General features: G+C 43.1%; 7 protein-coding genes and 1 long non-coding RNA gene across 28 annotated transcripts; 2 read left to right on the top strand and 6 right to left on the bottom strand.

The window, feature by feature from the left end:
• Nucleotides 1–33179: 33179 nt before the first annotated feature.
• On the bottom strand, nt 33180–42252 carry LOC118387989 (endoplasmic reticulum mannosyl-oligosaccharide 1,2-alpha-mannosidase-like). Its single transcript, XM_035776849.2, has 5 exons — nt 42080–42252; nt 41605–41793; nt 40588–41120; nt 39371–39502; nt 33180–34569 (listed from the first exon to the last, which is right to left on the bottom strand). The coding sequence occupies exons 1-3, from the start codon at nt 42233–42235 to the stop codon at nt 40938–40940; spliced, it is 528 nt and encodes a 175-aa protein (XP_035632742.1). The 5' UTR covers nt 42236–42252; the 3' UTR covers nt 33180–34569; nt 39371–39502; nt 40588–40937.
• LOC118387988 (follistatin-related protein 1-like) lies at nt 37110–39123 on the top strand. Its single transcript, XM_052525634.1, has one exon. The coding sequence runs from the start codon at nt 37288–37290 to the stop codon at nt 38206–38208; it is 921 nt and encodes a 306-aa protein (XP_052381594.1). The 5' UTR covers nt 37110–37287; the 3' UTR covers nt 38209–39123.
• Nucleotides 42253–55988: 13736 nt separating the features above from the next.
• LOC118388079 (collagen alpha-1(II) chain-like) lies at nt 55989–72186 on the bottom strand. Its single transcript, XM_035776936.2, has 25 exons — nt 72169–72186; nt 71592–71699; nt 71379–71432; nt 68111–68164; nt 67955–68008; nt 67806–67859; nt 67590–67697; nt 67348–67401; nt 67092–67145; nt 66778–66831; nt 66563–66616; nt 66225–66278; nt 66062–66115; nt 65785–65838; nt 65639–65692; nt 64508–64561; nt 64238–64291; nt 63448–63465; nt 63118–63171; nt 62777–62839; nt 62458–62623; nt 58986–59095; nt 58538–58618; nt 58092–58274; nt 55989–57884 (listed from the first exon to the last, which is right to left on the bottom strand). The coding sequence occupies exons 1-25, from the start codon at nt 72184–72186 to the stop codon at nt 57732–57734; spliced, it is 1818 nt and encodes a 605-aa protein (XP_035632829.1). The 3' UTR covers nt 55989–57731.
• LOC118387463 (collagen alpha-2(IX) chain-like) lies at nt 71718–196339 on the bottom strand. 2 transcript variants are annotated; one of them, XM_035775855.2, is made up of 44 exons: nt 195642–196339; nt 158759–158903; nt 149445–149603; nt 147434–147626; nt 142997–143131; nt 142281–142367; nt 114484–115191; nt 111768–111812; nt 111309–111428; nt 109358–109396; nt 109059–109112; nt 108747–108800; nt 104811–104918; nt 104551–104604; nt 91854–91907; nt 91516–91560; nt 91216–91269; nt 91036–91080; nt 90599–90652; nt 90430–90474; nt 90227–90280; nt 90005–90049; nt 89841–89894; nt 87897–87941; nt 87680–87733; nt 87450–87557; nt 87301–87354; nt 87009–87062; nt 86763–86807; nt 86324–86377; nt 79715–79759; nt 77654–77707; nt 77487–77540; nt 77338–77391; nt 77127–77180; nt 76917–76970; nt 76739–76783; nt 76584–76628; nt 76301–76408; nt 74947–75000; nt 73120–73173; nt 72981–73034; nt 72774–72881; nt 71718–72586 (listed from the first exon to the last, which is right to left on the bottom strand). In XM_035775855.2, exons 1-44 carry the CDS (start codon nt 195760–195762, stop codon nt 72518–72520), a joined length of 3738 nt encoding a protein of 1245 aa, XP_035631748.1. In that variant the 5' UTR covers nt 195763–196339; the 3' UTR covers nt 71718–72517. The 2 variants fall into 2 exon arrangements, with proteins under 2 accessions (XP_035631748.1, XP_052381593.1); XM_052525633.1 differs by lacking the exons at nt 142281–142367; nt 142997–143131; nt 147434–147626; ... (1 more) ...; nt 158759–158903; nt 195642–196339 and adding an exon at nt 126557–126695.
• Nucleotides 196340–196469: 130 nt separating this feature from the next.
• On the bottom strand, nt 196470–429785 carry LOC118388078 (voltage-dependent N-type calcium channel subunit alpha-1B-like). 9 transcript variants are annotated; one of them, XM_052525624.1, is made up of 50 exons: nt 429389–429785; nt 428006–428300; nt 422414–422691; nt 420893–420999; nt 416793–416932; nt 323311–323402; nt 322934–323086; nt 321311–321498; nt 285770–285873; nt 283999–284114; nt 282832–282921; nt 274607–274696; nt 273053–273271; nt 272779–272891; nt 270433–270545; nt 269962–270093; nt 261865–261937; nt 261422–261539; nt 261031–261098; nt 260817–260923; nt 258650–258712; nt 253152–253865; nt 252831–253033; nt 251674–251800; nt 251388–251517; nt 250981–251040; nt 250646–250752; nt 238717–238813; nt 237660–237820; nt 235371–235508; nt 233841–234042; nt 231534–231698; nt 227717–227827; nt 225113–225196; nt 222831–222947; nt 221962–222027; nt 216249–216340; nt 215869–216019; nt 215625–215752; nt 213831–213927; nt 211465–211570; nt 210889–210996; nt 209935–210095; nt 209353–209516; nt 208994–209123; nt 208758–208868; nt 207376–207414; nt 203172–203430; nt 199975–200198; nt 196470–199834 (listed from the first exon to the last, which is right to left on the bottom strand). In XM_052525624.1, the coding sequence occupies exons 1-50, from the start codon at nt 429447–429449 to the stop codon at nt 199307–199309; spliced, it is 7500 nt and encodes a 2499-aa protein (XP_052381584.1). In that variant the 5' UTR covers nt 429450–429785; the 3' UTR covers nt 196470–199306. The 9 variants fall into 9 exon arrangements, with proteins under 9 accessions (XP_052381584.1, XP_052381585.1, XP_052381586.1 ...); XM_052525625.1 differs by having other exon boundaries at nt 282865–282921; nt 429389–429784; XM_052525626.1 differs by lacking the exon at nt 207376–207414.
• Nucleotides 429786–440716: 10931 nt separating this feature from the next.
• On the bottom strand, nt 440717–465573 carry LOC118387461 (histone-lysine N-methyltransferase EHMT1-like). Of its 12 annotated transcripts, none has more exons than XM_052525614.1 (27): nt 465488–465573; nt 455023–455110; nt 453892–454430; nt 453556–453712; nt 453206–453330; nt 452947–453099; nt 452668–452745; nt 452333–452444; nt 452112–452223; nt 451367–451499; nt 451037–451180; nt 450521–450756; nt 449537–449743; nt 449221–449303; nt 448949–449055; nt 448551–448673; nt 448187–448288; nt 447234–447338; nt 446928–447082; nt 446593–446754; nt 446239–446383; nt 445784–445861; nt 445589–445704; nt 445238–445324; nt 445009–445087; nt 444599–444774; nt 440717–442536 (listed from the first exon to the last, which is right to left on the bottom strand). In XM_052525614.1, exons 1-27 carry the CDS (start codon nt 465506–465508, stop codon nt 442359–442361), a joined length of 3801 nt encoding a protein of 1266 aa, XP_052381574.1. In that variant the 5' UTR covers nt 465509–465573; the 3' UTR covers nt 440717–442358. The 12 variants fall into 12 exon arrangements, with proteins under 12 accessions (XP_052381574.1, XP_052381581.1, XP_052381576.1 ...); XM_052525621.1 differs by having other exon boundaries at nt 455023–455103; nt 465488–465513; XM_052525616.1 differs by having other exon boundaries at nt 465441–465490.
• A 22041-nt stretch (nt 465574–487614) lies between these two features.
• LOC127931827 (piggyBac transposable element-derived protein 4-like) lies at nt 487615–489033 on the top strand. The gene is made up of 2 exons (XM_052525611.1): nt 487615–488569; nt 488714–489033. Exons 1-2 carry the CDS (start codon nt 487615–487617, stop codon nt 489031–489033), a joined length of 1275 nt encoding a protein of 424 aa, XP_052381571.1.
• On the bottom strand, nt 488234–490080 carry LOC127931828 (uncharacterized). The gene is made up of 4 exons (XR_008143215.1): nt 489916–490080; nt 489547–489592; nt 488731–489385; nt 488234–488373 (listed from the first exon to the last, which is right to left on the bottom strand). It is a non-coding gene; the product is annotated as an uncharacterized LOC127931828 (long non-coding RNA).
• Between the last annotated feature and the right edge of the window lie 13380 nt (nt 490081–503460).

Genomic DNA, 503460 nt, shown 5'->3' with positions numbered 1-503460 from the left:
ACCAACAAAAAGGTAAACAATAGGCCTATAGCAAATGCAGCATATGACATTAATTTTTCACATGTACTGTAAATATAACTTTTCAGTAGTGCTCAAAGCATGCCATTTCATGAGCGCAGCATTTATTTTTCATCTCCAATCAATAAGCCCATTCAGTCCTCCATAAACAAGAGTAGGGCTGGCTAATAAGTCCTTTGTTTTGGGGTCACACTTACGTAAAACAATTTGGCTAATTTATACTTCCTTATTTCCAAGTCCTCTTCTTGAAGATCGAGGAGTATAACATTTATTGGAATGACTGGAATTCTGATAGACTTTGGTTTTTAATGTAAAGACATAATTGAATCGTATTATTATATGTAGTGGAAAGCGATGGGTTAGAAGAATCCTACATAACCAACCGATAAAGTAAAATTTAACATCCATATATGACCAGCTATGTAAACTTCAACATTGTTTTATCCTGCAATAGCTGTTGTTCAAATGGTTACATACATGTTTGTCTTCTTCTAATGCCTCTTAAGGGGAAAGTCATCTAAAATGAATGGAATGTAATCAGATTCCATTACTGAGTTTGGGTAATCCAAAAGTTATGTTACTGATTACAATTTTGGACAGGTAACTAGTAACTGTAACAGATTACTTTTAGAAAGTAACCTATCCAACCCTGCAAAGAGCTGACGTAATTCTACATGTCAGACTCAGAGGCATGTTTGTTCTAAATCATTATTATTTTTTGAATGTTCCACAATGCTGTACCCTGCTGAACGTGTCCCGGTTTGCCAGTTTCCCAGAGGAATCTTTTTAAAACAATGTCATTTGAACTGTGCTTTACACCATGCACAATGCATCACGCCATTAGTATGTTAAACCAGTTGATGTCTGCGTCACTGTGGAAATCTAATCAGAATAATACAAAAATCCCCATCAAAATATGTCTGTTTAAGCTAGAGATATTCTAAATCAAATAGCTAATTGATCCTTGGTATGACCATCTTAAAACAATTCCATATATTAGCTTAGCAGTACACCCCCCTTTCCAAAGGTTCCCTATGATATCTGTTTATGACACAGAAGCACAGGCATGTTCAATTATGCTAATCTGGGAGACATCCAGGGGGCTCTGTGAGATGAGGTCCAATCGTCTCTGTAAAGGATAACCTCTGAAGAATAATGAGGAATGGAGTCCTTGTCTTCAGTGAGCTGAGCTGTGGGTATGGGAGAAAAGTAGAGGGAGAGAGGGAGAGAGGGAGAGAGAGATGGGGGAGTGATTTATAGGACTAATTAAAGGAGTTAGGGGGCAATCGCCAAGGGAAAGCAAAAGTAAACACTATTATAAAGCAGAGCATCCTCAATCGGACGGAGATAGAGTGACAAAAAAGCTATATTCCACTACAATATGCACAGTAGAGAGAGAGAGGCAATTAACTGACTCTCTTCCCTCACAGCACCAGCACAGCTTCGGCTATCAGCTTGATTTTCAATTTCTACTGCAGACTGTTGCAGCTCCTCATTGCGATTGCAGAAACAGACAACTCCTAATCCTTATAGTTCATAGTGGCAGACAATTAAAGTATAATTGAGGCACCGACCACTGTATGCCATCACCAACATAGCCATCTGAATGATCTTAGGTGTGTGTGTGTGTGTGTGTGTGTGTGTGTGTGTGTGTGTGTGTGTGTGTGTGTGTGTGTGTGTGTGTGTGTGTGTGTGAGAGAGCTGCAGTAAGGAGAGAACATTCAGCACCTTGAACAGTGTTTGTGTGTGTGTTTCAAGTGTTTTACCTATCAGCGGTTGTGAATGACATAGATAATGAAAAATTATACGACTAGTAAACACATCTGAATTATCACTTGAACTGTTCCCGATTATTTTAATAATTTTGTACAGATAAAGAGACTTAAGCCCTTTATATAATAGGCTTAGCTGAATCTGACTCAGTCCTATCCCGTCATCGGTTTTGTGCAAATGGAAACTGTTTATGCCCTCCACACTGCTGGAATGGACTCAATCAAACATCAGAAACTTGAAAAACAAAACAAAATCCATATAAACTGAACAAAAATCTAAACGCAACATAAAACAATTTCAAATATTTTGCTGAGTTACAGCTCATATAAGGAAATCAGTCAATTGAAATAAATAATTAACTTCTCTTGGGTAGGTAGCAACATTCTGAATTTTGGATGAAAAGCATGCCCAAATTAAATGGCCTGCTACTCTGGCCCAGAAGATATGATATGCATATAACTGGTAGATTTGGATAGAAAACACTCTAAAGTTTCCAAAACTGTTAAAATAGTGTCTGTGAGTATAACAGAACTGATTTGGCAGGCAAAATCCTGAGAAAAATCCATTCAGGTAGTATTTTTTTGTTGGCTTTGTAGTTTTCTATTCAATGCCATTACAGTATCCATTGACTTAGGACTCAATTTGCAGTTCCTATGCCTTCCACTAGATGTCAACAGTATTTAGAAATTGTTTCAGGCTTGTATTCTTATGAATGAGGGAGTAAGACCAGTCTGAATGAGTGGACCCTGACGTGTCACAGAGCTTTTTCATGCGCAATCCCAAGAGAGTGCATTTCTTGTTTACCTTTTATATTGGCGACGTTATTGTCCGGTTGAAATATTATAGTTCATTTAGGCTAAAACAACCTGAGGGTTGAATATAAACATCGTCTGACATGTTTCTATGAACTTTATGGAAACAATTTAGATTTTTTTGTCTGCCTGTTTTGACTGTGTTTGAGCCTGTGGATTACTGAAGAAAAAGCGCAAACAAAACTGAGGTTTTTGGATATAAAGAGACTTTATCGAACAAAAGGAACATTTATTGAGTAAATTAATGTCTTCTGAGTGCAACCATATGAAGACCATCAAAGGTAAGGGATTAATCTTATGTCTATTTCTGAGTTTTGTAATGCTTCTGCTTGGCTGGTTACTGTTTGTAATAATTTGTCAACTGGGCTATGTTCTCAAATAATCGTAAGGTATGCTTTCGCCATAAAGCATTTTTAAAATCTGACACCGAGGTTGGATTCACAAGAAGTTCATCTTTAAACCTATGTAAAATATGGTTTGTTTTCTGAATTTTTTAATGAGTATTTCTGTATTAGAATTTGGCGCTCTGCAATCTCACTGGGTGTTGGCCAGATGGGACGCTAGCATTCCACATACCCTAGAGAGGTTTTAAGCCCTAATCTATGGATTTCATATGACTGGGCAGGTGACTGACGATCCCGTAGGTGAAGAAGCCGGATGTGGATCTCCTGGGCTGGGCTGGTGTGGTTACACATGGTAAGTCCGGTTAGATGTACTGCCAAATTTTCTAAAACGACGTTGGAGGCGGCTTATGGTAGAGAAATTAACATAATCTGGCAACAGCTCTGGTGGAGCTTCCTTCAGTCAGCATGCCAATTGCACATTCCCTCAAAACTTGAGACATCTGTGGCATTGTGTTGTGTGAAAAAACTGCACATTTTGTGGCCTTTTATTGTCCCCAGGCAAAAGGTGCACCTATGTAATGACCATGCTGTTTAATCAGCTTGTTGATATGCCACACCTGTCAGGTGGATGGATTATTTTGGCAAAGGAGAAATGCTCACTAACAGGGATGTAAATAAATTTGTGGACAAAATTTGAGAGATAAAGTATATTTTTGGTTAAATAAAGGTTATATACCACCCATACGTAGAATGTATGCACACATGACTGTAAGTCGCTTTGGATAAAAGCGTCTGCTAAATGGCATATATTATTATTATTATTATTATATAAATAAAATGGAAAATTTCTGGGATCTTTTATTTCAGCTCATGAAACACGGCACCAACACTCCACATGTCATGTTTAGATTTTTGTTCAGTGTATCATTATTACAATGTCCTATTACCACTCCTAGTAGAAAGAGCCATTTTTGTTGTTAGCTCATTACAGAAAAATATGCTGTAGTCATAGATGGGTTAATAACAGTTAATAACAAACACTAATAACAAACCTTCTGATACAGATAACAGTATGATATTCTCAATTTCACTGAGAGCTTAGTGCATTAATTGAGTTTAAATTGAGTAAAAAAGGCTGTTGAACTGGAAGAAAGAGTTCCTTGGGGATTAGCAACAATGCTTACCCTATATTTCATGCATGCATTCATTTATTTTGGTCCATTGCACAGCAGCAGGAAGTTCATTTGTATTGCGTGTTATCCAGAATGAGTAAAGATGATCTGTCCCTAGATTCATATACATACTTAGGCAATAATACCCAAGGAGATGTGGTATATGGCCAATATACCACAGGTAAGGGCTGTTCTTAAAGCGGAGTGCCTGCATACAGCCCGTAGCCGTGGTATATTGGTATATAGCCCCATATACTACCCACCATTGCGACCTGTACGCTCTCGTTGGCTGGCCCTCGCTTCATACTCGTTGCCAAACCCACTGGCTCCATGTCATCTACAAGACCCTGCTAGGTAAAGTCCCCCCTTATCTCAGCTCGCTGGTCACCATAGCATCTCCCACCTGTAGCACACGCTCCAGCAGGTATATCTCTCTAGTCACCCCCAAAAGCAATTCTTTCTTTGACCGCCTCTCCTTCCAGTTTTCTGCTGCCAATGACTGGAACAAACTACAAAAATCTCTGAAACTGGAAACACTTATCTCCCTCACTAGCTTTAAGCACCAAATGTCAGAGCAGCTCACAGATTACTGCACCTGTACATAGCCCACCTATAATTTAGCCCAAACAACTACCTCTTTCCCAACTGTATTTAATTAATTAATTAATTAATTTTGCTCCTTTGCACCCCATTATTTTGACTTCTACTTTGCACATTCTTCCATTGCAAAACTACCATTCCAGTGTTTTACTTGCTATATTGTATTTACTTTGCCACCATGGCCTTTTTTGCCTTTACCTCCCTTCTCACCTCATTTGCTCACATTGTATATAGACTTGTTTATACTGTATTATTGACTGTATGTTTGTTTTACTCCATGTGTAACTCTGTGTCGTTGTATCTGTCAAACTGCTTTGCTTTATCTTGGCCAGGTCGCAATTGTAAATGAGAACTTGTTCTCAACTTGCCTACCTGGTTAAATAAAGGTGAAATAAAATAAATAAATAAATAAATAAATATTGGGCATATACCACAAACCTCTGAGGTGCCTTATTGCTAATTTAAACCGGTTACCATTGTAATTAGAACATACCCATGGTATACATCTGATATACCATGGCTGTCAGCCAATCAGCATTCAGGGCTTGAACCACCCAGTTTCTAAATATAATTATACAGCCAATCAGCATTCAGGGCTCGAACCACCCAGTTTAAAAATATGATTAAAAACTGGGTGGTTCGAGGCCTGAATGCTGATTGATATACCGGTACCACACCTCCTCTGGCCATATTGCTTAAATAGACACTGCTCAAAAAAATAAAGGGAACACTTAACACCTCTTGCGATGAGCAATCCCGGATCCAGGATCGTAATCATAGCCTCAAACGAATTAGCATAACGCAGCGGTCATAAAAACCCAGAGAAACTTTTCCTATTCATGAAAATCGCAAATGAAATGAAATAAATATATTCAAACACAAGCTTAGCCTTTTGTTAACAACACTGTCATCTCAGATTTTCAAAATATGCGTTACAGCCAACGCTAGACAAGCATGTGTGTAAGTTTATCATGGCATAATGCTATGCTAGGCTCTGCTGGCAACATTTTCATGAAAATAAGAAAAGCAACCAAATTAAATAATTTTACCTTTCACGCAGGAGACTCCCAGTTAGATAGCAAATGTTCCTTTTTTCCAAAAATATTATTTTTGTAGGCGAAATAGCTCCCGTTTGTTCATCATGCTTGGCTGAGAAATCGACCGGAAAATGCTACCACTACAACGCCAAACTTTTTTCAAAATTAGCTCCATAATATCGACAGAAACACGGCAAACGTTGTTTAGAATCCATCCTCAATGTGTTTTTAACATATATATTCGATAATATATCCGTCGAGGCAATTGGTTTCTCATAAGAAGCGATTGGAAAAATGGCTACCTCGGTATTTTATGCAAGATTTTCTGCGGGAGACACCATGTGACCACTTGCTATATATGGTCCCTTACGGCTATTCTTCAATGGAAATGCGTAAAAAGACGTCACAATGCTGTAGACACCTTGGGGAATACGTGGAAAATGTAAGCTCATTCGTAGCTCATTCACAGCCATATAAGGAGTCATTGGCATGAGGCGGTTTCAAAAGATGCGGCACTTCCTGGTTGGATTTCTATCTGGGTTTCGCCTGTAACATCAGTTTTGTGGCACTCACAAACAAAATCTTTGCAGTTTTGGAAACGTCAGAGTGTTTCCTTTCCAACGCTGTCAATTATATGCATAGTCGAGCATCTTTCCGTGGCAAAATATCTTGTGCCCCCTAATGCATAACTTTAAACAACACAATGTAACTCCAAGTCAATCACACTTCTGTGAAATCAAACTGTCCACTTAGGAAGCAACACTGATTGACAATACATTTCACATGCTGTTGTGCAAATGGAATAGACAACAGGTAGAAATTATAGGCAATTAGCAAGACACCCTCAATAAAGGAGTGGTTCTGCAGGTGATAACCACAGACCACTTCTCAGTTACCATGCTTCCTGGCTGATGTTTTGGTCGCTTTTGAATGCTGGTGGTGCTTTCACTCTAGTGGTAGCATGAGACGGAGTCTACAACCCACACAAGTGGCTCAGGTAGTGCAGCTCATCCAGGATGGCACATCAATGCCAGCTGTGGCAAGAAGGTTTGCTGTGTCTGTCAGCGTAGTGTCCAGAGCATGGAGGCGCTACCAGGAGACAGGCCAGTACATCAGGAGACGTGGAGGAGGCCGTAGGAGGGCAACAACCCAGCAGCAGGACCACTACCTCCGCCTTTGTGCAAGGAGGAGCAGGAGGAGCACTGCCAGACCACTTCTAAATGACCTCCAGCAGGCCACAAATGTGCATGTGTCTGCTCAAACGGTCAGAAACAGACTCCATGAGGGTGGTATGAGGGCCCGAAGTCCACAGGTGGTGCTTACAGCCCAACACCGTGCAGGACGTTTGGCATTTGCCAGAGAACACCAAGATTGGCAAATTCGCCACCGGCGCCCTGTGCTCTTCACAGATGAAAGCAGGTTCACACTGAGCACATGTGACAGACGTGACAGTCTGGAGACGCCGTGGAGAACGTTCTGCTGCCTGCAACATCCTCCAGCAAGACCGGTTTGGCGGTGGGTCAGTCATGGTGTGGGGGGGGCATTTCTTTGGGGGGCCGCACAGCCCTCTATGTGCTCGCCAGAGGTAGCCTGACTGCCATTAGGTACCGAGATGAGATCCTCAGACCCCTTGTGAGACCATATGCTGGTGCGGTTGGCCCTGGGTTCCTCCTAATGCAAGACAATGCTCGACCTCTTGTGGCTGGAGTGTGTCAGCAGTTCCTGCAAGAGGAAGGCATTGATGCTATGGACTGGCCCGCCCGTTTCCCAGACCTGAATCCAATTGAGCACATCTGGGACATCATGTCTCGATCCATCCTCCAATGCCACGTTGCACCACAGACTGTCCAGGAGTTGGCAGATGCTTTAGTCCAGGTCTGGGAGGAGATCCCTCAGGAGACCATCCACCTCATCAGGTGCATGCCCAGGCGTTGTAGGGAGATCATAGAGGAACGGAGGCCACACACACTACTGAGCCTCATTTTGACTTGTTTTAAGGACATTACATCAAAGTTGGATCAGCCTGCAGTGTGGTTTTTCACTTTAATTTTGAGTGTGACTCCAATTCCAGACCTCCATGGGTTGATACATTTGATTTCCATTGATCATTTTTGTGTGATTTTGTTGTCAGCACATTCAACTATGTAAAGAAAAAAGTAGTTAATAAGAATATTTCATTCATTCAGATCTAGGATGTGTTATTTTAGTGTTCCCTTTATTTTTTTGAGCAGTGTATATCTCTAGCCCTCCCCAATGCCGAACATTCTCTATTTTGATTTGTATCCCTGTTAAAGCCAAGCACTTGTCAGGTAATGCTCGCTACGCCATTGAATTGCAGGAATAATTTACTTCCGCTATCCACTCCCATTCCTCTAAGGCTGTATGAAAATGGAAACCGACCAAGGCTGTCATAGTAGTTTGCTACTATGCTAGTTTTACTATAAATGGTACACTCTCAGCTGTGAGATGTTTAAATAAAGATAGCTCAGTCCCTATGATACAAATATGGGTCCTGATCATGTTGTATCCCATCATTATTTCCCATCATAGGCCTATGTGAGACCATTTACTTACAAATGACAAAACAACTTGGGACTAAATTTAATTGAGTTTTTAATGGATTGTTTCAGCCTTGAACTACAGGGAGAGACACAACCATCTCAAACAATCAATGGGTGTTTTCGAACAAGCTCTACTATTTACTATGAGAGTTGTTCGATGAGGCAGCAGGAGCAAAAGTTGGGAGACACAGAGACTGTATCCCCACCAAATTGTCAGCATTTTAAGTTGAGATACTTAACCATGTACACTTAACACATAAGCAACCCAATGCAAGTACAGTAGCCAGCAAGACAATGTAACATGAACTGGGTTTGCCCAATGTGCTCGATCATGCTCACAGCATAACGATAACGGGTAAATCCAAGGTGAGTATCTATGCAGAAGACTGTGGTGCATATTGCAGGTTTCTACCCTTATCCGGTTGATTTCTCTAAACATATCAGTGTGATGAAAAGGGTAATTCTACAGCATCCACTACACAAAGTAAGCAATTTTCCAGCTGATTAGCTCACAGTCTATGGTAGCTCTCCTGTTATGTACAGGTAACTATCAAAATAAAGGAAACACTTGAGGGATACCAAGTATATTGAAAGCAGGTGCTTCCACACAGGTGTAGTTCCTGAGTTAATTAAGCAATTAACATCCCATCATGCTTAGGGTCATGTATCTTGGTCTTCAACCAAGATCTCAGCGATCACTGCCTCATTGCCTGCATCCGTAATGGGTCAGCGGTCAAACGACCTCCACTCATCACTGTCAAACGCTCCCAGAAACACTTCAGCGAGCAGGCCTTTATAATCAACCTGGCCGGGGTATCCTGGAAGGATATTGATCTCATCCCGTCAGTAGAGGATGCCTGGTATTTAAAAAAAAATGCCTAACCTAACCATAAGTATGCCCCATTCAAGAAATTTAGAACCAGGAACAGATATAGCCCTTGGTTCTCCCCAGACCTGACTGCCGTTAACCAACACAAAAACATCCTATGGTGTTCTGCATTAGCATCAAACAGCCTGCGTGATATGCACCATGTCCCAGGACTACCTGACATGAGGACTCCTTGCTGTCCCCAGTCCACCTGGCCATGCTCCTGCTCCAGTTTCAACTGACCTGAGCCCTAGGACCGTGCCCCAGGACTACCTGACATGAAGGCTCCTTGCTGTCCCCAGTCCACCTGACTGTGCTGCTGCTCCAGTTTCAACTGTTCTGCCTTATTATTATTCGACCATGCTGGTCATTTATGAACATTTGAACATCTTGGTCATGTTCTGTTATAATCTCTACCCGGCACAGCCAGAAGAGGACTGGCCACCCCACATAGCCCGGTTCCTCTCTAGGTTTCTTCCTAGGTTTTGGCCTTTCTAGGGAGTTTTTCCTAGCCACCGTGCTTTTACACCTGCATTGTTTGCTGTTTGGGGTTTTAGGCTGGGTTTCTGTACAGCACTTTGAGATATCAGCTGATGTACGAAGGGCTATATAAATAAATTTGATTTGATTTGATTTGATTTGTTCAGGGAAGCTAGAAACCATTATACACAGGCAGTTAGAAAAGCCAAGGCTAGCATTTTCAAGCAGAAATTAGCTTCCTGCAACACTAATTCAAAAAAGTTCTGGGACACTGTAAAGTCCATGGAGAATAAGAACACCTCCTCTCAGCTGCCCACTGCACTGAAGATAGGAAACACTGTCACCACTGATAAATCCACTATAATTGAGAATTTCAACAAGCATTTTTCTACAGCTGGCCATGCTTTCCACCTGGCTACACCTACCCCGGTCAACAGCACTGCACCCCCCAAAGCAACTCGCCCAAGCCTTCCCCATTTCTTCTTCTTCCAAATCCAGTCAGCTGATGTTCTGAAAGAGCTGCAAAATCTGGACCCCTACAAATCAGCCAGGCTAGACAATCTGGACCCTTTCTTTAAAAAATTATCTGCTGAAATTGTTGCCACCCCTATTACTAGCCTGTTCAACCTCTCTTTTGTGTCGTCTGAGATTCCCAAAGATTGGAAAGCAGCTGCGGTCATCCCCCTCTTCAAAGGGGGGGACATTCTTGACCCAAACTGCTACAGACCTATATCTATCCTACCCTGCCTTTCTAAGGTCTTCGAAAGCCAAGTCAACAAACAGATTACCGACCATTTCGAATCTCACCATACCCTCTCTGCTATGCAATCAGGTTTTAGAGCTGGTCATGGGTGCACCTCAGCCACGCTCAAGGTCCTAAACGATATCTTAACCGCCATCGATAAGAAACATTACTGTGCAGCCGTATTCATTGATCTGGCCAAGGCTTTCGACTCTGTCAATCACCACATCCTCATAGGCAGACTCGACAGCCTTGGTTTCTCAAATGATTGCCTCGCCTGGTTCACCAACTACTTCTCTGATAAGGTGCAGTATGACAAATCGGAGGGTCTGTTGTCCGGACCTCTGGCCGTCTCTTTGGGGGTGCCACAGGGTTAAATTCTTGGACCGACTGTCTTCTCTGTATACATCAATGATGTCGCTCTTGCTGCTGTTGAGTCTCTAAGCAGACGACACCAATCTGTGTACTTCTGGCCCTTCTTTGGACACTGTGTTAACAACCCTCCAGGCAAGCTTCAATGCCATACAACTCTCCTTCCATGGCCTCCAATTGCTCTTAAATACAAGTAAAACTAAATGCATGCTCTTCAACCGATCGCTGCCTGCACCTGCACCGCCTGTCCAACATCAATACTCTGGACGGCTCTGACTTAGAATACGTGGAAAACTACAAATACCTAGGTGTCTGGTTAGACTGTAAACTCTCCTTCCAGACCCACATCAAACATCTCCAATCCAAAGTTAAATCTAGAATTGGCTCCCTATTTCGCAACCTATTTCACTCATGCTGCCAAACATACGCTTTTAAAACTGACCATCCTACCAATCCTCGACTTCGGCGATGTCATTTACAAAATAGCCTCCAATACCCTACTCAACAAATTGGATGCAGTCTATCACAGTGCCATCCGTTTTGTCACCAAAGCCCCATATACTACCCACCATTGCGACCTGTACGCTCTCGTTGGCTGGCCCTCGCTTCATACTCGTAGCCAAACCCACTGGCTCCATGTCATCTACAAGACCCTGCTAGGTAACCTCCGCCTTAGCGGGATGCATGGGGGATATGGTCACTTGTGTAACCAGGAGGTGAGGCCTCCTTTAACACAGTAAATTCATCAGGCTTAAGCCATGTTTCAGTCAGGCCAATCACATCAAGATTATGATCAGTGATTAGTTCATTGACTATAACTGCCTTTGAAGTGAGGGATCTAACATTAAGTAGCCCTATTTTGAGATGTGAGACAACACAATCTCTTTCAATAATGTCAGGAATGGAGGAGGTCTTTATTCTAGTGAGATTGCTAAGGCGAACAACGCCATGTTAAGTTCTGCCCAACCTAGGTCGAGGCACAGACACAGTCTCAATGGGGATAGCTGAGCTGACTACACTGACTGTGCTAGTGGCAGACTCCACTAAGCTGGCTAACAGCCCGCTACCTGGCCTGCACCCTATTTTATTGTGGAGATAGGGGAGTTAGAGCCCTGTCTATGTTCGTAGATAAGATGAGAGCACCCCTCCAGCTAGGATGAAGTCCGTCACTCCTCAGCAGGCCAGGCTTGATCCTGGTTGTGGGTGAGTCCCACCCCAATTTGCATACCGCCCAAACAGATCCACAGATGATGCAATCTCTATTGCATTCCATACTGCCCAATCCCACCTGGACAAAAGGAACACCTATGTGAGAATGCTATTCAATTGACTACAGCTCAGCGTTCAACACCATAGTACCCTCAAAGCTCATCAATAAGCTAAGGAACTTGGGACTAAACACCTCCCTCTGCAACTTGATCCTGGACTTCCTGACGGGCCGCCCCCAGGTGGTGAGGGTTGGGTAGCAACACATCTGCCAAGCAGATCCTCAACACTGGAGCTCCCCAGGGGTGCGTGCTCAGTCCCCTCCTGTACTCCCTGTTCGCCCATAACTGCATGGCTGGGAACGACTCAAACACCATCATTAACCTCTCTTGGATAGGGGGCAGTATTTTGATGTCTGGATGAAAAGCGTGCCCAAAGTAAACTGCCTGTTACTCAGGCCCAAAAGCTAGGATATGCTTAATTGGTAGATTTGGATAGAAAACACTCTAAAGTTTCTAAAACTGTTAAAATGTCTGAGTATAACAAACTGATATGGCAGGCGAAACCCAGAGGACAAACCACCCCCCAATAAAAATGTCAGCTTACCACTGTCTTCAATGGCTGTCACTTTTATTATAAGGCAAAATCCTCCCAGATTGCAGTTCCTAGGGCTTCCACTAGATTTCAACAGTCTTTAGAAAGAGTTTCCTGTTGGTTTTTGGAAAAATGAGCCAGAAATGTACGTTTTTCTAGGCGTGGAAGAGAGCGTCTTTGGTATTTAACAATACTCAGTCTTTAATTTCATCATTTATTTACGTATTAGGGTACCTAAGGTTTTATTATAAATGTTGTTGGACTTGTTTGGAAAAGTTTATTACTAACGTTTGGGATTAATTTTGTATGTAATTTGGTTGAAGGGAAACTGGGTGGATTATTGACTGACGGGCGCCAGCTAAACTGAGTTTTTATGGATATAAAGAAGGAAATTATCGAACAAAAGGACCATTTGTGATGTATCTGGGACCTTCTGGAGTGCCAAGGAGAATTAGATCATCAAAGGTAAGGCATTTATTATATCGCTCTTTCTGACTTTCGCATCTCCCTGGTTGAAATATGTTTTTCATGCATTTGTATGCTGGGAGCTGTCCTCAGATAATCGAATGGTGTGCTTTCGCCGTAAAGCCTTTTTGAAATCTGATGCAGCGGCTAGATTAACAAGAAGTTAAGCTTTATTTTGATGTATTACACTTGTGATTTTATGAAAGTTCAATATTTATAATTCTGTAGTTTGAATTAGAAGCTTATTCCCCCTCAGGAAACTAAAAAGATTTGGCATGGGTCCTGAGATCCTCAAAAGGTTCTACAGCTGCAACATCGAGAGCATCCGGACTGGTTGCATCACTGCCTGGTACGGCAATTGCTCGGCCTCCGACTGCAAGGCACTTCAGAGGGTAGTGCGTACGGCCCAGCACATCACTGGGGCAAAGCTGCCTGCCATCCAGGACCTCTACACCAGGCAGTGTCAGAGGAATGCCCTAAAAATTGTCAAAGACCCCAGTCACCCCCGTCCTAGACTGTTCTCTCTACTACCGCATTGCAAGCGGTACCGGAGTGCCAAGTCTAGGACAAATAGGATTCTCAACAGTTTTTACCCCCAAGCCATAACACTCCTGAACAGGTAACCAAATGGTTACCCAAACTATTTGCATTGTGTTCACCCCCCAACCCCTCTTTTACGCTGCTGCTACTCTCTGTTTATCATATATGCATAGTCACTTTAACTATACATTCATGTACATACTACCTCAATTAGCCCGACCAATCAGTGTTCCCGCACATTGGCTAACCGGGCTATCTGCATTGTGTCCCACCACCTGCCAACCCCTCTTTTTACGCTACTGCTACTCTCGGTTAATCATATATGCATAGTCCCTTTAACCTCTTGAAACTTTGGGGGCAGTATTTCATTTTTGGATGAAAAACGTTCCCGTTTTAAACAAGATATTTTGTCCCGTAAAATGCTTGACTATGGATATAATTGACAGCTTTGGAAAGGAGACACTCTGACGTTTCCAAAACTGCAAAGATATTGTCTGTGAGTGCCACAGAACTGATGTTATAGGCAAAACCCAGATAAAAATCCAACCAGGAAGTGAAACCGCCTCATGCCAATGACTCCTTATATGGCTGTGAATGAGCAACGAATGAGCTTACGTTTTCCACGCATTCCCCAATGTGTCTACAGCGTTATGACGTCTTTTTAGGCATTTCCATTGGACAATAGCTGTAAGGGACCATATTTAGCGAGTGGTCACATGGTGTCTCCTGGAGAAAATCTTGCGTAAAATACTGAGGTAGCCATTTTTCCAATCGCTTCTTATGAGAAACCAATTGCCTCGACGGATATATTATCGAATATATATGTTAAAAACACCTTGAGAATGGATCCTAAACAACGTTTGCCGATATTATGGAGCAAATTTTGAAAAAAGTTTGGCGTTATAGTTGAAGCACTTTTCGGTCGATTTCTCAGCCAAGCATGATGAAGAAATGGGAGCTTTTTCGCCAACAAAAATATTATTTTGGGAAAAAAGGAACATTTGCTATCTAACTGGGGGTCTCCTGAGTGAAAGCATCTGAAGTTCTTCAAAAGGTAAATTATTTAATTTGGTTGCTTTTCTTATTTTTGTGAAAATGTTGCCTGCTGCCAGCAGAGCCTAGCATAGCATTATGCCATGATAAACTTACACAAATGCTTGTCTAGCGTTGGCTGTAACGCATATTTTTTAAATCTGAGATGACAGTGTTGTAAAGGCTAAGCTTGTGTTTGAATATATTTATTTAATTTCATTTGCGATTTTCATGAATAGGAAAAGTTGCGGTATGCTAATGCGTTTGAGGCTATGATTACGCTCCTGGATACGGGTTTGCTCGTCGCAAGAGGTCCATACCTACATGTACATACTACCTCAATAAATCTGACTAACCGGTGTCTGTATATAGCCTTGCTACTGTTATTTTCAAATGTCTTTTAATTCTTTGCTTACCCACACACACACACACTCACACCTTTGTTTCGCACTATTGGTTAGAGCCTGTAAGTAAGCATTTCACTGTAAGGTGAAACTTTACTTTACAATAAACTTTGATTTGAGTTGATATGTAAATGCTAACAAAATAACTTTTTGGTCAGTGCAGTGTGGGGTATATCCTGCCTCTTTGGCCCTGTCCGGGGGGGGGTTATCATCGGATGGGGCCACAGTGTCTCCTGACCCCTCCTGTCTCAGCCTCCAGTATTTATGCTGCAGTAGTTTGTGTCGGCGGGCTAGGGTCGGTCTGTTATATCTGTAGCATTTCTCCTGTCTTATCCGGTATCCTGTGTGAATTTAAGTATGCTCTCTCTAATTCTCTCTTTATTTCTCTCTTGGAGGACCTGAGCCCTAGGACCATGCCTCAGGACTACCTGGCATGATGACTCCTTGCTGTCCCCAGTCCACCTGGCCGTGCTGCTACTCCAGTTTAAACTGTTCTGCCTGCGGCTATGGCTGACCTGTTCACCGGACGTGCTACCTGTCAACTCTCTAGAGACAGCAGGTGCGGTAGAGATACTCTCAATGATTGACTATGAAAAGCCAACTGACATTTTCTCCTGAGGTGCTGACCTGTTGCACCCCTGACAACCTCAGTGATTATTATTATTTGACCCTGCTGGTCATCTCTGAACATTTGAAGATCTTGGCCATGTTCTGTTATAATCTCCACCCGGCACCGCCAGAAGAGGACTGGCCACCCCTCATAGCCTGGTTCCTCTCTAGGTTTCTTCCTAGTTTTGGTTTTGGCCTTTCTATGGAGTTTTTCCTAGCCACTGTGCTTCTACACCTGCATTGCTTACTGTTTGGGGTTTTAGGCTGGGCTTCTGTACAGTACTTTGATATATCAGCTGATGTAAGAAGGGCTATATAAATTCATTTGATTTGATTTAGTGTGGTGTGTGTGTGTGACCTTTTATTTAACTGGGCAAGACAGTTAAGAACAAATTCTTACTTACAATGACAGCCTACCCCGGCCAAACCTGGACGATTCTGGGCCAATTGTGCGCCGTCCTATGGGACTCCCAATCACGGCCGGATGTGATACAGCCTGGATTCTAACCAGAGACTGTAGTGACGCCTCTTGAACTGTGCCTTAGACCACTGTGTCCATGTGTGTGTTAACTATATAACTGTACTAGAATGCTTAAAAGGCCGCTAACATTTTAAAAATCGGTTATAGGTATCGTTTTTAATTTGGCAAGGAAAATATTGAGGTATCGGTATCGGCCAAAAATGTCATATCAGTGCATCACGAGTAATGGTCATGCTGTTTAATCAGGTTCTTGATATTCCACACCTGTTCGGGAGATGGATTATCTTGGCAGGTGAAAAATGCTCACTAACAGGGAAGTAAACACATTTGTGCACCAAATTTCAGAGATATTAACATTTTTGTGCATATGTAATATTTATTTTATTTCAGTTCAACTGTATTTGCACTTTGAAACTCAGAGCACCACTTTTAGCAAGGGGAAGTATTTGACTTTTTCAGTGGGTATGTGGAAAAGGGGCTGGATATTCTTGGAGGGTAACTTGTTTCTGTGGGTGTCTTCATAGATCTTTCAGAGCCAAATTTCCTAGCAAGGGGCTTACTGACAGCTTGTGGAAACTCCCAAATTCCCTTCCAGGCAACAATTAGAAGCTTCCAGAAGTAAAGTTCCATAGTAAAGTTGTATGTTCTCACATTGCCCCGTGCCGCTGTCCATCCCATCACGAACTGATAAGTGTTCTAATTAGAGATTCGCCCTCCAGGCAGAAGGTTTCTGTTTTGGCAGATGAAGAAATGCTGAGACAGACGAGGGGCTGTGTTGACACCAGATTAAATCCACACCTTAGTGACTCCAGAAATGCTGCAAGGCCTTAATAATGCTTAATGTTACATTCCCTACAAGCTCTCACAGTCTCACGTCGGAATTAGATGTTCGTCCATGTTCCTTAAACCTCAAATTTCAAAGTTGTTACAAATGTCAAGTTTAGAAGTGTTTCAATTTAAGTTCATTTTAAGGTTAAGTTTAGGCATTAACTCAGAATTCTTAAGGGAAGAGTTAATGTTTGGGATAGGCTGGATTTGAAAATGCAAACTTTGTAACCAGAGGTAGATGCTTACGTCCACACCGGCCGAGCAAAACCGAAGTCTACTTTAAGGTAACAGCTATCACTGTTGCCCCTAGTGGCTGGTTTGCACATCTTCTCCCAACGTCCTCAGACATGGATGAACGTCAAATACTGACTTGTATCATGTGTGATCTAACTGACATTCCTACTCTTCTGTTCTGAAGCAATCCAAATACATACAACATACAGTTGAAGTCTTACACTTATCTTGGAGTCATTAAAATTCAACCACTCCACACATTTCTTGTTAACAAACTATAGTTTTGGCAAGTCGGTTAGGACATCTACTTTGTGCATGACGCAAGTAATTTTACCAACAATTGTTTACAGACAGATTATTTCACTTATAACTCACTGTATCACAATTTCAGTGGGTCAGAAGTTTACATACACTAGTTGACTGTGCCTTTAAATAGCTTGGAAAATTCCAGAAAATGATGTCATAGCTTTAGAAGCTTCTGATAAGCTAATGGACAAAATTTGAGTCAATTGGAGGTGTACCTGTGGATGCATTTCAAGGCCTACCTTCAAACTCTGTGCCTCTTTGCTTGACATCATGGGAAAATCAAAAGAAATCAGCCAAGACTTCAGAAAAAAATCTGGTTCATCCTTGGGAGCAATTTCCAAATGCTTGAAGGTAACACGTTCATCTGTACAAACAATAGTACGCAAGTGTAAACACCATGGGACCACGCAGCCGTCATACCACTCAGGAAGGAGACGCGTTCTGTCTCCTAGAGATTAACGTACTTTGGTGCGAAAAGTGCAAATCAATCCCAGAACAACAGCAAAGGACCTTGTGAAGATGCTGGAGGAAACGGGTACAAAAGTATCTATATTCACAGTAAAACGAGTCCTATACCGACATAACCTGAAAGGCCGTTCAGCAAGGAAGAAGCTACTGCTCCAAAACCGCCATAAAAAAGCCATACTACGGTTTGCAACTGCACATGGGGACAAAGATCGTACTTTTTGGAGAAATGTCCTCTGGTCTGATGAAACAAAAATAGAACTGTTTGGCCATAATGACCATCGTTATGTTTGGAGGAAAAAGGGGGATGCTTGCAAGCCGAAGAACACCATCCCAACCGTGAAGCATGGAGATGGCAGCAGGAAAATGATGTGGATATGTTGAATTAACATCCCAAGACATCAGTCAGGAAGTTAAAGCTTGGTTGCAAATGGGTCTTCCAAGTGCACAATGACCATACTTCCAAAGTTGTGGCAAAATGGCTTAAGGACAACAAAGTCAAGGTATTGGAGTGGCCATCACAACGCCCTGACCTCAACCCTATAGAAAATTTGTGGGCAGAACTGAAAAATCGTGTGCGTGCATGGAGGCCTACCTACCTGACTCAATTACACCAGCTCTGTCAGGAGAAATGGGCCAAAATGTATGGGCCAAATGAGCCAAAACATATTCTGGGAAGCTTGTGGAAGGCTGCCCGAAACGTTTGAACCAAGTTAAACAATTGTAAAGGCAATGCTACCAAATACTAATTGAGTGTATGTAAACTTCTGACCCACTGGGAATGTGATGAAATAAATAAAAGCTGAAATAAATCATTTTCTCTACTATTATTCTGACATTTCACATTCTTCAAATAAAGTGGTGATCCTAACTGACCTAAAACAGGGAATTCTTACTGGGGTTAAATGTCATGAATTTTGAAAAACTTAGTTTAAATGCATTTGGCTAAGGTGTATGTAAACTTCCAACTGCAACTGTATGCTAAACACTTGACATGGAATGTACTGTATCAGTGCTCCAATAAAAATAAGATCACTTTTAAAGGCCAAAGTCATAACATTGAATTGGAAAGGTTTATTGAGGTAAATGAAGAGGTACTCAAAACCACTGTGGCCCCTCATGACAAGTTCCACTTTTTTTTAGGGCCCCCACCCCCATCAAAGTTGCCCATTCCTGGTTTAGATGAAGGAGAGGAGACAGGTTAAAGGATTTTTAAGCCTTGAGACAATTGAGACATGGATTGTGTGTGCCATTCAGAGGGTGAATGGGAAAGACAAAAGATTTAAGTGCCTTTGACCGGGGTATGGTAGCATTGACAACTTCATCAGGAAACCAATACTGTAAACACTTACCGGAGTCTCTCTGCACAGTTAGGCTAATTAACACTGCAAGCTCGCGCTAGCTGTGACGTCAGTCACTCTTATAGGGACAGGCTTTCTAACAGGTGAATAAAACAGAAATTAATATAGAACTGTTGTTTTCGATCACTGAAAATGTTGTAAATAATGTTGTTGTATCGTGCTGGAACTAATGACAACAAAATATAATTTAATGGATTCAATTAAGAAAAAAGTTATAATAGAATTCTGATTGGGTTTACAAAATGCTACAAAATCAAATTACTTTTGATTTACAATAGCAAAACAAGTAGATTCCAATAGGATTACTTTTGGAAAAAAATAGAGGATTCCAATAGAGAGAAATAGAGAAACAAAATCCTATTGGAAAAATCACTAATCCTATAGGAGTTGACTAGGGAGTGGGACAGAGAGGAGATGTGCCAAATGGCATCATATCTACAGACAGCCTGCTCACAACACAACATAACTCTGCACTTACAGACAAACAGCTGAGTGCCCAGGAGACACACACCAACCCACCCCCCTATTTATTTAACCAGGTAAGTTGACTAAGAACACATTCTCATTTACAGCAACGACCTGGGGAATAGTTATAGGGGATGAATGAGCCAATTGTAAGCTGGGGATGATTGGGTGACCATGATGGTGAGGGCCAGATTGGGAATTTAGCCAGGACATCCGGGTTAACACCCCTACTCTTACAATAAGTGCCATGGGATCTTTAGTGACCACAGAGAGTCAGGAGACCTGTTTAACATCCCACCCTACACAGGGCAATGTCCCCAATCACTTCCCTGGGGCATTGGGATAATTTATTTTAGACCAGAGGAAAGAGTGCCTCCTACTGGACCTCCAACACAACTTCCAGCAGCATCTGGTCTCCCATCTAGTGACTGACCAGGACCAACCCTGCTTAGCTTCAGAAGCAAGACAGCAGTGGGATAGAGGGTGGTATGCTGCTGGCCTTAGGCCCTGGTTAAAAGTAGTGCACTATATAGGGAGTAAGATGCCATTTGGGACACAGTAACAGTGAGATCTTTTCCTCAGATCAGATGCAGTCTTACCTTGTCATCGTGAGCAACTGATATAAATAAGCCCCATTCCTATTTGCTGACTGAAAACTTAAAGCAGAAGCACAAATGACAGCAGTACCCAAACCCAAATACACAGAATCGTTATCTCACAAACGCCAATTACAGAGTAAAGGGTGACCTAATGAGACCATCTTTCTGATACCATCTAAAAAAGTGTCAATCTAAATTAGAACACACACATGCACAATCAAAAGCTTGATATTGACAAACCTCATGCTTTGGTTATAAAATCTAAAATTCAAGCCTTCAAGCAAAACTTCAAGCTTCAAGGTAACACACAAAGGTAAACATTAATCCTGTTTTTGCTGCCCATACAACTATGTACGGTATAAATAAACACGTGGGTGTATGAATTAACCAGTTGGCAACCCATCCCTTATGGGATTGATTGACACATAAAGAAACATTATAATAATTCACTGTGATAATTCAGTGATCATTCTTCTTCCGGCGTTCTCTGCAATGCGCATTGCATAAGAGTGAAAAAAAAATCTATACATAACAGTAAAATAAGCTTGTCCAAACAATAATTATATCCCTAGGGCTTTAAAAAATATACACATACATGTATGGAAAGCGAAACAGCTAAACTGAGCAGATTTGTTGCCACTCAACCGTTTTGCATGACTGATTGGGCTGCACGACAAGTCTATAAGAAGGGATCCAGCTTTTGTCAAATTAACGTCAGATTTTACTTTTATTTAATTATTCCAACCTGCTACGAAACGTTAACGTAGCAGGTCATGAGAATTAGGTTACGGTTAGGAAATGGGATAGGGTTAACTAAAATGCTTTTTTGTTTTTTTTGCTACTTTTGACAAAAGCTGGATCCCTTCTAACCATGACCGTAGACTAGTGGCGGTTGTGTTAGCTAACATAGGTCAGGCTTGGGTGTTGTATGGCGGTATCTGCCGACCTGAGGTGTTTCCCACTGGGCATCTGTATCACGGTGTCGCCGGTGGTAGCTAACATGGTGACCAGTGCACCGGTGTTGTATCGAGGTGCCTGCCAACCAGAAGTGCCTCCCATTAGGCAGTTGAAGTGCCTCCCATTATATTATTTAAAGTAGGCTAGCTGCTCATAGCCACAGGAAGTAGGGATGATGCAGGACCCCCTGATAAATGGACAAATAATTACAAATAAATGTGGGAACTCCTTCAAGACTGTTGGAAAAGCATTCCTGATGAAGCTGGTTGGGAGAACGCCAAGAGTTTGCAAAGCTGTCACCAAGGCAAAGGGTTGTACTTTGAAGAATCTCAAATGTATTTTGATTTGTTTAACACTTTTTTGGTTACTACATGATTCCATGTGTTATTTCATAGTTTTGATGTCTTCACCATTATTCTACAATGTAGAAAATAGTAAAAATAAAGAATAACATTGGAATGAGTACCGGTAGGTGTGTCCAACCTTTGACTGGTACTGTATATGTAAATATATGCTGCCAAATTAGTACACTAGGCCTTTATTTCTTCTGTATCAGCTGAGAAAAAAATACTTGTCAGCAGAGCGGAGAAAAATACTCCTCAGCACTCCCCTGGTCAACAAAAAATCTCCTAAACAAGTAATAACTAATATTGATAACCATGTAGATCACTCAATGGGGAGGTCATAAACAGCAACAACACCGGGACAGTGTCCTTCGCTGCCGCCTGGCAAGCACTGTTGTCCCGCAACGGCGTGGAAAGTAGTGACAGCCAATATCAGTGACAGTTACAGTAAGCACACACATACAACGCATACAAGCAACAATACACCCATCATCTGTACTTTTAATGGAAAATAAACAATCATCAGTTTTAATAACTAAAAATGAAGAATGTTTTATTTGTTACAGGGAAATAGAACTCAGACTCATCCTCTGGCTTCAAAACAGAAGTCCAAACTCTCGCAGTACGGTAAATAATAACAGCCTAACTGAGCATAATAAATCATGAAAAACAACACCGCTCAATCCAAACCGTCCAATAATGGAGCGCTGATGTTACACCCTGACACATCGCTGTTGATCCACCCACTTCTTTCACCACGCCCACTTTCAGACACACTTCAAGTATGCAGTTAGGTTTTTTTAACAGGAACGATTTCAAAGTAAATGTTTACTTTAAAAGCCGGGACCGAGTCATAATTTGCACACCGAAAAGTCACTTATGGATATAAACCCCAGATTAGTTTTAAAACTTCTTCGGGCTAGGGGGCAGTATACTGAATCTCTGCCTGACTGACATGCCCAAAGTAAACTGCCTGTTACTCAGGCCCAGAGGCTAGGATATGAATATAATTGGTAGAATTAGATAGAAAATACATTGAAGTTTCTAAAACTGTTAAAAATAATGTATGTATGACAGAACTGATATGGCAGGTGAAAACCTGAGGAAAATCCATCCATTTTTCTTTGGAGGTCACAGACCATTCCAATGGAAGTCTATGGGTCTATATATCAAAATTCCTCCCAGAAGCTATGGTTTCCACTAGATGTCAACAGTCTTTATACTGGGTTTCAGGCTTGTTTCTTGAAAAACAAATGAGTAGTTGTAGTTTATCCAAGGTGTTGTCATCGGGAAAGGTAGGCTTTTGGCGCGCATGAATGAGGGTGCACTCTTCGTTATTTGACTTTCCTATTGGACACCGTTCTTTCTGTCTGAAATATGATAATTTATTTACATATTAGGGTACCTGAGGATTGCATAGAAACATTGTTTCACTTGTTTGGACGAAGTTTACCGGTAGCTTTTTGGATTCCTTTGTATGCATGTTGAAGGAGTGGATTACCGAAATCAATGACACCAACTAAACAGACTTTTTTGGATACAAAGAAGACTTTATCGAGCAAAGCAAATATTCATTGTGTAGCTGGGACCCTTGGGATTGCAAACAGAGGAAGATCTTCAAAGGTAAGTTATTTATTTTATCGCTATTTGTGATTTTTGTGAAGCCGGTGCTGGTTCAAAAATGTATTTTGATGTGGGGCACTGTCCTCAGATGATCTCATGGTATGCTTTCGCCGTAAAGCCTTTTTGAAATCTGACAATGCAGTTGGATTAACAAGAAGTTAAGCTTCTAAATGATGTAAGATACTTGTATGTTCATGAATGTTTAATATTACTATTTTGTCATTTGAATTTGGCGCTCTCCAATTTCACCGGATGTTGCCGGAATTATCCCGCTAGCGGGACACCTAGCCCAAAGATTAACCTCTAAAACAATTTTAGGATCCCTTCAGCCTTTACTAAACTGAACAAAAATATAAACGCAACATGTTAAATGTTGGCCCCATGTTTTATGAGCTGAAATAAAAGATCCCAGAAAAGTTCCATATGCACTTAAAGCTTATCTCAAATTTTGTGCACAAATGTGTTTACATCCCTGTTAGTGAGCATTACACACTAGCCAATATCATCCAGCCACTTGACAAGTGTGACATATCAAGAAGCTGATTAAACAGCATGATCATTACACAGGTACACCTTGTGAAAAGAAACCTTTTCCTTTAACAAGTCCGACGAGAAGGATATCCTGCTTTCACTGGAACAGATCCACACCTTTTGCGTGAAGAAAAGATGCTGGAAAAGGGGACGCAGATCGGGGATCCTTCTGAGAATCCGTAGGCGAGCAAGTAAACTCCCAATGCCTTCCATTCTTCTTGCTAACGTGCAATCATTGAAAAATTGATGAAGTTAAGTTACGTTATCCTACCAACAGGACATTAAAAACTGCAAAATCTTATGTTTCACCTAGCGGGATTTTCCATGCACCGGCAGAACAGAGACGCTACCTTAGGTAAGACGAGGGGTGGGGGTGTGTGTCTTTTTATCAGTAACAACAGGTGCGCAATGTCTAATATTATTAAAGAAGTATTGAGGTGTTGCTCACCTGAGGTAGAATACCTTTTGTAAAGCTGCACATTATCTAACAAGAGAGTTCTCATCTGTATTATTCGTAACCATCTATTTACCATCACAAACCAAAGCTGGCACTAAGACCGCTCTCAAACAACTCTATAAGGCCATAAGCGAAGAAGAAAATGCTCACCCAGGAGCGGCGCTCCTAGTGGCCATGGACTTTAATGCAGGCAAACTTAAATCAGTTTTACCAAATTTTTACCAGCATGTCACATGTGCAACCAAGGGGAAAAAAATCCTAGACCACCTTTACTCCACACACAGAGATGCATACAAAGCTCTCCCCCGCCGTTCATTTGGTAAATCTGACCATAATTATATCCTCCTGATTCCTGCTTACAAGCAAAAACTAAAGCAAGAAGTACCAGTGACCCGCTCAAAATGGAAGTGGTCAGATATAGCTAAGCTCCAGGACTGTTTTTTCTAGCACAGACTGGAATATGTTCCAGAATTCATCCAGTGGCATTGAGGAATACACCACCTCAGTCATCGGCTTCATCAATAAGTGCATCGATGACGTCGTCCCCACAGTGACTGTACGTACATATCCCAAACAGAAGCCATGGATTACAGACAACATCCGCATCGAGCTAAAGGCTAGAGCTGCCGCTTTCAAGGAGCGGGAGACTAATCCGGACGATTATAAGAAATCCCGCTATGCCCTCAGACAAACCATCAAACAAGCAAAGCGTCAATACAGGATTAAGATTAAATCCTACTACACCGGCTCTGACGCTCGTCGGATGTGGCAGGACTTGAAAACTATTACGGACTACAAAGGGAAACCCAGACGCGAGCTGCCCATTGACACGAGCCTACCAGATGAGCCAAATATATTTTATGCTCGCTTCGAGGCAAGTAACACTGAAGCATGCATGAGAACACCAGCTGTTCTGGATGACTGTGTGATAACGCTCTCGGTAGCCGATGTGAACAAAACCTTTAAACAGGTCAACATTCACAAAGCCGCTGGGCCAGATGGATTACCAGGATGTGTACTCAAAGCATGCGCGGACCAACTGGCAAGTGTCTTCACTGACATTTTCAACCTCTCCCTGACCAAGTCTGTAATACCTACATGTTTCAAGCAGACCACCATAGTCCCTGTGCCCAAGGAAGCGAAAGTAACCTGCCTAAATGATTACCGCCCCGTGGCACTCACGTTTGTAGACATGAAGCAGGAGCAGGTGACAGATATAGGGGAGACAATCAATGACATGATGGAGTCCAGGTGAGTCCAATGAACGATGGACAGGTGTGCGCAATGATGAGCAGCCTGGCGACCTCGAGCACTAGAGGGGAAGTGGGAGCAGACGTGACAGTACCCCCCTCTAGTGGCACCACCTGGCGTCCTACATGGGCGAGCATGATGGGCCGGAGCCCGACGAGCCGGCCGAGGTGCGGGAGCCCGACGAGCCGGTCGAGGCGTGGGAGCCCGACGAACCGGCTGAGGCATGCCCGGTTGCTTCGGCAGCGGCACCCGGACCCAACATCACCAACAAAAAAAACACAAAAAATAATAATAATTGATGCTTCCAATTGTGGTGTCTGCATTCTGTAACGGTTCCGTAACCAGACGCTGGGAGACGGGAAGCAAGTACAGGGTGAGGAATTAATCATAAATAGACATGAAACTAAACAAGAACAGCGCCTGGACAAGAGAAACAAAACAACATCAATGCAGAAACGGGAATGAAACTGAGGAAATGACAGATATATGGGAGGCAATCAATAATGAGTCCAGGTGAGTCCGATGAAGCGCTGGTGCACGTAACCAGTGGCGGATTTAGGTATATTTAGGTATATGGGCAGCCACCTAGGGCGGCATCTTGCCGGGGGCGGCACGGGGCACCCGCACAAAATTCTTTGTTATGGTAACATTTGTGCGATTGGTTTTCTATCGCTCATTTGCACGTCACTTCAATGGTATCATGTCACCATGTGGGACTGTGGATCAATTAACCTTGTCGGACAGGGCACCCTGATTCTAGTTTGTGAGCTCGGCAGGCTACTGCTGGGAAGGTCTGTGAATATATAGTTTCACATACATATTGTTGCATTTCTTCTGGTTTGTGAAAAATCATTGCGAATAATATAAAACCAGTCTGCACACCACCAAGGTGAATTGGTTTAGTCTTGACACTTGGTTGACAGTGTTGGGGGATGGGTAATGTATTGATGCTCGAGTGCCAAATCAACACACATTTGTTTCTCTCTTTGTTACTTCTTTTTGATATTTACGAGTCTTATTTTTGTATATACACTGCTCAAAAAAATAAAGGGAACACTAAAATAACACATCCTAGATCTGAATTAATGAAATATTCATATTAAATATTTTTTTCTTTACATAGTTGAATGTGCTGACAACGAAATCATACAAAAATTATCAATGGAAATCAAATATCAACCCATGGAGGTCTGGATTTGTGTTAAATATAAAAGGACCTTTCTGAAACTTTCTGAATAGAGTAATGAAGTATTTTCCATGGTGACAAATGACTCTGTTCCTTTTCCCAGCTCTATCGCTTTAATCCCCTCCAATCTTTAAACCTCACACCAACTTAGCACACATGGCGATCATGAATATTTGAGTTTAGAGCCCGGCTGGGGCCAAAGCTGAGAGAAGCAATTATAGGAACAGCACACTGAGTGCTTATCTGAGGAAGCTGCCACTCGCTAGTCACTATGGCTTGGAAGGTACAACATTAGAGAGACACTAGAAAAACTCCCAACACACCACAAAGGTGGTAGGGAAGGTAAGCTGTGCAGTGGATGATGGAGGAGGATGCTGCCAAGCACTGGTGCAGGGCCAGGTCTGCCTGTTCAAGTCCTGATGGTTGAGGTCAGGATTGGGGCACAGAAAAATCTGATCCTAGTGCAGTTTAAAGGGATACTTCAGGACTTTGGCAATGAGGCCCTTTATGTACTTCATCACTCAGATCATATCTCATATCTCGGCGTGCAGTTTGAAGGAAGTTGCTAACTAGCACTAGCATAATTGCTAACTAGCGTTAGCGCAGTGAGGTACCATACACCTCCAGTTACTGTGCTAACGCTAGTTAGCTTTGGCTCTGAAACTACCTCAAACTTCCTTCTTACTCGGCACAGAGACATAAAAATGGTATCCACGAGTTCATCTGACTTTGGGAAAGTAGATAAAGGGCCTCCTTTATCAAATCCTTAAAATCCTGAAGTGTCCCTTTAAGGACAATGTCTGCCTGGAGTATGAAACAGAAGCTGATGCAATATAGCCTTCTGTAGCTATTTATCTTAGGTTGTGCTTGGCTAAATTATGTATTTTGAAATATACAGCAGTTGATCAACTAGAATAATTATAGTTAAACACAAACAGAAGCACAATATGAGCCATGTCTTAGGCCAATTCAATTGAGCAATTAATGTCAGACAACTAGTGTGACTTCAGGGCAAACTATGGGTGCATCTGAAATGGAAACCTATTTCTATATAGTGCACTACATTTGACCAGGGCTCTGGTAATGTAGTGCACCATATAGGGAATAGGGTGCCATTTGGGACACACCATCTCTCCACCTCACGGTTTACATATTGCATACTGGGAGAAGCAGAAGTGACACTGTTGCTTAACACATCATCATTGCAACTCCCCTCCAAGTCTCCGACCACTACCTTGTATCCTTTTCCCTCTCGCTCTCATCCAACACTTCCCACACTGCCCCTACTCGGATGGTATCGCGCCGCCCCAACCTTCGCTCTCTCTCCCCCGCTACTCTCTCCTCTTCCATCCTATCATCTCTTCCCTCTGCTCAAACTTTCTCCAACCTATCTCCTGATTCTGCCTCCTCAACCCTCCTCTCCTCCCTTACTGCATCCTTTGACTCTCTATGTCCCCTATCCTCCAGGCCGGCTCGGTCCTCCCCTCCCGCTCCAAACGACTCAAGCTCACAGAACAGGGCTCCGGGCAGCCGAGCGGAAATGGAGGAAAACTTCGCCTCCCTGCGGACCTGGCATCCTTTCACTCCCTCCTCTCTACATTTTCCTCCTCTGTCTCTGCTGCTAAAGCCACTTTCTACCATTCTAAATTCCAAGCACTCTAACCCTAGGAAGCTCTTTGCCACCTTCTCCTCCCTCCTGAATCCTCCCCCCCTCCTCCCTCTCTGCAGATGACTTCGTCAACCATTTTGAAAAGAAGGTCGACGACATCCGATCCTCGTTTGCTAAGTCAAACTAAATGGTTCTGCTCACACTGCCCTACCCTATGCTCTGACCTCTTTCTCCCCTCTCTCTCCAGATGAAATCTCGCGTCTTGTGACGGCCGGCCGCCCAACAACCTGCCCGCTTGACCCTATCCCCTCCTCTCTTCTCCAGACCATTTCCGGAGACCTTCTCCCTTACCTCACCTCGCTCATCAACTCATCCCTGACCGCTGGCTACGTCCCTCCCGTCTTCAAGAGAGCGAGAGTTGCACCCCTTCTGAAAAAACCTACACTCGATCCCTCCGATGTCAACAACTACAGACCAGTATCCCTTCTCTCTTTTCTCTCCAAAACTCTTGAGCGTGCCGTCCTTGGCCAGCTCTACCGCTATCTCTCAGAATGACCTTCTTGATCCAAATCAGTCAGGTTTCAAGACTAGTCATTCAACTGAGACTGCTCTTCTCTGTATCACGGAGGCGCTCCGCACTGCTAAAGCTAACTCTCTCCTCTGCTCTCATCCTTCTAGACCTATCGGCTGCCTTCGATACTGTGAACCATCAGATCCTCCTCTCCACCCTCTCCGAGTTGGGCATCTCCGGCGCGGCCCACGCTTGGATTGCGTCCTACCTGACAGGTCGCTCCTACCAGGTGGCGTGGCGACAATCTGTCTCTTCACCACGCGCTCTCACCACTGGTGTCCCCCAGGGCTCTGTTCTAGGCCCTCTCTTATTCTCGCTATACACCAAGTCACTTGGCTCTGTCATAACCTCACATGGTCTCTCCTATCATTGCTATGCAGACGACACACAATTAATCTTCTCCTTTCCCCCTTCTGATGACCAGGTGGCGAATCGCATCTCTGCATGTCTGGCAGACATATCAGTGTGGATGACGGATCACCACCTCAAGCTGAACCTCAGCAAGACGGAGCTCCTCTTCCTCCCGGGAAGGACTGCCCGTTCCATGATCTCGCCATCACGGTTGACAACTCCATTGTGTCCTCCTCCCAGAGCGCTAAGAACCTTGGCGTGATCCTGGACAACACCCTGACGTTCTCAACTAACATCAAGGCGGTGTCCCGTTCCTGTAGGTTCATGCTCTACAACATCCGCAGAGTACGACCCTGCCTCACACAGGAAGCGGCGCAGGTCCTAATCCAGGCACTTGTCATCTCCCGTCTTGATTACTGCAACTCGCTGTTGGCTGGGCTCCCTGCCTGTGCCATTAAACCCCTACAACTCATCCAGAACGCCGCAGCCCGTCTGGTGTTCAACCTTCCCAAGTTCTCGCACGTCACCCCGCTCCTCCGCTCTCTCCACTGGCTTCCAGTTGAAGCTCGCATCCGCTACAAGACCATGGTGCTTGCCTACGGAGCTGTGAGGGGAACGGCACCTCAGTACCTCCAGGCTCTGATCAGGCCCTACACCCAAACAAGGGCACTGCGTTCATCCACCTCTGGCCTGCTCGCCTCCCTACCACTGAGGAAGTACAGTTCCCGCTCAGCCCAGTCAAAACTGTTCGCTGCTCTGGCCCCCAATGGTGGAACAAACTCCCTCACGACGCCAGGACAGCGGAGTCAATCACCACCTTCCGGAGACACCTGAAACCCCACCTCTTCAAGGAATACCTAGGATAGGGTAAGTAAGGGTAAGTAATCCTTCTCACCCCCCTTCTCTCCCCCAAAAAAAAGATTTAGATGCAAGTGGCTGTTCCACTGGATGCCATAAGGTGTATGCACCAATTTGTAAGTCGCTCTGGATAAGAGCGTCTGCTAAATGACTTAAATGTAAATGTAAAAATGTGAGCACAATCACAACATTCAGTAGACAATTTAAAAGCAATGCCCACAAAATATTTACACATAATCCCACTCAATATTTTACTTGAATCCCCAAAATAGGGAGCTATAAGGAGACATCTCCCTGGCCAAAGTGCTCTACATAAATAACTAATGACTTAACATCGCTTCAGCAGGCACAGCATACAATTGGGGGAAACAACCATTTCATGATTGGGCGTATTGTATGCCTAACTAACTATGTTCCCACCCATCCAGGACATCTACATGAAAAGGTGGCTGAGGAAGTCCGGCAGCATCACCAAGGACACCACACACCCCAGCCACAAACTGTTCATAATTTAAAACACTTTGTAACATCTGTGTCCAACTCACACTCCCAAACACTTAGATCCCCGGAACGCAACCCACTTTCCAGCTCACTCTCCAGAGCCCAATCACCTGAATTCTAATCACCTGTTCACACACCTGTATGTCATAATCCCACACCATTTAGTTCAGATCCTTGCACCCCATCACTGTGAGGTATTGTTTGTTTTCAGACACTTTTACTGAGTTCTGTTTTTTCCCCATCCTTCCTCTATTATACTTATGCTAAAATATTTATTAGATTCTACTGAGCCATGAACTTTATTTGTGTATTATTTCATTATTATTATCGAGAAGGAACCTGCAAGTAAGTGTTTTGTTGAATGGTGTATACCATGTACAGCGCCTTCAGCAAGTATTCACACCCCTTTACCTTTTACACATTTTGTTGTTACAGCCTAAATTTAAAACTGATTACATTTAGATGTTTTGTCACTGGCCTATACACAACCTATATTGTCAAAGTGGAATTATGTTTTTTGAAATTTTTACAAATGAATAACAAATGTAAAGCTGAAATGTCTTGAGTCAAGTATTCAACCACTTATGACAAGCCTAAATAAGCTCAGGTGTAAAAATGTGCTTAACAAGTCACATAAGTTGCATGGATAAAAGTGTGCAATAATAGTGTAAAAAGAAAATATAGAAATGAATGACTACCACATCTCTATATCCCACACATAATTATCTGTAAAGTCCTTCAGTCAAGCAGTGCATTTCAAACACAGATTAAACCATAAAGACCAGGGAAGTTGTCCAATGCCTCGCAAAGAAGGGCATCTATTGCTAGATAAAAAAACAAACAGACATTGAATATCCCATTGAGCATGGTGAAGTTATTAATTACACTTTAGATGGTGTGTCAATATACCCAGTCACTACAAAGATACAGTTCTCCCTAACTCTGGAAGGAAACCGCTCAGGGATTTCACCACGAGGCCAATGGTGACTTTAATTACAGAGTTTAATGGCTGTGATAGGAAAAAACTGAGGATGGACCAACAACATTGTAGTCACTCCACAATACTAACCTAATTGACAGAGTGAAAAGAAGGAAGCCTGTACACAATTTAAATATTCAAAAACATGCATCTTGTTTACAACAAGGCACTAAAGTAATACTGCAAAATAAAATTTGACCTGAATACAAAGTGCTATGTTTGCAGCAAATCCAATACAACACATTACTGAGTACCACTCTCCATATTTTTATGCATAGTGGTGGCGTCATCATGTTATGTGTATGCTTGTAATTGTTAAGGCCTGGGGAGTGTTGCAGGATAAAAAAAGAAAAAGAATGGAGCTAAGCTCAGGCAAAATCCTGGTTCAGTCTGCTTTCCAACAGACACGGGGTGATAAATTCACCTTTCAGTAGGTCAGTAACCTAAAACACAAGGCCAAATCTGCACTGGAGTTGCTTACCAAGAAGACAGTGAATGTTCCTAAGTGGCCGAGTTATAGTATTGACTTAAATCTACTTGAACATCTATGGCAAGAACTGAAAATGGTTGTCTAGCAATGATCACCAACCAATTTGACAGAGCTTAAAGAATTTTCATAATTTAATAATGGGCAAATGTTGCACGATACAGGTGTGGAAAGCTCTTCAAGACTGACCCAGAAAGATATGAAGCTCTAATCGCTGCCAAAGGAGCTTCTAAAAAGCATTGACTCAGGGGTGTGAACTTATGTACATTTGATATTTCAAACACAAACGTGAAGAAAAAAAAATGTTTTCACTTTGCTATTATGGGGTAGTGTGTGTGGATGGGTGAGAATTCAGGCTGTAATGTAGAATAAGTCAAGTGGTATGAATACTTTCTGAAGGCACTAATAAAACCTAAACTTGTAAGGAAAACATGAACCATTATCACCCATACCTCAAGAAAACAAGTACCCTTCTCATAGGGACTGACTAGTCTATATTAATTCTGGTATTTCATTAGCCCAATTCTGATAATACTCCTGACTGATGAGGAGTCTGGGTTTGTAGATTTAATTCAAGCAAACAAGAAAATATTCTACCCAGAAGCAAAACATCTAAAACATGAGAATGCTGTGTGGCAGCACATCACTTTAATTAGGCAGTGGCATGTTGATTCATCTCGGAACCCAAATCTCACAGTTCAGTCATGAGAGACGAGCCTACAGGTCGATTGCGTAAACTTGAACTCCCTCATGATGAGACAGATACAGACATATTGGCCCAAATAAAATCTGCATTAAATTCTCATCACATAACAATATTGAGTTATTTAGCTACACCAATTATGTCTGCATTGGATAAATCACATTATCCAAACTGACCATTACTTCATTGCCTAGAAGACATTACACTCTCAATTACCCTTCATACAATCCCATGATACGGGACAGTTAGACTTCTCATAAGTGCTCACAAAAAACTGTACGGCATTACGGCATCATTGATTTGAATGGAGACCATTCTACTCATTCTATTTCTGTGGTAATTGTAACGGCATTCAGAGGTGGAAGAAGGATCGGACCAAAGCACAGCGTGGTAAGTGTTCATGATGTAATATTTAATGAAATGAACACTGAAATACAAAACAATAAAGTGAACGAACGAAAACTGAAACAGTACCGTGTGGACCAAACACTCACACGGAAAACAAACACCCACAAACCAAAAGTGAAACCCAGGCTACCTAAGTATGATTCTCAATCAGGGACAACAATTGACAGCTGACTCTGATTGAGAACCATACTAGGCCGAACACAAAAACCAACATAGAAAAACAAACAGACTGCCCACCCCAACTCACGCCCTGACCATACTAAAACACAGACAAAAATAAAGGAACTAAGGTCACGTGACAGTAATGCCTATCAATGAGAGGGACTAGTGAAAGAGCCTTGAGATAGGAGCGTTTCCTCTACCATTATAGGCTCTCAACATGCCAACCGATGTATTCAGTATTCACTTCTTCAAGGTGACTCATGCTTGAACATAAATGTACAGGAACAATCTGTACAAAACCATGACCAACTTGAGGTATTTCCACCATATTTAATATTCTTTGTCAGCCCGTCAGGGACGGGAAGGGAGAGGATGATATTACTGTCTGTGTTAGAAAATAATCAAACAGGTACCTGGGGAGGCTTAGTCTAATTTCTCTCCTCATCCCACCTCTGCAATAAACCTACATGTAGTATATTTTAAGTTAATTTCGTAGACCTGTCGTCTTGTTTCTTTTGAACTGAAAAGCAAGCCACCCATCTTCTCAAATTACAAATCCTTAGTACAACAGAGACCAGCTCTATGGCATCGCCCCGATCCCAGGATAAACCCAAACTTCTCCACTTGAAAGCCTATTGAGTCTTTGACTGTGCACCGGCACACCACAGTGAGTCAAGCAGGAACCCTTGAGAAGAAGGCAGCCGTTTGGCTTCTAAACCCTAGAAAGGAGGTTCAAACCAGGATCTTGGTGGTAAGTTACTCCTCTATGACATCTCTTCATGTCTCAGACCGGAGGAGATTGCCAGATGGGTAGTGGGTGGGCCTCGGTGTTGAACACATACTTGTCCAGGCTGAGCAGCTCCAGGTTACTATTTTTTACATTGTAGAATAATAGAGAAGACATCAAAACTATGAAATAACACATATGGAATCATGTAGTAACCAACAAAGTTATTCTTAAAACTAGCCACCCTTTGCCTTGATGACAGCTTTACACACTCTTGGCATTCTCTCAACCAGCTTCACCTGGAATGCTTTTCCAGCTGTCTTGAAGGAGTTCCCACATATACTAAGCACTTGTCGGCTGTTTGTCCTTCACTCTGTGGTCCAACTCATCCCAAACCATCTCAATTCGGTTGAGGTCGGGTGATTGTGGAGGCCTGATGCAGCACTCCATCACTCTCCTCCTTGGTCAAATAGCCCTTACACAGCCTGGTGGTGTCCTGTTGAAAAACGAATTATAGTCAACTAAGCACAAACCAGAAGGGATGGCGTATCACTTCAGAATGCTGTGGTAGCCATGCTGGTTAAGTGTGCCTTGAATTCTAAAGAAATCACTGACAGTGTCTGCAGCAAAGCACCCCCACACATCACATCTCCTCCTCCATGGTAGTCATGCTGGTTAAGTGTGCCTTGAATTCTAAATAAATCACTGACAGTGTCTGCAGCAAAGCACCCCCACACATCACATCTCCTCCTCCATGGTAGTCATGCTGGTTAAGTGTGCCTTGAATTCTAAATAAATCACTGACAGCGTCAGCAGCAAAGCACCCCCATCACATCTCCTCCTCCATGCTCCTTCATGGTGGGAACCAAACCTGGTCTGCGTCTCACAAAGACACGGCAGTTGGAACTAAAAATCTCAAATGTGGACTCATCAGACCAAAGGACAGATTTTCACTGGTCTAATGTCCATTGCTCCTGTTTCTTGGCCCAAGCAATTCTCTTTTTATTATTGGTTTCCTTTAGAACTAGTTTCTTTGCAGCAATTAGTCCATGAAGGCCTGATTCACACAATATCCTCTGAGCAGTTGATGTTGAGATGTGTCTGTTACTTAAACTCTGCGAATAATTTATTTGGGATGCAATCTGAGGTGAAGTTACCTCTAATGAACTTATCCTCTGCAGCAGAGGTAACTCTGGTTCTTCCCTTCCTGTGGCGGTCCTCATGAGAGCCAGTTTCATCATAGCTCTTGATGTTTTTTTTGATGGACTGCACTTGAAGAAAAGTTTTTCTAACAAATGAGTTAGACAGGAGGAAACCAAAAGAAATGGTCAAAAGCCACATACGGACGCTCCACACCAATCCCACCCCGAAAACTAGTATATAGTATCAGTTCTCTATGTCTGACAAGTATTATGAAGCTGCAGCTTTAAGTATTGTTTCTTCATCCTATGTAATGTATTCCCAGAGGATTTTGGTGATGTTTTTTTACCCTGTTCAGCTAAATTAATTATTAAGTTGTTAAGTTTATGTCCCATCCTACCTCCTGATATTACCAGGTTCAGACCACTAGATAATGCTGTTCCAGGTGATTTTTTCTTTAAATGAATAGTTCACCCAAATTACAAAAATACATATTTGTGGCACAAATCCCATGCAGGTCAATGGTACCTCTATAAGCATGTTCACGCTTCATGTCCAAATCATCCTGAAGTTAAAAAAAAAAAATGATGTATAACTCAAAGAACTTACTTATAGATTATTTGGATATAAAAAGTTAGCATTTGAAACATGGTCCAGATAAACAAAACCAAAGCATGGGTTGCCCTCATACCTTGTCCATAAACTGCTTACAGGGTAAGGAAACCAATCTGTCTTTCTGTCATTTGTGTGAACTATTACCCATAATATTGAGACGTTCTTCAAAAAAATCACCTAAGTAGGAACAGCAGCATTCAGAACTTGGTAATATCAGGATGTAGGATGGGATATAAATCTAACCTTAATGACAAACGGGGAAAAAAACTGAGATACATTAGATAGGATGAAGAAAAATACTGAGAGCCACAGCTCCATACTACTTGTCAGACATAGAGAACGGATACTGTATACTCGTTTTTAGGGTGGGATAGGAGTGGCTTTTTATTTTGGGGGGGAAATTCCTTGGTCCAAATCAAATGTTAAGTACCCTATTTATTGAATGTTATAAGAATCCTATAAATTAAAATGGTCAATTTGGGTGCAATCAATTCGCTCAATTTCTCAGAGATCAAATTAGATTTAAAAATAATACAGTTGCAGGAATGCTAATCTTGTCTTTTCTTAACTACATAAATTATTTCAGAACAATCTGAAATGGTGGGTGTCATGGCTTGCTGAAATGACATGGAACAACCCCACAGTGAGTCATGCAGGATCCCTTGAGAAGGCGGCATTGGTATCACAACTCAGATGATTATGTTTATTGAGAATTTCTAGTAGACTCACCCTATTGTCTTCCGACAGATGGTGTCATTCTAACGAGACTGCATTGCCATGAGCCATCTATCATGCAAATCGTAGCGCTAATCTTTAACAATAAAGATTCCTCTGCATCCGCATGAAAGTAGGATCTGGGTTTTAGAAATAACTGCATTCTCGCATTGACACGCTATGAACCAGCTGGCAGATTCAATGGCTATCTGAAACCATGCACCAGTCTGTCAGCTGATCAAACTTTTTGTATTTAGCAGAACACAGCTTACTGACATAAATGTGCTAGCTTGTTTAAATGGCCCTTACGGTAGCTAGTTAGCCAGCATGCTAATAAAGTTGACCTGCACAAAATTATGGGACTGTTCTCATAATTTAGCTCATTTGGCTTCTTAACTCAGCCAGTGAGACTAGCTCAGCTAACAACCAAGCTAGCTATTATTTCATACGTAATAAATACTGCTTCCTCAACCACAAAACTCCTTAGCTTGATGTAGATAACATTAAACGTTGAATCAACCCTCTCCACGTCGTTTGTCCATCCTTGAGCACTTCACTTCTTGCTGCAGTTTCTCCGTCCCGATTCGAGTGCATCGAGCTCTATTGGCCAAGTCACAGAAGGGGGAGACAGACGGGGAAATTCCTCCGTGGTGCTCAGATTTCGCCAATCTAATTTTCCTCTCCTCCTTTGTCTCAGTCGGAACACTGCCGTCTCCCCTTTGCCTTTGGGTCATCACCCGCTAACATGATGTTTCGAAGTGTCCTTTTGTGTCTACTAGTCGCAGTCGTTTGCTGTCATGCCGAGGAGGGGAAGAGCAAGTCCAGGGTGTGTGCCAATGTATTCTGTGGGGCTGGCAGGGAGTGTGCTGTGACAGAGAAAGGGGAACCTTCCTGCCTGTGCATCGAGCAATGTAAACCTCACAAGCGCTCTGTGTGTGGCAGTAATGGTAAGACGTACCGCAACCACTGTGAGCTCCACCGCGACGCCTGCCTGACCGGCCTAAAGATCCAGGTGTACCACGACGGTCACTGTGAAGAGAAAAATGCTAGCCCAATCGTGTGCTACCTGGCCAACAGGAACGAGTTGCGCAGCCGGGTCATCCAGTGGCTGCAGAATGAGGTGATCCCTGACGGCTGGTTCGCCAAGGGCTCCAACTTCTCCAACATCCTGCTCAAGTACTTTAAGGACTATGACAATGGAGACTCCCAGCTGGATTCCACTGAGTTCCTTAAGTTCCTCCAGCACAACGAAACAGCCATCAACATTACGTCACATGCTGACGAGGAGAACAACCGCCTGCTCAGGAGCCTGTGTGTGGATGCCCTCATCGAGCTCTCAGACGAGAACACGGACTGGAAGTTGAGCTTCGATGAGTTCCTAAACTGCTTCAAGCCTGGCTTCAACCCACCAGAGAGAAAGTGTGCCCTGGAGGATGAGACCTATGAGGACGGGGCAGAGACTCAGGTGGAGTGTAACCGCTGTGTCTGTGCCTGTGGGAACTGGGTCTGCACAGCTGTGACCTGTGAAGATAAGGTGCCTGCTGTGGAGAAGACTGAAGGTGCTGACCAGGAGATGACAGAGGAGGAGTGGACACGGCGAGTGGCTGAGCTCAATAAACATCAGGAAACTGTGGAGAAGATGAAAGTGAGCACTAAGGACATTTGAGAGAGAGAGAGACCTTTTTCAGTCCCACCATCAACAATCACTATCTGGCTGAAGCTTTGGAGCTTGTACTGTTGCTAAAGGAATGATTGTTTTTAGATTTAAAATGTTAATTATTATGATTTTTTAAAAACTGTACCAATGTCTATTGTAATATTATTGTGTATAGGGGAGACTAGTTTAATTGTGTGTACCGTACCGTCAAACACAGTCATGTTATCCTATTTGAGTAACACTCCGAAGACTTGGTAAGAATCCATGTCACCTAGTGGTGGGGTAATATTTGTATTCATTTGAGTTAATTTGTTGTTTTTGTTTTCTGTCAGTCAAATGAGGTCATCTATAGAAAAGAGAAGAGTGTGTGAATTGGACATAATAAGGAAAGCACAAGTTGTAAGAACTACTGTTAAAAGACAAATGACTTCACAGTTGCCACGTCACATACCCAACCCCATCACAGAGGGTTGAGATAAGCAATTCGGCGAGAAAGCATAATCAGATGCATTGACCTTACAGGGCTGCTCTTCCAGACACCTGGGTATTTTATTGGGCCACATGAGTAAATCACATGAAGGATGAACACATGGCTGAGTTGTAAATGTACCTGAATACCATTGTAAATCCATCAACAGTGTGATTACACTTGCCTGGCAGTGTTACTACTCATATCATATCTGTAATATATACAGTAAAAACCCATTGACCCATAACATCTGATGGTGCCAGGGTTCAATCTGTTCAATCTGTTCTGTAGCTCAGTTGGTAGAGCATGGCGCTTGTAATGCCAGGGTAGTGGGTTCGATTCCCGGGACCACCCATACGTAGAATGTATGCACACATGACTGTAAGTCGCTTTGGATAAAAGCGTCTGCTAAATGGCATATATTATTATTATTATTATTATTATTATTATTATTATTATTATTATTTAGAATTTGGTAGTTAAGAAAACGTAAAAATTGCCTACAGGTTTATAGTTTTGTTAAGATTAATTCTGACCGTCAGGGGGTTTGTTAGACGAAGTCACTTTAGTAACATTTTCTAATGTTATGCAGCATATTGTTGCCAAATTACTTTTGATCTATCCAATAAAAGTTTGCAAGTTATCAGACAGATCGTTCCAGAGAGAACTGTTGCACTATCTGGCGTAAGACACTGGACTCACCCTGGTGTATCTGTTGAAGCTCTCTAGAATGTCCCAGCCCCAGTCTCTGTATTTAGTTTCCTGAGTGAATCTGTACAGGTAGAATAGACTCCCCACTGTTTCTGGTCTCAGGAAGTTGTGTCTGTCTGCAGGCTGCGTGAGAAAAGACATGCAAACACACATAGGGTCTCTGAAATTGCACGCTATTGTCTATTTAGTGCATTACTTTTAAGCAATAGGGTGCCATTTAAAAATCAACAATACACATTGACAGTCTTGTGAAAGGTGTTATGAAATGTAATGTCATGTAATATTTTAAGTTGCATTGAATTGTCTTAATGTTGCTGGACCCCCAGGAAGAGTAGCTTCTGCCTTGGAAGCAGCTCATGAGGATCCTTAATAAATACAAATGCTTATCAGGAGGACAGACAACCAGAACCAGCAGCATACCACCCTGTATCCCACTGCTGGCTTGCTTCTGAAGCTAAGTAGGGCTGGTCCCTGGATGAGAGACCAGATGCTGCTGGAAGGGGTGTTGGAGGGCCAGTAGGGGCCACCCCACTCTGGTATAAAAAAATTATACCCCAGGGCAGTGATTAGGGCATTGGTTTAAGGCACTGCATCTCAGTGCTACAGGCGACTTTCGGGTGGGATGTTAAACGGGTGTCCTGACTCTCTGTGGTCACTAAAGTTCCCATGGCACTTAATTGTAAGAGTAGAGGTGTTAACCTCAGTGTCCTGGCTAAATTCCCAATCTGGCCCTCATACCATCATGGTCTCCTAATCATCCCCAGCTTACAATTGGCTCATTCATCCCCTGTAATTATTCCCCGTGTCGTTGCTGTAAATGACCATGTGTTTTCAGTCAACTTACCTGGTAAAATAAAATGGTCCAATTCACACTTATCAAGGGAACATCCCTGGTTATGATCTAGGAGACTCACTAAACACACTTATTATCGGTACATAAAAAATTAAATGGTGCTATCTGGTTTGCTTAATATAAGGAATTTTAAATGATTTATACTTTAAAAAATACTTTATGATTTATTAGATTTACTTTTGATACTTAAGTATATATAAAAACAAATACTTTTACTCAAGTAGTATTTTACTGGGAGACTAACTTTAAGGTATCTTTACTTTTACTCAAGTACAACAATTTGGTACTTTTCCCACCACTGTTGAAGAACTCTTTGTTGAAGCGTTTGACAACCCTGATATAGTCTCTCACTCACCATTTTAGTGTTGAAGCGGTTGTGGTTGAGCTCCCCTATGAAGGTCAGCTTGCTGGGGCCCGTGGTTCTCGGGAGGTGCTTCTTTACCCCTCCGCTGTCTCTAGGTAGTCCTCCAACAGACTGAGCATAACACACCCATTCATCTCTATTAGTTTATCTGTAATGCTGCAAGACAAGTCTCCTCAACTCGAATGTGATCATGTGATCTGATTGAACCAAATATACAGTAGAATGCAACATTTCTTTAACTCCCAGGTTTAAGAAATCAAGGGAATAAGCAAGAAATCTGGAATCCTCTAACCAGGATATCCAGGAATTTGAAAACAGAATAGAAAGGTGCCAACTCTGGTTCAGTCTTCCCTCTCTGTATCCACTGTTTGAGAAGGTACTCGTAGTAGCTGTCTGCCCAGGCCCCCAGGGTGAACTCTGCTTTGTGGCTGAACAAGACACTTGGCGTTGATGAACATTGTCACCAGGCTGTCATGTTTCCCTGGCAGCTTATGGATCATCCTCATCACCTCATTCACCACCTCCTAGGGAGGCATAGGCAGGTTGATAAAGACTTTATTATTAGAGCACACAGTTGAAAAACATTTTGCAAAGGAAAACTTCTTCTCAAGTTCAAACCTATGCAATAATGAGTTAAACTCCTCTAACTTCAATCTATGCGGTCAGACAGATATTTTGTGTCCAGAAATGACAGATTGAACCAACGTTGGTTTTTCAATGGGGGTCATCCGTTGACAGATAATGGAGATCATTGTCAGTCAAAAAACACAATATGTCTTCATAGTTGACTTGAATTGTTGACAGACAATGATCTCCATAATCTGTCAACGGATGACCCCCATTGAAAAGCCAACGTTGGTTCAATCTGTCATTTCTGGACACAAAATATCTGTCTGACCGCATAGATTGAAGTTAGAGGAGTTTAACTCATTATTGCAGAAATTATTATTATCCCAGAAAACACAACATGACCCACAGGAGGCACAGAGCACCTCTCTCTGGCCTCACCTGGTACTGAGGGTCGTCGGTAAGACGCCTGAACTCTCTGAACTCCAGCTGGACACTGGTGACCTCGGCCAGGGTGCTGCCGGACATCCAGCGAGGTGTGTGGGCCGTGCACTTCCCAATGTTCACATCAGAGAAGGGGATCTTGGAGGGGGTTTTGAAGGCAGGGATCAACCTCAACCCAATATCTTTCTACAGGAGCAGAAGGGAAGAAAGGACGAGAAAATACATATCAATCACCATCAACGGTCATTACTAAATTAGCTAATGGAATTAGGTACTTGTCTGACTTATTCATTCTTAAAGGGAAGAGAAGAGCCTTTATCCTGCTTTGATAATAGTGTCAGTCATGAGAAACAGTGAACAGGGGAATTAAAGTGTGAAACAAGAGACGGAGGTATAGTCAGAAGTAAAGACCTTACTCTTGTCTAGTAGCCCTGTGACAATCTGTCCTAGCCTTCCTTCCCATGTCACTCACAGCCTTCTCCAGGACCATCTCATCCCCAGTCAGGTGGTAGGTGCTCAGCATGACTCCCACAATCCGGATGGTGCTCTCAAACAGGTTCACGTCCATATTCTTAGAGATCAACAACTCAGTTTCCACCCACTTTCCTCGCCTCCTCAAACGTTGCATATGAGAGAGAGAAACAGACCTTTTCTATGGAATATATAGATATTCCATAGAAAATCAGGTTTTTCCAGCTACAATAGTAATTTACAACATTAACAATGTCTACACTGTATCTCTGACCAATTTTATGTTATTTTAATGGACGAAAAATGTGCTTTTCTTTCAAAAACAAAGACATTTCTAAGTGACCCCAAACTTTTGAAAGGTAGTGCACATTTGTGAAGCCAAAAACACAACTGTTCAAGCTGTGGAGTGGGTAAAGATGTACAGTATGGTTGAGGGTATGAGATGGTTGCGTGTGGCAGAGACTTACCTCGTGCCAGTGGGGCAGCGTCCTCAGGGTTGATTAGTACAGCGGGCACAGCTGCATCCTTCTCATGTGCAGAGGGTGGGGGTTCTGTAGCCTGGTCCGCCTCGATCATGGCACCTCGCAAACTACCTGCATGAAACAAGCAACACACAAATTATAAAGGATATGAAACTGTAAACAAATAGTAAGAACAGTGTTACAGCAGAATGGCCCTGATTGGTCAAGAGATTAATTCAATATCAAATGTGGTTCAATATCAAATGTGGTTAATCATGACAATATGTGAAGTAAACAGAGAGGTCTGCTTTCTTGGGGACCTGAATATCGACTGGTTTTTCATCAAGCTGTCCACTCAAGAGGAAGCTTTTCACTGTAACAGTGCCTGTAATCTGGTTCAGGTTATTAAACAACCTACCAGGGTGTTCACAAACACTACAGGAACAAGATCATCCACATGTATCAATCACATGTTTACTATTACTGGAGAACTTTGTTCTAAAGCTGTATCCGTACCCATTGGATGCAGTGATCACAATATAGTGGCTAAATCCAGGAAGGCCAAAGTTCCAACAGCTGGACCTAAAATAGTATATTAGTGATTATACAAAAGATTTTCCCGTGACTCTTATGTGGGTGATGTTAAAAATATTTGCTGGTCTGATGTCTTTCATAAGGGGCATGCAGACATTGCTTCTTCCAATTATTGATAAACATGCACCTGTTAAGATACTAACTATTAGAACTGTTAAACCTCCATGGATTGATGAGGAAATTAAAAACTGTATGGTTGAAAGAGATGGGGCAAAAGAAGTGGCTTATAAGTCTGGCTGAACATCAGACTGGCTGATTCACTGCAAATTGAGAAATGATGTGACTAACCTCAACCACAACAACAAGAAACTGTAATATGAAGCCAAGATCAATTATATAAAGAATGATGGAAAAAGCACTTTGGAGTACTTTAAATGAAATTATGGGCAGAAAGAAAAATTCAACTCCTTTCATCGAATCAAGTGGCTCAATCATCACAAAATCGTTTGATGTTAATGATTACTTAATGGGCAAAGGGGGCAAATTTAGGCAGAAAATGCCAACAGTGAGCCATCGTACTCAAGCATAATAAATCTAATAATGAAAGAAAAGCATTGTAAGTTTGAATTTTGTAAAGTTAGTGTAGGAGAGGTGGACAAATTATTGTTATCAATCAATAATGACAAACCTCCTGGCATTGACAACTTAAATTGAAAGCTCCTGAGGATGGTAGCTGGCTCTATAGACACTCCTATCTGTCGTATCTTTAATCTGAGCCTTGAGGAAAGTCTTTGTCCTCAAGCCTGGAGTGAAGCAAAAGTCATTCCGCTACCCAAGAGAGTGGTAAAGCAGCCTTTACTGGTTCTAACAGAAAAGTGCCAGCTCTTAGCAACCTGTTGGAAACATTGTGTTTGACCAAATACAATGCTATTTCGCTGTCAACAAATTAACAACAGACTGCTTACAGAGAAGGGCACTCAACATGTATTGCACTGAATTCACAGAAATACTCATTATAAATGTTTATGAAAATTCTAGTGTTATGCATGGAACTTTAGATACACTTCTCCTAAATGCAACCGCTGTGTCAGATTTCAAAAAAACTTTACGGAAAAAGCATAATCTGAGAACGGCGCTCAGAGCCCAAACCAGCCAGAGAAATATCCACTATGTTGGGTAGTCAACATTATTCATAAATAGCATTATAAATATTCACTTACCTTTGATGATCTTCATCAGAATACACTCCCAGGATTCGCAGTTCCACAATAAATGCTTGTTTTGTTTGATAATGTCCATCATTTATGTCCAATAGGTTCTTTTGTTAGGGCGTTTGGTAAACAAATCCAAAAGAGTGATCTGGTCCAGTCGGACGAAACGTTCAAAAAGTTATATTACAGGTCGAAGAAACTTGTCAAACTAAGTATAGAATCAATCTTTAGGATGTTTCCATCATAAAAGTTCAATAATGTTCCAACCCGGAGAATTTCATTGTCTGTAGAAAAGCCATGGAACGGGAGCTAACTCTCTCGTGACCGCGCGTCATGAGGCTGTGACACTCTGCCAGACCACTGACTCAAAGAGCTCTCATCCGGTCCCACTTCACAGTAGAAGCCTCATTCACATTTCTAAAGATGGTTGACATCTAGTGGAAGCCTTAGGAAGTGCATCTTGACCCATATCCCACGGTGTATTCGATAGGGCCAAGTTCAAAAACTACAAAACCTCAGATTTCCAGATTTTTCTCAGGTTTTTGCCTACCATATGAGTTCTGTTATACTCACAGACATCGTTCAAACAGTTTTAGAAACTTCAGAGTGTTTTCTATCCAATACTACTAATACTATGCATATATTAGCATCTGGGACTGAGTAGGAGACACTCTGGGCACAAAAGTGAAAAGTGAAAATGCTGCACCCTATCCCAAAGAAGTTTTAATAAAGCCATGGAGTCACTGAAAGAAGCACATGAGCTTTCTACCAATTCGGCTCGAACATGTGGAATTAATAGAGATACTTAGCTGCAAAAAGACTGGGTACATGAGCACATTGATAGAATTTGTTCTTTGGGCTTTGATGGCAGGTTTGAAACCTGTGATCAAAACGACAATTGTAGGGGTTGTGGATGAAATAGAGCAAGATGTTTTGAGAGTGGAATATAAATCAACTCACTTCGCAGACGTGTGAGGGGTTAATAGGACCACAGGGAAGTCACTAACTATAGTTTCAATGGCCAAGGTAAGACAGAAATGTAGCGAAAAAACATCAAACGCGTAGGGAGATAGTCCCACATCTAAAACAGGGAGCTAGCGGACTTTGGAAGAATGTGTGTAAGTAGGAATGGAACCTTCTGCATTCGGAGGAAATGCCGCTATGCAAGTGGGTGCATTTTTCGGTTTGATCAATAGTGGTTCATAGAGATTACAGTTTCTATGTGAAGGAAGACATATGAGATCACATCTTACCTAACTTTTTAGTGGAGGCCAGGGATCAAATATAGCGGATTCCTTATGATGAGAAATTGGCTAAATTTGCACAGGAAAACATTTTGGGTTGAAGAATCTAGGCAAAATGCCAGGGGGATGGATTCTAAAGGTAAAATTGTTTAATTATATGGCCAAACACTCCTTGTAAACTCAGAATGCCTTGGGGTTTTTTTTGATCACAAGACATTTTATGTGGTTTTATTCTGAAATATATTTCTAGAATGTACGAAAAGGTGGAGGGGTAACAAGGAATTAGCAAAGGGGTTACTAAATCTAAAATTAACTTAGAATGCTTTAGATTTACAATTGTCATGTTTGACTTATAATTAATACTTTTGGATTTCTGATTACAATATAGAATATTGAATGCCAACGAAATGTAAACTTTCTTTTCCAGAAGGGGAGGTTTCATTATCTCTCGTTGAAATGTCCCCAGAGACTGTGGTATTGGGGAGAGCAGTAAGTGATATTTGGCAGATTTAAATATAAATGTATCTGATAATTTTGCACGCCCAATTTTTCAGTTTTTGATTTGTTAAAAAAGTTTGAAATATCCAATAAATGTCGTTCCACTTCATGATTGTGTCCCACTTGTTGTTGATTCTTCACAAAAAAATACAGTTTTATATCTTTATGTTTGAAGCCTGAAATGTGGCAAAAGGTCGCAAAGTTCAAGGGGGCCGAATACTTTCGCAAGGCACTGTATATAGAACAGAGGCCATAAGCCTAACTGTGAATGTTAATCATGTTTTATTTTTTGTTCATGTTTTATTATTATTGTTTGTCCAATTCTAAGTAATTTCCAAGTTAATGTAATGTTGAACAGTGTGGAGTTAAAATGTTCAAAACGGGGGACTTTTAGATTATGGGTTAAACTTGAAACATTGTTATACTTAGAAATATCATATCTAAGGAGTGATAGAGACTGGTTTCAGAGGTTAATGGTTATCTGTAGGAGCCAGATGGCTTTGGAATGTGTTGGGTGGACGGGAGGAAGTCGCAAGATTGCTATAGGGGATCTGTGGATTAGTCAAATGAGTGGTTGAGGTCAGGTCAGATTCCCTTAAGGGAGAAATTACGGTTTTATACCCTATTACCCTCTTCCTGTCGAACCATAATTGATGGAGAGAAGGAGGAGTGCCTAAATTGGAGTATATATACACGTGAGTATATATATATAATTGGAGTATATATACTCTAATGTGAAACATGTAAAGTGTGGTGTACTGAAGGGCAGCTCTCTACGTCCTCTACACTTTTTTTTTTTTTTACCAATGACCCGACACTGGCATTAAAACAAAGCATGTGTGTCCATGTATGCTGATGATTCAACCATATATATACATCAGCAACCACAGCTAAGGAAGTCACTAAAACCCTTAACAAAGAGTTATATCTGTTTTGGAATGGATGGACAGTAATAAACTGGTCCTAAATATCTCTAAAGCTATGAGCATTGTAGTTGGTACAAATCATTCCCTAAGTTCGAGACCTCGGCTGAATTTGTTAATGAATGATTTGGCTGGTGAACAACTGAGGGAGGAGACTAAATTACTTGGTTTTACCTTACATTGTAAACTGTCATGGTCAAAACATATAGGTTAAATGGTTGTAAAGCTGGTGAGAGGTCTGTCCGGAAAAAAGAGGGATGCTCTGCTTTCTTGACACCACACTCCAAAAAGCAAGTCCTGCAGGCTCTTGTTTTGTCTTATCTTGATTATTGTCCAGTCGTGTGGTCGAGCGCTGCAAGGAAAGACCTAGTTAAGCTCCCGCTGGCCAAGAACAGAGCAGCACGTCTTGCTCTTCATTGTAATTAGAGGGCTAATACAAATACTATGAATGCCAGTTGCTCTTGGCTAAGAGTTGAGGAGACACTAACTGCTTCACTTGTTTTTAAAAGGAACATTAATGTGTTGAAAATACCAAATTGTATGCATGGTCCACTTACAGCTCTGACACACACACTTACCCCACCAGACATGCCACCATGGGTCTTTTCACAGTCCCCAAATACAGAAAAGATTAAAGAAAGTGTACAGTATTAAATAGAGACATTATTGCATGGAGCTCGGTTCCATCTCATATTGCTCAAATGAACAGCAAACCTGGTTAAAAAAAACAGCTAAAGCAACACCTCAGGCACAACGCCTCTCCCTTATTTGACCTAGATTGTTTGTTTGTATGTATTGATGTGCCTTTTTTAAATTGATGTAATTCTATCCTTGAGCTGTTTTTGTCTATTTATGTTCTGTATTAAGTCATGTTTCATGTTTTGTGTGGACCCCAGGAAAAGTAGCTGCTGCTTTCGCAACAGCTAATGGGGATCCTAATAAAATACCAAATAGGGTTTTACCTGACAAGCGGCTTCTCTCCTTGCTCTTCCTCTTCAGCTTTCTCCACTGGTTCTTTTTCAGCTAGTTTTACCAATGAATCGGATACATTCCCCTCCTTCTGCAGGCGTGGAGGTCCTCTCTTGTTTGGGAATGGTCTCTTCTATGTAGGTAAACACAGTTAATTACAATAGATTACAGTATGTTCTGACAAAGGTGCTGAAGGACAGCCAAAACAGTTGCTTCACTGTCTGTTCTTGGACCCAGAATCACTTGAATGTTTGGTAGGTTTAATTAAACATAATTAAACATAAAACCAATTGAAACTGATCATTTACTACAATGACCTTGGCTACGGATTTGGGTAGAGAAGGGACTTTTGGTCTTTGGGGTTCTGGTATGAGTCCTGGAACCATTGCTGGACCAGGCTCTGGGCCGACAGCTACACCCGCCAAGCCAACAGCTGGACCTCCAGCTGGGCCGACGGTTGACCCCTGGGGGGACGGGTTTCAGGCCTCTTTCCCTGTCTCCATCCCAGTTATCCCTTACAGCCCTGTCCAACATGCATAAGCGCACATAAACACACGACGACACAGAAATCAATACAGAGCAATACAAAGCACATGATCCTGCGCTTTGTACTCTCTGTGGTCACGAAAGATCCCATGGCATTTATCGTAAGAGTAGGGGTGTTACTCCGGTGTCCTCCCAATCTGGCCCTCATGCCATCATGGCGATCTAATCATCCCTAGCTTCCAAGTGGCTAATTCATCCCCCTTCTCTCCCCTGTAACTATCACCCAGGTCGTTGTTGTAAATTAAAATGTGTTCTCAGTCAACTTACCTGGTAAAATAAGGGTTCAATAAATAGATATCAACAGCAGCATACAAATACAAAATACTCATCAGCTTTCTTTATCTAACAGCCAGTGGAGTGTGGGAAAGGAGAACTCTCTCTCCATTGCTCTGAGAACCTGGGGTAGGAGAGCAATCCACATATCAGCAGCAGAGCTAGCAGGAAGAGGATGAGACTGTGCTGCAGCCGAGACAGCTGCTTCCACTTCTATAGAGAAGAGGAAAAGAAGCACTCAAAAGCAATCTCTCAATTCAAATGACAGTAGGACCCCGGATAATTTCCCCATACCAGATCACCATTAAAGAGGGACAAAAGCTTTTGACAGACTCTGTGATAGCTATTGTGTTACTTGCCTGGTACAACTCCAACATCTCTAGATGGTTGTTTTTCCACTAGCTCACAAACTGATCTAACCAGGGTGAGAGCAAGCAGTGAGGATTGAGGGATGCTCCCTCTTGGGAGACAACAAAAATAGCTAGAGGCACAACAAGCTACACTCAGACTGGCCACCTACCATAATTAACATCTGTGCTGAGCCACAAATGCCTATGTGAGCAATTATCAGTGAACCATGATGAAAAACAATGCATCATTGTCTCAAGAGAGGCTTTGTCACTGGAATCTATCCAAATAAAACAATACCCAAGAAGATGTAGCCTAGTCTGTATACAAATGAAAACTTCACCTCACATTCACGACACAATGCTTTTGCATATTGCCTGGGGCCGTATGTCTCAAGCCTCTCTGAGTATAAGTTCTGATTTAGGATCAGTTTAGCCTTTTAGATCACCCTGAATAAGATTCAACAGACAGGGGGTCGCTCTTACTTTGAGTCGCTTGATACATATGGCCCCCATTCACTGTACTGTTGTGAGCGTTTTGACAGGTGTGTGGCTGTGGGACAGTGGTCACCAACCTTTTCCGAGTCAAAATGCAAGCTAAGATATACCGCTCAATTTTTCTATAATAATGGATGGACTCCCTATGTGTGCAATAAGTGTTTAACATGATTTTTCAATGACTACCTCATCTCTGTACCCCACACACATAGCTGTGGAAAGTAGGGGTGCTGCAGCACCCCCTGAAAAACCACATTTTCAGATCAAGCATAAATTGGCTTTTAGCGGACCAATATATCCATCTATATATAGCATGGGCAATATTTGCATTATTTGTAAATATTTTTAAATTCACAAAAGTAGTACACTGGGCCTTTACTAGTCCTGTATTAACAGACTGATATAGCCGCCTGTAGCATGGCCATTAAGACAAAAAGCATAGTGCTGCTTTGCATCATGTTATGGGTATGCTCGTTACGTAATGGGGAGTCTTTCAGGATAAAAAAAAATAGAATGGAGCTAAGGAGGAAAATCTGGTAGATGTACTCACTTTAAATCAGGAAAATAACCTCCAAAATAACCTCCAAATCTACAATGGAGTTGCTTACCATGAAGACAGTGAATGTTCCTGAGTGGGCCGAGTTACAGTTTATACCTCAAATGTACTTAACCTGTTGAGTGTAGGGGGCAGTATTTTGATGTTTGGATGAAAAATGTACCCAAATGAAACTGCCTATTTGTCAGGCCCAGAATCTAGAATATGCATATAATTGTCAGATTAGGATAGAAAACACTAATGTTTCCAAAACTGTCAAAATATTGTCTGTCAGTATAACAGAATTGGCGAACACCTGAGGAAAATCCAACCAGGAAGTGCTGTTTTTCCTGAAACCTCTCTGTTCCATTGCATGCCTTCCCTCTATTTAAAGGGATATCAACCAGATTCCTTTTCCTACGGCTTCCACATGGTGTGAACAGTCTTTAGACATAGTTTCAGGCTTTTATTATAAAAAATGAGCGAGAACGATCACATCGCATCAGTGGATGGCTGGGTGCCAGCAGAGTTTTGCATGCGCAACAGCTTGGAGCAGACATTTTCTCTCTATTGAAAAAGCTACGGTCAGGTTGAAATATTATCGATTATTTATTGTAAAAACAACCTGAGGATTGATTATAAAAAAAGTTTTACATGTTTCTACGAACTTTACGGATACTATTTGGAATTTGTCTGCCCGTCATGACCTGAACGAGCCTGTGGATTTCTGAACAAAATACACCAACCAAATGGAGGTTTTTGGATATAAAAATAATTTTATCAAACAAAAGGAAGATTTATTATGTAACTGGGAGTCTTGAGTGCAAACATCCAAAGATCATCAAAGGTAAGCGATTCATTTCATTGCTTTTCTGACCAATCTACTTTGCTGCTAGCTGTTTGTAATGGTTTGTCTGCTGAGAGAGATCCTAACATAAATGCTTGGATAGCCAAGAAGTTAACAATCTATGGCAAGACCTGACAATGGTTGTCTAGCAATGATCAACAATCAATTTGACAAATCTTGAAGAATTTTGAAAATAATAAAATGGGCAAATGTTGCACAATACAGGTGTGGAAAGCTCTTAGAGACTTACTGTATAGTACCCAGAAAGACTAACAGCTGTAATCACTGACAAAGGTGCCTCTACAAAGACAAAGTATTGTCTTAGGGGTGTGTATACTTATGTAAATTAGATATTTTTGTATTTAATTTAATACATTTGCTAACATTTCTAAAAACATGTTTTCACTTTGTCATTATGGGGTATTGTGTGTAGATGGGTGAGAGACAATCAATTGAATCCCTCTTGAATTCAGTTTGGAACCAAAAATGTGGAATTAGTAAAGGGGTATGAATATTTTCTGAAAGCACTGTACAGTACGTCCCTCAAAGTCCCCCATAAGCTTACCCTTTCCCATTGTAGCCAGTAGCTAGTCTCCATCCTTGTCACTAATAACTAGCTGGCAATGCTATAACCTACAACTAGGGTTGCCAACTGTCCCTTATTAGCCAGGATGTCCCTTATATTGGGTCAGCATTGCGGCAGGGTAGCCTAGTTGTTAGAGGGTTGGACTAGTAACCGAAAGGTTGCAAGTTCGAATCCCCAAGCTGACAAGGTACAAATCTGTCGTTCTGCCTCTGAACAGGCAGTTAACCCACTGTTCCTAGACCGTCATTGAAAATAAGAATGTGTTCTTTAACTGACTTGCCTAGTTAAATAAAAAAAATATAAAAATATTGGGCTAAATTTGGTTTGTCCCATACGGGACCTCCCTTGTCCCGTATATTCATCCAAACACAGTATAGTGTAAACACGCCAATTCCTGAAAAGTAATTTCTGTTATTGTTCGGTCAGTTTGGCATATCAAGGAAATATGGGTAAACATGCAAAGACTGTGCAGCTACAACAAACAATGTGAAGCAAAAAAAGATGTGGGGGAAGCCCACTCACAGAAAGACTCACAGAAAGCTTTCTGTACCTTATGCGTCAGGAATTCTCAACTGGCCAAGAAGGGGAGAATGACCTAGCTCAGCATGCATCCACAGAAATGCACAAGGCCACTCTAGCTAAAGGTGCTAGCAATATCGGTGCATTCTTCGTGACGCTACTGTAACGGTTTTCCTTAGGTGAAGTAGAGGCGGACCAAAACGCAGCGTGGTGGTTATTCATGTTCTTTAATAAAGACACTAGACATGAATAAACTAACAAAAACAATAAACGTGGAAAACCAAAAACAGCCCTATCTGGTGCAAAACACAGAGACAGGAACAATCACCCACAAACACACAGTGAAACCCAGGCTACCTAAGTATGATTCTCAATCAGAGACAACTAATGACACCTGCCTCCGATTGAGAACCATACTAGGCCGAAACATAGAAATACCCAAAACCTAGAAAAACAAACATAGACTGCCCACCCAACTCACGCCCTGACCATACTAAATAAATACAAAACAAAGGAAATAAAGGTCAGAACGTGACAGCTACTGTGGAAACTGACATAATTGGAAGACACCTCTCCGTTTACCAGTTATTGAGCAGTGCCAACAATCGCATTCTCAAAGCTAATTGCCCAGTTCACATAGCTCATATTGCCTGCAAGCACACCTGCGATCAGCTGTCAGTAGATATTATTGAGACAATTGTTTTACAGATCTGCAGCCACTTCCCGAAGAGAGGAACTGCGTGCATTTTCTTGCCTTTGTTGACATTGAGTGGCGTGAAATTCTGTGACATGTTTGCACACGATGGCACTCTCTTCATCCAGCTGACGATCGTCTCCAGCAAAGCTGGCCAGCTCTTACATCATACTTCAGGTCCCTTAGGTAGACCTGTCCCGTGGACTGAATAGTATTCTTGAGTTTGAAGAAAAAAACGGAAGCTGCTGAGATTTATCTGTGCTTTTTCCACAAAGTGGGTGTATTTTTGACCAACTCGTAAAAACGCTGGAGGAAACAACGCTCTGCATCACAGATGTTTACGAGGAAGTCCAAAATGTAAGATGCTTCAGCTGAAACAGGACAGTTTTTTCTGATACCAGACCAAGCAGCTGATGGACAAACAATTGTCAGCACAAAGGTCCAAGCAGCAACAGGACTTTGAAGTTCTATGACACTGTCATTACATACATTGACAAGTGGTTTGATTTTTCACCAGAACATGTATTGGTGAAACTGATCAGCCTCTATGAGGATCTCTCCTTCACTGACCTGGAGCAGGTGCTGGTTGCCCTCGAAATGACAGAGACAGTCAGTATGGACCAACTCTATGAAGAGTGTTGTGCTAGCCAGGAGGAAATACAGAAAGCCAGACAGGATACCACAAAATCCACCCGTGAGAAGTAGGCAGTTTTCCAAAACCTAGGAAAAGCCAACTTGATCAACATGTTCAGGATTGTCTCATTTGTCCTCAGTGTGCCAGGCTCAAATGCCTTTGTAGAGAGGATTTTCTGTCTAATGACCATTAAATGGTCTGACTCAAGAAACTGATGTAGCACAGAGCTGATCAAAAATGAACTTCAAATATCTGGGAACTGTGACTCTGGCTATGCAAGAAGAGAAAGGAAAGGACTGCTTGAATCAGTCAAGAGCATCAAAAAAATATGTAGACTTTGTGAGTGACTCATGCCTCTTTTGCATTTGAAAAGTTTTTTGCTGTAAAAGATCCAAATTGTGATTTCTTTGATAATTTATTTTGGAGGTATATTCACATAAGTTTACACAATGATACAGTTTTAGTAAAGCGATAGGCTAAATGGAATATACAAATGTTTTGCCTTTCCAATTGAATAAGAATACACAACACCATACGCCGGTGGCACCGTGCACTGGCACGAGACCTTTTGTCCCTTATTTGGTAGTGAGAAAGTTGGCAACCCTACCTACAACCGAATATATTTGCTATCCAATTGTTGACTTGTAACGCTACTTTTGAGAATGTATCCACATTTCTCGCAAGTGAAGAGAGAATACCTTTCATTATCCCAAGTAACATGGCAAGCTAGCTTGTTAGTTAACGTTCTCTTTTTTACTTTTCGTTTGCTTCCAAACAGTGGACGGTTTTGCAAAGACCAACGTTTAGCTACATTCGGGTGCCCAGTGTAGTAGATTTTACAAACCTCAACTGCTGAAAATGATAGTTTAGCAGCAATTGCATCCTCGTAAACACAACTCACCAGTGACAGTTCAGTGTGGGTCACATGACTCGAGGCCGCGTCATCATTGGTTAAGCGTACTGTACTGTCTATGCCCATACTTTCTGAGATTGAACAAAGCACAAACTCGTCTTGGAAATCCTAGACCTAGAGCAACTGAAACATTGTTTACATTGTGGGAGGCAACCGGTCTACCTATGGAGATTAAGCACCATGAACCTTTTTACATCAAGAAACCGTTTCTTTTAAATAAACCCATGGTCTTTTGCGCTATAATTGATACAATATGAAAGTACAGAATACAGTTATTTGATTTTTTTTATTTAGCTAATACATTTCTCTGAATGAGATGCTGAATTATACACAGGTATAAACATGTCTAGTATATAATTTCCTGACAATAATAACAAAATCAAATGATGAGAATTTTTATAAAACTAAAACTAAAAAAGCACCAATGATCAGTCTCAGCCAGCTAAGGCAATCATGTTGAATGTTGATGTTAGGCTACTAATTGCCTGTGTTTAGGATACCAAAACAATTGGATAAATTAATAATACATTGACTTTCTAATAAACCCTGAACATTGTTCCTGAGAAATCAAATCAAATGTTATCTGTCACATGCACCGAATACAACCTTACCGTGAAATAATTACACCTACCTATCCCCCTACCTATCCCCTACCTATCCCCCTACCTATCCCCCTACCTATCCCACCTACCTATCCCTACCTATCCCCTACCTATCCCCCTACCTATCCCCCTACCTATCCCCCTACCTATCCCCCTACCTATCCCCCTACCTATCCCCCTACCTATCCCCCTACCTATCCCCCTACCTATCCCCCTACCTATCCCCCTACCTATCACCCCTACCTATCCCCCTACCTATCCCACCCCTATCCCCTACCTATCCCCCTACCTATCCCCCTACCTATCCCCCCTACCTATCCCCCTACCTATCCCCCTACCTATCCCCCTACCTATCCCCCTACCTATCCCCCTACCTATCCCCCTACCTATCCCCCCTATCCCCCTACCTATCCCCCTACCTATCCCCCCCTACCTATCCCCCTACCTATCCCCCTACCTATCCCCCTACCTATCCCCCTATCCCCCTACCCCCCTACCTATCCCCTACCTATCCCCCTACCTATCCCCTACCTATCCCCCTACCTATCCCCCCTACCTATCCCCCTACCTATCCCCCTACCTATCCCCCCTACCTATCCCCCCTACCTATCCCCCTACCTATCCCCCTACCTATCCTATCCCCCTACCTATCCCCTACCTATCCCCCTACCTATCCCCCTACCTATCCCCCTACCTATCCCCCTACCTATCCCCCTACCTATCCCCCTACCTATCCCCCTACCTATCCCCCTACCTATCCCCCTATCCCCCTACCTATCCCCCTACCTATCCCCCTACCTATCCCCCTACCTATCCCCCTACCTATCCCCCTACCTATCCCCCTACCTATCCCCCCCTACCTATCCCCCCCCCTATCCCCCTACCTATCCCCCTACCTATCCCCCTACCTATCCCCCCCTATACCTATCCCCCTACCTATCCCCCTACCTATCCCCCTACCTATCCCCCTACCTATCAGTGATCCAAGTGTGTTCGGAGACAACATTTAGAGAATAAGCCTTCTACTACAAAGGACACTGTGTCTACCCTTTTACCAAACATTTATATCAGCAATGCTTGGAAAGTTCTTTCTGGAGTTTGTAATGGAAGGTGGCTACTGATTTGGGGTTGAGTACTTATAAGATGTAACATAATACATATTCCTTTATGCAAGCTACTGCATGCTAAGACTGAACGCTCCCTGAGACCTTCCTGAATTCCCTGTTCGTTGGTTGGCCGTTACGCATAGAGACAGACCACTACAGCACTGAATTGTTCTGTGTCTGAAAATATTAAATGCACTGTTCTCAATGGCCCATATTCACAGTCTCAGAGTAGGAGGGCTGATCGAAGGATCAGGTCCCCAAATCCATATATTTATGATCTAATAGGCTAAACTGATCCTTGATCAGCACTCCTACACTAAAATGTTTTGTGAACACAGGCCAATGAAACCACCTCTTCAGCAATCCTAGCTTTGCTGAGCAGCTACAGTGTATGCTGCTTTTCTTTGAGCCTCAGCTCTTAATTTGTTGAACAAAGAGAGGACTCGGAAAGCGATTGCTCAGTGCTAAAGCAGGAGAGCCAGCAGCCCAACATAATGCCCCTTTATTAGAACACCTAAAACAGATTTAAAACACATCAAAAGAGTTATGTTTTTAATAATACACATCACGTAGTGTGCACATCAGTGTCTGTGTTGAATATCAAGACTGTACCTGAGACTGTACCATAAGAATGAGCTGAAACAAGCACTGACAGTATGCGGTACATCGTTTTTTACAAATAAGAAATAGGCCAGTAACAGAACATGTCAAGCATGAATGAAATAAGGTTTCTTGCCCCAATCACTGCCAAAAGGGAGGGAATAGGTTCATTCCAAGAGATCAGGGTTTTAGAACCTATTGGTTCTTATCTCATCTAAAGAAACAAGATCAACGACTCAACAGCAAGTTTTTTGGCCTCCTCAAGTACAAGCAGTGGTTTCTCAGTAAGCACCTTTTGAAAGGTCAGTGATGACCCATAAGACAACATTAGTCGTGTCCAAATAAAACACATTGTTGACCACTTGAATCCACTGCATCAGATAAAAAACAGACCATTCTAGCATAGGACTGTTCATACAGATGTAGGGTCTCATTTGAGCCAGTTTGCTACAGCAGGAAAATAATCCTGCATCAACAGGAAATGTGAATTATTATGTGGATTGTAATTAATGGACATTTTTTTTAGGGGTTGATACATTTGTTTTGTTACGGCAAATAAAGTCTGACATTTTCTAATGGAAATTACAAACTTTAGCCTTTTTAAAATTCAAATACACTACACGTTTGCATGTCCTGCTGTGCAGAAAAATTATCAGCAACAAAAGAGTGATTAAATATCTGTATACAAAATAAGTTGTTGGCTGTAATGGAAGGCTTTACAGCATCATAAACTTTCGTTCTAAAATGTTTTTGAAAAAAATTCTAAATAACCATTACATATAGAAATCAAAACAACATTATATAAATTATTCATTACACAACCAATGTCTCTGTAAACAAAAAATACAATTGTCCGAAAGAATTTGAGCCTGTGGAAGTTGATGCCCTCTCAAAGAGTAATTTATGTGGAGCCAGTCGACAAGAGAATTGATCGATGTTCTCCAACAAATATATCACATGGAAAGAGGAGTGATGCCCTCACAAAATGGTAGAGCGATTCCCTTTGTCCTCTTGTTCTCTAGATGTATTGGGGTCCTGAACACAGGCTCTTATCCTGGCTCTGTGAGTCCAAGCAAGTGGAAAAGGAGCAATAAGGGCCCCCTCTCTCCCTCTCTAGCTGAAACAGATGGGCCCGACGGTGAAGCCAAATTCATGTGTGAAGTTTCCACCCCCGAAGACAGCCACATCTCTCACAGGAAGCAGGTTGAGGTCCTCAAATTCAAACACAGACTCCCGCGGCTCCAGCGAATCCACCTCTTCTCCAGGCTGTCCCAGCATAAACACAGAAACACAGTGAATCAGAAATAGTTGAATCAGTAACACAGTTGGCCTGGGATAAGCATCAGAAATCCTGCAAACAGATGTCTTTCATGCTTGATATGCAGATATGGTATCTCTTTAATGATACAGTTACTTTAACAATGGGTGAAATATTTAAATAAATGTTTGTCTATTGCATCAAAATCAATGTACCATGCAGTCTTTAAGTGCTCCCAAGAAACTCTGCCTCCTTGTGTCTGCCAGGAACTTGACCTCTCTGTCTGTGTGACCCAGCCTGTGTCCCGGGTGGCATGAGTAGATGATCCTTTGCACGGCTTTCCAACTCTGCAACCTCAGGAAACGCATCTGAACCACATTGGCACCTGGGTAATAGAACTGCCAGTGGCCAGGGGAGACAGAGTGGTTGTTTGTGAACAATTATGCTTTATACCTCTGCTATGACAGTCTGAGAGACACCAGTACAAATTGAAAACAGCCAATTGATGCATTTTTTATTGAATTGAAGTAACTATGAATTGGCATGTTCAGAGAATAGTTGACAGAGGAGAGAGAGTATGACAGGCTGAGGAAGAGCGTGCATCAAAGAGGAGAATGAGAGAGTGATAGAGAATGATATCATGAAAGAGATAACAGTAAACCTGAAATCCTTGTTCCTGCTTGCTGAGCCATTGGAACGAGCTGTTTGTCTCTGAATCCTTTAGCCAGGCCTTCATGGTCATCTACAGGTATAAACAATTCTGATTATGTATGAGTATGGGTATTAAGTATGAATATGATTGTGGACATTAGGTTTCAATTGTCAGACATACAATGCTTGATGTCTTGAGTTCTAAAACGTTGACACTGATATCTGGAGGCAAATCACTTAAAAATGTGTCTGTTCACATTTGATATTAGCATTTAGCTCAAAGGCAAAACAATCTATTGGATTCCTGTCATAAATGGATTTGTTCTCCGCTAGTCCAGAGAGTATCTCATTATTCTGTAGCAACCTGCTGTATTTGGTATTGCAGGAGCATCCCCACTGAGGGATAAATAGAGAGGTGTGAGGGTGAGAGGTGAGGTACTGATGATGTTGTTGTCTACCTGGGCGTCTCGGGGGTGAAGGCAGGTCTGTGCCGGTGTGCCAGAGAAGTTGCAGTAGACTAGGAGAGCATCATTGGGGCTGCCCTGGTTGGGGTCAATATAATACATCCCTGTACAGACACACAGCAACCATAACCTCAGAGTTAATGTACCCTCATCCTGACCTGAAAAACTCCTGTATATTCACTAGTTTTCATATGAAAATTAGTGAATAGGGACACATTCTCTTGCGTGCACTTCTCTAGGGACATATTCTCTAGGGACACATTCTCTTGCGGGTACTTCTCTAGGGACACATTCTTTAGGGACACATTCTCTAGGAACACATTCTCTAGCGGGTACTTCTCTAGGGACACATTCTTTAGGGACACATTCTCTAGTGATTACTTATACTTTGAAAGGCCCAGCGGTTCTAAATCAAATCAAATTGTATTTGTCACATGCACCGAGGTATAGATAGACCTTACTGTGAAATGCTTGCTTACTTAAGACATTTTTTATGAAATAAACTCAATTAAAAATTAAAAGTAACACAATAAAATAACAATAAAGAGGCTACACTGTATATACAGGGGGTACAGGTTAGTCAAGGTAATTTGCACATGTAAGTAGGAGTAAAGTTACTATGCATAGATAATAAACAGTGAGTAGCAAGGCAAGGGCTGATTTCAAGGTTTTACTGTAACCTACAAAGCATTACATGGGCTTGCTCCTACCTATCTCTCTGATTTGGTCCTGCCGTACATACCTACACGTACGCTACGGTCACAAGACGCAGGCCTCCTAATTGTCCCTAGAATTTCTAAGCAAACAGCTGGAGGCAGGGATTTCTCCTATAGAGCTCAATTTTTATGGAATGGTCTGCCTACCCATGTAAGAGATGCAAACTCGGTCTCAACCTTTAAGTCTTTATTGAATACTCATCTCTTCAGTGGGTCATATGATTGAGTGTAGTCTGGCCCAGGAGTGGGAAGGTGAACGGAAAGGCTCTGGAGCAACGAACCACCTTTGCTGTCTCTGCCTGGCCGGTTCCCCTCTTTCCACTGGGATTCTCTAACCCTAACCCTAACCCTCTAACCCTATTACAGGGGCTGAGTCACTGGCTTACTGGGGCTCTTTCATACCATCCCAAGGAGGGGTGCGTCACTTGAGTGGGTTGAGTCACTGATGTGATCTTCCTGTTTGGGTTGACGCCCCCCCTTGGGTTGTGCAGTGGCGGAGATCTTTGTGGGCTTGTCTCAGAATGGTAAGTTGGTGGTAGAAGATATCCCTCTAGTGGTGTAGGGGCTGTGCTTTGGCAAAGTGGGTGGGGTTATATCCTTCCTGTTTGGCCCTATCCAGGGGTGTCCTCAGATGGGACCACAGTGTCTCCTGACCCCTCCTGTCTCAGCCTCCAGTATTTGTGCTGCAGTAGTTTATGTGTCGGGGGGCTAGGGTCAGTTTGTTATATCTGGAGTACTTCTCCTGTCCTATTCGGTGTCCTGTGTGAATTTAAGTGTGCTCTCTCTAATTCTCTCTCTCTCTCTCTCTCTCTCTCTCTCTCTCTCTCTCTCTCTCTCTCTCTCTCTCTCTCTCTCTCTCTCTCTCGGAGGACCTGAGCCCTAGGACCGTGCCTCGGGACTACCTGACATGATGACTCCTTGCTGTCCCCAGTCCACCTGGCCGTGCTGCTGCTCCAGTTTCAACTGTCCTGCCTTATTATTATTGGACCATGCTGGTCACTCATGAACATTTGAACATCTTGGCCATGTTCTGTTATAATCTCCACCCGGCACAGCCAGAAGAGGACTGGCTACCCCACATAGCGTGGTTCCTCTCTAGGTTTCTTCCTAGGTTTTGGCCTTTCAAGGGGGTTTTTCCTAGCCACCGTGCTTCTACACCTGCATTGCTTGCTGTTTGGGGTTTTAGGCTGGGTTTTTGTATAGCACTTTGAGATATCAGCTGATGTACGAAGGGCTATATAAATAAAGTTGATTTGATTTTGATTTGAGTAGCAGCAGTGTAAAAACAAAGGGGGGGGGTCAATGCAAATAGCCCGGGTGGCCATTTAATTAATTGTTCAGCGGTCTTATGGCTTTGGGGTAGATGCTGTTAAGGAGCCTTTTAGACCTAGACATGACACTCCGGTACAGCTTGCTGTGCGGTAGCAGAGAGAACAGTCTATGACCTGGGTGGCCTTTGGCCTTTCTCTGACACCGCCTATTATATAGGTCCTGGATGGCAGGAAGCTTGGCCCCAGTGATTTACTTGGCCGTACGCACTACCCTCCGTAGTACCTTATGGTCGGATGCAGAGAGGTTGTCGTACCCTTCTCACGTTGAGGGAGAGGTTGTTGTAATGGCACCACACTGCCAGGTCTCTGACCTCCTCCCTGTAGACTATCAGGCCTACCACTGTTGTGTCGTCAGCAAACTTAATGATGGTGCTGGAGTCATGCTTGGCAACACAGTCGTGGGTGAACAGGGCGTACAGGAGGGAACTAAGCATGCAGGATCCAGTGTCAGAGGGAGGTGTTTAGTCCCAGGGTCCTTAGCTTAGTGATGAGCTTTGTGGGCACTATGGTGTTGAATGATGAGCTGTAGTCATTGAACAGCATTTTCACATAGGTGTTCCTTTTGTCCATGTGGGAAAGGGAAGTGTGGAGTGCGATTGAGATTGCGTAATCTGTGGATCTGTTGGGGCGGTAAGCAATTGGAGTGGGTCTAGCGTTTCCGGGATGATTGGTGTTGATGTGAGGCAAGACCAGCCTTTCAAAGCACTTCATGTCTACCGACGTGAGTGCTACAGGGCGGTAGTCATTTAGGCAGGTTAACTTCACTTTCTTGGGCACAGAGACTATGGCGGTCTGCTTGAAACATGTAGGTATTACAGAGGGAGAGGTCAGGGAGAGGTTGAAAATGTCAGTGAAGACACTTGCTCACATCGGCTACGGAAAGCGTGATCACAGTCGTCTGGAACAGCTGGTACTCTCATGCATGCTTCAGTGTTGCTTGCCTCGAAGCAAGCATGAAATGAATTTAGCCTGTCTGGTAGGCTCACATTACTGGTTAGCTCACGGCTAGGTTTCTCTTTGTAGTCCATAATAGTTTGCAAGCCCTGCCACATCCGCCGAGCATCAGAGCCAGTATAGTATGATTCAATCTTAGTCCTGTATTGATGCTTTGCCTGTTTGATGGTTTGTCTGAGGGTATAGCGGGATTTCTTATTAGCGTCTGGATTAGTGTCGTGCTCCTTGAAAGCGGCAGCTCTAGCCTTTAGCTTGGTGCGAACGTTGCCTGTAATCCATGGCTTCTGGTTGGGATATGTACGTTTGGTCACTGTGGGGACGACGTCTTCGATGCACTTATTGATTCTAATTTGCATTGAAAACGTGAGAGTCCTGAGATTAGGATTCTGTGGCCATTCTTATGTGACTTTAAATTAGCTTTGAGTTATAAATATACAGTACAGGTATAGACAGAGGGTTTCTGACCGCTGGCGTAGTCGGGGTGGCAGAGCCACAGCTCCATGCAGGTGGTGGAAGGGTGCTCCTTGCTGCCATCAGGGGGGTCTACCAGCAGCCTCAGGTCCTGGTGCAGAGAATCCAGCAGGGTCTGGATCAGGGGGTAGTTGGGCTTATCTGACAGGTACTGAAGGTCCTACAATGGTGATGAGAATGATATGATCATTATGGAGTTATTCCTTCCACCAGTTCATCTAATGGCCTATTATATCTGCATCCCAAAAGTAGTGCAATAGGTAGGGAATACAACTTGAGACACAGACCTACTTGCTGATCATAAATGACTTGCCTTGAGTTGAGCAAGGGTCATGTTTAATGAGGGTCCTGGAAGTCCTGGGAGTCCAGGTGCCCCCTGAAACAAACACAACAAAAGAGTGGGACTAGGGTTGGAAAATTCCAGTAACTTTCCCAAAATGCCCAGGTTTTCCAGATATCCTGGTTGGAATAATGCTACAATCAGGTGGTAATATGCAGGAAATCGGGGAATCTTCCAAGCAGGATTTCTGGAAAACCTGGGAATTTTGGGAAAGTAACCCAGAATTTTGCAACCTTCAGTGCTGTGTAATGGATTCAATGGTATTGAGTCTCTGTGGTCAATGGACCAATGCGTATGAAATCAGTGTCACTTACCGGCAGGCCCCTTGTCCCAGGTTGCCCAGGAAATCCCTCAAAGCCTTTCAAACCCTATGGAAATACAGCCCATAGTGCGATGAGAGTGGACTTATACCATTCCATACTTGCAATGGCATATTCAAATGTAATTTGATGAGGAAATGCACACTTCCTATTACGTTCCTTTGTATCTTCCAGTGTGATGACATGATGTGGTTGTGAATGTTTTCTTTCAATCTAGACACTGTGAGACAAAGCTAACACACAACTCTACATGGTGTTTGGTTTTGAAAGAAGATAATGTGCGTATGATTTGAAAAGACGAGAAAATAAGATGTTATATCATACCTTCTCGCCAAACAAACCCTAGAGATAAAGAGAGAATAAAAGGAGATGAGTTTGAATATCAGTTCTGAAGCACACTGCTCTGCACGAACAGCTGTTTCAATCTTTCAATGCCCTCTTATTCGCTGCATTACGATCACATTAGCCACAGCTTCACTGCTTTTAGAGGCGAGGCAATGGCGTCTTCAATGGCCACAAGTTGAAAAGAGTAATAATCTATAGCTAAACCCGGAGAGAATGGCATAATGGCAGGACAGTCTGGTGATAATAAGGAAATGGACTTGAGTTAACAGAGTCTTGCTTATTAAGACAGTCTGCAATTAAAATGGAATTCGAGACGTTATCCTAATCGTCATAATAATGCCTCGATGAAGCATGCATAGCCTTCGTCTTGATGGTTAATAGACAGGGGGGTTGTTAAGCTACGTGGCTGAAAGATGAACTTTGTGGTCTAGTGCTCGTTTGTCCTCGCAAGAACCTTTGATTTCCCGTCGGCTGTGCCCCAAATGGCACCCTATTCTATACTGCAGTACATAAGGAATAGAGGGCCATTTGGGCGGCAGTGAGTGTTGTGCCAGTAATCGAAATGTCACCGGTTCGAATCCCCGAGCCAACTAGGTGAAAAATCTGTTGATGTGCCCTTGAGCAAGGCACTTAACCCTATTTGCTCCTGTAAGTCACTCTGGATAAGTGTGTCTGCTAAATGACTGCTAAATGACTGAAATGTCAAATGCGGGAAGATTTAAAAGGGCTTGAGAAAATATTTCTGAGATTATCCAGAAGGGGGACTTACAGGTAGTCCTGGCATCCCAGGTGTTCCTCTTGGCCCAGACGGTCCAATATTCCCCTGGTGGGAAATAATAGATAATGAAACGTCAATGAAAAGTTATCAATCAATCTTTTCAGAAAGTAAAAGGAATCAAAACTCTGATGGATCAGTTTAGATTGAATGAACCTCATCATGGCTTTTGACAATTGTTACTCGTGGATATGGTGTTATCATAGAGAGTTCTTGCTATAGATGTTTTGAGAGGAACAGTGTGTTCAGATAGTGTTGTTTTACCTGATCTCCCTTTGGGCCCACCTGTCCTGGCACCCCAACAGGACCCAGACTACCCTGTAAAACATTAAGTTAGTCAGTCTGTCTGTCCTGGCACCCCAACAGGACCCAGACTACCCTGTAAAACATTAAGTTAGTCAGTCTGTCTGTCCTGGCACCCCAACAGGACCCAGACTACCCTGTAAAACATAAAGTTAGTCAGTCCGTCTGTCCTGGCACCCCAACAGGACCCAGACTACCCTGTAAAACATAAAGTTAGTCAGTCTGTCTGTCCTGGCACCCCAACAGGACCCAGACTACCCTGTAAAACATAACGTTAGTCAGTCTGTCTGTCCTGGCACCCCAACAGGACCCAGACTACCCTGTAAAACATAAAGTTAGTCAGTCTGTCTGTCCTGGCACCCCAACAGGACCCAGACTACTCTGTAAAACATCAAGTTAGCCAGTCTGTCTGTCCTGGCACCCCAACAGGACCCATACTACTCTGTAAAACATCAAGTTAGCCAGTCTGTCTGTCCTGGCACCCCAACAGGACCCAGACTACTCTGTAAAACATAAAGTTAGCCAGTCTGTCTGTCCTGGCACCCCAACAGGACCCAGACTACTCTGTAAAACATCAAGTTAGCCAGTCTGTCTGTCCTGGCACCCCAACAGGACCCAGACTACTCTGTAAAACATCAAGTTAGCCAGTCTGTCTGTCCTGGCACCCCAACAGGACCCAGACTACTCTGTAAAACATCAAGTTAGCCAGTCTGTCTGTCCTGGCACCCCAACAGGACCCAGACTACTCTGTAAAACATCAAGTTAGCCAGTCTGTCTGTCCTGGCACCCCAACAGGACCCAGACTACTCTGTAAAACATCAAGTTAGCCAGTCTGTCTGTCCTGGCACCCCAACAGGACCCTGATGACCTTGTAAAACTTACGTCTGTCACAGCCCATCTACTATTTACAGCAGAGTATTTTAGGAAACGTCATATTTCTAGATTGTTGCCAAACCTGTCAGTATGTCGTTTTTCTATGGTGTTAAACCTGATACCAGGGCTCGTTTGTAGTGTCTCAGATTAAGAGTGCTGATCTGGAGACTTTTTATGAATGCCAGAAGTTTTTCACACAGAAGTCAGAACCAGAAGTACCTTTAGGCCATCACGCCCTGGCAGACCGAGCGGCCCTATGTTCCCCTTTTCTCCCTGTGGGGAGAGGAACACAGAGGGTGAAGTCTTCACAGTGCATTTCTCTCTAAATTCACTCGTATCAACAATTCAGCCTGATCTATTCATACCTCACTCCCTTTTTCACCCTGATCCCCCCTGTCTCCTCCCAAGCCTGGGATTCCCTGAGAGAGAAAAGACATCCATCAGTTGTGTATCAATCATCAGCTGATCTAAAGCATTATCATGTAGCAATGCATTGCTTTCAACATCCTTTTCTCTAATCAAATAATATTTCTGACAAAGGAGAAGTACGTAAGAGACTCTCCTGCCTGGGATTGAATTATGAAATGGTGAAATAGATGACGACAGTCCTAATTGATGAGAGTAGAAATCTGTTGGACTTACTATAGACCCCACCCATCCTGGAACACCAGTCAATCCCACATGTCCCCTCTCTCCCTGTAGGAATGACAGGAAATGTTGGTGCACGCCATGAAATATTATAGTATCATGGTTAAGAGATCGTTGTGTATGTGTGTGTGACCCTTCACATCACCCAACATCTGACCTTTGGTCCTCTCTCTCCTCTTGTGCCCCTGATTCCAGCCTTGCCTCTTTTCCCCTGTGGATGTTTACAATGTTGGTGAACGAGGCAATACACACAGGGTAAAACACACTGACACATATCGGTCGTCTCCTAAATGACACCCTATTCCCTTTATAGTCCACTCAAAAGTAATGCACAATAAAGGGAATAGCGTGTCATGTATATATGGAACAGGGCACCAGTTGGGATGCATCCCTCATCTTTCATTCAGGAACCTGAATAATATTTGTTATCTTTCTAGAATACACCCCTTTTATTTCCACTGTTACATTGAATGGATTGAAGGAAGGGGCTCTTACACTCCTTCCGATGTGACCTGTCTTTCCAGGTGATCCATCTCTGCCGTCATCTCCCTGTAGAGAAAACACAGCATCAACAAACAGGGGGACCTAGTCTAGCCTCTCTGTATGCATGAGTGTCTCCAGAGAGGTGAGGAGAATATGGGACCTGAGACTGGGTTTCACAGCACAAGAAGAGAAGAGAACAATAGAGAAACAGAGAATCCTGATCTCACCTTCTCTCCTTTCAGTCCCTGTTTTCCCTCAGGTCCTGGGTTTCCCCTGACACCCTGAAACATTCAACACAGTAGAATGACTTAAAGAAACTTACCAGATGTCAGAGAAAGATAATAGGGTAGAAAATATTAGTGACCTTCTGGTAGTGCTGCTAGTTTTTCAATATCACAATATGCCCATTTGACACTGCTTGAGGTCATCAATATCGGCTAAATAATAAACTTAGACGGACACCGGTTGCTATAAGAGCATAATTAACTAATTACATAATCTGTGGCATCCCTTTGCCCCACCCCTGTGTTTGTGAACTCACCAATGCCCCTAGGGGACCTTCTGGCCCCTGGGCTCCCACCTCACCCTGTGGCCCCTGTGGTGGGAGAGGAGACAACAAACAAGGAAGAATGAAGCAGAAGCAAAGAGTAAAATATAATACAGAGTTAATGGTAGATATGTGTATGAGGTGCGGGACATAGCCTGAGTGCGGGACATGTTTGACTTGATAATGAGCAATGGAGCTGGCAAGTATACAAGCAGATCTGGGACCAGGCTAAGATGTTGCTGTTCTTTACCTCCAAACCAAGAAGTGCTGGGGGCCCTCTGATGCCTGGCAGACCGTCAACCCCCTAGAGAGACAATTACAAAATCCAAACATACATTGTAGACTATTTTTGAGTTAGTACAGTATATTTTGAAAATGATATTCATAATAAAACCAGACATTAAATTGGGGTTAAATGGTCTACTGTCTATTTCCCATGAACATTGGACTTGCTTTAGGGGCCAAACTGACTGCAACACTGAATGGGCTCACCTGTTCTCCTGGCTCGCCCGGTCCCCCTGGCTCCCCTTTCTCTCCATCTAGTCCTGGCTCACCTTTATGGCCCAAGTCTCCCTCAGTCCCAACCTTCCCTACTGGACCCTGCAATAGATACCACACCAGCACATGGACAATGTTATTCGTAGGAGAATCACTGGGAACATGGCTGACTTGACTAGACCATGGTCTAAGAGACAGTGAGACACTGACCTGTGGTCCTGGCTTCCCTCTGTCACCTCTGACTCCTTGAAGTCCAGCCACCCCCTTAGAATACAACAACAAGACAACATGAAATCAGACCAAAAGGACAAATGGATAATGCCATTCACCATGCACTTAGGTTATGAAGCGACCCTTACCGGAGGTCCTGTTTTGCCTTGAGGTCCGATGGCTCTGCTAGGCCCAGACTCCCCCTGGGGAGAAAAAAATTGGAATTATAGATGGAAGCGTTTATAATTTCCCTATCCTGAATTGCTACTCCATTTGGTGTGCAGGCCAGGGAATTAAGATATTACCTTCTCTCCTTGAGGTCCATCAGGCCCTGGAGGCCCCCTAGGGCCCATAATACCCTGGGAAGAAATAGAAGAGACCAACGGATCACTGTACATCCTGACAACACTCATCGCAAACCTGAGTGTTTCCCCGATTCCTTGCATCCGATCTCCTTGCTTCCTCCTCAACCATACTGGAGGAGAAGATTCAAGGTCCCTCACTTCTTCTCCAATGGGTTTTGAGAAAGAAGCAAGAAAAGTGGGTGTGAGGAGTCGAGGAAAAATTAATCGAGAAAGGGCCTAACAGAGCAGAGAAGTCTAACCCAAGGACGCCAGAGGACAAAAATCAGTTAACCACCTGACTGGGGAACTCAATTTAACCTTGCGCAATACCCTAGATGCAGTTGCACCCCTAAAAACTAAAAACATTTCTCATAAGAAACTAGCTCCCTGGTACACAGAAAATACCCGAGCTCTGAAGCAAGCTTCCAGAAAATTGGAACGGAAATGGCGCCACACCAAACTGGAAGTCTTCCGACTAGCTTGGAAAGACAGTACCGTGCAGTACCGAAGAGCCCTTACTGCTGCTCGATCATCCTATTTTTCTAACTTAATTGAGGAAAATAAGAACAATCCAAAATTACTTTTTGATACTGTCGCAAAGCTAACTAAAAAGCAGCATTCCCCAAGAGAGGATGGCTTTCACTTTAGCAGTGATGAATTCATGAACTTCTTTGAGGAAAAGATCATGATTATTAGAAAGCAAATTACGGACTCCTCTTTAAATCTGCGTATTCCTTCAAAGCTCAGTTGTCCTGAGTCTGCACAACTCTGCCAGGACCTAGGATCAAGAGAGACGCTCAAGTGTTTTAGTACTATATCTCTTGACACAATGATGAAAATAATCATGGCTTCTAAAACTTCAAGCTGCATACTGGACCCTATTCCAACTAAACTACTGAAAGAGCTGCTTCCTGTGCTTGGCCCTCCTATGTTGAACATAATAAACGGCTCTCTATCCACCGGATGTGTCCCAAACTCACTAAAAGTGGCAGTAATAAAGCCTCTCTTGAAAAAGCCAAACCTTGCGCCAGAAAATAGAAACAACTATCGGCCCATATCGAATCTTCCATTACTCTCAAAATTTTTAGAAAAGGCTGTTGCGCAGCAACTCACTGCCTTCCTGAAGACAAACAATGTATACCAAATGCTTCAGTCTGGTTTTAGACCCCATCTTAGCACTGAGACTGCACTTGTGAAGGTGGTAAACAACCTTTTAATGGCATCAGACCGAGGCTCTGCATCTGTCCTCGTGCTCCTAGACCTTAGTGCTGCTTTTGATACCATCGATCACCACATTCTTTTGGAGAGATTGGAAACCCAAATTGGTCTACATGGACAAGTTCTGGCCTGGTTTAGATCTTATCTGTCGGAAAGATATCAGTTTGTCTCTGTGAATGGTTGGTCCTCTGACAAATCAACTGTACATTTTGGTGTTCCTCAAGATTCCATTTTAGGACCACTATTGTTTTCACTATGTATTTTATCTCTTGGGGATGTCATTTGAAAACATAATGTAAACTTTCACTGCTATCCGGATGACACACAGCTGTACATTTCAATGAAACATGGTGAAGCCCCAAAATTGCCTTCGCTAGAAGCATGTGTTTCAGACATAAGGAAATGGATGGCTGCAATCTTTCTACTTTTAAACTCGGACAAAACAGAGATGCTTGTTCTAGGTCCCAAGAAACAAAGAGATCTTCTGTTGAATCTGACAATTAATCTTAATGGTTGTACAGTCGTCTCAAATAAAACTGTGAAGGACCTCGGCGTTACTCTGGACCCTGATCTCTCTTTTGAAGAACATATCAAGACCATTTCAAGGAAAGCGTTTTTCCATCTACGTAACATTGCAAAAATCAGAAACTTTCTGTCCAAAAATTATGCAGAAAATGAATCCATGCTTTTGTCACTTCTAGGTTAGACTACTGCAATGCTCTACTTTCCGGTTACCCGGATAAAGCACTAAATAAACTTCAGTTAGTGCTAAATACGGCTGCTAGAATCCTGACCAGAAACAAAAAAAATTGATCACATTACTCCAGTGCTAGCCTCCCTACACTGGCTTCCTGTCAAGCCAAGGCTGATTTCAAGGTTTTACTGCTAACCTACAAAGCATTACATGGGCTTGTTCCTACCTATCTCTCTGATTTGGTCCTGCAGTACATACCTACACGTACACTACGGTCACAAGACGCAGGCCTCCTAGAATTTCTAAGCAAACAGCTGGAGGCAGGGCTTTCTCCTATAGAGCTCCATTTTAGTGGAATGGTCTGCCTACCCATGTAAGAGACGCAAACTCGGTCTCAACCTTTAAGTCTTTACTGAAGACTCATCTCTTCAGTGGGTCATATGATTGAGTGTAGTCTGGCCCAGGAGTGGGAAGGTGAACGGGTAGGCTCTGGAGCAACGAACCGCCCTTGCCGTCTCTGCCTGGCCGGTTCCCCTCTTTCCACTGGGATTCTCTGCCTCTAACCCTATTACCGGGGCTGAGTCACTGGCTTACTGGGGCTCTTTCATAGAGTCCCTGGGGGGGTGCGTCACTTGAGTGGGTTGAGTCACTGATGTGATCTTCCTGTCCGGTTTGGCGCCCCCCAGTACTTCTCCTGTCCTATTCGGTGGGTGTCCTGTGAATTTAAGTGTGCTCTCTCTAATTCTCTCTTTCTCTCTTTCTTTCTCTCTCTCGGAGGACCTGAGCCCTAGGACCATGCCTCAGGACTACCTGACATGATGACTCCTTGCTGTCCCCAGTCCACCTGGCCGTGCTGCTGCTCCAGTTTCAACTGATCTGCCTTATTATTATTGGGCCATGCTGGTCATTTATGAACATTTGAACATCTTGGCCATGTTCTGTTATAATCTCCACCCGGCACAGCCAAAAGAGGACTGGCCACCCGTCATAGCCTGGTTCCTCTCTAGGTTTCTTCCTAGGTTTTGGCCTTTCTCTGAAGTTTTTCCTAGCCACCGTGCTTCTACACCTGCATTGCTTGCTGTTTGGGGTTTTAGGCTGGGTTTCTGTACAGCACTTTGAGATATCAGCTGATGTACGAAGGGCTATATAAATACATTTGATTTGATTTGATTTAACCTATTGGGAAAGAAATTGTGCAAAAATGGACATTGATCAATGCCAGTTAATGTCAACTTTTTAAAATGTATTTTTTACTCTGAGTGACATATATAGTATCTGATGCTTGTAAAAAAAAAAACACGTCACTTCCTGACTCACCTGTAGCCCTGACAAGCCTGCAGGTCCTATTTCTCCCATGAATCCTGACTGACTCTGGTGGATACAGAACAGAGGTGACCAGTCATCAAATTGATCACCCAAAGCCACGTCTCAAAAATCATATTGAAAATCACTTCTGTTGATTCCGTTTCATGGTTTCAAAACATTAACTAGAATGTGCAGCTCATTATGTATTGGCATCTGGGCACTCACCATAAGTCCGATGTGGCCCTTCTCTCCTTTTGGTCCCTTCTCCCCATTTTGCCCCAAGGTCCCCCATGGACCCTCCCGCCCTGTGGGCCCCAGTGGCCCCACATCACCCTACAAATAACAGCCATGTCAGTCAGACATCACCATGATGTCATTTATTATTATTTTTTTAATGTTTTGAATTCTACCCCATTTTCTCCCCAATTTCGTGGTATCCAATTGTTAGTAGTTACTATCTTGTCTCATCGCTACAACTCCTTTACGGGCTCGGGAGAGACGAAGGTTGAAAGCCATGCGTAACACAACCCAACCAAGCCGCACTGCTTCTTAACACAGCGCGCATCCAACCCGGAAGCCAGCCGCACCAATGTGTCGGAGGAAACACCGTGCACCTGGCGACCTGGTTAGCATGCACTGTGCCCGGCCCTGCCCGGCCCGCCACAGGAGTCTCTAGCATGCGATGAGACAAGGATATCCCAACCGGCCAAACCCTCCCTAACCCCGACGATGCTCGGCCAATTGTGCGTCGCCCCACGGACCTCCCGGTCGCGGCCTGCTGCGACAGAGCCTGGGCTCGAACCCAGAGTCTCTTGTCCATGATGTAATTTCAGAGGTTATTTCAACCACAATTCAACCTATTTGTAATGATGCTATTTCAACCACATTTCAACCTGTTTGTAATGACTATTTCAACCAGATCTCAACCCATTTGTAATTTCATTACTTCAACAAGATTTTAACCTGTTTGTAATTACTTTATTTCAACCAGATTTCAACTTGTTTGTAACCACAACCAACACTTATATGGCCCTGTCAAAAATTTGTGTCAAACGCACAAATGTTAATCAATGAATAGATATGCAATATACTGTACACACAGCACATTTATATTGATGGCTTAAATATGTAAATCACTGAGTGCCGAAAAGTCAGTGTTTGTTAACCTTCTCCCCTTTGGGACCTGGACCACCAGCAACGCCAAGAGGTCCAACATCACCCTGAGAACCAAAGAGACATCTCTTGAATTACTGTACACTGCTGAGTATACTGTATGTGTATGGTCTGGTTGTGTGTATGATGCCTGGGTAAATGGATGTGTACTAGGTACACATGTGAGAATCTACAGGTGATGGTTCAGGTATGTACAGTAGATGTCCAATGCCATAGGCAGGTGACGGTGCTCACCTCTATTCCCATTGGTCCAGGAGAGCCTTGTAACCCTTTGAGTCCTTGTAGACCTCGAGCTCCAGGCTGCCCTGGAGGACCAAGTTTCCCACAAGGCCCTAGGTCTCCCTGGAATACACATGAAGTAGAAGAAGTAGTGAGAAGTGAAAGATGGTGAAATATATCTCTAGGTGTTTGTTTAGGCATCATAGTGTCACTATCACCAACCTTTTCCCCATTTGTTCCTGTTTGCCCCTCCAACCCCGATTGGCCAGGAGTGCCCTGGAAAGAGGAAATGGAAGAGAACTGTCAGAAAACTCACCTGTCTGAGACCACAGAGTTCCTGTAGGGAGTGTGTCCTACAAACCTGTTCGCCATCTAGTCCAGGAGGACCTAGATCACCAGAAGGTCCCAGCATACCCTGTGATGTTCCAAAAAAGCGTGGTTTAACACACATCACAAATTGCTAGATTATACATACAGTTGAAGTCAGAAGTTTACATACACTTAGGTTGGAGTCATTAAAACTTGTTTTTCAACCACTCCACACATTTCTTGTTAACAAACTATCATTTTGGCAAGTCGGTAATTTTTGCAACAATTGTTTACAGACAGATTATGTCACTTATAATTCATTGTATCACAACCCCAGTGGGCCAGAAGTTTATATACACTAAGTTGACTGTGCGTTTAAACAGCTTGGAAAATTCCTGAAAATGATGTCATGGCTTTAGAAGCTTCTGATAGGCTAATTGACATAATTTGAGTCAATTGGAGGTGTACCTGTGGATGTATTTCAAGGCCTATCTTCAAACTCAGTGCCTCTTTGCTTGACATCATGGGAAAATCAAAAGAAATCAGCCAAGACCTCAGAAAAAAAAATGTAGACCTCCACAAGTCTGGTTCATCCTTGGAAGCAATTTTCATACCCCTGAAGGTACCATGTTCATCTGTACAAACAATAGTACACAAGTACTATACACCATGGGACCACACAGCCATCATACCGCTCATGAAGGAGACGCATTCTGTCTCCTAGAGATGAACGTACTTTGGTGCGAAAAGTGCAAATCAATCCCAGAACAACAGCAAAGGACCTTGTGAAGATGCTGGAGGAAACAGGGACAAAAGTACCCATATCCACAGTAAAATGAGTCCTATATCGACATAACCTGAAAGGCTGCTCAGCAAGGAAGAAGCCACTGCTCCAAAACCGCCATCAAAAAGCCAGACTACGGTTTGCAACTGCACATGGGGATAAAGATCATACTTTTTGGAGAAATATCCTCTGGTCTGATGAAACAAAAATAGAACTGTTTGGCCATAATGACCATCGTTATGTTTGGAGGAAAATGGGGGCTTGCAAGCCGAAGAACAACATCCCAACCGTGAAGCACGAGGGTGCCAGCATCATGTTGTGGGGGTACTTTGCTGCAGGATGGACTGGTGCACTTCACTAAATAAATGGCATCATGAGGAAAAATGATGTGGATATATTGAAGCAACATCTCAAGACATCAGTCAGGAAGTTAAAGCTTGTTCGCAAATGGGTCTTCCAAATGGACGATGACCCCAAGCATACTTCCAAAGTTGTGGCAAAATGGTTTAAGGACAACAAAGTCAAGGTATTGGAGTGGCCATCACAAAGCCCTGACCTCGATCCTATAGAACATTTGTGGGCAGAACTGAAAAAGTGTGTGCAAGCAAGGAGGCCTATAAACCAGACTCAGTTACACCAGCTCTGTCAGGAGGAATGGGACAAAATTCACCCAACTTGTTGTGGGAAGCTTGTGGAAGGCTACCCAAAACTTTTGACCCAAGTTAAATCATTTAAAGGCAATGCTATCAAATACTAATTGAGTGTATGTAAACTTCTGACCCACTGGGAATGTGATGAAAGAAATAAAAGCTGAAACAAATCATTCTGTCTACTATTATTCTGACATTTCGCATTCTTAAAATAAAGTGCTGATCCTAACTGACCTAAATCAGGGAATTTGGCTAATGTGTATGTAAACTTCCGACCTCAACTGTATTTAGGGGTGCACAATTGTGGTAACATTCCTAAATCAGGGAATAAGCAGGAACCAGGATTAACCAGGATTTCTTGAAAACCTGGAACATTTTGGGAAAGTTACCAGAATTTTGCAACCCTAGATATATCATTATCATCTATTACAATTGCTGTACTTACCATTTCTCCTCTTTCCCCCGCTGGTCCAATTAGTCCACCAGCACCTGTCATTCCCTGAGGATGGACCATACAAGGTTTAAAAAGAAGGACAACAAAGCATCACAATGGAACACAGATTAAATTTTTTGATTACATTTTTAGTTATCCACATGCACAGGATCGCAGATGTAGTTGCATTCAAATATAAAATATATTGTTTGGTTACTACATGATTCCATATTTATTATTTCGTAGTTTTGATGTCTTCACTATTATTCTACAATGTAGAAAATAGTACAAATAAATAAAAATTCAGGAATGAGTAGGTGTGTCCAAACTTTTAACTGGTACTGTATACATGTTTACAACTGTGACAATTATGAATATAAATGTCCAAGCTAAAGGGCTGTGCTTGGCACCCCGAGCCATGCCAAATAAGCATCCAATGGGCTTTTAATCGTAAGCCATGTAATAAATTACAAATAAATGTATTGAATTCACCCACTGAAGCATGACATAAAATGCATCCAACAGGCATCAGAGACTTAATGTCCCATAGTCTAGGAGTTTAGGAGGTTCTATAGAGGTTCTACACACTTAGAAAAAAACACAATTCTAGGGTTCTTTGGTAAGGGAGATGGTTTTATGTGGAACCATAATGACTCAAAGAATGCTTTGAGCCGTTCAATGGTTATTTGCCATTCAGAAAATGGTTCTTTCATCTTTTAGTGATAATTAAAACGTAGGCGTGGCGGCTCATTAGAATATTTTGGGGCACGATTTGCTCACAGCTCTTTTTGTGCAACTGTGAGTGAGAGTGTCATTCCAGTTGATCTAATCTGTTGTGTTATGTCGTTACATGTAAAATATGAGCATGGCCAGCAACAGTGTCTTGTGAAAGAGTAACGTAAGGCCCTGTGTCAACTGAGAAGTGTTGACTAAATCAGTGGTTCTCAATTTTCTCCTCATGGACCCCCAGCCATTCCAGACACCTATGGAATTTTAACAATATAATATAATACAAAACTCTGTATGGACGTTCAAAAAGTTATTTGTAGAACCATTGAGATGGTTACAACCCTTTTTTGGTGCTTTAAATAACCTTTTTTAATGGTTATTTGTAGAACCTTAAAAAATGGTTATTTATAGCACCATAAAGGTTTCCATTCAAAACTTTATGAGCATCTTTTTTTATAGAACATTCAAAAAAAGGGTTCTATATTGCACCAAAAAGGCACCCGCTATGGTGACAAGCCAAAGGACCCTTATTTGGCACGATATAGAACCATTACACACTTTTTAGTGTGTACAGAGGTTACAGTCCTCAGAGGTTGTTTAGAGGAGAAGAGAGCAGTGTCTGCAAAGTAGTACCCACTAGGATTCCTGCTGGTCCGTTAGAGCCTTGTGGCCCCGGAGGCCCCCTGCTTCCCCTTGGTCCCGGTTTCCCCGTGGCTCCATCTGAGCCCTGCAGACCTGAGGGGCCCTGGAACACACAGACAGGTGAGTAGCTTCATCTATTAGTCTTGTTCCCATTGTGTATTGTGTCTACACTATTGGTCTGGCCAAGCAAGACTAACTATATATTGGCAGTGTATAGAGCATGGATCTATAAGAACTGCTGAGGGAGTAGTGAAAAGGCCTGTTCTGCTGTAATTTACCTGTGGGCCTTCTAGCCCTGTGCGTCCCAGATCCCCTAGCCGGCCCTGAGGAGAAAACCCAGAGACACCATTGAAAGGCATGGATTACATTACAGATAGATTTTTCAAGATATTTAGGAAATGTAGTTCTGGTATGTGATTCCTGTTGATCTCACCTGAGGTCCCGGAGGGCCTCTATCCCCATGAGGTCCTGATACACCCTATAAAATACAGCCCAGTCAGAACAGGCTCAATACACACATAATTTAAACTAACACCAGACTCAATGAAGTTGTCTACAAGGACTTGTCACATACTGTATGTGGACTTGTTAACGACAGCACAGTTACTTACTGGAGATCCAGGCTTCCCAGTAAGACCAGACAGGCCTCTTACACCAGTCTCCCCCTGGGACACCAACACACAGTCCACCACACCAACCATTACACATTTGAAAGGAAATACACAATGTGATGCTGTTGGTATAAATTGAGGCCCACAGGTCTGGGATGGCCATTTGGAATAATGTCCACTGATTTCATGACTCAAATACTGTGTCCTTACCCTATGTCCGGTGTGACCATTTGTGCCACGCATTCCCATGCTACCCGGGAAACCCTGGGGGACGAGAAACACAGGACTGGTAACATAAATAAGCTAAGTTGCACACACAGGATGACATGGAAGTGTCATCTGTCAAAAATACCAAACAGAGACATTTTCAGTGTGTCGGTCAAACCCCTTGCCCAGTAGGCCCTACAGAAGCATCACTTACATACATGCCTACTGGCCCCTGGGGTCCCTCCACACCTTCCTTCCCAGTGAAGCCCTGATGCAGAGAGACGGCAACACACACACATACGGTTCAAACCTGTCCTATTTGAGAATCACATCAATCACATCCATCTTAAATGTGTCACTTACCCTCTCTCCCAGTGGCCCAGGGATACCTGTTGGTCCTGTCCGTCCAGGTGGGCCCTGTCGTGGGACAGTAGTCAGTAACACTGCACTCTGTGTGTGATGATGGCCTAAGACCCCAACACTAAATCCGTATTGGTTGCAATAGTGCTGTCTACTCATGCTAGACTCACCAGAGGGCCTGAACGGCCATCTGGACCTGGCTCTCCAGCAATGCCCTGGAATCCCTGGATGAAGGACAAAGAAGGTGAGAGAGTGATGGAGAGAGTATGAGTAGAGGATGAGAGAATGATAGAGAGAAGAAGAAAGAAGAGATGGGGGCTTATCGCATGGGTCCAGTCAATGAGAACCATTTAAATGCTAATATAAAACAAATCCGAATTGATTACTTACAATCAAATTAAGATGTATGCACAACGCTGTGAGTCACATCAGTGTTTAATTTAGTTTATAATTTTTTTGCTTACAGTTGTTTAATCTTCTGATTAATGACTTTGTAATTATGATTATATATGCGGGGCTATTGAGTAATTGTGTCTCTGGTTATGTACAGAGGTTAACTGCACCCAATTTAATGATGTAAACATCAACAATGGAGTAAAACTGTACCAATGTTCCTGCAAATGACATTAAATCAATGAAGAACCTTCAGCTATTTACAGGTATTAATGGATATGTAGATGGCACATAACTTTTTCAAATGGATCATTATTGGTCATATTGCCCAGATGCCACAACTATTTATCTTAGTCATCCCTCTTCCTCTACTTCCTACTCCTGTCTCCCTGTCCCCCCTCACTATTCTCTCTGCCTGGGCATGAGTCTATATTATATAGCAGAGGTTGTAATACAATACACTGGCCAGGTGACTAACTGGGGTACAAACCACTTTCACGCCACCTCATATTATATTATCCACATCCCACATAATCATACGTTTATATGAGTGTGTGTGTGTGTGCCTGTGTGTGTAGTGATGATGCAATATCCCTAACCTACCACCTCATACTCCTAAACCTTTTAATGCTCCCGTTTACAAGTATGGAGAGACCTGATATCGTTAACTAGCTCAGTAGCAGGTACTTTTCTGCCCTATTCAAATGTTTGCCCTAGTCTGCGTTTGTAGTGGTCATGAAATCATATAAAACTCATCATATAATCCAGGGGTGTCCTATAAATGTGATAATGTGTTTATATTTGCTACCTTGCACTGCCCAGCCAAAAATAGCTGAGCCTGGAGAATGATATAATTCGCCAACCAATGAATTTAAACATAAAGGTCACTTTGAGACTGAGTAACTATAAGAAGTTCTTAGAGTTACTTAAACTGAACCAAAATATAAACGCAACATATAAAGTGTTGGTCCCATGTTTCATGAGCTGAAATAAAGAAATCAGAGAAATGTTCCATGTCCACAAAAAGCTTATTTCTCTCAAATTGTGAGCAGAAATTAGTTTACATCCCTGTTAGTGAGCATTTCTCCTTTGCCAAGATAATTCATCCACCTGACAGGTGTGGCATATCAAGAAGCTTATGATCATTACACAGGTGCACCTTGTGCGGGGGACAATAAATGGCCACTCTAAAATGTGCAGTTTTGTCACACAACACAATCTCTCAAGTTTTGAGGGAGCGTGCAATTGGCATGCTGACTGCAGGAATATCCACCAGAGCTGATGCCAAAATTGAATGTTCATTTGTCTATCATAAGCTGCCTCCAACATCATTTTAGAGAATATGTCAGTACATCCAACCTGCCTCACAACCACAGATCACATGTAACCACGCCAGCCCAGGACTTCCACATCCGGCTTCTTCATCTGCGGGATTGTCTGAGACCAGCCACACGGACATTTGATGAAACTGAGGAGTATTTCACTGCAATAAAGCCCTTTTGTGGGGGAAAAAATATTCTGATTGGCTGGGCCTGGCTCCCCAGGTTGGCCTGGCTCCCACGTGGATGGGCCTATGCCCTCCAAGGCCCACCCATGGCTACGCCCCTGCCCAGTCAAGTGAAATCCATAAATTTGGGTCTTATTCATTAATTTCATAGAACCTCATTTCATTCAATTTACTGATTTCCTTATATGAACTGTAACTCAGTAAAATTGTTGAAATTGTTGCATGTTGCATTTATATTTTTGTTCAGTAGTTTCATAGTGACCTTATAGTGAACCACATGTATTGTGTTTCTGTCTCCATGATAAGACTATGCATACTGCTTGTACTGTACCTTTAGGCCTTTATCGCCAGTTATTCCCACTGAACCAGAGAGACCCTGTAACACATGAGAAACAAGTGTCAACTCAATACACATCAACAGAGGTCATATTGTATACACAAGCACTAATGTGAAGAAGACACACAGGGCAAACCATTAACAACTACATGACTACACATATTAAACAAGGACACAAATTCATTAATCTTGTCATAATAACTTTAGAATGTAATGATATGAGGTTGAAGTTGATGGGTGATTAATTAAAGTGGAAAATTACCCACATACAATGACAATCATTTGTGAATATGTCACATTGAGCAGGGTTGTGAAGATTGCCATCTGCTGTTCAGAACCAGAATGACTACAGTTGTCCAGCTATTGTACTGTATATACAGAAACTCTCAGGAGTATGTTTGCAAAATTTGCACTTCCGGGAATTTTCTGAAATTCTGGAAAACTGGGAAAGTTAACAGAATTAACCATTTTGGAAAAGTTAACAGAATTTCTCAACCCTACTCAGGAAACATTTTACTAGAATCCTTTCTGATTACACTAATACTTTTCTTGAGCAGTCTTTCAAATATTTTCTCAATTATATGTCAATATACAGATGTAGGATCTTAATTTCAGCCAGTTTGCTACAGCAGAAAAATTATCCCGCAGCAACAGGAAATGTGAATTATATGTGGATTATAATTAATGGAAAAAAATAGTGGGGGGTGCAACATTTTTTGTAAGGGAAAATCAAGTCTGAAATTTCAAACTTCAGATGCCTTTTTAAACCTCAAAATCACTAAACGTTTTAAATGTCCTGCATTGCAGGAAGGTTCTGCTGCAACAGGGTGGTACAATTAAGATCATACATCAGTATGCAGTACGGACAGGGGGGGAAAAACCAGACAAAATACATTTGAGATCTATTTTGTGACATTGCTCTATGTATACATAGTGCCTTGCAAAAGTTTGTTTAGGCAAGCCTAAATTACTTCAGGAGTAAAAATGTGGCTTAAGAAATCACATAAGTTATATGGACCTCACTCTGTGTGAAATAATAGTGGTTGATATGATTTTTGAATGACTAACCTTTTCTCTGTCCCCCATACACACAACATCTCCAAGGTCCCTCAGTCAAGTATTGAATTTCAAGCACAGATTCAACTACAAAGACCAGGGAGCTTTTTAGAAAGCCTCATAAAGAAGGGAAGTGGTTGGTAGATGGTTAACAATAACAAATCAGACATTGAATATCTCTTTAAACATTTTTTTACCTTCATTTAACTCGGCAAGTCAATTAAGAACAAATTCTTATTTTCAATGACGGCCTAGGAACAGTGGGTTAACTGCCTGTTCAGGGGCAAAACAACAGATTTGTACCTTGTCAGCTCAGGGATTTGATCTTGCAACCTTCCGGTTACTAGTTCAATGCTCTAACCACTAGGCTACCCTGCCACCCCGATATCATACACAAGGTTTTGTAGTGATTCCTATGTTGAAGAATTGCTAATTCCAGCTACTAATAAGCAAGCACCCATTAAGAAAATGACTGTAAAAATGGTGAAGTCCCTGTGGATTGATGACGAATTGAAATATTTTATAGTTGAGAGGGATGATGCAAAAGGATGGGCAAATACAGTGCATTCGGAAAGTATTCAGACCTCTTGACAATTTCCACATTTTGCAAAAACAGTTTTTTAGACATTTTTGCAAATTTATACAACATAAAAAGTATTCAGACCCTTTGCTATGAGACTCGAAAATGAGTTCAGGTGCATTCTGTTTCCATTGATCATCATTGAGATGTTTCTACAACTTGATTGGAGTCCACCAGTGGTCAATTAGATTGATTGGACACGATTTGGAAAGGCATACATCTTTTTATATAAGGTCCCATATAAGGTCCCACAGTTGACCGTCCATGTCAGAGCAAAAACCAAGCCATGACGTTGAAGGAATTGTCCGCAGAGCTCCGAGACAGGATTGTGTCGAGGCACAGATCTGGGGAAGGGTACCAACACATTACTGCAGAATTGAATGTCCCCAAGACCACAGTGCCTCCATCATTCTTAAATTGAAGAAGTTTGGAACCACCAATACTTCCTAGAGCTGGCCGCCCGGCTAAGCTGAGCAATTGGAGAAGAAGGACCTTGGTCAGGGAGGTGAGCAATAACCTGATGGTCACTCTGACAGAGCTCCAGAGTTCCTCTGTGGAGATGGGAGAACATTCCAGAAGGACAAGCATCTCTGCAGCATTCCACCAATCAGGTGATACAGCGTCCAGATGAAAGTCACTCCTCAGTAAAAGGCACATGATAGCCCGTTTGGAGTTTGCCAAAAGGCACCTTTGGCCAGAGTCTGGACTTAAACCCGATCGAACATCTCTGAAGAGACTTAGCTGTGCTGCGACGCTCCCCATCCAAACTGACACACTGTCTGGCTGCACAGCCGATTGGTAAACATACTATGAATTGAGAAATCGTGTGACTAAACTAAATAAAACAAAGAAAAAACTGTTAAGATAACTGATATAAAGGATGATAGTAAAAAGATTTTGAGCATCTTAAATGAAATGTTGGGCAAAAAGGAATTAGATGAATTAGATGGCTCATTTATCACAAAACCCACTGATATTGGCAGATATTACTTTAATGACATGCCAACAACAACTTATGAACCTACACCTCAATGCGTAACTGACCAAATTATGAAAAACAAGCATTGTAATTTTGAATTCAGTAATGTGAGTGAGGAAGAGGTGAAAAATGTATTGTTGTCTGCCAACAATGACAAGCCACCTGGGTCTGACAACTTGGAAGGAAAATTAATGAGGATGATAGTGGACTATAATATTATTGCCACTCCTATTTGCCATCTCTTTAATCTAAACCTACAAGTTAGTATGTGCCCTCAGGCCTGGAGGGAAGAAAATGTCATTCCCAATAATAGCAAAGTACACTTTACTGGCTCAAACAGCTGACCAACAACCTGTTACCAACCCTTAGCCACATTTTGCAAAGAAATGTGTTTGACCAGATACAGTGCTATTCCACAGTAAACAAATGTACAACAACTTTCATCACACTAATAGGGCACTCAACATGTCCAGTACTTTCACAAATGACTGACGATTAGCTGAAAGAAAATTATAATAAGAAGATTGTGGGAGCTGTTTTGTTAATCTGCTGCTGTAAAAATATACAGTACCCGTCAGAGGTTTGGACACACCTACTCATTCCAGGGTTTTCCTTTATTTGTACTATTTTTAACATTAGGAGGAGTAGGATAATAGTGAAGACATCAAAACTATGAAATAACACATACATTATGGAATCATGTCTCCAAAAAAGTGTTATATTTTATATTTCAGATTCTTCAAAGTAGCCACCCTTTCCCTTGATGACAGCTTTGCACACTCTTGGCATCCTCTCAACCAGCTTCATGAGGTAGCCACCTGGAATGCATTTCAGTTAACAGGTGTGCCTTGTTAAAAGTACATTTGTGGAATTTCCTTCCTTCTTAATGTGTTTGACCCAATCAGTTCGGTTGTGACAAGGTACCGTAGGGTGGTATACAGAAGATAACCCTATTTGGTAAAAGACCATGTCCATATTATGGCAAGAACAGCTCAAATAAGCAAAGTGAAATGACAGTCCATCATTACTTTAAGACATGATGGCCAATCCAGATAATGTCAAGAACCTTGAAAGTTTCTTCAAGTGCAGTCGCAAAAACCATCAAGCGCTGTGATGAAACTGGCTCTCATGAGGACCGCAACAGGAAAGGAAGACCCAGAGTTACCTCTTCTGCAGAAGATAAGTTCATTAGAGTTAACTGCACTTCAGATTCCAGCCCAAATAAATCCTTCACAGAGTTCAAGTAACAGACACACCTCATCTCAACATCAACTGCTCAGAGGAGAATATGTGAATCAGGCCTTCATGGTCAAATTGCTGCAACAAAAAAAACACTACTAAAGGACACCAATAATAAGAAGAAGACTTGCTTGGGCCAAGAAACACGAGCAATGGACATTAGACCGGTGGAAATCTGTCTTTTGGTCTGATGAGTCCAAATTTGAGATTTTTGGTTCCAACCACCATGTCTTTGTAAGACGTAGTGTAGCTGAATGGATGATCTCCGCATATGTGGTTCCCACCGCGAAGAATGGAGGAGGACGTGTGATGGTGTGGATTGCTTTGCTGGTAACACTGTCTGTGATTTAATTCAAATTCAAGCCACACTTAACCAGCATGGCTACCACACCGATACGCCATCCCATCTGGTTTGGGCTTAGTGGGACTATCATTTGTTTTTCAACAGGATAATGACCAAAAACACACATCCAGGCCGTGTAAGGGCTATTTGAACAAGAAGGAGAGTGATGGAGTGCTGCATCAGATGACCTGGCCTCCACAATCACCCGACCTCAACCCAATTGGACTGCAGAGTGAAGAAAAAACAGCCAACAAGTGATCAGCATATGTGGGAACTCCTTCAAGACTGTTGGCATTCCAGGTGAAGCTGGTTGAGAGAATGCCAAAAGTGTGCAAAGCTGTCGTCAAGGAAAAGGGTGGCTACTTTGAAGAATCTAAAATCTAGAATATATTTTTATTCATTTAACATGATTCCATGTGATATTTCATAGTTTTGATGTCTTCACAAGTAAGTGTGTTATGTCTTTACATCTCCTGCAATGTCGTGAATCAAGAGGTTCCTGTCTAACAGAACACAGAGGGTGTTCTTTAAAGGAAGCCTTGTCAACATAATTTAGGTAGAGTCAGGCATTCCCCAGGGCAGCTGTCTAGGCCACTTACTTTTTTTTCAATCTTTACTATTAACCTGCCAACTGGCACTCAGTAAATCCTGTGTGTCTATGTATGCTGATGACTCAACACTATACAAGTCAGCTACCACAGCAAGTGAAATCTCTGCAAACGCTTAACAAAGAGCTGCAGTCAGTTTTAGAATGGGTGGCAAGAAATAAGCTAGTTCTAAATATTTCAAAAAGTAAAAGCATTGTATTTGGGACAAATAATTCACTAAACCCTAAACCTCAACCACATATTGTAATGTATAATGTGTAAATTGAACACGTTGAGGAGACTAAACTGCTTGGAGTAAACCTGGATTGTAAAACTGTCATGTACAAAACAAATATATGCAACAGTAGCTAAGATGGGGAGAGTATAATAAAACAATGCTCTGTTTCTTGACATCACTATTAACAAAAAAAAGTCCAACAGCCACATGTTTTGTCGCACCTGGATTACTGCCTAGCCATATGGTCAAGTGCCACAAAGAGGGACACAGGTTAATTACAGTTGGCCCAGAACAGAGCAGCACAGCTGGCCCTTAAATGTACATGGAGAGCTAACATGAATTTTGTAATTTATTTAACCAGGCAAGTCAGTTAAGAACAAATTCTTATTTACAATGACGGCCTAGGAACAGTGGGTTAACTGCCTGTTCAGGGGTAGAACGACAGATTTGTACCTTGTCGCTCGGGGGTTTGAACTCGCAACCTTCCGGTTACTAGTCCAACGCTCTAACCACTAGGCTACCCTGCCGCCCCAATAACACGCATGTCAATCTCTCCTGGCTCAAAGTACAGGAGAGATTGACTGCATCACTACTTGTCTTTGTGATAAGCATTGACATCTTGAAAGCACTGAGTTACCATGAAGCCATTGGTGATTGACAGAGTTACAGAGTTCAATGGCTGTGATGGGAGAAAACTGAGGATGGATCAACAACATTGTAGTGATTCCACAAATGACTTAAATGACAGAGTGAAAAGAAAAATACAAAATATACAGAATAAACACGGCAAAGAAATACACTTTTTGGCCTAAATGCAAAGTCTTATTTTTGGGGCAAATCTAACACAACACTCCCTATTTTCAAGATGGTGTGGGCTGCATCATGGTATGGGTATGCTTGACATCAGAAAATACTGGGGTTTCTCAGGATAAAAAGAAATGGAACTAAGCCCAGGCAAAATTCGAGAGGAAAACCCGCTTCAGTCTGCTTTACACCAGACACTCGGAGAGGAATTCACCATTCAGCAGCACAATAACCTACAGCACTTGGGCCAAATCTACACTGGAGTTGCTCACCAAGAAGACAGTGAATGTTCCTGAGTGGCCAAGTTACAGTTTGGACTTAAATCAACTTGAAAATGACTGTCTAGCCATGATCCCCTACATCTTGAAAGAGCTTGAAGAATTATGAATAGATTAATGGGCTAATATTGCACAATCCAAGTGTGAAAAGCACTTAGAGAATTACCTAAGAAGACTCACAGCTGTAATCGCTGCCAAAGGTGTCCCTAACATGTATTGACTCAGGGAGCTGAATGACTCAGGGAGCTGACTATATTTTAGTTATTGAATTTATATACAATTATTTGTGTTTTTTTTTGCATTCTTCCACTTTGACATTACAGAGTATTTTGTGTAGATTGTTGAGCAAAAAATATAATTAAATCCATTTTAATTAGACTTTGTAACACAAAAGGTGAATAAATCCAATGGGTGTGAATATTTTTGCAAGGCACTGTATACAAGCTCAGTGTCTTCAGGGGTGTGATCATGGTATTGAAATATGATATAGAATGGGAACCTGTGTACCAGGCTTTCCTTCTGGTCCCTCTGTCCCAGGTGGGCCTGGCAAACCCTGTTGGAGACAAGTACACACACACACTCATAATAAGTGTACTGTGATTACGTAATATTCAGCAGCCTACAGTATTCACCAAGGTGGCCGGGGGGGTCAATAGTGGGATGATGGACGGTAATTCACACTAGCTTTCAGTCAGCTCCGTTAGATAAGCCCATACAGCCTTGGATACTCTTCATCACCAAGCAGAAGTGTTAGTATTAAGTGTTTTGCCACTTATCTGCACACACACCACAGATCTGCTGTTCTGACAATCACAGATGTTGCCCATTGAGGTGTATACTGTATATCTGATTTGTCAAGAATATTAATTTGCTTTTCAATGCAAATTGATCAAGTAGATGGCTCCACTAGTGTTTGTCTGTGCATGGTATGTGCTTACCAGTGAACCAGGCTGGCCATCATGCCCTCTCTGTCCGATGCGACCCTAGGTAGAAGAAGGCAGTGCCAATCAGGTTACCATTCAAATATCAAGAGCAGGACTAAAATCACGCTTTACTAAATACTAAGGTTGAACAAAAATCCCTGTAGAATTCCAAATCCCAGAAATTCTGGATAGCTTGGGCATTTTCTGAAAGTTCCCAGAATTTTCAAACCCTCATAAACACATTCAATAGGAGTGTCCTACCTTGGTCCCTCTGTGTCCAGGCTGGCCGTTGCGCCCATCTGGACCCCTATTCCCCTTCAGAGAAACAGACATTTTTTTATGAGACTATAGCTGTTTCCCAAATGGCACCTCCTACAGGACTCAAAGTAGTGCACTATATACTGTAGGGTGCCATTTGGGACACACATTTTAGGACATGAAATCCACAGTTTTATCATCATTTTGACCAATCTTAACAGGCAGGCTGATGAAAGAATGACAATCTAAATGTTACTTTCACTATAATGCATTCATTTTTTAAGTCTTCTCTGACCTTCAGCCCATCTCTGCCCAGTTTTCCCTGAGGGCCAGTTTCTCCATTCTCCCCCTAAAAGAGGAGACACAAAATCCATCAGTCTTCCAGTGGTAAAGTAGCAGTCTATATAACTGTAGATACAGTGATAAGGCAGGGAGACGACCTACCCCAATGCCTTTAGTGCCAGGTTGACCATTGAGCCCTGTAAAGCCAGGGAAGCCACTAGGACCACTCTCTCCCTGAGGCCCTTGGATTCCCGAAGCACCCTGAACACACTGAGAGATAGAACGAGAGAGAGAAGACAAATGTGTAACTCATAATTTAGATGTCAAAAAGTATGAATCAAGAGTTTTAGTTTTGTTGAATGTCTACACGTCTCCAGAGGCTGGGTTCTTACTCTCTCCCCCTTCGGTCCAGGGTCCCCTTTGTCCCCGTCTGGTCCTCTCTTACCCTGTGGAGGTCAGAGAGGAGTCAGAGGACTGCAGGTACAGTAAGTAGTTGAAAAGAATGCAACCTGATTCTTCAAAGTGTTTTGAATCAATCTAAGGACAATACAACAATGTATTATATCTAATTCAAAATGTATTTCAGTAAAATGCAGAAGCAGTACTTACAGTAATTCCAGGGAATCCCTTTGGACCTTGTGTTCCCAGTGGCCCCTTCAATCAAAGAATGACAGAGAAGGGATTGAAGTGTTAGTTCCTTTTAGTTAGATTTTCTTGCTTCAAGTAGATAGACGCCTATCACATCATGGCTCCAAAACTCCAGAAATATTTCACAAAATCTTCCCTTTCATGATGATCTCATTGTCTAATCTATAGCCACACTTCAGCCATACTGACTGACAATGTAAACAGACTAGACTGAAAACCTTTTTTCCTCACATTTCCAAAGAATATATATTTATATTTTCCAACAGGGCTATACATTTGGGTGAGTTTTTTTCTCGCCTGAGTAGCCTCGTTTCACTGCCAAAAATAAAATGAAACCATCTAGTGTTCAGCGAAATAACAACACAATGTCAAATACAGGTAGCCTAGTCAAATAATTAACATTGAATCACATTAACCGTTACTCTCTCGCAGGACACCTTCACTCTTGCGCAGATATTTAGAAACGAAACATGACAATTTGAAAAATAAGCGAGAATAAAGATGACTTTCGAGTAGTAAGACGTATAAAAGCAACAGATACCATTAATAAGAAGGGGCTAGAAGCGACTTATACGGTGAGCTACCGAGTGGCTAGGACAGGCAAGCCCCATTCTATAGGGCTTAATTCTTCTTCCTGCTACCGTGGATATGGCTGGGACAGTGCTGAGGGAAAAGGCCAACAAAACTATACAGACAATGACTTCATCAAACAACACTGTTTCACAACGCATCAGTGACATGGCAGGAGATGTTTTGAAACAATTACTGCTTCGCGTACAAGCCAGTGAATTATATGCGTTACAGCTGGATGAGTCAACAGACTTGGCGGGCCTGGCACAGCTCCTGTCCATTACATTTATGGGGGGTCAATTAAGCAAGACATTCTCTTCTGCGAACCACTGGAAACCAGCACCTGAGTGAACTGGGTGCGCAATTACGCAGGTACTTTCCCGAAACGGACGACACAAACAACTGCATTCGTTATCCCTTTCATGCCCTGCCTCCAGTCCACTTACCGATATATGAACAAGAGAGCCTCATCGAACTTGCAACAAGCAGTTCTGTGAAAATGTAATTTAATCAGAAGCCACTGACAGATTTCTGGATAGGGCTGCGCTCAGAGTATCCTGCCTTGGCAAATCACGCTGTTAAGACACTGATGCCCTTTGCAACCACGTACCTATGTAAGAGTGGATTCTTGGCCCTCACTAGCATGAAAACTAAATACAGGCACAGACGTGTGTGGAAAATTATTTCATACTGAGACTCTCTCCAATACAACCCAGCATTGCATTGAGTTATGTGCATCCTTTCAAGCACAGAGAAAACTCTCTTAAGCTAGAGGATAAGGCTATCAGAAGATCATACAGCTTGAGGATAGAGCTTTCATCCATTAGCTAAGATCAGCGCTCCACAACACATAAAAGCTTCAATATGTAGGAATTGGGATACACACTGAGTAGTATCATCAGTAGCCTGATGCTGTGACTTAACTGGAATCCTTAGTTGCTACATACAACTTATAAATACATCATCAGCTTAGTTTTAATTAATTACCCCATCAGAACACAAAATATAAGCTTGTTTTACTATGTTTGTAAACAATGTACAGTAAATGTAAACAAACACTGTAGAGCCTAAAAAAATGTTTGACTATAATTTTGATATAATGGATGGTCAGTACTTGCATCGATAGCTCTGTCTATGAATTTTAAAGTGGTTACATCTCTCTAGAACTTTCCCTCAGCTTTTTACCAAAACACTGGCGGGGTAACCACTTTGTTATTGTTTTAATTAAGGATTATAGCTTTAAGTGACAGGTACTGTGAGGTTGCTATGTGTGTGTGTCTCTGGAAGGAAGAGTGGGGTTTAGGTGGTCAGTCCACTGGGTACTATGCTACTCACCATGGGCCCCTCGAACCCTGGCTCACCCCGGATACCCATTGTCCCCATAGGCCCCTGAGGAAGACAGAGAAAGGAAGGAAAAGAGGGGGTTGGAGAGAGACATTTATAGTCATTTATTTACTAGAGCAGAATTAACTTTACGAGGGAAGAGAGGAGAGACTTACAGGATCACCTTTCAGACCAAGGGCACCACTCATCCCAGGCTGTCCCTGTGAAAATATGAAAACAGTACAGATGACCTTAAACCCTTAATATTATATATTATTATGATGAGAAATCCCTCTGAAAAATATATGTTTCCAAATACATTAGTCAATCATCTGGTCCCAATTTAGGAATCTGGTCCCAAGTTAGGGAACATTACTGTGCAGCTGAGTGAGACTGACCTGGATTCCCCTGAGTCCTGGAGGCCCACTCTCGCCATCTAAACCCTGGGGTCCCTGGTGAAATAAATAGAAAACAGCTCATTTTAAAACATGTTGTATAGTATGTGTGTAATACTTCCCGTATAGTCTTACGAGCATTGAGTTCTGTTAAATGTGACCCAACTTTAGGCAAGAAAACACAACAAGCAAACGCCTCCTCTTACCTGGGGGCCTCTGGGGCCGATGACTCCAACAGGCCCCAACTCTCCCTAGAAGGTAAATGCAGGCTACCTTTGGTGAAGGCTGACATATTCAGAAAGAGCTACCAGTAAAGTAGTTAACAAAAAAATTATGGGAAGACCCTCATCTTCTGGGGTCAAAATGTCCCCTCACCTGTGAGCCGTTAACTCCCTGATCACCAACACGGCCTGTGAAACCAGTGGCTCCCTACACAAAACAGGAATATACACACTGAGTGATATGATATGGGTTGAGTGACATAGCATTAGGAATTGGGGCCCATTATGATATTGTGCTGTGCTGTATGTTGGAATACATACATGTAGTACACTCTTAGGAAAAAAAAGGTGATACCTAGAACCTTAAATGGTTCTTCGGCTGTCCCCACAGGAGAACCCTTTGAAGAATACGTTTTGGTTCCAGGTAGAAAGAACCCTTTTGGTTCCAGACAGAACCCTTCTGGGTTCCATGTAAAACCCTTTCCATAGAGGGTTCTACATGGACCCCAAAAGGGTTCTAAAAGAATCCTTTTGGAACCCTTTTTTTCTAAGAGTGTATGGAAGGTACAGACTTGTTTGCTGTCTACTCACCACTGTCCCAGGAGGCCCTGGAGGCCCATCAAACCCAGTCTCCCCCTGGAGAGTCACAAACACATGGACACAAGTCAGTGACACACTCAATTACTGATGAATAACACCCTAAAGTATTCAGAAATGTTTCAATCTGTAAATCTGAAACAAGGTGTAGTATCGTTACTGTGGGTCACTCACATCAGGTCCAGGGTTTCCCTCTGAGCCTGTGAACCCTCTGACTCCCTGAGGCCCCTGAAGAAAAGACAGACATAGGGTTAGACCTTTTACAAAGTATGTCAAAGGGGTGAAAATTAGGGTGCAAACCAAAAAAGGCAGCTTGAAAGAAAAGAGACAGTGGACACATCTCAAACGGCACCCTATTCCCTATTTAGTGCACTACTTTTGACCAGGGTCCATAAGGTGCTGGTAAAAAAAAATGGTGCACTATAAAGGGGAAAATGGTGCTATTTGGACACATACAGCGAGAGAAACACTTACTGGTGAACCAACATAACCGGGACGGCCTGGTAAACCAAAAGAGCCCTACAGGACACACAAAGTTCAGATGTTAAGCTCTCAATAGAGAGGGCTATCAACACAAAAGCCTTCAGTAAAATGCATACATGAGCATTACAGGAATATGAGTAAAAACATTTGATGTGAACTGTACAAGCAGGGCATTCAGCTCTCATAGTACTTCATCTTTCCACTAAGGGGCAGCATATTACAAATAATAATCTAGACCAGTGAAGACTGGGGACTGGGGATGACTTTAATTCAGTGTGACAAATTCAGTAATAAAGGAACAATAGTCAGCAATCATACTTGAGTCTTACCTTCTCGCCCACTTCTCCAATATGTCCTCTTGGGCCCTTGGTTCCAATAAGGCCCTATAAGGCATTATAAAATACATTATAAAGCATTATACATACAGTGCCTTTGGAAAGTATTCAGACCCCTTGACTTTTTTCACATTTTGTTACATTATAGCCTTATTCTAAAATTAATTAAATGTGTTTTTTTTCATCATCAATCTACACTTAGAGTACGACCCTGCCTCACACAGGAAGCGGCGCAGGTCCTAATCCAGGCACTTGTCATCTCCCGTCTGGATTACTGCAACTCGCTGTTGGCTGGGCTCCCTGCCTGTGCCATTAAACCCCTACAACTCATCCAGAACGCCGCAGCCCGTCTGGTGTTCAACCTTCCCAAGTTCTCTCACGTCACCCCGCTCCTCCGCTCTCTCCACTGGCTTCCAGTTGAAGCTCGCATCCGCTACAAGACCATGGTGCTTGCCTACGGAGCTGTGAGGGGAACGGCACCTCAGTACCTCCAGGCTCTGATCAGGCCCTACACCCAAACAAGGGCACTGCGTTCATCCACCTCTGGCCTGCTCGCCTCCCTACCACTGAGGAAGTACAGTTCCCGCTCAGCCCAGTCAAAACTGTTCGCTGCTCTGGCTCCCCAATGGTGGAACAAACTCCCTCACGACGCCAGGACAGCGGCGTCAATCACCACCTTCCGGAGACACCTGAAACCCCACCTCTTTAAGGAATACCTAGGATAGGATAAAGTAATCCTTCCCCCCTTAAAAGATTTAGATGCACTATTGTAAAGTGGCTGTTCCACTGGATGTCATAAGGTGAATGCACCAATTTGTAAGTAGCTCTGGATAAGAGCGTCTGCTAAATGACTTAAATGTAAATGTACACTTAATACCCCATCATGACAGAGCTTTTTAGAAATTTTGCACATTTATTAAAAATAAAAAACTGAAATATCACATTTACATAAGTATTCAGACCCTTTACTCAGTACTTTGTTGAAGCACCTTTGGCAGCGATTACAGCCTCGAGTCTTCTTGGGTATGACACAATAAGCTAGAGGTTGACCGATTAATCGGAATGGCTAATTAATTAGGGCCGATTTCAAGGTTTCATAACAATCGGTAATCTGCATTTTTGGACACCGATCATGGCCGATTACATTGCACTTCATGAGGAGACTGCGTGGCAGGCTGACTACCAACGTGAGTGCAGCAAGGAGCCAAGGTAAGGTGCTAGCTAGTATTAAACGTATCTAAAAAAAACAATCAATCTTAACATAATCACTAGTTAACTACACATGGTTGATGATATTACTAGTTTATCTAGCTTGTCCTGCGTTGCACATAATCGGTGCCTGTTAATTTGTCATTGAACCATAGCCTACTTCCCAAACGGGTGATTTAACAAGCGCATTCGTAAAAAAACACTGTTGTTGCACCAATGTGTACCGAACCATAAACATCAACACTTTTCTTAAAATCAATACACAAGTATATATTTTTAAACCTGCATATTTAGTTAATATTGCCTGCAAACATGAATTTCTTTTAACTATGGAAATTGTGACACTTCTCTTGGATTCTGTGTAACAGAGTCAGGGTATATGCAGCAGTTTGGGCCGCCTGGCTCGTTGCGAACTTTGAAGACTATTTCTTCCTAACAAAGACAGCCAACTTCGCCAAACGGGGGATGATTTAACAAAAGCGCATTTGCAAAAAAAGCATAATTGTTGCACGAATGTACCTAACCATAAACATCAATGCCTTTCTTAAAATCAATACACAGAAGTATACATTTTTAAACCTGCATATTTAGTTAAAATAATTTAATGTTAGCAGGCAATATTAAACTAGGGAAATTGTGTCACTTCTCTTGTGTTCATTGCACGCAGAGTCAGGGTATATGCAACAATTTCGGCCGCCTGGCTCATTGCGAACTAATTTGCCAGAATTTTACATAATTATGACATAACATTGAAGGTTGTGCAATGTAACAGGAATATTTAGATTTATGGATGCCACCCATTAGATAAAATACGGAACGGTTCCGTATTTCACTGAAAGAATAAACGTTTTATTTTCAAAATGATAGTTTCCGGATTTGACCATATGAATGACCTAAGGCTCGTATTTCTGTGTGTTATTATGTTATAATTAAGTATATGATTTGATATTTGACAGAGCAGTCTGACTGAGCGGTGGTGGGCAGCAGCAGGCTCATAAGCATTCATTCAAACAGCACTTTAGTGCGTTTTGCCAGCAGCTCTTCACAATGCTTCAAGCATTGCGCTGTTTATGACTTATCAACTCCCTAGATTAGGCTGGTGTAACCGATGTGAAATGGCTAGCTAGTTAGCGGGGTGCACGCTAATAGCGTTTCAAACGTCACTCGCTCTGAGACTTGGAGTAGTTGTTCCCCTTGCTCTGCAAGGGCCGAAGGCTTTTGTGGAGCGATGAGTAACGATGCTTCGAGGGTGGCTGTTGTCGATGTGTTCCTGGTTCGAGCCCAGGTCGGAGCGAGGAGAGGGACGGAAGCTATACTGTTACACTGGCAATACTAAAGTGCCTATAAGAACATCCAATAGTCAAAGGTATATGAAATACAAATGGTATAGAAATAAATAGTCCTATAATTCCTATAATAACCTTATATTAAAACTTCTTACCTGGGAATATTGAAGACTCATGTTAAAAGGAACCACCAGCTTTCATATGTTCTCATGTTCTGAGCAAGGAACTTAAACATAAGCTTTTTTACGTGGCACAAATTGCACTTTTACTTTCTTCTCCAACACTTTGTTTTTGCATTATTTAAACCAAATTGAACATGTTTCATGATTTATTTGAGGCTAAATTTATTTGAGTGATTTATTATATTAATTAAAATAAAAGTGTTCATTTAGTATTGTTATAATGTCATTATTACAAATAAATAAATAGTCCAATTAATCGGTATCGGCTTATTTTGGTCCTCCAATAATCGGTATTGGCATTGACAAATCAGAATCGGCCGACTTCTACTACAAGCTGGGCACACCTATATTTGGGGAGCTTCTTCCATTCTTCTCTGCAGATCCTCTCAAGCTCTATCAGGTTGGATGGGGAGCGTTGCTGCACAGCTGTTTTCAGGTATCTCCAGAGATGTTTGATTGGGTTCAAGTCCGGGCTCTGGATGGGCAACTCAAGGACATTCAGAGACCTGTCCCGAAACCACTCCTGTGTTGACATGGCTGTATACTTAGGGTTGTTGTCCTGTTGGAAGGTGAAACTTCGCCCCAGTCTGAGGTCTTCATCAAGGACCTCTCTGTGCTTTGGTGCGTTCATCTGTGCCTCGATCCTGACTAGTCTCCCAGTCCCTGCCACTGAAAAACATCCCCACAGCATGATGCTGCCACCACCATGCTTCACCATAGGCATGGTGCTAGGTTTCCTCCAGACGTGACGCTTGGCATTCAGTTCAATCATGGTTTTATCGGACCAGTGAATCTTGTTTTTCATGGTCTGAGAGTCTTTAGGTGCCTTTTGGCAAACTCCAAGCGGGCTGTCATGTGCCTTTTACTAAGGAATTACATTTTTTTTATTTTTTTTTACCTTTATTTAACCAGGCAAGTCAGTTAAGAACACATTCTTATTTTCAATGACGGCCTGGGAACAGTGGGTTAACTGCCTGTTCAGGGGCAGAACGACAGATTTGCACCTTGTCAGCTCGGGGGTTTGAACTCGCAACGCTCTAACGACTAGGCTACGCTGCCGCCCCAATGGCTTCTGTCTGGCCACTCTACCATGAAGGCCTGATTGGTGGAGTGTTGCAGAAATGGTTGTCTTTCTGGAAGGTTCTCCCATCTCCACAGAGGAACTCTATAGCTCTGTCAGAGTGACCATTGGGTTCTTGGTCACTGCCCTGGCCAAGGTCCTTCTCCCCCGGTTGCTCAGTTTGGCCGGTCGGCCAGTTCTAGGAAGAGTCTTGGTGGTTCCAAACTTCTTCCATTTAAGAATGTTGGAGGCCACTGTGTTCTTTGCTCTGACTGTTCTTTGCTCTGACATGCACTGGCACAGCGATCATACACTGTTTTCCCGGGGGCAGGGCTACGGACGTTAAGGCTAATCTGAAGATGGTGCTGGCTAAAGCTAAAACTGGCGAGTGTAGAGAGTATAGAGATATTGTTATCCACGTCGGCACCAACAATGTTAGGATAAAACAGTCAGAGATCACCAAGCACAACATAGCTTCTGCGTGCATATCAGCTAGAAAGATGTGTCGGCATCGAGTAATTGTCTCTGGCCCCCTCCCAGTTAGGGGGAGTGATGAGCTCTACAGCAGAGTCTCACAACTCAATCGCTGGTTGAAAACTGTTTTCTGCCCCTCCCAAAAGATAGAATTTGTAGATAATTGGCCCTCTTTCTGGGACTCACCCACAAACATTTAACATAAACAAGACCAAGCCTGACCTGCTGAGGAGTGACGGACTCCATCCTAGCTGGAGGGGTGCTCTCATCTTATCTGCCAACATAGACAGGGCTCTAACTCCTCTAGCTCCACAATGAAATAGGGTGCAGGCCAGGCAGCAGGCTATTAGCCAGCCTGCCAGCATAGTGGAGTCTGCCACTAGCATAGTCAGTGTAGTCAGCTCAGCTATCACCATTGAGACCGTGTCTGTGCCTCGACCTAGGTTGGGCAAAACTAAACATGGCGGTGTTCGCCTTAGCAATCTCACTAGGATAAAGACCACCTCCATTCCTGTCATTACTGAAAGAGATCATGATACCTCACATCTCAAAATAGGGCTACTTAATGTTAGATCCCTTACTTCAAAGGCAATTCTAGTCAATGAACTAATCACTGATCATAATCTTGATGTGATTGGCCTGACTGAAACATGGCTTAAGCCTGATGAATTTACTGTGTTAAATGAGGCCTCACCTCCTGGCTACACTAGTGACCATATCCCCCGTGCATCCCGCAAAGGCGGAGGGGTTGCTAACATTTACGATAGCAAATTTCAATTTCCAAAAAAAAAAATGACGTTTTCGTCTTTTGAGCTTCTAGTCATGAAATCTATGCAGCCTACTCAATCACTTTTTATAGCTACTGTTTACAGGCCCCCTGGGCCTAATACAGCGTTTCTCACTGAGTTCCCTGAATTCCTATCGGACCTTGTAGTCATTGCAGATAATTTTCTAATCTTTGGTGACTTTAATATTCACATGGAAAAGTCCACAGACCCACTCCAAAAGGCTTTTGGAGCCATCATCGACTCAGTGGGTTTTGTCCAACATGTCTCTGGACCCACTCACTGTCACAGTCATACGCTGGACCTAGTTTTGTCCCATGGAATAAATGTTGTGGATCTTAATGTTTTTCCTCATAATCCTGGACTATCGGACCACCATTTTATTACGTTTGCAATTGCAACAAATAATCTGCTCAGACCCCAACCAAGGAACATCAAAAGTCGTGCTATAAATTCACAGACAACACAAAGATTCCTTGATGCCCTTCCAGACTCCCTCTGCCTACCCAAGGACGCCAGAGGACAAAAATCCGTTAACCACCTAACTGAGGATCTCAATTTAACCTTGCGCAATACCCTAGATGCAGTTGCACCCCTAAAAACAAAAAAAATGTCTCATAAGAAACTAGCTCCCTGGTACACAGAAAATACCCGAGCTCTGAAGCAAGCTTCCAGAAAATTGGAACGGAAATGGCGCCACACCAAACTGGAAGTCTTCCAACTAGCTTGGAAGGACGGTACCGTGCAGTACCGAAGAGCCCTTACTGCTGCTCGATCATCCTATTTTTCTAACTTAATTGAGGAAAATAAGAACAATCCGAAATTCCTTTTTGATACTGTGGCAAAGCTAACTAAAAAGCAGCATTCCCCAAGAGAGGATGACTTTCACTTTAGCAGTGATAAATTCATGAACTTCTTTGAGGAAAAGATTATGATTATTAGAAAGCAAATTACGGACTCCTCTTTAAACCTGCGTATTCCTCCAAACCTCAGTTGTCCTGAGTCTGCACAACTCTGCCAGGACCTAGGATCAAGAGAGACGCTCAAGTGTTTTAGTACTATATCTCTTGACACAATGATGAAAATAATCATGGCCTCTAAACCTTCAAGCTGTATACTGGACCCTATTCCAACTAAACTACTGAAAGAGCTGCTTCCTGTGCTTGGCCCTCCTATGTTGAACATAATAAACGGCTCTCTATCCACTGGATGTGTACCAAACTCACTAAAAGTGGCAGTAATAAAGCCTCTCTTGAAAAAGCCAAACCTTGACCCAGAAAATATAAAAAACTATCGGCCTATATCGAATCTTCCATTCCTCTCAAAAATTTTAGAGAAGGCTGTTGCGCAGCAACTCACTGCCTTCCTGAAGACAAACAATGTATACGAAATGCTTCAGTCTGGTTTTAGACCCCATCATAGCACTGAGACGGCACTTGTGAAGGTGGTAAATGACATTTTAATGACATCGGACCGAGGCTCTGCATCTGTCCTCGTGCTCCTAGACCTTAGTGCTGCTTTTGATACCATCGATCACCACATTCTTTTGGAGAGATTGGAAACCCAAATTGGTCTACACGGACATGTTCTGGCCTGGTTTAGGTCTTATCTGTCGGAAAGATATCAGTTTGTCTCTGTGAATGGTTTGTCCTCTGACAAATCAACTGTAAATTTCGGTGTTCCTCAAGGTTCTGTTTTAGGACCACTATTGTTTTCACTATATATTTTACCTCTTGGGGATGTTATTCGAAAACATAATGTAAACTTTCACTGCTATGCGGATGACACACAGCTGTACATTTCAATGAAACATGGTGAAGCCCCAAAATTGCCCTCGCTAGAAGCATGTGTTTCAGACATAAGGAAGTGGATGGCTGCAAACTTTCTACTATTAAACTCGGACAAAACAGAGATGCTTGTTCTAGGTCCCAAGAAACAAAGAGATCTTCTGTTGAATCTGACAATTAATCTTAATGGTTGTACAGTCGTCTCAAATAAAACTGTGAAGGACCTCGGCGTTACTCTGGACCCTGATCTCTCTTTTGAAGAACATATCAAGACCATTTCGAGGACAGCTTTTTTCCATCTACGTAACGTAGCCTCTCTACACTGGCTTCCTGTCAAAGCAAGGGCTGATTTCAAGGTTTTACTGCTAACCTACAAAGCATTACATGGGCTTGCTCCTACCTACCTCTCTGATTTGGTCCTGCCGTACATACCTACACGTACGCTATGGTCACAAGACGCAGGCCTCCTAATTGTCCCTAGAATTTCTAAGCAAACAGCTGGAGGCAGGGCTTTCTCCTATAGAGCTCCATTTTTATGGAACGGTCTGCCTACCCATGTCAGAGACGCAAACTCGGTCTCAACCTTTAAGTCTTTACTGAAGACTCATCTCTTCAGTGGGTCATATGATTGAGTGTAGTCTGGCCCAGGAGTGGGAAGGTGAACGGAAAGGCTCTGGAGCAACGAACCGCCCTTGCTGTCTCTGCCTGGCCGGTTCCCCTCTTTCCACTGGGATTCTCTGCCTCTAACCCTGTTACGGGGCTGAGTCACTGGCTTGCTGGGGATCTCTCATGCCGTCCCTGGGGGGGTGCGTCACCTGGGTGGGTTGATTCACTGTTGTGGTCAGCCTATCTGTGTTGGCCCCCCTTGGGTTGTACCGTGGCGGAGATCTTTGTGGGCTATACTCGGCCTTGTCTCAGGATGGTAAGTTGGTGGTTGAAGATATCCCTCTTGTGGTGTGGGGGCTGTGCTTTGGCAAAGTGGGTGGGGTTATATCCTTCCTGTTTGGCCCTGTCCGGGGGTGTCCTCGGATGGGGCCACAGTGTCTCCTGACCCCTCCTGTCTCAGCCTCCAGTATTTATGCTGCAGTAGTTTATGTGTCGGGGGGCTAGGGTCAGTTTGTTATATCTGGAGCACTTCTCCTGTCCTATTCGGTGTCCAGTGTGAATCTAAGTGTGCGTTCTCTAATTCTCTCCTTCTCTCTTTCTTTCTCTCTCTCGGAGAACCTGAACCCTAGGACCATGCCCCAGGACTACCTGACATGATGACTCCTTGCTGTCCCCAGTCCACCTGGCCATGCTGCTGCTCCAGTTTCAACTGGCCTGGGCCCTAGGACCATGTCCCAGGACTACCTGACATGATGACTCCTTGCTGTCCCCAGTCCACCTGGCCATGCTGCTGCTCCAGTTTCAACTGTTCTGCCTTACTATTATTCAACCATGCTGGTCATTTATGAACATTTGCACATCTTGGCCACGTTCTGTTATAATCTCCACCCGGCACAGCCAGAAGAGGACTGGCCACCCCACATATGCTCTCTCTAATTCTCTCTTTCTTTCTCTCTCTCGGAGGACCTGAGCCCTAGGACCGTGCCCCAGGACTACCTGACATGATGACTCCTTGCTGTCCCCAGTCCACCTGACTGTGCTGCTGCTCCAGTTTCAACTGTTCTGCCTTATTATTATTCGACCATGCTGGTCATTTATGAACATCTTGGTCATGTTCTGTTATAATCTCTACCCGGCACAGCCAGAAGAGGACTGGCCACCCCACATAGCCCGGTTCCTCTCTAGGTTTCTTCCTAGGTTTTGGCCTTTCTAGGGAGTTTTTCCTAGCCACCGTGCTTTTACACTTGCATTGTTTGCTGTTTGGGGTTTTAGGCTGGGTTTCTGTACAGCACTTTGAGATATCAGCTGATGTACGAAGGGCTATATAAATAAATTTGATTTGATTTGATTTGACTTTCAACTGTGGGACCTTATATAGACAGCTGTGTGCCTTTCCAAGAGCTGCAAAATCTGAACCCCTACAAAACAGCCAGGCTAGACAATCTGGACCCTCTTTTCAAAAATGATCCGACAAAATTGTTGCAATCCCTATTACTAGCCTGTTCAACCTCTCTTTCATATCGTCTGAGATCCCCAAAGATTAGAAAGCTGCCACGGTCATCCCCCTCTTCAACGGAGGAGACACTCTAGACCCAAACTGCTACAGACATAAATCTATCCTATCCAGCCTTTCTAAGGATTTCGAAAGCAAAGTTAACAAACAGATCATAGACCATTTCGAATCCCACCGTACCTTCTCCGCTATGCAATCTGGTTTCCGAGTAGGCCATGGGTGCACCTCAGCCAAACCCAAGGTCCTAAATGATATCATAACCGCCATCGATAAGAGACAATACTGTGCAGCTGTATTCATAGACCTGGCGAAGGCTTTCGACTCTGTCAATCACCACATTCTTATTGGCAGACTCAACAGCTTTGGTTTCTCAAATGACTGCCTTGCCTGGTTAACCAACTACTTCTCAGACAGAGTTCAGAGTTCAGTGTTTCAAATCGGAGGGCCTGTTGTCCGGGCCTTTGGCAGTCTCTATGGGGGTGCCACAGGGTTCAATCCTTGGGCTGTCTCTTTTCTCTGTATACATCAATGATGTTGCTCTTGCTGCAGGTGATTCTCTGATCCAGCTCTACGCAGACGACACCATTCTGTAAACTTCTAGCCCTTCTTTGGACACTGTGTTAACCAACCTCCAGACGAGCTTCAATGCCATACAACTCTCCTTCCGTGGCCTCCAGCTACAAGTAAAACTAAATGCATGCTCTTCAACAGATCGCTGCCCACACCTAACCGCCCATCCAGCATCACTACTCTGACTTCTGACTTAGAATATGTGGACAACTACAAATACCTAGGTGTCTGGTTAGACTGTAAACTCTCCTTCCAGACTCACATTAAGCATCTCCAATCCAAAATTAAATCTAGAATCGGCTCCCTATTTCGCAAACAAAGCATCCTTCACTCATGCTGCCAAACATACCCTCATAAAACTGACCATCATACCAATCCTTGACATCGGCGATGTCATTTACAAAATAGCCTCCAACAATATACTCAGAAAATTGGATGCAGTCTATCACAGTGCCATCCGTTTTGTCATCAAAGCCCCATATACTACCCACCACAGCGACCTGTATGCTCTCGTTGGTTGGCCATCACTTCACATTGTTCGCCAAACCCACTGGCTCCAGGTCATCTATAAGTCTTCGCTAGGTAAAGCCCCACCTTATCTCAGCTCACTGGTCACCATAGCAGCACCCACCCTTAGCGAACGCTCCACCAGGTATATTTCACTGGTCAACCCCAAAGCCAATTCCTCATTCGGCCGCCTTTCCTTCCAGTTCTCTGCTATCAATGACTGGAACGAACTGAAAAACAATCACTGAAGCTGGAGACTCATATCTCCCTTACTAGCTTTAAGCACCAGCTTTCAGAGCTGCTCAGAAATCACTGTACCTGTACATAGCCCATATGTAAATAGCCCATCCAACTTCCTCATCCCCATACTGTTATTTATTTTGCTCTTTTGTACCCCAGTACTTGCACACTCACCTTCTGCACATCTATCATTCCAGTGTTTAATTGCTATATTGTAATTATTTTGCCGCTGTCATGACGTTGGCCTGGGGTTAGGTTTATGACAATCATAAATACCTCGTTCCCCCTTTTTCCTCTCTATACCCTACTGATGTGAAATTTGAAAACCCCTTTTTTAACATAGAGATTCTGGGAACTGCAGGAGGTCGGGGGAAATTAACTATATTCTGGTAACCTGACCAATTGAACATATGCGGTGGTACTTAATGAATGTAATGTCAGTTTGGTTGTCATCTGAGACATCGATGATAAGATGACAAACTCTACAGTGGAAAGTCTGCATATTGTAGTTATCGGATTCACATGGAATTGTTGTTCAATATAAATGTTTGAATATTAAATTATTGGTGAGATGAAATGTAATTTTAGCTTCCAAATGAGAGATTTGGGTTTTCATAAGGTTAGGGCTCTGCTCAGTCAGTGGCCCGCCCCTGTGAAGGGACATAGGTTATAAACCTTTTCAAACATGCCCTCCTCTCCCTTCCTATATAAAGCCTTGACGACAATATAACCTCCTGTGCCGAGGATGTGAGGACGAAGGTCCGATGTCAGAATGGTTCAGATAATAACTACAGAACGAAGCCAACATCAGCATGGGCTTTGGTTGCGAATGGTTTGAACTTTGAATTCTTATTCACTACAGAAGTAATACCTCCTAGCCGTTGAGTTAGCAACAGCAGCTGCAAACGAGGGTTAGGAAGGAACAGACAGAGTATCCCGTCTATCACACAACGACGTTACTACAACGTATCCAATTGACCACCAGAGACATTCTTCAAAGGACAAAGGGCTCGGTTTGGCAACACGGCCTTCTATCTACCACCAACCTACCGAAGCGCAGCTCAGAGTAAATAGTTATTGCATTTTCCTTTTCCAAATGGGCGGTAATTTAGAATGCATAAGATACTGTATTTACGATAGCACAGCTTCTTCCTTTGGTCCTCAGTCTTCCCGTTCTTTCATTCAAACCCAGCCCTTTTCTTTTGTGTAACCAGCTGTCATATCTGTTCCGCCCGCTAGGGACGTTTTCCTTTATGACGTAATTTGTAATCAAGGTATGGTTAATTCTGTGTATATGCAATTCTGTGTGATTAGTTAGGTATTTAGTAAATAAATAATGAAACCCAATTTTGTATTGCTGATTCAACTTGTTAGCCAGGGTTCGTGAAGCTAACCAAGAATTTACAACTTTCAGGTGAGACTGAATTAAGGTGATAATTAATATTGACTGCTATTGATGTAAAATATGACTAGGTCTTTAAGAGTTTATTCGGAAGTGGTCCTTCTGTAGCTCAGTTGGTAGAGCATGGCGCTTGTAACGCCAGGGTAGTGGGTTTGATTCCCGGGATCACCCATACGTAGAATGTATGCACACATGACTGTAAGTCGCTTTGGATAAAAGTGTCTGCTAAATGGCATAAGATAACAGCTCTATAAATATTATTTTGTGATGCCCCGACTCTCTAGTTAATTACATTTACATGATTAGCTCAATCAGGTGATATTAATTACGGATAAATTATTTTATAGAATAGCATGTCATATCACTTAATCTGGCATAGCCAAAGACACGACACCGCTATGGCCTATTTATTGCCTAAACTTCCTTATCCTACCTCATTTGCACATACTGTATATAGACTTTTTCTGTTGTATTATTGACTGTATGTTTGTTTATTCTATATGTAACTTTGTGTTGTTGTTTGTGTCATATTGCTTTGTTTTATCTTGGCCAGGTGGCAGTTGTAAATGAGAACTTGTTCTCAACTAGCCTACCTGGTTAAAAAAAATGTTTTAATATATATATATATATCAGACTTTTATCCAAAGCCTACAGTCTGGTTACATTCTACGTAAAAACCCAACCCTGGCGTTGTTTTAATGCCCTATCAACTGAATTTACCACAGGTGGATTCCAATCAAGTTGAAGAAACATATCAAGGATGATCAGTGGAAACCAGATGCACCTGGGTCTGAATACTTATGTAAATAAAGTATCTGTTTTTTAATTTTGTATACATTTGCAAACATTTCTGAAAACCTGATTTTGTTTTGTCATTATGGGGTATTGTGTGTAGATTTCTGAGGAATTGTTTGTACTTAATCAATTTAATAAAAAGGCTGAAATACTTTCCCAATGCACTGTATGTACTTCATAGAAAGTACAAACGACTTGTGCTCTTCATTGGTACACTCATTAGACCAATATTTCAGAATTTATAAGGGCACTGTTTCACTATCCAACCCCCTTACCTCGTCCCCTTTTTCTCCTTTGGAACCGCCTTCTCCCCTATACCCGAAGGGTCCCTAAAAAAAATGAGACAGCAATCATTGATATAATCAGAGATAAAACAGAAATAGCACCCTATTCCCTATATAGTGCACTTCTTAGGAAATACTTACTGGTCAAAAGTAGTACACTAAATATAGGGCATGGCTAGAATGGTTGTTTCTGAGAACAGATGGGTTCATAATAAGAAGGTTATCATGTAATCACCAAGTGGTGCCCTCACCTGTCGCCCAGGGTCACCCGGCATCCCAGACTGACCGTCCAGCCCATTCTCTCCATATTTCCCATGGAGCCCTGCTCTGCCCGCCACGCCCTTTTGGCCCGGCTCACCCTGCAATATAACAGACACCATCACCCAATCAGAGACTGTGGATCTGTGACAGAGACACCATCACCCAATCAAAGGCTGTGGATCCATGACAGAGACATTATCACCCATTCAGAGTCTATGGTTCTGTGACAGGGACACCATTACCCGATCCGAGACTGTGTAAACGTGACACAGTGAGGACACATCATAACACACCTGGGCTACATCCCAAATGGGACAGTTGATGTTGAGATGTGTCTGTTACTTGAACTCTGTGAAGCATTTATTTGGGCTGGAATCTGAGGTGCAGTTAACTCTAATGAACTTATCCTCTGCAGCAGAGGTAACTCCGGGTTTTCGTTTCCTGAGAGCCAGTTTCATCATAGCGCTTGATGATTTTTGTGATGGCACTTGTAAGAAACTTTAAAAGTTCTAGAAATTTCTGGATTGACTGACCTTCATGTCTTACAGTAATGATGGACTGTCATTTCTCTTTGCTTATTTGAGCTGTTCTTGCCATAATATGGACATGGTCTTTTACCAAATAGGGCTATTTCTGTATACCACCCCTACCTTGTCACAACACAACTGATTGTCTCAAACGCATTAAGAAGGAAAGAAATTCCACAAATTAAGAAGGCACAAGTGTTAACTGAAATGCATAAAACCTCATGAAGCTGGTTGAGAGAATGCCAAGAGTGAGCAAAGCTGTCATCAAGGGAAAGGGTGGCTGTATAAAATATATTTTGATTTGACTTAACACGTTTTTGGTTACTACATGATTCAATGTGTTATTTCATAGTTGTGATGTCTTCACTATTATTATTCTATGTAGAAAATAATAAAAAGAAAGAAAAATCCTGGAATGAGTAGGTATGTCCAAACCTTTGACTAGTACTGTACAGGAATGCTATTTAAGACACCCTGCCCAATAGGGTGTGACTGAGAGCTTATCAAGAGGATGAGAAGTGGTGGCATTATTTGTTTATCTTCATGTTAGACTTTAGACCCCCTTGTAATCAATAACTTGCACTGCAGACAGGTGGAGAACATGTACAAATCAGATAGCTTAAACACCTGTTAGCTCTTGGCAGTTTGGACAGTGTTATATTTCTGGGCCTGAAAAGTGATTGATATTTTATGTGTGTGTGTGTGTGTGTGCGTGCGTATGTGTGTGTGGACAGTAATTGATATTGTACATGCAGAAGCTCCCCAGACTGATCAATTAGTTCTCAGGTGCACATATTAGGGATGTATTATATGTCGGTGAACATATCGGAATCGGACGATATTAGCTAAATATGCCAACATCGTTATCGGCCGACACCGATGTTAAAAAACGATGTCAAAGGTACTGTGCATACCTATATAACGTAGGTACATGCCGTAATGACGCCGTGTAAAATTTAGCGCTACACGCGCAACACAGCATTCCTAAACAGCATTCCTAACATAACCCACACAATGTCTGCTGTGCGGATCGAGCAGTCAAGTCAAGCAGTCATTTGAAAGAGTAAGAACATTTCAGAGAGACAACTCAAAGGGGAAATCCATTAAAGCCAAGATAATGGAATTCAATCAACTGTTTTCTGTCGTGGGTGATGTTGGCTTTCGCCGACTGGTCGAGCACCGGTACACACTACCAAGTGCTCTGTTTTTCAGATGTTGCCCTACCGGAGTTACACAGTAATAGTGTCGTTGCTATTAGCTTCACAACATACATACTATACTATGGAACGCCGTTTGGGTATTTGCGTGCCAAAAAAGATACAATAGCACTGTCAAAGCTGTACAAAAAAGTTTGTAAACAAGCAAACTCCAACCACGAACGACCTGCTAACCATACCGCGTTGGTAATAAAGCATAATTTGTTCAACCACAACTTCTGGGATAGCTAGTTTTAGCTTGGTACCTAGCTAGCACCAATACAACTAGCCACTAGAAACTGTAGTAATTTCATTATATTTAGCAATGATTTAGGAATCCTTGTGAGTAAGTATTAGCTATGTTTCCACTTGATGATCGCCAATGGAAATTGAATTTCAGTTCATGAAAATAAATAGCTAGCCAACTCTTTAACCCTGTTGCCCAAAGCTAACGTTATAAGCAGCCAGCTAGCTTCATCTGCCTAGTGGGGCTCAACCGGACCGGGTTATGTGTTATAAGGGGTCAGGGGTAAGGCACAATAGTGGAATTTGCAGTTTGCGTGCAAAATAAAAGTATGTCATTGACAGTGATGCCAATTAATATAAATAGTATAATTATGCCATACTTTTATTTTGAAGTCCACTATTGTGCCTAGCTTCACATGGTTGGGTCCGACAACCATTAATCAAATAAGAACTGACTTATAAATTAGGGTTATTTTATATGATGACACCGAGCTATATAGTTAGCTATCTAACTATAGCTACTGAAACAGATTATGTCGTGTTATTTGACACGTCAAATAGTGTTATTTAACGTGTATCTTTTTTGACACGCAAAGACCCAGACGGCCTTCCATAGAAATACTGGTTGAGAATGAAACGACTGAACAAATTAACAACAAAACCGCACAGCAAGTAAGTGAAAGAAATAGGTTTTGATTGTGTTTTACTGGTAATGGGGACATACGGAAATGCCAACAAAATAACCTTCTGGTCAGTGTGGTGTGTGTAACCTATATTTAACTAGGCAAGTCAGTTAAGAACAAATCCTTATTTACAATGACGGCCCGAACGACACTGGGCCAATTGTGCAATTGTGATACAGCCTGGATTCGAACCAGAGACTGTAGTGATGCCTCTTGCACTGAGTGCCTTAGACCACTGTGTCCATGTTAACTATTTAAAAGGCTGCTAAATTGTTAAATATTGGTTATCAGTATCGGGGTTTTTTGGCAAGGAAAATATTGGATATCGGTATTGGCCAAAAATGTCATATCGGTGCATCACTAGCACATATACATACTGTATCTGTGTATACACACACACACACACACACACACACACACACACACACACACACACACACACACACACACACACACACACACACACACACACACGCACACGCGCACACACACGCACACGCGCACACACACACACATAATACAGCCATTCTCCACGCCACGTGTGTGCCACACAGCCCAGACATCGTAGCTTTCGTATTGAGGAGGGAGAGGAAGTTTTTACAACTGTACCCAAAACCTCAGCAGTCTATGATGTGGGCCGTCTTGTTAGGCTGGTAGCGTCAGTGCTCAGTTCAGCTGAGGTCTCTTTTTTCTGTGTTTTTCTGTTGCCACAAAGCCACAGCTTTGGAAATCACGCTCCAAGCCTTGTGCTAATGTGTTTGTGTGGTTGTGAGGGATGTGGGAAGAGCCTGAGATGCTAATACCTTTAGCTCTACAAAGTGCTAACCGCTAAACAGATTCTCGCACACTCCCACACTTTCTTTGAGTACATGTTTAGTACAGTCAAATCCTCATAGCATTATGGCATCTATTAATTCAGCTGCAAAAACAACTTGAGCCATTTTGATTTGACCAATTTCCCAGGGACAACAATGGGGTCATTGGGTGTTATTGTATAACAGTAATGCGCCTAAACTCAGAATGGATGTCATCAGTACTCAAAAATATGTTATTTTGATTTGATAACAGAAAGACCCTCACACTCTATGATCCTAATGATCACCTTTAATGGCAACGTTTCCATCCAGAGGATTTTCAGCACGTCATCTTGGATTGAAATATAGTGTGCAGGCCTTTCTGATATTTTTACAGTATGTACACTTTATTAATACAGCCCCTATACTTTTAAGGATGTGCGTACGACAACAAACATTGCTCCTGTCATCAGTACTTACCATTTCTCCAATTATTCCTGGAGGCCCTCGTTGGCCAGGATCCCCTGTTGGCCCCTGGGTGGGATAAGAAAGAGAGAAAGAAAGAGAGAAGGGGGAGGCAAGACAGACAGGCAGAGAAAGAAAAATGTGTAACTCACAATAGGTCAAACAGTATTAATCAACACTTTTGCTGAGTGTTGATTCATTGATCAGGCATTCATATCAACTGCATTATGACATTTAAATCAGTATTCATGGTATACTACCCAGATGATGAGACTCTCTACCAAACCTAATGTAGGACCAAATATGCAGGGAAGGGGTTTCGCTCACCTGTGGGCCTGTCTTTCCCATCTCCCCAGCTGGTCCTGGGGGTCCCTGCTCCCTCTGCAAGCACACAGAGAAGAAAACAGTGCCAGGAAGAACCAAAACACACCCTGCTGTATTTTATGACCCATATACTCTATAAGACCCTTCATGTCTCCCAAATGGCACCCTATTCCTCTTTATAGTGCACCATTTTTACCAAGACCCATAGGGCTCTGGTCAAAAGTAGTGCACTATATAGGGAATAGGGTGCCATTTGGGATGCATTCCCACTCTAGTCCTAGTCATGGGTGTCCATTACTTACAGGCCAGCCAGCATAGAGCAAATGGTAGAAAGATGTTTGCTGGAAGAAACATGGAGACATGACAAATTATTTAAAGTTTCACGAGTCAGGAATCAAAACGATAAGAAAATGTAATGTATATTGATTCCTTCAACCATAATTCATAGCATTGCCATATTAATGGGACATTTCACTCATAAATAAAAGTGTCAGCTGTTTTCAGACCTGGTTTTCTTAGTTTTTTTCTGTGCCTTATTCTCTCAAGAAAAAGCACTGGGGCTAAAATCAAAGCTAGTTTTATCATCCCAACTCATTTGAAATAGATAGCAGTATCTATTCGCTGTCTGACCACATGGCTCAGTTCAAAGCCCAGAGTAACAAATGGCCTTTTATTCTTACACAGCATCTTTATTCAATAATGGCCATGCAGTTTTCTGTCACGCTGATAGTCATGCTGTACTATACAGCCTGCAGCTGCAGTCAGTCTCAGACTCAGAGCAGGCAGGGGGATTAAACTGATGAGGGATAGATGGAGCACCGGCTCACACGCACCAGCAGTGTGGGGTCAAAGAATGTACAGCTAGCCTGGGAAAACCTCTGGGCAATACCTGGGAATTTCGGGGAAAGTTACCAGAATTTTGCAACCCTGCACGGGCAGTCTATAGGGCCTAATACTGTATGTCCTTGTGGAGTTGAGGTAAGGCATCTGCATGCTTCCCATCCCAAACAGTTTGTGTATATCTTTTTAGGATTGATTTTCTTACTTGAGAAATACTGCACCAAACATATTAGTTGGATATAAAAGTTTGCGACAAAGACCTCCTCAGCAAAAATGTGAAAATGAATTACAGATTTCTTGAGTTTTATCTAAGATTAATTTTGACTACATTGAGGCTACGTCATCTCAAAAGGGACAAACAGTACTACTGCCACCTTTTTCTAGTTTTTCAAGCGAAGGTCTTATAAAGGAGTATGCAAGGCACAGACGTTCACTTCACCTAGCCGCGTTCTGCTAGGAGCACACTGAACCTAGTATGCAGACGCCTTTAGGTGAGAGTTGGGGCAAGGTTGGGTTATTGCTGCGGGTGGGATTTGGGGGTGGAGTTGACACGTGACAGGTTTGAGTTGGGGGTTGGAGTGAGGCTGATTTTAAGTGAGATGGGGTGAGGTATTAGTATTTATTAGGGATCACCATTAGCTGTTGCCAAGGCAGCAGCTACTCTTCTTGGGGTCCAAACACATTAAGGCACTTATATCATACAAAACCCCCAAAATAAAACAGTACATCATATAACATTGTTACACCACGACATATGTACAATACAATGCACGTGTATGTAGAGTGTGTGTGCTAGTGTGTGTGTGCGTATGTGTGTGTGTGTCCCTGTGTGTGTCTCTTCACAGTTCACATTGTTCCATAAGGTGTAGTTGTATCTGTTTTTTAAATGTGATTTTACTGCTTGCATGAGTTACCTGATGTAGAATATAGTTCCATCTAGTCAAGGCTCTATGTAGTACTGTGTGCCTCCTATAGTCTGTTCTGGACTTGGGGACTGTGAAGAGAACTCTTGTGGCATGTCTTGTGGGGTATGCATAGTTATCTGAGCTGTGTGCTAGTAGTTTGAACAGACAGCTCGTGCATTGCCTGTAGGACTTGTTTTGTTAATAATGATGTCAAGGAAGCAGAGCATCGTTTTATTATGGACAGACCTTTCCCCATCTGAGCTACTGTTGCAACTATATGTTTTGACCATAACAGTTTACAGTCCAGGGTTACAACAAGCAGTTTAGTCTCCTCAACATGCTCAATTTACACATTATTCATTGCAAGATTTGGTTGAGGTTTAGGGTTCAGTGAATGGTTTGTCGCAAATACAATGATTTTAGTTTTTAGAAATATATTTAATTCTAGGTAAAGCGTGAGCGTGAGGTTGGAGTAGGATTTGGGATGGAATGGGGGTTGTCAACTCACCCGAAAAGCAGCCCACTCCTCAATAGTGTTCTTCCACAGGTAGAAGGACGGGAGACCAGGTGGGCCGGGGGGGCCTGGATCCCCCTGTCGCCCTGCACGCCCCTCAGGCCCCAGCTGGCCCTGTGAGAAACATCATAGGTACTAGTTATCTACACCTAGAATGAGTAAGCTGAAGTCATACAGTCAGTCATAATGGACTGTGAGAGATTTTCCAGGAGGACTTGGAGTCAAAGAGAGGCTGAAAAGCTAGGGGTTTATTGTTGTAAACACATGACGTATTATGTCAACTTCAGTCGTAAAACAATTAGCTACTCAGGCTCTGATCCTAACGCAGTTCCATAATTTACAAAGACAAAGTTAAGGTGCATTCAAATGTGAGATCAAGCAGAGTCAAACCCAAAGGCCATTGTCATAAATTGAAGCCACCTCAAGTCATTCCAAAATGTCAGATCCTCTTACCCTGTCACCTTTAAACCCACGTAAGCCAGCGTGACCGGGAAAGCCCTGGAGAAAGTAAATGAGAAAAGAAAGGGAACAGAACATGTGAGACATTAAGTCAAGTTAACTCAGAGATGTAGTGGAGTGCAGAGGACTTCTTAACTTCTCATATACAGAGATGTAGCTCCTGTATCATACAATCAAATGTGAAGTAACCAATGCTCTTGTAAGCTCAAGCACAACAAAAAAACAATAACACATTGATCAACAGACTAAACTTAAAATCCAAATGAGTGTTGACAAAGAGCCCATCATATGCATCTACAGCTTAATATCGTACTGTTATAAACTACCAAATGTTTTACAACATCTACCCTGTCCACTATTAACAGACTGAGACAGGCAGCCAGAGGAGAGCAGCTGACCCCTGTAAAGCTTTCCTTCACCAGGGTTTCCACCACGGCCCGCTGCCTATGAAAGTCAAAACACTTCCTCCCCACCGTTTAGCTCCAAACGTGCAGTAGTATCTAACAATTCACAACAATACACACAAATCTAACAGTAAAAGAATGGAATTAAGAAACATAAATATTAGGACGAGCAATGTCGGAGTGGCATTGGCTAAATACAGTAGAATAGAATACAGCATATACATATGAAATGAGTAAAGCAGTATGTAAACATTATTATTGTCTAGTGTTCCATTAATAAAGTGACCAGTGATTCAATGTCTATGTATATAGGGCAGCATGTTCTGGTCTTTTTAGTCAGCTATCATACACTGAGTGTACAAAACATCCCTCTCACTCTCCCTCCCTCTCCCTCTCTCTCTCTCCCTCTACCGCACCTGCTGTCTCGATCTCTGAATGCTTGGCTATGAAGACCCAACTGACATTTACTCCTGAGGTGCTGATCTGTTGCACCCTCTACAACCACTGTGATTATCATTTGACCCTGCTGGTCATCTACAAACATTTGAGCATCTTGAAGAACGATCTGGCCTTAATGGCCATGTACTCTTATAATCTCCACCTGGCACAGCCAGAAGAGGACTGGCCACCCCTCAGATCATGGTTCCTCTATAGGTTTCTTCCTAGGTTCCTCCCTTTTTAGGGAGTTTTTTCCTAGCCACCGTGCTTCTACATCTGCATTGCTTGCTGTTTGGGGATTTAGTCTGGGTTTCTATATGCGCACTTTGTGACATCTGCTGATGTAAAAAGGGCTTTATAAATACATTTGACTGATTGATTAATTAAGAACACCTTCCTAATGTTGAGTTGCACCCCCTTTTGCCCTCAGCCCCAATTTGTCGGGACATAGATAGACTCAAGGTGTCGAAAGCATTCCACAGGGATGCTGGCCCATGTTGACTCCATTGCTTCCCAAAGTTGTGTCAAGTTGGCTGGATGTCCTCTGGGTGGTGGACCATTCTTGATACACACGGGAAACTGTTGAGCATGAAAACCCAGCAGCATTGCAGTTCTTGACACACTCAAACTGGTGCGCCTGGCACCTACTACCATACCCCGTTAAAAAAAAGACAAATATTTTGTCTTGGCCATTCACCCTCTGAATGGCACACATACACAACCCATGTTTCAATTGTCTCAAGGCTTAACAATCATTATTTAACCTGTCTCCTCCCCTTCGTCTACACTGATTGAAGCAGATTTAACAAGTGACATCAATAAGGGATCATAGCTTTCACCTGGATTCATCTGGTCAGTCTATGTCATGGAAAGAGGTGTTCCTAATGTTTAGTCCACTCAGTGTATATGTCACGTCAAATATCACAGAAGATTTACATGCAACGAGGACATTAAAATTTGTCCATGTCATTTGAGGGAGCTATAGCCAGACCAGCCTCACCTAACAGTCACACACACACACGCAAGCACACACACACACACACCCTCCGCAGGCCTGACATACAACACAATCGCCAGGACATCTAGACCATAGCCTTGCTTTACATGAGAGGGGGCTTAATTATTGCAGCCTTCTCCACTACAGAGCCATTTACTCCTGGCCAGCAGGACATCTATCATGTTCGATACAGCCGGGATAAATCACAGTAATGGTGCCGAGTGATCCCAGGCTTTTATAGCAGCAAGAGAGCCAGGCTGAGGCTCCAGGACCAGGACCAAAATGGGCCAGATGTTGCTCCATCTGGGTCTGGTTCTGGCGGCCCTAAGGGCTTCACGCCCCCTCCACCAATCAAAGAGGCTTGTTGATATGCTTGCTGCGACTAATGCAGTGAAGGCATTGACACTTATGGTGCCATTTGGAGCCGTGGAGTAGCTAATGTAAGGAGAGGAACATGAAAGACATCAGGGTTAAATCATGTTTTAACAAGATCAAGGCTGTTGATTATATTCAGATTGATGCCGAACCTAAAGGCCAAACACAGAATATATTTTCTGATTTCATAATGCTCCATTCATTATTGTATGATCCGAAGGACTTTGTTACTTGTATTGAAAAGCGAATTTGACAAATAAAGTTATTAATATTATAATCATTATTACTATTATTATTATGTTAGGTTTGTTTTCTTGTTTACATAAAAAAAAGTGGTAAGCAAGACAACGATCTCTGCTCTAACATCAAAACCACAAATTAACTGTCCCAAGCAGTAAGCATCACCCTCCATAAACATGAACATTAAAAGTTACACAACATGACACATGAGCACTGGCACTGCGAAAAAGTTGAGGAAGATGTTGAAGACACTTACCTCCATTCCTGGGGGCCCCATTCGGCCTGGGGGCCCTCTCTGGAGCCTATACATCTGGCCATCAGAGCCCAGAACCAGATCCCCTTCCCTGTGTACGATGGACACTGTGCGTGGGCGTTCTGGTCCTCGTTCCACAGTGATAGCCCGGTCAGGGTCTGGCTGGGTGGGGATGTGTGTGGTGGGTCTCCTCTCCTCAGTTACAGCCTCCACAGGGGGGGCAGGGGGCTCTGAGGTGGGGGTGAAGGCAGTCTGAGAAGGGGTCTGAGGCCACTCCACCTCCTCTCTCAGCAGGTTAGAGTCTGGGTGCTCCTGGTCCAGGGGGGTCTCTATCTGAGTCTTATCGACTTGGGGAAACTCCACTGAGGGCTTCTTCGGGGAAAACCCAGGGTCCAAATCAATAATGATGTCATCCAAGGGTTTTGCGGGAAACAGGCCGACGCCCCTCCCTCCAGAGTCTTTTGTCTTCTTGTCCGTGGTGATGTTCTCCTCCAAGAGTTTGGAGGAGGGCTCAGGCTTGCCCTCACGGCTGCCTTTGGGGCCCTGACTGCTGGGTTTCCACTGAGGGTTGCGGTGTCCCCCCTGGAGGATTGGATCAGCCAGGTCTGTGTCCTCGTCCACCACAAAGACATCCCCTCGTCCCACCGAGCCTTTCTGGCGGGGACCCCATGTCCCGTCCCCACGCCGACTCCCACTCTGCCCAAACACATCCTATGGAAACACAACATAAACACAAGTAATGTATTGTGGTGCTGAATATCAGTATATGAGATCATAGGATAGATTACATATTTATCAGAGATGTTTATTTCTTGTTGTGTATGCATAACTTGTGGAAAGCTGTGGAAAGAATTACTTAGAAAAAAAAACATTTTAAAACACAATACACATCATTGACCTATCTATCAATCATGCATCCCTAGCCTCAGAGCATGTGCAGACCAGTTGGCTGGTGTGTTTTTCGGACATATTCCATATCTCCCTATCCCAGTCTGCTGTCCCCACATGCTTCAAGATGGCCAACATTGTTCCTGTACCCAAGAAGGCAAAGGTAACTGAACTAAATGACTATCGTCCCGTAGCACTCACTTCTGTCATCATTATTATCATGCTTTGAGAGACTAGTGGAGAAGGTGTAAAGTTGTAAGTTCCTCGGAGTACATATCACGGACAAACTGAAATGGTCCACCCACACAGACAGTATAGTGGAGAAGGTGAAAGCGCCTCTTCAACCTCAGGAGGCTGAAGAAATTTGGCATGTCACCTAAAACCTTCACAAACTTTTACAATGCACAATTGAGAGCATAATGTCGGGCTGTATCATTGCCTGGTTCGGCAACTGCACCGCCCACAACCACAGGGCTCTCCAGAGAGTGGTGCGGTCTGCACAACGCATCACAGGGGGCAAACTACCTGCCCTCCAGGACACCTACAGCACCTGTTCACCCCGCTACCATCATCTCATACTGGCCAGAAAATTGTCAGTCTATTCTTCTTCTGAGAAATGAAGGCTATTCCATGTGAGAAATTGCCAAGAAACTGAAGATCTCGTACAATGCTATTCTATCCAGAATAGAAAGAGGAGTGGGAGGCCCTGGTGCACAATTTTAGTCAAGCAAGCCAATTTTTTATTTATTTCACCTTTATTTAACCAGGTAGGCTAGTTGAGAACAGGTTCTCATTTGCAACTGCGACCTGGTCAAGATAAAGCATAGCAGTGTGAACAGACAACACAGAGTTACACATGGAGTAAAAAATTAACAAGTCAGTAACACAGAGAAAAAAGGGGAGTCTATATACAATGTGTGCAAAAGGCATGAGGAGGTAGGCGAATAATTACAATTTTGCAGATTAACACTGGAGTGATAAATGATCAGATGATCATGTACAGGTAGAGATATTGGTGTGCAAAAGACCAGAAAAGTAAATAAATAAAAACTGTGGGGATGAGGTAGGTGAAAATGGGTGTGCTATTTACCAATAGATTATGTACAGCTGCAGCGATCGGTTAGCTGCTCAGCTAGCTGATGTTTGAAGTTGGTGAGGGAGATAAAAGTCTCCAACTTCAGCGATTTTTGCAATTCGTTCCAGTCACAGGCAGCAGAGTACTGGAACGAAAGGCGGCCGAATGAGGTGTTGGCTTTAGGGATGATCAATGAGATACACCTGCTGGAGCGCGTGCTACGGATGGGTGTTGCCATCGTGACCAGTGAGCTGAAATAAGGTGGAGCTTTGCCTAGCATGTCCTTGTAGATGACCTGGAACCAGTGGGTCTGGCGACGAATATGTAGCGAGGGCCAGCCGACTAGAGCATACAAGTCGCAGTGGTGGGTAGTATAAGGTGCTTTAGTGACAAAACGGATGGCACTGTGATAAACTGCTTCCAGTTTGCTGAGAAGAGTGTTGGAAGCAATTTTGTAGATGACGTCGCCGAAGTCGAGGATCGGTAGGATAGTCAGTTTTACTAGGGTAAGCTTGGCAGCGTGAGTGAAGGAGGCTTTGTTGCGGAATAGAAAGCCGATTCTTGATTTGATTTTCGATTGGAGATGTTTGATATGGGTCTGGAAGGAGAGTTTGCAGTCTAGCCAGAAACCTAGGTACTTATAGGTGTCCACATATTCAAGGTCGGAACCATCCAGTGTGGTGATGCTAGTCGGGCATGCGGGTTCAGGCAGCGATCGGTTGAAAAGCATGCATTTGGTTTTACTAGCATTTAAGAGCAGTTGGAGGCCACGGAAGGAGTGTTGTATGGCATTGAAGCTCGATTGGAGGTTAGATAGCACAGTGTCCAATGACGGGCCGAAAGTGTATACAATGGTGTCGTCTGCGTAGAGGTGGATCAGGGAATAGCCCGCAGCAAGAGCAGCAAGAGCAAAAGCAAGCCAAGTCCTAAGCATCCTCACAAACTCCATGTGTGGGGGTAAATTTCTCGCTAGGGACTAGGTCCATATTTGATTTTTGATGGTAAGTTTGTCTATATACAAAGCAAAAGGTATATAGTAAAACAGAAGGTTAAATAAAATAACAGTATACAGTTTAAGTCGGAAGTTTACATACACCTTAGCCAAATACATTTAAACTCACTTTTTCACAATTCCTGACATTTAATCCCAGTAAAAAGTCCCTGTATAAGGTCAGATAGGATCACCACTTTATTTTAAGAATGTGAAATGTCAGAATAACAGTAGAGAGAATGATTTATTTAATCTTTTATTTCTTTCATCACATTCTCAGTGGGTCAGAAGTTTACATACACTTAATTAGTATTTGGTAGCATTGCCTTCAAATGATTTAACTTGGGTCTGTAACGGTTCTCTTGTGGTGAAGGAGAGTCGGACCAAAATGCAGCGTGTAGATTGCGATCCATAATTTAATAAACAAACGTAACACGAATCTAAATACAAACACTACAAAAAAAACAATAAACGTAACGAAAACCGAAACAGCCTATACTTGTGTACACTAACACATAGACAGGAACAAGGACACTAAGGACAATCACCCACGACAAACTCAAAGAATATGGCTGCCTAAATATGGTTCCCAATCAGAGACAACGATAAACACCTGCCTCTGATTGAGAACCACTCCAGACAGCCATAGACTTTGCTAGATCACCCCACTAGCTACAATCCCAATATATACACACCACATACAAAAACCCATGCCACACCCTGGCCTGACCCAATACATGAAGATAAACACAAAATACTTCGACCAGGGCGTGACAGGGTCAAACATTTTGTGTAGCCTTCCACAAGCTTCCCACAATAAGTTGACTGAATTTTGGCCCATTCCCCCTGACAGTGCTGGCGTAAGTGAGTCAGGTCTGTTGGCCTCCTTGCTCGCACAAGCTTTTTCAGTTCTGCCCACACATTTTCTATAGGATTGAGATCAGGGCTTTGTGATGGCCACTCTAATACCTTGACTTTGTTGTCCTTAGGCCATTTTTCCACAACTTTGGAAGTATGCTTGGGGTCATTGTCCATTTGGAAGACCCATTTGCGACCAAGCTTTAACTTCCTGACTGACGTCTTGAGATGTTGCTTCAATATATCCACATCATTTTCCATCCTCATGATGCCATCTATTTTCTGAAGTGCACCAGTCCCTCCTGCAGCAAAGCACCCCTACAACATGATGCTGCTATCCCCGTGTTGCACGGTTGGGATGGTGTTCTTCGGCTTGCAAGCCTCCCCCTTTTTCCTCCAAACATAATGATGGTCATTATGGCCAAACAGTTCTATTTTTGTCTCATCAGACCAGAGGACATTTCTCCAAAAAGTACGATATTTGTACCCATGTGCAGTTGCAAACCGTAGTCTGGCTTTTTTATGGCAGTTTTGGAGCACTGGCTTCTTCCTTGCTGAGCGGCCTTTCAGGTTATGTCGATATAGGACTAATTTTACTGTGGATATAGATACTTTTGTACCTATTTCCTCCAGCATCTCCACAAGGTCCTTTGCTGTTGTTCTGGGATTGATTTGCCCTTTTCACACCAAAGTACGTTCATCTCTAGGAGACAGAACGCATCTCCTTCCTGAGCGGTATGACGGCTGCGTGGTCCCATGTTGTTCATCTCTAGGAGACAGAACGCGTCTCCTTCCTGAGCGGTATGACGGCTGCGTTGGCCCATGTTGTTTATACTTGCGTACTATTGTTTGTACAGATGAACGTGGTACCTTCAAGCGTTTGGAAATTGCTCCCAAGGATGAACCAGACTTGTGGAGGTCTACAATTTTTTTTCTGAGGTCTTGGCTGATTTCTTTTGATTTGATTTATTTAGAAGAGGCACTGAGTTTGAAGGTAGGCCTTGAAATACATCCACAGGTACACCTCCAATTGCCTCAAATGATGTCAATTAGCCCATCAGAAGCTTCTAAAGCAATTATATAATTTTCTGGAATTTTCCAAGCTGTTTAAAGGCACAGTCAATTTAGCATATGTATACTTCTGACCCACTGGAATTGTGATACAAGTGAAATAATCTGTCTGTAAACAATTGTTGGAGAAATTACTTGTGTCATGCACAAAGTAGATGTCCTAACCGACTTGCCAAAACTTTAGGTTGTTAACAAGAAATTTGTGCAGTCGTTGAAAAAATAAGTTTAATGATATTAGAATATTTTCGTTTCTCCATGCTTGTCTCAGAGCAGCGCGAAACGGTGCTGAAATAGATGTCCACAGCGGGAAGGCTACGTATTCTGTGCCGACTAGTGATATCTCTCTTCTCTCTTCGGTTACACATCCGTGGAATAGCAGAACAGCATAAAGGTCCGGGCAGCCCTTGCTGTGCCTGGTGAGCAGTTGATCTGTTGTCAGAAGAGGAATGGAAATGTCAGGGTGAACCGAAGACCTGACGACCCGCCACGTATGTTGACTCTGCCTGTCGGAGATGGAGTTCCAGAGCTCACAGGTGTGCCTTGCATGGATTGTGACTCCATCTCGTTCCTCGTCCTTCTCCTTTTCAATGCGTGACTGAGTCAATGATTCCAATGATTCGTCTGACAAACAAAAAACTTTGCGTCCTGCAGGCCCAGGCATGGATCAAAGCTGGTGAGACATTCAATAACGTCATCTTCACAGACTAATCAACTGGCCCTTGAGCAATTTGCTCAAAATTGCCACAAAAAAAGAGAGATCAAGAAGATTAACGAAAGCATAAAGATGTAACACTTTAGTGTACTTAAGCATTGAATACATTGCAAGTTGAGGGATTTTCACAACAGTAGCCGGGCTATAAAAACTCTATTGTCCTGCTAATAGGAAACATTTGCATGATGGGCTACATTCTTTATTGTAACCACAATGTCACACATCATATTTATATCTATCTACCTTTCCAATTACTTTTATAGTTTGGGATTTAGAAATGTGCGCTTTTAATGATTAGTTCCATTGTTTAGATCGAAAGTGCAAACTTTTTTCTTTAAATGATTGTTCTATGTAGGATGCTACATTTTAGACCAGTTGCAATTGTAAGTAGGCCTATTAAAGCCTCGTAGCCTACCTCAGCAGGTTAAGTTATTTTATATAGGTCAAGGCTCCAAATAATCACACCTAGCTTGGCTATTAGACAATTCTTTAGTAAAGGTTGAATAGTCTATTGTTCAGCTAATAGCCCATCCTGCTACACTTATGAAAAACTAGTAATAATACTTTTCCCCCTTTCCTCATGTTAAATATTCCAATAGATAAAGTGTTTTTAGCCACAATCGGCCCCAACCCCAATTAATACATTTGGTCACAGTCGATAGCGTGCTGGACTTCGCGTTAGAATGTTGAGGGTTCAAAACCTGCTCCCTGCTTGTTTCATTACATTATTATGCCGGTCTCAGAGCAAATAGCCTGGATAGTTACTCCCATCTGGTTCCTCGCTCTCTTCCACACGTCATTCAGCACGCTTGTAGCCATGAATGTACTGTCTTTTTATTCTGTATATATGAATTACAAATCAGCCATTTCTTAAATCATTTTTCTAGTCTATTGCATAGTTACAATGTGTAATTGATGTCCCAGGAGTAGGAGTAGTAAACATTGTTGAAGTGTATAATTGTAATACATACATGCAGACACAGCATCATTCAAAGAATGGAGTTTGATACACCTGGTATTGGATATGACTGTAAAAAAACTTGCTAAATAGCAATTTTCGTAAATTAACTTTTTGACAAAAAAATATGCACAATCGTTTGTCTCTATATTAAAACTTCTTAGGGATCGGCGTCCCGTCAACAGGACAGTTGTAAATCATGCAGCGCCTTGTGTCACGATTGCAGATTTTAGAGAAACAACAAATGTCGGTACATATAAGTGTCTTACATCGGCTGAAAGCTTAAATTCGTATTAATATCACTGCACTGTCCAATTTACAGTAGCTATTACTATGAAAACATGCCATGCTATTGTTTGAGGAGAGCTCCTATCAACAAAACACTTTTTCAACGCGATATGTTTGATAAATTCACCTCTGAATTTAAGGTCCATATAGCATGCACGATCGATTTTGTATTTCCACTCGTTCAATTTGCAAAGAAAAGAATCTGTGAAAATCTAACCCTAAACGTTGTTTCAACCAGTCAAATCACATGCGTATTTATTCCTCAGAGATCCTAGAACATAACCAGACTTCACTGTATCATTAGGGGTGTATTATATCCTACTGGACACCACACATTTGGTCAGAGAGCGACACCTTCATGGCACGCTGATGACGCGAGTGGTCTTCACTTGATCAACTGTAACTTTGCTAAATAAGAACAAATCGGGGTAAAACAAAGCTAGCTAGATAGCTAATGAGCTGGGCTTTACGGGAGTATCTGGAGTACCCCATATCTGTCGTAAAATGTAGCTGCTAACCTTCTGCCACAGCAAGCCTTTTCCTTTTGCACAACAATTCTAAGAATACGGAGAGTTATGAAGTTATGAACACTGGTTGTTTTGCAAATGTTGAACTTATAATAGGGCTACTAATACTGGAAAAACTAAATAAATGTGCAAGTATACAGATTTGACGATATTCTCGCAGAAAGATGTAATGTGAATGTTAATGTGTCCTTCGTGATTTGCCCAAATGTAACTGGGTGACTTCACACTAAATGTCATGTAGTTTGCTCATACTGTGGACCATTTCTGTTGCATTTCATAGTTGGTGGTAGAGGGGGAAAAACGGTTGTTTTTTTACATTCAATTCCCATTTCCACAAACTTCAAAGTGTTTCCTTTCAAATAGTATCAATAATATGCATATCCTTGCTTCAGGGCCTGAGCTACAGGCATTTAGATTAGTCCTTTTAGGCGAAAATTGAAAAAATGTGTCTATTTGTTTTGTCAGCCATCTTCGCTGAAGACAGTCACCAGAGACGGGTGGCTCACATCAAATTTGCCATTGGAACCTCTCAATATGATTGGTCATATAAAAACCTTGGGATCCAAATGCATAATGAGTGCTCTAACTCTCCCTTGTAGTGGTCTGGAGCAATGAAGCCGTGATGCTGGCTACCTCTAAGTCCCGTGGTGTAAGCTTGCAATTTTTAAAGGAGGAACCACTGCATGTGTACACCCTCCTCACTCAACTACCACAGTAAAAACATCACCTCTTTAGAACTGTGTTCTTCCCATTTCAACACATACACCATCTAACTACCTGTACACCATCTAACTACCTGTAACTGACCTCCGATGTTGAAACTCCTCATACAAAACAAGTCCACAACAACCTGAAGTTACATTCCCCTCCCAGTGCACATCACTAGCTCAGGAGAGGGTGTTGGGCCTGGAACAGTGGAGCAGAGAGGAGCCTGCTTGGGGTGAGGGGTTGTAAATTCTGTTTGATGACCCTGATGGACCGCCACAGCAGGGAGCAGTAAAGTTAAGCTGGTCTGGGAGGCATGTGGGGAGCAGCAGCCTGCCTGTGTGTGTGTGTGTGGGGGGACAGATGACAGTGTGAAGTTCAGAATCAGTGCAAAACTAGGCGCCACAAGGTACATATAGTTTCTCTCATCAAAGCTCAATGTAATATGAAACAGAGAGTTAGAGATCCAAACTCAAGGGCACTCGGGTGACTGAGCAAGGGGGGCCAGTGAGGGGCTGAGGTGGGCTGGTACGGGGTGCTCCACTGCTGGAAACAAAGGTTCTTTCTCAAGTTCCTCTGCCTGGCCCGCAGTGACTCCTCTCTGATAAGCCGACACTGGATCTGTCCCTGGCTTCTGGCGCCTCTCCAGCTTATCTACTGTATTGTCTGCCCGATATCCCAGCCTGGTAGGCTGTGCTTACTTGGGGTACCATTACAGCGCACACACACACACACACACACACACACACACACACACACACACACACACACACACACACACACACACACACACACACACACACACACACACACACACACACACACACACACACACACGTCCAAGCTATTTATACTATTGGAATTTGCTTACCTGCAAACTGTCTCAGACGCGAGGCAAGCTGTGTATCTGATTTGCTCACCTTCATTTAAAAGTTGTCTTTCATACACACACACACACACACACACACACACACACACACACACACACACACACACACACACACACACACACACACACACACACACACACACACACACACACACACACACACACACACACACACACACACACAGCCAAATCAGACAGGAGCCAGGGGTACTGAGCTGTTGTCAGACAGGAGCCAGGGGTACTGAGCTGTTGTAGTAATACTCAGTACCCCACTAGGGGGCAGACAGCACAATGATGCTTTCCATTATGATCCAGCAAGGTCTTGGCAATCTCGAAGTGATGTTTTTCAGTACCTCAAGTACCTCCTTATGATGGATCTATTAAGAACCTTCATAGTTAATTCAATACATCACCTTTACATGTTCAGTGCCAAGACAAGATGCCCTATTTGCTCCCTTTACCCAGGGGCCTCTGCAGCAACAGGCTCAAGCAGGCACTGTATGTGTCATCAACAGTAGCGCTTTCAACCAGCGTGCTGAGACACAATGAGGAAATGTGAACTCAGCACAAACAGAGGAATAGGTGGAGGGTGGAGAGGGCCAGATGTGCAGGTGAGTGACAGTTATATAGCATGTTGGTATATCTGTAGGTTCAGAGCAAGGCACTAACAGCCATAACACAAACAATTTACATAAGACATTTAACTTTCAAATCAAATCAAATTTTATTGGTCACATAGACATGGTTAGCAGATGTTACTGCGAGTGTAGCAAAATGCTTGTGCTTCTAGTTCCGACCGTGCAGTAATGTCTAACAAGTAATCTAACAATTTCACAACAACTACCTAATACACACAAGTGTAAAGGAATGAATAAGAATATGTACATATAAATATATGGATGAGAGATGGCCGAACGGCATAGGCAAGATGCAGTAGATGGTATAGAGTACAGTATATACATATGAGATGAGTAATGTAATGTATGTAAACATTATATAAAGTGGCATTGTTTAAAGTGACTACATTTATTTTAATTATTAAAGTGGCTAGAGATGAGTCAGTATGTTGGCAGCAGCCACTCAATGTTAGTGGTGGCTGTTTAACAGTCTGATGGCCTTGAGATATAAGCTGTTTTTCAGTCTCTCTGTCCCAGCTTTGATGCACCTGTACTTCTTCACTACGCTGTCTGTGTGGGTGGACCATTTCAGTTTGTACGTGATGTGTACGCTGAGGAACTTAAAAACTTTCCACTTTCCACCTTCTCCACTAGAATGAATGTGTCTGTGGTCTGGGCTGCATGTCACAATACAAACAAATGACTCTTCCTGTAGTTTTACATGCTCTTTGTTGACCCAGCTATGCCCACTTGGAAATTCTCCATCACAGGCAGTCGGTGGCACTTTAATTCGGGAAGACGGGCTCATAGCAATGGCTGGAACAGAATATTGGACCGGTATCGAACAAATCAAACATGTTTTCCATGTGGTTGATGCCATTCCATTCACTCCATTCCAGACATTATTATGAGCTGTCATCCCCTCAGCAGCCTCCTGTGTTCATCTATTGATTTCTTCTACTCTCAGTGGTTTTCAGGGGGAAAATGGGAAATTCCTAGGATTCATCACATATGTCAGATCTTTAGTGGCACACCTGGGATGGAGACGAATGGTTGTTTCTAATTGGGGTGATATCCCTCTGTCAGCGCCAGTCTCAGTCTGTTCTGGTAGCCTCCATGTCTCTGGAGCTGACAGCTCCCCACTCTACAGGCCATCCTGAGAGATCTATGGAGGCCAACCACTCACATAACTGCTCTAGGCTTAGGTGCTACCCCCCCCAACCACCACACACACACACAAAGGCCAAATCAAGCAGTAAGGTTCGTAAATCTATCCCAGACACAGGTATGTCTGTAGGCAATCTCAAACTGGCTGGGTCTTGCAGCAGGAGGTAGAAATATTGGCTTTAAAAAAAAACATGATGTCACAAAGTGCTGTACAGGACTCCCAGCCTAAAACCCCAAACAGTAAGCAATGGCTAGGAAAAACTCCCTAGAAAGGCCAGAACCTAGGAAGAAACCTAGAGAGGAACCAGGCTATGAGGGGTGGCCAGTCCTCTTCTGGCTGTGCTGGGTGGAGATTATAACAGAACATGGCCAAGATGTTCAAATGTTCATAGATAACCAGCAGGGTCAAATAATAATAATCACAGTGGTTGTCAAGGGTGCAACAGGTCAGGAGTAAAGGTCAGTTAGCCGATCATTCAGAGTATCTCTACCGCTCCTGAAAACAGCAGGTCTGGGACTTGTAGCACATCCGGTGAACAGGTCAGGGTTCCATAGCAAATCCATAACAAATCTCCCCAGTACTCAGTGTTGCAATGTTGAACAATAACTCAACCAAAGTTTAGGTTAAAACAGCTCACTGATGACTGTTCTTCTGTCTAACCAACAAAAACCGCTGTGAACCTCTTAGATCTAAAACCTCAAAACCACAAGCAACATTCAGTGTGTTAATAACACACAAACATTAAACAAAGTTAAAGACCTCTATAATCAAGCCGACCCGTTGCACAGTTATTAACATGAAATTCAACTCAATTAAAGCATTATCAAGCCCTTTGTAACAGTTATGCTAATGTATTCATTATGTGGATATTTCTCTCACATACCAAAGTGACTGAACATATCCTATCTAGGACATACACATCTCTGGCCCTGTCATGATGCCATATTGAGGACCTACTAAAGTGCGCTTAAGGACCACATTAATAATTCTACATCAATGGAACATAATCACACTACACCAACCCAATAGAAACATATGGGTGTTTTTACTTGAATGACTTTATTGTCCCCATGGGGAAATGTTGTTGCAGTATCATGTACACGTTTAAAGTGGTGTTTAAATACTGTAGACAAGAACATTCATAACAGTTACATACCAATAAAAGAGACTAGCCTGCTGGCTTTACAGGGTCGATAGGAACATTAGCCCAAGCTGTTAAGGAGGGGTATCACACCTGGCACAAATGATTGTCTAGTTCTGTTTTTCCTGCCAGGGTGCCCTATACCTGCCCTCAGAGCGGAGTAGTTCAAAGTCCGGGTGAGGCCCTACCTCTTTCCTCTTTGACTTTGGTATCCTTTGTCCCTCCAGACAAGCTCCAAGTAAATCCAGTAGCAGGCACCCAAGAACCAAGTACCATCCAAGATGGTAGTGCATGACTGCATCAGACATGGGGCTCTCTGCTCCCAGTAGATTCACAATACCCCCAGTCACACACACTCACTGTGAGGAGAGGCTGGTCCAACTCAAAGCAGACACACCCATAGCCCCACACACCTAACGGATACACAACACACACACTGGCACAAATCTTACACAGGGCAAAGTACAGCTCTAATCCTGGGTTGCTCCACGAAATGAGTGCCTTTTACTCATTTTTAAGTAGAAATTGTGCACCAGTATTGCATTTTAAAAAAAGGCCACATGGATAATTCAATAAATCAGATTTTTTATATTAATTTGCTAAAGTGCCAAAATTCATCATTTGGACATGTCCCTCCGTGCACCCTCTGACTTTCAGAGATTTTAACCCACTTAACCACAAATGTTAGGTTTTCACCATCATTGTAAAGCCCTAGTTATTATGTAGCTTTGACAAAGTAATCTCTGAAGATGATTATTTATTTCATGTGATTAGTGATTTGTTTTAAGGAAAAACAGCTGGCTGGCATTTTAAGGTCAACCCTGTTATGTGAATTGAACTCTCATTTTAATATGGTGAAACCATTCATTTCTTTATGATTCTTTCAAAAGAAACAAAGCACATCTAATAGTCAAATCTACTATTCTACTATTTTTGGCCATTTTCAGTTTTTTGTTGTTGTGGTGGAACCCAGAGTGGGTCGAGCATAACACATCAACCATGTTACCCATAGATAGATAGGCTGGAAATGTTTTAATAATTACACTTTTTTTGTGAAGCTTGTATTCAATTGCCCCTCCCTGATGCACTCAAGGGAAATGTATGGCAGTTTAAGATTTAAGATGAAATCGTCAACCCTGGCACTTAATAGGCACCCTTGGCACTTAATATAGTCATTTTTTCACTTAACCTCTTGAAATGTATTAAGTTGAACATGTGGTCATGTGGTCTTTTTGACAGAATGTTGAAATGAGGTGAAATCAATCTTCTTCTTTTTTTTTTTTACCAAGTAACACATTTCAAAAGGCACTGAATTGGTGGAACGACCTTCCTACGTTCAGAATATCACTATTATAGCAGACCTTACAGCAGCTACTTGCTTTACAGATTTCTGATCCTGCCCAACTTCTCCTGTGTGTGTGTGTGTGTGTGTGTGTGTGTGTGTGTGTGTGTGTGTGTGTGTGTGTGTGTGTGTGTGTGTGTGTGTGTGTGTGTGTGTGTGTGTGTGTGTGTGTGTGTGTGTGTGTGTGTGTGTGTGTGTGTGTGTGTGTGTGTGTGTGTGTGTGTGTGTGTGTGTGTGTGTGTGTGTGTGTGTGTGTTAATGTTTGCTCGTTGAGGGACACAAAAACCTCAACCATGACCTACGATTTACACCCAGAATACATGGGATCTCATGCAATGCATGTGTTGTAAATGCTGAATGAAGCTTGTGTCTACAACATGACTCACTCTAACCAAGGCCAACCAAGGCTCACTCTAACCAAGTTAGATTGAGGGTGAAAGTAAACATCTGATTATGGACATCCATTGGCACAACAATAGAAACAGCAGTTTCATGGACAACCAAGTGTCTCCACTTGAGTGAATCCCCTAACAGTTTTCAGACTTGTGTGGTTCTGTCTGATCGACTCTAGAAACGTGGATGGAGGTTTGAGGAGGAGGGAGGCCACAGAACCCACATGGATGACATGCTCTGGAGCAGAAAACTCTCCCCAAACCAGAGCTCCAGAAGAAAACACAGTTGAAAGCAGAAGATGGTAACATTTACTGGATCATTTCGGAGGTTCAATTGAATTATATGAGGGGAGGAAGACGAGACCTACAGCGCACTGAATCACAGCACAGGAAGAATTTCTTCATGTATATGGGAACAAAGAAGAACCACACTAATGCAACTATAAGCTATTCTAAAGCATGAGAGGGGTTGAGTTGGGGTGACAGTCCCAGTTGGGGATTCTCTGAGACTGTGGGTGTATGAGTGTGGGGTCAGTGGTTCCCTTCCATCACATCCCAGCCTTCCCCACTAGCTAATAGCTTCCAGAGAGCTCCAATGTCTCCTATAGGATAGTATTCCCCATAAAACACTGGTCTGGTGCAGAGCTGTGGCTGAGTGGTAACACTTCCTGGTCTCCACTTATGATTCTGTGTTGGAAAACAGGGTTCAATCCCTGAGTCAACCCTTCTAACATTCTCTCCTCTTGTAATTTCTACTATATCTAAAGAAAGCTTAAATGAAAAAGAACATTGGTTTGAAGGAACCAGTTTAATGTACTGCATTTTTGAGGGAGCGAACACACAAGCGATTCGCTGCACCTTTAATACCTGCATTAAACGCTGTACGTGCCGAATACAATTAGATTTTATTTGGCTATCCTATGAACCCACTCAACCTACCTTTGGGACTCCATGATGCAGGTATGGTTGGGTGTGAGAGATAGAAAACAAAACAGGGCTGCCTCCTTCTCCACCTTTATCTCTCCTGCTCCTCCATCTCCACGCCCCTTGCCCAACACCTACTCCACTTTCTCTTCTCATCCATGACATATACACTATGAACACCCTTTGTCTCTGTCAAGGAGCCAGTCTAGAAGCATTTAGCCTATTGTTTATCACAAGGGTACCCACTACATTAAGTGCCTATTCAGTGCCACGGTTAACGATTTCATCTTAAATCTGCCATACATTTCCCTTGTGTGCATCAGGGAGGGGCAATTGAATACAAGCTTCACACACTAGTTTCCTCTTCATTTAATTGAAATTACCTTGATTTCTATGTCCAGTGGGTATATATTTCACACAAACCTTTGGCTGTAGTATTAAATAAAACATTAACATTATACAGAATCTTCCTGACGAGGGAAACAAGCCCTGTGACTCTCAAATAAATAGTGCCCAAGGGAGAGATGCTGTATGTCCCAAATGGCATCATATTTTGTATTTAAGTGTATATACTGTAGATATATATATATATATATATGTACATATATAGTAGGGATTATGATGCCATGGGATGCATCCGTGTGATCTCCAGCCTCCTAATTAACACAGGGTTCTGGGAACCTCCGGATCCCATCAAACTTAACCTGGATGGTGGATCGTTTAATCCTTTTATGAAAGAGTGAAGAAAGATGAAAGAGTGAGTGAAAGATGTGTTTCCTTCTTTCTTTATATGAGAGCTCTTTATGCTGAATGGAGGTTTGCTCTGACTTGCTCTGGCTGCTGTGTCATCTATTCCTCAATAACAGGAGTTCTATAGGGCATCAGAGACGGAATACACAGAGAACCAAAAAAGGTTTTCCAGATATTGTGTTAGCCTCTCTAACCCCCTTCCATTTAATGATCCACAAACCATCCTTATTGAGGTTCCATTATAAGCGTCAGAAGATTACAACTCTGTCAGAATATTCTAAATGGGTCTATTGCCAATGACCGTCATCAATAACAACCCAGGTATGATGAGAATGGATATTACAGTGCTAACATGTAAAGTGCTTATCCAAGGTCAAAACTCACATATGTGTAGGCAGGCACACGTGTATAAGGGTGTGGATACATACATGTATTTCAGTGTGTGTGCATGTGTGTGTGTGTGGTTTGTGTGTGTGTGTGTGTGTGTGTGTGTGTGTGTGTGTGTGTGTGTGTGTGTGTGTGTGTGTGTGTGTGTGTGTGTGTGTGTGTGTGTGTGTGTGTGTGTGTGTGTGTGCGCGTTCGCGTGTGTGCGTCTCATGTGTGTATACATCAGTGGAGGCTCCTCAGAGGCAGAAGGGGAGGACCATACTACTCAGTAAATTACAATTCTGAAACAAAACATTTTCTTATTTTTAGATAAAAATATACTAAATATACACACGTCACCAAATATCTGATTAAAATACACTGTTTTGCAATGAAGGTCGACAGTAACTTCAACAGCACCCTCTAGAGTAGCACCATGATGTAGCCGGAGGACAGCTATTTTGTGTCCTCCTCTGGGTACATTGACTTAAATTCAGAACCTAGGATGCTCATGGTTCTCACCCCTTTGCATAGAGTAGTTGACTCAAAGAGAGAGAAAGACAATAGTTGAACAGTTTTTAACACATTAATTTCTTCAAAAATGAAGGAGAAGAAGCAGAGAGAGAGAAAGACAATAGTTGAACAGTTTTTAACACATTCATTTCTTCAAAAATGAAGGGGAAGAAGCAGAGAGAGAAAGCTATTTTTGTTTTTGTTTTGTTTGTTACCTTTCACTTAAGCTTTCGGGTTTATAAATGTATTGCCACCGGGGCCTGCCAGTGTAACTGGTAAACTGTTTGCTGTACACTGCATTGTGTGAAAGTAAACCCAAAATCCAATCTGTGTTTACAAACGCGTTAGTTCTAGTTTGCTGACATTGAAGTTCATAGGGTGACAGCAATTTAGGCTGTGTGGCGGTTAGCGGTTAGCTAAAGGTGAGAGGAGAAGAGCATGAAGATGCGAGAAGGAATTATACAACGAGCAAGTGATAATGCTGTATGTGGCTGCTATGAAAGTTAATTGTGTGTGCGGGTGATCAGGGATGTATTCATTCCGCCGATTCTGTTGCAAAACGTTTCTTAAATGGAAGCAAACAGAACGAAATGAAACACTTTGTTTTGCAACTGCTTGGAGTAATGATTACACCCCAGATTAGCTAGATGCAGGCAAGAGTGTGCAATGCGGTATTGAATGTGTGTGTCACACAATGATTAGTCTAATTTGTCTCTCGACCGTTGCATCTACGTTATAAACGTTCACTTGTAGGCTAGGTTGTGCCAACCTCATGATGGGTTTAGGGTACATTTGAGTAGCCTAAACCTATCGCTGTTATATTGAACTGGGTGAATGGAATATGAATGACAGTCATCCAATATGCTGTAATAGAAATAAAGCCGTGCACATAAAAAAATGGTTTCAATCCTCCCTAATCTTAAACGGCACCAACCGCCACTGGTATCCTTGAACATGATAGCCCAAACAGCCCCTGCCTGAGAGTTGGCTGATCTTTCAGCACCAGGAAAAGGGTAGGTAGGGTGGAGATATACAGATAATTATAATTATATCATAGGCTTCATCATGACAGCTCCAATGCAGTAGTAAAGCAAAAGCAGACAACCACTTAATCATCCCATCTGAGGACAAGGAGAACAAATGCAGCCAACAGATACACACTGTACTGTACAGATTCAGCAGATCAAGATCATATTCGTTAGTGCACATCAGTTCAAAACGTAGCAAAATGTTTTTCAACGGAAAAGGAAAACAAGCGTTTTTATATTGGACAACGGCAGGTAGATCCCTCCCTGTTTCAATCCATTTTCTTCTGTTCGGTGCCTAATGATTCGACCCAGGTCTGATCATCTCTGAGCTCTGAGGTGTGTTTGATTTATTATGTCAGGTTGGCAGAGCACCACACCATCCAGGAATAGGATCTACCGCGCTGACACACAGGTTACTCATCTACTAGTGCCAGCATCTACTGCTGCTGGCAATGGAACATTACCAAAGGTGCCTTCTGTCTGAACGATAAGTAGCTCTGTCTGTCGACAATCCTACCCCGCCGCTCCCTGTCGCTAGGCAACCGCACAAACCTGTCTGTGTTTTGTAACCTCATCCCCTCGCCTTCTGAACTACAGGGGAAAAGAATGATTTGGAGGTGAACGTCAGGATCAGGAAAATGAGATTGAGGAAAAAAATGAAAAACCCTGGAAAGCGATCTCTGGTATGTATGACATGGGAGAATGTTGGTCTTGGCTGGCATTGCAGAGTTTTGGCCTGTAGCGTATGTACTGTGCATGTCTTACAGATGAATAGGCAACAATGGACAGTCACCATTTTTCTTTTCTTTTTCCAAATTAATGCACATTCCTATACAAATCATCATATCCGGAAAGGCAGGTGGTCACACTGATCCTGGCAGAGCTTGATCTGTGACTGGAGATACCTTATAACTAGAGATAGCGTATACATGTAGATTAGAGATATTAGGCCAGAGGTAGTGTGGTGTGTGTGTGTGTTTGTTTGGTTTTACTATCCTTGTGGGGACTAGGAGTCCTCACAAGGATATTAAAACAAGGAAAATTCAGCAAGTGGAGACATTTCGCCAGTCCCCACAAGGAAAAGGGCTAGGATTAGGGTTAGAATTAGGGTTAGGAGTTAAGGTTAGGTTAGGGGTAGGTTTAGGGAAAATAGGATTTTGAATGGGAATCAATTGTTTGCTCCCCACAAGGATTGTAAACAATTGTGTTGTAGGTCTTTCCTAACATTTACCTCTCTTTCCAGGTGCTCCCTCTGGCCAACTAACCAACTTGACTAGGCGTGTAAGAATTCACGAAAGCTTCCAGCATTTCACATGCATGAAAAAAATACTATAGTATACTATGGTACAAATACTATTGTATTACTATATTTCTATACTATAATATTCACTGTAGTGTTTTTGTGGAAATTATTGTAGTATTTTCTGTAGTGTTTTTGCAGACATGACTGTAGTATACTGTAGTACTTACTGTAGTGTTTTTGCAGAGATGACTGTAATATACTGTAGTATTTACTATTGTCTTTTTGCTTTATTATCTTTGACATAGAAGTGGGGTCTTTCTCCTTGAGGAAACCTAATGGACAAATACTAAAAGAGCACATTTTCTATAACCTGTAGGTAGATAGGACTGGAGTCTAAATGGATAGTTCAGAGCTTCTGCTCTTTTCTATAACCTGTAGGTAGATAGGACTGGAGTCTAAATGTATAGTTCAGAGCTTCTGCTCTTTTCTATAACCTGTAGGTAGATAGGACTGGAGTCTAAATGGACAGTTCAGAGCTTCTGCTCTTTTCTATAACCTGTAGGTAGATAGGACTGGAGTCTAAATGGATAGTTCAGAGCTTCTGCTCTTTTCTATAACCTGTAGGTAGATAGGACTGGAGTCTAAATGTATAGTTCAGAGCTTCTGCTCTTTTCTATAACCTGTAGGTAGATAGGACTGGAGTCTAAATGGACAGTTCAGAGCTTCTGCTCTTTTCTATAACCTGTAGGTAGATAGGACTGGAGTCTAAATGGACAGTTCAGAGCTTCTGCTCTTTTCTATAACCTGTAGGTAGATAGGACTGGAGTCTAAATGGACAGTTCAGAGCTTCTGCTCTTTTCTATAACCTGTAGGTAGATAGGACTGGAGTCTAAATGGACAGTTCAGAGCTTCTGCTCTTTTCTATAACCTGTAGGTAGGTAGGACTGGAGTCTAAATGGATAGTTCAGAGCTTCTGCTCTTTTCTATAGCCAAATATGGTCTATACTTGGCATGTCGGTTTCTCATTCATGGGTGGTGTATATGCAAATTAAATACTGTAGTATAGTTTTACAAAACTGTCGTGTTTTTGAGGACACTAGTGTTTTTACGGATAATACTGTAGTATTTAATATAATATTCTACAGCATTCCAAAAATATATATAAGTACTACACCTGCTCGAGGGATACTACATCGTGTAGTGTATTCTACAGTGTACTACAATATACTACATTAAGCACTACATAATCAATGGATACTACAGTGTGTAGTATAGTACAGTAGGTCCTCATTTAAAAGTTGAATCATACCGCAGAGCAGCTTGCGGGATATTGCACAATGTTATGGCATGTTGGAGTGCATGACATCATAGTATTTTACCGTCAGCCATTGTTGCCATTGATGCTAGTTTGACCACCAGAGGGCATCTTTGAGGGTGTCTTTATGAAGCATGTTGGTGCTTGCTTACTTTTCCATAAAATCCGACAGAGGTCCATGCAGGCAAGACGTTTTGATTGCTAAACCCTATCCAAAAGTGCATATTCCAATGTTTTTAATTAACCTAGTTAACCTAGTTACAGATGGTCTCTCTTTCAGAGTGAAACGGTGCTGAAATAGTTGACCACACTCCGGTTGACCACACACTTCAAATCTTATCGCAACAATTGGATGACTTTGGGTGTTTCAGCATGCAACAATTTTATGCCACCAATTGCATTAGCCTACATTATTCCAATATTTCTCTCATTCAGTGATTTATTCCCATAGTAATTTGTTATGGATCCATCCAGATGTGGTTAGAAAACAGTGCATGTGGTGGGCTATGCAAACAGATGGGTGAAGTGAAATGCTGCGCAAACACGCATTAATAAATCCCTAAAGTCCCTAAACTCGGCAAGAGTCTATTGTCCTGCTAAACCATTTACACCTGGCCCACAGCCTTGTTGAGCACTTACAGTACGGTGCACTTTCACTCCATTCTCCGCATGACTCTCTGTCACCAGATGCTTCTTTCTATTGTTGAAATCTATTTGGTAACATTCCACAGGTAAATGTACTAAATGAAACACATAGCTCTGGTCTGGAAAACATGTTAAACCTTTTGGGGGGTTTTATTTATCTGTGTTTAGTAGCTGAGGCTTTATGGCTTCGTCATCAACTTGTTAATTTAGCAGACATCACTTGCAGTAAACCATATATTTTATGAATATAACAGAATTTAACATAACATTTTAGTTTCTCTTAGAATAAAAACCTTATAGTGTAACAACAGTTGTAGTAATGTCACGCCTTGGTCATAGTATTTTGTGTTTTCGTTATATATTTGGTCAGGCCAGGTTTATTTTGTTGTGTTTCGTATTGGGGTTTTGAAGGCATTGGGATTGCGGCTGAGTAGGGGTGTAGAATAGGCTTGGTTGCCTGAGGCGGTTCTCAATCAGAGTCAGGTGATTTTCGTTGTCTCTGATTGGGAACCATATTTAGGTAGCCTGGGTTTCACTATGTATTTTGTGGGTGATTGTTCCTGTCTCCGTGTTAGTGTTCACCAGACAGGCTGTATAGGTTTTCACGTTCCGTTTGTTGTTTTGTATATTTTTAAGTTATTTCATGTATCGCTATTCTACATTAAAGAACATGAGTAACCACCACGCTGCATTTTGGTCCGACTCTCCTTCAACAGACGAACGCCGTTACAGAATCACCCACCACACCCGGAACGAGCGGCGTGGTAACAGGCAGCGACAGCAGGAGCAGCGAAGGGAGGACGTTATGGACAGCAGAAGTATGGAGTATACGACGTGGGAAGAAATAGACAGGTGAGCGGTCGACCCAGAGAGAGTGCCGGAGCCCGCCTGGGATTAGCTGGAGCAGTGCGAAGAGGGCTATAGGAGAATGGAGTTGGAGAGACAATCACGACTGCACAGAAGAAAGCCCGTGAGTCAGCCCCAAAAACGTATTGGGGGGCTCAGGGAGAGAGTGGCAGAGTCAGGAGATAGACCTGAGCCAACTCTCCTTGTTAATCGTGAGGAGCCAAGGAGGAGACCAGAACCAGAGCCGGTGTTAGAGGTGAGCGAAGCAGAGACTGTGAAGGAGTTAATGGGGAAAGTGGAGTGGAGAGTAATGAGGGAGTTGCTAGCTTGGTGCTTTAGGTACAAGATTCGTCCGACGGCGCTCCATACTCATCCTGATGTGCGTGTTAGTCGGCTGGTGAAAAATGTGCCAGCCTCACGCACTAGGCCTCCTGTGTACCTACCTAGCCTTGCACGTCCTGTGCCAGTCCTGCTCTCAGGCTCTCCAGTACACCTTCACGGTCCAGTCTATCCAGAGCCACCTCCAAACACCAGTCCGCCGGTGGCAGCTCCCCGCACCAGGCTTCCTGTGCGTGTCCTCGATCCAGTACCATCAGTTCCAGCACCACGCACCAGGCCTTCAGTGCGCCTCGCCTGTTCAGCGCAGCCAGCGTTTTCCTCCTCTCCTGCGCTGTCGGAGTCTCCCGCCTGTTCATCGCTTCCAGAGCCTTCCTCCTCTACAGCGCTGCCGGAGCCTCCTGCCTGTTCGGAGCAGCCTGAGCTGCCAGTCTGCATGGAGCAGCCAGAGCTGCCAGTCTGCATGTAGCAGCCAGAGCTGCCAGTCTGCATGTAGCAGCCAGAGTTGCCAGTCTGTATGTAGCAGCCAGAGCTGCCAGACTGCATGGAGCAGCCTGAGCTGGCAGTCTGCATGGAGCAGCCTGAGCTGTCAGTCTGCATGGAGCAGCCAGAGCAGCTAGATTCGCCAGTCAGCCATGATCTTCCAGATCTGCCAGTCAACCAGATTCTTCCAGATCTGCCAGTCAACCAGACTCTTCCAGATCTGCCAGTCAACCAGACTCTTCCAGATCTGCCAGTCAACCAGACTCTTCCAGATCCGCCAGCCAGCCAGGATCTGCCGGAGCCAACTACCTGCCTGAGCTTCATCTTAGTACTGGGCATCCTCTCAGTACTGGGCTTCCTCTCAGTACTGGGCTTCCCCTCAGTCCCGAGCTTCCCCTCAGTCCCGAGCTGCCCCTCAGTCCCGAGCTGCCCCTCAGTCCCGAGCTGCCCCTCAGTCCCGAGCTGCCCCTCAGTCCCGAGCTGCCCCTCAGTCCCGAGCTTCCCCTCAGTCCCGAAGCTTCCCCTCAGTCCCGAGCCCCTCAGTCCCGAGCTCCCCTCAGTCCCGAGCTGCCCCTCAGTCCCGAGCCCCTCAGTCCTGAGCTTCCCCTCAGTCCCGAGCTTCCCCTCAGTCCCGAGCTGCCCCTCAGTCCCGAGCTCAGTCCCCCTCAGTCCCGAGCTGCCCCTCAGTCCCGAGCTGCCCTCAGTCACGAGCTGCCCTCAGTCAGAGCTGCCCCTCAGCGAGCCCCTCAGTCACGAGCTGCCCCTCAGTCCAGTGGGGTTCTGGGTGAGGACTATTAGGCCATGGTCGGCTGCGAGGGTGGATTATCCCAGGACGTGAAGGGGAGGAAATATGACATTAATGGAGCGGGGTCCACGTCCCGAGCCGGAGCCACCACCATGGACAGACGCCCACCCGGACCCTCCCTATGGTTTTGAGGTGCGTCCGGGAGTCTGCACCTTAGGGGGGTTCTGTCACGCCTTGGTCATAGTATTGTGTGTTTTCGTTATATATTTGGTCAGGCCAGGGTGTGACATGGGTTTATTTTGTTGTGTTTCGTATTGGGGTTTTGTAGGCATTGGGATTGCGGCTGAGTAGGGGTGTAGAATAGGCTTGGTTGCCTGAGGCGGTTCTCAATCAGAGTCAGGTGATTTTCATTGTCTCTGATTGGGAACCATATTTAGGTAGCCTGGGTTTCACTGTGTATTTTGTGGGTGATTGTTACTGTCTCCGTGTTAGTGTTCACCAGACAGGCTGTATAGGTTTTCACGTTCCGTTTGTTGTTGTGTATATTTTTAAGTTATTTCATGTATCGCTATTCTACATTAAAGAACATGAGTAACCACCACGCAGCATTTTGGTCCGACTCTCCTTCAACAGACAAACGCCGTTACAAGTAAGTAACAGCTACAGAGGAAGAGCAATTCTTACACTATTCAATCACCCTCTTCTTCTTCATCCTCCTCATCATTCAGCTCATTAAAATTCAATTGTAATACAATTTGTCACTCTCATTCAACAACTCTAAATCTTTTTTGCATGTGCTCCAAAGGGATAACATGTAATAACATGATATAGGTTGATTAAATAATAAAAATAAAAAATATTATTATTTATTATTGTCAGTCCACATCAAGATCAGCTCTATTAGATCTATTAAACCCTCCTGTACACACCAGGCTTCAGTAATAAAACACTTGGTTTCACTATCCCCACACCCTTAAAACATCAAGATCAGCTCTATTAGATCTATTAAACCCTCCTGTACACACCAGGCTTCAGTAATAAAACACTTGGTTTCACTATCCCCACACCCTTAAAACATCAAGATCAGCTCTATTAGATCTATTAAACCCTCCTGTACACACCAGGCTTCAGTAATAAAACACTTGGTTTCACTATCCCCACACCCTTAAAACATCAAGATCAGCTCTATTAGATCTATTAAACTCTCCTGTACACACCAGGCTTCAGTAATAAAACACTTGGTTTCACTATCCCCACACCCTTAAAACATCAAGATCAGCTCTATTAGATCTATTAAACCCTCCTGTACACACCAGGCTTCAATAATAAAACACTTGGTTTCACTATCCCCACACCCTTAAAACATCAAGATCAGCTCTATTAGATCTATTAAACTCTCCTGTACACACCAGGCTTCAGTAAGAAAACACTTGGTTTCACTATCCCCACACCCTTAAAACATCAAGATCAGCTCTATTAGATCTATTAAACTCTCCTGTACACACCAGGCTTAAGTAATAAAACACTTGGTTTCACTATCCCCACACCCTTAAAACATCAAGATCAGCTCTATTAGATCTATTAAACTCTCCTGTACACACCAGGCTTCAGTAAGAAAACACTTGGTTTCACTATCCCCACACCCTTAAAACATCAAGATCAGCTCTATTAGATCTATTAAACCCTCCTGTACACACCAGGCTTCAGTAAGAAAACACTTGGTTTCACTATCCCCACCTCTTAGGCCGCCCCATCCCGCATGCGGGATCGTGACTACAGCCTCAAGCTCATTACCATAACGCAACATTAGCGATTTCTGAAAATTGCAAAATAAATGAAATAAACTGTCCTCAAGTATCCTTTTCTTAACACCAGGCTTCAGTAATTTGTGTAAAATCAGCATTTGGCATTTCTCTATTCAAAACCAGCAAAGGGATCAAATAAAATAATTTACCTTGAAGAACATCAAGACTCTCAGCTAGCAGATGTCCAGTTTTTCCTGAAAGATGCTTGTTTCCGTTTGTTCCTGAAACTAACCAGTCACCCTAACTCCATAATAGTGAAACATAAAACGTTGTTTGAATCAAGATGGAAAAATACTGGGACCTGACTTTAGCTATTAAATTTCCACGCAGACACCATAAAACTTGGTAATTGTAGTCTCTTATGGTCAATCTTCCAATGATATGCCTACAAATACGTCACAATGCTGCAGACACCTGGGGAAACGATAGGAAGTGTCCGTTCTCCTGTACACACCAGGCTTCAGTAAGAAAACACTTGGTTTTTGGATTTTGTTCTATCCTCCAGTGAAAATCTTTGCAGTTCTGGAAACGTAGTGTCTTCTTTCCAAAACTATCAAAGCATCAAGATCAGCTCTATTAGATCTATTAAACTCTCCTGTACACACCAGGCTTCAGTAATAAAATCACAACACTTTTCTCTTGTTGCTTGAAATCCTTAACTGAATTACAAACGTCTGTGTCACGTTCTGACCTTTATTTCCTTTGTTTTGTCATTATTTAGTATAGTCAGGGCGTGAGTTGGGGTGGGCAGTCTATGTTTGATTTCTATGATTTGGGTATTTCTATGCCTAGTATGGTTCTCAATCAGAGGCAGGTGTCATTAGTTGTCTCTGATTGAGAATCATACTTAGGTAGCCTGGGTTTCACTGTGTGTTTGTGGGTGTTTGTTCCTGTCTCTGTGTTTGCACCAGATAGGGCTGTTTTGGTTTTTCACATTTCTTGTTTTGTTAGTCTATTCATGTATAGTTTCTTGATTAAAGAACCATGAATAATAACCATGCTGCGTTTTGGTCCGCCTCTCCTTCGACTCAAGATAACCGTTACAGTCTGACAGTGGCTATTTCAGATGACGCTTAGAAAGATATCACTCAATGCCAAATCAAAACTAACAATAGGCTATACAAAGTCATGAAAATGCTAGCTGGGTAAAGTCATTTAAAAAGGCAAACGCTGCCAAGCTTATCTTTAAAGGGAATATTGTACAGTATGAAAGCAGTGACTTTACACAGTCATGGAAAGTGTATTAAGGATGGATGTTTTTTCCCACTTGTTTGTGCGTGATGTTGTAGTGCACAAAAAATACCTTTTAAATACCAGTTAAACGGGTTTCAATCGCATTTTCAACTCTGATGGTTTTCTCACGCAAGATGTCGCATTATATAGTGAGTGTGCCCACTCTGGTATTTACACGTGCGCTCTAGCCAACAGCTCGTAGATTCAGTACAGGAATAGCCTACATGATGAGATCAGTATTCTGGATTATTTATATTGGTCAAATGGCAGCCAAGCATTGATGATCATGTCTCCAGAATAAGACCCTCCATATTCAAAACGAGCATCAAGCTCATCTTGCACTTTCACTACACTGTGAAGTTTATCTTAATTTATTTAATCTGTAGCCTAATAACCTGCATGCTTCCCTGACGAGTTGTAGTGGGAGGACCACACAACATGCCATCACGTGACTTAGTTTACTTCGATTTGATGGTTATTTATCAATATTTGCTTGTAAAAGCGTTTCCCACCGACATTTCTCGCATTATTCATTTTACCGAAATAAAATGATCCCACCTCGTATAGCTTATTTTGTTTTGTCGACATTGGGGAAAGTATACCAACAAATGTTCTGTTTCCATCAGGCTTGTCATTATATTTTTTTATCCGTTGTACTTTAATTGTATAAAAAGGTTGGCTGGAAACCTTGTTCGAGAGGAAGATAACAGTCACTCCCTTATCCATGTGTAAAGACTTCCAGATTAAATGAATCCGTTTGAAGAATGCATACATTTGCATATAGTGCAAAATTCTTGCCGTGCTTTTACTATTGTGTATACAAACATTGACTGTGTTTCCATATCAGTTTATAATGCTGCCAAATACGACCATTATTTCAGGAATACGTTTATTAACTAAACACAACTGAGGCTTTACACCTTAATCAAAAACAGCATCAAGATATATATATCATGATAAGTAATATTATCACATAGTTGTGATATAATTCTCAGGCTCAAAGTGAAAATAATTGAGGAAGTTTGTGTATGTAAGATTAATTATTGAGATAAGAGCTCCTTATGTGCCCATATATATCCACATTTAATTTGCCCCCCTGATGCATTTGCTATTCATCATAATATTACGATCTAAGTGTGCTTACAATCTCAAAATACACACACGCGCGCACACGCACACGCACGCACGCACACACACACACACACACACACACACACACACACACACACACACACACACACACAGACACACACACACACACACACACACACACACACACACACACACACACACACACACACACACACACACACACACACACACACACACACACACAGTGGTCAGCCAAAGGGTTGCTTGGGGTGTCAGGTCCACAACGCTAATTAATCATAGTCCTCCCTGTTTATTATGGAACAAAACAGAACAGATCAGTGATGTTTTATATTGGGACTAATGAAAAACCAGGGCCGGTCCCATTTTTGTGGTCTGCATGTCACTGGCTGTGGCTGCAATTGGGGACTATTCTAGATTATACAATGGGTGGGTCTAATCCTGAATGCTGATTGGTTAAAAGCGCATTCCAGCCGGTGTCTATTCGACAAATTACCAAGGGCTAAATCACACATTATCACTTAAATCTACACCTTGCGGCCTATACTGCTGGTCAGTTTCCTTGATTAAACCAGCAGTACGTATCACGGTAATGCAACAAGGAGTCCATCCTGTGCCAAACCAAGCTCAAGAGAAGCACTTAATCTGTGAATCCAGTCAAAGGGCTGTTTCTGTATAAATCATGACAGGTAGAAACAGAGCACAAGGGCATATGCCACGTCCCCCTTTACAAGAGAGGTTTCTTACCCCAAGGGTTTTTCCCTGGTTAAATAAAGAACAATTACATTCAGCTAGACTTGGGATTCCCCTTGAATCAGATAGACCTTTATACTCACAGTCTTCCCCACTTGCACATCCAAGAAAGAGGAGTCCTTGGATTTCTCGAGCAGGTCAACCAGGTCATTTGAGGACAGCAGGAGCTTCTGGGTGGAAAGAGAGGGAAGTAAAACAGTTGAGCGCAAAACTAATGAACAAGAAAAAGCCCTGGTTACGTCTCAAATTGCATTTATAGTGCACTACTTTTGACTAGAGACCATAGGGTGTGATTTGGGAAGCAACCACTCGGAGTAATGAAATTTACCAGAATGGATCAAACCACAAGAGGAGTGCCAGTCTTGTTGATTTTCTATTGGTAGCTATGATCACAGGGTGCTGTACTATACAGGGAGTCTGTCGACAGGGTCTTAACTCCTGGAGTCTGTGTGTCTGGTCTGCACACAGCACTCTGACAGGCACCTGGCCCTTTTATCTCCAGCACACTACAGTACTTCGACCATAAACACAGAGCCCCTGTGCCAGGGCTTTTCATTCTATGCACTTGTATATAGTACTCATACTACCTAAGACTATCATTTGTACAATTTGGAGTCAATGCAGTGGCACAAACCACTAGAACATGACCTCAATCCTTCCTAAGCGTCCCCCCTCTCTTTATGTTGTATAACCATTATTTTGGGTCAGCATAACATTGTTTGAATGTTTTTTGTCTCATTTAAACATTGTCTAAACGTTTGTTTGGATCAGTCTAATGTTGTTGAGAGCTTCAGCGTACCTCTAGGGCGTGGTTGGTACGTGGGGAGCGGGGGGACTTGAACCCGGCCCCCCCACACTGGGCAGGGTGAAGAGTGCAGTGATGGTGGCCGGCATCTGTGTCGCCCATCAGGAACGTCAGCTGTCGGAATTGGCCCTGTGGAGACAGAGCCGTCAAACACACTCACCTGACCCCCAAAGGTCACGAGAGGTCACTATGTTCAGACAGAATCCCCAGAGGACCCTTCCTCCGTCAGGGCCTCTGAGACACTGAGACAAATATGATGGACAGACATACTTTAGAGACCTCTACATACATTTATCTACACCAGCTAGCGTTCTACTCCCCAAGCTATGTTTACAAGTGTGTGTGTTAGCGTGTGTGAGGTCCTGTGTGTGTGATTAAATGTTAAGTATTTTATGTAAACAGAAAGATCGCTCCCTTTGCCGCAGACAAAGAGCACCAGACATCATTTGTCTTTTTTGAAGAATAAAAACGTGTGACAGTGTAAAATGCAAATGAATCTGTGCTTTAGCTATAGACTCAGACCATGCATTCCTTAACTGTTTACACATCAAACCTTTAATGATGATAAAATATGGCTTATATTTAGTGCCAAACTAAACAAATAACTTTATCGCGTGAAATATGGACTAAATAATTGTTAGAAGCTAAATAAAACTGAGAGAGAAAGAGAGAGAGAGAGAAATACAGCACACAGTAGGCATACTGTTTCCCCAACTCTCTCTTTTTGGTCCAAATGTGTCATGATTAAACTTGTGTGTCTAAATGAAGCATGGCTTAATGAATACATGTAGAAATGAAAATGTATACATCTGAGTGTCTGAGTGTGTTGGAGAGGGTCCTGGTAGGGCACTGGGCTCGCTAAGGCTCTCTGTCTAAAGCTCATGGTGCATTAAAGGGACAGTTCACCGAAATTACAGAATATATTGGTTTCCTTGTCCTGTAAGTAGTCTATGGACAAGGTAATATGCAGCCCATGCTTTGGTTTTGTAATTAATTTTGGAATCTAGGTGAACTATCCGTTTAACTTTTCCATCCACTAAACAGTAACAATCTCTGTCTCATACACTATCACAACCTTCTCCTTCATCATCCATCCTTATCTTCTAAAATCTATTAAATTCTCTTCCGACATGCCAGTGGATTCAAGGGCATTCCTTCCTTCCTTCCGTCCGTCTGTCTGTCTGTCTGTCTTTCAGTAGACTAATACTCTTGTAGTATGGGATGGGTGCACAGAGATACAGTGACAAGGTCCTGAGGTCCATTGTCATGCCATTCATCCGCTGCCATCCCCTCATGTTTCAGCATGATAATGCATGGCCCCATGTCACAAGGATCTGTACACAATTCCTGGAAGCTGAAAATGTCCCAGTTCTTCCATGGTCTGAATACTCACCAGACATCTCACCCATGGGATGCTCTGGATCAACGTGTATGAGTGTGTTCCAGTTCCCGCCAATATCCAGGAACTTCGCAAAGCCATTGACAAGTAGTGAGATAACATTCCACAGGCCACAATCAACAGCCTGATCCACTCTACCGAAGGAGATGTGTCGCGCTGCATGAGGCAAATGGTGGTCACACCAAATACTGACTGGTTTTCTGTTTCACGCCCCTACCTTTTAAAAAAAGGTACTGTATCTGTGACTAAGAGATGTACAATTGAAGTCGGAAGTTTACATACACTTAGGTTGGAGTCATTAAAATTTGTTTTTCAACCAGTCCACAAATTTATTGTTAAAAAACTATAGTTTTGGGAAGTCGGTTAGGACATCTACTTTGTGTATGACACAAGTTATTTTTCCAACAATTGTTTACAGACAGATAATTTCACTTATAATTCACGGTATCACAGTTTCAGTGGGTCAGAAGTTAACATACACTAAGTTGACTGTGCCTTTAAACAGCTTAGAAAATTCCAGAAAATTATGTCATGGCTTTAGAAGCTTCTGATAGGCTAATTGACATTATTTTAGTCAAATGGAGGTGTACCTATGGATGTATTTCAAGGCCTACCTTCAAACTCAGTGCCTCTTTGCTTGACATCATGGGAAAATCAAAGAAATCAGCCAAGACCTCCGGAGAAAAAATGTCAGACCTTAACAAGTCATCCTGTGGTTCATCCTTGGGAGCAATTTCCAAATGCCTGAAGGTACCATGTTCCTCTGTACAAACAATAGTACGCAAGTATAAACACCATGGGACCACGCAGCCGTCATTCCGCTCAGGAAGGAGACATGTTCTGTCTCCTAGAGATAAATGTACTTTGGTGCGAAAAGTGCCAATCAATCCCAGAACAACAGCAAAGGACCTTGTGAAGATGCTTGAGGACACCGGGACAAAAGTATCTATATCCACAGTAAAAGGACAAAGATCGTACTTTTTGGAGAAATGTCCTCTGGTCTGATGGAACAAAAATAGAACTGTTTGGCCATAATGACCATCATTATGTTTGGAGGAAAAAGGGGGAGGCTTGCAAGCCGAAGAACACCATCCCAACCGTGAAGCACGGGGGTGGCAGCATCATGTTGTGAGGGTGCTTTCTGTAGGAGGGACTGGTGCACTTCACAAAATAGATGACATCATGAGGAAGAATAATTATGTGGATATATTGAAGCAACATGTCAAGACATCAGTCAGGAAGTTATAGCCTGGTCGCAAATGGGTCTTCCAAATGTACAATGACCCCAAGCATACTTCCGAAGTTGTGGCGAAAGGCCTTAAGGACAACAACGTCAAGGTATTGGAGTGGCCATCACAAATCCCTGACCTCAATCCCATAGAAAATTTGTGGGAGGAACTGAAAAAGCGTGTGCGAGCAAGGAGGCCTACAAACCTGACTCCGTTACACCAGCTCTGTCAGGAGGAATGGAAGGCTGCCCGAAACATTTGACCCAAGTTAAACAATTGAAAGACAATGCTACCAAATACTAATTGAGTGTATGTAAACTGCTGACCCACTGGGAATGTGATGAAAGAAATAAAAGCTGAAATAAATCATTCTCTCTACTATTATTCTGACGTTTCACATTCTTAAAATATTCACATTCTTAAAATAAAGTGGTGATCCTAACTGACCTAAGATTGGGAATTTTTACTAGGATTAAATGGAAAAACTGAGTTTAAATGTATTTGTCTAAAGTGTATGTAAATTTCCAACTTCAACTGTATCTGTATTCCCAGTCATGTGAAATCCATAGATTAGGGCCTAATGAATTTATTTACATTGACTGATTTCCTTATATGAACTGTAACTCTTCTAAAGTAAAATCTTGTAAATTGTTGCATGTTGCGATTATATATATTTTTCAGTATATATATTCACAGAGCTAAAGGAACTGTCTGCACAAATGCCTACCTTTCCTCTGTGGAGGAACAACAAACCAATTAAAACTGTTTTTAAAGCCTGCTTAACCTTCACGAAAACTAATTTGCAAAGGCCTCATCCAAATCAGTCTTTATTGTTCTGTAACTGTAGAGAAAGGAAATGGATCAACTGACAATAAATAAATAAAACACAGACAGGGCAAGGTGTTTTCCTCCCCTAGTTGTCCTGAAGTGGATGACCGTTAAGCTGAAAAATGAAGGGGTGCTAAAGTTACAGTAATGAGGAACCTAGCGGCAGAAGAATGTTACCACCTCAGAGAGAGGAAGCTCAATCCTCTAAGGGGTTGTCATAAAGACCTGTCGCTGTGGGAGAGAAGGCGATGGAGAATCAATCTTGGCTCTGGACTGAGCTGAGCACAAAGCCAGATGCTGCCTGCTGTCTGTCCCATTCTGCTCTCCTCTCGCCCCTCCTGCACTCTGCACTCATACTGTACGCTCTAACACACATCCTTCATAAACACTGGCTCTGGCTGCTGGCTTCCGCTATGGACAGCACAGGGATGTCTTCATGTGTCTTGGGGAATGGGGGCAGTTGGTGGGGTCAGGGCAATGGGAGGAGCCCCCATCCCAACTCACCCCCCTAAACCTCCCTTACAGGTCGGGTAGGGGGATAGCTAGACCATTGGGTTCCTATACAGTGTTTTTTGGCTACAAGATTTGACAGTACCTACATCCTGCAGACCGTTACTGATCTTCTATGATAAATTACCCACCATTCAACAGAAAGGGCACTCAGTTCTTAAGTCACTCTGAACAGCAGGAGATGAAGCTGTATAGCCTATGTTGCATAATGTGTTGCTGGTAAGTTGCATGATGATTTAGGCAGATACATCGTCTTGTATGGAAACATGCAGGAAAAGGGAGGAGGAGTGGAGAGAGTAGAGGAAAGGAAAGGAAATGAGAAAAGGGGAGAACGGAGGAGAGAAGAGGAGTGGAGAGAAAAGGAGAGGAGAAGACGACAGAGGAAAAGAGAATGGAACTGGAGAGGAGGAAAAAGAAGAGAGAGGAGAGGAAATAAAGAGGTGGAACAGTAAGTCCAGTACTTACCTCAAAGGGTGTCTCGAAGCCCTCTATGATCCCTCCCAACAATAGTAGGCCTTCAGATGTGATGCCCATACCCTGGTACACCCAGTCCACACTCTCCACCAGGGCACAGTCCACATACAGCGCCAGCCTAACAGATGATACACTCACAGCTACGTGGTGCCACTGGCCGTCAGACAGACCACTGACCGGAAACCTGGGAATCGGGTCAAAACAATGTAATGGGTGATGTCATACAGTATGGCAAACATTATTGAGAAGGAAGTGCATGTCTCTGTTATTTCCTGTTTTGGCAATAATGTGAAGTGTGTGGTGCACGTTTGCCCTCTGAAAGCTTCACTTCCAAGACAGTGTTGAGATTCAAATATAGTCACACCTCAAATATCAGCTATAAATCTCATGCACTATACAAGTACCAAGTACTCTGTCCATATTCTGGCCAAGACTAGACTGTCTGTCTAACAGTGATGTATTGCTTAAAATCCACTGTGGCTTAAGAAGAGAGGAACAAGCAACCTGCCAGTAGGCTTTAGAAAAACAGCCCTTGAATCGTTTCAAGCTCAGTCAACATATACACACACACGATTTTGCAACTGGGCCCTTTTGTCATGTCTTATTTAGAAAAATATTTTGTTTCTTGAAAAATACTTTTAGCAACATAAATACTTTTATAATTTTAGCAGGAACCAAACTGGTATGGGCTGTGACCATTTTATTCAACAATACATTGAATTTACTCCATTGTCCCAAAACAGTTTCTGCACAAAGTGTTTACATCACATCATAAAACATTACATTTTAGTTTAAAACTGAATCACAAACAAAATGAATTTGGGGATTATTTGGTTTACCTGATTTATTTAGAAAATATGATATGAATTCCTTATTGATCACATATAATAATAATAATAATAATATATGCCATTTAGCTGACGCTTTTATCCAAAACGACTTACAGTCATGTGTGCATACATTCTACGTATGGGTGGTCCCGGGAATCGAACCCACTACCCTGGCGTTACAAGCGCCATGCTCTACCAACTGAGCCACAGAAGGACCACCACATATGTCTGTTTGCTTCCTGTGCTTGTAAAGCTGCACTGAGGCTACCATAAACAATATCATTACTTGTTGAAATGGTTATGTATTTAATCTTTTTAAGTAGTTGTATTGAGAATAAGTAAGTGCTTTACACCTAAAGACAGGAGTGTGATATTTATTTACTGTTTCAATAAATGTAACAAATTTGTGTAGATTGTGGTGGTAATTACTGTGTAGTGACAGGGTAATGGTCAAATGCATTGCTACAAAAGATTAAGTGATACGCAGTACTGAGCCGGGAGGGGTATACCCATTTTACACTTTATGGTGGTAATAACCTGGAAATCTTCAGAACAGATGGTAAGGACACAAAATAAAATATTATCTTGACAAATTCAAATGTACTTTTCTTGGAGGTAGAGAGATAATATCACAAACTCTCTACCTCATATCCATGTTCACCACTGTCACTTCCCAGTTCTTGTGTGAATTGATTTGCAAAATGTTGATTATTACTACAATTGATCACTTTATTCAGTGTGATGGTGATGACGTAAAACTGTGGGACAACTGTATTTCTTAAAGCAAAATATATATTTAGTGCTTGTGAACATATCAAAGTACATAACTTTAATTTTTAAACAGCTGTATTAACTATTTTCAAATTTTCTAAATGCTTCGTATTGAAATACATAGTAGTAGATCAAAAGTCAGGGTGTGGGACAACTGCCTTGTCAATTCAAAACAGTGAAATCCAGAAATAAAATGCTTTCGAAAATGAACAATAAAACATATATTTGAAAAATTAAAACAAAAGTTTAAGGTTAATTTGTGACAACTTAACATAGGTAATAGATTAAAACCAATTATTATTATTGTTTTTAAATTGCATCTACCCGAGAGACAAAAAAAAACTGTATTTGCAAAATCGCCACAGACGGGCAGATAGACATACTCAGACAAACAGACTCACTCGTAGTGGCGCTGTTGTGTGCTGATGAAGGTGAGTGTGTATGCGCTGATGCGTAGTTGCAGCAGGATGTGGCTGTCATGGCTGAGCAGGGTGAGCACGCTGCGTTCATCTCGCTGTGGGCTTCGCAACTGCACCAACAGGCTGAACTCATCTGCAAACCTGTACAACACAATGCCGGTACACAGTGTCAGTCTCAGTGTGTACAGTCATGGCAAAAAGTTTTGAGAATGACACAAATATACATTTTCACAAGGTCTGCTGCCTCAGTTTGTATGATAGCAATTTACATAAACTCCAGAATGTTATGAAGAGGGATCAGATGAATAGCAATTAATTGCAAAGTCCCTCTTGCCATGCAAATGAACTGAATCCCTAAAAAACATTTCTACTGCATTTCAGCCCTGCCACAAAAGGACCAGCTGACATCATGTCAGTGATTCTCTCTTTAACACTGGTGTGAGTGTTGATGAGGACAAGGCTGGAGATCACTCTGTCATGCTGATTGAGTTCGAATAACAGACCGGAAGCTTCAAAAGGAGGGTGGTGCTTGGAATCATTGTTGTTACCTGCAAGGAAACACGTGCCGTCATCATTGCTTTGCACAAAAAGAGCTTCACAGGCAAGGATATTGCTGCCAGTAAGATTGCACCTAAATCAACCATTTATCGGATCATCAAGAACTTCAAGGAGAGCGGTTCAATTGTTGTGAAGAAGGCTTCAGGGCGCCCAAGAAAGTCCAGCAAGCCCAGGGACCATCTCCTAAAGTTGATTCAGCAGCGGGATTGGGGCACCACCAGTACAGAGCTTGCTCAGGAATGGCAGCAGGGAGGTGTGAGTGCATCTGCACGCACAGTGAGGCGAAGACTTTTGGAGGATGGCCTGGTGTTAAGAAGGGCAGCAAAGAAGCCACTTCTCTCCAGGAAAAACATCAGGGACAGACTGGTATTCTGCTAAAGGTTCAGGGATTGGACTGCTGAGGACTGGGGTAAAGTCATTTTCTCTGATGAACCCCTTTCCGATTGTTTGGGGCATCTGGAAAAAAGCTTGTCCGGAGAAGACAAGGTGAACGCTACCATCAGTCCTGTGTCATTCATGTGTGGGGTTGCTTCTCAGCCAAGGGAGTGGGATCACTCACAATTTTGCATAAGAACACAGCCATGAATAAAGAATGGTAGCAACACATCCTCAGAGAGCAACTTCTTCCAACCATCCAGGAACAGTTAGGTGAGGAACAATGCCTTTTCCAGCAGGAGGCAGGGCTATTGACGTTAAGGCTAATCTGAAGGTGGTGCTGGCTAAAGCTAAAACTGGCGAGTGTAGAGAGTATAGAGATATTGTTATCCACGTCGGCACCAACGACGTTAGGACAAAACAGTCAGAGGTCACCAAGCGCAACACAGCTTCAGCGTGTAAATCAGCTAGAAAGATGTGTCGGCATCGAGTAATTGTCTCTGGCCCCCTCCCAGTTAGGGGGAGTGATGAGTTCTACAGCAGAGTCTCACAACTCAATCGCTGGTTGAAAACTGTTTTCTGCCCCTCCCAAAACATCGAATTTGTATATAATTGGTCCTCTTTCTGGGACTCACCCACAAACAGGACCAAGCCTGGCCTGCTGAGGAGTAACAGACTCCATCCTAGCTGGAGGGGTTATCTCATCTTATCTACCAACATAGACAGGGCTCTAACTCCACAATGAAATAGGGCGCAGTCCAGGCAGCAGGCTGTTAGCCAGCCTGCCAGCTTAGTGGAGTCTGCCACTAGCACAATCAGTGTAGTCAGCTCGGCTATCCCCATTGAGACCGTGTCTGTGCCTCAACCTAGGTTGGACAAAACAAAACATGGTGGTGTTCGCCTTAGCAATCTCACTAGAATAAATACCTCCTCCATTCCTGCCATTATTGAAAGAGATAGTGATACCTCACTATCTCCTGCCTCACACAGGAAGCGGCGCAGGTCCTAATCCAGGCACTTGTCATCTCCCGTCTGGATTACTGCAACTCGCTGTTGGCTGGGCTCCCTGCCTGTGCCATTAAACCCCTACAACTCATCCAGAACGCCGCAGCCCGTCTGGTGTTCAACCTTCCCAAGTTCTCTCACGTCACCCCGCTCCTCCGCTCTCTCCACTGGCTTCCAGTTGAAGCTCGCATCCGCTACAAGACCATGGTGCTTGCCTACGGAGCTGTGAGGGGAACGGCACCTCAGTACCTCCAGGCTCTGATCAGGCCCTACACCCAAACAAGGGCACTGCGTTCATCCACCTCTGGCCTGCTCGCCTCCCTACCACTGAGGAAGTACAGTTCCCGCTCAGCCCAGTCAAAACTGTTCGCTGCTCTGGCCCCCCAATGGTGGAACAAACTCCCTCACGACGCCAGGACAGCGGAGTCAATCACCACCTTCCGGAGACACCTGAAACCCCACCTCTTTAAGGAATACCTAGGATAGGATAAAGTAATCCTTCTCACCCCCCCCCCCCTTAAAAGATTTAGATGCACTATTGTAAAGTGGCTGTTCCACTGGATGTCATAAGGTGAATGCACCAATTTGTAAGTCGCTCTGGATAAGAGCGTCTGCTAAATGACTTAAATGTAATGTAATGTAAATGTATCTCAAAATTAGGCTACTAAATGTTAGATCCCTCATTTCAAAGGCAGTTATAGTCAATGAACTAATCACTGATCATAATCTTGATGTGATTGGCCTGACTGAAACATGGCTTAAGCCTGATGAATTTACTGTGTTAAATGAGGCCTCCCCTCCTGGTTACACTAGTGACCATATCCCCCGTGCATCCCGCAAAAGCAGAGGTGTTGTTAACATTTACGATAGCAAATTTCAATTCACAAAAAAATATGAGGTTTTCATCTTTTGAGCTTCTAGTCATGAAATCTATGCAGTCTACTCAATTACCTTTTATAGCTACTGTTTACAGGCTTCCTGGGCCATATACAGTGTTCCTCACTGAGTTCCCTGAATTCCTATCGGACCTTGCAGTCATAGCAGATAATATTCACATTTTTGGTGATTTTAATATTCACATGGAAAAGTCCACAGACCCACTCCAAAAGGCTTTCGGAGCCATCCTCGACTCAGTGGGTTTTGTCCAACATGTCTCTGGACCTACTCACTGTCACAGTCATACTCTGGACCTAGTTTTGTCCCATGGAATAAATGTTGTGGATCTTAATGTTTTTCCTCATAATCCTGAACTATCGGCCCACCATTTTATTACGTTTGCAATCGCAACAAATAATCTGCTCAGACCCCAACCAAGGAGCATCAAAAGTCGTGCTATAAATTCTCAGACAACCCAAAGATTCCTTGATGCCATTCCAGACTCCCTCTGCTTACCCAAGGACGTCAGAGGACAAAACTCAGTTAACCACCTAACTGAGGAATTCAATTTAACCTTGCACAATACCCTAGATGCAGTTGCACCCCTAAAAACTAAAAATATTTGTCATAAGAAACTAGCTCCCTGGTACACAGAAAATACCCGAGCTCTGAAGCAAGATTCCAGAAAATTGGAACGGAAATGGCCCCACACAAAATTGGAAGTCTTAAAAATAGCTTGGAAAGACAGTACCGTGCAGTATTGAAGAACCCTGACTTCTGCTCGATCATACTATTTTTCCAACTTAATTGAGGAAAATAAGAACAATCCTAAATTTATTTTTGATACTGTCGCAAAGCTAACTAAAAAGCAGCATTCCCAAGAGAGGATGGCTTTCACTTCAGCAGTAATAAATAAATAAATTTCTTTGAGGAAAAGATCATGATTTTAGAAAGCAAATTCCTCTTTAAATCGGCGTATTCCTCCAAAGCTCAGTTGTCCTGAGTTTGCACAACTCTGCCAGGACCTAGGATCAAGAGAGACTCTCAAGCGTTTTAGTACTATATCCATTGACACAATAATGAAAATAATTATGGCCTCTAAACCTTCAAGCTGCATACTGGACCCTATTCTACTGAGAGAGCTGCTTCCTGTGCTTGGCCCTCCTATGTTGAACATAATAATAAACGGCTCTCTATCCACCGGATGTGTACCAAACTCACTAAAAGTGGCAGCAATAATGCCTCTCTTGAAAAAGCCAAACCTTGACCCAGAAGATATTAAAAAATTAAATCGGCCTATATCGACTCTTTCATTCCTCTCAAAAGAAAATTAAAAAGCTGTTGAGCTGCAACTCACTGTCTTCCTGAAGACAAACAATGTATACCAAATACTTCAGTCTGGTTTTAGACCCCATCTTAGCATTGAGACTGCACTTGTGAAGGTGGTAAATTACCTTTTAACGGCGTCAGACCGAGGCTCTGCATCTGTCCTCGTGCTCCTAGACCTTAGTGCTGCTTTTAACACCATTGATCACCACATTCTTTTGGGGAGATTGGAAAACCAAATTGGTGTACATGGACAAGTTCTGGCCTGGTTAAGATCTTATTTGTCGGAAAGATATCAGTTTGTCTCTGTGAATGGTTTGTCCTTTGACAAATCAACTGTAAATTTCGGTGTTCCTCAAGGTTCCGTTTTAGGACCACTATTGTTTTCATTATATATTTGACCTCTTGGGAATGTCTTTCGAAAACATCATGTTAACTTTCACTGCTATGCGGATGACACATAGCTGTACAATTCAATTGAAACATGGTGAAGCCCCAAAATTGCCCTCGCTAGAAGCCTGTGTTTCAGACATAAGGAAGTGGATGGCTGCGAACTTTCTACTTTTAAACTCAGACAAAACAGAGATGCTTGTTCTAGGTCCCAAGAAACAAAGAGATCTTCTGTTGAATCTGACAATTAATCTGGATGGTTGTACAGTCGTCTCAAATAAAACTGTGAAGGACCTTACTCTGGACCCTGATCTCTCTTTTGACGAACATATCAAGACTGTTTCAAGGGCAATTCTTTTCCATCTACGTAACATTGCAAAAATCAGAAACTTTCTGTCCAAAAATGATGCTGAAAAATTAATCCATGCTTTTGTTACTTCAAGGTTAGACTACTGCAATGCTCTACTTTCCAGATACACGGATAAAGCACTAAATAAACTCCAGTCAGTGCTAAATACAGCTGCTAGAATCCTGACTAGAACCACAAAATGTGATAATATTAACCAGTGCTAGCCTCCCTACACTGGCTTCCTGTTAAGGCAAGGGCTGATTTCAAGATTTCCGATTTGGTCCTGCCGTACATACCTACACGTACACTATGGTCACAAGTCGCAGGCCTCCTAATTGTCCCTAGAATTTCTAAGCAAACAGCTGGAGGCAGGGCTTTCTCCTTTAGAGCTCAATTTTTATGGAATGGTCTGCCTACCCATGTAAGAGACGCAGACTCAGTCTCAACCTTTAAGTCTTCACTGAAGTCTCATCTCTTTAGTGGGTCATATGATTTAGTGTAGTCTGGCCCAGGAGTGTGAAGGTGAACGTAAAGGCTCTGGAGCAACGAACCGCCCTTGCTGTCTCTGCCTGGCTGGTTCCGCTCTCTCCACTGGGATTATCTGCCTCTAACCCTATTACAGGGGCTGAGTCACTGGCTTACTGGTGCTCTTCCATGCCGTCACTAGGAGGGGTGCGGCATTTGAGTGGGTTGAGTCACTGACGTGATCTTCCTGTCTGGGTTGGCGCCCCCACTTGGGTTGTGCCATGGCAGAGATCTTTGTGGGCTATACTCAACCTTGTCTCTGGATGGTAAGTTGGTGGTTTAACCTCTTCAACCTATGGGGGTGCTATGTCATTATTGGATAAAAAAAAACGTGCACGTTTTAAGCGCAATATTTTGTCATGAAAAGATGCTCAACTATGCATATAATTGGCAGCTTTGGAAAGAAAACACTCTGACGTTTTCAAAACTGCAAAGATATTATCTGTGAGTGCCCCAGAACTGATGCTACAGGCGAAACCAAGATAAAATCTCAAACAGGAAATGAGCTGAATTTTTGAGGCTCTGTTTTACTATCGTCTCCTTATATGGCTGTGAATGTGCCGTGAACGAGCTTATGCTCTCTGCCGTTCGTCCAAGATGTCTGCAGCATTGTGACGTATATGTAGGCATATCATTGGAAGATTGGCCATAAGAGACTACATTTGCCAGGGGTCCGCCCGGTGTCCTTTGTCTAAGTTGGTGCGTAATTCTCAGTGGCAATCATTTTACCATGCGATTCAGAGGGAGAAGCACACTTCCAGCACACTTCCAGGAACGATACATCATTGAAGAGACATGTAGAAAAACACCTTGAGGATTGATTCTAAACAACTTTTCAGTCGATATTATGGAATTATTTTGGAAAACGTTCTGCGTTTTTATAACTGAATTTTCGTTTTTTTTTGGTAGCCAAACATTTTTCTTGTTTTTATTTCACCTTTATTTAATCAGGTAGGCTAGTTGAGAACAAGTTCTTGTTTGCAACTGCGACCTGGCCAAGATAAAGCATAGCAGTGTGAACAGACAACACAGAGTTACACATGGAGTAAACAATTAACAAGTCAATAACACAGTAGAAAAAAAGGGGAGTCTATATACATTGTGTGCAAAAGGCATGAGGAGGTAGACAAATAATTACAATTTTGCAGATTAACACTGGAGTGATAAATGATCAGATGGTCATGTACAGGTAGAGATATTGGTGTGTAAAAGAGCAGAAAAGTAAATAAATAAAAACAGTATGGGGATGAGGTAGGTAAAAATGGGTGGGCTATTTGCCGATAGACTACGTACAGCTGCAGCGATCGGTTAGCTGCTCAGATAGCAGATGTTTGAAGTTGGTGAGGGAGATAAAAGTCTCCAACTTCAGCGATTTTTGCAATTCGTTCCAGTCACAGACAGCAGAGTACTGGAACGAAAGGCGGCCAAATGAGGTGTTGGCTTTAGGGATAATCAGTGAGATACACCTGCTGGAGCGCGTGCTACGGATGGGTGTTGCCATTGTGACCAGTGAACTGAGATAAGGCGGAGCTTTACCTAGCATGGACTTGTAGATGACCTGGAGCCAGTGGATCTGGCGACAAATATGTAGCGAGGGCCAGCCGACTAGAGCATACAAGTCGCAGTGGTGGGTGGTATAAGGTGCTTTAGTGACAAAACGGATGGCACTGTGATAAACTGCATCCAGTTTGCTGCGTAGAGTGTTGGAAGCAATTTTGTACATGACATCGCCGAAGTCGAGGATCGGTAGGATAGTCAGTATTACTAGGGTAAGTTTGGCGGCGTGAGTGAAGGAGGCTTTGTTGCGGAATAGAAAGCCGACTCTTGATTTGATTTTCGATTGGAGAGTTGTTCGATTGTTTGATATGAGTCTGGAAGGAGAGTTTACAGTCTAGCCAGACACCTAGGTACTTATAGATGTCCACATATTCAAGGTCGGAACCATCCAGGGTGGTGATGCTGGTCAGGCATGTGGGTGCAGGCAGCGAACGGTTGAAAAGCATGCATTTGGTTTTACTAGCGTTTAAGAGCAGTTGGAGGTCACGGAAGGAGTGTTTTATGGCATTGAAGCTCGTTTGGAGGTTAGATAGCACAGTGTCCAAGGACGGGCCGGAAGTATATAGAATGGTGTCGTCTGCGTAGAGGTGGATCAGGGAATCGCCCGCAGCAAGAGCAACATCATTGATATATACAGAGAAAAGAGTCGGACCGAGAATTGAACCCTGTGGCACCCCCATAGAGACTGCCAGAGGACCGGACAGCATGCCCTCCGATTTGACACACTGAACTCTGTCAGCAAAGTAATTGGTGAACCAGGTAAGGCAGTCATCCGAAAAACCTAGGCTACTGAGTCTGCCGATAAGAATATGGTGATTGACAGAGTCGAAAGCCTTGGCAAGGTCGATGAAGACGGCTGCACAGTACTGTCTTTTATCCATGGCGGTTATGATATCGTTTAGTACCTTGAGCGTGGCTGAGGTGCACCCGTGACCGGCTCGGAAACCAGATTGCACAGCGGAGAAGGTACGGTGGGATTCGAGATGGTCAGTGACCTGTTTGTTGACTTGGCTTTCAAAGACCTTAGATAGGCAGGGCAGGATGGATATAGGTCTGTAACAGTTTGGGTCCAGGGTGTCTCCTCCTTTGAAGAGGGGGATGACTGCGGCAGTTTTCCAATCCTTGGGGATCTTAGACGATATGAAAGAGAGGTTGAACAGGCTGGTAATAGGGGTTGCGACAATGGCGGCGGATAGTTTCAGAAATAGAGGGTCCAGATTGTCAAGCCCAGCTGATTTGTACGGGTCCAGGTTTTGCAGCTCTTTCAGAACATCTGCTTTCTGGATTTGGGTAAAGAGAACCTGGAGAGGCTTGGGTGAGTAGCTGCGGGGGGGCCGGAGCTGTTGGCCGAGGTAGGAGTAGCCAGGCGGAAGGCATGGCCACCCGTTGAGAAATGCTTGTTGAAGTTTTCGATAATCATGGATTTGTCGGTGGTGACCGTGTTCCCTAGCCTCAGTGCAGTGGGCAGCTGGGAGGAGGTGCTCTTGTTCTCCATGGACTTCACAGTGTCCCAGAACGTTTTGGAGTTGGAGCTACAGGATGCAAACTTCTGCCTGAAGAAGCTGGCCTTAGCTTAGCTGTTATAATCTGACTGGCCACCCCTCATAGCCTGGTTCCGCTCTAGGTTTCTTCCTAGGTTTTGGCCTTTCTAGGGAGCTTTTCCTAGCCATGTGCTTCTAGACCTGCATTGCTTGCTGTTTGGGGTTATAGGCTGTGTTTCTGTACAGCACTTTGATATATCAGCTGATGTAAGAAGGGCTATATAAATACATTTGATTTGAATTTGATTTGATGGAGCACCTTGCTATAAGGCAAAAGTGATAACTAAGTGGCTCGGGGAACAAAACATTGATATTTTGGGTTCACGGCCAGGAAACTCCCCAGACCTTAATCCCATTGAGAACTTGTGGTCAATCCTCAAGAGGCGGGTGGACAAAAACATACCACAGATTCTGACAAACTCCAAGCATTGATTATGCAAGAATGGACTACCATCAGTCAGGATGTGGCCCAGAAGTTAGTGGACGGCATGCCAGGGCGGATTGCAGAGGTCTTGAAAAAGAAGGGTTAACACTGCAAATAATGACTCTTTGCATCAACTTCATGTAATTGTCAACAAAATCCTTTGACACTTATGAAATGCTTGCAATTATACTTCAGTATTCCATAGTAACATCTGAGAAAAATATTTAAAGACACTGAAGCAGCAAACTTTGTGGAAATAAATATTTGTGTCATTCTCCAAACTTTTGGCCATGACTGTATGTGTGTGTGTGTGTGTGTGTGTGTGTGTGTGTGTGTGTGTGTGTGTACGTCCGTGTGTGGGGAGATTTACCCGTCAGTGAAGAGTTGTGCTAGGGGCAGGGACAGGGTGGAGTACTGTCCCACCTGCAGCACCAGACACCTCAGAGCATCCAGAGACATGGAGGCATTGCTGCTGTTGGACACCTGCAGCGAGAGCTCCTCTAGAAGGTTCACCTCTGCGGAGAGAGAGAAATACAGTGAAATAAAGTCACGAGCAGCCATGTCGGGGTTCAAGCCTGAACTGTCAACTAACAGACAGATAACAATTCTGTTGTATTATGAGGCAGACCTCAATCCACTCCTCTGTAACACTCAGCTACCATTCCGAAGATCACCCTGTGAAAAGAAACTCCTTGTACCCCTCTCAATGGACTTCTGACCATAATGTTCCACACAGTAAGCTTCATTTTCTGTGAAAAGAGGGTCAAAAACAGCCACCTCATTCCATCCACTTTGCCCATCAATTAATATAATAAATTGGTAGAAACTATTTTGGGAACCATTCCTTCTGGACTGTTGAGGGCTAGAACAAATACCAATAGTTTCAAAATGGTGGTGCTGTTGTGTGTACCATAGTGCCCTCCATTGTTTTGGTTTCCCTTCCATTGTTTTGTTTGTGGACGCAAGCACAAGAGGCCTTTCTGTTTGTGTAACACGCCATAGTGGGGTCTGTGGGCTGTTGATGAGGAGCTGTGGGCTGAGGAGCCCCTCCTAAGGGTTATGAATACAGCAGTTGATTAATGGTGGAGAAAATGACTCAAGTCAGCGTTGAAAGACATGTATTGTTGTGTATTGATTGGGCTGTAACCTGCAGTGCCTGGCCTTATTCTAAGGTTACCTGGGAACTACACTATCTAAGATGAGGAGGGCTTGAGGCCAATTCGACAAACAGGCAGTACTTTAGCACAGCAGGCACTGCAGGCAGGCAAATCAATTAGCCTAGACTGAACTAACCTTCCCCTGTAAGAAGTGGGAAGGAGAGAACAGCAAAGTTAAGTCAGGATTGCAATAGCAGCACTTAACATAGACTTAAATGGTTTGACCACAGCGAACATGCTTCATACTGCCACAGGGCTTTTCTCCATGGAAGGGGAGATGCTCTTAGAGCAGGGGTGTCAAACATCGCCTACTTACAGGGTCCAATCCGGCCCGTGGGGGGGTTTTAGTAAAACAAAAAAACTGAAAAGAACATTGTCACACCCTTATCTGTTTCACCTGTCCTTGTGATTTTCTCCACCCCCTCCAGGTGTCGCTTATTTTCCCCAGTGTGTTTATCCCTGTGTTTCCTCTCTCTGTGCCAGTTCGTCTTGTATGTTTCCAAGTCAACCAGCGGTTTCCCCGTTCTCCTGCTATTTGCATTCTCCTTTTTCTAGTCCTGGTTTCGACCCTTGACTGTTTCTGGACTTTGTACCCGCCTGCCTGACCATTCTGCCTATCTTCACCATGAGTCTGCCACGCTGTACCTTCTGGACTCTGATCTGGTTTAGCCCTTTTTGCCTGTCCACGACCATTCTCTTGCCTACCCCTGTAGATTAATAAGCATTGTAAGACTCCAAACATCTGCCTCCTGGGTCTGCATTTGGGTCTCGCCTTGTGCATTGATATACATATATATACAGTACCATTCAAAAGGTTGGACACACCTACTCATTCAAGGGTTTTTCTTTATTTTTACTATTTTCCACATTGTAGAATAATAGTGAAGACATCAGAACTATGAAATAACACATATAGAATGACGTAGTAAACCAAAACGTTTTAAACAAATAAAACTATATTTTATATGAAATTCTTCAAAGTAGCCACCCTTTGCCTTGCTGACAGCCTTGCACACTCTTGGCATTCTCTCAACCAGCTTCATGAGGTCACCTGGAATGTATTTCAATTAACAGGTGTGCATTGTTAAAAAGTCGATTTGAGGAATTTCTTTACTTTTTAATGCATTTGAGTCAATCAGTTGTGTTGTGACAAGGTAGGGGTGGTATACAGAAGAAAACCCTATTTGGTAAAATACCAAGTCTATATTATGGAACTAACTGTTCAAAAAGGCAAAGAGAAACAACAGTCCATCATTACTTTAAGACAGTCAATCCAGAACACTTCAAGAACTTTGTGCTATCGCAAAAACCATCAAGCGATATGATGAAACTGGCTCTCATGAGGACCGGCAAAGGAAAGGAAGTCCCAGGGTAACCTCTGCTGCAGAGGATAAGTTCATTAGAGTTACCAGCCTCAGAAATTGCAGGCCAAATAAATGCTTCACAGAGTTCAAGTAACTGTCACATCTCAACATCAACTGTACAGAGGAGACTGTGTGAATCAGGCCTTCATGGTCAAATTGCTGCAAAGAAACCATGACTAAAGGACACCAGTAATAAGAAGAGACTTGCTTGGGCCAAAACACGAGCAATGGACATTAGACTGGTGGAAATGTGAGATTTTCAGTTCCAACCGCCATGTCTTTCTGACACAGAGTAGGTGAACAGATGATCTTCGCATTTGTGGTTCCCACCATGGAGCATGGAGGAGGAGGTGTGATGGTGTGGGGGTGCTTTACTGGTGACACTGTCACCATGTTTCACTGTAGGTAGGGTGTTCTTCTCTTTGAAAGCTTCATTTTTTCATCTGTGAACATAGAGCTGATGTGACTTGCCAAAAAGCTCCAGTTTTGACTCATCTGTCCTAAGGACATTCTCCAAGAAGGATTGTGGCTTGTCAATATGCATTTTAGCAAATTCCAGTCTGACTTTTTAATGTTTTTCTTTCAAAAGTGGTCCTCCTGGGACTTCTTCCATGGAGCCCAATTTCACTCAAAAACTGACGTACCTTCACCTTGGAGTTCAGCTTTTATCTCTTTGGCAGTTATCCTTGGTTCTTTTTCTACCATTCGCGCTATCCTTCTGTTCAATCTGGGGTCGATTTTCCTGGGTCGATTTTCCTGGGTCGATTTTCCTGGAGTCGATTTTCCTCTTGCGGCCGCGCCCAGGGAGGTTGGCTATAGTTCCATGGACCTTAAACTTCTTCAAATATTTGCAATTGTTGTCACAGGAACATCAAGCTACTTGGAGATGGTCTTGTAGCCTTTACCTTTACCTTGCTTGTCTATTAGTTCTTTCTGATCTGCTCAGACAAATCTCTCCTTCGCTTTCTCTGGTCCATGTTCAGTGTGGTGCACACAATGATACCAAACAGCACAGTGACTACTTTACTGTGGTCCATGTTCAGTGTGGTGCACACAATGATACCAAACAGCACAGTGACTACTTTACTCTGGTCCATGTTCAGTGTGGTGCACACAATGATACCAAACAGCACAGTGACTACTTTACTCTGGTCCATGTTCAGTGTGGTGACCACAATGATACCAAACAGCACAGTGACTACTTTACTCTGGTCCATGTTCAGTGTGGTGACCACAATGATACCAAACAGCACAGTGACTACTTTACTCTGGTCCATGTTCAGTGTGGTGCACACAATGATACCAAACAGCACAGTGACTACTTTACTCTGGTCCATGTTCAGTGTGGTGACCACAATGATACCAAACAGCACAGTGACTACTTTACTCTGGTCCATGTTCAGTGTGGTGACCACAATGATACCAAACAGCACAGTGACTACTTTACTCTGGTCCATGTGCACAATGATACCAAACAGCACAGTGACTACTTTCAGTGTGGTGCACACAATGATACCAAACAGCACAGTGACTACTTTACTCTGGTCCATGTTCAGTGTGGTGCACACAATGATACCAAACAGCACAGTGACTACTTTACTCTGGTCCATGTTCAGTGTGGTGCACACAATGATACCAAACAGCACAGTGACTACTTTACTCTGGTCCATGTTCAGTGTGGTGCACACAATGATACCAAACAGCACAGTGACTACTTTACTCTGGTCCATGTTCAGTGTGGTGCACACAATGATACCAAACAGCACAGTGACTACTTTACTGTGGTCCATGTTCAGTGTGGTGCACACAATGATACCAAACAGCACAGTGACTACTTTACTCTGGTCCATGTTCAGTGTGGTGCACACAATGATACCAAACAGCACAGTGACTACTTTACTCTGGTCCATGTTCAGTGTGGTGACCACAATGATACCAAACAGCACAGTGACTACTTTACTCTGGTCCATGTTCAGTGTGGTGACCACAATGATACCAAACAGCACAGTGACTACTTTACTCTGGTCCATGTTCAATGTGGTGACCACAATGATACCAAACAGCACAGTGACTACTTTACTCTGGTCCATGTTCAGTGTGGTGCACACAATGATACCAAACAGCACACTGACTACTTTACTCTGGTCCATGTTCAGTGTGGTGCACACAATGATACCAAACAGCACAGTGACTACTTTACTCTGGTCCATGTTCAGTGTGGTGCACACAATGATACCAAACAGCACAGTGACTACTTTACTCTGGTCCATGTTCAGTGTGGTGCACACAATGATACCAAACAGCACAGCGACTACTTTACTCTGGTCCATGTTCAGTGTGGTGCACACAATGATACCAAATAGCTCAGTGACTACTTTACTCCGTTTAAATAGGCTGAATCACTGATTACGAGATTGGAAACATGTGTGATACTACTTCATGAAAAAAATGAAATATGAATATGATATTTGAAATATCACTATAATCCAATTATTTATTATATTTTCTAAGGGGTACCAACACATGTGTCCATATTATAGAATATCTTTGTAGAATAAGCAATAATTAATCTCTTTTCACAGCTTATTTTCTTTTTTTCTATGACATACCAAAGGCATGCAAGTATACATGATAACATAGCTTTTCATTTCAACACTTTTCAGGAGGAATTAAGCATTATTTCGATGAGCTGTAAGGGTAACAACAAATTTGAGCACATAAATATATACACACAGTGCTTTCAGAAAGTATTCCTACTTATCCATATTTTGAATGAAAACATGAAAACATGTTGAGTCATTTTTGCAAATGTATTGAAAATGAAATGCAGAAATATTTCATTTACATAAGTATTCACACCACTTTGCTATGACACTGCAAATTGAGCTCCGGTGCATCCAATTTCCTTCGATCATCCTTGAGATGTCACTACAACTTTATTGGAGTCCACCTGCGGCAAATGCAATTGTTTGGACATGATTTAGAAATAAACACACACTATATAAAGGTCCCACAGTTGACAGTGCATGTTAGAGGAGAAACTATACCTTGAAGTCCAAGAACTATCCGTTGATCTCTGAAAATTGTGATGAGGCACATATCTGGAGAAGGGTATAAAACCATTTCTGGAGTGTTGAACGTTTCCAAGAGCACAGTGGTCTTCATCATTGGGAAATTGAAAAAATATAGCACTACCCAGACTCTGCCTCGAGCTGGCCGTCTGAGCAACCGGGCAAAAGGAACCTTGGTCTGGGAGGTGACCAAGAACCCAATGATCACTCTGACAGAACTACAGAGTTCTTTGGCTGACATGGGAGAACCTGCCAGAAGGATAACAGTTTCTACAGCACTTCACCAATCTGAGCTTTATGGGAGAGTGGCCAGACGGAAGCCACTCCTGAGAATAAGGCACATGAGAGCACGCCTGCAGTTTGCAAAAAGGCACGTGAAAGACTGAGCATGTGGTCTGATGAGACAATTGATCTCTTTGGTGTGAATGCAAAGCTCTATGTCTGGAGAAAACCAGGCAGTTCATCACCCTTCTAACACCATCCCTACCGTGAAGCTTGGGTGGCAGCATCATGCTTTGCAGATGCTTATCAGCGGCAGGCACTGGGAGACTGGTAAGGATAGAGGGAACAATGAATGGAGCCTAATACAGGCAAATCCTTGATGAGAACCTGCTTCAGAGTGTGAATGACCTTAAGTGGGGCTAAGATGTATGTTCAAACGGGACAATGACCCCAAGCATACAGCCAAAGGAAAGCTGGAATGGCTTCAGAACAAGAATGTGAAAGTCCTTGAGTGACTCAGCAAAAATCCCAGTCTCCCATTGAAAATCTGTGGAAAGATGTATAGATTGCTGTTCACTGCCATTCCCCATCTAATTTAGATTAGATTTTTTTTTTAAATAGATTAGATTAAAAAATCTGCAAGGAAGAATGTGCAAGTCTGATACAGACATACCAAGACGACTCAAAACTGTAATCGCCGTCAGAGGTGCTTCTGCAAAGATTTGACTCAGGGGTGTGAATAATTACATAAATTAGATTTCTGTATTTCATTTTCAATAAATTTGCAAATATTATTAAAAGGTTTTCACTTTGTCATTATGGGGTATTGTGTGTAAATGGGTAAGAGAAAATATTTTCTAAATGTTTAATTCAGGCTGAATGTGTAAAGTCAAGGAGTATAAATACCTTATGAAGGCACACAGTACAGTACATTTAATTGTTATACATTTTGGGAGAGGAAACAAACTCTCATTGCTTGACATCATGGGAACAATAAAAAAAATCAGCCAAGACCTCAGAAAAAAAATTGTAGACCTTAACAAGTCTGGTTCATCCTTGGAAGCAATTTCCAAATGCTTGAAGCTCCCACATTCATCTGTACAAACAATAGTGCGTAAGTATAAACACCATAGGACCACGCAGCTGTCATAACGCTCAGGAAGAAGCCTTGTTCTGTCTCCTAGAGATGAATGTACTTTGGTGCGAAAAGTGCAAATCAATCCCAGAATAACAGCAAAGGACCTTGTAAAGATGCTGGAGGAAACAGGTACAAAAGTATCTGTATCCACAGTAAAACGAGTCCTACATCGACATAACCTGAAAGGCCGCTCAGCAAGGAAGAAGCCAGTGCTCCAAATCCCCCATAAAAAGCCAGACTACGGTTTGCAACTGCACATGGGGACAAAGATCGTACTTTTTGGAGAAATGTCCTCTGGTCTGATGAAACAAAAAATAGAACTGTTTGGCCATGATCATCATCGTTATGTTTGGAGGAAAAAGGGGGAGCAAGCCGAAGAACACCATCCCAACTGTGAAGCACGGTGGTAGCAGCATCATGTTGTGGGGGTGCTTTGCTGCAGGAGGGACTGGTGCACTTCACGAAATAGATGGCATCGTGAGGAAGAACAATTATGTGGATATATTGAAGCAACATCTCAAGACATCAGTCAGGAAGTTAAAGCTTGGTCACAAATGGGTCTTCCAAATGGACAATGACCCCAAGCATACTTCCAAAGTTGTGGAAAAATGGCTTAAGGACAACAAAGTCAAGGTATTAGAGTGGCCATCACAAAGCCCTGGCCTCAATCCTATAGAAAATGTGTGCGCAGAAGCCCTGACCCAAGTTAAACAATTTAAAGGCAATGCTACCAAATACTAATTGAGTGTATGTAAACTTCTGACCCACTGGGAATGTGATGAAAGAAATAAAAGCTGAAATAAAGCATTCTCTCTGCTATTATTCTGACATTTCACATTCTTAAAATAAAGTGGTAATCCTAACTGACCAAAGACGAGGAATTTTTACTCGGATTAAACATCAGGAATTGTGAAAAACTGAGTTTAAATGTATTTGGCTAAGGTGTATGTAAACTTCAGACTTCAACTGTATCAGGAGAGCCAGGACTAGCTATATGGTCACACTGTGTTGCCATCTGGAATGGAGCTGAAGGACCATAACCCTATCTGGTGTCACAGTCAGCTTACCAGCATTCCACTGGTCCACACGTATAAGATGGCCGAAATATGTTTGGTAACCAGAAACGCTAGGAAAAGCCATTGATTTGAGTTATGGCTTAGTAACCTCTTTCTGCTAGCAGGACAATTCGGAGCAAGAGATCAAGTTCGTCTGAAACTAATTTGTTTAACATCTGATTTCGGATCAGAGTAGTTCATAATGGAAGACAGCTATTGAATATTTGGGCTTCTCATTCATGGCTAACTCACTCTCTCTGAAATGAAGTCCACGTGGTGATAGTATCATCTTAGATTACATTTAGCTTCAAATGTTCACATCTTATGGAAAATCGTGCAGTTTCAGATAGCAATCTCACAAATCTGCTAGTAATATTACTGTAGGTAGGTGGAGGTACGAAGCATGCTTGGGAACTGGGATTTACAACTTCAACTGTGCTTGCTGCTGTAAGCAGATCTCTTGAAACTTTTCAGTTGCCTCAGGCATGTTTTAATCAGAGGTTGAAACCGGTTCAGGGAACAGAACCCCCCACCCCCCCCAAAATAACGGAATCTTTCAAGGAACAGAAATGGAACCTGGAAGGAAAGTGATCCATACTGATCCGGAGCAGAACTCTTTAAAAGCATGGGAACCGGTTAATAATGTTATTTTACGTTCCAGGCATTTTTTCTAGTCCCACCAAAAAATGTCTACGCAAAGCCCTCACTCTGTCACTCAGAAACGTATTCCAGTGTCTGCCTGCAAGCTGAGCATTTTTGCCAGTGTATGTGTGTTTAGGCTACCTGCCCCTCCCCCCTCCGAAGCATAGGCTACTGTACTAACATTACAATCATGATTCAGAAGATAGGGAGAAAGATTTTTAGCGAGAGAAGAATGGATGAACTTTTCAATGCTAGTTAAGGATACTACAGAGAGAAATAGTAATGGTGTCTTTTTGTAGTAACTAACTCCGCCATGGTTTGTTGGACAAAGCTTACAAGGAAGATGAATGGTATTTTGTAGGGTTTTTGGAAACGTCGAAAATAAGGTCTGTGGTAAACACAGGCTTAGGAGATTTCATACATTTTGTTCTATGAGATAATCTTCATCAGTTAACGTCACTTTTTGTGAAATTTGATGAATTTATGTGATAATAAAAAACAAAATCACAAATTCATAAAGGTCATGTTTACTGACAGCTATTAATTCATAGAACAAAACGTATAATATCTCCTAAGCCTGTGTGAACCGAATACCTTATTTTTTCAGTTTAGTCCAAAATCCTATTCTTTCCCCATTCATTTTTCCCATAGGAATGGTTGAACAAACCAGAGGTAACTTATTTCTGGGTTTTAGGACTACAAACTGGTGAGCTCTATAGGCTTAGTTATCACGTTTCACGTTGGATTTATTAACTACAAAAAAGGTAAGACGTGTTTTTAATTCTGGTGCTGCTCTGCAAACACAGGATTTTTAACTAGCTAGCTCATTAAATAGTACCTGCAAAACACCAGTCTCAAAGTCAGATGGGATGCTGGCCTTCTAGGCAGAGTTCCTCTGTCCAGTGTCTGTGTTCTTTTGCCCAGCTTAATCTTTTATTTTTATTGGCCCATCTTGAGATATGGCTTTTTCTTTGCAACTCTGCCTAGAAGGCCAGCATCGCAGAGTAAACTTTTCACTGTTGATGTTGAGACGGGTGTTTTGTGGGTACTATTTAATGAAGCTGCCAGTTGAGGACTTGTGACCCCAAACTTTTGAACTTTTGAACCAGGACGACCTGACATGATGATTCCTTGCTGTCCCCAGTCCACCTGGCCGTGCTGCTACTCCAGTTTCAACTGTTCTACCTTATTATTATTCGACCATGCTGGTCATTTATGAACATTTTAACATCTTGGCCATGTTCTGTTATAATCTCCACCCGGCACAGCCAGAAGAGAACTGGCCACCCCACATATGCTCTCTCTAATTCTCTCTTTCTTTCTCTCTCTCGGAGGACCTGAGCCCTAGGACCATACCCCAGGACTACCTGACTTGATGACTCCTTGCTGTCCCCAGTCCATCTGGCCGTGCTGCTGCTCCAGTTTCAACTGTTCTGCCTTATTATTATTCGACCATGCTGGTCACTCATGAACATTTGAACATCTTGGCCATGTTCTGTTATAATCTCCACCCGGCACAACCAGAAGAGGACTGGCCACCCCACATAGCCTGGTTCCTCTCTAGGTTTCTTCCTAGGTTTTGGCCTTTCTAAGGAGTTTTTCCTAGCCACCGTGCTTCTACACCTGCATTGCTTGCTGTTTGGGGTTTTAGGCTGGGTTTCTGTACAGCACTTTGAGATATCAGCTGATGTACGAAGGGCTATATAAATACATTTGATTTGATTTGAACGGTAGTGTATGTAAACAACTAGCTTGCCTGCTCTATCCGAACTGATTGGTGAAGTAGTTTAATTAGCTAAATGTAAAAAACTGTTGATTTCACAGATCAAAAAAGGAACAGAAAGGAAAAATATAAACCAGTACTTTTTGGGCGTTTGAACCAGTTCAGAACTTTATTTTGCAGGTCGGAACAGCGGAATGGAACAAAATAAATTGTGGTTCTCTTCATAACGAAACCATTGGAAAATAATTTAGGTTCCAACCCCTGGTTTTAATATGTGTGAACAATTGGATTAATAAAGTTCACTATGACCTGGCTTTATGGCAACATATAAATTCCATCTGCCCCCCCCCATCTGAATTGTATGGCCAAGTCACTTTAAAGAGGGGGCAATGATTTTTTTTACCACAAACAAACACTCTAATTTCTGTATTTGATCCAAGAGTTACGGACAAAATACCTTTATATCTCAACATCTTTTATGGATTGTGTCAGCTGGCTTCAGTTCACATGCTAGTATTGCCAGTCCATGAGTCAATGGGTAATGCAGTGATTGACTGAATGCTGTGTGTGTTGGGGTGCATATCCAGTCCTTTTCATGGGAGAGAGAGACTCTCCCACACTGGGGCATTCCTCTCAGACACTTCATGCCCTGCTGCTCACACACACATGCACGCATGCACGCACACACACACACACCACCATGAATCTGAGGACTAGAGGGATAGGGAATGGGCGCTCCTGGAGGGCCGCAGTAACAACATTTTTGTTCAAACTAAAGCACTATACTTCATAAAGTAATTAATGAGGGACAGGGATGTGATAAGCTTTGCCAGGTGTGATCCAGCTACATCTAATTACACCTGGGGGACAGCGAGAGGTGACCTTCTCCTCAAATTATGTTGTTAATTCATCAATAATAAATTAATCATTGGGTTGGGGCACAATGAAAACCAGCTGACAATTTTACTGTTGAGGATAAAGATTCTCAGTTGTAGTTGAAACACTAGTGGGAGCTGGAAAACATTCTCACACACTTAATAAACCACTTAGGATTTAAACCCCTGATACTCTGCATTAAGCCCCCACTGGTGGTACAGAATTTGTGAAAGACCATTTTGTGTTACCACTCTGTGCCCTTGAGAAGGAAACACTAGAACGCAGCATAATCAAAGGATCGTGATGATGAGGAGGGTGGCTGCCAGTCACGATTGTTCTGTTCGAAAGTAAAACAGATGTTGAGTTCCTTACGAGACAATTCTGCATCAGCCAACATGGTAAGAGAAGGGGGAAAAGTGGTGGTATGTAGGAAGAGCATGTAGGAAGAGAGAGAGCGGGAGAAGAGAGAGAGAGGGAGGTTGAGAGAGCAAGAGAGAGAGAGCGAGAGAGATGCACAGTATGAGACAGGAGAAGAAGACAGTGGTATGGAGAAGAGCCATGGATACTGCAGACTGTATAACATCATAGTTAAGTGCCTCAATCACTGTACATACAGTACTGTATCGCTCCACTTCTCTTCTGAGAGGACCCCGTGTTCTGTCCCCTTCCATAAATCTCCCATGGTGCCCTCTGGTGAGGGGAAACAAAGGAAGGAATCCACCATGTCCACCAAAAAGGACCACAGGAGTCGCTAGTGCGTGATGAGACAAGGATTTCCCTACCAGCCAAACCCTCCCTAACCCGGACGACACTAGGCCAATTGTGCGTCGCCCCATGAACCTCGACAGAGCCTGGGCGCGATTTTAGAATATTTGCATGAAAATCTGTCACCAATTAGATGGAAAGATACACCTACTCATTCAAAAAAGCATTAAACAAATCAAAATATATTTTATATTTGAGATTCTTCAAAGTCGCCACCCTTTGCCTTGATGACAGCTTTGCACAATCTTGGCATTCTCTCAACCAGCTTCACCTGGAATGTTTTTCCAACAGTCATGAAGTTCCCACATATGCTAAGCACTTGTTGGCTGCTTTTCCTTCACTCTGCGGTCCAACTCATCCCAAGCCATCTCAATTGGGTTGAGGTCAGGTAATTGTGGAGGCCAGGTGATCTGATGCAGCACTCCATCACGCTCCTTCTTGGTCAAATAGACCTTACACAACCTGGAGGTGTGTTGGGTCATTGTCCTGTTGAAAACAAATGATCCCACTAGGCGCAAACCAGATGTGATGGCATATGGCTGCAGAATGCTGTGGTAGCCATGCTGGTTGTGTGCCTTAAATTAAAAATAAATCAGTGTCACCAGCAAAGCACCCCCACAACATCACACCTCCTCCTCCATGCTTTACGGTGGGAAATACACATGCGGAGATCATCCTTTGACCTACTCTGCATCTCACAAAGACACGGCGGTTGGAACCAAAAATAATACTTTTTTGGTTACTACATTATTCCATATGTGTTATTTCATAGTTTTGATGTAGAAAATAGTAAAAAAAATAAATAATGAGTAGGTGCGTCCAAACTTTTGACTGGTACTGTGTATATAAAGACTGTATATACAGTAGAGGTTGACCGATTAATCGGAATGGCCGATTAATTAGGGCCGATATCAAGTTTTCATAACAATCGGAAATCTGTATTTTTGGGCTCTGATTTAAAAAAAAACATTTTTTTTACACCTTTATTTAATCTTTATTTAACTAGGCAAGTCAGTTAAGAACACATTCTTATTTTCAATGACGGCCTAGGAACGGTGGGTTAACTGCCTTGTTCAGGGGCGGAACGACAGATTTTCACCTTGTCCGCTCGGGGGATCCAATCTTGCAACCTTACAGTTACTCGTCCAACGCAATAACGACCTGCCTCTCTCTCGTTGCACTCCACAAGGAGACTGACTGCCTCTTACGCGAATGCAGTAAGCCAAGGTAAGTTGCTAGCTAGCATTAAATGTATCTTATAAAAAACAATCAATCATTATCACTAGTTAACTACACATGGTTGATGATATTACTAGATATTAGCTAGCGTGTCCTGCGTTGTATATAATCTGACTGAGCATACAAGCATACAAGTATCTAAGTCTGTCTGACTGAGCGGTGGTAGGCAGAAGCAGGCGCGTAAACATTAATTCAAACAGCACTTTCATGCGTTTTGCCAGCAGCTCTTTCAAGCCTATCAACTCCCGAGATGAGGCTGGTGTAACCGAAGTGAAATGGCTAGCTAGTTAGCGCGCGCTAATAGCGTTTCAAACGTTACACTGGCAATACTAAAGTGCCTATAAGAACATCCAATAGTCAAAGGTTAATGAATACAAATGGTATAGAGGGAAATAGTCCTATAATTCTTATAATAACTACAACCTAAAACTTCTTACCTTAATATTGAAGACGCATGTTAAAAGGAACCACCAGCTTTCATATGTTCTCATGTTCTGAGCAAGGAACTCAAAGCTTTCTTACATGGGACATATTGCACTTTTACTTTCTTCTCCAACACTTTGTTTTTGCATTATTTAAACCAAATTGAACATGTTTCATTATTTACTTGAGGCTAAATGTATTTTATTTATGTATTATATTAAGTCAAAATAAGTGTTAATTCAGTATTGTTGTAATTGTCATTATTACAAAACATTTTTTTTAAAGGTCCCATTAATCGGTATCGGCTTTTTTGGTCCTTCAATAATAATAATAATCGGTATCGGCGTTGAAAAATCATAATCGGTCGACCTCTAATATACAGTATATAATAATGTGTTTTTTTGGGGGTCGGGGGCCGCATAGCGACCGGGGGCCCTAAGCGACTGCTTATTATGTCTGGAGCCGGCCCTGTCTGTACTGCTGCTGCTAATTTCATGGCAATGTTTGCAAATAACAGATATAAATAATATACTTACTCATGATATACGTCTGCCAGGTAAGCCTACTTCTTTAGGGTATTTTTTATTAGGATCCCCCATTAGCTGTAGCAAAAGCAGCAGTTACTCTTCCTGGGGTCCACACAAAACATGAAACATGACATAATACAGAACATTAATAGACAAGAACAGCTCAAGAACTACATCCCAAATGTGTATTTAGGCACACATAGCCTACATATCAATACATTCACACAAAACTACAGTATCTAGGTCAAATAGGAGAGAGGCGTTGTGCCGTGAGGTGTTGCTTTATCTGGTTTTTGAAAACAGTTTTGCTGTTCATTTGAGCAATATGAGATGGAACGGAGGTCCATGCAATAATGGCTCTATATAATACTTGATTATTTGATTGATTATTTGTTCTGGATTTGGCATGCCTGGTGGGTAAGTGTGTATTGTGTTAGAGCTGTAAGATGACTATACAAACAATTTTGTATTTTCAACACAAATGTTTATTATAAAAAGAAGAAGTGATGCAGTCAGTCTCTCCTCAACTCTTAGCCATGAGAGACTGGCAGCATAGCATTTATATCAGCCCTCTGATTACAATGAAAAGCAAGACGTGCCGCTCTGTTCTGGGCCAGCTGCAGCTTAACTAGGTATTTCCTTGCAGCAATCGACCACACGACCGGAGAATAATCAAGATAACAAAACAAGAGCCTGCCAGACTTGCTTTTTGGAATGTGGGGTCAAAAAAATATCTTTATTACAGACAGACCTCAGCTTTATCGAACTCACCTGGACTCCATCACGTTATGAATTACCTCCTCTATTTCTCTTACTTCCTCAGTTTCTTTCCTGAGTCAGCATTAATGTCGTTATGTGTCCCTTGTCCAGACGCTGTTCGTATTTTGTTTTCTGTCTGTTTATCCATTAAATATTCACTCCCAGGACTTGCTTCTCGTCTCCCAGCATCTGTCCTTACAGAATTCTGACTCAACAATTTGAAGCATCTGGGATTTAGTTTTTTTGTTTTTGTTGGTGACATCAGGTCTGGGTGCCGCTGCCGAACTGGGGATGCCTCGGCCACTCCATCGGGCTCCCGCGCCTCGGCCACTCCATCGGGCTCCCGCGCCTCGGCCACTCCATCGGGCTCCCGCGCCTCGGCCACTCCATCGGGCTCCGCGCCTCGGCCACTCCATCGGGCTCCCGCGCCTCGGCCACTCCATCGGGCTCCCGCGCCTCGGCCACTCCATCGGGCTCCCGCGCCTCGGCCACTCCATCGGGCTCCCGCGCCTCGGCCACTCCATCGGGCTCCACCGCCTCGGCCACTCCATCGGGCTCCCGCGCCTTGGCCACTCCATCGGGCTCCCGCGCCTCGGCCAGCTCACCCAGGTGGAATACCGGGGGGGAGTACTGTCACATCTGCTCCCCCTCCGCCTGTCTGGCGCTTGAGGTCGCCAGGCTGCTTATCATTACGCACACCTGTCACCATCGTTACGCCCCTCAGCGCAACATTACCTGGACTCCATCACGTTATTAATTACCTCCCCTATATTTATCACTTCCTCAGTTTCTTTCCCGAGTCAGCGTTAATGCTGTTATGTGTCTTGTCCAGACGCTGTTTGTGTTTAGTTTCCTGTCTGTTTATTCATTAAATATTCACTCCCTGTACTTGCTTCTCGTCTCCCAGCATCTGTCCTTACAGTTACAGAGATACAGTGCCTTGCGAAAGTATTCAGTCCCCTTGAACTTTGCAACCTTTTGCCACATTTCAGGCTTCAAACATAAAGATATAAAACTGTATTTTTTTGTGAAGCATCAACAACAAGTGGGACACAATCATGAAGTGGAACGACATTTATTGGATATTTCAAACTTTTTTAACAAATCAAAAACTGAAAAATTGGGCGTGCAAAATTATTCTATAAAAAAATTCTCTATAAGCATGCTGAAAGTCTGTTGTTAATTTGTTTACGGAGAATTAGCATTGTATTTAGTCAAACACAATTATTTCCAACAGTTTGCTGAGAGCTGGCAGCAAGCTGATAGGTCTGCTGGTTGAACACAAGTAGGTCTGCTGGTTGAACACAGGTAGGTCTGCTGGTTGAACACAGGTAGGTCTGCTGGTTGAACACAGGTAGGTCTGCTGGTTGAACACAGGTAGGTCTGCTGGTTGAACACAGGTAGGTCTGCTGGTTGAACACAGGTAGGTCTGCTGGTTGAACACAGGTAGGTCTGCTGGTTGAACACAGGTAGGTCTGCTGGTTGAACACAGGTAGGTCTGCTGGTTGAACACAGGTAGGTCTGCTGGTTGAACACAGGTAGGTCTGCTGGTTGAACACAGGTAGGTCTGCTGGTTGAACACAGGTAGGTCTGCTGGTTGAACACAGGTAGGTCTGCTGGTTGAACACAGGTAGGTCTGCTGGTTGAACACAGGTAGGTCTGCTGGTTGAACACAGGTAGGTCTGCTGGTTGAACACAGGTAGGTCTGCTGGTTGAACACAGGTAGGTCTGCTGGTTGAACACAGGTAGGTCTGCTGGTTGAACACAGGTAGGTCTGCTGGTTGAACACAGGTAGGTCTGCTGGTTGAACACAGGTAGGTCTGCTGGTTGAACACAGGTAGGTCTGCCGCTTTAACACTCTTGGGTAGCGGAATGACTGGCTTCCATCAAGGCCAGAGGAAAGGATTTTTCTCTAGGCTCAGATTAAAGATATGACAGATAGGAGAGGCTATAGAATCAGCTACCATCCTCAGTAGCTTTCCATCATTTGTCAATGCAATGAGGTTTGTTATTATTGATCTTTGCAGCTAACATTTAATTGAGAAGGTTTCGGGGAAGGTATTTCTTAAAACCCACAAGACAGTTATCACATCAACTGGCTACACATGGAGTGATCGACAAACGCACGCACGCACCACACAGACAGACAGACGGGAGCAATATTGCTGGAAATGTCTTGGCAGATATTGTGTTCGGTTTGGCTTTTTAAGCCAATAGCGGCTAACCAGAAGTGGGATAATATCAACGTTGCCTTGATTAGATAGTAGCTGAGAGCTTGCAGTGTCTGATACTTGTGAGATTTGTTTATGACCGTTTGTGGTGGAACACGTGAAAATTGCAAGCACTTTCAGAATTGTTTGGCAAGCTACTCATAGTTGGGCTGCAAGCTACTGGTAGCTCACGATCGACCTATTGGAGATCCCTGTGCTGTACTATATCATTAGACAAGCTGTAGTTCTGTGAGGACATCTACATCCTCTGTCTGTCCTCTGACTATCTGCCTAACAAGGAATTATTTTTATAAAGCACAGATGTGGATCTCTGTATGCTGCATTACAGTGAAAGCTTATATAGATTCCTGCATCCGCCACTCAATGCCTGTCTGTAAAGAGTGACAGGTGTTGATAGTTATGAGTCTTATCCAAAAGTCCATATGACACGGTGATCAGACCAGTTTGAGGGTGACTTTCTGAATATTACCAAAGACAGACCCACATATACTGTCCAAAGCAGACCTGGCCACCCCCAGTCTCTCTCTAATGGACGGTTCCTGCTCTCTGAGGTATCAAAGAGCCGTCAGTCGTCCCCTGCTCCTCTCCTCTGCCGTGGCAGCGACCCTCACATTCACACAGGATTGATGGGCTGTAATAGCAGAGAGGCAGAGACTCTCCTTAACATGAGATCACAGGAGAATCCCAGGCTGGGTGTAGGCAGAAAGGAGGAGAGGGGGCTTCCAGAACGGTCTGGATGGATGAGTGGGGATGTGGGCCACAGGCTCTGAGTGGCAGGTTTGGGACACTAAACAGGGGATGATGGGGCCCATCTTGAGAACATATGGTGGACTGTGTCTGCACAATGAGAAAAGACAGAAAGCTGAATGTGCATCGACCCTGGCCATGATGTCCTAGGCTAAACTACATCAGTAAGCCCCTGCTAGCATTTCCTTCACATCAGATGAAGAACAATGTAATTCAACTGAGAACTGGCCATGTTTAAGTATGTTTTTATTTTGGATTACAGCCATTGAGCAAGAAAGCTATTGAGAAACATATATACTTTCAAATACAAAATATGCAAACCACGCACAAAGAAACACACACACACACACACACACACACACACACACACACACACACACACACACACACACACACACACACACACACACACACACACACACACACACACACACACACACACACACACACCACCCACCTGACTGGCCTTAGGGACTTGTGGTTATTTTAATAGTCTTGCTATAAGTAGCTTGGATATCGTTCATCTAGAAAACAAATGAATATATTTGGAAATACTTTAAACAGAAAGAACACATATTACTTTATCAAGTTATTTCAGAAAAAGCTGCAGGATCTAATGAAGGAAACATTGAAAAACATGTTCATCATTGTTAAACACCCAAAATGCAGTCTCATTCCAGAAGAGTGATAATGGGCAGTGTCAACATGAACACAGGCCTTCTGGAATGGGTTTGTTTTGGATGTGTGGTTCTAGCACAGACAGATGAGGATGGCAGTGGAGAGGAGGCCAAGAAGAAAGCCTTACAAATCATTGCAGAACAAAGTCATGAATCCCAACTCATCACCCTTTTCTCTCGGCTCTGAATTCCCCTCTCCCACATTCAGGTTCAGACATCATTGAAGTGTGTAAAGAGCTTAGCTCTAGAATTTGTGCTTGTCTAGCCAGTCTCCTACAGTAGGTCCTACAGCTCAGCTCTCTCAAGGACCTTGCTCTAGATAGCTCTTGTCCAAGGGTTCTCAACTATAAGCACCGCTTACCGGTGGACTACAATTCCAATGTTCTAACACAAGACTGAATCCAGACATTAAACTGTTAACTTTATGTGCATTTTACATTTACTGTACTTTTCGCTGCATTTGTTGATAATGAATTTGAAAATACTCTGGATACATTCAGTAACATGATAAGAATATTCCTGGAAAATGTGGGTTAGGTAAAACACAAGACAAAAAAATGACAAGCGTTTGAGTGAGGACAAACTGGTGTCACCTAGGGGCCACACAGTTCCTAAACAATTTCAATGCACTTTTATGACTCAAAGAAGAGTTTAACTATAAGATGTATTTTTTTTATCTCTTCTAGCTAAACATACAGTCTCAAAACTTGAGACTGCTGTTGAGGAACTAGAGCAAACACACTTAGTAGTTGGCATCCCCGCCATCACACAATTACCGTTGTTTACGCAATCAAAAAGGTCCATTAAAAATCTCAATCTTTGTCAGGTGGGCACCATTTGAAAGCCTGTTCTATTGCCAACATGACTAGCTAAGTTATAAAATATGATATTACAGTTTTAGGCTTCACGGTGCAATTCAGAGAAACAGATCGTAACTTTGGTGTGCATAGAAATTAGTCATGAGCGCATTCAGGCGCGTGTGCCGCAGTGAATTTTCTTCACAATAGACAATCATAGGCTCATTCTGTTCAGATAAACCCAGAGTATGACAACATGTCATGTTGTAACTGTACATAAAACCTAAATATTAAATTAGGCCGTAATCTATGAATTTCATATGACTGGGAATACAGATATGCATCTGTTGGTCACAGATACCTTAAAAAAAGGTAGGGGCGTGGATCAGACAACCAATCAGTATCTGGTGTGACCACTAATTGCCTCATGCAGTGCGACACATCTCCTTTGCGTGGAGTTGACCAGGCTGTTGATTGTGATCTGTGGAATGTTGTCCCACACCTCTTCAATGGCTTCGCAAAGTTGCTGGATATTGGTGGGAACTGGAAAACACTGTCATGCACGTCGATCCAGAGCACCCCATACATGCTCAATGGGTGACATGCCTGGTGAGTATGCAGGCCATGGAATTGTGTACAGATCCTTGTGACATGGGGCCGTGCATTATCATGCTGAAACATGAGAGGATGGTGGCGGATGAATGGCACAACAATGGGCCTCAGGATCTCGTCAAGGTATCTGCGTGCATTCAAATTGACATTGATGAAATGCAATTGTGTTCGTTATCCATAGCTTATGCCTGCCCATACCATAACCTTGCCGCCACCATGGTGCACTCTGTTCACAACGTTGACATCAGTAAACTGCTCCCCCACATAGCGCTATACAAGTGATCTGCATTTGTGAGGCCGGTTGGACGTACTGACAAATTCTCTAAAAATGACATTGGAGGCGGCTTATGGTAGATAAATTAACATTAAATCCTCCGGAAACAGCTCTGGTGGACATTTCTGTAGTCTGCATGCCAATTGCACACTCCCTCAAAACTTAAGACATCTGTGACATTGTGTTGTCTAACAAAACTGCACATTTTAGAGCAGCCTTTTATTGTCCCCAGTACAATGTGCACCTGTGTAATGATCATGCTGTTTAATCAGCTTCTTGATGTGCCCCTTGGAAAGGGATAAATTCCCACTAACAGGGAGGTAAACACATTTGTGCCCAAAAATCAAGCAACCCAAAAAATGTGAGTTGCCCAATTAGCTGGAGGGATGGGGCAACCTCGTCACACGAGATGCTCAAGTTCAGAACGGCTGTCAGTCAAAACCCATACAGTGTTATGAAGTGCAGAGCCCGAGCTCCGACGTCATGCATAGCATGTTACTCTAAAGCCACTGCATTCCAATTTAGGCGTTTACCAGTGCCCACATCTGCCATTTTTAACAGGCACGAGTGTAAAGGGTTAGCAAAATTCGCATGGGAAGGAGATACCTTCATCAATAGGTGCTAAAGGAAGTTTAGTCTCTATGAAGGTGATATCAGGAGCCCTTCATGGACACTTGAAGACTGGCATCCGTCCAGCACATTCACATCCAGTCTCTCAACTCTGCAGTGCGATAATGGCTATCATAGTTGACAAAGCTCAACAGTACTGGTTTGTATACAGTTTCAAAACAGCGGATCAATTCAAAGACACAAAATACCGAAGATCATATTGGAGCTGCCTGGTGGTTTGCCTGTTCATATTGTTACAATTGAGGGCGGCAGAACATACCAATTTTGCCTGGGCTTTTCTGCTGCTCATTAACATTCTATCAACCCTGTAGATGTACTGTAGAGTTATGGGAAGGACATCGCAGACTGCTGGCCTTACGACAGATTTTATTTGTGCTATGAGGACATAACTCTGTATCTCTCCAAGTAAATAACCACACAAGAACATTATCTCACTGGTCGCTTCACATCTGCACTCTGACACACTCTCATCTCATTCCCCTTGTCACCATCTATAATAATTGGTATGATATACAGTCCATCCCTAGATTCACTGCACCACAAAGGAGAGGAATGAAACACCAGGACTTTTTCCTTTTCAATTAGACTCCCATATGGACTATTATGCAGTATACTTATGTGCACAATTAGTCGTGAGTGGTGCAGTCTGGATATCCCACAGGATTATTTTGGGTACATGCCATTGAGTGAAAGCTGCTGCACCTTCACAAGATGGGAGGAAAGTTCTGTCTTCTCCTTTTTGGGTCAAACTACTGTTTTAATCAACCTCAAGGTTTCAACACCTATCCTTAAAGGGCAGCTAAAAAAAGGACCTGATTCGTAAGAGGTTTTTAATCTATGAGGAGATGGAGGGGAAATCTACGGCAGTCTATTTGTTTCATGCTGAAAACCGACATTTAAGGCCCATCTCCAGTGCTGGGGGTATTCTCCACAGAGCTAGTGGTTATCAGTGGTAACCACCACAGGGGAAGCTATTAGTCATTAACCCTAAGTCTTAAACAAACCTTCACCCCCGCACTCCCTGGTCTGGACCACCTCCAGACTCCCTAATCAGGGGAAGTGGAGCCGCCTGTCGCGTCAGCCTTCCCTGGGATCACATTCATGTAATAGGCCGGGATGGGCCAGCGGATACCCCAATTACTCTAGTCCAATTACTGGCCTCTGCCAGGGAAGGAAGGAGCCTTAATAGGAACATGATTAAAGACATCCAACTGGCCCAATGAAAAAGCAGCGGACTGACCGGCAGAGATAGATGGAGAAAGCAAGAGAGAAAGAAATTTCTCTATTCTCTTCTCCAGATCATCCACTTCCCCTTTGGATGTTAAGCTGACCTAAATGGTACGACGGAAACATTTAGGGTTCGCCTGCAGATTTGGAAGAATGTACAGCACAAGCAAACACTCACATGTATAAGAAATAATGTTTTAAAGCCAACAGATATCTGAAAGACAAATGACATTCATTGGTCAGGTGTAAATAAAGTAATTGAAAGGTGAAAGAATGGGAACGTCCTTTTAGAGATCAACACATTTGGCGAACTTCTCTGACATCTTTGTTTGCATGAAGACAGCCTTGTTAACTGGGGCTGCATTCAGTGAGGACCCAGACTGGGATTTGAATGGGCTGAATGGGTATAACAGCAGTGTTACAGACCCACCCTGCAGACTCATAAGGAACCAGCCCCACAGCCCACAGGCCAGCTCGTGGCTTGGCAGAAAAAGACAGATCTGCACTTCTAATAATGTAGCAAATAGCAAAGAATGATGTTGGGTTGACATTCTGCAATGTGCAGTGCCATTCACCCTGATATTGTGGACAGTAATCCTCCCCTGTGTCTTGGTTGTCTTGTGGCTGATTCGGTCTAACAAGCCAGACTCCAGGCCCTGCATAATTTCCCTATTTAATGGCCAATTAAGCCTCCCTCCCAGCATATGCTGTTCTTATCCAGAGGGGCTAATCACAGTTAGGAGGCTTAGGGTGGGCATAAAAACTTCCTGCACTGTTTTCCTCTCACTTAATGGTGGGTTTAATCCGTCACAGTTGGACAAAGAACACTGTAATCTCTCATCGGCACAATATGGGATATACGTGAGGGGGTTGAAAGCAGATTCAATAACTACAGCCTCTGTGCACACATGTGCATGTCCCTGTACAGTGCTTACTGCTCACTGCAGCGCAGCATGCCCTCCATCTGCAGGTTTCCAAATCAACTCTGACGGCTGCATTTATATCCCGTAGACTAAAGGCAATTGTTGGCAATAATGTGATCTAAAGTAACCATTAACAGCGTATGGAATGTATACCAGGCCTAACGTCAGACAATGTATTTCTGGTTATTTGATAGCTTGTGCTCTATTACTTTAGAGGAAAACCAGCAGATCTATATTAAACACACTGCCCTGTCCCAACACAGTGGAAAATTGTATCTGTGTCACTCTATACCAGCCGCCTCAATCATGACAGGCTAACAGAGCCACGACACTCAGAGCAGGTCTTCTCATTTAGACCAAAGGGAGTTTTAGGAATAAGTGACTCAATTCCTGATGCAAAGTTTCAGCAAAGACTTATTGTAATTTAATCAAGCTCCATAGGTCAATTGCCCTTGGGTCAAATTAGGCAGATTGACGGTAATAGGCAAACAACCTGCAAATACAAAGGTAGTATTCTCCATTTGACCAGTACATGATCAGCCTTGAGCAAAAACACAGTAAAACCTAGCTGATGTCAATGGACCCTGGGACTAAACACCTCCCTCTGCAACTGGATACTGGACTTCCTGACGGGCCGCACCCCAGATGGTAAAGGTAGGTAATAACACATCCGCCACGCTGATTTTCAACACAGGGGCCCCTCAGGGCTGTGTGCTCAGTCCCCTGCTGTACTCCCTATTCACTCATGACTGCACGACCAGGCACGTCTCCAACACCATCATTAAGCTTGCCAATGACACAACAGTGGTAGGCCTGATCACCAACAACGACGAGACAGCCTATAGGGAGGAGGTCAGAGACCTGGCAGTGTGGTGCCAGGATAACAACCTCTCCCTCAACCTGATCAAGACAAAGGAGATGATCGTGGACTACAGGGAAAAGAGGACCGAGTAGGTCCCCATTCTCATCGATGGGGCTGTAGTGGAGCAGGTTAAGAACCTTAAGTTCCTTGGTGTCCACATCACCAACAAACTATCATGGTCCATGCACACAAAGTGTTGTGAAGAGGGCACAACAAAACCTATTCCCCCTCAGGAGACTGAAAAGATTTGGCATGGGTCCTCAGATCCTAAAAGGTTCTACAGCTGTAACATCGAGATCATACGGACTGGTTGCATCACTGCCTGGTACGGCAACTGCTCGGCCTCTGACCGCAAGGCACTACAGTGGGTAGTGCATACTGTCCAGTACATCACTGGGGCCAAGCTTCCTGTCATCCAGGACCTCTATACCAGGCGGTGTCAGAGGAAGGCCCTTAAAATTAGTCATAGACTGTTCTCTCTGCTACCACCCAGCAAGCAGTACCGGAGCGCCAAGTCTAGGTCCAAGAGGCTTCTAAACAGCTTCTACCCACCCCTAAGCCATAAGACTCCTAAACATCTAATCAAATGGCTACCCAGACTATTTGCATTGCCCCCCTACGCTCTGTTGTTATCATCTATGCATAGTCACTTTAATAACTCTACCTACATGTACATATTACCTCAACTAACCGGTGCCCCCACACATTGACTCTGTACCGGTACCCCCTGTGTGTAGTCTCACTTTTGTTATTTTACTGCTGCTCTTTAATTACTTGTTACTTTTATTTTTTATTCTTACTCATATTTTTCTTTTAACTGTATTGTTGGTTAGGGGCTCGTAAGTAAGCATTTCACTGTAAGGTGAACCTTTAGTATCCAGCGCATGTGACTAATACAATTTAATTTGATTTGACTGCGCTAGTATTGGGTTATCTCATGGTCTATACAGCTCAGGTCATGATTGCATTCACAGGTACCAGCAGGTGTCTTTGAATTTACAACCACTGATTAGCACTCCTCCTCTTCTGTACTTTCCCTGAAATATCCTTTGTTACGCTATCCTTCAACTTGCATTTGTCAATTGCACCATCTGCTAAAACCATCCACAGCTGAGTACCTGTTTTATTCCTGAGATAAAATGAGCCAATGACTAAGACCAACTGTATAAGGTTGCTACTGTACATTTATAAACTGTAAACTGCCGTTTGGTAAAAATCTAAAAGGATTTGGGTTGGGATTAGGGGAGAAAAGAGGGAAAACCTTTAAAAGGCAGAGCCAAAGGAGGAGACGTGTAAAGTATTTTCTCAAAAGACAGAGGAGCATTTCTCTTGGCCATGGACAAGATCACAGGTTATAAAAGCTGAAATGCCTGTGCTTTACTTTACCGCTTGACTTGAAGCAGGATATCTCACAATAATCAGGAGCGTTTAATGATGGCAGAGACTCTGGAGGCCGTGAGACAGAGACCGTACAGAACATCCCCATCCTAAACATTAAAGACCCTATCGACAAATAAACTTAGTAGCCAATAACGAGACGCTTCATAGGGCAGCGGCCAATCGGACATGGCTGTTGAGTAGTGATGGTGGGAGAAGAAAAAAACCCAGATAAAGTTACATATCAGGATATTATCTGACGATATATCATATCGTTTTGACAATATTGCACTATTATTTTTGTTCTAGTTGGTTGTACCTGCACCAAAGCTAGTTTTCCTTCATAGTGTGTTCTCCATGTTCTTTTTAAATAGGGAGACAATCTATTTTTAGCACTTTTATTTCTATGACTGGACAAAACTTTTCCAACGCCTTTCTACTGTCCCTGTGAAGCAAACACACGTATGGTGAGCAATATGTTTGGAACATCGAATAGCAATAAAATCACAACACATATTGTATCGGCACCTGATAATATCCTATTTTGAGGTTCCCTGGCAATTGCCAGCCCTACTGTTGAATGAGGTTAACTACCAGGACAGCTCTGACTGAGAAGTGGGCTCTGAACAACAAACTCATATTTTATAGGATTTAAGTAGGGATGCAGCGACATTTTTTTGGCCGATTTTTGGCCGATACCGATATGCACTATTTTCCTTAAAAAAAAAAAAAACATACCGATATTTAACATTTTAGCGTTAGTACAGTTAAATAGTTGAAACACACACACACACCAGTCTAAAGTCACACCAATCAACACTTGCCCGGGTCTGCATCTGAACTCAACCCTTTGGATATACAACAAGTAGATAGAGAAAGGAAAGTGGCTTCAGGTCACATTCTCTCCAGTTTTGGCACAGGAATGAATAGGCCTAATCACAAGGAGCATCTATACCTGGGGGGCAACACTGTACACCGTAACAATGCAGAGGTGGTGTCATGGTATTCTCCAATATTCATCTCTTTTTAGCTCCAAGAGTCATCAGAGCAGGGGAGAAAGTTAATTATATGGGCATCCTGCCTGCCGCTTGAATACTACACTAACTGCACTTGGGTAGTCAGTCAACTTGGTGTTTTGAAAAGTCCTTTTTGACAATCAAATAAATGGTTCCAATTTTTCAATGTGAAGCATGATAATGACAAAAACATACAGCAAAACCAGGGAATGGTCTGCATGGTCTAAGTAAATGAATCGGCTGCAGAACAGATGTGAGGGGTCAGAGGCCGCATCCCATCTGGAGATAGGGATGTCACAGGTAGTTCTCAAAGTTGGGTTCTAGCCACCTGAACAGCACCTGTGGAAGTCTAAAAATACCAAGTCCAGGAAACAATTAAAAACAGCACTTCAACCCAGGCACTCATTCCTGGTATTTGTATAATTTTGAAGCTTGTCTGCGAAGCTCAAAACTATTGAGATCCAGGAATGCATTGAGCAAGCAACGGTTTGTGACGACATTCATTAACACCAACTATTTTATTGTTTTTCCTTCTCCATCTGTCTTTTGGTTCCAAGGAACACAGGGCAAGATCAAATATGGGGAGAAATGAACGGGCAAACAGATGGTGCAGAACATACCTGTTAGTGTCTAACATACCAGGACAGAGTGTTTTGGTGTTTAACATCAGATGAGAGGGACAGTGGAACTCCCATGGGAGTTGGTCTCCACAGTAATGAGTGTATTGGAACCTAGAAAGATAAACACTTCAGAAGTAGACTGGGTGGGTGTGGCAGAGACGGGCAGGGCTGTGTATTGGACTGCACACAGACCAAAATAAATCAGTATCCAAGAAGTATTTCAAGCTTTCAACAAAAAGCTAAATATTTCAAAGAAAGAAAAAAGAACCCATTGCCCTAGCAAACATTAAGGGACCTTCATTTAATCAGAGAGATCTCACCAGTAAAATATCTATTTAGTTTTACTGAGAGCCTCTATATGGTTTATTGATTTATTATCACAGCTTGTTTTCTGTGAAATGCATACCTGAAAACAATCAAAACAGAGTGCAGATTCTGTAATATTCAGTAATATTATCACTTGGTTTCCCCTTACACATTCACAGGAATCAGTCTGTGTTGAGAGACTACGGTGTCTTAATTTCTAATTTGAACATGAGTGTGTTTCTGAATAGGACAGTCTATTGAGGAAACCCATGAGTGCACTCTAGGAATGGAATGATGCCATGCCGTTGATACAGTATCGTTGTCTCAGACACAGGTTGCTGCTCCAGTCAATATGACACTCACCGTACTGTAGTATATATACTGTACTGTAGATACTGTTCAACATAAGAAGAGAGGAACAAAACCACCAACTGATTTTAAGTGTCTTTCACTTCTCTCACTACACTGTTACTGAATGTTGACATTTCAGGGCATTCTCTCAGGTGTTATCCCAGTCCAAGACCTTTTCATCTCCCCTGAAATCCCAGTGACCATCATAATGGTTGACCATGTCTTGTTAAAGTCATTGTTATTATGTAGGGCAATGTGTAAAGGGCAAGACAACACCAGAGTTGCACTGACTAGGCCATTTAAGTGCTTGGAAAAAACTTGAGATTTTTGCAGAGCTTGGTCTACGCTGGCCATCGGCTGAAGGCTGTTATGATGCTGACACCAGAAGCATGTTAATTTTAGTGTGTTGATCTTCAGGGACCTAGTAAAACCATGACCACTGGCAGACAGGCCGTACCAGTCCAGGGGGCCTATGCCAAACTGTGTGACAGCATATCTCCTCCCTCACACTCCCGTCTGTGTCCCCTTCAGTTGCTCTTCGTACTGTCAGGTCAGTATAAAGACATTTCCCTCAACTTAACCACAAACTACTCAGATTGTTGCAAATCTATTAAGAATAATAAACATAAATAATGATAAACAGAGACCCTTTGCTATGAGACTCGAAATTGAGCTCAGGTGCATCCTGTTTCCATTGATCATCCTTGAGATGTTTCTACAACTTGTTTGGAGTCCACCAGTGGTAAATTCAATTGATTGGACACTATTTGGAAAGGAACACACCTGTCTATATAAGTATGTCAGAGCCGAAAACCAAGCTATGAGGTCAAAGGAATTGTTTGTAGAGCTCTGAGACAGTATTGTGTCGAGGCACAATTTCTTCAGCATTGAAAATCCCCAAGAACACAGTAGCCTCAATCATTCTTAAATGGAAGAAGTTTGGAACCACCAAGACTATTCCTAGAGCTGGCCCCCCGGCCAAATTGAGCAATCGGGGGAGAAGGAGCTTGGTCAGGGAGGTAACCAAGCACCCGATGGTCCTTCTGCAGAGCTCCAGAGTTCTTCTGTGCAGATGGGGAGCCTTCCAGAATGACAACCATCTCTGCAGCACTCCACCAATCAGGCCTTTATGGTAAAATGGCCAGATGGAAGCCACTCCTCAGTAAAAAGGCACATAACAGCCAACTTGGAGTTTGCCAAAAGGCACCTAAAGGACTCTGACAATAAGAAACAAGACTATCTGGTCTAATGAAACTAAGATTGAACTCTTTGGCCTGAATGCCAAAGCATCACGTCTGGAGAAAACCTGGCACCATCCCTAAGGTGAAGCGTGGTGGTGGCAGCATCATGCTGTGGGGATGTTTTTCAGCAGCAGGGACTGGAAGACTAGTCAGTATTGAGGTAAAGATGAACAGAGAAAAATACAGAGAGATCATTGATGAAAACCTGTTCCAGAGCGCTCAGGACCTCAGACTGTAGCAAAGGTTCACCTTTCATAAGGAGAACGACCCTAAGCACACAACCAAGACAACGCAGGAGTGGCTTTGGGACAAGTCTCTGAATGTCCTTCAGTGGCCCAGCCAGAGCCCGGACTTGAACCCGATCGAACATCTCTGGAGAGACCTGAAAATAGTTGTGTTGTGACGCTCCCCATTCAACCTGACAGAGCTGAGAGGATTTGCAGAGAAAAATGGGAGAAACTCCCCAAATACAGGTGTGCCACACTTGTAGTGTCATACCCAAGAAGAATTGAGGCTGTAATCGCTGGCAAAGGTGATTCAACAAATTACTGACGAAAGGGTCTGAATACGTATGCAAATGTGATATATTTTTTAATTTATTAATTTGGAACAATTCAAAACACCTGTTTTTGCTTTGTCATTATGGAGTACTGTTTGTAGATTGATGACAAAAAAAGTTTTAAAATATATTTTAGAATAAGGCTATAACAGAACAAAATGTGGAAAAAGTCAAGGGGTCTGAATACTTTCCGAATGCACTGTATGTGAATGACAGGGGTGGTGACATGAGGTCATGGCACATACAGAATTCACATGGGCCAACTATCAATTGCGAAGGGAGATAACCATTCACAGTCTGAATTATTGTCTGGGCTGAAGGTGGCAATGAGGACGCAGTTGGCCATCAGGGTGTGTAGCCTTTGAACATGTAAACTCTGCGATTCTCGGCTCCATCTTAATGAAAGGGTAATGAGCCCTTGTAGAGGAGCCATTTGGTATTTCCAGCCTAAATTACTTTAGAGAGAGCTCCAGCAGAGCTTCAGCAAAACAAGCAAAGCGTCTCAGTGATGCAGTTTATCACCTCCGTACATCCTCACAGAACCCCGTCACAAACACACACAGTTCTACACACAGACACACACATAAATGCACACACTCGAACTTGCACACACACAAACACCCAAGCATATAGTAAAAAACCCTTGTTAAAATTCCTTGTTGGGGGGACTGTTATGATTAAAATGACACAGTGCCGGTCTACACCATGAAAAGGGACCAGTCAATGATGAAGCCCCCCCACAAGCCAAAACACCCCCAGGGCCTTTAACAGTCCTTCAGCTGCAGGCCGCTTTGCTATACCCTGCCTGTCATGACCCCACTGAGAGCACGTGACATGCAGAACTGAGCAGGGACTTCAACACAATCAATCAGCCTCAAGTAAAAAGGAGCTTAGGGGGTTTAACGTGTTCTGGCAGAGACAAGGGAGGAATTTCCGAGCTAGGGCATGGTTCACTTGAGGAAACTGAAGAAGCAAAAACTAAAAACAATGCCAAGATGCTGCTCCCTCTGGCTGTCCACCATTGGAGTGAAGTTCAGTTTGTCATAACAGTCTTTAACCGCAGGTCCTTCATCAATCAAGATCAGTCAAAAGCAGTAAAGATAGTGATCAGCACATGTACATCTGAGTGAAGGACACTTATGAACATGTTGCAAGTCGTTAATTGTATCTTATTAACAAACTAGCATGTTGAATGTACATTTCGGCAACCGCGCAACACCTTGCTGGTCAACCCCGGTTATACCTCACTTTGAATAAGAAATGAATAATCAGAATATCACTGGAACCTTTGATTATTTGCAGTCAAAACTTCTGAAGATTATATGTACTGCTAAATGCCTTGCTAGTGATAGAATAAAGATAAATAATATGTTTCTGAATTATAGTTTAGGATGACACTTGTAAAGATGATGAGGAGTCAAACATCACAGCTGAAAACTCTGTAGAATGTTAGCTGATCCCACCTGTAGTCCCATCCAACAATATACTTGGGGCAGAATAAAGAGGAACATGAATGGCATGATTAACCCTAAAGGGGCAAGGGAGGGTGGTGTGTTTACTTTGGTGTGTTTATTTGACCATTTAGTGCACAATGCTGTCCCATAATCGTCACTGAGAAGGCAGCTGGACAATGGACCTGAGTGTATGTCGGGAGAAAAAGTTTTGTGCTGTTGTACTATGGGTCAAAACAGGAATGTGTGTATGAGAGAATCTAGGGGCATATGTGTTTAACCAGCATGAAACAACATTGCGTCATCTGGCATCTATTTTGTAGAACACAAGCAGCACATTAGAGCAGTTACGCATGTCACAGCTGCTCTAGTTAAAACCAGCCTCCTGGCCCCCAATTTACTTTTTGTAAATTATGAATTACAATACATTGATAGTTTTAGGAACTCCCAGAGGGAATAGTGGTGCCAAGTATTAGGCACAAATCTGCAGTAGGCTTGGCTCTGTCAGCCTGCCAGAGCTGGAGCACCTCACCAAACTCTAGCCAAGTGTTTTTCTTGGACACCTGGGCTGGGCTCCCCCTTATTGACTGTATTCACACTGTGGCTATTCTCTCAAGTAGCCAACTCCTTGAGAGAGAAAGAGAGAAAAGGAGAAGCAAGAAGAGAAAGTTTCCGTGTGAATGTGAAATTGAAAGATCAAAAGACTAGAAGGAAAGAAACTAAATATTGGAACACACAGACACAGGGAGAGACAGTCCGAGACAGGCCCCTGTAGAGTGCATCACCTGAGACAGCAACTGCATTTCGTCTTTATATTTTTTCCCAGAGCATTGTTACCGAGTTATGGCTTTGGTTGATACCACACTGTTTGGAATCAACAAGAACTGGGTGGACCTATGAATTGGCAGGTGTGTAACATTTACGAGTCTGCAAAATAACTCAAAGATATTAGAAGGGATAAATGGACACAATAGCAGCATGTCAACACTTCCATCACGGCAGAACCGCGAACAAAAGGTTAAGACTATTATGGCATCATTGAATCACCCTTATCACATTGCTCACCTCTTTTATGTTACCATCTGGCATGTGTTTTGTGGGCTGCACATTGATGTGGTGGCAACAAACATGGCCTCAGGAACGAACCCTGTGGTGCACCCTCTAATTCTCCAACAGCACACCAACCATTTGAAAAAAATATTGCTCTGTACAGAATCATCCCACACAATCGAGCATCTCATTCCATTACTCCTGTACAAAGATAATGGCCCAGGTTCTGGTCCAGCATATGGCTTGTGCCCATTGGACTACTCCTGATTGTGTTCACACAGGGTTGACATCAGCAGTGATCCAGTGTGTTCACGCTGGTGAAGTGTGTTAGGGGTGTGTGCCTCCGATCGGCTCAGCTGGTAATAGGCTCCAGACACAAAGACACTCTCAACAAAGCTGCAGCTTGGATCATGTTTCATTGGATGCAGCTGCGCGGTTATGTATCTGGCATTATATTGCTAATGACATAAGCTCGACCTGCCGGCAAAGTGTGAGTATCTCGCAGACGTGGTCGGTGCCGCTCCTCTGATCTGGTAGTCTGTGGCGACATGGAGATGACTATGCGCTAGACAAGTGCTGAAAGCGTGCGGACTGGATGGGATCGCAAAGTCTTCAGATCATGCAGGCCAATGCACTCACACAGACGGCGCTAAGTGGAGGAAAAAACTATATCCTCCTCTTTGAGGAACAGCTTGCAAACATTTTCCCTCGCTAACTTTGCCAGACAGAAAATATTGTGAGTGTGAGACTCAAACACTGCTGTATACTGTAGAATCCAGACTTTCAGTTTATGGAGGGTGCATAGTTTCTGCTCTGATAATCTCATAATGATGTAGGGTGCGCTGTTCTAAGGGGAAGTTTTGGGGGGTTAATGTGAAAGTCAGGGCATCCTGTCTGAAAGGTAATTGTGTGTGACAAAGGGCTATAGATAGAGCTGGTAGCTGGAGGTTCATAATGCACATGGGTCTGCCCTGCCCATTGTGTTAACACACACCAGCCGCCAGAGAAAGTCCTGGCCCTCTCACTGGCTGGGCTCCATTAATAACACACTAAATCAGAGAGGCCAGAAGGTCAGTCAAAGGTTTCCACCTCTAAAGTGGAGGTGATGGTAAGGGTGCACGGGGCCTTTCTAGGAATGAAATGGTATTGCCCCAATGAAGAAGATTGAATGATGCTCTGTTGCTAATGTTGACTGAGTGAATACAATCTTATATTTTTCAACAACAGAGGTTCTACATTCTGAGCGTTGCAGTATGCTCTTATGATAAATATCGCTAAGGTTCAAAGTAATAGGGCGAGGGTGCTGGTATTCCAGACACAGTAATGGGGCGAGGGTGCTGGTATTCCAGACACAGTAATGGGGCGAGGGTGCTGGTATTCCAGACACAGTAATGGGGCGAGGGTGCTGGTATTCCAGACACAGTAATGGGGAGAGTGTGCTGGTATTCCAGACACAGTAATGGGGAGAGTGTGCTGGTATTCCAGACACAGTAATGGGGAGAGTGTGCTGGTATTCCAGACACAGTAATGGGGCGAGGGTGCTGGTATTCCAGACACAGTAATGGGGCGAGGGTGTTGGTATTCCAGACACAGTAATGGGGTGAGTGTGCTGGTATTCCAGACACAGTAATGGGGCGAGGGTGTTGGTATTCCAGACACAGTAATGGGGCGAGTGTGCTGGTATTCCAGACACAGTAATGGGGTAAGGGTGCTGGTATTCCAGACACAGTAATGGGGCGAGGGTGCTGGTATTCCAGACACAGTAATGGGGCGAGGGTGCTGGTATTCCAGACACAGTAATGGGGCGAGGGTGTTGGTATTCCAGACACAGTAATGGGGCGAGGGTGTTGGTATTCCAGACACAGTAATGGGGCGAGTGTGCTGGTATTCCAGACACAGTAATGGGGCGAGGGTGCTGGTATTCCAGACACAGTAATGGGGCGAGGGTGTTGGTATTCCAGACACAGTAATGGGGCGAGTGTGCTGGTATTCCAGACACAGTAATGGGGTAAGGGTGCTGGTATTCCAGACACAGTAATGGGGTAAGGGTGCTGGTTTTCCAGACACAGTAATGGAGCGAGGGTGCTGGTATTCCAGACACAGTAATGGGGTAAGGGTGCTGGTTTTCCAGACACAGTAATGGAGCGAGGGTGCTGGTATTCCAGACACAGTAATGGAGCGAGGGTGCTGGTATTCCAGACACAGTAATGGAGCGAGGGTGTTGGTATTCCAGACACAGTAATGGGGTAAGGGTGCTGGTTTTCCAGACACAGTAATGGAGCGAGGGTGCTGGTATTCCAGACACAGTAATTGGGTAAGGGTGCTGGTTTTCCAGACACAGTAATGGAGCGAGGGTGCTGGTATTCCAGACACAGTAATGGAGCGAGGGTGCTGGTATTCCAGACACAGTAATGGGGTGAGGGTGTTGGTATTCCAGACACGATGAGGAGTCATATATCACAGCTTGAAACTGGCTAGATACAGGCCCCGAGTCGTGTCAGAGATAACAGCCAGTTTTTTATAGTTTATTCCTCAGATTGAGCGACTACACTGTTCCTCTTTGATCTACCCTGTCAAGCCAAACCAGGGCTGGCCACTGTAGGAACTTTGATTTAAAAGCCATCAAATAAATGAAGGCAATTTATCAACCCCGGTCGAACAGACTGCATTCGTGTAATTTATCATAGCTGGAGAGAGTTCAAATATGCTGGGGATGATGTATTGTATCTCCCTGCACGCTACAGCGACGTCTCATTGGTGCTGTCGCCACCAAAGTTCAACACAACCAACGCAATTACAGTGCAGACGGCAATATGACGTCACCGCCACCGCAAGCGCATTGCTGTGGGTTTAGTCACTTTTACAATGTCAAAGGCTATGAAAATAACTCCTCAGCCCCCCCTTTATTCATGCGGGATAAACTTACATTAGGTCATTGAGCTCAACTAGTGTTTAGGCTTTCTCTGATACTTTTATTGGGCTGGTCGTCATTCTTAGTATCAACAGAATTAACAAAGCACCAGGTGAGCAAAGGTATTTTTATTACAGGGTATAATAGTAATAAAATCTAAATAACTGAGTAACCACCTCACAAGGCTTGATTATGCAGCTGCCTAGAGGACTATTATCTTAACATTACATAATCACCAGTCTATTCAATGAAAACCGTCACTGTTTAAAGAAGGCTTTCACGCTCTGCCGTCCACAACGACTCCAGGGACTCAAAACATACAGTGAAAACATTCAACTCTGAACATGAGGCTGGATTCAATCAACACACCCCAGGATTTGTCTGTCACTATGAGACTCTAATTTGAGGCCTTAGCTTGGGCTCCTTTCTCAGACAACTCTTTTTGGTACCTTATGTGGCTACAGACCTAAACTGAGGAAATGTGATAATAGTGAATTTGGAAAACAATCCTATAGAATCCAGACGTGACATGTTTGATCATTTGGCCAATCCCAGAGTACCCCATCTGTTAACTGGACAAAAACAGATTAAACACGGTTAGAAACTAAAACCTGTAAAATATCTCAAACTGATTTAAAGCACCACAATGGGAGAAACACCAATGAATCTCCAATATGAACTATGGGTAGTACTGTCACTGATATTGGAGATTATTTCAACAGATTTCTAGAGCCCCAACTGTCAACGACCTCTGATCCCCAGGGAGTGCTCTAATAACACAGTACTACTCAGATCCTCTGACTCTACAGCACCATTAGTATTATGGTCATTGCTGAGAGAGCAAATAAACAGTTACAGTATCACAAAGCTATGCCAATGTGTATAAGGTCAAGATAGAAAAGTGACACATTGAGCCTGCCCTATGTCACTCACGGTAGGCTGTGGTTTATCAACATTAAGCCTCAGAGTGGATTGCAGGCAAATTCCCAAGGGATTTTCCTCATTGCCAGTGAGCAAGTACGATTTGCCCCACCAAACACCTGTGGACGTGTTCTACAGATGTACGTTCAAACACTAACTGAATAAATGAAAATCCCTTGTTTGCTTGAATGCAATCAGCATGTGTCAAATATGTTGAAACAGCATGTACCTCATCATGCACATGGTGGAAAGCAGTTACATCCCTGTGCTTTGTGTTGAGTCTCCATGTGAGGTTGCCAACCACATTCAGTGCGGTGACTGTTGACAAGTGTCTTGAATTCACCCTGTGCCAAGAGCTCTTAAAATGGAGGTTGAAGTTGAGCACAAGCACATGATTCAAGCGAGAGGTTGCACCAAAGACAATAAGAGATAGTGGGAGGACCGTTGACAACGATAAATGAAAAACTCTCAATTTACTTTCAATCAACCCCATTCTGCATGATTTATTAGACAGCCTCCTCGCTTACGGTAAGACTGATAGTGGAGTTGTGGTGTGCAAGAAGTTCACATTCACAAGATAATCTATTAGGGCCAGGATCTATTAATCCAGCTGGACTGACCAGTTGATGGACAGGCTCAAATTGGATGCTGTCATTGGTATGGGTAGGCTACTTCAGATTCAGAAGGCATCTAATAACATCATTTTGAAAGATAATGCTGTCAACAAAGTATAGTGTGGGGCAGGCCATTAGCTAGAAGTAAGCATATCAGATAAAATGGTGCCAGCCAGGGAATCAGTCCAAGGATGGTTCATTATTGTTGCCAATGAATCTGGCACATTAGCAGTGAGTGTGCACACATCTGCTCTGGCTCTAAAGCTGCGTTTACCCAGGCAGACCCAATTCGGATATTTATTCCACTCATTGGTGTTTTGACCAATCACATGAGATAATTTCACATCAGCTCTTTTTCAGAGCTGATCTGATTGGTCAAAAGACCAATTAGTGAAACAAATATCAGCCTTTGTAAACGCAGCCTAAGAAGCATGTATGCTGAAGGCAGCACATAATAGATGGAGACCAGTAGCTCTGTTACTTCAAGACATGTAGTGCTGGTCAGGGATGTTTCAGAAAATAGTACAGTACATCTGACTCGTGGAATAATTTAGAGTAGAAGATTTACTTTAATACAATTGTTCCGTGAAAGAAAATCAAGTAACATAAAGGAAAAGCACCCGCATCAGAAAACTAATTAAACAACAGCGGCTCCACGAGGCGAATAAATTAGATGACAAGTTTGTTGAATTGACTCAACCTATTTCGTTGAATATAATTGCATAATTGTGAAATCAATGTAATGGCATACAGTAGGCTGGGTGATAGACTCAGTTGATTTAGTAGCAGGAGTGCGAATTAAATATCAAAAGCATATAGACATAATGGCTTTGTGGCCAGGTTTACAGATGCACTCAATACACATTCTTTCAGCAAGTCACCGGTCGTTCCTTACCTGTTAGCATTCCCGACCCTGACTCGCCCGCAGAGTCTGTCCATTCATCATCAACGGAAGCAGCGCTGATATTGAAGAGCCCCAATAGATAACATGCCCACTTTATCACCCTGGGTAACATTGTCCTTCAATATCAAAAAGTCTTAAAATGTTCAAAACAATTAACGTTGAACAATAATGGTAATGAAATGCGTCCTCAAGTGGATGGGATGCAGCAACACCCAAACGCACTATGCATATTTGGTAAAGTCAACTTTTTTCCGCTCACTCAAAACTTCTCACTTATAAATCAGTGAAGATATTATAACTTCAGTTAAGACACAAATAGGTATTTTCCATGAATAGAACATTAGCTGACTTGTTTTGAAGATCTCTCTCCATAAGCATCTGTGTGTGGCAATTGCAACCTCTCCACGGTCTCTTTCAGGACCAACTCACCGCAAGTCACTCCACAGCTCCCCGCCCACCCCTGAGATCCAAGCCAATGAAACCCCTCTTTGGTTCACACTTCACAAACTGTCTATAGCTGTGACAACAGACTCACTAGGCTACTGGGAGACAGACAGCTCCTCTGGCTAGTTTGTCAGGCAGAATTCAGATACACTTGGGGCAGGTGGTCAATGGGGGCAGGTGGTTAATGGGGCTCAGCCACTTCTGAGAATGACTGCAAAGGCTTGATGAAAATACAGATGTATTCAAATCGAATTATGAACTAATAAGCAAGCCCCTGCATATGCCACTCTTACAATAAAGACATCCCCAACAAAACAGATCACCCTCAAGCAGGTGATTATATCACCAAGAAATATGCCAACTCATTGGCTTCAATCATGTTCATATATCTTTATTCAAGGACTTCTATTCATACAAAATGTAATGGTAGAAACAACTGTAGGATTGACAGTCATAGGCCTATAACATATCAGGCAGCAAAGGACCCAGTTGCTTCAGACCAGAACCTTCCAATATAGTTCAATACTTCCGTTGAAATGTAATTGAAGCTATTTGACTTTCCAGAAACGAAGACATATGCATTAAAGATCTCCAGAAAATACAACCAGTGAACAGATTGTTTATCTTCATACACTACATTCTGTATACAATGTCTGTGTTTTGCACATGCACATACGTTTCATAACATGCAAACATGACATGTCCAGGGAATATAGCCACAGGGAAATGGATGAGGTATGCCGAGACAAACCAGTGTGCTTTTAAAATTGGCGACCTATTTACTGGGAGGGTGGGGTGAGTGAGGTTTAAAACATGGTGGGTGTGTTCACAGATCTAGGGGTACACACTCATTATATCCCCCACTATGACACCATATTGGCACACAGAGGCCAAAGGAAGATTTCTGCAATCCTACAAATAGCCAATCCTACAAATAGCCATGTTTAATAACTTCAATTCAAAGTCTAATATTTCACCTTTGACGATCCATCAAATAGATTGCACGATATATCTGACTCTAGAAAACTAAATAAATGCTATTTCTGATTTAGTACAATAAAAACAAACATTTGTCCATCTGGGTGGTTCTATCAGAGTACATGCAAATCGACTTGCTGAACTCAAAATGCCCTGTTTGACATAATTCCATTTATAACCATTGTGCCTTCATTAATGCATTTTCAACGTACATTATATACTACATTTACATTTTACAAATCTTTGTTAATAAATCCTATGTAAAATTTGGTAAAAAGTCATGCTAAAGCCTGAACCTGGAGACCCCAGAGGGTAAAGCTACAGCGCAGATGAGAATCCGTCCCAAAGTGTCATCTTGTTGCATAGCCCTACTTTAAAGAGTCAACACTCAACACAACCCTTCAATACCTGTGAACACACAAGGTTGTAGGCTATATATCAGTTAGTGAAACCCTTCACATGACCCTGCTCTCAGGAGAAATATATTTGGAAGAAAACAAACCCTTGAGATATTGGCAAAAGTGGCAGAATTCATTAGCGTACTGTACATTTACTCTACTTTATCTGAAAGATATGGAGGCATACATTTGAATTGTTGATATCGATAAGAACATGTAAAGTGAAACTTTCCTTGTTGGAAGGAATCACAAAGGGCACTTTTCCCCCTGGAACCACTTTTCCCTACATCTCACTCTGGCAGTGCTGTCTATTTTTGGAAGAGAAAGGCAAAAGCTCTGTATACACCCTTAAGCAAAAGTACAGACAACTTTGACAAGTTCAAGACCCTGGCATGCATTACATTGCATTACATTTCTTTGGATCTGTAGTTCTGACCTACTTATAACTTCTATATTGTACATAATCATGTTGTACATAATTACCAAAAACCTTTCCCTCCTTGGAGAATCAAAGAAAAGGCTTTGTTCATTCAAAACCAGCAATTCATACTGTAGTCCTTAAATCACGTAAACCTCTCTTTGCTTTTCAACTATATACATTTCTACTCATATGCATAACCAGTTATTATATACATCATATACTGTATACCTCATATCATACGTTCCACCCTCTCCTCTCCAGTGTTGATACATCAAAAGTCAGGCTGCATTATAGCTTTACAATAACACATCTTTAATGATAGGCACTTGGTATTCAGCCACTAGAGCAATACGTTAGAAACAGCTGACCTACCCAACTACACTCATCACTTACACTAGGTACAACTCACAAAATAATGAACATCCTGAAAAGATATTCCATCTAATGTTAAAGTTCCATAGAAAATATATTAGAATCTTCAGTCCTGTGTTTTTGTTGTTGTTGAGAAATGGTTCAATATCTCATGGGTTACATGGAAAAACAGCAGCAATACTATACCTACTTATACTATCCTATACTATCCTTATGTATGTTTCTGTAATACCGAAAGCTTGTGTAAAAAGAGTAAAAGAGATACTAGATTTTTTGCAGAGAGGGAGGGGTTTTGAGTGGTAATGCATTTTTATCACCACTTGTGCCTCCTGGTTCCTCTTTACTTCCAGACCCAGCAGACACATGAAAGGAAAACACACACCATACGCAGTAGATCACCTGCTGGGTGTCAAAGAACATTGGCTATTCATTGTGTAGAAAATGGCGGCCGATGGTCTGTGGTCAGAGGCGATAGGCCACCAGCTGCTTTTAGTCGTATGACAGCACAGTGTGTTTTGTCCTTTAGACAGCAATAGTATGTAGCCCCATTTTAAAACTGTAATATAGGGTGAAATAAAGATTTTTCTGCTCAATCCTGCAGAGAAACACTGTTTAAAGTCTTAGTTGTTTTCCCCCACAGACAGTAGGAAGACATTTTGGCTTTTTTTTCATCTAATAAAAAAAAAAAGGTCAAATACTCAAGAGGGATTTCACATGTCCTCTGGACTATGCACACTATTGAAATAAGCTTTCATTTCAGTGCAAGAAAGGAATTGAGAAAATGTCATAGCAGGTGTCCTTTGTCCTTTAGTGTCCTTTGTGTAGAAAAGAGAAAACATCACAAAAAACGGGAATGATTTTCCTTTTCAGAGTAATTTTTAAATGTTTTACACATCTTTGAACATACCCCACACCTTGGCCACCTAAGAGCACACAGGAACCAACAAAACTATACTGTCATCTGTACAAAAGATGAGCGAGTTCATCAACGTTCAAGCTAAAACGCTTCCAGATATGTGGAGGGGGATGTTAGCTATGCTACATTAGCACCAGTCATCCTCTTCCTTCTCACGAAAACTCCCAGTCCCTCTGGGGCTGGAGCTTGAAACGGCATTGACCCCAAGAGTGAAGTGGTACCCGTTTGGGATCCCAAACCGGCCCTGTGGGGCAGGTGCAGAAGAGGGCCCGGCAGCCCCATGGGAGGCTGAGGCAATGATCCTAGGGGAGTGGCTCCCTCCATGGTTGCTCACAGCATCCTGGAAGTCGTCAGGCTCCTCAGGGAGTCTGCATGGTGGAGCGTTCCGCGGACAGGGGCTCAGGTTTGGGTCTAAGCCAATGAGGGTGACGGGTATGGGGGGTGACTCCAGCAGAGCGTTACGCTCCGAGAGTCCACGACTGAGAAAGGACTGGTGCCCTGTGGAACCAAACTGCATGGGCAAGGAGTTTCCAGTCTTGTAGGCCACGGCGGGGCGGGGGGTCAGGGGGGTCTGGGGGAGCTGTCTGCGCCCACGGCAGGATGGGCTAGATCCAAAGGTTAGGACCACTTGGCTGCCTTTACTCATCCTGATACTCTACAGGAGACGGAAAACAAAGCAGAGAGTCGTAGAGATGAAGCAAAGGACAGGATATCGCCCCCCCTTAACCTAAATCATCTCACCCTAAAGCAGCACTAAAATCTCTCCCTCAACCCCCAAGCTCCAGGGCCACTCACCTGCTTCAAGAGGCCTAGGTCGTGGGTCTCTCCAGGGGAGGTGGAGCGGCTGGGGCCAGCTGACTTGGTGTGGCAGTGCTCCCTGCCTACGTAGCGCTCACAGGAGTAGTAACGCTTCGTCTCCCCGGCTGCAGAGTGGTGCCTCTTCTCATGAGGCCGGCCGCGGTCACGCTCCCTCGCCCGCTCCCTGGTCAAGCCCTCCACAAGGGGGTCAACAGACGAACCTGTGGCACACACACACAGTATTAGGGACTTATGTAACATACAGGCATGTGAGGTATATGCATGTGCATCCCTCAGACCAAATTAAAAGGTATAAAGACAACATATCAGAAAATAATTCCTGCAGACCAATTTTCTTCCAAAATCCAATGTCTGAAGAAAACCACAATGACAGAACAGAACAGCTTGAAGTGGCTGTTTTTCACTCAAGCCCTGCCTTGGTGTGTCTGTCCCAGAGGAATGCATCACTTTCTCTGCATCTCCCTCCCTCTCGCTCTACCTCTCTGTCTTCATCCCAACCTCCCTCCTTCCCTGTCCTCTCTCCCTCCCCTCTCTGCCCTGCCAAAAGGTATCCATAAATCCCCCTAACTGGGCCTGCCCAATAAAGCCCAGCTGCTGCTGGCCTCTAACGCTAACACAAAACCACCCTGTGCCCCTGGCACTACCCTCCACCTACACTACACCATGACCACAGACTGATCTCTATTGCAGATCACCTCCGTGTCATTATCAGTAGACGGCTGACCAGCCAGCCCACCAGTTCCATGGATCATGTTTCTGCTTCTTGGAGGTGATGGCCAGGTTCCAATTAGCACCCCATTCTCTGTGTATTGCACTACTGTTAACCATAGGTCTCTATGGGACCTGGTCAAAACTAGTGCACTATATGGTGATTAGGATGCAATTTCAGACATGATGTCATACAGCGCAAACAGGGACTTAGGGGTTCCATCATAGTCTCTGAGCCATGTGAAATGGTACGGTATATGTGTGGTTGTCTATCAATTAGGTCAGTATGGGTTTGAGTGTGTATTGATGACCTTTGACCTATGTGAGAAAACATGGACTACACTGTCATACTATCCAGGTCTGTGCCCAAACAATTTGAGCTGGGCTATACAATCTGGACCGTCTCTTTCTAAAATGATCAGCCAAAATTGATGCAACCCATTATTACTAGCCTGTTCTACCTGGATTTCGTATCGTCTGAGAACCCTCAAAGATCGGAAATCGGCCGCGATCATCCACCTCTTCAAAGGGGGAGACACTCTAGAGTCAAACTGCTACAGACCTATATCTATCCTACCCTGCCTTTCTAAGGTCTTCGAAAGCCAAGTTAACAAACAGATCACCGACCATTTTGAATCCCACCGTACCTTCTCCGCTATGTAATCTGGTTTCCGAGCTGGTCAAGGTCCTAAACAATATCATAACCTCCATTGATAAGAGACAATACTGTGAAGGTGTATTCATCGACCTGGCCAAGGCTTTTGACTCTTGTCAATCACCACATTCTTATCGGCAGACTCAACAGCCTCGGTTTCTGAAATGACTGCCTCGCCTGGTTCACCAACTACCTCTCAGACAGGGTTCAGTGTGTCTTTGCACTTTGAGATATCAGCTGATGTAGACAGTAAACTCTCCTTCCAGACTCACATTAATAATCTCCAATCTAAAATTAAATCTAGAATCGGCTTCCTACTTCGGCGATGTCATTTACAAAATAGCCTCCAACACTCTACTCAGCAAATTGGATGCAGTCTATCACAGTGCCATCCGTTTTGTCACCAAAGCTCCAGTTACTACTCACCACTGAAACCTGTATGCTCTCATTGGCTGGCCCTCGCTTCATATTCATCGCCAAACCCACTGGCTCCAGGTCATCTATAAGTCTTTGCTAGGTAAAGCCCCGCCTTATCTCAGCTCACTGGTCACCATAGCAGCACCCACCCGTCGCACGCACTCCAGCATATATTATATTTCACTAGTCACCCTCAAAGCCAAATTTCTCATCTGTTCACCTTTCCTTTCAGTTCTCTGCTGCCAATGACTGGAACAAATCGCAAAAATCACTGAAGCTGGAGACTCATATCTCCCTCACTAGTTTTAAGCACCAGCTGTCAGAGCAGCTCACAGATCACTGCACCTGTACATTGCTCATCTGTAAATAGCCCATCCAACTACCTCATCCCCATACTGTTTTTTTTTTTTGGGGGGTTTGCTCCTTTGCAGCCCTGTATCTCTACTTGCACATTCATCTTCTGCACATCTATCACTCCAGTGTTTAATTCCTAAATTGTAATTATTTCACTACTATGGCCATTTATTGCCTTTACCTCCCTTATCTACCCTCATTTGCACTCACTGTATATATACTTTTCTCTTGTGTTATTGACTGTATGTTTGTTTATTCCATGTGTAACTCTGTGTTGTTGTTCGTGTTGCACTGCTTTACTTTACCTTGACCAGGTCGAAGTTGTAAATGAGAACTTGTTCTTAACTGGCCATTTGGTTTAATAAAGGTGAAATAAAGAAATACAACAAAAAAAACTCTTGGCTGCTGAGGCCCATGTTCTGTGGGGCCCAGGCTGCCAGAGACATTCTCCACTAGAAAGTTTATTTTAGCCTCACTCAGTCACAGCCTGTACATGAGACGTGCTAATTTCACATTGTTCACATCGTCGCCCCTAAGGGGAGCTACTACTGGAGCAGCTTAGTCAACATTTTATAACTACCGTTTTTGAGGCAATAGAAGAAAGAAGAACGGCAAATACAAATCAAAAATCTGATCCACACAAAGCTAATTTTCCTCGGGGAGCTCATAAGTCTCTTTGCTAGTCAGATGGAAAACTTGACACACAAAATCGCTGGCTCAAGTCCTTTGGGAAGCGCAACAGAGAAAACCCTTTCCTTCATAACCCGATCAGGCCCTTAATCCGATAAGGAATTTATGTCACTATGCAAAGGCGTCCAAGCGATTTGGAACAAGAGCAAGGGCTCTTTCACTGCTTCTGAGAATTGAACGGTTTCCTTACTCTATTTCTGTATGAATTCATAGTTCAACAGCTTGGACTGCATGGGTTCCACAGTGAGTGAGATATCTTTACGAGTGTGTATGTTGCTGCATGACCATGTGAAACAAGTCTGTGTGTGTATGTGTGCACATGCATGCATCATGTGGGTACCCCTCTCACATGCTGTACTAGAAGGCTGAACGCTGGTTGCCCTGTCAAGCGACTTCTGCTTCTTGTCCCTGTCCTTGTCCCTGCGTCTGTGACAGCGGTGGTGGTGATGGTGGTGGGGCCTGTCCTGGGCTTGACCTGGTGCTGAGGAGGCCTGGGCTTGGGCCTGGCTGGGCCGCTCCAGGGTGTAGTCTCTCAGACTCATCTCCCGGTGGCACTGGGAAGCCAACGTGGACGCCGACCGCCTGATAGGACTGATGTCAGCAATAGGCTGAGAGGAGTGAGCAAAGAGGAAGAACAGTGAGAGGAGGAATACAAGATGGAGGGCTAGCTACCATAGTAGTGTAGCGTTAGAGTGTTATTTTATACAGCACAACCAAAGCACTACTGGACTGGAGCACCAAGCACCAAACTGTTCACTAGACACAGTACAGACAAGAAAGTACGATCGACCGGTGGACACCACTCTCTGGGCTTGAGACCGACGTTCAACCTCTTCACAAACAGATGTTGAGGACACATTTCTGACTGAAACACTCTGCGATTTCCACTCACTACATTTAATCTTGAACACATCACTAATGATTGGTGTAGCACCCTTCGAATCCCAAATCAACCCCTTTGCCCCTATCCCTCGAGCCTAGGCACATGATATAGATCCGAAAGGATACGGTAGGTATAATCAAAATGATAACGGTATGGTAATGACTCTAACTTGCCCCTGGCCCCTGGCTAGCTCAGGTCCAGGGCATTATGTGAGGCTTGCTGACATTGTGGGAAGGCTCAGCATCAGCAACCCACATGTAATGCCCTGGACCAGAGCTATAGGTATTTGGCACGCTAAGTGGCAACATACTGGCACCATACCATATTCACCATGCTACCTAAATCTATCACATTTTTGGGATACACACAGGTGCATAGGGGGTAAGCGGTAGGGTCTGATTTGGGGTTGGGCGTACATAATGTTTGGCCCATGTTGTTAAAACTTGTCATATGCTAGCAGGAAACACTGCTAGTGACGAATAAGTAGGGTGTTGACATTTCCCATGACATATTTCACACCTTGACAAGCTCTGATTTTTCTGTGTTTGAAAGAAGCTTGATTAACATGGCAAAAGACAACATGATGAACTTTAAGACTGCTGGAAATTAATGAACAGCTTCTTTCAATGTGGTCCATTAATAGTATGTACATGACTACAGTTATTTCTAAAACACTTCAATACTGAACATCAGGGTGATACTGTAGTTGCTTAATAGGAAATGTCACCACCCTGCCAGATTCTTATCTGACCGAATAGCTCTGCCTGGACTGGAGATACAGTAACTGAGCTGATAGGCTGGAACACTAACTACGTTATCACCCCCTCTGTTGGTCACCGCCTGGGTGACACCCTGCCATAGTTGACCCATAACACTGAGTAGTCTCCTGGAAAAAGCATGGGAGTATTCCCAATATAAAAGTCCTATTCAAATTCCAGTTCTAAGTTGAGTTCTTACTTCATTGTTGAATCGGTATCGTCACAAGTCAACTGACAGATATTATAGATCATAACCAAATTGATTGTTGAGGTATACACTCTGTTGTGCTTGTTCCAAGAGTTCCTATCACACAGTCTTGGCCAGTAGCTTCAGTCAGTGGATTGTACAACAACAACATGTGGAAATAAAGAGAGAACAGTACAGTTATGTCAGTAGGAAAGTAGGAAAATAGCAGTCGCTGCTTATATTAAAACATTAACACACCACCCACTGAAACAACACAAACACTAATTCTCACAAATATCATATGTCACTTAATGGCAAGGAAGCAGAAAATGGCATACCATGTATGTATGTGGGGAACTTTCAAAGTACTAAAACACTGAACAATAGTTCTCGAATAATCACACCAATATGGACTTTAACTAATGTCTAAAGAGTGTCAGACAGATAGTGATCAATGTTCCCTCTAATTTTGTTCGGCACTGTGCAAATTTCAGGACCTGCTGAGGGCAAACTTTGTGAAATTGTGAAAATTCCTTTGCAACTTCCGGCATGTGTTTACTGTGAACACGGACGCTGTACCTGCTTAAGTTACAGTTTTAACAGTGGCCAAGTAGGCTATTGTGGCTACTTTATCATAATGTAGACCTACCAGAGGGGCCTACCATCAAAAACATTGGAGAAAATGCATCCCATAACATTTTAACATGGAAACAAATAGCTGTTATTATTATTATTCAGCCAAGGTGTGGTGTTCAATGTAGGAGTTTTGAAAAAAAAAACATGCAGGTCTTGACATTAACCTGTTTATCCACTTATCCTTCAGACAAGGAGGTGACTGAAAATGTTGTGTTGTTTGATGCAAGAAGCCATTTCACAATATAAAATGCATTATTATTCCCATACCATGAAATTATGCTCCCCTCTCTGCCTATTGGCTACTTCAAGCATGTCTCAAAATACAACACTTTAAGACAAAAAATAATCTTTACCTGACTCACTTTTCAAAGATGTCTAGAAATGTATACGTTTAAGGAAGCAATCACTCCTATAACTGAGTTAATAACTCACTAACTACCACTAACTGCCTACAACAAAAGCTCTTGCATAGTTTGTTTTGTTTCGATATGTTGCATTAAAAGTGGCTAATATTGCGTTGATTCGAGTCAAGATCACTTTCTGTGTCAAAATGCAAGTTGAGATCTACCACTCAGATGGTTTTTACATGAATTGCCCTGCCAGTGCATTGTTGTTCGGGACATAAAAAAAAAATTATTTCAACATTTGAGGTAGGCTATATGATCCCACCGGTAATAGATCCGTTGTTGTATTACTTGTGAGGAGTGAGCATACATTTAAATAATTAGCTTTTTATTTTACTGGGCTGATGGTGCCTGCATCTGATGGTCAGTCTCAGAGGAAGGAGGCAGCAGCAGACTGAGGGTCCGCCTCTCAACATCCCTCATCATCTCTCCCTTTCCTTCACTGACACTGACCAAAAAGGGAACCAACCGTTCCAGCTGATGGCGAATCTCAAGTCGCACCACATTATTTCTGCCTCATGCACAAATTCATGTTGTTACTCCGATGAACAGAGAAAGTAAAATATTCCTTGATATTAAAAAAGACCCAAGCCAAACACTTTCCGACTCATTCATTACTGCTGCAGTGCTTGTTGCAGCGCTGAGTGGAAATAGGAAGAACATGCATTTTATGGGTTATAACAGTGTTGAATACAAAGTGTTGACAGTGCTGAGTAAGAACTTAAACATGAACTCAGTCATACAAACAGCAGCTCTTTGCTGTATTCACTGACAGTCTCTCTCTAGTTATGGTTTTAAACGTTTTGAAATCTCGCAGTATCAACTTTCCTGCTACTTTATTGCAGACACGGTAAACTGAGCCATTCGATTGGCCTGCGGTAAGCCTATAGGGCACTTGATTTGATCTCTGGGTCTGCCAGAAAGGCAGAGTTTACACCTTCAATCACATGAAATGGTTCAAAATGGCAACAGTTGGCCTACCCGGAGCGCAGGGCAGCCGAATCGGGTGCACCTAACGCCAACAGCCCCAGATAAATGGAAAAAAAATAGGAACACAAGGCTTTATCATTTTTTTTTACAGAAATGTTTGGAGATCGACTAGGAATGCCTAAGAGTCGATGGTGATCGACTAGGAATGCCTAAGAGTCGATGGTGATCGACTAGGAATGCCTAAGAGTCGATGGTGATCGACTAGGAATGCCTAAGAGTCGATGGAGATCGACTAGGAATGCCTAAGAGTCGATGGAGATCGACTAGGAATGCCTAAGAGTCGATGGAGATCGACTAGGAATGCCTAAGAGTCGATGGAGATCGACTAGGAATGCCTAAGAGTCGATGGTGATCGACTAGGAATGCCTAAGAGTCGATGGAGATCGACTAGGAATGCCTAAGAGTCGATGGTGATCGACTGGTTGGTGACCACTGCTCTAAAAAGTTGAGTGAACTCCTGCTTCTCTCAGTGGGCTGATATTTTCTTCTCCACGGCAGACCTGGGGGAGCTCTGCGAACGCAATTTAGAGGGAACATTGATGCTGAGAGTGTGTGAACTCTGGAATGGAGGGACCACAGAGGCAAACAGAGTTGGAAAAAGAGGAATGGGAGAGCGAAAAGGAAAGAGAGAGATATAAAGAAAGCGATATATACAAAGCGAGAGAGAGAAAGAGAGGCGGAACAGGTGTACATACTGCCAGGTAGGTCCCAGGTAGGTGACGAGGGTGGTTCCGCTATCAGACACAGGAGGGAGGTGGGCACAACATTAGCCATGGGAGTCAAGAGGAGAAGAGGATGGAAGGAATGGGACTGGATGGAGAGACAGGAAGACAGACTGACAGCAAAGCGAGACAGACAGGATTCATTTGGTTCGACGTGTGAACCAATCACACAGCTGGAAAGAAGGGTCCGGAAAAAGTATTCAAGAGGGAAGAAACCAAGACTCCATTTACCACTGGAGCTGGGAGAAAAATATGAAAATAAAAAGACAGAAAATGAATGTCAGTAAAACAAATTTGGGACATTAACTATATCCATAATGGATATAATAACATTTGTGTGAAAAACTAAATTAGGCAAATGGGTCAAAAAAATATGTGGAAATGGATGTCAACATTTATAAACAGCAAGGTGATGATGGGGCATAGTTGAAATAAGGGTTTATGTAATTCCCTACAGACTTTTCCACCTGAACTTTTCGGGGAGAGAGAGATCTTTGCATATTACATTATTGAGTAACGTATATTACACAATGTGGCCATCAGATTATCATCACTTGTTTAAAACATTAATCTTTTATCTTGTGTAGAATGCCAAATACTCGTTCACTGTGTTGCTGGGGACATGGCTCTACATTCAGATTTGTTGAGGAAATATTATAGTGAGATATCACATAAGGTCTACATAACAAATGGCACCCTATTCCCTATATAGTGCACTCATTTTGACCAGAGTCATATGGGCCCTGGTCAAAAGTGGTCTACTGTATAGGGAATAGAGTGCCATTTGGGATTCACACAAGGTCAGCAGGATGACTTGATGGGCACCGACAGACAGCGTCTCTGCTTTAGGTAACCTGTAGCTACTTTCACTAATTCATTTCTACCTACCTTTATCTTGTTTCCTTCTTCTACTCTCTTTCTCTATCCTACTGTATGTGTTCCCTTTCACTTCTACTACTTCCCTCACTCTCTTCCTCTCTGACTATGTATCATTGTAATATCATCATCAAGTCCTACTGACTGTATGACAAATAATTATTTCATACCGTCAACTATTAGTATTAACTGTGTTGTACGAACCCTAACCTGTATAATGTTTACTACTGTACAACTAGAATTGCCCTAATGTTGACATTGTCCTATTTGTAGAATCAATGCCCTTTGATTTGTGCAGGCACCATCAAATCAAATCAAATCAAATTTATTTATATAGCCCTTTATACATCAGCTGATATCTCAAAGTGCTGTACAGAAACCCAGCCTAAAACCATGTTGGCAGTCCTAGCGGGTCTTGGCGGGGTCCTATGTGAGAGAGTTTAGGGGTACAGTAAGGCAGTGAGTGATGAAGGACTTACATTGTACTGGGAGTCCAGTCTTGGCATGGAGGCTGCTCTGCCATGGCCATCCAGACCAGAGTAGCCCCCTAAATCAGCACCGTTCTCCACCTGCCTCATCTCCACTGATTCCTGAAACAACACACAGTAGGCAATTTAGGAAAAGTTTGCAACCACTAGTTGCGTGTACCAGAGGTTTAAGAGTGAATGGTTGCTTGCATATTTCCCATATTTGGTATAATATATGTACAAAGTACCTGAGGTTTGTTGGAGTAGGGCACGTCCTCTGACTGGCCCCTCTGTAGAATCCTTTTTCTACTGCTGGACCGTTGGCCCTCCTGAGACAGTTGCTCTTCTGACTCTTTTATGGGACTTCTAGTGCTTGGTCTGAGGTTAACACACACACACACACACACACACACACACACACACACACACACACACACACACACACACACACACACACACACACACACACACACATTAGATTACATTATTAGTCGACATGATGTGCTACGTCTACCTGCTTTACTACATGTGTACAGTATTTGAATGTTAATCCATTGATATTCATGACTGTATGTCTGCTAAGAAAACTCCATGGATGGGCACTCACACTGCTTCCCCATTGGTTAGAGTGGTGGTGGATGGCGTGGGCTCTGGCTGAGACTCTGGTTCAGGTTGGGAGGATGGCAGGGGATTGGCTCTGGAGACTGTTGTCCCCTCACCCTGCATATGGGTCATGGGCATGGGGCAGAAGAAGGCTGGGCCCTTTTTATTCTGCAGGAGATACAGAGAGAGGAGAATGTAATATAGTGACGTTACGAATGCATTAAAGTCCATCCCATTTCTAGTCCTTCATCAGTCACAGTAGTGACAAATTCAATGGATTTGGAGCCTAAAACTCGCTAATAATTTGGCCCCAAAAGAACACCATAGGACCCAATGCCTTTTCGTCTGTATGGGAAGATTTATCTCAGGAACATCCATGAGAGTCAGTCCCATGTACGAGTGCATTTTTGAGGCCCATAGATGTGGATAGAGGGCTCACTTGCCACAAAGCCTGTTTTAGCATGGGAAGCGCCATTGACAACTTTACTATTTACTATTTTGAAGAAGTTTAGATAGCCCTCAATGGCACTGCACATGCTGTCATAGCAGCAATTATGGCAAAGATGAGCCGTCTATACAATCCTACCTTAATTGTCCCTGTGAAGTCCAGTCCCAGTTGCTGTTCCAGTCTCTTGGCCCGGTTCTGCTTGTAGTAGTCAAAGATCATGAGGGCAGCGTAGACCTTCCCCACTGTCAGCTCTCGGTTTACAACCGCAAAGGGGCAAAGAAGCTCATTGAACTCATCATCTGAAAGGAGAGAAGGAAGAAGGTGAGAAGGAAGAATGTGAGAAGGAAGGAGGAGAGAAGGAAGAATATGAGAAGGAGGATGAGAAGGAAAAAGGAGAGAAAGAAGAAGGTGAGAAGGAGGATGAGAAGGAAAAAGGAGAGAAAGAAGAAGGTGAGAAGGAAGAAGGAGAAGTAAGAAGGTGAGAAGGAAGGAGGAGTGAAGGAATAAGGAGAGAAGGAAAGAGGAGTGAAGGAATAAGGAGAGAAGGAAGGAGGAGATAAAGAAGAAGGAATGAAGGAAGGAGAGAGCAGTGGAGAAAAGTTGAAGCACTAGTTGTCTTCTCTCCACTACCAGTAGATGGCATCGGAGGAGACAGAATGAGGGCGAGTGTACTGTTGTGAAGCCGTGTGTGTGTGCGTGTGTGTGTGTGTGTGTGTGTGTGTGTGTGTGTGTGTGTGTGTGTGTGTGTGTGTGTGTGTGTGTGTGTGTGTGTGTGTGTGTGTGTGTGTGTGTGTGTGTGTGTGTGTGTGTGTGTGTGTGTAAGTAAACATAGCTCCCACATACAGGGTAGACAGAACAAGCAGTCAAAAGAGAGAGTAGAATTAGCAGAAAGCCTGGCAGTTGAGCCAACACACCCCCTGGAGAGATGACTGGTCTTTGGTGAAGCTCAGTGCTCTGAAGATTATTTCCTGTATTTTCTGTCTCTCTAAGTTCTTTCTCACTTCTTTCTCTCTATTGCTCTGCATTTCAGTTTCTCACTCACACCCTGTAACACAAACACACACACACACTCACACCACCAGCATGGCTTACTTTTATATGGTGTGACCAGCAGGTCGATAGTGTTCGGAGGCAGGTTGGGCCAGACTCTGGAGATCTCTTTCCTCAGGTCAGCGTCACACAGACGCTGGGCCAGGACTCCTGTTGAGAGACAAACGCCTAGGTCACATCACATACATCCTTACTCATTCATCAGCACCAGAAACTAATGTCCCACACATCCCCATCAAGGCCAATATGTATCAAGCACCTCAGAGTAGAGTGCTGATCTAGGATCAGGTCCCCCCCCTGTCCATGTAAGTTCATACATTGTATCTAAAAGGCTTAACTGATCCGAAGTCAGCATTCCTACTGTTGATGCTTGATACATATGTCCCTAGACCGAGCAGGACGGATTTATTAGGCCACCACCCTCTTCTTTGAATGATGACACAATATTATTGTGATTTCTGTAAGTAAACAAAACAGGTACTTTTTTATATATATCCTTTAAACATTTTTTAAACTTGATTTATGTTTTGTATTTATTCGTATTTGCCATATTCCCATTCTACTACTGTGGTTGGAGTGTGTTTTTGTGTAGAGGTGGTTAGGTTAAAGGTCACAGACCAGACGCCAGTTTGATCTCCAGAGCAGTGCGGATGAGCGCCATCAGAGTGGACGTGAAGTGCACCGTGTTGTCATCGGCAATGGGCATGTTCATCTTAACCAATCGCTAAGGAGAATAGAAACCATGGTGAGGGCCCATTAGAACACCCACGTTAAGATCAATAGCTCTTTAGGGAGGTTCTGTGTGCTGGCTGTAGAGTCTGAAGCTGTCCTAATATGGACACCATACATGCACAATTAATTGATATGTTTCACTTGAGAGCGAGTGTGGACTTCTAACAGCCAGTGGCTTCACTTAGTTTCAGTCCAGCACACAGAATCCCTTTCAAGGAACACAACAACACAAGACATCCCAGAGAGGAAAGAGAACATTCAGAGCAACACTCCATGCAAATAACGTGAGAGGGAGACTATGGGTCAATGTTTGAGATGGACTTTGAGGGGGACATGCCCAACAAATCAATGCAATGTGTGTTAGTACTCCTCAGAGAAATGCATGGTGAGTTCATCATCTTATGAACTCAGAGTAAAAAAATGACAAGTGACTGAAAAGTGACTTAATAGCAATTTAATAGAAACTATGAGTGGTGTGGATGAAGTGGAGTGTAGTTAGTCCTTTTCTGAATTCAGTAACCACAAAATGAGAGAACCAGTTCACATGTCAGCATGAATCCAAGGCAAGCCCTGGAGTAGTATGTTTTAGTGCTACTATGAAAGGATGAATGAAGCCATGTCTGTGTTATGGGGCCACACTCCACCTAGTCTCCTTTCATTGTGAGAAGGCAAGCAGAGTAGAGAGATAGGTTGCATCCCAAAAGGCACACTGCTCCCTATATAGTGCACTACTTTTGACTAGGGCCCATAGGTCTCTGGGCAAAACGAGTACAATATATAGGGAATAGACTTCCAATTGAGACTCAGACATAGTGACATACATGCATGTAGAGCTTGATGCAGGGCTAATGGGGAGGCAGAATGAGGATGCACACAAAAACATGCAGAGACTGTGAAGGACGGATCCTATTGTCTTCAAGCCATGCGGAGGGAAATTTCAGGTGAGACGTGTTTGTGTGTGTGTGTGCGTGCAAGCAAGCCTCCCTTGAGCTCAAGAGAGCGTACTTCCATGCAGGAGCTGTTACAATACAGAAGGAGAAGAGGAGAGGGGGAAGAGGAGGAAGAGATGTGGAGGGCCTGACATGTCATGTAGTGCCCACTAGAGAGACAGGAAAACCACAGACTTGTGAGACCATCACCCAAACATACAAATACTGTATATACACATATAGGTACACACATCCTGTCAAAAACACATGAACGCACGCACGCACACGCACACACACACAAACAAAGTGGAGTTAGGTAGATGAGAGAAATCCCAAGACGGAGGACAAGAAAGGTAATTTAGCAGGGATTGTGAAGCTCCGCTCAGATCCAGTTGAAAACAGAGGGGGACAGAGATACACAGGTACCTCTGTTCATTAGGGAGGGAGTGAGATGCATTTTCCACAACAGCAAAGAAAGGGAGGAAGAATGAAAAAAATAGATGAAAAAAGCATTTTAAAAGCCTAGCCTCGCTCCAGTGTGCCATGTCTCCCTCTCATTTCTCCCTATCGATTAATCTCTCAAAAGCAGGAGTTACATTTGGAGAAGCCACACATGTCAGACCCAACTAGTCGCTTGGCAGACGCTTTTATCCAGGTTACGGCTAGGTCTGTTTTAACAATGATTAATCTAGACAGCTGTGTACATGCTGGAACCACTGACAGTGGCAAACACCTGAGTACTGAACAATCGTTACCTTGGTCCACAATACAAGCTCTCTAAATGCTGCCACACAACACAGAACAGCCCATAGAGTATAAACTCAGGGAGAATGGAGAAGACTAGAGGGGAAAGGTTGTGTTTTTAATTGTATTACTCTTCTATAGGACTAATTAAAGGGGAATTCCACCACTTTTTAACCTCGTATTCATTATCTCATTTTATGTGAAACGGCACATTTGTTATACAGTGAATTTTCAAAACCTGCAATGAGTTTCTAGATAACTTCATGTTAATAGTGTGGCTTGTGTTCACTGTCAGTCTTCATTTCTTCTCAGGTGAACAGATCGAAAACCTAGTTTAAAAACAAAACAAGTCTAAATGGCCAGATGGAAAAGTGAGCACAGTAAACACCAAACGCCGAGAGAGGGCAGAAGAGAACATCAAGAACAGACAGAAAGAGCAACAACAAGGACACTACAAGAGAACAGCAGGAAGTGGCTGTGACAGACTGATAGCAGCCGGGAGAGATAAAGGGCAGGTGGGAGTGAGTGACAGGGGTGAGAGGAAGACTGCTGGGGGAAGAGGAGGAGGGGGGAGTCTACCTTGTAGGCGATTCTGGGCGGGCATTTCTTTCCCAAACCTAGTGGAGGGGACATGTGACGGAACATCTCGTACATATCGAGGTAGGTCATACGGCCACTTCACAGGGGGAGAAGTCACAGGAGGAGATCACAGGGGTCAGAGAGAGGGTTGGAGGAATCCAGGTAAGGTAGGAGGAGGGGGCAGGGGGAGTTAGAAATTACCAAAAGAAGATGGTTAAACAGAAGAGAAAATGATAACAACAGAAATCTGTGTTATTTTAGATTTCCAGGGCAGTGGATTCCGGGGCGGGATGCCAACCCTGTCCTGCTTGAGACAGGGATGGATCACAGGGTTGGACAGGAAGAGGGTGGGGTGTTTTTCGGGAATTGAGATGGCAAAATCATGAGGTTGGATTGATCATGATGTGTATGTAGTATGTACATGTATATGTATGTATGCTCAGGGCAAGGTTTCAGCTTCACTGTTCAGATGTCTTCTGTTTCTGCATGCTCCGAGACATCAGCGGTAACCAAATTGAGCAGTCTCCCGGGCCTACTTTGAGAAAACCGTATAGGTTTACTGCATACTGCATTCAGTATGGTGAAAACAGAGATGATGATGAAGCCTGGTCAGTATACTGTAATGAGGCTTACATTGTGGAATTGTTTTCCATTAGTTGCCATGGTTACCCACCAGCTGGTTAGTATGAGAGGTATGTGTGTGTGGGTGTGTATGTGTGTGGTTGTATCTCTGGCACTAGGAGTCATTCACATTCATTCACTCTCCACTTCAACCTCATCCCTTCATGATTAAGGGGTGTGTGGGGTTGCAAACCTTGTAGGCCACCCTATTAGGACACTTCTTCCCTAAGCCGAGAGGAGGCGAGATAAAACGCAACAATTTGTACATATCCTGATAGCATATCCTTTCGCTGTAAAAGACAAGACAGGTTAGAGGAGGTTAGGACACAAACACAACCATTTGGAATGACTTAACATGTATATCCTCCATTGTGTGCAGTCATGGTCATTGAATAAAGCCCACCTGTAGATATGGTGCAGATATACACAGTGTATAGAAAACATGAACAACTCGTTCCATAACATACACTGACCAGGTGAATCCAGGGGGTGCAACTCAATATTAGGAAGGTGTTCCTAATGTTTGGTATACTCAGTGTATAAATAACAAGCTTGTTTATCTATAGTCATACTTGACTACAGGGTTACTGGGAGGTTATAAGTCTGTGTCCCAAATGAAATCCTATAGCCTATAAAGTCCAAGGGCACATAGTGAATAGAGGGACATTGGGGACATCTCAGCCTAACTTCCTATTTTTGCTCTTAGAGTTCCAGTATTTTACAATGGGTCTGATAAATACTTTGGAAAGCAGCTGAGATGTGTTGTGTGATTGAAATAGTTTCTTCTCCCTCCACAATGACAGAATGAGAGGAGCTTCAGGGTCGTCAGGAGAGCCTAGCGGATATCGAGCAGAGTTGAGCAGAGCGGAACCATGGATTTACATCAGTCTGCCTCTGAGGCCCTAGTTGGCACTCCAGGCGCCGGCTTAACGTCACTCAGCCCCACTAATACGGGATCACTCCCTGCCCGTCAATCGTTGTCAAACGTCACAGAGTCATCCCACTGGAAATTAGAGCCATCTTTGATTTGTCACCGACTATTTGCTATATATACACTTCACTATGACACTTCATGTCCCTCCCTTCACCTCTTCACCCCTGAACCTAAAACTGACGCTGTCTTGACTCAGGGGGAAAAATATAATCACCTGGAGGAGGATTAAAGACACCTACCAGGCAGCAGGGTCGTACTCGGCCCAAACACGGACAAATTCGTCCAGGTGGTGAGGCCCCAGGATAGAGGCGTCTCTGGTCAGGTACTCAAAGTTGTCCATGATGACCGCCACAAACAGATTGAGCATCTGGAGGAAGGGACAGGGAGGTGGAGAGGTGAATGGTCCTTTCTTGCTGATCATTGGTCAATCATTGGACATTGGTCACCCTAATTGGTCATTCATTTGTGATGGCCCATACTGACCAGGAAGGAGCAGAGGAAGATGAAGGAGACAAAGTAGAAATAAGCAAAGTCACTGCCGCACTCCTTCCCTCCAGACCCTGACAGCTTATCACACGGACGGTTACTCAGACACGACAGCATGATCTCATGCCACGCCTCACCTGTTGCACTCCTGCAAAGGGACACACACACACACACATATTGTAGATACACACATATACACAAACAAACACATGCAATGTAAGCACTGTATATCCATCATTGGACACTGTATATCTACCACAAACACCACCATGAGCATAAGGAAAAACATGGTTAATGTATTACATTATACTGCAATAGCAATAATAGAAAGATATGTGAAAAAAGGCCTAAAATGGAGAATGTGGAGACATGGTCACCTGAACAGAAGCATCAGAGCCTGGAAGAAGGTCTGGAAGTTGTTGTGGTGATTGATGGCTGATTCCTCATTCAGCTCAATGTTTCCAAACACCTGAAGGAATCAGAAATGGCCAGCATGGCAGTTAGAGGGATTCACTGTATGTTATCTATAGGTATGTCCTATACAGGGAACTATACAGGGAACCCAATTCCCTGTATAGTACACTACTTTTGACCAGTGTCCTATGGGTTCTGGTCAAAAGTAGTGCACTATGTAGGGAATAGGGTGCCATTTGAGACACACATGTGCGAGTTAGAAATAGGGAAGTGATTTGTATAAGAAAGTGATCCCAGGAGCTAAGCCTTTGCAGGATTTGATACGATGCAATGTAATGCTATCTCCAAAAAATACATTAGCTACGAATCATTACTTTTCTCAAATCCTACCAGAGTAGGCAGAAGACTATGTGTGTGTGTGTGTCAACACATTACCACCACCATACTTGACCATTGGTCTGAGTTTTTTACTGTGTAATGTCGTGTTGGGTTTTCACCAGACATAACATAACTGTAGCCATGTCATCAAAAAGTCAACTTATGTTGGCCAAAAAGCACCTGGATGATCGTCAAGACTCCTGGAAGAATGTTGGACAGATGAGTCAGAAGTGGAACCTTTAGGACGACATGGGTCCCATTATGTCTGAGGAAAACCCAACACTTCATTCCACAGTAAGAATCTCATACCAATGGTCAAGAATGATGGTGGTATTGTGATGGCTTGGGATGCTTTGGTGCCTCAGGAACAGGACAACTTGCTATCATTGAAGGAACCATGAATTCTACTCTGTATCAGAGAATTCTAAAGTAAAATGTCAGGTCCAACCGTTTGTGAGCTGAAGCGCTACTGGGTCATGCAGCAAGACAATGATACAGAACACACAAGCAACTCCACATCAGAATGGCTGAAAATAAACATATTTGAAGTTTTTGAATGGCCTAGTCAAAGTCCAGACCTAAACCCCATTGAGATGTTGTGGCAGAACCTGAAACCCACAAATGTCACAGTGTTAAAGCAGTTATGCATGGAAGAGTGAGACAATATTCCTCCACAGCAATGTGAGCAACTACACACAGCAATGTGAGCAACTACAGGAAGCATTTGGTTACAGTCATTGCTGCTAAAGGTGGCACAACCAATTATTGAGTGTAAGGGGTCAATTACTTTTTCACACAGATGCTTTGGGTGTTGCGTAACTTTGTTTATAAAATAAATGTATTCATTATCAACATTTTGTATTATTTGTTCACTCAGGTTCCCTTTATCTAATATTTGGTTTTGGTTGAAGATCTATTAAGATTAAGAGTAAAAAAAATATGCCAAAATAGAGAAAATCAGAAAGGGGGCAAATACTTGTATAGTACCAGTCAAAAGTTTGGACACACCTACTCATTCATAATCTGAAACACAATCAAAACAAACAGCCAATGCATCCAACAAAAAGTCACACGCTTGATGTAGTATTGTGTGCTATGAAAATGGGACCAAATAATTAACATTTTACTACTTTAATACACATACAGTTGAAGCCGGAAGTTTACATACACCTTAGCCAAATACATTTAAACTCAGTTTTTCACAATCCCTGACATTTAATCCTAGTAAAAATTCCCTGTTTTAGGTCAGTCAGGATCACCACTTTATTTTAAGAATGTGAAATGTCAGAATAATAGTAGAGAGAAAGATTTACTCCAGCTTTTATTTCTTTCATCACATTCAGAAGTTTACATACACTCAATTAGTATTTGGTATCATTGCCTTAAAATTGTTGGACTTCGGGTAGCCTTCCACTGTCACGTTCTGACCCTAGTTCTTGTGTTATTTGTTTGTTTTAGTTGGTCAGGACGTGAGTTGGGTGAGTATTTTGTGTTTCTAGGTTGGGTGTCTTGTTTGGCCTGATATGTTTCTCAATCAGAGGCAGGTGTTAGTCATTGTCTCTGATTGGGAACCATATTTAGGTAGCCTGTTTTCTGTTGGGGTTTGTGGGTGGTTATTTTCAGTCTTTGTGTGTCTGCACCAGATAGAACTGTTTCGGTTGTCACTTTGTTGTTTTGTGTTTTTGAAGTGTTCAGTTTTCCATTAAAAAGATGAACTGCGCTTTGGTACTCTCTATCTCCAGACAACAACCGTTACAGAACCACCAACCAAAAAAGGACCAAGCAGCGTGGTAACAGGCAGCAGCAGCAGGAGCAGCGCAAGGAGGAGGAATGGACATGGGAGGACGAGTTGGACGGCAAAGGACCCTGGGGAGAGCCAGGGGAATATCGCCGCCCCAAAGCAGAGCTTGAGGCAGCAAAAGCAGAGAGGCGGCATTATGAGGAGCTAGCACGGCAGAGTGGCTGGAAGCCCGAGAGGCAGCCCCAAACATTTATTGGGGGGAGGGACACAGGGGTGGTGGCGAGTTCAGGTAGGAGACCTGTGCCAACTTCCCGTGCTTACCGTAAGGAGCCGAGGATGGAATCAGAGCAGTCGGCGAAGTTGAGGTGTGAGTCCGAGAATGTTGAGAAGTTATTGGACAAATTGGAGGAGAGTGAATGGAGGGGAGATTATGAGACATTCGGCGAGTTGTTGATAAAATTGTAGGAGAGTGAAGAGAGAGCGCTGTTGGTTTGGCATAGTATGCACGGCATTCACCCTGAGCAGCGTGTTAGCTGTCTGATGCCACATGTGTCAGTTCCTAGTACTCATACCGAAACGTGTTAAAGTTCCGGAACAATTGATGCCGGCTATACACACCAGGTCTCCAGAGTACCTTCACAACCCGGGGTGTTCTGCTCCTGCTCCCCGCACTCGCCCTGAGGTGCGTGTCTCCAGCCCTGTACCACCAGTGCCGGCACCACGCACCAGGACGCCAGTGCACCTCCAGGGTACAGTATTCCCTGTTCCTGCTCCACGCACTCGCCCTGAGGTGCATGTCCCCAGCCCGGTACCACCAGTGCCTACCAGGCCTACAGTGCACCTCGTCTGTCCAGAGCCGCCAGAGTCTCCCGTCTGTCCTGAGCCACCAGAGTCTCCCGTCTGTCCTGAGCCACCAGAGTCTCCCGTCTGTCCTGAGCCGCCAGAGTTTCCCGTCTGTCCTGAGCCGCCAGAGTCTCCTGTCTGTCCTGAGCCGCCAGAGTCTCCCGTCTGTCCTGAGCCGCCAGAGTCTCCCTTCTGTCCTGAGCCGCCAGAGCCGCTAGTCTGTCCTGAGCCGCCAGAGCTGCCAGTCTGTCCTGAGCCGCCAGAGCCGCCAGTCTGTCCTGAGCCACCAGAGCCGCCAGTCTGTCCTGAGCCACCAGAGCCGCCAGTCTGTCCTGAGCCGCCAGAGTCGCCAGTCTGTCCTGAGCTGCCAGAGTCGCCAGTCTGTCCAGAGCCGCCAGAGCAGCCAGTCTGTACAGAGCCGCCAGAGCAGCCAGTCTGTCCTGAGCCGCCAGTCAGCCAAGAGCCGCCAGAGCCGCCAGTCAGCCAGGAGCCGCCAGTCAGCCAGGAGCCTCCAGAGCCGCCAGTCAGCCAGGAGCTTCCAGAGCCGCCAGCCAGCCAGGAGCTGCCAGAGCCACCAGCCAGCCAGGAGCTTCCAGAGCCGCCAGTCAGCCAGGAGCTGCCAGAGCCGTCAGACAGCCAGGACCTGCAAGAGCAGTCAGTCAGCCAGGAGCTGTCAGATGCCGGAATTGCTTTTCAGTCCGGAGCGGTCCTTCAGTCCGGAGTTGCCCTCAGTCCTGAGCTGCCCCCCAGTCCGGAGCTGCCCCTCAGTCCGGAGCTGCCCCTCAGTCCGGAGCTGCCCCTCAGTCCGGAGCTGCCCCTCAGTCCGGAGCTGCCCCTCAGTCCGGAGGAGTTTGTTCAGTCCAGAGGCGTCCTTCAGTCCAGAGGTGTCCCTCAGTCCTGTGGGCCCATTTATTAGGGTTCCCAGGCCAGGGTCGGCGGCAAGGGTCGCCGTTCCTAGGAGGCCACAGAAGCGGTCTAAGACTATGGTGGGGTGGGGTTCACGTCCAGCGCCAGAGCCGCCACCGCGGACAGATGCCCACCCAGACCGTCCCCTATAGGTTCAGGTGTTGCGGCCTGCTTGCTAGCACACGCTTTTTCAGTTCTGCCCACAAAATCTCTATGGGATTGAGGTCAGGGCTTTGTGATGGCCACTCCAATACCTTGACTTTGTTGTCCTTACACCATTTTGCCACAACTTTGGAAGTATGTTTGGGGTCAATGTCCATTTGGAAGACCCATTTGCGCCCAAGCTTTAACTTCCTGACTGATGTCTGGATATATTGAAGCAACATTTCCCTCCTCATGATGCCATCTATTTTGTAAAGTGCACCAGTCCCTCCTGCAGTCCCTCCTACCAAAATACGTTAATCTCTAGGAGACAGAACGCATCTCCTTCCTGAGCGGTATGACGGTTGTGTGGTCCCATGGTGTTTATTCTTGCGTACTATTGTTTGTACAGATGAACGTGGTACCTTCAGGTATTTGGAAATTGCTCCCAAGAATGTGGAGGTCTACAATAATTTTTCTGAGGTCTTGGCTGATTTCTTTTGATTTTCCCATGATGTCAAGCAAAGAGGCACTGAGTTTGAAGGTATGCCTTGAAATGCATCCACAGGTACACCTCCAATTGACTCAAATGATGTCAATTAGCCTTTCAGAAGCTTCTAAATCCCTGATTTTCTGGAATTTTCCAAGCTGTTTAAAGGCACAGTCAACTTAGTGTATGTAAAATTCTGACCCACTGGAATTGTGATACAGTGAATTAGATGTGAAAAAATCTGTCTGTAAACAATTCTTGGAAAAATTACTTTTGTCATGCACAAAGTAGATGTCCTATCCGACTTGCCAAAACTATAGTTTGTTATTAACAAGACATTTGTGGAGTGGTTGAAAAATGTGTTTTAATGACTCCAACCTAAGTGTATGACTTCAACTGTAAGTAAATTTGTCCCAATACTTTTGGTCCCTAAAATGGGGGCATTATACAAAATGTACTGTAATTTCTAAACGGTTCACCTGATATGGATGAAAATACCCTTAAATTAAAGCTGACAGTCTGCTCCACATCCAAACTGCTGGAGTACAGAGCTAAAACATAGTTCACTGTCCTAATACTTTTGGAGTTCACTGTAGCTATCTAGAAATCTTTATAATCTAATAACAATACAATTGAATGACATGGTGAGACCCTGTATTCTGCCCAAGTTCACACGTATAGGGTACATCCAAATGGCACACAAATGTTGATATTCCCTATATAGTGCACTACTTTTGAAAAAAGCCACTATATGGGGATAGCGTGCCATTTGGGACACACAGATAGTCCTGATGATAACAAAGAGCCAGATAAGCTTCTTTTGGCTCCCTGTTTAATTGGGATATGAAGTTTGTCACTCATGGTGGGGTGTCCTGATCCACCCCTCCCTCTGGGTGCCCTTTTGTCATTATATAGCATCTCATTATACAGCATCTCATTATACAGCATCGATGATTAAATGAGGGCTCTTTTACGAGAAGACACAATTACCATTGATTTATAATGCCATGCTAATCTAGTGGATGGCAAGCACCTCCAATGTGCATACAATTGATCAGATTTGCTGCCACATGTTTAACCATCTCCCATAGAGGATAAGCTGTTGACATTCTCATTATGATATATAAGATAGTATAGCATAGTTACTGTCACTGGACGTGTGTGTGGTATGACTCACCTGCATGCCGATGATGGCGTAGATGAAGAAGAGCATAGCGATGAGGAGGCAGACGTAAGGTAGGGCCTGGAAATAGAAAATACACACACGCACCGAGAAGTTAACAGCACAGTAAGGTTTAAAAGTCTTATTTATGGAGCAGAGCAGCCAACGTGACCCGCGGGGTTGATTTCCTTAATCACATATATCCCAGAGAAGGGAAGGGTACACATTAATCAGAAATAATGAGCTACCTTTTAACATTCTGCAGCAACTATCCATTTTCATTGGGGCTTAAAAGCTCTCACCACCCCACATTTAACCTGCTATCAAATGAACTATTCTTGGCAATGTCCTTGTTCTCTCTACGACGAAAGCTCCACAGAACAAACCACTTCTCTAAGACTCCAAATAAACATCAATATCACTTCAAATGCCATTAAAGGGATACTTTGGGATTTTGGCTTGCGTTAGCACAATGACTGGAAGCCTATGGGTGCTAGCAGATACCTGTAGACTTCCAGTCATTGTGCTAATGCTAGTTAGCATTGGATCCCGAAACTACCTCTAACTTCCTTCATACTGGACACAGACACATTTAAATGGTATCTACGAGTTCATCTGATGAAGTAGATATAGGGCCTCATTGCCAAAATCGCTAAGTATCCCTTTAAGTATACAAAAAGAAAGATGTCCTCATTTTATTTCCTTATCTCCCCTTACAGTTCAATCTATATGCTTACAGTTATTACAAAATAATGAATCAGCCTACATTCATTAAATTCACTACTGATCAGATGAATACCATGTAACTCTCAAATCAAGAGTCCATGTTGAGTAGGGGTCAAACATCAGGGTCAAGGGTCAGAGGTGAGGGGTCAGTGAATCACCTTGAAGGACTGGACAAAGGTCCATAGCAGGATGCGAATGGTGTAGCCCTGCCTCAGCAGCTTGATGAGCCTGGCCGCCCTGAACAGCCTCAAGAAACTCAGATTGATCAACTTGTCCTGCAGGAGGAGACACACTGGAATTCAAACAACTGTTCTTGGATCAGATTTGGGTTACACTCAGAATGGTTTAGGTTAACAAGGGGGCTCAGTGAAGCAGTGGTACCATTTCAGTGAAGAGTATCTACCTATCCATTTATGTATGATTTAGACTGGCTGCCAAGGGAATGGTCAAAAGCAACGGGACCAAGACACTTACCGTCTAGAGAGGATCCATAGTGTCACAGAGGGAGCACAGGCACCAGCAAAGAAATAGCAGAAGATGGAAACACAGTGAGAGAAAGATAGAAAACCAGAGAGCGAGAGAAGAAAAAGACTGTCACGGGGAGAGAAATCCCACACAAAGGGAAATTCATCCACAAAGAGAGTTACATAGTAAACGGACTACTCCAATCGACTTCAGTGGTACTGTGCTGCAATCTGCACAGAGGCTTTTCCTGATCCCCCTCCGCCTCCCACTCCGGTCTGTCCCCCAGCTCCATACTAATCTATCCAGAAGGAGAGAGAGCTCTCAGCCATCCCCAGTAGCTCTCTAAAGCAGAAGGATATGCTGGTGGCTTCTTCTGATTACCTCACCAACAGTAATGTAACTTGGTTAAACCTCATTCAAGGAGTAAATGTAGTATGAGTGAAGACATACAAGCACGACTGCATATAGGAGAATCGCTATGTGCCGATGCATTTTGTAAATTGCCATATAAAGTCAGCAAAAAAAGAAACGTCCCTTTTTCAGGACCCTGTCTTTCAAAGATAATTAGTAAAAATCCAAATAACTTCACATATCTTCATTGTAAAGGGTTTAAACACTGTTTTCCATGCATGTTCAATGAACCATAAACAATTAATGAACATGCACCTGTGGAAAGGTCGTTAAGACACTAACAGCTTACAGACGGTAGGCAATTAAGGTCACAGTTATGAAAACTTAGGAAACTAAAGAGGCCTTTCTACTGACTCTGAACGTGCCTTTGGCTTGCTGCTTGGAGGCATGAGGACTGCCAATGTTGTCAGGGCAATACATTTCAATGTCCGTACTGTGAGACACCTAAGACAGCGCTACAGGGAGAGAGGACGGACAGCTGATCGTCCTCGCAGTGGTAGACCAAGTGTAACACTTGCACAGGATCGGTACATCCGAACATCACACCTGCGAGTCAGGTACAGGATGGCAACAACAACTGCCGGAGTTACACCAGGAACCACCTCAATCCCTCCATCAGTGCTCAGACTGTCCGCAATAGGCTGAGAGGCTGGACTGAGGGCTTGTAGACCTGTTGTAAGGCAGGTCCTCACCAGACATTACCGGCAACAACGTCGCCGATGGGCACAAACCTACCATCACTGGACCAGACAGGACTGGAAAAAAGTGCTCTTCACTGACGAGTCGCGGTTTTGCCTCACCAGGGGTGATGGTCGTAATCACGTTTATCGTCGAAGGAATAAGCGTTACACCGAGGCCTGTACTCTGGAGAGGGATCGATTTGGAGGTGGAGGGTCCGTCATGGTCTGGGTTAGTGTGTCACAGCATCATCGGACTGAGCTTGTTGTCATTACAGGCAATCTCAACGCTGTGCGTTACAGGGAAGACATCCTCCTCCCTCATGTGGTACTCTTCCTGCAGGCTCATCCTGACATGACCCTTCAGCATGATAATGCCACCAGCCATACTGCTCGTTCTGTGCATGGTTTCCTGCAAGACAGGAATGTCAGTGTTCTGCCATGGCCAGCGAAGAGCCCGGATCTCAATCCCATTGAGAAAGTCTGGGACCTGTTGGATTAGAGGGTGAGGGCTATGGCCATTCCCCCCAGGTGTCTTAGTGGAAGAGTGGGGTAATATCTCAGAGCAAGAACTGGCAAATCTGGTGCAGTCCATGAGGAGGAGATGCACTACAGTACTTAATGCAGCTGGTGGCCATACCAGATACTGACTGTTACTTTTGATTTTGACCCACCCCTTTGTTCAGTTTCTGTTAGTCACATGTCTGTGGAACTTGTTCAGTTTATGTCTCAGTTGTTGAATCTTGTTATGTTCATACACATGTTTACACATGTTAAGTTTGCTGAAAATAAATGCAGTTGACAGTGAGAGGACATTTCTTTTTTTCTGAGTTTATATTTGCCATAAAATAAGTTGTATGGGCACACTGTACTGAAGCAGCACTTACCTTAATCTCTGTGACCAAGATGTCTGTGATACTCCCCAATACTGTCACAAAGTCAAACACGTTCCAAGCTGCCTTCAAGTAATTCTGCAACAGAGAAAGAGAGAGGAAGAAAAAGAGAGAAATAGAGGGAGAGCGGGTGAGAGAGAGGGGGAGGGAGAGGGATAGAGGTTTTATTGTGATTGGTAGCAAACCCTTGCTCTTTAAATGCTTTCCTCAGGCCACACTCTACAGAGCATGTCTTCTAAGCTCCTCAAATGAGGCAGCTTTTAATGAGTTGCTTTGAGTTTCATTAAAAGGCCATCCAATATATAGCCTACAGAGTGTCACTCACTCCCAGACACACACACTGAGATTCTAAACAGCGGCATAGACCTAAGACAGACAGGTGAATCTGTCAGGTGGCATGGCAGTGAGCATACGCTCCTCCTGGGGAGCATAGCAATTTGAAACTACATAGGCGCCCAGAGAGAGAGGGAGCAAGAGAGAGCGAGTGCGAGAGAGCGAGAGGCCCATCCATCTGGGCTAACTGCTGAACAGGTGGAGGTAATTGGCGTGTGAAAAAAGCCATTTGACAAATGAGCCTGGGGATGAACTGTGAATGAATCTGGAGATGAATAGCCGCGCAGAGGGGCCAGGTGGCCCGGCACTGCCTGGGAGATGTATTCCTCCATCCTTCAATCCCACTGCTTTACCTTCCCACCCTCATCCCCTCAACTTAAGCTGTTGTATCATCCCCAACACACACCTCGCCTCCCCGGTGGCTCTTGCTGAAGGCTTGTCAGCCTACCCTCATCCAAACTACCCCTGGCCATCCATTAACCTTCCAATGTTTTCACAAAGGCTCTTTATCAGTCTCTGTCCTGATATCCCACTTTCTCTATCTCTGGCTCAGTTTCTCCGTCTCTCTTCCCCACCCTGGTACACAGTCATCTACAGTTGAAGTCGGAAGTTTACATACACATTAGCCAAATACATTTAAACTCAGTTTTTAGCCATTTCTGACATTTAATCCTAGAAAAAATGCCCTGTCTTAGGTCAGTTAGGATCACCACTTTATTTTAAGAATGTGAAATGTCAGAATAATAGTAGAGAGAAGGATTGATTTCAACTTTTATTTCTTTCATCACATTTCCAGTAGGTCAGAAGTTTACATACACTCAATCAGTATTTGGTAGCATTGACATGAAATTGTTTAACTTGGGTCAAACATTTAGGGTAGCCTTCCTCAAGCTTCCCACAATAAGTTGGGAGTATTCTGGCCCATTCCTCCTGACAGAGCTGGTGTAACTGAGTCAGGTTTGTAGGCCTCCTTGCTCGCATATGCTTTTTCAGTTCCTCTCACAAATGTTCTATAGGATTGAGATCAGGGCTTTGTGATGGCCACTCCAATACCTTGACTTTGTTGTCCTTAAGCCATTTTGCCACAACTTTAGAACTTCCTGACTGATGTCTTGAGATGTTGCTTCAATATATCCACATAGTTTTCCTCCCTCAAGATGCCATATATTTTGTGAAGTGCACCAGTCCCTCCTGCAGCAAATCACCCCTACAACATGATGCTGCTATCCCCGTGCTAGACGGTTGGGTTGGTTTTCTTCGACTTGCAAGCCTCCCCCTTTTTTCTCCAAACATCACGATGGTCAATATGGCCAACAGATCTATTTTTGTTTCATCAGACCAGAGGACATTTCTCCAAAAGGTAAGGTCTTTGTCCCCATGTGCAGTTGCAAACCGTAGTCTGGCTTTTTATGGGGGTTTTGGAGCCGTGGCTTCTTCCTTGATGAGCGGCCTTTCAGGTTGTCAATATAGGACTCGTTTTACTGTGGATATAGATACTTTTGTACCTGTTTTCTCCAGCATCTTCACAAGGTCCTTTGCTGTTGTTCTGGGATTGATTTGCACTTTTCGTTCATCTCTAGGAGACAGAACGCGTTTCCTTCCTGAGCGGTATGACGGCTGCGTCGTCCCATGGTGTTTATACTTGCATACTATTGTTTGTACAGATGAACGTGGTACCTTCAGGTGTTTGGAAATTGCTCCCAAGGATGAACCAGACTTGTGGAGGTCTACAATTTTTTTCTGAGGTCTTGGCTGATTTCTTTTGATTGTCCCATGATGTCAAGCAAAGAGGAACTGAGTTTGAAGGTAGACCTTGAAATACATCCACAGGTACACCTCCAATTGACTCAAATTATGTCAATTAGCCTATCAGAAGCTTCTAAAGCCATGACATAATTTTCTGGAATTTCCCAAGCTGTTTCAAGGCGCAGTCAGTTTACTGTTTGTAAACTTCTGACACACTGGAATTGTGATACAGTGAATTAGAAGTGAAATAATCTGTCTGTAAACAATTGTTGGAAAAGGTACTTGTGTCATGCACACAGTAGATTTCCTAACTGACTTGCCAAAACTTTAGTTTGTTAACAAGAAATTTGTGGAGTGGTTGAAAAACAAGTTTTAATGACTCCAACCTAAGTGTACTTCTGACTTGAACTGTATTTTCCACAAAAAGACAACTTGAGTGATTCCAAAATTAGTCTACAGTCTATTTTCCTAAATGCTTAGATAGATAGTGACCATGTGCTGTAATGTATGGAGACTCACCAGTGGTCCGAAAGCGATGATCTTGAGGATGCACTCTAGTGTGAAGAGAGCTGTGAACACAATGTTCAGGTGCTTCAGCATGGCCTCATACATCTCCGGAGCACCGTGAAACTGAAGGCAGAGGTCAGAAGTCAGGCAAAGGTCGGGAAGATGTCAGAGGTCAACATTCATTCCCACTGAACATGAGGAAATGATAATCGGCATGTCCATGTTAAAGTTATCCTTCCACTCTTTTTTCATCCGTCCGTCCGTCCGTGCGTGTGTGTGTGTGTGTGTGTGTGTGTGTGTGTGTGTGTGTGTGTGTGTGTGTGTGTGTGTGTGTGTGTGTGTGTGTGTGTGTGTGTGTGTCCGTCCGTCCGTCCGTCCGTCCGTCCGTCCGTCCGTCCGTCCGTCCGTGTGTGTGTGTGTGTGTGTGTGTGTGTGTGTGTGTGTGTGTGTGTGTGTGTGTGTGTGTGTGTGTGTGTGTCCGTCCGTGTGTGTGTGTGTCCGTCCGTGTGTGTGTGTGTGTGTGTGTGTGTGTGTGTGTGTGTGTGTGTGTGTGTGTGTCCGTCGTGTGTGTGTGTGTGTGTGTGTGTGTGTGTGTGTGTGTGTGTGTGTGTGTGTGTCCGTCCGTGTGTGTGTGTGTGTGTCTGTCCGTGTGTGTGTGTGTCTGTCCGTGTGTGTGTCCGTCCGTCCGTGCGTGCGTGTGTGTCCGTCCGTGTGTGTGTGTTTGTGTGTTTGTGTCCGTCCGTGTGTGTGTGTGTGTGTGTGTGTGTGTCCGTCCGTCCGTCCGTCCGTGTGTGTGTGTGTGTGTAAAACACCCCGTCCCTAATTAATTGACCTGTAATCAACAAACACATTTAGTAAACAAACATAAACCACAATAAATCCATTATTTATTTTAATCAGGGCTAAAGAAACATATGAAGAAAGCGTATTTCAGAAGAACAGATTATGAGTTGGCCTACTGTACGTTATCTGGCTGTTATGTGACAAGTCCTGTGCCATTATTTTATATTACGTGATTTTACAGTAAGAAGAATATCATTGAACATAGCAGAATAAAATAGAAAGGATATCGTTCCCATTCCGGGAAAAATGAAGTTGTGCGCAAAAGTGATCATTTGAAAAATAGTTATTTTGAGTTTGAGTTATTTCGAGTTATTTGGCCATTTTAGTTTTGAATGATACAAACCATAGAATGTGTTATAAATCAAAACATATATGGGCTGCATGATGTGACCATAGGCTATTAATGCGGAGTCTGTTCCTTGCCTCAGGCTATACAGCTGTTCTCAGATCAAGCGATCATATTTTCACCCATCAGACTATTCTCAATTTAATCTTGTCTTTACTATGTAAAAATGAGTTGAGATTTAGAATGGCCCATTATGAAATGGGTAGGAACAGGGCCAGGGGAAAAGGCATGTCATCTGTATGCACTTGAATAGGGAATGGAGCACTTTCACCTTCAATCAATGAACCAACATCATCGCCTAGGGCTCTCACCCAGACTCATGGATAGAACGTTTGGAGCATAACATAAGGTAACCAGTCCATCCAGTATGCATAATAATACAGTCTACACTCAAAGGCTATTACTCAAATGTGTTTCATTTTGGGGTATAGTCTAGACCAATTATGCACCAGACATCTTAAATCAGTTTTGTGTTGTGTTTTCTGCCATGGCGAATATGTGATAGGCTATGTATTGTATAACGGCACAATCATCATTTTGATTCAGATTTTTTCATCATAAGCCTATGCATAAGCTCTTGTATGTGTAGGGGTGTTTTGAATGAATCATCACCTTAGAAAGCGTTGTCCATTCTGTTGTGTTAGGCTTTGAAACAACATCCACAACAACCATGTTTTACACTCAGTCGCAACCTGCTGTTGAACTTCTTTCTTCAAATTGATCATCACAGTGAGGTTTTAAAAGCACTACACCGTTTTGATGAAAAGTGTTTTTGATTTTCCATTGCATTTCCATTGACATCAGAATGGTTAGAGAGACAACAGAGCCCTGACTACCAGGCCATTAGGACCTGATGGAGAAACGATAGAGCCCTGACTACCAGGCCATTAGGACCTGATGGAGAAACGACAGAGCCCTGACTACCAGGCCATTAGGACCTGATGGAGAAACGACAGAGCCCTGACTACCAGGCCATTAGGACCTGATGGAGAAACGACAGAGCCCTGACTACCAGGCCATTAGGACCTGATGGAGAAACGACAGAGCCCTGACTACCAGGCCATTAGGACCTGATGGAGAAACGACAGAGCCCTGACTACCAGGCCATTAGGACCTGATGGAGAAACGACAGAGCCCTGACTATCAGGCCATTAGGACCTGATGGAGAAACGATAGAGCCCTGACTACCAGGCCATTAGGACATGATGGAGAAACAACAGAGTTCTGAGGCCATTAGGACCTGATGGAGAAACGATAGAGCCCTGACTACCAGGCCATTAGGACCTGATGGAGAAACGACAGAGCCCTGACTACCAGGCCATTAGGACCTGATGGAGAAACGACAGAGCCCTGACTACCAGGCCATTAGGACCTGATGGAGAAACGACAGAGCCCTGACTATCAGGCCATTAGGACCTGATGGAGAAACGATAGAGCCCTGACTACCAGGCCATTAGGACATGATGGAGAAACAACAGAGTTCTGAGGCCATTAGGACCTGATGGAGAAACGATAGAGCCTTGACTACCAGGCCATTAGGACCTGATGGAGAAACGATAGAGCCCTGACTACCAGGCCATTAGGACCTGATGGAGAAACACCAGAGTTCTGAGGCCATTAGGACCTGATGGAGAAACAACAGAGTTCTGAGGCCATTAGGACCTGATGGAGAAACGACAGAGCCCTGAGGCCATTAGGACCTGATGGAGAAACGATAGAGCCCAGACTACCAGGCCATTAGGACCTGATGGAGAAACGACAGAGCCCTGAGGCCATTAGGACCTGATGGAGAAACGATAGAGCCCTGACTTCCAGGCCATTAGGACCTGATGGAGAAACGACAGAGCCCTGAGGCCATTAGGACCTGATGGAGAAACGATAGAGCCCTGACTTCCAGGCCATTAGGACCTGATGGAGAAACAACAGAGCCCTGAGGCCATTAGGACCTGATGGAGAAACGACAGAGCCCTGACTACCAAGCCATTAGGACCTGATAGAGAGACGATAGAGCCCTGACTACCAGGCCAATAGGCCCTGATGGCCTGGTAGTCCGTAGATTTTTACTGTGGTCATGACTCATGGCTGCCAGTATGGTGGTAATACGGACACCGCAACAGCCCTATCCCTCAGTCTGACAGACCTGTAAAGGTCAATACCTGGAGATAAGCCAAATGGATCAACCATGTGGTTAAGGTCAAAGCAACAGAGAGGCAGCTTATACATCAACAACGGATACGTTCAATGTATCCATCCAAATTATACTGATTACCTGTGCCAAAACCCTGTCCCAAAGTTATCCCACTCAAGGTAGAAATTCCCCTTATAACAGATCTAGGATCAGATTTCCCATTTTATGACAAATGCTCTGTCAGTGATCAAGGGCAACTTGCAATGCGTATATCCAGTTATAGGTTGCGTTGCAGGCTGACTTCATAGCAGACGATAAAATTGCATCAACCAATGGTTGTGTGCCACATTATTGACTGTGCAGAGGGGCATCCAATTGCAATATCATTTGATGTGTACAGTTATCCAGGCATTCTGAGATCTGGCATACGTCTATAATGTATACAGCCTGGAATGGGACCATTATTTCTACAATGGACACATTGCCGATGGTGTGTGGGAAGCATCACTGACCTTCATCATCAGCACCACAGTGTTGAGTGCGATCATGGTCATGATGGAGTACTCAAAGGGCGGCGACACCACAAACTGCCACATCTTATACTGGAACGACTGCTTGTCTGCTGGCATGTAGCGCGTCAGAGGCTTAGCGTTGATGGCAAAGTCGATACAAGCTCTCTGTGTTGGAGGAGGGGAGGGAGGGAGGGAGGGAGGGAGGGAGGGAGGGAGGGAGGGAGGGAGGGAGGGAGGGAGGGAGGGAAGGGAGAGAAAGAGGGATGAGGTGAGAGTTTGTCAAACTCACTCACTCATCCCCCTAATCATATCTGATATTGTTCAAACACTGATTATCAACATAAAAAAGGACCAAAAAAGTACAATGAAATGAAAAAGATCAAAGGCTGAACTAACGTCTGATAAGTGCTGGCGTGCAACATAACAGTTTCCAGGAGGGTTTAATAGTCCCTACATAGTGCACTGCTTTTGAGCCCATAGGGCTCTGGTCGAAAGTAGTGCGCCATAAAAGGGAATATGGTGCCATTTGGGACATACTGTAGAGTGAACCTCAGTCATGTAGGAAATGAAGATACAGCTGGATGGACTACACTGGGCTGGATACAGCTGGATGGACTACACTGGGCTGGTTGCTTCTCCTGAGGGTTGCTGTTCTTTTGTGTTGATGCCTTCTGAGGGAAACAACAGGCTACCAAGGAAATCAACTGAAATATATTCACAGGTGCTATGAAAAGTGTTGAGAGATCCAACACTGGGACGGTTTCAACAGAGGAGAGGCAGAAATGACTTACTTGGCCTTGTGTTAATAATTGTTGGTGCACGTGAGTTATCTTCTACTGGGTGCCAGACAACTAGGTGAGAGTGTGTCTGTTCTCTGTGTATTTGTCTCTCTGCTTGTGTATGCGTGAGTGTGTGTTTGTGTGCGTGTGTATCTCTCTATCTCTGTGGTCCAGCGTGTGTTCAGACAGCATACTGTACCTCGTTCTTCTCCAGTCTACAATCTGACATGGCCTTGTCTCCCGGCTCCTGTTTGTGTGTGTTTGTGCGTTCTTACACTCTGACATGGCCTTGTCTCCCGGCTCTTGGAAGGTTTTTGTGTGTGTGTGTGTGTGTGTGTGTGTGTGTGTGTGTGTGTGTGTGTGTGTGTGTGTGTGTGTGTGTGTGTGTGTGTGTGTGTGTGTGTGTGTGTGTGTGTGTCTGTTTGTGTGTGTTTGTGTACCTCGTTCTTCTCAAGACTACACTCTGACATGGCCTTGTCTCCCGGCTCTTGGAGGGTTTGTGTGTGTGTGTGTCTGTTTGTGTGTGTGTGTTTGTGTACCTCGTTCTTCTCCAGACTACACTCTGACATGGCCTTGTCTCCCGGCTCTTGGAAGGTTTGTGTGTGTGTGTGTGTGTGTGTGTCTGTTTGTGTGTGTTTGTGTACCTCGTTCTTCTCCAGACTACATTCTGACATGGCCTTGTGTGTGTGTGTGTGTGTGTCTGTTTGTGTGTGTTTTTGTACCTCGTTCTTCTCCAGACTACACTCTGACATGACCTTGTCTCCCGGCTCTTGGAGGGTTTGTGTGTGTGTGTGTGTGTGTCTGTTTGTGTGTGTTTGTGTTCTTCTCCAGTGACATGGCCTGTTGTGTGTGTCTGTTTGTGTGTGTTTTTGTACCTCGTTCTTCTCCAGACTACACTCTGACATGACCTTGTCTCCCGGCTCTTGGAGGGTTTGTGTGTGTGTGTGTGTGTGTCTGTTTGTGTGTGTTTGTGTACCTCGTTCTTCTCCAGACTACACTCTGACATGGCCTTGTCTCCCGGCTCTTGGAGGGTTTGTGTGTGTGTGTGTGTGTCTGTTTGTGTGTGTGTGTGTACCTCGTTCTTCTCCAGACTACACTCTGACATGGCCTTGTCTCCCGGCTCTTGGAGGGTTTGTGTGTGTGTGTGTGTGTGTCTGTTTGTGTGTGTGTGTGTACCTCGTTCTTCTCCAGACTACACTCTGACATGACCTTGTCTCCCGGCTCTTGGAGGGTGTGTGGTGTGTGTGTGTACCTCGTTCTTCTCCAGACTACACTCTGTGTGTGTCTGTTTGTGTGTGTGTTGTGTGTCTGTTTGTGTGTGTGTGTGTACCTCGTTCTTCTCCAGACTACACTCTGACATGGCCTTGTCTCCCGGCTCTTGGAGGGTTTGTGTGTGTGTGTGTGTGTCTGTTTGTGTGTGTGTGTGTACCTCGTTCTTCTCCAGACTACACTCTGACATGGCCTTGTCTCCCGGCTCTTGGAGGGTTTGTGTGTGTGTGTGTGTGTCTGTTTGTGTGTGTGTGTGTACCTCGTTCTTCTCCAGACTACACTCTGACATGGCCTTGTCTCCCTGCTCCTGGAAGGTGATGATGATCAAAGCCACAAAGATGTTGACAAAGAAGAAGGGAAAGACCACAAAGTAGACCACATAGAAGATAGAGGTCTCCATACGGAAGCCTGGGCTGGGACCCGCATCCTCATAGGTGGCATCCACAGAATGCTTTAGGACCCTGGTGAAAACAGGTAAACACAGAGGGTCACTTTTTCATTGTTCCCATTAATGGTTAAAGTAAGGATTTGGGTAGGGGAAGCTGATTCTAGATCTGTACCTAGAGGAAACTATCCTAATACTATCTAAGCCTAACTAGCTTAATTGTTTTAACCTATACATACACCACTAGGCAGCCATGGCAGGGAGGACACACAAGAATATGTGATGTACAAGCAGGCTGTGGGGAAAAAAGCAATACATTTACTGGAACAAAATATGTCCAATATTCATCTTTCATCTTCCATAACTGAGTACAGCAGGGAATAATATTATGAAGCAGGGAATATATGAATGTTTACCAGGTTGCATAACAACAACAAAAAATGAGTTTTTTGAATATGATTAAAACAGATATGCAGCAAATGTGTAAATAAAACTAAAAACACTGATGTTTTGAAGATATTCTGCTTTATATTAATTTCTGAGAATAGCAAAAAGAGCTGTAGTACCCCTTCTCAAGCCCTATTCGCTGAGTCACAGGGAATAGAGCCATTTTGATTTAAAGATTAATCTAATGCTAGTTAGCTCTTTTACATTTTATTGTGTAGCCCTTGTTAAACCCTGTACTTGGGGTAATGATTTCCCTGAGGAAGGAGATGTGGAGAGAGACAGAGAGAGAAGATTAATGACTAACTAGCTGAGGAGAGCACTTAAGACATTGTGGTGTCCTCAACCCCAACCCTGGTCAGGTTCTACATGCCATAAATTAGTGCAAATGATGAAGGCCATCATACTGACTAGCGCTGTCTCCTCCTGAACATTACCTCAGCACACGCACGCCATTACACACGCACACACACCTCTCCCACTGGATTCCACCCCACCTAGTCTCACCCGAGATCATTTATTTCCCCCACATCATTGGCACTTTGTCCTTTGGAATGGATGTCAAATGGGATGCTCATCTTGTTGAGGATACTGTGTACATTCAATAGGGGTCAATGGACCCGATAGGAACCCTCTAGTCTGCCTGGAATTATTTGGGAAGCTATTTGGCTAGCCAGTGGTTATCTGAATAGGTGATGTGTAGGTGATTGAGTGGCCTGTGGTTATGTGTGTAGGCCATTGCCAGTGACTGGCTAGTCGGTAGCAATGTAAGTAGGCCACATGTAGGGGATTGGCTGGCCTGTATTTCTCTTCACAGTTGATTGGCTACCTAGTCTGTGGTTATGTGAGTAGCTCATTACCAGTGATGTGCTAGCCTGTAGTTATGTGACAAGGTCCTTACAGGTAATTGGCTGGCCTGAGCTTCTCTCTACAGCTGATTGGCTGGTGTGGGCTACTCACATTGGCCAGCCCTCCCCGGTGGAGACGGTGAATAGGGTGAGGAAGGCCCACAGCACATTGTCGTAATGGAACTCATACTTCCTCCACTCACGATCCTGGGCCGCCACTTCATCACCGTCATAGTCCAGAAACTTACCCCTGATGAACGATGGAAAGAGGGGGAGAGAGAGGAGAAAGAGAGACAGACAAAGAGAGAAAGAAAGAAAAATAGAAAGAGAATAGCACAGTATTGTATTGTTATCTTGTAGGTAAATTGGCACAAGCTATATTCACAAAAAACACTCCAACTGCAAACATCTAATTTTCACATGTGAAAAGATGGTGTGAACAGTTTGCAGTAGCAATGTTCCATTGAGGGAATTAAGGCGACCACATCTAAAAAGCCCAAATGCGAGACGGGAACGATTTTGCGGGACACTCGTGGAAGAGTAGACAGAATAAATGGGGAAGGTTAATGGATAATGTTCAAATGGCGACAGTTCTGCCCCTGAACAGGCAGTTAACCCACTGTTCCTAGGCCGTCATTGAAAATAAGAATTTGTTCTTAACTGACTTGCCTAGTAAAATAAAGGTAAAATAAAATAAATAAAAATGATGGTCACTGCCTTTTAAAGGGGAAATCCTTAGTTGCTACATAGATTTATGGACTTATAAATGAAGCATACGAATCCATATACAGTTGAAGTCAGAAGTTTACGTACACCTTAGCCAAATACATTTAAACTCAGTTTTTCACAATTCTTGACATTCAATGCTTGTAAAAATTCCATGTCTTAGGTCAGTTAGGATCACCACTTTATTTTAAGAATGTGAAAAGTCAGAATAATAGTTGATAGAATTATTTATTTCAACTTTTATTTCTTTCATCACAATCCCTTGTGGGTCAGAAGTTTACATACACTCAATTAGTATTTGGTAGCGTTGCCTTTAAATTGTTTAACTTGGGTCAAACGTTTCGAGTAGCCTTCCACAAGCTGGGTGAATTTTGGCCCATTCCTCCTTGCTCGGAAACGCTTTTTCAGTTCTGCCCAAAAATGTTCTATAGGATTGAGGTCAGGGCTTTGTGATGGCCACTCCAATACCTTGACTTTGTTGTCCTTAAACCATTTTGCCACAATGCTTGGGGTCATTGTCCATCTGGAAGACCCATTTGTGACCAAGATTAAACTTCCTGACTGATGTCTTGAGATGTTGCTTCAACATATCGACTTAATTTACTTCTCATGATACCATCTATTTAGTGAAGTGCACCAGTCCCTCCTGCAGCAAAGCACCCCCACAACATGATGCTGCCACCCCCGTGCCTCACGGTTGGGATGGTGTTCTTCGGCTTGCAAGTCTCCCCCGTTTTTCCTCCAAACATAACAATGGTTATTATGGCCAAACAGTTATATTTTGGTTTCATTAGATCAGAGAACATTTCTCCAAAAAGTATGATCTTTGTCCCCATGTGCAGTTGCAAACCGTAGTCTGACTTTTTTAAAGTGGTTTTGGAACAGTGGCTTCTTCCTTGCTGAGTGGCCTTTAAGGTTATGTCGATATAGGACTCATTTTGCTGTGGATATAGATACTTTTGTACCCGTTTCCTCCAGCATCTTCACAAGGTCCTTTGCTGTTGTTCTGGGATTGATATGCACTTTTCGCACCAAAGTACGTTCATCTCTAGGAGACAGAACGTGTATTCTTCCTGAGTGGTAATGACGGTTGCATGGTCCCATGGTGTTTATACTTGTGTACAGATGAACTTGGTATCTTCAGGCGTTTGAAAATTGCTCCCAAGGATGAACCAGACTTGTGGTGGTCTACAAATATTTTTTTAAGTCTTGGCTGATTTCTTTGATTTTCCCATGATGTCAAGCAAAGAAGTAGGCCTTGAAATACATCCACAGGTACACCTCCAATTGACTCAAATTATGTTAAAAGGCACAGTCAACTTACTGTTTGTAAACCTCTGACCCACTGGAATTATGATACAGTGAATTAGAAGTGAAATAATCTGCCTGTAAACAACTGTTGGAAAAATTACTTGTGTCATGCACACAGTAGATGTCCTAACCAACTTGCCAAAACTATAGTTTGTTAACAAGACATTTGTGGAGTCGTTGATAAATGAGTTTTAATGACTCCAATCTAAGTGTATGTAAACATCTGACTTCAACTATATATTATATAAAACATATGTATTCACATTTTTCAGGTGATTTGTTCTCTCGTGACTTTGTCATGTTTCTTTTTTGTAAGGGCATATCCAATACCAGTCAGTGTCAATGGTGTGAGTGTGTACTGTACCTGCAGTCCTTCTCCAGACCTTTAGACTCATCGGTGCAGTAGAAGAACTTGCCCTTGAACAGCTGCACAGCGATCACAGCGAAGATGAACATGAAGAGCATGTAGACAATGAGGATGTTGAGCACGTTCTTCAGAGAGTTGACCACACAGTCAAACACGGCCTGGAGGAGGACACACACACCAATAAATAGAGGTACACACAATCTCTCAAACACGTTATCATGCATGTGAACACCCATCTAGACACATGGACACAGTCTCTACGCTGCACTCTGATGATCAATTTGTGGTTTGAATGACTGTCTACCTGTCATGGCATGTTTTGAAATCTTCCCAATTAATATGTATCTGCAGGGATGAATGAGACAGTAACTCACAGAGCTGCTCCCTGAAGTAATTTATTTTTTATGTCACTCATGTCACTCATTACAAATAGCTAAGTGTATGAGAGTGATTAGCTCTAGTCCCGTGTGTTACTTGCAGCTTGCTGACACTGAGCCTTCAGCCTCAGCAAGCAGCATGTAACGCCCTGGACCAGAGGTAGAGAGTAGAAGGGCTTACCTCCCTGCTAACCCTGATCTCAATCTCAATCAACCCATCAATTACTTCAACAGGATGTGCTGCTATCTTTGGTCTGATCAACTACCTTTCCACACATCAATTACTTTGGTCTAGTCCTTGTGAGACAAGATCAGAGCTGGGGTCCTGAAAAGAGTGAGACAGATTAGCATTTTTCCCCATTTGTCACCGGGCAGAGGATGATTAACTGGTATATGAAGATAGACACTGTGGATATCAGTCATTACATCTCACCCTCCTCTTCTCTCCCACTGATGTGATTAATTTATTAGTTTATATCTCATACAAATCACTTGGGAGTTATTCATCCACTGGCTGCTGCTGCAATTTCTGTGTGTGTGTGTTGCAGAGGCACAGGTCTGTGTGTGTGTGTACGTTTGTGAGTGCATCCGTATGTGTTTGTTTGACTTGTAACTGGCCATGGAAGTGGCTTTTCTGTTGTGTCAGAGCGGAGCGAACAGGTAACAGATGTAGCTACCTTGAGTTTTGGCAGTCGTTTGATGGTCTTCAGAGGCCTTAGAACTCGCAGCACCCTGAGAGACTTGATGGTGTTGATGTCCTTGCCTTTAGTTCCTCTGCACAGAGCAAGCCCACAGTTAGTGACTATAGACCAAACAAAAGGAGAGTAGGCATTATGCTGTGGCGCACAGGCTCTCACCACTACCTTACCTTTTGACCTGTCTCGCACGCACGCACGCACGCACGCACACACACACACACGAGGAGGCTTGTGTGAGGCGCTATAGGAGGACGGGCTCATTGTTGGAATGGAATAAATGGAACGGAGTAAAATATGTGGTTTCCATATATTTGATACCATACCAGTCATTCCATTCCAGCCATTACAATGAGCCCATCCTCCTATAGCTTCTCCCACCAGCCTCCTTTGGCATACACGGTATTCATTAAACTCTCTCTCTTTAAGGCACACATGTATAAATCAAATACCACCCATCCTTGCAGTTACAAGTTCTAGTAGGTATATTCAGCAGTTAGTAGAGTACAGTAGAGTAGAGTACAGTAGAATACAATAGAGTACAGTAGAGTACAGTAGAATTGGTAGAGTACAATAGAGTTGGTAGAGTACAGTAGAGTACAATATTGTACAGTAGAGTTAGTAGAGTACAATATAGTTGGTAGAGTACAACAGAGTTGGTAGAGTACAATATAGTTGGTAGAGTACAGTAGAGTACAATATAGTTGGTAGAGTACAGTAGAGTACAATAGAGTTGGTAGAGTACAATAGAGTTGGTAGAGTACAGTAGAGTACAATATTGTACAGTAGAGTACAATAGAGTTGGTAGAGTACAATATAGTTGGTAGAATACAGTAGAGTACAATATTGTACAGTAGGGTACAATAGAGTTGGTAGAGTACAATAGAGTTGGTAGAGTACAGTAGAGTACAATATTGTACAGTAGAGTACAATAGAGTTGGTAGAGTACAATAGAGTTGGTAGAGTACAGTAGAGTACAATATTGTACAGTAGAGTACAATAGAGTTGGTAGAGTACAATAGAGTTGGTAGAGTACAATATAGTTGGTAGAATACAGTAGAGTACAATATTGTACAGTAGGGTACAATAGAGTTGGTAGAGTACAATAGAGTACAGCAGAGTACAATAGAGTACAGCAGAGTACAATATAGTTGGTAGAGTACAATAGAGTTGGTAGAGTACAGTAGAGTACAATATTGTACAGTAGAGTACAATAGAGTTGGTAGAGTACAATATAGTTGGTAGAGTACAGTAGAGTACAATATAGTTAGTAGAGTACAGTAGAGTACAATAGAGTTGGTAGAGTACAATAGAGTTGGTAGAGTACAGTAGAGTACAATATTGTACAGTAGAGTACAATAGAGTTGGTAGAGTACAATAGAGTTGGTAGAGTACAATATAGTTGGTAGAATACAGTAGAGTACAATATTGTACAGTAGAGTACAATAGAGTTGGTAGAGTACAATAGAGTACAGCAGAGTACAATATAGTTGGTAGAGTACAATAGAGTTGGAAGAGTACAATAGAGTTGGAAGAGTACAATAGAGTTGGTAGAGTACAATAGAGTTGGTAGAATACAGTAGAGTACAATATTGTACAGTAGAGTACAATAGAGTTGGTAGAGTACAATATAGTTGGTAGAGTACAGTAGAGTACAATAGAGTTGGTAGAGTACAATAGAGTTGGTAGAGTACAGTATAGTTGGTAGAGTACAGTAGAGTACAATAGAGTTGGTAGAGTACAATAGAGTTGGTAGAGTACAGTAGAGTACAATATTGTACAGTAGAGTACAATAGAGTTGGTAGAGTACAATAGAGTTGGTAGAGTACAATATAGTTGGTAGAATACAGTAGAGTACAATATTGTACAGTAGAGTACAATAGAGTACAGCAGAGTACAATATAGTTGGTAGAGTACAATATAGTTGGTAGAGTACAATATAGTTGGTAGAGTACAATAGAGTTGGAAGAGTACAATAGAGTTGGTAGAGTACAGCAGAGTACAATAGAGTACAGCAGAGTACAATATAGTTGGTAGAGTACAATAGAGTTGGTAGAGTACAATAGAGTTGGTAGAGTACAATAGAGTTGGTAGAGTACAATAGAGTACAGCAGAGTACAATATAGTTGGTAGAGTACAATAGAGTTGGTAGAGTACAATAGAGTTGGTAGAGTACAATAGAGTTGGTAGAGTACAATAGAGCAGAGTACAATAGAGTTGGTAGAGTACAATAGAGTTGGTAGAGTACAATAGAGTACAATATAGTACAATAGAGTTGGTAGAGTACAATAGAGTTTGTACAGTCCAATAGAGTACAATATTGTACAATAGAGTTGGTAGAGTACAATATAGTTGGTAGAATACAGTATTGTACAGTACAATATAGTTGGTAGAGTACAGCAGAGTACAATAGAGTTTGTACAGTACAGTACAATATAGTTGGTGTACAATAGAGTTGGTAGAGTACAATATAGTTGGTAGAGTACAATAGAGTTGGTAGAGTACAGCAGAGTACAATAGAGTACAGCAGAGTACAATATAGTTGGTAGAGTACAATAGAGTTGGAAGAGTACAATAGAGTTGGTAGAGTACAATAGAGTTGGTAGAGTACAGCAGAGTCCAATAGAGTTGGTAGAGTACAATAGAGTTGGTAGAGTACAATAGAGTTGGTAGAGTACAATAGAGTTAGTAGAGTACAATAGAGTTGGTAGAGTACAATAGAGTTGGTAGAGTACAATAGAGTTAGTAGAGTACAATAGAGTTGGTAGAGTACAATAGAGTTAGTAGAGTACAATAGAGTTGGTAGAGTACAATAGAGTTAGTAGAGTACAATAGAGTTAGTAGAGTACAATAGAGTTGGTAGAGTACAATAGAGTTGGTAGAGTACAATAGAGTTGGTAGAGTACAATAGAGTTGGTAGAGTACAATAGAGTTGGTAGAGTACAATAGAGTTGGTAGAGTACAATAGAGTTGGTAGAGTACAATAGAGTTGGTAGAGTACAATAGAGTTGGTAGAGTACAATAGAGTTGGTAGAGTACAATAGAGTTGGTAGAGTACAATAGAGTTGGTAGAGTACAATAGAGTTGGTAGAGTACAATAGAGTTGGTAGAGTACAGTAGAGTACAATAGAGTATGGTAGAGTACAATAGAGTTTGTAGAGTACAATAGAGTTGGTAGAGTCCAATAGAGTTGGTAGAGTACAATAGAGTTGGTAGAGTACAATAGAGTTGGTAGAGTACAATAGAGTTAGTAGAGTACAATAGAGTTGGTAGAGTACAATAGAGTTGGTAGAGTACAATAGAGTTGGTAGAGTACAATAGAGTTGGTAGAGTACAATAGAGTTGGTAGAGTACAATAGAGTTGGTAGAGTTGGTAGAGTACAATAGAGTTGGTAGAGTACAATAGAGTTGGTAGAGTACAATAGAGTTAGTAGAGTACAATAGAGTTAGTAGAGTACAATAGAGTTAGTAGAATACATGCATGTGAGTTGATGGGTTATTGTACAGAAACATACCTACATAGAGCAATAGAGCTATTGAATCATATTTTAAGAGCAATACAGGGAGCAATCACATAATAGGACAAAGGACTACAATACACTATCCACTGGTATTTCTGTAGAATAACAGACATACACAGTGGTAGAAAAAGATACAAAGAAACCAGCCCTGAGTCAGGGACGAGCTTCTTTGCAGGAACCACTGATGTTCTTGCCACAGTGGCGGGTTACAAAACAATAATTTAGAACCTGTTAGCGACAATATACAGTACCGTCCTCAGGAGCCAGATGGACAGTGTGGTGTCAATACAATAATCTACCAGTCACATTTACACACTGTGGCTGTCCATATACTCTCACCATCGTATATTCTGTGTGTTTATTATGAGTTTACATACTTTAGTGTGTGTGTATGAGTGTGTGTGTGAGCATGTCTAGTGTGGACGTGTTTAACAATACTTGTGGGGACCAGCAGTCTAGTAGTCCCAACAAGGTCAAGTGCTATTTCTAGGGGGGTTAGAGTTAAGGTTAGGTTTCCGGGTTAAGGTTAGGATAAGGGTTAGGGAAAATACGATTATGAATGGTACTGAATTGTGTGTCCCCACAAGGTTAGTTGTACAAGACTGCGTGTGTGTGTGTGTGTGTGTGTGTGTGTGTGTGTGTGTGTGTGTGTGTGTGTGTGTGTGTGTGTGTGTGTGTGTGTGTGTGTGTGTGTGTGTGTGTGTGTGTGTGTGTGTGTGTGTGGTCACAGCTCCTCGGCAGGTTGATAATGCCTCTGTAGTGAACTCTCTAGAGTGCATATCTCCCCTCTTACACAGGCAGAAATCAGTCAGTCCTCTCTGTCCATCAATATATATGGGGCTGGAGCTCCTAAATGCAATGTGAAATAAGGCCCAGACAGCCAGTGGAGGAGGACTAGGAGGCTCCAAAGAAGAACTGACTATAGGAAGTTGTAACCCATCCATGATTCTGCTAGAGGGGATGAGAGAGCAACCCTGCCTTTCCACTCTCAGTGGAGCACCGTGCAATGTACTGCACTATACAGTTTGAAATCATGACTTGAGGTGCATACTGAACTGAAGTACACACCTCATACTTTGGAATAAATCTCACACTGCCGTCAATGGACGATTGGCACGTAAACTGGAGCTATACAGTATGTGTTGTGCACCCATCTCAAGGACTGAACCCATAATGAGTTAGTCTAGGTGTATTCAGTGGAGACAACTACCTCAATAACTAGAGAAAACAGAAGCATGGTTCCACACAGAATGGGCGTGTTGACTTTTTCTTACCCAATGGGAGCTTTAGGTCTAATACACTGGTATGCAACAGTCATGCATGCACTGAAGATCTGGTTACCCCAGCATGCAATCCGGTAAGTCAACCCCTGCCCATATCAATCCAGGGTCTCAACACATCTAGATGGTGAGTGAACCATTCCTCAATAGCTTTCAGAAGAGCTGAAGGCAGGAAGAATAGATGTGTGTGTGTGTTCACATTAAGTAGCTCAGATCAGCCCTGATATGCCTTGTGTGTGCAGCTGCAGCAGCCAGATGCGAGGAGGTTATCCTCGGTCACCATGACTACAGCCTTATTGGTTGCCCCTTTCCGAGAGAGAGAGCACAGCATTTCCTGTTTACAATAATCTGCCTCCCAGTAGAACATCAGCATTATTCCGAACCTTCTGCTCTCTCAACCCAGAAACACGATTCACTCTCCCTGATCTGCCCTTCTCGCTAACTCCTTCACTATTTAAGATAAAGATGGAGGAGCAGTCCCAGATCTATTACGTTACAGACCCCGCCAATCAATCTATATATGACAGCCCATAATGACAAAGCAAAAACAGGTTTATACATTTTGCAAATGTATAAAAAAAAATAAACAGAAATACCTTATCTGCTTAAGTATTCAGACTCTTTGCTATGAGACTCAAAATTGAGCTCAGGTGCATCCTGTTTCCATTGATCATCCTTGAGATGTTTCAACAACTTGATTGGAGTGCACCTGTGTTAAATGCATGATTGGACATGATTTGGAAATGCACACACCTGTCTATATAAGGTCCCACAGTTGACAGTGCATGTCAGAGCAAAAACAAAGCCACGAGGTGGAAGGAATTGTCTGTAGAGCTCCGAGACAGGATTATGTTGAGGCACAGATCTGGGGAAGGGTAGCAAAACATTGCTGCAGTATTGAAGGTCCACAAGAACACAGTGGCCTCCATCATTCTTAAACGGAAGAAGTTTGGAACCACCAAGACTCTTCCTAGAGCCGGCCGGCCATACTGAGCAATCGGGTGAGAAGGCCTTGGTTGGGAGGTGCCCAAGAACCCAATGATCTCCAGAGTTCCTGAGCAAGAGGACAAGTACATTAGAGTGTCTAGTTTGAGAAACCGACGCCTCACAAGTCATCAACTGGCAGGTTCATTAATTAGTACCCGCAAAACACCAGTCTCAATGCCAACAATGAAGATGTGACTCCGGGATGCTGGCCTTCTAGGCAGAGTTCCTCTGTCCATTGTCTGTGTTCTTCTGCCCATCTTATTCTTCTATTATTATTGGCCAGTCTAAGATATGGCTTTTTCTTTGCAACTCTGCCTAGAAGGATAGCATCCCAGAGTCGCCTCTTCACTGTTGATGTTGAGACTGGTGTTTTCCGGGTACTATTTAATGAAGCTGCCAGTTGAAGACTTGCGAGGCGTCTGTTTCTCAAACTAGACACTCTAATGTACTTGTCCTCTTGCTCAGTTGTGCACCGGTGCCTCCCACTCGTCTTTCTATTCTGGTTACAGCTCGTTTGTACTGTTCTGTGAAGGGAGTAGTACACGGGGTTGTACAAGATCTTCAGTTTCTTGGCAATTTCTCACATGGAATAGGCTTCATTTCTCAGAACCCGAATAGACTGACGAGTTTAAGAAGAACGTTCTTTGTTTCTTGACATTTTGAACCTGTAATTGAACCCACAAATGCTGATGCTCCAGGGTTTGGCCAGTAGGGATATCCTTGTCTCATCGCGCACCAGCGACTCCTGTGGGCGGCCGGGCGCAGTGCGCGCTAACCAAGGTTGCCAGGTGCACGGTGTTTCCTCCGACACATTGGTGCGGCTGGCTTCTGGGTTGGATGCGCGCTGTGTTAAGAAGCAGTGTGGCTTGGTTGGATTGTGTATCGGAGGACGCATGACTTTCAACCTTCGTCTCTCCCGAGCCCGTACGGGAGTTGTAGCGATGAGACAAGATAGTAGCTACTAAAAACAATTGGATACCACGAAATTGGGAGAAAACAGGGTAAAATAAAATAAAAAATTATATATATTTTTTATTCTAAATGATAGTCTTGGATTAGCTAACACAACATGCTATTGGAACATAGGAGTGATTGTTGCTTATAATTGGCCTCTGTACACCTATGTAGATATCTTTTTTTGTTTATTTTAAATCTGCTGTTTCCAGCCATAATAGTCATTTACAACATTAACCATGTCTACACTGTATTTCTGATGACTTTTTTGAATGGTAGTGTACATTTGCAAACATTTCTAAAAACCTGTTTTTGCTTTGTTACTATGGGGTATTGTGTGTAGATTTACGAGGGAAAAAAACTATTTAATACATTTTAAAATAAGGCTGTAACGTAACAAAATGTGGAAAAAGCGAAGTGGCCTAAATTCTTTCCGAATGCACTATAAATATATGAGTATTAATTTGATATACTTTCATTCTAATTCCAACTGTAAATGTTGGCATTGTACAACTGTCCTTTGCTTTGGCATGTCGGCACACAATGGCAACAAGGGACAGAGATGAATCTGATCAGTGATTGTCTTCTGAAAGCTACTGGGTCTCCAATAGATCCTCATTGGGACTGGGATTAGTTCATTGAGAGCGTAAGAGGTGGAATGGGTATCCAGCAGAGAAAGTGAGCGTTTTGGAATGCGATGGAGGAGGTTGATAGGGGAACGTTTTTGGGGTCAGGGGTCAATGATAGAGAGAGGGTAGGTCCCCACCTGGCCACGTTTTGTTGCGATCTGATGAAGAAAAGCAATGATAAACAGGACACACACAAACAAACACACGTCACGAATCACAGAGAACAAACCCAAAGCACATAAGATATTAAGGCTGCTTCATGGAGACAAAGAAAAAGGCAGAAATATACAGAAACACTGAGCAAAATAAACACTTTAAGCCAATAATACTACTACTACTACCACTACTACTGTTGAATAGGCATGGAGATACTGTGGTGCTAGTTATCCTTACGACTTAATAAGAACATCAAAACACAGCAGAAAGAAACAGATAATGACAAGCACACGGAAGGATTTTACTAAGTTCAAGTGAAAAAAGAGCAGAAACCTAACAGACTGAACAAAATAGTAAAAGGACAGTTTTAGCTGTCCATCTCCTGTTTCTGACAAGAAGACCCAGAATGAGTTCCAAATTACACCCTGTTCCCTACATAGTGCATTAGTTTTGTTTTTCCAGTGAGATGGCATTAAGGTTTTTCCAGTGAGATGGCATTAAGGAGGACAAGACATGACGTTCGACAAGAGACACAGTTCTGTCTGTCTGTCTGTCTGTCTGTCTGTCTGTCTGTCTGTCTGTCTGTCTGTCTGTCTGTCTGTCTGTGAGGTGAGCAGCTAGGGAGAGGAAGTGTATCCTCCAGATAACCTCCCTATCAGCATCCCACAGCACCAGGAGAGGAACAAACATACATACCCTACTGAGACAGCATTATGGGACAACTACCACAAACACGCATGCACGCACGCACTCACACGCACAGACACACTCACCCACATGCACATTCACACGTGCACGCACACACAAGGATGTATGTGCATATAGACAGCCATTCACACGCACACAGTGAAGAGGCACACACACTCACACACCTCAAACACACCTACATCAAATAAAACTACTGTTTGGGGCGGCAGGGTAGCCTAGTGGTTAGAGCGTTGGACTAGTAACCGGAAGGTTGCCTAGTGGTTAGAGCTGACAAGGTACAAATATGTCGTTATGCCCCTGAACAGGCAGTTAACCCACTGTTCCCAGGCCGTCATTGAAAATAAGAATTTGTTCTTAACTGACTTGCCTGGTTAAATAAAGGTAAAATAAAAAAATTAAAAATAAAAACATGCAAAAACACCCTCTCAATAATGAGTGAGTGTGAATTTTCAATGGAAGAGTAAATAAGTGAACATATGCAAATGGTCAGAATAACAGGAAACTATTTATTTGGACAGATGGTTTGTAGATGTTCAATAACATTCAACAACACCATCCACTAAACCGAACCCTAAATCTAACCATAACCCTTATCCCAACCCTAAACTTAATCCTAATCTTAACCCCTACCCTAACTCTTATTCTACAGCTAACCCTAACTGTAACCTTAGCAAGCAGTTGCTTTTCAACAGATAGTATGATGACCATCTGTAGAGCATCTATCCACATGGAATGTGACCCAATAGTCTACAGTAATATAATGAGGGTGAATCTATAGATGCGTAGCTATACAGGCTAGAGGTCGACCGATTTAATTGGAATGGCCGATTTCAAGTTTTCATAACAATCGGAAACCGGTATTTTTGGACACCGATTTGGCAGATTTAATTGTTATTATTTTTTACACCTTTATTTAATCTTTATTTAACTTGGCAAGTCAGTTAAGAACACATTCTCATTTTCAATGACGGCCTAGGAACGGTGGGTTAACTGCCTCGTTCAGGGACAGAACAACAGATTTTCACCTTGTCAGCTCGGGGGATTCAATCTTGCAACCTTACAGTTAACTAGACCAACGCTCTAACCACCTGCCTCTCTTTGCACTCCACGAGGAGACTGCCTGTTACGCGAATGCAGTAAGTCAAGGTAAGTTGCTAGCTAGCATTAAACAATCAATCATAATCACTAGTTAACTACACATGGTTGATGATATTACTAGTTTATCTAGCGTGTCCTGCGTTGCATATAATCAATGCAGTGCGTATCGTTGCTCCAATGTGTACCTAACCATGAACATCAATGCCTTTCTTAAAATCAATACACAGAAGTATATATTTTAAACCTGAATATTTAGCTAGAAGAAATCCAGCTTAGCAGGCAATATTAACCAGGTGAAATTGTGTCACTTCTCTTGCGTTCATTGCACAGTCAGTGTATATGCAACAGTTTGCGACGCCTAATTTGGGGAGCCTAATTTGCCAGAATTTTACGTAATTATGACATAACATTGAAGGTTGTGCAATGTAACAGGAATATTTAGACTAATGGATGCCACCCCTTAGATAAAATACGGAATGGTTCCGTATTTCACTGAAAGAATGTTTTTGAGATGATAGTTTCCGGATTCGACCATATTAATGACCTAAGGCTCGTATTTCTGTGTGTTATTATGTTATAACTAAATCTATGATTTGATAGAGCAGTCTGACTGAGCGATGGTAGGCAGCAGCAGGCTCGTAAGCATTCATTCAAACAGCACTTTTGTGCGTTTTGCCAGCAGCTCTTCGTTGTGCGTCAAGCATTGCGCTGTTTATGACTTCAAGCCTATCACCTCCCGAGATGAGGCTGGTGTAACCAATGTGAAATGTCTAGCTAGTTAGCGGGGTACGCGCTAATAGTGTTTCAAACGTCACTCGCTCTGAGACTTGGAGTGGTTGTTCCCCTTACTCTGCATGGGTAACTCTGCTTCAAGGGTGGCTGTTGTCGTTGTGCTCCTGGTTCGAGCCCAGGGAGGAGCGAGGAGAGGGACGGAAGCTATACTGTTACACTGGCAATACTATGGTGCTTATAAGAACATCCAATAGTCAAAAGGTTAATGAAATACAAATGGTATAGAGAGAAATAGTCCTATAATTCCTATAATAACGACAACCTAAAACTTCTTACCTGGGAATATTGAAGACTCATGTTAAAAGGAACCACCAGCTTTCATATGTTCTCATGTTCTGAGCAAGGAATGTTAGCTTTCTTACATGGCACATATTGCACTTCTACTTTCTTCTCCAACACTTTGTTTTTGCATTATTTAAAACAAATTGAACACGTTTCATTATTTATTTGAGGCTAAATTGATTTAATTGATGTATTATATTAAGTTAAAATAAGTGTTCATTCAGTATTGTTGTATTGTTAAATGTAAAGAATCTGCCGAATAATCGGTGTCGGCTTTTTTTCGGTCCTCCAATAATCGGTATCGGCGTTGAAAAATCATAAATCGGTCGACCTCTAATACAGGCTAACTAATCAAAAAGCTTGAGAAATGAGCGTGAGGCTGCTGGCTACATGTTGGGCATAGGCTCTGTTGACTAGGATGGACAGAGAAACAGACAGAGAGACAAACCGAACGAGAGACAGAGAGAGTGAGAGAGACAGAGAGATAAACTGTCAAGAAAGACAAAAGAGACAAAGGGAAAAAAGCAGGCAAACAAAGGCATTACCCCATGAAGCTCCTGAAAGCAATCCAAGCCACAAAAGAGAAAGATGGAGGGACAGAATTAAATGAGAAAGAGACAGTCAGCGACACAGAAAACCATCCATATACAATAGGCTACAGTTCAGAAAAAAGAGAGAAGAGTAAGATAGACAACAGCAATACAAATGTGGTACAATAGACTACTTCACAGTTTATTTATTACACATTAGCCCCACCATGACACCACTGGGGTGCAAAATAACTGACTGAGCTGGTTGTGGGAGAGAATACACAATTTCCTTTTACTGGTTGGAAAGACTGGATTTCCCCTCCCTTTATTGTCTTTGTGTGTGTATGTCTGAGACTGTGTGTGTTACTTGACATGGAAGCACCTGATAACATTTCCCTCTCAGTACCAGGGAGGGAGAGAACAACTGCTGTACATTAGCACTAAGACGAAGCCCCCGCCCACCTCCCCAGCTTAACCTCATGCTCATTAAACAAATCCCACACACCCTACTACACAGATGGGAGTGGTGATTAAAGGTTAAAAGAGTTTGAGCAACAACCCATTTTGGCAAATAACCACCGGCAAAGTGGTTTAGAGCCCCTCAGAGCTGTACAGAGAGGTTGATTTGGGGGAATGTTTTGGGCTGTGGCGGGTGAGTGAGTGCACCACCCAGACTGGCATATTTGTAGATGTGCCAGCTGGAGAGTCAGTGTGTTGACTGTGAAGTGACAACCTAGGGGAGAGGTGCTGTTGGCTGAAAAAGGATTTGAAACAGTACTAATACTGTAATCAATTTAAAGGAGCAATCTTGGATTGGAAAATACATTTTCAATTTCTCCAGCCCCATTCCTCAGCTTTTTACCAAAACAAATGGTGACGTCCCTGCTTTGTTTGGTTTTTCAAATCCCAGATTGCCCCTTTAACCCCACCTACAGCTGGCACAAGAACAAACAGTATGTCAAGTGTTTACTTACGAGCAGGCGAACGCCACCAGAGCTCCACTGACCACAATAAAGTCCAGGATGTTCCACAGGTCCCGGAAGTAAGAACCAGGATGAAGGAGCAGTCCCAGGTCTATCATCTACACACAGAGTTAAAGTCATAAGGAAGATGATCCACATTATGAATGTTAATGGATGAATGTTACCACTTCAGCAAGGAGCCCTGGTCTTGGATATACTGAAATACCAGTGCTACCGCATTACAGTGGAGCTAATTCTAGCTGCAACCTAAGAGAGTACCTCTGTGTTCAAACGGAGGAAACTGTTGTATGTCTATTTCCAACCATTTCACCAGTATGACCTCTCACCTTAATCACCATCTCAAAGGTGAACACTCCTGTGAAAACGTAGTCCAGATACTTGAGCACCTGCAAATGATTAAATGTTCAGTCAGATGTCACACAGCCGTCTTCTTTCCTCTTCCTCAAGACACACAGCAGACAATCACCTTAGCAGCACTCAGCTCATATTTATGACTATTTTTGTTTCTGTAGCACTCTCACAAAGTATAACTTTCAGGTGATATTAGCAGAAATTCTAGAAGCTTCTGGCAGCTCAATCAAGCCTAATAAATCAGCTAGTCGGACTGAGGGGGTTCTGGGATTTGGATGCAATTCCTTTAGCGCTAGTAGGAGCTGCTCCTCAGGCCTCCGTACCCAAATACCCAGCAGTGTGTGTGTGTGTGTGTGTGTGTGTGTACTCTTGCAGGACTCACGTTGTTGCGTGGTGCATTGGCCTGCACAGGGTCTTCAGCAGCCAGGGCTATGCTGCTCATGGTGATGACCGACAGGATACACATCTCAAAGTAACGCAGGTTCACCACGTAGTGGCACAGCCGACGCACCCTGAACAGCACAGGTAATCTCACTGAGTGCACTCAACATAACCTCTCAAAACGCTGACGTAATACTGAGTGGCACCCAATATAGAAATGCAGAAACAGTTTGAGCCCAGACTAGTCTTACTAGCCAAAAGGTTCCCTGTCTCAGGACATGACTTACGGGTTGGTCTGTCCAAACACAAACATGGAGCTGTAGGGGAGAATGTGTTTGGGACCGTTCTTCAGCTCCTCCTCCAAGTCCTTCTTCTCCTCGTTCAGGCGGAGGCTCTCACAGTCTATGTTATCCACTATCAAAGAGAGAGTGAGTGCGAGAGTGAGAGAGAGAGATTACACTCAGAAAGAACTCATGATAGACCTTCACTACAACATAACCAACACACAGCTGATCAGGCACTGATCAGTCATACTAACCTAATGTTACACTACACTTTCACCCAAGTGTTTCCCCTGCAGCCTATGGCTAAGAGGAACATAACACAGTGAGGAACTGACTGGGGTACAGCCTGAGGTATTGATAAAGGCAGGGGGTTTCAAACTAGGGTCCGCGGCCCCCTAGGGGTTGTGGGGATTTTTTTCCACCATTGTTATGTCACTGCGTCCAGCTTGAAGGAAGTTAGAGGTTGTTTCACTAGCATGCAAACTGTTCCTGTTCATCCGACTCTAGGGAAATAGATAAATGGCTTCATTGCCAAAATCTTCAACTATCCCTTTAATATGGAGACCATTCTTAAGCAGGCCATTTAAGTGGCAATTTACGGGATGGAAAAACTATTTCAGTGTCAACTTTAAAGACCAAAAACAGACAGAAAGCACACAAAAAATATTAAACTTTATTTTTTCATAATATCCTCTTTGAGAACTAACAATCAAATAAAAGTAGACAGTCAGGGAGAATTATAAAAATAAATGTCGATTAAAATTGTTCTAATGTTTGAGCAGAGCAGGCAAAATTGTCTCAGCTCTATGCCAAAGTGTGTAGAATTTCTGAAAATTGGCTTCAAAATTTTCAATGAGAAATTTTGAAGAATTGCTGAAAATGTGCTTAACAACAGCAACACTTTCTCTATGCCGCGAAGATGCCTTTCTAGGTAATAGACTATGTTAGAGTTTACACTTCCTCTTCCAATGAACTGTGAGGTGGTCAGAAAAATGAAACTGCTTATCATTATTAAATGTTAATTACTTCTACTTGCCGTTATCATTCACAATTTGTTTTGCTAACATATGATGGGGGGATCCCTGGGTCGCTGGTTTGCCTTGGCGGTGGGTCCCTGGGCAAGAAAAGTTGTGGACTAAGATAGAGACTAGGGTACTGACTGGGTATGATGGTGGTCTCTCTGGATGGGGCGGTGATGGTGACAGGGATGTGGACAGTGTTGCTGTTCAGGCCTGCCTGGCTGGCTCTGTGGCTGTTCTTCTGGTTGTCAGCATCCTCTTGCTTCTCTCCAGCCTGCAGACCTGCAGGAGGCTGCACAGGACTGGTGGCCAAGCTCTCCCCTTGAGAGTCGGTCTGTCTGTCCCTGCAAAACATTCAAAACACAGCCTGTGCACATCAGTGAAGCTCTGTGGTGATGACTTAATAAAAATAGGTAATTAAAGCACATTGAGAATGTGTTGGTCAGTCAGCACTGGTCTCACCTGTGTCCTTGGTCCCTGTCTCCATTTCTCTCTCCATTCTCTCTACACTCGTCTCCATCCAGTGTTGACTGGGCCCTGACTCTGCGCGAGCGGTGCTTCCTCCTTTCTCCGTTCTCCTCCCTGTGGCCCCGGCCCCTGCTCTCCAGTCTGTCCCTGGTAGCCAGGGCCCTGTTCCCCTGTCTGTCGGAGTGGTGGTGGTGGTCTTCCCTTCCCTCTCCCCCTCCGTTAACCCCCTCCTCTGGGGATTCAGCCTGGTGATGGTGCCTGTGGCCCTGCCCCCCCTCTCGACTATGGTTCCTCTCCACCTTGCCCTCTTTGGATCGGGGCCCGTCTGGGTGGTAGTGGTCCCTACTGCGGCTGTGGTGGGTGTGATGCCTGCTCTCCCCATTCTCCCCGTTCCTCTCCCGGTGACGGTAGTGCTTATGTGGTTGTGGACCGTGGGGGTCTCCTCCCTCTTGCTGGGGGTCTGCTCCGTCTCTGTCCTCCTCAGGGGGTCGGGGATTGTCCCCGTTACCTGGCTCCACCACTAGGGGGCGGTCGTTGTGGGTCTTCATGTCAGAGCGCAGGTGGAGGGCGGAGGAGACCCGCAGACGCTCCTCGGGGTCCAGCTCGTTGAACAGAGCCTCGGAGCTGGCTCTCAGGTTGTTTCGACGCAGTTGGTTGGTGCGCTGCTCCCACACTGACATTATCTTATTGGCTCTCTGCTGCTCCTTACTGCAGGGCCAATGGACAGGTGAGGGGAACGGATATGAGGGGTGAGAGGGATACAGGGTGTTAGAGTGAAGTAGCAGCTTATGGATGTGCCAACACAAATACTCCCCATAGTAAATTTGTCATTTACCACGCTTGGGTTTAAAACATGCTCACCCAAACCCTCTACAGATTCACACATGGGCTGCATCTGAAATGGCACCATATGCCCTATATAGTTCACTACTTATGACCAGAGCCCTGGTCAAAAGTAGTGTACTATGGAATAGGGTGGTGCCATTTGGGATGCACACTGGCCATGTGTAAATCTGTAGAGGGTTTGGGTGAGCAAGTTTTAAACCCAAGCGTGGTAAATGACAAATTTACTATGGGGAGTATTTGTGTTGGCACATCCATAAAGACCATCTTGTGTCTCCAGCCAGCAAAGTCCCACTGCTGTTTGTACAGCAACTCAGACCATATGGGAGAAATTAGCAATTTGTTTTGTGTGCAAGTAGTGAAGCTCAGATGCTCATGGGTTGATATGCTTGTGCTATGGATGACAGTGTTTTCTTTAAAAATAATGTACCCCCCTTTTCTCCCAAATTTCGTGATATCCAATTACGATCCTGTCTCATCGCTGCAACTCTCCTATAGGTTCAGGAGAGGTGAAGGTCGAGTCATGCGTCCTCCAAAACATGACCCGCCATGCCGCACTTCTTAACTTCTTGGATATAGGGGGCGCTCTTTTAATTTATGGATAAAAAACGTTCCCGTTTTAAACAAGATATTTTGTCACGAAAAGATGCTTGACTATGCATATAATTGACAGCTTTGGAAAGAAAACACGCTGACGTTTCCAAAACTGCAAGGATATTGTCTGTGAGTGCCACAGAACTGATGCTACAGGCGAAACCAAGATGACATTTCAAACAGGAAATGCCCCAGATTTTGAAAGCGGTGTGTTCCAATGTCTCCTTATATGGCTGTGAATGCGCAAGGAATGAGCCTACACTTTCTGTCATTTCCCCAAGGTGTCTGCAGCATTGTGACGTATTTGTAGGCATATCATTGGAAGATTGACCATAAGAGACTACATTTACCAGGTGCTCGCTTGGTGTCCTCCGTTGCAATTATTGCGTAATCTCCAGCTGCGTGTATTTTTTCATTTGCGTCAGAGGAGAAACCCAACTGCCACAAATGACTTATCATCGAATAGATATGTGAAAAACACCTTGAGGATTGATTCTAAACAACGTTTGCCATGTGTCTGTCGATATTATGGAGTTAATTTGGAAAAAAGTTTGCCGTTGTAATGACTGAATTTTCGGGGTTTTTTCTTAGCCAAACGTGATGGAAAAAACGGAGCGATTTCTCCTACACAAATAATATTTTTGGAAAAACTGAACATTGCTATCTAACTGAGAGTCTTCTCATTGAAAACATCCAAAGTTCTTCAAAGGTAAATTATTTTATTTGAATGCTTTTCTTGTTTTTGTGAAAATGTTGCCTGCTGAATGTTAGGCTTAATGCTATGCTAGCTATCAATACTCTTACACAAATGCTTGTGTAGGTATGGTTGAAAAGTATATTTTGAAAATCTGAGATGACAGTGTTGTTAACAAAAGGCCAAGCTTGTGAGCCAATATATTTATTTAATTTCATTTGCGATTTTCATGAATAGTTAACGTTGCGTTATGGTAATGAGCTTGAGGCTATGATTACGCTCCCGGATACGGGATTGCTCGACGCAAGACGTTTTTAACACCTGCTCGCTTAACCCGGAAGCCAGCCGCACCAATGTGTCAGAGGAAACGCTGTTCAACTGATGACCAAAGACAGCCTGCAGGAGCCCGGCCTGCCACAAGGAGTCGCTAGAGCGCGATGAGCCAAGTAAAGCCCCCCTGGCCAAACCCTGCCCTAACCCGGACAACGCTGGGCCAATTGTGCACCGCCCTTTGGTACTCCAGGTCACAGCCTGTTGTGACACAGCCTGGGATCAACAAGACTGTTGACATCGTGGGGAAGCTGTAGGTATTGCAACCTCAGCCCCATTTAATGTGGTTCAGCTTTAACAATGGGTTGATGTGGCGGATGGATATATTTTTCAATTTTCAGTGATCAGATTTTCCTGCGCTTTTCGATGAAACGCACGTTCTGTTATAGTCACAGCTGTGATTTAACCAGTTTTATAAACGTCTGAGTGTTTTCTATCCACACATACTAATCATATGCATATACTATATTCCTGGCATGAGCAGCAGGGCGCTGAGATGTTGCGCGATTTTTAACAGAATGTTCGAAAAAGTAGGGGGTAGGAGTAACAGGTTAAATTGTTTAACTTGGGTCAAATGTTTTGGGTAGCCTTCCACAAGCTTCCCACAATAAGTTGGGTGAATTTTGGCCCATTCCCCATGACAGTGTAACTGAGTCAGGTAAGTAGGCCTCCTTGCTCACGCAAGCTTTTTCAGTTCTGCGCACAAATTTTCAATGGGATTGAGATCGGGGTTTTGTGATGGCCACTCCAATACCTTCACTTTGTTGTCCTTAAGCCCTTTTGCCACAACTTTGGAAGTATGCTTGGGGTCATTGTCCATTTGGAAGACCCATTTGCGACCAAGCTTTAACTTCCTGACTGATGTCTTGAGATATTGCTTCGATATATCCACGTAATTTTCCTCCTTCATGATGCCATCTATTTTGTGAAGTGCACCAGTCCCTCCTTCAGCAAAGCACCCCCACAACATGATGCTGCCACCCCCGTGCTTCACGGTTGGGATGTTGTTCTTCGGCTCGCAAGCCTCCCCCTTTTTCCTCCAAACATAACGATGGTAATTTTTGGCCAAACAGTTATATTTTTGTTTCATCAGACCAGAGGACATTTCTCCAGAAAGTACGATCTTTGTCCGCATGTACAGTTGCAAACTGTAGTCTGGCTTTTCTATGGTGGTTTTTGAGCAGGGACTTCTTCCTTGCTGAGTGGCTTTTAAGGTTATGTCGATATAGGACTCGTTTTACTGTGGATATAGATACTTTTGTACCGGTTTCCTCCAGCATCTTCACAAGGACCTTTTGCTGTTATTCTGGGATTGATTTGCACCTTTCGCACCAAAGTACGTTCATCTCTAGGAGACAGAACGCGTCTCCTTCCTGAGAGGTATGACGGCTGCGTGGTCCCATGGTGTTTACACTTGCGTACTATTGTTTGTACAGATGAACGGGGTACCTTCAGGCGTTTGGAAATTGCTCCCAAAGGATGAACCAGACTTGTGGAGATCTACAATTGTTTTCTGAGGTCTTGGCTGATTTCTTTTTATTTTCTAATGATATCAAGCAAAGAAGCACTGAGTTTGAAGGTAGGTCTTGAAATACATCCACAGGTACACCTCCAATTGACTCAAATTATGTCAATTAGCCTATCAGAAGCTTCTAAAGACATGACATCATTTTCTGACATTTTCCAAGCTGTTTAAAGGCACAGTCAACTTAGTGTATGTAAACATCTGACCCACTGGAATTGTGATACGGTGAATTAAAAGTGAAATAATCTGTCTGTAAACAATTGCTGGAAAAATGACTTGTGTCATGCACAAAGTAGATGTCTTAAACGACTTGCCAAAACTATAGTTTGTTAACAAGAAATTTGTGGAGTGGTTGAAAAACAAGTAATGACTCCAATCTTAGTGTATGTAAACTTCTGACTTCAACTGTATGTATGACTAGTAAAGTTGCATTCTTTGTGTCACCTGTAACTCAAGACTCGACGGGCAGGGGAATAGATAAAACAGACAACAAAAGCAATAGACAGACAGACAAACAAGTATGCAAGGCATAGACAAATAATGTAAGCTGTGATTTTGGTAAGAGAGAGAGATTACAGTGGACAAGATAGAAACATACACACAGATTAGCAACAACACCACCACAACGTTTAGAAATGAGAGTTGTTACTAATTGGCAAAAATTATTAAGCCAAATTCATGTAATGTTTCACTTTATTTGATTTGTCTTGTATGGCATACTACCTCTTGGCTACTGTACTATAATTTGTTTGGTCCTCACCCAGTGTGTTGAAGAAGTGAAACCCCGGGGTATAAAAAACACAAGCTGTAAAACTGACAAAATGTCTTGGGAATTGACCGGGCTCCAAGACATTTAATATTTATATAGCAATTATTCACAAAAGCTCAGGTTAAACTCTCATCAATTCTGACATCAACACAGTGGAGACGAAAGCTGGTGCTATGCACAATGAAATATTCAGTATTCAGAACACACACACACACACACACACACACACACACACACACACACACACACACACACACACACACACACACACACACACACACACACACACACACACACACACACACACATACACACACACACATGCATGCATTTACATACATGCATTTACATACATGCATTTACACTCACGCACACACACAGTTGCCTTAACTTCAGTAAATAAGACAAGTATTATTAATTGAAATCTCAATCTATAATGAGAGCCACCAGTGAGCCACCACTGGGTTCTCCAGTTTCAAGCGTATCTCAACACTCTGGGAAGACTGGAAGGATCACAAGAATGGAGAGAGTGTTTTAACAGAGGGATTGGAAGGCTAGGTGGAGGAGGAGGGGAAAGAAGAGATGGAGAAGTGGATGGGGCGAGGAAGAGGGGGGAAAGGAGAGGAGGAACAAGGCAAAAGGGGAAGCAGGAGGAGGCGGGTATGGGCGAGAGGACGGGGAAGGAGAGGAGAGGGCGTAAAAATATTGTAACATTGTAACAGAGAGCAAAAACTCACGGTGAATGCACGCTGGAGACGGACGAGCTGCGAGAGAGTGCATCTCGATTTTGCTTTACAAAACTGTACATTCAGAACAAAAACAATAAAAACAAAAAGAAAGAAAGAAAGAATGAGACACAAACCAAAAGGATGTGGTGGGGAGAGGTGGACTCCATAAAGTGTCTGTCTGCCTGCCTGTCTGTCCACCTGTCCCCTCCACGAACAAGAAGGACTAGTCCAACAGAGCAACAACTACAATAGCGGTTAACACTTCAGCAGTAGGGGTAGTGTACACTATACAGTATTGACAGTTTGTAGTACTGTATTTTGTAGTGCTGTACACCACACACGGTTGCATACTGTGGTCAAGTGACAAATATTTATTGATACTAAACCCCTTCACTGAAGTGTTACCAAAGACATAAAACTGAACATTTTCAGAAGAAATAACACTCAAGTCAATGTAATTAAAGAAATGGTATCAAAGTGGATTTGCAAAGTTCAATACACAATGGGTTTACAAAGCCTTTCAAACGTAAGAGTGATGTTTTCAATCAAACAGACAATGGTCTTCGTTTAAAAAAAACATCATGATTACTTTTGTGAATAAAAGACGATTATGGATTCCCTTAATTAAAAGTAAAAAGCCTTGTGCAGATATCTAAAATGAAACATTTCCTCAGAAATGGCCTGGATCAACATAGCTTTGAAATAGACTGACAAATGAACCTCATTAAGGTTTCATCATTCTATGTTAAAAAGATAAAATTCAGATAAAAACACTGTCACGCCATGACCTTAGAGAGCCTTTTTTATTCTCTATTTGGTTAGGTCAGGGTGTGACTTGGGTGGGCAAATGTGTTCTATTTTTTTGTTGGCCGGGTATGGTTCCCAATCAGAGGCAGCTGTCTATCGTTGTCTCTGATTGGGGATCATACTTAGGCAGCCTGTTTTCCACCTGAGTTTGTGGGATCTTGTTTTTGTACAGTTACTGTGTAGCCAGCCTGCAGAACGGTACGTTCGTGTATCTTTTTTTTTTTTGGGTGTTCATCATGTACGCTTACCACGCTGCGCCTTGGTCTCATTCCAACAACGGACGTAACAAGCACAGATAAAACAAGTGGCTATTTATGGCAAATCCATCTTCAAAAGCAATCATCAGGATTGATGCAGTAGGCTACTGTCAATCTAAAATGTGTTTATTCATTATTCCTCTTGGTTGACTAAGAACTAAAATATTGTGTAATTTGGTCATCTGTCCATGAGAGATGAATTCATTTTTTCAAAGATTTGTTTTCTGAAACTAACCACCATTCTGACCTAGACCCGTATCCACAAAGCATCTCAAAGTAGGAGTGCTGATCTTGGACCAGGTCCCTCCTATACATATTATCTTATTCATTATGGTGGTAAAGGCTAAAAGGATCCTAAATCAAAACTGCTACTCTGAGGGTCTTTTTCAATACGTGCCCGGGTCATTGGGCTCACAGTCAAGACACAGAGGACATGTCATAAACATCTAATAGATGATGTGTCCCACATGGGCTGAGAATGACATTACTGATGCATTGTCATGTACAAACCAATGACTTATTGACTGTCAAAATGTTTTGTCAATATTCTTTATAGTGTACTGTTGTCAATAGAGCTCATCTTTACCTAGTACATAATGACATCCCTAATGCTGAAAATGACACAATTCAAGAATTAGTCCTATAGCCAATCCCAGTGGAGAGAGGGCATGGCTGCTTGGTTAGATACAGTAAATAGGTTATAGGAGATTGCTGATGTTGACAATGTTCTGATTGACTCCATCGGACTCTAATGCATGAATTAGTTGTATTGATGATCATGAAATAAGACTGAAAGGCCGATCAGAGAAACTGCTGCTGACTGGAGATCTGTTTCAGATCAATCATCTACTCCTGTCAGAAAGAGAAGGATCATCGTCAAAGCACACACACGTAGACAGAAACATGCCAGACATGTCAATTGTGTAGTTAGGAGAATGCAAATGGACAGAGGCGATAATCACAACAGAGACACATTGAGAGACAGTGATCAGAACCAAGACACCAACAGCACATTGACCATGAACAGAACCAGCTATATCTGATACTTGACAATATGGGAAAGACAACACAGGAAAGACCATGTTTAGAGAACATGTAGGTGGGCGACTTACGCAGCGATAGAGATGTTGGCTGCTGACATGGGGCTGACCTCCTTCACCTCCATGGCCTTCTGCAGGGCCAGCTTCTTATTGGCTTCTTCCTCCTGCTTCTCCTCATCCTGGACCAATAAACCAGAAGGGATGGGTTACCAGGGGTCATTTTATTCAGAATTGTTCTTTAAAGTTCCCTGGGTAGAATGTGGTTCTGTGGGTTCATCAAACTTACCTTGGTGAGCTCCTGTGCATTGGCGAGGTTGTCGACGGCGATAGCTAAGAAGACATTCAGGAGCGTGTCTGGTTGTAACTAAGCTCAGGAAAAACTTTAACACAATTTTAGTGGATTTCACGGCTGAGCCGTGGTGCATTGCAACCAAGCATCAGCAACAGACCGGATGTGGTGGAAATGTGCGAGGTTGAAATGGACAGAATTCACTGGGGGAACCCTCCTAAGGGGGTCCAGGAGCATGCCCCCCCCCACGGAAATAATTTGGCAAAGTTTACAGCTCTCATTGCAGCACTTGACATGAGATATTTATATTTAACTATATGAATATTTCATGCAGATGAAATCTCTGATATCCATGCAGTGGCACGACTCGGAGAGTCAGAGAGGATACAGTTTCCAAAGAGTGTGAGGACGATGAAGTAGACCGAGGAGAACATCCCCCGCCGTACGCCCCCCTGGGACTCAATACCATGATACATCACTGCATTCCAATCCTCGCCAGTCAAAATCTGCCATTGGCCGTTGAGATAGAGTAGAAAATTTAGTTTTTGGGGGAGTTGTTCAGTGTATGAAATGAAGAATACAAAATATTTAGTTATAATGTAGGGTCAACAATTAATACTTTAAGTAAATGTATAACACAGGCTAACAGAAAGACGAGTAATTTGGAGACAGAGACAAAAAGTAGTTAGACCAACAAATTCCACTAATTGCAAATTATCTTAGTTCAAAACACAATGATTTAATCTAGTCCAACATTCTGAAGGATAGAGCTCCAGAGTGAAAAGCCAAATGAGTTGGTTCATTAAATGGAGAGAAGAGGAGACCGAGTACCTGGAAGACGGTGAGAATGGCCGCCGGGAAAGTGTCGAAGTTGGTCGTTGGCGTCTCCTCTTCAAAATTAAACCTTGGAGAAAGAACAATGGACTGATTGAGTCAAATAGAAGACGTTTGGCCTGAGAGAGGACAGGCAGGATGTTCAGAATCAGATACATGGGTTTCCATCTACATGTAGGTTTGAGCGGAGTGCATTTTATGGTCACAGCAGTTGAAATGTGTAAATCCAGTATCATGACATTTGCAGTCATTGGATATGCTACAACAACCCTGAATTACTTAATGTTTGCCAACTGACATCATCTGGCAGACATACTCTTCTCCAACAAATAAACAGTTATAACTAATTCAATGCAACAACAGATCTCCATCCTCCTGTTTATCAGTACAAATACACATAGTATGCACACTCTTGGTACCCCCTGTATATGGCGTCGTTATTGTTGCTTTTTTATTTTTTATAAATATTTTCTTAACTCTTATTTTTCTGCATTGTATGGTTAAGGTCTTGTAAGTAAGCATTTCACAGTAAGGTCTACTACACCTGTTGTATTCGGGCCATGTGACAAATAAGATTTGATTTGACAGTATGATGTAGACATAATTAGGAGAAGAAACTCAGAGTTCAAGACCCAGGCATTCACATTGTTACTGTACCTTGTTACAGTTACATTACAGTCTCTATCTCTCTGTCTGACTCTCTATGTCAAACCTGCTCTTTGAAACCTTTACACACACACACTCCTACACACACCAACAGAACCTTGTATAATGTTATACACAGGTACAATAGAGTTCTGAGAGAATGTGGGGATTGACACTGTGCATTCCAAGGCTTCAGGTGAGGAGTGGTTTCAGAGATGGCGGTGAAGGTTGTTATATATGTCATCAAATAATACAGAGCCATGCAACACCAGGAAACACAAGCCACCATGGAGGGAGCCACACAGCTCCATAGCTCCGACCTTCACAGCACTCCTGATGTGACGCCTGAACAATCTACATGGTGTAGTGCAGAAAAACAGACAGTCTACGTCCCAAATGGCACCCTATTCCCTTCATGGTGCACTACTTTTGACTAGGGCCCATAGGGCTCTGGTCAATAGTAGCACACTATAAAGGCAACAGGGTGCCATTTGGGATGCAGCCAGAGAATGAGAACATGTAGAAGAGACCTGAACATCAGAGGTAGCTGTGTGTCTGTAGCTGTGACTATAGTTATTACACAAAACAAGACAGGTCAAAAACCTCCATTATAGTCAATGCAAAGCTCAGCGGAATAGAGGGTAAAAACAGATACTTTTAAATTGAGTAAATAAATAATTATGGGCTGTAAGCAATAAGACATGCCCAAGTATTATCCAGGTAATTTGTATGACCTTACCAATCACACACACACACACACACACACACACACAGAGGAAATGCTGCTCAAATTGTCAAGAACCCCCACCCCATCTTAAAATGACCTCCATTTTGAGGAACACACACACACACACAGAGGAAATGCTGCTCAAGTTGTCAAGAACCCCCACCCCATCTTAAAATGACCTCTTCCATTTTGAGGAACAAACCCGCCAAAACCTGAGTCCGCAGTCTTGAAACTGGAGAAGATGTGAAGAAGTGAGAAATAAAGATGCAATGGAGGGATGTATGGTCATCCCACAGAACAAGCACAAACCCCATGTTATAGATACATGCTACCTATGATGATCCTTCAATTCTAACACGGTCAAATGCTCACCGTCCCCTGCAACAAACGGATCATTTGTTTTCTACACTTCATACAGTGTTCAGAGAAGATGCACATTTTCATAAGAGCACTTTTTTTCATGCAGTTTTGTCAATTGTTGAACAATATCAATATCCATCAAAACAATGTTGATGGACTTACCTTAGCATTTGCAATAGCAGTTACATAGAGTCCTACACTGAGTATAACAAACATTTGGAACACCTTCCTAATATTGCGTTGCACCCCCCCACCCCCCTTTTGCCCTCAGAACAGCCTCAATTCATTGTGGAATGACAAGGTGTCAAAAGTGTTCCACAGGGCTGTTGGCCCATGTTGCCTCCAATTCTTCCCACAGTTGTGTACAGTTGGCTGGATGTCCTTTGGGTGGTGGACCATTCTTTTTGTTATTATATATAATTATTTATTACAAAAAACACAAGGAAGGGGTAACATTAAAGTATTAGAACATGAAGGACAAACAATACAGCATCAAGACACTATCAAACATGTATCAGTCTTTCCACAACACAGCCATCCTTATGTGTGAGGGTGCGTGTGCATGATAGTGATATGAAATATATGTCATAATTTCCTTTTTCATGATCACAATCTTGTGAAACCCAAACCCTCCAAGGACCCCCCACAGTTCCCGAACAGCTGTCCCTCAACCATTCGAGACCTGGGGTCGTGTGAGGAGAACAGCATCAGAGGAAGTGATGGGGTCGTGTGAGGAGAAGAACATCAGAGGAAGTGATGGGGTCGTGTGAGGAGAAGAGCATCAGAGGAAGTGATGGGGTCGTGTGAAAAGAAGAGCATCAGAGGATGTGATGGGGTAGTGTGAGGAGAAGAGCATCAGAGGAAGTGATGGGGTCATGTGAGGAGAAGAGCATCAGAGAAAATGATGGGGTCGTGTGAGAAGAAGAGCATCAGAGGAAGTGATGGGGTCGTGTGAGGAGAAGAGCATCAGAGGAAGTGATGGGGTGGTGTGAGGAGAAGAGCATCAGAGGAAGTGATGGGGTCGTGTGAGAGAAGAGCATCAGAGGAAGTGATGGGGTCGTGTGAGAGAAGAGCATCAGAGGAAGTGATGGGGTCGTGTGAGGAGAAGAGCATCAGAGGAAGTGATGGGGTCGTGTGAGGAGAAGAGCATCAGAGGAAGTGATGGGGTCGTGTGAGGAGAAGAGCATCAGAGGAAGTGATGGGGTCGTGTGAGGAGAAGAGCATCAGAGGAAGTGATGGGGTCGTGTGAGGAGAAGAGCATCAGAGGAAGTGATGGGGTCGTGTGAGGAGAAGAGCATCAGAGGAAGTGATGGGGTCGTGTGAGGAGAAGAGCATTATAGGAAGTGATGGGGTCATGTGAGAAGAAGAGCATCAGAGGAAGTGATGGGGTAGTGTGAGGAGAAGAGCATCAGAGGAAGTGATGGGGTCAGAGGGAAAGTGATGGGGTCGTGTGAGGAGAAGAGCATCAGAGGAAGCATTATCAGAGGAAGTGATGGGGTCGTGTGAGAGAAGAGCATCAGAGGAAGTGATGGGGTCGTGTGAGGAGAAGAGCATCAGAGGAAGTGATGGGGTCGTGTGAGGAGAAGAGCATCAGAGGAAGTGATGGGGTCGTGTGAGGAGAAGAGCATTATAGGAAGTGATGGGGTCGTGTGAGAGAAGAGCATCAGAGGAAGTGATGGGGTAGTGTGAGAGAAGAGCATCAGAGGAAGTGATGGGGTAGTGTGAGAGAGAAGAGCATCAGAGGAAGTGATGGGGTCGTGTGAGGAGAAGAGCATCAGAGGAAGTGCTGGGGTCGTGTGAGAGAAGAGCATCAGAGGAAGTGATGGGGTAGTGTGAGGAGAAGAGCATCAGAGGAAGTGATGGGGACGTGTGAAAAGAAGAGCATTATAGGAAGTGATGGGGTCATGTGAGGAGAAGAGCATCAGAGGAAGTGATGGGGTAGTGTGAGGAGAAGAGCATCAGAGGAAGTGATGGGGTCGTGTGCATCAGAGGAAGTGATGGGGTAGTGTGAGGAGAAGAGCATCAGAGGAAGTGATGGGGACGTGTGAAAAGAAGAGCATTATAGGAAGTGATGGGGTCGTGTGAGGAGAAGAGCATCAGAGGAAGTGATGGGGTCGTGTGAGAGAAGAGCATCAGAGGAAGTGATGGGGTCGTGTGAGGAGAAGAGCATCAGAGGAAGTGATGGGGACGTGTGAAAAGAAGAGCATTATAGGAAGTGATGGGGTCATGTGAGGAGAAGAGCATCAGAGGAAGTGATGGGGTAGTGTGAGAGAAGAGCATCAGAGGAAGTGATGGGATCATGTGAGGAGAAGAGCATCAGAGGAAGTGATGGGGTAGTGTGAGGAGAAGAGCATCAGAGGAAGTGATGGGGACGTGTGAAAAGAAGAGCATTAGAGGAAGTGATGGGGTCGTGTGAGAGAAGAGCATCAGAGGAAGTGATGGGGTCGTGTGAGGAGAAGAGCATCAGAGGAAGTGATGGGGACGTGTGAAAAGAAGAGCATTATAGGAAGTGATGGGGTCATGTGAGAAGAAGAGCATCAGAGGAAGTGATGGGGTAGTGTGAGAAGAAGAGCATCAGAGGAAGTGATGGGGTCATGTGAGAAGAAGAGCATCAGAGGAAGTGATGGGGTAGTGTGAGGAGAAGAGCATCAGAGGAAGTGATGGGGTAGTGTGAGGAGAAGAGCATCAGAGGAAGTGATGGGGTCGTGTGAGGAGAAGAGCATCAGAGGAAGTGATGGGGTCGTGTGAGGAGAAGAGCATCAGAGGAAGTGATGGGGTCGTGTGAGGAGAAGAGCATCAGAGGAAGTGATGGGGTCGTGTGAGGAGAAGAGCATCAGAGGAAGTGATGGGGTCGTGTGAGGAGAAGAGCATCAGAGGAAGTGATGGGGTAGTGTGAGGAGAAGAGCATCAGAGGAAGTGATGGGGTCGTGTGAAAAGAAGAGCATTATAGGAAGTGATGGGGTCATGTGAGAAGAAGAGCATCAGAGGAAGTGATGGGGTAGTGTGAGGAGAAGAGCATCAGAGGAAGTGATGGGGTCGTGTGAGGAGAAGAGCATCAGAGGAAGTGATGGGGTCATGTGAGGAGAAGAGCATCAGAGGAAGTGATGGGGTCGTGTGAGGAGAAGAGCATCAGAGGAAGTGATGGGGACGTGTGAGAAGAAGAGCATCAGAGGAAGTGATGGGGTCATGTGAGAAGAAGAGCATCAGAGGAAGTGCTGGGGTAGTGTGAGAAGAAGAGCTTCAGAGGAAGGAAGGTATGGGGTGGTTGGATAGGGAGAAGGGCACCTAGGGTTACCACAGCAACCAGCTCTATAACCAACTCATGAACCCTGCTTAGAGAGCCATTGGTGGTGGTGGTGTGTGTGAGAGCGATATTAAGCATGGGCGTGGTAAATTGTAGATTGTCCACCTGCAGATATGCAGCCTTTTCCCTCGTTCCCTTTCTCTTTCTAGGTTGGCACACTGGTGGCAGTGGTGGCAGCATGCTCTGATGCCACTGTGCAGAACTCCAGTGTTTACTCTGATAATAGGGATTGGATGTTGTTGTTTCGCCCCCCAAGGCATCTACAGAGACGTCATTAAATCAATCCTCAAACAGAGGCTTGTGAGAGGAGGCTCTGATACACTGCGATGGATTCTGCCACCCAACCCCCTCCTCCACCCCCCACCGCCTGAGACAATAGCTCTGCTCTTTGGAGAATGGGAGGAATATGCTCTAGTTAACAACGAGAAGGGAACGCAGGCGTTGGATCCGTTTCCATTAAAGTGGCCACACTCTAAATTCGAGTTTTGAGAGGTTCCCTGAAACACGTGAGGGATTCAATACAAAGCACACCTATAAAACACCATCTCTATCTAATAGAGTAAGTAATAATCAAATGTTTATATCTAACATGAAAACCACAAAATATCCTTTATAACCAATGAGAACGAAGTTAAGACGAAAGGGCCTACCACTGGGAAAAAAATTGGTTGGATCTAAAAAAACAAATCCCTTGTTGTTTCAGCTTACTTTATCAATGGAATCAAGTTGCATCAACTTGGCAAGTTTCAACAAGTGAATAAAGATGAATACTAAACACAATTCCCCCCAAAATAATTCCTACTGCATTATCTTTCCATCCTCCCCATTGTTCGTATGATCATTTGGTTTGAGCATTTGATTTCCAAGATGGCGTAGCAGTCAGATGTGTGTTTATCTTTGTCTTATCCCGTGTTAAATAGCCATTTTTTTCTTGTATATTTTAATCTCAATTTCTATCTACTAACTAAATATACTTTCCTGCAACCCACCTCACCCAATGTGGTACAGATCTGCTATTTTTATTCCATTCTCTCCACCGCGTCACCGGATTTCTGCCGCTCTGGATCATTACACCGGATCATCCCAGCTCGCTCCTCTGTCCCGAAGCAAGCACCAAGTAGCCTTGAGCTAGCCTTGAGCTAGGCCCATATACCAGCTGATTCTAGGGCTACAATACCTATTTTGCCAACTGGCCTGGACCCTTTACTGTTGACAAGGAACCCCGCCGATCCATCACGACTGGTCTGCCGAAGTAATCGCCCGATGTGTTCTCAACATGCTATTCCATTACGATGTCGCCAAAGAACCACCTGCTAGCCCCAGCCCGCTAGCTTTTCTGAACACTGTGTCCCTCGCTTGTCTAGCGTAGTAGTGACTACCGAACGGCCCCCTGACTCACCTTGCTGTTCATTGGACCCTATGATCACTCAGCTACACAGCTGATGCCCCCTGGACTGTTTCAATAACACAGTACCTCATTTTGTTTATCTGTCGGCCCCAGCCTCGAACTCAGGCTCTATATGTACCTAACTGACCCGCTCTGCCCATTCATCGCTATTTGCCCGTTGTCTTAGCTCTCCCGACCAACACCTGTGATTACTTTATGCCTCTCTCTAATGTCGATATGCCTTGTCTACTGCTGTCTCGGCTAGATCTTCTTCACTGTAGAGCCCTCAATCCCAATCAACATGCCTTAGATAGCTCTTTTGTCTCACTACACACACATGCGGAGACCTCTCCTGGCGCCTCCATTTACAAAACCTCTCTCATCATCACTCAATGCCTAGGTTTACCTCCACCGTATTCACATCCTACCATACCCTTGTCTGTACATTATGCCCTGAATCTATTATACCGCGGCCAGAAATTTGCTCCTTTAATTCTCTGTTCCCAAAGCACTAGATGCTGAAGCTGGAGAATTATATCTCCCTTACTAACTTTAAGCATCAGCTGTCAGAGCAGCTTACTGATCATTGCACCTGTACATAGCTCATCTGTAAATAGCAAATCGCCTCTTTGGGCCATTTATTACCGTACCTCCCTAATCTTACTACATTTGCACACACTGTTAATCCCATATGTAACTCTGTTCTTTTTGTCACACTGCTTTGCTTTATCTTGGCACGGTCGCAGTTGTAAATGAGAACTTGTTCTCAACTGGCCTACCTGGTGAAATAAAGGTGAAATAAAAAATATGAGCAATTGATTTGAGCTTTTCACAAATCTCCTGCAGGCAGTTATGTCCTGCAGACATTCAAATCCCTGTGGAGCAGGAGACTGCTCTCTCAAACCGTTTACTTTCCCTACCTCCCTGGATTTTAATGAGACATTTGTCTGAGGCTGGCTGATAGGGATGCAACTTCTGCAGTGTATAATCAACTCAATCATTAACTGTCTGAGTTCAAATATAGAAGTCTATTAATGCCTTTTCTCTGTCTCCCATGTCTTTTCATAAGGAGTCGGAACATAGGTGATTATAGGAAAATGGATTAAGACTCATCACGATAGGCATGTGGCCCAACAGCTGAGCACCATGTGCATGTCAGAGTGTTTTCACACATATCCATCAGCCTAGACTAACGTGGCAATTATGACGGGACAGCCAGTTTTAAATGAGCATGAGACCATGGCAACCATCTCTCTTTCTCCCTCCAAATAGCCCAGTTGGAGCGCAGCACCCGCCAATGCTGTCATTCTGGAAGACAGGTGAGAATATGACACAGGAGTTTCCCTCAAGAGCTCTAACCTCTTACCTGCTACAATGTTGAGGATATAATGGGAAAGGTAGCTTATTTTGACTCAGAGCGCTGAGGTAAAAATCTAACAACAACGTAAACTGTGTAAACCAGACTAAACAATGAGGAAGGCATTTTGGCTGGCCTCCGGTCTAAATAATAAACAGTGTCCCACCAGATGGTGTGTTTGTGGCTGTCGGCAGGCAGAGAGGCGATCAGGTAGGTAGGTAGGTGTGGTGTGTGTAGGATCAGAGAGGAGACAGGGGTGAAAAGTTAGGGGTCAAGGGTCAGGTTCCATGGAGGAGTGTGTAGGGAATACTCACTGTCCTCCGAAGAGCTGCATGCCCAGCAGGGCAAAGACAACGATGAAGAGGAAGAGGAGGAAGAGCAAGCTGATAATGGACTTCATTGAGTTGAGAAGAGACACTACCAGGTTCCTCAGGGAGTTCCAGTACCTGGGAAAAGCAGAGAGAAGAGAAAGGAGGAAGAGAGAGAGAAAGAGATGGAGATAGTGGTGAATGGACAAGGAGAATATAGGGAGGAAAGGATGATGGGAGGGTTGATTGTGGTACTACCGGTAAATAGATCCACATTTTCCATTTTTGTTGTGAATTACATGATTATTGACTAATCTAGTGAGTATAAAATGATTGCAATCTAACTTTAATAGGATTATAGACTGACAGAGTGGGACAATGCTAAACATTGCTCTGAGGAAAAATTATTCATATTGTCACCACATTTGATTCTGAATGTATGTTGATATCTTGTATGAGAAATGTGTGTTCACTCACTTGGTAAATTTGAATAACCTGAGCAGACGAAGAGCCCTCAGCACACTAATGCCATAGGATGCCCCTGGTTTGATCATAGACCACACCACCTCAAGTATACTCCCTATTATCACCTTTGGAGAAGAGGACAGGAGAAAAGGCGAAAGAGCTACTGTAACAAAGTAGCTACTACTTGTTACTCAGCAGCTAATCACTGTCACTGATTACACACTACCAGTCAAAAGTTTGGACACACCTACTCATTCAAGGGTTTTTCTTAATTTGACTATTTTCTACATTGTAGAATAATTGCGAAGACATCAAAACCATGAAATAACACATGGAATCATGCAGTAACCAAAAAATTGATAAACAAATCAAGATATATATTATATTTGAGATTCTTCAAAGTAGCCACCGTTTGCCTTGGTGCCAGCTTTGCAGACTATTGGAATTCTCTCAACCAGCTTCATGAGGTAGTCACCTGGAAGGTATTTCAATTAACAGTTGTGCTTTGTTAAAAGTTAATTTGTGGAATTTATTTCCATCTTTCAGCCAATCAGTTGTGTCAGTTATTCTACAATGTGGAAAATAGTAAAACAACTAAGAAAAACCCTGGAATGAGTAGGTGTGTCCAAACTTTTGACTGGTACTGTATACATACACACAGTCCCTTCAGAAAGTATTCAGACCCCTCAACTTTTTTTCACATTTTGGTAAGTTACAGCCTTATTCTAAAATGTTAAAGGTTACTTTTTCCCCCTATCAATCTACATTCAATACCCCATAAAGACTAAGCAAAAACAATATTGAATACATTTTTTGCTAATTTATTAAACATTTCAAACGGAAATATCACTTTTACATAAGTACTCAGACCCTTTACTCAGTACTTTGTTGAAGCACCTTTGGCAGTGATTACAGCCTCGAGGCTTCTTGGGTATGACGCTACAAGCTTGGCACACCAGTATTTGGGGATTTTCTCCTATTCTTCTCTGCAGATCCTCTCAAGCTTTGTCAGGTTGGATTGGGAGTGTCGCTGCACAGCTATTTTCAGGTCTCACCAGAGATGTTCGATTGAGTTCAAGTCTGGGATCTGCCTGGGCAACTCAAAGACATTCAGAGACTTGTCCCGAAGCCACTTCTGTGTTGTCTCTGCTTTGTGCTTAAGGCTGTTGCCCGGTTGGAAGGTAAACCTTCGCCCCAGTCTGAGGTCCTGAGCAATGTGGAGCAGGTTTTCATCAAGGAGCTCTCTGAACTTTGCTCCTTTCATCTTTGCTTCGATCCTGACTAGTCTCCCAGTCCCTGCTGCTGAAAAACATCCACACAGCATGCTGCTGCCACCACCATGCTTCACCATAGGGATTGTGCCAGGTTCCCTTCAGAAGTGATGCTTGGCATTCAGGCCAAAGAGTTCAATCTTGGTTTCATCAGAGAATCTTGTTTCTCATGGTCTGAGAGTCTTTAGGTGCCTTTTGGCAAACTCCAAGCGGGCTGTCATGTGCCTTTTACAGAGGAGTGTCTTCCGTCTGGCTACTCTACCATAAAGTCCTGATTGGTGGAGTGCTGTGGAGATGGTAGTCCTTCTGGAAGGTCCTCCTATCTCCACAGAGGAACTCTGGAGCTCTGTCAGAGTGACCATCGGGTCCTTGGTCACCTCCCTGACCAAGGTCACCTCCCTGTCTCGGACCTCAAGGCTTGGTTTTTTGATCAACTGTCAACATTATACAGACAGGTACACCCTTTCCAAATCATGTACAATCAATTGAATTTACCACAGGTGGACTCCAATCAAGTTGTAGAACCATCAAGGATAATCCATGGAAACAGGATGCACCTGAGCTCAATTTCGAGTCTCATAGCAAAGGGTCTGAATACTTATGTCAATAAGTTATGTTTTTTGTTTTTAATACATTTGCAATAAAAATTAAGAACCTGTTTTTAATGGGGTATTATGGGGTATTGTGTGTAGATTGCTGATGATTTTTATTTATTTCATCAATTTTAGCATAAGGCTGTAACGTAACAAAATGTGGTAAAAGTCAAGGGTTCTAAATACTTTTTAGCATACATTTGATCCCAAGCAACTTACAGTCATGAGTGCATTCATTTTATGTATGGGTGGTCCGGAGAATCAAACTCACTATCCTGGCATTACAAGCACCATGCTCTACCAACTGAGCTACAGAGGACCAATCAATTCAATCAATTGATTCAATTCAACATTTAACATCAAACAATTCAACATTTAATTATCATATAAAAAATGTATCCAGTTGCCATGTAAGTCAAATTAAGTAAGCATCTGTATCTGAGACAGATTAATTAGCTCTTAAAGGTATTGCACAGCCATTTATGGTGACTTACACTAAAGTCGAAGCAGTTGAAAGAGGAATGGAAGTAGTTCCTGGCTCCCAGGCCGTACATCTTCAGGCTCATCTCAGACAGGAACAGACCCAGGAACACAAACTCTGCCAGGTCTGGGGTTCCAGGGGGATGGAGAACCATCAATGACTAAATGCATCAGATACTAATAATCATCCATTTGATTGTGAATGTGTGTGTATTTGTGCATGTGTGTGTAGGCATCTGTGTGTGTGCACGTGCCTGGTGTGCATACACGTGTGTGTGTGTGACTTACAGAGGGCAGTGGTGAGCCACTCAGGCTGGTCGTAGTGGACGATGGCCACACACAGGGTGTTGAGGCCCACCAGACATAGTACTACCCAGTAGAAGCTCTGGGCTTTGACCATGCGACGGATGAAGAAACGTATTCTCCTCTCCTTGCGGCGGAAGTAGGACGAGCTCTCCAGCTTACTGCTCTTCACGCTGGCTCGGCCAAACGGAGAGCCTGGGGGGGCTAGGGAAAGTAGGGAAGTCAGCACAGAAAGGTGTATCATGCCATACATCACGTCACATTCCCTAAAGGGATTTACTGTTCATCATTATCAAGTCATCATCCGCAAGTCTAGGGTGATTTGAACATTATATTACATGTTCTAATAGTTTAGAAACAAAACTATTGGCATCCAGCATTATGTCTGTATTTCTGAATCTGAGGGGGAACAGTATAAGTATAAGAGTATTGAGGCTACTTCAGGCTGTAATCAACCGCACTAGAAGCTCCATATTTAGACTCTCACGCTACATTCCACCTGAATAAATCCAAGCTTCTTTGCTAATTGAAAGACCTTCACGACTAAGACTAAAATGGATAAGACGCAAATGACTAAGGCAAAAATGTATCCTCAATTCTCACTTTCCACTCTGAAAATGTGCAATTTTTTGGAATTAAAAGGTTATGTAATCTGCCTCAATGAGAGTGAAATTGTATCTTTAGTCTAGAACAGGAAAAATGTAGATATAAGATTTGACTGTGTAAAGGCTGTATCCCCATGACATTCATTTAGATGTAAAACAGCCACTGGAGGTTATCAGGAGAGGAATCCAGCTGGTGCTTTTAATGTGAATGCACTAAATCATTTCAATTATCATGGTTAGGAGGTCATGGTCATGGTTATTTCCCCCAAAGACAAGCAATTACAGATGTTTTCTGTGAAACAAACTCAATTTCATTCATATTAAAACTCTAATTCCATTATCTTGGAGTTATAGTTATAGTTTGTTTATAATAAGAACATTTAATGAACCTAACCTCTGGGTGACTGTGTAAAGCCTGCATCCCCATGACACTTTTACCTTTAGGTATGTGTGTATTATGTGTATTGTTGTGAATTGTTAGATATTACGGCACTGTTGGAGCTAGAAACACAAGCATTTCACTACACCCGCTAAACATGTGTATGTGACCAATACAATTTGATTTGATACAAAGAATTAGTAAAACAAGCAAAACCTCTGACTATGATACTGTGAGTAGAGTTTCCTTGTACAACAAGTGTTGTTATTTGTTTTTACATACCAGAGACAACAGTTAAGTACATCGAGGCATTAAAAAGATGCATGAGAATAGGAAAACATTTTAATAGGCCAAAGGTCACCAGAGAGGGAACATGACACATTTTCCCAATAGCTTAGATAAGGTACAAGCTGTGAGGACAAGCTCAAGGACTTATCTAAAAGGTCAGTGTTAGCCAAAGGTTGATTTAGTCAGTTAAGGTCAAATGTGAAAGTTGGGGTCAGTCAGACAGTTGACTGGTCAGTCAGATAGGAGTACAGGACGGTTGAGTCTTACCAACAGAGGACATGTCAGTGAAGTGATCGTCTCCCTCCTCAGCACCAATCAGGTCATTCTTACTCTTCTTTACCTTGCCTCGTTTCAACACTGCACACACACAGCACAGCAGAGAGGCAGGAATAAGGATATGTACACACACATGGACATTTACATACACACATATGTATGTGCTGCCAAGCGCATGCACGCACACACGCACACACCCACCATACCCCTCCCCCATATGCTAATTGGATGCAATGAATAGTGGGCATCAATCAAATTCTTCATTCACCGATTCTAGCTTCCGCTTCAAGTCAGCCTTGAAATGAAAAACTGCAGTGCATGAATGTGATCGTCACATGACCATCAATGTCACAAAAGCTCTGCTCAGAGGCAAAATGTGCTCTGCTTTTGTTCTCTATGAATGAGGATCGGAGCAACATCTTAATTCTCTGGAGAGTTATGAGTAAATGGTGAAATAGAGAGAACCGATAAGGTGTTTAATAGAACGACAGACAGATTGACAACGCTCCAGCGTTTGGATCTTTACCTATAAATCTGTCCTTTAATTTCTCTCCTTCCCTTCCAGCAACTGTATCTTTGCTCGGTCAGCAATGTTTGGCATTTGCACAATGCAGTCACCTGCACTCCATGCAGCAAGTAGCCTAGTGGTTAGAGCATGGTTCCTGTGACCGAACGATTGCTAGTTCAACTCCCAAAGCTGACAAGGAGAATCTGTCGATGTGCCCTTGATGGCATTTGAACAAGATATTCATCGAGGGGACAGGACATCGGATTCAGGGACAACCAGAGGGGGACGGATATGTCTCTTCATCAACAAACTGGTGTTCTGACTCTAGCGATAGTCTCGACCTATTGTTCACCCGTCTTGGAATACCTGATGGTCAAATGCCAACCATTCTACCTCCCGAGATAGTTTTCCTCTGATATCGTAACTGCTGTATACATTCCACCTCAGGAAAACAACAAAAAGCTGGCACTTGACGAACTGTACGAGGCTATAAACATGCAGGAAACCATGCACCCAAAGCTTGCTTTTCTTGATGCAAATAATATAATTCCGCATCACTAAAACAAGTGATGCCCAACTTCTAACAACAATTCTCCTTTGCCACTCGGGGTAATAAAGTCCTGGACCACTTTTACTCACAAGCAAGCACACGAGGCCCTCCCTGGTCCCCCTTCGGCAAATCTGACAACGACTCTATACTCCTGCTTCCCCTTTATAGACAAAAGCTCAAAACAGGAGGTAAACAGGACGCGCTCCATTGAAAAATGGTTGTCCGAATAGATGGCAATGCTACAGGACTGCTTTGCTAGCGCTGACAGGAACATGTTCCGGGACTCCACCGATAGCGTTGTCGATCTAACCACCCTCGTCACCGGCTTCATCATGAAATGCTTTGCCAAAATTGGCCCCACAGTGAAGGTTGGATGCTTCTCCAATCAAAAGTCCTGGATTCCCTCCGAAGTGTGTCAATGATGGTGAATTGACTGACTTCCAAATACTTAGTATACGTTTTTCAAGATGAGTGATGAGAAAAGAATTGTCCAATAATTGTGCATTGAGTATCTCACTACAGCCCCATATGCCATGTCTTGAAATATGCAGAGAGACAGATTAAATGTAAGTTTACATTGTAATCATTCTGACAGCCAACTTTTTAGGTCTGCCCACAACTTCTGGACTATATAGCATTCCCAGAAAGCATGGATTATTGAGGCATTATTAGTTGTACACTTGAGACATGACTCTGCCATTGTGCTGTAGAATTTGTGAATATTTTCTTTATTTTTACTATTTTCTACATTGTAGAACAATAGTGAAGACATCAAAACAATGAAATAACATATATGGATTCATGTAGTAACCAAAAAATACATTTTATATTGAGAGTATTCAAAATAGCCACCCTTTGCCTTGATGCCAGCTTTGCACACTCTTGGCATTCTCTCAACCAGCTTCATGACGTAGTCACCTGGAACTCATTTCAATTAACAGGTGTGCAAAGGTAAAAGTTAATTTGTGGAATTCCTGTCCTTCTTAATGCATTTCAGCCAATCAGTTGTGCTGTGACAAGGTAGGGGTGGTATACAGAAGATAGCCCTATTTAGTAAAATACCAAGTCCATATTATGGCAAGAACAGCTCAAATAAGCAAATAAAAAAATGACAGTCCATCATTACTTTAAGACATGAAGGTCAGTCTATGCGGAAAACTAAAATAATCAAATCAAAATGCATTGGTCACATACAAGCGATTAGCAGATATTATTGCTGGTGTAGCAAAATGCTTGTGCTTCTAGCTCCGACAGAGCAGTAATTACTAACAAGTAATATCTAAGAAATTACACAACATATACCCAATACACACAAATCTAAGTAGGAATGAATTAAGACTACATAAATATAGACGATCGATGTCAGAGCGAACGGACTACGATACAGTAGAATAGTATAGAAAACAGTATATACAGTTGAAGTCGGAAGTTTACATACACTTAGGTTGGAGTCATTAAAACTCGTTTTTCATCCAATCCACGAGATTCTTCTTAACAAACTATAGTTTTGGCAAGTCGGTTAGGACATCTACTTTGTGCATGGCACAAGTAATTTTTTCAACAATTGTATACAGACAGATTATTTAACTCACTGTATCACAATTCCAGTGGGTCAGAAGATTACATACACTAAGTTGACTGTGCCTTTAAATAGCTTGGAAAATTTCAGAAAATTATGTCATGGCTTTAGAAGCTTCTGAAAGTCTAATTGACATCATTTGAGTCAATTGGAGGTGTACCTGTGGATGTATTTCAAGACCTACCTTCAAACTCAGTGCTTCTTTGCTTGATATCATTAGAAAATAAAAAGAAATCAGCCAAGACCACAGAAAAAAAATTGTAGACCTCCACAAGCCTGGTTCATCCTTGGGAGCAATTTCCAAATGCCTGAAGAAACCGCGTTCATCTGTACAAACAATAGTACGCAAGTATAAACACCATGGGATCACGCAGCCGTCATACCGCTCAGGAAGGAGACGCGTTCTGTCTTCTAGAGATGAATGTACTTTGGTGAGAAAAGTGCAGAACAACAGCAAAGGACCTTGTGAAAATGCTGGAGGAAACCGGTACAAGAGTATCTATACCCACGGTAAAACGAGTCCTATATCGACAGAACCTGAAAGGCCGCTCAGCAAGGAAGAAGCCACGGCTCCAAAACCACCATGAAAAAGCTAGACTACGGTTTGCAACTGCACATGCGGACAAAGATCGTACTTTTTGGAGAAATGTCCTCTGGTCTGATGAAACAAAAATAGAACTGTTTGGCCATAATGACCATCATTATGATTGAAGGAAATAGGGGGGTGCTTGCAAGCTGAAGAACACCATCCCAACCGTGAAGCACGGGGGTGGCAGCATCATGTTGTGGGGGTGCTTTGCTGCAGGAGGGACTGGTGCACTTCACAAAATAGATCAAATCATGAGGATGGAAAAGTATGTGGATATATTGGAGCAACATCTCAAGACATCAGTCAGGAAGTTAAATCTTGGTCACAAATGGGTATTCAAAATGGACAATGACCCCATGCATACTGCCAAAGTTGGACAACAAAGTCAAGGTATTGGAATGGCCATAACAAATACCTGACCTCAATCCTATAGAGAATTTGTGGGCAGAACTGAAAAAGCGTGTTCAAGTAAGAAGGCCTACAAACCTGACTCAGTTACACCAGCTCTGTCAGGAAGAATGGGACAAAATTCACCCACCATGTTGTGGGAAGCTTGTGGAATGCTACCCAAAATGGTTGACTAAAGTTAAACAATTTAAAAGCAATGCTACCAAATACTAATTGAGTATGTAAACTTCTGACAAACGGGGAATGTGATGAAAGAAATAAAAGCTGAAAACAATCACTATCTCAACTATTATTGTGACATTTCACATTCTTAAAATAAAGTGTGATCCTAACTGACCTAAGACAGGGAATTTAAATGTATTTGGCTAAGGTGTATGCAAACTTCCGACATCAACTGTACATATCATACATACATATCATAGATGAGTAATGCCAGATATGTAAACATTATTAAGTGACTAAGATACCATATAATAGTATAAATACAGTATAGATGAGATGAGTGATGTGTGATATGTAAATATGATTAAAATGACTAGTGTTCCATTCCTTAAAGTAGCCAGTGATTTCTAGTCTGTACCTATAGGCAGCAGCCTCTAATGTGCTAGTGATGGCTGTTTAACAGTCTGATGGCCTTGAGATAGAAGCTGTTTTTCAGTCTCTCAGTCCCAGCTTTGATGCACCTGTACTGACCTCACCTTCTGGATGATAACGGGATAAATAGGCAGTGGCTCGGGAGGTTGATGTCTTTTGTTTTTTGGCCTTCCTGTGACATCGGGTGCTATAGGTGTCCTGGAGGGCGGGTAGTTTGCCCCCGGTAATGCGTTGGGCAGACCGCACCACCCTCTGGAGAGCCTTATGGTTGCGGGTGGTGCAGTTGCCGTACCAGGCGGTGATACAGCCCGACAGGATGCTTTCAATTGTTCATCTGTAAAAATGTGTGAGGGTTTTAGGTGACAAGCCAAATTTCTTTAGTCTCATGAGGTTGAAGAGGCTCTGTTTGTTGCACCTTCTTCATCACATTGTCTGTGTGGGAGGTCCATTTCAGTTTGTCAGTGATGTGTACACCAAGGAACTTGAAACTTTCCACCTTCTCCACTGTGGTCCCATTGATGTAGATAGTCTACTGTCTCCTTACCTCCACGATCATCTCCTTCGTTTTGTTGACGTTGAGTGGGATTGTTTTCCAGGCACCACACTCCCAGAGCCCTCACCTCCCTGTAGCCTGTCTCGTCATTTTTGGTAATCAAGCCTACTACTGTTGTCTCATCTGCAAACTTAATGATTGTGTTGGAGGCGTTCATGGCCATGCAGTCATGGGTGAACAGGGAGTAGAGGAGGGGGCTGAGCACATACCCTTGTGGTGCCCCAGTGTTAAGGATCAGCGGAGTGGAGGTGATGCTTCCTACCTTCACCACCTGGGGACGGCCCGTCAGGATGTCCAGATGGGAGAGGGCAGTGTGCAGAGTGATGGCAATTGCATCGTCTGTGGATCTATTGGCCTGTAAGCAAATTTAAGTGGGTTTAGGGTGGTAGGCAAGTTAGAGGTGATATGAACCTTGACTAGTCTCTCAAAGCACTTCATGGTACCAGAGGTGAGTGCTACGGGGCGATATTCATTAACTTCAGTTACCTTTGCCTTCTTGGATACAGGAACAATGGTGGCCATCTTGAAGCATGTAGGGACAGCAGACTGGGATAGGGAGAGATTGAATATGCCCGTAAACACACCAGCCAGCTGGTCTGCGCATGCTCTGAGGACGCGACTTCTGATGCAGTCAAAGCCGGCAGCCTTGCGAGGTTTAACATGTTTAAATGTTTTACTCACGTCGGCCACAGAGAAGGAGAGCCCACAGTCCTTGGCAGCAGGCCGCGTCGGTGTAGTGTTATTCTCAAAGCATGCAAAGAATGTGTTTAGCCTGTCCGGAAGCAAGACATCGGTCTCGGCGACTTGGCTGGTTTTCCTTTTGTAGTCCGTTTTTGTTTGTAGTCCCTGCCACATACGTCTCGTGTCTGAGCCGTTGAATTGAGACTCCACTTTCTCTCTATACTGATGTTTATCTTGTTTGATTGCCTTGCGGGGTGAATAACTACACTGTTTACATTCTGCCATATTACCAGTCGCCTTGCCATTGTTAAATGCGATTCAGTTTCAGTTTCGCGCGAATGCTACCATCTATCCACAGTTTCTGGTTAGGGTAGGTTTTAATAGACCCAGTGGGTACTACATTTCCTACACACTTCCTTATGAACTCAGTCACCGTATATGTCTAAATTATTTTCGCATTATTTTCTCAAGGATATGTGGTTTCCAGTTTGCATAATGTCCAGTGAAGTTTGTAGAGGGACAATGACACAAAACACACCTTCAGGCTGTGTAAGGGCTATTTGACCAAGAAGGAGAGTAATGGAGTGCTGCATCAGATGACCTGGTCTCCAAAATCACCTGACCTCAACCCAATTGAGATGGCTTGGGATGAGTTGGACTGCAGAGTGAAAGAAAAGCAGCCAACAAGTGCTCAGCATATGTGGGAACTCCTTCATGACTGTTGGAAAATCATTCCACATGAAGCTGGTTGAGAGAATGCCAAGAGTGTACAAAGCTGTCAAAGGCAAAGGGTAACTTTGAAGAACCTAAAATAAATATATATTTACATTTGTTTAACACTTTTTTGATTTGTTTAACATGACATGTTTCCATATCTGTTCTTGCATAGTTTTGAATGTGTCCAAACTTTTGACTGGTACTGTATATATTACCACTAGTATATTACTAGTATACAAAACCCTTCTGGCTGGCGTTAAGGCGGTGCTAGTGTCAAACGCACATTATTTTGCAAATTTGCCATGTAAAAACAGGTACACTGGCATTTTCCAGCCCTAACGTCAGGTTCTGCAATTTACCTGTCTAATATTAGCTCGCTTGCACTCAGATGGGCGAGGTGGAAACATTACATATCTACTTCATATACTCCAGTATTCCTGCACATTGTAAACACATTTAAACGTTTCTTATTTCTCATGTTTTCTTTATTATATAAATGTGTTATTTTATGAATTATACTATTTTGACATTGATTACTGCCTGTTGTGTAGATCTTGCAAGTTGAGCATTTGACTGTACTTGTGCATGTGTCAATAGAACTTGAACCTGCCATTCAATATCCCTTGGCCACGTCGACATTTTCAACTTTAACAATATTATTCAGTGGCATAATAATCTGCATCATGTAATTAAGTTATTAAACAAAGGAAGATGTAGACAAAATACGTAGACCAGCCATCAGTTCTGTCATCTAACCTGAGAAATGTGGGTGAGTGTGTAGATTTGTGCTTGTGTGTTTGTGTGTGCGCGTATGTATCGTACATCCCTGATCCAATTAAGTCATCTCTCTAAATACCCCTATTTAACCCTGGCTCCCACACCAGACCTAATTGGCTGAGAGTATGGACATAACACAACATGCGGCTGCAGGGGGCGGGGGGGGAGTAACAGCTGGGACATGACTGGACTCCAGATGGAGCAGGAAGAACCGTCCACGTCGGAGAGAAGAGGAAAGAGAAAGAGAAGAGAGAGGAGGGGGAGTGAGAGAGAAGGGGAGAGGGAGAAAGAAGAGGGAAGGAGAGAAGAGGACAGAGAAAGAGAAGAGAGAGGAGGGGGAGTGAGAGAGAAGGGGAGAGGGAGAAAGAAGAGGGAAGGAGAGAAGAGAGAGAGGTGAAGAGAGAGGAGGGGGAGTGAGAGAGAAGGGGAGAGGGAGAAAGAAGAGGGAAGGAGAGAAGAGGACAGAGAAAGAGAAGAGAGAGGAGGGGGAGTGAGAGAGAAGGGGAAAGGGAGAAAGAAGAGGGAAGGAGAGAAGAGGACAGAGAAAGAGAAGAGAGAGGAGGGGGAGTGAGAGAGAAGGGGAAAGGGAGAAAGAAGAGGGAAGGAGAGAAGAGAGAGAGGTGAAGAGAGAGGAGGGGGAGTGAGAGAGAAGGGGAAAGGGAGAAAGAAGAGGGAAGGAGAGAAGAGAGAGAGGTGAAGAGAGAGGAGGGGGAGTGAGAGAGAAGGGGAAAGGGAGAAAGAAGAGGGAAGGAGAGAAGAGAGGTGAAGAGAGAGAGAGGGGGTAGTGATAGAGAACAAGAAGATAACTGCCCACAACAGAGAAGAGGAAAAAAGAAGAGAGGGCAAGAAGAGTGGAGTGAAGGGGAAAGTTTAAGAAATAAAGGATAGAAATAGAGGGCGAGAAAGACCGAATAGAGAGAGAGAATGAGACCAGCATCTCATTACAGCAGTCTCTCTGGATCTTAGTAATCACTCATTGATACTCTATCACATTGTAATAGTGTATTAATCCCTATAACCCAGGTGAAAGAGAACCAGACCACATTCATGGAACCCTGAATATGGCATGAATCAAATTGAGCGATTTATATACCACAGAATGACATGGTGCAAAATAGTCTGAATCTGAAAATGGGCGATGCGAATTCATGAAAATGGTGAAGAGTATCTAACTGTGCCTGTTTTACCATAAGGTACCATGGTAGTCCAGTAGGTTACCATGGTAAAGGCCACAGCGTGGACCTCTAGCCCTCTTTTCACCTGGGAGGTTATGTTTCCTCTTGTACCACGCACCGTCCAGAGGGGACTTTTCCTCCGCGTTCTCATCCTCCTCCTCCAGCAGCACCTCCTCTGGAACAGGAGAGGACAGGGTTATATACCACGTCACACACACACACATACTCACACACACACATACTCACATGCTCACACTCACACTCACACAGACACACACACAAACTGTACACTCTTAGGTTTTTCTGCTGTCCCCATGAGAAAACCCTTTGGGTTTTTCTTTGAAAGAGGTTCTACATGGAACCAAAAAATAGTTCTACCTGGAACAACAGGGTTTTACCTGGAACCAAAAATGGTTCTTCAAAGGGTTTTACTATGGCGACAGTCAAATAAGCCTTTTAGGTTCTAGGTAGGGCCCTTTTTTCTAAGACTCTACATACCCATGTACAGTGCATACACATCACCATCATTTAAAGTAACAACGCACACATGCCTTGCAAAAGTATTCAGACCCCTTGGATTCCTTCACATCATTTTATTGTGTTACAAAGTGGGATTAAAACGGTAGTCCCATAGGGTTGTGAACAATCGTCCCAGCGTCATCCAGGTTAGGGGAGGGTTGGGTCGTTACTTGGCTCATCGCGCTCTAGCGACTACTCGTAGCGGGCCGGGTGCCTGTAGGCTGACCTCGGTCGGCAGTTGAATGTTGTTTCCTCCGAAACATTGGTGTAGCTGGCTTCCGTGTTAAGAAGCGAAGTTTGGCGGGTTTGGAGCATGACTCGACCTTCGCCTCCCGAGCCCATTGGGGAGTTATAGCGATGAGACAAGATCGAAATTGGGGAGAAAAAGGGGGCTTTTTATATTTTTTATAATCATAAAGAAGTGTATAACTAAAAAAAAAGCATAAGTATTCAGCCCCTTAGTTTAGTCAAGACTAAATTAGTTCAGGAGTAAAATTTGGCTTCACAAATCATCTAACGAGTTACATTATTTTTAAATGACAAACTCTTTCTCTGTCCCCATATCTGAAATGTCACTCAATATACACTAAAAACCTGTTTTCGCTTTGTCATTATGGGGTATTGTATGTAGATTGATGAGGGAAATGTTTTAATCCATTATAGAATAAGGCTGTAATGTAACAAAATGTGGAAAACACACACACGGATTAGAAAAAGTGGAGGTGAGCCTGACCTGCCTTGCATATCCACTCCAGGTATCCTGTCAGCTCTCTCTCTATCTGCTGCTGTCTGCGCAGCTTTAGAAAGTCCTGCCTCTTCTCCACACGCTCTCTTTCTTTGGCAAACTCCCTGTGAACACACACACACACACATATGGACACACACACATGGACCCACACACTTTAAACTCCTACTGGAATATACAGGTTCATTTCTATGGCATTTCAGCCTCTGTGTGTGTTCCACTCTTCCTCTCCTCTCTGGGAGGAATGGATCATGAAAGTGCTCTTTGAAGGGCCAAACTCAGAGAGAAACAGACATGGATGAATGTCTTCTTCCCTGTTTCTCTCTCTCTTTAGTCTATTTTAATATGAGATGCATTATTCACCCACGCACAAACACACAGGCATACAATGTCTCCGATCAGCCCTACAAGGAGACATCCTGTTAAGAGTAACGTAGTATGGCTACATGTTTCTGGTCAGGTGCTATGTTTACATTTTCTGGGAAGCCTAATCTCCTACTCAGTGAATGGCTAGCTCTCCTCTGTTTTGTGTTTTGTGTGTGTGTGTGCATTGTGTGTGCGTGCGTCCTCCATATCTTCTGTCCTTCCTGAACCCAAAGGCATGCTTCCCATCTGAAACAATTTGGAACAGTTTGTGCATATATTATGATGTCATTTTGTGACGCTTTTGTCCGTTTTGGTCTTCGGGGGGGTTTTCGGCTGTTCGTACAAATCCCCAAATTCCTGAGGCAAGCCGAAATTCGGAGAGAAATACTGCACCAAACAGCTTAGTTAGATGTAAAATTGTGCAACTAAGATCTAATTTATTCTCAGTATTTTTGGTTACAGCGTCTCAAGATGGACAAAGAGTACTATTGCTGCTTTTTCTTGTTTTTCAAGCGAAGGTGTTTTAAGGGAGTATGCGAGCACACTCGTTCGGCTAGGCGCAGGCCAAACCAAAGTATGCGGACGCCTTTAGCCTCAAGCTCCACGGCCATCTTGTAGAGCCTCCCTTCTCACATTCCACAGCTTACCACAATAGAAACTCAGCCATCACTCCAGTGGTTGAGCTAACAAAGAGATGGCACTGAGAAGACGGTATCACTTTTGGGTAACATAAAATTATACTGATGATACCGCATTCATTTTGAATTCCTCCAACTGGCAGGAAATGCATCTCAACTGAAATGACACTGAAAACAGCTAAAATTAGTCATCTCCCACTCTCCTTCTCTCCCTCCCTCCCCCGACTTGCTCTCTTTAACCCCCCCTCTCTCTCTCTCTCTCTCTCTTCTCACTCTCTCGCTCTCTCTCCTGTGTTTTAAAATGGCCAGGTCTTTAATCTTAATTGTGTCCCTTGCTCTTCTCTTTGAACTCAGTGGTGTCGGTCTCATTGTCTCTGACAGTGAGAAACACTCCTCTACACATACTGGGTCCGTCTCAACAGGGCTCATTCCATATACATTGTCATTAGTCTAGAAAAAACTGGGTTCCTATGGGGAAGCAGAACCTTATCTGGGCCTAAGGAAAGAGTTGGTGTGTGTGCATGTGTGAGTGCATGCATAGGTGTGTGCGTGTGAGCATATTTAAAGAACTTTGTAACCCTTTTATCTGTGAGCTGACCTCATCCACACCATACCTTTACAGTGGGAGACAGGGCTACGTCCGTCCGTCCGTCCGTCCGTCCGTCCGTCCGTCCGTCCGTCCGTCCGTCCGTGTGTGTGTGTGTGTGTGTGTGTGTGTGTGTGTGTGTGTGTGTATATATATATGTCAGACTTACCCTGATAAGACACCCAGGACTAAGTTGAGCATGAAGAAGGATCCGATGATGATCAGGGGGATGAAGTAGAGCCAGTTCCAGGTGTTCCCCGAGGCATCGTTAGCCTGCACGCACGCACACACGCATGCATGCACGCACAATCACACACACACACAGAGTGGGAAAGAAAGACAAAGAAAAAGGTGTATGAGTATTACGTATCCTCTTAATGTTTGCAGTTGGTCAATGTACAACATCTGACATGTTTGCTGTACTTGCTTGTACACAAAAACGTCAATATACACTACTTAACACTAAAATAAATGTCTTCTTACCGGTAAACACACTCCCACACAGTCAGTCAACCAACCACCAAATCAGATCCACCAGGTACCATGTGCAGAACAGAGAGACCTTGGGGCTTCTATCACTGTATAACAACCGTGTAATAGAACCCCAAACTACTGTTTCTAAACAGCCAATTGGAAAGAATTGTGGAAAGCCAAACTAGCCTGACAAGCCAATCCCCTGCTGGGAGAGACACAGGCTGAGGTCTGGCCTATATAATGGTCTGGAGCTGTCTGCCTGCCTGTCTACAGTGGCTTGCGAAAGTATTCACCACCTGTGGCATTTTTTTCTATTTTATTGACTCACAACCTGGAAATAAAATTGATTTTTACACAACATGCCTACCACTTTTTAGATGCAAAATATTTTTTCTTGTGAAACAAACAAGAAATAAGACAAAAAAACCAGAAAACTTGAGCGTGCATAACTATCCCCCCCCCCCAAAGTCAATACTTTGTAGAGCCACCTTTTGCAGCTATTACAGCTGCAAGTCTCTTGGGGTATGTCTCTATCAGCATGACACATCTAGCCACTGGGATTTTTGCCCATTCTTCAAGGCAAAAACTGCTCCAGCTCCTTCAAGTTGGATGGGTTCCCCTGGTGTACAGCAATCTTTAAGTCATACCACAGATTCTCAATTGGTCTGAGGTCTGGGCCATTCCAAGACATTTAAATGTTTCCCCTTAAACCATTCGAGTGAAGCTTTAGCAGTATGCTTAGGGTCATTGTCCTGCTGGAAGGTGAACCTCCGTCCCAGTCTCAAATCTCTGGAAGACCGAAGAATTTCCCTGTATTTAGCTCCATCCATAATTCCTTCAATTCTGACTAGTTTCCCAGTCTCTGCCGATGAAAAACATCCCCACAGCAATCTAACTAATTATGTGAAGGAAATCGGTTGCACCAGATCTTATTTAGGGGCTTCATATCAAAGGGTGTTAATACATGCACGCACCACTTTACAGTTTTACATTTTTTATAATTGTTTGAAACAAGTCATTTGGACTATTTTGTGTATGTCCATTACATGAAATCCAAATAAAAATGCATTTAAATTACAGGTTGTAAAGCAACAAAATAGGAAAAACGCCAAGGGTGATGAATATTTCTGCAAGGCACTGTATCAGCCTGTCGGCCTGACTAGTTTCCCAGTACACTCTGAGGAAAAAGGGTTCCAAATGGGTTCCTTGGTTTTCCCCATAGAACAAAGATTTTTGGTTGCAGGTAGAACTCTGGTTCTACCTGCAACCAAAAATAGTTCTTTAAAGGGTTCTCCTATGGGGACAGTCACACCTTTTTTTCTGTACTCATAGTTACAGTGGGGAGAACAAGTATTTGATACAATGCCAATTATGCAGGTTTTCCTACTTACAAAGCATGTAGAGGTCTGTATTTTTTTTGATTGAGTGTGTGGACAGGTGTCTTTTATACAGGTAATGAGTGGAGAACAGGAGGGCTTCTTAAAGAAAAACTAACAGGTCTGTGAGAGCTGGAATTCTTACTGTTTGGTAGGTGATCAAATACTTATGCAATACTCATGCAATAAAATGCAAATTCATTACTTAAAAATCATACAATGTGATTTTATGGATTTTTGTTTTAGATTCCATCTCTCACGGTTGAAGTGAGCGTATGATTAAAAAAAATACAGTCCTCTACATGCTTTGTAAGTAGGAAAACCTGCAAAATCGGCAGTGTATCAAATACTTGTTCTCCCCACTGTAACGTTACACACTTCTCTTATTCCATGTTGATTTATATTCACGTTATTATTGTCACGTGCACAAGTACAGTGAACTGTCTTTCTTGCTTACTCTTTCCCAACAATGCAGTTATCAATATCAGTAATACTATAAAAAATGTATTTTTAAAAAGTAAAGTGGAACAAAGACATGAGAAAAGATAGTGTGTGTGCTAATGTGTGTGTGTGTGTGTGCATAGAGACATGTACTGTGTGCATGTACTGTATCTGCAAGAACCTGTCATTTGAACTACCCATGAGCTCTCCATGAAAAAACTGCATCATCATTTTTTCGATGTGCATCCCAAATGACACCCAATTCACAATATAAAAAGTGGTCCCTAATGTCGAACACTATATTGGGAAGACAGTGTGCCATTCGGGACAAGGCCTCAGACTGTGATTGTGGCAGAGAATATTAATAATGCAGTGGGTAGCCTGTAGCATTTATTTTGGCCTGAAATATGATTATACAGGCGTTATTATCAATCACTCCAGTTTAAGTGCCCTCTCTACCCTCCTAAAACTTCCTGGATAAATCTTACTCTCCAGAGTTGGCCATAGGGTGAGGATTCCATTGTTTAGATAAGACCTACACTAAGACCTCTTGACCAATGGCTTGTACAGGGCAATTAAGGGAAGGTGGCAGGGGGAAGATACTGGCTTAACAAGGGTAATTAACAGCTCAGTCATTAACCCATAGGGACCTGGTTTGTCACCTAATCAGAACACATTCATGTATGCTAACGATCAATAGTGCAGTAACAGATGCAGTAACAGATAAAGGTGTGAGACCTATAGTGAATACACTACATGGCCAAAAGTATGTGGACCCCTGCTCGGCGACTACCTCATTCCAAAACCGTGGGCATTAATATGGACTCGGTCACTCCTTTGCTGCCATAACAGCCCCTATAACTATTCTGGAAAGGCTTTCCACTAGATGTTTATGCAGGGACTTGATACCATTCAGCCACAAGAGCATTAGTGAGCTTGGGCACTGATGTTGGGAGATTAGGTCTGGCTCGCAGTCGACGTTCCAATTCATTCCAAAGGTGTTCGATGGGGTTGAGGTCAGGGCTCTGTGCAGGCCAGTCAAGTTCTTCCACACTGATCTCGACTAACCATTTCTGTATGGACCTCGCTTTCCCGTCACTGAAACTAAGAGGCTCACACCTGAGAACGAGTATACACTGCTCCAGAGTCCAATGACGCCGAGCTTTACACCATTCCAGCCGATGCTTGGCATTGCGCATGGTGATCTTAGGCTCGTGTGCGGCTGCTTGGCCATGGAAACCCATTTCAACAGTTCTTGTGCTGACGTTGCTTCCAGGGGCTGTTTAGAAATCGGTAGTGTTGCAATGTACAGACAATTTTTACGTGCCGACCTCTTCAGCACTCAGTGGTCTCGTTTTGTGAACTTGTGTGACCTACCATCTCATGGTTGAGCCGGTGTTGCCCCTAGACGTTTCTAATCAAAATCAAGGCTGTACCAGGCTGTGATACAGCCCGACAGGATGCTCTCGATTGATGCTCTCGCATCTGTAAAAGTGCGTCAGGTGTTTGGGTGACAAGCCACATTTCTTCAGCCTCCTGAGGTTGAAGAGGCGGTGTTGCACCTTCTTCACCACCCTGTCTGAGTGGGTGGACCATTTCAGTTTGTCTGTGATGTGCACGCAGAGGAACTTTTAAAGACTCCACTGCTGTCCTTTCGATGTGGATAGTGGGGTACTCCTTCTGCTGTTTCCGGAAGTCCACAATCATCTCCTTTGTTTTGTTGACGTGGAGTAAGAGGTTGTTTTCCTGACACCCCACTCCGGGTGCCCTCACCTCCTGCCTGTAGGCTGTCTTGTCGTTGTTGGTAATCAAGCCCACGACTGTTGTCTCGTCTGCAAACTTGATTATTGAGTTGCAGGCATGCACAGCCACGCAGTTGTGGGTGAACAGGGACTACAGGAGGGGGCTGAGCATGTGCCCTTGTGGGCCCCCAGTATTGAGGATCAGCGAAGTGGAGATGTTGTTTCCTACCTTCACCACCTGGGGGTGGTGGCCCATCAGAAAGTCCAGGACCCAATTACACAGGGCGGAGTTGAGACTCAGGGCCTCCAGCTTGCTGATGAGCTTGGCGGGTACTATGGTGTTGAATGCTGAGCTGTAGTCAATGAACAGCATTCTTACATAGGTATTCCTCTTGTTCAGATGGGATAGGGCAGTGTGCAGAGAGATGGCGATTGTATCGTCTGTGGACCTGTTGGCGCGGCATGCAAACTGAAGTGGGTCTAGGGTGGCCGATAAGGTGGAGGTGATATGATCCTTGACTTGTCTGTCAAAGCACTTCATGATGACTTCATGATGTGCAGTAGTCATTTAGTTCAGTTACCTTTGCCTTCTTGGGTACTGGAACAATAGTGGCCATGTTGAAGCATGTGGGGACAGGAGACTGGGATAGGGAGCGATTTAATATGTCCGTAAACACATCAGTCAGCTTGTCTGCGCATGCTCTGAGGACGTGGCTGGTGATACCGTCTGGGCCAGCAGCCTTGCGAGGGTTAAAATGTTTAAATGTTTTACTCACGTCGGCCACGTCGCAAGAGAGGGGGTTGGGGGGGGGGGGTCGCAGTCTTTGTTAGTGGGCCTACTGACATTGTATTATCCTCAAAGAAGGCAAAGAAGGTGTTTAGTTTGTCTAGAAGTGTGACGTCAGTGTCCGTGACTGGTTTTCTTTTTGTGGTCCGTGATTTCCAGTAGACCTTGCCACATACATCTCGTGTCTGATTCGTTAAATTGCGACTCCACTTTGTCCCTGTACCAACATTTTTTTTGTTTGATTGCCTTGCGGAGGGAATATCTTCACTATTAATATTCAGGCATATTCCCAAACCTCTTTCCATGGTTAAATGCGGTCCATCACGGTTTCTGGTTAGGGTAGGTTTTAATAGTCACAGTGGGTACAACATCTCCAATGTACTTCTTTATAAACTCAGTCACTGAGTCAGCGTATAGATTGATGTTATCCTGAGGCTGACCGGAACATATCCCAGTCCGCGTGATCAAAACAATCTTGAAGCGTGGATTCCGATTGGTTAGACCAGCGTTGAATGGTTCTAGTCACTGGTACATCCTGTTTGAGTTTCTGTATATAAGACAGTAAGAGCAAGATGGCGTCGTAGTCGGATTTGCCTAAGGGAGGGCGGGGGAGGGCTTTGTTTGCATCGCAGAAGTTAGAGTAGCAGTGATCGAGTGTATTACACCCGTGCATTGTGCAATCAATATGCTGATAGAATTTAGGTAGCCTTGTTCTCAAATTTGCTTTGTTACAATCCCCAGCTACAATAACTGCAGCCTCAGGATATATGGTTTCCAGTTTAAATAGACGTGTTGTTGCTTACCCATACCACCTCGGGGTGGCCCATCAGGAAGTCTATGATCCAGAGGGAGGTGTTTAGTCCCAAGGTGATGAGCTTTGTGGGAGCTAAGGTGTTGAACACTAAGCTGTAGTCAATGAACAGGATCCTCACATATGTGTTTCTTTTGTCCAGGTGGGAAAGGGCAGTGTGGAGTGCGGTTGAGATTGCGTCATCGGTGAATGATGTTGGGGAGGTGTGCGAATTGGAGTGGATCTAGGGTATCCGGGAGGATGCTGCTGATGTGTGCCATGACCAGCCTTTCAAAGCACTTCATGGCTATCGACGTGAGTGCTACGGGGCAATAATCATTTGGGCAGGTTACCTTCGTCTCCTTGGACACAGGGACTATGTTGGTCTGCTTGAAACATGTAGGTATTATAGACTTGGTCAGGGAGAGGCTGAAGACACTTGCCTGTTGGTCTCCTCAAATGTTTTGAGTACACGTCCTGGTAATTCGTTTGGCCCTGTGGCATTGTGACTGATAACTGTTTAAAGGTCTTGCTCACATTGGCTACCGAGATCGCTATCACACAGTCGTCCAGAACAGCTGGCACTCTAGTGCATGCCTCAGTGTTGCTTGCCTCGAAGCGAGCATAAAAGGCATTTAGCTCATCTGGTAGGCACGCGTCACTGGGCAGCTAGTGTCTGAGTTTCCCTTTGTAGTCTGTAATAGTTTTCAAGCCAAGCCACATCTTTCAAGCCCAGCCACCAATTACAACATTTTCCGTCAAGACAAAAATGCTAAATGGGGTGGAATTGCAATCTACTGTAGATATAGCCTGCAGAGTTCTGTCATACTATCCAGGTCAACACCCAAACAGTTCGAGCTTCTACTTTTAAAGATCCACCTCTCCAGAAAAAAAATCCCTCACTGTTGCCTCTTGTTATAGACCGCCCTCAGCTACCAGCTGTACCCTGTACACCATATGTGAATTGTTTGCCCCATCTACCAGGTACAACCCCATATCCGTAAACATTGGCACCCTCATAGATATCATCCTGACTAACTTGCCCTCTAAATACACCTCTGCTGTCTTCAATCAGGATCTCAGCGATCATAGCCTGGATCCGTGGTCAAACGACCACCCACCATCACTGTCAAACGCTCCCTAAAACACTTCTGCGAGCGGGCCTTTCTAATCGACCTGGCCCGGGTATCCTGGAAGGATATTCACCTCATCCCGTCAGTAGAGGATGCCTTCTTATTCTTTAAAAGTGCGTTCCTCACTTAAATAAGCATGCCCCATTCAAGAAATGTGGAACGAAGAACAGATATAGCCCTTGGTTCATGCCAGACTTGACAGCCCTTGACCAGCACAAAAACACCCTGTAGCGTACTGCACCAGCTTCGAATAGTCCCCGCGATATGAAACTTTTCAGGGAAGTCAGGAACCAATACACACAGTCAGTTAGGAAAGCAAAGGCTAGCTTTTTGAAAAACAAATTTGCATCCTGCAGCACTAATTCCAAAAAGTTTATGGACACTAAAGTACATGGAGAATAGGAGCACCTTCTCACAGCTGCCCATTGCACTGATACTAGGAAACACTGTCACCACTGATATATCCACGATAATTGAGAATTTCAATAAGCATTTCTCTACAGCTGTCCATGCTGTCCATGCTTTCCAACTGGCTACCCCAACCCCGGCTAACAGCTCTGCACCCCCCGCAGCAACTGGCCAAAGCCCCCACCACCACCCAAATACAGACAGCTGATGTTCTGAAAGAGGTAAAAAATCTGGACCCCTGCAAATCAGCCGGGCTAGACAATCTGGACCCTTTCTTCCTAAAATGATCCGCCGCCATTGTTGCAACCGCTATTACTAGTCTGTTCAACCTCTCTTTCGTATTGTCTGAGCTTCTTAAAGATTGGAAAGCGGCTGCGGTCATCCCCCTCTTCAAACAAAACAAAGCCTCCTTCACTCATGGTGCCAAACATACCCTTGTAAAACTGACAATCCTACCGATCCTTGACTTCAGCGATATCATTTACAAAATTGCCTCCAACACTCTACTCAGCTAATTGGATGTAGTCTATCACAGAGCCATCCATTTTGTCACCAAAGCCTCATATACTACCCACCACTGCGACCTGTATGCTCTCGTTGGCTGGCCCTCACTACAAATTCATCACAAAACCCCCCTGGCTCCAGGTCATCTATAAGTCTTTGCTAGGTAAAGCTCCACCTTATCTCAGCTCACTGGTCACCATGGTCAGCACGCGCTCCAATCAGGTATATTTCACTGGTCATCCCCAAAGCCAACACCTCCTTTGGCCGCCTTTCCTTCCAGTTATCTGCTGCCAATGACTGGAACAAATTGCAAAAATCATTGAAGTCGTATACATATCTCCCTCATTAACTTTAAGCGTCAGCTGTCAGAACAGCTTACCGATCGCTGCAGCTGTACACAGCCCATCCAACCAACTACCTACCTCATCCCCATATTTTGTTTTTCTTGTTTGCTTATGGCCTTATAGAGTTGGTTGATTGCGGTCTTAGTGCCAGCATCGGTCTGTGGTGGTAAATTGATACGAATTATATAGATGAGAACTCTCTTGGTAGATAGTGTGGTCTACAGTTTATCATAACGTACTCTACCTCAGGCGAGCAATACCTCAAGACTTCTTTAATATTAGACATCGTTACTTACAAATAGACACACACCCCCACCACTCGTCTAACCAGACATAGCTTCTCTGTTCTGCCGGTGCATTGAAAATCCCGCCAGCTCTATATTCTCCGTGTCGTCGTTCAGCCATGACTCAGTGAGACATAAGATATTACAGTTTTTAATGTCCCGTTGGTAGGATAATCTTGATCGCAGGTCATCGATTTAATTTTCCAATGATTGCACGTTGGCCAATAGAATGGATGGCAGTGGGAGTTTACTCGTTCGCTAACAAATTCTCAGAAGGCAGCCCGACCTCCGCCCCCTTTTTCTCTGTCTTTTCCTCACGCAAATTACGGGGATTTGGGCATGTTCCCGGAAAAGCAGTTTATCCTTCTCGTCGGACTCGTGAAAGGAAAAAGCTTCTTCCAGTTCGAGGTGAGTAATCCCTATTGATGTACAGAAGTGATTTTTCGGTCATAAGAGACGGTAGCAGAAACATTACGTGCAAAATAAGTTTAAAAAATAAGTTAAAAACAATGAAAAAATGAACAAAATACCAGTTGGTTAGGAGCATGTAAAACGTCAACCATCCTCTCCAGCGCCATTGATGATTTTTTGCCCAGGGACTATCTAGCTAAATCTTCTTGTCCATGGTCCCTGACAAAAAAACAAAGTGTTTGTGTGTGAGCACACACATACTATTCCCATCTTACCATCTGTCTCTCAGCTGTCACTTTCTCGGCCCACACACAGGATGAATGTCCAGCATCAGCCTCTCTGTTTCACTTCATCATCCATTACTCTTGCCTTTGTCTCTTTATCTCTGTAACTTCTCTCTCATTCTCTGTAGTTTATCATTCTCTCTCCCAATATCTGACTGACTGTCTCCCCCAGCCTCTCTGGGGACAGTAGATGGATAATTGTAAAGAGAAAATAAAGTGAAAAGATAAACTGTTGTGTCAGCTTCGCTATTAAATAAGGCACTGATACATATTTTGAAATGAAAGTCTAAAATTAATAGTTCCTCCAGTCAATGAGCAATGTATTGGGCAATGGCTCACCAGCAGTACCAAATAGAAAACATTGTTCAAACTTTAACCGACCACTTTTACTGTAGTACCCTATCAAAGCAAAGCCAAGCATATTTAAGGAAAGACAGTTCTGAAGTGACTTTTCATTCACTACTGTATTTCTATTTCATAAACACACACACACACACATGAATATGTGAACACACGCACACAAACACGCACAAACAACTGTTGTTGACAGGGTAGCCAAGTGGTTAGAGTGTTGGACTAGTAGCCGAAAGGTTGCAAGTTCAAATCCCCGAGCTGACAAGGTACAAATCTGTCGTTCTGCCCCAGAACAGGCAGTTAACCCACTGTTCCTAGGCCATCATTGAAAATAAGAATTTGTTCTTAACTGACTTGCCTAGTTAAATAAAGGTCAAATAAAAAATAAATTTGTTAAGGTGAGAGCAGGTATTACACCCAAACCAAACATGTTGTGTGCACACAGCTCGCTTGCATGAACGTGCGTCTGTGTAGCCAAGCGTTAAAATAGAACTGAGGTCTTCACGTGCTGCAAGTCCCCTCCTTATTGAATATCAGGAAGGTACAAACCCACATGGATGATTGAAAGACAAGCGAGGACAGAGTAATAATAATATATATATATGCACAAAGTACCAGTCCAAAGTTTGGACATCCCTACTCATTCAAGGGTATTTCTTTATTTTAACTATTTTCTACATTGTAGAATAAGAATGAAAACAGAAAAACTATGACATAACAGATATGGAATCATGTAGTAACCAAAAAAGTGTTAAACAAATCAAAATATATTTGATATTTTTCAAAGTAGCCACCCTTTGCCTTGATGACATCTTTGCACACTCTTGGCATTCTCTCAACCAGCTTCATGATGTAGTCACCTGGAATGCATTTCAATTAACAGGTGTGTCTTGTTAAAATATAATTTGTGGAATGTCTTTCCTTCTTAATGCATTTGAGCCAATCAGTTGTGTTGTGACAAGCTCAGATAAACAAAGGTAAATGACAGTCTATTATTACTTTAAAGACATGAATATCAGTCAATTCGGAACGTTTCTTCAAGTAGCCGCAAAAACCATCAAGCGCTATGATGAAACTGGCTCTCATGAGGACCGCCACAAGAAAGGAAGACACAGAGATACAGAGGATATGTTCATTAGCATTACCAGCCTCAGAAATTGCAATCCATATAAATGCTTCACAGAGTTCAAGTAACAGACACATCTCAACATCAACTGGTCATAGGAAACTGCGTGAATCAGGACTTTATTTAACCAGGCAAGTCAGTTAAGAACACATTTTTATTTACAATGACGGCCTACACCGGCCAAACCCAGACGACGCAGGCCAATGGTGCTCCGCCCTATGGGACTCCCAATCACGGCCGGATGTGATACAGCCTGGATTCAAACCAGGGTGTCTGTAGTGATGCCTCTAGCACTGAGATGCAGTGCCTTAGAGCGCTGGGCCACTCGGGAGCCCAAAAGGGTATAAAGGATACCATTAAGAAGAAAATATTTGCATGGGCCAAGAAACATGAGCAATGGATATTAGACAGGTGGAAATCTGTCCTTTGGTCTGATGAGTTCAAATTGGGGATTTTTGGTTCCAACCGTCATGTCTTTGTGAAACACAGAGTAGGTGAACGGATGATCTCCACATGTGTGGTTCCCACCGTAAAGCATGGAGGAGGTGGTGTGATGGTGGGGGAATGATTTGCTGATGACACTGGAAGTGATTTATTTAGAATTCAAGGCACATTTAACCAGCATGGCTCTCACAGCATTCTACAGTAAAATGCCATCCCATCTGGTTTGCGCTTAGTGAGACTAGCATTTATTTTTCAACAGGAAAATGACCCAAAACACACCCCCAGGCTGTGTAAGGTCTATTTAACCAAGAATCAGTGTGATGGAGTGCTGCATCAGATGATCTGGCCTCCAAAATCACTCGACCTCAACCCAATTCGATGGTTTGGGATGAGTTGGACTGCAGAGTGAAGCAAAAACAGCTAACAAGTGCTCAGCATATGTGGGAACTCCTTCAAGACTGTTGGGAAAGCATTTCAGGTGAAGTTGGTTGAGAGAATGCCAAGAGTGTGCAAAGCTGTCAACAAGTTAAAGAGTGGCTACTTTGAAGAATCTCAAATATATTTAGATTGTTTAATACTTTTTTGGTTACTACATGATTCCATGTGTTATTTCATAGTTTTGTTGTCTTCACTATTATTCTACAATTTAGAAAATAGTAAAAATAAAGAAAAACACTTGAATGAGTAGGTGTGTCCAAACCTTTGAATGGTACTGTATGTGTGTGTGTGTGTGTGTGTGTGTGTGTGTGTGTGTGTGTGTGTGTGTGTGTCGTTGATGTTGGAAGTTTGCATACACATTAGCCAAATACATGTAAACTCAGTTTTCACAATTCCTGATATTTAATCCTAGTAAAAATTCCCTGTCTAAGGTCAGTTCGGATCACCACTTTATTTTAAGAATGTGAAATGTCAGAATAATAGTAGAGATAATGATTTATTTCAGCTTTTATTTATTTCATTACATTCCCAGTGGGTCAGAAGTTGACATACTCAATTAGTATTTGGTAGAATTGCCATTAAATTTGGGTCAAACGTTTTGCGTAGCCTTCCACAAGCTTCCCACAATTTGTTGGGTGAATTTTGGCCCATTCCTCATGACAGAGCTGGTGTAACAGGTTTGTATGCCTCCCCACAAATGTTCTATAGCATTGAGGTCAGGCTTTGTGAAGGCCACTCCAATACCTTAACTTTGTTTACCAACTTTGGAAGTATGCTGGGGGTCATAGTCCATTTTGAATACCCATTTGCGACCAAGCTTTAACTTCCTGACTGATGTCTTGAGATGTTGCTTCAATATATCCACATACTTTTCCATCCTCGTAATGCCATCTATTTTGTGAAGTGCACCAGTCTCTTCTGTAGCAAAGCACACCCACAACATTATGCTGCTCTTCGGCTTGCAAGCCTAACCCTTTTTCCTCCAAACATAAACATCGTCATTTAGGGCCAAACAGTTATATTTTTGCTTCATCAGACCAGAGGACATTTCTTCTAAAAGTACGATCTTTGTCCCCATGTGCAGTTGCAAACCGTGGTGTGGCTTTTTTATGGCGGTTTTCAAGCAGTGGCTTCTTCCTTGTTATGTTGATATAGGACTCTTGTTAATGTGGATATAGATACTTTTGTACCTGTTTCCTTCAGCATCTTCTTCACAATGTCCTTTGCTGTTGTTCCTGGATTGATTTGCACTTTTGGCACCAAAGTACGTTCATCTCTAGTACCGCTCCTTCCCGAGTGGTACGAAGGCAGCGTGGTCCCATGGTGTTTATACTTGCGTACTATTGTTTGTACAGATGAACATGGTACCTTTAGGCGTTTGGAAATTGCTCCTAAAGATGAACCAGACTTGTGGAGGTCTACAATTTTATTTCTGAGGTCTTGGCTGATTTCCTTTGATTTTCCCATGATGTTAAGCACAGAGGCACTAAGTTTGAAGGTAGGCCTTGAAATACATCCACAGGTACACCTCCAATTGACTCAAATGAAGTCAATTAGCCTATCAGAAGCTTCTAAAGCCATGACATCATTTTCTGGAATTTTCCAAGCTGTTTAAAGGCACAGTCAACTTAGTGTATGTAAACTTCTGACCCACATAATTCACATACAGTGAATTATAAGTTAAATAATCGGTCTGTAAACAATTGTTGGAAAAATTACTTGTGTCAAGCACAAAGTAGATGTCCTAACCGACTTGCCAAAACTATAGTTTGTTAACAAGAAATTTGTGGAGTGGTTGAAAAACAAGTTTTAATGACTCCAACCTAAGTGTATGTACATTTCTGACATCAACTGTGTATATATATATATATATATATTTGCAGATTTTTTTAATGGAATATCTACATAGGTGTACAGAGGCCAATTATCAGCAACCATCACTCCTGTGTTCCAATGGCACATTGTGTTAGTAATGTGATAGAAACTGAAACAAATTCCACCCAATTTAGGAGGTTCCAAGTTTATCATTTACAAAGCCTAATTGATCATTTGAAAACCCTTTTGCAATAATGTTAGCACAGCTGAAAACTGTTGTTCTGATTAAAGAAGCAATAAAACTGGCCTTTAGACTAGTTGAGTATCTGAGCATCAGCATTTATTTGTATGTTTGATTCCAGGCTCAAATGCCAAAATGGCTCAAAAGACCTTTCTTCTGAAACTAGTCAGTCTATTCTTGTTCTGAGAAATCATGTGAGAAATTGCCAAGAAACTGAAGATCTCATACAACGCTGTGTCCTACTCCCTTCACAGAACAGTGCAAACTGGCTCTAATAAGAATAGAAAGAGGAGTGGGAGGCCCCTGTGAACAACCGGGCAAGAGGACAAGTACATTAGAGTGTTTAGTTTGAGAAATAGACACTTCAACAATTTATTTTCCCTGAAAACAAATAATATATACGAAACGCTTCAGTCTGGTTTTAGACAATATCATAGCACTGAGACTGTACTCGTGAAGGTGGTAAATTACCTTTTAATGGTGTCAGAGCAAGGCTCTGCATCGGTCCTTGTGCTCCTAGACCTTATTGCTTTTGACACCATCAATCACCACATTCTTTTGGAGAGATTAGAAACCCTAATTGGTCTACACAGACAAGTTCTTGCCTGGTTAAGATCTTGTCTGTCGGAAAGATCAGTTCGTCTCTATGGAAGATTTGTCTTCTGACAAATCAATTGTAAGTTTCGGTGTTCCTCAAGGTTCCGTTTTAGGACCACTATTGTTTTCACTATATATTCCACCTCTTGTGGATGTCATTCAGAAACAGAATGTTATTTCACTGCTATGCGGACAACACACAGCTGTACATTTCGAATAAACACGGTGAAGCCCCAAAATGACCTATCCTGGAAGCCTTTTTTTTCAGACATAAGGAAGTGGACAGCGGAAAATGTTTTACTTTTAAACACGGACAAAACAGAGAGGCTAGTTCTAGGTCCGCAGAAACAAAGAGGCCTACTGTTGGTTCTGAAAATTAATAAATGTAATTAATTAATTAAGTCTCAAATAAAACTGTGAGGAATCTCAGTGTTACTCTGGACCCTGATCTCTTTTGACTAATATATCAATCTTAGTAACATTGGAAAAATCAGAACTTTTGTCCAAAAATGATGCAGAAAAGCTAATCCATGCTTTTGTCACTTTAAGATTAGACTACTGCAATGCTCTACTCTCCAGGCTACCCGGATAAAGTACTATATACACTTCAGTTAGTGCTAAACATGACTGCCAGAATCCTGACTCGAACCCAAAAATGTGATCATATTACTCCAGTGCTAGCCTCTCTACATTGGCTTCCTGTTAAGGCAAGGGCTGATTTCAACATTTTACTGCTAACCTACAGAGCATTACATGGGCTTGCTCCTACCTATCTCTTCTATTTGGTCCTGCCGTACACACCTACATGTATGCTACGGTCACAAGACGCAGGCCTCCTTATTGTCCCTAGAATTTCTAAGCAAACAGCTGGAGGCAGGCTTTTTCTATTTTTATGGAATGGTCTACAGTATTGACCTTTAAGTCAATACTGTAGAATCATCTCTTCAGTAGGTCCTATGATTGAGTGTAGTCTGGCCCAGGGGTGCGAAGGTGAACGTCACTTGCTGTCTCAACCTCTGAATGGTCGGCTATGAAAAGCCAACTGATATTTCCTCCCGAGGTACTGAGCTGTTGCACCTTCTACAACCACTGGTTATTATTATTTGACCCCGCTAATCATCTATGAACATTTGAACGTCTTGAAGAACAATCTGGTCTTAAATGGCCATGTACTCTTATAAAGTCCAACCAGCACAGCCAGAAGAGGACTGGCTCATCTCTGGGTTTCTTCTTAGGTTCCTCCCTTTCTAGGGAGTTTTTCCTAGCCACCATGCTTCTACATCTGCATTGCTTGCTGTTAGGGGTTTTAGGCTTGGTTTCTGTATAGCATTTTGTGACATCTGCTGATGTAGAAAGGGCTTTATAAACACATTTGATTGCTTGATTAATTGAATGTTAGAACCAGTAAAGGCAAAATTACTTACAGGCCTAAGGACAAACACCTTCCTCTAGACTTAGAGAAAAAATCAAATAAATTGTGACAGCTAGGAGGGCCAATAGTGTCAGCTACCATCCTCAGTAGCTTTCCATCTAAGTTGTCAATGTCAGGAGGTTTGTTATTATCGAACAATAACAATATGTTTTCCACCACTAGCACACTGTCTTTACAAAATTAAAATGTACAATGATTTTCTTGCATTGTTTGTTTTATCATGAATTCTTTATATCATTAATCTTGGCATCAAAATACAGTTTCTTCTTCTTTTTGTGGAGTTTAGTCATATAATTTCAGACTTATTAGCCACTCCTTTTATCTCTTTCAAACAGTTTTAAAATGCCTCATCAATCCATAAACAGTTCACAGTTCTAACAGTCAGTTTCTTAACAGGTGCATGTTCATTAATAATTCACAAATTCACCAAGTGCAATGTCTAGATGCTCCTTATTAATCACATATTTGTTTTACATTGTCCACATAAGAGTCACAGCAAATTCTTTTGTATGATCTTTCATCCACCATTTTAGGCCCAGCTTTTGGAACTTTGGCTTTCCTGATTATAGCTATACTGTGATCACTGCACAAATACAGCTTTAGAACAAAGTCCTGTGATCAATACATGTGGATGATCTTGTTCCTGTAGTGTTTGTCAACACCCTAGTAGGTTTATTAATAACCTGAACCAGATTACAGGCACTGGTTACAGTGAGAAGCTTCCTCTTGAGTGGACAGCTTGATGAAAACCAGTCAATAATCTGATCCCAGAGAAAGTAGACCTCTCTGTTTACATCACATGCACTATCAAGCATTCCACACACATTATTTAGATTGTTAGCACTTGGTGGCCTTTAGAAACACCCCAAAGGAATAGGCTTTAGATGTAGGTGAACCTGCAACCACAGCACTTTAATAAAACTTGGTAGCTAGTTATGAGGTTGGGAGAATGGCTCTGACAGTGCACAGGGAAACAGATTCAAGCCCAAACCCATTCCTACCCCTCGAAGATTCCACAGGGTTGCATTACTGGAGGAGGAAAAGTGCTGTAGAGGCACAATGATGGGAGAGATAAACACACACACCAGCAGATCTGGAGAGCTACAAAAAGGCCACCGTGCTAGACGCATGGTAAAAGATTACACTGGGGTTGCATCCCAAATGGCAGCTCATTCTCTCTATATAGTGCATAACAGAGCCCTATGGGCCATGGTCAAAAGTAGTGCACTAAATAGGCACTCAGAATCCGTTTTGGAGCTCCTTTAAGAGTGCAGACACAGGGAGAGCGAGGTACAAACTGGTTGGAACAATGGGGGAAACACAAGGAACAAGGGCCTTGAGAGAATTCTGAAAAGGAAAGCATTTTCTTTGCGGTTCTAGGTGATGTTAAGTGCACTACTCTCTGGTTATCATCTTGGTTTTGTTCATGAGATGAACACTGGAATATTATTACGGTGTAAAACGGGAAGAAATTATGTCTCTCTCAATATCTCTCTATCAGCCCTATGTATCTCATTTACACACTCACTGCCCTTGCCTCTCCATTTGTCCTTCCCTCTTTTTCACTTTCTCTCTGTCTCACTGCACATAGAGCTTACGGATGGATGCCTCTGGAATGTGTAGCCAGCCGTCTGGTCTCAGTAAAGACACACACACGCACACATGCACACACAGAGACATGAGCCCAGTCTCTTCCACTCCCCTCATGTTTTACTGCCGATCCAACAAGCTACAACCAAAACGGGATGATTCACTGACAACAGACAAACACAGATCATATTAGTCACAACGTAGCTCCTCTCACTCCGCGCTGTCCGCCTGCACCTCCTCCTCACTCTCCTTCTATTTTTAAGTGTTTAATGAGCGATGTGATCGTTGTGACAGTGCAGGATACCATGGAAACGGGGTAAAGGTGAGCCCAGACTACAGTGACTCAGATGGCTCTAATGAGGTGACCACAACCATTGGTGAAACTACGACCACAGGGACTACTGTGACTTTGAAGCTAGGTCCACAACCACTACTGTGATTGTGAAACTATAGTAAGACCCCAAAGACTACTGTGACAAGACAAATGACACACCTTATAGGGGGCACTATGACCACAATTGGGCCACACAGGCAATCCACCACTATAAACATTTAGATAGCCATGACCACATTAAGAGTCACAATAATAAACAATTAAACCTTTCCCTGCAGTCAATGACCAAAAGTTCCCTCTAGTAGCTTCATGTGTGGAAAGTTATATTTTTCATAATTAACCTTATTTCAAAACTACCGCTGAAAATAGTGTTTTTGTGGCAAATGGGCCACATCCAACCAAATCACCAGTTGAGATCTTTATCTGCCTCTATCCCCTCCAACACAATGTCATAAATCACCAGCTGCCCACTATTCCCCAGTCTCCCGGACACCTACAGTTGAAGTCGGAAGTTAACATTCACTTAGGTTGGAGTCATTAAAACTCGTTTTTCAACCACTCCACACATTTCTTGTTAACAAACTATTGTTTTGGCAAGTCAGTTAGGACATCGACTTTGTGCATAATGCAAGTAATCTTTCCAACAATTGTATACAGACAGATTATTTCACTGTATCACAATTCCAGCGGGTCAGAAGTTTACATACACTAAGTTGACTGTGCCTTTTAAACAGCTTGGAAAATTCCAGAAAAGGATGTCATGGCTTTAGAAGCTTCTGATAGGCTAATTGACATCATTTGAGTCAATTGGATGTGTACCCGTGGATGTATTTCAAGGCCTACCTTCAAACTCAGTGCCTCTTTGCTTGACATCAATGCCTCTTCTAAATAAATCAAATCAAAAGAAATAGCCAAGACCTCAGAAAAATTGTAGACCTCCAGAAGTCTGGTTCATCCTTGGGAGCAATATCCAAATGCCTGAAAGTACCACGTTCATCTGTACCACATATGTCAGAGTCAAGGACGGGCCACATCGCGAGAAGGTTTTTACGGCCCCTGGGATGATCTTGATTTATTATTAGAATGCCCGCAGACCGCAGCAAGCCGGCAGCCCGCAGATCTTTTACACGCACCAATACTACATTTCCCACAATGCAACGGTGACGCACCGAGCAGTAGGCTGCTTCATTTCAATATTTATTGGCACAGCAGTTGTCAGCATCACAGTAAAATTAACTTTCAGATACCCATCAAAAATGGCAAAACGGAAGGTGGACACTGAGAACCGGGGTTTCAAACAAGGTGGGAGTCGGAGTATTTGTTCACGGAGGTAGCTGGAAAACCTGTGTGTCTTCTGTGTGGAGAAAGTGTGGCGGTACTGAAAGAGTATAATCTGAGACGACATTATGAAACGAAACACGCGGACAAAAACAAGAATATGGACATGGAACAAAGGCTACAAAAGGCAGAGGAATTAAAACGAGGCCTCAAATCTCGACAGGCTCTGTTCAAAAAAGCCAAATCACAAGGCCAGGCTGCTGTCAAGGCCAGTTTTATTTTGGCAGAAGAGATCGCTAAATCAGCCCGGCCATTTACGGAGGGGGATTTCATCAAAAACTGCATGATTAAAGTTTGTGACGAAGTTTGCCCAGAAAAAAGGCAACTCTTTTTAAATGTGAGTCTGAGCAGAAACACCATTGCCGAGAGAGTAGACCAGTTGTCCATCAATCTAAAGAGCAGCTTGTGAACCTGGAAAAGATTTCATTGCATATTCCTTGGCTGTGGATGAGAGCACCGACATTTCTGACATTGCCCAGTTGTCAATTTTCAAGGAGTGGACTCCAGCCTAAGCGTGACAGAGGAGTTTTTGGCTTTACGTCCTATGCATGGCACAACTACGGGGCATGATTTGTATGAAGAGGTGTCAAGATGTGTAAATGAGATGGAGCTGCCTTAAAACTCGTGGGTTTGACAACCGACGGAGCACCTGCGATGTGTGGACACAGGAGCGGACTGGTGGCGAAGATACGGGAAAAGATGCAAGAGGAAAACGCGACAGGTGAGCTGACAGCTTATCATTGTATCATACACCAGGAAGCGTTGTGCGGTAAAGCCTTGAAAATGGAGCATGTAATGAGCATCATCACGCGCACAGTTAACTTTATCAGAGCCAAAGGTTTGAATCACCGCCAGTTCAAGGCATTTCTGACGGAGTTAGAAACGGAGCATGGTGATTTGCCTTATCACACAGAGGTGCGATGGCTAAGCCAGGGAAAGGTGCTTCAAAGATGTTTCGAGCTTCGTGAGGAGATTTGTCTGTTCTTGGACAGCAAAGGGAAAGACACAACACAACTCCGAGACGAAATGTTTCTGTGTGAAATGGCTTTTCTGTGTGACATTACGAGTCATCTGAATGCAATGAACTTGCAGCTGCAGGGTCGGGATCGTGTCATCTCTGATATGTACAGTACAGTGAAGGCATTTAAAACCAAACTGACTCTGTGGGAGACGCAGATGCGGAAAGAAAATTTGAGCCACTTTCCCAGCTGCCAGACCATGAAAGAGAAGCTCTCTACCAGTGCGTTCCCGAGCGCACAGTTGGCTGATAAAATAGGTATGCTTGCCGCTGGAGCCGATTTGCTGACTTTGAAGCACAAAAAAGCAGGTTGGAACTGCTCGGTAACCCATTTGCTGTTGCGTGGAAAGCTCACCACCAAACCTCCAAATGGAGTTGATTGACCTCCAATGCAATGATGCACTGAGGGCAAAATATGCGGCAGTGGGTGCTGCGGAGTTCGCCCGTTTCCTCCCGACACAATGCCCCAGCTGCGCATCCAGGCTGCTCAAACGTTGTCTATGTTTGGCAGCACATACCTGTGTGAACAACTGTTTTCTTTGATGAACTTGAACAAAACATCACACAGAAGTCGACTTACTGCTGAACACCTCCACTCAATTCTGAGGATTTCAGCTCTGTTACCCCAACATTGATGAACTTGTGGAAAAGATGGGACACCACCAAGTATCACCCTCAACCTCAAACAAGTGAACATTACTGTGCAATCACATATTTAGAGTTTTTACTCAGTTCAAGTTTAAAAGTTAAAGTTTAATATTTGTTTTCACTGCATGTTACTTCTCCTTAAACAAAGTGTTGTTTTTGATTAATAGATTTTTGCACTTTATTTTATTGTATTTCAATCCAATTATATTTTAAAAATATTTCAGTTGAGTGGATGATAGAAAATTGCTATTATTGTTTTTTTCTTTGAAGTAAATTTAGCCCACTTTTGCTAAAATAGAAAATATAGGCTACTGATGGTGCCTTGAATACCGGTTTCTTTCATTTAATGTTCATGTTATGGGGATTTATATAAAGGAAATTTGTCTTTTGTGTCTGTTGAAAATTAAAGATTACTGACAGAGCCATAAGAAAATATTGCTTTATTTATCTGATCATATTGGAATATATTTGTTAGGTTTTCAGTAGGTTCAATTAGGTTCACTAGACTATACGTCATTTAAAAATGTTTCAATGAACATTCGAACAGTCCGGCCCTCGGCTTGTAGCTAAATTTTTTATTTGGACCTCCGTCCATTTGACTTTGACACCCCTGATCTGTACAAACAATAGTACCCAAGTATAAACACCATGGGACCACGCAGCCGTCATACCGCTCAGGAAGTAGACGTGTTCTGTCTCCTAGAGATGAATGTACTTTGGTGCGAAAAGTGCAAATCAATCCCAGAACAACAGCAAAGGACTTTGTGAAGATGCTGGAGGAAACTGATACAAAAGTATATATCCACAGTAAAACAGTACTATATCAACATAACCTGTAAGGCCGCTCAGCAAGGAAGAAGCCACTGCTCCAAAACTGCCATAAAAAAGCCAGACTACGGTTTGCAACTGCACATGGGGACAATTTTTTTCTGAGGTCTTGGCTGATTTCTTTTGATTTTCCCATGATGTCAAGCAAAGAGGCACTGGTGGAAAAATATGGCTGGCAACAACACCTGACTCTGTTCAGGCCGCTGCCATAGATCAAGCAATACCAGCACGTCAGGTGAATATCATTTTCATTGCATTATAGGAGGTTATTCTTCTTATCTAAACATGGAAGGTGAATTGATGTTGTAATGGCTTCTACCTTTTTTGTTATTTCCTGTTTTACAGCTTCGATGTTCTGGAGCCTGATGTTGTCGCCAAGGAGCGTTGGACTCAATCGGTACCAGGTATCAGCTTCCTCCCATAGATTGTCTGCCTGTACAAGCATCACCTGGACTGGACAGAGCTAGACAAACTTATTTTTGGAGGAGAAAGGGGAGTTTTGCGACAAAGAGGCTATGGCCATCACATACCCTTCACCAAAGTCAAACAGGCACTCTGAATATAGATTCCCTTGTTCATGCGTGATTTGGACTGACCAGTCATCAGCACTATCTGCAGTGCCTCTATTCACATGACTACTAACACACACGCCATACGTTGCTGCTACTATTCGTTTTATCCCACTGCTCAGCCACTTTACCCTGATTGTATGCATACAACTACCTCGTCTATCACTGATATTGTTCTTGTATATACTGTATATTTATATTTATATTGACTCTATTTCTGATATTGCTACTATGCAAGTAACCATTTGGCTGTACCGTTTCCACCTCCTGTAGAGACCCATCCACTTAGCAAGATGTGGCTGGTGGTTAGGGCATTTCCTTCACATGACCCATCAATTTAGACCAGTGTGTCTTTGTGAGCGTTATCTAATATTTATAAATGACTTCTATCTGGACACTTTCTGTTTACCTAAAATTTTCCCTTAATGTAGAATACTACTTTTACCACTTTTAGTCTTAATCTTACAAAATGCAGTGTATGATATGCCATTTGTAGTGTTTTTGCTTTTATCCAATGTAAAAAAACACATTTTCACATTTTTGCTACATAAGAATGAACCAAGGTGGTCGGTCACATTGTTACAACACTGCATATAGCCATATGATATTTGAAGTGCCTCTATTCCTTTTGAATGTTCGTGTGTAATGTTTACTGTTTATTTTTTTTATCACTTTGGTTTACTATTTCACTTGCTTTGGCAATGTAAACATATGTTTCCCATGCCAATAGAGGCATTTGAATTGAATTGTGACATGAGACAGTAAGAGGCCCTACTTGTAAGATATTTTGTGCTAAACATACCTCTATTTGAAGAGGTTTTTGACCTTTCAGGGACCTAATCTCAAACACTCATGAAAACATTGTCTTCACTAAAGAATGTGAATTTGGTCATGAAAACGCTATTTGATAAGTTATATGCATGAAAAATAAAGAAGTTTAAAAAATATTTTTGTTGTTTTATGAATTTTGGACACTGACCAACTGTACATCTCTGAACAGTCACGCCAGTGTACAGCTCAAACACACTAGGAGATTTGCTATATTTCAGTCTTCTGTGATGTATATAAAGTGATGCAAACTTAACATTTAAAATAACCATGTGTGTGAGGTGTATAATTTTGTTTCAAATTAGATTAAGACTACCATGAAACGGGGAGTTCCGGTGACGCAATTTAGGAAATGGCTGCCTAGTTTTTCATACTGCACATCGGTTGGGTATTCCCCCCGTCAATTCAAGTATTTACTCTGAGCATTATAATGGAAAAGGGGAAAAAAGGAAAAGGTTGCGGAGCTACAACAACAGCCCGTAACAAGACAGCAGAAGATATAATCGTCGATGAACCTGAAATAAGATAGCAGCAGCAAAAGAACCCTCATTTCGTGAGGTGATGAAGGAGGAATTGCACGAGGCACTCACAGGCTTACGAGAGGAACTTCGAAAAGATGTAAGAAAATAGCTCAATGAGTTCAAGAAGGACATTAACCAGAAACTGGAAGAAAACAAATTAGAACTTCACAGCATATCTACAAGAATGGGGGACGCAGAACAGCGCATTGGGGAAACGGACACATGGACCTCCGTCAAGGAAATACTTGAACAGTCACTGAAAAGCCAACACGCACTACAGGCAAAAGTGACAGAACTCGAAGGTTTCTCACGTCGAAACAACATTAGACTTTATAACGTAGTAGAGGGCGCAGAAAAAGACTATGCCCAACTTCGTGGAGGGTCTATTCAAGGGCATACTTGAATACGACACTGACCTGGGAATCGAGAGAGCACACCGAGCTCTGGCCTCAAAACCCCCCAGCGGCGCCCCACCAAGATCCATAGTAGTACGGTGCCTAGAATTCTCAGTCAAAGAGAAAGTCTTACATGCATCCTGGAAAAAGCCTGTTAACTTCCAAGGCCAAAGAGTGTTCTTTGATCATGACTACGTGGGAGAGATACTGAAAAGGAAAGAATACACCACCATTATGGAAGCACTTAAAGAGAAGGGTATTCGCTTCCAAACACCATACCCGGCAAAAATGCGGGTATTTCTGGAAAATGGCCCGGTTTACATACGAGCATGCAGACGAGGCGGCTGAGGACCTGAAGTCAAGGGGCTTCCCAGTGGAGTATACTACCAGGAGAAAGGCGACATCACCAGCAGAAAGACTCGAGCAGGCTCTCCCTTGGATCACTGTTGACAAGCAGGGTCATGGAGAAAGAGGGAAACCATCTCGGCGAGAGGACGTTCACATCCGAGAGAGACTCAGGCATTTCCAACGGGAAGATGTAAGACACTGAATCGGATTTAACAGAATGAATAGTTACCGCGAGCTGTTAAGACTTTGGGTTGTTACGGTTGACATTGCAATAGGTAAAATATATCCCCTATTTTCCCCCAATGCAGAACAAGGGTGAGTAGCCAAAAGCATGTGTTCTTTACGAACACACTAAGTAGCGTCACGGTAATAACATATATATTAGCTAAGGATTAATGACACATTGACAACGGGGCGACAGAAGGGCATATCGAGGGGAGGATTCATGATATGCAAGCATGACCGATATAGTTTTCACTTGTAATTAACCGATGTGTATAAGCTACGAAATAGGCGCCCTTATTATTTTTGGTTCCACCAGGTCTTGTTTGTGACTACGTCACGCATTTTCATATCTGAGCGAGGGGCCCATCCTGCGGACAGGCTCATCCCCTCAAATCCCAGAGGCAAGAGACAGTCCTCTGACATGGGAGTCCAAATACCAAAGTATTTTCCCACTTTGGTTTACTTTATTATCGTTCTTGATTTTTCGTTCATTTGTAGGTTCATGATAAGCAGGCAGATATGGTGCACAGGGTTTTCTATTTATATCGATGCATCATGGGGAATACAAGGTCATAAGTCTCAATGTAAACAGACTGGGGAGTGACCTCAAGAGTAGAAAGGTAATAGCAAAGATGAAACAGGAGAGAGTTGACATACTATTCTGGCAGGAACCTCACTTATCCACACCTGAACACGAGAAACTCAAGAAAATGGGATATAGGAACACTTTTTTTTCTCCTTACAAATTGGGTAGAAGGGGAGTTGCAATCTTGATCCCAAATTCAGTTAATTTTGAGTTTATATCAGAAATAAAAGACAAGGAGGGTAGATTTAAACTTGTTAAATGTAAACTGGATAACAAGGAAGTTACATTATTTATTGTATACGCACCCCCAGGGAGTGACATGGTCTTCTACAGGAAGTTACATTATTTAATGTATACACACCCCCAGGGAGTGACATGGTCTTCTACAGGAAGTTACATTATTTAATGTAAACGCACCCACAGAGAGTGACATGGTCTTCCACAGGAAGTTACATTATTTAATGTATACGCACCCCCAAGGAGTGACATGGTCTTCTACAGGAAGTTACATTATTTAATGTATACGCACCCCCAGGGAGTGACATGGTGTTCCACAGGAAGTTACATTATTTAATGTATACGCACCCCCAGGGAGTGACATGGTCTTCTACAGGAAGTTACATTATTTAATGTATACGCACCCCCAGGGAGTGACATGGTCTTCCACAGGAAGTTACATTATTTAATGTATACGCACCCCCAGGGAGTGACATGGTCTTCCACAGGAAGTTACATTATTTAATGTATACGCACCCCCAGGGAGTGACATGGTCTTCCACAGGAAGTTACATTATTTAATGTATACGCACCCCCAGGGAGTGACATGGTCTTCTACAGGAAGTTACATTATTTCATGTATACGCACCCCAAGGGAGTGACATGGTCTTCTACAGGAAGTTACATTATTTCATGAAATAAGGACCCCCAAGGAGTGACATGGTCTTCTACAGGAAGTTACATTATTTAATGTATACGCACCCCCAGGGAGTGACATGGTGTTCTACAGGAAGTTACATTATTTCATGTATACGCACCCCCAGGGAGTGACATGGTCTTCCACGGGAAGGTGTTTGATTTAATTGCCACAGAAACCACTGGCACTTTTATCTGTGGAGGGGACTTTAACACAATCCTAAACTCAAAATTGGACAGCACAAACCAAAATAGGAAAATGAGCCTAGTTGCCAAAAAGATCAATAGGATACTGCAGGATCTAGGACTGCTCGATGTATGCCGTGACACCCACAAGACCGATATACCTTTTACTCAGCCCACCACACTGAATTCTCTAGGTTAGACTACTTTTTTATGTACAATGCAGATAGATTCAGGCTTAAGGATTGTAGGATTAATGAAAATGGGAAACTATCTCTTGCTTTATTGTGGGATGCAGCTAAGGCGGTTATTAGAGGGAAGATCATAGCCACATCATCTCTCAAGAAAAAGATTAAAGCACAGAAACTGCTGAAATTACAGTAACACTAAGAAACTTAGAACGATCTCATAGTCAATACAAAGACCCTCTTGTATTACGAGAGATTAAAAAGTTAAAACAGGAAATTGACCAGATTTATAGAGAAGTAGAGAAAAAGCATAGGTTCCTGAAACAACAAAATTATTAAGCAGGCTCAAAGGCAACCAAATTACTAGCATGGAGACTCCGGAAACAACAAGCACAGAATACCATTTTCAAAATAAAAGACCCCAAAACAAAAAAGATCACATGCAAATTATATAAAATACAGAATGCATTGGAATCATATTACACAAATCTGTACAAGCAACCAGAGAAGGCAGATGCACAGACAATAGAGCACTTTTTGAACTCACTTGATCTCCCCTCAATTGGGACAGAGCAAAATGATAGACTAACTTCAGAAATATCCACCGAAGAAATTAATAAAGCAATATCTTAACAAAAAGTCAACAAGTCTCCAGGCACTGATGGCTTCCCTTCAGAATGGTTCAAGACCTTCAGAGAACAATTAGCACCTCTATTTAAGGACTGTTTTAACTGGACTCTGAGGGAGGGGGGTCTCCCACCGTCATGGAGAGAGGCCATCATATCTGTAATCCCAAAAGAGGGTAAAGATAAGTAAGAATGCAGTTCATATAGACCAATCACAATTCTTAACACAGATTAAGAACTATATGCATCAATAATAGCCAAAAGAATGGAGAACATAGTCCCAGAATTGATTGACGGAGATCAAACTGGTTTCATACAAAATAGGCAGACACAGGACAATAAAAGGAGAATACTACAAATCATGGACCACATTACTCAGAATAAGACAAGTGCAATATTAATCAGCCTAGATGCAGAACAAGCATTTGATTCAGTGAGATGGGATTACCTATTCCAAGTTATGGAAAGATTTGGTTTCAACAAAGAAGTGATACAGTGCTTCAAAACACTGTATTCATGTCTGACCGCTAGAATAAAGATAAATGGACATTTGACACGAACGATAAAATTAGAGCGAGGGGCAAGACAAGGCTATAATCGTTCACCCACACTCTTTTCCTTGTACCTCGAACCATTAGCACAGGCAATAAGACTGGACCCAACCTTAGAGGGAATAACCATAAGAGGCTGTGAACATAAGACATGCATGTATGCTGATGACGTTCTGTTATTCCTTAAAGACCCAGGCTCAAGTGTACCTAAATTGATGGATGTTTTACAAACATTTGGAACATATTCAGAGTATGTGCTTAACGTACACAAGACCCAAGCCCTAGTATATAATTATGCCCCACAGGAAGAGCTGAAGAGAAGGTATAACTTCACCTGGACCTCTTCATCCATTAAATATCTGGGAGTAAATTTACCAAAAGATACACCCAAACTTTAGTGCATGAATTACGATCAAATTAACAAGAAAATATATGATGACATAGACAGGTGGAATTCACTTCCCTTAGATCTTAGTAGTAGAATTGAAACAATCAAAATGAACATCCTGTCAAGGTTACTGTATTTGTTCCAATCACTGCCCATAGAAATCCCGCCTAAACAGTTTAGGGAATGGGATAAAGGGATATCAAGGTTTATCTGGAACAGTAAGAGACCAACATTACAGTTACCAAAAAAACTGTGGGGGTATGGCCTTACCAAACCTAAAATATTAGTGTCAGCCCAATTCAGACCTCTGGTGTGTTGGTGCAATTCAGAATACAAATCCAAATGGAAAGACATGGAGACTACTTTGACAGAGATACCCATACAGTGAGTTTAGGGAAATAAGGTCATGGAGACTACTCTGACAAAGATACCCATACAGTGAGTTTAGGGAAATAAGGACATGGAGACTACTCTGACAGAGATACCCATACAGTGAGTTTAGGGAAATAAGGTCATGGAGACTACTCTGACAAAGATACCCATACAGTGAGTTTAGGGAAATAAGGACATGGAGACTACTCTGACAGAGATACCCATACAGTGAGTTTAGGGAAATAAGGTCATGGAGACTACTCTGACAGAGATACCCATACAGTGAGTTTAGGGAAATAAGGACATGGAGACTACTCTGACAGAGATACCCATACAGTAAGTTTAGGGAAATAAGGACATGGTAAAAGAAATATACAATAGACAAAATCAGTGGATTCATTTCTCTCTGAAGACATGGTTTAGGGTAGTTCAGCAAAATAATTTAGACAGAGAGATCAAACTGCTGAGTTGGCCCGCATACAACCCCGGCTTCATCCCTGCAACTCAGGACAGCAGGTTTAAACAATGGACGCAGAAAGGCATCACATCATTCAGTACAATTATAAGGAATGGGAACCTAGATAACTTCCAGGACCTAAGTAAAAAACATTGCTTGGATAAACAAGATTTTTACAGATACCTACAAGTTTGACACTATTTCTTAAGGGAGATAAAAGTGACTGACCCTTGAGCACCTCCAAAATTAATCCAAGTATTCACTAACGCATACAACTTGGGGAGTAACAAAAAAACTATTTCAAATCTCTACTTGGGTATTCAATCCTCAAAGAAACATTCTAGAAACTATATTAAAAAGAAATGGGAGGAGGAACTTAACATTGAAATAACTGATGAAACATGGTTGAACATATTAGAGACTCAACAAAGTTCCACCACCTCAAGGTCATGGAGAGAATTATGTTGGAAGAATGTTATACGTTTCTTCATAACACCTAAACTAAAATCAAAACAGACTGGCTCACTACACCCTTGTTGGAGAGAATGCGGCCTATTGAGGGCAGACCACTCTCATATCTTTTGGACTTGCCCCGCAATCGAAACTTACTGGGGAGAAATAAGATCTAACATTGGAAAAATAATGGGATTTGACATAGAACAAACATTAATTTCTTTGTACATGGGTGAAATACCTGATAACTAACACAATAGCGAAAAGTACCTCCTGGCAGTCAGTAAAAAGGCTGTCACTAGGAAAAGGCTGTCAGGGCAGATTGTCTGCCCTGAGATTGGAAGGTTGTGGGTTTGATTCCCCAGGCGAGTTCTACCTAAAACTGTACAAATGGGACCTGATGTCTCTCTGCTTGGCACTCAGCATTAAGGAAATGGATTGGGGGTAAGACCCTGCGATAGACTATGAACCTGTCCAGGGGAAGTACATCAAGCTGCCTCACGCTACAGAAACAGGAGATTCCTGCACTATTCTGGCCATTTACCAGAGGCGTTTAGCCAACACTAGATCACACTACATTGAGACAAAGATCCCATCAGTTGAAGGGAGATAAAGCCTTCTATACAGAGCGAGAGAGGCTTTTGTGCAGTAGTCTTTCCATATGGTCAGGGAGACTGCTGTGCCAAGGAGAATTATGGGGGACATAAAGCTAAACATTTCACAGTAGAGGTGATTATAGATTGTTCTAATTAGCCAGCAGTCATTAGGTTGCTTAGAAAGAGAGAGAGAACGAGAGAAATAAAATCAACAAGCATGAAATTAAAATTGCCACATTATTAACGCTTGGAACCACCCCGTTCACTGAGCTCTAACAGTAGCATCTAGCTAGCCTGACAGGGTAGCATCCCAAATGGCACCCAATTAACCCTGTATAGTGCACAACTTTTAAATCAGGGCACATTGCTGCTCCGATCCCAGTAGCAGTCAGCAAGAAACAGAAATAAATATATAGAGAGAAACGGAAGCTAGGTTTCCATTCAATCGGCGACAGATTGTTGCGGATAAAAATGAGTGCGTGATGACGGTGCACAAAAAAAAAATTTAACTTAGGTTTTCATGCACTGAATATAAATCTAAAGTTCGATGTGTTTCCTTACCCAACAACAGCACACAGTCGACATGATGAGATTGTTATGGATAAGAGTGAGAATATTTTTATTTGTCAAACAGCAGTAAAGCATTGATCATCATGTCCCCAGAATAAGACTCTCCATATTTGATTGGAAAGCAGCATCAAGCTCATTGTGTGCACTTTCATCATAACTTATTTCAGCTGTAGCCTAATAAGCTGCATGGTTTTGCAAGTCGTAGTGGAAGGACAACAAACCATAACATTGCGTAACTCCAAGTTTACTTCGATATGATAGTTATTATATCAATATTTGAACATAAAAGTGTGTCCACCGCCATTTTTCTGCACAATTCACTTTACCGACACAAAAAGATCACACCATGTCGAACGAACAATTCCCTTACAGTTGTTGTGATTTTTTATTTTATATGGTATGAAGTTACTCTCATAAAAACAGTGGATAGAAAGGTGGTTAGAGAGAGAGAGAGAACGAGACACTTGAACAATAGAGAGCAAATGAGAGAGTTATTTAAAAAAATATATAAAAAATATTTAAACTTTATTTATCTTGCCAAGTCAGTTAAGAACAAATACTTATTTACAATGACGGCCTAACCCGGCCAAACCCTAACCCGGACGACGTAGGGCCAATTGTGCACCGCACTATGGGACTCCCAAGGGGCGGCAGGGTAGGCTAGTGGTTAGAGCGTTGGACTAGTAACCGGAAGGTTGCAAGTTCAAATCCCCGAGCTGACAAGGTACAAATCTGTCGTTCTGCCCCTGAACAGGCAGTTAACCCACTGTTCCTAGGCCGTCATTGAAAATAAGAATTTGTTCTTAACTGACTTGCCTTGTAAAATAAAGGTTAAAAAAAGAGAAAAAATTACGGCTGGTTGAAATACAGCCTGGAATTGAACCAGGGACTGTAGTGACACCTCTAGCACTGAGATGCAGTGCATTAGACTGCTGTGCCATTCAGGAGCCCCACAAAGTTATAGTGTGTGATTCTGTAATTTTCAATCCATTTACCCTCTGTGAGTAGTTGAACAGTTTAATATGTATTCCTCAGCAATATAGCCCCACAATGTTCCATGATAAACCATGTGTGTGTCCTTAATGGCATCCTACTCCCTACATAGTGCACTACCCTATGGACCATTTGGGACACAGTCCATCTCTATTCTGTTCATCCTCTCTCTGTGTTTGGCTTCTAGACTAAGATGACACAGGGAGGTTGCCTCCCAGTCTGCCTACACTCTCTCACTGAGATTTTTCTTCTAGATATGTGTGTACACATGTACCAGTTCAATCCACTTAACCAGATTCGAGGAGGACGAGCCAACAGGATTGATCTGATAGGAGGAAGGCAAACAGTATGTTTACGAGTTCCATGAGGCCTTGTGAAAAGAGTCTGGCCTACTTAGAGGGAACACTCCTCACCCTGTGTGAAGGCAGCCTTGCCAGGAACACAGCAGGGGGCATGAGAGAGAGAGAGACATAGAGAGGGGAGAGAGAAATAGACAAATCGGGAAAAAGGTGAGAGAAATAGAGAGAGGGAGGAAGAGAAGGGGAAGAGGGAGAGGTAGAGACAGAAACAGAGAGAGAGAAGAGAGGGATAGAGTGTGACAGGTGCACTAAAAGCCCAGTGAGTCTGTTCCCAGCAGCATGTAGCCACACAGGAGAGGAGCTTGCTAGCATAACGAGAAAGCAGGCAACAGGAGAGGTTTTATAAAGAGGGAAAAAATGAGGATAGAGAGAAGAGGGAGAGAGGTGTTGGAAGTTGTAGCAGTTGCAAATGCTGCTATCCTGCCACGTTGCTGGCAGCTCAGCCTACCTAAAGACAAGGTGGCAGGATTTGGGGGGAAAAGGAGGAAGCCAGAATCCACACAGGGCTCCAGAACCCAGCACAGAGTAATCTAAACTGCTGTCTGCTAGTCCTTGTTCTCACATACCAGCTGGTCTTTATTCAAACTGTCTGTTGGTCCTTGTTCTCACATACCAGCTGGTCTATATTCAAACTGTCTGCTAGTCCTTATTCTCACATACCAGCTGGTCTTTATTCAAACTCTCACATACCAGCTGGTCTTTATTCAAACTGTCTGCTAGTCCTTGTTCTCACATACCAGCTGGTCTTTATTCAAACTGTCTGTTAGTCCTTGTTCTCACATACCAGCTGGTCTATATTCAAACTGTCTGCTAGTCCTTATTCTCACATACCAGCTGGTCTTTATTCAAACTCTCACATACCAGCTGGTCTTTATTCAAACTGTCTGCTAGTCCTTATTCTCACATACCAGCTGGTCTTTATTCAAACTCTCACATACCAGCTGGTCTTTATTCAAACTGTCTGTTCCTTGTTCTCACATCCTGGTCTGTTCTCAAACATGTCTGTTAGTCCTTGGTCTGGTCTATATTCAAACTGTCTGTTAGTCCTTGTTCTCACATACCAGCTGGTCTTTATTCAAACTGTCTGTTGGTCCTTGTTCTCACATACCAGCTAGTCTTTATTCAAACTGTCTGCTGGTCCTTGTTCTCACATACCAGCTCGTCTTTATTCAAACTGTCTGTTAGTCCATGTTCTCACATACCAGCTGGTCTATATTCAAACTGTCTGCTAGTCCTTGTTCTCACATACCAGCTCGTCTTTATTCAAACTGTCTGTTAGTCCATGTTCTCACATACCAGCTGGTCTTTATTCAAACTGTCTGTTAGTCCTTGTTCTCACATATCAGCTGGTCTATATTCAAACTGTCTGCTAGTCCTTATTCTCACATACCAGCTGGTCTTTATTCAAACTCTCACATACCAGCTGGTCTTTATTCAAACTGTCTGCTAGTCCTTGTTCTCACATACCAGCTGGTCTTTATTCAAACTGTCTGCTAGTCCTTGTTCTCACATACCAGCTGGTCTTTATTCAAACTGTCTGCTAGTCCTTGTTCTCACATACCAGCTGGTCTTTATTCAAACTGTCTGTCAGTCCTTGTTCTCACATACCAGCTGGTCTTTATTCAAACTGTCTGTTAGTCCTTGTTCTCACATACCAGCTGGTCTTTATTCAAACTGTCTGTTAGTTCTGGTTCTCCAATACCAGGTGCTCTTCATTCAAACTGCTAACTGAACACACCTTTGGGTGCACACTGGCTGACCTCCAGGACACCTAAAACACCAGGTGTCGCAGGAAGGCCAAGAAGATAATCAGGGACCCCAGCCACCTGATTCATGGCCTGTGCTTCCTGTTTCAATCACTCAGACGCAGGCAGTATAGGAGCATCATGACAAAAACTGTAAGACTGGCCTATAGTTTTTACCCCCAGAGCCACCACTAGTCAGCTACCTGCTCCCCCCTTGCCCACTTGGACTTCCTACCCACCATCTCCTCAACGGACATTTTTACACTGCCTCCAACTAAAATTGACATTTTTATCATGCTGAATAGCTACCACTAGTCAGACACCTGCTCGCCCTGTCCCCCCTTCCTACTCCCCTGGTATTCCTACCCCCCATCCCCTCCTCCCCTGCTGTTCCAACACCCCTTAATATATATTATTACTATCTATTTTTATATGTCACTTTGTCCTGCATTGTTGGTTGGAATTGTCACTGTAATTACATCTGCAACCCTGTACATGTGACTATTAAACTCTCTCATTTAAACACACACACAATCGTACGTAATGGAAACTCACGGTACCAAGTTTTAGGCCTCCCTCCCTTGTCTACATTTTGATAGTCTTTTATAGACAGATTTTGATAGATCACCTCTCAAGGTTGGATAAATAAGTGTCTCTCAATAAGGAGTTGATGGAGCTGAAACAGATAGATATTCTCCCACTGGAGTCAATGTGTTGATGTGGAGGTAAAAATGGATCTGATAGAAAACAGTTCCTGTATGCATACTTTATGCCATCAGTGTCAATGGAGGGTGTGAGTTGATCATAGTGTTGACGGCTCTACCAGCTGGAGGTTGTGTGTGTGTGTGTTTGACCCTCTGTGTGGTGGTGGTGTGAGAGGTCTTGACAGCCTGCTAATGTATGCGTGTGTGTGTGTGTACATGTGAGTTATTTTAGTAAAGAACAGAGGGGTAACAAATCAGCTCAAGGCACTGGTAACGTCTCCCCAGCTGTAGGTAAGTTTGTTTGTGTGTGTGAGATTCTGTGCACATACACACACAGCAGCACAGCAGACACGTACGCTACCTCCAGATCCTCAGTTCTGTTCAAATGAAATGTTATTTGTCATATGTGCTTACTTACAAGACCTTAACCAACAATGTAGTTTGACGAAGAATAAGTGTTTACTAAAATAAACTGAAGTCAGAGTGAATGTGCGGGGGAACAGGTTAGTCAAGGTAATTGAGGTAACATGTACATTGTAGGTAGAGGTAAAGTAACTATGCATAGAAAATAAACAGTAGCAGCAGTGTAAAAATGGGGGGGAGGGGGTCAATGCAAATAGTACCGGTAGCCATTTGGTTAGCTGTTCAGGAGTCTTATGGCTTGGGGGTAGAAGCTGTAAAGAAGCCTCTTGGACCTAGACTTTGCGCTCCAGTACTGCTTGCCGTGCAGTAGCAGAGAGAACAGTCTATGACTAGGGTGGCTGGAGTCTTTTACAGTTTTTAGGGCCTTCATCTAACACCACCGGTATAGAGGTCCTGGATGGCAGGAAGCTTGGCCCCAATGATGTACTGGGCAATACAAACTACCCTCTGTAGTGCCTTGCGGTCGGAGGCCAAGCAGTTGCCATACCAGGCGGTGATGCAACCAGATGCTCTCGATGGTGCAGCTGTAGACCTTTTTGAGGATCTGAGGGCCCATGCCAATTCTTTTCAGTCTCCTGAGGGGGAATAGGTGTTGTCGTGCCCTCTTCACGACTGTCTTGGTGTATTTGGACCAAGTTAGTTTGTTGTTGATGTGGACACCAAAGAACTTGAACCTCTTAACCTGCTCCACTACAGCCCCGTCGATGAGACGGGGGGCGTGCTCGTTCATCCTTTTCCTGTAGTCCACAATCATCTCCTTTGTCTTGATCACGTTGTCGGAGTGGTTGTTATCCTGGCACCACACTGCCAGGTCTCTGACCTCCACACTATCGGCTGTCTCCTTGTTGTCGGTGATCCGGCCTACTACTTAATGTTGTTTGGAGTCGTGCTTGGCCATGCAGTCATAGGTGAAAAGGGAGTACAGGAGGAGACTGAGCACGCACCCGAGGGTCCCCCATGTTGAGGATCATCGTGGCAGATGTGTTGTTACCTACCCTTACCACCTGGGGGCGGCCCATCAGGAAGTACAGGACCGAGTTACAGAGGGCTTAGTGATGAGGTTTGAGGACACTATGGTGTTGAACGCTGAGCTGTCGTCAATGATTAGCATTCTCACGTTTGCTACAGTCAAATAAACCTCTAGTAGCTCTCTTTCTCTCCATGTTTTCTATACACAGACATGCACTCACTATATACCCAATAGAATATAGGGAGAGAAACCGTGAGAGAGAGAAGGAAAGTGTGGGATGTGTTAGCTCTTAGTTTACAATAAGTGGAAAAGTAATGTGTGTGTAGGGTTGCAAAATTCCAGTATCTTTCCCAAGTGTGCCAGTTTTCCAGAAAACCTGGTTGAAACATTCACAGAATCAGGCAGGATATCCAGAATTCTCAAACCAGGATTTCTGAAAAACCTGAGAATTTTGGGAGAGTTGACTGAATTTTGTAACCCTATAGAAGGTGACATTGTTCTTGGAGAAAGCGTAAAAGAGAGACAGATGGAGAGAGAGAACAAAATAATGAAAGACACAGGTCTTACATTGTAGAGGATGTCCACCCATCCCTCCATGGTGATGCACTGGAAGACAGTGAGCACGGCAAACAGGATGTTGTCAAAGTTGGTGATGCCGTAGTTGGGGCCGATCCAGTACTCTGTACACTCTGTACCATTAGGACACATCCTGGCTGGGGCCTCCGTACCACAGGGGAACGCTGCTGCTCGCTCACCTGGATGGGGGGAGAAGAGAAAGAAGGGAGAGAGAGGGGAGAGTGTGGGGGGGGAATGGTAGGGGGAAGAGAGAGGGTAGGGAGGGAGAGTGGTAGGGGGAAGAGAGAGGGGGAGTGGGGGGGGGATTGGTAGGGGGAAGAGAGAGGGGAGAGTGGGGGGTAGGGGGAAGAGAGAGGGGTAGGGAGGGAGAGTGGTAGGGGGAAGAGAGAGGGGGGAGTGTGGGGGGATTGGTAGGGGGAAGAGAGAGGAGAGAGTGGGGGGCAGAGGGGGGCTTGTAGGGGGAAGAGAGAGGGGTAGGGAGGGGGAGTGGTAGGGAGAGAGGGATAGAAAAAGAACAGGGAGAGATGGGGTGAGGGAGGGAGGAGGGGAAGGTAGGGCGGGGTGGGGGGGAGGGACACAGGGGAGAGGAGGAGGGAGAGAGTGAGTTACTGTAATTACAACACATACAGTAAAACAAACACACACACACACACTCACTAACATGCACTCAGTGCACACCTGCTGATAAATCACACACACAGCAACGAGCAGCTGGGGAGATGTTACCAGTGCCTTGAGCTGATTTGTTACCCCACTGTTCTTTACTAAAATAACTCACATGTACACACACACACACACATACATTAGCAGGCTGTCAAGACCTCTCACACCACCACCACACAGAGGGTCAAACACACACACACACAACCTCCAGCTGGTAGAGCCATCAACACTATGATCAACTCACACCCTCCATTGACACTGATGGCATAAAGTATGCATACAGGAACTGTTTTCTATCAGATCCATTTTTACCTCCACATCAACACATTGACTCCAGTGGGAGAATATCTATCTGTTTCAGCTCCATCAACTCCTTATTGAGAGACACTTATTTATCCAACCTTGAGAGGTGATCTATCAACATCTGTCTATAAAAGGCTATCAAAATGTAGACAAGGGAGGCCTAAAACTTGGTACTGTGTGTTGTGTTTCCATAACCTACTGTGTGTGTTTGTCTGTCTGTGTGTCTGTGTGTCTGTGTCTGTGTCTGTGTGTGTGTGTGTGTGTGTGTGTGTGTGTGTGTGTCTGTGTCTGTGTGTGTGTGTGTGTGTGTGTGTGTGTGTGTGTGTGTGTGTGTGTGTGTGTGTGTGTGTGTGTGTGTGTGTGTGTGTGTGTGTGTGTGTGTGTGTGTGTGTGTGTGTGTTACTACTGTGTACAGTACTGTGTGTTGTGTTTCCATAACCTACACTGTCTGTCTGTCTGTCTGTCTGTCTGTCTGTCTGTCTGTCTGTCTGTCTGTCTGTCTGTCTGTCTGTCTGTCTGTCTGTCTGTCTGTCTGTCTGTCTGTCTGTCTGTCTGTCTGTCTGTCTGTCTGTGTGTGTCTCTGTGTGTGTACTACTACTGTGTACAGTACTGTGTGCAGTATGTGTGTGTAATCCATTCAGCACTCACCAGTGTCGACAGTGAAGCAGGTGGAGTGGAACTTGCCCATGTAGAACTCCACTCCGATGATGGCAAACATGAGTATGGCGAAGAAGAGCAGCATGCCTATCTGGAGCAGAGGCACCATGGCCTTCATGATAGACTTCAAAACCACCTGAAGACCTGTGGAGAGAGATGGATTGGGAAGGAAGAGAGATGGGGGGTGAAGGGAGAGAAAGGTGCCATATGTTGACCATGTAAGATAAGATATGTCATACTTAATAAGTCAGTTTGTGTTTGTGTGTTTAGAAATGTATGATCTGTATACAAATCTTCCATATTTTATTAATGCTACAGTAATGTGATGGTGCACACTAAGTAACCTGTTGTTGATGTCAGTGACTTACTGGGGATGCCAGACACCAGTTTGAGTGGTCTCAGTACTCTCACCGCTCGCAGAGTCCTCAGGTCAAAGTCTGAGCCCACCGTGGCCAGGATCCTGGAGACACATACATGACAACGAGAGGAGAGTCAGGTGGGTGCATTCATAAGAGGCACGTACACTCGGGGCAAGATATCTTCACTACTTTCTCTCTCTGTCAGTAAGGACAGTAGAGCAGCAGCAGGTCCTTAAATTGATGGGGTATTTGCCAGCTCATGCTTTTCACTACAATAATATGACATCAATACATACTGTATGCGAGGTTGATGCCAATCACATGGGTTGGTCTTTGCCTGTGGTTCAGTACCAGCTGGTGAGATGCATCGTTTCATATTGGTTTCCCATCAGTGGGAGTGTGTGTGAAGCAGGTGTGTGTGGATGATAACTCAAGCTAAAGAGATAGACTGTAAGGATTACATAGTTGTGTGTGTGTGTGTGTGTGTGTGTGTGTGTGTGTGTGTGTGTGTGTGTGTGTGTGTGTGTGTGTGTGTGTGTGTGTGTGTGTGTGTGTGTGTGTGTGTGTGTGTGTGTGTGTGTGTGTGTGTGTGTGTGTGTGTGTGTGAGTCCTAAATATTCGATCCTGCCTCTAATTAGGGGACTCGGTTTACGGTGTTTGCTAGAACTGACTCTGCTATTCGTTTTACAGACGAACGTTGCTGGCACGTCAGCTAGCTAACTTTAGCAAGTAGATTCTACAAGGTATCGTATACCTATTAGGTTTTATTTATTTCATGCTGCTGGGTTTCCAAACAGACGCCTCTGCAATGCATTGCAAGCAGAATGCTCATAATAGCCAATCACAACACTGGACTGACCAAGGGCATGAATTTGTTAGTTCTTCCATCACTCCAGTGACCAATCTAAGGTTTCTAGACACGCACCCATCGTTGACTTTGACCCCCACCAGCCTGAAATCCAAACCCAAAGTTGCCCAGACATGAGAGAGAACAATTGAAGAAATTGAGAGTGAAAACTTGACATTGACAAGTGACTAATGCTGGTGGACGATTCAAGCGTCCCAAAAACCTTTTTACACATTTTAATCATGTTTCTTTGCTTACAGTTCTATCTATACATACTGTTGAACATTTTTGGGGGCGTTGATCTGTGCAAATGATGTTTTGCTGCTTAAAGTCACACTTGCAAGCTCTAAAGTTTAAATTTCACTCTTGACTGGCCTGTGCACTCGCGGGACCCATCCTCTGCTTGCTCAACCACATTTCTTTTCGCACATAACTAACTAAGTGTTTGCTGAGTCATCTTAAAGTATGACTCAGAAATACAAAACAGGCTTAATTAGCTACCTCACAATGCCACACTTATGAGCCCCGAAATACAGAATGAGTTGCTTGAGTGTGCAGCATCATTGTTACTGTGGAGGATAAAAGATGAAGTTCATTCTGCTCCTTCCACATATTTTGCCATACTAGCAGATTAATATAAAGATCAATCTAAACGAGAATTTATTGCTGTGTGCATTCGATACATTCATGCTGGAATTATTTTTTTATTTATTTCACGTTTATGTAACCAGGTAGGCCAGTTGAGAACAAGTTCTCATTTACAACTGCGACCTGGCCAAGATAAAGCAAAGCAGTGCGACACAAACAACAACACAGAGTTACACATGGAATAAACAAACATACAGTCAATAACACAATAGAAAAAGTCTATGTACAATGTGTGCAAATGAAGTAGGATAAGGGAGGTAAGGCAATAAATAGGCCATAGTGGAGAAAAAATTACAATAAAGCAATTAAACACTGGAGTGATAGATGTGCAGGAGATGAATGTACAAGTAGAGATACTGGGGTGCAAAGGAGCAAAATAAATAAATAAATAAATAACAGTATGGGGATGAGGTAGTTGGATGGGCTATTTACAGATGGGCTATGTACAGGTGCAGTGATCAGTGAGCTACTCTGACAGCTTGTGCTTAAAGTTAATGAGGGAGATATGAGTCTCTAGCTTCAGTGATTTTTTCAGTTCGTTCCAGTCATTGGCAGCAGAGAACTGGAAGGAAAGGCGGCAAAATGAGGAATTGGCTTTGGGGGTGACCAGCGAAATATATCTGCTGGAGAGCGTGCTACGGGTGGGTGCTGCTATGGTGACCAGTGAGCTGAGATAAGGCGAGGCTTTACCGAGCAAAGACTTATAGATGACCTGGAGCCAGTGGGTTCGGCGACGAATATGAAGTGGGTGGCAGCCAGAGAGAGCATACAGGTTGCAGTGGTGGGTAGTATATGGGGCTTTGGTGACAAAACGGATGGCACTGTGATAGACTGCATCCAATTTGCTGAGTAGAATGTTGGAGGCTATGTTGTAAATGACATTTCCGAAGTCAAGGATCGGTAGGATAGTCAGTTTTACGAGGGTATGTTTGGCAGCATGAATGAAGAATGCCTTGTTGCGAAATAGGAAGCTGATTCTAGATTTGATTTTGAATTGGAGATGCTTAATGTGAGTCTGGAAGGAGAGTTTACAGTCTAACCAGACACCTAGGTATTTGTAGTTGTCCACATAAGTCAGAACCATCCAGAGTAGTGATACTGGATGGGCGGGCAGGTGTGGGCAGAAATCGGTTGAAGAGCATGCATTTAGTTTTAGAGGCCACAGAATGAGCTCATCTGGAGGTTGGTTAACACAGTGTCCAAAGAAGGGCCAGAAGTATACAGAATGGTGTCGTCTGCGTAGAGGTGGATCAGAGAATCACCAGCAGCAAGAGCGATATCATTGATGTATACAGAGAAGAGAGTCGGCCTGAGGATTGAACCCTATGGCACCCCCATAGAGACTGCCAGAGGTCCAGAAAACAGGCCAGGCCCTCCGATTTGACATACTGAACTATGTCTGCGAAGTAGCTGGTGAACCAGGCGTGGCAGTCATTTGAGAAACCAAGGCTGTTGTGTCTGCTGATAAGAATTTGGTGATTGACAGAGTCAAAAGCCTTGGCCAGGCCGATGAATACAGCTGCACAGTATTGACTCTTATCGATGGCGGTTATGATATCGTTTAGGACCTTGAGCATGGCTGAGGTGCACCCATGACCAGCTCGGAAACCAGATTGCATAGCAGAGAAAGTACGCTGGGATTCAAAATGGTATAGGTCTGTAGCAGTTTGGTTCTAGAGTGTCTCCCCCTTTGAAGAGGGGGGTGACCGTGGCCGCTTTCTAATCTTTGGACGATACGAAAGAGATGTTGAACAGGCTAGTAATAGGGGTTGCAACAATTGTGGCGGATAATTTTAGATAAGAGAGGGTCCAGACTGTCTTGCCCAGCTGATTTGTAAGGGTCCAGAATTTGCAGCTCTTTCAGAACATCAGCTATCTGGATTTGGGTGAAGGAGAAATGGGGGAGGTTTGGGCCAGCCGTAGAAAAATGCTAATCGAAATTCTCAATTATCGTAGATTTATCTGTGATGAGTGTTTCCTAGCCTCAGTGCAGTGGGCAGCTGGGAGGAGGTGCTATTATTCTCCATGGACTTTACAGTGTCCCAGAACTTTTTGGACTTTGTGCTACAGGATGCAAATTTCTGTTTTAAAAAGCTATTCTTGCTTTCCTAACTGCCTGTGTGTATTGGTCCTAACTTCCCTGAAAGGTTGCATATCCCGAGGGCTATTCGATGCTAATCCAGTACGCCACAGGATGTTTTTGTGCTGAAAGGCCTGCTCGCTGAAGTGTTTCAGGGAGCGTTTGACAATGATGAGAGGTGTTCGTTTGACCGAAGACCCATTACGGACACAGGCAATGAGGCAGTGATCGCTGAGATCCTGGTTGAAGACAGCAGAGGTGCATTTGGAGGGCAGGTTGGTTAGGATGATATCTATGAGGGTGCCCGTGTTTACAGATTTGGGGTTGTACCTGGTAGGTTCATTGATAATTTGTGTGTGATTGAGGCAATCAAGCTTAGATTGTAGGATGGCCAGGGTGTTAAGCATGTCCCAGTTTGGTCACCTAACAGCACGAACTCTGAAGATAGATGGGGGCAATCAATTCAGGGTGTCCAGGGCATAGCTGGAGGCAGACGGGGGTCTATAGCAAGTGGCAACGGTGAGATATTTGTTTCTGGAAAGGTGGATTTTTAAAAGTAGAAGCTCAAATTGTTTGGGCACAGACCTGGATAGTAAGACAGAATTCTGCAGGCTATCTCTGCAGTAGATTGCAACTCTGCCCCCTTTGGCAGTTCTATTTGTCGGAATATTTTATAGTTCGGGATGGACATTTCAGGGTTTTTGGAGGTATTCCTAAGCCAGGATTCAGACACGGCAAGGACATCCGGGTTGTCAGAGTGTGCTAAAGCAGTGAATAAAACAAATTTAGGGAGGAGGCTTCTAATGTTAAGTCAACAAATGAGAGCACCTTGTCAAGACGTTGGCCTGGGGGTAGGTTTATGTCAGTCATAAATACCTCTTCCCCCCTTTTTCCTCTCTCTACCCTACTGATGTTACATTTGCAAACCCCTTTGGTTAACATAGAGATTCTGGGAACATCAGTAGGTGGGGGGAAATGAACTATATTCTGGTAATCCGACCAATTGAACATATGCGGTGGTACTTAATGAATATGATGTCAGTTCGGTTGTCATCTGAAACATTCTCATCAATGATAAGATGACATAACCTCTACAGTGGAAAGTCACATCAGAGTTATCGGATTCACATGGAATTGTTGTTCAATTGAAAAGTTTGAATATTAAATTATTTGTGATGAGATGAAATGTGATTTTAGCTTCTAAAATGTGAGATTTGGGTTTTCATAAGGTTAGGGCTATGCTCAATCAGTGGCCCGCCCCTGTGAAGGGACATGGGCTATAAAACTTTTCAAGCACGCCCTCCTCTCCCTTCCTATATAAAGCCTTGACGACAATGTAACCTCCTGTTCCGAGGATGTGAGGATGATGGTCCGATGTCAGAATGGTTCAGATAATAACTACAGAACGAAGCCAACATCAGCGTGAGCTTTGGTGCGAATGGTATGAACTTTGAACTCTTATTCACTACAGAAGTGATACCTTCTAGCCGTTGATTTAGCAACAGCAGCTCCAAACGCAGGTTAGGAAGGAACAGACAAGAGTATCCCATCTACCACACAACGACGTTACTACAACGTATCCAATTTACCATCAGAGACATTCTTCAAAGGATTCGGTTGGGCAACACGGACTTCCATCTACCACCAACCTACCGAAGCGCAGCTCAGAGTAAATAGTTATTGCATTTTCCTTTTCCAAATGGGCGGTAATTTAGAATGCATATGATACTGTATTTACGATAGCACAGCTTCGCCTTTTGTTCCTCAGTCTTCCCGATCCTCCAAACCCAGCCCTTTTCTTTTGTGTAACAAGCTGTCATATCTGTTCCAGCAGCTAGGGACGTTTTCCTTTATGACGTAATTTGTAATGAAATTATGATTAATTATGTGTATGTGTAATTCTGTGTGATTAGTTAGGTATTTGGTAAATAAATAATTAAACCCAATTATGTATTCCTGATTCTACTTGTTAGCCAGGATTCGTGAAGATTTTACAACTTTCAGATGAGACTGAATTAAGGTGACGATTAATATTGACTGCTATTGATGTAAACTATTACTAGGTCTTTAAGAGTTTATTCAGAAGATAACAGCTCTATAAATATTCTTTCGTGGTGCCCTGACTCTCTAGTTAATTACATTTACATGATTAGCTCAATCAGGTAATACTACATCACCAGATGAACAGAGGAGGAGTAGGACAAGGCTACGGCTAAAGGCTATAAGAAATGGTTGTCTGGTACGTATGCAACAGAGAGTAAAAGGAGCAGTTTTCTGGGCACGGTAGAATAGATTCAAGGCCTAATGTACAGACAAAGGTATGGTTGGATGTGAGTACAGTGGAGGTAAACCTATGCATTGAGTGAAGATGAGAGAGATAGTCTCTAACATAATTTAAACCAGGTGAGGTCACCACATGTGTGGGAGTTGGAACTAAAGGGTTAGCTAAGGCATATTGAGCAGGGCTAGAGGCTCTACAGTGAAATAAGGCAATAATCACTAACCAAAACAGCAACGGACAAGGCATGCTGAAATTAGGGAGAGGCATGCGTAGCCGAGTGATCATAGGAGTCCAGTGAGTTGCTAGCCGGGCTGGAGACATGGCGATTCAGACAGCTAGCGGGCCGGGGCTGGCAAGCGAGCAGAAGGGCCTTAGAGGGACGTTGCGACGAAAGAGGTCTGTTGTCGGCAGACCAGTCGTGATGGATCGGCGGGGCTCCGTACCGGCAGTAAAAGGGGTCCAGGCCAATTGGCAAAATAGGTATTGTAGCCCAAGGAGTGGCTGATGGACCTCTTCAGCTAGCCGGGAAATGGGCCTAGCATAAGCTAGCTCCAGGATAATTGGTACTTGCTCTGGGACAGAGAAGTTTGCCAGGAGTGGCCACTCGGATAGCAGCTAGCTAGCTGTGATGATCCAGGTGAAAAGGTTCAGAGCTGGCGGTAGGAATCCAGAGATATGGAGAAAAATAAGTCTAATATGCTCTGGTTTGAATTACGCTGTGCAGACTGGCAAGAGTTGTCTGGGCTAAAGGTTAGCTGATGACTGCTAGCTGACACCTAGCTAGTAGCTAGTTAGCTGGCTAGCTTCTGTTGGGGGTTCCGGTTCTAAAGAAAAGAAAATAGCAGATCCATACCACATTGGGTGAGGCGGATTGCAGGAGAGTATGTTGAAGTTTAGGTTAAGAAAAATATATTTTTTTATATATGCGAAGAAAAAAAAATATATACATGGGACACGACAAGATGAAGACAAAGACGTTTGACTGCTATACTATCTTGGACTTGATTAAAGAAAGAGCTTTTGGGTTTATGGAAACTGCTGACTTGTCTGCACAAGGAATTTCTCAGAAAATACTTGAAGTGTTGTAACCCCTGGAGTTGGATCCCACTCTGTGTGAGGGTTTTTGTTTCGATGGAGCTTCAGTCATATCGGGGAACAGAGGAGGGTTAGAAGTCCTACTAAAGCAAACATTTAAGCAAGCGGTATATGTGCATTGCAACTCCCATCATCTGAATTTGGTTCTGTGCACCGCGACAAAAATTGTCGGGACATGTCAGTACTTTTTTTGACACAGTAAACTAGTTCTAACTCGATCCCACAGACATGCTGGATTCATAGAAGTACAGAAAGAGTTGCATCCCGATAGACCAGGTATCGAGCTAGAAAGATCCACAGATGTACGTTGGAGTTCAAAATCAGGGTCAGTGAGTAAAGTGCTGTTACTGCTAGATGTCATTTTAGAGGTTCTTGCAGATTTTCCAGAGGCTTGTGGACAAACCAAATTTGAAGCCGATGCCCTCTTACAACAAATCCAGAAAAATATGTTTTTATTCCTGTTAGTCACGTTTAGTCAATTGTTTGACACTAGTGATTTTAAAGCTCTACATTGTCTGTGACGGACTGTATTGGTTTAATTGAAATCCTCAAAAGCAGCTTTTCTACGTTCAGCAATAACTCAGGCGGAGACTTTGATAAAGTTCTCAAGCTAACTGAAGAGATGATGATTGAGCATTATATTAGCAATTGGGATGTGAGCGCATCACGGAAGCAAAAACTGCCTGTAAAATTGGCGTCACAACTTCTTTAGGGAAAACATCCAGCATCAAGAGTGACCTGAGGCAACTTTGGAACAATATTCGAGACAGACAGATTACTGAGTTGAACTCAAGATTTCAAGGGATCATGCAAGCTGCTGCCTCCTTTTCCAAAGAATCCCAAACCTGCGGCCTTAAAGAGCAGCTGAAGACCACATGCGACCTTCATACAATATCAGTTGAGGATGCTGAATTCGCTGTTTTTATTCAGCAGTTGAGTCGCAAAATTAACATGGGAAAGAGTGAGTTTTCCTCCATAATGAGTGTACTTGACAGCTGCCCTGATGATATTTTCCCTAATATAAACTCTCTGTTAAGGATCATTGTCACACTTCAATGACATCATGCAGTGTAGAGAGACTTTTCTCAACAACAACTAGGATAAAAGAAATCGTCTTCGCACAAGGGCCCGGCTGAACCACTTCAGTTTGCTGTCTTTTGAGCGTGAACTGAACCACTTCAGTTTGCTGTCTTTTGAGCGTGAACTGAACCACTTCAGTTTGCTGTCTTTAGAGCGTGAACTGGACCACTTCAGTTTGCTGTCTTTAGAGCGTGAACTGGACCACTTCAGTTTGCTGTCTTTTGAGCGTGAACTGACAGATACATTGGATTATGATGAAATCATCACCATATTCAACTCAAAGCCTCGCCGTCTGCACCTTATGATGTAAGTCACGCCTTATGTATGGTACGTCCACATTTTAGGAATGTGAAATGCCAGAATAATAGTAGAGAGAATGATTTATTTCAGCTTTTATTTCTTTCATCATATTCCCAGTGGGTCAGAAGTTTACATACACTCAATTAGTATTTGGTACCATTGCCTTTATATTGTTTAACTTGGGTCAAACATTTCGGGTAGCCTTCAACAAGCTTCCCACAATAAGTTGGGTGAATTTTGGCCCATTCCTCCTGACAAAGCTGGTGTAACTGAGTCAGGTTTGAAGGCCTTCTTGCCTGCACATGCTTTTTCAGTTCTGCCCACAATCTCTCTATAGGATTGAGGTCAGGGCTTTGAGATGGCCACTCCAATACCTTTACTTTGTTGTCCTTAAGCCATTTTGCCACAACTTTGGAAGTATGCTTGGGGTCATTGTTCATTTGGAAGACCCATTTGCGACCAAGCTTTAACTGATGTCTTGAGATGTTGCTTCAATATATCCACATCATTTTTCTTAAACATAATGCCATCTATTTTGTGAAGTGCACCAGTCCCTCCTACAGCAAAGCACCCCCACAACATGATGCTCCCACCCCCGTGCTTCACGGTTGGGATGGTGTTCTTCGGCTTGCAAGCCTCCCCCTTTTTCCACCAAACATAACAATGGTCATTATGAATAAAAAGTTATATTTCTGTTTCATCAGACTAGTGGACATTTCTCCAAAAAGTACGATCTTTGTCCCCATGTGCAGCTGCAAACTGTAGTCTGGCTTTTTTAAGGTGGTTTTGGAGCGCTGGCTTCTTCCTTGCTGAGCGGCCTTTTAGGTTCTGTCGATATAGGACTCGCTTTACTGTTGATATAGATACTTTTGTACCTGTTTCCTCCAGCATCTTCACAAGGTCCTTTTCTGTTGTTCTGGGATTGATGATCCCATGGTGTTTATACTTGCATACTATTGTTTGTACAGATGAACGTGGTACCTTCAGGCATTTAGAAATTGCTCCCAAGGATGAACCAGACTTGTGGAGGTCTACAATTCATTTCTGAGGTCTTGGCTGATTTCCTTTGATTTTCCCATGATGTCAAGCAATGAGGCACTGAGTTTGAAGGTAGGCCTTGAAATACATTCACAGGTACACCTCCAATTGACTCAAATGGTGTCAATTAGCTTATCAGAAGCTTCTAAAACCATGACATAATTTTCTGGAATTTTCCAAGCTGTTTAAAGTCAGCTTAGTGTATGTAAACTTCTGACCCACTGGAATTGTAATACAGTGAATTATAAGTGAAATATTCTGTCTGTAAATAATTGCTTTAAAAATGACTTGTGTCATTCTCAAAGTAGATTTCTTAACCGACTTGCCAAAACGATAGTTTGCTAACAAGAAATTTGTGGAGCGGTTGAAAAACTAGTTTTAATGACTCCAACCTAAGTGTACGTTAACTTCCAACTTCAACTGTATGTAATGAGGTTGCTCCAAGTACTATGCACTAGTATGAAATGATTGTATCACGAAATAATATACAGTGCACATCGCAAATTAAATAAATAAGTAGAAAAAATGGCAATCCATATTTTTCTAGGCCTACCCCCAAAAAATAATTCTGGCTGTATTTGTGAGTGCAGTCATTTCTGAGTATTGATTATTTATCCTTTATTTTACCAGGTAAGTTGACTGAGAACACGTTCTCATTTGCAGCAACAACCTAGGGAATAGTTACAGGGGAGAGGAGGGGGATGAATGAGCCAATTGTAAACTGGGGATTATTAGGTGACCGTGATGGTTTGAGGGCCAGATTGGGAATTTAGCCAGGACACCGGGGTTAACACCCCTACTCTTATGATAAGTGCCATGACCTCAGAGAGTCAGGACACCCGTTTAACGTCCCATCCGAAAGACGGCACCCTACACAGGGCAGTGTCCCCAATCGCATATATTTGTTTTAGACCAGAGGAAAGAATGCCTCCTACTGGCCCTCCAACACCACTTCCAGCAGCATCTGGTCTCCCATCCAGGAACTGACCAGGACCAACCCTGCTTAGCTTCTGAAGCAAGCCAGCAGGGTGGTATGCACAGTGGTAAGTATTTCTTCAGGTGAACAAAAATCTCTGCTCTTAAATTAATTTACTGCATGCGGAAATGCCTTTCTGCTTGATCAAAGTCACACTCACAAGCTCTCAAGTTTAATTTACGTTCAACGACACTGGCCTGCACTCGCGGCACTCGTCCTCTGCTCGCTCGACCACAGATCTTCTCCCTCGACTCAAGTGTTTGCTTGTGAAATGATGTTTCATCTTGCTCGCTTCCGTTCGACTGTTGAATTGGAATTGACACCATATCAGCCCGAATCAATGATGAAACCTTGTGTGTGTGTGATGGGGACAGGAGGGCATGGTTTTATGTCTGAGTTGAAGAGGAGTGGGTTTTATTATCTCCTTATCATCACCACAATATATCTATGTGGGTGCCAGGCGATGCCACGGGAAATATAAAGGGTGATGCAATCAGCCATCAGTCACACACTCGGCGCCTGCTAGCCATACACAGTCAGACGGCGGGTGTGTATGCATTTCATAAAGACACACACACAGACAAATGTTATCTTGTGGGTCCTTGGTGATGTTTCCCTATCCTGTGAGTCACCCCTTATCAGTATACCAAAACATAGCATATGGCAGAAATCTTAAGCATATATTGTGGAGAGCATTCACCTGTATGAACCTTTGGACTGAGCCCACTCTCTGGGGGGGTGGGGCTTTTTCAATATATCTATATTTTTTTAAGTAAAACAATTTGATGTAGTAATGGCAGAATGTGCCTTTAACCCTAAAAGCAACAACACACAGGTAACTGCCAAAATAAAGGAAACACGAGTAAATAAGGGATACAAGTACATTATTTATAACCCTAAAAGCGCTAATTAAACATTTCACAGTATCAAGCTGTAACACTTTATTTTATTAACCTTATGTAACAAGTAAATTGTTTAAATCTCTCCAAATAAGCATATATTTAACAAATTTTACATAACAGTTAAATTGTTTAAATCTCTCCAAATAAGCATATATTTTACAAATTTGACATAATTCAAATTTGATGTTTAGAAATATGTTTTTATGCTTTGAACAGTTATTTAGATCAATTTCATCCATAGCAACTTGTCATGTACATTAAAAGTGTTTCTGTGATGTTTAGAAATTGGCGATTGAGCTAATCTGACATATACCCGTACAACTAAAGACTTTCAGCATGCTTAGGAATGCTATGGGCTATCAACTCAGTTCCAATTGCATCTGAAAGATGACACTCTCAACTTGGTAAAGAGACATTGACAGAAAGCTAATTATGTTTTTATATTTTTGTGTTATAGTGGCTGCCACCCCTCCAGGGGCCCAATCTAGGGTGGCTCCATATCTATATATCTACCTTTGTAATAAATGTGATGCTTTTACCATAAAGTGCACGATTGAGTCACATTTAAAAAATGTAATTCCTCCAGAAATCATGGTAAGTGGTGTATTTTGGTCGGTGACTAGCTGCTTGACAGTCTTCAAATTTGGTGCTTCGAGGGTTAAGCGTATATTGTGGAGAGCATTCAACTGTATATGGACTGAGCCCACACACTGGGGCTATACTATTGATATATTCTAGTTGGTCTACAGCTCTGTTCCTAGAAGCTAACAGGCAGACCTGTGGCAGGCAGAGACTCCACACCAAACCACACACCAAGCCAAGGTACCAGGCAGAAACACCTACACTGCTACACTGAGCAAAAATAAAAAGATCCCAGAAATGTTCCATATGCACAAGAAACGTATTTCTCTCAAATTTTGTGCACAAATTAGTTTACATTCCTGTTAGTGAGCATTTCTACTTTCACAAGATAATCCATCCACCTGACATGTGTGGCATATCAAGAAGCTGATTAAAACCTCTTCTGGATAGGACCCTTAATCTCAATTTCAACCTAAAATGACATACCCAAATCTAACTGCCTGTAACTCAGGACCCGAAGCAAGGATTTGTATATTCTTAATACTATTTGAATCGAAAAACTATTAAGTTTGTGGAGATGTGAAATTATGGTGGAGAATATAACACAATAAATCTGGGATAAGATAAAAACAAAAAAAACATGTGTTTTCTATTTTATCATCTTTGATATGCAAAAGAAAGGCCATACATTGAGATAGGAAGCTGTGGATAATTTAGATGTTGTCCACCATCAAGAATGAGAGAGCTACATAATATTTAGAATGAAGTCTCTCAGGTGTCCCTCACAAGTTTGCCCAAATGTACCCAAGTGGCCGAATTAATAAATATATACATTTTCAGGTATATAACTATAGAGAGCATACAAAAATGCTATGGTAATAAAACATTTCACTTTACACACTCCCATGAATGTCATACATGGATCATTAGCTTCCCTACATAAAAGGTACTAACAGGAGACGCGACGAGAACGAGAACGCTGATCCAATGCCTCCCAACACAGACGTTAACTATTTAAGATAAGGGCCAAGTTAGCAACCAACACTGATCTAATAGCATAGTGTAAGTACACACAGCACAAACAATGTGAAAAAAAAATGTACACACTATTTTTATTTAATCTTAATTGTATCAGGGGTGAGAGCCCTGCATCAATACATCAAATACACAACACATATCTATAAACATATATATTATATAGAGTATGGGGAACACCATCACTATAATGAAATATGAAGATCAATAGGCAATAAGATACTCAAACCACAGCCACTGCATGTCATAGCCAACATAACATACACATAGGCTATGCTAACACATTGTATGCCTCAGGAATATATATAAACTCAGCAAAAAAAGAAACATTCCTTTTTCAGGACCCTGTCTTTCAAAGATAATTTGTAAAAATCCAAATAACTTCACAGATCTTCATTGTAAAGGGTTTAAACACTGTCCCATGCATGTTCAGTGAACCATAAACAATTGACATGCACCTGTGGAACGGTCGTTAAGACAGTAACAACTGACAGACGGTAGGCAATTATGGTCACAGTTATGAAAACTTAGGACACTAAAGCGGCCTTTCTACTGACTCTGAAAAACACCAAAAGAATTATGCCCAGGATCCCTGCTCATCTGTGTGAACATGCCTGAGGCATGCTGCAAGGAGGCATGAGGACTGCGGATGTGGCCAGGGCAATAAATTGCAATGTCCGTACTGTGAGACGCCTTAGACAGCGTTACAGGGAGACAGAACAGACAGCTGATCGTCCTGGCAGTGGCAGACCACGTGTAACAACACCTGCACAGGATCGGTACATCCGAACATCACACCTGCGGGACAGGTACAGGATGGCAACAACAACTGCCCGAGTTACACCAGGAATGCACAATCCCTCAGTCAGTGCTCAGACTGTCCGCAATAGGCTGAGAGAGACTGGACTGAGGGCTTGCAGGCCTGTTGTAAGGCAGATCCTCACCAGACATCACCGGTAACAATGTTGCCTATGGGCACAAACCCACCATCGCTGGACCAGACAGGACTGGCAAAAAGTGCTCTTCACTGACGAGTCGCTGTTTTGTTTCACCAGGGGTGACGGTCGGATTGGTGTTTATCGTCGAAGGAATGAGCGTTATACCGAGGCCTGTACTCTGGAGAGGGATTCATTTGGAGGTGGAGGGTCCGTCATGGTCTGGGGCGGTGTGTCACAGCATCATTGGACTGAGCTTATTGTCATTGCAGCCAATCTCAACGCTGTGCGTTACAGGGAAGACATCCTCCTCCCTCATGTGGTACCCTTCCTGCAGGCTTATCCTGACATGACCCTCCAGCATGACAATGCCACCAGCCATACTGCTCGTTCTGTGCGTGATTTCCTTCAAGACAGAAATGTCTGTGTTCTGCCATGGCCAGCGGATCTCAATCCCATTGAGCACATCTGGGACCTGTTGGATAGGATGAGGAGGAGATGCACTGCAGTACTTAATGCAGCTGGTGGCCACACCAGATACTGACTGTTACTTTTGATTTTGATCCCAGCCTCCTTTGTTCAGGGAAACATTACTCCATTTCTGTTAGTCACATGACTGTGGAACTTGTTCCGCTTATGTCTCAGTTGTTGAATCTTATTTTTACACATGTTAAGTTTGCTGAAAATAAACGCAGTTGATAGTGAGGACATTTCTTAAATTTGCTGATTTTATATATATATTAGAAAAATCTCAAATGAATATGCAACCATTTAAGCAACTGCATTAGCATACTGATCTAAAATCTTGTTTTTCTTTCCAAAAATATTTATTCCACGCAGGAATCAAAACGGTGGTCACTCACAAAGTCCACATCCATGTGTGTGTGTCACTCTCCCGGACAATTTCTGCAATAATCTCATCCAAATGTGTATACTTCGACTTCGATTTAGCTTTTCCATTCCTAGTAGCCATGTTTTACTTTTTCAGTTTTGAAAAAAGTATGTAGAAGAGAACGAACCGCTGCGTAACGTAAATTACCATGCGTTCAGTTTGCTTTCACATGAAAATTAACACTGTTGCGCACAGCTCTAGCATGATGGCTGTTTGTCGTACAAAGGGAATTCACATACTACTGGAAAGTCCAGCTCATTGGCTATCCAGCTAGCTATGTTTCAAAACGATAGGTGGTCATTGGACCAAGACACTGTAATTCAAGTGAACACCGTTTGTCTCATTGGTGCGTAATGATGTCTGACCTTCATGGGCTAATTGTCATGTTGTGTAGCCAATACATAATGTAGAAAGATGAAACACGTTTGGTTGCCTTCTAGAGTGTCTGAGGATTGCACAGAAACCAAACTTGACCGGGTTAAACAATGTTTTGCCGAATAGATTTAATAAATTGTTTTCTTTCATGCAAAACGCAGTATACAACATGGACAGTGTAGGATTTGAAAAAATACTTTATCAAACAAAACAATGCTACATTTTATCTCTGGGACCCTCAGGATGACCAGTCAGAGCAAGATTCTTGAATGACAGTAGATTATTTACCGTCAGAGGTGAATGTATCAAACTAGTTGCCTTGATATAAGTGTTGTTATCGTGCACTATCCTCCAACAATGGCATGATATTTTTTCACTGTAATAGCTACTGTAAATTGCAGTTAGGTTAACAATCATTTAATCTTTCTGACGATATAAGACATGTCTATGTCCCGGAAAGTTGTCTGTTGCTTACAACGCCATTCTAGTCACATATCGCATATTGAGCAGCAACTGTCCCAATTTCGGGACACTGATTCTGTAGAGATTTTAAACAGAATGATCATTACACAGGTGCATCTTGTGCTGGGGCCAATAAAAAGGCACTCAAAAATGTGCAGTTTTGTCATACAACACAATGCCACAGACAATGCCATTGGCATGCAGATTGCAGGAATGTCCACCAGAGCTGTTGCCAGAGAATTGAATGTTAATTTTTCGACCATAGTCCAGAGCGGTTTTAGAGAATTTGGCAGTATGTTCAACCGGCCTCACAACCACAGACCACGTATATGGTGTCGTGTGGGTGAGCTGTTTGCTTGTGTCAACGTTGTGAACAGAGTGCCACATGGTGACGGTGGGTATGGGTTATGGTATGGGCAGGCATAAGCTACGGACAACAAACACAATTACATTTTATCGATGGCAATTTGAATTCATAGAGGCCCATTGTCATGCCATTCATCCACCCCCATCACGTTTCAGCATAATAACGCAGGGCCCCATGTCACAACGATCTGTACACAATTCCTGGAGACTGAAAATGTCCCAGTTTCTCCATAGCCTGCATACTCACCAGACATGTCACGCATTGAGCAGGTTTGGGATGCTCTGGATCAACGTGTACGACAGCGTGTTCCAGTTCCCGCAAATATCCAGCAACTTCGTACAGCCATTGAAGAATAGTGGGACAACATTCCACAGGAAACAATCAACAGCCTGATCAACTCTATACGAAGAAGATGTGTCACGCTGCTTGAGGAAAATGGTGTTCACGCATATTTTTTATTTTATTTAACTAGGCAAGTCAGTTAAGAACAAATGCTTATTTACAATGACGGCCTACCAAAAGGCAAAAGGCCTCCGGGCGGGACAGGGGGCTGGGATTAAAACTAAAAATCTAGGACCAAATACACATCACGACAAGAGAGACACCACAACACTACATAAAGAGAGACCTAAGACAACAACATAGCATGGCAGCAAAACAACATGACAACAACATGCTAGCAACACAACATAGTAGCAGCACAAAACATAGTACAAACATTATTGGGCACAGACAACAGCACAAAGGTCTGTTTTTATCTCACGGGAAGCAGGTACAACTGTCAGTAAGTGTGTCAATGATTGAGTCTTTGAATGAAGAGACAGAGATAAAACTGTCCAGTTTGAGTGTTTTTTGCAGCTCGTTCCAGTCACTAGCTGCAGCGAACTGAAAAGAGGAGCGACCCAGGGATGAAAATCTTTGAAATTTCTGTGCATTTCATCCTGTTACATTAGGATGCCTCAGTAGCTCTGGAGCCTGTGTGTGAATACAGCTCGTCATTACTTCCTCCAGATCCACGCGCGCAGAGAGAGAAAAAGGTTTCCTGCCCTCTGAGGGTGAGTGAGACACTTTATTTACTGAAACACAGCCAGTCTGGGGGCAACGATTGAGTTCTTCACACGTCCTGACTAAAGGAGGCGCAATGTGCACTCCCAGAGGAGAAGCCAGTAGTGTGAGCACAGTGAGGGGAGTAGTGCCAGCACAAAAGCGGCTGCCTGACAGTCTACCTGATCCTCTGTGTCTGTCGGTCTGTCTCGATAGGCCAACAGCTTAATTCCAGACCTATGCCGTGATACAGGCAGATAGAATGCCTTGCTTTCTGTATAGTTATCTTTCTTAAAGGAAATGTTCCCCCATTTTGAATGTTATACTGTTTTTGTGCATCTCAGAGATGTTCTATCAATTCCCTGGGTCATTAACTCATCTGAGTTATTGGTGTTCTAATTAGGAAATGTATAATGCCCAAACTAGCAGACTATCGACCTATCGCGTTCATGTTGTCATGCTGCGTCACGCGGTTGCTAAGCTAAATCGTCACATTGTGGATTTTGTAGGCGACTTGAGCTGCAACAGATTTTTGCTACCAACCTTATAATGCCAAAATTAAACATTTGTTCACCAAAAATATTTCTCTCTCTGTTATAGAAATATTCATAATATTAAGCATTACTAGCTGGCCAACGCTCTGGTTAAACCGGATGTCCTCAGATAACTCTGGGCCCAGTGTTCTCAGTCAAGTCTAGAGCCTATGTGCAATAACATAATTATCCTCGCACAAAACAGTTCAAGGGAAGGACACATGGCTGCCATCACTCAAAATATACTCCCCGGTAAACTACAAAGAACATCCTGCAACACTAACGAGCTTAGAGTGCCAAACTATCTCACTGACATTGAACCCTACATTTTTATTTTTTAATTTTTTATTTCACCTTTATTTAACCAGGTAGGCTAGTTGAGAACAAGTTCTCATTTGCAACTGCGACCTGGCCAAGATAAAGCATAGCAGTGTGAACAGACAACACAGAGTTACACATGGAGTAAACAATTAAAAAGTCAATAACACAGTAGAAAAAAAGGGGAGTCTATATACAATGTGTGCAAAATGCATGAGGAGGTAGGCGAATAATTACAATATTGCAGATTAACACTGGAGTGATAAATGATCAGATGATCATGTACAGGTAGAGATATTGGTGTGCAAAAGAGCAGAAAAGTAAATAAATAAAAACTGTGGGGATGAGGTAGGTGAAAATGGGTGGGCTATTTACCAATAGATTATGTACAGCTGCAGCGATCGGTTAGCTGCTCAGATAGCTGATTTTTGAAGTTGGTGAGGGAGATAAAAGTCTCCAACTTCAGCGATTTTTGCAATTCGTTCCAGTCACAGGCAGCAGAGTACTGGAACGAAAGGCGGCCGAATGAGGTGTTGGCTTTAGGGATGATCAGTGAGATACACCTGCTGGAGCGCGTGCTACGGTTGGGTGTTGCCATCGTGACCAGTGAACTGAGATAAGGCGGAGCTTTACCGAGCATGGCCTTGTAGATGACCTGGAGCCAGTGGGTCTGACGACGAATATGTAGCGAGGGCCAGCCGACCAGAGCATACAAGTCGCAGTGGTGGGTAGTATAAGGTGCTTTAGTGACAAAATGGATGGCACTGTGATAAACTGCATCCAGTTTGCTGAGAAGAGTGTTGGAAGCAATTTTGTAGATGACATCGCCGAAGTCGAGGATCGGTAGGATAGTCAGTTTTACTAGGGTAAGCTTGGCAGCGTGAGTGAAGGGGGCTTTGTTGCGGAATAGAAAGCCGACTCTTGATTTGATTTTCGATTGGAGATGTTTGATATGGGTCTGGAAGGAGAGTTTGCAGTCTAGCCAGACACCTAGGTACTTATAGGTGTCCACATATTCAAGGTCGGAACCATCCAGTGTGGTGATGCTAGTCGGGCATGCGGGTGCAGGCAGCGATCGGTTGAAAATCATGCATTTGGTTTTACTAGCGTTTAAGAGCAGTTGGAGGCCACGGAAGGAGTGTTGTATGGCATTGAATCTCGTTTGGAGGTTAGATAGCACAGTGTCCAATGACGGGCCGAAAGTATATAGAATGGTGTCGTCTGCGTAGAGGTGGATCAGGGAATCGCCCGCAGCAAGAGCAACATCATTGATAAATACAGAGAAAAGAGTCGGCCCGAGAATTGAACCCTGTGGCAACCCCATAGAGACTGCCAGAGGACCGGACAGCATGCCCTCCGATTTGACACACTGAACTCTGTCTGCAAAGTAATTGGTGAACCAGGCAAGGCAGTCATCCGAAAAACCGAGGCTACTGAGTCTGAAGATAAGAATATGGTGATTGAGTCGAAAGCCTTGGCAAGGTCGATGAAGACGGCTGCACAGTACTGTCTTTTATCGATGGCGGTTATGATGTCGTTTAGTACCTTGAGTGTGGCTGAGGTGCACCCGTGACCGGCTCGGAAACCAGATTACATAGCGGAGAAGGTACGGTGGGATTCGAGATGGTCAGTGACCTGTTTGTTGAATTGGCTTTCAAAGACCTTAGATAGGCAGGGCAGAATGGATATAGGTCTGTAACAGTTTGGGTCCAGGGTGATGACTGCGGCAGCTTTCCAATCCTTGGGGATCTCAGACAATATGAAAGAGAGGTTGAACAGGCTGGTAATAAGGGTTGCGACAATGGCGGCGGATAGTTTCAGAAATAGAGGGTCCAGATTGTCAAGCCCAGCTGATTTATACGGGTCCAGGTTTTGCAGCTCTTTCAGAACATCTGCTATCTGGATTTGGGTAAAGGAGAACCTGGAGAGGCTTGGGCGAGGAGCTGCGGGGTGGCCGGAGCTGTTGGCCGAGGTAGGAGTAGCCAGGCGGAAGGCATGGCCAGCCGTTGAGAAATGCTTGTTGAAGTTTTCGATAATCATGGATTTGTCGGTGGTGACCGTGTTCCCTAGCCTCAGTGCAGTGGGCAGCTAGGAGGAGGTGCTCTTGTACTCCATGGACTTCAGTGTCCCAGAACTTTTTGGAGTTGGAGCTACAGGATGCAAACTTCTGCCTGAAGAAGCTGGCCTTAGCTTTCCTGACTGACTGCGTGTATTGGTTCCTGACTTCCCTGAACAGTTGCATATCGCGGGGACTGTTCGATGCTATTGCAGTCCGCCACAGGATGTTTTTGTGCTGGTCGAGGGCAGTCAGGTCTGGAGTGAACCAAGGGCTGTATCTGTTCTTAGTTCTGCATTTTTTTTAACGGAGCATGCTTATCTAAAATGGTGAGGAAGTTACTCTTAAAGAATGACCAGGCATCCTCAACTGACGGGATGAGGTCAATGGTCAATGTTGGTCCTTCTGTAGCTCAGTTGGTAGAGCATGGCGCTTGTAACGCCAGGGTAGTGGGTTCGATTCCCGGGACCACCCATACGTAGAATGTATGCACACATGACTGTAAGTCGCTTTGGATAAAAGCGTCTGCTAAATGGCATATATTAATGTCCTTCCAGGATACCCGGGCCAGGTCGATTAGAAAGGCCTGCTCACAGAAGTGTTTTAGGGAGCGTTTGACAGTGATGAGGGGTGGTCGTTTGACTGCGGCACCGTAGCGGATACAGGCAATGAGGCAGTGGTCGCTGAGATCCTGGTTGAAGACAGCGGAGGTGTATTTGGAGGGCCAGTTGGTCAGGATGACCTCTATGAGGGTGCCCTTGCTTACAGAGTTAGGGTTGTACCTGATGGGTTCCTTGGTGATTTGTGTGAGATTGAGGGCATCTAGCTTAGATTGTAGGACTTCCGGGGTGTTAAGCATATCCCAGTTTAGGTCACCTAACAGAACAAACTCTGAAGCTTGATGGGGGGCAATCAATTCACAAATGGTGTCCAGGGCACAGCTGGGAGCTGAGGGGGGTCGGTAGCAGGTGGCAACAGTGAGAGACTTATTTCTGGAGAGAGTAATTTTCAGAATTAGTAGTTCGAACTGTTTGGGTATGGACCTGGAAAGTATGACATTACTTTGCAGGCTATCTCTGCAGTAGACTGCAACTCCTCCCCCTTTGGCAGTTCTATCTTGACGGAAGATGTTATAGTTGGGTATGGAAATCTCTGAATTTTGGTGGCCTTCCTGAGCCAGGATTCAGACACGGCAAGGACATCAGGGTTAGCAGAGTGTGCTAAAGCAGTGAGTAAAACAAACTTAGGGAGGAGGCTTCTGATGTTGACATGCATGAAACCAAGGCTTTTTCGATCACAGAAGTCAACAAATGAGGGTGCCTGGGGACATGCAGAGCCTGGGTTTACCTCCACATCACCCGCGGAACAGAGAAGAAGTAGAATGAGGGTGCGGCTAAAGGCTATCAAAACTGGTCGCCTCGAGCGTTGGGGACAGAGATTAAGAGGAGCAGGTTTCTGGGCATGGTAGAATATATTCAGGGCATAATGCGCAGACAGGGGTATGGTGGGGTGCGGGTACGGCGGAGGTAAGCCCAGGCACTGGGTGATGATGAGAGAGGTTTTATCTCTGGACATGCTGGTTGTAATGGGTGAGGTCACCGCATATGTGGGAGGTGGGACAAAGGAGGTATCAGGGGTATGAGGAGTGGGACTAGGGGCTCCATTGTGAACTAAAACAATGATAACTAACCTGAGCAACAGTATACAAGGCATATTGACATTTGAGAGAGACATACAGCGAGGCATACAGTAATCACAGGTGTTGAATTGGGAAAGCTAGCTAAAACAGTGGGTGAGACAACAGCTAATCAGCTAGCATAACAACAGCAGGTAAAATGGCATTGACTAGGCAACGGGGCCGACAGATAAAACAAACAAGCAGAATGGAGTACCGTGATTAATGGACAGTCCAGCGTGCATCAGCTATGTAGCCAAGTGAGTCCAGGGGTCAGCGGTGGATGGGGCAGGGGGGCTGGACTGGCGAGTGTTATCCAGGTTAAAAAACTAACAATGACTAAATAGCTTGTAGCTAGTTAGCTGCTGGAGGTTCTTGAGTGTGTTCTAAAAATTAAAAATAATAGTGATTCCGTATCACATTGGGTGAGGCAGGTTTCCGGAAGGTATAAACAAATTTTTAAAAATCGGGAAGAGATAGAAAGTACATATGGGCCACTGCGTGTTTGCTAACAAGCTAACAGATTAGCAGGCCGGGGTAAACAAGGTAGTAGTTAGCGGACCTGGGCTAAACAAGCTAGCAGTTAGCATGCCGAATTAGCAAGCAAGGAGATAGCGAGGGCTAGAGAGTTAGCCTTTGGAGGACGTTGCGATGGGTTGAGTCTGTTTATTCCTCTTCATGCAGTGACATCGATAGACCGGTCGTGGGTCCGGGTATTGTAGCCCAGGAGTATGCTAGGAGCACAGGAGCTCTGGCCGGGCTAGCTTCAAGCTACGTGGGTGGAAACGCTAGCCAGGAGTAATCAACCAGGGTTGCGGTTTAGCTCGATAGCTAGTTGTGAAGATCCAGCTGAAAAATGTTCCGTTTGCGGTGGGAATCCGGGGATAAAAAAATAAATAGGTCCGTTATGCTCTGGTTAGCGTCGCATTGTTCGAACTGGCGAGAGCTTTCCGAGCTAAAAGTTAGCTGATGACCGGTTAGCTGAAGACCGCTAGCATAGCTGGTGGTTAGCTGGCTAGCTTCAGTTGAGGGGTTCCGGTTCCGAAGTAAATATAAATACTTTAGGAAAAGTAGCTACATTGGGTGAGGTGGGTTGCAGGAGAGTATTTGGAAGCTTAGGTTTAGCAAAATGTTTTTAAAGATATGCGAAGAAAAATATCTAAAACGAAAAAGAGACGATATTTACAGAGAGACGATACGACAGGACGACTTACAGGACGCCATCTTGGAAGCAACGCACTCCTGCATAAACAGGAAACACCTTAGCCTAACGCTGATACTGCCAGGTCCCCTTATCTCACGCTTCCTTGACACACAGACATTTCATGAGCACGAACACACACACTCTACCCCCCTCTACTGGTCGGGTGACAAGAGCAGAGGACTCTGCTGTGCACCAGTTGGAGGCGGGCCTGCTCTGGCTAGAGCAGGCCCGCCTCCAACTCTTCAGGACCAGTCAGAAGACCAACACGACGAGACTCCACCTACATTATCTGTGTATACATTCTGCTGCGAACTCTGTCTAAAGCGGCCTAATTAGCTGACTCGATACAGAGCCATATGTTTAGGTCCGTGCACGATAAACTGCAGGACAAGATATCTCTGACTTTAAATAAACTGCCTTTTTGTTACACCTGATTCCACTCTGTCCAGCGTCGTTGTTTTGCATTCACTCTCCAGTATGTAAACACCAACACTCTCATATTAGTGTTATTTAACACTGTAAATTAAATGAATGAGTGGTTTTGGGTGGATTTGTCCATTAATGTCTCTAAATGCAAAAACAAACATACAGAAATGACACACATACCCTATGAACTGGCCATTAGACAAAGCCCATTTCTTGCCAATTAAAATTCATTTCTGCCATCTCTTCTAATAGAAAGGGACATCAGTCAAGTCCACCAATTACGTAGCGGCAGTCTTCACGTGTCATATCCTGTTAGTCTGCTAGGCGGGGGTCAACTCGTCAGTGAAGCTTTGACCACAGCCTCCCGCCACCATGTGATTTGAGAGGACAGCCGTGCCGAGGCAGAAACGGAGAGAGGCATTTTCCACAATGCCCCATAAGGACGGGTCTAATGAATTCATTGTGCCTGCCAGGCCTCCTTTTGATCAAATATGGCCACCTTTGGCAGTCGCATTGACTGATGAACAGGGGGTCAACATGAGGAGTGATGAGACATTTTCAGATTAGAGCCATGAACATCTCAGACATCAAAGATCAGGACAGAAAAGTCAGACAAAACAAACTGTCCATCCCACGTCAACAATACGTCTTTCCCACGTCTTTTTCCTAGTCTCACGTAGCCAGACTTCATATTTTCGGGGTTGGCATGCATCCCATGAACCTAGAGAACCTAGAAACTTGATGCGTGCGGCTGTCTTTCTCCTAGTTCTATTACTGTCATTATGGGCAGATACAGTATATTAGAAAGAATATTCTCTGAGTGTTGAGCAGCGTAGCTTGAGCACTGATGTCACAGCAGTCAGGCAGGGTACAACATGTTCTCCTTAGGGGTTCTCCTGTACTGTAGAAGTTGAAATCTGAGCCAGTCTCTTGCCTATTCCCATCTCAGTCAATTAACACAGCAGAGAATGGGGGGGGAGGGGGGAATGTTAGTTTTGCCACATTACTCACCCGTCCTCCCCCTCTCCTGCCCCTCCTCCTCACCCCTCAGAACATTAATTAATGCCAGCCCACTAATGTGTCGCAAGCTGATCCTGCACTAATTGCAGAAAAACTAAAAAAAGAAAAGAGAAAAAATTAACTAAGTCATGTGTTTTCATTCCCTCTTCACACCCAACAGGATGCTCTTAGCCATTGCCAGATTTGGTAAATAAGGAAAGAAAAGTGTGGCCGTTGGGTTTTATCAAACTGACTGGCTGACTTGATGACAAAGCTATGGCAAGTCTCCGTGCCCTCTCTGCCCCTGCCACTAATTCAGCTAGAGGGGATGAAGGCTTTCTACCAAAACATTTAAATCTCTCAATTATTCATTCTCACAATTTCCCCATAAGAAAAAACAATATAATACACAAATCCTTAATTTAGTTAAATATTGAATAAATAGTGTGAAAATAGAAAGAAGTGGTGGCAGGCAGCCATTGTTGGAGTGAGTAATACTCTGCTTCCTTCCCTGGTGGTAGCTGCATTGGGTGACGCTGGTTGTTAGAGACCAGAGCCTGCCGTGGCCTTGAGGGACAGAGAGAGAGAGAGGCTGACGTCATGGTCTTATTTTAGGTCCGTCCACCAAGGAACTCTGGAAGACCCAGCGCCAGATAATGAAAGGGGTCAGCTGACTGTGTCAGAGTCCCACTACTTCCCACAGTACAGTACACCAGTGGTTCTCAGACTGGAGTGTCGGGAGAAGGATTTGTGGGGTCACGAGTGTGAAAAAGAATGGGAAAATATATATTTTTCATTAATATTTTAAAAGGCTACATACACCATGTGGATTTGATATTCATTCATTTGCCTATTAGATCTGGTTAATAACATAGTCCTACAATATTGCACCAAATTCTTATCTCAAAAACATCTCATCTGTGCTTCAGAGCCAAAATTTTGAGTGTCAACTGTTGACTAATGGCACTGGTGCGCTAAGCGGGCGCGCATAGCCATACTAGTAACCAGAAAGCACTTACATTTTCTCCCATTTTGCTTGGCATCCATATAAAATACAGTTCAGCAATCTGCTATGGACATCTTTGCCAGAACAATAATTGATCATTTTCATATATTGGCCTAATTCAGGTGACTACTGGCTAAAGATTGCCGTAACATCACACGTTTTCCAAGATGACGTAGCTGTCAGACGTCTTTGTCTTGTCTCGTCCCATGTGTATATATCTTTTTCTTCACGTTCTTTTTAATATTTTTCCTCAACCTCAACTTCAAAATACTCTCCTGCAACCCGCCTCACCCAATGTGGTGTGGATTTTTATTTTTTCCTAAAGTATTTTTATTTACCTCCGAACTAGAATACCTCAACTGAAGCTAGCTAACTAGCTACCAGCTATCAGTCAGCTAACCACTGCTAATGGTCATCCGCTAACCTTTTGCTTGGAAAGCTCTCGCCACTTCGTACAACGCGTTTCAAACCAGAGCATAACGGACCTATTTTTCTCTCCATATACCGAATTCCTACCCCAAACTCTGAACCTTTTCATCTGGATCATCACAGCTAGCTAACCGCAACCCGGGTTGACTACTCCTGGCTAACGTTTCCGTCCCGGAGCTAGCACCAAATAGCCTGGGGCTAGCCCATGCTAGACCCATCTCCCGGCTCACTCCTGGGCTGCAATATCCGGACCCCTTCTATTGCCGGTATGGGGCACGGAACCCCGCCGATTGTTTACAACTGGAATACCGACATAATCTGCCAGAGAGTTCCAACAGGCCCCTCAGGCGCGACGCCCGCTGAAGGCCCATTCTGCTAACCTGCTAGTCCGGCTACCTAGAGCTACTTGGAACCCTACTAACTCCGCGACAGGTCTATCGACATCACAGCACAAAGAGGCAAAAACAGACTTACCCCAATCGCGACGTCCCCCAAAGGCTAACTGCAAGCTTGCCTGACCCGGTCTGCTAACTGCTAGCCCCTGGTAACTGCTTGCTTGCTAACCCGGTCTGCTAACTGCTAGCCCCTGGTAAATGCTTGCTTGCTAACCCGGTCAGCTAACTGCTAGCTTGTTTAGCAACAGCCTGCTAACTGTCTGAATCGCCGTGGATCCATATGTTCACTTGGATACGCATGCCTCTCTCTAATATCAATATGCCTCGTCCAATATGCCTCATACTGTTCTGGTTAGTGATTACTGTCTTATTTCACTGTAGACCCTCTAGCCCTGCTCAATATGCCTTAACCAACCATGTTATCCCACCTCCTACATATGCGATGACATTACCTGGTTTAAACGTCTCAAGAGACTATATCTCTCTCATCATTACTCAATGCCTAGGTTTATCTCCAATGTACTCACATCCTACCATACCTTTGTCTGTACACTATGCCTTGAATCTATGTTATTGTGCCAAGAAAACTGCTCCTTTTACTCTCTGTTCTGAACATGCTAGATTGCCAGTTCGTATAGCCTTTAGCCGTACCCTTATCCTACTTCCCCTCTGGTGATGTAGAGGTTAATCCAGGCCCTGCAGTGCCGAGCTCCACTCCCACTCCCCAGGTGCTCTCATTTGTTGACTTCTGTAACCGTAAAAGCCTTGGTTTCGTTCATGTTAACATTAGAAGCCCACTCTCTAAGTTTGTGCTAATGCAGCGAGTAAAACAATCTGCTAACCCGGATGTCTTAGCCATGTCTGAATCCTGGTTTAGGAAAACCACCAAAAACCTTGAAATTTCCATTGCTAACTATAACATTTTCCACCAAGATAGAACTGCCAAAGGGGGCGGTGTTGCAATCTCCTGCAAAGATAGCCTGCAGAGTTCTGTATTCCTATCCAAGTCTGTACCCAAACAATTCGAGCTTCTACTTCTAAAATGTGCACCTTTCCAGAAACAAGTCTCTCACTGTTGCCGCTTGCTATAGACCCCCCTCAGCCCCCAGCTGTGCCCTCGATACCATATGTGAATTGATTGCCCCCCATCTATCTTCTGAGCTCGTGCTACTAGGTGACCTAAACTGGGACATGCTTAACACCCCGGCCATCCTACAATCCAAGCTTGATGCTCTCAATGTCACACAAATTATCAATGAACCTACCAGGTACAACTCCAAGTCCGTAAACACGGGCACCCTCATAGATGTCATCTTAACTAATTCGCCCTCCAAATACACCTTTGCTGTTTTCAATCAAGATCTCAGCGATCACTGCCTCATTGCCTGCATCCGTAATGGATCTGCGACCTAACGACCACCCCTCATCACTGTCAAACGCTCCCTAAAACACTTCTGCGAGCAGGCCTTTCTAATTGACCTCGCAGGGGTATCCTGGAATGACATTGACCTCATCCCGTCAGTAGATGATGCCTGGCTATTCTTTAAAAGTGACTTCCTCACCATCTTAAATAAGCATGCCCAATTCAAAAAAAAATTGAACTAGGAATAGATATAGTCCTTGGTTCACTCCAGACCTGTCTGCCCTTGACCAGCACAAAAACATCCTGTGGCGTTCTGCATAGGCATCGAATAGCCCCCGTGATATGCAACTTTTCAGGGAAGTTAGGAACAAATATACACAGGCAGTTAGGAAAGCTAAGACAAGCTTTTTCAAACAGAAATTTGCATCTTGTAGTACTAACTCAAAAAAGTTCTGGGAGCACTGTAAAGTCCATGGAGAATAAGAGCACCTCCTCCCAGCTGCCCACTGCTCTGAGAATAGGAAACACTGTCACCACCGATAAATCCACTATAATTGAGAATTTCAATAAGCATTTCTCTACGGCTGGCCATGCTTTCCACCTGGCTACCCCTAATCCGGTCAACTGCCCGGCACCCTCCACGACAACCCGCCAAAGCCCCCACCATTTCTCCTTTACCCAGATAGCTGATGTTCTGAAAGAGCTGCAAAATCTGGACCCCTACAAATCAGCCAGGCTAGACAATCGGGACCCTCTTTATCTAAAGTTATCTGCCGAAATTGTTGCAACCCCCATTACTAGCCTGTTCAACCTCTCTTTCGTGTCGTCTGAGATTCCCAAAGATTGGAAAGCTGCCGCGGTCATCCCCCTCTTCAAGGGGGGTGACACTCTAGACCCAAACTGCTACAGACCTATATCTATCCTACCCTGTCTTTCTAAGGTCTTCGACCATTTCGAATCCCACCGTACCTTCTCCACTATGCAATCTGGTATCAGAGCTGGTCATGGGTGCACCTCAGCCAAGCTCAAGGTCCTAAACGACATCATAACCGTCATCGATAAGAGACATTACTGTGCAGCCGTATTCATCGACCTGGCCAAGGCTTTTGACTCTGTCAATCACCACATTCTTATTGGCAGACTCGACAACCTTGGTTTCTCAAATGATTGCCTCGCCTGGTTTACCAACTACTTCTTTGATTGAGTTCAGTATGTGAAATCGGAGGGCCTGTTGTCCGGACCTCTGGCAGTCTCTATGGGGGTGCCACAGGGTTCAATCCTCGGACCGACTCTCTTCTCTGTATACATCAATGATGTCGCTCTTGCTGCTGGTGATTCTCTGGTGCACCTCTACTCAGACGACATCATTCTGTATACTTCTGGCCCCTCTTTGGATACTGGGTTAACTAACCTCCTGATGAGCTTCAATGCCATACAACTCTCCTTACATGGCCTCCAACTGCTCTTAAACGCAGGGAAAACTAAATGCATGCTATTCAACCGATCCCTGCCTGCACCTGCTCGCCCGTCCAGCATCATTAGTCTGGAAGGCTCTGACAACTACAAATACCTAAGTGTCTGGTTAGACTGTTATCTCTCCTTCCAGACTCACATTAAGCATCTCCAATCCAAAATCAAATCTAGAATTGGCTTCCTATATCGCAACAAAGCATCCTTCACTCATGCTGCCAAAAATACTCTCGTAAAACTGACCATCCTACCAATCCTTGACATCGGTCATGTCATCTATAAAATAGCCTCCAACACTCTTCTCAACAAACTGGATGCAGTCTACAACAGTGCCATCCGCTTTGCCACCAAAGCCCCATACACTACCCACCATTGCGACCTGTACGCTTTCGTTGGTTGGCCCTCGCTTCATACTCGTCACCAAACCCACTGGCTACAGGTTATCTACAAGTCTCTGCTAGGTAAAGCCCCGCCTTATCTCAGGTCACTGGTCACCATAGCAGCACCCACTCGTAGCACACGCTCCAGCAGGTATATCTCACTGGTCACCCCCAAAGTCAATTCCTCCTTTGTCTTTCCTTCCAGTTCTCTGTTGCCAATGACTGGAACGAACTTCAAAAATCTCTGAAGTTGGAGACTCATATCTCCCTCACTAGCTTTAAAGCACCAGCTGACAGAGCAGCTCACAGATCACTGCACCTGTACATAGCCCATCTGTAAACAGCCCATCTATCTACCTAACTCATCCCCATACAGTATTTATTTATCTTGCTCCTTTGCACCCCAGTATCTCTACTTGCACATTAATCTTCTGCACATCTACCATTCCAGTGTTTCAATTGCTATAATTGTAATTACTTCGCCACCATGGCCTATTTATTGCCTTAACTCCTTTATTTTACCTCATTTCAACTCACTGTACATAGACATTTTGTTTTCTTTTGTTCCACTGTATTATTGACTATGTTTTGTTTATTCCATGTGTAACTCTGCGTTGTTGTTTGTGTCGAATTGCTATGCTTTATCTTGGCCAGGTCGCAGTTGCAAATGAGAACTTGTTCTCAACTTGCCTACCTGGTTAAATAAATGTAAAATAAATCAAATAAAACTGCCGTCAATACTTATGGGTCGAAGATGTTTTTGCCTAATTTATTACAATATTTGGCTACAGACAGACCACGCCTTCCATCCGATCCGGCAACTGCTTACAGGTAGGTTGTATGCTGCTTGCTCTGGGAATCCAGAGAAGTGACATATCCCTCCCTAGTCATAAATACATTTCAGCTCAAAATGCAGGTGTAAAAAAATAGATTATTTCTGTATCTTGCATTTTGAAGAAGCATAATCGTTTATGGCTGTAATGACTGGTTACATTTGTGTAGAAAGTGTGCGTGCTTGTGTGCGCATGGATGTGCATGTACGGGGGTAGCATGCTTTTGGGGGGTCACAAGTCAAAAAGTTTGAGAACCACTCCATAAGAGTACCCTTTGAAGAACCCTTTTTTGTTCCAGGTTGAACCATTTTGGGTTTCATGTAAAATGAGAGTTCTACATGGAACCCAAAAGGGTTTCAACTGGTACCAAATAGTGTTCTATCAAGACAGCCAAAGAACCATTTTGGAACCCCTTTTTCTACGAGTGAAGGATAAGAAGCTGATAATACATCTATTTTTGGATAATGATCGGCTAGACAAAAACATACACACTTGAGTGAAACTCGAGATAAAATAGTGTACCTGTACGCGTATATGTTGTATGGTAACATTAGTTAACCCAGCCAACCTTCCTCCAGTATATAATAATTGCAAATCCTCTTTTGTGTTGGTACTAACTCAAACATCAATATTCTTTCCAAATGGAATCAAAACAAAAAGTGTCCACTGTCTGGCCCAAGGGATCCTGCTCCCCTCTCATGAATTCAATTGAGGGAGTGGGTTGCTGTTAAAAGAAAATACGAGAGAGTGGAAGAGAGAGAGAGAATGAGAGTGGAAGAGAGACAGTGGGAGACAGAGAGAGAGAGATACACTACATGACCAAAAGTATGTGGACACTTGCTCGTCAAACATCTCATTTCAAAATAATGGGCATTAATATGGAGATGGTCCCCCCTTCGCTGCTATAACAACCTCTACTCTTCTGGGAAGGCTTTCTACTAGATATTAGAACATTGCTGTGTGGACTTCCATTCAGCCACAAAAGCATTAGGCCTGGCTCGCATTAGGCCTGGCTCGCAGTCAGCGTTCCAATTCCTCCCAGTGGTGTTTGATGGGGTTGAGGTCAGGGCTCTGTGCAGGCCAGTCAAGTTCTTCCTCAAAGATCTCAACAAACCATCTCTGTATGGTGCGCTGTGTGCATGGGGGCATTGTCATGCTGAAACAGGAAAGGGCCTTCACCAAACTGTTGCCACAAAGTTGGAAACACAGAACTCATTTAGAATGTCATTGTATGCTGTTGCATGAAAGATTTCCCTTTACTGGTACTAAGGGGCTTAGCTTGAACAATGAAAAACTGCCCCAGACTCCTATTCCTCCTCCAACAAACTTTAGTTTGCACTATGCATTGGGGCAGGTAGCGTTCTCCTGGCATTCGCCAAACCCAAATTCGTCCGTCGGACTGCCAGCTGGTGTAGCGTGATTCATCACTACAGAGAACGCTTTTCCACTGCTCCAATGGCGGCCAGATTCACACCATTTCAGCCGACGCTTGGCTTTGTGCATGGTGATTTTAGGCTGTGTGAGGCTGATCGGCCATGGAAGCCTATTTCATGAAGCTAGTGACAACCAATTACTGTGCTAACGTTGTTTCCAAAGGAAGTTTGGAACCCGGTAGTGAGTGTTGCAACCGAGGACAACCAATGTGCTACAGCAGTCGGCATGTGAATTGTGTGGCCTACCACTTCGTGGCTGAGCCGTTGTTGCTCCTAGACGTTTCTACTTCCCAATAACAGCACTTACAGTTGACCGGAGCAGCTCTAGCAGGACATAAATTTAACGAACTGACTTGTTGGAAAGGTGGCATCTTATGACTGTGCCACATTGAAAGTCACTGAGCTCTTCAGTAAGGCCATTCTACTGCCAATGTTGACTATGGAGATTGCATGGCTGTGTGCTCGATTTTATACACAGGTCAGCAACAGGTGTGGCTGAAATAGCCAAATCCACTAATTTGAAGGGGTGTCCACATACTTTTGTTTATTTTTATAAATATACAAAAATACTTGCTGTTCCAAGTGTCTTGTTAAGTGCCTGTTGTGGGTCTGTGTGCCCATACACTCCTAAACAAGTTTTCTCCAGCCTGCTATAAAATCTATAACCACGGAGTACTAGTTGTCTGCTTTTCCTTAACTCCACGGTCCAACTCATCCCAAACCATCTTAATTGGGTTGAGGTCGGGTGATTGTGGAGGCTAGGTCATCTGATGCAGCACTCCATCACTCTCCTTCTTGGTAAAATAGCCCTTACACAGCCTGGAGGTGTGTTGGGTCATTGTCCTGGTGAAAAACTAAATTACAGTCCCACTAAGTGCAAACCAGATGGGATGGCGTATCGCTGCAGAGTGCTGTGGTAGCCATGCTGGTTAAGTTTGCCTTGAATTCTAAATAAATCACTGAGTGTCACCAGCAAAGCACCATCACACCACCACTTCCATACTTGGACAAAATAATTGCATTTCTTTCAAAAACAAGGACATTTCTAAGTGTGTGTGTGTATACATACCACCATTCAAAAGTTTGGAGTCACTTAATAAAATGCAAAAAAAAATGCTAATTAATTACTTAAAAATCATACAATGTGATTTTCTGGATTTTTGTTTTAGATTCCATCTCTCACAGTTGAAGTGTACCTATGATTTAAAAAATTACAGACCTCTACATGCTTTGTAAGTAGGGAAAACCTGCAAAATCAGCAGTGTATCAAATACTTGTTCTCCCCACTGTACACACACACACACACACACACACAACATCAAATGTGCAAATAAATTCATAAATTCATCCTACAGTGTGATTTCCTGGATTTTTCTTCTCATTTTGTCTGTCATAATTGAAGTGTACCTATGATGAAAATTACAGGCCTCTCATCTTTTTAAGTGGGAGAACTTGCACAATTGGTGGCTGACTAAATACTTTTTTGTCCCACTGTATATACATACATACATACATACACTACCATTCAAAAGTTTGGAGTCACTTAGAAATGTCCTTGTTTTTGAAAGAAAAGCTGCTTTTTTGTCCATTAAAATAACATCAAATTGATCAGAAATACAGCGTAGACATTGTTAATGTTGTAAATGTCTATTGTAGCTGGAAATGGCAGATTTTTTATGTAATATCTACATAGGCGTTATGTCCTTGGTATCATTAAAAGTGAAGACTGTTATTTTATCAAATCAATTCTCTGTAATTATTATTACGTGATTAAACAAATCATGTAAATGTAATTAACTAGGAAGTCGGGGGACCATGGAAAATCTTCAGATTACAAAGTTACAATTTTCGTAATATAACTTGAGATATTTTAATATTCAATGATAAATTAGTCTTCTATTAATTAATTATTCTTTACCTCACGTCAGTCTCATTCCAAACGTCGCAAAAAGTTGGTTATCTGCACAAACCCAGCCTATACTATAAATCATCCATACACCAATTGGCTTAATAATTTATTTACTAACTAAATAATCACAGAAATGCATAAACAAACAAACAGTATATATGTTACCAACAAATGATAGGGAAGATTCCCTAGTGGGCTAAGCCGACTTGGTGGACAAAGGGAAGTGGGTGTGGACTAGCAGAGAGTGGGAAAGACAAAAGGGATCACTACACACAATTGACAATTATATTAATTGAAATGCTAATCCTTTGCCAATGAACACTCACTCATTCGGGAATAATTGAAATCAATATATATTTACTCCCATGTGTCGTGATCTTTTCTGTTAGAATCCGGTGTGTCTGATGGAGAGTTCATCCGAGTCGCTCTCTCTTTCGTGGTTAGAATGGATACTTCAGAGTACCATTCAGAAATGTTCTCATAGACAGATGTTTCGGCGGTTCTCGGTATTCGCATCCCAGGTTCACAATAATTTATAGCTGCAGACTAGTAATTAGTATCTAACATTTGCTCTTATTCTGTAGGGATCGACAGTCTCAGAGTTTAACCATTTCCAGCCATGTAGCCAATGCTCCACGTGGTATGGTTAGGAATTCAATAACTATTCGCAATCACAGCTCACGCTGTGGGTTTGCTTAGTCTAAACTATTCGCAATCACAGCTCACGCTGTGGGTTTGCTTAGTCTAAACTATTCGCAATCACAGCTCACGCTGTGGGTTTGCTCAGTCTTGGTACTCAAAACTGTGCCACCTCAGCTTACACCAAGGTATGCCCTCAGGAGTGGGTTTTATTCGTAACAGTAGAAAAGGCGGTTCTATGACGCCTGATCATGTCTGTGTTCACAGGGGCGTGCCAATGACTTAATTAAACTTTAAATGTGAGAGAAACCCTTTAAAGGTTTAACATCACATTATATAATTTCACAAATAGTTTCATCTTGACTCATTCATTTTATACAATAATTAGATGCAAACCCCATAATTGAGAAATGTACACATTCAGAGATATAGTTATGTCTGTTTCCTGTCCTCGCTGAGGTCACCAAATGAAACACACTCATCATACCCGTCCCTTAAGTGTCCACAGACCATTCCCACCTTCTCACAAGTTGACATTTTGTTTCATATTCCGATTTTGGGGATTTCGGAGTTTGGCCACGTGAAATCCTTTGTTCACTCTGTGGTCTCTCTGCATGAAAAGGGGGAGAGAGTCTCCGCCAGGAATCTACAACCTGAGATAACAGAACTTGGGCTGTAGGAGAGAGTGAGAGAGAGGGGGAAGCCACGATCTATACCCAGAAAGGGTCATGTCATGAAAGCGTACAGAGGCCCATTATCAGCAACCATCACTCCTGTGTCTAGTTTGAGAAACAGAAGCCTCACAAGTCCTCAACTGGCAGATTCATTAAATAGTACACACCAGTCTCAATGTCAACAGTGAAGAGGCGACTCTGGGATGCTGGGAGGCCCCACAATAAGCAAGTAAAGAGTTAGCTAGCTATGTTCCTTCAGCTGCATTGCAAGGCAAGCTTACACAATTGTACATGACATTTTTCAGTAAATGCTTTAGCTAGCTAGATTCTTTACATCCACAAGACGACAGCCTGGTTTTCTGGAGACCCTAAAACATGAAACACAAATGACATATTCATTCTCCTAACACCAGCTAGTTGGCTAATGTTAGCTTGTCAGAGAACTTGCTAAATAGCGATTTTTGTAAATGAACTTTACGACAAACAAAAAAATATGCACAAGCTTTTTTCATTTTAAAGGAGGAACAACTGTATTTGCAAAAGGGTTTTCTAATGATCAGTTAGCCTTTTAAAATGCTAAACTTGGGTTAGCTAACACAACGTGCCATTGGAACACAGGAGTGATGGTTGCTGATAATGGGCCTCTGTACACCTATGTAGATATTCCATAAAATAAAAAGATGTTTCCAGCTACAATAGTTATTTACAACATTAACAATGTCTACACTGTATTTTTGATCAATTTGATGTTATTTTAAATGGAGAGAAAATGTGCTTTTCTTTCAAAAACAAGGACATTTCTAAGTGACCCCAAACTTTTGAACGGTAGTGTACACACACAAACACATACACTCTTAGAAAAAGGGGTTCCAAAAGGGTTCTTCAGCTGTCCCCATAGGAGTACCCTTTCTGGTTACTGGTAGAACCCTTTTGGGTTCCATGTAGAACCCTCCGCGGAAAGGGTTCTTCATGAAACCCAAAAGGGTTCTACCTGGAACCAAAAGCGTTCTACCTGGAACCAAAAAAAAGGGTTATCCTATGGGGACAGCCAAATAACAATTATTAGGTTCTAGATACACTCTTAGAGGAAAAAAAAAGTGCTAACGTACATTACAGTCGACCCAGAACGCACATCCCACTGGGCACACAATGGTTGAATAAATATTGTTTCCAAGTCATTTCAATAAAATTACATTGAATGTGGAATAGATGTTGAGTTGACGTCTGTGCCCAGTGGGATCACAGGCCTCTCCATAGAGATCCTATAATTAAATTGATTCTATAAGTAACTCTATGGCACTGTCACTCAAAACTAAGGAATAGGAGACTGCTGAACCAGAGTGATGTTAGCAGTAGAGGAGACATGGCAAAGAAGGGACACGTTGAAAACAGATAACCAAAGGAATTGGTAATAAAGGACGTATAGTCAAAGATTAATCCTGTGCACATTTTCATTCAAAGCACTAACTGAGAGTAATTTAGTATGTTGATGTAAATAATCCAACAGATGAGGGCTGAGGTTTGAGAGTTGTTGACTATGGAAGGCAGATTCTAGTAGCCTTGATGAAAGACAGAGAGATTAGAGCAGAGGGCAAATCTTTGCGATATTCAACAGCAGTGATCCATTTGGAGGGAGCTATTTTTCGTCCTTTTTTCATTAATATTAACAAATTGTGTATGAGTTGGCGCATCCTGCTCCGTTTGATTCAGAGGGTTTGTCACCACCTCATTAAGACGTCTAGAGGTGTATCATCAAAATCATGGGATTAGTCTCAATTGTATTCCCTTGATTCCTCACATCCACTCTCCTGGCCTCAGATCTTCTGCTCCAATGTGCTTTGAGAAGGAGATGAGGGAGGACATGAGGAATCAAGAATTCACTCCTGCTGTCCATTGCCACCTATGAAAAGCAGTCATAGAAAACCACTACTGTACCTCAGAGCAGATTTCTATGACCCTCAACATTCACAAAAGGTTGACCCTGTATGCACACATGACTGTAAGTCGCTTTGGATAAAAGCGTCTGCTAAATGGCATATATTATTATTATTATTATTACAGTGAAGAAGATCAAGCCTATGACATTGAAAATGCTGTATTTCACTAATGTAATATTTCTACTCCACTTCTACACTTCGCAAACTGCTGATAATCACCTCATCTTCCAAAGACAGACAATCTCTGATTGGTGCTTTCTGTAGCTGAGAGAGAGCGAGAGACAGACACTGGGACACACATTAGCCAGAGACTTGAAACCATTTGCATTCACATTCATTTTGTCTAATTGGGCTGCATGTGTAAGAGGAAAGTAGAAAAGAGACAACAACCTTGCCCCAACCCGGTCCGCCCACTCTCATTTGCTGACTAATCGCCTAGATAAACACATTAGTAGTGAGCGTACAATGAGGGGACTGGGAGGGCATGTGAGTCCAAGGCTCCAGAAAAACAAGCTTATAGCTTCTATAACAAATATTACGATTGTATGTGGGTGGAGCCCTGACATCACCCTGATATTGTAGAACAAGAGACCGAAGAGGATGATTACAACGAGATGTTTTCTTGAATTATAAATTATTGTTCTTTCCAAGTAACAATATGGTAATAAAACAAATGACAGCTAAAATGATGTGTTGAAAGAGAAATGGATGTCAGGGCCTAATAAAGTGAGAGCCGGCCAGGTCTCTGGCCTCCTCCCTATAGGCCGTCTCGTCGTTGTCGGTGATCAGGCCTACCACTGTTATGTCGTCTGCAAACTTAATGATGGTGTTGGAGTCGTGCCTGGCCATGCCCTTTAGCTTAGTGCGAATGTTGCCTGTAATCCATGGCTTCTGGTTGGGGTATGTACGTACAGTCACTGTTGGGACAACGTCCTTACCGGAGTGTGCCGTTCTAGCTTGCCGATGCAGCGTATATGCTGCTAGCTTAATATTCATGTCGTCATTCAGCCACGATTCTGTGAAACATAGGATATTTCAGTTTTTGATGCCCCATTGATAGAATATTAGTGATCGTACCTCGTCTAATTTATTGTCCAATGACGAGTAATATTGACAGTAACGGCAGTTTGCCCACTCGCCTTCTGCGGGTCCTCACGAGGCATCCCGCTCTGTGTCCCCTGTGCCTGCATTTCTTCCTCTTGCAAATAATGGGGATATTGGCCCTGTCGGATGTTTGGAGAATGTCCTGTGTGTCTTGCTTGTTGAAGAAAAAATCTTAAGATACGTAAGATACGGTTGCAGAAACATAATGTACAAAAAAAGTTACAATTAATGGGGGAAAAAAACACATAATAGCACAACTGGTTGGGCACCGGTAAAACTGCTGCCATTTCTTCCGGTGCCATTTTTATTAAATTGTATGCTGTTAAGATTTCCCTTCACTGGAACTATGGGGCCGAGTCCGAACCATGAAAAACAGCCCCAGACCCTTATTCCTCCTCCACCGACCTAGCACTATGCATTGGGGCAGGTAGCATTCTCCTGGCATCCGCCAAACCCAGATTTGTCCGTCGGACTGCCAGCTGGTGAAGCGTGATTCATCACTTCAGAGAATGCGTTTCCACTGCTCCAGAGTCCAATAGTGGAATGCTTCACACCACTCCAGCCGGCGCTTGGCATTTTGCATGGTGATCTTAGGCTTGTGTATGGTGATCTTAGGCTTGTGTGCGGCCATGGAAACCTATTTCATGAAGCTCCCGACAATTTTTATGCGTTACGTGCTTCGGCATTCGGCGTCCCGTTCTGTGAGCTTGTGTGGCCTACCATTTCGCGGCTGAGCTGTTGCTGCTCCTAGACGTTTCCACTTCACAATAACAGCACTTACAGTTGACCGGGCCAGCCCTAGCAGGGTCGAAATTTTGCGAACTGACTTGTTGGAAAGGTGGCATCCTATGATGGTGCCACAGTGAAAGTCACTGAGCTCTTCTGTAAGGTCGATGTTTGTCTATGGAGATTGCATGGCTGTGTGCTCGGTTTTATACACTTGTCAGCAAAGGGTGTAGATGAAATAGATGAATCCACTCATTTGAAGGGCGTCCACATACTTTTGTATATACTGTATAGTGTAGGAACACAGCCAACTGATGTACCAGATAATTATCACAAAACAGACGCATGCACACATGTACACAAATGTACACAAACATAACTTAAAAGGATCAATTTATATTGGGCGGCAGAGTAGCCTAGTGGTTAGAGTGTTGGACTAGTAACCGGAAGGTTACCCCCAAGCTGACAAGGTACAAATCTGTCGTTCTGCCCCTGAACAGGCAGTTAACCCAATGTTCCTAGGCCGTCATTGAAAATAAGAATTTGTTCTTAACTGACTTGCCTTGTTAAATAAAGGATAGAAAAAATTAAAATAAATATCTTTGAGGGTGAATTATTTTATGTTCAGACGAAAGCAGACTGAACTTCCTTTGAGTGTCTCTCATCAGCCAAAATAATGATTTCAGCAAACAAACAAGAAACAGCGTGTCCCCCGCTCGCTCAGTGACTACAGGGCTTTCAGGGAGAAAGAGAGCAGCTATTGACTGCTACACATGGCCTGTCTTTCTGTCTGAGAAACTCTCCTCCTCCCCCTTGGGCATATGTTACATCACTCACTCCCATAACCGTAATGAATTCCTCCCTCAGTATACAGCAAATAGTGTTAGCTAAATATAACCACACCAGACATACTTCCAGACTGTATGAGCACATTAAGTAGTGTCGATTTCTCAATAAAAAGCTACCAATGGCTACTTAAAGCACACAGATAATGGTGTTAAAAACCAAGTGAGTTTGGTTTAATTTCCCATTGTGTAGGAAAATAAGAACAAAGGACCAAATAAGAACAAAGCGTGCTATAAAATGGCGAGAACAGAGGTAGAAGAAGCTGCGAACCAGACCCAGAAATCGTTACTGTCCTCAGTGCGTCCATCCATATCAGATGAGGTAGTGCTTACATTACACCTTCTCAGACAGGCACAATAGAATTTCAGATCAATGACTTATTGACTCCATGAAAAGACTGCGTCCCGCTCTGGGGCCATTGCATATTCCAACCTAATGAAAATAATTATTCTTGGATGGCGACAGATCAGAATGTATTTATGTGAATAGTAGATGAGGTGAAAGGGGTGAAAGAAGAAAAGCCATTTTCTTTTTCCTATGACGGTCCTTGTTAGCGAGAGACCAAATCAATCTCCAAATGGATGTTCAAATCACACCAGGGAGATGGAATAGCAAGACCCTTTTGCCGACACAACACATGTACTGTATGTCACCTTCTGTCAATGGTAATCCATTCCAAGGAGGTGCACCCTCACACATTCTCTTCTGCTGGGTCCTCAGCTTGGCATGTATATAGTTTGTCTTTTAGCCAATGTCTTCATCCCAAATGTTTAGGGCTGTGCACATACCTTTTGGAGGGGGGGGGTGCATGTGCTCAAACCAAAACAAGGGCAACCCCCCTCCCCCCCAAAAATCCTGCAGCCACGGTCACAGATTTGTTGTGCAATTATTACTTTTATTATTTAGTAGAAGCACTGCTACTCGACCAGTGCTCCAGACTAACATGTTCCCCTGGTGACACTAAGATTTTTTGTCACACAAATATCTTAAAAAGTCATTCACAGTGCTTTATTAAAAAGTGTAGACTACGGAGATGGTACTCGAGAACTAAGTTGTTTAATCATCTTTTCATTGTTGTGATTCAAAATATTTTCATGTGCAACCAAATACAGGGATTGTCATGCATTTTGGTTTAACAAATATGCTATTGTTGTTAGATTTGACTGTTAATATAGGACTCCAGAATGTCCTTTTTTTACATGTGAATTTACCGGCATCTTTATGTGCAATAATATCATAGGCTCATTTATTTGGGATAATTCACCACCTGCGTTTAAGTGGAAACTCATAACAAGATTGCTGACTCTAAATATACCTCCCTAATTTTACTACTACTCCCTGATCTGACTACTACTCCCTAATCTGACTACTACTCCCTAATCTGACTACTAGCTACTGGCTTCCAGTTGAAGCTCGCATCCGCTACAAGACCATGGTGCTTGCCTACGGAGCTGTGAGGGGAACGGCACCTCAGTACCTCCAGGCTCTGATCAGGCCCTACACCCAAACAATGGCACTGCGTTCATCCACCTCTGGCCTGCTCGCCTCCCTACCACTGAGGAAGTACAGTTCCCGCTCAGCCCAGTCAAAACTGTTCGCTGCTCTGGCCCCCCAATGGTGGAACAAACTCCCTCACGACGCCAGGACAGCGGAGTCAATCACCACCTTCCGGAGACACCTGAAACCCCACCTCTTTAAGGAATACCTAGGATAGGATAAAGTAATCCTTCTCACCCCCCCCCCCTTAAAACATTTAGATGCACTATTGTAAAGTGGCTGTTCCACTGGATGTCATAAGGTGAATGCACCAATTTGTAAGTCGCTCTGGATAAGAGCGTCTGCTAAATTACTTAAATGTAATGTAAATGTACTACTCCCTAATGTTACTACTACTCCCTGATCTGACTACTACTCCATAATCTGACTACTACTCCCTAATCTGACTACTACTCCCTAATCTGACTACTACTCCCCGATCTTACTACTACTCCCCGATCTTACTACTACTCCCCGATCTTACTACTACTCCCCGATCTGACTACTACTCCCTAATCTGACTACTACTCCCTAATCTGACTACTACTCCCTAATGTTACTACTACTCCCTAATGTTACTACTACTCCCTAATGTTACTACTACTCCCTGATCTTACTACTACTCCCTAATCTTACTACTAATAATCTTACTACTACTCCCTAATCTTACTACTACTCCCTAATGTTACTACTACTCCCTAATGTTACTACTACTCCCTAATCTTACTACTACTCCCTAATCTTACTACTACTCCCTAATCTGACTACTACTCCCTAATCTTACTACTAATCTTACTACTACTCCCTAATGTTACTACTACTCCCTAATGTTACTACTACTCCCTGATCTTACTACTACTCCCTTATCTTACTACTACTCCCTGATCTTACTACTACTCCCTAATGTTACTACTACTCCCTAATGTTACTACTACTCCCTAATCTTACTACAACTCCCTAATCTGACTACTACTCCCTAATCTGACTACTACTCCCCGATCTGACTACTACTCCCTAACGTTACTACTACTCCCTAATCTTACTACTACTCCCTAATCTTACTACTACTCCCTAATCTTACTACTACTCCCTAATCTTACTACTACTCCCTAATCTTACTACTACTCCCTAATCTTACTACTACTCCCTAATCTTACTACTACTCCCTAATCTTACTACTACTCCCTAATCTTACTACTACTCCCTAATCTTACTACTACTCCCTAATCTGACTACTACTCCCTAATCTGACTACTACTCCCCGATCTTACTACTACTCCCTAATGTTACTACTACTCCCTAATGTTACTACTACTCCCTAATGTTACTACTACTCCCTGATCTTACTACTACTCCCTAATCTTACCACATTTGCACACACTGTACATAGATTATTCTATTGTGTTATTGACTGTACGTTTGTTTATGTTTAACTCGATGTTGTTGCAGTTGTAAATGAGAACTTGTTCTCAACTGGCCTACCTGGTTAAATAAAGGTTCAATAAAAATATAATACCCACTGCTAATAGCCATGTATTAATCTAATAGTAAATGTTATGTCCCAAAAAACATTGCAGTTGTATATCGTCCAATGAGGCCTACACAATCGCAATGGCCAATGAGAATTTTGCTCACTCAGTATCTCAATGCCATATCAATTATCTCGGTTGTAAAATAGTCGCTATTGAGTTAAAAATGTAGAGCTGAGAAATAAGAATACCAGAAATCTAAGAACCTCCTTAACTGTGACAACAGGATGGCTGTGTTTTGGATTTTAAAATGTTATACATTGGAGCATGTTTCCCCTCCCCGGAAAGTAGAGAAAGATTGGCTTGCTCGACACAGTCGTAGGCCCCAGCGAAACAGGTACAGGGACAGGCAGACACATTCATTAAAGAAATCATGATGATAATTTAGTTTTCTTTTACCCCATCCCATCTGGTATGTGCGACTATCATTTTGTTTTCAACAGGACAATGACCCAACACACCTCCAGGCTCTGTAAGGGTTATTTGACCAAGAAGGAGAGTGATTGAGTGCTGCATCAGATGACCTGGCCTCCATAATCACCTGACCTCAACCCAATTGCGTATGAGTTGGACCGCAGAGTGAAGGAAAAGCAGCCAACAAGTGCTCAGCATCTGTGTGAACTCCTTCAAGACTGTAAGAAAAGCATTACAGGTGAAGCTAGTTGAGAGAATTCCAAGAGTGTGCAAAGATGTCATCAAGGCAAAGGGTTGCTACTTAGAAGAATTTCAAATATATTTGAGTAGGTGTGTCCAAACTTTTGACTCTCTCTCTCTCACTCTCTGTATATATATCTGAATAATAAGTGGATAGAGTAGTACATGTACAGCAACAGTTGAAAAGGACTGACTTGACCAGAATACAGTTTACTGTCTGTATATTTGGTTGATTGAGCTCTGGCTGGACAAGTGGAAGTGGTAACTCATTTATTCGTTTGCTCATCTATCACTGCAGAAACATTTAGCATGCAATAACGTAGCCTAAATCAAGTGTATTAGTTATTTATTGACTCACGTCAATGGAGCCTAGGCTATATTCCTATCGTCCCAATCCCACTGAAACGCAAAATCCTTTTCTTGTCTTGAATGAAAATTCCTAACTTTATTCTATAATCCATTAGTTGCATTATCAATGCAATGCCTATGCATGTCAAAATACCGCTATAACATTTGCCCGCTTCTCTGCGCTGTCTCATATTGCTGCCCATATGAGAGTTTCAGTAGAGAATGTGTGATCAACAAACAGTATGAGAGTTGGCCCCTGTTAAGATATCTTGATATTTAAACCATTTCCTCTCTTCATGTCCCCGTTATTTATGAGCTGATCTGGTATCTCTATAATTATCAACTTGACTTTGGCAAATATGGTGATATTCTGATATTCCCGGTACTGAAACTTCGGGAAAATATATAATATATAAAATATATTTTCGGGAAAATATTAACCCTTATGAAAAAAGATTCCAAAAGAGTCCAAAATAACACATTTTTATTGACTGCAGTAATTTTGCAGTGTAACTGCAGTTACAGTGAAGTAAAACCGCAGTACACTATAGTTATTCTGCAATCACTGTGTCCAAAATACCACAGTCGACTGCAGTTACTGCACTTTTACTGCAGTTTCAAAACGGCAATCTTTTTTGTAAGGAAATCCCTAGTATTGACTGCATCAAAAGAAGAGAAGCTAGTTACTCGAGCTCGGCTAATTGAGACTACATAACTTTAACTATGCACTTTTTCCACTTCCAAATCCTACAGTAAATATTAGGGAATGCAATTATAGTGATTATATTTCTGTGGTCGATACTGTAGCTCTGATACATAGCCCGAAGGTCCACGTTTCAAGTTATTGTCAGGTGCACTAGTACAGTGAAATGTATTTCTTGCTTGCTCTTTGAACAATGTACTATAATAAATCATGTATATAAAGGTCTTCACACACACACAATCACAGTGCTCGAGCGGGCACAACAAACCCTTGGATGAGGCCAGTGGTAAATTAGCAGATTTTGCTGGAAGGGTTCAGAGATTCACACCTTTGCCAGCTCATACAGTACACCCCTCAGCCTGGACAGCTGTCTCCACCCAGGGGCCAGGGAGAGGAGCAAACCCCCACACACACACACACACACACACACACACACACACACACACACACACACACACACACACACACACACACACACACACACACACACACACACACACACACACTTCAACCCCCTTGACATGCAACCATTTTCTTTACGTTCACAGCAGAGGGTAGGACGGAGGGAGAGAGAAATAAAGAAAGGAATCAAATAAAAATGGATTAGAAAAAGAGAAATATAGAGTACACTACAGCACACTGGCAGCTATACCTGTCAACTCTCTCATTGTCATGCAAAGTGTCATCCTCCCACACATGCTGTCACTGTCTTATTATATGGGGTATAATATAATTATGACAAAAATAAAGAGTCGCACACACTATATGTAAGCTTCCAGTAATTTGTTGGGACAAATATATATATATATAAAGGTTTCAGCCACTCTGCCTTGCTTCTTCAGGCTGGAGAAGCACAGTGATGACAAAACTTGTGTTTACCCAACATATTACTTACATATACAGCTTACATATAGAGTGTGCGACTCTCTATTTTTATAGTCTACAGTTCACTCACCTTTAGTCAGCACCTCCACTAAAATGATGGGGTATTTGCCAGCTCATGCTTTTCATTACAATAATATGACATCAATACATACTGTATGTGAGGTTGATGCCAATCATATGGGTTGGTCTTTGCCTGTGGTTCAGTACCAGCTGGTGAGATGCATCGTTTCATATTGGTTTCCCATCAGTGGGAGCGTGTGTGAAGAAGGTGTGTGTGGATGATAACTCAAGCTAAAGAGATAGACTGTAAGGATTACATAGTTCTGTGTGTGTGTGTGTGTGTGTGTGTGTGTGTGTGTGTGTGTGTGTGTGTGTGTGTGTGTGTGTGTGTGTGTGTGTGTGTGTGTGTGTGTATATTCATGAATGTTAGATGGCATGTGAAAGGTCATGATTGAAAGGGTCAATGAGTGTGTGTGTGCCTGCATGATGTGCATAAGCGTTAGTGTTCATGTGTTTGTGAGAATACTGAGACTGAGCCACACTGACCATAGATCGCACCCTGTCACCATAGAAACAGGAAGGTGAGATGACAACAGCTCCATTGGGTTTGTGAGAGTAGCACAGCATTAGATGGAGCGAGAGAGTTTTTCCTAACGTCACACTGCAAAGGGGCACACGCAGGAATATGGACAAGACTAATGTCAATATTAATTGAGACTGAATTCCTCCATGACAACTAAAATATCCTCCATAAAGATTCATATACCTACTATGATTAGTAGGTGTGACGCCAGAGTGCACGCAAAACACATGCACACACACACTTTGATAAGTAAAAGCCATGCATTCGTAGATAGCAATGGAAAGAAAAAATATGATTCTGTGCTGAGAGGAGCACAGCCTTCCTTCAGGTCGTGGGCAGAGAGAGGGCGAGGCACAGAGAGAAAAAGAGGAAAGGAGAGAGAGGGGAGGAAAAGAGAGAGTAAATGAAGGGATGGCTGTCTGCAACATACAGACAGAGCTAACAACAAAACAAGGCTGGCATTATCACATACAGAGCTGATCACGAACACATAGGGTTATCAGAGTCAGGGACAGATACGCAGGGGACATAAGGACAAGGATAAACACAAAGAGCCAGAACAAAGAGCCAGAAGTAGATAAAGACATAACAAGATTACAGGTCTTCAGGTTGAGGGCAACAACAATAGAAAATACACTAAAAACATCCACGCAGGGACAAAGACAAACACAGGGGGCATGAGGGGACAGTGGGAATTGACACGGTGCATCATGGGGGGTTTACTGAGATCTAAGGCTGTGTTAACATTTAAATGTCAAGTGGAGGGATGGAGAGACTTGTTGGCAGTGCAGGGCGCATGGGTGAATCGAGAAAGGCAGAAAGAAGAGAGAAAAAAGAGAGGGAGAGATAACAGGGGTAGCAGAGACAGAGAATTAGGGAGGTAGCTGAAGCTCTATGTGCATTAATCCAGCCTAAGAGCAACATGGAGGACAGTATTTTTAATCAAACAGAGAGATGATTGTGGGAAATCTTTCCCGAAGGACCCATTCTGACAAGGTGCACTGTGATGTAAGCTTGCGAGTGCGATTAACCCAATCTAGCAAGTTTAAGCCTTGTGCTGAAAAGCCATGTGCAGCCTACTGGGGGCCACCCATACATGGGTATGATGCTACACCTGTACACCTTGGCATACCTGTATTTGGGGAGTTTCTCCCATTCCTCTCTGCAGATCCTCTCAAACTTTGTCAGGTTGGATGTGGAGCATTGCTGCACAGCTATTTGCAGGTCTCTCCAGAGATGTTTGATTATAAAAACCTGTTTTTGCTTTGTCATTATGGTGTATTGTGTAGATTGATGAGGGGGAAAAAACAATTTAATATATTTAGAATAAGGCTGTAATGTAACAAAATGTGGTAATATTCAAGGGCTCCGAATGCACTGTACTCATATTGAACTTACTATTTGGATAAATCTGAACTACCTTGAGCAAATGAACAGACTATAGGGTATAATTACTAGAAGCTATACTGTAAGACAGAAACTCCCACTAAAAAGGGCATTGAATATATCCCTGCTGGCAATCCAGCAGAAGCACTTCTCCCACACTAGAAGCTAACTTTCCCTCCTCTCTCATGGGTGTTGAAATCATTAGCATAACTACAGGTAACTGCCAAAGTAAAGATTACACCAACATAATGACTTAATAGCGCGTTGGGCTACCATGAGTCAGAACGGCTTCAATATGCCTCGTCATTAGGTCTACATAGTGTCTGGAACTCTACCGACGTCTCGCTTCCGGATAAGCTAAAACACCTTTCTTGCTTTGAGGATAACAGTGTCGCAGACGCGGCCAGCTACCAAGGACTGTGGGCTCTCCTTCTCCATGGCCGACGTGAGAAAGACATTTAAGTGTGTTAACCCTCGCAAGGCTGCTGGCCCAGACGGCATCCTAAGCCACATCTTCAGAGCATGCGCAGACACGCTGGCTGGAGTGTTTACGGACATATTCAATCTCTCCCTATCCCAGTCTGCTGTCCCCACTTGCATCAATAAGTCCACCATTGTTCCTGTACTTAAGAAAGCAAAGGTAACTGAACTAAATGACTATCACCCTGTAGCACTCAGTTCTGTCATAATGAAGTGCTTTGAAAGACTAGTCAAGGATCACATCACCTCTATCTTACCTGAGACCTACTTCAATTTGCTTACTGCCCCAATAGATCCAGAGATAACACAATCGCCATCACACTGCCCTAACCCATCTGGACAAGAGGAATACCTATGTAAGAATGCTGTTCATTGATTATAGCTCAGCATTCAACAGCATCCTCCAAGCTCATCATTAAGATCGGGAACGTGGGTCTGAATCACGCCATGCGTAACTGGTTCCTGGACTTTGACAGGCTGTCCCCCAGGTTGTGAAGGTAGGAAACAACACCTCCACGTCCCCACAAGGGAGCGTGTTCAGCACCCTCCTGTACTCCCTGTTCACCCATGACTGCGTGGACATGCACGCCTTCAACTCATTAAGTTTGTAGACGACACAACAGTATTTGCCCTGATTACCAACAATGACGAGACAGTCTACAGGGAGGAGGTGAGGGCCATGGGAGTGTGGTGCCAGGAAAATAACCTCACCCAACGTCAGCAAAACAAAGGAGCAGATTGTGGACTTCAGGAAACAGCAGAAGGAGCACCCCCCTATCCCACCGTACCTTCTCCGCTATGCAATCTGGTTTCCGAGCCGGTCACGGGTGCACCTCAGCCACACTCAAGGTACTAAACGATATCATAACCGCCATCGATAAAAGACAGTACTGTGCAGCCGTCTTCATCGACCTTGCCAAGGCTTTCGACTCTGTGAATCATCATATTCTTATCGGCAGACTCACTAGCCTCGGTTTTTCGGATGACTGCCTTGCCTGGTTCACCAATTACTTTGCAGACAGAGTTCAGTGTGTCAAATCGGAGGGCATGCTGTCCGGTCCTCTGGCAGTCTCTATGGGGGTGCCACAGGGTTCAATTCTCGGGCCGACTCTTTTCTCTGTATATATCAATGATGTTGCTCTTGCCTGATCCACCTCTACGCAGACGACACCATTCTATATACTTTCGGCCCGTCATTGGACACTGTGCTATCTAACCTCCAAACGAGCTTCAATGCCATACAACACTCCTTCCGTGGCCTCCAACTGCTCTTAAACGCTAGTAAAACCAAATGCATGCTTTTCAACCGATTGCTGCCTGCACCCGCATGCCCGACTAGCATCACCACCCTGGATGGTTCAGACCTTGAATATGTGGACACCTATAAGTACCTAGGTGTCTGGCTAGACTGCAAACTCTCCTTCCAGACCCATAACAAACATCTCCAATCGAAAATCAAATCAAGAGTCGGCTTTCTATTCTGCAACAAAGCCTCCTTCACTCACGCTGCCAAGCTTACCCTAGTAAAACTGACTATCCTACCGATCCTCGACTTCGGCGATGTCATCTACAAAATTGCTTCCAACACTCTACTCAGCAAACTGGATGCAGTTTATCACAGTGCCATCCGTTTTGTCACTAAAGCACCTTATACTACCCACCACTGCGACTTGTATGCTCTAGTCGGCTGGCCCTCGCTACATATTCGTCGCCAGACCCACTCGCTCCAGGTCATCTACAAGGTCATGCTAGTTAAAGCTCCGCCTTATCTCAGTTCACTGGTCACGATGGCAACACCCAACCGTAGCACGCGCTCCAGCAGGTGTATCTCACTGATCATCCCTAAAGCCAACACCTCATTCGGCCGCCTTTCGTTCCAGTACTCTGCTGCCTGTGACTGGAACGAATTGCAAAAATCGCTGAAGTTGGAGACTTTTATCTCCCTCACCAACTTCAAACATCAGCTATCTGAGCAGCTAACTGATCGCTGCAGCTGTACATAGTCTATTGGTAAATAGCCCACCCATTTTCACCTACCTCATCCCCACAGTTTTTATTTATTTACTTTTCTGCTCTTTTGCACACCAATATCTCTACCTGTACATGATCATCTGATAATTTATCACTCCAGTGTTAATCTGCAATATTGTAATTATTCGCCTACCTCCTCATGCCTTTTGCACACATTGTATATAGACTCCCCTTTTTTTCAACTGTGTTATTGACTTGTTAATTGTTTACTCCGTGTGTAACTCTGTGTTGTCTGTTCACACTGCTATGCTTTATCTTGGCCAGGTCGCAGTTGCAAATGAGAACTTGTTCTCAACTAGCCTACCTGGTTAAATAAAGGTGAAATAAAAAATAAATAAAAAATCCACATCGTCGGGACTGCAGTGGAGAAGGTAGAAAGCTTCAAGTTCCTCTGCGTACACATCACAGACAAACTGAAATGGACCACCCACACAGACAATGTGGTGAATTAGGCACAAAAGCACCTCTTCAACCTCAGGAGGCTGATGAAATTTGTCTTTGCACCTAAAATCCTTACAAACCTTTGAGATGCACAATTGAGAGCATCCTGTTGGGCTGTATCATCGCCTGGTATGGCAACTGCACCGCCCTCAACCGCAGGGCTCTCCAGAGGGTGGTGCGGTCTGCCCAACACATCACCGGTGGGAAAACTACCTGCCCTCCAGGACCACGTACAGCACCAGATGTTACAGGAAGGCCAAAAAGATCATCAAGGACAACAACCACCCGAGCCACTGCCTGTTCACTCCACTGTCATCCAGAAGGTGAGGTCAGAACAGGTGCATCAAAGCTGGGACCAAGAGACTGCAAAACAGCTTCTACCTCAAGACCATCAGACTTAAATAGCCATCACTAGCACCTGAGAGTCTGCTGCCCTATATACATACACTTGAAATCACTGGCCATTTTAATAAATGTTTACATATTTTGCATGACTCATCTCATATGTATATACTGTATTCTATTCTACTGCATTTTAGTTTATGCCGCTCCGTTATTGCTCAACCAAATATGTACAGTGGGGCAAAAAAGTATTTAGTCAGCCACCAATTGTGCAAGTTCTCCCACTTAAAAAGATGAGAGAGGCCTGTAATTTTCATCATAGGTACACTTCAACTATGACAGACAAAATGAGAAGAAAAAGAAATCAATAAAATCACATTGTAGGATATTTAATGAATTTATTTGCAAATTATGGTGGAAAACAAGTATTTGGTCAATAACAAAAGTTTCTCAATACTTTGTTATATACTCTTTGTTGGCAATGACAGAGGTCAAACGTTTTCTGTCTTCACAAGGTTTTCACACACTGTTGCTGGTATTTTGGCCCATTCCTCCATGCAGATCTCCTCTAGAGCAGTGATGTTTTTGGGCTGTTGCTGGGCAACACGGACTTTCAACTCCCTCCAAAGTTTTTCTATGGGGTTGAGATCTGGAGACTGGCTAGGCCACTCCAGGACCTTGAAATGCTTCTTACGAAGCCACTCCTTCGTTGCCCGGGCGGTGTGTTTGGGATCATTGTCATGCTGAAAGACCCAGCCACGTTTCATCTTCAATGCCCTTGATGATGGAAGGAGGTTTTCACTCAAAATCTCACGATACATAGCCCCATTCATTTTTTCCTTTACACGGATCAGTCGTCCTGGTCCCTTTGCAGAAAAACAGCCCCAAAGCATGATGTTTCCACCCCCATGCTTCACAGTAGGTATGGTGTTTTTTGGATGCAACTCAGCATTTTTTGTCCTCCAAACACGACGAGTTGAGTTTTTACCAAAAAGTTATATTTTGGTTTCATCTGACCATATGACATTCTCCCAATCTTCTTCTGGATCATCCAAATTCTCTCTAGCAAACTTCAGACGGGCCTGGACATGTACTGGCTTAAGCAGGGGGACACGTCTGGCACTGCAGGATTTGAGTCCCTGGCGGCGTAGTGTGTTACTGATGGTAGGCTTTGTTACTTTGGTCCCAGCTCTGTGAAGATCATTCACTAGGTCCCCCCGTGTGGTTCTGGGATTTTTGCTCACCGTTCTTGTCATCCTTTTGACCCCACGGGTGAGATCTTGCGTGGAGCCCCAGATCGAGGGAGATTATCAGTGGTCTTGTATGTCTTCCATTTCCTAATAATTGCTCCCACAGTTGATTTCTTCAAACCAAGCTGCTTACCTATTGCAGATTCAGTCTTCCCAGCCTGGTGCAGGTCTACAATTTTGTTTCTGGCGTTCTTTGACAGCTCTTTGGTCTTGGCCATAGTGGAGTTTGGAGTGTGACTGTTTGAACAGGTGCCATTAATACAGGTAGCGAGTGGAGGACAGAGGAGCCTCTTAAAGAAGAAATTACAGGTCTGTGAGAGCCAGAAATCTTGCTTGTTTGTAGGTGACCAAATACTTATTTTCCACCATAATTTGCAAATAAATTCATAAAAAATCCTACAATGTGATTTTCTGGATTTTTTTCCAAATTGTATCTGTCATAGTTGCAGTGTACCTATGATGAAAATTACAGGCCTCATCTTTTTAAGTGGGAGAACTTTTGCACAATTGGTGGCTGACAAAATACTTTTTTGCCCCACTGTATATATTATTAATTCTATTCCTTTAGATGTGTGTATTGTTGTGAAATTGTTGCACTGTGGAGATGTAAACACAAGCATTTCACTACACCCGCAATAACATCTGCTAAACATGCATCTGTGACCAATAAAATTTGATGTGATGGAAAACGGCATCTCAGGGGCCACTCCAGAATCTCCCATAATTGTTCAATTGGGTTGAGATCTGGTAACAAACTTCCATGGCATATGGTTTACATCGTTTTCATTCTCGTCAAACCATTCAGTGACCTGTGGATGGGGGCATTGGCATCTTATGGGGGCATAGCCATGGTAGCCAAAACAACGAGCAACTGGCCCTGTCCAGCATTTTGTTACATGACCCTAAGCATGATGGGATGTCAATTGCTTCGGAGTTACTCAGGAACCACCTGGTTTCGATATACTTTGCATCTCTCACTTACTCAAATGTTTCCTTTATTTTGGCAGTTACCGGTACATTTGATTCAGTCCTGGTATTTTTCCCTGTCCCTCACTTTTTTTTATGCAGAACGGATATACAGTAGTAAATCAATTGCCATGGCGACTAAAAGGCTTCTCAGTGTTTCGGGTGCTAATCCCCCAAAATTCTGCAATCTCAGAAAGAGGGCAAGAGGAAGGGAAAGACAGGGAGGGAAGCAAGGGTAAAACATGGTTGAACATAACCAAATATCACCACCACAAGGGGCAATGAAATACTCACTGCACAAAAATATAAAAGCAACATGTAAAGTGTTGGTCCCATGTTTCATGAGCTGAAAATAAATAAATCCCAGAAATGCTCCATACGCAGGGACTAATTAATTTATTTCATTTGATTTATTTCCTTATATGAACTGTCACTCAGTAAAAACGTTAATTGTTGTGTTTATATTTTTGTTCAGTATAGATGGGTGCTCATACGTAATAATTTATTTGGCTTTCAACAAGGTTGAAAAGCAAGACATGAATAAGAAGAGTGTATATTATCACAAATTCATGTTTTCTTGAAGAAAGCACACCAACATAACTAAACACTCCTTAATCATCATCACGTACGTGCACACAGACACACAGTGTGGTGAATGGCAGGCAGCGCCTAGTGGCGAAGGGCAGGCAGTGGAGGCAGGGTCTCAAACGGGTCAGCCGCTCTGCTCCTGTTTCCATTCACACCCATGGATTAGACTGGCTCTCCTGAGATGCCCTCCGGTGCGGGAGCGCCAGACAGTTAATCTAAAGGCCGTCTCCATCTTCTTGCTCTCTGTCTGTGTCCCAAAGAGCATCCTCTGTCCCTGCTCTAGACACTGACTGCCTGGGGTTCAGTTTCAGACAATAACTGGCACGTGTGTGTGTGTGTGTGTATATTTCTCTAGATACTCTACTCATAAGTGGATTGCCTGTACAGGAATATGAGCATTCATGTGTAAAATTTATGCATGCGTGCTCATGTGTCATTCCTGCAGTGAGGGGAGAGTTTTCCAGAAGAGCAATCCAGACAGGGCAGTGAGTTGGAGGACAAACAAGGGTCCAGTGATCGATCAGAGCGGCACATCTCAGAATGATAACAGCCTTGTTTGGCTGGCCTAGATTGTGGACTGGCCATTTAGTGGGATGGTGTGTCACTAACAAGGAGATAACGCTTGGCTGATTCCAAGGCAGACAATCTCTGCAATTCATTCCCCTCCCGCTAAAGACACTAGTCAATATTGACTTATAGTGGATTGGTTAAATGTCAGATAGCAACACGTTATTTCAATCGAGGTGTTTGGTTCAGAGACTGTATTTAGTTTCATTTGTGTTTTTTAGATCATGTTTAAGACTTGGATGATGATCCATTTAATAGCTGAAAAACACCACACTGACCGTATGGAAGGGGCTGACCGTATCAATAGTCTCCAGTGCTAGGGATCAATATCTCATGAGCATATCAAGCAAACACAGACAGATGCATGCACTGTCCACAGGGTTGGATGGCTGGATCCTCCCCTCGCCCACACAGCCCCTCTTTGTCTTGCTCATACTTACCTTGAGCTTAATTGCCTCATCCACAGTCTCTCAATTTCTCCCTCCTTCTCTTGCGCTCTGTGACACGTTTACCTCCCCATCTTACTCTACCCCTCCTCTCTGTATACAAGTTATGCTCCCTCTCGCTAACTCTGTCAGATATGCCACAGAAAAAGGGCAAATACAGAGCGGCGCTGAGTGAACAAACAGAGCGTTTCTACACTAAAGCGAGACGAGACGATAGGAGGCGAGCTCTTCAGCACTGAGCGAGCCAGCCTCCTGGTAGATGTAATGAGACAAAAGGGAAACTGGAGGAAGGAAGGATATTCTCTAAACGCACGAAGCAAACTCTCCCCTCACTCACCCTCTGTTCTATGGAACTGAAGGGAGGCAGACACAAAGCTTTCTCTACAACCATCCTCTCCATTACACTGCTGTTTGGGGGAACGGACAAGTCGCAAAAAGCCATCTTTCTCCCTTTTACAGGCTTTCCATGGAGCTGTAGAGAACCAATACTGCTAGTCAACAGCCCATTACAATAATAATAATAACACAGCCATGTGATGTGGTTTATATTTTGTTGACCTACACCCTTGGAGGAGCACTCAGAGAGAATGAAGAGGAGGCTGGCTGGTGTACACCAATAGGAGTTGGTTGCATCATTCATTATTCACACGGTCGGTGGTTTCACTTCCTCCACATTCGTAAGTCTTGAGGGACACGTTATGAGAGTGCTATGGTACCATCTATGTTCAGATGTATTTGGACAACAGAAACAGGGGGTGGGGTTTGAGGGAGACATTTTATTGCAGACATTTTGGGTACACAGAAACAACACAAATATACTATATCTCGATCTTGAGAGCAGACTGAGATGAGCAAGTAGCCAGGGCCTTATGTGCCTTGACCGTAAAGCCAACCTGATCATTTGGCCGATCATTTGGCAAACCTTCCTTGACAGGCCTTCTTATGTATTGTATTTGTTTGCAGCTTGGAGCCAAGATGTTATGATGGGTGAAGAGACGTTAGCAGTGGGCAGCCATGAATGATAAGCAGCATTTCCACATTCAGATCTCTGTCAAAAGCCTGATGAATCATCACAGTTCCCTGGCCAATACAATCTGTTAAGAGTTCTGATGCAGTGATGAGACTTCCTTGCTCAGAGAGGACCTTTTCAAACACTTCCTCCGTACATACACTGCTGTCAGTCTGGGATTGGCTGCACAAGGCTGCCATCAGGGGAAGGGCAGGAGGACAGAGGACTCCATCTTGGCTCCAGGCTCCTTGGGCAGACTGATTGACAGCTTTTCGTCGAATCATAATAGCCAATGATCTATCCATCAAGCTTGTTGGCATACAGGTAGGACCTTCTGAATCTCAATTTCCAACACACACAGATGTGCACAAATTCAACCCAATCCCACTTCAGAGGAGTCGTTTTACCACTACAGAGACACAGAGAAAGTCATTACCATGTGAAGGGAGTGGCCCAGCCAAAAGCTGAACCTATCCAAGGGAGATGGCCAACCCGCAGGCTACTACATAATAGAGAGATGACGCTAATGTCACCACTTCTTGCTTTATTCCCTCTCTCTTACTGTCTCCTCTCTCTCAGCACAAACCTCGGCCTCCACCAAAAGTGACATAACCATCAGATGACAAAGCAGATCTCAGGTTCAGATATATCAATAATGATGAGACGCATCCTTACAATCACTAATCATTACATCAAAGGTCACATTTTAATTTGCTCAACTGTGATGGGTGGCAGAATTCAATTACATTTTAGGAAATGTGGTCATTAGGCGACCCGGTAATCGCTGCTGTAAAAAAATTAAAAAAGTTGTGTGAAGAGACGTCAGCTGTGGCTTTCTCTAGTTAATCTGCTCACAGGAAAATTAACAACCACCACTCAACAATGCATGAATGCACTACTGCCAGCAAAACCACACAGATATGGGGTGTGTGTGTGGTGTGTGCAGAATGCTCTGAACTGAAGAAGTGCACTGATTCACAAGCTACTAACATCTGCCTGGGGTTGGTGCCAATGCTACAGCATGTGGCGTAACTCTTGACCCCTCCAACAGGAAAGTGACATATACATATACTGTATGTCATCATGATTGTCAGGGGATGGAAGAATCCCTCGAAACCAATACACTCCCCACTCTCACGCAGTGAGTCAGTCTAAACCAGGGGTGTCAAACTCATTTCGCATCGTGGGCCACATACGGCCTAGGGAGATGTGAAGTGGGCCGGACCATTAAAATTATACCATACTCTGCTATAAATAACCAAAATATCATGTCTTTCCTTTGTTTTGGTGTAAAGAAGCACAAGAACATTAGGAAAATATTGAAATTTAATGAACTATCCTTTTACAAAACATTTCATGAAACACCTCATATTTCCTTAGACAAATGTGCAATTTACTTTTATCATTCACAAATATGCATTGCAACTGATTGTACAAAGGCACAAAATTTTAATTGGTACTGAAAAATATAGTAATGCACTTTAAGATTAAATGAGACTTTTAAAGAAAGGAATTTTTAAACCACTTACACATACGCATATAAAATCTAAATGTAATCCCTCTGTACACCTTACAAACTAAGGAGAGTGATTTTAAATGTGTAATGAAGAAAGTGTTCGCCTGTCCTGTAAATCTGTAAACTTCATACATGAAACATACATACACATACAATACATACTGAAAATTTATGGAGTTGTATGAACAGTAGAATTCCATCACACAACTTTTGTTTTGAAGCTGCTGACTAACATTAAAGTGCACTTTTTTTAAATCACCACAGTAAGGATTCATCTTCACAGAGCTGTATTCTTTCAATGCAAACAGTATCTAAGGCAGCATTTTAAAGGTGTTAGTCTAGTCTGGACTTGTATTTGTACCTGAAACTTGGCATATTTTGGCCTGTACAAGTGCATCAACACCAGGTGTCATGTCCTGACTAGCTGTCACTTTCAGAATGTCATTTAAGTGCTTGTTTGTGAGCCTTGAACGCATTTTTGTTTTATTGATATTCATCACTGAGAAAATTTGTTCACAAAGGTAGGTTGTCCCAAACATGCACAAAATTTTAGCAGCCAGGGCTGTTAATTTGGGGTACCCTGGTAGTAGATACTGATAAAATCTGTCCAGACCTACAGAGGCAAATTTGCCCTTCAAATCTGCATCACACTGCAAATCAATTATCTCTAGCTGAATTTCGACCGGCAGATCAGAAGCTTTAACTGTGAAAGGTGAGCGAAAAACTGAAAATTCTGTCTCAAGTTCACCAAATACCTGAAAACGTTTCTCAAACTCCCGCAGTAGTCCTGCAATTTTGTCTTTGTACCGTTTCATGTCCGCATCAGGTCTGGTCACACACACATCTCTCAGACAGGGGAAATGAGCAGGGTTGCCATTTGCCAGTTGCATCTCCCACAAAGTCAGCTTCAACTTAAATGCATGTATGTTGTCAGAAAACTGTGTGACAACTTTTTGCGGCCTTGCAACATTTTGTTCAGATTGTTCAAGTGTTCAGTAATATCAACCAAGAATGCAAGGTCCCGTAGCCATTCCTGAGATTGTAATTCCAACACCGGTTTTCCTTTTTTCTCCATGAACTGTCCGATTTCCTCTCGTAGATCAAAGAAATGCCTCAGCACAGCGCCTCGGCTTAACCATCTCACTTCAGTGTTGTATGGCAGGCTGTGGGTAATGTTGCTGTCGCTGAGAAGTTTGTCAAACTGACGATGGTTCAGACCTCTGGACCGGATGAAATTTACAGTGCGAACAACCACCTCCATGACGTGGTCCATTTTCAGCGACTTGCAACACAATGCCTCCTGGTGCAAAATACAGTGAAATGTCCAGAAACGATCTCCTCCATTAAGGGCTTGTACTTTGTCTTTGAACTTTGTCGCGACACCTGCTTTCTTTCCGACCATGGATGGCGCGCCGTCTGTAGCCAGGCTGACAGCGCGGGACCAGTCCACTCCAACTCTGTCCAATGCAGCAAGGACAGAGCCGAAAATGTCCTCGGCTGTTGTGGTGTCCATCATTGGCACCAACTCAAGAAACTCTTCAGTAACAGTCAATGTCTCATCAACTCCTCGAATAAATATGGCCAGTTGGGCCACGTCTGTGATGTCAGTGCTCTCGTCAATTGCCACGGAAAATGCAATAAATGACTTGACTCTCTGTTTCAATTGACTGTCTAAATCTGCCGATAGTTCCGAAATCCTCTCTGCTATAGTATTCCTCGTCAGGCTAATATTGGCAAAAGCTTGTCGCTTCTCGGGACATACAAGTTCAGCCGCCTTCATCATGCATCGTTTAACAAAGTCACCGTCGGAATACGGCTTCGATGCTAATGCTATTTCGCTAGCAATTAGGTAGCTGGCTTTACCGCTGCTTCACTGACTTCTCGGCTCTGGATGAAAGTTGACTGCTGTTTCCTCAGACCCGCCAGCAATTCGTTAATCTTATCTCTTCTCAGTTGTCCTTGCAAGCCGTCATATTTTTCGCTGTGATGAGTCTCGTAGTGGCGTCGAATATTATATTCCTTCAATACCGAAACTTGTTGCAAACACACCAAGCACAAAGGTTTTCCGTGCATCTCTGTAAATAAATAGGACGTGGTCCATTTTTCTTTGAAAATTCTACACTCCTTATCTACTTTTCTCCGTTTGGATAACGACATTTTGGCTAATGAGGGTGTAGCGGAGAGGTAGAGACCAAGGTATTAACAACGTCGTAACAAGCAGCAGATGGCGCATTGATACCGTCTGCTGTTTTCAGTCTGTCTCAGTGATGCGGCTTGTCTTCTACTCTGATGGAAAGAGTGCGCCCCTTAGCGGATAATCCATGAATTGCAGCGAATTAAAAATATTAATTCCATGTCTTTTATGCATTTTTTCCACTTTCAAATTATCCTGCGGGCCTGATCGAACCTCCTTGGGGGCCGGTTCCGGCCCGCGGGCCGTATGTTTGACACCCCTGGTCTAAACCATCCAGACCATTGATTTCTACTTGATGCCACTCGAGTAGCTAAAGTTCTGAACAAGACATTGTTTCTGTTGTTAAGGGTTCACATAAAAGGAACCAATAGTCTCTTAATCTCAATAGGTTCCACACCATAGAGACCTGTGCATAGGCATGAAGGCACCTAACATGGTCCACACACACCCGCACAGTCGTGAAGAGGGCACGACCGAGCCTCTTCCCCCTCTGGAGGCTGCAAAGATTTTGCATGGGTCCTCGGATCCTCAAAGTTCAACCGCTCCACCATCGATAGCATCTTGACTGGATGCATCACTGCTTGGTATGGCAAATTTATGCACCACCTTTGACCACAAAGCGGTACAGAGTGTGGTACGGACAGCCCAGTACATCATCGGTGCCGAGCTCCCTGCCATCCAAGACTTCTATATCAGGAGGTGTCAGAGGAAGGCCCAAAAAATTGTCAAAGACTCCAACCACCCACGCCATAGACTGTTCACTCTGCTACCGTCCGGCAAACGGAACAGGGGCATCGGCTCTCGGACCAACATGCTCGAGACAGCTTCTACCCCCAAGCCATAAGACTGCTAAAGATACAGACTGCTAAATAATCAATTAATGGTACCCTAACTATCTGCCCTGACTCTTTCTTGCACTGACCCTTTACTCACTAGACACACCCACACACAACCATTCAAACGTTTGGGATCACTTAGAAATATTCTTGTTTTTGAAAATAAAAGCACATTTTTCATTGATTAAAATAACATAAACTTGATCAGAAATACAGTGTAGACATTAATGTTGTAATTGACGATTGTAGCTGGAAACGGCTGATTTTTAATGGAATATCTACATAGGCCCATTATCAGCAACCATCACTCATGTGTTCCAATGTCACGTTGTGTTAGCTAATCCAAGTTCATCATTTAAAAAAAGCTAACTGATCATTAGAAAATCCTTTTGCAATTATGTTAGCACAGCTGAAAACTGTTGTTCTGATTAAAGATGCAATAAAACTGGCCTTCTTTAGACTAGCTGAGAATCTGCAGCGTCAGCATTTGTGGGGTCTATTACAGGCTCAAAATGAGGGGGAAGCCACTAGCAATACACAAAAGGGGCCACGTCATGACAGTACGATCTTTGTCCCCATGTGCAGTTGCAAACCGTAGTCTGGCTTTTTTATGGCGGTTTTGGAGCAGTGGCTTCTTCCTTGATGAGCAGCCTTTCAGGTTATGTTGATACAGGACACATTTTACTGTGGATATAGATACTTTTGTACTTCTTTTCTACAGCATCTTCACAAGGTCCTTTGCTGTTGTTCTGGGATTGATTTGCACTTTTCGCACCAAAATACTTTCATCTCTAGGAGACAGAACTCCTTCCTGAGCGGTATGACAGCTGCATGGTCCCATGGTGTTTATACTTGTGTACTATTGATTGTACAGATGAACATGGTACCTTCAGGCATTTGGAAATTGCTCCCAATGATGAACCAGATTTGTGGAGGTCTACAATTTATTTTCTGAGGTCTTGGCTGATTTCTTTTGATTTTCCCGTGATGTCAAGCAAAGAGGCACCGAGTTTGAAAGTAGGCCTTGAAATACATCCACAGGTACACCTCCAATTGACTCAAATGATGTAAATTAGCCTATCAGAAGCTTCTAAAGCCATGAAATTCTTTTCTGGAATTTTCCAAGCTGTTTAAAGGCACAGTCAACTTAGTGTATGTAAACTTCTGACCCACTGGAATTGTGATACAGAGAATTATAAAGTGAAATAATCTGTCTAAACAATTGTTGGAAAAATTACTTGTCATGCACAAAGTAAATGTCCTAACCGACTTTCCACAAATTTCTTGTTAACAAACTATAGTTTGTTAACAAGAAATTTGTGGAGTGGTTGAAAAAGTAGTTAATGACTCCAACCGAAGTTTATGTAAACGTACAACTTCAACTGTGTGTGTGCACACAAACACATTTTAACTCGTAATTTGCTGCTGCTACTCCGTTCTTTGTTTTACTGTTGTTATTATCTATCCTAAACGCCGAGTGACTTTACCCTGCCTTTATGGACATATAGTATCTACCTCAAATACTAAGTACCTCTGCTCACTGATCTGGTACATAGTTCCATTCTAGTGTATTTTATTTCAACTGCATCGTTGAGAATGGCTCATAAGCATTTCAAAGTCAAATCTACACCAGTTGAGTTTGGCACGTGACAAATAAAATGTGATATGAGTGAAAAAAAGTGTTCAGTTGGCACGACAGCTGGCCAGGGATGAGTGATGGGTGGTGGGAGGTGGTACCTCATACGTGGCACCTCATGGTCCACCTCTTCCTTTGTTTCCCCAGTGCTACACCTGCTCTCACACAGGTGCCAAAGAAGTGTGTGTTAAATTCATGTTTTAAGTATCCCCATATTATTAAAGGTGCTATCACTCTTATTAGTACGCCTGCGCGTTAGTCTCACTGTTGATGGACCTGGCCTGAGAGCAATGGCAATCATGTATTGTGGAAATAGGGTTTAGTTGTTAAACTGGAACCTAGTCGTTGTGTCATTTTAAGTTAACATTGTAGTTATTAGCCATTCTCTCCTACCAATGTGCCACCTCGGTTCGACGACAAGAGTTCGTATGAAAATAGGAAAAAATAACTTGGAATCTGGACACGGGTTACTAATCTGGATGAGATAAAGCATGCACTTGTGGTGGTATTATTACTTGAGACACGGGTTACTAATCTGGATGAGATAAAGCATGCACTTGTGGTGGTATTATCACTCGAGACACGGGTTACTAATCTGGATGAGATAAAGCATGCACTTGTGGTGGTATTATTACTCGAGACACGGGTTACTAATCTGGATGAGATAAAGCATGCACTTGTGGTGGTATTATCACTCGAGACACGGGTTACTAATCTGGATGAGATAAAGCATGCACTTGTGGTGGTATTATCACTCGAGACACGGGTTACTAATCTGGATGAGATAAAGCATGCACTTGTGGTGGTATTATCACTCGAGACACGGGTTACTAATCTGGATGAGATAAAGCATGCACTTGTGGTGGTATTATCACTCGAGACACTGGTTACTAATCTGGATGAGATAAAGCATGCACTTGTGGTGGTATTATCACTCGAGACACTGGTTACTAATCTGGATGAGATAAAGCATGCACTTGTGGTGGTATTATCACTCGAGACACGGGTTACTAATCTGGATGAGATAAAGCATGCACTTGTGGTGGTATTATCACTCGAGACACGGGTTACTAATCTGGATGAGATAAAGCATGCACTTGTGGTGGTATTATCACTCGAGACACGGGTTACTAATCTGGATGAGATAAAGCATGCACTTGTGGTGGTATTATCACTCGAGACACGGGTTACTAATCTGGATGAGATAAAGCATGCACTTGTGGTGGTATTATCACTCGAGACACGGGTTACTAATCTGGATGAGATAAAGCATGCACTTGTGGTGGTATTATCACTCGAGACACGGGTTACTAATCTGGATGAGATAAAGCATGCACTTGTGGTGGTATTATCACTCGAGACACGGGTTACTAATCTGGATGAGATAAAGCATGCACTTGTGGTGGTATTATCACTCGAGACACGGGTTACTAATCTGGATGAGATAAAGCATGCACTTGTGGTGGTATTATCACTCGAGACACGGGTTACTAATCTGGATGAGATAAAGCATGCACTTGTGGTGGTATTATTACTTGAGACACGGGTTACTAATCTGGATGAGATAAAGCATGCACTTGTGGTGGTATTATCACTCGAGACACGGGTTACTAATCTGGATGAGATAAAGCATGCACTTGTGGTGGTATTATCACTCGAGACACGGGTTACTAATCTGGATGAGATAAAGCATGCACTTGTGGTGGTATTATTACTTGAGACACGGGTTACTAATCTGGATGAGATAAAGCATGCACTTGTGGTGGTATTATTACTTGAGACACGGGTTACTAATCTGGATGAGATAAAGCATGCACTGGTGGTGGTATTATCACTCGAGGGAAGAGCGAGAGATACAGCACAGGAAATATCCCTGGAGAATTTGAACAAGGATGATGGTATGGGAACTTAAATCAGAGCATTTGATTCTGTGTGTCTTAAAGAAGAGAGAGACCGTGCCTACGAGGCATATTCAAACTTTGACAGTGTTACTAGAGACATTTTGGTTGCGATGACGGACTACATAATTGATTTCGGACAGAGGTAAAACAGGATGCACAAGTACGACATGGTTCTCCTGAATGCAGTGTTAGCGTTTAAGTTGCAGGATGGCGCCGACAGAGATGGTCGCCTCGCTTCGAGTCCTTAGGAAACCTTTATGTATTATTTCTTACATTGTTACCCCAGAAAATTTTAAGTGTTATTAAAATACAACCGGGGCAAACTATTGAATAAAAGAGAACTATTGGATAAATGTCAATTTACCAACTTTATGACCAGGAATACTACTTTCCCAAACTGGATCCTTCGTTTGGACCACCAGCCAGGACAGTGGATCTAATTCTTGAAGCCAACCCAAAACAACGTCGCCGCAGAAGTGGCAGACGGCGCAGCCTCCTGGTCAGGCTCCGTAGGCGTGCACACCGCCCACCGCTTCCGAGTATACTACTCGCCAATGTCCAGTTTCTTGACAACAAGGTAGACGAAATTAGAGTAAGGGTTTCCTTCCAGAGAGATATCAGAGATAGTACCCCACTCCTCCACCAAGGCACCTGCAAGTTCCTGGACATTTCTGGGGGGAATGGCCCTAACCCTCACCCTATGATCCAACAGGTCCCAGACGTGCTCAATGGGATTGAGATTCAGGCTCTTCGCTGGCCATGGCAGAACAGGGTACCACATGAGGGAGGAGGATGTCTTCCCTGTTACGCACAGCGTTGAGATTGCCTGCAATGACAACAAGCTCAGTCCGATGATGCTGTGACACACCGCCCCAGACCATGACTGACCCTCCACCTCCAAATTGATCCCGCTCCAGAGTACAGGCCTCTGTGTAACGCTCATTCCTTCAACGATAAACGTGAATCTGGTCCAGCGATGGTGGGTTTGTGCCCATAGGAAACGTTGTTGCCAGTGATATAAGGCAGGTCCTCCTCATCAGACAGCAGGCCTACAAGCCCTCATTTCAGCCTCTCTCAGCCTATTGGGGACAGTCTGGGCACTGATTGAGGGATTGTGCGTTCCTGGTGTAACTTGGGCAGTTGTTGTTGCCATCCTGTACCTGTCCCGCAGGTGTGATGTTCGGATGTACCGATCCTGTCCAGGTGTTGTTACATGTTGTCTGCCACTGTGAGGACGATCAGCTGTCCGTCCTGTCTCCCTGGAAAGCTGTCTTAGGCGTACAGACATTGCAAATCATTGCCCTGGCCACATCGGCAGTCCTCATGCCTCCTTGCAGCATGCCTAAGGCACGTTCACACAGATGAGCAAGGATCCTGGGCATCTTTCTTTTGTGTTTTTCAGAGTCAGTAGAAAGGTCTCTTTAGTGTCCTAGGTTTTCATAACTGTGGAACGGTCATAAATTGTTTATGGAACAAGCATGGGAAACAGTGTTTCAACCCTTTACAATGAAGATCTGTGAAGTTGTTTGGATTTTTACAAATTATCTTTGAAAGACAGGGTCCTGAAAAAGGAACTTAGTTTATGTAAATATGTATGTAAAACTTGAGTTTATGTAAATATTCTTATTCCGTCCCTTTAAATGTGTATTAGGTAGTTGTTGGGGAATTAGATAGTACTGCACTGTTGGAACTAGAAGCACAAGCATTTTGCTACACTCGCATTAACATATGCTAACCATTTGTATGTGACCAATACAAATTGATTTTAAGTTGCTAGATACCTGTCTGGATGGCAGGGAGAAGCAGTTGGCTTTGACTGCTTGTACTGTGCTCACTTTTCCGTCAATGAAGTCAGCACTGAAAATATTTTTGGGTGAAAAGACGTCTGTCGTGATGGAATGCAAGTGAGTGACGCAGCATATTATACTGAACAACAGAGAAAAGACACCAACTAGTCACATTCTCAAGACAACCAGACGAGGGCTCCATTGCACTGCACAAATCCACTGGACAGGTATGGGAAGGAGATCAAAATGTGCTATTCGTCAAAGGACTTACCGTTGGGTTAAAGACTGTCCTCATAAAAATGAACAAGTTAAACTAAGAGAGGAAAATGTAAAACACAGAGAGAGCAGTGTAACTTTACACTGTTTTCAAACAAATCTGTTTCTGATATTGAGATCTTTATAGTTGAATCCTTAGGATCTGCTGTGATTGATATGGCATGTACACAGTGTGTGTGGTGCAAAATGGCTTGATAGCTATGTCAGTTAACTAAATATGAAAGAAATACAAAATATGATTGACACACCAAGCAACTGAGCTTTCAAATTTGGAGACGGTAGAATGGACAATTCTCCCAAGAGAATTAAGATACCAGCAAAAATGTGTCAGATTAAGTGTTACATTGAAACAGAAGTGGTCCCTGCAGGTATCCCCGTACTATTAAGCAAAGCTTCCCTCAAGAAGGCAGGGGCTGTATTAGACATAAAAAAAATGACAAGGCAGTGATATTTAAAAAAACATTGACGTTTGAACTTACTACCTCAGGCCACTATTGTGTAAACATTTTAGACAAAGACATCACACAGAGTCCATGTAATAATTCTGATGCACACAGAGCACATGGAGATTCTGACAGTCACAGAGAACATGAACACAAAGGAAAAACAGTTTGGACATGCTACAGTTGACAGACTTCAGAAATGACTCAGCAGTTCTGGGAATAATGATGATGAGAGTATTTCCATTCTACAGCAGATAGTTAACAGTTGTGAGACATGTCAGAAATACAGCAAACTTAATCCCAGACCAGCTGTTGGTTTGCCACTGGCTTCCAAGTACAATGAAACATTGGCTGTAGATCTACATGAGCTAGGACCAAGTGTGTGGTACCTTCACATAGTCAACCACTTCACACACTTTAGTGCTGGAAGCATTGTGAATACAAAGAAACCCAGTGAAATCATCAAGCACTTCATTCATTCCTGGATAAGTGTGCATGTCCCGCCCCAGACTTTGTAGTGACAATGGAGGAGAATTCAATAATAATGAAAAGAGAGAAATGGCAGAGAAATTCAACATGGAAGTAAAGACAACTTCTGCATACAGTCCATGGAGGAATGGACTTCTGGAGAGACATAATCAAACACTCACAGGAGATGCTGAAAGTGAAGAAAGACAATCGATGTGACTGGAAAACAGCCCTAAATTGGGAATTGTTGGCAACAAAAAAAATGCATCATGTTCATGGCTACAGCCCATACCAACTAGTGTTCGGGCAGAACCCTAATCTTCCCTCTGTACTGGTTGACAAACCACCAGCACTAGAAGGGACCAGTGTGATTGAATGGGTGGGACAGCACCTTTCAGCACTTTATGCAGCGAGAAAAGCATTCACTGAAGCAGAGTGTTCAAAGAGAATTTGCAGGGCTCTGCGTAACCAGCTTCGACCCACCGATGAGAAATACGAGACTGGAAACAAAGTGTACTACAAAAGATTTGACTGTCAAGAGTGGAAAAGGACTGGCAGTAGTCATTGGCCAAGATGGTGTGGTGATATTTGAGGCACGGAGGCACCATTGTCAAGGTGCATCACTTAAGATTGTGGAAAGTAAATTATCAACAAGATGGAGGGGCTGTTGCTGAGAATCAACCTCCTAATGAAAATGACAAAAATGACACATTAACAGACAAATATACCAGATGTCGCATCCAATGATATAGACACTGAAATAGGAAATGGAGCAGAGACCTTCAACCATGACACATGTAATACTGTTGAGCGTTCAACTGAGGAAAACGTTCAACAACAGACAAGTTTTAACAAAACACGGTTGTTCCAATCTGAAAACTGGACAAACTTAAATACATGGACAGAGAAACACACAGCAACAGTCATTGAACGAGCAGGAAAAACCAAAGGAAAAGACCAGAACTGGTACAACTTGCATTTCCCTGAACCAGCTACACTTTCTGGTACAACAGGGTCAGCTGACCTGTCATGTGTTTTGGTTCCTGAGTGGTGCAGGGAAATGCTGTAGGAATGCTCAACCAGTGTAGCTCAATCAACCGACAAACTTTCAACCGGTTCTCCCCATTAAGCAGCAAGTCGGAGTCAAAGGCCGAGCCTTCTCTGGTCTCTACTCCTCTCATTACGGGGTCTGAGACGCCGAAGCCTCCCACCATTAGCTCTGACAAATTGAAAACCCTAGTCATTGGCGACTCCATTAACCGCAGTATTAGACTTAAAACAAATCATTCAGCGATCATACACTGTTTACCAGGGGCAGGGCTACCTACATTAAGGCTAATCTGAAGATGGTTCTGGCTAAAGCTAAAACTGGTGAGTGTAGAGAGTATAGGGATATTGTTATCCATGTCGGCACCAACGATGTTAGGATGAAACAGTCAGAGGTCACCAAGCGCAACATAGCTTCAGCGTGTAAATCAGCAAGAAAGATGTGTCGGCATCGAGTAATTGTCTCTGGCCCCCTCCCAGTTAGGGGGAGTGATGAGCTCTACAGCAGAGTCTCACAACTCAATCACTGGTTGAAAACTGTTTTCTACCCCTCCCAAATGATAGAATTTGTAGATAATTGGCCCTCTTTCTGGGACTCACCCACAAACAGGACCAAGCCTAGCCTGCTGAGGAGTGACGGACTCCATCCTAGCTGGAGAGGTGCTCTCATCGTATCTATGAACATAGACAGGGCTCTAACTCCCCTAGCTCAATAATGAAATAGGGTGCAGGCCAGGCAAAAGGCTGTTAGCCAGCCTGCCAGCTTAGTGGAGTCTGCCACTAGCAGCTCAGCTATCCCCATTGAGACCGCGTCTGTGCCTCAACCTAGGTTGGGCAAATGATAAACATGGCGGTGTTCGCCTTAGCAATATCACTAGAATAAAGACCTCCTCCATTCCTGCCATTATTGAAAGAGATTGTGATACATCTCAAAATAGGGCTACTTAATGTTAGATCCCCCACTTCCAAGGCAGTTATAATCAATGAACGAATCACTGATCATAATCTTGATGTGATTGGTCTGACTGAAACATGGTTTCAGCCTGATAAATGTACTGTGTTAAATGAGGCTTCACCTCCTGATTACACTAGTGACCATATCCCCCGTGCATCCCGCAAAGGCGGAGGTGTTGCTGACATTTACGATAGCAAATTTCAATTTACAAAAAAAAAAAGACGTTTTCCTCTTTTGAGCTTCTAGTCATGAAATCGATGCAGCCTACTCAATCACTTTTTATAGCTACTGTTTACAGGCCTCCTGGGCCATATACAGCGTTCCTCACTGAGTTCCCTGAATTCCTATCGGATCTTGTAGTCATAGCAGATAACATTAACATTTTTGCTGACTTTAATATTCACATGGAAAAGTCCACAGACCCACTCCAAAAGGCTTTCGGAGCCATCATTGACTCAGTGGGTTTTGTCCAACATGTCTCTGGACCTACTCACTGCCACAGTCATACTCTGAACCTAGTTTTGTCCCATGGAATAAATATTGTGGATCTTAATGTTTTTCCTCATAATCCTGGACTATCGGACCACCATTTTATTACATTTGTAATCGCAACAAATAATCTGCTCAGACCCCAACCAAGGAGCATCAAAAGTCATGCTATAAATTCTCAGACAACCCAAAGATTCCTTGATGCCCTTCCAGACTCGCTCTGCCTACCCAAGGACGTCAGAGGACAAAACTCAGTTAACCACCTAACTGAGGAACTCAATTTAACCTTGCGCAATACACTAGATGCAGTTGCACCCCTAAAAACTAAAAAAAAATTGTCATAAGAAACTAGCTCCCTGGTATACAGAAAATTGGAAAGGAAATGGCAACACCAAACTGGAAGTTTTCCGACTAGCTTGGAAAGACAGTACCGTGCAGTATCAAAGAGCTCTCACTGCTGCTCGATCATCCTATTTTTCCAACAAAATTTCAGAAAATAAGATACTGTCGCAAAGCTAACTAAAAAGCAGCATTCTCCAAGAGAGGATGGCTTTCTCTTCAGCAGTAATAAATCCCTGAACTTCTTTGAGGAAAAGATCTATCATTAGAAAGCAAATCGGAGTATTCCTCCAAAGCTCAGTTGTCCTCAGTCTGCACAACTATGCCAGGATCTAGGATCAAGTGTTTAATAATATATCTCTTGACACAATGATGAACAAAATCATGGCCTCTAAACCTTTGAGCTGACTCTATTCTAACTAAACTACTGAGAGAGCTGCTTCCTGTGCTTGGCCCTCCTATGTAGAACATACTCTGGACCCTGATCTCTATTTTGACGAACATATCAAGACTTTTTCAAGGACAATTTTTTTCCACCTACGCAACACTGCAAAAATCTGACATTTTAGGTCCAAAAATGATGCAGAAAAATGTATCCATGCTTTTGTTACTTCAAGGTTAGACTCCTGCAATGCTCTACTTTCCGGCTACCCAGATAAAGCACGAAATAAACTTCAGTTGGTGCTAAATACGGCTGCTAGAATCCTGACAAGAACCAAATAATTTGATCATATTACTCCAGTGCAAGCCTCCCTACACTGGCTTCCTGTTAAGGCAAGGGCTGATTTTGAGGATTTACTGATAACCTACAAAACATTACATGGGCTTGCTCCTACCCATCTTTCCGATTTGGTCCTGCCATACATACCTACACGTACACTACGGTCACAAGACACAGGCCTCCTAATTGTCCCTATAATTTCTAAGCAAACAGCTGGAGGCAGGGCTTTCACCTATAGAGCTCGATTTTTATGGAATGGTCTGCCTACCCATGTGAGAGACGTAGAACCAACCTTTAAGTTTTTACTGAAGACTCATCTCTTTCGTGGGTCATATGACTGAGTGTAGTCTGGCCCAGGAGTGTGAAGTTGAACGGAAAGGCTCTGGAGCAACGAACCGCCATAGCTGTCTCTGCCTGGCCGGTTCCCCTCTTTCCATTGGGATTCTCTGCCTCTAACCCTATTATAGGGGCTGAGTCACTAGCTTACTGGTGCTCTTCCATGCCATCCCTAGGAGGGCTGCGTCACTTGAGTGGGTTGAGTCACTGGCGTGATCTTCCTGTCGGGGTTGGCACCCCGCCTTGGGTTGTGCCGTGGAGGAGATCTTTGTGGGCTATACTCGGCCTTGTCTCAGGATTGTAAGTTGGTGGTTGATGATATCCCTCTAGTGGTGTGGGGGCTGTGCTTTGGCAAAGTGGGTGGGGTTATATCCTGCCTGCCTGTTTGGCCCTGTCCTGGGGTATTGTCGGACTGGGCCACAGTGTCTCTGGACCCCTCCTGTCTCGGCCTCCAGTATTTATGCTGCAGTAGTTTGTGTCGGGGGCCTAGGCTCAGTCTGTTATATCTGGAGTATTAAATCTCCTGTCTTATCCGGTGTCCTGTGTGAATTTAAGTATGCTCTCTCTAATTCTCTCTTTCTTTCTCTCTCTCTATCGGAGGACCTGAGCCCTAGGACCATGCCTCAGGACTACCTGGCATGGTGACTCCTTGCTGTCCCCAGTCCACCTGGCGGTGCTGCTGCTCCAGTTTCAACTGTTCTGCCTGCGGCTATGGAATCCTGACCTGTTCACCGGACGTGCTACCTGTCCCAGACCTCTAACTCTCTAGAGACAGCAGGAGCGGTAGAGGTGCTGACCTGTTGCACCCTCGACAACTACTACAATTATTATTATTTGACCATGCTGGTCATTTATGAACATTTGAACATCTTGGCCATGTTCTGTTATAATCTCCACCCGGCACAGCCAGAAGAGGACTGGCCACCCATCATAGCCTGGTTCCTCTCTAGGTTTATTCCTGGGTTTTGGCCTTTCTAGGGAGTTTTTCCTAGCCACCGTGCTTCTACACCTGCATTGCTTGCAGTTTGGGGTTTTAGGCTGGGTTTCTGTACAACACTTTGAGATATCAGCTTATCTAAGAAGGGCTATATAAATACATTCGATTTGATCTAAGGCACTGCATTTCAGTGCTAGAGGTATCACTACAGTCACCCTGGGCGGCGTACAATTGGCCCAGCGTCATCCGGGTTTGGCCGTCATCGTAAAGAATTTGTTCTGATTTGCCTCGTTAAATAAAAGGTAAAAACAAATAAAATAAAACAAAAAAATTGAGATAAATCCCAGGATCTAACCAATGGAAAATCAAGACAAACACGATGACATTCAAAATGATGATGTACTTGAAACCAAGAACGTGTCATTTGACTCAGCTAAACTAAATGAGCTCAGTAGTTGGAGGAACTCACAGTGAGGAGGGAGAGATGTGGGCAGGAACAAAGACCCACCTGCAGCTGGTGTTGATTGGTATGCCATCAGATATTGTTGCTGTGCAGCTGAACGGTAACCAGTTCATCAGATAAAATGGCCTCTTCTTTTAGGTTACACAGTAACCGACAGACGTGGGCTGCGTCTGAAATGACACCCTATGTCAAATGTAGTGCACTAAATAGGGAATAGGGTGCCATTTCAGACACAGCCACATTATGTGTTCAGTCATTCATTAAGATTGAGTGTGTACTTATTTAACCAGGCAAGTCAATTAAGTACACATTCTTATTTACAATGACAGACAGGCAAGAGGCAAAGGGTACTGGGGCTTAAAAATACATTTAAAAAAATAAGACAAAAACAGACAGAAGACACAGGCAACAGCACAAATACAACAGAAAACCAATGATGGATGTATGTGTGTGTGGTGTGTGTGAGGTAAAACAACATGCTTCCTTACATAAGGCAACGCAAACTCAAAACATTGGGTGACAACTAGAAACAACCCACCTGGGCACACACAGGTTGAATCAACATTGTCTTCACATAATTTCAATAAAATTACATTAAAACCAGAGGGAATAGACGTTGCATTGACATGTGCCCAGTCGGACATGTCTCAACAACCTGTAAACTTGTCCTGCAGGGACACCAGGTCGTGGAGTTTTGGTTGGCTTGGAGGAAATTCCAAGTGATGAAAGGACCTTTTTCCATGCTCAGATCGAATTTTTGGGACTGTGCCACGTGAGTCTGGGCATGTGTGCGCTGCTTTGGATGATATTGTGAACAAATAAACCCCAGCCACAAGCTGGAGGGCCCCAGATGAATCACTGCTGTCAGACAGTAGGACACACACACACACACCTGGGGAGGTGCAAATAGAACAGGGAGACAGTCTTAACTAATACAACCTGTCCACTTTGATGCAAGTCCCTTGACTAAAAACAACATGGTAGAAGTGGAGGAAACTCCCCATATAGCCAGATGATGGAGAGTAAAACAAGCTCTCGCAGTGGATATCGTCAGAGGCCTTGCCAAAATAAGTACAGCACTAGCGTAAAACATAACAATTTATTATTTCAGGAGTTCAGTTCCTAGCTGCTATAATGTGATCATTATTACCAAAAATGTAGGTGAGTCTAGGGCTGTTACGGTGACTGTATTCCCTCCACACAGGCAGTCATGAGTCATAACTGCAGTCAAATTCCACGTAACCGTTTAGTCACGGTAACTAGGCTTCTCCAAGAGCTGATGCTGCTGATGATCATTAGTAGCCTACCAAACTTGCTAAATGCCTGGTACTCAGCACTCCATTGTCCCTCTAATCACTCTGACGTCAATGCAAATGTAATCAAAAATCGAATCAAACACTTCATGAGAGCCCATGAGCTCGTGTGGTGCGACATTTCTATAGGCTATGCAACTGCGTGAGAAAACAGAATTTTGATGGCCTCTTATATAGGATACCATCAGCTTTCTTCTATAGGCTAGGCCTATTATATTTATTTCTCAACATCCCTAATATTAAGCACATTGCTTCTCTTTACAACAGGAGTATAGCCTACCGAGCCTACCTGGCCAATTAACCATGGGAAAAGTGTCCCGGTTTCAAGACAGGTGCATGATACTGGTCAATTGTAAATGAAAACAAACTGCATCATGCAGACTAACCCATAGGCCTATATGTTTTAATAAGGTTTGTATCACAACTAAAGTGGCCAAATAACTTCTTAAAATTCAGCACATTAATCTGCTTTACAACTGGTGTTGAGCCTAAGTGGCATACATAGGCAGCGCATGAGTTAAGTTTAGGACAGGTCATTTTTACAATAAAAATGCACCTTTATAATAAAGCATTACATGCATAAATCGCATTTGCGGTCACTTTTGCGAATGGTGTTTTCCCGCTAATTTATTACATTTTGGAACATTTGCACATTGCTGCGTTTATAATGTGAATAAATAACCTAATAGTTTATCAACATTTTAAGCTAAGCGTTCTGATCTGCTGCATCAGCCTCATTGCTTTTAAAAGTATTTTTGATACTAGTTGCTGTATTCATTTGGAATCTCTCTCATCCCACAACTGTCCCAGACTATGTTTGGAATATTTATTTAAATCACACAGAAGGACAAGTTGACCAATAGAATAGGTAAACGTTTGCACTATGGGGGATAGTAGACTGACATAGGCTAGTGCTTTTGCTGTTTGTTAGGCCAATTCATCTTGTTGGCTGACAAAAATTAAATGTGGACAGTTCTTCCAACATCTTCAATATGCACCTTTGAATTCTATAAGGACTCATTTGCGTCCCCGATTTATCGGTCTTCACTTGTAGACTGAGAAGGACCCGATCACGTGACGGACATTGGATAATAAGAATTGAGATATCTGAGAGAGCCATGTGAGTGAGAAGTGCTTTGGAGCACGCAGCCAGGAGAAGGGAAATATAATTATTATATTCAGCCCAAGGGCACAACACTGGCCGCTAAAGGCAGTGGGGGGCATTACATTTAAGGGGGCATTACATCCACAAAAAGGGGATGCCGCTGTGAAATTTGAGGCATTATCAAGTGCTTGTCAAATTGTGAATGAGAGACTGATGGTGTCCAGAATGTGCAAAAAATAAAGCAGAGCTTATGCCTTTCATGTGACTTTTTTTCAAATCATAATTTGAGTCGCTTAATGCAGCCTTAGAATGTATTAAAAATCAAAAAATATAGCCCAAAATTTTGATTGCAATTAAAGTTGCATAAATAACACTAAATTAAGCATATAGCAGGACCTGTTTCTCTGGCAGACATATCAGTGTGGATGACGGATCACCACCTCAAGCTGAACCTCGGCAAGACGGAGCTGCTCTTCCTCCCGGGGAAGGACTGCCCGTTCCATGATCTCGCCATCACGGTTGACAACTCCATTGTGTCCTCCTCCCAGAGCGCTAAGAACCTTGGCGTGATCCTGGACAACACCCTGTCGTTCTCAAATAACATCAAGGCGGTGGCCCGTTCCTGTAGGTTCATGCTCTACAACATCCGCAGAGTACGACCCTGCCTCACACAGGAAGCGGCGCAGGTCCTAATCCAGGCACTTGTCATCTCCCGTCTGGATTACTGCAACTCGCTGTTGGCTGGGCTCCCTGCCTGTGCCATTAAACCCCTACAACTCATCCAGAACGCCGCAGCCCGTCTGGTGTTCAACCTTCCCAAGTTCTCTCACGTCACCCCGCTCCTCCACTCTCTCCACTGGCTTCCAGTTGAAGCTCGCATCCGCTACAAGACCATGGTGCTTGCCTACGGAGCTGTGAGGGGAACGGCACCTCAGTACCTCCAGGCTCTGATCAGGCCCTACACCCAAACAAGGGCACTGCGTTCATCCACCTCTGGCCTGCTCGCCTCCCTACCACTGAGGAAGTACAGTTCCCGCTCAGCCCAGTCAAAACTGTTCGCTGCTCTGGCCCCCAATGGTGGAACAAACTCCCTCACGACGCCAGGACAGCGGAGTCAATCACCACCTTCCGGAGACACCTGAAACCCCACCTCTTTAAGGAATACCTAGGATAGGATAAGTAATCCTTCTCACCCCCCTTTAAGATTTAGATGCACTATTGTAAAGTGACTGTTCCACTGGATGCCATAAGGTGAATGCACCAATTTGTAAGTCGCTCTGGATAAGAGCGTCTGCTAAATGACTTAAATGTAAATGTAAATGTTTGTTAACTGCTCAACACAGAACAGCTGTATGTGCACACTCCCTCAAATCATTGAGAAAATATATTTTATTCAGCTATGTTCAGTTGTATTCTTCATACTATGAAATGTTCTAAAATAATGCCACGGAATTCTAAGGAAATCTTGTCTGCTTAATGAACTAGTGTAGCCCACAGCCATTTGGCTTAGCCAGATCAGGACCTAACATAAGGACAACTCAGAGTATGCACAAATAGACTACATTGTCTTCACATCGCATTTCTTTAGACCTGCCTAAAATAACTGGATGGTGTAGGCTATATTAAATGGATTTATTGTGAAGGTGTAGGCTATATTAAATTGATTTATTGTGAAGGTGTAGGCTATATTAAATGGATTTATTGTGATGGTGTAGGCTATATTAAATGGATTTATTGTGATGGTGTAGGCTATATTAAATGGATTTATTGTGATGGTGTAGGCTATATTAAATGGATTTATTGTGATGGTGTAGGCTATATTAAATGGATTTATTGTGATGGTGTAGGCTATATTAAATGGATTTATTGTGATGGTGTAGACTATATTAAATGTATTTATTGTGATGGTGTAGGCTATATTAAATGTATTTATTGTGATGGTGTAGGCTATATTAAATGGATTTATTGTGATGGTGTAGGCTATATTAAATGGATTTATTGTGATGGTGTAGGCTATATTAAATGGATTTATTGTGATGTGTAGGCTATATTAAATGGATTTATTGTGATGGTGTAGGCTATATTAAATGAATTTATTGTGATGGTGTAGGCTATATTAAATGAATTTATTGTGATGGTGTAGGCTATATTAAATGGATTTATTGTGATGGTGTAGGCTATATTAAATGGATTTATTGTGATGGTGTAGGCTATATTAAATGGATTTATTGTGATGGTGTAGGCTATATTAAATGGATTTATTGTGATGGTGTAGGCTATATTAAATGGATTTATTGTGATGGTGTAGGCTATATTAAATGGATTTATTTTGATGGTGTAGACTATATTAAAATGATTTATTGTGATGGTGTAGGCTATATTAAATGGATTTATTGTGATGGTGTAGACTATATTAAATGGATTTATTAGACTTTTTAAAATGTAGATGTTCCAAAGCTCTGCATCAGTGGCCTTCAGGCTGTGCGTAGAAGCCAGGAGATACTAAATGCTTTCTGTTAATTAACGGTCAACTACCGTGAGACCGGCAGTTATTCGCTTGACAATCACCGGCTGACAAAATGTCATGACCACCACAGCCCTAGGTGAGACACTGGATATAAAATGCAGTGTAAAATATGGTAATATTTGGGTTCATTTATTATGCCATAACCAACACAACCTTTATTTCCATATCAATGACCTAAATCTGTCCTGTTTAAAATGCTGACGACGTAAAACACATTTAATTGTACAGCCCTATTTACAAGCCTGTGCTTTTTATAGGATGCCTGAGATTTGATGAGGTGCTGAGAGCACGGGGAAATTTCAGTGTCACCGTTTAGCGGTGCTCTTCTCCTGTAACTCTGACGGCACTACTCTGGAAGCAACAGTCATAGAAATGTATCCTTCAGGTGACAAAGATGTCATTTAATTAATTAAAATTGATATGAGGGAGGTGAAATAAAGAGCGGAAAGACGACTGAGCAGAAACAGAATGAGAATGTGTGTAAGTGTCCACACGTGTGTGTGTGTGGAAGACAGAAAAAAATAGGGAGATGAGAGAAAAACAAAAGAGAAAGATGTGTAGATCCCCCTGGAGCACATTGGCCAGCTGACAGGGAGAGGAGCTGGTATCAGTCTGTTACAATGTGGGGAACGGCGTTCCGCACCAGCATTTACAAACCACTTCTGCAAAAAACACTAAGCCTTCTGAAGACTGGCTGTACCAGGCAGACAGGCATGAGAGTCCCACAGTCAACAGCTAATCAACCCAGCTCAGTCCCCTGCCCATGTCTAAGCATACATAAGGCTGTGGCGATCACAACATTTCATCAGCCGGTGATTAATAACTGTCGGTCTAACGGTAGTTGACCGACACAGCCCTATGTATGCCTAATAATAAATCCATGTAATATAGGCTACACCTTCACAAATCCATCATTTATTTTAGACAGTTCTAAAGAAGCAAGATATTAAGAAAATGTAGTCTATAATAATAGCATACTCTTGAGTTGTCCTTATGCTAGATCCTGATGTGTCTTGGCCAAATGGTAATGGGCTACACTGGTTCATTTAAGAGACAAGATTTGCTTATCATTCCGTGGCATTATTTTATAGTATGAAGAATATAATTGAACAAAGCAGAATAAAACAAATATTTTCTCCAAATGATTTGAGGGAGTGCGCACATGCGGATATTCTGTGTTGAGCGGTTAACAAAGAAACAGGTACTCTTATAGGCATCATTTAGAGTTAATGCCACTTTAGTTGGGCTATATGTTTTGATGTTTAATACATTGTAAGGGTGCATGATGAGACTAATGATGATTTGAAAGAAGTTGCTTGAAAGGCATGAGCTCCGCTTAGTTGTTTGCACAGGTTGCACACATTCCAATAGTCTCTCATTTACAATTTGACAAGCACTTGATAATGCCTCGAATTTCACAGGGGCATCCCCTTCATGGCCATAATGCACCCTAAAAAAATCCATGCTTTTTGCAGCCCGGAGTGCCGAAGCGTCGCTCACTCACATGACTCGGTCATGTGATCGGGTCTTTCTCACAGGCTCCATACAAGCGAAGACGGACACATCCGGGAAACAACTGCATCCTTATCCAATTCCAAGGTGCATATTGAAGATATTGAAAGAACGTTCCACATTTACTTTTCGCCAGCCAACAAGATGAGTAGGCAAAAGCACTAGCCTATGTCAATCTACTATACCCCATAGTACCAAAGTCAACCTATCGTATTCTGTGTTGCTGACGTAACAGAACGTTTAGCTTAAAATGTTGATAAACTATGAGGCCATTTCTTCACATAAACGCAGCAATGCGCACATGGTAGTAGGCTATAAGCAGAATGTTCCATTAAAGGGAAAACGCCATTATCAAAAGTGACCACAAATGCAATTATGCATGTCATGCTTTTATTATAAAAGGTGCATTTTTATGGTGAAAATCATCTTCCCCAAACTTGAAACTCACTTGCTGCTTATGCCAGTTAGGCACTACACCAAATCTAAAGTAGATTAATGTACTTCATTTTAAGAAGTTCATTTTGCCACTTTAGTTATGATTACAAACCTTATTAAAAAATATAGGTTAGGCTACAAGAGGTGCACGACTATGATTAGAAAAAGTCGTCAAAAAAGGCATTGTTTCTTATGCTGGTCATCAATCACAAGTTATAATATATAATTGATAGGCTAATATTATCACCCAGACTATTCTTCATTCAATCTTGTCTTTACATATACAAAATAATATATGTGTGACATTTGTTTTGATTTAGAATGGACATTTAGAATGCACCTGTGTCGAAAAATATGTTATCTATGCACTTAAAATGGGGAATGGAGGACGCTTTTCCCCGTGGTTCATTTACATGCCAGCCAGGTAGATTATTCTCCTTTTGTAAATATAAGCATTGTGCTTAATATTAGGAAAGTTGAGAAATAAATAGTAGGCCTAGCCTACAAAAAGCTGATGCCATCCTCGTCTTTTTATTAGCAGCCATCACTGTTTTCTCCCAAAATTGCATAGGCTGTAGAAATGTTGCCCTCGTGAAGTATTTGAGATAGATTTTCAAATACATTTGCATTGATGTCAGAGTGATTAGAGGGACAATGGAGTGCTGACTACCAGGCAATTAGCAAGTTTGATAGGCTACTCATGACCATCAGCAGCATCAGAGCTTGGAGAAGCCTAATTACAGTGACTAAACGGTCGCATGGAATTTGTCTGCCATCATGACTCGTGACCAGTCACCGCCACAGTCACGGTGACTGGTCATCGCAACAGCCCTTGGCATACAGCAGTCAGCAGGTAGAGGGAAATCACATCAATGTGAGAAAAAGCCAAACCATAAGGAACATAGTTCTTATCACAGAGATCCTACTATTTGTGGATGTGGGAAATATTTAACTGGAAAAGGACTTCCTGACTGTTCTTATGAGGCAGCTGAGGTCAAACAGACGCGTTTCGGGAACAACCTTGGTCAGTGTTTCAATATTCAACTCGCATCAAATTTGATCATGCTTTCCGGCATGTTTGAAAGGTGAATTCCTGCAGTCAAATATAGGGCAACCAAGTCCTAATCAAATCTAATTTTATTTGTCACATACACATGGTTAGCAGATGTTAATGCGAGTGTAGCGAAATGCTTGTGCTTCTAGTTCGAACAATGCAGTAATAACCAACAAGTAATCTAGCTAACAATTCCAAAACTACTACCTTATAGACACAAGTGTAAGGGGATAAAGAATATGTACATAAAGATATATGAATGAGTGATGGTACATAGCGGCATAGGCAAGATACAGTAGATGGTATTGAGTACAGTATATACATATGAGATGAGTATGTAAACAAAGTGGCATAGTTAAAGTGGCTAGTGAAACATGTATTACATAAAGATGCAGTAGATGATAGAGTACAGTATATACGTATACATATGAGATTAATAATGTAGGGTATGTAAACATTATATTAGGTAGCATTGTTTAAAGTGGCTAGTGATATATTTACATCATTTCCCATCAATTCCCATTATAAAAGTGGCTGGAGTTTAGTCAGTGTGTTGGCAGCAGCCACTCAATGTTAGTGGTGGCTGTTTAACAGTCTGATGGCCTTGAGATAGAAGCTGTTTTTCAGTCTCTCGGTCCCTGCTTTGATGCACCTGTACTGACCTCGACCTTCTGGATGATAGCGGGGTGAACAGGCAGTGGCTCGGGTGGTTGTTGTCCTTGATGATCTTTATGGCCTTCCTGTGACATCGGGTGGTGTAAGTGTCCTGGAGGGCAGGTAGTTTGCTCCCGGTGATGCGTTGTGCAGACCTCACTACCCTCTGGAGAGCCTTACGGTTGTGGGCGGAGCAGTTGCCGTACCAGGCGGTGATACAGCCCGACAGGATGCTCTCGATTGTGCATCTGTAGAAGTTTGTGAGTGCTTTTGGTGACAAGCCAAATTTCTTCAGCCTCCTGAGGTTGAAGAGGCGCTGCTGCACCTTCTTCACGATGCTGTCTGTGTGGGTGGACCAATTCAGTTGGTCTGTGATGTGTACGTCGAGGAACTTACTACCCTCTCCACTACTGTTCCATCGATGTGGATACGGGGGTGTTCCCTCTACTGTTTCCTGAAGTCCACAATCATCTCCTTGGTTTTGTTGACGTTGAGTGTGAGGTTATCTGCCTGACACCACACACCGAGGGCCCTCACCTCCTCGCCGTTGTTGGTAATCAAGCCTACCACTGTTGTCGTCCGCAAACTTGATGATTGAGTTGGAGGCGTGCGTGGCCACGCAGTCGTGGGTGAACAGGGAGTACAGGAGAGGGCTCAGAACGCACCCTTGTGGGGCCCCAGTGTTGAGGATCAGCGGGGTGGAGATGTTGTTGCCTACTCTCACCACCTGGGGGCGGCCCGTCAGGAAGTCCAGTACCCAGTTGCACAGGGAGGGGTCGAGACCCAGGGTCTCGAGCTTGATGACGAGCTTGGAGGGCACTATGGTGTTAAATGCCGAGCTGTAGTCGACGAACAGCATTCGCACATAGGTATTCCTCTTGTCCAGATGGGTTAGGGCAGTGTGCAGTGTGGTTGAGATTGCATCGTCTGTGGACCTATTTGGGCGGGAAGCAAATTAGAGTGGGTCTAGGGTGTCAGGTGGGGTGGAGGTAATATGGTCCTTGACTAGTCTCTCAAAGCACTTCATGATGACGGAAGTGAGTGCTACGGGGCGGTAGTCGTTTAGCTCAGTTACCTTAGCTTTCTTGGGAACAGGAACAATGGTGGCCCTCTTGAAGCATGTGGGAACAACAGACTGGGATAGGGATTGATTGAATATGTCCGTAAACACACCAGCCAGCTGGTCTGCGCATGCTCTGAGGGCGCGGCTGGGGATGCCGTCTGGGCCTGCAGCCTTGCGAGGGTTGACACGTTTAAATGTTTTCCTCACGTCGGCTGCAGTGAAGGAGAGTCCGCATGTTTTGGTTGCGGGCCGTGTCAGTGGCACTGTATTGTCCTCAAAGCGGACAAAAAAGTTATTTAGTCTGCCTGGGAGCAAGACATCCTGGTCCGTGACTGGGCTGGTTTTCATTTTGTAATCCGTGATTGACTGTAGACCCTGCCACATACCTCTTGTGTCTGAGCCGTTGAATTGAGATTCTACTTTGTCTCTGTACTGACGCTTAGCTTGTTTGATTGCCTTGCGGAGGGAATAGCTACACTGTTTGTATTCGGTCATGTTTCCGGTCACCTTGCCCTGATTAAAAGCAGTGGTTCGCGCTTTCAGTTTCACGCCAATGCTGCCATCAATCCACGGTTTCTGGTTTGGGAATGTTTTAATCGTTGCTATGGGAACGACACCTTCAACGCACGTTCTAATGAACTCGCTCACCGAATCAGCGTATTCGTCAATGTTGTTGTTTGATGCAATACGAAACATATCCCATAATCAATATTAATCTTATGGACTAACCCTAATGGACTAACAGAATCAGGGAATCGAGACATGGGTTTGTTTTCCTAGCTATCATTTAGCATTTGCATCACTGAGACCCCTATTAGCATTCTATAAATAGCATACTGAATCACCTCCAAGTGACTTCAAATCAGCAGCGTCAGCTACATAATATTAGAGGCTAGTATTACAATATTTTCCCAAGTGGTGAAAAAACTCCGGAAGGTTTTTGACATACTACACTATAGAGAACCTGGTAGAAAAACATATCAGATAGACACCTTGTCAGTACTGATGGAGTAAGTACTACACAATTAATAAACAAAGTGAAAGAATTCCACCTCTCTTAAGGATGAAAAAAGACAAGATCAAGATAGAAAGAGGAAACAGGAAGGGAGGTGTAGTGATAGAGATGTGAATACTGTACATAGAGGATGGAAGCAGACATAAAGAGACATGATTTAAAGTAAGAAAGAGATTGCCGCACACCCAGGGGTAATATGACTACCGGTAAGCCTAAACTGACAGAGAAACACACACACACCTCTCATGTGCACAACTCTCCAAAGCCACGCCTCAAAGCCAGGGTGTGTAAATAAGGCTCCTATCTGTACATTTCAAATGGGATTTTGATGCCCTGACCAGGAGGGGTGACACGGAGACTGTCGTTTTAGTGTCACTTTGCATCAGGCAGTGACAGCGCAGCACGCCCATTCCAAACGACACCATATGGTTCATTCATACTGTCATGTCTTATTCAGCAGAGCCCCAAGGTCTGGCAACATACAGATGACACACACACACACACATTTGTTTTACTATCCTTGCGGCGACCCAAAAATGTATTCCCATTCAAAAATCATATTTTCTCTAACCCCTAACACTAAAAGTAAACATAACCCCTAAGCCTAAAAATAGTTTTTTTTCCTTGTGGGGACCGGCGAAATGTCTCCACTTGTCTGAATTCTCCTTGTTTTACTATCCTTGTGACGACTTCTGGTATCCACAAGGATAGTCAAATCAAACCACACACACACATATAATCTCAAGCACACATCACCTGTAGAGCTTTGTGAGAGCAAAACAGTTACGCAAGTACCAGACATACAGTAACAGTTTGGCAGAGGTTCAAAGGGACTGAAACAGACAGGACTGACCCAAGCACGCTTTTCTCTACTGCCACTTTGAAGCCCACGATTGTTGGTCCGACCATATTACATGAAAAAGGCACATGAAAGGGTGAAGGATTGAAAGCAGTACTTTGAAGTCAGCAACGGCCATCTCATATCCATAACACTTAGAGGTCCGACTTGATCATCAAGTCCAAACGCAGATGACAAACAACACTACTGCCAATGTTTTGTCTGCATGTAGTTTACAGTTAGCAGAGAGTGAAGTCTTTGACCTCACCGCGAGAACATTTGATTGTGGTTGCCATGCTGTTGCTAAGGGCTTTACAAGGCCAACTGAGGCCTTGATCAATAAAAGTGATGCCTGGATGTCTACAAGCATGAACAATGAGAGGAGCTGGCGCTCTAACCACAGGAGCACGGTGGAGCACAGACCTGGCAAGCTCTCGGAAGGAAACAAAACACAGCCGATTATAGATCTCTCAGTCAACACATACACATCTCACATAACTCTCCTGTGAATTAAAAGCTGGCCATCAATCAAATGCATGGGCTAAGAAAACGGGAAGCAGCTCTCCTCCTTTTCACCGTGCTTCAGCACATACTGTAACTGATTAATTACTCTGTTATAAATTCAATAGACCAAGGGGCCTTTTCAATCAAAACGGTGAACCAGGTTTCTAAATTAAGTTATCAGATGTTCCTGTGTAGCTAGTTAAATTAATAATAATACAATGAATACAACATCCAGTATTGCAGCGCAAGAAGATTTGTACTCCCCTCTGAAAATGTGGTTACTGAGCTAAAATTGGATGGAACCCGTGAAATTGACGGGCGGTAACACACTGGGCGGCAGGTAGCCTATCGGTCAACAGCATTGGGCCAGTTACCGAAAGTTTGATGGTTTGAATCCCTGAGCAGACTAGGTGAAAAATCTGTTGACGTGCCCTTGAGTAAGACACTTCACCCTAATTGCTCCTGTGAGTCACTCTGGTTAAGAGCGTCTGTTAAATGACAAATATATATTTCCCCTTTATATAACCAGGTAGGTTGGTTGAGTTCTCATTTGCAACTGCTACCTGGCCAAGATAAAGCAAAGCAGTTCGACACATACAACAACACAGAGTTACACATGGAATAAACAAACATACAATCAATAATACAGTGGAAATAATATATATACAGCATGTGCAAATAAAAGAGGTAAGGCAATAAATAGGCCATGGCGGCGAAGTAATTATAATATAGCAATAGAAAACACTGGAATGGAAGAATGTGCAGAAGATGAATGCGCAAGTAGATACTGGGGTGCAAAGGAGCAAGATAAATAAATAAATAAATACAGTATGGGGATGAGGTAGATTGGATGGGCGATTTACAGATGAGCTATGTACAGGTGCAGTGATCTGTGAGCTGCTCTGACAACTGGTGCTTAAAGCTAGTGAGGGAGTAAGAGTCTCCAGCTTCAGTGATTTTTGCAGTTTGTTCCAGTCATTGGCAGCAGAGAACTGTAGTGTAGTGCAAGAAAATACCTGTTCTTCAACATGTCATGGATACTCTCAGGTCCAGAGTTGTGGTTGGCTGTTTTGGCTCCAGGTCAGTTATTTTTATTTTTATTTTACCTTTATTTAACCAGGAAGGGCTCATTGAGATTAAAATCTATTTTTCAAGAGCGCCCTGGCCAAGATAAGCAGCACCAAGTCATCTAGTAAAAACCATTGAATTCACAAGAGTATAAAACAGCAAATTAAAAACATTGACAGGTCAGGGAATCAGCCTCAAAATCCTTCATCAGTGATTTAAAAACACCAAATCGGGACAAGTTCTTCTAGTTTAAAAGTATTTTGTAAGGTGTTCCAAGATGATGGCGCAGAGTACATAAAAGCCCGTTTACCAAATTCAGTTCAGATATTTGGAACAGTTAGCAGGATAAAGTCCAGCGAACGAAGAGAGTACCAACCACATTTCTGAACAATAAAAATGCACAAATAAAAAGGTAGTAAACCCAAAATGGCTTTGTAAATAAAAGTATACCAGTGACTGAGCCTACGAGTGACTAGAGGAGGCCAGCCAACACTGGTATACAAAGTGCAGTGGTGTGTAAGGGTTTTGCAGTTTAAAATAAATCTCAAAGTGCCATGGTAAAGAGTGTCAATTGATCTCAAACACTGAGCGGAAGCATTCATATATAAAATATCCCCAGTCTAGTAAAGGCATAAATGTAGCTGATACTAGCCTCCTTCTGGCTTCAAAGGAAAATATACATGAGCAGGAGTACCTGAGTTCTTTCAGTTGTCAGTGTTCTTGGCTCTCTCTCTCTCTATTGATTAGGCCTGTGGCACCCAGGGCAGATGCATTATCTTATTAGCATCTGCTGATGGCTGAACAGGAAAGATTTTTTTAAAGTCTGTCACTGTCCCAAAGATCACAATCATTAGCATGTATATTTTAAGGTTGGGCAACCATATGTCCCCAGTCTCCTGGGGACAGTCCCCGGTTTTTGTTTTGTCAGAAGAAAAAAGCAACTCTGGAGTTAATTGAGTCAGATATTTCATTATTCAATCACTGTATCCAATCAGATTTTAATGTAAAAATGTTGTCTGACCTTATACCAAACGCTTCTCCCGCAGACCTTTTTATGAGAATGTTCAGGTGAATGTTTGATGACAGTGATAGATACATTGCAACCACCAGATAAACAACCATGGCCAGAAAGTGTTGCATCCAACGGCATAGGCTACCAAACTTGGGTGATTCTAAAATCACTAGATAGAAATGGATAACCCCTCCCAGTCTGTGTTATAATGAATAACAGTATTTGAAAGATCGTTTTCAATAAATCGTCACAATAAGGTGTAGAGCATTTGATTTGCCTGCTGGTGGACAGAGTATGTGAGCAAAGCTGTGAAGGCGGAAATCCCGCTCATGGAGCGGTGCATTCATTAACCTGTTGAGTGTAGGGGGCAGTATTTCGATGTTCGGATGAAAGACGTACCCAAATGAAACTGCCCTATTTCTCAGGCCCAGAATCTAGAATATGCATATAATTGTCAGATAAGGATAGAAAACACTCTAAAGCTTCCAAAACGGTCAAAATATTGTCTGTGAGTATAACAGAACTGATATAGCAGGCGAAAACCTAAGGAAAATCCAACAAGCAAGTGCCTAAGAGAAACAAATCTCCCTGTTCCATTGCATGCCTTCCCTCAATTTAAAAGGGATATCAACCAGATTTTCCTATGGCTTCCACATGGTGTGAACAGTCTTTAGACATAGTTTCAGGCTTTTATTCTGAAAAATGAGCGAGAAGGATCACATCGTGTCAGTGGATGGCTGGGTGCTAGCAGAGTTTTACATGCGCAACAGCTTGGAGCAGACATTTTCTCTCTCTCCTATTGAAAAAGCTATAGTCCGGTTGAAATATTATCGATTATTTATTGTAAAAACCACCCGAGGATTGATTATAAAAAACGTTTGACATGTTTCTACGAACTTTACGGATACTATTTGGAATTTTTGTCTGCCTAGTCGTGACCGTTCGAGCCTGTGGATTTCTGAAAAAAACGCGCCAACCAAATGGAGGTATTTTGGATATAAAAATACTCTTTATGGAACAAAAGGAACATTTATTGTTTAACTGGGAGTCTCGTGAGTGCAAACATCTGAAGATCATCAAAGGTAAGCAATTAATTGTATTGCTTTTCTGACTTTCGTGACCAATCTACTTTGCTGCTAGCAGTTTGTAATGTTTTGTCTGCTGAGAGAGATGTCCTAACATAAACACATGGATAGCTTTTTCTGCAGAGCTTTTTTTTAAATCCGACACGCCAGGTGGATTAACAACAAGCTAAGCTTTGTTTTGCAATATTGCGCTTGTGATTTCATGAAAATTGAATATTTTTAGTAATTTAATTTGAATTTGGCGCTCGGAAATTCAGCGGATGTTGATAAATTATCCAGCTAACGGGATGGGTGCGCCAAGAAGTTAAATTCACCATTTAACCGACACTCATCTATTTTTGTGACTACCTGGACCTACCATTTGTTTTTGAAGTATTGAAAGCAAACTATTTGAATTAAAAGTATTTTAATAAACAACAGGAGAAGGTGACTAAGTAGCTCTCATTTCAAATAGGCTACATGTCGTGTTAAACAGCATATGAACACTAAATAGGTCAGGAGCCAGACAGGTAGCCTAAATAAAATCATTATTTAGGCAAAAGCATGCAAATAAATAAATAGTTTAGCATTTGCGAGTGACACTAGGCTGGCAGGGACATTAAGAGCTCAGCATTCAAACAACATTTTGTTGTATTAAATCATTATAGTCTATAAATTGCAGATTTAGGTTATAACTTACTTAGAATTCATTACAAATTAAACGAAAAAATGCCTTAGGCTTCATTACAGTGCCTTTGAATACATTTTTGGAAACATGAGTTTGGCCAGAGTCTCTTGCTTCAGGCTCATGGAGAACAGTGGAGAATACCTGGGCAGGGATGCGTAGTTATTCATTTTACATTTTTCTGTAGGTAGGCCTAAAGAGTTTAGGCAAAATAACCCTACCAAAAAAGGAAAGCTCCTTGAAAAAGAGGCAATATGCCACCACTATTGGGCCAAAATCACTGATGGCCTATTGTACAGATTACAGAACGAAAATGAACGACACTTAAGAGATCTGATTTGTTTATAAATACTTTGCTACAATGACACACTTAGCTAGCTACCCATTTCGTTCCTTTTTGTTAGCATGTGCAAGTTCTTTCGGGATACCCGTCTTTTCAGATTCCACAATGACTCTTTAGTTGTGGACACATCACCGCACTGCGTCTCTTGCTCCACCTCATCTTTGCGAGTTACCTTGATTTTTCATCTGTGTGTTTAATCAGATTCTTCATGAAAATATTGAGCATACTAGATGACAGTAGCTAAAGTAAGGTGTCATAGCGGCACACAACTAGACTACAAATGCATGCTGGCCCAGGCATGCCCTGAGCTCGTGAAGTGAGCGCTACTGGATGCGAAATTGGGGAGGACGGCGCTCCACCCTTTGGGAAACTCGCTTTACTCTCCAGTCAAATTGAGCAAGCTCCACTCCACGCTCCAGCTCTGCTCCAATCACAACTGCGTTAATGTTAAAAGGGATTGTTAAATGTGAACAATATTGAACATAAAAATAAACGCAACAATTTCTATGATTTTACTGAATTACAGTTCATAGAAGGAAAGCAGTCAATTTAAATAAATATATTAGGCCCTAATTTATGGATTTCACATAACTGGGCAGGGACACAGGCATGGGAGGGCATAGACCCATCTACTCGGGAGCCAGGGCCAGCCAAACAGAAATAGTTTTTACCCACAATCTTGGCAAAGGAGAAAACCTTCACTAACAGGGATTTAAACGTTTTTTTTTTGCACAATATAAGACAAATAAGCTGTGTGTGTGTGTATATGGAACATTTCTGGAATCTTTTATTTTAGCTAATGCCCCTCCTGTACTCCCTATTCACTCATGACTGCATCGCCAGGCATGACTCCAACGCCGTCATTCAGTTTGCCGTTGACAACAGTCTGATCACCGACAGCGATGAGACAGCCTATAGGGAGAAGGTCAGAGACCTGGCTGTGTGGTGCCAGGATACCAACTCTCCCTCAGCGTGATCAAGACAAAGAAGATGATTGTGGACTAGAGGAAAAGGAGGACCGAGCACTCCCCCATTCTCATCGCAAGGGCTGTAGTGGAGCAGGTTGAGAGCTTCAAGTTCCTTGGTGTCCACATCAACAACAAACTAACATGGTCCAAACACACCAAGACAGTCATGAAGAGGGCACGACAAAGCTGATTTCCCCTCAGGAGACTGAAAAGATTTGGCATGGGCCCTCAGATCCTCAAAAATATCTACAGCTGCACCATCGAGAGCATCCTGACTGGTTGCATCACTGCCTGGTATGGCAACTGCTCAACCTCCCACCGCAAGGAACTACAGAGGGTAGTGTGTACGGCCCAGTACATCACTGGGGCCAAGCTTCCTGCCATCCAGGACCTTCATACCAAGCAGTACCAGAGGAAGGCCCTAAAAATTCAGCCGCCCTAGTCATAGACTGTTCTCTCTGCTACCGCATGGCAAGCAGTACCGGAGCGCCAAGTCTAGGTACAGAACCTGTACCCCCTGTATTTGGCCTCACCATTGTTATTTTACTGCTGTGCTTTAATTATGTTACTTTTGTATTTTTTTATTTATTTAAGAATTTTACTTAATTTATACTTAACACTTATTTTTCTTACAACAGCATTGTTGGTTAAGTGCTTGTAAGTAAGCATTTCACTAAGGTTGTATTCGGCGCATGTGACAAATAAAATGTTATTTGAAACATAGGACCAACACTTTACATGTTGTGTTTATATTTTTGTTCAGTATATTGTTATCAGAACTGCCGACTCTCATGCATTGGCATGAAACACACATTTGACCTCATATCTCGTGAATTGAAAAGTACTGATTTAAATTTTCTAATTTGTCCATTGTATAGTCAGCATGTTAACTTGATGGGCCACCAGAGATCCTGGTTCGAGGCCCTGTCGCAGCCGGCCGCGACTGAGTAGCACTGTTTTGTCAACAAAATTAGATTGTGCTTACTCCCATCCCTATCGCAGAATGCAGCCTTTTGACAGCATGTACTAAAGTCGATTTAATCCACACTTGCATTAGGCGCCTCGTTTGGTATTTAGGCTGTGACAACGACAAGGCAGCAGACACATCTACAGTATGTTTTAGCAGGGAATTTTGGTAGGGTGACCTGATTTGTAACTATGAAAATAATTTTGGCAAACAGTTTGTACGATTTACTCTGTGGGGGGCAATAAATAAAAACATTTGGTTAGGGTGTAGGGGAAGATTTATGTAATCTTGTCTTCAGGATATTTTATTATCTGTTACATTGCATTTATTCTTATCAGTGGAACAATTCTCATTCTTAGCAAATCTCTCTCCAAGCTTTCTTCAAAAGTTGGCAGCCCAGTCACCTCTTGAAGAGCATAGTCAGACCTACAAATTTCCAATTATTCCATGCAAGACAATTGTGCACATTTTTAGAGTTACACAGCAAGTAATTGCATGCTTTTTATGATCAGTAAGCATCAATGATCATGTAATTTCAGATATGTGACGGTACCTTATCCATTTGGAATGTAGCTAGCTAAGCAAACATCATTTAGCTTGCTTCAGAGATTAGGCTTTTGGAAAGAGCTTGACATCCTGGTAAAGTTGTCAGTCGGACTACTATCATCACCACTCTACGTAGATAGCAAGCAAATCAAACAATATTTGGATATAGTCATCTAGTTTATCCCCTGAAAGTTTGCTTTTTACCTAGCCATATTTACGTGATCTGTTATTAGCTAGCTATCCAATTTGAAGTGGTCCTTCAATCATTCAATGTAGCCTATATGTCTGTCAGCAGCAATCATAATAAAAATGTACAAACAATGTTGAAAAGGGGATCATGTTAGCTAACTTTGCTAGGTAGGCCTACATTGGTTGGAGGGGAAAAAAGTACATTTAGGTCTGTACAACATGTTACTGGTAGCTTGCAAAGTAAACATTATCGGCTAACAGTATCATGGCAAATGCGCTCTTCTATTGCTTGACAGGCAGAACCCTCAAAAGATGGGAAATTAACATAAACCACTCAGGTATTGTTCACTTTTATATCACTCAAATATCCAATAAATGGTGGCCAATATTGAGAGATGTTGTGAGGCTACCCTACGTATCTGAAATGACATGATCAATTGATGTTTACTGGTATAACTGACAGAGCTAAATGTGCGCAATTGCCTTGCATGGAATATTCTGAAATTCGTAGGTCTGACTATGCTCTTCAAGAGGTGATGATATTACAACCAAATAGTTAACGTTTATTTTCTTCATCCTCACTTAATTTGCACACACTGATTTTTCTATTGTGTTATTGAGCACGTTTGTTTATCCCATGAGAGAGGCCTACAAGTCACAGCGTTTCGCACCCACTGTGAAATTTGGTGGAGGATCGGTGATGATCTGGGGGTGCTTCAGCAAGGCTGGAATCGGGCAGATTTGTCTTTGTGAAGGACGCATGAATCAAGCCACGTACAATGACAATATTTCTATTCGGAATTTGGGAAAAATGTTGTCAGTAGTACATAAATGAAAATGTGTTTTATTCTTACCCAAACACATACCTATAAAAAGTAAAACCAGAGAAACAGATAATTTTGCAGTGGTCTCTTCATTTTTTTTACAGAGCTGTATACTGAACAAAAATGAAACACAACATGCAAAAAATGTACCATTTTACTGAGTCACAGTTCATAAGGAAATCAGTAAATTGAAACAAATTATTTAGGCCCTAATCTGTGGATTTCACATGACTGGGAATATAAATATGCATATGTTGGTCACAAATACCTTTAAAAAAAAAACTAGGGGTGTGGATCAGAAAACCAGCCAGTATCTGGTGAGACCACCATTTGCCCCATGCAGCGCAACACATCTCCTTCGCATAGAGTTGATCACGCTGTTGATTGTGGGCTATGGAATGTTTTCCCACTCCTCTTTAATGGCTGTGCGAAGTTGCTGGATATTGGAGGGGAACTGGAACACGCTGTCATACACACCGATCCAGAGCGTCACAAACAATGGGTGACATGTCTGGTGAGTATGCAGGCCATAGAAGAACTGGGAAATTTTCAGCTTCCAGGAATTGTGTCCAGATCCTTGTGACATGGAGCGGTGCATTATCATGCTGAAACATGAGATGATGGCAGCGGATGAATGACAATGGGAATCAGGATCTTGTCACAGTCCAGTGGCAGGGTAGCCTAGTGGTAAGAGTGTTGGACTAGTAATCGAAAGGTTGCAAGTTCAAATCCCCGAGCTGACAAGGTACAAATCTGTCGTTCTGCCCCTGAACAGTTCTTAGGCCGTCATTGAAAATAAGAATTTGTTCTTAACTGATTTGCCTCGTTAAATAAAAAAATTAAAAATCTGGAACACGCCGTCATACACACCGATCCAGAGCGTCACATTCAAATTACCATCGATAAAATGCAATTGTGTTCGTTGTCTGTAGCTTATGGCTGCCCATACCGTAACCCTACCGTCACCATGGGACACTCTGTTGACATCAGCAAACCGCTCGCCTACAATGTACATACACGTGGTGTGCAGTTGTGAGGCCAGTTGGACGTACTGCCATATTTTCTAAAATTATGTTAGAGGCAGCTTATGGTAGAGAAATGGTCAATTCTCGGGGAACATCTCTTGTTGACATTCCTGAAATTTTTAGAGTGTCCTTTTATTGTCCCCAGCACAAGCAGCACAACATTTTAGAAAAAAAATACTTTTTGTGCACATGGAAAATGTCTGGGATCTTGTATTTCAGCTCGTGAAACATGGGACCAAAACTGTACATGTTGTTTTTATTTATTGTAGTTCAATGCCATTACTTGTTTGTTTTTGCTATAAAGACAGCTGGGCTGCCTAAGATAAGATATTTCACATTGTACATGCGCTCTAAAATAAAATAACGCTACTGATGACTTATGAGAGGTGTGTGTGTAGGGGAGGGGGGCAAGACGAAGACTACATCAACAGCCAAAATGTTTCTCCCACTCCCTTCCCCACTCTCTCACTCTTCATTACTTACCAGCTTCAGTATCCAGCTTGATTTATTTGTTTATCGACTTTCCGGAATGGCCATTATTTAGACCATAAATCTTATCCAAACTACTTATAACAAGCTGGCACAATACCTTGCTACTCATAAATTGAACAAAGCAAGGCAACGTTTACCACCGGCAAGAGCAACAGAGAAATAGAAGCAGTAACAGAGTGACTGTGTTGCATTTGTAGGCCCGTGCCTGGCTCCCTATAGCAGTGGAGTATGATACACCCTGAGAGGAGGTGATTCAAGCTGATGACCTGGCTGGTCCACTTCTCAGAGGTGATTATACTGTGTTTGTACCGCATCACTGCTCCACATAGTTACAGTAGCTCTACCCTCTCACCCATCTGGAGTCAATCAGAGGCCGAGCCATTACTGTTCTCCAAAGTCCTCTGACTAGCTAGTGTCACCTTGCCAGCCAGACACTCTCTCAGCACAGCCGGACTAAGAGCCGAGACCAGACTTTGAACTTATGGAACACAGAGCATCCATCCAAAACTGTGCTGTCTCACTGAAGTTCTACTCATTTTTACCTTTGGCTGAGTTAGCCTATTACCTCAAGCTTCCACTGAGCCCTTGCATCATAAAGGGAGAGTCAAAACAAAGACTCATGAGCAAATTTCATGAGCAATATTAGACAATAAATTGGTATAACAGAATGTATTTTTTTATTTAAACGTCACTTTCGGTTGCTTTGCATTAATATTCTTTGTTGGACAGTGTTAATCATTAAGTATAGCGCAATAGTGGAAAAGGCAAATTCCAGGCAAATGCCCTGCTAAGGAATGTGCCCCATACACATTCATAAAACGCATACAAATAAGCATGGACATGAACAAATCTACACACACACACACACACACACACACACACACACATGGCAGGCCAAGGACTCACCCAGTGAGGACGACCACAAAATCCATTACGTTCCAGCCGTTGCGGAGGTACGAGCCTTTGTGAAATGCAAAGCCCAAGGCGATAATCTTAATGCCAGCCTCGAAACAGAATATTCCAATAAAGTAGGGCTCCGTGTCATCCTGCGGACAGACAGGGAACAAGGGAGAGGGAAATGAAGCATGGCAGAAGAGAGACAGGGAACAAGGGAGAGGGAAATGAAGCATGGCAGAAGAGAGACAGGGAACAAGGGAGAGGGAAATGAAGCATGGCAGAAGAGAGACAGGGAACAAGGGAGAGGGAAATGAAGCATGGCAGAAGAGAGACAGGGAACAAGGGAGAGGGAAATGAAGCATGGCAGAAGAGAGACAGGGAACAAGGGAGAGGGAAATGAAGCATGGCAGAAGAGAGACAGGGAACAAGGGAGAGGGAAATGAAGCATGGCAGAAGAGACAGGGAACAAGGGAGAGGGAAATGAAGCATGGCAGAAGAGAGACAGGGAACAAGGGAGAGGGAAATGAAGCATGGCAGAAGAGACAGGGAACAAGGGAGAGGGAAATAAAGCATGGCAGAAGAGAGACAGGGAACAAGGGAGAGGGAAATGAAGCATGGCAGAAGAGAGACAGGGAACAAGGGAGAGGGAAATGAAGCATGGCAGAAGAGAGACAGGGAACAAGGGAGAGGGAAATAAAGCATGGCAGAAGAGAGAGGGGGAAGTGAAGGGGGATTGTTTATTTTACTTTTCTACTAGCATGTGGAGAATGGGTCAAGGAATGGAACCCTCTCTTCATGGATGAAAAGAGTAGAAGGAGAGAGGGGAAGTGAAAACATAGCCTACACCAGAAGACCAACTGTAATCTTGGACACCATTTTCAATCAGTGAGATTAACACATTCATCCTAACATGTTATCACCTGCATAAGATAAAAGCTTACATTTTACTCTTAACAAATCATACTAATTGACAGCAAATGAGTATGATTACAAATTACACAACTATAAGTTGATGAAGCTATTTAGTCTCCAATAGGGCTATTTGTCACGAGTTCGACCGAGGGTGTTTCCCCTTCCCGGGCGGGTGGAGCTCGGCGGTCGTCGTCACCGGCCAATTAGCTGCCACTGATTGTTTTTCCTCCCCCTCCTTGTATGTTTAGTGGTAGCACCTGTTTATGTTCATTAGTTTGTCTTTATTAGTCAGCCGGCCCGCCTGGTTGTTGTGCGGGATTATTTCATTGTAACCTGGTCGTGTATTTTTCCATTGTATTTTTTGATTCCCTGTGTTTTGGGAACGTAACTTTTGTGAGCACCTTGTGGTGCGTTGGTGCTATTGAAAGACGCACAGCATTGAACTCTGTCTCCTGCATTTGACTTCACACCCACGACACCCGGAGCATTACACTATTAGTGAATGGCTTCCTGCTAAATATATTTAACAAAACATTAAAACAATTAAACCATTTGAGTGGCATGAAGATCTTTAACAAAAAAACATTTTCAGATAGGATGACCCTTGCTCTTGTTCAAAGAAGTGCTGGATCAGACACGAATCACATGTCACTTAACTCCTGAGGCCCTGTTACACACACAGGCACCAGCAGAGGATATTGCACGCCTTACAGTAACTTCCCTCTTTCTCTCTCCACAGCTCTATGAACTCAACCACCAATGCAAATAATCACAAATTAGTTTGACAGGCTAAAGGGTATGTGAGCTTTTCACTAACTATACGGTAAGAACTAACAACAATCAAACTAGTAAAATAATAGACATGTTTTGTTAACGTCACTGTAACAGAATGGTACGGCATATTAAAGTGTTTTAAATAACTGGTTTGTTGTTCAGCCAGTGAAGTGATTCTGGGCCTCCCGCTGACTATGAAGACAACACACAAGGCTGAGGATCTCAGGGCTTTAATGTAAGGAAAGACACTAATGAAGAGCATTAAGACTGACATCTATGCATCGCTGTCTGCTATAAAAGAGATAGCAGACAAAACAATGCTATGCCAAGCCTTATAAACTCAACAAAAAAATAAATGTCCTCTCACTGTCAACTGTGTTTATTCCCAGCAAACTTAACATGTGTAAATATTTGTATGAACATAACAATATTCAACAGACATAAACTGAACAAGTTCCACAGACATGTGACAAACAGAAATGGAATAATGTGTCCCTGAACAAAGGGGGGGGGGTCAAAATCAAGTCAGTATCTGTGGTGGCCACCTGCATTAAGTATTGCAGTGCACCTCCTCCTCATGGACTGCACCATATTTGCCCGTTCTTGCTGTGAGATGTTACCCCACTTCCACCAATGCACCTGTAAGTTCCCGGACATTTCTGGTGGGAATGGCCCTAGCACTCATCCTCCGATCCAACAGGTCCCAGACGTGTTCAATGGGATTGAGATTAGGGCTCTTTGCTGGCCATGGTAGAACACTGTAATTCCTGTTTTGTAGGAAATCACGCACAGAACGAACAGTATGGCTGGTGGCATTGTCATGCTGGAGGGCCATGTCAGGATGATCCTGCAGGAAGGAGGTCTTCCCTGTAACGCACAGTGTTGAGATTGCCTGCAATGACAACAGGCTCAGTTTGATGATGCGTGACACACCGCCCCAGACCATGACGGACCCTCCAAATCGATCCCGCTCCAGAGTACAGGCCTCATTCCTTCGACGATAAACGTGATTCCGACCATCACCCCTGATGAGACAAAACCACGACTCGTCAGTGAAGAACACTTTTTTTTAGTCCTGTCTGGTCCAGCGACGGTGGGTTTGTGCCCATAGGTGACGCTGTTGCCAGTGATGTCTGGTGAGGACCTGCCTTACAACAGGCCTACAAGCCCTCAGTTCAGCCTCTCTCAGCCTAATGTGGTCAGTCTGGGCACTGATGGAGGGATTGTGCGTTCCTGGTGTAACTTGGGAAGTTGTTGTTGCCATCCTGTACGTGTCCCGCAGGTGTGATGTTCGAATGTACAGATCCTGTGCAGGTGTTGTTACACGTGGTCTGCCACTGCGAGGACCATCAGCTGTCCATCCTGTCTCCCTGTAGCGCTGTCTTAGGTGTCACACAGTACAGATATTGCAATTTATTTCCCTGGCCACATCTGCAGTCCTCATGCCTCCTTGCAGCATGCCTAAGGCACATTCACACAGATGAGCAGGGACCCTGGGCATCTTTCTTTTGGTGTTTTTCAGAGTCAGTAGAAAGGTGCAGGTGACTACATTTGAGGGGAGTCGTTAACCTTATCTCGCCAAGCTGTTGCAGCAGAGCCTTTTATGCCTTTTCCTCTATTTTATACAGACTCCCAGGAGTCAAAACATCCTTAAGACCGATCTGTGCGCTAAGTGCTGAACAATGTAATGCTATTCTATGCGTGTCCTGACTGAAGACGCTGTGTTGGAGGATTGTAGTGCTGTTTCTCTAATGGCTACGTGGCAGCCCCTCCGGCTTCATTCTTTCACAGCTTAAAGTGAAAAGATACCATTTAAGCTTTTTACAGTTTAAACGGCATTGGTTTAATGACTCAACTGGCAGAGTTCAAACGGGGGTTTAAGCTACGCATGTGAGCAGGTGGGGGAACAAGGGGCCTGTGGAGGAGAAGGGGGGATCAAAGCCTGCTCAGTGTGAGGCTCAACTGATTTACAGAATGATAGCTGGGAGGAGGGGAGACACACACATCTCCATGCTTCCAGAAACTAATAAGGAAGGGGTGCTGCTCTCCCATGTACTGGAGGTGTGTCTGAGACTCAGGGCCCTCTGGGAGGTGTTGTTAGGGCTGACTGGACTGCCTAATCACAGAGTTCAAGTGGTGGAAAGCTCAAAATGAGCAAAAAGAACAAACATTCCACACTTTTACAGCAAACAAACAGAAGACAAAACTGAAAAAGTATATACATTGTAGCACTAAGTTATAGAAAGTGTGATAGGTATAGTTATCATAGGCTGTGTCGCAAATGGAATCCTATTCCTTACATTGTCCACTCTGGCTCCTGCGTGTCGTGTTAGAATGCCACCATCTGACGGAAGACAATGGGGAATAGGGTGCCATTTGGTACACAACCATCCATTTGGGACTCAGTGTGAGGAGTGTCTTACCAGACGTTCAGACATGGGGGTCTTGTCATTTTCTGGTAGGTGCTGCTCCAGGGCCAGTACGATGCAGTTGGCGATGATGGTGGCCAGGATCAAGTACTCAAACGGAGTGTGCAGGTTAAGGAACACAAGCCATGACAAAGAATTGCATGCACGGTAAAATAAAAAAAAACACTAACTCCGACATGTAAGTTTATTAGTCTTAACCCATAGCGGTAAATATCTCTGTATTGACATAGAATAGCCTAGATTTTTAAAAAAGATAGGCAAATACCCAAATTGTGTAAAGGATGGGGAGAGTTGCCTCAACAGTGTTTATGTACAATGAGCATCATTAAAACGGTCTCACTGCCACCACCCACCTGAGGTGCCACAGAACAGATTGATCTATTTGGATGGGCAGAGCAGAACATATATTCAGCTTTAGGAAGTCACTGACTCATTGAGCTCAGTTAACCAATTAATGACATTGACTGAACAGGAGTCCAATAGATATCCTAATTCACACAGCGTGGCTACACATGGACAGAAATAAAAGATGGTAGGCTAATCCCACACACTACAACAATAGACCATACTCTGCCCATGCAGGGTTGCTAAGAGCCTGGGCTGTAGAGCTATCCTTGGGTTACCATTTCAATCCGTTTTCTATGGTTGAATCGTGTGCCCAGGGCCCGCCAGAAGCCTAACACTGCACTTTGCCCTTGCAAACAGGCCATAACGAGCCTTACTCGACTGAGTGGACAAATACGAAAAATGAATGGTGGAATCTGCCCTTTAGGCGAGGCGTTTTACAACATCAGAGCCAGCGGTCTCCAACTCACTGGGCGCTCACCTTACCATGGAAACGGATAAATCGGTGAACAGCAACAGTTGAAATGACACTGCTAACAAACAGGCAATGTGCAAACGAGACGGATGCCTTAAAAAACGAACCCTTATAATCCAAGAGAAGCAAGCGCTGAGATAACTAAAAACATACATACACATTGCAGAGATTAAACTCGCTCATTTACAATTGTAACTGAAAACTAAATCTAGCGAATATGTAGTTGCCAATTGCGAATCACAACCAAATATGTTTGAAGTAAAAAAGCAGTTGTGCATAATTCGTGTGTGTGTACACGGTACATAGGACATTTTGCCAAGTCATTAAACTGTATATACTAACACTATTATTGGATGAAAATCCTTTCTCGTGTCCAATCAGGCAGAACACTGAGTGACAGGTGTACCAGAGGTTAAGCGAAAGGTTTAATGAACTAATAATTTACACCAGAATAGGCTTACTTCCTATAATGTAATAATCGATTGAGTACACTTACAGATGAGCTTCGAAATGGTGACAAAGGGCATACATTTGTCATGTTCAGTAAAATCAGACATATTGAAATAAAATAAAAGCGCTTCACTCCCTGTGTCATGTTTCTTAATGAAAATATACCAATGCGTGTTTGTCAAATAAGGATATGTGCGTTATACAAATACCAATGTGTAACCTGGTTTTGGGTAGGAAAGGATATGGCCATTCGGTTATTCGCTTAGCATACTTCCTAATGAGATTGTCCTCTCGAAAGATGAACAAGGATCGGTTGACAGTGAAGCAGTTCTGTTTGACAGGGTTAGGGTTGTATATGGCCATTGTCCTGGCTCTCTGAGCCATCGACTGCTTGTACATCCTTTGGCCGCCCGGAGGACCACCAGCCCGGGCGCCCCCTCTGCCTGCGCCGGGCGCACCTCTGCCTCCTCCACCTGCTCCAGCTCCAAAGCGGGTGGGTAGACCTTCTGCGAAGCGAGCCATTCTGGAAAAGCACAGATCCAACAATAAAAATCCAAACTGGTGTCAGTGGAAATGGAGGGCAGAAGCATTACAACAAACACGCTTAGCCAGACCACAGGTTTGCATTAGTGTATGGCGTGTGTTTTAAGAAAATACATCGATTTTCTTTGGGTAAATCCTTTCTTTTTTGTCCATTCTCAAAGATATTCGAAATATAATTAAATAAAGTTTGCATTCAATCGCAATATGTGCCAAATGCACTTAAACTTATCGAATGATATATTCTCCAATTCATTCCACATATCACATCCATGTCAGCCTGCTCCCACTAAATAGATAATGCAGCCACCACAGGAAAAATGCCGAAATGAAACACACACGTGTATCTTTTCGGTAGTGGCTACATCTTGTCAATGTTGAAAGACCCCAGAAAAAGTATTTTGAGTCTCCAGAAGAAAAGAAAAGTACACAAAACAGTTATGTTTTGTCTGCAAGGGTCAATTATCGATTCCAATAGCATAGCAATGAACCATTACGGGGTTGTTTCCTCCTGATTCTCACTTGATCGCTCGCTGTCTGTACAACCCAACCAATTCAGTAGACTCCGATCCAATGATTTACTGGTCCCTAACTATCAGCGCATGTGACCAAAATTAGCCTATCGGTACTCGACCAGTTCAGGAGCGCTCTGCGGATGGAGCTGGATGGATGTGAGTGACTGGCTGGATGTGTGACAGAGAGTTTCTAATAATTATTTACTCAGGACGCACCAAGAGCCGATATTTAATTTGTGTTTAATAATGTATTCGATTAAACATTAAGCCTACATGAAACATGTATAATACGTTAGGATTTGTTGGTAGGCTAAACGCGCTAAACATATAAAATCATACTGTCATGGAGTTTACTGGGTTTGACACCAGTGGGCATCCTTGATGTATGACGTCACTACTTGAAGTGAAAATCGTTGTATCTAAGTGGCGTGAAAATAGTGCCCCTTGTAGGCTATTGTGGCACTACTGATTATAGAAAAGGTCCACATTGTGTGCAAATGTCAACGCAGGAGCGCTCTACTTTTTCTGGACCGTATGATGCGGATTATGGAGCTGCGATCAGAGCATTGCATCTTCTTCATTCCACAAGTTAACACAGCATTTGCCTGCACAAAGGGAAGGTGAGACTGTACAACAATTTAGCACTCGCCTTAGGCAGGGTGCAAGAGAGATTTTTCCGGTGATACTGAGAATCTGATCAGGAATGCTATTCTTAGCTAATGTAGCCTACATCAGACTATGCACAAAGTTACTGGAGGAAGGCGCAAAGCTAACGCTAGCCCGCATGTTGGAACTATTTTCTCAGTCTGAGAAAATCGAGGACCCGATGTCAGCCATGTCAATGACCGTTAAGCTGCAATATGTAAATTGTTTTATTATTTGTTTATGTTCAAAATCACTAATAAGTCACCATAGGTCATCCAATGTTATTCAAACGTTACAATATCGCACCTCCAGTCTGCCTGAACCTCTTCAATTTCCCTGTCTGGTTCGTGTTTGCAGCCATATTTACAGCTGCATAATGAATGGACAGTTTCTGGAGGTAGTGCCAGCTCAGACAGATTTGAATGGATATGAATGGGATGTCGATGCCCATATAACAGATAAGGGTAGCACACAACCTGAACAAGCAGCTCGGACCCAATCTAACCCAAAGAAATGGGAACTGGAGGGCCAACGGGGGAAAACGATAGATATAAGCCAGATAGCTGCCAAAAGTTTGAACGTATGTATCATTAAACTCGTAAGAAAATCCATACATAAATTGTTAGGATTGTAAGAAAAGCCATGCGTGAAACATCTAAAGTAGCCGTTAAAATAGATACGTAAAACGTACAAATCATATGTTACGACTATGAATCAAAATATAATCGTTTAATTCTTACTTATGTCTCGCTTTACTCAGATACAGATATTTTTTATATGTACAAACTTTTGTCAGGAATGTGGCATCTGCAAAGGACATGAAACAAACTTAGCTAGTCGAAGTTAGTTAGTCAATCAAGCAACTTCTAGGCCAGATGATAGTTGCTTTGCATCTTCTGGTTTAATGATCAAAATAAAAGTCAAGAGCTTGTTTTAGAACGGCATTCGATAAAGACGTTATACCAGTAGATGACGTAGTATAGGCTTGGGCCTTCAGCAAATTACTATTGTGAGAATGATTCTATAAAGACAGAGAAGAGCCTTGTCTAGAATAACAGCCTGAGCTGCAAAATAGAAAGTAAATCTGATTTAGGCTCGGCCTATTCCACTATCTTAATATGCCATGCTGTTGTGTTTAATGGCTATATAATTGCATAATTTATTTTTATAGTCGGTGGGGCTGTGGTGATCATGTAACCTAATGAATCACAATTTTCCGGTATTTAGGAGCATGGACTGTAGGTCTTATATTAGCCATTTTGACTGCTGTATTAGCGAATTCCACTCTGTGTGTAGGCTTGTTATAGCCATTTGCATTGCACAACCCCATCACGCAAAGGCTATATTCATATCAATAAATGAGACAAAACAAAATATTGATTAAGTCTGGGCTATAACCTGTCATGAGTGAAATAGCCATGGGGTCCCAAATGGTCAAGACTATCTATAGCCTATAATTGTTTATATTTTTTATTAACCCATCCACCACCCCCACTCTACGGAGGACAACTATATATATATATATTCTTTTTTTTTTAATTTTTTTTTTACAGCTTTTCTGACAAATATACAGTGGGGCAATTGTGCAAGTTCTCCCACTTAAAAAGACGAGAGAGGCCTGTAATTTTCATCATAGGTACACTTCAACTATGACAGACAATGAGGGGGAAAAATCCAGAAAATCACATTGTAGGATTTTTAATGAATTTATTTGCATATTATGGTGGGAAATAAGTATTTGGTCACCTACAAACAAGCAAGATTTCTGGCTCTCACAGACCTGTAACTTCTTCTTTAAGAGGCTCCTCCACTCGTTTCGTTACCTGTATTAATGGCACCTGTTTGAACTTGTTATCAGTATAAAAGACACCTGTCCACAACCTCAAACAGTCACACTCCAAACTCCACTATGGCCAAGACCAAAGAGCTGTCGAAGGACACCAGAAACAAAATTGTAGACCTGCACCAGGCTGGAAAGACTGAATCTGCAATAGGTAAGCAGCTTGGTTTGAAGAAATCAACTGTGGGAGCAATTATTAGGAAATGGAAGACATACAAGACCACTGATCATTTCCCTCGATCTGGGGCTCCACGCAAGATCTCACCCCAGAACCAGAACCTTGTGAAGACTTACAGAAAACGTTTGACCTCTGTCATTGCCAACAAAGGGTATATAACAAAGTATTGAGATAAACTTTGGTTATTGACCAAATACTTATTTTCCACCTATTTGGTCAATAACAAAAGTTTATCTCAATACTTTGTTATATACCCTTTGTTGGCAATGACAGAGGTCAAACGTTTTCTGTAAGTCTTCACAAGGTTTTCACACACTGTTGCTGGTATTTTGGCCCATTCCTCCATGCAGATCTCCTCTAGAGCAGTGATGTTTTGGGGCTGTTGCTGGGCAACACGGACTTTCAACTACCTCCAAAGATTTTCTATGGGGTTGAGATCTGGAGACTGGCTAGGCCACTCCAGGACTGAATGGAGATGAGCCTCCCCCACCAGCTCACTGCTGAAGATATTCCCTAGGAAGTCATCCTGTGTTTCCCAACTAGGGACTGTGGGTGGGATGTCAGTGGCCTGGCGGGTCTTTCTGTGCAATCATGGTCGGTCTGTCCCCCTGAGCCAAAGACCCTGTTTGAGCTGCTTGGATGCCCCCTGGTTTAGGAGCTTATCTCCCTCTGTGCCGGCTTGGCATCACTGTCACTTACTATCCTCAAGGACCACTGGAATTCAGGTTTTCATAGCCTATACATCAGACTTGTGGGAGAAGCTATAGGAGGACGTAATGGAATAAATGGAAAGGTATCAAACATGGAAACCACAGGTTTGACACCGTTTCAGTAATTACATTCCAATGACTCATTCCAATGAGCCAATCCTCCTATAGCTCCTCCCACCAGCCTCTGCTATACATTTATTGAATGTGTTTAATTGACCTCATCTATGTAAGAGAGCTATTGATGGCATGGTATAAGCTCAATGTTGCAATAAATCCAACAGAACAGCCTCTTAGGTTGATAGAAAGAAACTTTGAGAAATGCCTGTGCGTAATAGTGCCTAATAACACATGGCCTGTGTTTGATTTGTAGATATCTAGAGGAGTTGAGTGAGGTTTTAATCCCTCTGGTGGCTGCAATTATGTATTGCAACAGAATGAAAATGCAAATGAATAAGTAACCTTTTCAGTGATATGAGAGACCAAATATCCCTTGCACAAACGCTACTGGGAAGAAAGCCTCTATCAAAGTTGTCAAAAGTGTTAATCTTCCTCAGGTCATTGCGCTAGCATAGCCTGAGAATACCATTACTGGGTCATTCAACTTGTTCTATCAATTCGTTTCATTTTGAGATGTTTAACTTGGTGGCAAATACTTTATTTAATCTAATTTGAACATTTTGTCATAAAGAGCTCATGTTTAACTTGATAAAAAAAAACACATTTTCCAAGAGAGTAAAAAAAAAACTAAAGTGCCTATTAAGTGGAAAATAAACTAACAGGGTTGACAGCTGTAACAGGGTGGATGATTCATCTTAAATCAGGCAGAAATCCCCTTGTGACAGGGGAAATGGAAGCTTGTTGTGTGCAACAGAGTGGCAATTGAATTTGTTAAACATTTCTAGCCTGTCTATCAAGGTTGATGTGTTATGCTCGACTCACTCAGTTTTCCACCACAAAACACTAGAAAATTGCCAAAAAATAGTAGAACCATCTCAACTGCTTTTACACTATGATTTGAAGTATTAATGTTCAATGTTTTTTAAAATTATTATTATTTAAAAAGGAATAGTTTCACCATATTAAAATGAACGGAATTATCAACATTATTATTATTTAAATGGTTTATGAATCACTAATTATCACTAATTACATGATAACAATCTTCAGAAATAACTAGTGCTTTACAATGATGGTTAAAACCTGGAGAAATGTTGTGGTTACTTGGGTTTAAATGTTCTTGGAAGTCACAGAGGGACATGTCAAAATGCTGAATTTTGTCACTTTAGCAAATCTGTATTTATATAACAAATCTGATTTATTGAATTCTCTATGTGGTCTATATTAAAGGGAACTTCATTGAATATCACAGGCTTTTAAATGTCAATATTGGTGCTGATTTTGTACTTTACCTGTTAGACTTAGACCATGGCGTGCTATTGAGGGCTTCGTGTGTACGAATGATGTTATGATTACCACGACTCCCTCCTGAAGCTGCTCTCTCGTCAAGGTGCAGGATGGCATCATACTGTTGAGGAACGTCCATCTGCTGCCATGACGAGTCAATGTCGATGCTGTCTGTTTCTTCAGCATTCTCGCTTATCACTGCCTGTCGTTGACGAAGGCTTTCAGGAGACTGGGCCCATGAGCTGTATTCCGTGCCCAAAGTCAGCATCCTCCATGAGCCGAATGTGGCAGAGCGCATTGCTTGTGGGGTTAACAAAATAAAATAAATCATATCACCTTATGGTTTTTACAAGTATAAAATTATTCTAGCTGTGATTGTAGGCTACAGTAGGCATATAGGCTAGTTTACATATTGCCTGGGAATCAAATTGAACTGGATTTTTTTTACTGCTTATTTGTTTTTATGAGATATGGCCTACAGATACTTGTTGCATCATATCTGGTCTTGTAGCTGTTTTTTCTTGGCCTGTCCTATTACTAATTTGAGTCAATCCCATGCAAACTTGCCCCAAACCAGCAAAATAAAAGGCAACTCTAATCCACTATGCCTGCTTGTGCATTTTACTCAATTGAATTCAACATTAGCCTAATATTGCTTAAAGGCCCAGTGCAGTTAAAATTAGTTTTTTTATTGTGTTTTGTATTATATTGTTGAACAGCCAATGTATTTTCAACCAGCAACTATCAGGATATAACACACTTTTACAGTGTTAATTTCAAACTACACAGGACCTTCTAATCAGCAGGATTTTTGCATGTCATGGGGCAGGTTTTGGCATGCCTCATGACATCATCAGGTGGTAAATGAGTTAATGAACCAATAACGAAGAGAGTTACAAACATCTCTGCCAATAATGGCAATTTTTCCATTTTCCCCTATCCACTCAGACCACTCTGACAGTCCAAGCTAAATTCTTACTTCTGGAATAGTTTTTTGATAAAATGCTATTGTTTATTTTTGACAATTTTAATAGAAAACTATTACAATAAGGTACTTAACTGCTGCATTGGGCCTTTAATAGTGGTTAAATGAGAATGCACACAATGTACTGGCCAAATGTAAGGTGCCAATACATGCTGTAGTGTCCAAATAATTATTTGAAGTACAAAACCAAGTTTTATTTAATAATAAATAATAGAAGGAACCACAAACGGGGTTGAAAAAAAGTGACTCATTGTCTGACACAAAAGCAAGTGGAGTTTCACAGTGTTGCAATGTTGAGGAGTGAGTGAGGAAGGCAGCCAGAAAAGGAAGAAGCACCATAAACCAAGTCCCATCATGGATGCACCTTCGAGGGAAGCTTTGCAATTTAAGAATCCTCACCTACCATAAACCACAGTGGATCGCCTTTCCGCCCATTTGGAGTAGTTTGGGGCCCTCCTCTCCATGACTGCTCCCTTACTAACCGCTGTGTCTGTAATCCAAGGTAAAAAATGAAATGGCTACAAAAGCAAGCCAACTAACATTTCACTTCTACTGTGTATATGCCTGCTTACAGGGACTTCTCTACGTGGCACAAGGACTGGGGGCACAAAAGGTTTTGCCCCCATGGAATGCGGAAAGGCTGTTTCCTGTTCTGCTAGTTAAGAGCTTTGTTATCAGCCCAAATGTCTTCAGTTCTGAAGGAGAAAATTCTCTGATTCAATGATCAACGCTTCTTTCTCCCTCTTTCTCTGTAATCAGGAAGGGAGCAATCATCGTCTAGTTTATGAGACCTAAAAGGACTGCTGATTCACAATCAAAGTCACTTCCTGATGTGTTCTCATTGCTTGGTTTCTGGGGACATTTTGAGTTCAAGCATCAGAGGCCTTTCTAAGCCATCAAACAATGCCTATCTCTGAATGCAAATATATCAGAGAGATAAACAACTGTTTGAGTTCAATGGGATCAACCGTCCAGCCTGGTCTCATAGACGAGACATTTATTTTACCTTTATTTAACTTGGCAAGTCAGTTAAGAACAAATTCTTATTTTCAGTGACGGCCTAGGATCAGTGGGTTAACTGCCTGTTCAAGGGCAGAACGACAGATTTGTACCTTGTCAGCTTGAACTTGAAACCTTCCGGTTACTAGTCCAACGCTCTCACCACTAGGCTACCCTGCCGCCCCATAGCGTAGTAAATGTAAATCTGGAACACCAAAAGAATATGATATGTAACATTTGGTATGGTTACATAATACAGATGGTTACTTCAGGCAAAAACGAAAGGATTGGGTGGATGGGTGGGCATATAACGTGAACACCCCTCAACCCAAAGGTTGCGAGTTTAAATCTCATCACGGACAACTTTAGCATTTTAGCTAATTAGAAATGTTTTAACTACTTACTACTTTTGAGCTACTTTGCAACTACTTAGCATGTTACTAACCTTAACCCTTTAACCTAATTTCTAAACTTCACCTAAACCCTAACCCCTAGCCTAGCTAACATTAGCTAGCTAGCTAATGTTATCAACCTAGCCACCTCGCTAGAATTCGTAACATATAAGTTTGCAAATTCGTAACATATCTTACAAATTGTAATTAGTAACATATCATACGAAATGGGTGATTGATATCCACAAATCAATACATACCATACGAAACATATCATACTAAATTAAGTGTCTCGGATTCACCTGCAGAATAATATGAAAATGGGACCAGGATGCAGCATCAGGTCCTGGCCTATATGCCACACTAGGCCAGACAAAAAATATTGCAACCTCTTATCCCGCAAAGTAGAATAGTAGCCTAGGCTATACAGTGAATTCTTCTTGTCTCAGCATTTCTAATTATACTCAAGACTTGCTGGCTTCCCAACTAGGCATAGGCCTATGCTCTAGTAATTTGAAACAATCCGCAGCAGGAGTAATTAGATAATTTTGACAAATGTATTTCGAAAGCACCATCTAGTCTATTGTATCTGATATTGAGAGCTTGAATAGCCAAAATGATTCATCTTAAATCATTGTCAGGTATCAGGGCTATAAAGCCAATGCAACTACAAACCACATATATAGGCATTCCCAATAAGTGCATTCATGCATGTCAACATCAGAAGCCTCCTCCCTAAGTTTGTTTTACTCACTGCTTTAGCACACTCTGCTAACCCTGATGTCCTTGCCGTGTCTGAATCCAGGCTTAGGAAGGCCACAAGAATTCTGAGATTTCCATACCCAACTATAACATTTCCTGTCAAGATAGAACTGCCAAAGGGGGAGGAGTTGCAGTCTACTGCAGAGATAGCCAGCAAAGTAATGTCATACTTTCCAGGTCCATACCCAAACAGTTCGAACTACTAATTTTAAAAATTACTCTCTCCAGAAATAAGTCTCTCACTGTTGCCGCCTGCTTACTGACCCCCCATAGCTCCCAGCTGTGCCCTGGACACCATTTGTGAATTGATCGCCCCCCCATCTAGCTTCAGAGTTTGTTCTGTTAGGTGACCTAAACTGGGATATGCTTTACACCCCGACAGTCCTACAAGCTAAGCTAGATGTCCTCAATCTCACACAAATCATCAAGGAACCCACCAGGTACAACCCTAAATCTGTAAACAAGGGCACCCTCATAGACGTCATCCTGACCAACTGGCCCTCCAAATACACCTCCGCTGTCTTCAACCAGGATCTCAGCGATCACTGCCTCATTGCCTGTATCGGCTATGGATCCGCAGTCAAACGACCACCCCTCATCACTGTCAAACGCTCCCTAAAACACTTCTGCGAGCAGGCCTTTCTATTCGACCTGGCCCGGGAATCCTGGAAGGATATTGACCTCATCCCGTCAGTTGAGGATGCCTGGTCATTCTTTAAAAGTAACTTCCTCACCATTGTAGATAAGCATGCTCCATTCAAAAAATGCAGAACTAAGAACAGATATAGCCCTTGGTTCACTCCAGACCTGACTGCCCTCGACCAGCACAAAAACATCCTGTGGCAGACTGCAATAGCATCGAATAGTCCCCGTGATATGCAACTGTTCAGGAAAGTCAGGAACCAATACACGCAGTCAGTCAGGAAAGCAAAGGCCAGCTTCTTCAGGCAGAAATTTGCATCCTGTAGCTCTAACTCCAAAACGTTCTGGGACACTGTAAAGTCCATGGAGAACAAGAGCACCTCCTCCCAGCTGCCCACTGCACTGAGGCTAGGTAACACGGTCACCACCGATAAATCCATGATTATCGAAAACTTCAACAAGCATTTCTCAATGGCTGGCCAAGCCTTCCTCCTGGCTACTCCAACCTCGCCCAAGCCTCTCCAGGTTCTCCTTTACCCAAATCCAGATAGCAGATGTAATGAAAAAGCTGCAAAACCTGGAACCGTACAAATCAGCTGGGCTTGACAATCTGGACCCTCTATTTCTGAAACTATCCGCCGCCATTGTCGCAACCCCTATTACCAGCCTGTTCAACCTCTCTTTCATATCGTCTGAGATCCCCAAGGTTTGGAGAGCTGCCGCAGTCATCCCCCTCTTCAAAGGGGGAGACACCCTGGACCCAAACTGTTACAGACCTATATCCATCCTGCCCTGCCTATCTACGGTCTTCGAAAGCCAAGTCAACAAACAGGTCACTGACCATCTCGAATCCCACCGTACCTTCTCCGCTGTGCAATCTGGATTCCGAGCCGGTCACGGGTGCACCTCAGCCACGCTCAAGGTACTAAATGATATCATAACCGCCATCAATAAAAGACAGTACTGTGCAGCCGTCTTCATCGACCTGGCCAAGGCTTTCGACTCTGTCAATCACCATATTCTTATCGGCAGACTCAGTAGCCTCGGTTTTTCTAATGACTGCCTTGCCTGGTTCACCAACTACTTTGCAGACAGAGTTCAGTGTGTCAAATCGGAGGGCATGTTGTCTGGTCCTCTGGCAGTCTCTATGGGGGTGCCACAGGGTTCAATTCTCGGGCCGACTCTTTTCTCTGTATATATTAATGATGTTGCTCTTGCTGCGGGCGATTCCCTGATCCACCTCTACGCAGACGACACCATTCTGTATACTTCCGGCCCTTCCTTGGACACTGTGCTATCTAACCTCCAAACGAGCTTCAATGCCATACAATACTCATTCCGTGACCTCCAACTGCTCTTAAACGCTAGTAAAACCAAATGCATGCTTTTCAACCGTTCGCTGCCTGCACCCGCACGCCCGACTAGCATCACCACCCTGGATCTATAAGTACCTAAGTGTCTGGCTAGACTGTAAACTCTCCTTCCAGACTCATATCAAACATCTCCAATCTAAAATCAAATCTAGAGTCCGCTTTCTATTCCGCAACAAATGCTCCTTCACTCATGCCGCCAAACTTACCCTAGTAAAACTGGCTATCCTACCGATCCTCGACTTCGGTGATGTCATCTACAAAATAGCTTCCAATACTCTACACAGCAAACTGGATGCAGTTTATCACAGTGCCATCCGTTTTGTTACTAAAGCACCTTATACCACCCACCAATGCGACCTGTATGCTCTAGTCGGCTGGCCTTCGCTACATATTCGTTGCCAGACCCACTGGCTCCAGGTCATCTACAAGTCTATGCTAGGTAAAGTTCCGCCTTATCTCAGTTCACTGGTCACAATGGCAACACCCACCCGTAGCACGCGCTCCAGCAGGTGTATCTCACTGATCATCCCTAAAGCCAACACCTCATTTGGCCGCCTTTCGTTCCAGTTCTCTGCTGCCTGTGACTGGAACGAATTACAAAAATCGCTGAAGTTGGAGACTTATCTCCCTCACCAACTTCAAACATCTGCTATCTGAGCAGCTAACCGATCGCTGCAGCTGTACATAGTCTATCGGTAAATAGCCCACCCAATTTTACCGACCTCATCCCCATACTGTTTATATTTATTTACTTTTCTGCTCTTTTGCACACCAGTATCTCTACCTGTACATGACCATCTGATCATTTATCACTCCAGTGTTAATCTGCAAAATTGTAATTATTCGCCTACCTCCTCATGCCTTTTGCACACAATGTATATAGACTATTTTTTTCTACTGTGTTATTGACTTGTTAATTGTTTACTCCATGTGTAACTCTGTGTTGTCTGTTCACACTGCTATGCTTTATCTTGGCCAGGTCGCAGTTGTAAATGAGAACTTGTTCTCAACTAGCCTACCTGGTTAAATAAAGGTGAAATAAAAATAAATTGGCCATTTGGAAGACCCATTTGCGACCAAGCCGACACTGAAGAAGGGGAGGAGTGGGTGGCGAAGATATAGGTGCATCTCTCCAGAATGCGCTCAGCTGTCTCCCACTAATTCTTCCTGCATTAATTGTTTCATTGTGTGTATTGCTTGCCCTTTGATTGTTTATTTTTTATCAATTCCCCATTACATATGTCACCAGTAGCCTAGTAAATGTACCGTTAATCACCTAATTTGGTTAGGCCTACAAAAGTTAATGCATGTATTAATCACATTTACCGTTCTCCAGTGGTTTAAAGTACTTAAGTCGTTTTTTGAGGTATCTGTACTTCACTGTACTATTTATATTTTTAACAACTTTTACTCCACTACATTACTAAAATGACTAATAAACAATATATGTTTTTATCCATACAATTACCCTCACACCCAAAACTACTCGTAATGGTTAGCAGGACAGGAAAATGGTCCAATTCACACATTTATCAAGAAAACATCCCTGGTCATCCTTACTGCCTCTGATCTGGCGTTACTCAAACAAATTGCTTCGTTTGTAAATTATGTCTGAATGTTGGCTATCCGTAAATAAATAAAAACAAGAAAATTGTGCTGTCCGGTTTGCTTAATATATGGAGTGTGAAAGTATTTATACTTGTACTTTTACTTTGGATTATTCACCCTCCTGTTGTGTTCGTTTCATGTTAATGATTTCTGTGTTCCCTGTCCAAAATGACCGCCCCATTATAGCTGATTACAAATCCATAATACATATATTATCACCTAATATTGTGTTAGATCTTTTTATCATCTTAAGTTATTGTGAACATTACAAGTTTTGAACTTCTGTTTGCTATTTATGACCTGTAGGCCTCATTGACCTGAGCTCATACAACTCGTTTTTGAGAAAATAAATAATTTATGGATTATTTTTACTATAACAAATACTCAGATGAAACATATTGTGCTATATTTATCACAGACTACTTTGTGTCAAAGTTTAACAAGGACTCTCTCCTCCTCAAGTGTCATGCTCAAGATATGATCAAGAGCCTCACATACATTTCTAACCTTTCAATGTCTTTCTTGCCCTACTACAGCCTTGTGCATGGCCATTTTGCATCTTCAAAGCGGTCTGTCTGACATGTATTATCTATCTATACCACAGAGGAATGATCTTTAATGGTAAACTCACCGCAGATGTTGAGATGAGCGTGATGAAAGGACTGCTCTCTGAGTATCTTGAGCATGTGCACAGGTGCGCTTCACGCTGCTACGAAATGGAAGCTACAGGACCAAAACAGAGAAGTTTTCCTTCCTATCATTTGGTCATTGTGCTGCCACATAATTAATTGTGAGCAAGGCCTCAAAAAAGCTTTATATGCCAAAGCTGCGAGAAAAGTTCTATATGTTATTGAAACAATGTTGCGATTGTTTGTGAGAATGCCAACAGGTGTGGTTCCCGTGGGGGTTGCCATGGAATCCAGGAAGGGGAGTGAGGTGTGTGCTCAAACACACATCCATGTGGGGGTCTGGGAGAGGAAGTGTGTCCATCTGATGAATGGGACTATGCCTGAACTCAATTTTATACACTAATTGTAGTCTCACCCATTCATGTCTAACGAACCATCATTTTTGACCGGGGTACCCCACAGGTGTACAAAAGTTCAACAAAACACCCAAAATGTAATGAAAATCATCTAAATGTATTTCTGTTCAGATGCCCTGTGCGGACAAAGTCATGGAACCTTATGACAATCAGATGCAGTGAACTACATTTTTCAGAGAGAGAACTTGTAAATCGGTCCAAATCGACTGGAACACAGCAGGAGGGTTAAGTATAGCAATTACATTTACTTTTGATACTTTTTAAAATTTTATTTCACCTTTATTTAACCAGGTAGGCTAGTTGAGAACAAGTTCTCATTTGCAACTGCGACCTGGCCAAGATAAAGCCTAGCAGTGTGAACAGACAACACAGAGTTACACATGGAGTAAACGATTAACAAGTCAATAACACAGTAGGAAAAAAAGGGGAGTCTATATACATTGTGTGCAAAAGGCATGAGGAGGTAGGCGAATAGTTACAATTTTGCAGATTAACACCGGAGTGATAAATGATCAGATGGTCATGTACAGGTAGAGATATTGGTGTGCAAAAGAGCAGAAAAGTAAATAAATAAATAAAAAACAGTATGGGAATGAGGTAGGTGAAAATGGGTGGGCTATTTACCAATAGACTATGTACAGCTGCAGCGATCGGTTAGCTGCTCAGATAGCAGATGTTTGAAGTTGGTGAGGGAGATAAAAGTCTCCAACTTCAGCGATTTTTACAATTCGTTCCAGTCACAGACAGCAGAGTACTGGAACGAAAGGCGGCCAAATAAGGTGTTGGCTTTAGGGATGATCAGTGAGATACACTTGCTAGAGCGCGTGCTACGGATGGGTGTTGCCATCGTGACCAGTGAACTGAGATAAAGCGGAGCTTTACCTAGCATGGACTTGTAGATGACCTGGAGCCAGTGGGTCTGGCGACGAATATGTAGCGAGGGCCAGCCGACTAGAGCATGTAAGTCGCAGTGGTGGGTGGTATAAGGTGCTTTAGTGACAAAACGGATGGCACTGTGATAAACTGCATCCAGTTTGCTGAGTAGAGTGTTGGAAGCAATTTTGTAGATGACATCGCCAAAGTCTAGGATCGGTAGGATAGTCAGTTTTACTAGGGTAAGTTTGGCGGCGTGAGTGAAGGAGGCTTTGTTGCGGAATAGAAAGCCGACTCTTGATTTAATTTTCGATTGGAGATGTTTGATATGAGTCTGGAAGGAGAGTTTACAGTCTAGCCAGACACCTAGATACTTATAGATGTCCACATATTCAAGGTCGGAGCCATCCAGGGTGGTGATGCTGGCCAGGGGTGCAGGCAGCGAACGGTTGAAAAGCATGCATTTGGTTTTACTAGCGTTTAAGAGCAGTTGGAGGCCACGGAAGGAGTGTTGTATGGCATTGAAGCTCGTTTGGAGGTTAGATAGCACAGTGTCCAAGGACTTTGTCTGATTTCTCACAACCACTAATAATTTGAAATGTTCAGTCATTTTTTCTTCACCTCATACAGTATGTCAACATAAATACATCAATTGCGAATGTTAGGCTAATAGGCCTAGTTCCTCGAAATATATATATTTTTTAAACATTTCCAACACTCCCCCTCGATAATAACCAAGCCTCGGTGTGAAAGAGCAAAATGTTATGCTCTGATAATCCCACATACCCAGTAGAAACTTCAAAAATGCCTGAACACTTTTCCCTATGAGGGCCCGGAATAGGCTAGTTGATACAATGTTGCAAGCTGGCTAGCAATGAGCTTCAGGATAGGCCAGGTTGATTGATTTGATACAATGTTGCACTTCACTAGCCATAGCTCAAGTCGAGACAGATAAAGAGAGGCAGACAGGCTGAGTAGATAGATGTATGTGATTGAAAGAACCTGAATTTATCAGGATATTTTCTACAGTTTGTATTTTTGAAGTTTATGTATTTTCACTTAGTTGACAATGGCCTACTGCTGAATTGTCCAATTGTGCCTATAGGCTATCTCTGAGTTCCATGATCTCATTTCTTTAGCCGCCAATGGCTCACCTTGTAGGCCTATTAATGTGTCAATAATGGCAGAGGCTGGTAGGACTACTCTCGCATTAGCTGAATGTTAATTTTGAGATTTTTACCATTTTAATTCAGATTTGTATTATTAACCATGTGACAATAATGTTGAGAAATGGAAACGTTATTATTGAAATTAAACTGTTCCACGATAATGCGAATACGAAAATAATAATTGAAGCTGTGAGTCTTTCTGGGCAAATCTCTAAGAGCTTTACACACCTATTTTTTTTCTTCTTCAAGCTCTGTCAAATTGGTTGTTGTCATTGCTCGACAGCAACTGTAACTAGGCCACTTTGGAACATTCAATGTCTTCTTGGTAAGCCCCTACAGTGTATATTTGGCCTTGTGTTTCAGGTTATTGTCCTGGCCCTGCTGAAAGGTGAATTTGTCTCCCAGTGTTTGTGGGTAAGCAGACTGAACCAGATTTTCCTTAAGGATTTTGCCTGTGCTGAGCTATATTCTGTTTCTTTTTATAGTAAAAAAAACACCTTAGTCCTTGCAGATGACAAGCATACCCATAACATGTTGCAGCCACCACCATGTTTGAAAATATGAAGTGGTACTCAGTGATGTGTTGTGTTGGATTTGCCCCAAACACAACCCTTTGTATTCAGGACATGAAGTTAATTTTTTTGCAGTTTTAGGATGCATGTTTTGGAATATTTTTATTCTGTACAGGCTTCCTTCTTTTCACTCTGAAATGAGGTTAGCTTTGTGGAGTAACTACAATGTTGTTTATCCATCCTCAGTTTTCTCCTGTCACAGCCATTAAACTCTAACAATTTAAAGTCAACTGAGTTAGGAAGTACACTTGTATTGATACACCATCCAAGGTGTAATTTATAACTTCACCATGCTCAAAGGATAGGAAGGATGCCTGTATCTTTGTCGAGACTGGGTGTATTAATACACAATATAAAGTGTAATGAATAACTTCACCATGCTCAAAGGGATATTCAATGTCTGCCTTTTTCTATTTCTGCCCATCTATGCTGGGGTTAAAGAAAAAAAATCCCATGACTGAAACTTAAAATTGTTCTCAGACCGATTGTCTAGGGCTAAGTTAACCTCCCCTTTTATTTAAGTCATGACCATCATGCTTTTGGGTGAAAGAGGATACTTTTTTACAAGTATTAAACAGCAAGTTTGCCAATTCCAGTACCCTTGCTTATGGGGTCCGGGGTCCTCCCCAGGAGAATTGGACACAACACCCTGATTGTTATTGTTTATTATTATTTTATAAATATGAATAAACAATTATAAATTCAAAGGAAAAAAGTAATTTCAAGGTGTGTCATTGCCCTTTTAAGACAATATTGCACCTTTTAAGAGCTCTTTAGTACCTGCGCCTAAACGATGCTTGAAGCTCCGGTTGCAAAACTGCATGTGTAAACAATGCCACACGTGCAATTGAAGCAGTAGAAAATTAAACGTGGTATCAATGCAAAACTGGGGCCGCCCTCTTTTTTTAAACAAAGGCAAAAACTACTTTCGAAATACATTTGCCGAAACTGCTTTTCCCACGATTGCATTAATAATAGTGCATTGTCTGATAACTTGTTTTAATAACAGCTAAAGTAGGCTACACACTGCTGAGTTGAGCATGGTGCGCATTAAAAATACTTTAATTCCCTTCATCTGAACATTGGAATGTCATCAACAATCATGCATGCCAGTTCAGCGCACACATCCTAACAGAAAATAAAATATTGGAGAATACATTTCTTTGGGAATATAGTATATTTCGTGGAACAAATATGCTTCTGTCTGTATTAGGCTGTCATCTCAAAACCATCACCCCCCATATTTTTTTATTGCGGATCTATACTGATCCAAAGATTATGGCTATACTGACAATACACTGTACATCTCTCTCTGCCCAAACAATGGGAGTCGTTGTCCACATAACGGCTCGCGGGTTGTCTTGCTCCCGCCTTTGAGGGTTGTTGACATCAACCGGCTGTATACTGTGGAGAGAAGATGCTGTGCTACTAGCCTCATACCTCATGAAATAAAATAAAAAAACAATTTAAAAAATACCATGAATATGCATAGCCATCTCGAGACAAATCCGATAAGTGTTTTGCTCATAGTTGCCGGGATGTCACGTGTCCTACTTATATCAGTACACAAACTCAAGCATTACAACCCTTCTATTCGATCAAATAAACCTCACCTAGCAAATAAGCCAAATTCGACACTAATTGACCTCCATATAAAAAGTAATTGCTTGGTGGGAAAAGGCGCCACCTGCTGGAGACATTTTCCGCCGAGTTGGGCCTCATTTCAATTTCAAATCATTTTGAGGGCTTTATTGGCATGGGAAAAATGTTAACGTTGCCTAAACAAGTGACGCAGATAAACAAAGGTGAAATAAACAGTAAACATTATTTTGGAACTTCTGTGAGTAAAGACATTTCAAATGTCATACAGTGTTGTAATGACATGCAAACAGTTAACACAAAAGGGAAAATGTATTTACAATGGTGTTAGTCTTCACAAGAAACTGAGCATCTTTATGCTTGCAATAACAGTGGTTGAATACTTGACAAGATATTTAGACTTTTCAGTTAATTCATTTGTAAACAATTCCACTGACATGGGATATTGGTTGTAGGCCAGTGACAAAAAAAATCTAAATGGAATACATTTTAAATTCAGACTAACAACACAACAAAATGTGGAAAAAGGGCAAGCAGTGGGAATACTTTCTGAAGGCACCATCTGCCTCAAGCTTCTGTCTCCAGGTGTTTCTCAGGCTTCCTCTTAAATCTTCTCTTCCGAAAATCCTCATCCCCCCCGGAACCTGTCTGGTGTGCCCCACCGCACTCATGCTCTTAATAAAACCTGGCAGCCATATCCATTAGTAGTAAATTTATTGAAAGATACAACCAAGTCGATGGATGTTGCACGGTCCAGAAATATGTAACAGAAAGTAAATAATTTTGTATAACCTTTTTATATTCATACCTTTGAAAATGTGCACAAGAGTCACTACTGTACTAACCACATTAAATACATAGGAATAATGTGTAGGTTTCCATCAACATGAAATGGTGTAACAAAATTGAAACAGGCTAAACTACAGTAACTACAGATAGAAAACTGAAGTTAAATGTAAAAAGAAAAATAATTTGCTAAATTTGACAATGCAAAATCAACAAAAGGAAAAGAAAACATTGGCAGCAGAATTCTTGCATCTCACCCCATTAACAGTCAACCCCAATGCAGTCCCTCCAGAATTGTGTAAAATGTATTTAAAACGTAATATTCAAGGTGTCAGCCTTAAAACATGCTTAAAAATCCTGCAGATAAAAAATAAAAATTCACCCGCTTTAATTTTGTAGGTACAGTATAGTACATAACTGTACAGCTTAGTCAACTCCCACCTCAACCCTTTTGCAATCTTCATACCCTTACAGTTGGTCAATTTGATGTCATACCACCTTTCATATATGCACATACTGTTTCCAGAAGAAAAGTATTTAATAGAAAAGGACCATTGCGTTGAAGAGGAATTCATGCCAGAACTGACAGAATCTGCCACTCCTTTGTGGTCAAAACAGATCTGCCTTTACTGGACAGTGTCAACTTTACTTCGCCCCTCAGAACAGTGAGATGATTGGTTAGTATTCTCATTGACTTCAAATGTTGTACTCATGATCATTATCAAAAGTTCTGCATACAATACACTTGACTAAATGTAACAGAATATAACATTAGATTTCAAATTAGATTTGAATATAAAGTGAATTCAAAAGTATTTTTTGTTTTCATAATTGATATCTAGCACTGACAATTATTTTCCTGTAGAAATGCTCAAGAGAAGAAGTCCAGTAGAAACATACATGATTGTGACTTGAGTCCTCTGTCCCCTTTGCAATCAAACTATAGCATGAGGTAAATACATCAAACGTCTCAAATTGTGCATGAACATTTCTCATTTCTATGGTATCATGTGAGAGGGTAAGGGCACTCCTATGCTACAAATGCCTTTCGCACAGTGGAAATATTTTTCATGGATAGATTGTTGCTTAGTACAAACTTAATTCAGACCAAGGGCCAGGAAACACCATTACCCAGAACTGAGCACAAAGCCGGTTTGAGAATGACAATGGGAAACAAAACAAGAGCCAGGCTCATAGTAGTGTTTTTTTTTCTTCTCATAAAAGTTGTTCGTAGTGCATCGGACACACGTCAACAAACAGACTGTCTTCCTGACCAATATTTCCTGAACTGAGGGTGAGTTTTAGCAGATGTTCAGAGTTTGTGCTGGTAAGGAGACGTTAGAGCTGGTTGAAACATGAAGCAGGTGGGTTTCTGTGGGGTTGATTTTAGGTCTCAGTGATGGGCTCCACAGGCCTGAAGGTGATGATTCAACTGGGGATGGAGGTGGGGCGTCTGGGGACGTACGGCCTAGGGGTGGAGGTCGCTGTTTGGGGGAATGGAGACATATCTCTACTGGTCTGGAAGTCCTTTTTGTGGGGGTGTCAGAGGAGGCTCAGAAAGGGGTGGTGGAGGAGCTGGTGTCAGGGAGGGCGCTGGACTGCTGGTCCAGGGGTGAGCTGTCTGCCTGGCACAGGGCGATGGTCGCTGCAGAGTGCTTGCACTTGGGAGAGCCGCACTCACAGCTAAAGTGCTTTCCCTTGATTTCCCAGAAATTGTCACCGTAGTCAAACCTGAGAGATGAGGGGTTGGAGAGAAATCTTAAATCAAGCAACCTCATCTTGATTTTAGGGGGAACAAAATTATTAAAGGCCCAAAAAAACAAAAGAAAACAGAATTCAACTTAAATATGCTTACAGGGTAATAACTTCCAAAGACTGGTAATAACTGGACCGTGTGCCAAATAAAACATTAAAGTGCCTTCAGAAAGTATTCACAGGGTGGGATTAAAATGGATTTAATTGTCATGTTTTGTCAACGATATACACAAAATACTCTAATGACAAAATGGAAAACTTCAAAAAAACAAATCCTTTTACACCCATTAAACCCTAACTGTTATAAAGTCACTATTGGCCTCATTGTGAAATTGCTGAGGTTACCTTCCTACCCCAGGCAACTGATTTTAGGAAAGACGCCTGTATCTTTGGAGTGACTGGGTGTATTGCTACACCATCCAAAGTGTAATGAATAACTTTACCATGCTCACAGGGCTATTCACAGTACCCTTCTTTGCGAGGCATTGGAAAACCTCCCTGGTCTTTGTTTAATCTGTGTTTGAAATTCACTGATCAACTGAGGGACCTTACAGATAATTGTATATGTGGGGTACAGCGATGAGATTGTTGAATTACTATCATGTTAAAAACCTTTTTGGGATAGACGTGCCGCTAGCACCCCACCTCGACAACATCCTGTCAAATTGCAGAGCGCAAAATTCAAAATTTGTAATATTAAACATTCATGAAAATACAAGTGTCTTACATTGTTTAAAAGTTTAATTTATTGTTAATCCAGCCACTCTGTCAGATTTCAAAAAAGGCTTTACGGCAAAAGCACACCATGCGATTATCTGAGGAAAGCACCACACACACAAAAGCATTACATACATTTTCCAACCAGAGGCACCACGAAAGTCAGAAATAGCGATAAAATAAATCACTTACCTTTGAAGATCTTCCTCTGGTTGCAATCACAAGGGTCCCAGCTACATAACAAGTGGTCCTTTTGTTCGATAAAGTCCTTCTTAATATCCCATAAAAGTCTGTTTAGTTAGCGTGCTTGACTCAGTAATCCACCGGTTTTCCTCGTTCAAAATGCATACAAACGAATCCCGAAAGTTACTAAGAATGTCATCCAAACAAGTCAAACAACGTTTCTAATCAATCCTCAGGTACCCTAAAATGTAAATAAATGTTCTAACTTAAGACAGAATAGTATGTTCATCACCAGAGATAAATAATGAAGTGCACGCCCTCACTGACACGCACCACAACAGCCAAAGTGGGAGCCACTTAGAAAAACGAATTCCAGCTCATTTTTCAAAAAACAAGCCTGAAACCTTCTAAAGACTGCAGTTCCTAGGGCTTCCAGTAGATGTCAATCTGGGAGGTATTACATTCGAGTCTCATAGCAAAGGGCCTTAACACTTATGTAAATATGTTATTTCCATTTTTTATATATATAATTTGCACATATATATATATTTTTTTAACTATTGGCTTTCATTATGGGATATTGTGTGTAGATTGAGGAAAATATTGTATTGAATCAATTTGAGTAAGGCTGTAACATAACAAAATGTGGAAAAAGGAAGGAGTATTCCCATCCTTTCACTAGTCCAACGTTTTGTTGTTACAGCCTGAATTTAAAATGTGTTAAATAGAGGTTGTGTCACTGTCCTACACACAATACCCCATAATGTTTAAGTGGATTTATGTTTTTTGAAATTTGTACAAATTCATAAATGAAAGGCTGAAATCTCTTGAGTCAATAAGTATTCAACCCCTTTGTTATGACAAGCCTAAGTAAGCACATTTTTACTCCTGAACAGAGGTGCCCAATGTAAACTGCCTGTTACTCAGGCCCAGAAGCTAGGATATGCATATAATTGCTAGTATTGGATAGAAAACACTAAAGTTTTCAACTGTTAAAATAATGTCTGTGAGTATAACAAAACTGATATAGCAGGTGAAAACCCGAGGAGAATCCATCTGGGAAATATTGAGGTCACCACTCATTATAATGGCTGTCTATGGGAATATGAATGTAAAATGCATTGTACATGACCCTTACCCTAGCTCTTCCCCAGCCTTGATGGTCTCGCAGGCGAAGAAGGCGATATGGGGGAAGCGCAGGTCCTGGTGTGCCGTGAACACCCGGCAGGAGAATAGGTTCGGCTCGCACATGTGGTTGATGAACCGGCTGATGTTGCCATAGAAACGGGCATCTATGCAGTACACGTCACCCACCTGCGACCAAAGAATACCCATAAATGGATGATAATGAATAAAGCAGGATCTGCTGTGGTAGAGATATCAAAGAGAATAACAAGGAGAATTATCAGAAGAATAGAGTGTTTTAGAAACCCCACAAGGATAGGCCTCAAGCGACAGGAATAAAATTCATTTTTGATCACTGGGTAACACATTGAGTTGAGATAACTAGTTACATTTAGGATTTGTCCTAGTAGCACTGATCCCTACCTTGCTATCCAGGTTGAACAGATAGGAGTCGTTTTCCCTGACATCTGCCTCTGCATCAGAGATGATCTCCCCCACGTACCTGTGGACAAGAAGTGGGGCCCGGATCCACCAACACCACAAATATCAATGCAGCACCACACACAGATGACATTGCATGGGAAATCATTAAGAACTTGCAGCAAAATAAAGCTTAACTATGCATTGTGAAAGGGGTACGTCTGGGACTCACTCGCACACAAAGGTCCCCTGAGGAATTTCCTGCAGTGTCCGGACCCCCCAGCCCATCCGACTGGTCCGGAACAGCTGGAGCCGGACCCTGAGAAAAACTAACTTTTTCAGCATTGATGTTCTTACAACACACTCATCTCCCAAACATCATCCTCACATGGATTTGGGAAGTCAAATCCATGAAAAATTTCCCATGAAGGACTGCTGATTGTCATTAAAATATATTTTTTTATTTAGATGTTCTTATCAATAGGGTTGACAAGTGTTTGCTTGGTTTCATAAATATGGTAGCATGTATAGACGGGAAATTTGGCTGTCAGTGTGGCCATGTGAGGCGGTCTTGGTACGGTACCTCAGTCCGTTCTGGACCACACGGTTCTTGCAGGTTCTCCAGCAGGAGCAGGCGTGGTTACACTCGAAGATAAGGGGCGGTTCCTCACGATAGAACTCGGGGAGCAGACGACCATTCTGAGAACAGTCACGGAACAGACATGACGATCATGCAAGATCATCACTTTGTCAACAATAGTGAAGTACTCGGCCTTACCTTGTCATACCAACAGCGTAGGCTGAGCTGGCCACACATGCAGCTGCTTGAGGAGCAGTTGTCTTTACACACACAGTACTGTGGACAGCAGGGACAAAAAGAGATGGTCATTTAATCTTTCATGACATGCTATCCCAGGGGTGGGCAGTAAAAATTGTCTTGAGCGCCACTTTGGGATTTCAAAGTTCAGCAGTAGGCCGCAAATATTTCTTCAAACAGATTTGTTTGTCAAAAGCAATTTGCGGGCCAGAAAAAAAGGCTGTCATTTAAAAGTATAGGTTCCTTATAATTCGGCATACTTAATCTAGTTTTAGACAGGCACATTTTTTTATTTGCCATTTACTTTGTTTACCCAAACCTCCCACGGGACAGATTGAATGGGTATGTTGCCCACCACGGTGCTAGCCTGTAAGCATGATCAACTATATGATGGTCTATCCAGCAACATTACCCACCTGTAAGTGTGTGATGTTCTTGTCTATGTTCATGGGGGAGGTGACACAGTTGTCTGGCACGTATTTATAGTTGTCCGGACAGGGCTCACTATCCACCGAGTTGACACAGGGGACTGGAACACTCTCATACCCCCGGGCTATGTCTCTGTAGTGTGGAGGGAGATGGAGGCTCAGGTCTCAGTGGACTCAGTGTTAGACTATCAATGCATTATTATCAAAACAAAAGGAGGTCGCGACAAGTGAAGGAGAGATAAAAGGAGAAGGGTACCATGCATTGCCGACAAAAGAAAAATAATGTCTAAGAGCGTAATGCAGGAGATTATTGTGAGAGAAAATGAGAACGTGGGATTCTACCTGTTGAGGACCTTCTCCCCCTTGGTGCTGCTCCTGGCCTCCCTAATCCTCCTGTTTGTTTGAAGGGTGAGCCACACCCTGGAGCTGCGGCTGCAGCAGTCCGGCGGGGTCTCCCCCTCGCGGTTCTTCAAGTTGACATCCACCCCACGAGACAGCAAGAGTCTGAGGGACCACAGACTTCACCACATCACTTAAGTGTACTAGATGGAATAGTCCTGATATGGCTACAGCCTTGGTTATAATAAAGGAGGCTACATCCAAACCAGTGCTGTAGATGGCGATTTTATTACTTATTGCTGAATCACCAGAGCCATTTCCCCTCAACCTTTACTCACGTGACACATTCAAGCCTGTTCTCCCGCGCGGCGATGTGCAGAGGGGAGTCTCCATGGATGTTGACAGCGTGGAGATCACACTTGGCCTCTAGGAGGAGCTCAGCAATCTCCACACTGCCAGAGAACGCAGCCCAGTGGAGACAGATGTTCTCCTCCTTCAAAACGACAACAAACAGCAGCAAATTCACAAGTCAGCCAAAACAAAGCCATAGACATAACAGTCAGACATAAGTCAAACACAAAGCCATTGAAACAATTTGGCTTGGGGGAGGTCATGAGGACCTTCAGTTGAACATGGTTACTGACCTTGTCCCTGATGTTGATGTCAGCTCCTTTAATGAGAAGCAGCTTCACCTGGTTTAGGTGCTTATACTCCGTTGCCCAGATCATGGCCGTCCAACCACCATCGTCCTAGAGAGTAGCAACAGCATAGCTTTAAGAATGTGCCACTGCAGTACAGGATTGGTTTAAATGTCCTGGATATAACAATGAGCAAGTTCACCAACCTTCTCCAAGAGATTGTATTATAAGAGGGTGAGGATGTATTTCTATTCAAGAGCTCAGAGACAAAGCTTAGGTGGCAGGGTTACCACCACAAGGACAAAGAATGCCTTAAATCGCGCCATACCTGCCGCAAGGTCAATCACTTCAAATACCACACTGGGGTTCTAAACTGTGCAGTCCCACAGGCATATGGCGTCAGAGGCCCTTTGATGGTGGCATACAAAGGACGAAAGATATCTCCTTTTGAAATGCTAAAGCATCCCTGCCACACGTCATTGATATGAGATACATTTTTAGAGGCAAAGACAAACAACCGTTTTAGAGAGATGGTCAGAATAGAGGTCAAAGGCAACTTACTCGGCAGTGTATAGCTTTACACAATCAAATAGGTTATCACACAGCAGGGGAGCTGCAATCCTAACTAATGCATACTGGGAAAGAGCTGATAATTCCGCAGCGGCTGCAAAGTAAGAGAATACCATTAGGGACCCATGTCGAGTGGATGGGGGCAGCACACCCACCGGGAGGAGAATCAGACCTCTACAGAAAGGCCACTAGTGAGAGGATGACACACAGGCCAGAGGAAAATACAACTGGATCAACATGAAAGCATTATTGGTTCTGGTTGACTTCAGTAGTACAACCATCCTAAGCCATAACCTTCTTGAGGGACTAAACTTGATTGTGCAGAATTACAGTTATGCTCAAATAAACTTTTATTTCACTGGTTTATGACTGAAAAGGACAGAACTCACCTGACAGTTGATGTCTATGAGTCCTGTGGAAAGGAGATGCTCCACGATGTTGTAATGGCCAATCTTAGCAGCTAGGTGGAGACACGTGAACCCCTCCACATCCTGGAGAACAGAGGGAAGGAAGTCAACACACATTGCTCCTGTCATAAGATTTGCACTGTAATACAATGCAACCATCTAATAACCAACCAACAGTGCTTTCATGCTATCAAATTACCCTTACCAACGACTAAAACAAGAGCGGCACTTCCATACAGCAGCATTAAATCCACTACGCCCATGGAGCTATACATCAATAAAACAACTTTGGAGGATGATGTGGAAATTATATATAGTGGTGGAAAGAGGGGGTTGGTTGACCCACCTTGTGGCTGGCAATGGCTCCTGCACTCAGTAGGTAGCGGACTGTCTCCAGGTGGTTGTTCTCACAGGCCTCCATCAGGGGTGTGCGCTGGTCCTCATCACAGATGTCCAGGTTTGCACCAGACTGGTAGGTAGGGAGGGACATCAAAACTGGATCAATCTACTCATCAATACTATGGACATGTCCTTATACAATGTCAAAATATGAAAATATTGTCTGATCAAAATGAACACGAGTCCATTATAAGATGTCAATTAATGTTCAACATGATAAGCTGGTGAGTCACATGACAGATACCAGTGAACCCATTCTGAAAAGCTCTATTCTGCATGTCCAAGTAATGCATTGTCTACCCCATCACTCATCCACTGCCAGGGGGAACCATAGCCAACCATCACCTGAACCAGCAGGTGACAGATCTCCTGGTGGCCTGCCGCAGCTGCTACATGGAGGGGTGTGCGTCTGCTCTGGCTCTCCATCTTAAAGTTAGGGTCCATCCCATCCACTAGTGGACAGAGATGCAGAAAGATATATATATTTTTTTTTAAATCACAAAATCCCAACCACAGAACCAGTTATAAAGAGTGAATGGCCAGATAATGACTTTTGTTAATTGATTAATATAAACATCCTGGCCCACTGAGGTTTTACTCAAGGCATCTCCCCTCACCCAGCATGAGAAGGACCTTCTGTAGCTCGCCCTGTTTGGCAGAGATGAACAGCTGCTTGGGGTGAAACCGCAGCTTCTTGGGTCTGATGCACGACACATGGAGAAAGTCAAGTCAAAGGAATACACACACCCTCACAATAACAGGAAAATCTTGATAGATAATTGAACGTGCATAAACATGAGCAAAGAACATCAAAAGAATGTACTGTATAATGCACTTTTCACAATACTAATAACAATCTGAAACAATTTAGCCTAACGAGTGCATAGTAGAGCAGCATTCTTCGCTCAACCCTGAGTGTTGGTAGTGTCTTACTTCTCTGTGTCCAGTGCCAGCAGGATGCTCTCCAAGGTCTCTTTAGGGGTGGTGCCCACTCCTATGCCCATCCCAATCCCCACCGCAGGAGGCAGTACTCCGGTTCTGGAGCCCCCAGGGAAGGTGTCCAGTGTGTGCCCAGGGGGGATGGAGAGAGAGCTGTCTGCTCGGCCACTTATATCACCTCCCACAGAGAAACAGGATAGACTGAAACACACACAGAATGCCTGACTACTACAACAGAAGAGTGATACGGTTCAAAGTACCAGTGACCTCTTCCCAAACTGAAAGGGAGGTGTAATAGGAAACCCCCTCTTTCCACCACTATATCACTTCATCATCCTCCAAAGATATTTTATTGATGTATAGCTCCATGGGCATAGTGGCTTTAATGCTGCTGTATTGAAGTGCCACTCTTGTTTTAGGCTGAGGTACGGGTATTTTGATAGCATGCAAGCGTTCTTGGGCCACAACAACCCAGAACAGCTTCAATGGACCTGGGCATATATTCTACAAGTGTCTAGAACTATTGGAGGGATGCGACACCATTATTCCATGAGAATTTCCATAATTTGGTGTTTTGTTAGAGGTGGTGGAAACCGCTGTCTCAGGTGCTGGTCCAGAATCTCCCTTAAATTGTTCATTTGGGTTGAGATCTGGTGACAGACGGCCATGGCATATGGTTTACATCGTTTTCATGCTCATCAAACCAAATCAGGAACACTCATGCCATGTGGATGGGGACATAGCCATGGTAGCCAAAATAATGGCCTGCCCAGCATTTTTATACATGACTAGGCATGATGGCATGTTAATTGCTTAATTAACTCGGGAACCACACCTGTGTGAAAGCACCTGCTTTCAGTATACATTGAATCCCTCATTTACTCAAGTGTTTCCTTTATTTTGACAGTTGTATGTATTGACAAAAATGCTAGACTGCAATGGATTCCCCCATTACTCCCAACAGTGCTGTGAACCTACCCCCCAGTGGTGGTGTCTGCCCTGCCCTCTGTAGCCCCGGGGGTGGCAGGGCCGTGTGCAGCATGTGTGGCGGGCATGGTGGAGGTGGTGTCGGCCTTGGCAATGGTGACCTCCTTGGCCTTGCTGGCCTCCTCTCCACAGTGTGGACAGAAGGTTTGGCCCTTCAGCACCGAGGCACAGGCCCGGTGGAAACGGTGGGAGATGTTGACATCCAGTTGGCACTCCATGAAGGTCCCCTACAACCCACAGCTAGGTCAGTTTGACTACAGCTGGAAAATCCCAGTATAACTGTTATGTTTAGGAACTTGGATGACAAAATTAAGCCCATCGATAAGTCAGTGGTTTACTTGGGCCAGGGGTTTTTCCTAAACACAGGACATGACCAGGAAAACATATTGGTGCCCTAACAACAACCATCACTATAACTAGGACCTAAAGCTTTTACTGGCTTACTACAAGACACTTTCTACTAACTCAGAATTAGATGGATCACCCCAGGGAGGTTCCAGTACTTACAGCCCTGCAGAAGAAGCCACAGCCGGGGCAGCACTGGTGTTTGACCATGCCGGCCCGGTGGTCCTCACACAGCACCAGCAGCTGCACAGAGTTCGAAGGACGCATCATCTCATGCTTTAGAACCGCACTCTGACATCTGCTTAGCTGTGGGGAGAAGGAAAGAGATTTCAGTGAGAAAGAAAGGCTGCATCCCAATTTTCCAGCCTTTTCCCAGTGTAGAATAGAATGGAGAATCAGGAGGCAGCCAAAGATACAGGGAGAGAATGTGATAAGTGAACTTACGGAATATAATAAGTATAAAAATAGGATGAGGCCAAGCGTCAGGCTCACCTGTCGGTCAAAGCTCTCCGTGGCCATGCATTTCCTGTCGGCCAGTGTGAGGATCTCCCGGCTCTTGGGTGTCTCCATGCGACAGCTGCAGAGGGGTAGCTCCTGCACCATGTCTTCCTCCACACCCCAGTAACTCCTGCAGAGGACCATCAACTCAGCTCAGCTCATCCAACAGATGTCAATGTGACCCTTCCTAGACACAGGTTTCCTGCTCTTTCCAAGAGTTTATAGAGACTCATTTGAAAAGAAACAAATATACCACAAAGAGCAAAACTCACCAAAAAAGAGACCCTGTCTTTCAAAGATAATTCCTAAAAATCCAAATAACTTCACAGATCTTCATTGTAAAGGGTTTAAACAGTGTCTCCCATGCTTGTTCAATGAACCATAAACAATTCATGAACATGCACCCGTGGAGCGGTCGTTAAGACACTAACAGTTTACAGTCGGTAGGCAATTAAGGTCACAGTTATGAAAACTTAGGACACTAGAGGGCTTTCTGCTGACTCTGAAAAACACCAAAAGAAAGATGCCCAGGAATCCTGCTCATCTGCGTGCTGCAAGGAGGCATGAGGACTGCAGATGTGGCCAGGGCAATAAATTGCTATGAGTCATCTGATGACTCAAATGAGAGGCCTTGTCCCTTAACATAAATAGAAACTCTTACCAACAGGCAGTTCAGTTCTCAACTATACCACTACCTACCTCTCTTACTCCCCCATCACCAACTCCTATAAGGCCTAACTCACCTGTGTGCTGTGGGGAGAGCAGCATTTCCTTGGCATTAAGGTTGAGTGAGTGGAGGGGAACCTCTGTGTAGTCCTTACTCAGGCCTGCCTGGCCCTGGGGCCCTGTGCCTGAAAGGGGAGGAGAGTTAGCTAACACAGGGAGCAGAAAGTCAGGGGTAAGAGATATCTCCAAGTCTTTATTATAGTCCTCATAAGGCAGAAAGATGGGTTTCTGTACCAGGGAGTCCCTCAATCTTGGGCTTCCTATTCCGTTTCCTGGATGGCCGGAGCAAGAAGTAGTCTCCCTTTGATTTCTTTTTCAACCTCTTCTTCACGCTGGATTCCGAGCTCTGCGTGAAAGCAGATCAATTGAGACATGTAAAGTTCTATTCTCTCCCATGACCATCAATATATTCCTCACTCTGATGGTGAAACAGATGATGGTGGAACAGACAGAGAAAATGACTTGATAATGTTTGGGTTCAGAAAAACACTCCTTCATGCCATTGGATGATGGTCTAATCAGCAGACTCAAAGAAGGTTAAATTGTTGTCAATGATTGTGTGTTCTTACCGAGTCTGACTCGTTCCCCTCTTCTTCACCTTCCTCCTCAGCTGATTCCTCAGAGTCCGGCTCCTCTCCCAGCTCCCCCTGAACAGACAAGTATCACAACACACAATGTCAAAGAGGTTTGGCCATTTGGAAAGGGAGGGTGGGGGATTTAATGGTCTACATGATTTGTGATTCGATACCTGTGATACCTATGAATGTAATAGGAGCATCATTTTATCAAAGTTATCAGCTGGGGTCCAGGTAAAGCAAACTAAGATAATGAAGTCAATAGGTTCCCACCTGAAGAGCAGGGCCTGATGTTTGACTCTTCTCCAGGGCTGTGGGGACACCTTCCTCTCCACCCTGCTCCACCTCTTCCTCCCACTCCTCCCACCCTTCCTCCTCTGACTCGTTCTCCACCCTTTCCCCATTCACGTGTGATACCGCTTTAGCCTACGCGGAGAAGCAGAGTAATATTACAACATGACACTTATAGCTAAATCTCCTAATTACAATACATTTATTCTAAAACAGTTAAGATAGTCTACGGAAGTGAGACCTGTGCTCTTTGAGTTGATTGAAGTTGACTAAACATCTGCAGCACCGTCCCCTGCCTCAGCACTTTAGTTTTCTTCCTGGGGACCAGACTGTATGTTCCCATCTTCCGTCTCTTCTTCCTCGATGCTGGAAGAGAGCGTTCAATTGAGCTCAAGGAGCCATGAACCTCTTTACAGAAGCTCTCATTCATACTCCTCTGGCTTTTGCAGCCTTGAAACAAGTAAATAGCCTTCAGTAAGCAAAGTCCTGCCATTATATAACTGCATTTCCATTGTTGTGTGTGGACTGTGATGATTATTTGGCTTATACCCCTGTCCCTCCCCTTCCAGGGCCCAGTGCGGTCTGTCTGACCTGTCTGGGACTTGGCCGTTGCTGCAGCCGGCACAACGATTTGGCTCGGAGGTAACTGGTTCTGGGAGGGGGACGTCTGCTGGGACTTCTCCTCCTCTGGTCCATTCTGACTCTCCTCGTCTGCACCGTTTGGTTCTGTTAATTTCCTGTTTAGAAGCTATGGGGATAAAAAACAGCAGTGAATCAAGTGGTGGCTATGCTTGATATTGTTGTTGCACTTCCCTCACCAGTTGCAGAACCAATAAAACATGCAATCACTGTCCAATGTGGACTATGTCTCATCCAAAGACCAAGACAATTAATGGACTACCTCTTTACTAGGCTAAAGTTAGTTACCTTTAGCGCCTGGTTGGATGCTGGCATGGACATGGTTTTGCGTGCTCGGTGTATGGCGATGGACTGCGGGGAAGGGGCGGGGGAGTCGTTAGCGGACGTGCCGTTTTTAGTCTCTGCGTCTGAGGTTCCCTGTCCCGACGGGGACCCGGCGTGCTGGGTGTCAGTCGTTATTGCGCCCAGACTGTGGCCGCACCCGTCTGCCAAAGACGGGAAAGTTTTGGCGGCGTGTCCAATCATGGTGGTGCCTGAGGGCAACCAGCTAGTCCTGTGTGGGGCAGCCGTCGAGCCCGTCGAAGACCCCCCCTCCTGCTGCTTGCTGAGGATGTATCCGTTACTACCGGTGGTGGAGCCGTGAGGCAGGTCCGTCTCCATCATCCCATTCTCTGTAGCCGCCTGTGACCCGTTGGCCTGGGAGATCAGGGGGGTGGGGTTCTTGTGTCTGTTCCCCAACTCTGCACTCTCATAGGTCCCATTTAGCTCCGCCTCTGCTCTGGGACTGGACTGCAGTCTGGCAGCTACCTCCTCGTCTCTTGATGCATCTATAATAGTAGATATCAGTCACTCACAGTATGGCCTTATGTTAGTTCAAGAGAGGACATACAGGTAACTGCCAAAATAATGAAAACACTTAAGTGAATGAGGGATACAATGTGTATTGAAAACAGGTGCTTAGGTGTGGTTCCTGACTTAATTCAAATCACATCACGCTTAGGGTCATGTATAACATTGCTGGACATCCCATTATTTTGGCTACCACGGCTATGCCCCCATAGGTTGACAACGTCCCCACCCACAGGGCATGAGTGATCACTGATTGGTTTAATGAGGATGAAAACCATATGCCATGGCCGTCTCAGTCACCAGATCAACCCAGCTGAACACATGGGAGATTCCAGAGCAGCGCCTGAGTGTTTTCCACCACCATCAACAAAAAAAACTAATTATGGAATTTCAAGGAAGAATGGTGTTGCATCCCTCCAATAGAGTTACAGACACTTGTTGAATCTATGCCCAGGTGCATTGAAGCCGTTCTGACTTGTGGTGGCCCTATTAAGACACTTTATGCTTCCTTTATTTTGGCAGAGTACACCTTGCCATGTTTAGCTGTGATGACTTTAAAGATGAACTCACCTCCCTCCTCCGCTCGGTCCCCAGGTGACTCCATCCCATCCTCCATGGACTCCCCTTTAACCACTCTGCCTTTGGCCAGACCTGTGGGCTGACAGCACACATATACACTTAACGCCATACACAGCATCAAGAACACAACTATGGTCAGAGAACGTCCTATACAGCAGCATGCTGGAAAATAAGCAGCCCTGCTATGCACTAACAGAGCCTGTCTCCATATACACAAGTTACAGACTAACATAATGCACTCATTAACCTAACCTAAGTAGCCAGTCCTTTACAATTTCACCTGATTTTTTAAACTTAGCCTGAACATTTCAAAGAATGCGGTAGGTTGAAGTATTATTGGAAGCGTATGATCACCATGGCTGAAATAGCATACAGCAGTAGGAAATGAATCAGTCTCCACCTCCAGAGAGCTGCATTCTGAAAAGCTTTACCTGCAATGTCTCACACCTCCAGAAGAGGAATCTCATGCTCAAACTTATCGGAGACCTAAGTCAATGTGATTGGTAAGGTTAGCACCAGGACCACACATCAAATATGATGGTTATGGTAAAGACCTATTCAGGGAAAACTATCCATCTTCTGTTCTTGTTTGCCTTGCATCATTCTGCCTCGTTTCACTGATGCACCTGGCCTCTCAATACAAGGTAATGCAATTTTACAGCAGCACTAGAAAACAGCAATGGAAGGAAATTCACCATCTTCCCCTCCCCCGTGACAACCCAGGCCCCAGACTGCATTGTCCGTGGAGCATTTATGATGATAGGGCCTCTGCAGAAGTCAGGGCATTCTTGCGCTTCATGGAGCAGCGCAGAACTGTTGTGAAGGAAGTGAGTTTGTGTTTATATAGGACCTCCTGCCGACACCTACCGTCAACCAATCATGTCAATGCGGAGCTATAAGGAGCCCTCCGCAATGTTACAGAATTTGAGAGGCGCACAGTGATGCGCTACTGAGTTCATTTTGGTCTCTGCATGCCTCCGGAGGCTCTGCAATTGAGTCACACCATCCATACGGCGCCGCCGACCACATTTTCAGATCAACCATGAATTGGCTTTAAAACCACTACAAAATGTCTACTCTTAAAGCACCCTTCTCTCAGTCTCCAGCAGGGGAGCCACTACACAGAGTCTTATATTAGCTCAAGTTTGTGCTTATTTTTGGAGGATATAGCCTAGCCTAGCATTAGCCTTCTTCACCAGCTGTCCACGGCCAACTTCCCTCAGTCACCTCAACCACAGAACGGCCCCCACCTTTTGGCACACAGCAAGAGGCCTCAGTTACAGAGGCCTCTTGTTTCAATGTGTCCTTCAGGATTAGCCTGGCCAATGCCTGTCAGAATAAAAAAAAAAGACACCTCAGCCTAGCTGCTAGATTTCAGGGAAGAGGTTTTTGCCATGAGACCCTGCTCTCGTGACCTGGATGCATCTCTAGAATCTACAGGGAGCATCACCTGGCAGAGAACATGGTGCTAAGGCTGATAATTCACCTTAGAAATAACAAGCAATATCATTTTTGAAGGTAACCCAACCAATAGGCTACTTTCTTAAGTCTGAGCAAAGGGATATGTGAATTGCCTATGACCACTGACACTCCAGTGGACAAAGACACTGGTGGCCTTTGCCAGGCTTTTGACAATGTAGTGATCTGTCTGTAGAGCAACACTTGTAACTCAGTGGTTCTACAGACAAATCTATTAATATTCGGAGCATTCTCTAACTTGTATCCTCTGGGTTATGAGAGAATTGCAATGAAGAGATGCTCTTTGACTTATGTTTTATGAAAAATCACAACCATATAAAAACTAAGTCTTCCGACATTAAACAGATGTACATTTAGCTTTTTCAACAGTTACAGGGTAAATGTGTCTTACTCGTCAGTGGCTAGCAGCACCCAAGAGCAAGCTGATAACTGTTAGGCTGAGGCACGCAAAGAAGAAGGATCTCCAAGGTATTCAAGGAGTTCCAAGGTGTGTGGTTCGACACACATCTATATGGGAGGAGGAAAACCCTTTAGTTTTCCTTCCTGGTATCAAGAAACCTTCTCTAACCGTGCTTCTAAATGTCCTTAGTCCTCCCCCTAGTGGGTAAAAAGGGAACGTGCCCATTGGAGGGAGAAGAGAGGGGGAGGGGAGAGCTATCTGCAGAGCTCCGCCATTTCCTAACCAGATTGTTTACTGACACAACGTGGCCAACACTGCATTTTTCCACTAGGTGGGGGACATAGAGTCAGGATTTGTGTGGGTGGGGGGAGCTCAAAGGCAGATCCACCTATGGGTACTAAAATAATTAGCGCACATTAGAAAAGACAGATCAGAATCATTACAAATGTAGGCTACATAATAAAATCCTGTACAAAAATATATAACTAAACACAAACAAATTCTGAGATGTTGTAAAAAAATAAAAAATAATAATTAAGACAGGCTTTTAAAATGTTGATATCAGAGTCAGACACTGTCATTTAAACATGACTGTGCATCTATCTGCCAAGTATTTCTTGCCAAAAATATATCTAATTGCAGTGAGGTCAGCGCAGCCTATAGGCCTAGCTATCTTGGGTTGTTTCTGATGCCAGACTCCTGAAGTAGGCTCGTCTATCTAATGAAAGGTGGTGAACGAACAGAAAACATCGACTAACACAGTCCAGCATAGTAAACAACAATTAAGCCTTCTCCTATTGCAGGTGTTAGACAGCCCATGAGAGCAACACCTTAAAGGAAAGTTGGTAGCATGAACAAACAGTGAGGAGTTTGGATTTACACCAAACTGAAAAAAAATCAACTAATTGTTACAAAGCCATTTTGAGTGTAAAATGCAGGCACCATCACACTGGAGAGTGAACACGGTACGGGACACCACTGAGGCTCGGCTAATATAAAAGACCTGGGTCCCAAGGCTGTCTATTGCACATAATTATCCTGAAGTCATTCCTCTTTCATCTGTTTCTATCCAATGTCTTTGACCATATGGGACATTTTCCCTGCAGTACCTTATTGGCCCGTTCCTGAAGGAAAGGGTAAGGCTGCAGAGGGAGAAAGAGAGGATTGAAAAGAGGATGGTCTCAGTCCTAGAGTGCCTGCCTGGCAGGAAGGAGAACCATTTGAGATTACCAGGAAGTCCGATCTCTGCCCTGCACGCAGTCATCTCCAGCCTACTGTAGCCTGCTCCTTTCCCTTGTGTCAATGATCCAAGCACAGCTAATGAGTCCCTTTCGCACAATACGCAATCAATCCATGGAGATTTCTCAAACAGCTGGATCGGCGAAACACATCAGTGAGACAAAATACATTTTTCTAACCCCTAACCCAGTGCGTTTACTAACCATTTCACCACAGGGTAGTAGAGGTTTGCTTCCATATGCAATGTTGCAATCAAAGATCACATAAGGCTGAAAATCCCTTGATTACTGATCAAGCGCTCTGTTCAAGCCCTCTGTCATGGACTCTGAAGACTGGCTGCACCTCCCAGGGGCCAAAGAACTGCCTCCTTTGAGCAAAGACCAGACCAAGCAACCAATGACAGATTAGCAGCCTAAATGTCAATGGCAGAGACGACAAAGCCACAAAAAAATACATGGAAATACAGAGCAAGTTCAATGTGTCTCGACAGAGGACGATTCAAAAGCAACCAAGGGGAAAGTGTAGGCTAACGTCTCCTTCCCTGTGGTAAATATGCGCTTGCAGCAAGCATCATACCTGCTTTCTCCTGATGGGCTCCATTGAGGAGAGTGGTTGAGAGGGACAGAGAGAGCGAGCAAGAGAGAGAGAGCGGGAGTCTCCAACGGATTATTCCTCTTTTCCTTGTCCTCCCCACTTGCACACATTAATCTTGTTGGTCATGTGACCCAGCAGCTCCCTCTGTTGGTCTCTCTCTTAAGAGGGCTTCCGCAGAGCATGCTCAGTCAGTTCAAATTTCAGTGGCTCTTTTTTCCCCCGTCTCTCTCGCAACCTGTTTGCTAATGAATGCGCGCAGCCATTTCAAGAACAGCAACCAAAAAAAATGAGGAAAGGTAGCTAGGCAAGAGGCCAAAGAGGAGAGCTGCATGAGAGTCAGAACCCTAAATACCCAACATATGCTCTCCTTCACAAGGACAAAGAGCCCCAAATGTAACCAACATGGGAGCGAATTTCAACCATCTTACTTCTGTCAAGGAATTGGTCTCCACAGAGCAGGAAAAGGAGAAGATAAAACAATGATATCAGGCCTAACCAACTACTGTAATGCACCTGTGAAATAGCCTAATGATGCCCACTTCACTGTATAGGCTAGGAGAGGACAGAAAATGCCTCCAGCTCCCACTGTTCTCTGACATGAATCAGACAGATCTCATGTTAATTCTATTGAACAAAATAATTGAGCAATGATCAGGGGCAATAACAGAAAGGATAGCTCGAAGATGAGGACAATCTCTGAAACATGACCATAACCCCCCCCAAAACAAATTCTGTCCCCTGGGAGGTGCAGCACTGCCGATGATCTGTTGCCACCTTGCGGCGCAATCATTTTTCCGTTTGTGTATAGCTTATTCTAGGATCTACTCCAATTCCATTGATTCACACAGTTGGGTAACTGGTCCACCTCTCCAGAGGTGAAATGCATTATGCGTGCAGTCAGGATCTCTCCCTCTTCCTACTCTTGCTTCCTCTCCATCTCTAAAGGGTGGGAGGCATCAACACTTCCTCTCTGACTACATAAGAAATTAATTATCTTCAGGCTGAAAACCACAAGGCAACACCACACAATACCTCCCAGAAGAACTGGGGAAACTAGCACATATCACAATAACACAGGGTCTTCTGATTTCATATGCACATTTGTTTTCCCAATCCTCTTTTTGACCTCTCCAGAGTAACATCTTTTCATTTGTTGTGGTAAATGAAAACACCAAAACTAATTGTTTCCCGCCAAACTGATGTGAAGTGGAAAGTATTTCAAGGGAGGATAATATGGAAATATCCCTTTTCTCAGAGATAGTTTGATAAGGACACTCAAGATCTGGCACACGGGCCTAGTCTTTTAGAATGTCTAATGGCTATTCTGGGATTCCCTGTTATGAGTGGAGTGGTTGGAATTTTTCCAAAAAACTTGACTAATAACAAACCTTTCTCCAGAACATGAAGATAATTAGCCTAGATAGGCTGGGGACTCAACGGTGCTCAACACTTCTGCCCTCTGTGTTCATGCTGCTCTATTTCCATGGCGGTTTCAGGCTGTCAACATGGCACCACAAAGCAGAGTGAGAGTCAGTCTACTGCGCATGCTCAGTAGAAGGCATGTCAGCCATTTTGAAGCTATGAACTAGCCAAGTGGCAAGCGGTGGAATAGGATCTGATAAACCCTGGCAGACCCTTCTCTCAAAATAGTCCACCTTTACACATCGCTGAACAAAAAAAAATCTGTTTCCGTTTTCAGTTGACAGGAATCAACTTGTTTTCTTCTGCCTCGATAGAGCCGACACAGGAAAAGAGCAAGGGAGGGAGAGAGAGTGAGAAAGAAAGAGTACATGAATGAGAGCAAGAGCGTGATGGAGAGAAAGAGGGAGCGAGAGAGAGAGAGAACGAAAGAGTTGTTACAGGAGCTCTGGCCAGGATAGGATCTCTGTCAGTCTACTAGCAGCAGTGTATGCTACCACACCCCCACAGAAAGCAGGGGGCCCACTGCCAATGAGACATTTAGTCCTTAGCTCTTCTGGCTAAAGCCACTACAATGAGTAAAACCTATGCACATGCATGGCAATTGAGGCTACCAGACATCACTAGTACACTAAAATAAACTATGCTTAAAAGCCTTGAAGAAAAGGACTTGACAATTACTCTTCTACATTCGGACAGTTTCTACTGTACTCGCCTGCCATCACACAAGTTATCATATTTTAAACACCCCATCTGCAATAAAATATAGCACCATTAGTTGCAGAGGTGGGAGGATTCTCAGGATTACATGCAATGTTTATAGGAGAGCATACAAATCAGCTAGATTTGGAAACATCAATGCTGTTCATTGGGAACAAAGTCCTTTCCCAGATCAGCCCCCATTAATTAAAGCAATGAGTCAGAGTGGAACACAGGACTTCTGCTAACCTGTCCCTGCTGAGCTGAGCTCCTGGGGTGGATGTGGATTTCAGGCCCCTCTACATGGAGCGTTCAGATGATAGTCCCTTTGTCTTTACCACAGGAATGTGGCTTAGCAATAGCCACATACTAGGCTATAGGCAGCTGATCAAGTCTTGCTGGTGATCTGGTTCCCATGATTGATACTAGAGCATGTTTGGTCTACAGGTAAAGGACATGGCCCAGTCTGGAAAGTTGACCGAATTACATCGATTAGCCTAATTAGCCAATTAAATATTCCATTCGTCCATGAGTTTTTGCTTAAAAACAAAGAGACAAAGGAAGGATATTCAATTCCCAAAATGGTTGCAGAGAATATTTAAAAAGGACAGAAGTCAGGCAGTGAAAGACAACATGATCCATGTGAGCAAGCTCCATTTGAAGATACTTGAAATGGAGATTGTTATAATGCTGTCCTTTTTTCTTTAAGTTGAGCCCCCAGGCAACCATTGAAGTACCTGGATAAAGCAGTGAGTGTCCAATAATGGGGGAGGAAGAGGGCGAGAGTTGAGCTCCACACTCCAACATCTAGCGTCCCACACACATGCAGCGTCCCAGCTCAGGTCACATGACCAACTCTCAATAGAAAGCGCTGCCATGGCCCTTACTGGGCATGCTCAGATGGAGCCCTGCTGTTCTTCATGGAGAAGGAAGAAGAGGAAAAAAAAACATTGCAGCCATTTCGTGAAACAATATCAAGAGACAATGGGTAAACTGTCAAGGGGTCTAACACTTCAGAATGTTCATGTCTAGTCATGAAATCATACATTTTTACGCAATCAATCGGTGACACGCAATCAAAAATATTATTTTCTGTTAATAATCACATCAACAATGTTTTCCAGAGGATTTAGGATTAGGATGGCCGGAAACGTTTTTGGGGTTGAATATCAGGGTAACATCTGACCAAGTCCTTCCTACTAGATCTAGCATACATTTGCAGAGAGACAATAGCCTCTGAAATAGCCTAAATATAGTTCACTTCCCTAAAAGAAAGATCTTCTTGGAAGTGTACCATACTGTAAGAGTAGAATATCACCTTAATGGAAACAAGGACTTTAACAATGCACATGTCTAAAAATACGAATTATACTGCCCTACGTCTATCTACCCTATTACACTACCCTACGTAGCCTAACGCAATAATCACTTTCCAGTCACAAACTTGGACCCCTCCAGGGACCAAGAAGTTCACAATTCTTTATCTGGATAAACTATACTGAGGTAGGCCTAAAACGAAGAGTCCAGATGGGTCATTGTCGTCTGTTTTTTACAGATTAACACTAACAGGATATATCGCCCAACAACCTGAATGGTGTTGATAACTGTCTTATGATTAGTTGACAGCATCTAGAATTACATTGATTAAATTGCAATGCAAATTATCTGTAGAACACGGCTATACTCACTTTACAGTAAATCATTGTACTGCTGCTGGGTTTATTTAATCAAAAAGTAGCCTGAACAAAAAAAAAATAGGCCTCATTAAATAAATGTTTCATCGAAAAAAGGCATTGCATATTTTCCATTTAAGAGTAGGATCTGTGTAGATGATAAGCTGCATGCTCTATCATGACCCAAAAAAACAGGAATAGGAGGCTTTTTCCATCACAGAGTCTTCAATCCAAGCAAGATCGATAAGATGCATCCCAAAAATCACCCACTCCTTTTGCCACTTCAGATATCAGTGGAAGGCACTTCAGCCACTGCGCCTGAATTAGCTAAACCCACACACATCCTACCTGCACATCACAGGCTACAATAGGTTTAGGCTACATACAGCTTGTGGCCTGACAAATATATAAGATAGAAGGAAATAGTGTGATAACCACAACACGAGTGAATATTTTAAGAAATAAAGACCAATAATGTCCCCATTCCACCAAAACAGAAGACAAGCCAGTATAAGGTTGCAGTAATATAGAATGTTTACACCCCACCAGCCCAGCCCACCCCACAGTGCACCATACCTTTGTCTGTCAGCAACAGAGGCCGTGCCTTCAAGGAGCTGAGCTGACGCCATAAGAGTGGGTCGTTCCTGTGAAGGCCAAAGAGGCCAGGTTGTCTGCTCTAATCAGTACCCCCTCTATACAGTAGGAGCAGCAGAGCTCAACTCAGTGCTGAGCATGCTCACTGATGCCCAACATCTGTCAGTCAGAGGGAAGGCTGCAGAGAAGAACTAGCTTTCCTGGATAACAATGAGCAAAACTCCCCAGTGGCGTCCCTGTTTACCCACACCACCACCAGTCAGACTTTCTTGTATAATCAACACACTTCTCTTTAGCAAATGTTTTAAGTCTGTAAATAAATCATTTGTTGAATAATCATTTTAAGATTAATCCCTCGACTAATGTTTTTTAATGCTCTCATCCAAAATGCCGGCAAATGGCCGAAACAATTAGCCAAGTTAGGTCAGGCTCTCTCTCTTTGACAGTCTTTGCCCAATAGAGATCTTTGTCAAACAACAAAGAAGCCTCCAGGGCCCTTCTTTTAGGGAGCCACCACCAGGGCCTTTAATGAGAATTTAAGCCTACACACTAACCTTCAAAGCCAGGTAGGATAAGGAAACATGTCAGTAAACCATCAAATGTCTTCTCGATTCACAGAGAAACCAGTCTAAACAACATTCACTGCTCTGTATTCTCTGCCAAAACCATCTCGATGGGCATGGCGTGTGGTTATTACTGGCATGTGTAGGATATTGTATGCATGAAAAAAAAATGTGTTGCCTATGTGGCTCTGGACCAATAATTAATGGATTTTTGGGTGCAGAAGACAACTGAGGATTTAGAAGATTAATCCCTTTAAACAAGCTAGATGCACGTTGTCCCTCACAAAACTGACATTCAAGTTCTCAAACAGATGAAGATGGTACAGAGAGAGGGCTGCTCCTGTCAATAGAAGGAAGCTGTCAGGTGCTGGGGCAGACTGTACCCGAGTGACACGTCATTCGAGCTCCCTCTGTCGGATAACAGCGGATTATGACAACATTGCAAATGTACATGAGAGTTTGAGTAGACGTCACCCAAGTCTGTTGACATATTGATCATATTACTTTTTTACGGCCCATATCAGCGGATCATTCGACATTGTTGGTTAATAAGTCAACACAACACAGGGTGGTGGAAAGTGCGTGTAAGCTTGCTATTTACAGTAATCACGTCTGGCTACACAGTAGCGATCTAACAAATCCCCATGCTTCCCTGTGCATACAAGCTTTGCTATTCTGAAGCGTTAGCGATTCTTTTAAAAGTCAACAGTTTACTATCTTGTGTTATATTGATCTCAAAATGTTTCGTTACTAACCCCCACAGTTAGCGAGTAGGAGTTCCACGCTAGATGGCTAGCTGCTATATTCTACATGCTCAATATGTAACTTTTGATGTCTCGTGCAGCGAACACCAGCAATACTACTGAAAGTTTGATTTGAGAGGAAACATGGCTTTATTCGATGTTCTTAGGTGCAGAATACACTGACCAGAATAATGCCGCTTGCTACCTACCAAACATACGTGAAAAACCGTAGCTAAGTTATATAAACGGTGGTTAAACTTCATCCTTTACCGAAAGCCTTGCTTGGACCCAATATACCCATGACTGTACACATCCTACATAACTACTACAGTACTGTACACATTTTATACATGGCTATACATTTATTTTCCGAACTCTGACATTGCTCGTTCTGATATTTCTTAGTTCCTTTATATTGTTAGGTTGGGTATTACTGCACTGTTGGAGGTAGGAACATAAGCATTTCGCTGCACCTGCGATAACAGCTCCAAAATATGTACGTGACCAATCAAAATTGATGTATAGTTATCCCCAGCCATGGCTACTCAGCTAACTTGCTAAGCGAATCTGCTGCCTAGCAGGTCCCAGCATGTGGGCCAGCGTAGAAACAGACTGCTCTTGCAATAGCATATGCAAAAAAAAATAGTTGAAATACATTGCAAGAGTTAAATTACAATAATGTAATGTATGTGTTTTGCACAGGCAAACCAGACGCGAAGAGACGGATAGTAATAAAGCCCTGACAATTGTATGACTGATACCACAACGACAGCGCTGGATACATCAACTTGCACAATTCAGATTCAAGGGCCGCGCATCCTCCCAACGACACAAGCGCATTCAATCGCCATACCAACACAAAAGCTCAGGATAGAGCCAGGCGGGCAGTTTGAAATTGACTGCAGGCATAGGTCTCACTACAATTACCCAAGTTCAGCTTTCTTTCCCTAAAACGATTACATTTGTTGCTACGGGCAAGCCCACATATTCATACAAACCCCCACACCTCATCTAATGGAAATCAATCTTGATGTAAATGTGTCTCTCGCTTACCTCGGCTTGCACGGAAGCCATGGCTCTTTTTGCCTAAACAGTCTCCGCCCACTTTACTCTATACGTCATCACATTCGTTTCCCTGACGTGCAGAGGAGGGTAATGGTTAGAAGGGATACAGCTTTTGTCAAATTATAAACGTAAAAAATATAAATTTGAGGAATTTTAGCTTACTCTAATCCTTTTCCTAACCTTAACCTAATTATCCTAACCTGCTACGTTAATTCTCCTAACCTGCTACGAATTCAAATATGACATAAATTAATATATATATATAAAAAATGTTTACCCCTTTTTCTCTCCAATTTCGTGGTATCCAATTGGTAGTTACAGTCTTGTCTCATCACTGCAACTCCCATACATACTCGGGCGAGGCAAAGGTCGAGAGCTGGGCGTCCTCCAAAAAACAACCCAACCAAGCCGCACTGCTTCTTGACACAATGTCCGCTTAACCCGCAAGCCAGCCACACCAATGTGTCAAAGGAAACACTGTACACCTGGCAACCGTGTCAGTGTGCATGCACCCGGTTTGTCACAGGAGTCGCTAGAGCGCGATGGGACAAGGACATCCCTGCCGGCCAAACCTTCTAACTCGGACGACGTTGGGCCAATTGTGCGCTGCCCCATGGGTCTCCCAGTCGTGGCTGGCTGTGACAGAGCCTGAACTCAAACCAGGATTTATAGTGGCACAGTTAGCACTGTGATGCAGTGCCTCAGATCTCTGCGCCACCCAAATCTGAATCTTAATTTGACAAAAGCTGGATCCCTTCTAGCCAGGGCGCTCAAGAGTCATCTGCCACAGAGAGGATGGAGAGAGATGGATTTTGGCCCCTTCACACTGCCCTTTCCCAATTGGACAAGAGGGGAAACAACTATGCGAGAATGCTGTTTATAGACTACAGTTTGGCGTTCCACATCATAGTCCACTCCAAGCTCATCAATAAGCTAGGGACCCTGGGACGGAACCCCTCCCTCTTCAACTGGATCCTGGATTTCCTGACAGGTCGGCCCCAGGTGGTGAGGGTTGGCAACAACACCTCCGTCACGCTGACCCTCAACACGGGGGCCCCTAAGAGGTGTGGTGCTTAGTCCCCTCCTGTACTCCCTGTTCACCCACAACTGCGTGGATGCGCACGACTCCAACATCACCATCAAGCTTGCTGACAACACTATGGTGGTAGGCCTGATCACCTATGGCGATGAGTCAGCCTACAGGGAGGAGGTCAGAGACTTAGCAGTGTGGTGCCGGGACAACAACCTCTCCCTTAATGTCAGTAAGACCAAGAAGCTCATCGTGGACTGTAGGAAAAAGAGTGGATAGCACGCCCCATCCACATTGATTGGCGTCCACATCACCAAGAACTTAACACCCTCAGGAGGCTGAAAAGATTTTGCATGGGCCCTCAGATCCTCAAAAAGTTAAAAGTCCTCAAAAATAGCTGCACCATTGAGAGCATCTTGACTGGCTGCATCACCACTTGGTATGGCAATTGCACCTCCCTTGACCGCAAAGCACTACAAAAGGGGGGTAAGGACAGCCCAGTTTAACCTTTATTTAACTAAAAATAGTTAAATAGGCGGTGTCAGAGGAAGTTTGAAAAATTGACAAAGCCATAGACTGTTCACTCTGCTACCGTCTGGCAAAAGGTACTGGAGCATCAGCTCTCGAACCAATAAGCTCCAAGACAGCTTCTACCCCCAAGCCGTAAATCTTCTAAATAGTCAATTAGGGGCACCCAAACTATCTCCACTGACTCTATCTTGCACTGACACTGCGCACACTCACTATACTTTATATACACACCATAAACTCACTCACACACACTACACTTTCAATCCCACACAAATCCATCACACATTAAAACACTACATGCACACAACACACACACGCATACCGACACAACACAAACACTTTTACACTCATAGTTTGTGGGTGCTACTCTGAACTTTATTTTACTCGTTATCTATCATGACGCCTAGTCACTTAACTTAACTTGTAGAAACTCCTTAAAGACTGTTAGAAAAGCCTTCCAGGTGAAGCTGGTTGAGAGAATGTCAAGAGTGTGCAAAGCTCTCATCAAGGAAAAGGGTGGCTAATTTGAAGAATCTAAAATCTAAAATATATATATTTTAAATTGGACACTTTTGGTTACTACATTATTCATTATGTGCTATTTCATAGTTTTGGTTTCTGCACTATTACTCTACAATGTAGAAATTAGTAAAAATAAAGAAAAACCCTTGAATGAGTAGATGTGTCCAAACTTTTGACTGGTACTGTAGATTCGAGCTGACTCCTTTTCTGTTGGGAACGTATACATTTCCCAGATTGACCTTCTCCTGTAACATACAGTATATATATATATATGTAACAAGGACGCTCTTTATTATTACTCCAACATCGTGAAAGTGACACGTTAGATTTTTAGTCAAAAACAACTTTATATAGAAGGAGTACCTTTGATTTGACGGCCTGCACATGTGTAGTTCAGCCTGAGACGACCAATAAACCCAATGACGTGTTTCTACGCATGAGCTTTGCTAGCCAACATCACCATGACGCTATCGCCTACAAGTGTGATCGGGGAGTTTTAGCCTAATGTTTTCACACTTTTACAGTGTTAGTTTCATCAGCTGTCGTAGAGTATGATACAAAATACAGGAAAACAGCATTTTGACTGCACTGAACTTTTAAGCGACTATGTTCCGAACCCGCTACTGTGCTTTGGGTGCCAAGGATTCAGACATGTTGCAGTATTTTGTAGAAAGGAGATCCCATGATCTGAGAAATGTGCAGGAGAGCAGTCAGAGGGAGTGTAAAGTTTACATTTACATTTACATTTAAGTCATTTAGCAGACGCTCTTATCCAGAGCGACTTACAAATTGGTGCATTCACCTTATGACATCCAGTGGAACAGCCACTTTACAATAGTGCATCTAAATCTTTTAAGGGGGGTGAGAAGGATTACTTTATCCTATCCTAGGTATTCCTTAAAGAGGTGGGGTTTCAGGTGTCTCCGGAAGGTGGTGATTGACTCCGCTGTCCTGGCGTCGTGAGGGAGTTTGTTCCACCATTGGGGGCCAGAGCAGCGAACAGTTTTGACTGGGCTGAGCGGGAACTGTACTTCCTCAGTGGTAGGGAGGCGAGCAGGCCAGAGGTGGATGAACGCAGTGCCCTTGTTTGGGTGTAGGGCCTGATCAGAGCCTGGAGGTACTGAGGTGCCGTTCCCCTCACAGCTCCGTAGGCAAGCACCATGGTCTTGTAGCGGATGCGAGCTTCAACTGGAAGCCAGTGGAGAGAGCGGAGGAGCGGGGTGACGTGAGAGAACTTGGGAAGGTTGAACACCAGACGGGCTGCGGCGTTCTGGATGAGTTGTAGGGTTTAATGGCACAGGCAGGGAGCCCAGCCAACAGCGAGTTGCAGTAATCCAGACGGGAGATGACAAGTGCCTGGATTAGGACCTGCGCCGCTTCCTGTGTGAGGCAGGGTCGTACTCTGCGGATGTTGTAGAGCATGAACCTACAGGAACGGGCCACCGCCTTGATGTTAGTTGAGAACGACAGGGTGTTGTCCAGGATCACGCCAAGGTTCTTAGCGCTCTGGGAGGAGGACACAATGGAGTTGTCAACCGTGATGGCGAGATCATGGAACGGGCAGTCCTTCCCCGGGAGGAAGAGCAGCTCCGTCTTGCCGAGGTTCAGCTTGAGGTGGTGATCCGTCATCCACACTGATATGTCTGCCAGACATGCAGAGATGCGATTCGCCACCTGGTCATCAGAAGGGGGAAAGGAGAAGATTAATTGTGTGTCGTCTGCATAGCAATTATAGGAGAGACCATGTGAGGTTATGACAGAGCCAAGTGACTTGGTGTATAGCGAGAATAGGAGAGGGCCTAGAACAGAGCCCTGGGGGACACCAGTGGTGAGAGCGCGTGGTGAGGAGACAGATTCTCGCCACGCCACCTGGTAGGAGCGACCTGTCAGGTAGGACGCAATCCAAGTGTGGGCCGCGCCGGAGATGCCCAACTCGGAGAGGGTGTAGAGGAGGATCTGATGGTTCACAGTATCGAAGGCAGCCGATAGGTCTAGAAGGATGAGAGCAGAGGAGAGAGAGTTAGCTTTAGCAGTGCGGAGCGCCTCCGTGATACAGAGAAGAGCAGTCTCAGTTGAATGACTAGTCTTGAAACCTGACTGATTTGGATCAAGAAGGTCATTCTGAGAGAGATAGCGGGAGAGCTGGCCAAGGACGGCACGTTCAAGAGTTTTGGAGAGAAAAGAAAGAAGGGATACTGGTCTGTAGTTGTTGACATCGGAGGGATCGAGTGTAGGTTTTTTCAGAAGGGGTGCAACTCTCGCACTCTTGAAGACGGAAGGGACGTAGCCAGCGGTCAGGGATGAGTTGATGAGCGAGGTGAGGTAAGGGAGAAGGTCTCCGGAAATGGTCTGGAGAAGAGAGGAGGGGATAGGGTCAAGCGGGCAGGTTATTGGGCGGCCGGCCATCACAAGACGTGAGATTTCATCTGGAGAGAGAGGGGAGAAAGAGGTCAGAGCACAGGGTAGGGCAGTGTGAGCAGAACCAGCGGTGTCGTTTGACTTAGCAAACGAGGATCGGATGTCGTCGACCTTCTTTTCAAAATGGTTGACGAAGTCATCTGCAGAGAGGGAGATGGGGGGGAGGGGGAGGAGGATTCAGGAGGGAGGAGAAGGTGGCAAAGAGCTTCCTAGGGTTAGAGGCAGATGCTTGGAATTTAGAGTGGTAGAAAGTGGCTTTAGCAGCAGAGACAGAGGAGGAAAATGTAGAGAGGAGGGAGTGAAAGGATGCCAGGTCCGCAGGGAGGCGAGTTTTCCTCCATTTCCGCTCGGCTGCCCGGAGCCCTGTTCTGTGAGCTCGCAATGAGTCGTCGAGCCACGGAGCGGGAGGGGAGGACCGAGCCGGCCTGGAGGATAGGGGACATAGAGAGTCAAAGGATGCAGAAAGGGAGGAGAGGAGGGTTGAGGAGGCAGAATCAGGAGATAGGTTGGAGAAGGTTTGAGCAGAGGGAAGAGATGATAGGATGGAAGAGGAGAGAGTAGCGGGGGAGAGAGAGCGAAGGTTGGGACGGCGCGATACCATCCGAGTAGGGGCAGTGTGGGAAGTGTTGGATGAGAGCGAGAGGGAAAAGGATACAAGGTAGTGGTCGGAGACTTGGAGGGGAGTTGCAATGAGGTTAGTGGAAGAACAGCATCTAGTAAAGATGAGGTCGAGTGTATTGCCTGCCTTGTGAGTAGGGGGGGAAGGTGAGAGGGTGAGGTCAAAAGAGGAGAGGAGTGGAAAGAAGGAGGCAGAGAGGAATGAGTCAAAGGTAGACGTGGGGAGGGGGAGGGGGGAGGGGATAGAGAAAGGACTGTGTGAGAGAGACAGATTGAGATTGCCATAGTTCGAATGGGGCAGAACGTTTCCTGTGCTGAGGCGGTGAAGAGAGTAAAGGATAGCCCAAGTGTGAATGAATCGACTGGGAGCCACACAGTGAGCAGGCTTAGGCCTGAAGAGAGAGCCAGAGATTATGATATTTTAGTAAGGTAGGATTTCTTTGTTTAGTGCTGTGGTCATTAATTGTACCACACAGATGGAACGGGAATCCCAGAAGATTGATTTGGTGGTAGCAGCAGCAGATATGTTTTTGGGTGTCAGAGCTTTGAGAGAAGGGGTTTGCCTCGTGTAGGATCTGTTAGGGACAAAGTAGTGGGAAGGGGGTGGTGGGTTTGTTGGAGATAGTGGCTTATAGGCTATGTACTGTAGGGTTAGATTCCCTTTTTCTGAACAATGTGCAATTCACATTCTGACCTGTGAAAAGCAGCAATACACAACAAAGCGCTGTGTCTGCCAGAAAACCACACGAAGAAGAAGAAGCAGACGCAATGATTTGTATAACTAACCCATGATAGACCATAGTTGTTTTCAATGGGAACAAATTAGTCATGGCGGGCAGAACAAGCAAGGAGGAGAGCCAAGCACGAGCTCGTGAGATACTATTGGTTCGTTTAGCAGGATTTGCATATATCTCTGTCCAGTGTCTGTGTTCTTTTGCCCATTTTAATCTTTTATTTTTATTGGCCAGTCTGAGATATGGCTTTTTCTTTGCAACTCTGCCTAAAAGGCCAGCATCCCGGAGTCGCCTCTTCACTGTTGACACATTGAGACAGGTGTTTTGCGGGTACTATTTAATGAACCTGCCAGTTGAGGATTTGTGAGGCGTCTGCTTCTCAAACTAGATACTAATGTACTTGTACTCTTGCTCAGGGCCTCCCAGTCCTCTTTCTATTCTGGTTAGAGACAGTTTGTGCTGTTCTGTGAAGGGAGTCGTACACAGCATTGTACGAGATATTCAGTTTCTTGGTAGTTGCTCGCACGGAATAGTCTTCATTTCTTAGAACAAGAATAGACTGATGAGTTTCAGAAGAAAGTTCTTTATTTCTGGCCATTTTGAGCCTGTAATCGAACCCAGAAATGCTGATGCTCCAGATACTCAACTAGTCTATAGGCCAGTTTTCTTGCTTCTTTAATCAGGACAACAGTTTTCAGCTGTGCTAACATAATAGCAAAAGGGGTTTTTCTAATGATCAATTAGCCTTTTAAAATGATAAACTTGGATTAGCTAACACAACGTGAACACAGGAGTGATGGTTGCTGATAATGGGCCTCTGTACGCCTATGTAGATATTCCATTAAAAAATCAGCTGTTTCCAGCTACAATAGTCATTTACAACATTAACAATGTCTACACTGTATTTCTGATCAATTTGATGTTATTCTAATGGACAAAAAAATTAGCTTTTCTTTCAAAAACAAGGACTTTTCTAACTGACCCCAAACTTTCGAACGGTAGTGTATATATATTTTTTGGTACCAAAAAATGTGTCTCAAAGCAGGTGGGGCTCTGCCACTGTATATTGCCAACACACCATAGCCAAGGCCTGCATCCAGTCACTCCGAGTTGTGTCATGCATCATAACAGCCCCAGCCACAGCATATTTGTCACACCGCTTAAATATATAATATACCTCTCGCTTAGGGAAGTGCTTCAATAAGCCAGTTATTGTGTTGGTTCTACCGTTAACTTTAATCAGTTATCCCAGTGTTAACCAGCTTGCCAGACACTAATAGAGACAACAACCCTGCCATTTTTCCCGGTGTGTTTAGGAACATTTTTTAAATGTAAAAGGATAATGACACCAATTACTTTAGAAATGTACAGGCCTTCCAAGCCCTACATTATATCTATTCATATTTATTAAGTTTTATCTTAGAAGCTAATCGTTCCGATTCACATATTTGAACAAGGGGCACACTATATAACAGCTTTTAATCATAATATACCCGGCCTCTACAATTAGGCCATATCATATAAAAAAATAAAACGTGGTATTTCTAATGTACTACTGTGCAATATGCATATTAACTAAACAATCAAAAAGAAAAAAGGTCAGCCCGACCAATCTTCTCCTTTCCCCTAAATCAAAACCTGATTGTAAGTCCATCTAGTCCAAAGTTCCATATCGCCAACGTTTATCATACCCAATGTATTTATCATACCCAATGTATTTATCATACCCAATGTATTTATCATACACAATTTATTTATCATACACAATGTATTTATCATACCCAATGCATTTATCATACCCAATGTATTTATCATACACAATTTATTTATAATACCCAATGTATTTATCATACCCAATGTATTTATCATACACAATTTATTTATCATACACAATGTATTTATCATACCCAATGTATTTATCATACCCACCCAATGTATTTATCATACCCAATGTATTTATCATACACAATTTATTTATAATACCCAATGTATTTATCATACCCAATGTATTTATCATACACAATTTATTTATCATACACAATGTATTTATCATACACAATTTATTTATCATACCCAATGTATTTATCATACACAATTTATTTATAATACCCAATGTATTTATCATACCCAATGTATTTATCATACACAATTTATTTATCATACACAATGTATTTATCATACCCAATGTATTTATCATACCCAATGTATTTATCATACACAATTTATTTATCATACACAATGTATTTATCATACCCAATGTATTTATCATACCCAATGTATTTATCATACCCAATGTATTTATCATACCCAACCTTAATTTATGTAGTCCAGGGTTCTATATTGCATTGTAAAAAAACAAATTAATCCATAATTATACTGTGTAATGCATTGCAAATGTGTATCGGGGACTACTCCAGATGGATGTATCTATCATTCACAGCCAAAAAATATCATTTAAAATATTTACATACTTTGCAAGAAGAACGATTTCCTCAATAGACCTGTTTACATGGACACACCTGAAATCATGCTCCTGATGGGACTTTTGATAAATGCAGAAAATCGCCAGTCAAAATAAAGTTTGTATTAGAAAACTATTCATACGTGTGAGTACAGTTTGTTTAGTGCTGTTGAGGCTGTTCACTCTTAATGGTAAAAAGGATCCCATAATAAAGGCCATTGTAAAGTACACTACAATACCAAAAGTATGTGGACACCTGAACATCGCATTCCAAAACCATGGGCATTAATATGGAGTTGGTTCCCCCTTTGCTGCTTTAACAGCCTCCACTCTTCTGGGAAGGCTTTCTACTAGATGTTGGAACATTGCTGCTGGGACTTGCTTCCATTCCATAAATCACGGGAAACCAGCGCTCCGAAAGACATGTGTCACAAAACAAACAATACCTCACAGTGATGGGGTGCAAAGAACTAAACTAAATAGTGTGTGATAGTGACATACAGGTGTGTGAACAGGTGATTAGAATTCAGGTGATTGGGATCTGGAGAGTGAGCTCCGTTCAGGGGATGTAGGTGTTAGAGAGTGTGAGCTGGAAGCAGACATTACAAGATCATCTGGAGGTGAATTTAAGAAAGAAGGAAGGGAAAGAGGAGGGATAGAAGGGAGACAGACACACACACACAAACCTGACCTAAGGCCAGGGAGTGGGAGGAGAGCAGATCAGACTGTGACTATCATTACTCAAGTGCAATAAGTCCAGACAATTCCAGTGTGGAGGATTGCTACTGTGAATTAGTCATCCAGAACATGTCTATAACTATGAGATCAGACTCAAGCAATGGCTGATCTGAGGGCAGCTTCGTGTTTTCCTTTTGAATCATGCTGATCGGATTGTCCTAGCCTGCAGTAAGTGAGGCTGCCATTGGCGAAACCACCTTTTGTAATAATATTGACATGATCATTTACGTCAATGTGTGATGTTCACTAGTTGGTTCCAGGCTCAATTCCTTTTGGGTCATGGCTTAAGACATGGGTCTTGGATAAAAACCTTGGTTGGTTATAAATGTAACTGAAAAGTAGAAACATAGGACAAAACATATTGGAACAACTCATTCAGAGGGTTATCATGGGTCATAGATAATCTCTGACCTGTCCTTCTGTGCAGTGGACTGACCTTAGATCAGTAGGCCAGAGTGAACTAGCTAGCTCTACAGCCCATTGTTGAAGGTCTGTATAGTGCTGTATGGGAGAGATCCTTGTCAATACTGTGTCTTCTCCCAACACCAGACTGGACCGCATTCCATTGTGATTTTATTGACTACTGATCCACTAGACAGTCCAAACCCTTTATAAAATATTGGCCCAAACACTCCCCCTCAGGAGCTGAATGGATTTGACAATGCTGTCACCCTCTGCATGGTCAGTGTCTGAGGTCTTCAACCATGCACTCAATGAACTACGATGTGTAAGAAAGGCTGTTGGATGTAGTAAAAAATAAATCCAGGAGAGGGCACTGTTGCCACAAATGTGCTTGTATGAATGTTATAGTACAGCAGGGGTCCCCAATTACATTCAGCTGAGGCCAATAAAAATTAAAAATAAAATAAGAATATTACATAAAATAAAAAATAATAATATTCATAATACGTGTGTGCTTTAAAATTTGGAATGGATGGTCAGGGTGCTGGATAATAATTAAGTAATAAGTAATAAGTAATTAAGTAATAAGGAGGAACACAAGAGTTCTTGGAAACAGCCCTTATATGCTGCCCCTGTCGCATGTGTGAGTATTGCCAAAAAAAAATACACATACATGTTATTCAATCTGTACGCGAGTGGCGCTAAAATAGAAGTTGGTTTTATTTGCACACAATGCAAATAGTCTGGGTCACCATTTGGTTACCTGTTCAGGAGTTTTATGGCTTGGGGATAAAAACTGTTAAGTATTGAATTAACGGTCAATTACTGTTAGAACGGCAGTTATTTTCTCACTCCCTCCCTCCCTCCTTCCCCCTCCCATCCCTCCCTCCCTCCCTCCTTGCCCCTCCCATCCCTCCCTCCTTCCCCCTCCCATCCCTCCCTCCTTCCCCCTCCCTCCCTCCTTCCCCCTCCCTCCCTCCCTCCCTCCCTCCCTCCCTCCCTCCCTCCCTCCCCCCCCTCCCTCCCTCCCTCCCTCCCTCCCTCCCTCCCCCTCCCTCCCTCCCTCCCTCCCTCCCTCCCTCCCTCCCTCCCTCCCTCCCTCCCTCCCTCCCTCCCTCCCTCCCTCCCTCCAAACCACCCACCATGGCATATATAAAAGTAAGTTAAATAGGAAAGAAAAACAGAAACAAACATTAATAGAAACAAAACAATGGGAAAAAATCTCAATAAAAATTCTTATCAGCACAAACAGCTACTAGAACAGACATGACTGCTTACCAAACTATGCAAGTTACACTAAGCAAAAAACAGGCTCTCCACGTATTATATTAATGGGGACCAATGAACATAACCTTCTCCAGAGGCAAAGATGACATCACCTCCTTAACCCACTGCATAAAGGAGGGAGGCTTTGCAGACTTCCAGTGGAAAAGGACAAGGTGGCGAGCTAGCAGCTTTCGCATTTGCCTGATGTGTGGCAGCATTCTGGTCTAGGGAAAGTACCCAAAAAATGGCAGTGACTGAGTTGGGGCTAACAGTTGTATTAAACATATGTGAGAATGCCTCAAAAATGGGGTCCCAGAGGCCACTCAAAGATTGGCATGACCAAAACATGTGTCCCACAGGCACTAGACTGGTGGCATCTCAAACACTTGGGGTCAACATTTAGACATATTTTTGCCAATCTGTTATTTGCGTAATGGAGACGGTGCAAAACCTTCAACTGAATGAGCCCATCCATGCCTTATGCAAAATGATGTGTGGATACGCTCAATACTGTGTTGCCATATATCATCGGGTAGCTCACCACCCATGTCTTGCTCCCATGCAGATGTTGTATTTGTCAAGGAAGGTGGATTAATGTTCTGTATTATGTCATATAATCTGGAGATTGTGCCCTTCAGATATGGGTTAAGATCTAAGCACCTATCGACTGGACACTTAGTAGGCTCGAGTGGAAATTAAGGGAAATGTGTTTTAGCTAAGCTGCGAGTTTGCAGGTACCTAACAAAAGTGGGTATTGGGAATATTATGGGCAACCCTCAGAGTATCGAATAAGACAAATGTGTTGTCAACAAATAGGTCACAAAAAACACCAGACTGTTCCTATGCCAGAACTGGAATGCCGTGTCAACCTGTGATGCTGGGAATAGATGATTAGATGTTAATGGAGAGAAGCCACCTGCTTGTTTAAGGCTAAAGTGACTTCGGAATTGGGACCAGAATTTAAGGAGTTCTTAGTAATGGGGTTCAAAACATGGGTGCCAAGGTTCATGGGCATTGGAGAGCACAGGAGCGAGACCGGAGAAGTTGGAAGGCTTAACTAACTCCATGATGGCCCAAGTTGGGCCATCCTTGTTTTCAAATGTAGAAACCCAATAAACACATTTAGATATATGTATATGTATAGAAAAACCCTGGAATGGGTAGGTGTGTCCAAACTTTTGACTGGTAGTGTGTGTGTGTGTGTGTGTGTGTGTGTGTGTGTGTGTGTGTGTGTGTGTGTGTGTGTGTGTGTGTGTGTGTGTGTGTGTGTGTGTGTGTGTGTGTACACCCCTTCAAATGAGTGGATTTGGCTATTTACCCCACACCTTTTGCTGACCGGTGTATAAAATCGAGTACACAGCCATGCAATCTCCATAGACAAATATTGGCGGTAGAATGGCCTTACTGAGGAGCTCAGTGACTTTCAATGTGGCACCGTCATAGGATGCCACCTTTCCAACAAGTCAGTTTGTCAAATGTATGCCCTGCTAGAGCTGCCCTGGTCAACTGTAAGTGTTGTTACTGTGAAGTGGAAACGTAGGCCCCACAAACTCAAAGAACGGGACCGCTGAAGCACGTAGTGTGTAAAAATCATCCGTCCTTGGTTCCAAACTTGTATTTTTTTTAAAAGTATAATAATTTAACTTGGCAAGTCAGTTAAGAACAAATTCTTCTTTACAATGACGGCATTCTTCACAAAATATAAGACAAAACACCCATCACGACAAGAGAGACAACACTACATAAAGAGAGACCTAAGACAACAACATAGCATGGCAGAAACACATAAAAACACAGCATGGTAACAACACATGACAACATCATGGTAGCAACACAACATGGCAGCAGCACAAACATGGTACAAACAATATTGGGCCTCTGGAAGCAATGTCAGCACAATAGCTGTTAGTCGGGAGCTTCATGAAATGGGTTTCAATGGCCAAGCAGCCTCACACACAAGCCTAAGATCACAATGCCAAGTGTCGGCTGGAGTGGTGTAAAGCTCACCGCCATTGGACTCTGGAGAAGTGGAAACGCGTTCTCTTGAGTGATCACGCTTGGAGGAGGAATAATGGTCTGTTGAGGGTTAGGCCCATTAGTTCCAGTGAAGGTAAATCTTAATGCTACAGCATACAATGACATTCTAGATAATTATGTGCTTCCAACAAGTGTGGGGAAGGCCCTTCCCTGTTTCAGCATAACAATGTCCCCGTGCACAAAGCAAGGTTCATACATAAATGGTTTGTCGAGATTGGTGTGGAAGAACTTGACTAGCCTGCACAGAGCCCTGACATCAATTACATCGAACACCTTTGGGATGAATTGGAATACCAACTCGATCTCACTAATGCTGTTGTGGCGGAATGGAAGCAAGTCCCTACAGCAATGTTCCAACACCTAGTGGAAAGCCTTCCCATAAGAGTGGAGGCTGTTATAGCAACAAAGGGGAACCAACTCCATATTATTGCCCATTACTTTGGAATGAGATGTTCGATGAGCAAGCAGGTGTTCACCTACTTTTGGTCATGTAGTGTATCTAAAAGGGAAAGGGGGATACCTAGTCAGTTGTTCAGTTGAATGTATTCAACTTAAATGTGTCTTCTGAATCAGAGAGGTGTGGGGGGCTACCTTAATGACATCCACGTCTTCAGTGCACGGGGAAAAGTGGGTTAACTGCCTTTACTATTTAAAAAACATGCCTACTAAAAAAAGAACTACTATTTAGAATGCAAGTACAGTCGTGGCCAAAACTTTTGAGAATGACACAAATATTAATTTTCACAAGGTCTGCTGCCTCAGTTTGTATGATGGCAATTTGCATAAACTCCAGAATGTTATGAAGAGTGATCAGATGAATTGCAATTTATTGCAAAGTCCCTCTTTGCCATGCAAATGAACTGAATCCCCCAAAAACATTTCCACTGCATTTTAGCCCTGCCACAAAAGGACCAGCTGACATCAAGTCAGTGATTCTCTCGTTAACAAGGCTGGAGATCACTCTGTCATGCTGATTGAGTTTGAATAACAGACTAGAAGCTTCAAAAGGAGGGTGGTGTTTGGAATCATTGTTCTTTCTCTGTCAACCATGGTTACCTGCAAGGAAACATGTGTCATCATCATTGCTTTGCACAAAAAGGGCTTCACAGGCAAGGATATTGCTGCCAGTAAGATTGCACCTAAATCAACCATTTATCGGATTTTCAAGAAGAGCAGTTCAATTGTTGTGAAGAAGGCTTCAGGGCGCCCAAGAAAGTCCAGCAAGCACCAGGACCATCTCCTGAAGTTGATTCAGCTGGGGCACCACCAGTACAGAGCTTGCTCAGGAGTGGCAGCAGGCAGGTGTGGGTCCATCTACACGCACAGTGAGGGAAAGACCTTTGGAGGATGGCCTGGTGTCAAGAAGGGCAGCAAAGAAGCCACTTCTCTCCAGGAAAAACATCAGGGACAGACTGATATTCTACAAAAGGTACAGGGATTGGACTGCTGAGGACTGGGGTAAAGTAATTTTCTCTGATGAATCCCCTTTCCGATTGTTTGGGGAATCCGGAAAAAAGTTTGTCCGGAGAAGACAAGGTGAACGCTACCATCAATCATGTGTCATGCCAACCGTAAAGCATCCTGACACCATTCATGTGTGGGGTTGCTTCTCAGCTAAGGGAGTGGGCTCACTCACAATTTTGCCTAAGAACACAGCCATGAATAAAGAATGGTACCAACACATCCTCCGACAGCAACTTCTCCCCACCATCCAGGAACAGTTTGGTGACCAACAATGCCTTTTTCCAGCATGATGGAGCACCTTGCCATAAGGCAAAAGTGATAACTAAGTGCCTAGGGGAATTAAACATTGATATTTTAGGTCCATGGCCAGGAAACTCCCCAGACCATGATCCCATTGAGAACTTGTGGCCAATCCTCAAGAGGCTGGTCGACAAACAAAAACCCACAAATTCTGACAAGCTCCAATTATTGTTTATGCAAGAATGGGCTGCCATCAGTCAGGATGTTGCCCAGAAGTTAATTGACAGCATGCCAGGGCAGATTGCAGAGGTCTTGAAAAAGAAGGGTCAACACTGCAAATATTGACTCTTTGCATCAACTTAATTGTCAAAAAAAGCCTTTGACACTCATGAAATGCTTATAATTATACTTCAGTATTCCATAGTAACATCTGACAAAAATATCTAAAGACACTGAAGCAGCAAACTTTGTGGAAATTAATATTTGTGTCATTCTCAAAACTTTTAGCCACGACTGTAGATCCCCTGAAAGCAGCTCACTTTCCAGATCCCAATCACCTGATTTATGATCACCTGTTCACACCTGTTTGTCATTATCATACACTATTTAGTTCAGTTCTTTGCACCCCATCATTGTGAGGTATAGTTTGTTTTGTGACAGACTTCTATTTGGAGCGCTGTTTTTCCCATAATTTAATCCTCCCGTGAATGATAGTTTTTGCCTGCCTCACTAACGTCGCCTTTTGCCTATTCCTTGCCTGTACTGATTTCCTGTTATCAACCTATTGCTTGACCTCCTGGACGATGTTACTATCCTTTTCCCTGCCTGTACTGTTCCCTTTTTGGACCCCCTGTGTATGACCTCCTGCCCCTGGACCCAGCTACCTGCCTCCTCTTGTGGTCCTTTACAAAGAAACACCTGCTGTGCCCTGTGCTTGATACCAGCTCTCTGTCTCCCATCGTGTTCATTACAAAGCCAAACAGAGCATTCTAACTTTTTTAAATGAAGCACATTAATCTGCTTTACAATGTGTGTAGAGCCTAAATGGCATACATACGCAGCGATGGAGTTTAACGTTTGGGGAAGATCATTTTCACCATAAAAATGCACCTTAATAATAAAATATTACATGCATAATCGCATTTGTGGTCACTTTTGAGAATGGTGTTTTCCTGCTAATGGAACATTTGCGCTTATAGCCAGCCTACTGCCGTGTTTGCATTGCTGCGCTTATAATGTGAAGAAACAGACAAATAGTTTCTCAACATTTTAAGCTGAACATTCTCATCTGTTGCGTCAGGCTCATTGCTTAAAACAGTTTTTTTTATGTCAGTGGTTTTATTCATTTGGGATCTATCGCATCCCACAATTGTTCCAGACCTTTTCTGTTCATTAGGCCTACTCATCTTGTTGGCTGACGAAAAGTAAATGTGGACAGTTCTTACGGGGAGAAGGGAATTATAATTATTATGTTCAGCCCAAGGGCATAACGGCTACTGGCCGCAAAATGCATGGATTTTTTTTTAGGGGGATTATGGTCACACAAAGGGGATGCAGCCGGGAATTTTGAGGCATTATCAAAAACCTGTCAAATTGTGAATGACAGACTGATGAAGTGTGTACAGCCTGCGCAAAAAAAACAAAGCAGAGCTCATGCCTTGCAACTGTTTTAAACTTTTTTCAAATCATCATTATTCGCATCATGCACCCTTAGAATGTATTAGAAGCATATAGCCCAAGATTTCTATCATAATTAAAGTTACATAACTCTAAATTAAGCATATCAATTCAGCAAAAAAAGAAACGTCCTGTCACTGTCAACTGCGTTTATTTTCAGCAAACTTAACATGTGTAAATATTTGTATGAACATAACAATATTCAACAGACATGTGACTAACATAAATGGAATAATGTGTCCCTGAACAAAGGGGGGGTCGAGTCAAAAGTAACAGTTAGTGTCTGGTGTGGCCACCAGCTGCATTAAGTACTGCAGTGCATTTACACCTCATGGACTGCACCAGATTTGCCAGTTCTTGCTGAGAGATGTTACCCCACTCCTCCACCAAGGCACCTGCAAGTTCCTGGACATTTCTGGGGGGAATGGCCCTAGCCCTCACCCTCCGATCCAACAGGCCCAGACGTGCTCAATGGGATTGAGATCCGGGCTCTTCGCTGGCCATGGCAGAACACTGACATTCTTGTCTTGCAGGAAATCACGTACAGAACGAGCAGTATGGGTGGTAGCATTGTCATGCTGGAGGGTCATGTCAGGATGAGCCTGCAGGAAGGGTAACACATGAGGGAGAAGGATGTCTTCCCTGTAACGCACGACATTGAGATTGCCCGCAATGACAAGCTCAGTCCGATGATGCTGTGATACACCGCCCCAGACCATGACGGACCCTCCACCTCCAAATCGATCCCTCTCCAGAGTACAGGCCTCGGTGTAACGCGCATTCCTTCGACGATAAACGCCAATCCGACCATCATCCCTGGTGAGACAAAACCTTGACTCGTCAGTGAAGAGCACGTTTTGCCAGTCCTGTCTGGCCCAGCAATGGTGTGTTTGTGCCCATAGGCAACGTTGTACATTGTAATTTATTGCCTGGCCACATCTGCAGTCCTCATGCCTCCTTGCAGCATGCCTAAGGCACGTTCACACAGGTGAGCAGGGACTCTGAGCATCTTTCTTTTGGTGTTTTTCAGAGTCAGTAGAAAGGCCTCTTTAGTGTCCTAAGTTTTTCATAACTGTGACCTTAGTTGCCTACCGTCTGTAAGTTGCTGTTAGTTGCTTAACGACTGTTCCACAGGTGCATGTTCATTAATTGTTTATGGTTCATTGGACAAGCATGGGAAACAGCGTTTAAACCCTTTACAATGAAGATCTGTGAAGTTATTTTGGATTTTTACTAATTATCTTTGAAAGACAGGGTCCTGAAAAAGGACCGTTTCTTTTTTTGCTCAGTTTAGGAGTGAGTACCTGTTTCATTGTTAACTGTTCAACACAGAATAGCCACTTGTGCGCACTCCCTCAAATCGTTTGGAGAAAATATCCTTCATATTTTACTCAGCTACGTTCAATTGTATTCTTCATACTATAAAATAATTATATGTAATTCTAAGCAAATCTTGTCTCCTAAATTAAATCATGTAGCCCACAGCCATATTGCATAGCCATAACATAAGGACAACGCAGAGTCTGCTATTCTGTGGTTCTGAAATAGACTACACTTTCTTCCTATCATGATTCTTTAGACCTGTCTAAAATAATGAATTGATTTATTGTGATGGTGTAGGCTATATTACATGGATTTGACTTTCTTTTTTTTACATGTAGATGTTCCAACGATATTCATCAGTGGCTTGTAAGCTATGCGTGGATGACAGGAGATGCTAAATGTGTTGCTGTTCATTTAACTGTCAATTAAAGTGAGACCGGCAGTTATTTGCTTGACAATCTCCGAATGACAAAATGTAATGACTGCCACAGCCCTAGTATTGATACACCATCCAAAGTTTAATGAATAACTTCAGCATGCTCAAATGGATATTCAGTGTCTATTAGGTGCCCTTCCTTGAAGGTTTTACAATGCCTGGCATGGTCTTTGGTTAAATTTGTTGTCACTGCTCGAATGAGGGAACTTACAGATCATTGTATGGGTGGGATACAGAGGTGAGGTAGTCATTCAACAATTATGTTTAACATTATTGCACACTGAGTGAGTCCATGCAACATATTATGTGACTTCTTACGAACATTTTTACTCCTGAACTTAAGGCTTGCCATAACAATAGTGTTGAATAATTGTTGACTCAAGACAGTTCAGCTTTTCATTTGTCATTTGTTATTAATTAGTCAAATGTAAAAAAAAAAACACAATTTCTCTGACATTATGGCGTATTGTGGAATTAGACTCCTTTTTACAGATGCAGCATTAAAAGTATTCTGTCGGGCTACATCACCAACCGAATGGCTCTCCAGAGGGTGGTTCAGTCAGCCCAAAGCATCACTGGGGGCACGCTGCCTGCCCTCCAGGACACTTACAGCACACTCAAAGAAAGCCCCAAAAATATCATGTCACGGTCTGTTCACTCTGCTACCATCTATCAGACAGAGACAGTACAGGTGCATCAAAGCTGGGACCAAAAGACTGAAAAACAGTTTCTATCGCCAGGCCAACAGACTGTTGAACACCCATCACACAAACTCCTGTAGTAGGAGACTCACTTCTGGGGGTTGATTGTGGCTTCCCCCTCTCTCTCTCTTTCTCTCTCTCCTAAACTCAGGTTTTATTGCCCATGTCATAAATTGCTTGCAGACTCTCTCTCTGGTCATGCAGAGAGGATGAGGATGGCGCCGACAGAGATGGTCGCCTCGCTACGCGCTCTTAGGAAACTATGCAGTATTTATTTTTTATGTGTTATTTTTTACACTGTTACCCCAAGAAATCTTAAGTCTTATTACATACAGCCGGGAAGAACTATTGGATATAAGAGCAACGACTTTCCCGAAGCGGATCCTCTGTTTGGACCACCACCCAGGACAATGGATCGGATCCCAGTAGGCGACCCAAAACTACGGCACCGCAGAATCATCCAATCAAATTTATATAGCCCTTCGTACATCAGCTGATATCTCAAAGTGCTGCACAGAAACCCAGCCTCAAATCCCAAACAGCAAGCAATGCAGGTGTACGACGCCAGGACAGCGGAGTCAATCACCACCTTCCGGAGACACCTGAAACCCCACCTCTTTAAGGAATACCTAGGATAGGATAAGTAATCCTTCTCACCCCCCTTTAAGATTTAGATGCACTATTGTAAAGTGACTGTTCTACTGGATGTCATAAGGTGAATGCACCAATTTGTAAGTCACTCTGGATAAGAGCGTCTGCTAAATGACTTAAATGTTAAATGTAATGTAATGTGTAGAAGCACGGTGGCTAGGAAAAACTCCCTAGAAAGGCCAAAACCCTGGAAGAAACCTAGAGAGGAACCAGGCTGTGGGGTGGCCAGTCCTCTTTTTTATGCACGTGATGTTAGAATGTTCTCTCCATTCCAGAATGTGATTGATACATAACAGTACATTTTATCCGCGCTACCCTCAAACTAAAGCACCATCACACGGGTGTGCTCGTTCTACAGTGGTCCCTGAAGCGTACATCACACCCGTGTGTTTAGAACACTCATTTAGAATGCTCGTTTAGAACGGCAGTTTCGAATGACGCAACAATCAGCGTTTGAGCTGGCCACTCTTTTTTCAGAAACTATTTACACATTTACATTACATTTACATTTAAGTCATTTAGCAGACGCTCTTATCCAGAGCGACTTACAAATTGGTGCATTCACCTTATGACATCCAGTGGAACAGCCACTTTACAATAGTGCATCTAAATCTTTTAAGGGGGGGGGGGAGTGAGAAGGATTACTTTATCCTATCCTAGGTATTCCTTAAAGAGGTGGGGTTTCAGGTGTCTCCGGAAGGTGGTGATTGACTCCGCTGTCCTGGCGTCGTGAGGGAGTGTGTTCCACCATTGGGGAGCCAGAGCAGCGAACAGTTTTGACTGGGCTGAGCGGGAACTGTACTTCCTCAGTGGTAGGGAGGCGAGCAGGCCAGAGGTGGATGAACGCAGTGCCCTTGTTTGGGTGTAGGGCCTGATCAGAGCCTGGAGGTACTGAGGTGCCGTTCCCCTCACAGCTCCGTAGGCAAGCACCATGGTGACGTGAGCGGAGGAGCGGGGTGACGTGAGAGAACTTGGGAAGGTTGAACACCAGACGGGCTGCGGCGTTCTGGATGAGTTGTAGGGGTTTAATGGCACAGGCAGGGAGCCCAGCCAACAGCGAGTTGCAGTAATCCAGATGGGAGATGACAAGTGCCTGGATTAGGACCTGCGCCGCTTCCTGTGTGAGGCAGGGTCGTACTCTGCGGATGTTGTAGAGCATGAACCTACAGGAACGGGCCACCGCCTTGATGTTAGTTGAGAACGACAGGGTGTTGTCCAGGATCACGCCAAGGTTCTTAGCACTCTGGGAGGAGGACACAATGGAGTTGTCAACCGTGATGGCGAGATCATGGAACGGGCAGTCCTTCCCCGGGAGGAAGAGCAGCTCCGTCTTGCCGAGGTTCAGCTTGAGGTGGTGATCCGTCATCCACACTGTTGTGTCTGCCAGACATGCAGAGATGCGATTCACCACCTGGTCATCAGAAGGAGGAAAGGAGAAGATTAATTGTGTGTCGTCTCCATAGCAATGATAGGAATATAAATATATATATATATATACACAAACACAGTCCTTACAAAGTTATGTCCAGAATGTCAGCAGTTTATTTTTGGATGCATTGTTCAGATATTCACAGAAGTAAATATAGCATAACACAATCATCCTAACCGGAAAAATGTAGGCTACATTTGTCCAAGCGCTGAGGAAAGATTGACCCAACACAAGCAGTCATATTTTCTAACCCTCGGCTGACGTAAACTACAATATGAATTAGCTAATAGCAATTACTATCCATAATTAATCACATCACGGGTGAGCTCACCATTAATCGAAATAACTAGGTAAAACACTTTATAGAAATCGAAAGTGATCCGACGATTAGTTTCAGCGCGCAGCCATGCATTTTTTCCTCACAGAAACCGAAGATAATAAGAGAAGACGAGATGAGTTTGGTCTGTTTGTAGCATGCATGTTGAAGGGGTGTGTCATCTACCGTCGTTCACATCCCACCATTAATTTCCGGAAGTCCTCAAAAAATGTGTAAACTCTTACTCACCTCATTTTGTTATAACATCTTTGGTCAAACAGACGTGAATCCCAGAATGCATTCTATGTCAACAAACATGGCTACACAGCTGGAATTAGCTTAGCTCATCATAATCAGTACAACCTTCAAAAAAGTATTTTACACACATAATATGTGCCCATTACAATCTGTGCAAGAATCGGAATGCATGATTTGTCACCTAGAATTGAAAACGTGAATAAAATCGTAAATACACAAATAATTACCACACAAAACATTTTCTGATAGTGATTTATTGATACAAGTGGCGCGTGCCGGCAGTCAACCACGTAACCTCCCACTCCGCGCCATTCAGTGTTGTTATTTATGTATGTAGCTAGTGAGCTAAGCTGTTGCATTAACAATGTCTTTCAAAAGGAGACAACTCACAAATGTGGAAATTCTGGAGATTTTTTAAAATTCTAACAATGAGTCTGAGTATGAAAGTCAGGAATCAGATTCTGACAGTGACAGTGAGGAGCTGCCCCTCAACCTTGAGCCATTGAGAACCCTGAATCTGAATTTCCCTTGTCAACTGAGGAAGTACCAGGTTCCTTTGAAGATGCTGGTGGTGATGGAGGCAGACCGACAGTGGATGAAGTACAGGAGTTCTGTGGTAGCTGGAAGGCCACCAGTCATTTCACCCCACCTGTCCCTGCTGTCTGCTTTGACGAGTCCCAGTCTGGAGTGCATGCCCCTTGCCATTTCCAACTGAGGCAGAGTGCTTCAAGTTGTTTCTGACAGAGGAGCTGGTGGGAGAGATAGTTGAGGAGACCAATCGCTATGCCTTAGAGCTACAGGAGAAGAGAGAGCCAGGAGTGAGGGGGAAACTCGCTAAATGGGTGACAACCACAATTAGTGAAATGTATACCTTCCTGGTGACAGTCCTTCTCATGGGAATAGTAAAGAAGAACTCCCTAAGAGAATACTGGAGCACAGATCCTATTTTTGCAACTCCCTTCTTTGCCTCCCTCTTTTCCCAAGATCGCTTCCTAGTTCTGCTGCGATGCCTGCAATTTGTCAACACTGCTACTGCCATCCTAAGTGACCCGTTATACAAAATGAGAAATGTTCTTATCAGCCTGACATCAGCATTTGGTCGTGTCTTTGTGCCATACAAGGACCTATGCATTGATGAGTCCCTGATGTTATGTAAAGGTAGGCTGGCGTTCCGTCAATATATTCCCTCCAAAAGGCACAGGTTTGGAGTCAAGTTCTTTGTCATGTGCGACGTGAAGACAGGATTTGTCCAGGATATTATAGTTTACACAGGGTCCACCACTGACATCAAACATTATGAGGGGCTTGGGGTGTCAGGGTCCGTGGTGATGACCATGCTGGCTCCTCATCTCGGCAAGGGACACACTTTGTACGTGGACAATTGGTACAGCAGTCCCACACTCTTCCAGCATCTGCTCTCCAACAGCACAGGGGCCTGTGGCACAGTCAGGTCGAACCGGAAGGGGATGCCGGCATTCGGATGCGGGAAGATGCAGAGAGGGGAGGTGGAATTCCAGGAGAACGGTCAACAGCTGGCAGTAAAGTGGCATGACAAGCAAGACGTCCATGTCCTCTCCACTGTCCATACAGCAACCATGTCGGCCACAGGGAAGGTGGACCACCTGACCGGAGAGAGAAAGATCAAACCAGATTGTGTGCTTGATTATAACCTCAAAATGGGGGCCGTGGATAAGGCAGACATGATAAACAGCTTGGTGGAATGCACACGGAAAATGAACAAGTGGTATAAGAAGATATTTTTCCATCTGATCGACACTGCTGTCCTCAACGGCAGCATAGTTCACCGCCAACTAACAGGTGAGATGATTACTGAACAAGGTATTTTTGTAATTGGATGTACAGTTCACATACAAATCCATTATGCAATTATAGTGACAATATCTCACCCACCCACTGCCTCATCATCCTCTAACTTTCCTCATCCTCCCCACTCCCTCATAGGTAAAGTAATTACCTACCAAAAATACAGAGAGAACCTCATGAGAGAGCTGCTGGAGGAGCACCACACCCCTCGGCGCCCATCCACTGGGGGTCGTCCTGCTGTAGACAATCCCATACGCCTCACTGCACGACATTTTCCCTGCAAAGTCCCTCAAACTGCTTCTCAAGGTAGTCACACACAGAGGCATTGCAAAGTCTGCCTGTCTGGCACCAGGAGAAGTAAGCAGAGGAAGATGACAAAATACATGTGTCTAGCTTGTGATACACCTCTATGTATTTCACCATGCTTTGAGGAGTATCACATGCTCAAGCATTATTGAGCACATCTGCAGCAATAGGTGACTGACTGACCTGACAGCCATGACCAGCCATGATACTATGCCTTAGAGATGGGGGTGGAAATGCAGTTGTTGTTCAGTCACTGCATGGATATTAAATATGGGTTATGCATATTCAGTTTTTTGTCCTCTAGTAAAACAAGTTGTTGAACCAACTACCAGTACTGCAATAAAATAGATGAATATTACATATTGGCATATGTGTTTTCTTGCTGTGTTTTCATCCAGTACAACTGTTAAGGAGTGTACGTTAGCATACAAAACCTGTCCTCATTCTTCAGCTCCAAAGATGTCCAGCTCCAGTTATGATATTGGCAAATAATGTTTCTGGTTTCTGAAAGTACAGAATAAAGAGGAATTATTCATTAGAATACAATATAAGGATATAGCAATAAAACAATACTACAAAGAAGTAACATAATAAACACTGCTATAAAAAAATAGTTTATTGCATTGACAAAATCACAGATTTGAGTTATAACAGTAAGAAACTACCTTTTGAGCTCCACAAGGGGGCAGGGCAGGGCAGAACAGAGCTATGCTGAATAGACCAAATAAACAAACCATGGTCATATTTTTTATTTATTTAACTAGGCAAGTAATTTAAGAACAAATTATTATTTACAATGATGGCCAACAACCAGGGTGTCTGTCGTGCCATAGACCGCTGCGCCACTTGGGAGTCATAAGGCCAGGGTAGCTTCAAAATACAACACAAGCTAATAGTTTTCTGACGCAAAATGCAACACAAGATAATACTTCTCTGACGCATTTAGCATTGTTTTACAGAGCTAATAGAAGAATGTGGCTACATAAGCACGATTGACTATAACACCATAAAGGTTATAAAATGAGTAACGTTACCTCACGTGTCCTCGATGATAAAGAATATACACAAAAATATTATGCTCCATACATACAGTACGCTACAATAGAAATGTGGAATAGAAAATGTGAACACGTGTGCAGATCCTGTTCTGACGGGAGATGAGCAAATGTCTGCAGACGTGAACTGCACAAACAATTGGGAAGTGCTTGGCGAATTTTGTCCGTGTCAGAAATGTCCCAAAAATGTAATTATCCGCAAAAGTAAAAATGACTATTTTAATGTGAATGAATGAGGAGGCGGAACACACCTAAATTCAAACTGTTTTTAGAAAATAAAAACTTGTTTGAAAATGATTTGAAATTGAAGTTAAAATGTTCATAAATGACCAGCATGGTCGAATAATAATAAGGCAGAACAGTTGAAACTGGAGCAGCAGGACAGCCAGGTGGACTGGGGACAGCAAGGAGTCATCATGTCAGGTAGTCCTGGGGCATGGTCCTGGGACTCAGGTCCTCCGAGAGAGAGAAAGAAAGAGAGAAGGAGAGAATTAGAGAAGGCACACTTAGATTCACACAGGACACCGAAAAGGACAGGAGAAGTACTCCAGATATAACAAACTGACCCTAGCCCCCGACACATAAACTACTGCAGCATAAATACTGGAGGCTGAGACAGGAGGGGTCAGGAGACACTGTGGCCCCATCCGAGGACATCCCCGGACAGGGCCAAACAGGAAGGATATAACCCCACCCACCTTGCCAAAGCACAGCCCCCACACCACTAGAGGGATATCTTCAACCACCAACTTACCATCCTGAGACAAGGCTGAGTATAGCCCACAAAGATCTCCGCCATGGCACAACCCAAGGGGGGGCGCCAACCCAGACAGGATGACCACATCTGTGAATCAACCCACTCAGGTGACGCACCCCTTCCAGGGACGGCATGAGAGAGCCCCAGTAAAGCCAGTGACTCAGCCCCTGTAATAGGGTTAGAGGCAGAGAATCCCAGTGGAAAGAGGGGAACCGGCCAGGCAGAGACAGTAAGGGCGGTTCGTTGTTCCAGAGCCTTTCCGTGCACCTTCCCACTCCTGGGCCAGACTACACTCAATCATGTGACCCACTGAAGAGATGAGTCTTCAGTAAAGACTTAAAGGTTGAGACCGAGTTTGCGTCTCTGACATGGGTAGGCAGACCGTTCCATAAAAATGGAGCTCTATAGGAGAAAGCCCTGCCTCCAGCTGTTTGCTTAGAAATTCTAGGGACAATTAGGAGACCTGCGTCTTGTGACCGTAGGTATGTACGGAAGGACCAAATCAGAGAGATAGGTAGGAGCAAGCCCATGTAATGCTTTGTAGGTTAGCAGTAAAACCTTGAAATCAGCCCTCGCTTTGACAGGAAGCCAGTGTAGAGAGGCTAGCACTGGAGTAATATGATCACATTTTTTGGTTCGAGTCAGGATTCTAGCAGCCGTATTTAGCACCAACTGAAGTTTATTTAGTGCTTTATCCGGGTAGCCGGAAAGTAGAGCGTTGCAGTAGTCTAACCTAGAAGTAACAAAAGCATGGATTAATTTTTCTGCATCATTTTTGGACAGAAAGTTTCTGATTTTTGCAATGTTACGTAGATGGAAAAAAGCTGTCCTTGAAATGGTCTTGATATGTTCTTCAAAAGAGAGATCAGGTTCCAGAGTAACGCCGAGGTCCTTCACAGTTTTATTTGAGACGACTGTACAACCATTAAGATTAATTGTCAGATTCAACAGAAGATCTCTTTGTTTCTTGGGACCTAGAACAAGCATCTCTGTTTTGTCAGAGTTTAAAAGTAGAAAGTTTGCAGCCATCCACTTCCTTATGTCTGAAACACATGCTTCTAGCAAGGGCAATTTTGGGGCTTCACCATGTTTCATTGAAATGTACAGCTGTGTGTCATCCGCATAGCAGTGAAAGTTACATTATGTTTTCGAATAACATCACCAAGAGGTAAAATATATATAGTGAAAACAATAGTGGTCCTAAAAGGGAACCTTGAGGAACACCGACATTTACAGTTGATTTGTCAGAGGACAAACCATTCACAGTGACAAACTGATATCTTTCCGACAGATAAGATCTAAACCAGAAAGGGCAGACGAGCGGTCTTCTGGTCAGGCTCCGTAGACGGGCACATCGCTCCCGAGTATACTACTCGCCAATGTCCAGTCACTTGACAAAAAGGTAGATGAAATTCAACCAAGAGAGACATCAGAGATAACATTCTCTGTTTCATGGAAACATGGCTCACCTGACATATTTTTTAATTTATTAATTTGACCTTCATTTAACTAGGCAAGTCAGTTAAGAACAAATTCTTATTTTCAATGACGGCCTAGGAACAGTGGGTTAACTGCCTGTTCAGGGGTAGAACAACAGATGTGTACCTTGTCAGCTCAGGGATTTGAACATGCAACCTTCCTGTTATTAGTCCAACACTCTAACCACTAGGCTACCCTGCCGCCCCGCAGTACAGACAGACACTGTCCGGAGCCACTGATAATGCTACAACCATGAAAGACATTGTGACTTCTGGGGAAGTAACCAGAGACTCTCTGATGAACTGAGTCTCCAGCAGACGGACTGACGTTTCCAACAGCGAAGACGACAACGAGATAAGGGCGTAAATGTATTTATTGCAGTTATTCCCAAATGAGCGGCCGTTCATGTGCAAAGGATTAGCATTTCAATGAATATAATTACCCACTGTGTGTGGTGAATCCATTTTGTCTTTATCGGTCCACACCCATTTTCCTTTTCCCACCAAGCCGTCATATAGTTTTATCCCACTAGGGAATCTTCCCCATCATTGTTAGTAACCAATATCTACGGTTTGTTTGTTTATGCATTTCTGTGATTACTTAGTAAATAAATGATGAAGCCAATTGGTGTATAGATGATTCATGGTTTAGGCTGGGTTCATGCAGATAACCAAAAATTCTACAACGTTTGAAACGAGACTGTAAGGTAAAGAATAATTCATTAATATAAGACTAATTGATCAGATATTTAAATATTTTTATTTATATTTGGACAATTATAAATGTGTAATCTGAAGATTTTTCGTGGTACCCTGACTTCCCACTTAATTAAATTGACATGATTAGTTTAATTACAAAATAATCATTAGAGAATTGATTTGATAAAATAAGTATTCACATTTCATGATAGCCAACGACACGACACTAGCTAGCTAATAAGCTTGGGTTTGCAGAGCAGCATCTGCATTAAAAACACATATGACCTTTTTTGTTGTTAATAACCATTGAAAAAGTGAATCCATTCTTCTCCAATTAAAAATCTCTCTCTCCATCCTCTGAATCACACTTGTAACGTCAGTAGGCTACAGCTATGCTTCGGAGGAGGAGGGGCAGGTAGCCTACATGCACGTGCACACACACTGGTAAAGATTCTCAGCTGGCAGGCAGACACTGGAAGAAGTTTCTGATTGACAGAGGAAGGGCTTTGCATAGGTTATTTGTTGCAGGTTTTTTTTGTGGGACTGGTAAAAACAACATGCAAAGTAAAATAACGTTAACTGTTTCCTGTGCTTTTAAATAACTGTTCTGTTCCGCAACCATATACAATAGATCACTTTTGTTCTGGGTTTTGATTCTGTTTCTTGAAAGATTTTGTTATTTTCTGGTTTTCGGTTCTGTTACCTGAACTGGTTCCAACCCCTTCTGCCAAGATGATATTTTATACTTATTCATTGGTCTGCGTATGTTTTTCCACAGCTCAACCTTTATGCTGGGTCGCGACTCAAAAGATGTGTCTATTGGTGGGTCACGAAGCAAAAAGGTTTGCGATTCTATGGGCTAGAGGATGATTGACTGACACTCTGCACATAGTTAATTGATAGTTGAGGAAGAGGAGTGACAGGGCATTGTTTTTAACATAACATTATGAGGTTCCCGCTGTGCCTATGATAAAGGAAGCAATGTGAATATGATGTACTGCTGAACCAAAGTTAATGTAAGATGGGACTTTCAGACCAGTCTTACTGATTGAACTTACGTTAACTACATTTAGTTAGAGCTGTGGTATTGACTAATTTATTTTCTTTAAAGGGGCAATCTGCAGTTCCTACATACATTTTTGGACTTGTAAATTAATGATCCTGTATAGACCCATTGATTCCTGAAGAATATAACTTTTCTAAATGTGTTTGAAATGCTTTTGGCAGGTCCTAATCGCTCAAAGGCCCTAGAATACAGGTGGCCAGAGGTGGTCAGCCAGTCACTGGGACGACAATCCAACTTGGGATGGGGAGAGGTTTTAGCAGGTGGAATAGTGGAAAACAATTGGAGGTTTACTCAGAGCAGTGCACATACCATGTTACAGCTATATGGACACTCAATCATTATGATCTTTTTTAATGGTAAGTTTAGAAACATACAGTGCCTACGGAAAGTTTTCAGACCCCTTCACTTATTCCAAATTTTGTTACATTACAGCTTTATTCTAAAATGGATTTATATCTTTTTTTAATCCTCAGCAATCTACACACAATACCCCATTAATGATAAATCGAAAAACAGGCTTTAGAAATTGTAGCAAATGTATTAAAAATCAAAAACTGAAATACCTTATTTACACAAGTATTCAGACCTTTTGCTATGAGACTTGTAATTTAGCTCCGGTGCATCCGGTTTCCATTGATCATCCTTTAGATGTCTCTACAACTTTATTGGAATCCACCTGTGCTAAATTCAATTGATTGGACATGATTTGGAAAGGCACACAACTGTCTATGTAAGGTCCCACAGTTGATAGTGCATGTCAGAGCAAAAACCAAGCCATGACTTGTCCGTAGAGCTCCAAGACAAGATTGTGTCGAGGCACAGATCTGGGGAAGGGTACCAAAAAAAATGTTAGAAGTTTGGAACCACCAAGTCTCTTTCTAGAGCCGGCCGCCCGGCCAAACGTAGCAATCGGGGGGGGGCCTTGGTCAGGGAGGTGACCAATAACCCAATGGTCACTCTGACAGAGATCCAGAGTTTCTCTGTGGAGAAGGGAGAACCTTCTAAGGACAACCATCTTTGCAGCACTCCACCAGTCAGACCTTTTATGGTAGAGTTTCCAGATTGAAGCCACTCCTCAGTAAAAGGCACATGACAACCCGCTTGGAGTTTGCTAAAATGCACCTAAATGATTCTTAGACCATGACAAACAAGAATCTTTGGTCTGATGAAACCAAGATTGAACTATTTGGCCTGAATTCCAAGCTTAACATCTGGTGGAAACCTGTCACCATCCCTACAGTGAAGCATGGTGGTGGCAGCTTCATGCTGCAGAGATTGTTTTCAGCAGCAGGGACTGGGAGACCAGTCAGGCTTGAGGGGGAAAATGAACAGAGCAAAGTACAAAGAGATCCTTGATGTAAACCTGCTTCAGAATGCTCAGAACCTCAGACTGGGGCAAAGGTTCACCTTCCAACAGGACAACGGAAGCCAGTCTTCAATTACAACGACCCTAAGCACACAGCCAAGACAATGCAGGAGTGGCTTCGGGCACAAGTCTCTGAATATCCTTGAGTGGACCAGCCAAAGCCCGGACTTGAACCCAATCAAACATCTCTGGAGAGACCTGAAAATAGCTGTGCAGCGACACTCCCTATCCAACCTGACAGAGCTTGGGGGCAATTTAATCAATTTTAGAATAAGGCTGTAACGTTTCAAAATGTGGAAAAAGTCGAGGGGTTTGAATACTTTCTGAATGCACTGTATATTAGAATGAGGTGTGTTTGTGTGTTCGTATGTGTTTAACTATACTTGTAGGGACTAGACATTTTGTTTGTCCCGCCACGAAAAAGGCTATTTCTTGGAAGTTTAAGCTTAAGGTTATAGTGTTAGGGTTCAAATTCAGGTTAGGTGTTAGGGTTAGGGGTTAAAGAAAATACGATTTTGAAAGGGAATCAATTGTGTGTGTCCACAAGGTTATTTAAACACTTGCCTATTTGTGTGTGAGAGAGAGTGAGAGTCAGTGTTGATAAGACTAATTCATGTCATCTGAAGGAAGCTGCTGAACCCTGCATAGTGGCAGTTGCTATTTATGACATCCGTGAGATGAGTATCCCTTTGTGGAATGGCATACTACCACAATGGAATGCAGCCTTTTCATATTTCCTACGTGTAATGTATATGGGCTGGTTTAACCTTATGGGCTTGGTTTAGCCTTATGCTTTTTCTAAATGAGAACTTGTTCTCAACTGGCCTACCTGGTTAAATAAAGGTGAAAATATAAACACAACTATTTTACTATCTGGCATATCATACCAGGTTAAATAAAGGTGAAATTTAAAAAAGAAAGTTAAATAGTTATGTTTATTTCTATCTGGCACATCATACATACTGTAACTGTCAACTAATTGAGCTTTTTGATACGTATATTGTCCATTTTTACTTTACACTGAGATAAATTAAGACTTGAAACAATGCATGTATCCTCGTGCCTCTTTGAATATGTTCAGGTCTTAAAGCTGTTGATGACAAATTGGCTTTGAGAATTAAAAAATGTTCTTTCAGATCCATGGCAGGACGTGTGGAATTGCAGGAGATTAGCTTTGAAACAGCAAAATTGTCTCTATGCTGACAAGATGTACATATTTTTTACTTATTCTTTGTATGGGGTCAATTTCACGCCATGTGTATTTTAATTCAAAATAAAATAAATCGTGAACATAAAGTTGAGAATGTAAACATTATATTTTTGAGGACGGGTGAAATAATGGATGTTGAAATCAAAAACCAAACAATTGAAAGCAAAATGTATAGAATTGTAAACACATAAGACATCAAAAGCAAAACTCCAAAATTTGTAAGCAAATAATTTTCAAGCGAGAGCAATCTAATAATGACAAACCATCTATCTACTTAGGTAAACATATGAATTACCTGTTGCACAACGTTCAGTACAGGTGTATGGCGAATCAGTTACCAACACCTGCACCGAACGTTGTGCAACAGGTAATTCATTTTACCTAAGTTTACCTAAGTATTCAATAGGATTGGTTGCTGGGAAAGTTTAACCGAAAACTATTTTTGCATTTGTTTAAAAATATAAAATAAAATCAAGTGTCATAGAGTTTTGCTCTCGCTTGAAAATTATTTGATTACAAATGTTTGGGTTTTGCTTTTGATGTCTTTTATTTTTATTTAGAATTCTATACATTTTGCTTTCAATTGTTTGGTTTTTGATTTCAACATCCATTATTTCACCCGTCCTCGAAAATATAATGTTTACATTCTGAACTTTATTTTTGCTAAGAATTATTTATTTGATTTTGTATTCAATACATATGGTGTGAAATTGACCCCATATCTTATGTCCGTGTATGTTTTTCCACTGCTCTACCATTAAGGTGGGTTGTGACTCAAGACAACTCACTTGGTGGTTGACAAAGCAAAACAGTTTGGGAATCCATGGGCTAGAGGATGATTGACTGACACTCTCCTAATTGATAGTAGAGTAGAAGGAGTGACAGGGCATTGTGTTGTTGATGAAACCAATTGTGAACATGATAGTATAAAGTTCCCTCTGTGCCTGTTAACTACATTTAGTTAGAGCTGTGGTATTGACTCATTTATTTTCTTTAAAGGGGAAATCTACAGTTGCTACATCCATTTTTGGACTTAATGAATACATTAATGGGTGGCAGCGTAGCCTAGTGGTTAGAATGTTGGACTAGTAACCGGAAGGTTGCAAGTTCAAACCCCCGAGCTGACAAGGTACAAATCTGTTGTTCTGCCCCTGAACAGGCAGTTAACCCACTGTTCCTAGGCCGTCATTGCCTAGTTAAATAAAGGTAAAACAAAATATATATATATACCCATTGATTCTTTAAGAATATAACTTAGAAATGTCTCATGAGCTTAGTTTAACTGTCAAACCCCATCAGAACCCAATTATATAAGATTGTAGTAAAACAATGTAAATGTAAACAAACACTGGATAGCCTCAAAACATGACTAAAAAATATAATGTTGAAATCCTGGATGGTCAGTTGTTGCATCCATGGCTCTGTCTGAATTTGAGTGTGGTTACATTTCTCCAGCCTTGAGCTTTTTACATCACACAACATGGTACAAAAATGTGCAGTATATATTGTTATTTTCTCTTTTCTATAGCGCGTGCAATGATGTCTTTGGGGAAAACAGTTTGGCATTTTCTGTAACTTCTTTGTTGTTCTAATATCACAAACTGATGTGTCAATTTCACCATTAAGGATTCCAGCTTTAAATGACACCACAGTCCTCACAATAATTTGTACCTTTTTTGATAACTTTAATGGTTTTAAGTGACTGTTATGAACTTCAGTATCACTGCAATATTGTATTGAGCAAAGGTTTGTGGTAGGATAGGCATATTAATAATAGGTGTGGTTGGGCCTGTCTGTCGGATGTCTGTCTGTCCTCAGGTATTCCTCCTTATTTTCTGAAGCTGAAATACTTGTTTTGGACATGAATGGTGTCTTATCTGAATGACCGGCATGGTTAGAAGACTGAGAGTAGGGCTCAGATATAGGGAAGAGAGAGCATTCTTCTGTGACTTAGTTTTTAAAGGGACAATCTGCAGTTCAAACAGTTTTGATAAACTGGTGAGGGATGGGGCTCATGAGGCATTTATAAGTTATATTCTACAAGAATCAGTGTCTATATAATATTATTAACTTAAAGTTTTAAAAAATTGTGCCGATTGCAGGTTGCCCCTTTAACCCAAGGTCCTATTTCTGACAGGGTCTTACAGGTTTCCTCCCTGCGTTCCTTCTCAACAATGTTTTTTATTTTAAGAACAGGATACCAGTGAAAACAGGAAAATAGCTATGATGCCTGAAGGCTCTGAAGAGTGCAGGGTCGTACAAAAACCCTGGTGATGTTCTTATTTATGTTGTGGCTGTGAAAAATCTATAAAAATGTAAATCATAAAAAAGCAACCTTTATCACCTCAATCATTCTGGAGCTGGGCATTCTTCTTCTTCATACACCTGCTCTCCTCCTTTAGAAACAGTGCTATTCAGTTGGAGGGTGTTATTAAAGACACTGAATAATGACAGGTGTTGAGGTTTGTGTCTTAATGTGCTGACAGAGGTCTGACATCTGGAATACATCTACTGATTTATGACCAAGGGGTAACGCATGTATAAGGCCATGACAATGCACATTAAGTAGAAGAACCTGGTTTCTACGGAAATTAATCTCCTTGTCATACTACTCACTCTTTTGTATTTAAATTGGGTGAGGGGTACATTTCACCAAGATGATGAACTGAACATATGCAAAACAAATTATAATAGTAACATTTCAATTAACTACATTTTACAACGACATGTCTACTTCGCATTGCAGGTCAGTTGAAGCAGTTTTGTGATGACCTGATAAAGATCAAGGTGCCCTCACCCAGGAAATCAAATTTGGTCACAGCGAAGCAGGGATTCGCTTTACCACAAAATAGGTAATTATTCAATAACACACACTCCCATCACATTTTTCTACACACTCACCTACACCGTTTGAATGATTTGAATATAAGCCTGCAGACCTGCTATAATCTTCTCTAAATTCTTAAACAAATTGGATGCTTACGCAACCGTGGGAAACAAAAGATTGCTCTCAAAATATGTTTTTGTAAATCTATCTTTTGTGAATCTTCTGAACTAACTTCCCCACACATTATAAAGAAGTGAAAATACAGTTGCTCACCATTACCACTAGTTCTGGCTACAAGATTAAGCGAGGCATAAAATAAGTATAAAAAGGAGGATGGACTGAAAGAAACCTGCTCTGATGGAGCCTGGGAGATTAAACCTGTTTCAAGAGCAACAGCGATATAAAAAAAAGGTGTAATTTTATTACTTAACCTGAGACAACAGCATATAGAAGCACAATGGCTGCATTATCTACAACACCTGTTATGTATACCGCAATGACTCAGATTTACGGCTCTATTCAACTCTAGTTTCTGTAATATGTACCTTTGCAGCCAAGGGAAACCAGAATACAATACCTATCATGTGGTTAGGGAACTGTGGCAAGACCGCTCTTTGAAGAAACATTCCAAACGTTCAGGAATGAGAGCGAGAGAGACAGAATGTCTGATGGACTCAAGATGAGTAGAGGAGAGGAATCAGGCGTGAAAGATGAGGGTTAGAGAATAATGGAGAAAGTAGGCATAAAGAAAATGGTATAAGAAAATGGATCCGAATTTCCCCCCATTGTCCCTCCCTCATGCCTGAATCGACCAGCAGAATGTGATCATATGTTTCAGGCTGTGTTAGGAGATTCACTGGAGCATCTGTACGTAATGTGTAGGAACTACATTTAAAAAAAATATTTCTTCACCCCATTCTCTCTCCTCCTTCATTATTCTCCCTTCCTCCTCAATTATCCATCTATCATATTGTCCATGTTCATACATCTCTATTATACCTCTCTAAACACATCCACTCTACTTATCTTCACCCTCCCCTCTTCTTCATCTACTCCTCCTCAGTCACTCCATATTCCCCAGGTGAGGTTGTGGTGATTCAGGATAACTCTGTCTGCTGAGGTGCAGGCCTGCTCTCATCCTACAATAACAGGTAAAGTATCACCAACTGTACCAGCATCCCACACACACACAACACAACACAAAAGCCCATAGACATCAACTTCACAATATAGTGGGAGTGTAAATAATGTGCTGCCAACAATACACAACTTTCCTCTGCCATGCCATCCATGGCAACCACAGACTTACTAGATTCAAACCACGAATGGGTGATTATAGTTGGGAGTTTGCTTATATGGAAGTGTATTAAGGTAGGGGAAACCTGTCACGACAGAGCTACATTACAACACTCCATTGACTCAGACATCCACAAACATATTGATATGAATACATTTTTATAAACCCTGCTGATCTACAGTATCAGCCTAGTTAACTCACACTAATCTCTATTATATTAAGTTTGATGGTTTATTAGTCGTATGTACAGGATACACATGGTATACCCCATCCAAGGAAATTCTTGCAAGTTACTTCTCGACAATGCAATAACACTAAGAAATAAGAATACGAACATAAAGTAAATGGCTCAGTAGTATATAATAAACATTTTAGCATAAGTATAATACAAGTGTTTTGAGGAAGTGGGGATTGGGGGGCAAGTGTTTACATTTTGCAGTATTTAGCACGTATATATGTCTGTGTGGGTGTGTGAGGTAAGTTAATTTGTGCTAAGATGCAGAGAATCACGGCAGGTGGTCAGTCTGGTTCAATTGTTCAGCAGTCTGATAGCTTTAAGATAGAAACAGTCTCTGAGCCTGTTGGTATCAGATCTCATGCTCCGATACCGTCTCCCGGCGGGAGGGGAGTGAACAACTCATGGCTGGGTGTGTGTGGGGGTCCTTGATGATGCTGCGGGCCTTCCTCTGGCACTGTTTCGAGTAGATGTTCTGGATGGGTGGGAACACAGTCCCAGTGATGTACTGGGCCGTCTTCAACACCCGCTGGAAGGTTTTGCGGTCGTGGACAGAGCAATTTTCTTACCAGGCCGTGATGCAACCAGTCAGGATGCTCTCGATGGTGCAGCGGTAGTATTTGAAGAGGACCGAGTGTGGCATTCCAAATTTCTTCAGCTGTCTTAGGAAGTAGAGATGCTGTTGTGCCCTCCTGACAAGAGTGGCGGTGTTGTTGGGACTTACTCTCTCTCTCTGCTGCAGTCCCGTTGATGTGGATCGGGGATGTTCCTTCCTCTGCTACCTGAAGTCAACAACCAACTCCTTTGTTTTGCTGACATTGAGGCAGAGGTTGTTGTCCTCCTTATAGGCTGACAGGGCATTGTTGGTTATCAGGCCGACAACCATGGTGTCATCAGCAAACTTGATCATGGCATTGGTGTCACGCAGTTGTGGGTGAACAGGGAGTACATCAGAGGGCTGAGAACAACCCCTGGGGGGCCCTGTGTTAAGAGTCAGTGTAGAGGAGGTGTTGATACAAATCCTCACAGCCTGTGGGTCGTCCAGGATCCAGTTGCAGAGGCTGGTGTCAAGAGCTTGGTGTCGAGCTTGGAGGGAACAATCATGTTGAATGCTGAACTGTAGTCAATGTTCCTGATGTCCAGATGTGTTACGGCCGTGTGAATAGCAATGAAATTTGGCATCTTCCATGGATCTGTGCATGCCTGGCATGCTGGCCTTGATGTGGGCCATGACCAGCCTCTCGAAGCACTTCATGATGACCGAGGTAAGCACAACGGGTTAGTCTGTGAGACGGTAGTCACAGATACTATACTGGGAAGGTCAATAGTTCTACTTGTAGGCTTGTGTTCTTCACTCCTGTTCCTGGAGAGCCACATTGTGTGCTGGCTTTTATTACTAACCCTAACCCTGCACTAATACTCCATGATCTGCAGAATCAGGTGGTATAGAACATTGACCGTTAAATGCAGTACAATTTTGATCACAGTGGCCAGGACAGTAGTGGTTGTGGTTTCCCATGAGTCATGTAAAAATAACCATAGCTGTACTTAATAACAAAATTATAAATGCAACATGTAAAGTGTTGGTCCCATGTTTCATAAACTGAAATAAAAGATCCCATAAATCTTCCATATGCACAAAAATCTTATTTCTCTCAAATTTTGAGCACAAATTAATTTACATCCCTGTTGGTGAACATTTTTCCTTTACCAAAATAATCCATCCACCTGACAGGTGTGGCTTATCAAGAAGCTGATTAAACGCCATGATCATTACACAGGTGCACTTTGTGCTGGGAGCAATAAAAGGCCAATCTAAAATGTGCAGTTTTTTTCACACAATACAATGCCACAGATGTCTCAAGTTGAGGGAGCGTGCACTTCTCGAATGTCCACCAGAGCTGCTGCCAGATAATTGAATGGTTCTCTACCATAAGCCACCTCCAACGTAATTTTAGAGAATTTGGCAGTTCTTCCAACCTGCCACACAACCACAGACCATGTGTAACCACGCCAGCCCAGGCACTCCAAATCTGGCTTCTTCACCTGTGGGATCGTCAGAGACGAGCCGTCCGGACAGCTTATGAAACTGAGGAGTTTTTCTGTCGCTAATAAAGCCCTTTTGTGGGGAAAACAAATATTTGAATTACCTGGGCCTGGCTCCCCAGTGGGTGCTCCTGGGTCCCAAGTGGGTGGGCCTATGCCCTCCCAGGCCCACCCATGGCTGCACCCCTGCCCAATCATGAGAAATCGATAGATTAGGGCCTAATGAATTGATTTAAATTGACTTATTTCCTCATATGAACTGTAACATCAATTAAATTGTTACGTTTATTTTTGTTCAGTATAACAGCTCTACAGTCAACAAGCCTGAGACACACTGTCCCTGAGAGACAACGTACAACATCAAACACTAACTGTACTGTTCTGTGTTTTACTGATTCAGTCATGACAAACACAGGCTAAACCAGGGTTTAGTCTAAGTTAATGTGCCAAATGCTACAAATATCTCAGTGAAACTAATGGATAGCTGATGGATATTTTCTAGAGAAAGGCCAGGGATGGGTCAACATGGTGTTACCAGGTCTA

Source organism: Oncorhynchus keta, chromosome 9 (genome assembly GCF_023373465.1).
Source record: "Oncorhynchus keta strain PuntledgeMale-10-30-2019 chromosome 9, Oket_V2, whole genome shotgun sequence".
NCBI lineage: Eukaryota > Metazoa > Chordata > Actinopteri > Salmoniformes > Salmonidae > Oncorhynchus > Oncorhynchus keta.
This window is presented reverse-complemented; position numbering and strand designations above follow the sequence as displayed.

Excerpts from the sequence above, each read along its gene's own strand:
- LOC118387988 (XM_052525634.1), top strand. The coding sequence starts at position 37,288 with ATGATGTTTCGAAGTGTCCTTTTGTGTCTACTAGTCGCAGTCGTTTGC.
- LOC118387989 (XM_035776849.2), bottom strand. The coding sequence starts at position 42,235 with ATGCAACGTTTGAGGAGGCGAGGAAAGTGGGTGGAAACTGAGTTGTTG. Across the intron at positions 41,794-42,079 it reads AGATGGTCCTGGAGAAGGCT|AAAGATATTGGGTTGAGGTT; the intron begins GTGAGTGACATG and ends CTGCTCCTGTAG. Across the intron at positions 41,121-41,604 it reads CCGACGACCCTCAGTACCAG|GAGGTGGTGAATGAGGTGAT; the intron begins GTGAGGCCAGAG and ends ATGCCTCCCTAG.
- LOC118388079 (XM_035776936.2), bottom strand. Across the intron at positions 58,619-58,985 it reads TTCACCCCCGAGACGCCCAG|ATGACCATGAAGGCCTGGCT; the intron begins GTAGACAACAAC and ends TTATACCTGTAG. Across the intron at positions 57,885-58,091 it reads GAGCACTTAAAGACTGCATG|CCTGGAGAAGAGGTGGATTC; the intron begins GTACATTGATTT and ends ATGCTGGGACAG.
- LOC118387463 (XM_035775855.2), bottom strand. The coding sequence starts at position 195,762 with ATGTTACCCAGGGTGATAAAGTGGGCATGTTATCTATTGGGGCTCTTC. Across the intron at positions 111,813-114,483 it reads TGGGGCCCCCAGGAATGGAG|GGCTTTCCCGGTCACGCTGG; the intron begins GTAAGTGTCTTC and ends TACTTTCTCCAG. Across the intron at positions 109,397-111,308 it reads AGGAGTGGGCTGCTTTTCGG|CAAACATCTTTCTACCATTT; the intron begins GTGAGTTGACAA and ends TGTTTCTTCCAG.
- LOC118388078 (XM_052525624.1), bottom strand. The coding sequence starts at position 429,449 with ATGGAGAGGAGGGCCCCAAACTACTCCAAATGGGCGGAAAGGCGATCC. Across the intron at positions 261,540-261,864 it reads CCATTCTCACCGTCTTCCAG|ATTTTGACTGGCGAGGATTG; the intron begins GTACTCGGTCTC and ends GGCCAATGGCAG. Across the intron at positions 216,020-216,248 it reads GCTCTGATGCTTCTGTTCAG|GAGTGCAACAGGTGAGGCGT; the intron begins GTGACCATGTCT and ends GTCCCTTTGCAG.
- LOC118387461 (XM_052525612.1), bottom strand. The coding sequence starts at position 461,739 with ATGGCAGCGCTTTCTATTGAGAGTTGGTCATGTGACCTGAGCTGGGAC. Across the intron at positions 449,056-449,220 it reads GAAGGTCCTTCTCATGCTGG|TGGATGGGATGGACCCTAAC; the intron begins GTGAGGGGAGAT and ends TCTGTCCACTAG. Across the intron at positions 445,705-445,783 it reads TACGCTGTTGGTATGACAAG|AATGGTCGTCTGCTCCCCGA; the intron begins GTAAGGCCGAGT and ends GACTGTTCTCAG.
- LOC127931827 (XM_052525611.1), top strand. The coding sequence starts at position 487,615 with ATGTATACCTTCCTGGTGACAGTCCTTCTCATGGGAATAGTAAAGAAG. Across the intron at positions 488,570-488,713 it reads AGTTCACCGCCAACTAACAG|GTAAAGTAATTACCTACCAA; the intron begins GTGAGATGATTA and ends ACTCCCTCATAG.